Source organism: Onychomys torridus, chromosome 23 (assembly GCF_903995425.1).
Source record: "Onychomys torridus chromosome 23, mOncTor1.1, whole genome shotgun sequence".
Lineage (NCBI taxonomy): Eukaryota > Metazoa > Chordata > Mammalia > Rodentia > Cricetidae > Onychomys > Onychomys torridus.
Genome location: NC_050465.1, coordinates 7462498 through 8039213, shown reverse-complemented (window position 1 = coordinate 8039213; position 576716 = coordinate 7462498). Strand labels below are relative to the sequence as shown.

The window sequence follows — 576716 nt, the reverse complement described above, 5'->3', positions numbered from 1 at the left end:
CAAAAATGTACAGGCCTTCCTGGACCTCTTGCTATGAGAGGTATGTACAGTGTTATTAATGTGGGCATTAATGTGTACATGTACTCCTCACCTCTCTCTCTCTCTCTCTCTCTCTCTCTCTCTCTCTCTCACACACACACACACACACACACACACACACACACACACACACACACTGTGAGTGTGGTAGCATATTGAATGCGTGTGCAGCTCTGGATGTGCCTGTGCACATGGGCCAGGGAGCTGTGTTCACCTGAGTGTGCCACATTCTTATGTGAGTGCGGTTTAGGGTTGGAAGACAGAAGCATTGTCCCATCTTGTCTTCACCCACAGGCACTGAGGAAATCCCCTACGTTCATGGCCTAGCCTACCCCATCTGCCCTCCAGCGGGTACTGTGGGCAGGGTGTGCTAGGAAACGTCCAGCTCCCATTCCCCAGAGTGTGTCTTCCCTGAGTGGGTTGGCTGAAGAGTAATTTAAATTCAACACACACCTGAGTGCTGTCAAATGCCCAAGCATTTGAGGCCTCAAGCTCTCTGCTCACAGTGGCTCGGAGCCATAGAGGGAAGAGGCCATGCAGGGGAGCAGTCAAGGAATTGGCAGGCACATCCACCACATCAGGCCATCTACCACTGGTGCCCATGAGTTCTTCCCACTCACTGGGGACCTGCCACCCACAGAGATTCTCTGTGCTCATGACGGTGGGGAAGAAGAGAGAGAGAATGGCAAGATCATGGCTGACCCTCAGAGCTCTCCCACCTGCCGCTTTGGAAAGCCTTCCTCCACATCCTCCCAAGTGCACAAAAGACAAACGCTGGGCCCCAGGGAGCAGAGGAAGAAAGCCCCCATCTATAGAAGGGTCATCAGAGACCTTAGTACTGGGGAGAGGTGGGAGGAAAGTCCTTGGTTCTTAACAACCTGGGACTAATAAGTTTTGTTTATTTGTTTTTCTATAGAACAAAAAAACCTGGAGCATGCACCGAGGGCGCTGTCTTAGAAGTGCACAGCTATTTTGACCCAAAGGAAAGCAGAAATCCTCTCTTTGGAACAATTGGCATTGCTGTTTCCAGGGCCCTTTTGGCGATGTAGACTTGTCTTTGGAGGATGGATGGGAGGGACCTCCATGGTAGGGGATGTTGGGCTGTTAGGCTCACCATCAGAGGGTTAGGCTGGCCTGTCCTCTGCGCCCCACAGTGATTCAGTGGGGACATTGACAGGCACATGCTGAACTCAGAGAGTGGGTTTGAGATCCTGGGTGCCAAGGGCAGAGCAAGTGTCTGCTTGTCTGCAAAAGTTGAAGAGTGGATGGATACATTTCAGAAAGTTAGCAAATGAGATGCTCTCGACATCCAGGCTTCCTTCCACCCCCAGGTTTCCTTCAGATCTTTCCTTGGCTCCTGCTACAGCTCATCTGAGTGAAACGGTGAGAGCCAGCAGCCAGCCAGCGTGGGAACCAAAGATAGGCACCCTCCACGGCTTTCATGTTGGGGTCACGCACTGGAAAAACAATCTTTTCAGGAGGTGGAAGAGAAGTCGGCTAGCTCAAGGGCTGGAGCAAAGTAAGTCATTTAGACACACATTCCTCAGAGGGCTCCTGCCCCCCCCCCCCCGCCACCAGAATGCCTGCAGTAGGAACATGGCAGCAGTGGGTCAGCTCTTGGGGGGAAGCCCTGAGCCAGGCTCCACACTCTAACCTTTGGCCTCTCAGCAGAGAAGTATGCAGTGGAGTTACGGGGAGCGCCGCTTTTGGGGTGCAGACGAGAGAGGCTGAGTGTGTGGGGGCAGGAGAGGCTCACTCTGGGAAAGAAAAGATTGCTTCATTAGACACGTCTGAGCAGATGCTGCCGAGTGGCAGATGAAGCTGAGATATGGTTGTCGGCTGATGCGCTGCCAGGAATGGAGGCCAACCTGGAGCAGCATTCCCGACTGGGGGAAGCTTCCCTGGAGAGCAGCTCACTGGCCTCCCTTTAAGGAAAGACATTTTCTCCCCAAAGTGAGTCCAAGAAAAGAGGGGAAGAAGACGTCAGACGGTGGGAAATGACTGTTGGGGGAGAGATTTCTGGTAACTGTACTGAGTGGGAGTGGACCACAACGTGTGCTTCCTGAGTGGGGCCTTCTATGCAAGGGCAACCTGTCTGGTTCTCACTGGCAGACTGTCCTTGTACCTCGCCCAGAAATCCAAGACTAGTGAGCCAAACAGTCAGAGAGCTGGCAGCCCTTGCCATGGCCTATCACCAGCAGGTAAGATGTAGCTGTGATGGGGTGACAGAGACACCCCTGGGACTTGACAGGTACCTTAAGACATATGAACAACTCTTCCCATCCCCACATGTCTGGAGGTGAACACAGATAGGGTCATGGGAACATGGGGAGGAACCCACCATGAAAAGTGAGAAGCGGAACTCTGGGCCAGGGAGATGACAGAGCTGCTGACTACCCCCACCCCCCAAGAGCTAGACAATGGAGGGTGGGGATGGCTGAGTGTGCCCTTCCAAGGTGGGTACAGGTATCTAGGCTGGAGGAGTCACATGAACAAGGTGGATACCCTGCCATCCCTCCTTACAGAGCTCTGGATGAGTGACTGAGTCAGTAGGGAGTACAGATGGGACAGCAGATGGTCACCACAGCTAAGGACAAGTGCACGGGACACTCTACCTGGACTGCTCGCCAACCGTCTTGGAGCTCCTGGGCCTTGACTCACATTGAGGTCCCTGATCTGAGTGCTGTCGTTAGAAATGTCATGGATGGAAAGAGAGGCTCATTACTTCAGACCTATGTGCTAGAAACACCAAGGCCCTGAGAGCCCAGAGAGTCCTGAGTGCCTCCAGCAAGGTGAGGATGCCAGAAATCATGGGCAACTTCCAGCAGTTTCCAGGCTCTGGAGCCAAAGGCCTAGGATGAAGAAGCAGAGCCTAATTCCCAGTAAAGCCATCTCAGTGTGGCCTCTCCTCACGTTGCTGTTGCAGGGAACTCAGTGGCCTCAATCACTCCACACAATGCTGTGAGAGAATGAAGAGGAAGGGTGGATGAAACTTTCAGGCTCCACGTTCCAGAGATAATCTAGCACAACAGTGACTCTGTGGGACCAAGTCCTCAGTCTTTCCAGAGTCTGTCCAGAGCACTCACTGAACCTGAGCAGGTCACACTGAGCAGTTCAGTTACCTCCCATCGACCTGTATGCCCTGGGCAGTCCTGGCTGTAGTTCAGCTGCACTGGTGCCTCACCATGTCAATGCCCAGACAACATGCCCAGGCAGCTGCCAGACTCTGGTGAGCAGGCTGGGACTCTGTTCCATGGGCAGAGGACTCTTGTGACAAAAATATTTAGTTTAAGCATCTACCTTCCACCCTAACCAAACCCTCTTAGAACCATACTGCAGCCAAGGTCCCCCTAGGCTCTCTCCTCTCTCTCTCTCTCTTCTCTCTCTCTCTCTCTCTCTCTCTCTCTCTCTCTCTCTCTCTCTCACACACACACACACACACACACACACACACACACACACACAGAGAGAGAGAGAGAGAGAGAGAGAGAGAGAGAGAGAGAGAGATCACCTTAGACACACTTCTTGCACACTCCTATTCCACAGGAGCGGTGTCCGCCCCAGGACTCAGGTTAAATGCTATCATGACTTCCGTTATCTCAGAGGTCTTGAAGGTTCTGGGTTCCTGTTGAACTGGACTTTTGTTCACTGTGGGAGAAGATCTTAAGAAGCATGTGGTTCTTCCTCCCAGCACCCAAGCACAGACCCATGCGGGCGAAGCATTTCTGACACGGCAGATACGTCACTGACAGGAGTAGACCGGAAGCTCTGACTGGAGCACCACGAGGACCTGATTGTTTGTCATCCTCAAATCATCTTCAAGCAGTCGCTATCAGGAATCATGAAGAAGAACTAATGATTAGAAAGAGAAAGCGGGCAAGGAGGGATGGGCGGCTGAGGACTACCTTCAAGCGCTCTAGAACAGGCCAGCCTCTGTGACAGATGCCCCAGATGCTTCTCTGCTCCCACAGAAATCACAGCTAGTTAGCTGGGTGAGGTCTGTGGCTAGAGATCACAGGCAGTATCCCGTGGCATCCAGAGGAGGCGGCCACAGGGTAGGAATGGTTTGCTACAGAGAGCAGAGGCATGCATGTTCTTCAGAGGAGAGCAGAAGGCCATGGCAACATTCTTGATGAGGTGGACACCACAGAGAGACAGCTGAGGCTGTAAGGAATGATGAAATTTGATTTTTCTCTGAACTCTGCTGCCCAAGCCCCTGTGGTAACATAAATATTAGTAAATTACTATGCTTGACTGCACCCTGAATCCGATGCCATTTTAATGAAACACAGTGGTTACTCACCTCTCACCCTGACTGAAAATTGTATGTACCTGGCTGTATTGGGGATGATCCTGCCAGCTTGACTTGCAATCTTCTGTTCTACACTTGCTCTGGGGGAGAAGGAGGAAGAGCAGAGAGGAGAAAGGGGGAGGAAGAGGAGGATGGAGACAATAATGAGGAAGACCTCAGAGAGGTTGAGAAGCTGACAACAGGTGGCTGTGTCTACGACTGGGGCCAAGAGCTCAGTGGCCAGCACAAAGCTAGAGATAGCGATGGCGGAGCACAGACACATGCGGGCTGCTCGTGCCCAGGCTGGAGATGCTGCCAGAAGCCTGTCAGCTGTGTCCTGGCATCGCCCCAGCTCTTGTCTGATCTTCACCTACCTGCCTCCATCCCACATTGGATGCAGCTCCACAGGAAGAAGACGGGGAGTGGGGAACAACTTCTAAGTGAGATAGCCAAACGTTTCCTATTGGAATTCTTCCCCAACATCAGAGAGAATATCTCACGGTCTCTCAAAGGCAGACATCAAGAAGAGCTGCTGGGATGGTAGGCAATGAAAGACAGGAGCAAGCTCCCGACACTGACACAAGAATCAAAGAGAAAATCCTGAATATATAGAAATAAAGACTGCAATAGACTTTGCTGAGCGGCCCTGGAGAGATGACTCAGCTCTCTTGCATGAGCTGCTCTTGCAGAGGACCAGGGTTTGGTTCTGACCACCTATAACTGTGGCTCACAACCACCTGTAACTTCAGTTCTGGGAACTGCACGTGGTGCACAAGCATACCTCAGGCAAATACCACAAAACTGCAAGAGAAGTGGAAGGGAGAAGTGTAGATGGTGCTAAAAATCAAGAATAAGACAGAGCAAAATAGAAAAGACTATTTAAATGATTACAAAGAAAATAAAAGATCTGGAAAGAAAGAAAAAAAAAAAGACCTAACAATTCACATATAAAGCTCACAAAGGAGAGAACATAGCCATTAGAACCAGGAAACAAAGACCAGACAAAAACCTGAAAAGAAGACAGGACACACTTACTTAAAGGATATTACATCCCAGCCAGGCGGTGGTGGCACACGCCTGTAATCCCAGCACTCGGGAGGCAGAGGCAGGTGGATCTCTGTGAGTTCCAGGTCAGCCTGGTCTACAAAGCGAGTTCCAGTACAGCCTCCAAAGCTACAGAGAAACCCTGTCTCAAAAAACCAAAAAAAATAAAAATAAAAACCAAAAACAAACAAACAAAAAAAGATATTACATCCCAAGAGGCATCCCAAGACAAATATATTCCAGAAAAAAAAAAAAAAAAGATTTCTAAGACCACCCAGGAAGGAAATAAAAAGTAGCAGTTGAATGGCCCAGTTAGATGCTGTGTCTGCTGAGCATAGGGATGTTGTTGATGCATCGTAACAGAACAGACATTCCATTACTCAAGGGCTTGGAGAATGGCAGCCCTGAGTTCAAGCTGAGAGGCAACTTCAAAGAATCCAGCCAAATACAAAGAAAAACCCACAGCATTAAAAGACAGATGGAGCCGGCCTTTAATCCCAGCACTTGGGAAGCAGAGCCAGGCAGATCTCTGTGAGTTTGAGGCCAGTCTGGACTACAGAGTGAGTTCTAGGAAAGTTGCAAAGCTACACAGAGAAACCCTGTCTTGAAAAACAAAAACAAAACAAAACAAACAAAGACAGATGGTAGGGGTTCTGGGGTGTTTTTCATATACAGAGCCTTCTTCACACCTGGGTTCAGTCCTTAGTACCACAAAAACATATAATTAAATAAATAATAAATAGATTTAATATATAGACTAAACCCAATTTAAATGCCAAACTATAACCAAACTTCCTGTGAACTTTATGTAGAGGGTAGAATTAATTTTATTCATTTTTCAGGGAAGAAATTGTATAACAGAAACTGGAGAAGAAGGAAACCTACTTAAACTTTTTTCATGGATCTGACAGCCAATATCGCTAGCACTAGAAACTTGAGTGATCTGTGTGACTGAAATAATCAAAGGAAATTCAAAGTATGGTGTGACCGACTGGGAAGTTAAAAAGAAAGGTGAGTTGGAACAAAAAATGACTGACGCTGTCCGTTCTTTGGGGCAGAGAGAGATCAGGAGTGAGCTACATTTTTATGAGGATGCAGAAGTGTTGCTGAGGACAAGGAGGTTTTTACTAATCCATAGAGACAAATCAGAGAGCTTATACAGAATGTGGCTAAAAAAGCAAGATAAGATGACAGAACCTGAAGCCGTATGTGGGGCTGAGTTTGGATTTCTCTGAGACAAATGCCCAAGAATGCAAGAGTGCCGGTTTTATGGTTGTGTTTGGTGTGATAAGAAAATGCTGAAGTGTTTTCCCGGGTTCCTGTGCCATTTTGCACTCCCACCAGCAGTGTGTGAGCTAGTCCCCCACATCCGTGCCTGCATTTGGTTTGTTGTGCTTTTTACTCTTGATTCTCTGTGCCTTTCACAACAACCAGTGGCATGCACAACAACCAGTGGCATGCACAACAACCAGAGCTCATTCGTGCGTTTGGTGTGATTTCTTGGCCTAGCTGTGAAGTGGATTTTAAAATGACTGTTGTGCTTCACAGGCTCTTTAGCTAGCCTGGACTGTGGTCTCCCAACAAGTGTGGTTAGAATGTACTTCCTCCCACTCAGACGCACTGCCTAGTCTTTGCAGACCAGAAGTTTGTAAGCTTGATATGTCCCAACCTGTCAGTTTCCCCCCTTGTTTTTGGTGCCAAGTCTGAGAATTTTTTTTTTTTTTTACTGCCAACAGTCCTGAAGATTTTTTTCTATTATCCCACTAAAAGCTCTGTAGTTCCCACCTCATAGTTTAACCACCATCCAGTGTGGACTAGATCTGTGTCAGGTTTGGGCTGAGGTCTGTTTTTTGCTCGCCCAACACTGTAGATAAACATCAGTGGGATTTTTTTTTATTATTATTAAAAACTCAACTTCTTAAATGGTTTTCAGAGAAATTCAGTTTTTATTCCATCTTAATTGAGTTTTTGGAAGTTTATGGGATTGGTCAAAAAATTGCTCCATTTCTTCTACACTGTCACGTTTCTGTCTGTAGGGTTTGTGATGGTGCCTCATTCCCTGCCTATGTGGTAGTCAATATTGATTCCCAGCCTGACAGAATCTAGAGTCACCAAGGAGATAAAGCCCTTGAGTACCCTTGTGAGGGATTGTCTAGATTAGGATTATCAAGGTGGGAGGAGCCACCCTAGAAGAGTGTGATATGATTTACTGGACTGAATAAAAAGGCAAAAGCAAGCTGGGTGCTCACATTCATTGATCTCTGCTTCCTGAAGCATTGTGACCTGCTGCCTCAAGCTCTGTCTCTGTGCTTTCCCTGACATGATGGACCATATCATCAGACTGTGAGCCTCAGACTTCCTTCATCTGCTTTTGTCAGGGAATTTTGCCTGTCGGCAACAGGAAAAGCAACGAAGGTGCCTGTGATGGCCTATGTGTGCCTTCCCTCTTTATTTGAATTAGTTTTGCTGGGAGTTTATCATTTGTTTAAAATTTTCAGAGAATCAGTTGTTAATTTTCTCAATATCTTCCTTCTACAACTTCATTGATTTATACTCTTTATGTGTGCACATGTGCATGTATCTAAGCCAGAGGAGGCTGGCAAGAGCCCTGCTCTGTCACTCACCATCTTATTCCCTTGAGACTGGGTCTCACACAGAACCTGGAGCTATGCTGGTGGCCAGCAAGCTCCAGCAATGCCCCTGTTTCCAGCCTCCCCCGAGCTGAAGTTACAGGTACCTGCAACCATTCCCAGTGTTTTACACTGCAGACTGTGTGGACACCACTGCCAACGGTGCTGCAGGCTGTGTGGACACCACTGCCAACGGTGCTGCAGGCTGTGTGGACTCTGGTTGACTACATTCACTGCAGGCTTTTCCATACCCTCTGGCTAATGCTGACAGTGGCACTTTGGTGGTTCCAACCACAATTGTGGACTTTCACCTTTTCCATTGTGTCTAGCAGTTTTTCCTTGTGTTCTTCAAGCACACGATGGATGGGGTTTTATGCCTTCACGGTGGAGCAGTCCTTCCATCCTTGAATCTAGTCTTCATTGATGTGAAATCTGTTACTTTGCTCGATATTCACAGACTGCCTCCTGCTTCCCCTAAACCATTACTGACCAGGGTTCACCCTGGCCAAGGGCTGCTTGGCTCTTTGGATCTGTTTCTCACCAAACGTGGGCCTTCTCCAGTCACTGTGTTTGGGGTATTTCTTCAGGTCTTCTGGCACCCATGTGAGGCAAACACCACTGTTACAGGCACACAAGTGTCTTGAGGCCATTCTGTTTCTCTCTGTGGTTCAGCTAGGTTGTTGCTGACCTGCTCTGAGCTCCCTTACTCTGGTACTGCCCTCAGCCCTGCCCTCAGCTCGTGCAGAGACGGTTTTCCTGCTCTGTGTCTTCTCATCCTGCAATTCCTGTGGCTATTTGTTTATAATTTACATTGCTTTGATGAGCTTCGGCAAGTATGTTTGCTAAAGCATTTCTCAGACGCCTGTCTTCAAATCTCCCTGGAATAACCCCAATGTCAGAGTCATGTTGATGTCTGCTGACTGTATTCTACATTGAAGTGGTGACTGCCCTGGTTGTTGATTGACAACAGGTTTCCCTCTGTCAATCTGTGTCTGAATATCTGATCACAGGACTCAGATGCTTGCTAACCTTCGGAAGCAGGCAGTGTCCCCTCTGGATTGTGTGAGGGCAGAAGTGACTGGCTTTTTTTCTTTCACTGGAGACCTGGTAGAAGGGACAGACCTCAGCGTACTCCCATACAGGGCCACTGGGAGGCAAATCTCCCTGGCTTGTTCCCCTCCCCGCCCAGACTCCTGGGAGCCTGTGTGAAGAGCCGGCATTCACTGTAGTCACTTTAATGGCCCGAGCAATATGGAAGTGTGATTTCTCCCTGGGTCTTCTGGGGGCTTCCTTAGCCCATGACATCTATGTTAGCTCTCTTCTTAGCGCTATGGCCAAACACCTGACAAGAAGCACCTTCAGGACGGACAGGTTTATTTGGCTCAAGGTTTGAGTCCATTGTGGTGGGGAAGGTGTGATAGGCCAGAGGTTCTGTTGCAGCAGCAAACAGGTGAGGCTGCTCACTCACGTTGCCCCTGGCCAGGAAGCACAGAAAGACAGGAAACTGGCCCAGGCTATAAACTCAAGGCCCATGCCTTCTCCAGAGACATACTTCCTCCTCCTCCGAGGCCCCAGTCCCCTGTCCTCAGGGCAGGGCTCAGGCCCTGGGTTCTCTCGGAGGTTCCCAGCCATCACGTTATAGTCCACACACTGATCTCCAGCCCACCCTGTGTGAACCATGAAGTTCAGGTGTCACTTCCTGCAGGAAGTCTGCCAGTACTCCCAGACTGTGGCTCACTCAGACGAGGAGCATGGCTGGCTGGGGGCCCCAGAGAACTTGGGGGAGAGGGTATTGCAGGGCGAGCTCAGTGTAAAAAGCAAGCTCTGCAGGTCTTGAACATGTTTCCCCGCAGTGTCTCCTTCTTGCTTCCGGCATGTGCCTGGTCACAGAAGAAGTGAATAGGCGTGGCATCTGCGGACAGGACTGGGCCAGAGCTGGGCATCAGCGCTCAGTTCCTCCCACTTGCCATTGTCACCCTCTGGAACACTCCATCCTGACAAGTGAGTTCTTCTGCAGCCTTCAGCCGGTCCCCACGAGCGAAAGAAAAGCAGGTACTTTTCACTGCACTCGGGGTCTTCGGAAGGGTTGACTTCGTGATGTTGGCACAATGAATGAGGAGATTAGAGAAGGCGTGAAGCAGAGCCAGGGCACACGGCATTGCCGGCAGCTGAGGGCAGGTTCCAGGCCAGCTGAAGCTGTGGCCCATTACCTGAGCCCTGTGCACAGCGCCCATAAGAGGGGGCAGGCTTCCCTGTAGGCTTGCCTTCTGGAAGCTTCTAACCATGAACTTCTCCAGAAGCTGGACTGGGCATGGCAAGTGCTTTCTAGGATCTCCCCCTCACAGTTGTGGCCATTGGTGACCGACCATGCAGGGATGTGGAGGCCTCATCCACAACTCAAAACCCCGGATGAGCACCATCTACACCTGAGGCTCCCATACAACAAGGTGATGTAGAAATTGGCCTCTGGATTAGGAGACCCCTTTCCCTGCCAGCTCCTCACCTGCTTCTCAGTAAGCCCCCTATAAGGTGACCTGCCTCAGGCTGCACCTATATAATGCAACCTTGGATTCTGAACCCAGGGTCAGAGGGAGCTGAAAGTGACCTTTGGGGACAGTCCTAATCCTAGGCATGAGCCCAGAGTGCAGGTGCAAGGGTAGGGGCTGGCCCTGCTTATCAGATCATGCTGTACCTGAAAGTGAAGAACCGGCGGACCCTCAGCTCCCCAGAGTGGCCCAGGCCCCATGGGTATGATGCAGTGAGTGTACTCAGGTGGAATCCTAGGGCTGTGTCCCCAGCTCTCAGCAGGCCCCTCACACTGCTGGACCCTCCCCCTGCAGCCCGCTCCTCGCCTGTGCTTCTCTTCCCTAACCCACAAGGGTGCATGCAGGTGGCAAGAAGAGACTAAGGAAAGTTGAAATGGACCTCGTGTCAAAACAGCAAATTAAAAACCTTCAGGTGGCCCAGGAGCCGAGACTCAGGGAGTGTGACGATGTGGAATTGGAAAGAAGGGGGAAATGAGCTCGCGCTGGAGCACACCCAGCTGAGGTCCCTGTTGTGCTATAGAGAAAGAAATTGCATAGGCCACAGGACACACAGATCCCAGGCTCTGTGTGAAGTAACAACAAAACATTCGTGTCCTCACAAGAAGGAAGCTGAGTTTCCACATGAGTGCAGCAGCAGGGGCAGGATCCCACGACACAGTGGTTAGACACACAGCTGAACTCTGGGGCTCCTCTGTGTGCAAATCCCGGTGTGGTACTCGGTAGAAGGCCTTTCCCTCAGTTGCTTGGTGGGGGACCTGAAGACTGCTGAGGATCCCTACTATGTTGACTAGGACACCAAGGAGGGCCTCAGATGCTTTCTTTACTTCCCTTGTGCCCAATGCGGCATGTCCCCATGCTCACATGTCACGGACAGCCCATGTGAGCCACCAAAATTCCTACTTTTAGTTTAGGTCCGGTTGAGTGGCTTGGCAAACCTCCAGGCAGATCAACAACTCCTGGGTGTACTACCCTAGCCTCACCCAGCCTGGGAACCATTCTGGGTTTCTCAGGGCAGAGCACACTCTAGCAACAAGCCTCTCCCTGCCAGCCACCAGCAATTTATTCCTGAGGCTCAACACTGTTTAGACAGCGGCTCTGAACCACGACATTTGCAGGCAAATGCTTAGCTGTGTGTTTCTTTGTTTAATCTTCTTTGCTTCTGACTCGGCCGCTTTTGTCTTCTTGTACCTTGTAATCATTTTGATTACAGCTCTGCACGAACTTTCCATGTGAGCTCGCCTCCGACATTTTACAGGCAAAAAAAAAAAAAAAAAAATGCAATCGCCTCATCTGGTTGCCAGGGGTCCAGTGAGTTTTCTGGGCATTTGCTATTCGGGGCTATATACTTGGGGACCCCTTGGGACCCCAGAGTCAATGACTTGCCCACTCCAGCTGGGTGGTACCCAGCTGCACAGGAAGAGGGCTCCGTGGAAGCAGAGGACCAAAAGAAGCATTCTCATCCCAGATCACAAATTCTGGCCTCAAGCCTGTGCCTCTAAATGTTTGATCACCCAAGGAAACTGTTGGTTTTGTCCCCAACATTGTAGAGTGGCAATTTGTCAGGGGCTTGATGTCCCTCCAGATGCAGCAAGAAAACAAAAAGCCATTGCAACAAAACCATAGGCAGGTGTTCAGCAGACACTGGACAGGATGGGAGTTGTTGTTCCCCACAAGGAGCTCAAAGCACTCTTGCAATACCCCGCAAAGGGTGTGTGTGTGTGTGTGTGTGTGTGTGTGTGTGTGTGTGTGTGTGTTTCTAGACACCAAGGCAGGAGGGATGAAGTAGATAGCCTGAGCAAGGTCAGCTGCAGGAAGAGTTGGGGCTGCAGGGCCTGGGCCCCAACTCCCAGTGATTCTGGCCACCTCAGAAGCTGCAGGCCTCCCCTGGCCCCGAGGGTGTGTGCTTGCTGTGGTTTCTTGACTAGCTTTGCTGTTGCATTTGACTGTCTTTACTGCTCGTGGGAAGGCACAGTGCCAGGAAGGCACAAGGTCAGTGCCACCTAATCTCTTGCAGGGTGACATATTGATGCAAGCCTATTAACTTGAAACAGCACATGTGTTATCTCGGTTACTGTGGGTCAGAGGTCACAGCTCTGCTTTAGGCAGCAATCAAGAGCTGTTGTCTCATGACTGGGGAAGGACCTGCTTCCCTATAGGACAAGCAGACAGGCATGTCAGTCAGCATGCAGGGGTGCCGTGGAACATACCGACTACACACCTCACCAGAAGACAAGGGCCATCAAGGCCACACAATAGTGTGCCACACATCCCATAGACCACTGCTATGACTCAGCCTGGGGCCTACAGATGATGCCATGGAAGAGTGGACTCAGAACAGGCATGAGTGATATTCAGACCCACATAAGGTCTCAGGGACAAGAGGATGTAGTGAACATGCTAGGGATGGCAGACTGTCTGTAAAGCTCCCACTCTGGGAGAAAAATGGAGTGGAAGAGCCTGAGACTGGGTAGTAGGGGCTGGGGGAAGGGCCCAGGTCCTCTGCAGCTGTGGGAGGGAAGAGCCTATGAATTAAGTCTAGAACACATCATTGCAGAAACCATGCCTCAGTTTCCCATTGTTGCAGAACACAGTTTCCTAGCAGCATAAAATAGCAGTTTCATGGTCAGGACTGACTAATCTGGTTTGAGGTCCCTTATGACTCCACCAAGCTATAGCTTGGGGCTGTCAATGTACAAAGACTGGAGTGGATGGGAGAAGGTCACATCATGGCCTCAGTCCCCTAAGGGCAGGTGGACTCCTCAGGAGCCCAGGTAGGTAGGAGGGTACCTGAAATGGAAATCACAGGTCTCCTAATGACAGAATGGCAGCAGGGTCACCAGCCCAACCTTCTGTGAGATGGGATTCCATGGGCTGCGGCTACCCAGGGCTGGGACCTCAGGAACCACACTGAAGGCTGACAGTCGCAGGCCACCACCTGTCAAATCCGTGAGGGGAAAGCAGAGCGGTGTTCACAAATAGCAACAACTACCTTGGTATCCTTTACTCACGGCTCAGGTGTCACACACATAACCCTCCCAGGAACCAAGGATGTAGGCCATAATAAACTCCTCATCCCCCATAGCAAGGAGACATCCAGGAGGATCTGGGAGTTGATCCAGAAGAGAACTAACCAGTATCCTTGATGGTAAGGGTGGAAGCCATGGAGGGCCACACTGCCTTTTTCCTCAGCTCCAGGCTGCAGACAAAAAGGCAGCCAGGACTCCTCACAGCACCAGAGTATCAGTTTGGGAGGGAGCTGAGAAGCAGGTCCTGAACTCCAACCTTTCCACTCGACTGGCTCTGGAGGTGAGCTGGGGACACCTGTCTGCCTGTGGCCAGGCCCGGCTGCATTTGTCTATTAAAGGGTCTAGAAAGGGGAAGGAGCACATGGTACCATGTCTTCATGGGAGGCTCATCTGGGTGGAGGAAGGTGGTCATTGGATTCTCTCCAATGCACTGGCAGGAAGGCTCTGGTCTGAGGCAGAGAGGGCAGTCTGTGGTAAAGTTATAGTGGTCAGAGGTAGGAACCCAGCCCTCCTTCCTGACAAGCCCAGGATGCAGGGCCCTATGGGTGGGAGCATCAATCCAGAAAAGTCAAAACCACTTTGAAATTGGCTTTAGTCCCTACAGAGCTGTCTCAGAAGTGACCAGCTTCTGCCAGAGAACATGTCTGAGGGCAGGAAAGATGTCACCAGATAGACCAAAGATGTGACTTTCAGTTGGGAACCTCTCCCCTGACCCCAGGGCTGATGGCTGTGGCCAAAGCCATCAGTTCGGTTTGCAAAGTGAACCATTCTACCCCTCAATGAAGAGCACTAGGGAAGGGGAGGGGCAGGCGGGTTGAGCCGGAAGTCTAGATAACACCGCATGGAGACAAACAGAAAGGAGCGGCTCCCCATGGTGTCGAGAGCATCTTTTATAATGTGATATATGCCAAACTTCGCAATATGTATCACTGTTATGGTAATGGGACAATTACAATTCTCTTGCTCTCCATAACAGGTCTCATTAAACCTAAGCAAACATTTGGTACTTAGGGGCTCTGCATTACAAATCTAATTAAGACTCCATAAAATAAAATAATTCAAGTTTGCAGTCAGCCGTCCCATTATCTCGCACATATATGATTGCTGCGTTATTAAACAACAACAAAGACAGACAAGCTCCAAATGGATCCATCCATTTGTTTAGGAGTTGGCAAAACAATGCAAGACTCAATCACTCCCAACAAAGGCTCATGTCCTCACAAGATTGTCAGCTGTGCTTTGCATGCACTGGGCCAACAGCTCCCATACGCACCAGGGAGGAGCCTCAGAAGCAGACAGCAGATAAGTCTTTGCTGGGGATGGCCCCTCACTCCCTGCTCTGGTTTCTGGAGACCAGAGAGAGTGGAGTGAAGGGAGGCTCTTGAGTGGGATCACTCTAGGACTTGAGAACTCCACAGGTAGCTGAACCCCTTCACACAGCAGATGTCAGCTTGAGACGAAAACCTGAGGCATGAGAAGTGAGTGGCTACCCAATTCATCTCAGTCCAAAAGCTGAGTTTTGCAGAAGGAACGCATCAAGGCTGGCCCCTTTGGAAAAGGGAGGCTTCATGTCTCTCATAGGCCAGGCACAACGGCTCACTGGCTATATCTTGCCACTTCAGCACCAGGCACCTGCTGTGAATTTGATGACACTCACTACGTTTATAAAAGAAAGTATTTGAAACCTGAAGTCAGCTCTAAGTTGGATCAGATTGGCCCCTAGTTCCCTCCAAAATTTAGGCAGATTATCTTCCCATCATCTTTTGATCACAGCGCTGCCGAGCTGTGTCTTTCTTCCTGCGCCTGAACCCACACCACCACACTCCTTCCATGCACCTGCTCATTCTGGATTCAAGCGAGCAGCCCTCTCCTTGGTGAGTCCTATTGATGAGGCTTGCTGCCTAAGTGTGGGGTTGTTGGGCAGTCCTCTTCAGGGAGGAAAGGGTGGATTTCTTCTGCAATAAACAGGCAAGGCCAGAAATGTCCGTTCCTCTTCTTTGTGTGGTAGCTACAGTGCCGCCATCCCTCAGTCCTCACAAACCCTGCTCCTCCAGCCCCAGTGATGGGCTGACCTCACACTGGCTCTTCCCAATGAGATCTTGGGACACAAGAACTAGAGCTGAGGCAAACCCTGGACAGGCCCCTGCCCTGCTGTGTAGGCCCATAGAGGTTTACATTCAGTGCTCACATTCATGCGTAAGTCAGATCCAGGCCCAGCAAGGGTTCCTGGCATAGCTAAGCACTGGGGCTCTTTATGAAGCTGGTCTCTGCACCTGACTCGCTGACTCTGAAAACCTGAAGACAGGCTACTATGTAGGAGTCACAACCTCAGCCTTTCAACACATTTCAAAACATATAAACCAATCAGAGTACCGACACTTTGAATAGCAAGAGTGAGTGTCATCAGTGTCCTGATTCCTCCCAAAAGACCCTCCCGAGTCTGGTGGAAACAGGGCACATTCCAAGTCGAAGGTAATTGTGGAGATGTGTAATGGACCAAGTTAGCCATTATCCTTCACATAGCTTTCAGTATCCACTGTGGCTGATGTAAGAAACAGTGAAAACATGTTTGGCAGTTTACAGAATTCCCAAGGGAAACTAAGAATGGGTGAGGGTCTAAACGCCCCAAGTAGGGACCATAAAGATGAGGACAGCTGGTGGAGACGCCCACTTCACAACATCCTGGGAGCATACTGTGGGTACCTGGACACAGGACCTCAGCCATGGAAGAAACTGGAGGCTCCATCAGGGCTGCCTGGTAGAACAGTTCCACTCCAGATCTTCTGAGAACCAATCTGGAGGGAGTCAGGTCACACTGCAAGTCCTCTGGGAGGTGTGGTCTTAGGATATGCAGGTGCACTAGTTTGATAAAGCCACCCAGAAGGGACGAGGAGGTAACGAGCATGTCTGTGACACCCTCCCAGTTTATGAATGATGAGGGAAAAGGGGAGATCAGGCTGCAGACCAGGATGAACTATCTACCTGCTGCGGTCAGGTGGACTTTTCATCACCATGACAAACAGATGGAGGGAGGGAAGAAGAGAGGGAGGAGAGGGGGGAGAGAGAAGGGGAAGGGGAGAGGGGACAAAGGGGGGGAGGAGGGAAAGAAAGAGAAGAGGAGAGGGGAGGGGAGGAGGGGAGGGGAGGAGGGGAGGGGAGGGAAGGAGGGGAGGGGAGGAGGGGAGGGGAGGGGAGGGGAGGGGAGGGGAGGGGAGGAGGGGAGGGGAGGGGAGGAGGGGAGGGGAGGGGAGGGGAGGGGGAGGGGAGGGGAGGGGAGGAGGAGGGGGAGGAGGGGAGGGGAGGGGAGGGGGAGGGGAGGAGGAGGGGAGGGGAGGAGGGGAGGGAGGGGAGGGGAGGGAGGGAGGGGAGAGGAGGGGAGGGGGGGAGGGGAGGAGGGAGGAGGGGAGGGGAGGAGGGGGAGGGGAGGGGAGGGGAGGGGAGGAGGGGAGAAACAGAGGGGATGAGGGAGGTGATTGCTTATTTTGTTCATAGTCTCCGAGGCTGTGGTCCACCATGGTGAGGAGGGTGTGTGGTGGAGCAGAGCAGCTCACAGCACAGCAGCCAGGAAGGAGAGGGATGGAGAGAGGGAGGGGGAGAGAGGGAGGGAGAGAGGGGGGGAGAAGGAGAAGGAGAGAGAGCTGTTTCTGGCTTCTTTCATCTGCCCCTTATTCCATCCAGGTCCCTGCCTTTGGGGTGGTGCTGCCCACATCCAGGGAAAGCTTTCCACTTCATGGATCTCCTCTGAAAACATTTCAGACACACCCAGGGGTGCCCTCTACTAATCTCCTAGACAGTGCTCAGTCCAACCACCTTGACACCCCAAATTAACCATCAGACACAGCGTGTCACACTAAATAAGAAGCCACACAAGGGAAACCGCCCTTTTTCACATTTTTAAGTAAAATGTATGTTATATATATTTTTAAAATATCATGTCTACTCAGTATAACTGTCAGAACTCTAATTTGACTATGAATAACTTTCCCTCAGCAAGGTTTTAAGTGCCAGCCTTGCTTGGTGCCAGCTTCCTAGACACACGGAGCATCTTGGAATGACAGGGCTCAGCTCACTTTGGTTCTCGCTGACAAGGCTCTGCTTGGATTCACAAGAACATACTGTCTCTTTTGGCCTTCCTGGATGCCTCCTTTCTGCGTGGCCTGAGGCAAGCCCTTCCCTTTTCTCCTTTGTTTGATGGTGGCAGCATATGACATGACGTCACTCTCTCAGCTGTCTTAAATTAATCCCCCCTCTGCTGCACCAAAGGAAAAGATGAAGCGTGACTCAATGAGAAGGAACCCTGTGTGAAGCTCGAGTTTTAAAAACACTGTTCTGTTATTTTTGAAATGTGTTAAAACGCTCATGAGAGAGAAAGGGCAAAGCCCTTTTCAGAAGCCAATCTTCAGAGGATAGCAAGAGAAATGGTGCAGCATGCTGGCAAGGACAAGCATGGCCCATGAAGAGCACAGGAGAAGGCCACTGTCAATGGAGCAGAATGTGGTCACCCATGGAACGGCTCTGCTGGGGGTTGCTGGGAACTTCATAGACAGGGGAAGAGAAACACAGGAGTAGTTTTTTCCTATATCCCTGTTCTGACCCAAGAACAGAAATAGCTTGCTGAAAAGAAGTGCTCTGGGAAGAAGAACGTGAACCTCTGAGCCACAGTGAATGCCTGTTGTGCCAACTTGCAGGGACTGTGGCACCATGCTGGTGTCTCCTGGCAGCTTGCATGCTCTTCAGGGTTTCTGATGTTTTCAGATGAGATTGTGGGCACTGAAATCATCTTTTCTTACAACCAGGGAGGTAAATTTAGGAACCAAATAAAGGAATACGTCAATTATTTTTAAATCCACTTTCTGAGGAAATTTTTTGAGTTTTTATACTCAAGAACATTTAACTTTAACATAACTCTGTGACTAGAAAAATGTGACACCCTTTTGGAGGCTGGTGAAATGCCTCAGTAGGTAAACAACAACAACAACAACAACAACAACAACAAATCTTACCACAAAAGTCTGGCAATCTGAATTCAATCCCTGGAGTCTACATTGTAGAAGGAGAGAACCCAAAATTTGTCCTCTGACATCCACACATGCACATGTATGTGTGTGTGTGAGCACAAACACACAATAAACAAACAAACAAATAATAAAGAAAAAAAAACTTTCATAAAGGAAAGAAAGAAAATAGAACTGTGCTGTGGGATGTTCTGTACGCTGTGGATGTGTTGCTCTGATTGGTTGATAAATAAAATGCTCATTGGCCAGTAGCCAGGCAGGAAGTGTAGGCGATATAAGCAGACAAGGAGAATTATGGGAAGGAAAAACAGAACTGAGGAGGAGACTCCAGTCCACCATCCAGGGAGCAGCATGTAATGGCACACAGGTAAAGCCAAGGAACACATGGCAACATATAGATTAACAGAAATAGGCTGAATTTAAATGTAAGAGTAAAAGTCAGTAGTTAGCCTGAGCTGATGGCTAAGCAGTTTTAATTAATATTAAGCCTCTGTGTGTTCATTTGAGTCTGAGTGGCTGGGGGACTGTGGAACTTTGGGAGCCAGGTGGGACCAGGAAAACTTCAGCTACAGAACTAGGTCAATTAATGGGCTATTTCCCTGGATGCATGTTGGGGCAGGACATAGAGCCATGCTACATCTGATGGCAAGAATCATGATGTGCACAGCAAGAGAGAAAAACTGGATCACATCATGGTGTCATTTCCTTTAAATTTTGCCTCAATTTCTCTTCCTCAAATTGCTGTGCAAATGGGCTACTTTTGCTGTTGTTGTTTCAATAAAATGCATGGTTTAAATCTGAAATGCCCCCCCATCACAGGTTTTGAATGCTTCCTGCCAGCTGGTGGTGTTTCCTAGTGAGGCTGTGGAAGCTTTAGGAGGTGAGGTCTAGCTGGTGGAAGCAGGTGCTTCGGGGTGGGCCTTTGATGGATTAGAGCCCCTGATTCCTGATTCACTTTCTGCTTTCTGATATGCCAACATGTGAACAGACACAGCCATATGCTCCTGCTGCCATTGACTAAGATTTCTACCAAGCATTCCTCACTACAGTGGACTGAAATACCCTCCAATCCTGAGCCAAAGTAAGCCTTTGCTCTCAGTAGCTGCTTCTGTCAGATACTTTATCATAGTGATGCAAAAATAACTAATATAGAAATTGGTACCAGGAGTGGGGTTAATGCTGTTACTGTTAACTAAATCTGATTGTGTTGTTCTCTATCCTTTAGAACTTATTTGCTGGAAGAACTTGGAACAGTCTGAAGAATGTGAGCTAGAGAAGTCCTACAATGCTATACACTCAGTTTAATGAGCATTCAGAAGACCAGAATCCTGATAGGAATACAGAAAGCGATGTTTCAGACAGGGATATGGATAGGAATACAGAAAGCGATGTTTCAGACAGGGATATGGACCCTATTAAGAACTGGACAAGAGGCCATTTGAGTTACATTCTGGCAAAGAATTTACTCATAACTTATTTTCTTGTATTCTGAAAATCCAAAGAAGGCTGAATTTGAAATAATGGAATAATTAATTGAGTAGAATTTAAATTAAAATTTCAGAACAGCCTAATATCAGGCTGTATCATGATTATTGATGTTTGCTTTTAGCCAAATTTATAGTGAGAATTGGGAATAAAAAGTAAAGCAGAAAGATGTGAAAATCTATGCAGTTTGGCCAAGAAAGGGGTGTGTTAAAGTTGCAGATAAAATGGTTGTGGGTTGTGGGTAAAATGGTTGGGATTGTTAAAAGGATTAAAATGGTTTTTAAAGAAGTCATACACTTCACGGTGTAGCAATAGGAAAGGAGCTTGAGAGTAAGACCTCACCCATCAAAGGCTCTAGGGTATAAAATCAGATGCCAACTCCACCGCCTCACCAGAGGCAGGTGGCCCCAGTGACCCTGAAGGACCAGCTCAGCTACCACCCAGGCCCACAGCCTGGGCCTTGGGTTGGTCTACCCTAACGTCTACCCCTTCTAGGACCTGCTGGAGCTCATGAAGGGATGGGTCCTGTGGAAGAACCAGCAGGATCTCCATGACTTGGGGTGGCTGTGGGGTATCCCAGAGGAGTTCCAGTGAGGATCCAGCGATGATGGTGTACCAGGAACCAGAGGTCTTGAATCAGACCAGTGACGCATTGCAATGAACATTTGCCAGTAAAGCTGATTGGAGAAGAGGTAGACTATGTGCCACACCACTCCCAATGCCACCAGGATGAATGACGAGATGTTGGAGAGGCGGGAAAGGAGAAATGAAGAGGTGTTTGTTTGTTTGTTTGTTTGTTTGTTTCGCTCTTGCTTTTGTTTGCTTGCTTTGTTTAGGTTTGGTTTGATTTTTTAATTTTTCTTTTGGGGGCTGCTGCAGGGGTGATAGGCGTATATGGAGGGGGGCCAGGAGGTCAGTGGAATTAGGGTGCATGGCATGAAATTCCCAAAGAATTCCCAATAAGGAAATTGGTTGCTTGTTGTTGTTGTTGTTGTTGTTGTTGTTTTTAGTGGGAGCCAATTTGAAGTCCATTCCTTTAAAAAATAAAGAGCTACAGACTGCTTTCACAGTTCAGCCATACAGGGGCTCAGAGGCCATTGTAACCAGGGCCAAAGGGCCTTGGCTCCCTCCCAAGCCGGCAGGACCTGAGGTTGTCCACGTGGTGTTCATTTGAATGGAATACAGAGTGTAAGAGTTATGAGCTCATGGAGGCTTGAGCCAAGATTTTAGGAGAAAGCCCAGCAGGCCAGACGGCGAGTAATCCAGTCAGATTCCCTTTAGAAGGCCTTTGATGGTATGAGAAACTGTGAGGATTAATCCTGAGCTGCAAAGGAGAACCCAGAGTGTTGGGGAGACCAGGAATGCCTCAACCAAAGAAAGCTGTAGGCACCAAACAGAGCCAGCCCAAGAGAGAGGCCATATCTACTTCAGGTGGCAGTACCATAAGCATGAGGGTACCCAAACCACCTAGAATTCTGGTGAGGCCACCATGTGCTCCTCATCCTGGACATGGAGCTATAGGATTTAATGGTTGTGCAACTAGGTTTTGGTTTTGCTTTGGTCCAATCTTTCTTTTTACCATCCTAATGCAAAGCATTTTGCACTATGAGACGGTAGTAAGTTCTTAGGGGCCAGGAGAAGAATGCTATGGTTTGACTCTGAAACATGCCCCATAGACTCATACTTGGAATGCTTGTTCCCTAGCTGGTGGTGATGTTTCAGGCTGTGGAGTCTTTAGGAGGTGCTTCCTTGCTGGTGGAAGCTGATCACGAGGGGCAGGCCTTGGAAGGTTCCAGTCTGGCCCTGCCTTTCTCTCTGATTCCTGGCCTGCTGCTCCACAGGCATTGTGTACTGAGATGCTCTGGTGTGCCTTGACCATGATGAGCTAAGGTCTCCGACACCATGAGTCCAAACAAGTCTTTCCTCAGGGAAGTTGTGTCTGTCGGTATTTTGACACAGAAATGGAGAGTCATATAGAAAATAACCTAGCTGGGTGTGGTGGCACACACCTTTAATCCCAACACTCAGGAGACAGAGGCAGGTAGATCTCTGTGGGTTTGAGGTCAGCCTACATAATGAATTCCAGGACAGCCAGAGATACAGAAAAAGGAGAGAGAAAGAAAGAAAGAAAGAAAGAAAGAAAGAAAGAAAGAAAGAAAGGAAGGAAGGAAGGAAGGAAGGAAGGAAGGAAGGAAGGAAAAAATATATATGGAGAGAGAGAGAAAGGGGAAGGGAGGAAGGGAGGGAGGGAGGAATGGAAGGAAGATGGGAAGGATGGAGGAAAGGAGGGAGGAAGGGAAGGAGGGATGGATGGATGGAGGGAGGGAAGGAAGGAGGGAGGGAGGGAGGAAGGAAAAAGGAAAGAGTCCGCTGTTAAACTTCAAAGGAAATCCCATCTAGAAAGCTGTCGTCCAAGGGACCTCTTGCCCTACTTCACTCATCGCTGGGGGCAAGTATGCCAGTGAGCATTACAACGGGCAGCAGGATATCTCCAAGGCTTTGCCAATGTAGCAATGTGGGTTCTGAGCCACCTCTATGGGAAGCCCTCAGGGGAGAGTTCAATTGTTCCTGCTTCTCCTGGCCCCTCCACCCAAGGCCCAGACCTCCCCTTACTTCTAAGAGGCTGGCTTCAATCTGTGCCTCTTAGCAATCCTCAAAGCTAGCCGCACCCCCCTCTTCCTCCCTCTGTCCCTCCCTCCCTCTGACCCTGCCTCTATTATGAGAAAACTTGTGCTAACCTTGGGCCACTGGTAGAATCTGGAATCATCTTCCATGTCAAGATCCCCAGGTTCACGCCATCTGTAAAACCCTTTCTCTATGTGAGGAGGTGCTCTGCAGTGCCCAGATCTAGGTCACAGACATCTTTGGGACCTTATTCAACATCCTCCATTATTGAGCTCCTCATTCGAGTAAGACCCCTGAGAACTAGGCTCATGTGCTTATCGTCTCTGAACCCCAGGATTGGAGAAACCCCATAACCAGAATCTTATTGTCACTCAGATGCAGCTGGATCCATCCCTTCAACTCGCATTAACCACAAAGCAGGTGTTATCCCAAGGATGCTGTCCTGGACAAGGCTGAGTCTACCAGGGACACTTGGCACAGTGAGTTTAAAAAAAAAAAAACACAGAAGAAGTCCAGACAAGTATTCACTAATGCTACACACTGTCTTTCCAACTTAGAGCCCTGCTCCAAGTGTCCCTGTGTCTACCCTAAACTGGCACGTGGACTCTGCCTCTGCTTGGATTGATGACTTCTTTCATCCAAGATCGAGACACCAGTTGTGACAGTTTTTTATCAACGTGGTACAAGCCATCTTTGTAGAGGGAACTTCAGCTGAAAAGCTACCTTCATCAGATCAGCTTTGCAGGCAAGTCTGTGGAGGCATTTTCTTGATTAATAGTTGATGTGGGATAGCCAAACCCATGGTAGGCAGTGCCACCTCTGGGAAGGTGGTCCTGGATGGTATACGATAAGTAACTGAGCAAGCCAGTCAGCAGCACTCCTCCATGGCCTCTGCTTCAGTTCCTGCCTCCAGGTTCCTGCCTTGAGTTCCTGCCCTGACTTCCCTTCATGATGGACTATGATTAGGACATGTAAGCCAAATAAACTTTTTCCTCCCTGAATTACTTTTGGTCATGATGTTTTGTTACAGCAATAGAAAGCCAATTAATGCACTAGAGAAGGTCAGCATGGGCTTATTGTCAATGCATGAGCAGAGTGGAGATGGTGTAAGACCAAGATGTCAAGTGCCGATTCCCAGCCATCTTTAAGGTTCTGGTGCATGAAGACAGCCATGCACAGTCACTATCCATAGGAAGGACTGCAATCATCTCACCTCACCTCTCTGCACCTGCTGCTCACAGGGAGTACAGAGCCAGGGCAGAAGGGTGTGGCAACCCTGGCTTCCACACAGCACTCTGCAGACAAGCCTGCTAGACATGTGAATGGGTGGCTCCTGGCATCTGGAGCATGTGATCAGACCTGGCATTAACTGTCATCACTTCTGACATAGCCTCAGATCTATCCACTGCTACTACCTGGGCCCAAGCCAGCCTGCCATTTTGAGAGGCTCCTGCAACAATCTGCAAATGGACTTTGTGGCTCCATCTCACCTTTCTGTTATGCCACCGAAAAGACTCTCCAAGAGGTGCCTGAGATGGAACTACCTGCCTGTGCCACTCCACAAAACCAACAGCCTCCCCACCCCCTATCCATAGACCCTCAAGCACACTTTAGCCTAGATTCCGATAGGACCCTTTGGGTTTGAGCACTGATCTTGGCAGATGTCCCAAGCCTCCTTTACCCTCTATGGCTGAGCCTCCTTGAGCATCTCACTCCCATCATGTCATCAAGTCCCCACAACAATGCTGTAACGTCTGTCTCACACCACCCTTTCAGAGCCCTGAGCACCTGTCTGGATGTGGGCCTGGCACTGTCTTCTGGACACTCCTTAGAACTCTCCCTCACCTGCAGCCAGGTCTGCACTGTACAGAAATGCACCTTCCCCTCCTCCTGTGCACTGTCCACTGAGCATACTACCCATGCATTGGATGCAGAAAAACTCCCTTCCCCGGCCTGCTCCTCCAAGCTATAAGATACACCTGAATGCCCACAGGCCAGAGGGAATGGCACAATGTCCTGGGTCCCCAAGCCTTGCCTGTTCCTAACTAGATACCCTGGCCAATCACTACAGCGAGTTCCATTCCTATAGGAAGCTGCCAGATGGTTGTGCTTGTTTGTTTATTTGAGCTGATGGCCCTGGAGCTTATTACAAGCCAAGCGGCCCTGATCTGCCTGTGTCTCACGTTAATCTTGGGACAGGGTGCTATTATCCCCGGGCAACCCCATCATCGCCGTGACATTAAACACTAGCTGCATGCAGAACCCCTGTCCCTCTCCCCCAGACTCACCCTTCCAGATTTATAGCCGATTTCTATGCAGCCTTTTCTCTCATGACTGCCTGCTCCATCTCCAGCTCTGCTCACCGGGCAGTGCCATGTTCCTCAGGTCTGAACCTGGATTATCTCCAGTCCAGCTCTGCTCACCGGGCAGTGCTATGTTCCTCAGGCCTGAACCTGGATTATCTCCAGTCCAGCTCTGCTCACCTGGCAGTGCCATGTTCCTCAGGTCTGAACCTGGATTATCTCCAGTCCAGCTCTGCTCACCGGGCAGTGCCATGTTCCTCAGGTCTGAACCTGGATTAGCTCCACTCCAGCTCTGCTCACATGTCTAGCTAGCCAGTCTCTTGGTCACAGCACCCTTACCAGTCTGTCTCATCTCTACCTGTGTGTCCATCCTCCATGCAGCTACACTGACCCTGGTTCAAATCCATCACCCCCTCCACTGAGAGTCTCCCTGGTTGCACTCAAAAGATTAGATCCCAAATCCTCACCACGGTCCACAGAAACCAATATGACCAACATGACCAGGGGCACACATGTCTTCACAAGTGTCCTTCCTCTGGATGGACACTTCACAGAGCATCCACATGGTTGGAGCCCCTCCCTCATCTAGGCTTAGAGAAGGCGTCATCTATAGAGATGCAGGGTACCTTCCCCATCGTGCACCTTCTTAGCCCGACAGAGTGTTCCTCTAGGGAGTAGGCACCACTGGGAGTTTGTCTCCCACAACAAGTTAAAAGACCCCTGGAAGTCTGGATTCATGGAGCTCACTGCAGTGGCTAGTACCCCATAGGCACTTCATGGAGTTGAATGAAAAACATGAATCAGTTTCTGTTTATCAGGTGGAGGGAAGTGCATAAACAGACCGTTATTTAAAGTCATACAGCAGGTGAGTGGTTGACTCAAGCCCAGCCTGAAGCATGGCTACCTGCTGTGACTTGCCCATTAGAGACCACATGGTGTGACCCTCCCCTCTCTCTGGTCCTTCGAAACCTTTGTCCTTTGGTAGCACATGATGGATTCAGAAGCCAAGATGTTACTGTGGCTCTGATGTGGACAAAGGAAGAAGGAAAGCTGTGACAGAAAGGCCTACTACCCGTCAGGCATGCACGCGGAGGGGTTCAGCAGGAACACAGGGGCAGGCAGCCTATGCAAAGGCGTAGGCAGGAGGACCATAGCTCAGGGGTTTATTCATGAGTATGTGCAGATTGCCTGTATTGCATGTGTGTGTGTGCATGTGTGTTCTTATGTATGTATTGTATATTTCTGTATACTTATCTACATTTGTGTATGTTTCTATATGTTTGTGTATATGTGTATGTATATATGTACACATATTGCTATTGTGTGTGGGAAGTACTTGTGTATGGTACATATATATGTGTATCTATGTGTGTATGCATATATGAGTATATGGCAGTATATATAAAATTGCATATATATACATATACACACAAACAAAAGCATTGATATATGCAGGAGTATATGTGAGTGTGTGTGTGTCTATGTATTGTGTTACATGTACATGAGTTGTGTAAAGTATGTATGTGTTCTCACGTATGTGTCTGTCTGTGTTCATATGCAGGACATACATGTGTGTGTTCCTGAATCCTGTGGAGAACAAGTGTGAAGTACAGTATTTTCAGCCTGCAGAAGCTTGTACTTTTACGTGGCCTACATGGCCCTGTGGAGACAGGCTCCCTCAGACTCTGAGATCCTCCACAGTCTTGTGTGGATGATCCTGATGGAGTCTCAGGGGATCTGAAAGTGAGAAAGCTTTCAGAGGCCACAGAACGGTCACAGATGGTGGCAGAAGACAGATCCCACAGACCCACAGATGGGTTCCCTCCCCTCCACCTCACAGGCCAGTCCTGTTAGGTCTGAGGTGAAAATGACAGTGGCCTGTGAAGACCACATCTGGGCCACAGAGGCCCAGCCACGGCCTCATCTTACTTCTCAAGTTCCTGAGATACTGAAGCCTTCAGGGGCAGGAGGCAGTTGGCTTCTTTGACAGGACTGATCCACAGAGTCCACCGGGATCAGTTCATACAGAAGGAGCACCAAAGACCTCCTCACAATCAGGGGCCAGAGGGCAGAGGAGGGAATACCTCAGGGAAGAGGGGGCACCCCAGCTGACATCGAGGTCTGAAAGGCATTTCAATTGGCATGTACTCTCCCGGGATTCAGGTGCTCACTGGACACAGACATGCAGCAATGCTTATACACACATGGGTGTGCATGCACATGTACACATACACACACACATGTGCACCCAAAGATTGGAACACACATGCATATATGCCAGCATGCTTTGTCACACTTGTGTCCACACATACTTATGTGCTCACACTATCACTCTTGTGCACATGTATACATGCACACACCCTATCACATACTCACCTTTGCATATACACCTGAAGTCCCAGCCTCTCGCTTCTGAGTGATCTGAGTTCCAGTGAGGATGGAGTCTCCCTACCCACTGTGTAGAGTCAAGTCAGAACCCAGGTACATTATTGACGCCAATCTCCTCCCTTTACCTCAGAGGAGAAAAGAAGTAAGAAGGTGTCCTTCTGATGTGCCCCGAGGCTGGGCACTCTATTCCTCACACTGGGGGTTAGTGGAGGTGGGGTGATCAGAATTTCTGCAGGTCTACCTCTGACTGGCCTTGCCCAGTAAAACCCAGGAACTGGCCTTGACTATGTACTTGCCAAGCCTTGACGGGTGCTAAGAATCCAGTTCTCGAGCTCTGGACAGCCTTGCAGGTGCTCACAGCAGACTCGGTAAACCCGGAAGTCCTTGGTTCCACTGAAGCAGACAGTAGGGGGACATGCCAAGGCCCCAGTGAGGCCCAGACATCAGTGGTCCACATAGGCCTTGTTGGAGAATTCAAATTCAGGGTGTTGCCAGCCAAGCAGAGACCCAAGAGTTCCTGAGAAGAGACTCAGGCCCAAACCAAGAGACAAACTTCAGGCACATCCCAAGGAAGAGACGGTAAGGGGCCAGTTGCAAGGTTCTCACAGACTTCATCTGTGAAGAGGCAAGAGGCAGGTCCAGGTCTGTGAGCAATATAGCCCAAGACAGGGGCGGGGATGTGTACCATGCCACATAGTCACCACAGTGAGAGGTGCCCAAAGTGGGACAGGTACTTCCACAGAGGCAAACACCCAGGCTGTATGGCTGCTTGAGCCTGAGAGCTGTGAGGTATGTCCCCCCCAGCGCCAGCTTGAAGGTTTGCTTAGCACAGCTCTGAGAGGGTCAGGCTCCTCGCGGGTGGCTTGCAGGCTGGCTGCACCCAATGGGACTGCAAAGTGGATTGATGCTACAGACTTGCCAGAGACCACCAGGGTGTAGGTCTTAGTTCTGTGGCCTGATAAGCTACATTTCAGAGAGCTTCTGGGGTAGGGTCACCCAGCCCAAAGAAAAAAACCAAATGCGATTCCTGGTGTTCCCAACCCCTCGCGACTGACACTCAGCCAGTCCGCAACGCTGACAGGGTCTGTCCCAGTCTGGAGGCTGGATGTTCTGGTTATACCACAGATCATACAGCAATGGCACCAAGGCCCCCAAACAAGGCCTGCACGGGGCAGGGAAGGAGGCTGCTCAGCCTTCCAAACAGCACGGTCACATTTTCCCAGGAACTTTTTATAAAGAGTTTGGGAAGACGCGGTTATTTCTTCCTAAAATTGCCCAGAGTCCTAATTATAAGACACAGAGTTCGTCTCAGTTCCCTGAAACATTATGAAAGAGCTAAATGAATGTCAGGCTTCCTTTTATAAAAAGAAACGAGAAGAGTGTACACAGATTAAAAAGAAAAAACCTAAGCAGAGGAAATGAGCTAAAGACTAAAGAGGATGCTGGCAGGCGCTGGGGGTGCAGACACACCAGGGTGCGCAGCTGGAGGAGCAGAGGAGGCGAGAAAGTGCCGGCCCCGGATAGAGGGCCCTTCCATGGTGCAGCTTTTCTTGTAACAAAATTCCCGACAAAAGCAACTTTGGGAAGACATGGTTTGCTTTGGCTTGCAATGTGAAGGGATACAGTCCAGCCACGGATGGAAGGACAACCGGTCACATTGCAACCAGTCAGGAAGCCAAGAGCAAGGTGCTGGCCCTGGCTTTCTCTGTTTGGTTCAGTGCAGGACTCCAGTCCGTGGATGGTGCCTCCCACGCTTGTGTTAGATGATCTCCCACCTTAATTAATCCACTCTAGAAAGTCTCTTGTAGACATCCCCACAGGCTTGTCTCTATATAATTCCGGATCCTTCAAGTTGACAGTCATCATTGGCCATCATAGCTCCAGTGGTCTGTGGCTGGCTAGGAGGTCAGTTGATGGGAACACACATGTGCCCAGCCTCACTCTGCCTGAGACATCCTTTGGTTGAACCTGTGGTAGACACGTTCCCTGTCCCTCCCTCCCTCATACCCCCCTAAATTGACCCTGCTCGGCCTTTCTGTACAAATTCCTCCCTTAGTTGGCCCTGACTTTTACTTCCCACTCCACTCTGCTTTGGGCTAAGGCATCCCCTCTTGGAGTTCAAACAACACAAATGTGCACCAATGTCAGACACATCTCCCAAGAGCATAGGTGACCTCCCATACCTAGTCCACAGCTACCCAAGGATACTCTGCTGCATACTCTCCTCCAGACACCCCTCACGCCTGCCATATTGCTTGGGCACTGCCACACCCATCTGTAGCCCAACCTCTGACAGACTCTGTCCTACCAGGAACATCAAGATCAGAGGGGCTTATCCTCATCACTGGACAAATACTGATAGTCATGTTGGCGAGCAGCAGCCAATAAAATGAACCGAAGTCCTTCAGGGGACTCTTTTTCCCATGGGTCCCCTCTCAAAGATACCTGCCTATTTTCCCCCCTTTCCACATCCATGGTGGTTATTCCCTGTTATCTCCCACTGGGTTGAGACAGAAACTAAGAAATTTCTGAAGTTCATGGACAGTGTTATTTCTCAAGTATGTTTGATGCCTGCATAAAGGTAGACAGGGGCCCTGAGATACACTCCTTTGTTGACAGGATTGGGGCTGGGTGGGTGAAGGCAGCTGGAGCTTTCAGAGAGCTGGGGATTCTTATATTCCACCAAAACATGTGGCAGAACAGAGGTCCAGTCCGGCCATACTGGCACCAAGATGTTGTAGAAGGACATTAGCTGCCCCTTTGGCAGGTCCATACTGCCATGGACTCAAGACACCTAGAAGGACTAGACAGACACAAAACAAGATCCAGCCCTTTCTTCCATGGGAGAAGGGAGCTCTAGTTGCTGGGACAATGCTGAAAACAACTCCAAATGTTGTTCTGAGTGCCACCATTGACACCACGGGCCACTAAGAGAACAAAACTACTTCCAAGGAGCAGATCCATCATCCAGGTGTGGGGGAGACCACCTACTGGACACATCTGTCCCAAGAGGAGTGGACGGTTGTTGGTTGTTTTTGCTCTTTCGGGGGGCCCACCACCCATCTCCCAAATAAATACACAGAGGCTTTTTCTTACTTATGAATGCTTGCCTTAGCTTGGCTTGTTTCTTGCCAGTTTTTCTTAACTTTAAATTATCCCATCTACCTTGGGGCTTTTTTCTTTTCTTGCTTCTGTATATCTTACTTTCCCTCTTACTCTGTGGCTGTCTGTGTGTCTGTGTGTCTATGTGGCTGTTCCCTGCTGTCCTCCTCCTTGATCCCTCTTGCTCTTCTCCTTCTTTTCCTCCCAGATCTCTCCTTCTATTTATTCTCTCTGCCTGCCAGCCCCACCTATCATTTCTCCTGCCTCACTATTGGCCATTTAGCTCTTTATGAGACCAATCAGGTGTTTTAGACAGGCAAAGTAGCATAGCTTCATAGAGTTAAACAAATGCAACATGAAAGAATGCAACACATCTTTGCATCACTAAACAAATGTAACACATCTGAAAATAATCTACAACAGTGGGCCACTGCCTCAGCACAGTAAGCTCATTTCAAGGAAGCCACACTCAGAGTTTGAGAGGTCCTGAGGCCATTACTTCATGCCTTTTGTTGAAGGAATTTTGATGGTCTTGAGGTTTTGATTTGTTCTACTGACATGTGAACCCCTAAAAAAGAAAACAAAGTGTATTTACTTTATAAGTGCAAGCTTACCTGTGTGAGGGTATCTAATTAACTGGTTGATAAAATTAATAGTTTGATTTCTTCAGTTCAAATTAATACAGCAATAGATGACTTCTCTAGCAGGCTTGTGTTTTATGTTACATTTGTCTACAAGGTGATTTGGGGAAGACAGAGTCCTGGCTGAGTAACTTCATTTTCCAAGTCATCTTCTTCCTGGGCCTGGGTGTTGCAGATTCTCCCCTCTTTCTATAGCCTGGATTTGGGGTTCTCATCTCCTTCCACTGTGAGTTCTGAGGAGCCCATATAAGTGGTGGCACAAAGCAAGAGGACCTGGATTCGGGGCGGGAGGTAATATAACTGGAGTAATGTGGCCTCGGCTCAGCCTATCCTTCACTTCCACAGCAAGGCTGCATCTGAACCAAACATGCCTCCAGCCCCTCACACACCCCTCCAAGGTCCTCACACTCATAGCTCCCCATCTCACACACTCTCACACTAACAGTGCCTCATACACCAACCCTCAAACACATACACTCACACACATGCCTCAGATATCCTCACATTCAGTCACACACACCCTCCTCAGACAAGCTCTCTCACACACAGGCGCATGACAGTCATGGTCTGCATGAGCAGTATGCCCAGTGCTGTACTGGGGATCTGCTTTGCTGCCACGTTCGTGTGGTTTCATTGAAGACTTTAGCAGCCTTACCGCACTCAAATGTCTGGGTCTTGCCCTCCTGTGTTTCCTCAGTACTGGTGTCTAGACACTCGGCTGTTGCATGTGGGGTTTGTTACTCTCTGCCTGTGCTTCTCCCTGCTGCCCAGGAGTCTCCATCCTCTCTGCTCTGAGCTACTCAGAGAGATTCCAAAAGGCTCAGTCCAATTCTGCCACTGACAGATATCCACCGTCCTCACACACTCTCTGCATATCACATTCCCCTTGTACAGCTCTCCGTTCCCCTGGTCTTACTATCACTTCCCAATGGACCCTTTGCAAAACTCCCAGGGAACAAGCAATGGCTGAAACATGAGGCATGTTGTCTCATGAGTCTAGAAAAGCTCACTCTGTTCTAGGAAGGGACGTAGACTGCCAAGGTAAAGGCACCTGTGGCTGATATGTTGGGATGGGTCTACAGGGGTGTCCTAGGGCACTGCCATAGTTGGGCTGATTCACTTGGAAAGATCCAGAGCAGCAAAAACCCAACTGTGAAGTCACTAACCAAAATTGCTACTAAAAATGCTAAACGCTCAGTGTCCAAGAGGTTGGAAGGGGCCCTGTGGAATAGAGTTAGAGTCTCAGATTCTCATTCTAGGAGACAACCCAGCAGTAAGGGTTCTCATCCTGGAGTGTGACTGTGTTGACCAACCTCAGAAAGGAAGCCACCATGCAAACCAAACCACACTCCTAGAGATGTGCACAGCAGGAATCGTAGCAGACGAGAGCCGAAAATGCTGTGGCAATCCCTTCATGTGGAGGCACGTTAAATCAGTGAAGCAGCCGGAGCAGAAACTCAAGTATCCGTCTTAAGGAATGTTAAAAAGGAAAGTTTGGCAGTATGCAGGGGAAGCTGTTGCACCTGAACTGTCATGGCCAGTTTGCACCATGCTGGGGATGGAACCTGGGGCTTCGCATAAGCTAAGCAAGCACTATGTCAGCTGAGCCATCCCCCAGCCCCAGCACAGACTTCTTGAGGATCCAGGGCATGAGGAAGCATCTGGGGGCAGGACACACAGAACAGATAGCTGGCTGCAGCTATGGCAAGGGTGTAGGGCAAGGGCAAAATCTCAGACACAGAGGCTTGGGACTGGGCCTAGCAGGGCTGCACCTACAGAAGGCACCAGGGACAGAGAGTCTGCAGTTCTACGCTGAGTCCCTAAGGCTAGCCCAGATCAACCAGACCATGGCCTTGGCATCTGGATCCCACAGGGATTGCTCAAGGGGTGCTGCGTCAGAACCAGGCTGATGTGCAGTGCGGTTTTATTAATGCCTCGGGAGATGTTCCCCAGGAGCCTGGCATCTTACCTCAACTCAGCCATCCTGACTGCTGCCCTTGTCACAGTGCATACTTAAGGACATGGAGACCAGGCGGCAGTTAAGGGTGCTGGAATCAACAGATAGCAATTTCTGCCCTTAGCCACAATCCAGCCCTGGCCCTGGAGATCTAGAGCAGTACCCCTCAAGAGAGAAACCCCAGACTTGATCAACATGCATTCCCAATGCCGAGGGAACAACATAAATCCAGCTGTGGTTGAAGCTTCAATTCTCAGACCCCCGCACGAGCTCAGAGCCCTCAGCCAATCACATTTCCCTCTTACCAGATAGTTCCTCTTCTGGGCGTGCTCAGTCTACAAAAGTCCAACCAACCGCACACTTCAGATGCATGCACTTTGTTCTGCATTAAACTACTTCAGTAAAAAGTTTTCCGAACGCTACATTTCAAGACAATTTTCTCAAGAAAGGCCTTTTAAGCAGCTGCTTTGAGCATTAGGCATTGAGGCCTTGGTCCTCATTAAAATCAGCAACACATATAAAGAATAATGATCCTTTATGGCAATTTATTGAGCAGTATTAAAGCGCCCATGGTGGCTCTCTTGAATAGATGTAAATAAGCTTTCAAGACAGTCTGGGAAGATGCAGCATTGTGTTGTCCAGGAAAAGATGCACAGGCAGGAAGCTGTTACAACCTGCTTTCTGGTGCTGTGACTAAACATCACGATCAAAACCAACTTGGGAAAAAGGGGTTTATTTATAGTTCAGAGTTTATAATTCATTATGAAGGCAAGTCAGGAACCTGGAGGCAGGAACTGAAGCAGAGACCACAGAGGAACAGTACTCACCAGCTTGTTCCCTGATTTGTTTATCCTGCTGTATAGAACCCAGGGCCACCTGTCCATGGGTGGCACTGCTCACAGTGGGCTGGACCCTCCTACATCAATCATTAATTAAGAAAATGTCCCCACCAGACTGGCCCAGTCTGGTGGATATATCTTCTCAATTAAGGTTCCTTCTTTGTAAATGACTGGTTTGCTTTAAGTTGATAAAAGCCAACCAGCACACCATCAGATGAGTTTCAGTGAAGCAGGAAAAGCCAATAGACTGGTGTTGGCTGTGTGCCCGGTGGCAAGCCAGGGTCTAGCCTGTGCCATTTCTTCCTGCCTTGCTATAGTCTCCTGCTAGCTGCAGGAAGAATCCTAGACCATGAATGTTAAAGATCCTCAGATGTGAAGCCTTTTCTTTAGACAGACCTGAGTTCCAGGGGTGGAGGTGGCCAGTGGCCTCTACTAGACTCAACACCCACCTGAGTGGAAAGGGCAAAGCTGGCGGCAGGCACTTCCACAATGCTCTTTCATCCAAAGGTGTTCTCGGGCCTTGTTATTTTAGGCATTTGAAACAAGTTACAGCAACTACAAAGCAAGTGGAGAGAGTGTCACACACTGGATTCCCAGCCTTGACACCCTCACACCCAACACCATGGGGCTTGAACTTGAAATTTTTAAAAGCAAAGGAAATTGAAATGAAGGAAAATTTCAGCTTGAACTTTTTCTAATAAAATGCTCACAGCTTGAAACACAGCCGCTGTTAACTTTGGCGGAGGTCCCTGCCAACCCTTCCCAGGCCATCAGTGCATAAACACAACGGAATATAGTGATTCAATTTTCTAAAGAATTGGTTAGCAATTAAACAGGATAGTTGAGAACAGATATTAAATTCCAGAGAGAATTGCCATTTAAACCTTAACTTTTCTGAGTAACAAAGGGGGAATAAGGGAACAGCAAGAAAGTTTCTCCTGCATTTCAGTGAGAAAATTATAAAAATTGAGGTCAAGTGCCCTTTGGGATTCTTTAAATGAATCCGTGACCTTGATATGGTGCTAGACAGCATCAAGGGCAAGAGGGCTGTCTGGCAGGGAGTTCAGCTTTTTGTGTTTGCCTTTATCCCGATTAGCAGTTCTGGGATAGCCAAGGAATTCTTGGTCCATTGGCTACGGGTTGTTGGAAGGACCAATTGTTCCAAATAGACAGCTCTAGAAATTTGGTGCATCTGCTGCGGGGCAAATACGCTCACAAGAATCGTCACAGTCCAGCTCTAGTCCAAGCTTCACCTAGGGTCAGTGGGTGCCTCTGCTTAAAATGGCCACATGCAGAGCAGACACTAGATGACACTGAGGATAGAGGGGACCATGAAAGGGCTCTGCCTTCCTGCAACCCACCTTCTAAGCCAGAGAACTTCAGGGGAGCTCTAGGGAGTGACAGGTGCAGCCTCAGGGAACTGTAGAATGGGGCTCTGGATCCAAAGTGGAATCCCTGGAATGAACCGTAGATAAGACCCCAGGAATGGCGGAACCCCAGGGACCACAGGTGGGATCTCAGAGATCACAGGTGTGAGTCCTAAGAACCCCAGGTGGGATCTTCACAATAGCTGAGACCTCGGGGAACCCCTTGGGAACTCAGGAACCATGCATGGGACAGACTTCAGGGAACATCTGAGAGGTGCCACACAGAGTAAGTTAGCCCCTGGTTGTGCCTGCAGAGGGGGGGGGGCTATTTATTAATGGGCTCAGTTCTTTGACATGACAAGACCTACCTTAACTACAGGCAGCAGCATCCCGTGTGCTGGGGTTCTGAACTGAGTGACAGGGAGAGCGGAAGCTGAATGCAAGCTTGCGTCGTTCTTTGCCTCCCCACTGCTTGTGCAATGCACAGGTGTCCCAAACTCCCACCACCATGACTTCCCTGCCACTGTAGACCAAACCTTCAACCTGTGAGCCAAACCAACCTCTGAAGTTGCTTTTTATTTCCTTATTTATTTATTTTTGTTTTTTGATTGTTTGTGACCGGGATCTCCTCCATTATGTAGCCTTGGACGGCCTGGAATTTGCTATGTAGACCAGGCTGGCCTCCACCTGCCTCGGCTTCCTGAAGTGCTGGGATTAATTTGCCACTAAATTTGGATTTAAGGTACTATAAAATATTTATTTTTATTTATTTAATTGTGTGTGCATGAGTGTGTGTGTGTGTGTGTGTGTGTGTGTGTCTTTGCCTGCAAAGCCCAGAAGACAGCATCAGATGTCCTAGAGCTAGAGTTATAGGTGGTTGTGAGCTTCCTAATGTGAGCACTGGGAATTGAACTTGAGTCCTCTAGAAGAGCATCAAGCACTCTTTAACCACTGAGCCATCTCCCCAGCCCCCTACAATTCTTTTGTCTGGCTATTTTAATCACTGAGACAGGAAACGTAGTTCCCGAGAGACTCAGTAAGTGTCCCAGGGAAGCCCATCTTTTGGGCTGCAAGCAGGCCAGGCTTGGCTTTTTCTACTGATGAGGCCAGAGGAGCAAAGTGAGCAGGGGTGCTGTCATCCAAACCCTCTTAGGCTGGCCAGTTCCTGTACTCTAAATGCAAAAGTACCACACACGGAGACAGGGATCATAGGTGCCTTTGCCTGCACTGCTACCCACACCTGTCTTTACATCACCACCAATCCAGGAAGATAGAGAGCAACAGGCCTCACTGGGACCAGGAAGGACAGGAAGGCTGTGTTACAGGACACAGGCTCTTAAAGAGCCGGTCCCCAGGATCTTCACAGCCCATTGGTCCCTTGTGCCTGGAGCAGTTCTGCCTTCATCAACCTGAGGTCCTGCCTGGAGATGGAAGGTGTGGGGAGGATGGTAGCTTGCTCCTGCTGCTAACACCTCACCTGCTCCTCCTACGCTCTTCCCCACCTTTCTCTCTGTTGGATGCTCACTGTCCTCCGGATCATTGCTCCTTTCCCCTTATTGGCTCTAACACCAGCGCTTGCACATCTTTCACTCACAGGCACAGGTCAAAGAGCATTTGCTGAAATCAAAATAATTAAGAAAGAGAACACATGGCGTTGGAAGCAGCTTGGTGAACTCCACCATGCTGGCTGTAGAGCCTGCACAGCTCAGCTCACCTGGAGTCACTGATGCTGTATATGAGCAAAGACATACTCACTTGCCAGGGCACTCCAGCTCTTACCAGCCCATGGTACCCGGAATGTAGAGGATGCAGGGATCATCGTGCCTTCATGGATGGATATGATGCTTAAAGAAAGTTGTTTTAGAGGCAGATGGATCAGTAACTTCAAAGGTGAATCAGTGCACTACAGGTCAGCCTTAAACACAGTGTGCACACAGAATCTGTCAGGAGCTGACTTAAGGAAAGGTCCTCCCACCAACCAACATGGGCACGTGCTGAAGAGGCATTCATGTCATCACCGCAAAAACCAACAGACAGCGATGCTGGTGTGAAGCGCCTTTAAGAGCTGGCGTCTATAACCAATGGGAAGAGAATGCAGAGCTGAGACTGTTGGGCAGGATGTGGCACTGCTGATGATGTCCCAGGGTGTGGATCCTCTCTCTGCTAGGCACCATTTGAACCACTAGTCAGTTCATGTGCCGTTCAGTGATACCGTGATGGCTCAGAAGTGCCAGCTATTTCATGGGAGCCTATCCCATCATGCTCTGCTGTAACCACTCTTCGGCCTCATTTATAACATTTTTTCAAAATATGTTTTCTTAGCAGATGTGTTGGTCAGTTTTCTGCCACTAGGACAAAACACCAGAGAAAATCCACTTAAAAGGAATAAATGCTTTCACTGACTGACCCATGATTTCAGAAGTCTCAGCTCATGACCACCTGGCCTCATTTCATTTGGACCTGGGGTAGGCAGCATATTAAACAGCGGTCACACATTGTTAGTGCAGAGTCACTGAGAGCACTGAAGTCTGTCATAGGCTGAGCTGTGCCCACTAAACTTCCTGTGTTGAAGCTCCAAGTGTCAGGGCCTCAGAATGTGTCTGTATTTGTAGACAGGGCTTTTGGAGAAGTGGAGAACATTACATAAGGTCATTTTTGGGGGGGCTTTAACCCACACAACTAGTGGCTTTTTACAAAGAAGACTACAGCACTCCTGTTCAAACCCAAGGCACAGTGCAGGCCAGGGTCCCCTGACCCAGGTATCCAGCATGGACACAGGAGATGCTCTCCACGGACAGTGCAGTGCATGATGTTACAAAGAAAGGCTGGGCTTATCCTCGGGGGAAAAAAATTCAGGAACTCTCTGGAAGCACATGTAATCAGAGGCGGCAGTCATCTCAACATAGAAAATCATAAGAATCTCCCAGGGGATACATGGGAGGGTCGGTTTAAACAAAGACATATCTTGTTTCTGGGTGTGAGGGCCCGATAGGGAAAGACACGGAATCCCTCCCAAACTGTACCCTAAATGCAGCCCAGATCAAAGAGTACAAGGAGGTTCCACTGGGAAAGCTGATTCCAACACTGGCAGAATCATAAATATAGTGAAGTTGCCAAGAAAATGGAGGAGATAATGGAGACCCTCTACTGTGCCATATCAAACTGTACAGTGGTATTAATAAAAACAATTAGACACTGGCTGAGAACACACAGTTGATCCTGTGCAACAGAAAACATCTAGTTACAAGTGGGGCCTTCAAGCCGGTGTGGAGGGCACTCGAGAACCTGTCAGAAAACTTGAAAAGCTTAGATTTGCATCTGCAGCAAACTCTAAAACAAATCACCCATAAATAAAATATCCAACTTGTAAATGATAAGAACAACGGAAGAAAACATTATTAAAAAAGTCAGTTTTTATGCTACTAGAGTAGGAAAAGTCTCCTAATCAGCAGGCAAAATTCAAAACTCATAAAAGAGAATATTGGCTGACTTGACCCAAGAACCTTCTAAACTTCAAAAGAATTGATACAATTAAGAGATGAAGACAGATTAAGAAAAGCATGTGTCCTAATTACAGCAGAGCACCACTGACATTCGGTTGGTGTCCAAAGAGGGTTTCTAACTCACGAACTTGATTTCAAATTTCTACTGCAAGCATAAATACAAAAAAGTCATAAAAGTATTATACATCAATTTTTATTAGACTCTTTTAAGTGCAGCAAGAGATAACCATATTAGACCCTACAATTGTCTGACTCCAGCCGACGCTTGTCCTGGTGTAGAAGTCTAAAAGTAAAGCTGCCTTCCAATTATGAGACAGACATCCCCAGATCCAAAGAAAGGGTCTCCAGTCAACACATCCTCCTGCTCCTGTGTTCCACAAAACTCTAAAATGGTGGATCTCATTCCCAATGCTGTATGATTCCTCTGTATGACCTCTCTCTCCCCACTAGTTCCCCTGGATTCTCCAAAATGTTACCAAAATAAGAAGCTTCACATCTGTCCTGTGTTTCTTCCTGGACTCAGGGATGGCTCCAGCCAGCACACCTGGCAGCCACACTCAGCCTGGGTGTTAGACAGCCTGCTTCCCCTTGGTTGAACCAGAGGCAGGGCCCCACCCTCTTCAGCCTCCTGCTTTATGCCTTCTCCACACCAACCATCTGGAGGGGCACTTAGGGTGGCATAGCCTGGACTCAGAGGACTTGGTGCTCCCGTATGAAGTGGCCTTTGTATTGTGGTGACATTTTGGAGAAACCAGGGAAACAAAGAAAACAGAGAGAGGCCACACAGAGAAGTCATACAGCCCTGGGAGTGAGGGCCACCATTGTAGATGATTTGGAACACAGGAGCAGTAGGTGGTCAAAAGATGTGTTTACCAAAAAGCCTTCTTTGGGTCTGGGGATGTTTGTCTCATATTTTGAAACCTTACAGCTGCAGACCACCTGTCTGACCTCAGTACCTTTCCCTTGACAGTCATGGGACAAATAATGCCTCCCCAGTGATAAGCCACAGCACAAAAGCAAACTTCCATAGTGTACACACATACACACACTGCTCACAGTGCACACACACACACGCACACAATTCCCACAGCGCACACATACAGTTGCACAGTGTGTACACATACAATCCCCACAGCACACATACACAGTCTGCTGGCAGTGTACACATAATACTCCCCACAGTGCACATACACACACTGTCCACAGTTCACACACACACAAAATTCCCACAGTACTCTCTCTCTCTCTCTCTTTCTCCACAGTGCACACACACTACCCCCAGTGCAACACAGTGCACACACACTCCCATAGTATGCACACACACACAATCCCACAGTGCATTCACATACACTCCACCACCCCACACACAATCCTCACAGTGCACATATATACACTGCCCACAGTGCACACAAACATGAGTGAACCCTCCACAGTACAACAATGTACACTCAGTCCTCACGTGCACACACATACACCACACACACACACACACACACACACACACACACACACACAATTCCACAAAAGTCTTTTTATGCTATCTCACGGATGTTCTGTGAGGAGGAGATTTACTACCGAAATCCTCAATATAGCAAAACTATGGGCCTGAAATTTTAAATCTCTCACCTAAGACCACATAGCAGCTGAATGACTTGAAAAGACTTCACAGGGCACCCAGGACTCTCCTCTAAGGATGCCATCAAGGGATCTGGCCTTAGAGACATATGGGGAAAATAAAACATTGTTTAAAGGCATTCAGAGGCAGCACAGACCCTGCTGACACCCCCAGGATCAGGACATCACTGGCGTGTCCTTGGCCTCCCTGAGTCCAGTGTAGGGGCTCTGGAAAAGCACACTCCCAGGGTCTAAATGAGGGTCTCTGTGTGGCTCAAGACAATTCTTTTTCATCCCAAGGAGACACAGTGCTGCCCCTTGTCATGAGGCAGACTAGGAGGCTGTCTGTGTAACAGGAGAGTGTTCATGTCTCTGCTCCATGCCCAAGGATGGCAGAGCTGCTCCTCGGAGTCCCCAGGGATGTCACTCCCCACAGTGCAGCGTTTCTTGGAGATGCTCTGGAGTGGATTTCCATGTTTATAAAGGCATGAATTATTGAAGAGCACTCAGGAATTCTTGTGTTCCATTTACACAAATCAATGAGCAGAGGCCTACAGTCAACCTTCGATGCTTTATGGCTCATAAAGACAGGGCAACCATATCAAGTAAACGTTGAGGACAGTCCTCCTCACGGTGGCAGAGAGCAGAGACAGGCCTTTGGCGGCGACTTAGAGTCCAGGGAGAAAGACAGGGCAGCTGTAGACCAAGACTTTTAAGTTTCACAGGGGAGATTTTCAAAGGCAGATCCGGGTGAGAAGACAGAATGATGGGTCCCAGGAGCCCTTCGCCAGAGTCGATACGGACCGGCATTCTGTTCTTGCTCCATCTAACGGCTCCTCCTCTCTTAAAACCACATGTTAAGATAAATGAACTGAAGACCTCAGTCAAGGCAAACACGCACAAATGGTAAATGTGAACAGTATAAAACCGACAGTGACGCTTAAATAAAATTTACTGCAGTGCTAATAAAGATTCCAGGAGGATATTTTTACACTGTCAAAATAAGTCATTTATTTAGGCAGAAAAGTGAACACATTAAAATGGCAAGAAACCATTTGAGAAAGAGGGCAGGTTTTATGAACTACATATTACATTATAAAGCCATAAAAGGCTCCATTAGAAAAAGAGAGACTTCTTTTTAAATAATCGTGGTGTAAGAAAGGGCTTTTTATGCCCATTACAAAAGCCAGAAACCATTAAGAAAAATATGAACCCATGTGGTCTCTGGAAAATTAAAAACTTACACACTAATAAACCTAAAATAATTTCAAAATAGCTATTATAACAGGTGAGATTGGTAAACTTACTGAGATAAAGTCGATATGCAGAGAAAAATCAACTGTGTGTCTGCTGAGTTCCTGGCCATCTCCCGTCTCCGGGCCTTGTTGGAGAGGAGACTTGCTAAATCGCCAAATGACGATTTCCTGGCTGGGGAGGTCAGATACTGTTTCCATCTTTGCTACATTCCACCCTGCTTCTCCTTCCATCACAGCCTGCTCACACCTGTTGCTCGTATTTTCTAGAATGGATGTTCCCTTTCTCACAGGATTCGTTATATGTGTTTTTAATAACGCCATGGATCAAAGGTTCACTTCTTTACCTGGTGCATCTTAGGAAAGTCACCCCATCCTTTCTCCGGTCTGCTCACGCTGATTGCACTGTTGGTGGCGGGTGCTCCCAGGAAGCCCATCTGAGCTGAAGGACCCTGGCAGGAAGCCACTTGCCTTCAGCTCTTGGCAAGAACCACTAATAACTCCGGCGAGGTCCTGAATGCTTCCTAGTTCATCTCATGGCCAGTATGGTGGAGGGATTTGAAACCTGGACCCTGCTGGAATCTAGGGGCACCTCTGAGGGGCTTTGTTGAGTTCCCAGGCCTGCTCCCTTCCCTCCGGCTGGACCCCAGCTGCTTTCCACCCATGCTGCCTAGCCCATCACCCTGCCAGAGACTACTTCTCCAGAGCCCTCCCTGCTCTGGGGTATGCTGTCTGTAAATAAAGACCTTTATGTCGTCAACTCTACAGACCTTGCTTTTCAAGGTTGCCATATCTGTTAAATTCTCACAAATTTCTCTGTGTTCTCATGATTATGTGAATATTAAATATTTATAGCTGGAGCATTAACCCATCAGGTGTGAGATGTAAACCACGACTCTAACTTCATTTTTCTCCCCAAAGCCTGAGGTAGACGTCACAGAGACGCTTATTGAATAATCCATCCTTGGACTGCTGATTTGAAATATCACCTTAATAACGGACTGAATTATTAAGGGTGGTGGATTACTTCTGGGCAACGCTATCTATTTATTTCCCCGTCAATCTGGTGCTGAGCTTGGTCCACAGTATTTTAATTCTGAAGTTTGCAGCCCCGCTCTCTGACAGGGTAGGTCCCCCATACTGCTTAACCTTGTAATAAGAGTGTTCACTGTGTGGTGTGCAGCCGCCCGAAGGGCATCCACCCCTGCCATTTTAACTTTGATATTTGTGAAGTCCTTACTGAGTCGGAGCAAACAGGAGCATCTTGGACAGCTGCTCTGAGGAGTGGGTTTGCGTGTCTGGGGACTCTAGCCCCGCACCAGCAGGGGGCTGCTCACACCTGCTTCCTAAGCAGGCGGTGCCCACTGCTGACTTCCTCCAAGTCTATCTACTGCACTGGCTGCCAAGATGATGCTTTCTCGCTCTCTCCTCCTCTCTCTCCTCTTCCCTCTCCCAAGTCATCCAGAATCCATGCAGCATGCAGCGTCAGGGGACGGTGCATGTTCCCAAGCCACTGCAGCCCCTGCCATGCTGTGACCTCTCTCACGGACTCAAGCGTGACTCCTGGAAGGTTCCTAAAGTGTGGGCTCTCTGCAAAGTGTCCTGCAGTAGTTCTTCTCCTGCCTGCCTGCTCCCCATGCCTTCTCTGGTCATTAGCTTCTAGAGAAGGAAGACAGAGACGGGTCCAGGAGGAGGGGACTGAGGATGCCTGTGCAATCACAGATGAATGCCCCCCCTTTCCCATTGAGCTCCCCAGCCTGGTCATCCATCTTGGGTGTTATGCAAGCCGCTGCCCACCCGACACTAGGCTGTTCCCACATTGCTCTCACCTGTCTCTGCTGAGCATCCATACCGAATGGAATGGGGGAGCAGCAAAAGATGGAAAACATACTGCACCTCATAATCCAGCAGGACTGGACTCCCTGTAACACACCTGGGAAGCAACTGTAGGAAGCCCCTGGGGGAACTAGTCGCCTCCAGGGCAGACAGCTCCAGGCTTGCTGCCGTGTCAGGGCCGATGACTGTGTTACGTCTCCCCTCTGTTTCCCCAAGTTAGAATGTCAGTGTCACACATCTTTATTCCTTGTCCTTGTCACAAGAGGGAGGAAGACAGATGGTGTCTGTCTTCTTTTAGTGTGTACCTGGAACCTACCAGATTCAGCTAAGGGCATGGAGACAGCCCATAACTGTAAGCCAGAGCTTAGAGTCTCTGTGGTCTGTTCTGGGACAGCTATCACCAAAGTCAGGAAGGGATGGAGACCTGTCCATGGGGAGGCAGGAAAGCCAAAGAGCATCAGGAGCTCCAGTCTTGCAGTGGGAGCAGGGCTCAGGAGCGGAGAGAGGACCCAGCGTCTCTGGGCCTGGGGATTTACAGGATCTGGAGCAAGGTTCTCAACTTTCCTAATACTGTGACCCTTTCACACAGTTCCTCGTGCTGTGGTGACCCCCAACCATAAAGTTCTTTTCATTGCTACTTCATAACTATAATTTTGCTGCTGTTCTGAATCACACTGTAAATATCTAATATGCGGATAATCTTAGGTGACCCCCATGAAAGGGTTGTTCAACCCCCAAAGGGTTGTGAACCCACAGCTTGAGAACCACTGATCTAGATGAAGCTCCAGTCCAAATCCCTTCCAAATCTTGTCTGTGTGGTCAGGAGATGCCACGCACACTCAGTAAGTCCCCTGGCATGTCACAGCCTGCTTCCTGAGGGCACTCAGTCACACTCGTGACTTGGTTGTGTACTATGAAAGACTGACCTCACAATCTGTAGGAGCACATTGGTAAAATCAGGCAGGAAGCTTATCTCAAGCAGTTCATGACACCAGGTCCCTGTTACCCACCTGTCTGGCCCTCAGCCACCTCTGTCCTGTCCTGCACCAGTTCTCAGATGGTGAGTGGCATGATTACAACTGGACAGTGGCCGGTCACTTCCATGCCACCTGCCTTCTGCACTGGCTGTGGAACCTGGACATGCAGAGGATGCTCCTGGGGGTGGACCCTGGGCCCGTGCAAGGACAGCCATGGGGAAGTTTGCCTGCCGCCACCGGGTGAGAATAGCCTAAGATAGCCTCATGGAAGCCACTGCAGGACAGGATGGTGCTCCGAACTCACGGAAAGGGCAATGTTGATGCTAATTAATCACCAACTGAACATCCTGGAGGCCACCCCCGAAGCTCTGCCTCTCCAGTTGGTCTCCATGGCAGGAATGTTCTTACCTTTCCCTCTGCCATCACAGACCTGCAGACCTTAGTGGTCTCAGGTGTTTACTGCTCACAGTTTAGAGGCTAGAAGCCCAGGACTAAGTGGCTGGAAGATTTCATGTAACTTCCTGGTGAATAGGTGGCATCGTGGTAGAAGGGGTGGGAGGGAGTAGGAGGATGCAGGGGGGGGGGGGGGGGGGGGGGTGGTGGCAGGAAGGGCACTTGGCTCTCCTTTGTAAGGACTAAATCCACATAATCGCTTCCTGAGGGCCCACTTCCTGATCTCTTCATGTAGGGGGCAGGAAAGAGGGTTGGGTTACATTTCAACCTACACATTCTGAGGAAATCCAAACACTGAGTCCATAGCAACAGGAATAAGACATAGGAAAAACTCCTAGTATGAGGGAGCCACACACTCAGCCTGATGCCCTTCCTTGGGATGTGGTCTGAGGCCTGCGTGTTTCTCCTTATTCTGTGTGCATGACTTTCCATTCCTAGTCATGGCCTCTGCCTCCTTCACTGGCAGTGTGCGGGGGCCCAGATTAACTGAGGAAGATTGTATGAACTTTGCCAGCCTGAGAGACAGGCACACGGGAGCCTCTGCCGGTCCCGGAGGTTGGTGGCTTTCCCTGGAGGTGACTCTCCATCTTCCTCTTCTGGCAATGGATGAGGTCATCTGGAGGAGGCAGAGCATGCCCACCCCTTCCCTGGGCCCTTGGAGATGAGGCAGAAGACTCCGAGAAGCCCAGACAAGGCCACTGAGACAGCAGGGGGGAAAACGGGCCAAGTCTGACACCAGTACCCACTCCACAGGGACTCAGCATTTGGCATGGTGGGGCCATGACTATGCAGGGTCTTCTTCCTTGGGGTTTTCCTCTGGGCCATAGCTTGTTTCTGGGAAAGTTTGCTAAGCCCTGTGTTTTTGGAGTCCCAGGCCAGGCAGGAATGTCCCAACACTACAGAGTAAGAAGGGAGGAGGCAAGGAGGAGCCCACCAGCAGACAATCGCAAGTGCTGGAAGATACCCACAGCCCATTAAGCAGCACTGTCCTGGGCCCCAGGACACGGGGCACCAGCACAAGGGCAAGCATTTGACTCACTGCTATGGGTTGGATTTGAAGTGTCTCCCCAAATGGCTGAGGATGGAAGGTTTGATCCCCAGCTGGTGGTACAATCGAGAGGTGACTGGATCATGAGGACTCTAGTCTGATCAATGGTTTAGCCTGTTGGTGAGGTCACAGTTGAGTGGTCTATCAGGATGGAGGAAGTAGAAATCACCAGAAAGACACCTTTGATGAGTGCATCATGCCCCAGGCACCTCCTCTCTGCTTCCCGGCTACCATGGTGTGTGAGTGCCTTTCCTGCACTGTCCCTGGCCACCTTGATGACTCTGGAGCTGGCTGATTAACAACTGAAAACTCTGAGACAATGATCCAGGATCAGTCTGTTTTCCTGATGAGTGTGGGTTGAGAACTGAAATTCTGAAGGAGCAGAGGCCTGTGCTAATCTCACAGCCTTCATCCTAGAGGAGGGGCAGAAACAGTTAGTGACCTGGAAGCCGTGTATTCAAGCTACCTGAGACTGAGCCAAGGACTTGGGAACCCGAGGCACAACACAGAAGGAAATGAAGAAACAGAAGAATGGTCCAGTGCTTTCTCCTGCTGGGCTGAGGTAGAGATACCAGTCACCACAGATTAATTCTGCAGTCTTCTCCTCCTTGTCCTTTTAGTTCATCCTGTCTCTAGCCCCGTGGACTTCCTTCAGACCTCTCCCTGCATGAAGCATGTGGTCTGAATGTTGTACCCCATAAGCTCCTCACATCTTTGAATGTTTGTGACGGCACTGTTCTGGAAGTTTGAAGAACATTTAGGAGGTGGAGCCTTGCTGGAGGAAGTTGGTCACTAGGAGTTGGCGTCTAGGTTTTATAGACTGACCCCACTTCTCTCTGCTTCTTGACTGCAGATACAATGGGACCAACCACCTCCTGCTGCCACGACTTTCCTGTTATGATGTACTGCACCTCAGGACTGAGTCAAATTAAATCCCTTCTTCCCTCCTTAGGTTGTTTTCATCACATGCACGAGAAAACTAATACAAAAGCCGAGCCCTTGATACCACCCTGCGTCTCCAGGAACACTCTCCTGGCAGCCACCAATGTGTGGAGGTTTTGTTGTCTCCCTATCCAGACGTTCTTGCAGACCAGGTCTTCTGGCACTCCTGTGTGCCTTCCAAGCCCCAGCACAAAGGCTGGGGTCCAGAGGGTGACTCAAGGGGGGCCACTGGGAAAGCGGAAAAGGGGATGGCAGGGAAGGGAGTGGGGGGGGGGAGACAGTGACAAAATGGCTTGCTACAACAATGTCTGACGAGCTTGGACTGAAGGCCTCCATCAAGCCTGGCCTTAGAAACCTGGGTTGAAGAAACAGCAAGACTTCGACATGCAAAGTCCACAAATAACGGGTGCCGGTGAAACCAGACAGTCTCTCAGAGGTATTTTAGTAAATAGTCAATGTTCCTAACCCTTTTCAAGACTTCAGCATTGTGGGGGGAATTTTCATTCCACTCACAGCAGATATTTATTGGGAGTCTGTTACAGCTCCGGCACTATTTGGATGCTTCAGTCTTTAGATGAACCAAGTAGACCATGATGTCACACCAAGCTCTCTGAATAACTCAGGCTACTACACCGTACCTGTGATTCAAAAGGATGCCATGAGCTATGACAGCCCAGGGTGCGATGCCATGGGATGCGGTGTCATGGACCATCCATGCCACAGAGATGGGCAGGGGTTTAGCTCTCTGCAGCCCCACCCTTCTCCAACATGTTTCCTCTTTCTTCAGATTCACTAGGATTTTTGCAGTGTCTGCATGGAAGACCTTTTGTTATAGATGGGAACAGAGATGGTTTGGGAATTGCTCCTCATAGAATGAGATGGAAAACTTGACATTTCATTTTGAATTCAGCCTCTTAAAATGCGAATGATGCCAAGGTGAGCCCTGCTTCAAAGCTTGCACGCTCACTCTATAACACAGTCCCTAAAGTTTATCTTGTGTAAGGGTGTAAGGTGTTACCCCTCTGCCTACCTCCTAAACTACAGGGACTAGAATTGGAGTAATGCCAGGGTCCATCACACTGCCTTGGTTCTTATCCCTAAAGGGCCATTTGCAAGCCCATGATGCTACTACCTCCAACACACTTCGAGAAGCCAATCTTTAAATGTGTGCTCAGTTTTCTGTTTAACCATTTTAAAGTTCTCAGTACGTGTTCCCAATAACAGCTTCCCTAAACATGTTAATTCCTGATATATTTTATTCTTACTATAACTATATGTCTGTAATTCAACAGAAAAAAATAACCTATAAAATACAGGAACTATTCTCTCTAAATGAATACTACCAAGACAATGGATGGGCACACTCCTGGTCACTGGGATCAGGGGACCACAGAACAACATTCAGGTATGCCAGATTGGGCTTCACTGACAACTCACTGACTGATTATCTGTGATCAGGTGGCCTGTTTTTTTTTTTTTAATAAAGTTTTATTGGCACATAGGTATGCCCATCCTTGTATTGATCACCAACTCTACCACTCAGTGCTATAGCAGCAAACCTCTGCCAGATACCATTGACTACCATGTGGATGCAACTTTCCACATGAAAATGCGTAGTCCTTGTGGGACAGCTTCTGTCCAGGCACAAGGGTCACCTCATTTGCCAGTCTTCACTGCTCTTCATCTCAGATGGGGGTCCCTAGCATCAAAACCTGAGATGAGGTCCCTATGTGACAGACCACAAAGAGAAAACTTCCCAAGAGTCCAGAAGGACATGGGTGGGAAGGAGTCAAGAGGGTATATTCGGACACAGCCCCCCTGAACCTTCCCGGAGAGCTCCCTTCCAGGAGAGCTCCAAGGTGTGTCCAGCCCAGGGACAGGGAAAGTCGGCTGTAAAATACAGCAATGCTCAACAGTAGGCATCAGCATGCCTGGAGAGGGAAGTGGGAGGTATGGAGGCCAGCATCCAACATGGCCCTCATGTAGACCTACGAGCCATCTCAGATATGTTGCAGCAGCAGCATGGCAGTGAATAGGCAAACTGCTGACACACGATCCAGATAACCTGGCTGCCAGTCAACAAGTGTCTCAGCATCAGGAAGCCACAAACTAGTTGTTCACAGAGGCAGTATCTTTCATTGCTTTTTATCAAAATCTCAACTAGTTCAGGAAACAAAGCCTGTCTTCAAGCTCCTAACCTGGAGTAGGATGGACAGGTTCACACATCCTTCCCTACCTTATTCCCACTCTCCCACTCAACAACCCCACTCAGAGCCAAATGTTGACAAGGAGGAGTTTGAGTGTGTCCTTCTCATGAAGGCAAGAGACTCTCCTTCCCAGAGTAGGGAGGACAGCTTCCAGACATGGCAGGTGCTGGGAGACTCTGTCTGAGCCCCTGTATACCCTCCAGTAGAAGTGTCATAGTCAGTATTCCATTGATGTGAAGAGATACCTGTTATAGAATATTATTTTAAGATGTATTATATTTGTTTATGCTGTGGAATATTTGTTTGATGATGCAAAGATGTGTTGCATTTGTTTAACTCTGTGAAACTGTGTAACTTTGCCTGTCTAAAACATCTAATGGTCTAATAAAGGGTTGAATGGCCAATAGTGAGGCAGGAGAAAGGACAGGCAGAGCTGGTGAGCAGAGAGAATAAATAGAAGGAGAAATCTGGGAGGGAAAGAAGGAAGAACAAGAAAAGGAGGAGAAGAGGATGCTAGGGGCCAGCCACCCAGCCACCCAGCCAGCCACGGAGTAAGAGTGAAAGTAAGATATACAGAAGTAAGAAAAAGAAAAATTCCAGAGGCAAAAGATAAACAGGAATAATTTAAAGTTAAGAAAAGCTGGCTAGAAACAAGACAAGCTAAGGCCAGACATTTATAATTAAGAATTAGCCTCCATGTGTGATTTATTTGAGAGTTGGGTGTTGGGCCCCCCAAAAGAACAAAAACAACCAACAACAGAGACCATGACCATGGCAATTCTTACAAAGGAAAGCATTTAATTGGGGCTGGCTTATAGATTCAGAGGTTTAGTCCATTGTCATCATGGCAAGGAGCATGGTGGCATGCAGGTAGACATGGTGCTGAAGAAATATCTGAGAGTTCTACATCTGGATCCACAGGCAGCAGGAAGAGAGAGACACTGAGTCTGACTTGGGCTTCTGAAATCACAAAGCCCACCTCCAATCATACACTTCCTCCAACAAGGCCACGCCTCCTAATCCTTCTAAGTAGTGCCACTTTCTTATAATTAAGTCATCAAATATATGGGCTTATGGGAACCATTCTTATTCAAGTCACCACAAGGAGACACCATTGTTGGTCAGGGAGCAAGATACTAAGCACATGAGATGTCACCAAAGGCAAGAGGAGGCTTCTTCCAAGGCCTTGTCCAAGCAGATCCATTTCCATGGAAGTTTAGAACAGAAACCATATTGAGAAAGAGCTAGGCTATCTTTCCATGTGGTGAGAGGAAAGAAGAGAAGTCAAGGCTGCTGGGTCCCCAAGAAAGTGAAAGCTTCTACCAAGAGGAAATTAACACGTCAGAAACCAGGAACATGTGATGGGGACACCTAGGCCTCTATGAGGTCTGAAAGAAGATTGGTTTCTCTAGGGTGGGAAGGTTCCCTCAAGAAGTAGAGGCAGAGGGGTTATGCCCTGCAAGGAAATGACTATTTACAAGACACCCAGTACAGAGAGAGAAAGATGGTGGTCAAGATAGAAGAAGACAGAATGGTATGAGAACCTTCAGGGGACTAAAGGGGATAGCTGGACTACTCAAAGTCAGGACAAGAAGCAGCTATGCCTGCACCACAAGATTCCAGGCTCCAAGAACTCTTGTCCATCAAAATTGATATCAGTGTCAACAGGTGTCTTTGGAAGAGAGAAAGTTGAAAAGTCACCAAGAGAAACTGAGTCCTGCAGAAGGTATCAAAGAGACCCTCCACTGCTGGGTATGGGTTTTTCCACCTTCCATCACCAGGTACCATGTTACTACAGTGTGGACCATCCTCTGGCCACTCTTACCACCTATGGCCAGTCCACCTGGAGCCCAGTAAAGGAGAAGTGGAAAGGTGAAGGGACTCTCTGAGACACCAGGAACCACAATCCCACCAGAACATTCCAGCAGGCCATGACTGACTTTCCCAGGGAAGGATGCTGTGTGGAGGCCCTCCTTAACTCTCTTGTCCCAGGACAGGGTGATGCTAGGCCAGAGCAAATGAATCAGTGCAGCCACACAAAACACCAGCACACTGCAAGAAGCCACCAACAACCAGCTCTGCACTGATTGGTAATGGTGTGTTTAATTGAAATTTCAAGGTTCATTACGGGATGTGGATTAATTAAATTGAGAGGGGAGATAATGAAAAATATTCCCGCTGGATACATAAAGAGCAGACCTGCTGTGGCAGGAGGAGGGGGAAATCAAAACATATGGACCGGCCTGGACTCCCCATTCTTGTCCCCTGGAAAGGAGTTGAGGCCGCTACTGTACCCTACAGAACAAAGATGTGCCACAGCCTCCACAAAGTCTCCATGTAGGCTCCAAATAGGCCCCACACAGGTTCATAGTCTTCACACAGGCTCCACACACACATCCATAGGCTCCACACAGGCTCCACATATGCATCCATAGGCTCCACACAGGCTACACAAAGACATCCATGGAGACATCTACAGGCTCCACACAGATATCAACACAGTCTTCACACACACAAGGGATCCACAGAGGCTACACATAAGCATCTGCATGCTCTCTGCAAGCTTTAGACAGGCTCCATGTGGTCTCTTTTCAGTGAGTACCAGCTCCACACAGGCTCCACACAAACATCCACAGGCTCCACAGGCTCCACACAGTCTCCACACAGGCATCCACAGGTTCCACAGTGTCCCCACACAGGCATCCACAGGCTCCACAGTGTCTCCCACAATCATCCACAGGCATCCACACAGTCTTCAAACATGCACCACACAGGCTCCACCCAAAATCCCCAGAGGTTCCACACAGGATTCCATAGACTCCACACAGGCAGCACCCAGGACTTCCCAGCTCCTACACAGTGTCTACATTGCCTTCACAGTGTCCATGGGTTCTACACAAGCATCCTCAGACTCCACACTGGCACCACACAGGTCTCCACACTGGCTCCACACAAACACCCACTGGCATTCACAGGCTCCATGAACTCTTGAGTAAGAGGGACAACCTCAGAACCTTCCAGAGCCTTCCTCTTGACAGTCTTCAGGACACCTTTGTTCAGCACAACATTAAAGGACCTACCTGAGGCCCCTGGACTTGTCACATGTGAAACACCAAAACTTATCTGGCAGAATCTGGGGTGTCTGAACCCAAGGACCAGGTTGAACCCTGAAGGATGCAGAGAGAGCTTGCTAAGGAGAAATATATCCAGCCAGGCACCAGGGCAGTGACATGGCGACCCCACGGTGCAGACAAGCCAAGTCCAAGTCTGCACCTCCCTGACAGGGTGGCAGCTGCTCCCAATGGTCTCTGTGCTCTCCTCTGGTGCACAATGAGGACATCAGAGAGGGGGGATTCTGTCCCTCTTCAAAGCTTCCATGGTAATTTGATAGCGTGGTGTCCCCACAGTGATGGCTTTTCAGAGTGCCATCCCCTAGCCTCCTCCATTTGTCCAGGGCTCATTAAGCCAACCACAGGCTCTAAGCTCAAGAGTCTTTGTGCAAACCATGAGAACTTCCACTAAAGACCCACTGTAAGGACTCATGAAAGAAGCCATTCCTTTCAAATGGAAGACAACTCCATACTAGAGAGATGACTCGGTCAGTGGTGCTTGACTTGTAAGTATTGGACCCTGAGTCTAGACCCTCAGGACTCACATTTTAAAAAGCTGGGTGCAGTGTAATGAGTTCATGACAAGGATGTCATGCTGAGAACACCATACCATCAAATACACCATGGAAGCTTTGAATTCATCCTCTCTGATGTCCTCATTATATAATGAGTGTGTGCTTGTAATCCCAACACTGGGGAAGTAGAGCTAAAATCCCTAGACCCACTGGACATGCAGCTGGGCCTCATGGATGAGTTCTGGTCAAAAGGAGACTTGGTCTCAAAACCATGGTGGGCAGTACCCAAAAAACAACACCCAGGCTGTGCATGTGTAGCTACACATATATGACCCATGAAGAGGCCAAACTTAATTAATTAATGCAGCCATGACAGGCTGCAAACTAATAATTCTAGAGCTAGGCCTTACCCTTACAATAACCAGGAAAATCCATAAACTGTACCCTGTGGGAGACCAATCATAGTTGAGACAAACAAGTACTAGAAGTTCCAGAACATTAAGAGTAGCTTACATCATTTGTATATAATTTGCTGATTTCCTTGCAGCAATGGCAGTACCTACCCCTGTTTGACAAGACTTCTGTGCCCCACTCCTGCCCAGTCAGGAGTTTAACCCCCACCTGAATCCGAACCCCCCTACTTCCCCCATCCTTTACTCCTTAAAACTCTGCCATAACTGAGCTCAGAGCTCTCCCTGATCCAACCACTGTGCCAGAATGGACCGAGAGTCCAAGCTTGAGCCTGCAATAAAGGCTCTTTCCTTTTACATATGAACTTGGACTCCTGGTGGTCTCGGGGGGGGGGGGGGTTCATGATGCAGGCATAGCGACTCACACACAAACAAATCTGAACACATACACAGACAGACAGGCAGACAATCACAAAGAAAGGTTCTGAGTAGCCAGAAAACAGAGACGAAAGAATGAAGATACCCATGAATCTAGATAGCAACTTAGAAAACATCCTACTAAATCCCAGCAGAGCGAAATGGCGTGGTACCTGTGGGGACCATTGCTGCTTGACAAAGTTCCAGCATTTCAACATTGCAGACCTCACTTCTCCCACACCTTTTTACTGTCATTTTTAATGATTCTCAGTATTAATGCCTTTCCCTTTGGGAAATTTTGTGTGAATTTTGTTAAAGGATTAAAAATGTGTACAATGGGAGCCTCTCTAAACAAAACAATTCTTTGGAAAAGCCCCCCCCCCCCCCCCACTAATCCCCCCCCACTTCCCTGCCTGGCCCCTGAACCAGGAATTCCGTTGTGCCCTCTTAATTACACCAAGAACAGGAAAGTTAGAGATTTACTAGACACATCTGACCCCAAGGATGAAATGCCTACAATACAGATCCAGAGCCTGAGGCCATTAGAGGCAAGAATTCAGTTAATAAATACAGAGAAATAAAAATGGTACAGTATAATGGGAAAAGAATAAGACATCAGGACCTTCCCCTTTAGGAGCATTATGAGGGGAACAGGCCCATATAGTAAGACTAAGAAACTGTAGTATAGTGTCTCTACCCAGAAGTCCTTTTCCCAAGGTCAGGCATTTGGATAGGAGTCTCCATTCCCTTGGGAGCTTGAGGAAAGTTCCTGCTTGATAAAGCAGCCATTCCTCCAACCCTAGCAAAGGGACTTGTGGCCCTTCATTAACATGACTGTCAAGGTCAAGGCTAGATTCCTCATCCTCTGATCTCAAACCACACCCAGCTCACATGCCCCCTGTCTCCAGTTTAATCCTATGTGCAACTATACAGTGTAAAAGGTGTAATCTCACTGGGTGGCGGTGGCGCACGCCTTTAATCCCAGCACTCAGGAGGCAGAGCCAGGCAGATCTCTGTGAGTTTGAGGCCAGCCTGGGCTACAGAATGAGCTCCAGGAAAAGGCGCAAAGCTACACAGAGAAACCCTGTCTCGAAAGCCAAAAAAAAAAAAAAAAAGGTTGTAATCTCTTCTTAGTTAAAGGTTTTGGCAGCCAACTTGATTCATCCTCAGACTCCGCCTGGCTCTTCCCTCCTCCCACCCCCACTCATGAAAGGAATCCTTTCAGAGTTATAAAATGGATCATGGATTTGTATAACTCAAAATGTAGAGAAGGAAACACCTGTGTTAAGTATACAATTGATTCAAAATGGGGCACAAAAAGAAATGGAAATTTCAGAACAAAAATAAATCACAAAAACAAACTGGTTTTAAAAAAGTTAAAATTATCAGCAATCACAAAAAAACATAAACAAATAAGATTTAATAATTTAAAACTTCCAAAATGCTATATGCTGTTTTAAAATGTTGAAAATTTATATAAACAAAACAGTATAAAAGCTGTGGCACAAATATCATACATGCATGTTTATACTCATTAGTATTTAGTTCTCAAGGTTTATTTTTTCATATCTTTGAGGGATAAGATATTATGAGAAATAAAATACATCAGTGGTAAAATTTGAATTCCCAACTGAACAGGTCCTCATCACCTGACATAGCATCCACCCTGGCCAATGAAATGGGGACATGCATTCAAACTGGACAGGCACACTGATGTGCATATCCTAAATGTCCTTCTTCGGGTGATGGGTTAAAATTTGATCCATTCACTGTGTTAATTGCTCACAACAAAATCAACTATTGGGAAGCACAGTGAATGAGAATGACCCCCATGGACTCCTATTATTTGAAGGTTTGGTCCCTAGTTGGTGAACTTTTTAGGAAGAACTAGGAGGTGTGGCCTTGTTGGAGGAAGTGTGTCACTGGGAGATGGTGTCTTTGAGGTTTCAAAGGCCCATGCCAGACCCAGTCTCTCTCTCTCTCTCTCTCTCTCTCTCTCTCTCTCTCTCTCTCTCTCTCTCTCTCTCTTCCCCTCCCTCCCTCCTCCTCCTCCTCCTCCTCCCCCCCAGTGCCATGCCTGCCCACCACCATCCTCCTCATCATGATGGTCACTGTGTCCCTTCACAACAATAGAAAAGGTATCAAAGACAGGAGGAAAACTTGGCTGGTATGGGGAGGGAAGGGTGAGCTGGGAGGTTACACAGTGTACACCATCCTTGAAACAGCAGTGATGGGCATGCAAGGGAATAATGTTATCCAGGAGTTTGGGAGAGAGTGGGCGGGGCTGTGTCCTGAAGAATGTGACAGGAGACCTATGGATGAGCTGCTCCTTGTCCCTGGAGAAGACCCAAATAGGAGCTAGCAGTAAGAATGCAGATGGGAGATGGCAGGCACACATCAAGTTGTGATATTGTTTTATGGCTACAAGCATGCCTTGGGGGCATCTGAGTGAGGTGGGATGAGATCTCACATCACTTTTGAGGCTTCGTGGAAATCTATAATTCTCATAAAACATGTGCTTCATGTGAAGGAAATGATGTACAGCAGCTTCCAGGGAAGGGCATGTCCCAGTCAGTCTGCACTCATAAAGCAGCATTTTCCAGGAGTCCAGTTCTCTGCCTGGTGCTCTTGCCTCCTGGAGCTGCTTGGTAGCTTCAAGCAAAGGAAGCTGGGCTGGTGAGATGGCTCGGTGAGTAAGCGTGCTTGCCTCCAAAGCTGAGGACCGAATACCCCAGATTTCACACGACGGAAAGAAAGAACAGACTCCCATAAGTTGTCCTCTGACCTCCACATGTGTGCCATGGTATGTGCCCCACCCACTAAATAAATAGTGCCTTAACAACAACTAGGAGGTTATCATCTCTCCATTCCAGAGGCCAAAGCTAATGAAGCGGGAAAGAATCATACACATCACGGTGGTTCACCTCTCCCCTCCCCTCTTCCTCCCTCCTCTCTCCTCACCCTCCTTACCCTCATCTCCCTCCTTCTTCCCCTCTCTCCTCCTTTTTCTCTTCCTAGTGCCATTTCTGATGCTATGATACAATACCCCCTAAAAAAGCTGCTTAGGGAAGAAGGGGCTTACTTGACTTACAGTTCCAGGATACAGTGATCACCGGGGGAAGTCAAGGCAGGAATTTAACATCTTAGTCACATCACATCCACAGTCAGAGCAGAGAGAAATGAGCACACACGTGCTCACTTGCTTGCTTGTGCTCAGCCCAGGATCTCCTGCCTAGGGAATGACGCCACCCATACATGGGCTGGATCTTCCCACACCAACTAACAACCAGACACATCTTGGCCTCAGCTAAGACTGTCCCTAGGTTGTGTCAAGTTGACAGCTAAGGCTGACCAGCACACCTTCCTTCCTCATCCCTCCTACTCTTCCTCCCCCTCTTCCCCTTAGTCTTCTTCTTTTACCCTCCTTTCTCTCCGACCTCCTCTCCCTCCCCACGTTCCTTCTCCTCTTACTTCTCTGTTCCCCCTCTGCCCTTCTCTGGTAAGGACACTTACTGTGAGTTTAGGGCTCACCTAGACATTTCAGGTTACTTTCACCCCAAGACCCTCAACTGCACAGCTATGAAGACCCTTTCTCTCAGTGAGATGAAAGCCACTGGTCCCTGGATTAGGATACCAAGAGATCGTGGGGTGAGGCACCATCAACCAGCTGTAGGGATGGGGCTGCCTTTATAGCCTTCCTCGCAAGCTCCAGGCAGAAAGGTGCACATGCTACTCATGTCTTTGTCTAGTATACCAAGGAACCTCTGTGGTCGTAGGAGAGTCCCAGCCCCCTGGCTCACATGGATGCTCAGTCAGTTGTTGGGAGGCTGAGAAGGCAGTGGGCAGGGGCCAGGCTTGCCTCTGTTAGAGGGAGCCTGCCTTCTTTACAGGCCCTCCTGATAGACTTTGGGGTCTCGCTGTCAAATTCACGGGAGCAGACAGTGAAAGTCACCCTGAAATGCTAAGAGGTAAAGATCGGCAGATCCCCAGCCATCACAGCATCCCCCAGTTCTGGGGTCCCAAGACTTGATGAATCTGTGGAGTGGCTACTCAACAAGAAAGCAAACCCCATGGAGGAAATGTTGACCGTTCAGGAAAGTTGGCAGCTTTAATTATTGTGAGAAGATCGTTACCATCGGTGGCTGCCAACACTGCCGTTTTCCACCAGCAAACATGACACTGAGCACTGGGGGACAGATGGGGACCTAAGGTTTTCCTGTGTCAGTGATCACATGGAACACAGGACACCCCTGTGCCAGCCAGACATAACCACACTGCTTGGATGATGGGAGGCATGATGAAGATGCTCAGCAAGATTGTCTTGTTTTGTGGTCTTTACGCTGTCTCTTCACAGGCTCACCAAACCCATTGTTCCCTGGAAAGCAACAACAAACATCACTCTGCCAACCTTTCAAGTCTAACGCACCCTAGCAGATCTGCGCACTCCTGGACAAGTCACCCTGCCTGTCTTAATCAGTCTCCACAAATGTCCTGTGGAGATACAGCAAGCCCTCCTTTTAGACTACTTGAGAGAAAGTAGACCCCACAAGAAATCAGAAGAATGCATGGTGCCCACTGAAGTGGGATGGGGTGGCGATAATGACATCATTGCTGGAGCCTTGAACAGAACATGCTTATGGGGGTCGTCCCAATTTCCAACCTTTGCTTGTCTCTTACCCTGTCTGAATTCTTAACGGCAGAATATGCAGCTAGGGTATTTGAACCCAAACAGGGGCTAAAAAGCAGGTGACTGTATTTGGTTTGCTGTTATGGTCTCTGCAGGACTCAGAATAAAAAGCTCTGTCCCAGCCAGGCCTGCAGGGTACCATAATCCATGCCCAGAAGCAAGGCTCCAGAGGAAATGTCCACAATGTGGGTCCCATCTCACCTTGTGCAGCAACGGGCTGGCCCTCAGGAGAACCCGCAGCGAAGGTCTCCTAAGATGCACCCATAGGTCAGGATAGCCTCTGGAGGCTCTTCTCTCAGGGACTTCCGCTGCCACAGGCAGCATGTCATAGGGGCATCCAGACTTCAGGATCCCCCCAGAGCCAGGCTCCTGCCCTCCCATCAACCCTGAGGAAAAAGAACGGGAAGAGCTTTTCCCTGAGTGCCCTCGGCCTGAGGGAAAGAACCTGGCAAAAGAAAAGGGCTAAGCTCTAGACCAGTGGTTCTCAACCTGTGGGCCATGACCCCTTTGGGGGGGTGTCACATATCAGGTAGCCTACATATCAGATATGATTCATAACAGCAGCAAAATTAGAGTTATGCAGCAGCAACAATAATGTTGTGGTTTGGGGTCACCACAACATGAGGAACTGTATTAAAGGGTCGCAGCAAAGACTAAAGAGAGGCTTGGAGTGTGGAACTCATGGCTGACCCGAAACCAAGCTCTCTGGCCAAGCACTTGATCCACCATGGGCACAGTGCTCAAGAGGAGCTGCCTGGATGACGGGCATAGCCCGGGGCAAATGAGTGGCTGAGGATGAAGGGCCCAGAGTCACAGCTGACCCAAAGGGAGTGCCTTCCCCAGCCTCACACGCAGAGCTAATACAGATGCACACCCAAGGTGCACAGGATGGTGGGACCGGCCCAGTGTGTGGGTCCCAGAAACAGGGCCACCTTCATGAAGAAGAGCTACAACTCAGTGGGAGCCAAAAGGTTAGGGGATTCAGATGATCATGGTGGAGGGAGAGGAAGTGCCCTGCATGGAAAGAGAGAAAAGAAATAGCAGGCTGGCACAGAAAGGTCACAGCAGGACCTCAGAGAGAGACTGAGGATGTTGTAGGCATGAGGACAATTAGGCACACCTGGACACGTGTGCATGCTGCATACACATCACATACATCTACATGAAAGTACATGTCCACATCCATGGGCACATACACATGGATATATGCTAATATGGGTGTGAGTGCATTGTATACACACACACACACACACACACAGAGAGAGAGAGAGAGAGAGAGAGAGAGAGAGAGAGAGAGAGAGAGAGAGAGAAAGAGAGAGAGAGAGAGAGGGTCTAGCGCTAAGTCAGAAGGCATTGTTGATACTCCCTGTATCCCATTGTCCAAGTGTCTCCTCTCTGGTCCTCTAAGGCCATCTTCCAGTCAGCAGGCCCCAGCACTCCATGTGATGAAGGAAAGGCCAAAGAGGTTGAGCAAGGTCAATAGAAATGCATAATTCAGGGAACCAGCCTGCCCCAGGGACCTCTGATGGAGGCTTGGATGCCAACAGCGAGGCAGGAGTTCATGATGCGGGAAGAGGCATTAACCCAGCCTGCAGCTTCTCACACTTGGCTCTGGGCCAGGGACATGGCACACTCAGTCACACCAGTCAGTGACTGTGAAGTGGGGGGGGGGGGATGAGCAAGGACACATCAGCAATGAGCCCACCACAGCCTCCTGCCTGGGGGTGGGGGGGTGATTGCACCCAGCTGTTGCCTGGCAACAGCAATGCTTTCTGCCAATGATGCAAGAAACAGAATAAGGTGGACGTTTGCTTTTTCCGGGTAATCAAACCAGCTTAAAAGTTATCAGTGTTGCCTGGTTACGAGGACAGCTCTGGGCCCTGGGCACCCTGAAGCTGCACCCCAGAGAGTACTGATCCTTGAGTTGGAGGAGAATTAGGTATGAGGCAGGTGTAGTGAACAGAAACAGAGACGGGCCGGGATGCCTACCCTCGCTTCCAGCCTATGTGGAGCCTGGGGAGCTAGACATTCCGCCTTCCCTGCAAATACACAGAGCTTTAGCATCCATTTCTCCCCACTTGCCAGACAGCTGTTGAATATCAAATGAGACAACACTGAGCCACAGAGAGCTGTAGGACAAGGGGAGTTGCTCACAGGTCTACTTCTCTGACCAGGGGCCACCTCGAGGAAGCCACCCAAGCCCTGTCCAGCAGGAGACACCAGAACCAAGGCTTTTATAAATAGGGTCACCCTCTGCATCTTGTCCTCAACCAGCTCTGTTCCATTAACAGGACAGGATGAGGTCACCCCAAACCAGCACATGTATGCTTTTATTTTCAATACTTATGTGGTGTTTTGTAGTACAGACATATCTAAATTCATTTCTATTCTTTGCGATTCAACCCACAATGGATGTTGTTATTTTACACTGGTGATTGCTTATCAAATCTGTATGCCAGGCTTTCAGCAGCCTGAAATTTTTCTTCTATTATATCTTTGGCCTTTGTTTCTGTTCTCTCCATGTTAACATTTGGCATGCATTGCTGTTTCCTACCTGCTGGGGATTGCTCTTAGCCCCTTACTGCTGTGGTTTTATTTACTCCTAACAACAACAACAACAAAATCATTATACCTTCTGCAGAGGGTATAGGTGAGGTCCAGAGGTGCTAAGTAACTTGTTTATGGTCACCCAGTGTTGAGGATAGAACTTAGAAGTCCATGAAATGGTCTCACATTCACTCTCTGCATCCATAGCTTGTGCTTTCTTTTCCTGTTTTAATACTGATTCCTTCCTGGAGTGTGTCTCATTGGTGGGTTCTCCACACTCCATTCTCTGCTCTAGTACCTGTGAGTTCATCTCCAGTTTCAACATCTGCCCCCATCGGGCTCTACCTATGAGCTTTTCAGCCCTGTGCAGCAGCCTCTCTGCCTGGCATTAGTGATCTGCTGGATAGAGCCACACTCCAAGGCACAGTACCTCTCTGACCCACCCCAGGTTCCTCGCTGCCCACCCCTTGACCCCCAGCAGGACCCTAGCTGCGTTCCTGACCTGAGGCTTCTGGGTAACAATTTACCATGAACTAAACAGCAGATTTTGTCTTTTCTGGTTCTGGAAAAAAGTCACGGAAAATCAATGCTCCACCGTAAGGCTGCAGGGCGAGTCTTTTCTCCACTTCCCAGGTCCTGGTAGCTGCAAGCACTTAACAGCCCATGGCTGCTTGGCTCCATCTCTACCTCCACCTTGTCTCCACCGCGTTGTCCCTGTGTCAATGTCCCCTGCTCTTCCTATAAGGATTGAGACACTGGGGACCCAGAGGCCAAGAGCACTCAGTGTCCTCTTCCTGTCCTTAGAGGGCAGAGGCGTGGCTGGGAGGTCAGCAGACACCTCCATCCTCAGACACAGGACGTCCTCAGTAGGTAGACAGGACCACTCCCTGTGCTAACCCGGTCCCTCACCTACCTGACTGCCTTCCCTGGACACCAGCCCCGAGCTAGGAGTGAAGAGAAAGAAGATTTGAAAGGATCCCACCAGGGAACTCCCACCCCAGGACCTCCCACCCCAGTACCTCCCACCCTAGTACCTCCTACCCCAGCACCTCCCACCTCAGTACCTCCCACCCCAGCACCTCCCACCCCAGGACCTCCCACCCCTGTACCTCCCACCCCTGGACCTCCCACCCCGGTACCTCCCACCCCGGTACCTCCCATCCCAGTACCTCCCACCTCAGGACCTCCCACCCCAGTACCTCCCACCTCAAGACCTCCCACCCCAGGACCTCCCACCCCAGTACCTCCCACCCCAGGACCTCCCACCTCAGGACCTCCCACCTCGGTACCTCCCACCCCAGTACCTCCCATCCCGGTACCTCCCACCCCGGTACCTCCCACCCCGGTACCTCCCACCCCGATACCTCCCACCCCGGTACCTCCCACCTCAGGACCTCCCATCCCAGTACCTCCCACCCCAGTACCTCCCACCTCAGTACCTCCCACCCCAGTACCTCCCACCCCTGTACCTCCCACCTCAGTACCTCCCATCCCAGTACCTCCCACCTCAGTACCTCCCACCTCAGTACCTCCCACACCAGTACCTCCCACACCAGTACCTCCCATCCCAGTACCTCCCACACCAGTACCTCCCACACCAGTACCTCCCACACCAATACCTCCCACCCCAGTACCTCCCACCCCAGTACCTCCCACCCCAGTACCTCCCACCTCAGTACCTCCCACCCCAGTACCTCCCATCCCAGTACCTCCCACCTCAGTACCTCCCACCTCAGTACCTCCCACACCAGTACCTCCCACCCCAGTACCTCCCACCCCAGTACCTCCCATCCCAGTACCTCCCACCTCAGTACCTCCCACCCCAGTACCTCCCAAGGCCCAGGGCTATGGAGTGCCACTCCCCTGGGAGCCATGCTGGTTCCCAGCCAGGGCAACTGCTCTTCCCTACTGTCTTGCACTTCTAGAACTTGTAGAGGCCCTGGGCTGCTTGCACCCTAACTTCCCCTGTTCATTGTGGATTTGGAGGTGCAGTGTAAACCTCCCAAAATTCCCCAGCTGGCTCCTGTATCTCCACTCTGCTGGCCCTTGCTTCTCTCTCATCTACTATGCAGCTTTTAAAACGTCTCCCCCAGACTCCACTCACTTGTGTTAATGCCTTCTTTTTAATGCACCACTATTCAATGCACCAAGTCCCTATTTCAACCCAGAATTCTTTATAGCAACTTAAATGTCAAGAGATGCATAAAGAAAACTGGTCTGATTCATCCCTCTTCTTCCCTGCCTGCTAATAATGTCTACTGCCCACTGTGTGCCACCTATGGCCACCGCAAAAGGCGCTTTGTGCGTGGGTCGCCACTTTTCAGCATTGGCCTTGGTGCCAAGAGGTGGTTAAACGCTGCACTCCACTTCCTAGATGATGAGGCTGAAGATCAGAATGGTGAGAAATTTTCCCAGGATGTGGCAGCTAGTCAACATCTGAGCTGGCGGCCAGCCTTGAAATGCTGCTTTCTTTCACACAGTGGTGAATGTGCCACTGTGGAGACCATTCTAAACACCGCAGTCTGCAAAGGAAGGCTGAGTGGGTGAGCTCTACATCGGATGCCGAGGCCCTGCTGTCCTGGCATCGAGACAAAGCCACAGATTTCTTTATGGTTATTGTAAGTGGCCCTGTAAGGAGCTGCCCACCCTCTGTGCTCAGAGCTGTCCATTGTGAAGAGGAAAGCTAATGAGGATTCACAGAGCCTTTGTGCATTGAGGGCACTCATACCTCACCCTCTCATCCAAAGTGTATCAACTAGTTACTCTTCAACATGCTGCAAAACAAAATGCCCCATCCCTCAGTTGCTTTAAACCAAAAGTCGTGTATGCAGGCTTTCCAGTCTGCAGGCTCTGGGCATATCTCTGTCCATTGTGACCAATTTGCTGGACCTGGATCAAGTCTGGGTTGCCCCCCCCCCCGCCGCCGCCGCCACTGCCACCATGTCTATTCCATATATACCTGTGGATCTAGGATGAGGTAACTGCTAGGAATGTTCTCCCTTTGGTGCAGATGGACAGAAAGGTGGCTTCTTAAGCATCTATTGCAATAAAATACCTGTGAGCAGGTAGTGTCTGAAGAACAGAAGTTTATTTGGCTCACTGTTCTGGAGGCTGGGGAGCCCAAGGATGTAATGATGGCATGAACATGCTTTCTGGAGAAGCTTGTACACCAATCATATAGAACGGAGTCACCACAGGAAGAGCCCATAGGTCTCTTCTCAAAAGGCCACATGGCATCATGGGACTCCACTCTCATGACCTCAGTTAACTGCACCTAATCCCCAAAGCTCCACCTCCAATACAAATCTGAGGACTATGTTCCTAACCCTGAAAATTGGTTAGAACACATTCAAACTCTAGAATTCCAAGGCTTAAGTATGGAACTGGTGCCATGACAGACGTTGGGTCTCCAGGATGCACCACAGCTGAGCATGTCTGTGTTGAGCCCACACACCCCTAGGTATCCCAGCCAGTTATGGGCATGCTGGGGACAGAGCCCAGGCACACCCATCCAAAGCGGGACTCTCCTAACAGTGCTCTGGCTTCTGAGTACATCTCTTGCCTATCCAGACTTTCTCCTTGCTTGGGCATGGGTCGGGGATTCGTGCCCCTCTGCCTTCCCTCTCCCTGAGCTGGTGACTCACCACACTGCTGTCCACAGTCCCTGCAGTTCCTGCTTATCTTTAGTCTTCTGTAAGAAGCTGTCACTGTGTCCTGCTATAACAAAATGCCTAACATAAACAATTTAAAGGGGGAAAGTTGGTTTGGGTGGTTCTAATCCATGGTCAGCTGGTGCCATTGCTTGGAGCCTTCAGATCATCATGGCAGAAGGATGTGTCCTGAAAGGCACACACCCTCCCCACAATTTCTCCCACTGGACTCTCATGAGAGCCCATTCAGTCATGAATTTGTCAAGAGATTAACACATTGGTGAAGTCAGCCCTGTGCCACTAGGTGAGGACTAAGCCTTCAACACGAAAACTACTTTGAGGGGCTCTCCTTATCTAAGCCACAACACCTCCTAGGCTCCAAAGAGCCATGTCCACTTCACAAAGTGAACTGCATTTAAACCACCCAAGTCCCAGAAGTCTCATGAGTTACAGCATTTCTCCAAAGTCCAAGTTCAATGTCTTCCTTGAGACTCAAGATAAGTCTTAACCATCAAGTCTCTGAATGCCTGGGTTGCTGAGCATGAAGAAGTGAATCCTGGGAAAAAACTTCCTACGTGACCCTGGACAAAGTGCCATGGCTTGCTTCTCAAAGCAAGGACGACTTCTGAAGGAGCTCACACATTTATGCTCTGGATACATGGTGATGCTGTCTGGCCAACCTTCAAGGCAGCTTTTGGGCCAAACTGCACATTTTTCAGATCTTTCCGATCTGCTTTTGATTCCCTATTTTTCTCAGCAGCTGTGACTAAAAGCACCCAGCAAAAGCCATGCCACTATCCTAACGCTGAGCTACCTTGAAGTTTTCTCCTTAGATTCATTAGTCCATCATCTTGACACTCAGCTTCCCACAGAGTCTTAACACATGGGCAAAATGCAGGCAACTTCTTTGCCAGAATGTTCCACCAGTGGCCTCAACTCAGATTCCTGTCAGAGTCTTTGTTCCCACCTGAAACGTCTTGAACATCCTTCCCTGCCCACACTCTGGGCTTCTGGGCTTCTGACGGCATCACCCATGAAGCTTTGCCTACAGCACTCTATCCCACATGTGCTGATAAGTGTTGATCGTCAGCCCAACACAGCCTAGAATCAGCCAGGAAGAGCATCTCAATGAGGGGCTGTTTAGATCGGGTTGCCTGAGGGGTTGTTTTGATTTTGTTCATTGAGGTGGGGAAAACTGTTCACTCTGGGTGGCACCATTACCTAAGCAGGGGCTCCTGGAATGGAGAAAGTGAGCTGAGACTAGCACGCATGCATTAGGTTATTGTTCTCTGCTCCTGACTATGGATGTGATGGGACCAGTTACTTCAAGTGCTTGCGGAGGTACTTCCCCACAGTGATGGACTGTAGCCTGGAAGTGGAACCTAATAAACATTTTCTGGGTTAAGTTGCTTTCGTCAGGGTTTTATCACAGCAATGGGAAACGAAACTATGACACCACACCTCCAAACTCCTCTCATCTCCAAAGGGTCTCTGTGACACATTGTCAGGAATGGTCACAGCTGTGACCTACGACCCCACTTCTCTGTACCAATGTTTAGTTACTTGTTTTGTGTTTCTGTTCAAAATGACATAAAGAGCTCGAAGGAGGAGAGGTTCCTTTGGGTTTCGTTCCAGAAGTTCCTAGCCACAGTCAGATAGAGCCACTCTTTTTTAGATGTGTGGTAAAATAAAATATCTTGGAAGAGGAGAGACAGAGACAGAGTTGGGGACAAGATCTAATTTCCAAAGTCATGGCCTCAGGACCCATTTCCTCTTCGTAGCCAGCCAATAACAGAAGGTGAAGACTGGCCCCCAAAATGCATCCATAGTAAATCACAAGACCAGCTAATGCCAACTTATCTGGGAAGAAACCCTTGAAGGTATGAATAAGCGAGGCTCTTGACTTTGTCCCCATGTCACCCCATGCACCTTCCTGTCACTATCTACTTCCTGGCTGCACGCTGTGTGTGAGCAGCTCTGCTCCACACCTCAGGCCCGAAGCAATAGAGCCAGACAAGGGCTGAGCCCTCTGAAATCCTGAGCAAAATAAACTCCCTCTTCTAAGCTGTTTCCCTCGGGGATTTGTCACGGAGATGAAAAACTAAGACACGAAGAAGTTGCTGACAGAGAAGTGGGCTTGTGACCATGGCCACCTGACTGTGTGCTTCAGAAATTGTGGGAGCTTGGCTGAAGGAAGAATGAGTTCAGAGTTTAGAGGGACAGGCTATGAGCCCTGGGGTTCACATGCAGAGCTTGGGGGATGACTGTCAGAAGAACAGAACACCAACAAACCAGGAAGTCTCCCCCTCTGTGTTGCATCAACATAGCCAGGGTTATGGTCAGCTGTGCCAGCCTTTAGCCTGTGTCTAATCCTGTGTTGTCTATATTCGGGGATTATGCCACCCTCTACTCAGGGCTCTCCCAGAGCTGAGGTATCACAGGACACCTAGAAGGAAGAACATTAGAAGTCCCAGCAGGGAAGTTTCCTGAAGCACCCAAGTCTCAGACCCATGGTACCCTGAAGCATTGAGAGGGTGCTGGACAGCATCTTTAAAAGCTGCCATTCCTACAGAACACTAGACTTGACCCGAAAGAACCTGTGGCACGCATCAGGTACTGGCTATCTGACATTAAGTAGCCAGCATCTGCAGATGGACAGAATGGTGGGTGAGGCCCACTTCTTCCTCATCAACCCTGAAGCAAGAAAGTGCCTTTTCTTGTTTATAAGGGCAGCCTGTGGTGTGAGGCTGAGGGTTCTGGCCAGCATCCCACATGGACACCTGCTGGAAATGCTGAGCCTGCCTCTGTATACAGATGGAAACTGAGTAGACATCTGGTCACTGTCCTCACACATTCTCATCCACAATGGTGACCCCTGCAGCAGAGGCAGGAGGTGGCCTGGGCCCTGTGTCTTGCTTCAGAGATACGGGCAAAGTGGCAGACAGCATGTGGGGCAGGATTAAGATAAAGCTGAGTGTGGACCAGCCAGAGTGCTCTGAGAAACAAATACTTCATGCTCCCCAAATACCTCTTGTGACCACCTTGATGATTGTGGAGGCCCCACTCTGCCATGCTGTATACCCAAAAACTCAGCTACCCCCTGGCCATTGTTGTCAAGCCACAGGTTCCTTTTAGCTGCCCACCATCCCTATATTTCCAACAATCCACATCATGACAAAATTAGTCATGGCCTGGGTGGTGCCATAAAAGACATCTGGGAGTGACCACCTTAGCAAGCACCCCAGTGCTAGCATGACCTCCCTTATGGGCAGCATCATAGGAGTGGCCAGGTTGAGCCTCTGTCCTGACACGGGTAATCTGGACACATCTCTGCAGCTTCCTATGAGGCTCCCCATGGCCTGGTGGGCCAACTATGGCTCAGCATCACTGTGGGTCTGTGAGACACACTTCCCTTTGGGTCACCATGCCCGGCCTCAGCTGAGGGAGTGCATTTGTCCAAAACAATGGAGCATTCACTGTGTGTTGCCCACAAGGACTTGTGGGATGTCTCCCATGTTCCAGGCAGCGAGCCAGTACAGGGACACAGCATGAGTAGCAGGGACATGGCTGCAGCCCTCACGGAGCCAACAGACTGATGGGGTGAACAGATTCAGTGACAGGTTACAAGACACCAGACACCGTGAGGACTACATCCATCAGAAGCAGCCTTGGGTGTTTATTAGCAACAGAGCCTGAAGCAATGACTTTAGGTGACAGAGCCAAGGTCTCTCTCTCTCTCTCTCTCTCTCTCTCTCTCTCTCTCTCTCTCACACACACACACACACATACACACACACACACACACATGCTCATAGCTGGGAAAGCTGCTGTACTAAATAAGATGCAGACTGCACAAGAGAAGCTAGACACTTTCACTGTGCAGCCAGGTGAGGATGGAGGTCCCACCAGAGAACTGTGTCCCCAATAACCTTTACTGGCTAAAGTCTGAACTCTGCAGCTGCTGTTTGTCACCATGTCTGTCCCAGCCTGGAATTCTTGGAGTCCAAGGTACCAGACAGTTTCTTGACAAACATTTCCATGGCAAAGTAGCTTCATGAGAACTGCAAACCCCACTCTCTTCTGGAAGAGTCTTCTGTGCACATTCCCCTCTCAAAGGCACTGATATGTCCTGCAGTAAAGGATTTGCATACTCTCTCCGATGCACTGCTCTGTCCAGTGCCTGTGGGCTCTTCTGAACGTTTGTGTTCCATGGTGGGTGGGGACATGGGTACTTCACACATCAGAGGCATGGTGAGGAGTCCATCACTGGCAGGATGCGTCCTGGCTAGCGGTAATCCAGTAGCCATGTTTATACACAGCCAGCTCCTGTGCATTTGGGGTGGTCACGATGGTTATTAGCACCTGAGACAGATGAAGGTGGAGTACAAAGAAGGAGCAGGAGTCCAGGCGGTGGTGGCGCACGCCTTTAATCCCAGCATTCGGGAGGCAGAGACGGGTGGACCTCTGTGAGTTCAAGGCCAGCCTGGTCTACAGAGTGAGTTCCAGGACAGGAACCAAAAGTACATGGATAAATCCTGTCTCGTAAAAGAAGAAGAAGGAGAAGGAGCCAGTGGGCAGACTAGCCCTACAAAGGAGTCCATGATAGTGTCCACCTCAGGGAACGTTACGGGTATAAACTGAAGATCCCAGAAAAGGGCCACACAATTGTGACTGACTGACTAAAATGTCAATGACTGGGGAGAGTTGGAGTGTTGCAGGTCGGTAGCCTCATCACCTTGAGTTATCTTTAGTCCCCTTAATAGCCTCTCATTGGCCACCTCTGTGACTATTGGGTAAGTCCTTTGTGCCTAGTTTATCCAAACCCAAAGCTAAGAATGTCATCAAAGAGTATCTGACACTATGGCAGGGATTTGCTGCCTTTGCTATGATGGTTCTAGCAACGAATTTAAAAAGTACCAACACTGGATCACACTGCTACCACACTGGAACAACCCTAACCCTGCTCCCTGGGCACAGTCACTCAGCTTTGGCTCTAGAATAAACTATCACTCACCCTTTGCGGTAAGAGCTGTGTTGGTATCCACAGGCATTCTGGTGTCCACAGCCTCTAAGATCCTGGATCACTAGTGACTAAGGACAGTGGGGACCACTGTCCATTGCTAATCTCCCAGGCAAGCAGACAACCCTGCATCTGGTGAGGCCCTGAGGTCCCATACCTACTTAGACCCAAGCAGCCACCTTCATGGTGGATCTAGTGGGCCCTAGGGGGTGCGACATGTGACTTAGGAAGCCTGTGACATTAACCCTGCCCTCAGGAATGTGTCAAGGGGCAACTCCACAACACTGGTCAGTGGAGCAAAGGGACAAAGGAAGGGAGGGGAAGGCTGTGTGGAGGATGGCACTCACCCTGGGCAGGGATCCCAGTGCCTTTGATAAAGGCACATAGGTTCCAAGAGTCAGAGGCAGACATCTAGGTAAGTCAGCCTGACACAGAAGGCAAGAGGCCATGTCGATGAGCCCTGCACTCTGGACACATCCTGCCAACCCTGCCCCAGGACAGGAACCACAAGACAGTTTTGATTGTGGCTGTATATCTAGCCTGTGGCTGCCCACAGGACACCAAGCCATATCCCTAAGGTGAGGTGAGTTGAGGAGAAACAACTCAGAGCTGAACGTCCAGGGCCAGAGAAGAGGGTTACTATAATGAAATGCCCTGATGAAAGCAGTTTACAGCAGGAAGGATTTGTTCTGACTCACAGTTTGAGGGTACAGTCAATCGCGATGGGGAAAGTCACAACAGAAAAGTCAGGCCGGAGGTCACACTGCATCCACAGTCAAGAGGCAGAGATTGATGAATGCTTGGGCTCAACTCACTTTCTCCCTTTATTCATTCAGTTCAGGAACACAGCCTAGGGAATGATGCCACCCACAGTGGGCAGATCTTCCCACCTGTTAACCTAATCAAGACAAGGAGAGAAGAATGGTTAGGACAGCAGGCCTGGGCATCTCAGAAATACCTACCCTGGGGAGGATGCTCACCCATCATCTCTTCAACCCGTGTCCTGGCATGTGAGGTCTCCTGAGATGGCCCTTCTGAGGCAGGAGAGTCTTTAGCTATCACCTCCCCTCACAGTCTGTGGCTCCCAGGAAACTGTTTCTTCTCTTCAGAGGTGGCGTTATACCATGTGCCCTGAGCAGAGGGGAACATCAGCAACACCACTTCTTGGAGGCTGCAACAGAGCAGTAAGCAGATCTGTGATCTCTGAGTTGCTGGGGTGTCCTTGTTTGTTTTTGTTCTTTTGGGGGGCCCCTGCCACAAAGCTTCCAAGTAAATCACACATGGAGGCTTATTCTTAATTATGAATGCCAGGCCTTAGCTTGGCTTGTTTCTTTCCAGCTTTTCTTACATTTAAATTAATCCGTCTCTCTTTTGCTTCTGGGTTTTTAACCTTTCTGTATCCCTATTTATCTTTCTTTCTTACTCCATTGCTGACTGTGTAGCTGAGTGGCTGGCCCATGATGTCCTCCTTCTATCGCTACTAGATCTGTCCTCTCCCAGATTTCTCCTTCTATATTCTCTCCACCTGCCAGCCCTGCCTATCCTTTCTTCTGCCTTGCTATTAGCTATTCAGTTCTTTATTAGACCATCAGGTGTTTTAGATAGGCACAGTAACAGCTTCACAGAGTTAAATAAATGTAACAGAAAGAAAAGTAACACATCTTAAAATAATATTCCCCAACACTGGGGGATTGTACATGAGGGGGGACTCGAATTGAACATGTCCCCAAGAAGGAAAAGTAGAAGCATAATCCCCAGTGTAGTAGTGTGAAGAGGTGGCACTTATGTCTCTGCAGAGACTAGCTCTGTTACAGTCTGCCTTCCACACTGGGGGGCAGACAATGGGAGAGGTGCAGAAGGAAAGCCATTTCCAAGGCACCTGACCTGAACCGTGAATTCCTGGCATCTTGAACTGTGAGAACAGCCCTTCCATTCTTTCTCAGTCACCCAGTCTGTGGTGTTCTGTAAGAGCTGCAGAAACAGGATGGAGAGAGAGTATCTTAGTTGTTTTTTTATTGCTGTGGCGAGACACCGTGGCCAAGGCATGCATTTCTTATCAAAGAGAGCATTTAATCCGGGTCTCACAGTTCCAGAGTCTGTTGACCATCATGGCAGTGAGCAGGGCAGCAGGCAGGCATAGCCCTGAAGCAGTAGCTGAGAGCTTACATCCTGGTCTACAGAGAGAACTAACTTGGAACCTCAAAGCCCACCCCCAGTTGACACACCTCCTCCAATAAGGCCACACCTCCTAATCCTTCTTAAACAGTTCCACTCACTGGGGAATAGGTATTCAAACATTTAAACCAATGGGGGCCGTTCTCATCTAACCCACCCCAGAGAGCTCACACCCATTACCACATAGGTCCAGGACGGATGTATCCATGGCTTTCACAGCAACAGTCATAAGGATTTTCTTATAAAATAAGTCAGATTTGCATGAATTGGAATAGCGCAGTTTGAGGAACCCTTGTGTGAGGAGATAGTGACAAGGAGTAGTGGTACTTGTGTCCCTGGGTGTCTGATTCTGTTCCTCATGGCTGCCAAAGCAAACCAGACACGAATCTGGGAAGCAGGAAATAGGAAGGACTACCAGGAAGCTGGAGGAAATGTGGTGGGTGTGTCTTCAGTGTTTCACGTGATGGTTTTACCGAACGCACATGGCAAAGCTTCTCAAACTGCATTGTAACTAAGCCACTTGGAAAGATGAGACGGGAGGTGACGGTCCCCATCAACTCTCGAAGACAGTGTGGAGCTGTGGCTGGAAGGTGGCAGGGCTGACCTTGATGAGATCGTACTGAAAGGAATGCAAGCCTGTGCCAAGGGAGTAAGGCTGAGGTGGGAAAGGACAACAGGAAGTTGCCAGGGGGGCGACGGTCAGAGGGTGTCAGTCACCCCGATGTGTCAACTTTCATGACTCCCTCCCGGAGTAGAACTGACTCCTTCAGCCATGACCAGTGGGCAAACAAAGCAACTCTGTGTGGTTTGGGGGGGGGTACCTTGAGGTTCTCCCCACCACCACTTCTGGGCAGCATCCCTTTGTCCTTCTCAACCACTCAGAGAGAAGGCAGGAAGTTAGAGACGGCTGTCCTGGTCAGGCTACTTCCATAGTCTCCCACATAAGTAAAATCCCTGCAGATCCAAGCTCTCAGCTTACAGCTCCATTCTGCTCACATCCTGAGTCCTGAGCGCTCACTGAGCCTGGCTCTTGACCTCAGAGAGCACCGAGGTGCTAAGGGAGGGCTGGCACCGTGTGGACCACGGTAGCTGAGTGAGAATACTGATGAAGAGCAGAGAGACCCAGGTGGAACCTGCTGAGCAAGGACCTGGAAGACAGAACTGGCCTCGAAGCTCTCACAAGACATCATGTGAGTCTCATCCACAGCTGGCAATTCCCAGCATGGCGGGATGGGGCCCCAGGAAAAGTGCTCCCTCTAACAGCCAAGATGGCTACTGGCCTCGGTTCCCTCCTTGGAAGTCATGGATAGAAGACTAGATGACCCAAAATTCCTCTGTCTCATGACAACGATGACCTCACTGCCTGAGCTCTGAGTGTCCACTGAGCCAAGTTCCAGAGCTGGCCCTCCTAATCAGGAATGGACGTTGCCAGAAAGCATTGAGTCAAGGTTCACGATTGCGTTGACAAGACAGGGCATTGGATGTTCCATCAACCCAAGTCCACCAGGTTCTTTTCTCACTTCAGACGGTCACAGAGCCCTTTTCATGTGGCTGGCCCAACTCACTGAGAACAGAGACCTTGCTTCATGTCCAGAATCTCAAGGCTGTGTGCCCTGGGAGGTTTGAGAGTCAGTGTTCAGAGACTGTATCCCGTCTGAGCTGTCTCCACTGTTCCCGATCCCGTCTCCCACGCTGCAAGGCCAGCATTGCAGACACCAGCAAAGCTGCCTGTCTCAACACTCACCTTCCCCGAGAACAGCCGGAGTACCTGCCACGCTGCCGGATGGCTCTGCCGGGTGTGCTTCCTCGCGGCATATATTACAGTCAAAAGCTATTAAAGATTTAGCATAACCCAGATGAGATGTGCTTCTCCAGGGGCCAGCTCGGAAGCAGCATCTTAAATAAAACCATCGTATATCTCTCGTCCTGACAACAAGACAGGTGGTGCGGGCTGAGATCGATCCCTCCACCTGCCTAGATGGATTGTTTTTTCCCTCTCTCACAAGATGTCAGCTGCTGAGCAGCATCACACAGGCTCCTGACATTGTTTCGAAAGGATCCCTCATGACTACTGCAAATAGGAAGCAGAAAAAAAAACAAAAACAAAAACAGCCAGTGTTAGCAATCACCACATGGAGTGAGGTCCTGGGCTGGCCCTGGCATCTGCTTGGCCATACCTTCTGTGGTAGGACTCCTGGTAACTGTGTGATACAGGAAAAGCAGGCTGTCTAGCCATGTATGACCCATGCTGACATGCTGAGTCTGGACACTTCTCAGAACCTGCCTATCCTTTCCCCGTGTGGTGAAGTACAGGGTGTGGCTAAAAGTCTTTGCAAAGTAGAATTCAGAGTGAAATGCCACCACATCAGCCAGCTGTTCACCAGGTCCACTGAGCACCAATGCACACACACAAGCCGCGGGTCAATGTGATGGATCCTGGAGCACACATCAACCCCATAGATACATATGTGGCCTGCTGTCTCGGAGACAGCATTCTGGGGGCTCCTTCGACTTAAGGAGCCGTCTCAGCTCGTCACACCAGCCCTTAGGCTCTCCCAGTGGTCACCAGAGAAGAGTCACCAGGAAAGGCCAGATTCCTTGCCTGGAGGAGGATCAACCTCCAGATGCATTCTTGGCAGACTCTGGCCCCGGCATCCAGTGGACATTCCCTTGCTTCTGCTTCTCTTGCTGGGAAGAAAAGCTGTTCTCTGGCTAGTCAGCCTGCAGGTGATTCCCCCTCCATGCTGGAGGTTCTTTTATGCTCTGTGGGAATTAATAGAAGCCAAGTGTCCCTTTCCTATACATGACACCAACCTGCGTAGTCAAGCAGGAATAAATAGTGATGGCTCACACGGGCAGCCCAGGAAAGTGAAAGGCAGTGCAGACACTGGGCACAGTTACAGGGCTCCTGTGTCAAGCACACTGTCAGCTTTCAAAGTTTGTCCTGAGTTTCACTCAGCATCCTCGCTGTACATTGCTAGCATCCTTAGAGTCCCAAGTGTTTGAGAAGCAGGCCAGTCATATGGTTCAGAAGCTGGAGTAGTGGCTTCCTCTGGGCTGAAGCTATGGCTCTGACACATGTGATATGGGCTTAGTCGCTTCCCAGGCTGGTCAAAACATGGCAGATAGGCTTCAAGACTAAGGTTGCCAGCCCAGCCTGGGCATTTACACCCAAAGTAAGGTGGGGTGATCTGTCCGTGGATTCACAGCTTCACACAGGGAAGGGTGTGAACTCGTGGCTTCAGAAACTGAGGTAGCCATGCTGAGGTTCAAAGCACTGCCACTGCCCAATGTGAACAGCAGTTTGTACTAGTCCTGGAGGGTTTGATTGGGGTGCTAGTCCTGCTTCCCCTCTCTGCGCCCTCAGCACCCATCAGGAAGATCAGATTGTACTGTGGCTGTCATGGCTCCAGGTCACACAGAGGGTCAGGGGTTTGCTTCCAGTACAGAGACGCACCATGCCACAGTGTCCTGGCACAGTCATAGCTGCTACAGCTTCACTTCCTACCAGAGCTCACATTGCCATGAGAGGTCAAATGGCATCACCAAGAACATGCAAATTGGTCAATCAGACAGAACCATGCTAAAGAAAGCAAGAGGAGCCAGGAGAGGAGACAGCAAGAGCACAGGCTTTTGAAGAGTCGGGGGGCACTTGGGACATCAGAATGACAGGCAGATGGGAAGAGCTGGGCTCCTCAGCCCCAGAAAGCTCCATCTGCTCCTGATTAGGAGAACCAGGCCAGCTTACCAGCCTATAAAAGGTACCCAGTACCCACATGTCCACTCTTCACCCAGCACTCAGAGGTCTGAAGTCAGAGTACACAAATGTAGTGTAGAGCCGTGATCCCCTCTCAGACATGAGTCTCAGCATGTGGCTGCCTGTGTGGGCTTCTGCAGACAGAGGCCCCGGTTCAAGGCCAGTGTTCTCCAGCAGACTGGAAGTAGGGCTGACTTGGCCTAGTGTCCATGCTCTTGGGTGGATCCCTGCTGCAAAGTTGTTTCCTCCCAGACTAAAACCTTCCCTCTTGCAGTGAAATTTTTTAAGACAGGATATGCTCAGGGAGGTGAAACAATTAGGATGTTCTAAGAAGAGGTTAAGGGGTTTAGGAATTAAGATGGAAAGCAAACAACTCATAGTAACTTCAGGAAGTTCCTGAAAATGACCAGATTCGCTAGATCCCTCCTTCCCCAAGAGCATATAAATAGTAAAGATTGCTGAGGGTCACTATGGGATAAGCCGAACAACCTGGAAGAAGCAGAGAGCACACGAACTGCCTAAAAGAGACAAAGACCACTGAGCTGCCTGGAAAGGACTCTCCAAGCTGTTGAGCTGACTGCAGGCTGTGCAGTGCGTTCCAGTTTCCAGCATTTCTCAGCTGTCACCTGTGCTGGTTTGTGCCTTGGCGATGCAGCCAAGACAGCTTTGAGTCATTTCTGCTCCTATAAGTAAGTAACTCCAATAAAACGCATGGTTCACCAGCTTGGACTTTGGTGCTGTTGGTACTTGGGTCTGTCATTGGTTCCTTACCTGGGGTGAGTAAGACACCTGTTCACAGCTCCCCAGGAATAGTGTCATGCCCCCGCCCCCAGCCCAAGAACTGTTCAGTAGAATCAGGTTCTGCTTTCTGAGTTCTCTCTTCATGACCCACCCCCTTCCAATGCCAGATTAGCATAATGGCTAGTCTGAAATAGGAGGCCAAGGCCTAGGTGTCTCAGCTGGCTGCCCTGCAGCCAGGCTGGGCAGAAGGCCTGCCTCTCACCAGCTGTTCTCAGAACAGAGGGGTCCTTCTACACACTTTCCTGCATGTGTACATGCACACTCCCATGTGCACCCACAATTTTACACACTCACTCACAATGAGCTCATCTATGCAGGGAGCACAGATGTCTCTGGTCAGGACAGAGCCCTGCTCCTGCATGATGCTTCCAGAGATTTCTCTGTGCATTCAGCACCGACCACACTGGCTCCTGGGAAGAAGCTCTCCTGGTGAGACACGCAACCTGCAGCTTAGGAACTCACATGATCCAAGAAGAAGAAGGACCAAAGAGTGGTGTTTGTTGCCCCAGGAAACAAATCCATGTAAGCTTGGACACCTGCCGTGGTACGGCCTCTGAGGTCTGAAGCCAGGGGCCCTGCCCAATACATGAGCAGGAAGGTACAGATGCTGCAAAGCCAGCCAGATGGCAAGCCTCTTGTGGGGGGTCAGGACTTGCCATTGAGCAAGCCGAGGAAAAAGGAGCCAAGTATGTGGGCAAAAATCCATGGCCATCCCTGAGGTTCTGAGAGGTAGATAGGGTAGACGGGGCCCTGTCATTTCATGTAAATCAGGCACAGTTTCATAGATATGTGTGTCCAAATGAAGGGAGAAGTGCCATACAGTATCCTAGGACAGACAAAATAAATCATTTCAGACCACATTTCAAGAGAAACTCCCAAATTAGAACGAGTAATAAATTGCTAATTAAATCCTGCTTGGATGTAGCAAGATAAACAGCTCATTGAAACCTGCACGTCAACAGATGATGAAGTCCATGAAAATCTGCTAGAGATGGCATGGAGGTGTTGGGCCCTTCCACTGACAGTTTGCCTGTACCGCTGCTCTGAACAGAGCACACCCTCCAGAGATCCTGACTGACAAAGCCCAAAGCATGAGTTTTATTCCTGAAAGATGATTGCTAGGCCCAGAATGAAGTCAACACACGTGACAGCAGGTCCTTCACACCAAGTCCAGACACCAGAAGTGAATCCAGAGAAATAAACCTGGAGGCAGACAGGCAAGAAGCAGGGGGCAGCAACCACAGTAACAGAGGGAGGTGAGGGGCCAGAGTCTCCACCTCCGGGTCCTGCTGCAGGTGCAGGAAGAGTGAAAGGAACAGACAGCCAGCAAACAGGAAACAGGAGGGTGAGGCCCGCACCTCTCCTCCTTGGAAGGGATTTTAGCAGGAGGGTGGAGCACTTCCTGCACCCAACCACCCTGCACCCTAATACCGCTGACGCTGTTCTCCATGGAGTCGTGTGTCTTCAGCTCCGCTCCCAGCTCTGGGAGGCTCAGTCCTGGTCTCTGCCTTTCAAGGCCTAGCCCTGCCAAAGCTCATGCCTCTGTAAATGCTGCCTGCAATTCTCCAGCTCAGGAGCAACTAGGATGCTGAGCTCCTGCAGCTGGTGTGAGTTAGTGGATGCAGACCTGTGCAGGTGTGAGCTGGTGGGTGCACACGGGTACAGATATGATCTGGTGAGTGCACATGGGTACAAATGTGAGCTGGTGGGTACAGACTGGTACAGATGGGTGCAGATGTCAGTAGGTACACATATGCACAGATAGGAGCTGATAGGCACAAGATACAGATGTGTGAGTCAATGGGTACTTATATGAATACGTGAGTGCCTGTGTGTCTGTACACATTGGAGTGAGCAGGTGCATGTGTCCATGTTTGAGTCACTAGATACATATGTGTACACATGTGAGTCTATGAGCATATTCATGTGCACATGTAAGCTGGGGAAAGCACAGTACACAGATATGAGTTGATGGGTACACATTTGTGCACATGTAAGCCATTGGTTCTCATATATCCACATGTGAGTTGATGCGTACTTGTGTGGGTTTGTGGGTACACATGTGTGCAAATTTGAGTTGGCATGTGTTAAGTGTATGCACCATGTCTCTGAGCATATATACATAGATTCACAGTAATGTGCAAGTATTGTATGTTTATGTGGCGCATACACAAGTGTGTGGGTGTGAATATGAGTGTGCATGCATGCAGAGGTCAGGCAGGGCTTCATGTGTCTTCCTCTACCACTCTAGCCTTGTTGCCTTGAGACAGGGTCTCTCACTGATCTGGAAGCTGACTGTTTTAGGAAGGCTGCCCAGCCAGCAATCTCTTGGGAAATCATCCTGTTTCTGTCTACTAAAGCTGGGGTTATATGCACATACAGCCACACCCAACTTCTCATGTAGGTGCTGAGGATTTGAACTCAAGTCCTTGTGCTGGCAAACCAAAGGTTCTCACCCATTAATCCATCTCCTTAGTCCCCACACAATGGTTTAATCAAATGTTTTTCTTATATACACAACGTAGAGGTAAACCCCAACCCATGCATCCTTTTCCAATGTGTAGTTCATATAAAACAAAATATTTATTAACATTAGCAGCTGACTTAATTAGGGTTATTATTGCTGTGGTAAAACACCATGATCAAAGCAAGTTAGGGAGAAGAGATTTATTTGGCTTCCACTTCCACATCGCAGTCCATCTCTAAAGGAAGTCAGGGCAGGACCTCAAGCAGAGCAGGAACCTAGAGGCAGAAGCTGATGCAGAGGCCATGGAGGCAAGCTTACTGGCTTGCTCCCCATGGCTTACTCGCTTGCTTTCTTATAGAACCCAGGACCACAAGCCCAGGGATGGCACCACCCATAATTTGCTAGGTCCTTCCCCATCAGTAACTAATTAAGAAAATGCCCTATAGACTAGTCTACAACCTGATCTCCTAGAGGCATTTTCTCAATTGAGGTTTCTTCCTCTCAAGTTGACATATGGACAAAGTAAAACCCACAATAAATACTAAACTTTTGAAGAAAAGTCACTTCAATTTGCCTTTTCATTTAAAGTTTCTGAAAATTAAATCACTACTGTAAATGATACTGTGGTTTTCGTTTTTTGGTTTTTTTGTTTTGTTTTGTTTTGTTTTGTTTTCAGAATCGCTTCAGCACCAGATGGCTGGTCATCTTATCTTTTAATCGAAGCATTTTGGGCCACCGTATCCTAGATCCCAAAGTATATCTCCATGTTTTGTATGTGGGTGGGGGGTAGGGAGTGGAGAGTGGCACACGGTGGCCTGGAAACAGTGCCAGGCCCAGGGCAGATGCCTGAGTGCAAGGTCTGATGGTTTGTGATACATGCATGCACACATGACAAGGTATTCATGTGAGTACACATGTGCTACGTGAGTGTGACTGGATACACTGTGGGCTGTGCATGTGTGTAGATGTACCTGGTGTAAATACAAAGTGCAAGTGAAATATGAATGTGCCTGAGCGGCATGAGAGGCTGTGTACATGCACAGTGTGTGGACCTAGTGTACATACATAGTGAGGGTGACATGTGAGTCTGCCTGGGTGCGTGTACAGGGTATGTACATGCAAAAGTGATTTTGCGCATGATATCATATGTATGTGGAGATGCTGTGGTATGCACATGTGTGCTTGGGGGAATGCAAGTGCAGACTAAAAAAGGTGGTGAACTATCTTGACACAGTCGCTTGCCCTTAGCCCAAGCTTGTCCCCCCGCATGTCAAGTCAATTTCTATGTGTATATTATTCTATTGGGCCCCACCACTGAGCACATCTACCTGACTGAGCCCTCAGTGGGACACTGAGCCCTGAAGACCCTTAACCTTTTCCTCAGGAAAGCCCAGTTTCAGGGTGAGTGAGGTTCCTCCCTCCCCTCCAGGGGCAGCAGCCCAGTGGGGCCGATTTCACCTCTGGGGGCTGGTATGTTTTGTGTTCGCCTTGGTTTTCAGCTTGTGGTAGTAGTTATTAATGTTTTTCATTTCCTCAAAAATTACAGCTGTGGTGACGTTAATGGAGCTAATTGTTAGTGTACCGCAGCTGGAGCGTCAATTTAGCACCTGCTAAGAAAGACACAGAGGCTGAGGTTCAGGGAGAATGACCCGATTACCAGTGTTATCATGTCATTCTGTGGCAAGGGGGAATTACCCAGGCGGAGCAGGGGGTAGTATCTGAGAGTCACACAGTGGGGCTCTCACGATGCCAATGCAAGGCTGTCTGCGGTGTGTGCAGGATGGCTCTGTCCACGCGGCATTTTCTTTAAACTCTCTGATCAGACACAGGCTGAAGACAGAAAACTAGTCAGGTCCTAGAGAACTAAATGTGGCCTGCCTGGCTATGCCTGGCCCAAGGCTGGGGGAAGGAAGTGGGGGACACGCAGGGCAAGGCTGGGGTGATGTAGAGACCCCTGTCGTCACAGCAGGAGTGTCCAGATTGTGGGAATCACCTCACAGCATGGGACAGTCGTGGGTTGAGGGACTCCCCTCTCGTATGCCAGCTGGATCCTATGGAATGTAGAAAGCTGAGGGAGAAGCCGGTACTAAGGAACAAGAGGTCCTCTCTGGTCCTCAGTGTTCTTGTCTGTAAAATGGAAACAAAATCTCTATTTGGCAGGTTGTCAGTGAGAATTGTTCTTGTTGGTACAGTCTTTACATCAGACCACAACGTGATTGACTTGCATACCTTAACTATTTAATGAGGTAGTGTTTTTCTAAGCTTGGTAGATTTGAAATTGTATTAACAATTAATACTATTAACAATTCTCAGAGGCCTGATAGAGTGAGTACAAGGAATCATATTACATTCTTCAGCGTGGGTGCATGCTGCAGTGTGGGTGCGTTCTCCTGACTGCCCTCTGCAGTGTGGGTGCGTTCTCCTGACTGCCCTCTGCAATGTGGGTGCATTCTCCTGATTGCCCTCTGCAGTGTGGGTGTGTTCTCATAGGTGCACTCTGCAGTGTGGTGCACTCTGTAGTATTGGTGTGTTCTCATGGGTGTACTCTGTAGAATGGGTGCATTCCGCAGTACGAGTGCTCATGTCTGGCACAGGAATGTCTCTGACCATGCCCTGGTACTCACATCTCAGGATCTGAGAGTCCCTCCAGCCTCTAATTGCTCCTTTACAGCCCCCTGCAGTCACAGAAGCCCCCTCTGACCCACAGTCCCCCATTGTCTCCTGCTCTTCTCCTTGGAGACTTAGGAGCTCAACTGGGGACCAGGAAGGAAGCCCAGTCCCATGGATGACATGTACATGTCAGGTCATCCCTTGCACAGGAAATCAATGATAGGGAATGTGCTGCAGTGTGTACAGAGTCAGCCTCCAAGAGTCAGCCAAGCTCATCATCCTCCATCCCTCCCCTCCCTCTAATTCTTGACTCTAGGAACAAACTCAGCACCCTGCACACTCAGGGAGACAGCCATGTGCACCCTGATCCCCTCCCTCTCCTAGCCAGACAGCACCACCCCTTTGTGACAGCCCTCTACTACTGGACAAGGTGAAGCGTGTTCATCACACTAATCACGGAGCAGAAATACCTGGGGAAAGGAGAGGGAACAGCTCCAGACACAGCCAACCTCTCAAATGAAAACATGGAGCACATAGGCCAACAACCTGCCAGCCCTGAGGGAGGCCAGCTCCTGCTTCAGGTCCCTGGAGGGATGCTGTGAGTTGGTCCTCCAGGGCTCACCAAGGCCAGGAGATCCTAATGGTGGTTGTGGCCATTCACCCTCCCATGATGGGATGTGCATCACACTGGACCAGAGTGGTTTCCCAGAGTTGGACAGGGCCTGGAAGAAGGGTCAGTCTGTCTGGGCTGGGCGTGGGGGACATAGGGAGTCAGATCATAGGGAGGGTTCGGGAATCTCCTCAGGACCAACTAACAGAGCTTAGGTGTCACTTACCACTTCCTGCTGAGGGGTCTGATGGGAATTCTCAGGTACTCTCCTTGTGGGGAAATGACAGGACAGTGTGACACCAAAGTCCTGCCCACACTGGCCCACGCAGAGGATGGAGGGCATTCAGGGAAACGGGGGTCCTCAACTTCCAGGACTCACTAGACTGTGAGACAGACTCACACACCTTTGGACACACTCACATCCCTCCCATAGCTTGGAAACACAGCCAGGGACTCTGGGGGAGGAGCAAGGGCTGTGTGGCTGGGTGTGGGGTGCCTCGGTGGCTGAGGAGGCAGTGTTTCTGAGCATGCGTGTCTGGGGTGGGTGTTGGAGGAGACAGATAAGCAAGTCGTCTGAGTGGGGAAGACCTGGTCTGTGGTAACACCTTCTTGGCTGCACAGGAGAAAAATGTGGAATTCTTTCTCCCTCTTCCCTCCCTCTCCCCTTCCTCTCTCCCTCCCTCCCTCTCCCTCCCTCCCTCTCCCCTCCCTCTCCCCTCCCTCTCTCCCTCTCTCCCTCCCTCTCCCCTCCCTCTCCCCCTCCCTCTCCCCTCCCTCTCCCCCTCCCTCTCCCCTCCCTCCCTCCCTCCCTCTCCCCTCCCTCTCTCCCTCCCTCTCCCCCTCCCTCTCTCCCTCCCTCTCCCCTCCCTCTCCCCCTCCCTCTCCCCTCCCTCTCTCCCTCCCTCTCCCCTCCCTCTCCCCCTTCCTCTCCCCTCCCTCTCCCCTCCCTCTCCCCCTCCCTCTCCCCTCCCTCTCCCCCTCCCTCTCCCCTCCCTCTCCCCTCCCTCTCTCCCTCCCTCTCCCCTCCCTCTCCCCCTCCCTCTCCCCTCCCTCTCCCCTCCCTCTCCCCCTCCCTCTCTCCTCCCTCTCCCCTCTCTCTCTCCCTCCCTCTCTCCCTCCCTCCCTCTCTCCCTCCCTCTCCCCTCCCTCTCCCCCTCCCTCTCCCCTTCCTCTCTCCTCCCTCTCCCCTCCCTCTCCCCCTCCCTCTCCCCTCCCTCTCTCCCTCCCTCTCCCTCCCTCTCCCCTCCCTCTCCCCTCCTTCTCCCCTCCCTCTCCCCTCCCTCTCCCCCTCCCTCTCCCCTCCCTCTCCCCTCCCTCTCCCCTCCCTCCCTCCCTCCTCTCCCCTCCCTCTCCTCTCCCTCTCTCCCTCCCTCTCCCCTCCCTCTCCCCTCCCTCTCCCCTCCCTCTCCCCTCCCTCTCCCCCTCCCTCTCCCCTCCCTCTCCCCCTCCCTCTCCCCTCCCTCCCTCCCTCCCTCTCCCCTCCCTCCCTCCCTCCCTCTCCCCTCCCTCCCTCCCTCCCTCTCCCCTCCCTCTCCCCTCCCTCTCTCCCTCCCTCCCTCTCCCCTCTCTCCCTCCCTCCCTCTCCCCTCTCTCCCTCCCTCCCTCTCCCCTCTCTCCCTCCCTCTCCCTCTCCCCTCTCTCCCTCCCTCTTCCCTCCCTCTCTCCCTCCCTCTCTCCCTCCCTCTCCCCTCTCTCTCCTCCTCTATCTCTCTTCTCTCCCCTTCTACCTCTTCTCCCTCACTCCTCTCTCCCTCCCCCACTTCCTCCCTGCCCCTCTCCTTAGAAACCAGAACTATGGCTACTTGGTTTTCAGACTCCAGGACATGCAGCAGCGGCCTCCCAAGGCTCTTGGCCCTTCAGCCTTAGTCTATGTGTGACACCATTAGATTTCTGTCCTTGGGTCTGATGTGGCTCGCCTGTGCCCCCTCTTCTCATGGTCTCCAGCTCCAGGCCACTGCTGTGGGGCTGCTTAGCATCCTAACGGTGCAAGTCACTTCCCAAATGGATTCCCTCCTACAAACGGAAGGAAGTGGGGAGAGCGAAGAGACACTGACATAGAGGTGGGCACTGAAATTTACAGACATGGATGAGCATGGATGTAGATGATACGAAAATGGAGACGGAGTATTCTCCTGGTCTGAGTCTCTGGAGAACCTAACACAGACAGCTTGATGCCAGACATTGCCAGAAAGCACCATAAGGTAAAAGTCAAGGCTCTTTCTGGTTGTTAGTCTCTCATACACACTGGCCTGGACCTCCCCAAGTCCACCATGCCCCTTCAGGTCTTACATGTAGGCATCATCAACATACACAGAGACCACACCTTCCTGCTGGTCCCACTATTCCGTGTCAAAGGCAAGAAGAACTGGAAGGGTGTTGGTGAAGAAGAAAAAACAAAACAAGGAAAGGAAACCAAACCTAATTTATGCTAGAAAACTTAAATGTTCCTGAGAGTTGGGGAATCTCACTTAAGGGCGATGGTTTTTCTGACACAAGGTGTCAAAGGCTTGAGTTTTGTGGCCTCTTTGAAGACCCTGGTGGCTTCCTTTGTGGCTCTGTCCGCACTGCATCCCTCCAGCAAACATTGCTGTGGTCTTCATCCAGGATATGGGCTTTTCACACACGGCAGCTTTTAAAAGGTGCTTTAGACCGTTAATGATAAAAGGCATGCCAACTGTCAACTCATTCTCCTGTCACCTGCACACTTAGGAAGGGTGAGGCACAGTGGAGACAGTGCCTCTGCCAGAGCAGCTGCATCTGTGACAGGTACCCATGGCCTGTGGGAAAGCACCTAAGTCATATCCCCGCCAGACTGTCTGCACGAGAGCGCAAAGGTACTGGCTTTGGGATGAAGTTTGGGACAGTAGCCCTCAGAAGGCTCCTTGCAAAGCTACTAGGAAACTCCCCATTGGCATTTCCTGAGGAAGAGAGAGGGTGAAATACTGGGATATGCCTCCGGCTGACACCTGGCTATATCTTGGTTCTGGAGTGAGACCAGATTCAATTGGTTTTCTAAGGGTGTGAGAGCCTAGCCCAACTTGTACACTTTCAAGATGCCGAACACCTCAACTTTGGAGGGTCTTACTCTTATATCTCACAGATTTTTTGAGGTTCTAGAGATGGAACCTAGAACAGGTACTCTGATGCTGAGCTACATCCTAAGAAATCCATGATACAGGACCATGTGGGCAGTGGGTATAGACACTTCCTGCAAGACCAGAGTCTACAACTGCCTGTGTGGTCTTGAGTAGCCACTGGTTCTCCGCAGTGTGGACTGCAGGTGCTTGGAAACTGCCCTAGCAGGAGAATGATGGATCTGTCATTTCTACCTTCCTGGCTAAGACAGATACAACCAGGGAGGGACCTGCATTAGGGGTCCCAGTGCTCCACAGCCATAGCCTGCCAACCACCTGCCTCCAGTCTACACCCAGCTCCAGGACCAGATCATCCTACCTAGGCAACTCAGCTCTGAGGCTGGGATCCAGCATGGGACTGTATTGTTGCTAGGCTTCCTGCCCTCCTCCTGCCATCCTGGTAGACACCTGACCCTTCCCTTCTGATGCTTTCTACTGATGTAGCAGTCAACTGCATGAATGCCGAGGCTGGCCACTCCATGCTCTCTACACCACCAACCATCTGCAAATAGGCCTGGGCACCCTTTCCTCAAGGCTAACCTCTGGTGATTCATCAGCCCATGCCCCTGTTCTAGCATTGAGGGGATGGCTGTGAGCCAAGCAATCTCTTCCTTCAAGAGCTAGAGTTTGGGGAGGGTGATAGAGTCCTTCTCATATGGGAAAAGGGCCATCACAGTGGCAGCTTACCCTGCTCTTTGTAATGTTGTTCTTGTCCCCTCGCCCACCCCAAGTCTAAATCAACCCATCTCAGTGCATGCCTTTGGGTTGACCTTAATGGGGGTCAGAGGCTGGAGGAAGTGGCCAGTACACCAAGTCTAGGTGTCTTCTGGCAAAGAATGGTCTCCCCAAGTGTCTCTCTGGGTAGCATGAATACAGTAATGAAAGCCTGTCTTGGCCTTTGCAAAGGGGCAAATAATGGCTACATCCTCAACAGGGAAAGGCAAGATGGAGGCTCTACTGCCTCTCGAAGACTCTTCTGGCAGCCAGATATATCGGCGTCTCAGCCAGTGAATAAGGATTTCTTGGGATCACTGTGGGCTGAGCACATTGTCAGGGAAGTGCCAGAAAGAATGAAGAAGAACCAGCTGCTAGCTTCAAGGGTCCCAGGTGACGAGGAGCCACTCCCAAGTGCATGAGGACAAGGAGAGGTGTGCACCAGGAGAGTTCTCTAGGCTTGCAGACTGGGAAGGACACCCTAAAAGTATGGATAAGTCTATTTCATGAAGCACACAGCAGGAACCAGCTGAGGACATCCGCTATGCTCCTGTCCCACAGGCTCCGAGGTGTGGGAGTCCATCCCACCCCATGCCTGCATCAAGCCACTTGGACAATTCAGGTCAGCCCCTCATCAAACTTATGTTTATCTTCTGGGTCATCCCCTCCTTATGCTACCTGAGTTCACGTTAACAAGCAGTTGCGAGACTGCATGCAGAGGCTCATTCACTCGCTCGCTCCAAGGAGGGTGGTAACTGAAGCTGAGTGAATCAAATGACCTTCCTAAAAGGTTGGAGTGTCCAAAGAGCAGCAGGCATCAAGAGCTAAGCTGAGGCGGTTCTTCAGCTCAGGCGCAGTAGCCTCAAAGGCTTCTCCAGATGGGAGATGCACTCAGCCAACCCTGCATGATGTAAGTGAGCCAAGCCAGTCCCCAGTGTACAGAAGGCTGGTATGGCTGCTCAGGGTCAGCCCTTAGAGGAGAAAGAGAGCCTTCTCTGTTAAACTCAGCACCCCTCACCTCCCAGTCAAGATGAACAGTCTAGAAGCAATAGTGCTGTGTCCAGGAGAGCGTGTCCGGCTAAGCTCCTCAGCTCACGGGAGGAGCTGCGGACAGACAAGGAGTCTAATGTAGAATGTCATTATGCTGCAGAAAGCCAGTCAGAGCGACTGAAGGGAGGGGACCTGCAACATCTAAAGAGCTGCCCCCGTCTGCCTCAACAGCACCTGTGTCGTCTCTGCCTAGGCTTGCAAGTTAGTGGAAGCTACTGCCAGAAGCAGTTGAATGCCTTGTCCAGAGTCACACGCCCATCAATACAACAGAGGAAGAAGCAGCCCTTGGTTACTCAGTGACACCGGAAGCACTGTCATGTACCTCTCTAGTGGAAGGTGGTGGCTGGCCACAAGTGTGGTCAGGCATTTCAAGCAGCCACCCTGGGTTCCTCTTTGAGTTGGAACAAAGTTGGGATCAGGAGCCTCTGTGGGGAGCCTGTGTTTGCTCCCTGCCCACCTTCAGGGATCCTTCTTCATTCTGTGGCTCTGAAGGGTGGAGAGGAAGTTAAATGTGGCTTCCTGTTAAATGGTTGTGGATTCTTGGTGGAGCTGATGAAACCTTTTTGAGCGAGCCAGAGGTGGCGGTTTGCACACAGATGTTACTGCTGCTCTTGAAACTATGTGAGATAGTTGGTTTTTACCTTGGTGCATCTCATTTTAATTACTAAGGCATTAGAAGTGATTTCATGGAAATCATCATGGGTCTCAGACTGTTCAGCAGCAGCAGCAGCAGCAGCAGCAGCAAACATCTGAACCTCCTCTGCCATGCACATGGGCCAAGTGACTCCCAAGCTATCTTGGGCGTGGGAGACTGAAGTTATTCACTATCACAGGGCAGACAGTGGGCTCCAGCTTCCTCAAGGGAGGAACCTCATGCCTACCACTGTCTGGCAAGTCTCTGAGCACAGGATTCAGCCCAGGACACCCCAGAAACAGAGGGAGGAATACATCAGAGACCTCACAGAGTTGTCCTCTGGGGTCAACATCTATCACTGCAGACAGTTCCTAAAACATAGGCCCTTGGGTATCACTAGAAGCTACCTTGCAACAGGATGTAGAGACAGCAGAGACATCCATGGGTATCCCCAGTGATTGCCTTAAACTCAGGCAGATCTCTTTCTGCTTAACACCCAGCTGCCTTACCACATGGCACCCCTACCCTTCAGCATCAAGGTTACCCACAGGCCCAAGGAGACTTTCTCCAACAGAGTTCCTAAAGGCATGACATTCCCTACAACATCTTTTACAGAACCTTGCATCTTGGACACACTGGTTCCAGCCAGCCAGAGCCTGCTGTCCACATTTCCCAGACCAACCCAGACGGAAAAAAAAGGGCATCATTCATCTAGATATTGGGCAGGTGAAGAGTAGGTATTCAATTCCCTTCGATTCAGGTTTTGTCTGTCAATGTGATTCATCACTGCAAGTAGAACCTCAGAATCAGACTGGGAAGCCACACTCTGCCAGGGGCTTCTGCCTAAGTCACAGTGGCTGCAATATACATAGGGTGTCTAGTGAAACACTTGAAGTGTGAAGGAGAGCTCTCTGGCAGATGCAGATAAAGCTGAGAAGGGCATTTACTGGCTCCTGTTCAGCCTATGTCATCCTCCCTTTCTCCACCAGGCTGTATCCAGTAGCTCGCTGTATCCGGCAGCTCGCTGTATCCGGCAGCTCGCTGTATCCGGCAGCTCGCTGTATCCAGCAGCTCGCTGTATCCAGCAGCTCACCATGCTGATGAAAAGGCCAAAACTCACAAAGTCAGGCTGAAAGCCAGAAGGAGGAGCAGGACAGTCCTGGCCACAGGACCGCTGTCAGTGGGAGTGAACCAGCACAGGACCTGCCCTGCTACTACCCTGCTCACTGTCACCCACACCCAAATGCTCCCCAGGAATCCTGGCCTCCCCTGACTTAACACAGAGCATGTTGAGGCTGCTCCAGTATCTCCTTCATCGGAATTCTGGCTCCAAACCAGCAATGCAGTTGATCAAAAATAAAAGGTTTCTGAACACGGGGGCAGAACTTGTGTGGCCCTACCCCAAAGGACTCATGTCAAAAACAGAGAACTGAGAGCAGGGAACTCCATCAGAAGCACAGAACTGCACACCACAGGCTTCCTCCCTGACCCTCTGATTTTGAACCAGTTCCATCAGCTGCCAGGGCAAAGCAAAACAGCTCTGCTTCAAACCATAGCTCCTCCTTCTCACTGGAGCCCCCCTGATTTTCATCAACTTCTAAAAAACGCAATCACAAGTCAGCAAAAGGTCTCAGCCAGTTAAGGGGCTTGCAGCCAAGCCTGATAACCTGAGTTTGCTTCCCAGGGCCCCACATGGTAGAAAGAGGGATCTGACTCTACTGATCTCCATGTATGCGCCATAGCACATGAGTATCCACACATCCACGCCCACACAAAGTAAGCTAGATAAATGTCACTAGAGAACTCAATTGGCTGCAGGAGTGAGATTGGGGAACCAGGACAGGCCTCATTCTCCTAAAGCTCAAAGTCCCCTGAACAGCCCAAGATTCAAGACCCTTCCACTGGAATCCAGAAACAGAGTGGTCAGTCTTTAGGCATGGCCAATGTGGAGGCAGGAAAGTGTGTCCAAGGTTTGGAGACACTGGTTGCCAACATCAACAGCTCAGCCACGGCTTGGGGCAAGAAAAGACAAGAGATGCCCACTGGTGGACTTCTTGGCTATACCCTATCTTCCTTCACATGTCTCCTATACTCCCAGACAAGCAGCCACAGCAGGGAGGGGAAGGAGTGACTCCCTCCCTGATGCCAGGGGCCCAGCAGAACATCCCTCTTCAGCTACCACTGTGTCCCTCACCAGAGCCCCCTGTGGCACAGCTGCCAGACTCTTAGAAATTCTTCCACACTGTCTGAGTGGTCCTTCTCAAACAGAAGCGTGAGTATGAAGAAGGCTCCGTTTCTCCCAGACTTCCTCGCCCACTTTTGAAATCCTGCTAAATTGTCCTCACAAACCAGTGTGGGACCTCATGTGTCATGTGTTCTACAAATGTATATACATCTTGATGCATTTATAACCGTTTACATTTAAGCTGCCCCTGTAATTCTCATCTAACTTTATGTATCAACCATCAGTAGCGAGTGACCCACCAGCCACCCTACAGTGGACCAGTGCTGAGCCAGACAGGCCACCTCCACTTACCTCCTGGATGCCCTATCCCAGTTTGCATGGCATGGGAATCAACTACCTAAGAAAGAGGTGCAGCCAATTAGGAAACTCAGGGTCCGTCTGGGTTCCAGCAGCAGAGCTTTGACCGTGCCTTCTTCCTCTGTCACACAGAACACAAGCAAGAGCTACACCACCCTCAAAAGACAACACAACCACAATACCAGACGCTCGCGTGCCCAACTGTCACCACTTGATTAGACTCTCACACGGATTTGGGATGCAGGGAACCGTGCTCTCCTCGTGGAATGATGTTGCTGTGATGAGTTAGGTAGAGAACGAGGGGCGGGGCCCGGGCCAGGATACAGGATGCTAGAAATGGGGCCTGCAGATTTTGTTTTTCTTTTTTTTGTTGTTGTTGTTGTGGAGACCCATCCAAGGCCTCGAGGGCGCTTGGAGGGTAACATCTGCAGAAACTTCAGGCAAGCTAGAGGCGATTCCCAGGTTTCTGGACCTTACTCCTCTCAATGGTTGACTTCCAGGGCTGCATGGCCCTGACAGGGCTAAGACCTCCTCTTGCCTAAGCTTTCCATGGGGCTGTCAGCCTGCTGCACTCTCAGGAGCCGCTGGCTCACTTCCAGCTTTTGGAGACGAGTCAAAATGAGGGTAAGAAGACAGGGCAGTGCCTGTGTGTGATAAGGACAGGGCTTGAGTTTGCACAGGCTGTGAGGGAAGATTTGTGCCATCTCTGACGCTCGTCCACACTTGATAAAATAAAGTGACCTGCTTAAGCATCTCTAGAAATTGATGTTCAAACACATCCCCCTCCCCCTCCCACTCACTCTCTGGGATTCTGTCCCTGCTGCCCTGGAGCCACCATCTGCTAATGGCACAGAACCTGCCTCTGCCAATACTAGAACCAGTCAGGATCAGGCAGCACCAGGCTCAGCCCATGTCCAGGCAAGGGCACCAAGAGGTTAGGAGTCAGGCTCTACCTTCTACTCCCTGGCCAAGAACACCCCCAGGAACCACCCTCATTATAGCACTGACCACCTGCACCAGGGAGTCCCCCCTTGCTTCTTGTCACAAGTCAGAGTTGTGGGAAGAGTCCTCAGCACGGGGCAGAGCTGCCTGGGGAAAGGTCATACTCTGTCAGAAGCAAGCTCCTGAATGGTCTGTAAAGGCTAAGGAAAGCTGGAGCTTTTAACCCAGAAAAGAACTGGTCTATCACAACTGACCGGGTTCCAGAGGGTGGGCTGGCACAGACTCAGTGGCATTTATACTGGTAGATGTCTACCTTCACTTGGGCTGGGGCCTGGTAGTTCATTTTCAGTATAGTCAATTAGTTATCAGTATTTTCCCAGAAAGATGGAGACCTGTTCTCACCCAAGTTTCCAACAAGAAGCTCGTCAACTGGTTATATAGCACCTAGAACCCACAATCCTCCTCCCTTCAGGTACAGCCCATGATGAAGGAGCATTGTCCCAGCATGGCTCAGACATGGAAGAGAGGAGAATTGGGGTCAGGTCTGGCTCCTACACTTGACCTCCAGGAACTCTGCTGCTCACTCAGAGCCATTGGACAATACTAATTCTCTCTCTGGAACTGTCACAAAGATCACGTAAGATCCAGAGGACTTAGTCCAGGAAGCCCTCAAGCTGGTGTGGTCCTAGCACACACATGCAGTTACGCACAGAGGGAGCAGAAGCCTCACCTGCTGGCCTGCCCCAGGCACCGATGAGTCATGTTTGTGTTGGAGAAAAATTAAGGCTGATCACGTCTTGTGCCTAACGTGGAGCGACATCTTCTGAGTCTCCACATATTGCTGTTTTCACTGAGCCACATGTAACACTTCAGAGTGCCAAATGCTTTTTAAAAAATAGACCTGGCTCTGAATGGGTGCTATATAACATGGGCGGAATATGGCTTTTATGAAAACACAAAATGCTAGCCACTCCCCACCCCAGCCCCACCAAAAAAAAAAAAAAAAAAAAAAAAGAGAGAGAATTACAGGAACTCTGCAGAAAGATACTTTCAAAGACAGGCTTATTCTGAACAAGAGTCCTGGGTGGAGAGTAATATATGGGTTCTGCTTCTTTATGCCCTGGGTTCAGCTCCAAGTGGAGAAAAAGTCAGGCCACACATTTTTTTCTGCAAAGTGGCAGTGCCACCTGGCTGTATATGTTGCTGAGGTGTGGTCAGGATTGGCAATGTGACCGTGGCATCAGGGATTCCAGTAGAAGCTACTTTGGTAGCTCTGCACAAAACTCACCTCCCACCCATCATCTCTACCTCCTGGTCACCTGTCACCGCCCTGGTGTGCAGCAGGTCCAGTCCCTTGCAAATTGTGGCCTCCAGCCTCAGAAGGTTGCCACACCGGGGGCTATAGGGTCACCATCCATCTCCTTGCTTTCTCCTCTTCTTCAGAGACAATTTCCCTTCCCTGTGCCTGTCTGAGCCATCCGGAAAGCCTCACTAAATCATCAAAGTGCTGGTCAAGAAATCCTCCAGATCCTACTTGACATGCTTCCATCAGCCCTGTGCAGCTTGTGCTGAGCCTGGCATCTCTAGGACAAGGCCACCCTTTCTCTGGAATATGGCCACCTCTGCTGACTTCCAAGGACACCTGCTCCATCCATACCTCCTTTCTCTTCTTGCCTCCACAGTCTCCTCTCTGTTGATCCCTATTGTGTGCTTACATTCCATTTTCTTTCATCTTGGAAAATCAAACAAAATACAGAGTGTGAAAAAATGAGAGGTTTCCAGGGGCTTGCAGAAGGGGAGCGAGGGCAGGAGATTGTGAGAGGAGAGATGCTCATCGGCACCTGCATATGACACTGCATGTGTCAAACGTCGGGATGCAAGGGGCTGGGGACATAGCTTGCTCAGTAAAGTGCTTGTTACACAAACGTGATGACCTGAATTCCATCTCCAGCACCCAAATAGGAAAGCTAAGAGTTGAATCAGGCAGTGGTGATGAATACCTTTAGTCCCAGCACTTGGGAGACAGAGGCAGGTGGCTCCGTATGAGTTCGAGGTAGCCTGGTCTACAGGGCAAATTCCAGGACAGTTGGGGCTATACAGAGAAACCCTGTCTTGAAAAGCAAACAAAAAGCAACAACAAAAACAAACAAACAAAAGAAATAAAGGCAAGAGCAGTGGCGTATATTTGTATCCATCATTGGAGGGATGGCAATTGGCGGATCACTCAGTTCACCAGCAGGTGGGCCTCGCCGAATCAGTAAACACCAGGTCCTAGAGAGACCCTGTCTAAAAAATCTGAGTGGATAATGACTGAGGAATGACACCCAAGATTGATCTCTGGCACCCACACTCACATATACACATGTAAGCACTGCACACTTGTAAATATGTACGCACACAAAGCCATAGCAAACACATGAAGAAATGTCAGGCTTCAGTCAAGGATAACACAAGATGTTTTATCAATTTTAAGATATGCTCCACACTCATGTGTGACCACAAACAGTGGAATTAGGGAAGGAAGACAGGAATTCAGGACTTTCTACCTAACTTTTTTATAAATCTAAAAATATTCTAAAATGTTTGACAGGTAGTCACTAACACCAAGGGAAGTCTCAGAGATAAAGGCAAACAATGCCTTTCACACTGGCTGACATTGCTCACTTGCACTTCCAGAGAGCAAGAAAACAGAGAAGAATGTTGACCCATGTTGATGCTGTGTACAAATGCACCCATACAAACACACACACACACACACACACACACACACACACACACACACCATGTAACACATATCACATATACACAAACCACACATGCATCATATCCACATATCCAACACTTCTCATACATATATATGTACATTTATATATTTATGTATATATCACATACACACATTTCACACCTATACATACTTCACACACACACACATATATATACCATACACACACACACACACACACACATATATATATATATATATATATATCATACACATATCACACACACCAGAGATAGAGAGTGCTAATATTTCACATGATTGACTTTGATCTTTAAAAATTCCTGTGAGCCATGTTTTTAAAAGTAAACAGATTTTATGGTAGACTGTCTCAATGATATCTTGAGGGAATAAGTGCAGTGTTTGTTGAAATATGGGCAGATAAATGAATAAATGGGTGGGCAAGTGATTCAATGGATAAATGGGTGGGTGGGTGGGTGAGTGGGTGGGTGGATGGATGGATGGATGAGTAACTGTGCGTAGAAGGATGCATGAGTGGGTGGGGTTTGGTAGATGAATAATTGAAAGGGTGTGTGATGGATGTGAGGTGGGTGAATGGATAGATGGATGGATGAGGGATTGAATAAATAGATAATGGATAGGTAGGTGGAGGGTGGATGAGTGGGTGAATGGCTGCATGACAGATGGATGGATGGATGAATGGATGGATGGATGGATGGATGGATGGATGGATGGATGGATGGACTGGAAGAAAATTCAATTCATTTTTCCCAGTGCTGAGGGCTGAACCTGGTCCACACTCTTCATTCTAAGAAAGCACTCTGCCACTTAGTTGTACCCCAGCCCATTCATTTATTTTTATTTTAAGGCAGTATCTCTAAGTTTCTCAGGATAGCCCTTAACTCACTCTATTGACTATACAAGCATTGAATTTACAATCCTCCTGCCTCAGCTTGCATAGTAACTAGAATTATAGGCTTGCAGCATCAAGCCAGGCTACAATGAGCCTTTTGGCAAGTTTTGTTCAGGTTCCCCTCAAGACTTTCTGAAAACAAACAGACCAATGGGATTGTAGTGCCAGCCTGCTAGCGTCAGCCTACTGGAGTGGCAGAGGTGCTTAGGAAAAGGCAGGTTTATGGCATGGAGTTTTGTCTAAAGAGAAAGACAAGAACAGAGAGAAAGGAATGGATCTTTGGAAATCTGGTTCCAACATATATGCTCTGACATATGAGAGACACCGTGACAGGAACTGCAAATGAAAGGGCAACTTCTTACCACCCCCAGGAATCTGGGATAGCAACCCCACACCAAGCCCTGCAGCACAGGGCCCCTGACCCCTCTACCCAACCCCCAAGAAACATAGAAATGTGCCCAAAGCCAGAGACCCACAGAATTCTGAAATTCAGCCCTTAGGTAGCCCCCTCCAAGAAAAGAGCATTTCCTGGCCATAGATAATGGCAGCTCACAGAAGTGAAGACAGAGAACGTCATCCTGGCCCATTCAGGAGGAACTCAGTCCTAATGTATGGGGACAGATCTGAGGCCACCTAGGAGCCACAGGAAAACAATCTCAGTTGGCCATGGCCCAGGGTGACGCTGAATAATGCTCATCTCTCCAACCTCCTCTCCCTTCAGTCCCCTGCCTTCATATTTGCTGCCTTCCTGAGACTCACAGATAAAGAGTGGCGGCTGGGTCAATCTCCCCAGGCTGTGAGTGGGGCGTGGTGAAGCCAGACCACCCATTCCAGGGTAGGTGATGCCCCTCTGCTCAAAACAGATTGTGTTCAGGTCTGTGCTCGTGGGGATGGTGGGGGTGGCAGGCACGTGAGACTTGAGCTCATCTTTGTAAGATCTCGGGGTGGAAACACATAATCTTTTAATTAAAATTTTACTGAATTTTAACTCGAATTTCCCATCTGCTACCCTAATTATGCCTAACCCTAAACCTAACTTGGAGCCATCTGTGTTCTTATCTCATTATACTGGGGTTATTTGTGTGCTTGTCCAATTCCTTCAGGAAACAGTGAGTCCCTCACCAAATGCGGACATCTTAGATCTTCAGAACCAAACAGATGTCACACATGATGGGTCTCAGAAAGGGTTCAATGGGCAACTGCTTGGTCCATGGGGGTTCGGTCAGGTGACAAATGAATGTGAGGACATACACGTAGCTAGATAAGGGCATGAACCCTCCAGCCATTGGTCAAGCTGTGCTTGATGTCATGATTATTGTGCCGTGACAGCATGCTGCCTGCAAGACCTCCTCCTATATGTTGTGGATTTTATGCAAATTTGTCTAAAAGGCATGGACCATTTTATTTTGGTGGTAGTGGTGGTGGTGGTGGTGGTGGTGGTGGTGGTGTGTGTGTGTTTCAGCTTGCTGGTCTTGAGTAGAAACCAGCCTCCCAGAACCTCATTCTGTGGGTTGGAGCCAAGCCTTTGAAGTCTTTGGGGACAGAGCAGGGACACGGGCTTTGCTGTAACTGCTGGAGTGAGAAGTGCTGTGTCCTTATGAATCTCCCCAACACTTGCTGACCAGCCAGAGCCACGCTCATCTACAGTGAAATGAACCACTCATCTCTAGTTGGCCATATACTGGCCTCCTTCTCTGAGACAGGGTTAAAAGCCTCCCTGCCTCTCAGAGGCATTTAAAGGACCCCTGGGTGCAAAAGGCCCAACTTTCTCCACTGAGCACTTCATGCTACACATGGCAAAAGTGCAGCACTTCATGTCCTCAGCAACTCAGCTCCTTAGACTACGTGTTGTACTGTCGTTTGTGCAGTGGTACTGTGCTGCTGGCTAGGATTGCATTCGTGGAAGATGCTAATCCCACCAGTTAGAGAGGCTGACCCATCCGAGAAGCCAGGTCGTGCTTCCATGGAAACCTCACAAGAGCAGAGAAAGTCGTTTCTGTGTGTAACTGCACAACACTGGGCACCACAGCCAAAGGACAGCCTGAGGAATGTCGCACCAGTTGTGCCCAGCACAGGTTACATGCAGCTGCTCTCGGCAAACACTGCCAACTAAGAACAAGATGTTGATGCTCCTGTGGGTGTACACATATACACACAGTTGTGCCATGGTACACATCCTTTCCGTGCGATCGTGTGTGTATGCTTTGGGCTCCTCTGCTGGCCATGGCCTTGTGCACCTTAGAGTCTACCTTTTAGGCAGAGCATTCAGCCCCCCTCAAAGCCAAACCATCATGGATCGACTCAGAATCCACCCCACTCCCCATCATCCACATCCATGAGTGTGTCTCCCGAGTGCCCGAGAGCCCCCAAGTACACACTCTGCTCATCTGAGAATACAGCCACCAGGCTTTAGGGCGAGAAAAGACCTTTTGAGAACTCTAATTCATAGAGAACATTCTGATTGGAAGAGGGAAGCAAAGCCTCATCCCTGAGCGAAGGACCAAGGATTAGTGTCAACTAACTGTTCCAAGTTGTATCATTCCAACATTCTGGTGCTGCTGGCTTTGGGGATGCTCTATTACAAGTGGCTGAGGAACAAGAGCTGAAAGTGCTCCTTCAGGTGACCATGAATGAGTTCACCCAAGACACAGGAGCACAATCTTTGTTAGGTGGGGACAAGCAAGGTTTAAGCACAGTGACTTCTCCAGCCCATGTTGCTGTGAGAAGCCAAAAAGGATTCCAGGCACTGGAGGGGAAAAAAAAAAAAAAAAAAGAACTTGTTTATTAGTAGAGAGGAAGGACTGCTGCTATTCTCAGTGGGAGGCATATTTATTTCTTTGCATGAAGGTATTTCTAAACACAGGTAATTATAAGAATCATTACCCCGTGAACCAGCATGGGAAAGCATATGGTAGCTGATGTTTCATAAATAACCCCTTCGTGCAAGCTCCTGAAATAACGTTTTCCTTGTCTGCCACACCTTGCTGCAGACACCAGAGACATCCTTTCATTTGGGAATGCTGGCAGCAAGCCCTCTTCTTCAGGAAAGAAAGGGAGCAAAGAGAAAGGCCCTGGCCTCACCATCTCAAGAGATGTGCTGTGGCCACATAGCCTTCTGTGAGCCACAGGCACAATCCATCCACAGCCCCTCACCCCAAAGGAACAGGTCCTGCCTCGGTCCCAGACCCAGTGGCAGGGTGTTGTCCCGGGCTGCAGTTGGGATAGCTTGTGCCTATCTCTAGGCTTTTCTCATGATAGGTGACAGGGACTCTCCAGAGACCCCCTCTGTGGCCAGTGAATGATACACACACATGTATGCCTATATGTATATACATGTTATTGTTGCAGTACTGGGTGTTGACCGAAAAGCTTCTCGCAAGCTAGGCAGATTCTCTGCCACTGAGCTGTACTCCTTTACTTCATCATTTTGTCACGGGGCCTCACTGAATTAACCAGGCTGACTGTGAACTCCTTCTGCAGCCTAGGCGGGGCTTGAGCCTGTGAGCCTCCAACCTCAACCTTCAAGCCACTGGGGTGACAAGCCTTGGGGCACCAGGCCCACCTTGTTTTATACTGTGGACAGTCTAAGCATACGCAATGGAACAGCAGGCATAACACATGTGCCAGACTGATTCTAGCTCCGGCAACAATGACCCAACCCCTTGTAGTCACGATAGGGACCTTCCCAGGCCAGGAGTGGGTAAGAACTGCCATTGCTCACAAACGTGAGCAAAAGGAGACTTCTACACTTCCCTGTCATCTACTCCCCTCCCTGTCTCCCTTCCTTCCCTCCTTGCCTCCTCCTCCTCTCCCCTCCTCCACTGGCATTCAGGCCCTCCCCATCTGCCAGGCCTGGTCCTGTTTATGCCTTTTACTTAGTGTTCCAAGGCCTTAAATTCTTAGTGTTTGTGGTTTGTTTTGGTTTTGCATGCGTTTTGAAAAGAAACGCTATTTGTAACTGGGGACCACCAAGACATCCAGCAAACTTCTTCCTTTTCTTTCCTTAGGTGTCTCTTTCTCGTTGGAAAATCCTTGACCTGCTTTGTGCATAAAGCAAGTCCAGCTAGCAGGGGTTTCTCTCTCCTGCTCCCTGACATACTAATGAGCTGACTCCTCAGAGCACTTCTGAAGTGGGGGGCTGGGGGGTGGGGGTGCTTTCCATCTGCCAATGTCTCCATCTCTGCCATCTATTCATTCAAGGATGGGTGTGGTGTGCTTCAAGGCAGGAGCATGAGACATGCTGCCTATGGCCTATGCACCTTTTGCATCGGGTGACATTCTCAGGTCACAGACATTGTCCTCCTGGACACCATCTACCAGCTCTGCTCCTGATGGACCAGATCCCTCCAAGCGTTTCTACACGCTTAACCTCTCGTTCCAAGGACTGTGTGGAAGAGCTGAGGAGACACTGAGACTCGTGCACTATACCCACTCATGCAGATCTTTGGGGCCAAACATTTCTTAGGGACAAATCTTGTCATATGAGACACTGCTATGTCAGACTCACCTCTCTCTCCCAACTGCGGTGACCCTCCCTTCCAGTTCCCGAGTAGTCTGTGTGGAAGGCCCAGCAGTTTCTGCACAGCCTGCCTGGCATCCTGGCAGGCTGCTCTCTTCGGCTTTACTCAGGACTCTCAGGTGTCCCCTCCACCATTGCTGCACTGCATTCTTTTTGTTTGTTTGTTTGTCTTTGGTTTTGTTTTGTTTTGTTTTGTTTTGAGCCGAAGACCGAACCCAGGGCCTTGTGCTTGCTAGGCAAGCGCTCTACCGCTGAGCTAAAATCCCCAACCCCGTTGCCCTGCATTCTTGCCTGTCACATCCTTTGCTTGCTCCTAGAGAGGTGGCCTTGGGCCATTTCTGGGGCTAGTGCTTTCTGGTGTTTGTGGTGAGGGAGCAAGTGTGAGGCCCCTCTGGTGTGGGCCCTCTGCTGGGAAACACTTCAAGACACATACAGGAATCTCTGACCATACAGTACAGTTTGCCCTTTTTTTTATTACTTACTTTACATATCAACCACAGTTTCCCCTCCCTCCTCTTCATCTTGTTCCCTCCCCCACCTCCTTTCTATCCCCCCCACCCCATCCACTCCTCAGAAAGGGTAAGACCTCCCATAGGAGCCAACAAAGCATGGCATACTTTGAGACAGGACCAAGTTCCTTCCCCCTGCATCTGAGAGAGGCATAGGGAACAGGTTCCAAAAAGCCAGCTCATGTGCCAGGGACAGATCTTGGTCCCACTGCTAGGGGCCCCACAAACAGACCAAACTACACAATTGTCACCCACATGCAGAGGGTCTAGGTCAGTCCCATGCAGGCTCCCTAGCTTTCGGTCTGGAGTCTATGAGCTCGGGTCAGCTGTCTCTGTGGGTTTCCCCGTCATGATCTTGACCCCCGCCTTGCTCATGTAATCAATCCCTCCTCCCTGTCTTGAACTTAACTCCCAGAGTTCCATTTAGCACTTTCTTGAAAGCTACCTTGTTGAGAAACATTTGGATTGTAGTTGCAAGTTCCCATTTTCTACTGTTTTCTTATAGTTTATGAAAACTCTTTTCTTTCCCAACAGTCTGCCCCATTACTTCTTTGGGGCTTCTTGTTCACTCTTCTCGTAATTCCATTTGTATTTATAAGCAAGCATTCAGCCCGTGTTGAATCCCATAAAGCTGAGGTAGCTGTAGAAGTTGTCATATATCTGCCCTAGAATCCAGCATGATTAGAGATTGAATTCTTAGCCCTGGTATTCATTTTACCACCCATGAGGTTACAGGAAAGCAGCTACGAGGCTCCTGGGCAAAAGAGCTCCACCATGAGAAAGGACCATGGCTGGAAGAAGCCAGCTGAGGCTGGCTTTGCTCTTCAGACACCTCTCTATCCCTAATGTCCCAATGGCAGATCTTATCAAGAGTGACTCTGATCAGAGCTCTGGTAGCTCAGCTAGAGCAGAGGAATGTCACCTACTGCAGGGAAGAAGGCTTATACACCTTAGGCAGCAGGCGTTCACGTGTCTGAGGGACACACAGGAGGCATGTTTTAAGCCTTAGATTTCTCATGAAGGGTGTCTGCCCGTGGACAGGTGATGGGGCTGAGGGCTTGTTGGGGAGGAAAGGGCTTTGATGCCTATATGCCTCATTCCAGACTGATTCTTGTGCTGGTTGTTGTCTTGAAGGTCCCATCAGTGTTGAAGATAACAGGTGGTGATCTGACGTGAATACCTGGGACACTGTGGCTGATGTGGCATCAAACTGCTACCCCAGTACCGGCAGCTGATCACATGGTGTCTTGGTGGTTGCTAAGAAATGACTCATGCCTGGGGAGGAGAGTCTACACAGCACCCCTAAGATATTTTTTAACAAGGTGTGAACAATAGGTCTACTGACATGGAGACTGTCAGGGAAACAAATTTCTTTCAAGTGTTAGTTACATTTGCTCACCATGGTTACAACTTGGCAAAAAATACCATTTTGTATCAACAGGATAAAGTTTTCTTTAAAAATTACTCTGAGTTTGCCTTTTACTCTGACAGATTCATTAACAATGCATGATTGGTAAGACCAGTGAGAAAAGTCATTCTCCCAGAGTCCAGGGTCTAGTGGATCCAAAGCTTGTTGATACTTTTTGACCAAAGGATCTTATCATCACAGAGCCTGCTCTGTGCTCAGAATCAGCAGAGACCACAGAATCCATGTGCTACCACAGGCCCAGTTCATGCTCATAGGCAGAAGGTACCCAGACCCCACCTGCCTCTGTAGGCCTTGGCTCCATGTTCAGAAGCAGGTGCCATAGAACTGAGATGTCAAAGGACCAAGTCCCCGGGGAAGATGGGCACGCTGCAGAGCTGCTAACCGTGCTGAAGCATACATGCCACAGGAAGTCCCACCCTGGCACAGGTTCCATCCAAGAGCCTGCATTTTGGGTAAAAGTCCTTTGAAGAAAACCCCAATCATCTAATGCAGACTTCAGGAGGGCCCTGAGAAGCCCTAAGCCAATGCTCCAGTTGCAGAAGCTGCTTAAAGAAGTAACTTTTAACTTTTTAGGGTGTAACCATGAACCATAATCTCACTCCCAGCCCCCAGAAAGAGGAATGTGGACTGGATCAATGTTGTTCAGACGATCAAAGCCACTGTGAGTTCATGAGTTCTAACAGCCACGTCAACACAACACACCTGCTAGGCAAGATGTACCCAGTATAACAATGGCATGATTGTTATGAGGTAACCAACCACTTTCTAATTGGATTCCAGGCCTACTGTAAGGGAGGGAACTCATATCTGGTACTGTAAACTTAGTCAAGGCTATGCTGGGGAGGTCATAGGCCATACAGGAAAGGGGACATAACTACCGTTGTTTTGATAAATGGGCATGCCGTGTCCACCAAACTGCTTTCCAAGTGTTTATGCCTGTAGATTAGTGTTGCTCTCAGGCTTAGTCACAAAAGCGTCTATTTATAGTAGGAAGATCATGTCAAAGGACACAATCCACCTACAGTGGTGTCAAGCTCAGATCACAAAAGGTACAGATGTAAGGGGAATTTGAACACCACTTTGCATGTTTGCTTTGAGTCACCCAGCAGCAGTGAAGGATGATGGACAAGCCTGATAGTATCCCCAGCATGTGGGAGGGTAGGATGGGGACTGAGATGATCAAGTAATAACAGAAGAGGAGTAAGGCAAAGGTGACAGAGGTTCTTCCTGTGCAGGGCGGTGGGGACCTAGGGTATGAAGAGAGAGAGAGGAGCCTTGAGCCCAGGCCCTGGGGGTCCTTGAGAAGGACAGGAGCTGGGAGAGAACCCCAGCCAATTCTTGGAACTGAAGAACAATGCCTCACACAAGACATTGTATCTACCTTTAAAGGCAAAGGCATCATGGAGCTGTCACTTTGAAAGGGTGACAGTGAGAGTGTGGTCAGTCTTCTTGGCCAGACCTTCTCACTCAGAGCTGAGATCTAGGACCTTCAGAGGTGTTCCAAACGATGGTGGAGTAGACAGGGAGGTGAGGAGAGGCAGTAATCCAGTGGCCAGGCTCATCTCTTCTGCATACACGTTTGTTTACACGAATCCCATAATAAGTTTCTGAAAAGTCCGTAGTGGGTGTTTGCTTTTGTTCTGAAAGAAAATTGGAGTGAATGGGCCCCATTGGCCTGCGTCCATGGCAGTCACTCTGGCTCTGGCCTGACAGCTATTTCCATGGGACATTTGTGCTTTCCGGCTTTTACGCAATCATCAAAGCCCGCTTCAACACAGACTGTGCCTGCCTGCTTCCTCCTCGGCACAGCGCAAGCGTGACAAGACCCAGGCACACACAGAGCGCAGACAAAACAAGAGCAGGCATGCACAGTGGGCAGATGGAGCTCAACACAGAGGTGGCAGGGTCAGGGAGAGCCCCGCCGCTAGGCTAAGGCCTACTGAGGAGAGAGCAGAGAGAGGAGAGGGCACAGGCCTGGGCAAGAAAGGATACGAGAGGAAAGGAATGAGAGAGCTGGGTGCTGAGCAAAAGGAAACCCCGGGCGCGATCATGAACAGTTTTCGCTTTAACATCCAGCTGACATATCCAAAGAAAACAACCAAACATGAAGACACATGAGGCACCCAAGGGCCCCAAAGGTGCAGATGATGTGCACCCTTATCCTAAAACTCCCTTAACTACTACTGTTGTTCCTCCACAGAGAGACTCTGGACCACCACGGAGGAATCTGTCTTCACATAAGGGAGTTGGATCCACATAGTCCCCAGGGATGTGGACTTCCAGGTACTCATCCCCAGCTTTGCTCTGGCCCCTCAATCCCTGTCCTGGACGTGGAGACCATGCAACTGGTTCCCAGAGTGACCCCCTCAGGAGACAGAGGGAAGGCTTATCAAGAGACTGGAGAGAAGACCCATTATACCCTCATGGCCTGTGGATGAATGAGACCTAGACACCATCTTTTACCCCCACACACATCCTCTCAGTGTGACCCTTATGCAGTACCCACCTAGCCTGGAGACCCTACTCTTCACCATCAGCTCCCAGGTAGATGTTTCCTGAGTGTGGCCCTGCTGATGCCCAGCCTCCAAACATAAGCCAGAGCCATGTAGAAGCCTTTGATTTTAAGTAAAATCCATGCAACATGAAAAGGTGTACAATTTAGTGGCATTTGGTAGACACAGCATTCTAAAACAGAGGAAGCCCTACACATGGCCTGCACCCCCTATCCAGTCTAAGCAGCCTGTCTTGGCTTCTCACACAAATGCATGGCCTTAGAGACTAGCTTCCCTCACTCATCAGTGGCTGAGGTTCCCTCATAGATGGTAAGTATTGGTGCTTTATTCCCTTTATGGCGCGCGCGCGCGCGCGCGCGCACACACACACACACACACACACACACACACACACACACACATTCCGTCTTGTGCATGAACAGCAATGTGTTTGCTCATGTACCTGCGGCTGGTAGACATTCATGAGCAAGAGTCTGAATTCTGGGCTGGACAGATGGCTTAGTGGTTATGAGCACTGACTGCTCCTCCAGAGGACCTGGGTTCAATTCCCCGCACCCACATGGCAGCTCACAATTGTCTATAACTCCCTTTCCAGGGGACCCAAAACCCATGACGAAAACACTAGTGCACACAAAATTAAATAAATAAATTTAATAAAAAAGAGTCTGAGTTCTGTTGCTCTGTGTAGTGATGGGCATCAGCTACATGGCACAGCACACAGTCACCCCTTTGGACCACTGCCCACCTCTAGCCTGACGCTAGTATTGGAGGAAGGCTCAGGAAACATCACTACGGCATGATAGATGGCAGAGCTGGAGGTTGGAGCAGCTGATAAGGCGGAGTGCATAGTCACAAGACCCCCCAATCCAACCCAACCACTCTTGTAGCTCTTAGGCAAAAGATACTCTCATTACCTTTCTATTTACAAACACGGGGAACACTAACACATGGTTTATTATTCTCCAGAGAGCCACTCCATGTTTACCTTGTGGCACTTTGGGCTGGCTGTCTAGTGACCTAGTTCAATAGACCTCTTTAAACTGGATGATCAATGACCCTGTGAAACAGGCTTCTGCACACATGGGACCAAGAGCAGACCTGGTGGCATGCAGACCTGGTGCAGGCACGCCACTGCCCTGATCTAAAACCTTCACTGGGTCCCCGTTGTCTTCCAAACAAAAGCCTTTCCAAACGTGAAATTTCCATGTCCCAACTCTCCTTGCAGCCTTTCAGCCAGATCACCTCCGCCTCAGGAATGCCCGGCACTCATGGTTCCCTCCACAGCCACCAGGGATCTACTTGGTCAGCTGCCCTAGCTCATTTCAGTCCCTCCACAGCACAACCTGCAGATGCTGACGTCAGTGGCACCTAATGGAGGGGTCACTCTACAACAAGAAGGCACTTCCCTCCTTGCTGACTATGCACTGGTAGCTCACTGTCTGTCTAGTCTTGTTCCACATCATTGATCTCACTTGGGCAGATCCCCATTGACCTTGAGTAGGCAGGCAGGCTGCTGCTGTCAGCTGGGACCTCAGTTTGCCCTGGGAAGGATGAAGCCCTGCAGGGTGCTGTCACAGTTTCATATACACAGAGCACAAACGAGGTCCCAACATCCTCAGCCTTTCCCTGTCACCTGGCTTCCTGGAACCATGCTCATGTTAAAAGCCGGAGCTGTAGTATTCTTCCTGTGGTCACAAGCCCCTCTCCCTGGAATGTTTCATTCTTTAATTTCTTCTCTTTAACTTTGCTTTCTTTTTCACATTTCATTGTAGGCATAAAAGTGTAGACAGAGAAGGTTGGATCCTACCCCTCAGCTTGGCAGGAAGTACAACAGGAAGCTCCAGGTGCACACTTCGAAGACACAAATGGACACGTTGTCCCAGGTACATAGTAGATGTGCAGGCTCAGACACATAAGCAGACACACGGTACAGGTAGCTTTGAACACAAAAAAAGGACGCACAGCCCTGGATGTATAGAGGGAAATGCAGCCCTGGACACATGAGCAGACACATGGCCTCAGGTGCATGGAGGAACATGCAGCCTTGATCTGTGAGCAGACACATAGCTGCAGGCATGAGGGACATGTGGTCACAGGTACATAAGAAGACATCTGGTCCCAGATGCATGAAGGGGCATGAGGTCATGGGCATGCTGATGGACACATGGTCTCAGGCATGCATACTCTGCCCTTGATTCTTGTCACAGAGATTAGTCAAAGACATGATACCTAAGAGAACAGATAAAAACATGAATCTGGAGATCATAGGGATGAAACCACATGTCACCTGGTCCCATGGGCCCCCTCATCAAGAGAAATAGCAGGTGGCAGAATCATGGCAGGCCCTGCCTATGCCCACAGAGGACCACCAATGAACATACATCACAAGCACCCTGAGGGCCAAAAGTGCCATCAGGTGGTCCAGGGACATCAGGTCACATACAGAAGCCAGGAAGGAAGAATAAAGGGGCAGGAGAGCTTCCTGGAAACAGAGCAGGCACCAGTAGCTGCTGATGAATGATGGACAGAAGACAAGCACCCCTGTTCTCCCTACCCCCAACCTATCAACCCCTCACAAGCCCTGTCAACTCATTCACACAGCTGATAAATATTTTTGAGTGCCTACTATGTGCCAGCTGCCAGAAGCTATGGATCCTGTGATTCGTGAAACAGTATGACTTCAGGAGTTTATGGCCCAGAGCATGCAGCAATCAGTGACCAAATGATTCAACTTGTGCATGAGCACCATCAGAAAGAAGAGCTGCTATAAGAGGAATCCAACCTGGACCAGGGATCTGGATCAGGAACCCCCAAGAAATATGCCTATGCTGGAATGTAAAAAAGAAAGCAAAGTTAGAGAGAAGAAATTAAAAAATGGAGCATTCCAGTGAGGGGGGCTTGTGACCACAGGAAGAATGGTGTGTTCTGTGGAATGAGAGGCAGTCAGAGTGGCCAGTGTGTCTAGGAGAGGGGGCTGTGGTGGAGACTGGGTTGGAATTTGGAAAGGATATTGTCTGGTCAGGTTGTAGATGTGGTGGTATTGTGTTCCCCAAAATATTGTGTGTTCCCTGAAATAAACATATCTGGGGTCAGAGAACAGACAGCCACTAGAACAAAGCCAAAAATGGTGGCTTAAAAATGGGAAGAGTAAGCTATAGCAGAAGTTGGGCGGTGGTGGTACACTCCTTTAATCCCAGCACTTGGGAGATAGAGCTAGCTGGATCTCTGAGTTCAAGGCCACTTTAGAAACAGCTAAGCATGGTGACCCACGCCTTTAATCCTAGGGAGTAGGGGCAGAAAAAGAAAAGTATATAAGGCATGAGGACCAGGAACTAAAAAAAAAAAAAAAAAAAAAAGCATGTAGTTAAGCATAACTGGAGAAGTATTCAGGCTTTGGAGCAGCACAGTTCAGCTGAGAGCCATTGGTATGAGGACTCAGAAGCTTCCAGCCTGAGAAAAAAGGATCACCTGAGGAACTAGTAAGGTGAGATAGCCATGGCTTGTTCTGCTTCTCTGATCTTCCAGCAATCACCCCAATAACTGGCCTCGGGTTGAGTTTTATTAATAAGACTCTTTAAGATTCATACTACACATAGAGGCTTGGGAGCCCTTGGAACATGTCATGTGACAAGAAGGAAGAGGGCTGAAGCCCAGAAAAAAGATCTGGGTGAAAAGGAAGACAGAGCCACAGCAGCATACAGATGGCCCATGGTGTAGAAGCTTCCCATCATGGAGAGAGACTCGGACTGTGCCTGACTAGACCCCAGTGTCTCTAGTAGAACCAAACACAAGTGCGCGCAGACAGAAGGAACAGACTCAGGGCAGAAAAGAGGGACCTGCCCCCTGGCTCTGCCAACCTCTGCCATGCTGCAGGGATGCTGACTGGTCCTTTATGCAATGTTGTCTTCCTGCACCCAAAATAATGCCCCTGCCCACCTCCAAATTGTTTCCTATGCCCTCATTATAGGCAGGATCAGTTTCTGTTGCTTTCCTGGCCAGTTTTCATAGCATGGAGGAGGCTTCTCCACCCTCAGTTCATGCAATGCCTAGTGTGCCCAGGGTGGGGCTTGGTGCCCGTCAGGTAGCTCCTAGTCTCAATGGGCAGCCTAGGGTCTACAGAGTGGTGGGAAGAGGAGTCAGGAATGTGGCATGGGGACCAGAGGCTGGCCTAGGTGCTTCTAAATACCCCCAACGATTGGATCATGTTGTCACTGGACCGGCTCTGCCTGGTACCATCTATACCCTTCACCCACTCTCATTTCTCATCCTGACCTGAACGCTCTGAGGCCTGGCTCCCTCTTCTGTCCCCTGAACTCTATGTTTTCTCAAGGACAATTTTAGATGCATGGAACAGGATCCCTGCTCAAAGCAGCTTCCCCCAGACAAAGAATTCTACCCCTCCCTGGTTAAGAGAGTTCCCGGGACTTCATGGATCTGGAAACAGACCTCCAGGCCCAGGGTTACCAGGACACCATGTGGCATGTCCTCCCTCCCTCCCTTCCTTCCTTTTCATCCGTGGAGACTCTAATACCTGTCCACACCCCAGAAGCTTCAGTGAGCCCCCAGTGTTCTTTGCCCAGTTTTGGAATTTCAGTGTTTATGACTGGTTTGCGGTACCTACCACATTGTTTTTCACCTCTAATTCCTTTCCACTTCTTTCAGCACAGAGCCCTTCCTCAAGACAGGCTGTCTTCTCCTAAGCTAGAAGCATCCCATCCTGGAGCACAGAACACATCAAACCGTGTATCATCAGACTCGAGCTTTGAACTTTGGATCTTTAAGTCTCCCCTGAACCTAAAGATGTTGTGGAACCTTGTGGCTTTGGAGCTAAGGAGTTGGCTGTCCTCCAGAAGGCAAGTGAATAAATACCCCATAACAACTTCCTACAAGCTCTAATACGACTCACCCTGTGCTAGATCTCACATACATACACACACACTCCTCACATCCTCACATACAGGTGACACACACACACACACACACACACACACACACACACACACACGTATACACAAACCTACCCAAAAACACACATCAGACACACCACACATAGCACACACACACACATATACATACATACATACACACACACACACACACACATATATACATACATACACACACACACACACACACACACACACACACACACACACCAGACACATGCCCCCCCCAACACACACACACCTGAATGCTGTCTGTCCTTACAACTCACATATGCTCTGGATAATCACAGGCTATACTGTGGGTGTCTGGGTGCCTTTGGAAGGGCCAACAGCGGCTGCCGTACAGGCTCCATGAGACTGGGCCATGGCATAATCAGGACTAATGACACAGCACTTACTGCATGATCGCCTTGCTGCTACGCTGTCATCAGCATGTAATTAAATGGTCACCAGTCACCACGTAAACATGGCTTACACTAGATGCATCTGTAGCTTAAACAGCCCCACAAAGTCACTTTAATTTCAGTGTTGAATGGAAAACAGTCAATTGGCATGTGCAGAGAACACGAGGTTGGAAATGTGGGGCCCCTCAGGAAGGAGGAAGGCACCATCTCCAGTCTCAACGTCAGAGATGGAGCAGGAATGTAGCAGGAATGGACTGGGGTCTCCCCACAAGGAGAGGTGGGCACCACACACAGAAGAACTTTACAGATCTTTGAACAGCTGCCAAGTACTTGGGGACTTTACTGTGATAATCTGGTGGTCCCACTCAATAAGGACCACAGGAAGCTTTGTCTTTCCCGGAGTGAAGATGGTTTATTACTCAGAATTTCTAGTCCATTCTGAGGAGTCCTGCTCTTCAGAATGGCCAGGGAACATTTTTTTCTTGTGACCCCAAATCCTGCTAGGAAGGTGGCTAATAATGTGACCTCTGACTAGGAGACCTGCAGCAGCCTGCTGAGCCCAACTCTTAACACCCAAGCATCACATACATACATGCACATGTTTGCACACCATATGCAACACACATCACACATACTGCACATGTACATGCTACATGCACACAAATGTATATATACCATATACCATACCACACACATATCACGTGCACAAGCACAAGCATCTAAACACACAGGCGCACACATTCTATATACATATTGACACCACATGTACTGCAGATGCCACACACTCCCTTTACAGACATATGTGCACACTATACAAAACACACACACACTAGTTTTCCCATGGCAATCTGAGGGGACATCTCAGCACATAAATCAGGTCATGCCCCACCCCCACGATCCCTATCACATCTAGAGGAAACTTCCTAGTTCTCACAGTTCTCCTCATCTCTCAGAAATTCCACATCCCATGTTCTGGCTCCCCTTCTCAACTGGTGTTCCCACAAATGCAGCCAGTTCCTTCCCCATCACACAAGTCTTTGGAGACGTGTCCTGCTGCCCCAGATACTAGCACCAAGTTCAAGTTATACTGTACCTGGGATGGCCTAGGCTAAGCAGTCACTTATCTGTGAAACACTGAGAAAGATCAGGGCTGCAGCCTAGGGAGGGGGGACCTGCTTGGGGAGGGGGCATGTCTGGGGTTGGGTACTGGTGAAATTATTAAGGCCACTCCATGTAGTTAAAAGGGAGGTTTATTTTGTGGGGTAACTTACAAATGAAGGGATAGGTTGTAGGGTCTGGGAAATGTATGGCACAGTCCGGCGGTGTTCTCTGGAGAACTCTGCTCAGTCTACCTCCAGCGTCCAGGGTCCTAGAACCAAGAGAAGCCTCTCCTCTTGATCCCGGGTCTTCAGCTTCCTCCCTCAGCCCTGCCTTGTGGGCATGACCATTACCGAAGCCTCAGTGGGGGTTGGAACTTCCAGGCCAAGGCTGGGATGGCTACCCACTACAGTTGGGGGCATGCCTGGGGAAGGGGCTTACCTGGAATGAGTGTGTGTCTGAGGAGGAGGCCTGCCTAGGTAAGGGCCTATCTGAGGAGAGGGACTTCCTGGGGAAGAAATACACCCACCTGAGCGAAGTCCTGTGATTCCTGCTCCTACCCACCAGCACTTGGATGCAAACTGAGAGGGTAGCATTGTGAATGCAATGCTGAGAGGTCTCTAGAACCAGAGGAGCAGTGAGTGGTAGAGGGATGATAGAGTCAGGAAGTGCATGAACCACACTCACCAGCCAGTGTGAAGGAATGAAAGCCAGGCCCTGCTGTACACTTCCCACCATTTGCCTAGCACCAATTTCCACCTTAATTAGTTCTTGCTCCTAGATTAGGTAGGCTGGGACTGCATGAGGCCAATGAGCCACCAGGTGGGCAGAAAGGACTTCAGCATAATGAAACGAAATGGAAATTGGCCATATCAATTAATTACCAGGGCGCAGGGCCCTCCAACTTGTCACCCTGCGTGGGTTTTACCGAAGTTTGCAGACAGGCACAAGAAATTAGAGCCGTGCTCCTAATTAGCGAGGAGAACCAGAAGTTGCTGCCTCCCTGCTCCGTGTTCAGGAGCCCCAAGGCCTCACAAAATCCCTGGCTGGACTGGAATGGCAGTGAGTAGCCCCAGGGTCTACAGATGGGCCAACCATGAGCCTTGGACACGCTCTGCCTGTGTCCTGCTGGGATAGCTGTGCCCCTCCATCACCCCAGGTCCTGGGAGTCTGTATGATATCACAGGGAGGACCAAGGATAGGAACTGAGGACTTAGGTTACCTCATAGGCCACTGTTCACACTGGTTAAGGAAAACCTGGTTTGCCCTCAGTCCTGCTGTATACAGACTGTATAGAGTGGGTGACTGGCTTCCTTGAAAAAGACACTGATGGTCTGGAGGCGGAAGATGACCCTTTGTAGGGCAGAGAAGAGATACCAGCAACTCATCACCCATGCCATCCCGCCAAGCACCCACTACCTCCCACCTGCTCCTGACCCTGATGGTGAGGACACCAAGCTCTATGGTAAACAAATGATCTAGTGTCCCAAGAGAGGCCAGAGGGGCCCAAGGTACACCTCAGGACTGGAGTGAAATGTGTGTGGGAGATGGTGGAACCCTGCACTGTTGGGGGCACCAGCTCTGCCCCATCTCCATGCCTGAATGCCCTACCCAGCCACCTCCCAAAACAACCTCCCTCTCATCTCCCCCTTCCCCACAGGTAGTGCCAACCACAGGTCTCTCCTGTCAATAGGAGGTGGCACTCTACTGACCAACTGCCCTCAAACCTGAGCTAGGACCCCGGAGCAAATCCACCCCACCTCCATCTGTCCTCTGAGGTCACCAGACAGCCGAGTTGAAGTTTCCTGTCCCACAAACATGTTTCTTCTCTGGCTTCCTTCATAACAAGTAATGTCCCCTGTGTGTCCCCCTCCTGGGCTCCAGGTCAGGGTGGCTCCTTTATGATCCCTTCTCTACTCTCAGCTCCCCAGCTGCAAGGCCAGCTCTCGTCCTGCCTACCCAGGATGTGGGCCCAGCCCAAACATGCCTATTGCTCCTCCTGGCCACCCTCCTGGCTCTTGCTCACCCTCCACACGCCACAGACAGGACTGCAGTGTGTGTGGCTCCGACGGCCCCTATGAGGGATGGAAGTGATTCTTGGAGGTAGACGGCTTTGTCACCAAGGCCTGAGTTGAACTTGCCTCTGCCACTCTCATCTAGGAGCCTGCCGCAAGGTCATCATCGGGTTGGGGTTTGAACCCTCATCATGAGATATGAAGGAATCCTCCACTACACCTTTCCTCAAATGTGGTCCTTTCTGCCTCTCCTGGGGGACACAAGAAACAGGGATCCTGAAGACAAGCCATTGCATGTCCCACTCAGACAGTGCATGATCCTCAACTCACACGTGGCTCTGACTGTTCAGACTGACCAAGGGAGCCCCTGCCAAGCAGGATCCTGGGGGTCCGCAGGTCACAGCTGCTTGGACAAGAAACAGGTTCTGCTGGAGCCCTGTCCCCAAGGCTGCTGGCCCTGGGAGTGTAAGTCCCTCCTGGCAGTCTCATCCGTCACAAGTGGCAGGCACTGCCCATCTCGAAACACACGTCTAGGCTTACAAAGGGACCACTCTCAGTACCTTTCACAGTCTGGACCACAGTCCACCACTCCAGATGCAGATCCCTGGAGGCTGGGCTCTCTTCTAGGCCAAACAGTTGGTCAGGTGTGCACCCACACAGAAGGCTTGTACTTTTGCTATCTGTCCCTTGGACCTCCCATCCCCACTGATGTGGCCTCATGCTGCAAATGGCTACCCCAAGCCCCATGGCAGCAGCCATGAGCAGCAGCCATGAGCACCAGCCCGACGCTAAAGAGCCCTTTAGAAAGATGACCTATTTTTAGTCAAATCTTCTGCCAGTTGCTAAATATCTGTTTAAATACATGAATTAACACATCTGTCAACAGTACTTAGAGTAGGGATAAAACACACCCTCACGGCGGAAGGTAATTTAAAACAAAACACGCAGCATAATGAGCAGCTTGGAGCCTGAGGCCCGGGAGCAGCTCTCCATGCTGCGCTCTTGTTCTCTGCGCCTGGGGGGCCGTGCCCATGGCAACCTGGCACAGTTGTTCAAGGGGCACTGTAGGCAGCAGTTGGTGGGATGCATGGACCCCCACAACCACCCCCTAGACAGGACAAAGGGAGTCTGAGAAAGAACAGAGAAAGGGGCTGCAGGGGACAAGCCCCTGGAGTGACTGAATGGGGAGCATCAAGAACCGCAACCCCCACAGTGGCAGCATCTCTGTGTCACCAAGCCCCGTGGGTTGTAGCTGAATGAAGACAGCTCATGTGTTAAGTTGGCTGTCAGGAGTGTTAATTACACCCCACAGCGAGCCTCCGACTCAGACAAGGAAGGAACACTGGGGACGTTCTCAAGACTGCTTCTCTGAGGATCCGGCGAAAGCCTGCAGAGGCACACACACACACACACACACACACACACACACACACACACACACACACACACAGCTTTGGCTGTCCTCCCTGCCTGTGACTGCCCAGTGTCCGGAGCTGCCAGCAATTGTGACTTGACCAGTCATGGCCACGACAGTCCACAGTCAGAGCAGCTTGTATTCCAGCGGATGGTAGTCTGGACCTTTCCAGCACATTCCATCCTGCTCCCTGTGTGAGTGCCACTGAGCATAGACACAGTGCTTCAGGGCATCAGATGACCAGGACACTTGGTCTTTGCTGCATGACATAGAAGAAAGGCATTCCACCTCACCATGCCTCAGTTTCTTCTCAGATCCAGGGAGTGTGGTAAAGTGGCCTCACTCACTGTGTGTAGACCAAAGGCACATGGAAGAAAGCAAAGACTAGCACTGGCCAGGCTTGCACTGTGATCTTCCATGGGAAGGGTATGAGGATACCCAACTAGCCCACCACTCTTGGGCATCAGTTTCCCCAGTGGACTACGTGGCTAGGAGGTAGAACAGGAAGAGGCAGAGAAGATGGTGTCCTTGAAAGATGGGGAGATATGAGAAAAACATAGGGACCCTGGTGAGAAAAAGAAAGCCCACGCGCTGAGATGAAGGTTCCCTTACTGTATACACTGGACATGGAGATGGGTTCTGGAGTTAGGCTGAAACCAGACAGATGGGTCTGCTGAGTGACCTGGACACATCTAAATGCTCCTGTGAGCTGGGTCTATCTCCAGGCCCCTGGAGGCAAGGCATTTTCCCCCAAAGCCCTTCCCAGGCCTTGGAAGCCAGGATGGCTTCCATCCTTCTTGGGGACTTTCCAAGTTGTGCCCCCAGAACTCCTAAGCCTCCTCTAGGAAAAGACAATGGACACAGGCTATCGCTCCCCTTGCTGATGAATTTTCCTTCCTTTCCTCCGGTCCTACCCAGAGGGGATTACAAGCCAGTGGGAAGGCCTTGCTGTAGTAGACCATTCCAGAAGGCAGGGGTTGGTGCTGGAACACAACCTTAAGACCCACTGAAGACTCTGGGCAGGAAGGATAACATCAGCTGGTACCTCTGCATCTGGTCCTTTATCCCAATCAGAACATTGAGGAAGCTTCTCAAATCTCCTGTGAATGACAGCAGGTGAGCATGTATAGACAGCTACAAAAACAAGGGGTAGGAGGCAGTTTTCTTGAGACACTCCAGATCGTAGGTGTCAATCTGCCTTCAAGGAGCTGCTGACTGATGAGCCCCACCAAACTGGCCTCTTCTAAGAAACCTCAATATGGGCCATTGGAGAAATTCCTCTCAGGGGAAGCAGGCAGCATCTATGAGCTGTGAGAAGTTCAAAGTGGAATTTTGGCCATCCTTCTGCAGTAAGCCTGACTGTCAGGAAGCAGTCTTGAGGAGGGTAACCAGAGGTAGCTATTGTTTGGGGCCACTTCCTGAGGTGGGAGATGGACCTGCTGTGAATACTCATACCCCTTGATATAAGTAACTGAACCATGACATGTATGCAGTGATGGGCAGCCCTGAGAGGAAATGCTCACTGTGAGCTGTGCCACCCTTGGGCTGGTAGTCATGGGTGCTATAAGATATCAGACTGACGCTGGGTGGTGGTGGCACATGCCTTTAATCCCAGCACTCAAGAGGCAGAGCCAGGCAGAACTCTGTGAGTTCAAGGCCAGCCTGGTCTACAGAGTGAGAGCCAGGACAGGCACCAAAACTCTAAAACTACACAGAGAGACTGTGTGTTGAAAAACCAGAAAGAAGGAAGGAAAGAAAGAAAGAAAGAAAGAGAGAGAGAGAGAGAGAGAGAGAGAGAGAGAGGGAGGGAGGGAGGAAGGAAGGAAGGAAGGAAGGAAGGAAGGAAGGAAGGAAGAAAGAGAGAAAGAAAGAGAGGAAGAAAGAGACTGAGGAAGCCATGAAGAGCAAGCCAGAAAGCAGCCCTCCTCCATGGCCTCTGCTTTCATTATTGCCTCCAGGTTCCTGCCTGGCTTCCCTGGATAATGGGCTATGAAATGAGCCCTTTCCTCCAGAAGTTGCTTTTGGTCATCATGTTCTATCACAGCAGTAAAAACTCTAACTAAGAGAGAATTTGGTACCAGGAGTGGGGGATTTCTGTGGCAGACCTGACCATGTGTAGAAGGACTTTGGAAATCTGGTCTAGAAAAGCCATCAAGTGCTCAGAGCTTAATGAATTGTGGGAGCTTAGAAGATAATGTTCTTGAGAGCAGCGCAAATTATGGAAGCCAAGAAAGTTCCTGGAGAACTGGTTCCCAGACCATAATGAAAGCTTGGAAATATTGATTCTGCTATCTGCAAAAGAATCAGCAATAATGGAATAAATAAACTCTGTGGCAAGAGGGACAGCCAAGCACACACAAGGTGAGATGATCTTCCTTCTGAAAACCCCTTTTTAAATCTGGGCTGCTACTTAAAGGTGCCACCTACAATCAGGTTGGGCCTTCCCACACCAATCAACACAGTCAGGACAATTCCTAGGTGGGGCTCCCTACTCAAGTGATTCTAATTGGTGGCAAGTTGACATTAAAAACCAACCATAGTATATGGGCTTCCTATTAACCTGGATGCGTGGATGCCCCACTTTGTTACTGGCCCCCTTTGTGGAAGGCAAAAACAGTGAATTCTGATGGTATAATCCATTCAGTGCCCCAGCACCTTCCTAAGCTTTAAGGGTGATAATCCTTTGGTTATTATCTGCAGCTACTGGAATGGAATGATACACAAGGCCACCAAGGATAGTAGCAAGACATAGCCTTTTTAAAATGGCCTAGTGTTAAGTCTGAAGATGAGGCATAATTTCTCAAATTATAAAGATATCTAATCATCATGTTGATATTGATGGCGTTTGATCAGAATAACCTTGACTGTAGTAGATCTCTTTGAGAAGCCAAAGATAATAAAATTCCCAGAGAAGACCACATGTAAACTTGTCATATGAAATATATGACATAATAGGACTGTTTTTTTAAGCAACAACCTTATGACCCTGTGTGGCAACAGGACTGAAAAGTCCCATCACTGACACAGTGAGTCACAGGACAGCACTAGACAGGTGACACGGTTGTGACACCCAGTACAAACACACATTCACTGCCTTCAGGCCATGAGCTGGGTAAGGAGAACGGCTGTCTGAGTGATGTGGTCCCTTCTGAAAGCACCACGGGGCCTATTCTATTGCTCTTTCATCCTTCATACCTTCTGCTAAATATCTTTACCAGGAGAACACTCTGATCCTCTGGTGGTGGCACCAACTTTGTGGGAGCCACTGTGCTCAGTTGCTGAGGCCGTTACAGAAAAAAGAAAAAAAAAAGTCACACATTTCAGTCTGAAATACAGGACTTTAGTTCCTCAGAGTCTGTGAGCTGGAAGTCTGAGAGAAGAGTATGAGCAGAAGGATTCCTCCAAAAACTTGCAGCTTGGCTTAGAGGCAGCTACGTTCTCATGGTCTTCCCTCTGCACATGTCTGAGCAATGTGCCTCGTTTCCCTTTTGTGTTGGTGTGGGCTTGGCTTAGTGAGCTCAGTTCAACTCAGTTACTTCTTTAAAGGCCCCATCTCCAAACACAGTAACCCTCTGAAGTACTGGGGTTGGAATTTCAATATTCAATTTTGGAGGCGACACAGTTAAGCCAATATGATTTGTCAAAGAGGATGGTATTCAAGACCAGTGTACATGGAGGTGACTAACATGCCACATTTTCTCATTCCAGATGGTTCTCTGTTGTCATGGTGACTGAGCACTCACTGGCCAGCTTCTTCCAGTGACCGATGGATGAGATGCCTCAGCAGCTCTTCTTCCTCTGCTTCCAATGATGTCGCTGCTATTGCTGGCTTCTGAGTGGCTAAACACAAGTGGGATTGGTTGAACCAACCCAGTGAAACCCATTCTTTTCCTATATCTATGCCTATTTTTGATACTTTGGAGGTGCGCCCAAAAAAACGTAGTCAAGTGCATAACAATACAACTTGTCGTGACTGAAGTAGGTATAAACAAAAAATAACAAATGGACTCTTGAGCCTCCAACTGTCATTTCAGTTACAGATTTAAAAACAATCCCATGTACTGTGTTTAGAAAAATAATACAAAGCTTCAAAATATTTGTAGTGCACACTAAGCTGTAACTTATAGTTTAGCAAGTTTTAGAGATGCAGACTGAGCTTATGGATTTAAAAATATAATAATCAGAACAGTAAAACTTCCATATATATAATTATTGTGTGTCAATAGAAGTTAAAACACAGATGTTTAAAACTTATAAAATCCTAATTAATAAAGAAGTGATTGGGCTGGAGAAGTGACTCAGCAGTAAAGAGTATACATATTGCTCTTCCAGGGGATCCAGGTTCAGTTCTCAGCACCCACACTGTGTGGCTGACAACCTCTAATAGTTCCAGCTCCAGTGGACCCAACACCTTCTTATAGACTCTTCAGGCACCCACACACATGGCAAAAGCACACATACACACACACTAGGAAGATACATACATACATACATACATACATACATACATACACAGATAGATAGATGTTCCCCTTTACCTTTCTCAGAAAACAAAAAAAATTAAACTACAGGGAGTTTATTAGATACAGTTGAGGAAAGAATTAGTGAATTGGAAGAAGACTTGAAAGAAAGCATACAGACTGTACCTAGGAAAATAGAAAAATAAAAATATTATGAAGGGGCTGGTGTATGAACAATGGAGAAGAAAGTCCTGCCTATTTATTGGTAAAACAATGACATAGTTGTATTTCAGGTCAACATCGAGACAAGGATCACGTCACACATTTGATTTAGATTGGAAGTTCTCACCAGCACAGTGAGGCCAGAGAAGGGAACAAATGGTGCAAGAGTTAGAATGCATAGAACAAATGTATCAATATCACAGTGATAGTTAATGAATTTAGTGCAGAAGTCAATTATGCATATATGCATATGTGCAACACACCAATATTTAAAAAGTAATATGCTTAAAATATGATTTGCAAAAGCATCCCAAAAATAAATCTACAAAAGGTACATTCTCTTTGTGGAAAAAAATTAACAAAATATATGAAGGAATCCCAGATCAGTAAGGTGGTACCATGTTCATGGATTAGAAGGGTCAATATTGTGCATATATCAATTCTTCCTAAAATATTTACAGATTCAAATGCAATACCAATCAAAATTGCAAGATCTCTTCTGCAAATTGGCAGTCTGGTTTGTGTGTGTGTGTGTGGGGGGGGGTTGTTTGTTTGTTTGTTTGGTTTTTGTTTTTTTGTTTTTTACTTTCCTTAAAAATCTTAAAGGTCCAGGGCCAGGCATGGTAGCATATGCCTTTAATCTGAGCACTTGGGAGGCAGAGCCAGGTGTATTTCTGTGAGTTCAAGGCCAGCATGATGTATATAGTGAATTCCAGGACAGCCAGAACTACATAACAGAGAGACCCTATCTCAAAAACAAAATAAAATAAAAATAATAAGATTCCAGGAAGAATCAAGACAATCTTAAGGAAAAACAAGGGCAAGTCCGGCCTCCCTACCTGTCAACATCACTGCTAGAGAAATGGGTAAACAAAAAAATGCATAAGGCCAAACAGAGCCCTGCGCAAGACAGCTGAGTCATGTGGTAACTAAAGAACAGTAAACAGTGCTGTGGTTATGTGCTACCCATTCAAGAAAATGTGAAACTATGCCCCTCCAAAAGAAAATCCATTGCAGTTCAACAATAGGTAAGTCTGCCTAGCTTGCTAAGGACTGAAGGGGGTCTGAGCCTTTACAGTTTTTTAATTTACATGTATGTATTTAGTGTGTGTGTGTGTGTGTGTGTGTGTGTGTGTGTGTGTGTGTGTGCCCCCACCCCTAAACAGATCTCCTGGGAAAGGCAAGTCTACAGAGGGTTTAGGTATAAAATGCAACTCTGTTCTGCCAAGCACTGAACAAGAAAAACAAAAACAAAACTTAAACCTGAGGCAAAGAACAGTCTCCATAAAGGGAAATACTGGCATTTACAAACGTGTGTGAAATCAATCAAAATTAGTGATCCTTAGTCACTGCGTATTTGTCAGTGGGAGCCACATCCTGGAGGGTCTATACAGCATGTGCTTCAGATTGTGGAAAGGATCACTACAGACCTGGATGTGAGACAGCCACCAAATGGGAAGATATGGGCAGAAGATTGTAATAAGCACTTCATTGAAAAGACGCGAAAATCTAACAAAAATGAAGAAAATCAAGAACCCTCGCCCCATTGGAAACAGAAATGAAGGTAAGTGGCAGTGGGGAGCATATGCCTGTAACTCAGCACTGAGGAAGCTGAGGCAGGAGGATTGCTACAAGTTCAAAGCTAAGCTGGCTTACATGGTGAGTTCCAGACCATTCTGGGTACACAGTGAGATCTTGTCTCAATAAGAAAAGAGGAGCAGGGTGCAGAGGTGACTCAGAGCTAAGAGTGCTTCCTGGGTTATTAGAGGACCTAGATTTGGGAACCTAGCACCCATGTCAGGCAGCTCAGATGCCTGAGATCCAGTGATCCTCTGGTTTCTGAGGGCACCGTACAAATGCATGCACACATACTGCAAACAAAATAAGATAAATCTAAAAAGAAGAGGGGAAGGGGGGAAGGGGGAGGGACAACAGGTAAATTGCAATGGATTGTATATATTCCAGCCACTACGCAGCAACAGAAAACAGCAGACGAGACAGACTCAGGAACATAGTTTTGGACAAAAGCAACTGAGTACAAAAAGACATCTGCTATAAAATGTCCCTGAGCTGACATTCAGGTCACTCACCTGCCACACTGAAACGTGGGCCTCTGCAAGGCTGGGGACCATCTCCCACAGGTGGAACCAAAAGATTGTAGCACCTGCAAAGCTAACATCTGAATCCAGTTCTGGGGCCTAAAACAGCCGTGACCCTGAACTGCTTCCTACTATGATGTGTGCATCGTCTTCTCTCAGTTCTCCTTCTGGGCCCTCAGTCCTGGCCTGTCACAATCCTGGGAAACTCCAGGCATTGGGTAATGATTACATGTGCAGGGAAAGCCCTTGAGGCCTCCTGCTACTTCCCAGCGTTGCTCCAGGCACCACTCTGCCCAAAAAGCTAAAGCCTCAGCAGTTGGGAATCAAACGAGGATGAAGGAAGTCTGTCTTGCTAGCGTTTGTGAAGAAAGACTTGGGCTGGGACTTTACAGCACACCTGTGCAAACCCCTCCCATTTGGAACACTGCTTGCCCAGCATACATGAGGCCCTGCCTTTGATCCTAAGCACCCACAAACTGCGTGTGGTGATGCAGGCCTGTGATTCCAGCACTCGGGGGTAGGTGCGGGTGTAGACAGGAAGATCAGAAGTTTGAGGTCAGCCCCGGCTATGTAATGAGTTTGAGGCTAGCCTGGGCTGCATGAGACTATGCCTCAAAACAAAAACAAAACTTCCCAGTGAACATCCCTGACAGAAACCATCCCCTTTTAAAACTTTTCAAAGAGAGCGAAACAATCCAGACAATTGGGGCAGCCATGTCACCAACACTGCCATCATCTCCCACTGTCCCATGACTCTCATCAGTCTGTACTACAAACACATCCTTGTAGCTCTTGGGAGCAGATCTTTCAGACTGAAACCATGCTTTCCTCTATTTAGTTCTAATAGGGAAGTCCCACAATCTTTGCACATTCTTCAAAAAATGAAAAAAAAAAAAAAAAAAGGACTTCTGTTGCCAAGAAGTTTTCTTTCGAAAGTTACTATTTTTGTAGGACCTATTAAAATGCAGCACGCCCGTTCCCGCGCTGACTCGGCGGGAGTCAGGCTCACAGGCCCTATTTCCAGAGCCCCGTTGCCATCTGGGCCATGCGCAGATGTTCTGGTAGGACAAGACCCCTCCGATACCAGCTTTTGTTCCTTGTATTAAACAAAAGCGGCCCTGTTAATTTCAGCTTCATTCAGCACCAAGTTTGAAGGGGGAAGGGGGAGAGAATCAATATTTGCTAAGAGGAAAAGAACAAAATCAGTCGGGGGGGAAAACAATTATTTGCTGGCTTTTCATAGAATGTTACAAATAATGATGGCTCAGACCCAAGAAAATAGTTCAAAGAATTGCCCAACACCAGCCCTTTAATCTGTGGTTCAGTTTACCCTCTGGTTCACTCTCTCTGTGAAGAACTTGAATCGGTGAAAATGTTTGTGGGAATACAAACTAATTGCTATGCCAGCGCCAGGCTCCTCCGTGCCGAGTGCTCTCAGCTGGGTGGGATCCCACAGCAGCCCAGCTCACAAGGGCCCAAGATGTTTGCCACACACAGCAGTGTAGGTACTTCTCTGGGAAGCGAGTGCATTCCACAGCCCACAAGGCACCCTGGAAATGTACGGAGCCCAAGCAGGCACCTTCAAGGTCGGTCCGCAGTGGCCCTGGACTTTCCCCGCTCAGAGGGCTAGGAAAGTGTGAGCAGGCATGGAACATAAAGTAATGGCTAATCAGAAGTGACCCTTTATGCACCAAAGGCCACTCGGCACAAGTTATTATCTCCTGGAACAAAGAGCTGGCAAGCCCAGACATGAGTCACTTTATTAACCAAGGGATTAGGACTGAATTTCACAAGGCCAGAAGCCTGCCTGTCAGGAAACACAAGTATCCTTCCAGGAAACAAGGAGTCACTGGAGAGGAAAACAGGAGGCTCCTGGTCCAGTAAATGGGATCCAGCAGAAAGGAGCCCCTGTAGAGGGACCCGGGCTTCTTACATGGACATCATGGATTTCTCTGGCTTTTAGGGATTTACTCTGTGTTCATTCTAGAATGAAGCAGGAAGCTGTCCGTTTGGACTCCTGCTGGTAGTCCAGAAAGCCCTCTGACCCAGCCTGAGCAGAATTGGGCTGTTTCTGGCCTGCCAGGAGGCCTTGCCTTTCTCCTCATCCCTTGCATTCTGTCTACCTAGGTCACCACCTGGGGCTTGGCGGTACTCCCTTCCTGACCAGGTGGTCCTTCCAGGTAACTTGAGATGGACCATTGCTCTCCATGTGCTACTTCCACAGTCTGCAAAATCTGAAGAGAAAGCTCAGAGATGGAGTAGCCAGAAGGGGACCAGGCCTTACAGCTCCGAAGTTTAAGGCCTTGGTCTTCCTGAGTAGAAGTCCACCCAAGGGTAAGTGGTGTGGGCAGGACACTGGCCGCTCTTTCTGCCCCTGAGAGACAGGGGTGAGTGACCTAGCAGGAGTCAAGAGGAAGCAAGCAGGGTGAGAACAGTGTGGAGTCGATTCAGCTCAGAGAGCTCCCAGGCAGAGCCTGGGGCAGAAGAAATCTGACCAGCTATGCATCAGCCCCCAAGGCTAGAGTGCAGATATCAGGGCCTTGTCCTACACAAGACATGGAGGAGAGTTGCGGACCCACACGCCAGTGGCAAGAGTGAAACGGACAACAGGGAGATGCCAATGTCAGCTCAGGGCAGAACCAGGACCAACCTAGGTTGGGACAGAGGCGTCTCCTGAAAGTGCGTCTTTGGAAAGAAGTGCCTGCTTTGGCTACAAGTTAGGCAAGAGGGACTCTACATCCTTCTGTGCTAAGACCCTGGAGCTCTGCCTGCTGTACCAGGCACTAGAAAAGGTCTGCTTCCTTCTATTCCCATCCAGCATCCGAACCAAGGTCCGCGGGCAACAGACATGAAGTAGCAGACATGAGGACTCAGTGGACTTGACCCCAGAGCCTTGTCCTTGGGGTCAGTTGCTTCTCCAGTGGTGTCCCAGTGTCAGCCCGGGCTCCCCAAAGCTGACACCATCTTCCCACTTCTTCCAAGCAGCAGCCTCAGTGCAAGTGTTTACAGCAGAGAAGGGGCAGGTGCAACAGTCCAGCTAGTTGCTAAACATTTACCAACACCTTATATGATCCAGGTCATAATGCCCAGATCCCTGGAGCTTTAGAGCCCCCCTCTCTCTCTCTCTCTCTCTCTCTCTCTCTCTCTCTCTCTCTCTCTCTCTCTCTCTCTGACACACTCACTTCCTGGTGCCTTTTCCAGGACCACATTAATCCTAAAGCCCCGTTAGACCTCAGGCAGGCAGTTGGGCCTGCCTCAGATTAACCACAGCCACCAGCCACCACTGGAGTCTTAGGCAGTCCCACTGCTGGATAACCTTACTCACAGAAGGGAAGGGACATTCTTAGGTAGCCACTGTGTGCCAGGAACCGAGGCAGGCCCTGCAGGCACACTGGCTGTTGTGGTTTAAATGAGAATGGCCCCCATAGGCTCATAGCTTTGAACGTCTGCTCACTAGGGAGTGGCACTATTTGAAAGGATTAGGAGGTGTGGCCTTGTTGGAGGAAGTGCGTCACTAGTGGGTGGGCTTTGAGGTTTCAAAAAGCCCACTGCAAGCCCAGACTCTCTCTTCTTGCTGCCTGAGAATCCAGATACAGAACTCCCAGCTACTTCTCCAGCACCATGTCTGCCTGCATACCGTCATGTTCCCCGCCATGATGACAATGGACTAAATAAACCTCTGAACCTGTAAGCCAGCCCCAATTGATGCTTTCCTTTATAGGAGTTGCCATGGTTGTGGTGTCTCTTCACAGCAAGAGAACACTGACTAAGATACGGACCTAGCACAGGCCACAGAGGGGACTCTGTGCCCTAGGGACAGATGCTCAATCACTAACCACAAAAGAGAAAGGCTCAAGAATCCAAAGCAGTGGTCAGGGAGCAGCTGACTTGTGGGAGGCTTGGAGGACACATGGACTAATTTTCACTCTGTCAGCTTATCCGGCCATTACAAAGGGTTATACTCCCTCTGTACTCCTCCCTCTGGGCAAGAGGGAGGGGGTGGGTCTACCTGGGGAGGATGCTTGCCTAAGGAGGAGCATGTCTGAGTTGGGAAGCCTGCCTGGGGAAGGAGCCATGCCTGAGTAGGGGAGCCTGAATGGGACGGGGCATACCTGAGCTGAACTGGGAGCCTGCCTGGGGAATGGCATCCCTGAGAAGAGTTGGGATGGCTGAGCTGGAGTCTCCAGGGCCTAATCCCTGCCTGAGCTGACTCCTTTGGTGCCAGGTGATTTCTGCTCCCATCCATAAGCACCTGCATGCAAACAGAGAGAGGCATCATGAATTTGAAGAAAGCCAGTATATATATATAATATATATATATTAAAGGGTAATTCTCATGTGGCTCATGCCATTAAAATAACCACAGGCACAACAAGGTTGCAGAGCCCCATTTGAACCTGATGCATGGGACCAAGTGGAGCTCCTTCTGAATGCCTTCTGAGCCCAAGATACGTATGTCTCTTGAGATCTCAATTGGACATAGAGGATACATGGTCTCTGGGTCTTCATAAGCACAGTGCACTGATTCTGGCCTCTGGTCCCAGCATCTCAGAGAGAGTGTAGAAGAAACACAAGTGTGAAGTGGCTGCCAGTTCCATCCCCAGAAACGTTGTGTTTCCCCTGTCCCCCTCCCCCACCACACACCCACCCCGGAAGTTATTCAAAGGAATTAACTAAAACTGTGGAAAGGCACCTTGCGGTGAGTTTTTACTTTAGGCCATTTAGGCTCTACAGACAGACCCTTCCAGATGTTGCCAACCAAGGCACGGTGATTGGCATGTTCCTCTGGAGCCTCGGATTGTGGCCGACATCGTGCAAAGGCCTGGATGACAGTTGTCCAGCTCTCTGACAGAAACCTTGCTCTTCCCAGGGTCAACAGATGAACTGTCTGAGAAGGGTTACACCCTTCTCCAGGGGTGAGGGTAGGGGGTGCCCTTTTCAGGGGAGGCAGATCCTAGGTCCTCAGCTGCTCACCAGGGGTACCATTGCTCCATGTTCAGAAATCCGTGTAGGGAAGTGCTGCATGGTGAGGCCTGGAGTCCTGTGATCCATGAGAAGAAAACCTCCCCAGTGGCAGGGCTTCTCCACTGTGCTTCCACCCCAGTGTCCCTCAAGGAAGAGGTGCAAGCATTGACCTCCCACCCCAGCTCTGAGGCCAGCAACAGCACATCCATCTTTGCTGTCAGCGGGAACAGCATGCGAGGATGGGAAGGCTGACCCCTGAAAGTATTTTCACAGCTGCAAGAAGCCTTTTCCACTTGAGCCTTTAAAAATAGGTTGTCATCCCCCCCTGGGAGAAGTAATCTAAGCAAAACCCATTTCTGGGTCCAACTGCAGAAGTTTATAGACATCTTCCATTTGTTTGTGCCAACCACACAGAGCCTAAGTCACTGCCTGGGCCTCCAGGGTCTGACTTGGGACCTGTATTATGCTGTCTGTTGGGGGCGGCTCAGCTCAGTCTGGCAAGTCGCCAGCAGCCCATGCCAGGGGGTGGATAAGGCCCCCTGCCTGTGTGGCATTCACAGGCTCAGCCCCAGGGGGCCTTGCCATCCTCATTTCACCAGCAGAAGCCTCAGCATTGCCAAGCCAGAGCTTTGCAGTGAGCACAACTGGGCAGAGCTGACAGGAGCTTTGCTTTGTTTTCTGGGACAGCCTTTATCACGATCAGGTACCTCCAACGCACACACGCACACAGGAAGCACAGGAAACCTGTGTGCCCCAGGCCAAAGCCAAGGCCCTCCTGTGATCTCCACGGTCCTCATGCTCCACCCTGAACAGCACTAACTGCCCAGACGATGCTGTGGGAGAGGGTCCTGCTGCTGTGTGTTGGGAGAGAGACAGCTGTGTGGCTCACTTGAGGTTGGCTCATCTCTGGAGTCAGGATGCTGCCAAAGTAGAGGGAGCAAGGCAGCATTGATCCTGTGAAATGACCTTCTCTTGACCTTCTCCTCTTAGCCCCTTTGTGAAAGATGATACACTGGGGAGGAAGGGGAGGCTCCAGATGCTTTTTTTAAAGCAATGTGTGATTTTTCAGAACAGCTGTACCAGGATTTGGGTGACATCTCAGAAAAGATGTCCTCCCAATCTCTGCAGCCTGGTAGCTCCTGCAGAGGGGCCTGGATGGCATGGAAAGAAATCAAGGTGGGGGAAGAGAGAAGCAGCACTGTGCACATAAGGCCCCACCCTCCATCATCACTGGAGGTTGGGAGCCAAAGGACAAGCACCTGCAGAGAGTAGAAGGCTTTGGGGACCATCCCTAAGAGGCAGACAGGCCCAGATGGGCCACACACACCAGGCAGTCCCCTGGGGTGGTTAGAGATGAGATAACGTAGTTTTATGGATAAGAGCTCTCCATACCATAGTGCCCCACCCTTATACTGTGAAACAGTGGCACACAGGCACAAAGGGGACAGAGCCAAGATCTGTGACCTGGGCATCCACCCATCCCCTTGACTGAATGAGAGATGAGGGTTCCACCTGAGTGAGGCCCACCCCTGAGGTCAATGAGGAGTTCTTGGGGCATGCAGGGGCTCCTGCCCACCACCTGCCCCACCCATCTCCTACACAGAGGCCAGCCTTGTCCTGGAAGGCCTTCCATTGGCATTCATGTCACCCTGCCTCTTGTCCATCATCCTGGCATGTTCTATCTCCCTCTAGAGGTTTCCTACTGAGTACAGAGTAAGATGGTGCCCTACCCTATCTGTTCTGGTGAGCCTCTGCAGGAGTGTGGCCCAGCCCTCAAGCCTGAGGGCACATGACCCAGTCCACACCACATCCTACAGCAGGAGGCCGACTCCCACGCTGACCCTGGACATATCCAGCCAGCCAGCCTCCTAACAAGGGATGCCGTGGAAGCAGTTTTGCACACGTGCAGCGTCCCATCTTCCAAAGGCTTTGGATTGCTGGGGCTCAGCAGTCCGCTTCTCACAGCTGCAAATTAAAAGCTTCAGAACTGTGTGTCGACTGAAATGTCTCCGAGACTGCTGTGATTTCCGAGAGAGGGTTGTTGCTTTCTTTCCTGTTCTCCGTCACTCAGCTTTTTTTCACTTTTTAAAAACACAGTCATTGAAGACGATCCCTAAGGAGATGAAGCAGAGAACTTAGTGTTGAGATATCAGAGCTGTCCTGACTGTCAATCCCCAGTTCCCCAGAAAATTCTGAATTAAGCCTTTAGTTCTACATTTACAGAAACACTAGAGGTTATCTGGGGGAAGTATTCAGAATGAAATTTGTGGCTGATATGGTCTCCCTGCTCTCAATCCACCCGAAGCTGTTGTCACGTAGGAAACATTTATGAATGAAAAACAGAGACTACCAGCACCTTCAGCATCGACAGCAAATGCTAAGCTCAGGAGGTGAAGGTCACACCCTCTGTGAGTCTGTTGTAGGACATACTTGAACTCTGACATACAGGTCCCTGTAGTGTAACAAATGATTGTCAGTCACCTTCCCAACACTGTGACCAAGGCAGTCAGTTTAGAAAGGAGAAAGGTAGCTGGGTGTGGTAGCACACACCTTTAACACAGCACCCGGGAGGCAGAGACAGGTGGGTATCTGAGTTCAAAGCCAGCAAGGTCTACAATAGTTACAGGACAGTCAGAGCTATACCGTGAGAATCTATCTCAAAAATCAAAACAAGACAAAGCAAAATAATGAAAAGTTTATTGTGAGTCATAGTTTTAAAGTTTCAGTCCATGCCAGTTGGCTTTTTGGCATGTGCCAAGAACATCATGGAAAGCTGCTCACCTCATGATGGCTAGGAAAAGAAGGAAAGAGACAGCAATGGGGGAGGGGTAGCCCTTACAATATGGTAAGAGATATCTTGACCATGTCCTAAGGAGAGTCCAGCAAACAAACACAGAAAAGCTGAAGTCATTCGGTTTCATATTTGATTGCACATCTTTGAAAACCAACATGGGGCTGGAGAGATGGTTCAATGGTTAAGATCACATACTGCTCTTTCAGAGAACCCAGATTCCGTTCCCAGTGCTCATACTGGATGGCTCACACTTGTAACTCCAGCTCCAGAGAGCTCTGACACCTCTGGTTTCTGTGGACATCTTCACACAGAGGCACACATAATTAAAATAAGATAAATCCTTCTGAAAATAAAAACAGGGCTGGAGAGATGGCTCCATGGTTAAGAACACTTGTTTTTGCAGAGGGCCTGGGTTTGATTCACGGCACATGATGGCACACAACCATCTGGAACTCCAGTTCCAGGCCATCTGATGCTCTCTTCTGACCCCCATGGACACCAGGGATGCACTTGGTGCAAATACATATATGCAGATGTAGCGCTAACACACGTAAAATGAAGTTAAAAATGTTAAAATACATAAATAATGAAAATGAATAAAGACAAGGGGAGGAAAAAAAGGACAGACTCAAGACAACAACTCCTTTGTGCATCATGATGCCTGACTGCCAAAGCCCCTGCATGGGCTTTGTGTTCACAGGTATCACAGTCCATCTGATAGGTAGCTTTCTCGGTTAGGCGTGTGCCATTGAAATCAGGCAGAGTGAGAAGGAGAAATGGCAGTCCTAACCAAACTCTGCCAAGTCAGGGTGGGCGATCCACTGTATCAGCATGCATACCAGGCCTCACTGCCTGCAGAGGAAGGCACTGGCTGCAAGACCAAACAGGTCAAAGGGCACCCCCTGAAAAACGTGACCTGGGAGATGGGGAGATGTCTCAGTGGGCAGGAGTGCTTGCTGTGCAGGCAGGAGGACCCGAGTTCAAATCCCTAGCACCTGTGTAGAAGGCTGGCCGTGGGGGTTGGAGAGAGCAGGATCTCTGGGGCTTGTGAGCCACCAGCCTAGCTCCAAGTTGAGTGAAAGACCGTGTCTCAAGGGTGTATAGGTGGAGAGTGACAGATTAGGACATCCAACACCCTCCTCTAGCCTCTGCGTGCATATAGGTGTACACACACCCATACACATATGTGTACAACACCAAACACATAACTCTAACACCAACATATGTAATAAAAATAATAAGTGATAAAATAAATGAAAATAAGGATGTGCCTGCTTCTAGAGTAAGGGGGCTGATTTTGTCTGCTTCCTCAAAGTCACTTCCAGGGGAGATGGGGTGGGTGTAGTGTGTGGAATGAGGTACATTTTCACCACAACTGGAGTCTGAGCTGGTTTGGCGCAGTGTCTGCCCCACGGACAGGGCTGCTGGGAACTCATAGCCTCCTTGGAGGGTGGAGAGACAGCAGATCTGACAAGAGGAAGCCAGAGCAGCCTTCCTCTAGAGTGGAGGGTCACCCTCAGCTCCAATCAAGGTGAGGGGACTTCCAATTCTCCATCTTTTCCCAAGAGAATCCAGGCATCTAAGTGTTAGCATAAAATATCTTGCTTTTAAAAATTTGTTTTAACTTTTTTTTTTTTGGAGGGGGGATGGAATTTTGTTTGTTTGTTTGTTTGTTTGTTTGTTTGTTTTTCCGAGACAGGGTTTCTCTGTGTAGTTTTGGTGCCTGTCCTGGATCTCACTCTTTAGACCAGGCTGGCCTTGAACTCAGAAATCTGCCTGGCTTTGTCTCCTGAGTGCTGGGATTAAAGGCATGTGCCACCACCACCCGGAGGCAGCGGGGGATGGACACTTTTTTAAAAATAGTTTTTTAAGTTCTCTATTATAGAAGCCAGTTTTCAAGGGAGGTGCTAATTGGTTTGGTTGATTTTGTTTTGTTTTAAAGGCAGGGTCACTCCGTGATTCAGCCTGGGATAGTATCATGTAGACCAGGCTTCCCGCCTTGAACCCACAGCAATCCTCCCGCCCTAGCCTCCCAAAGTGCTGGGTTGGTAGGTGTGCGCAATCGCATCTGGCTCAATTTGCAGTTTTGAAGGAAGATAGAAAATTTATTCTGTGTGAGACAAAAAAGAGGAAACTGCTTGCTCCCAGGTAGAGAGCAAGACAGGAGAGCAGAATCCATGAAAAGAGCATCTGGGCCAGGACCCCTCCCTCACACCTCCAGGCCACACCCAGCACAAACCCCTCCAGGAGTCTTGTATTTCGGACTTTCCCTTGAGAGAGGAGATAGACAGATTCCCTGACTGGCAGACAGATAGAGAGAGGGTCCATGGCTAGGTAATAAAGGTGGCGAATCTCCAAGATGACCAGCTTCTTCCTCAACCTCCTGATTTGAGAGAAAAGCCTGGCAGCTTTTGTCTCCCACCAGCAGGCCCCCTGCTGATGGACTGGCTCAGTCAGTTCAAAGCCTGCTCAGACACAACAGTTGCAGACCTATCAACTGTCTTCAAGCTAGCTAACCCTGACAGAGGGGAAGAGGCCTTAAGACCCCCAGGTCTCCAAGAGAGACTGGCTTTTCAGCTTCCTCTCTTCCTTGTGCTTTGCGGGGAGGGGGTTGGGGGTGAGGGGGCTTCACGTGTGCCTGCCGTGTGCTTGACCCCTCACCCCCATAAATGCCTCCCCTCATCCACTGACTCCAGCTGTGGTGCTTGGGGTCTGTCTGCTGCTATCTGTTAGGCTTCCCATTTTTACTACCTTTTTGTTCTTTAACTGACATAGAAAAGGAACCCAATCAAGCCCCCCAGACTGTATTATTTCTGGACTGTGTCACCCTGAAAAAGTATCTGTGACATCTTGCTGTCCCGAATAGAGAGATACAGCTTGTCAGAAGGCAGTCCCGATCGCCCTTCTTCCTCCCTGCCATGCTGACGAAAAGCCTGCAGGCCAGCAGCTCCGCTGTAACTGTGAGGACAAAGGGCTTGTGTGAGAATGGTGGGCCTGGAGCTGAGGGGGGGTCTCTAAGGACACATGCGGGGAGCTTCTCTGTCTCTGTCAGTTTTCCTCCAGACTTAAGTAAGAAAACAGTAATGCTTTGCCTTCCCCGGGCTTCTTCAGAAAACCGAGTCCAAGGCAAGGATGAAACGTTGGCTCTTAGTTTGCTCCATAAGGAAAACGGGCAATGGGCCCAGAATGATGAAACACAAGCAGGGCCCTCCTGGGCCCCACTGCCCCCTGCTTCACAAACACTGAGCTCAGCTGAACCACACATTCCGCTGGACATACCGGCTATCCTCGGCCAGGCTTGAGGATAAACACCTTGGCATCCCTCAAAAGGCGGCTCTTCTCTCTAGACCACGTTGCTGTTGCACAGGGTGACAGATGATGTCCCCATGTGTGGTGTTAAAGCTAAGGAAAGTCAGGAACTCCCAGGGTGCAGCTATACTGACCCGACAGCAGACCCCAGAGGGCACGCCTGACTCTCCCCAGGGCCATGCCACTAAAGGGACCTACAGAGGCATGTGATGGATGCTGAAAGACAGATGCTGGTCTGTGTTCTCCTACAGCTGTCATTTGTCTCTGAACTGTGTGTACTGATGTGCTTGTGTACATACGTGTGTGTGCACGTGCGTGCACATGCATGTGAAGGACTACTCACAAATGTGAATATGTTTTCATTTTTAAAGGGCTTTCAACTATAGTGTCTGTTAGGTCTCAGGATGTCCAAATACCCAGAAATGGCCTCAACCTAGACTACAGGAGGATATTTGGTGGTTAGATAAAGCCAGCCTTCGGCAGGAGCTTGGGAAATTGGTTTCCATCAGCACACTGGACAGGGCCAGGGCTAGGTAAACTGGGGAGCAGGAGAGAACAGTGGAGATCTGGAGATAGCAAGTGATAGAGAACAACAGAGCATAGGAAAGAGAGAAGATAGCAAGAGATAGAGTAAGAAAATAAGAGAGGATACGTGGAGTAAGAGACAGATGATAGGTGATAGATGATAGATAGATAGATAGATAGATAGATAGATAGATAGATGATAGATAGATGATAGATAGATAGATAGATAGATGATAGACAGACAGACAGACAGAGAGATAGTGAGAGTAGGAGGAGCAGAGGGAAATACCTTGTAGTCAGCTTCTGCCCAAATGAGCTTTGCTGATGTGGGAGATTCATGAGGCCCATTTCATTTGATAGCTGGTCCAGCCTAGGAGACAGAAACTGGAGTTTGGGCCTAGTCCAAAGCAGGGAGCCTAATCAAAAACAAAAAGGATCAACTGTGAAGACTTGAACCTTAGGAGTAGCCACGTCCTGCTACATCCTGAACAACTGGCTTTCTGAGGTGCAAAGCTCTTGTTTGTGGTGTTTGCTAATTTGCATGGGGTCAGTCTCCTACTGAGGCCAATTTCTGTGAACAGAGTCAGGAAGAGATGTGCTCTGCTGACTCTCAGGTCTCCAGCAACATGTTTCCTAGGTGTTAGGGTGAACATATAGCTCAGCTCTGAATCATCAAGGTATGTAGGAATCCCACACAGGGGAATAACGTGATCCTAGACTGTCAGGTAGCTTGGCAGTCTCTGAGGGACCTCACAGACCTCCTCCAGAACAGCATATCACACTGCTCACATCCCCCCTCCAAAAAATAAAAATGTGTGTTTTTTCATTCTGCAAATAAAGATAATCAAGCAAATGAGCGGACAAAACCACGTGAGTGAGAACCAGAAGAAGCAACAGACAAAAGAACCCAGGACAGAAGGACAAGGGAAGAAACTGATGCCATCTATCTAAAGGTCAAGGTGAAGGAAAACTGTGAGGTTGGGGACTCCGTAGTTGGGTAGCATGACTGCAGCAAGGGCTGGGCTGTGACAGACTGGAGGGGGTGTGGGGGGAGGACTGGGAAGGTGTGTGGGAGGGTTGCTTTCTTGTCCAGCACTCAGTGCGTGCTAACTGATTAAGCCACACCCCCAAGTTTTATACATTTTCCTTTTGAAATCAATTTCCATAGGAAAAAAATTTAAATAGTCCTTCACGCCTAACTACTCTTCATCCAAATTATGCAGAGGTGACTCAACAGTTGAAAATTAAATCAGTGTCATTCTGTCCAATGGAGGAAAAAAAAAAAAAACCTCAACACTTGTCAAATTTAAAAAAAAAAAAAAAAAAGGTTTTTGATGAATTCAAAACATACAATTAAAAAACAAAAGTCTTGGAAACTAAACAATAAAATACTATTTACTTGATTAAGAGCATTTAGTTGACAGGAAGAAATCTATAGTGAGGGCTGGAGACACAGGTCAGTTAAGAGTGCTTCTGGGTCTGAGTTTGGTCCTCAGCACCGACGTCAGGTGGACTGTAACCATCTATAAATCGGGGGGCTCTGATGTTCTCTTCTGGGCAATCACACACACACACACACACACACGAATAAAAAATAAAGAAATGTATAGTGTCTAGACTCAGTAATAAAACAGCAAAACTATTTTCATTAAAGCCAGATGAAAGCCAGGTATTATGTTCATTGTGTGTGTATGTACATGTCGATGTTGGGTGTCTTCCTCAGCTGTTCCCTGCCTCATTTCTTTCTCACTGAACCTGGACTTCTTCCACTGGGCTGACCAACAATCCCCAGAGACACTCCTGTCTACACATCTCCAACACTGGGGTTACATGAGGGTGCCTCCTTGCCCAGATCTCCATGTGAGTGTCAGGGGTCAGAATAGCAAACACTTGACTGACAAAACCATTTCCCCAACCTCCCCTGAGTCAAGTGTCTGTACTCTCTTCACAGTCATGCATGATTCTGTTGGAAGTTTGCACTACTGTAATTTTGAGAGAAAGGAATACAAAGGAATACAAAGGAAGGTCATTTTTCATAGATGCACAAGGAACTACACACACAAAAAAAAAACTGAATTAGACAATTCTGCCCACTCACCACCAGGCTTCCATGTGCAGGGAAGGCCTATGTGTGATTGCTACATCGTGGTACCTCCAGAAGCCTGGTGGCTCAGCTCTCAATGTGGCACTGTTGGGATGGGGAGCATACAGAGGAGGACCATGGTAAAAGGAAGGGCCTCGGGCCACTGGGGCGCTTTCCAACTTCTTCCTCTGTTCTTGACCTCCATGCATCCCACCACGACTTACCTATGGGTCTCGAACTGACTTCTCCAGAACTGTGAACTAAGTGTAAGCTGGTTGTCTCTGGTAGTTTCTTCTAACTGTGGAGACTGGTACTGCGGGCTCCCTGAGGACAGAAGCGGGGTTCTTGGGTCCCTTGTGACACCGGGGAATGTGGACTTGGAGGTGCTAGAAGGACCGACTGGGCTTTTAAAAGCATGGTCATTGCACCACCGTGTGTCAGCGCCATCCACGGGGCTCAGGCTCTGTGGCTTGAAGGCTTGGGTTTTAAGGAGGACCCCAGAGCCCAGAAACCATTGTGAATGGTTTGAAACATTGTTGGGGTTTTCAGATAGAAGTAAACCCAATACAGTGTTTGCCCGGCTTCTCGCCTTGTGCACTTCACGGAGCCAGGGTACTTATGGAACAAACTGACAGGCAGGGGGGGCACACTCCCCAAGTCTACAGGATTCTCTATGCAGTTGTGAACTCTAGGCAGTCTCTAGGCTTCACCCAGTCAATACCTAATATTCCTCTCTGTCTGGCTTCAGAGTTGTTCTAGGCATGGGGTGCGATGGGTGATATCATGAAGGGCCGAGGCCAGCCACAGGCCTAAACCTTTAGTCATTCATTCCTGCCCGTCTCACCAGGGCTTGCTACCTGTGGACTCCAGTAGCCCATCCACATGTCAGTTAGCCAGCACCCTATTGAGGAGGAGGGGCCACCCTGGGTCAGCCATCTTGGCTGCTGGGGAGGCAGGAAGAGGCTCTGTTATTCTCTGTTTGTGCCTGTTCCGGGAAGAGAGCAGCTTTGCTTCATTTTCCACAGAACCCACTATATCAATTGCGAATCAAGAGTTAAGCGAAATTTTAAAATTAAATCTGAAACCACAGGATATGTACAAGAGGGTGAGGATTATGCTGGAGTTTTTATCAGCCGCAGCTGCTCCATTATGTCTGTTTAGGGTAGAAATGGGCCTTTGAAATGCACGACCAAAATAAACACACAGGCAGCTGTAGCTGGTGTGGGTAAGTGAGCTAGCGAATGGATCCAGCCAGGGAGGCCACAGGTCACAGTCGCCTTCGTCAAAGGCAAAGTAAATAATCCATGCATTCATCTGACAGTGTTGCCTAAAGAAGTAGGCATCTTCCCAGAGGAAACCCTATCAGCACCTTGGAATTAGAAATTTTGTGGACTGGTGCAATTCATGCAAAAGCCATAACTTTTAAAAATACCAAATATGGAATCAGAAGTGGCATTGCAGAGAAGCCCTGCAGAAAGCATTGTGCCTCTAAGGCAGTAGTCTTCATCTTCGGCAGAAACCATTTGCACAGGCTAGTATTTACAGAGAGCGTGCTGTCTGTCCTTTGTTTGACTCAGTGATAAGCATACAAAACTGAAAATGGCATTCACATCCCTCTCGGTGCTGATTAGTGCTGTCAACTTGAAAGGATCTAGAATCACCAGAGCTTCTGAGCATGCTTGCAGGGGGTCATTGTGATTATATAAATAGAGATGGGAAGACTTGCCCACTGTGGGCGGCGCCATTCCCTTGGCTGGGATCCTGGACTGTGCAAGTAGAGAAAGGAGGCTGAGCAGCAGCACACGGTCATTGCTCTCTGCTTCCTGACTGTGGGCAGGATGGAGCCAGTGCTGTACTTGTGGAATGAACTGATAGGCAGGACTACACTATTCCAAGTCCATAGAACTGGCTGTGCAGTTCTGAACTGATGGGCAGGGATGTCCCACCTTAAGTCTCCAGCACCTTCTGAGCAGTTGCATCAAGGACTGGTCACTTTGACTTATTCACCACAATATACCCTAGAAGCATGAGTCAGAAAAAAACCCTTTCTTCCTTACGTTGCTTTGTCAGGGTATTTTATAAATAACTAATATAATTTCCCATAGGAGAACCACCATTGGCAAGAAAATAAATAACTTATGTATTCTCGTGTAATGGTTAATGCATTTCAACAATTAATTTATTACAATCATTAAAACTTACTGATGCCACATGTATAAATAAATTTTACTTGACTTATGGTCAATAAGGCTTGTATATTTTTTATTTTAATTTTATTATTTTAATTATTTGGGGGGTGGGATATATACATGAGTACAGGTATCCGTGGAGGCCAGAAGACAGCATAGACTCATGGAGCTGGCCTTTCAGGCGATTGTGAGCCTCCTGACATGGGTGCTGGGAACTGACCCTGGGTCCTCTGGAAGAGCATCAAGTGCTCTTAAGTGCTGAACTCTCTCTCCAGCACAAACCTTACATTTCTTATTTTTTATAAATCCACAGTCATTTCTGAAAAACAAAACAACAAAACAAAAATTTCCATAGAGGGAACTAAAAGCACAAGAAGCCCTAAGAGGCTTTGATTTTCCCCACCGGTGTGTGTGTCAGCATGCACAAATACATGTGTGCCTCGGGCATGAATGTGCAGAGGCTCACTTCCTGGGTGGAAACAGCTTTAGAAATTAAAGGCGAGGTTATCAGGCCAAACTCTTATTTCAAGGGAAAACGTTGAAAACGGCTCACGCAGAGGGCTGGCATTTGTGGCGCAGTCTGAGATAATGGAATTACAATTTTGAATAGTGCTGTCCTTTTGGATGTAGTTGAAGGCACTCTGGGAAGGGTAACTGTTTTCAAAGGCACACTGCATTAAAATTGGTTCGGATGGTCTCGGAGAGCTCAGCCAGCATGGATGTGCTTGGAGGTAATGACCCAGAGAAGAAGTGATTTGTGCTCACTTATAGTTTCCCCCAGCAGGAAGCACAGGAAGAGAGAAACAAACCCTAAGGGCCAGATCCACACAGAAAGACTGCGGAGGGACTTCCCACAAACATTTGCTCCCAGAACTGCTCAGGTTCGCCCGGAAGAGGGCGGATCTGACAGGGTCCGACAATTAGACTGCATCCAGGGGCAGCCTGGGGTCCCGCTGCCACACTGGTTGCTCAACACCTCTGTCTTCTAGCAACATCGGTGGTGTGTGGGGTCCGTGTGGGACAATTTACACCTTGTGCTAACATCACTGTCTCTAGAAGCCTGTTCTGCAGGTCATAAAGCGTCCTTTCTAGGGAGCACCTGTTGCTGGTCCTCAGGTTTGGAACTGTATTGGTTTCCTTTTGAGACACAAACTTTCTGTGAACTAATATTTACGCTAATTGTTTCTTATACCAGGAAGGGTGACCAAACTCAGCAGAACTCACCCAGGTTTGTAGACAGTAAACAATGTCTGCTAAGGTCCTGCTTCTGCTGAGTTCATTGTAATTTTTTTTCAAAATCAACCTTATCAATGAGGAATGCTTAAGCTGCGAGTCATATATGACTGAACCCTAGCAATTTAAGTGTATTAAGGTTTATTTTTCTCTCTCACACACACAAATGAGGAAAGTGCAGCCGCAGGTGCCATGGCTCCTTGTTGGTGACATCCACGAGCTGAAGTACCTCCTGATTTTCTGTTCCAGTGTCTGTAGTAACTTCCTGGCTCTCTTCATGCTTGTTACCTCCTGGTCACAGCAGACACCTGTACCTCCAGCATCACATCTATGCTCCAGGGTTCTAAAAACCAAAGACATGAGCAAAGAGCTTGAGAAACATGGCGTACTTCCCATGGCCCGTTCTTGTTATGTAAAAAATAAAATGATCTCTGGAGACCCACCTAGCTGCCATTTACATTTTAAGTTGGCATCGGGAATCCCGCTGCTAACACACCAGTTGCTGGTCAGGAGAGACAAGATTCCCAGTGACAGGCTAGAACAGAGGTTCTCAACCTGCAGGTCACAAACGCTTTTCCCAGGGGTCACTAAGACCATCTGCATATCGGGTATTAACATTACAATTCCTAACAGCAAATTTACAGTTATGAAGTAGCAACAAAAATAATATTATGGTTGGGGGTCTCCACAACATTAAGAACAATATTAAATGGTCGCACCGTTAGGAAGGTTAAGAACAGCTGGGTTAGAAGAATCGCAACATAAACATCTGACTGAGGTGAGAGCCCACAGCTCCCAGATCTAGAGACTAGCAGATCTGGGCAAGACAGTGTTTTGTTGTACAGGCTGGGGACACAATCTTTGCCTTCCTTTTCTGTCAGTACAGGAAGTGCTACCATCCTCTGCTCAGAGGGTCCTGTCTCTCACACAACAGTTGTGAATGGTTTGGAGTCATGAACCTCGTGGAGAGGGCGTCCACACCACTAAGCAGAGCTCTGAGCTGAGACCGGTCATTTTGAGGAGAGAGAGCTTGAGGCAGCAAAGGAGGTCATGTTGGAGAATGGTGAGGTGACCCTGTCCCCAGGGGTTGGGGGGGGGGGGGGAAGGAGGGCAGCCTTAACTTCTCAGCTGATCCTGCAGCTCATCCGGCCTTCCAGGAAGCATGAAGTTTGCCTGGGTGCTCATGAAGAAGCTGACCCAGGGTCAGAACCTCTCCAAAGGTGGACTGATCCTGAGCTGCTCTCAAAAGCAGAGACAGGAAACCAAATTGAACCAGTTCCAGGAAGGACAGGGGCCTGAGCTTCCACGTCCCCCTCTGCCTTTCTCCCTGTGTGTCTCTGTGTCTGTCTCTACTTAGTATTTATCCCCTCTGTGCCTCTCTGTGTGTCTCCCTGTTTCTGTCACTCAACCCCATTTAAACAGCTATCCCAAGCAAGCCTGCAGCCCACTTACTGTCCAGCTGTCTTCCTCGGTCTTGCTGCCTCTCCTAAGCCCTGTGTTAATCAACAGCCTAGTGTTTTCAAAGATTTCTGTTTCTGTTGTTTTTCACATGATCTCTTCCCTTTTCCAAAGGTCCCATCTCCAACAGGGGGGAACAATTTCAACATGCACTTGGAGAACACGAAGACCCCAGGTATGTTTGTTCGTGCACATGTACATCCACATGTGAGATGCATCCCCACATGTTTGCACTGACCTTTTAAAAGTCATAGCTTTTGGGGCTGGAGAGATGGCTCAGAGGTTAAGAGCACCGACTGCTCTTCCAGAAGGTCCTGAGTTCAATTCCCAGCAACCACATGGTGGCTCACAACCATCTGTAATGAGGTCTGGTGCCCTCTTTTGTATGCATAATAAATAAATCTTTTTTTAAAAAGCCACATCTATCTATCTATCTATCTATCTATCTATCTATCTATCTATCTATCTATCTATCTGTGTATGTGTGCGTTTTGTGTGTGAACACTCTGTGTGCACACATGTTGAGGTCAGAGGACAACTTGCAGGAGTCAGTTCTTTTCTTACCATGTGGATCCTGGGGACCAAACTTAGATCCCCAGGCTTGGTAGCAAGCCCCTCTACCCACTGAACCATTTCACCAGCCCTGCACTGGCTTGGGGGGGGGGGGCCTTGATGAGTCTCTCTCCACTTCTTTGATTTATAGTCTGTTTCTGCCGGTCTCAAAAGAGACATTCTTCTCAAAGTATTGGGAAAGTTTTTGATGAATTACTATAGTGGTTTCTGTTCTTGCTGTCAGAATCTTCAGGTGTAACACCCAGGGCTGTTGTTTCATGTGCTGCCCAGTAACACAAGCCCCAAACTAAAATCCTTTTGGAGATAGTTGGGCAAATCCCATTTCTACAGCTCCGTTTCTATTCTGAATTAGTCAGGAAACCTCTACAGAAGAAGAAAAACCTGTCAATGCAGGGAGGAACCTCTATGAGCTGGAAAGGCTCTCATCATGAACATAGAAAAATCGAGCTTTGATGGTAGGAGGCACATGCCATTGCTCCTTGGGCCAGGATACCTTCTACCTGGTTAGATCTGGCTTCACAGTCCAACGGCCACATCTTCCATCTGTGGGTAAACCAGAAGAGAGCATGGCTTGTGAAAAGCCCAAGAGAGTTAGCAGGTAGATATCTGCCCTGTCCCCAAGACTTCCTTATTAGCTATGTGAATTAGGAAGCCACTTGGAGTCTCTGTGTGTTCATCTTTCTTCTTGGGAAACAAGAATAATAATGGGGGATATTATTTAAGACTGTAGCAAAGAGTCATGATGATCCATATATAAAATGTCATATGCAAGCCTGGCATGCTCATGGGACTCAAATTCATGTGACTCTTCCTAAAACCACTCAGAGCGGAGGAAAAGGAGACTCCATGGGCACAAATGGATTATCCAGGAGAGAGGATTCCTGAACTCCCAGCCTCAGCACGACCCCCTCCCCTTCTCAGAAGTCACCAGGGTTGCTCTGCTGTCCCTCTAGCAGATGGGACTGCATCAGTTCAGCTTGACACTCCAGTAAGGCACTGGGAGACTTGGGAAGAGGTTGCACCCCGTAACTGAATCTCCTGAGGTATGCTACACAGTGCAGGATCTTGGCTGTGAAGCTGGAAAGTGGGTTCTGTCTGAGCAGGACACACGACTCAGCTTGTGACCTTCGAACCCATCTTACACCTTACACCCTTGCACAAGCCCAGAATGGACCATTGGTCACTGTTCCTGCCACACTTAGCCACCAAAGCCAGATCCTCTTCTAATTCTCCTGTGAGTCTTGCTTGGCACTTCACCAGAACCCCAAGAGATTTCCTAACTTGTTGGGCCCCCTGCACCTGTCTGCAATCTAAGGACCAATTAGTCAGCCTGTTTGGCTTTCGAACCTATTTATTTCTGCCCTATGCCTCTGTGTAGAGGGGACAGGGACCACATCTGTGGCAGGGATTGTGGCTAGAATGAGGAGGCTGTCACTCAGCTCAAAGTCAATGATGTGTGATTTAAAGAATCCTTATGCGATACAGGAGATGTCAAGTGTCTAGGAAAGCAAGCCTTCACCCTACAGAAGCTCAGGGAAAAACGTTGGTTGGTAAACGGGACAGGCTTCATAGTGGGCAGGGCAGGTTTCCTGAGGACAGAGCAGGCTCCATGGTCCACAGGACAGGATAGGTGGTGGATAGGAAAGACTCCATGGTAGGCGGGGCAGGCTCTATGATTGGCAGGGCAGGTGCAGTGGTGGGCATTGTAGGCTTCATGGTAGACAGGGCAGGCTCAGTGGTTTTAAGGCAGATGCAGTGGTCGATAGGAAAGACTCCACTCCATGGTGGGCGGGCAGGTTTCATGGAAGAGAGAACATCAACTTGCCTTCATGCATGAGCAGGAGGAGGAACATATCTTTATAAATCACATCTCTTGAACTGGAAGTGACATAGTACATGCCTAACTAACACTCAGGAGGCAGTGACAGGAATATGCCTCGAAGTTTGAAGCCAGCCAGGTATCGTGGTGAGTTTCCAGTAAGCCAGGGCCACATAGGGAGATCTTGTCTCAAAAACAAACAAATGAACAAGCAATCAAAAATACCAAATGCACAAATTTGGTTTTTAAGTCTTGTAAACTTCTTGGCACAGGAACAGAAAATCTATGTTTTACAATATCTCAAGTGTTCTGAGTCACTATTGAAATAGTTCCTACTGATTGAAGGGCAACCATGAGATCTCAGTCCACAGAACACCAGCAAAGCCCACCATCATTATGAGTGCCTTCCAATGGCTAAAGCATAAAGGGGCCAATTTCATGATAACAGATGCTCCCCAGCCCCTGCCAGAATAGTCCTGGATTCGGGGGCAGGGATGGCTTATGTCAGTCTTGGGTCACATCTCCACCAGGCTGCCAGTTGACCTCTAACCCATGGGCTCTCCTTCCTGTGGGGTGGATGGAAGAGCTGACCCAGCACCTGGTGTGCTGGCACTGAGTGCCAGCCATTCAGTGTTCCAGATGCCCTGTCACAGTGAGGATGCTTACAGTCTCCTCATCTTCATCCCTAGACTATAGAAGTATCCCCTGGAATGTGCCCTGAGAGTTAGCCTGCAATTATAAGCAGTAATTGGCCATCCAGTCCCTTGCAAACTTTTTTTTTTTTTTAAGAATAAGAGAATTGGAAAGATAACCGTTTGTTCTGGAAGCTGGGGATCTTTGACTTCCATTTGTCCCCACATCTTGGAGTGTGCCCAGCTCAAGTGTGTTCCCTGGATGTGAATTGTCCTCAAGAGGACACATTGAAAGTGGCCTCAAGGGCAGCAGACAAGAACACACAGTCTTTCAGGGAAGAGCAAGGATTTATAGGCAAACACAGCTATTCGCAGACTCTTCAATAAAGACATACAACCTGAACAAAAGGTAAGTATTTCACTCAGTCTATGAAAGCCCGTGAAATTTATTTTTTGCAAGCTTTTACAGTCCATGGCCTTCCCTTTCAATCTTGAATAATAGCACTGAATTGAGCTGTAAAAGCTTCCGAAGTTTGAAGCCTTTTGACAAGTTAATTTAGCAGTATGGTAAAAAGTTTTTCCCCAAGACAGAATAAAGCCATCATATCATGAATGTAGCAGTCATCCTGAGGAGAGAAAAGACCATTAGGATTACAGATGATGGGCTTTGCGGAGATAGTTTGTGGTTTCATGTAATCTACCATCAATATTTCAGGAGAAAGATGCTCCACTCATCAGTCAGATGGAAGTCAATATCTCCAGTTAAAAACAACACCAGGCCAGATCACATGTATCTTTTATTGGAAAAATAATATTGTTGGTGCAGTTCCTTCTAGAGTTCTTTAGATTCTAACTGTGATGTTTGTGCGCGCACACGCATGTGACAAAGAAGTCTTCCTTTTTATCCAGCAAAGAAACAAGAGAAAAGAAGCAGCAATATTGCTTCTCCAGATACACAGGAATCTCCCTCCCATACCTTCCATAGCTCCTGGGTGCTGTGACTTCTCGGCACACTTTACTGGCAGTGAAGCCAAGTGAGCTGGCTTCCTGCTTTAGACAAACTCAAAGTCAGTAAAAGCTTGTCTCTCATTTGCTGCTTATTTGTTTGTTTGTTTGTCTTTAATTAAAAGTTGGTACCTCAAAATACCTGGCTCCTGTTTTCTGATAACAAAACAAGAAAGGAAATAGAACCACTGTCACCCTCCAGCATCTCAGTGGGCGTCACTGACTCTGGGAGAGGGGTCCACCTATAAATAGGATGAATGGGAATGATCCAGCCTTGTCATGATGGAGGAAAAAAGCCAAGAAAATTAATTATATTTAACAAAGAAATGCTTCGGATACCATTTGGTCCTGTGCCCTGAATATAAATCTCCAAATGTTTCTCACTTGAACGTTTAGTGGGGAAAATAAAATAAAATTAACAAACAGATGCCCCATTGTGTGCACAGTGAAGTCCTCCTGGGGAGCCAGTGGATTCCACAAGATGGCTTAGGGAGGTGACCCCTAAGTTTTAAGATAAAAGATGTTTTTGTCTAAGAAGAGGAACAGGTTTTTGTTGTTGTTTGTTTAATTGTTGGCTTTTATCTACTGGGTTTTGTTATTGACTTTGCTTTTGAGACAGGTTCTTGTGTTCCAGGCCTGGCACTAAACTCACCATGTAACCAACGATGGTCTCAAACTTGTGATCCTCCTGCCTCCACCAGCAGAGTGCTTCAATTAAACACATGGGCAACTGTGCCTGGTTTTATGCAGTGTTGGGGATCCAACCCAGAGCTTCCTGCTTGCCAGGAAAAGGTCCAGCTAATAGTTTTTAAGTGACTCCTACTTTGGTGTTGTGGGGCACACAGTGGTTTTCATTTTAACAGAGGAGATATATTAATCGTGCTACTAAACTGGGTTAGGAGGAAAATGCCTAGTGAGCTGGGACTGAAGAAAGAATTAACACAATTATAGAACAGATTTAAGACACACCCTTTCAGCTCAGCTAGCCTGGGTCAGCTTGAGCTCCACCCTCTGTTCCCTGAGGGACTTGCCAAGCAGATCCACTCCAAGACCTGACCTGTAACAGACACCATGTTCCCTGCAACAGCCTAGGTGGGGAGAGGTCTAGGACACCTCTGCACTCGCTCAGGTGGATTCCTTCTCATGGCTCCGAGCTTCCTTGCTCTCATTCCTGAAAGGCACGAGACTCGGGTGCATCCCTGTGTGCTGGGTGGCTGTTGAGGATGAAATGAGGGAAGGTCCAGCCTGGGCTTGCCTTGGTGCTCCTGCACACGGTAACTGCTGAGAGGTTTATATTATGAGAAAGGCTCACAAATGTTGATCACGGAACCATAGCCGTGCATCCTTTTCCTGGTTGCGTAATAGTCCACTGTTAGAGGTATCACTCAATTCATTCACTCAGCCACGGACTAGGAACAAATCCTTTCCACAGCTGCTGTGACTAGAGGTCTGAGCAACATTGCATCCAGTTGTCATGTGAGCAAGAGTTGGCATTCACCAAGGGAGAATGCCAAGCAGCTGGATCACCAGGTTCTATGTTAGGTGTGTTTACATCGGAAGAAGCCTGTGATAAACAAAAACTAAGCTCTGTTTTTCAGAGCAGTGTGCACACATGCCCAAGAAAGGTAGCATTCTGCCACAGCAGCACAGCGCATCCTCACTGGTTTTTATTTTCTCTTTCCCTGCAGTTTTGTAGCAACCGACTATGGCTTTAGTTTGCCTTTCCCTAGTGGGTAATGGAGTTGAACAATGATACTTTTCTTTACGGTTTCTGGGTTGTTTTTTTTTTTTTTTCCCACTCTGTATTTAAAAAATCTACCCACAGATCATAACCTACTCCTCTCACACTGCCTTCTAAAACTCTAAAGTTTTACTTTTCTCATACAGGTTATTTTTCTGCCAAGTTTGCCTATTCGGTGTGAAATGGTGCTTTTCCTCATCCTTTCGGTAGGGATGGCCATTTGCACAACAAGCCCAGTGATTTAGTGGTCTGCCTCCATTGCTCACAAACGTGCTCACAAACGTGATCACGAATTCCTAGCCTTGTGTAATGCTTCACTTTTTAGAAGTATCACTCAATTTACTTAGCCAAGGACTAGGAATATTTACATGCTCCCGGATACAATCTCTGTCACAGGTCACTGTCTTAGTTAAGGTTTCGATTGCTGTCAAGAGACACCACGACCGTGGCAATTCTTATAAAGGAGAACATTTAACTGGGGCTAGCTTACAGTTCACAGATTTAGTCCATTCAATGGTGGGAAGCATGGTGGCATGCAAGCAGACACGATTCTGGAGAGGTAGCTGAGAATTCTACATCTGGATAGGCAGGCAGCAGGAAGAGAGAGAGTGACACTGGGCTTGGCTTGAGCATCTGAAACCTCAAAGCCCACCCCCTAGTGACACACTTCCTCCAACAAGGCCACACCTCCTAACAGTGCCACTCCCTATGGGCCTATGGGGGATTTTCATTCAGACCACCACAGTCACATTTCTGCATGTACATGTGCAGTTGTTTGGACTACTCTGTCCTATACTTCTCCATCTGTCCATCTCAGGGCAACCCTTTCTAGCCACATCCCTAAAGCTTAGGATGGATGGTGACATCTGATCAAGATACATTTCCTTGGTTATTTACCAAAATTGCCTATCCTACTTCCAGAATCAGCTAACCAACAATAATATGGCTTCATGATGCGGCAAAGAGAAGGCTGCTGGCAGTCTCTAGGCTTTTCATCTATGGACATGGTATTTCTTTAACGGCATCCAAGATGCTGCCAATTAAAAGATATACCATTATGGACTCTGTTTTGAGGAGAGGAGCAAGGACTGCCAGCTAATTTATGACAAGAAGCTAAGGCAGGGTCAATTTGAAGTTCTCTCTGATTTCTGAGATGTTAAAAATATTTTTTTAAAACATGTTTTAGAGTTGATGAAATTTAGTAACTGTCTCCAGTTATTTCAATGGTTTCATAACTCTCCATCTGCACACAACTTCTGTTATATCTAGCTAGGTACTATAAGGCTCTTGCATTGTAAATGGTGTCTTTACTTATTATTAACTTAATAATAATTAACTAATTAATTAATTGGTTAGGTTTTCTTTTTCGACAAGTTTATATTGAATATTGCTAGCTAGCCTGAAATTTGTTATGTAGTCCTGGATGACCTTGAACTTGCAGAGATTCTCCTGCTACTGCTGCGTACGCTGGGCTCACAGATGTGCATCACCAAACTCAGTTTTTATCTTTCTTGAAATTCTGGACATTCCTAACGGGTACTTAGGAACACAGTCATTCCAACCTTTCCTCAGCTGTGGCGTTTGCCCACAGAGGCAGAGCAGCTGATCTCTCAGCTTAGCATATGTGGCGGGCTGCAAGATGCCAACTCTCCCAGCATGCTAAGACCTGCTGTGGCCTTGGGTGCCTGCAAGGCCAGCACTTGCACATGGCTACATCTCTGTGGAGAGCACATGCTTTCTCACAAGGGTTCCAGGAGTGTAGGACACTTCTGATCTTTGGACATTGATATAAGTATGCTGCTTTATTACTCACATTGTGTGTTATCAGCTATAAAGAGACTAATACTCACCATGCTATGGGCTTACATGTTTCTCCTTAGAACCATGAAGCTTTGATTTACGTCATTATGAGATCGAATGCCTAGCGGAAAGATGTAGCCGCAGTGTCTTCCTAGCCTATCTTCTAGTAACAGAAATGCTTTAAAAAGTTTTGGCTTAAACATTCTGTTTTGTTCCTCAGACCACTGGTGTTTATGAATTATGCTGTTTGGATATCACTTATAAGCAGTAGTTGGCTTTGATTTTTAAATCCAACTTGATAAGCTGTCTTTACCTGCAAATTTAGTTAACGGGGTTTCATTGTGATTTATTGTTATTGTGGTGGTATATGGGAGATTAAATAAATCCAAGGAACTCTTGGAAACAAAGTACTTTTTAATGTACCTTCTACAGAGAGGGTCTAAGCATAGAGCAAAGAGGTATGTGGAGAGACGGCTCAGCAGTTCAAAGAACTTGCTGCTCTTACGGAGGAGCCTGGTTCATTCTTGTCCTCACATGGTGACTGACAACCATTCTCTAGTTCCAGGGGATCCCATGTGCTCTTCAGATCCTTCAGGCCCTAGGCATACATGATAGACGTAGGCAAAAACACTCATACATATAAAATAATAATAAATAAATCTTTTAAAATGTCCCAGTCATAAGCAATTGCTGTCCTCTTCTCCCAGAGGCTGAGAACCACCCCTTTCGTTAATCTCCCATCTCATGAGTTTAGAACACATTGTATCTAAAGAACAATTTGGGGCTTGAAACTGCCCCCTTTCCTGATTGTGGGCTCAGTCACATGGCAAACGCCTGTAACTTTTCAACTTTCAGGGTTCTGAGACAAGCTGGCACTGGCTGCCAGCTAGGGGAGAGAGGGGCATAGAGCCTCCTGCTACCGGTAACTGACCAACTTGAAGTGCACCTCATATTGAAAATGAACTATAATAATGTAGTCTTACTCGTTTGATGTGAAGTGTCCCACATAGGCTCACATATCTGGATACTTGGTTCCTGGTTGATGCTACTGTTTTAGGGAGAGTATAGAAGTTTTAGGAGGTGTGGCCTTGCTAAGAAAGAAAATCCCTAGGGTTGGGTGTTGAGGGCTCCCAGTCTCATCTTACTTCCTGTTTCCTCTCTGCTTTTCTGTGTGAATGAGAATGTAAACCGTCAGCTTCCTGCTATACCTGCCCTGCCCGGAGGGACTGTAGCCCTCTGGAACTGTCAGTCAAAATAAACCCTAAGCTACTTTTGGTCATGGCATTTGGTCAAAGCAATGGGAGGGAAAGTAAATCAGAGATGAATGTGGGCATACTCTGGATGCCCAGGTGATGGGCATGTTGAAAATGCACAGGATCCCCTGGAACTAGAGAATGGTTGTCAGTCACCACGTGGGGACTAAGAATGAACCAGGCTCCTCCATAAGAGCAGCAAGTTCTTTGAACTGCTGAACCATCTCTCCACATACCCCTTTGCTCTAGCCTTCAACCCTTTCTGGAGAATGCATTTGGGGCATTCTCCTAACTTTCTCTCTCCTTGGCTGCTGACCGGCCTTCCTCTGCCGTTTCTTCCTAGCCAGAGTCTCCTGGATTGAAGAACTTTCTCTCCCTTCTTTTCCTGGCCTCGTTGAGGTTTTGGAACTTGTTTATTCTATCTCAAGGGTAGTGTTTTCTTGGAAAACGTTAACAAAATACAAAGCCAAAGCTCCCAGCAACACTAGCAAGGCACAGTGCTTATGTTCTCACGGTGCCTCACACCTTCTCAGACCCCCTTTGTTTTTACACCAGAAATTTTCAATGCTCATGTCACTGTGCCTGTTCAGAGTCTTCTTGGCTTTGCATTGCTTTGCAGCAGATTCCTGTCCTTGGCCAAAGGAAGGAGTAGGAGGGAGGGGACTGGGGAGCAGGGAGGTCACTTCAGGGGCATGCCCTCGGCTTTTCTTCCCAGGATAACTGTTCTCCATCTCCCAGAATTCTGCCGTCTGATAGATAAGTACCTGCATCTCAAGCCAAACAGATGCCCATGGATCAAGAGAACTCTACACTCTGAGATTAGGGGCTCATTCATTTCAGAAGCATATGGGCCACTTGTAAACACTGGCCATAGTCATATAATACTGTTCGAATATGGTTTACATCCACCAGTTCTTGTGTTGGAGACCTGGTCCCCAGTGCACTGTGCTGAGAGGTGGCAGTGGCACTTTTAAAAAGTCACTAAGTCATGGGTACTCCACTCTTAAAAAGTGAACACTCATGAGATTGGGTGAGTTATCACCTTCCCTTACTTCACTTTGCACATAGATAGGTTCACTTTGCACGCCACCTTGCCCCCACTCGTTCTTTGAACACATTCCGGCCCTCACTGTTTTTTTGTTTGTTTGTTTGTTTGTTTGTTTGTTTGTTTGTTTTTTCCTGCCCTGCATGGAGCAGCTGAGGACCTCATCAGAAGCCAAGCAGATGAGGCTAATAGATCTTGGATTTTTTAGCCTCTGTAAGCTTAATAACTGTCTCCTCTAAATGAATCTCCAGTCTCAGGTGTTCTGTGGCAGAGGAGAACAGATGGAGAGAATGTATGAGGCCAGAAGACAGATGTGAACACGTACAGCTGGCTTAGCAGCAGACATGCACGGGGCTGTAGAAGGAGGGAAGGTAGGCTGCAAAGGCCTGAGTCCGGCTGAGCCTTGGACCAGTATGCAGGGAAGCATAAGGTGCTCCCAGAGCCTCACAGGGTGCTCCCAGAAACCACAGTGTGCTCCCGGAGCCCCACTGGCAAGTATGGGCAAGACTTGTGCACAGGAGGGCTTGGAGACAAAGTCTTGCCTCCCCTCCCCCAGTTCCATCGAGCTTAAGACAGATGAACAAGTGGAAGGCACAGGTTTACTTATTTAGGATTTACGTGACTCATAGAAAAGGAAGACCCCCAACTAGCAAAACCTAAGTGGTTTCGTACTGGCCTAGACAGACAGAAGCAGTTATAGAAAGTAACTAAGTTATGTTGGGAGGCTAAAGGAAATGGGGATTATTTTAATAGGTCCTATTGTTTAATAGGACTGTGACTTCCCACTAAAGAATCTTCCTCCCTCCCCTCTTTCCTCCTTCCTTCCCTCCTCCCTCCCTCCCTCCCTCCCTTCCTCTCTCCCTCCCTCCCTTCCTTCTTCCCTTCCTTCCTCCTTTCCTCCCTCCCTTCCTTCCTGCCCAGAGAGGGTACTACTCACCTGGGAGATGGCATATCCTGCTTCCAGGAAGAAAAACAGAGATCAGAAGGCCTGTCCAGCAAAGTGGCATGCTCTAGGGAGACCCAGCCTGTGGCTTTTCACTCCTTTGCATGGCAGGGATTTTGCAAATGTCTTACATGCTCTGTTTGAATCAGTGGACTTTGAGTTGATCTAAGAGGAGATGTTGATGGGCCTGATCTAATCAGGGACACTTTTAGAAGTCAAGAGAGGACAAGTTGGAGAGATTCTCCTGCTGGCTTCTGAGGCACAGGCTGCTCTTTAGAGAGACAAGAAACAGAACATGGAGAGTGGCCTCAAAGAGTTCAGAAAAGTCTCAGCTGATGGCTTCTGGAGAGCAGGGACTCCAGGACCACCACTACAAAGAACTGAGCTCTGCCATCAGCCAGGGCACTTGGAAGAGGACCCTCAGCTTCAGATGAGTGCGTAGTCTTGGCTGACATCAGGATGGCAGCCTGAGGAGACTCCTGACCCACAGAAGTTGACAGCTTAGAAATATTCAGTGCTCGGCTGCAGTTTAAGGAAATTGTGTAACGTAGCCACTGTAGCAAAGACACTAAGGAGGCAGAGGCAGGATCCCATCTATCTTTGTCCTGTGCACCCTTATCTACACTGGCTGTGAGGAGGGTCCCCGTGTCTGTGCCAACCCAGTCCTATGGACAGCAGTCCCCCAGGTCTTGGTGCTCCCTGACAGGGCACAGCTGCTCTCTGAGCAGCTGGAGGGACACTGGTAAAGGATGGAAGCTACTTAGTGAGCATCCTGTGTCCTGGAGCCAGTACCATTGACTTGAGTTGAGGACTACCCTTTCTCAGTTGTTTTCACAGGAGGCTTTGGTAGTAAAGTTCTCTCAGCATTAGCCTGAACGTGTCTCTAGTCTTCCTGGTTACTGAGTGGATTCAGCTGGTCCAGCCTGCAGGGTGACCAGACTCTTTGCTCAGCATCAAAATCTGTGACTCCGGGATTCTGCAGTTCCCGTGATGAGTCCTATCGTGCCTTGAAAGGCAAGTGGTCACTTCTCCCTGGTGACTCTTATGAGGCTTCTGCCTCATTGGCGTGGTGCAGCGTCACACCTGTGTTGTCTGCTGGGTGCTATCTTCAGAACTCATAGAGATTCCTGGATCTGAGGAGCTCTGGCCTCTGGATCTGTGGGTCATGACCCCCTTAGGGGCCATATATCAGATATCCTGCTTATCGTATATTTGCATTACAATCCATAACAGTAGCAAGATTACAGTTATGAAGTAGCAATGGAATAATTCTATGGTTGGGGGTCACCACAACACGAGGAACTGTATTAAAGGTTCACAGCGTTAGGGAGGTTGAGAACCACTGCTCCAGGCACTTTAAGATATCCACACACCACTGTTTCCCCTCTCTTCCTCCTTTGCTGCCTTGTCTGAGATCAGACCCTAGAGCTTGAGCTATAAGATCTTGTACCAGGAGTTATACGTGAGAGACGCTTTTCCAAAGGCAGGGCGGGGAAGGTGCTGAGCAAGGCTGAGAGACAGACACATCCTGATTTGCTTCCTGGATCCCATGCAAAGCTCAGGCATTGTGGAGGGGTGGCCTTTCTGATGGCCATCAAGCAGGCACCAGCTTCGGGAGGAAAGAGCACTGCCAGGTGAGGTGACTCCCTTTGACAGTTCCCCAGAGGACACAGCCCTAAGTAGTTGATACTTCCAGGTGGGGGTAGGGTGCAGCAGTGATGTATCCATGCAGCTCCTGCTCTGAGTGAAGACCACAGCCCTCTCTTAGGTTCTCCGGTTTGCACGTGCATGATTTGTTCAGATCCATTAACAAGTCACCAATAACATCATTATTATTTTTCTCTTCCCTTTTGGATTTCTAATTTTAATGACTATATTCCTCATGTCTAGAAATGCCATTGGTTAAGGAAGTCGGCTCTTCGTTTTCTTAGCGCCTTACCATTTGGTTACATATCTAGTGTGGGTTTCCTTAACTCCCTCAGTCCTTTCTAGTACACTTGTTTTTACACTTACAGTACCCCCACGTCATGACAGGGGCAAGCCCTGTTTTTGACTCCTCTGCCGGTGCTTGCTCACAGTGAATCACTTCCTATGGGTCGTATGACTTTATGTGAAATTTCACCTTCTCTATAAGACGTTTAGGTTGGATTTTTGGTCATGAGCTCCCCGTGAGTGAGAAACTATTGCTAGGTGTCCTTGAGAAGCTGGGTTAGGACTTGAGCTACTATCAGAAGCCCCAAGACTCTTGCACGGGGGACTCACTTCTGTGTCGGTGCCTGGCTGGCCTGGACCAGAGTTCCCCGTGCTGTCCGTGGTGTAGACCAGACCAGAGTGAGAGCAGCCTGCTGCACTGCTCAGGGGTAGTTTAGCTTGCCTTCCTGTACAGAGGTCACGCTTTCCCTCCTCTGTGCTCTCTTTGAAGACGTCGACTCCATCTCTTCCCTTGTGCACTCGGCCCCCAGCGCCTGGTTTAGAAAGACCAGGACCCTTGTTTGCCTGATGAACACATCTGTGTACGTTTCTTCTTCCTCTTCCTTCCCCACTGCTGCGAACCAAAACCCGGGGTCTCATGTATGTTAGATTTCTGGTCTTTAGTTTTTTATTTTTATTGATTGATTGATTGCTATTTTGCTTTTTCTGGGGGTCCTCTTGGTTTCTTGTTCACCTAGCTATGTCTGTTCTCAAGGGCTGTCTCTCAGGCCACATTCTTAGATCTTTCGAAAGCTGGTCTGCTCCTGTGTAGAACCCTGACCTTTGCCCTCTCCCCATGTTGAAACTGAAAATGACAACATCCTTCGACTCCTATGTCTTCATGTCACAGTCCAGCCGAGAGAGTTGTCTGCTGCCCATCTCCTGGACACCTCTAGGTCTCCGATTCTTACCTTTTCCCATCTACCATCCCTTCCCACATGAAACATGGATCCCCATGTGAACCATGACCTCTGCCCTTTACCCATAGCACCATTAGGATACTCAGTGTTTGCTCTCTCTCTCTCTCTCTTTCTTTTTTAAACTTCCTTTTTGTTTATTCTGTCTTTCATGTCATCTACCTTGATCCTATTCATTTCCTTGTCCCTTCATATCTACCCTCTGCCCTTGCAAACCCCCCCCCCAATAAATTAAATTCAAGAGAAAAAAAGAAAAGGGAAAAGAAAAGGAAAAGTCTCATCATAGAAGCTAGAGCGTGACACAGTGAGTTACGCAGTAAATGCTTTTGTTCGTATATCTTTACTTGTAAGTGTTCGTCGCAAAAAGTCATTGGTCTGATTCAAGGCCTCTGGTGTCTGCTACCGTCTCACTGCTGGTCCCTCTCTGGGTCTTCTCTTGGATATCCTGTTGTTGCCTTGTGTGGTTTGGGGTCTGCAGGACCCGCCCTTTCGCATGCTCCTGTAGATCATGAATGGGGTGGATGTTGGGGTGAGCCAACTCATAACCCTGGTTCTGGGCCTGGGCAGCTGCAGGGTTGATCAGCCTGCCAGCTCTCCCCTGTCCTCACCACCAGGGTGAGCTCCCCGGCATCACCCTGGCTAATTTGACCTTTGAAGCAAAGGCCAAGGGACAGGGCCACTTCTCCTGCTTTCCTGCCTTCAGGGTCGTCTCTCCCACACCTACACCATCAGGGCCAGCTCTACTGTGTTGTCCAGGTGAGGTGCAGGAGCCACTCTCCTGAGTGCTGCAGCTGGTGAGGGGCAGGGCCAGCTCTCTCACCCACCAAAGGTGGTGGTGGGGGGTGGTGGCAGGAGAAGGCACCAACCATCTCTCCCCTGCCCACACCACCATATTGCTCTCTGTTTCTATTCCAATTGTCCACTCACCCAACAAACAAATTCTCTACAACAGAGTTTTGAATGCTACAAGCAACGGTGAGCCTGGGCTTTGGTCTGGCTGGCTGGTCTTGGTCCCACACCCATCCTTTGCTTGTCCCTGTCCTGTTTTGGTGCCTTACCCACTTGTCTGGCTGCATTACTCTTGTCACCTTTACCTCCTTAGCCTTCTCTAGGCTGGGCTGACAAGCATATCTACTATAAAACAAGGTTGTGGTCCCCAGTCTCCTACCCTGCAGTTCTTCCAGCGTTTACCTGACTGTATTTCTGTTCTTCCTGCTTCACTGAGTGGAGACTTAGCTGGCCCAGGGGCCTGGCCAAGCCAGCCTGCTTCTTCCTTCTGGCAGAGGCCTGTCCCTGCTTCAGAATGGTTCTGTTGGGCCTTTTCAGAACCCCAGACCTGCCTCTCATGCTCCCACAGTGAGTGCTGGCATAAGACGTGGTGTACCTCTAGGGCTGCAGCTCCCCTTCAGAATATGCTCCTCATCCTGGGTCCCAAGATTCCACCTCTAGGTGGTCTGGTGCTATTTTGAGGACAACTCCTCAGGGATGACCATTGCTCCAAGATGCCTATCATCAGGCTTGAAGGCAAGCCATGAGGTCGTGAGCAGTGTCTGGGTTAGTGGACCGGATATGAAAGTCCTTGATGTGAGAAGTGGGGCCAATGACGAGAAGAAGGGGTGAGACAGAGGCTGGAGGCCCCACTCTGGAGTGATTCTCAAGTAGACTGAAAATTGGGGATTCCACAGATGCAGGGGCAGAGTACACAGAAGAGGGGCATCTTTATTCCACTGAACTGCTTTCTGGGCCACTTGGCCGTCAGGGACTCAGAAGATAATGTGGAAGAATTGCCAGGCTCTTCCTGGCTCCAGGTATTTCTCTTTCTCCACACACTCCTCTGGGCCACAGAAACACTAGTCTTCACCAGGATCTTCCCAGGTCCTCCCCTCCTTCCATTTCAGTTAGTGGTCTGCGACCCTCTAAGTTCTTCAAGATGAGCATTTCCCACTGAAAGGGGTCACTTTCATAGATTCCCTGATGCATGCACATCTGGTCCTCTGGTCCTCTTCTCTTCTGTGCTTGTCTGCTCAGAGGCTTAAGGTGGGGTTTGGGGACACAGGGACTACTGGGAACTTATAATTATGCCACCTGGAAGGGCAAGGCATAGCCCTGGTGGGCTTAATTTTATCACTGGACTATGAGTTGGTAGATGCTCACTCATTCCAAATTGAAAGTGTAACTATTACAGACCATCTTCTTTCCCAAGCACACACACAGGCTAGCTGACTATAACACAAAGAACTGGCTTGCCTGCCTTCATTTCTTCCTTGTTCCCCATCTCTATCCCTAACCTGTCATTCATACCTCGTACAACATTTGTGTCTGCTTTGGGGGGGCTAGGTTCAAGACATTTTGTTTTGAGTTCTTCAAACAGCAATGTCTTAAAATTTTCTTCTCCTCTCCTAAGTGGCTGAGGACTCTCTAGCTTGCCCCTGCCTCTCCTTGTCCTGGGCTCCCTCCCTACTGTTGCTTTCCATCTCCTGTGGGCCTGGCTTCATTATCCTCCCCCACTCCCTATGCTTGGGACACCACATGCACTCTCAAAACAGACAGACAGACAGAAGTTAGGTTTACAGAATCAGTAGTCCATTGCTGAAACTTGTATGACCTGAGCCAGGAAAGGGCCTCAGATGGTTCAACTGGTTTGTGGGGCTACGGCTGTTTGTATCAATAGCGTGGTTGAACCATTCTTGTTTGGAGTAGGTTTGGGGAGGGGCCTTGGTGGGCAAAGGGCAGTGAGACAAAGACCAGGGCTGGAGGGTTGGGGTGGCATGAACTTTGGTGACTCTCATGCCTGCTTGGCACCTCTTCTCACTTGTCAGCATCCCTGTAATTCAGGAGCCAACTTGACTGAGTCTCTGGCTGCTTAACCAGCATTTTCCTTAGCAAAGAGAAGAGTGTGTCTTCTCTTCTTCCAATGGTTGGAAGATAGCTCAGGGAACACCTAGATCACCCTGGTGTATGTTTTCTCATATACTGGGATCTGCAAATGTTTGCATTTGTAAAAATTATACAATATTGTAACAATGTTTTGTAATTTTTTTCTCTTAAAACTTGGAATTTATTTCCATCTGTATTATGTGCAGTCAGGAGACGGTCTGTAATAGCTATGCTTTCAGTTTGGAATGAGTGAGCAGACAGATGTTTAAAACAAACAGACAGACAAACAGTGAGTAGCAGACAAAGAGAAGCAGCAGATAGCAAAGCATCATCACATCCAGTGCTGGTGCTCACATCTAGTGATGTGGTGTTCACATCCCAGGCTGACAAGGTCCAGTAGAAAACAATGATGGAAGTTAAGGAAGCCAACTGGAGTCCCCAAGTGAGAGTCCTGGACAGAGTACAGTGTCCCCATGCATAAGGCTTCCAAGTAAAAGGGCAATTAGCAGCAGACAGATAACATTATCAGACTGAGCACTCAAAATTATCCAGCAGAAACTGTGTAAGTTGAGGCAGTGAAGCAGGAATCTGGGTAAGGGTCCTCTGCAGGAGGAGTTTCTGCTTTCTCATTCATGCAGGCTTTTCCTGCTATGGGATGAACGCTAAATCTTTGTTGTACCAGCCTACCTTCTAGTGCGCTCAAGGACACGGTGTCTTCAAGCCCCTTAGTTCCTTGCTGTTTTCCCTCTCTCTGTTCCAGAGCCACAGACCAGTTTGACCCAGGATGGGAGTGTTAGAGGACACTCAACATAAACATGCTTAGGTCTGGAGGGGAGGGCAACCCTGTTTTCCAAGCCAGCTTTTCAGTGAAGCTCAAACAACACATCATAACTCACCAATATAAACCACAATAAAAACCCCACTATTATATAAACCATTTAATTTTTATTACATTTATCGTAAATATGCACTTGTACATGCCATGGCACATGTGTGGCGGTCAGTGGAAAATTTGCCAGAGTGGGGTCTCTTCTTCACCCTGTGGCCTCCGGGATTGAACTCAGGTCCCAGGCTCGATGGCATTCATCTTTACTAGTGAGCTATCTGTGGAACAAACACAACCATTCATTTTTTTCTTCCTTCTGGGAATCTTTAGCTGAATATTGACTGACAGCCACACTGACTAGAACAGAGTTCCAGACCTGAAATCACTTGGAAAAAAAAATACAAAATGTAAGGTTTCATCTGTGCCTGTAGTTGAGAAATTGTCTAAAAGTTTCCATCAGGTGATGCTCAGTGACGGTGTAATGGTGTTGATTTCTTCGTGTTTGCTTTTATCAACAGATACAGTGTTGCCTTTCTCCTGTTATTAAGGAATAGAACATTCTGTCATGTTCATTGGGCGTTCCTTCTTTTGTTTTCTTGTCTTTGCCTCTGCTTGTTTGCCTTGGAATCCTGTCCTTGTCTCAGCTTTGAAAGCCTCCTTCCTGTGAAGACCAGCCTCTACCAAGATGATGCAAGCCTTTCCCTGTTTTAAACGTCCTTTGTGTCCAGATGCTTCAAAAGTAAGGCAGCTACTTCCTGCAATACTGTTTTCAGGTAAAGCCTGTCTGAGAAAGGCGTACCTCTTAAATCCAGTGAGTTTTGAACGGGGACTGCCCTCATGCGAGCTGGGCCCCACATTCCATGCGTATGGAAAGATCCACCTCGCTCTTCCCACGCCATCTTTTGCCACTGTCCAGCAGCAGCAGAAGTACTCACCTAGTTTCTGGTCCCACGGTGGTGGGCTGGCTCCTGGGTGTTCTGTTGCTGTCTGGTTTCATCACCAAGCTACTCACATTCATTGGCCTGCGGTTGACTTTCATACTGCTGAGTAATAATCTTGGGTATTTCACAACCGGGGTTTGTCCGTTCCTCTACTTATTATGTTACAGTTTTAATTAAGTTGGTGATCAGTACGTTCTTTCATGATTGTTGGTCTGTCTGACAGATATGCCCACTAACAGGTTCTTTTTAAAGTACTTTTTTAAATGCTTAGGTCCTCCTCTTCTTGCTGTAGTAGAAACCCATTACTTTCTTCAAATTATTAGCAGTTTGCATCCCATTCTCTTTTCTCATTGATTTGAAAAGCCGCCTTCATTACTTCCCACAGGAGTAATATTACACATAACTAACAATTGGCCAGCCATAGGCCTTGGCTTAGAAAGCTGCTCATTAGTGACAGCTTAGACAGACAGGCCCTATCAATTTCCACCCTGAAGCCGGTTAATCAGCTGGGGGTAATTTTACCTTCATTCTTCTTCTTGACTGTTCAGTGTCCCGAGTGTTCATCTTTCTGCTCATGCCGATTCTCAGTGGCTTTGGAAGTTACACCTAGCTATTTACTGGGTTCTCTGGTTGGTATGACTGGGAATTTTCTGCCATGTGTTCTAAAGTATCTGATGTGCTTGGCTCAATGACTACACAGAGTACATTCATTACTGCAGTTAGTATGTCTAAAAGTTTTTTCCTACCTTAGTGCTGGTGATCAAACCCAGGGTCTTAAGCATGTCTCTTGCCACGCAGCTGAGGCTGGCTTTACTTCTGAACTCTGAGATGCTGGGATTTTGGTATGACCAATTAATTACAGATTATCTGGCCCACCCTGCACTCCCGAACTGGGGAGGAAACCCAGAGCCTTGTTTGTGCCAGTCAGGTGTGCTCTATCTCCAGTCTGAACACATACATACATACATATATATATATATATATATATATATATATATATATATAAATTTAACTTTTAATTGCTGGGCTTCTACTAATTCTTGGGTGTTTTCATATTAGGGGTCTGTCTTTATTTTGATCATGGACAGGTTTCTAACACTTGGCCTCAGTCTGAGACCAAGACTCTGTAAAGTCCTATAGAACCCTGGCTTGTGCTGGTATAGCCCCCTCCCCTACGCTCAGTTTGCTGCTACAGCCCTTCGGTATACGGAGCACAACTTTTTTTTTTTTTTTTTTTTTTTTCTTTTTTTGATTTTTTGAGACAGGGTTTCTCTGTGTAACAGTCCCGGCTGTTCTGCAACTCAGTCTGTAGACCATGCTGGCCTTGAACCCACTGAGATCCACCTGCCCCTGCCTGCCCAGTGCTGGGATCAAAGGCCGTATGCCAACAACGCTAATCAGTACACAGCAATACTCCCCACCGCCCACCGAACTCTACCTTTTGAAAGCAATTGCATCTAAGATTATACTCCAAAACTTCCTCATGTAACTTTGGTTCAGGTTTGTCTTCCATTCAGTACTCGTAAAATGTCTGATTACTCACTCTACATCCTAATCCTTTCAAGTACTTCTGAACTTCACGCTTCATCTAAACGTTAGCTGGCACGGATCATGCATTATTTTGTACGTAAATCTGGTAGTGTACTTTTCTATAGGCGGCTGCGCTAGCACTTCCAAGTGCGGTCATTTTCTTCTGCTCTTTCACATTCCACAATTCATCCCTCGGCTGCACAGCTGAGCTAGCCTAGCGTTCGAAGCTATCTAATGACTATTACCCTGAGATAATGAAAAGAATTTGAGAATTGCTTTAATCCACATACCTAACGCTTTCTTCAAGTCATGGACCAAGAATGCTATTAATCTCTGCTCAATCCTACATGGCAAGGCCTAGTAAACAGGCCAGCATCCTAGGTCACTAGTCAGATGCCATGCAGGGTGGACAAGGTGCTCTCTCCTTCATGCTGGGCATGGGACTCGGAAATAACCATGCACACAGGATGAGAAGGTATATTCCTCTCCTGATGAAAGGAACCGGACCCAGGGGCGCCAGAAACGTGACCTTTCATGCCTCTCACACCCGAGAACGCCAATCACAGGCGCTTGGCCCAGGCCTACGAGACGCCCAGCGAAGTCCCGGCCACAGCCTTGCGGCTGTGAACCGCATCTTAGCAAACCGGGGCGCGGTGGCAGCCACCCAGGACGTACACCTCCGCAACGGCAGCGGACACTACGTCCCGAGTTCCCACGGCCGCGCTCCAGGCCCTATTAACTGGAGCCGCACCCCCAAACGGCGCGCCCGCCGCGGGGCAGGGCGGGGCCCGCTGCGCCTGCGCACTCCCTCTGGGTTCGGCGTCCCGGCACGCAGCCCACGTGACCTGTGCCTTGCCCAAGATGGAGGTAGCAACCAGGCCTGGCCGGGCCCCTCTTCAATCCGCGCCCCTCTGCGACCCCTCTGACCATGAGACAGGAGCTCATGCACACCATATTGACCCAGGCAGCACCACGGGCTGCCGAGCAGGTCTGCCCAAAGCTTCCCGTCAGTGCCCGCCCCAGCTCCCTGCTCCTTCTCCACAGCAAAGCTCCCATCGCTGGCACTTGGAGACTCCTCTGTACGCCCCGCTCACCGGGATTGACAATCTCGGGAGCCAATGGGGTTTGGAACTTTTGCAAGTGGGCGGGCAGAGGCGGAGCCTCTTTGTCGTGCCTGCGGAGTGGGGCCGGCTGTTGGGCTACTGTGGGGCGGGCTTAGGACCTACGGACCAATGGAAGGGCAGCTGAGCTCTTGGAGGCGGGGTCGAGCCGTAATTGACGCTTTCTTCATTAGAAACCAGGCAGGGGGGCGGGGCCCCCAGGGGGGAGGTGACGCAAGGCCGTTGAAGCCAATGGTTGACGGGCCGCCGGCGGGAGGGGCGGGGCCGGGGCGCCTGACGGGCGTAGGGCGCGGCCTATCCCCGCGCGGCTCTGCGCTCGAGGGGGAGCAGCATCATGGTTCAACGTGGGTCAATTTTTTGTGAATGAGGAGGGGAGGTTGTGGGGCCGCCGCCGCGGAGCACCATCCCCGCCGCCGCCGCCGCCCGAGCCCGAGCCCGCGCGCCTGCTCGCGCCGCCGCCGTCGCCGCGCCGCCTCACGCCCGGCCCCCTCAACGCGGCTGCTGTCGCCGTCGCCGCCCGAGCCCGCCCGCCCGCCCGCCGGCGGCGGCGCAGGCTGAGGAGATGCGGCTCGGAGCGCCCGAGCAGGGCTAGACGCGGCCCGCCGCCGCCGCGGTAAGCCACCGGCCGTCATTGTCCGCGCCGCCCGGTCGCTGGCGGCAGGTGGACGCTCGGCCCCGCCGAGGCCTCGGGGCCCTGCGCCGCGGGCTGGCGGGCGGGAGAGCGGCCTGCGCCGGCGGGCGGGCAGGTGGGCGCGCGGGGGCGGGGGCCGGGGCGTTTATGTAACTTTGTCAGCCTGTGAGTTTGCAGAAAACGCCCCTCGGCGGCGGCAGTCGGCGGGGCGGGGGCCGCGGCTGGGCCCCGACCGCCGCTGGGCTGGCGAGGAGCTGCGCGAGCCCGGGAGGCGACCCGGTGTCCACCCTGAGCGAGGGTTCCGAAGGCACGGCTGTAGCCCACACCGCGGGAGTCGGTCGGAAAGGCCGGGTGTGGAACCCGTGTTCTCCTTTAATGCACACCGAAAATTGTTAATAACTTGCAGCCGCTGATAGCAGTGTTTTGGTTATTGCATGCTGTAAATTGACCTGCTGTGACACGATTTTCAAATAAAGCGTCGCAGAAATTAAACTTAAGTTATTTTAGAACTAATGACTTTCTTAACTAAATCCTAATTGCATTACTGTAGAGACCTACCCTAATTGCTTTCTGAGAGCCGCTCTGCCTGCTCGGGGAGGGAGGAAAGGCCTGTGTAGTCACTTTGCCTCCCTGCTTTTCTCTGCTCAGGCTTTTCTGCCTGTTCCCACAAACCACCTAAGCATTTAAGGCCTGGGAGTATTAACGTGTAAACAGCTCTGGCTCTGCCTCACTTTGGGGATAGGGGGATGCTGGCGGCTTGCACCTTGACCTGGTTTCGCTTTTTCCTCGGTGATATGATCGTGGTTGCTGTGAGTTTTAATTGCTTCTGATAATTCCGTGCATTATTTCAGGACCGGCCTGATGAAAGCTAGTGTGGTGGTTTCAGAATCCAGCCAGAAAGGTGGTGGGGGTGGTGGTGGGAGGGGGAAGTGCTTGGGAAGAGGCAAGGAGGTTGAATTAAGAAAACTCAGCTGCTTGTACACAAATATACACTATAGCAGTTACAAGGCAGCAAAAGTTATTGCAGAATTTTGCAGTCTCTATGGCAACACAATTACTCCATTATAATTGGAAATGCAAAATGCCACCCAGTTAGAAGTTTCATCAGAATGGAGTTTTGAATATCAAAAATATGTGAGATTTAGTTAAAAATTCTTTTTTTCCCCCAGGTAGCTTCTGCAGCTCTCGTCTAGGTTCAGTTGTCTATTTTTAAGACCCATCCGCTTTTCCCAGATCTGCCACTCCTTGGGATCTGTGGCATCTTTCCCCAGAAGAACTCCCCGTTTGTGTAGGAGGGAAGTATTTTCATGCCTTTAAAAAACACACACCCGACACACTGTAAGACTTCTATGGTTTTCTGTGTTCTGGCTTTTCTTTTAAAGATCAAATGCCTTCCTAAAGAGCAGTCATCACCCAGAAGAGGCTGGGTTTCTAGAAGGCAGAGGTAACACTGCCCCCTTTAGGGGTCTGCTGCCTGCTTATAGGGGAGATGGAAGCCCTGCGGGGGAGGAAGATGACTGTGGACTGTAAAACAAGCCTGGAAGGCCTAGGGACCAAGCACAGATGAGACCAAAGCAGCCCTCGCCAGAGTGTTCTGTGGTTAGCAACATCAGAGAGCTGTGCAACACAAAACGCCCCCAAATGGCATCTTCTCAGAAGCCTAGGGGCTGCTGCTGCGTGAAGTGGGCAAGACAGCATGGCCCTCTGTCTTCGTGGGGCTCCTGGCACTCTCTTGACTTGGGTTTCAAACCTGTGTTAGGAGGATGCCCCTCTTGATGTTTACCAGAAGAGCTGTAGTACTGGAAGTTTCCATCCGTCGTGGGGCTGCTGCAGCTTAATTTCGTTAGAAGTCTTTCCTTTTAACTACTGCATATTTTTGCCCAGTAATCGACTTCCATTTTCCAGCCTCATTGTGAGGTTTCAATGCAGCATGAATGGCTTTGAATTCCAATCCTTTGATGTTGGGGGTGGCACCAAAGGAAAGGCGACTTTGTGCCGTCCTAATTGCCAGAGCAGAGAAAAATTTTCATCACTCCTGTCGAGCTCGTCCATGCCATTTTCTATTGAAAACGGCTGGTTTTTCAGAACTCCGAAGCTGCCATAAGTAATACATTAATACCTGATGTAGGGAGCCAGGGAAATGCAGAAATGAGAGACACCTGCTACTGTTGGGAGGTTGGGGTGGAATCGGGGCTCAGTCACACGACCAGAGTTTTGGATGGCTCTGAGGCTCTGGGGTGTCTGTGCAGACTTCAGAGGGTGAAGCCAGAGTTGAGCCCATGTCCCATTGGTTGTAACCCATTCTACTCTGGGGTAGGGGCCCCAAAGAGATTTTTGGAGTGACTTTGTTCTGGTCTCCAGTAACCAGCATGTGTCCTGCTATTCAGCCAACTCTGGGCATTAAGTGTGACCCTGACCTTTGAGGTTCAAGGCAGATGACCGAGGGGCAGAGTCAGAAGTGCTGCTGTTGTATTTAAACAGACCCTAGTCCATTCCTACAGAACTCACTGAGCTAAGATGGCCTGTGTTCCTGTCAGGAGATCAGTTGTTTGCTCTTAGGTTCATGGAGTGAGCAGGATGGGCTTTGTTTAGGGTGGAATGTGGGCTGGCATCTGCAGCTGCTCTTGGCTTTGCTGCTGCCCTTGCCTCCCTGACATGTCTCCTTACTTCCTGGAAGGCCAGACCGGGCTCCATACAGATGGCCTCCACTGGGACCCTCCATGTAACTCGGCTATATTAGAATCCTGTAAGCTCCTGAGCGGATCAGACTGTTCTCTCTGGATCAGGGAGATCACACAAATCAGTAGCTAGTGTTCAGTGAGCACCCAGTCAGGACCATGGATCATTCTGTGAGCACTTCCAATCTAGGTTTCCTTTATTGCTCCCGTAGCCATAGGAGATGGGTGATGCTGCACACCCTTTGATGAAGGGATGTGTGAGAGGGATGGCAGCCTTGAGCCCCAGAGGCTGAGTTCCTCTTTGCCTCTGCTTCTGGGCCAGAGTGAGCCTGGTGTGGAAGGTCAGTGCTGTTGTTTGGACAACAAGCACAGCTATCTTGAGAAGATAATTTGGAATACCTTTCCAGTGTAGTGTTGGGCTGTCTGTCCTTGGAGTTGTCACGGCTCTCTGGGTTTCATCTGGGTCAGGGAAGTAACTGTGATGCCCTTATGCTGTCTTTCTTTGTGTCTTCCATGTATGGTTTGGGGCCATTGAAAGGCTCTGGGTTCCATCCATAGCATCACAGAAACTGAGAACAGAACAGTCCAATCAGGTTAGCCAATGGTTGCTACATCCTGTTCTTTGCTTTGGGTCTCTTGAGAAGATCCAAGGCTGTCTGGGAGCAGGTGGTGGCAGCGTCAGAAAATGGCCTGTGCTCTGTGTCCATTTTTAACCAGAGCTGCTTAGTGTTCACTGGTAGTCTGTCAGTTACATGGGAAATTTTTATTGGAAGCATGTATTTGAGGACCACAAACTGAAAAGCTACTGCATCTAAATGTTCTTATCCTAAAAACAGAGCCTTAAGAAAAATTATTGGCAGATGTAACAGTAAGAAAAAAGTCTCTGGAGAAAGATGCCATAACTAAGATTCAGAGGCAAGAGAAAGAATGTGCAACCTATTTGGCCTTTATGAGATTAATGGTCAGTATATAAAGAGCTTTTGCAAACTAACAATAAAAGGATGAGGTTCCCTGTTACAAGATTAGGAAGGAATGCAATAGGCAGATCATAGCTAAGAAGAAAAGACAGCCTAGCTAATAACCCAGTGTACCGGAGATTCCATCTGTGCCCTTTGTATTAGTTTGATAACAGCACCCCGGGCTGTGATAAGAATTCCTGTCCTGTATGGCTTCCTAGAGTGTAACATGTTCTGTGTAACTATTGCTTAGACTGGGGCCTAGGCCCATCAGGTATTACACATGTTTGTTCTGTAAAGAGAACAATATATACTCCATGCAAAATATTTAATTGTTCTCCAGGAAAGTATCAGAATGGCCATTCATTCAAGTGGCAGTTCTGTATCTTAGAATTTATTCTAATGAAAGACTGTAATACGCACATTGACACCCAGGTACATGCAGGGCACGGGACTCTGCCATTTACAGAAGTGCAGCTCCGTGAGTACCCTTGTTGCTGGGGGTGGGGGAGTGTGAGGGTGTGGGGGTGTGAGGGTGTGGGGGTGGGGCCCTCCCTGTGCATGGCAGGCAGGCAGGCAGGCAGGCAGACATTTGACTCTGAGCAGTCTATAGACTGGCCTTCTGGTTTTAAAGGAGTCTCCAAGGTAATACTGATGACCATTGGGATATCAGGAAAATGGAACTTAAGAGACTTTCATTGTTTATATGTGTTGGTGTTGGTTATACATTTTTGCAGCATAAAAAAATTAAAATGATACTATAGTTGTATTAAAACAATTGGTACTGCTCAGTTTTTTTAAAGGAGAATAACCAGGTCCTTGGGAAGCTGATAGATACACTTAATATTAGAAGAATCTGAGATTGTTGCTCTGAATCACTCCTAAGCTCTCCAAGGTGGGGCTGGCCTCCTGGGTCTGCTCTGCTCCGGTGCAGTCCATGTTGCAGGCTGTTTCTAATGGACCTCTGGAAAGCAGACCTCTGCCCAGCTCTCCGTGCAGGAAATCCTGTCAAGGCTTCTCTGAAGACCCTGAAAGCCTGTGGGTCCTAGCCTCTGGCTTCCCGGCCTTCACTCATGGTGTTCGCCTCATTGCCAGCTTTCTCTACCTGCCTTGCTTCCTCTCTTCTCGGGCCTCTTCGGTTGGGGCCTTTGCACATACACTCCTGTTGACTCCGTCTTCCCCAGTCCTTTGCTTCAGTCTTCCATTCAACTTCGTTTAGAGGCCTTCTTCCTCCTTCCTCACATCCTCCCCTTGTGCTGAAAAATTTCAATAGTTTATTGTGACATGAGTTGTTTAATGTTATCTCTTGCTGGCCGAAGACTTCAAGGAGTCAAAAGGCCAAGAATGCCTCATGTCTGCTTTGTGTCTGGTACACGGCAGCTCAGGTACCTGATGAATGGGTGGGCAATGCAGTGCAGGCCTTGGAGGCAGAGCTGGGTGAGGACGTAACACCCAGTCCATTGCTCCTGTGCTGTCTGCCTGTGTTCTGGAATTGCCTGTTCCCTAGCCGCCACGGCGCCCCCCCCATCTGGGAACTTCTTGCTCCTGATTTTGGAGATTACACACTGTTAAGTAGATCCATAAATACAAGTGAAGTGGGTTCTGTGATGTAGCAAGGAGTGAGAGGCAGAAAGGACTTTTAAACACAGCTGCCAGAGTAGCAAATGGGCCATTGTGCCTAGCCAGGGCCAATGCGCCCAGCTTGTCCTCCAGGTGGGTGGAAGAGGCTGGCTGTGGTGGTATTCAAGGTGACAAGCTGCTGCTCCTGTTAAAGGCATTTTCCCTGTTTGTTTTAATTTGGAATTAATAACATTACTTAGTCATTTCTTATTTAACTTCATAATTTTAACATGATCCCTTAATATGGTTGCGTACATAAACATTTTAGAGTCTGCTCTGTTTAAAGCTGCATGTTGAGCTTTGTTAGTTTACTGTTGTCTATGAAGTATTCCGTCTGTGTGAGTCAAGAGCTTTTGTTGGATTGATGTTTAAACTTGAGACAATAAATCATCTATGGCTTGAAAGCCTGAAGCAGTATTCCAGTGGGAGTGCTGTCCCAATGGTGAGGAGTGGTGACTCCCTCATTGGTTTTATGGTTTGCTTTTTGCTAGAGTAGTTCTTTTTGAAGCAGAAGTTTTTATGCTTCTCTTACCCCTGGTCTCTGGTGCTGAAGAAGAAAGTCCTGAATATTTTCTAATGGATCTTTTTTTTTTTTTTTTGGTTTTTCGAGACAGGGTTTCTCTGTGTAGCTTTGTGCCTTTCCTGGATCTTGCTCTGTAGACCAGGCTGGCCTCGAACTCACAGAGATCCACCTGGCTCTGCCTCCCAAGTGCTGGGATTAAAGGCGTGCGCCGCCACTGCCTGGCTCTAATGGATCTTTTATTTGTTTTCTAAGTATTCATCCTGCTCACAATTGTGCCCAGGTTATAGTTTCAGATGAGGCTTGGGAGATGGGACTCCACTGAACACCTGCTTTATGGCTGGCACAGAGGTCTGAAGGATCCCAAACCTCCTTCCTACCACTGGCCACCAGAAAGAAACACAGATGCAGATAGGGATCCAGGAAGAGCAACAGCCATACAGCAGGTGCTTAAGGTTAGCATCCCAAGAACCAGGGTTGTGTGAAGCCTGAAGAGAGGTGGCTGAGAGGGCCCCTTGTGGCTGGGGTGCTAAGAGGCTGAGCAAGTTGGGGGAGGGGTGTTGGTCTGAGAGTAAGCAGGTGTGGTCTTTTTGAGTCAGAGCCTGAGTGGTGGGACTGAATCAGGGTAGGATGGCCCAGCTCCAAGGACTGCATATCTGGAGTATGTGAGCAGAGAAAACCTGGGTGTTCTTGTGCTGGCTGCAAGGGGCTGTCCTTGTGAAGGGCTGCTGTGTCTTGCCATGCTGTCGTGGGCTCTGGTCTGAGCACCATCATGAAGGGCCCTTATTTGGGTCACTCTACTCTGAGGCTGGAGCTGCAGGCTGAGGGGATGGGGTTCAGTCTCTCTTTCAAATGCTGCTGCTGAGAGCTTCCTCTGTGGCCCACCCAGGACCTCTTAGAGAAGAAGCTTGTTCAGATGTTTACTGGGAACCAGTGGAGGAAAAGCTCTCACCTTGACATCAGTGTCTTCAGCAAAGCCCAGTAGTACCACAAGCCGTTGCATGTTGGCTCATGTCATTGCAGCAGTGTGGCAGGACCCACAGCTCCTGCTCTTCTGTGCCCTTTACAGCTTGCATACCTCTGAACTCATGCTAGAGCCCTGCCATCCAGGAGTTGAGGTTTGTGCTGTAGCCTCCCAGGTAGCGGGTACAGGTTGGTCTGTTAGGTCTAAGGTGCCCTTGGACTTTAAGGAGCTTAGGGAGTAGTTGGTAAATGCCACAGTGGGCAAGGCCCCTTTTGTTATGGTATTTCTGTGAAGTCTGTACTAGGTAGAACTGGCATTGGTGATCTCTCCCCTTTCTGTGGGACACTTCTGTGCATCTCCTGTGTTTTTCTTCCCCTGACTCTCTGAGCTGGAGGGACACATCCAGGACTGTGGAGTGAGTTCTCAACTTTTCTGGTAAGTTCCTTTTCCATAACAGGTTGTTGCCTTTCATCTTTACTGCCCTGTACATTCTGCAGCAACCCCAGGGTCTCCTGAACTTGTCAGCTGAAACGGCAGCTGACCTGAAAGATCTCTGCTTTGGTACCCAGTGAAGTCCCCAGGCAGCAGGCTGGCTCTTCTCTCCGGCAGCTGGCATGGAGCAAGCCACAGCTCTGGGCCTTTGGAAGAGCGTGTTGGGATTTAGAGTCAGTCAGTCGTCCTTCCTAAAGAGGAACATTTCCTCCATTAGGTTAGATTGTGATCATCATTTGGGTGTGCTTTGGTGACAGATTTTCAGAATCTAAGTGGGAATATTGCTAGAAGAGCAAAGAGGCCAACAATGGGGCTTTACTTGTCTGGGGTGCCTTGTCTTCCGGCTCCCGAGGCGGGCTGATTGTAGGTGTGGGGATGTATGCGTGGCTCTGCTCATCTTGGTGCTGTTGGCCTCTGGTATAGGATACCGGTTCTGAAGCTGACGTCCCACGGCTGGGGTGTTGGAGACAGAGCGTGAGTGTTGAGTGAAACCTGAGTTGAACCCCACAGCTTGACCTTTTTGACTTTCTTGTCTGGCTGGCATTGCATCTCTTACCATCTGTAGGATGGAGGGAGAGGAGACCCACTGGAGGTTCTAGACAAGTGGACTCCAAGGCCTGGCCCTCATCTCCCTGTCAGCTTCCTCTTCCCCACCTTATGCTGCTCACTGTTTGCTTTGCTTGCAGGCCTCTGGTAGGAATAGTGGCAAGGGCAGAATATGTCATCTGCAGGGCTGTTGTTGGTGACCAGGCCTTTGATGCAACTGCAGGACTTTCTGAGGCCTGCCCCAGCTTAGAGTATTTCTGCATCTGTCAGAATTGTGGTTGGAAGGCTTCCCTGAGGGGACCTTAGTATCATTTGGGAGCAAGAATTTATCTGTCCTTTGTTTTTGCAGAGGCTGTTATGTGGCTTGTGGATACCAAGGACTTGAGGGCTCTAGATAATTGCTTTTGGAATGCTATGAGCCCTCAGGGCACTGTGTATGTTACGGTCCCTTCCTGCAGACAGAGCCTGGCCTATGATTGCAGCTGCCTCGTCAGTGAGTCTGCACAGCTCTTTGATGTGATGTGTACCTGGGCTACTGGTGCTGCCCTGTTTCCCAGAGGGGCTGTGACTTGATGACCTTTTTGTGATAGGTCTCTCTTGTCAGGACACTACCAGGTGTTGTGGAAAAGAGCTGTTTTGTGGCTCTGGGCCACAAATGCAGTTGCTAAGGGTTTCCCTGTTCCCTGCATCTGGGTGGTTTCCATCCTCCTCTTCACTGTTGTTCCCCTTTGATATGAGCAGGAATCACTGCCATCCTAGGCAAGCTAATAGTGACTGGAGGGACGATTCATGCATGACAGGATGCTCAGGATATGTGTGTGGTGGCACGGCGAGGGGCAGAGACCCTGTGGAGGGCAAGAAGGACTGAGGGAAAAGTGCAGGCCATGTGCACTCTCCATGGGATTGCTGTGGGCACCAGCATACACTCTGGAAGGAGGCCCTGAGGAAAGGAGGCACATAGAGTAGGGGACATAGAGTCAGGTTATGTCCTTCTGGGATGACTAAAAAGGAGGCATATGGTGGTTCTGAGTGTCAAGCAGATCGTTCTGGTGTTAGCTTTATCAGGTAGGGTCTCTTACTCTGGGAAATTGATTGGCCCACTTTCCAAAGTACAGATGGAGGAAGTGTTCCAGCAGGGTGGGAGCTGGCTCCTTTACAATGTATTAAGGATTCTCCCCCCACCCCCATCCCCTTTGCACCTGGTCTTAGAAGAGTCAGCTTCATGGGTGACTGGGCCCTGCTAAGTGTCCCAGAACTCCTTTACTGCATGCCCTCAAGGAAGGACCATCTTTGCCACTGCAGAGTCTTAAGTTCGTGCTGCTTGCTCTGGCTTTGGTCTTACATCTCTGAGTCAGGCACTGCCATGAGAAGCACAGCCTGCACAGCGTGGCTCAGCCTACATGCTGGTGCTGGGCTTGCCTCGCCTCTTCCGGAAACTGGCTAGGACATCAGCCTCCTCCTATGGAAATGGCTGCTGTCTAGAGGGAGGGAAAGGGAAGGAGGGATGCTGAGGAGGGTGGCAGTTGCTGGGTTGCTGCCATCATTATGAAGCACCTGGATCTTCCTTGGGCTCTGCAGCAGTTCTGGAGCAGTCCTTGAGTGAGCTCAGGCTTAGAGCTTACAGCCATGCTGAACACTTTGCAGACCTGAATCCCATGCGATCCTCTTTAAGGGAAGAATGATTTGCTTAGGAGGTGGAGTGTGCTCGGCAAGGTCAGCTGGAGGGCCTGGGTGGGTTCTCTAGTGGTGTGTGCACATGACTGTCATAGTGTCTTGCAGAGACAGGGTCCTGCTTTATTCTATCTCCACTGGCTAACTGGAGAATACAGATGACCTCAGAGAGGGACTCAGCACTGACAATGGGTGGTGCCACTGGGTGGAAAGAGATTATGTTGTAGAGTGTGGTTGTAGTCCAGTGAGGTAGATGTTCATAGCTGGGGTCCTAAGTAAACAGAAGTGTGGAGGGCAGACCAGGGCCCCAGTGACTGGGCTGCACAGAAGCCCAGAGGGTAGGGCTTCCAGACCCACTAGCCGGCTTCCCTGTGTGGCTGGCCTTGCTCCTTATGGCTGTTAGTTGCCTGATGATGCTTCTGCCATAGGTAGAAGTGAGCAGACACCAAGTGTCTCCTGAGAAGACGTAATACAAATATAGCTCAGGCCCAGTCAGTGATCCATACCATACCTCTTCCTGTGTGCCAGTGAGTTTTTGGAAGGAATATACTTTGGAATCTGACCGAGGGGCTTCAGAGCCTGGGCTTTGTAGTCCTCCGGCCTGTGGCAGGCCACAGAGCCAACTGTTCAGCCTCCTGGCCTCAGTATGTTCATTTACAGCTTGGATAAGAGAATTTCTGTCTCTGAAAATTTCTGTTCTCAGGCAGAATGCAGAGGTTGGCAGCCACCCCCAACCTTGCCCCAGCGTGAGAGGAGTTAGTCTCACTACCTTCTGAGGCCCACATGTGTGGGTCAGCTGTGTCTTGCTATGCTTCTTTAGTGTCTAGCATGGACCAGGCCCAGTGCTATCATATATGGGCCCTTCTGCTCCATAGCTTGGATGCTCTTGCTTCTAGCCTATCTCTGAAGAAGCTGATGTTCCTAGCGTGGCAAGTTCCATGGTGAGGGCCATGGGTTCAAGTTAGCAGCTGCTCTAAGCCTGTGCCTTTTTTGCCTTCATATTAATTGGGTGCACAGTGGAGTAGTGCCTCAATTGGAAGGGCAGAGCTCACTCGGAGTCTAACTTTGGGTGGTTAAAGTGTGTGATGAGGGACTTAGACTTTGACAAACAGGACAGGTGTGCATCTGGTGTGGTTGTGTATGAGCTACTCTCTTGGCATTTGCCTGGCCTTTCCTGTTTTCTCATCTGCACAACCAGAGTGGTGGGACCTTGCCATGGCTGAGTTGTGTGAGGATCAAGTATTACATCCCTGGCAGCAGGCACAGGCTAGCCACAGGTACTTGTGTGGAGGGAGGCAGCAGCTGTTTTAGCCTTGCTGTGCTATGCCTAGTGCAGAGAGTATTCTGACCAGAGAGGAGCCTGCAAGGTAGAAGATTCTCACAGTGGTCGTGTTGGTGGCTTTTGTTCCTGGGCAAAGCACACTGAGGACCTGTACCATGGGTGGCAAGACTCAGGCAGGAAGTGGCCTCGTGGAACAGGCTGGGGAATGTTTTGGGCTTGGCAATTGCTTTGGCAGGTGACCGTGTTTATGCCGTTTGTTAGCCACCCTTCTCCTTCCCTTTCTTCAACCCTACTTCAGCTCTGGGAATGCAACCCTTGCCCCTGTGCATGTACATAGATATGCACACACAGCTCTCGTGTGTGTGCATGCGTGCAAACACATGCACGCATGCACGCACACACATGTGCGTGTGTGCACTCATAGACATACATGCCTGCACACTGGAGCCCACATCCAGCATGAATTTAAATTTCTCTCATAGATTCCTGGTGGGAAGAGGGTCAGCCGGTGCTCATTCTCTTCACTATCACTTACTGAGGAACTGTGGAGATTTGGGGCTCTGTGCTTGTGATGGTGGTTAGGGTTAGGTTAATGAGATCCTTGCTTAGGGAGTATGGTCCTTCACCAGTTCTTCCTCTGCATGGAGATGCTGGGCCTTAATCTTTAAAGTCAAGAATATGAGTAGTCCTCTCCAGGGCAGAAGTCCTAAGTGTCATCTCATCAGATGGCCTTGAGTGGGCCAGGCATTGGGAGGGTAAGGCCTTCCGAGGGTTCTGGGTCTAGGTTTTTAGACTTCAGAAATTGGCAAGGAGTTACACTTAAATTTAGTGCTGACCTCCTTTCCTTAGGGCGTTGTCTTAGTTTTTCAGGTATAACTGTGGTCTCAGTCTTTGCCAGGCTAACCCTGGAGGTTGGAGAATATCTCTGCCTGGAGGACTCCACCTCTATCTTTTTGTGGCTCCGTATTGTCTATTTTGTTCTTGGAATCATCCAGGGCCCCAGGCTTTGTCCGTTCTTGGCTTGCAGTTCTGGTGTCCATGGAGATTTGCCTTAACTAAGTTAGCCTCAAAGCTGTGTTACATGGGTCATCCTGTGGCCAGGACCGTTGTGACCCAGCCCTGGTGGTCTTGGTGTTACTTCTGCCTTTGGTGCCATGTCAGTACTGATGCTCCCTCTTAAGTTCCTGTTTCTGTTGATGCTCTCCTGGTGTGACATGAACTTGTTCTGTGGCTGCTCCAGGGATGCCTTCCCAGCTTGGACCGAAACCTCCCTCGGACCCCAGCCTCCAGTTTTTCCCCTCGTCGCCCTGTACTGTCGTCTTTCCCCCTCACCCCGCCATACCATTCTCCCTCTCATTTCTGCCCCATCCTCGGGGGTTCTTCTGCTTCATGTAGGTTCCTTCCTGCATCCTCAGTGGACACATTGCTTGGGACATTCCTGGGCTTTTTTTCTTCAGGCCTTTATGAATTCTTGCCTTGGGCTGATTTGAGGTTGTTAGGACAGAGCTGCAGGTGATTAAGGTGATTGCCTATGGCCAGACAACCCACTCTTGACTCCATCGACAGTATCACAGCCTTCTGGCTTTTTTGGTACTGACCATTGTCCTTCCCTGCCTCCTGTCCTCTTGGTGAGTTATGAGGAGTAGTGGATAAGGCCACCATTAAGGACTCCAAGGCCTGCCCTGTTACCTCTTCCTCTCCTGGAAACTAAGTAGGTGTGTGCTGCTCGTATATAGAGAAGCCTCGTGCTCGGACCTGCAGCTGTTCACAGGCTTGAGGCTAGGAATAGGTTGCTTCTGGGCACTTTTTTCCCCCTCTTCTTTTTTTCCGAGACAGGGTTTCTCTGTGTAGTTTTGGTGCCTGTCCTGGATCTCGCGCTGTAGACCAGGCTGGCCTCAAACTCACAGAGATCCTCCTGCCTCTGCCTCCCGAGTGTTGGTGTGCGCCACCACTGCCTAGCTTGTTTTGTTTTTTTCAAGACAGGGTTTCTCTGTGTAGTCCTGGCTGTTCTGGAACTTGCTCTGTACCCCAGGCTGGCCTTGAACTCAGAGATTCACTTGTCTCTGTCTCCCAAGTGCTGGGATTAAAGGTGTACTCCACTACACCATTGCCTTGTTTACCTTCTCCATATTGAGCTGTGTAGCATGAATCTTAAAGGTACTTATTAATAAAAACTAAACCTGAAACCAGGTATTGGAGTGAATGCTGGAAGATCAGAGAAGTAGAACAAGCCACAGCCACCTCACCTCACCAGTTCCTCACCTGATCCTGTTTTCTCAGACTAGAAGCTTCTCAGTCCTCATCCAGAACTCAGAATTTCAGCTGAACTGTTGCTCAAAAGCCTAAAAGCTTAACCAGCTCTAGTTCCTTGTTTTTCACGCCTTATATACCTTTCTGCCATCAGTTCCTAGGATTAAAGGCGTGAGTCATCATGCATGTCTGTTTCCAGTGTGGCCTTGAACTCAGAGATCCAGGCGGATCTCTGCCTCTGGAATGCTAGGATTAAAGGCCACTATTTTCTGGCCTCTATATCTAGTGGCTGTTCTGTTCTCTGACCCCAGATAAGTTTATTAGGGTGCACAATATTTTGAGGAACACAATACCACTACAGAGCTGAACTAGGGTAGAGCTTTCCTGCCATTAAGCTGGCAGAGGGTAGCCAGAATCTTCCTTTCCTTTGTACCTTGAAGGGCTCCAGGACAGGGTGCTTCCTCCTTTTGAGAGTAGCTATCCTGCATGTGTCAGTGTACAGAGAATGAGAATGTGTTCTTTGCCTCCTGGTATGAGGGAGGCTAGGAGTCAGCAAAGTTCAACTGAGAGGCAGTGTTAGTTAGTGCTGGAGAGAGGGCTTTCTCTCACTGTGGGGTGGGGGTATTTGAGCCCTAGTTATTAGTCCTGACTCCTGAGAGACTCATGAGAACAGTGCATACCCCATGGAAGTCAGAATCCTGGCTCCGTGTGTGTGTGTGTGTGTGTGTGTGTGTGTGTGCGCGCGCGCGCGCGCGCACACCATGTACTATTTGTTTTCTTCCACATCTGGGCTTACTAGTGCCCCTGCACTGGCTCCTTCCCACAGCAGTGTGGGAACCTGGGGGACATAAAGGAGACACTTCTCCCTAAAGCCTATCAGTGTGTCCTTGGCCTGTGGATTCATGAATATGGAAGTTTATCTGAAACTGTTAAAACATCACCCTTGGACAGGCGTCATGGCGCACACCTTTAATCTCAGCATTCTGGAGGCAGAGGCAGGCAGATCTCTGTGAGTTTTGAGGCCAGCCTCGTCTACAAAGTGAGCTCCAGGACAAAGAAACCCTATCTTGAAAAACCAAAAGGAAAAAAACAAACAAACAAACAAACAAACAAACAAACCACAAGAATCCAACAACAACCAAAAAGCATTACCCTTGTCCATATGTGATACAGTGAATATTTTAGGGCTAAAAGCAGAGGGGCCCTGGGAGTGTGCCTAGCCACAGCCAATATGTGGTGAAGCAGCCAAACCCATCTTTGCAGTCAGCACTTGCTCCTTTGGAGGAAGGGCAGTTCTTTTTTATTGACAGTTTACCCACAGAGGGGGGCATATAAACCTTGCAAATGCCATTTTGCTTATGGCTGAAGGGGTTGTGGATATTTGGAGCCCACCAGGTATCCTAGGCATCTCAGATTAAGAACACCTGATCTATCAAGCAATCGGTACTTAGAACTTGCGTGTCTTAGTGCTGGCTTGGCATGCAACCAGCTCTTAGCTGTGGTCAGAGATGTCCTGGGGTCATTTCTGTCTCCCTGTCCAGAGTGTTGTTGGAGGAGATAGTACACTGTTCCCTGTTCCTCAGTTTCTGCAGAGGTGAGCTGACTAGCTCAGATGCCAGTGTCTGTTGGCTCCCTGAGCATTGCTCAGACTCTTGTGTCTCTCAGTTTCTCTTCCTTGGTTCCTGTTCCTGTCCTTGTTGGCCACTGTTGGTGCTGCTTACTCAGGGATTACGCTTTTCTGCACACCCTACAGAATTGTGTGGGTTTACCAGCATCCTCTTTGCTTTCTTATTCCCATTCCGTATCTGTTTCTTTTCCTCTCTCAGTGTACGGGTCAGCCTCTTAGTCTAGCCATCTGAGAGGAGTGCTGTGAGTTGGTTGGACTGGGGCTGTCTTTCATACAGAACAGTTTGACTGCCCAGTCCCGCAGTGTATGGGGTTTGGAGATGAACTTGTGTTGGTGTTGCTCTACCTTTGGACCTTGCCCTTGCTGTGGATTTCTCTGAGATTCTTGGAGTGTTCAGGTATAAGGTACCTATTCTTCCCAGATGGTTCCACTTGATTAAGAGAGGACTTCACATTCCTGAGCACTGTCAGATCTGTTTTCTAGGTCTGACTCAATCTCTGCACAAATTACAGACTCACAGTTTGTTGACAACTCATTCATACTCTAGATTGAAGTTTGTGACTGACAAAGGTGTAGCTGGAGACCTTCTCTCTAGCCCCCGCCAAGCCCCGTTAGTCCAACAACCCACTTATAAAATAAACACACAGACATTTATATTATTTAAACTGTTTGGCCATTAGCTCAGGCCTACCATTGTCTAGCTCTTACTCTTGTATTTAGCCCATTTTTATTAATCTATACTTTGCCACGTGGCTCATGGCTTACCAGTACCTTACATCTTTCTTGTCATGGTGGCGGCTGGCAGTGTCTCTCCCCCAGCCTTTACTTCCTAGAATTCTCCTCCTCCTTGTCCCGCCTACCCTATCCTTCCTGCCTGGTTACTGGCCAATCAGCACTTTATTTATTTTAACCTATCAGAGCAACACATTTGACATACAGAACATCCCATAGCACAAAGGTCTATTCAAGACTGCACCCATTATGGGAAGAGCAGGGCCAGGTCCCATTGGTGAAGGGCAGTGCTGAACCTACAGTGATGTGGAGATTCCCCTGGGATTGGGTGGCACAGGAACCAGGAGTCTTCTGGGTACTGGAGAGACCAGAGCAAGATGAGTGTGCTGTTAGATAGGTGCTTAGTATGGCTATGTTAACCTCAGAGGTACCTCTCATCGGGCCTTACGATAAAGTAGAAGCTGTTACTTGGGTTGGGTTGTGTCCTGGGAAGCTCTGGCCCACCTGTCCCTGTTGTGGGGGCTTCTGGAGGAGTGGGCAGACCTATATAAGGGGAGGACCCTACAACTCTTGGGGTTTACCCTCAGTTTGTGTGAGGTGGCCCATCCAGGTTACTATTGGCTAGTCCTTGTTTACATGATCAGAAAGGTATATAATGAGAATTTTGTTTCTTGATTGCCTGAGTATTTTTATTAAAGCATTTCTAATATCATTAATATTAAGGGAACTAAATTGAAAGAATAGATCAGCAATACAAATAAGCAGTTACTGTAATTGGGAAAATACTAATGATTTAATTTGCATATGTGGCAGAAGCATTTTTTTATGACTGCCTTGATAATAAAAGACAGGCTGAGTAGCACAAATGCAAGCAAATGAAGAAATCCATTAATTTTCCTATTCATTTAAAAAATTGTATTCCCGGCTTTTACAGTGACAGTTTAATAATTAGGGTGCCTAATTTTAATCTGTTCCGTGGGTGCACACCCTGCCTAGCTTGGGCAGCCAGCTGCCAGTGGTGGGATTCTGTGCTCAGCTGAAAGAGCGCGGGAAGCTGGGGCCTTGGTATTGAAGCCACAGTGATCCCCTTGGCTGTGTGATTTCCATTGCTATGGAGCATGTAAGCCAGTCTTGTTGAGACCCTGTGGTGACTTGAAGCACTCTGTTGGAGGGTTCTCATCCCTAGGCGTTTCTGACCCATTCTTCCCCAGGAGCCATTTAACAGCGAAGGAGATGGTCTGGGTTGTCATAACAAGTTGTGTTTGTGGTACTAGGTTGAGGCCAGGCTCCTGAGCATCTTGCAGTACCTACAGGATATCATGCTCCCCCCCCTCCCCCCCCCCCCCCCACTATCCACAAGTGCTGCCAGTTCTGGCCTAGAATCCCTGACATGAACGCTTCTGGAACATGAGAAGCAAAGGACACTGCAGTAGAGGGGGGTGGATCTGCTGCACAGTCAGAGAGACTAAACCACTCGGGGGCAAGTTACACACATCATTTCTAGTTTGGGGGCGAGGAAATGAAGTCAGCTCTCATTTACATATTTTGCATTTGAATGAAGTGTACCTTTATCCTTTCCTTTTCTGATCTTTTCATTTCTGTCTCTAAGCTTTGGAAGATGGGTCTAGATTCCCCAGAACTTTAGTTTCTTAGCAGAGCAGTCAGGTACAGTTAAAGAGGCGTATTTGTGTGGTAGTAACTATACAGAATGAAAGGAGACTGCTCAACTGTAGTACATTTTTAGAATATGCAAACAATGCACTGAGTGAGAGTCCTTGGTCTTGCCCTGCAGCTCCCTGGCTGCAGTTCCCATTGCAGTGGGGAAGAGAGACAGTCAGTAGGTGGCATGTCACACTGGGTCCAAGATTGTTTCCTTCACTGTGACATGATATGCTTCTCCCATGTCTGGGTGACAGTGGAGTTTCTGTAAATACATGTATGTGTTCTGATGTTGTGTTTACTACCGGTTGTCCCCAGTTGTCTTACCAGCAGCTGGGATGTGAACATGGCTGTTGTTCTCGGCAGCCTGCAGGTTCTAAGGAAGGTGCTGGTCACTGCACTGGAGGTTTGCATGAGTGCCTTTCCTTGTTCTCCGAAGTGGGCTAGAAAGGCTAAGTAGAAGAGGACAGGCAACATGGCTCTGAAGGGAGGGGACGTAGAGGGAAGGAACCATATACCCACGCCACTTGACAATCTGTTGTATTTGTGTGGAGCCTTTTAGATTAAAAAGTGTGAAACTTGGCTCTAACCGTCTGAAGGTGTACTGTTCAGTAGCATCAATTCAGTCACAACCAACTGTAGAATAAATATTCTCAGAGCTCAAACTGTGCATGCTGTAGTAGTGTGGAAAGGTGGGTGGCTTTTGTAAAATGCAGGCTCTTGTTGGTTCCATGGTAAGCACAAACACTTGTTCTCTCCAACACACACACACACACACACACACACACACACACACACACAAGATGGGATGAGACCAATGTTTGTAAGTGGTGTGTGTGTTATACAAGCGTTATGGCATATATTCTGAGAGGTACTCCTGCAGCAGGAATATGTGCTATGTAGCAGTAGTTTATATTTAGTGGCTAATAATGCATAACATACTGTATAATTTCAAAGTACATTCGTTGTGGACATGTGTGTGTGCATGAGTCTGTACATGGGTAATTGACTAGAGGCTTTGGGGAACAAGACCCATGAGTCAGTGCAGGACTTGTAGCTCTTCTCTGTTTCTCTCCTTGCTGACAAGGTCCAAACTCCAAACCTGATCAGGCTGTGTGCCTTCATTCTCTACAGGAATCAAACTTAGCTCTAGGCCATGCTTCTCAAGGATCAGGATTTGAGACTTTGCATTGTCTCGGTCCTGGGTCATGTCCTCCTTTTTCATGCCTAGCCTTGGACCAGTGGGAATTGGTACTGCTAGTATGGATAGGCCAGTGATTCCTCACCATACTCCTGCCTGAAGGCCATGGCGGTCTACATTGTTTTCTCACTGCAGTTACCATGTGGCTTAGACCTGGGGAAATTGCCTGTAGTTGTCCAGCATCCTCAGTGCCTCTGAGAGGGCCAGGCCTCATTCATAGACTTACTGTTCTTTCTCAATGATCTGTGATGAGGCAGGTACAATTAGCTCCTAGGGTTCTTTGAGTTTCCAGTGCAGAGAACCATCACATAGTTCTGGAGATGCAGAGCCTGCGTCAGGGCCCAGCCCAGTCAAGCTCAGCTTAGACTGGTGCTATGTGGGGCTTTTTGGGGATGGAACACCCCAGTGGTGTGAAGACAGGATGAGGGTGACCAGTCCATGAGCTGGGAGGGCAGCTAACCCAAGAAGATCATTGACCCACACTGTCCTGGAGCAGGTGGTTTGAAGGCTGGGGCACTAGCACCCCCACCAGGGATTCAGCTTTCTTGGACAGCAGGAATCACATCTGGAGGACTACACTAGGACTTTGCAGAGAAGCCTGGAAGACATGGCAGCTGGTAGCCCTGGGGGCAGGTGGGAGCTGATTGGGCATTGTCTGCTCAGGTGTTTGAGCAGGTGAGGACTCTGTTATTTTCAGCAGGCGGCCTGCTCATGACCGGAGCTCACATGCCTTACCTGTAGTGGGACCCCACTATTGAGTTCCACTTTTTCCAGACTTGCCCTAAACTTTTCTCATGTACTCTTGTGCCCTTTGGGTGGTACGTCTCAGTTTTCCTCTCTTCATCCCTCAAGTTCCCTGCCTCCCAGCTTTAGCACCTCTGCTTTGTCTGTGGGAAGGACAGGTCTCCAAGACTGCCTCCTTTCTATCCTTGCCTGCTTCTGCCCTGGAGTTCATTGCTTTTGGCACTTCACATCTCCATGACTTGCCCTATGGATGCATGTTGTTCCAAAGACCCCTCATGTGAACAGTGGGTTGGTGCAGGTCATTTTTCTGTGGAAATGGAGAGTTGGGAGTTGGGTGGGCTGGAGGTCTGCAAACTCCGTTTCTGAAAGGCCATTTTATCAGAGACAGAATCTTTTCAAGAGGAGAGTAAGACACACATCCTCCCTCATTGGAATGAAAGAGAACTCAAGGACAAAGTATGATGGGTCCCTAGGGCAGCCTCAGCATAGCTGCTGAGAGCAGGCAGCTCAAGGGCCTGCAGATGACATTGGGAAGTCCTTGTGCAGGGAGGTAAGGCCATGGGCCTGTAGCTGTGCCTCTCAGTGTAGTAGTCTTGACACTCTCTAGGTGTGTGTGTATAGTGTGGAGGCTGCAGCTGTGTACACACCAGTCTTTGACTGGTTCTTAGCTTCTTTGCCTCCCAGGCCCCAGGGCACCCCCATTCCATCTTCCCTTTGTTAGAGGTCATTTCTTCATCCCATCCCTATAGCCTTGCCTTCTCTTGATGCTCCTTTGGTGTTCTTTACTGTCCCTGGCTGTGGAATCTGCTGGGTGTTGTCTTCCAGCGGCACAGGTCCTGGAGCCGTCTGTCACACACAGCAGTGGCAGTGCTTTTCTGTGGCCAGCTCAGGAAAAGGTACAACCACAGAGGCCTAGCCTGGTCCAGGTCTGTTTCTTAGCTGCATGCAGGTCATGAGGGCACTGGCCACCTATGTAGGGTGAGGGAAGAGACAGAGGGACAGTTCTGCTCTACTTGCCCCAGACTGACTCCTGCCACCTGATACTGTGCCTTATCTTCATTCATGGGAGATAAGGCATTTTGCTTTTCATAGAATGTTCGTTTAAAATGAAAGGTCTTGTGATGACCAAGCCGGTGAGGTGGCCTTCATATGGTGTTTGGAATCATCATCTTTGCTATAGCTTCAGCACAAGAGGGAGTCAGGGAGTAATCATGCCGGTGGTCTATTGGGTGGGCCTCTGTTCTTGCCCATGCTTCTGGGCCAGTCTGTGATGCTCCTGATGAATCAGACCTTTCCTTTGTCCTAGCAGGACCCACTGCCAGTTCTGCCCCTTATCAGGTGGCAATGACAGAATGAAGAACATTGGGCTGTTTAAGATGTGGCCCTGTGCGGTTTGTGGGGTCTTCAGTTGGAGACAGAAGGAGCTAAGTTGCTCTTCCTTACTCAGGGAGGAGGATGCACTGAGGAGGTATGCAGCTTTTGGCAGAAGATGGCCTCCCACCACAAACCTCATGAGAATTCCAGTAGGCACTAGGAGAATGTTGGGCCTTGTTTAGGCTGCAGACATAGGGTTTTGTGAGCAGATGTTGGTTGACTTGGGGGCATCACTCTACATGATGTGGTGAAATGCCATTTTAGTTAGCAGGTGACATTGGGACCATGGTGGCCATGCTGTCATTGTTGTCCAACCAGATTATTCTCCTTTAGCTCCTAGAAGCTTCAGCTCATACAGCAAGCACACTCGCCATTAGTCACCGATGAGAAACCAATGGCACACTTGGTGTGCTTGTTTTTTGCTATCTTGTTTGAATTTTCCCTGAACTTGAAGGGTGCATTTTCTACTCCTATTAATGTTGTCATGGCTGTCATCAAAATGGGCACCCCTTTAACAGCTGTCTCCCTTGCTCTTCTCCGTTGGGAGTTCGGTTGATTCCTTGTGGCTGAAGGTTTTGACACTTACCAGCTTAGTTCTGGATTTCTCTGTGAGATTTGCTTGTGGTCTTCATGTAGTGTAGGAGCTTGTCAATCATTGTCTTCAGCATCCTGCTTCTCTGGCATGCTCCTCCAAGTGCTGTTACCTCAGTGGCATTTAGTCTCAGTGTTTCTATTTTTGCTTGGTCATTTTCCTGGTGAATTGTCTGTTCATATATATCTAAGATGGATTCAGGTTCACACTTAGGTGGTAGTGGTCTTCAGAGACATTTGGGCTTTGTCCTCATCCATTCAGGTCCTGTAAGCTGCCCCAAACACCTCTGTTGGTATAGTAAGAATTTCACTGAGAGCAGGCAAAACTATCCTCAACCTACTCAGTGAGTAGATGCAAGTTTTAGAAAATGTTTGGCAAATAGGAGTCATAAACATATCTCACAAACGAGAGAGGTCGATTCCAGAGTGAGTGAATTTCAAGGGCAGTTCAGGAAGGAGCAGGCTACCAGCATGCAGAACACTCCAGTATCTTGTGCTCAGGAGTCATCCAGGCAGTTAGAGAGGATGCTTCATGCACAGGTTGGTAGAAGAGAGAGAACCAGTGTCTATTTCAGGAGGGGCTGTGGCTGCCCCTTTTGGGTGTGACTCACTCAACCCCATGCCCCACTCTACCTCATCGGTGCAGAACCAAGGTGTGAGCTTCTTCACTCTCCCAGTGTCCAGACGCTGCTAAGATGGTAAGACATTTGGAGGGCAGTCTGTCTGTCAACTGGTCAGTGGTGATAGAATGAATGCACCTGTGATGGTGTGTTCTGCAGGTGTAGCTGAATGAATGGGCTATAGATAAGTCTGTGACAAGCCCATGTTTTAAGGCACAGTAGCTACCTGGTATGGGCATGTGCATCTCAAAGTAGAGGGGCACACTACTGGTATTCACAGGATAAAGGCTATCTGTTGAGCTGTGGTGAAAAAAGAGAGAACCCGATTCTCTCATATTTGTGTGCCTGACTGTCCTCACAGAGCAGCTAGAAAGTGCCACAGTACTCTGGAGAGAGCAAAGCACAGAAGCACTAAGAAAAAGAATTGATTTCCCACCTTCTGAAAAGACTTTGGGGTCCTCTGAGGCACCAGAACTGCTACTCAAGTGGTGTCTGTGTGGTTGGAGATGGGAACTCATTGTCACTGTTTTCCATCTGTGACACTAAGTGAGGCTTCTGTGCAGGTGGCTGGTACTGCCCTAAGTTAGTGGTTCTGAGTACCTGCTTCAGGATGGCACTGTGTTCACTAGTTCATTTAAGTGAGCTTATTAGTTAGTTTTCTGTTGCTGCACTTAAACACATGGCCAAGGTATCTTATGGAAGAAAGAATTTATTTTGGCTTAAGGGTTCCAGAGGGCTAAGCGTCATCATGTTGGGGAGGCATATTAACAGGCTGCAGGCATGGCAGCAGGAGCAGGAAGTAACACCCAACAAAGGCTGCTCCAAGTGACATACTTCTCCATCAAGGTTGTATCACACAAACCTCCACAAACCTCCCCAAACAATGCTACCAGCAACTGGAGACCAAGTGTTCAGATGCCCGAGACTATGGGGGATGATTCTCATTTGAATCCAAAGTGAGGCTTTGAAGCCATTTGCCTCCTGCTCTGGGATCCTGTGTGGGTCATTGATAAGTCTTGGGTTTTTCTTGGGCGTTACAGTCATCTGCCAGGGACATCCTGGCCTTTTGTTGCAGTTTGGTATTGAATAATCCATAGGACCCCTGTGCTAACCGGACCTCCTCTAAAATCTTTCTCCAAAATCATTTCATTTTGCAGGTGAAGGAAACAAATATCATTTTATCTGAATTTTGAACCAGTTGGGCCTTTAAAGAGTTTATTTTCCCAAGAAGTTTGTACATGTTCCAAATCATGGCCAGAATGTGGGTGTTCGTCATTTGTAACCTCAGTATAGAGTAGCAGTAACTAGACATGGCCATCAGCAGAAGGATCCGTGAGGCTTTTGTGAAGAAAGTATGTCGGGCCCCAAGGATGCTGGCAGGGTACTGCCCCTGTTCCTGTCATCATAACTTCAGGCATCTGATCTCCCATGCATTGGAAAGAACCATGGCCCCTGTACAGCACCCCCTTCTCTCTCCTTTCTCTGTCTCTTTGCCTCCCCTCCCCTCACTTTCCCTTCCCTTCTCTCCCCTCCCCTCCCCTCCCTTTCTCTTCCCTTCTCTTCCCCTCCCCTCCCTCCCTCTCTCCCTCCCTCCCTTTCTTTCTCTCTCTATCCCTTTCTCTCTTTCAAGACAAGGTTTCTTTGTGTTGCTCTGGCTGTCCTGGAACTTGCTCTGTAGACCAGGCTGACTTTGAACTCACAGAGATCCCCCTGGCTCTGCCTCCAAGTGCTGGGATTAAAATCATGCGCCACCACTGCCTGGCTGTGTATCCTCTCTCAGCTTGTTCAGACTCAGCTTGTGGATTTGTGAAGTACTTCATATTTTATTTCTGTCAGAACACAGTGAAATGGGATTTTATTACTTTCAAGTATTACTGAAAGTAAATATCAATGTGTCCCAACAAATTATGGGGAAAAATCTGTAGTCTTTCACTATGTAAGCCGTCTATCATAAAATGGCCCACTTATAAAACATAATCACCAAGCCTCATAGCCCATATTTCATTTGCTGAGGACAAGAGGGCTTACTAAAATGCTTACTGTATAAGTAAGAGGAATCATCCAGTCAGCATTTCATTTTTGCTTAAAATTTATTTAAATTTTAATTAATAAAATTCAGATTAAAGTAAACATTTAATCAAAACATTTAAACTAACTATTTTGTATGTGTTTATTCTTTTTGATCATCCCGACTCAGGCCTTCCCTTGCTGTCTGTGTGTAATGTGCACCCTGACCTCCTTCCTGTAAGGTGTGTTTCACGGAGGAGGAATGACCGACTTCTTGTGCACATGGATTGTAGGAAGGTAGTGGCAAGAACTGCTGTCAGCTGTTATTTGCTGCTAGAGAGCCAGGTAAAGAGATGCACACTGATAGGCACATGGGTATTGTTTTGGACTTCTGTGACAAAAGATGGTCTTTGAGGAAGTGAGTCCCATCTCCCAACCTTTCGTGGGGTTCAACCTATGTGAGAATGTTACAGCAGCCAGAAAGTATTTGGGTTGAACATTCCAGTCATTGCCCTTGCCAGCCTTCTCATAGATGAGGACAGTTAGCAGCTCTTCACTCACTCCCTTGTTGTAGTCCCACACTGCTCTCCAGGATGTCCTAGGACTTTAGAACAGCACTCTCCATTCACACATTTTATATTCATGACATTATCCAGTGCAAACCATGTATGTCTGCCTGCTTCTGCTTGGCATTGTAAAGTGTGATCTGTCTGTGACTGTGTGAAGATAGTTTTATTCTTGCTGTAGAGTATTCTATAATATGATCAACGTCTGGAAGGTTTCTAGTTTTGGACTATCACGGATAATGCTGGTATGTCCTTGTTTTTTTATTTTTAACTTTTTAGCCAGTCTCATGTAGCCTTAGTCACTATGTAGCTGAGGGATGACTTAGAACTTCTGATCTTCTTGCTTCTGCCTCCCCAGTGCTGGGATTACAGGTGTGCATCACCACACTGGGTTTATATATTGTTGGAGATCAAGTCTGTGGCTTTGTTCCTGCTAGGATAGCAGTCTGTCAACAGAGCCACATCCCCATTTCACTTCTCTGCCTTCATGGGCAGGACTGGAGAACAGGTTGTCTGGAGTGGCTTTAGTGGGGCATAGGATTTGTGCATATTGTGCTATTTCCTGTCACCCAGGGATTTGTTTCCTGGGTGCTTGGACCCTTCATGCTCTCAGGGTTGAGTGTGAGAGCTCTGGTTTTTACCATGTCCTCACTAGTACTTGGTGCTTCTTTGCTTAGGAAATGTAGACATTTTGATGAGTTAGTCCTGTCCTGCTGTAGCTCTAGTTTTTGTTTCCCTGTTGGCACAGGTGCAGACACTGTATGTGTTGATTGTCTGCTTACAGACCTTGGTGAGGCACTTGTTCTTACCGCTTGCTCATTCTTCCCCCGCCCCCTCACCCTTAAACTGGGGGTTGTCAGCTCTTCAAATTTATGGGGATCACTTGTAAGTTTTGGGTGTCAGTCTCTTGTTGAATGTTCTGTGGTAGGCTGCTTCTCCTGCTGTGTGGCTGTCTTTTCTTTCTTCTGCTGAGTCTGGATAAATTGAAAACTTACTCTTTATGGTCTGAGGAGATTTCTCTAACTATATGAAAATACTGTTTTTTGTGGTCTTTTGGACTAGGTCTGTAACCATGTGGGTCATGACCCAAGCATTATATTTCAAAAAGAGTAAATGAAACCTTGGGATTCAGGGTGAGCTCTTGTCTATTATCAGATGACCTTGCTTATATTGGGTTCATTCTAGAATAGTATGTTCCTTGGCTTGTCTATAATAAATCAATATAATATAATTGAGAGTGTAAGTCTTCCAGGTCCTTTGTGTTTCTTTGTAAAGTTTAATATTAACTTGTCAGTTTACAAAAAAAAAATCTAATTTAAATTTTTTTTTAAATTTTTTTTTTTTTTTTTTTAAGATAAGGTTTCTTTGTGTAACAGCCCTGGCTGTCCTGGAACTTGCATTGTAGACCAGGTTGGCCTCGAACTCACAGAGATCTGCCTGTCTCTGCCTCCCAAGTACTGGGATTAAAGGCATGTACTATCACTGCCTGGCTTAATTTTTATTATGATTGCATAGACTACCAGTTAATTGGGGAATGTCAATGTCTGAACCATTGTTAGGTCGTTAAATCTATATACAAAGAACAATGTTTTATTTATTTTAATCTTTTAATTTTGCTTATATGTATATTTATACTTTCCAATAAAGCTTGTAAGCTTTACATCTTTTGATAAAATTAGCTCTTGATATTTGCTGATAATCTGATGGTATCATAAATGTCAGAGTTACTTTCTTTTTGTCCCTCGTGTGTAGAAACACTTAGGTATATTGACCATCTTACTTTGCAATCTTAAGTTAATGTAGACATTTTAATAGTTCTTGATTGATTGACTGAACTGGGTTTTCTGTGGGTCAGATGTACTGTGTGTGGATGGCGACATCACCTTCCAGTTCTTTTTCATGGCTTATTGTTCTTGGGAGGGTCTCAGGATGGCATTATTTGGCAGCGGAGAGCGTGGCTCCTGCTTTTACTCCTTCCTGTGTTCTGTAATCATCTGCATTTGTGACTCCCTACTCTTGTCACTTCTTGCTCAATGGTGTCATTAACTAGCTGCTGCTACTGCACCAGCCAGCCACTGGGTGTGGTAAGGGTCAGGACATGCCCTCTTTGCTCACACCTCTTTTTGGTAGCTTCATAAAGAATTTTAAAAGAAATCCTCTTAAAGATTTATAGCTTCTAAGACTTTTGCTCATTGGAAGGTTTTTTGTTTCATGTGAAGTCAAGCCAACTAGAATTTCAGAATTTCCAAGTTGCAGAAGGGAGGAACTCAGGTAACTTAGCACATAAAGCCGCAGTGCTACTTTTTCTGTATGTAGCCTGAGTGGAAATACAGAAAGAGATGGCTTTGTAAAAGTTTGTGCCCAGACTGCAGTTAGTGGGATGGCTACGCCTGTCACTGTTGTCCTGAAGGCACTTGTAAATCAGAATTACTCACCTTTTCTTTGGCTCTTACAGACATGGTCTTTTCATCTGTTTGGTGCCTGGAGTACCCTGGGCCAGCGGGCCTACACACTGTCTTCTGACCTACCTTGGTCTGGTTCCCCTTATCTGTGTCAAATGGCTTGCACATTGTTTCTGGACCTGGCTCATCAGTCTCCTCATTTCTAGTCGTCCTTAGTCCTCTGCCTCTGCATCCAGATTTTTTGTCTTTCTCTTAGGCTCATGGGTCCAGGCCCAGCCTGGCTCTGAAACAGTCTGTAGTGGCTCTGGGGAGTGACTGTCTTTTGGCCAAGAAGGAACTCCAGAGGTTGACGTGTGACTTAATGCGAGGCAGAGTTTCCAGCTATAGAGACCATCTTCAGCCATCTTGTAATAGCAGCCTGTCATAGCAGCCTGTTCCAGCCCCCACCAGATTTTGACCTGATCAAGACTCCGTAGGCTCTGCCTCTCTCCCATGGAAGGTGAAATCTTCTGAAAACCTTCTTGCTGATAACAGCTCTGAGAGGATGGCACTGAAGCTAGTTTCCATCATGCCTTTGGCAGTGCATTAACAAACATCATCAACAAAACCCACACCAGCAAACCCATAGTAGGTGATAGATGAACCCACTTGCAGCTATTTACAGTTGATTTTGGGCATCTCAGTGTATGGAAAAGGAGATGTGGATGAAGCAAGAATGGCAGAGTGCTCATGATTGTTGAAGTTGGTGCCTTGGGTTCATTGTACTATTTGCTTTGCTTTGTGTTTGCATCAGATTCCACAATATAAAAACTTGCCTTCAGCAAGAGAAACCTATGTGGAAACTTCAAGAATCTTCAATTTAAAATTACATTTGTAGATACTTTTCTACTGAATTTGTATTTTATTTTTATTTACTTTTTGAGACAGGGTCTCACTATGTAGCTCAGGCTGACCTGGAACTGGCCATGCAGACTAGACTGGCTTTGAATTCACAGAGATCTGTCTCTGCCTCCTAAGTGCTGAGATTAAAGGTGAGCACCACTAGTATCAGCCATATGTTTTTATTTCTTACTCTTAGACCTGCCAGAATGGAAAACCCCAAATGGAACATAACACCCTGGCATTAGAGCTTGCTCTCCTGCAGAGGCACAGCCTTCTGTCCTGAAGTGATGAATGGACAGCTCTGGAAGAGGGGCTGGGTGGACACCAGAAGGCTGAGGACAGAAGCACAGTGTTGAGTACATGGTACTGTCTCCTCATGAGCTTGTTCATTGTGTGGAGGGCTTTTGAAACTCCTTATGAGTATAGGAGAACATAACCAAGAAATTGTATACTATAGGAGCCAGGGTTCTCACTGTTGGAGAAAGGCGTTAAAAAAGAGGAAAGGGCAACTTCAGAAACCTTGCAGTGGTTAGCTTGGGACCTCAGGGTCAGTACTAACTTGATGTAAACACATGTTTGACAAAAAAGATGGGAAACAAGTCAGGGAAACATGAGCAGCTGACTTAATGGAGCTCCAGTGGACAGAGCCGAGGAAGTTGGTTACACTGGATTGTTAGCATATTGCAAGGAAGAAAGAGATATTTACCTGTCTCCATTAATGCTAGTGACCAAAAGCAAAGATAAGGGCTCCTCTGCACTGAATGTGAGCTAACATGGAGAAGAGGAGGGAGCCAAGTGCCACCAGCAGGCAGACCCCCACAATGGCAACAGTTGCAGATGGGCCCCTTGATGGATCTGGGACCCAGAAGCTGTGCCGTGCTATGTGTCTGTCCTCTCGAATAACTGATATTTAGGTCTTTCAAGGCTCCTGTTAATTTTATGTAAGTCCTTGCCATAAAGTTGTCAATGATGCTATCTCATTTTTTTTGTTTTTGTTTTTTAACTGTTTGTATGGTCTGTGTTCATCCCCTCTTCTTGGTAGTGCGAATTTTCAGTTTTCATCGTTAGTCTGGCTAAAGCTTTGCCAGTCACGTTCATTTTCCCCTGTCTTCCCTTCTGTGTTCTTGATGGGGCTCACTGTAGTACAGACTTGAGTTTGCTGGCTTCCTTCCTCAGTCCCCCAATGTCTGAGTCACAGGTGTACCCCACTGTGCTTGGCCTTATTCTTCCTTTTTTTCATTGAATTGATTTCTATTCTTTGCTCTTGTCTTATTGTTTATTTGGAGTTTTGTTTTGTTCTTGTCTAATTTCTAAGTGAAGTCTACCATCACTGACTCAAGACTCTTTTCTAACACAGGGATTCAGTGTGGAGAATTTCCCCTTTGGCATTTCATATTTTGATGTTTTATGTTTCCATTTTCATTCATTGCAAAGTGCCTTCCAGATTCTTCATTCATGAAATGTTTTATTTTATACTTTGAGACAGAGTTTCATGTAGCCCAGCCTGCTCCCTGACTCTATGTAGTTGAGGATGACCTTGAACTGCCGAATCTCCTGCCTCCACTTTCCAAATGCTGCTATCACAGGTGTGTGGGGAACTGAAATGCATCATGTTGTGTGCAAACGTTTTGGGATTTTAAGATATCTTTCTGTTTTTACTGATTTTTAAATTAATTCCATTAGTAAAATAAGTTTATTTATGTGACTTGAGTCCTTTTAAACCTAATGGTACTTGTTTTATGGGCCTAAAGGTGTTCTGCTTCTGTTCCTGTTCTGTATGTTAAAGGCCAGTGAACAAAGTGTGGTATTGTGTTCCCCAAAATATTGTGCACCCTAATAAACTTATCTGGGGTCAGAGACAGAATAGCTACAATATTAAACATAGAGGATAGGCAGTGGTAGCACACGCCTTTAATCCTAGCATTCCAGAGGCAGAAATCCATTTGTTCAAGGATATAGCCAAGCAGGGTGACTCATGCCTTTAATCCCAGAAAGCAAGCCTTTAATCCCAGGGAGTGATGGTAGAAAGCAGAAAGGTATATAAGGCGTGAGGATCAGAAACTAGAAGCATTTGGTTGGGGAAGCTTTTAGGCTTTGGGGCAGCAATTCAGATGAGATTCATTCCGGATGAGGACACAGAGGTTTCTAGTCTGAGGAAACAGGATCAGCTGAGGAACTGGCAAGGTGAGGTGGCTGTGGCTTGTTCTGCTTCTCTGATCTTTCCGCGTTCACCCCAATAACTGGCCTCAGGTTTGATTTTATTAACAAGACTCTTTAAGATTCCTACTACAAGAAAGTACACCCCACTGCTTTTGTGTAGTAATGTGTAAATGTCACTGAGTTACCTTAAGGTGTGTGTATTCTAGCATCCTGCTAGTTTTCTATCTGCTGTTGTAACAGTCCCGAGAACAAGCATTGAGATCCTCATCTGTAATGGTAGACGGGCCAATTTCCTTCATGCTTTTCTTAGTTTTGCTTCTAGTGTAAAGTGTGTTTTTCATTTACTGTTCAACTTACTGGTCCTTCTGCCATTAGGAACTGGGCCTCTGCATCCTGTTGATAACTTGACCTAATGTTTGTTTTGTCTGATGCTGATGTCTCCTTGCCAGCTTGCTCTTGGTTAGTGTTTGGGTAGTAGTTACTTTTGTCATTGTTGTGACCAGATGTTTTTGAGAGATCCAAGGGAAAGGAGATAGACATTGGCTTGTGATTTCAGAGGATTCAGTTGATCAGTGGGGAGGGCGTGGTAGAGCACAGCAGGTCAGGTCATGTGGGCTAGGAAGCAGAGGAAGGTCTGCTGGTGTTGGGCAGGCTTTTCCAGTTTCCTCTGTCATTCTCTGGATCTCTCAATGTATGGGATGGTGCTTCCTTTACTCAAGATGGCACTTCGTGCTCAGTTCCTCCTTCTAGAAGGGCCCTCACAGACACAGAGGGGTTCCTCATCATCTCTTGGGGGATTCTAAGTGGAGTCAGGGACAGTGGTGCTTAAGCAGCATGGTTGTGTGGTAGCACTTTTCCCCATCTTGTGACGTCATAGTCAAGTTCAGCTCGATGAAGGAACTTACACAGTAAGTAGTAGTGTTGTCATCATTGCCGTTGTGTGACTATTGCACAGGCTAAGATGACAACAGTGTCACATGGTGATCCTTTTTAATGTGACCACCGCTGTGTTTGCTGTGTGTAGTCTATTACTGACTTGAATATCATTATGTACCTATGCTGAAAATGTGTTCTTATAGGCAGCAATTGCTGAGCCTCTGATGCTTGGGGAACACTGATGTTACAAAAATTGAATGACCTGTCTCTAGACCATTCCCAGTCCTACCTCATGGTGGTTCTTTCTATCTGGTACAAAAAATTACTCTTTTTAAATTTGACAAGCTCTACCCCTTAGTGGGGTGTCTGGACAGTTTGACAAGGTTGCAGATACAGGTGAGAGTGGGCTTAGTTGTCCTTGATTCTCAAACTCAGAAACATTTTCTCTTTATCCTTCTCTTTAAATTGTTGTCACTGTTTTTAAATCTTAAAATTCTTCATTTATTATACTTTTTGTTAGGACTATTTAAGTGTCTTTTAAAACTGTGATAATGTTTTCATTATATATTTTTGTAGTGTATTGGTTATGAACCTCATTCTTCTTCTAAGCCCTGGTTTCTAGTGTTTAGTTTTGCCAAGTATGAGTCCTCCCAGAACATATGTATTGTGTCTCAACAGAAACTCTTGGGTTTTGTTAGAAGGGGCTCCTCCCCATCAGTGGTGCTTAGAGAGCTTGCTGGAAGCCTTGGGTGGGAGCTATGATCCTGGGAAGCTGACCTGTCCTGTAGGAAGGGCAAGGTGGGCTTGGATAGCGCTCTGGAGGGGCTGTTCTTTGAGGAGAAACCACAGTCTTCATGTGGAGTCCAGCAACAAGGTGTTCCAGATTACCAAAGAACACAGCTTAGAACATGATTCCTGTCGTTAGTTAGAAGAAAGCTTTTTTGAAGTTTGGTTAGATATGGCTCAAGAAATGAGGGTGTGTGGGGTAGGGGTGGGGTGACTAGGAAGAGGATCAGGCCAAATGAAAGTACTCAAGGGAAGTAGTGGAGAACAATGTTTAAAGCTTACTTAAATGGCATCATGACCACAGTGAAGAAAGCTGATACTGTGGAAGATCTCAGCAGTCATGTGCAGAATGTACCAGAGAGGCCGCCTGGGAATGCAGAATAAACAACAGATGTGTCTGAGGCAAGAGGGGTGGGATCTGTGGAGAGAGTCCAGCAGCAGTATAGAATCTCTCAAGAAGCCAGAATGAGTTGAATAAAAATAATCAAGGGTGACTGAGCATTTTCCAGAGCAAGAAGATGGAAATGTATTCAAAGGGTCTTGCTGTGAGCAAAACGAATCAAGAGACACTTAGCGGCACACGTCTGACAATATTTTTAAATTTCCAGACTAAAGAGAAGACATGATAGCATGTAGGCAGAAGAAAATGACATCAGCAATACCCAGGCCTAAAAGTTATATAGATAGGAACTCTAGGGTAGCTGGGCTTAGGACATTCCATGATGCCAAGGGACACAACAGTGTTACTGGATGGATGGTTGTGACTTGAGACTTTTATACCCTAGTCAAGACATGTCTTTGCGCAGGATAGTTGCAAAATTGCCCAGAGTCACAGGGTTTGCAGAATTGTAATGCCGGCTTCCCTTTAAAGAAGTGCTATCCTGACTGAGAGGAGTAAAGTTCTAAACCCGTGGATAAAAGTCATGGTGCTCTTGGGTATAGGTCACGTGTCGTAAAGATAAGGGACACATAGTTGTAGACAATAGTGTAAAGCTGGAAACCACCTTGAATAGCCTGCATTTAGAGACAGTCCTTGACATGATGAGCTGATTAGCTACAAGCAGCTGGGGAAAATACTTGACTTGCTTAATAAAAGGATTCATAAGCCAGGCATGGTATTGAATGCTTTTAATTCTAGCACTTGAGAGGCAGAGGAAAGCCAATCTCTTTGAGTTCAGGGGCCAGCCTGGTCTATATAGTGAGACACTCTCAAAAAAAAAGAAAAAAAGATTTATCACATTCTCTTTTTTTTTTTTTTTTGTGGAGCTGAGGATCGAACCCAGGGTCTTGTGCTTGCTAGGCAAGTGCTGTACCACTGAGCTAAATCCCCAACCCGTGATTCATCACATTCTTAAAGAAAGAAATAGATATAGACAGATGGCTCAGTAGGTACTGGAGCCAGCATCAGTCAGGTAGTATTGGGTTGACATTCATTGGCTTGTCTCTGAAGTGTGACTGGGTTGTAGAAGAGTCTGTGTAGTGGGTAGAATCAGGGGGAGAATCTACTAAATCCAGGGCTTTCGACAGTGCCCTAAAACCTGCATTCTTTTCAAACCCTTCCAAGCATTTACCAAGTGGTGTAGAGTGACCTGAGAAAGTGGCTAGAATGGCGGGACTAGGATGCCATCTGGGCAGTGGTTCCTGTGGGCAAAAGGCTGAGAACGGTAAGTCCAGCAGGAAGGGTCTGAGTGTGGATGTTACCTAGCACCTGCCTCTTGGGAGAGGCTACCCAGGTACCCGGCAGATGCTCTTCTGCCTGGCCATGCATTCCTTATAAACCTGGGAAATGTAGTTATAAAGACGAGCACAGGGAGATAACTGGAGTTATTTGAACTAAATTTTATGGTAGCAGCTGTGTGCAGAGAAGTCTGGATGGGCGCTTGTCAATGGAAAGGCAAGGTGGGACAGTGGCGTTTCCCTGTGGAGCTTGAAATATATCTGTATCAGTGTAAGGTTCTGTACTACTTCCTCAATAACCTGATGGCGGGGAAGTTTCTGGAATGGTGGTTGATATCTCTAGATAAGACTTTCAGCTGAGGTTGATTTTGCCCTCCCTGAGACATTTTTGGTTGTCATAATTGGCTGATGCTACTGGCATCTGGTGGGCGGAGGTCAGGAGTACTGCTGGGTGTCTGTCATGAGTGTAACAGTTCCACAGCCCAGCCAACTGCGTAGCTATTCTGTGATGTCATCGGTGATGAGGAACATTGCTCACCAGTGTGTTTTGCTCACATGTGATTTTTGACAAACCTCAGTTCATGCTGATAGAAATTGTTTACTGTGAATTGCTTTTTCCAATTCCTGGGTTTATAAACAAAGAAGAGAGTGCAAACCTATTTCCTTAGTTAGGTGGTGGTGTCCAGATTCAGTGTTCCCATCCCAACTGAGGGCTCCTTTCTCTTCTCTGACCATGCAGGTTCATCTCTGCAAGGCCAGGTGACAACTTCTGCTCTTCTTGTGGATTACTTGGTTTACAAGACCCCGCCAGTGAGACTTCGAGTTCACGCAGCTGGGACCCGAGCCGCCTCAGTTTTTTACTTGCATGTGCTGGTGGAAGTTTGCAGCTGGTTGGAGCTACTGTTTACGTGGACGTTTTGAGCCGTTTTGAACTTCAGGCGCCGACACTGCTAGCAATGAGCTCCCAAAGCCATCCAGGTAAGGCCTGCATCTTTGGTTCCCAGTGCTCCTCTTTACAGATGTGTTGCTGCTGCCGCTGCAGCCTGCTTGTTCCGTTTCAGAGTTTGCTCTCCTGGGGCAGTGTTGTTGGTTTGCAGCATCATCAAGGCTCAGCAGCTGGGGGTTCTTGTCTTTGGGCTCAAGGGGCTGGTGTAGACCTACTGGAGAGTCAGAGGATGCCCCTGGCTTTACTTGCCTACTATAATGGAAGACAGTGTCCTTGATGCCAGGAAAAAGAATTATGTTTGTGTAGGTGATAGATAAATACCAGCAGGTAACTTGCAGAGTGAGATTCTTGTCAGGGCAAGTGAGGGGCAGTGCTGCTGTGATGACCCTAGGGGGGGTGAAGCCTTGGTTCCACACAGCCAATCCAGTGTCTTAGTTTGCTTTCTTTGGTGCCATATTAAACACTTCAGGAGCCTTTCTGATTCTCACTAGTCCTAGATGCATTTGGGAATGCTGGGACAAAGGACTAGTCTAAGATCAAAGAGCTGTAAGGTCAGAACAGGATTAGAAACTGCGTGCTTGGGTCTTAACAAATACATATGGGATGTGGACTTAGAAAGTAGCAACGTATGAACCATGATAAATGTGAGAGCCCTGCCTGACCTCCTGCGGAACTTTGAGCTGCGCTTGGCTACTTCCAGTGCACCATGTAGTCTCTAGAGCTCTAGGTGTCAGTATCTGTCTTGGGCACACACAGGAGGCTGCTTGAGGCTCTGTCAGCCTGCCTCTGAGCCTGCTCCATTGGGTAGAGGCAGAGGCTTAGGGTCTAGACCCTTTCCTCCAGGACTGCTGAGAGCAGAATGGTTACACATACTTCTCTGGGGCATCATCACTTTGTCTGAGAACTTCAGAGGGCAGGGTTCCAGGCTTTATTTAGGTAGGAGGGTTTTATTGATTCAGTTGTTCATGTATTGATTGTTCTAAAGAAATGGTTTATGGTGATTGTAGGAAAAAGTTTAGCTGTGTATACTGAAATGTGTACAGCAGATATTGGTATTTAGGTATGTCTCCTACTCTGCAGTGAGATGGAGGTGTATATCTTCTGTGTGTGAGCATGTAGTGAAATGTGTCCACAGTTGTATGCAAGGTAGTATGTTAGATGTTTTTACATGTTAGTGTATTGTGAAATCTTGATGTCAGTGTGCACGTAAACCTAACATTCCTCTGACAGTTTGTGATGGGTCTTTATGTGGTTATGGCAGTGTTCATGGTAACCCCAAGTTGACATCACACAATTACTAGGAATATATTATGTACAATATCTTATCATAAGTATCTCCACTGGATAACGTCTGAAAAGCTGGAGCTGGGTCGGCAGACACACAGATTGGAAATGTCCTAAGGATGACTGAAATTGCTCTGGAATGTTGTCTAACTGAACTTCCTAACCGAGGTGTGTAAGGAGGCGTAGTTCCTACCATCACCACTCTGGCACTGGGCAGATTCTGTTTGATTTCTGCTAGCATGCTGAAGAAAATAACTGCGTTGTCTTTGCTGTTTAAATGGGGTACATACTGTGTGACCTGATACAGATACAATCAGATCTTGGACACTACCCAGGCATTTGAGGAAAAGTGTGCTCTTGTTACTATGTTGTTGATCTAAAGAAGTTTGCAAGTATATCGTAGTACTGTGTTTAAAATTTTCTCATACATATGCATGACCTAGTTATGTACAAGAATATTTGTACATTCTCCCTAAATGTTACCTATATCAATGAACTCAATTGAGTTTTTATGTCAGGATCGACTCTACTCTTGGCATCTTGATTTCTAAGAAAAGCAAAATGTTCTATTGTAGTTATATTTTTGGTATAGTCTTTTAACATTATTAATCACTTTTTCTATATATTTCAGTGTTTTTCCCCCAGCGCTTAATTAAAAATTAATGACTATTCTTGTGATTAATGAGCTCCCTTACTAGAGTACAGTGTTTATTTTGTTCTGTAAAATACTCGCCTATTTTTGGCTAATGGCTCTTGCCCCATCTACTTACCTCCGACTTTTCCCAGCCACCTTCTTCAAGCCTTAGCCTCATAAACAGGGTCAGCTGCATTCTAGCTTTCTCCCTCAGACAGTCTTTGCCCTTTGTGTGGTGAATTTTACCCATCAATGCTCATTCCTCCCTCCCTCCCTCCTTCCCTCCCTCCCTTTGTTGAGGATCAAATTTGGGACCTCTTGCACATCAGGCAAGTGCTCAATCTGCTTGTTTATCTATCCTTGGGTTTCTAGGTGGCTCTTCCCCTTGTGTCAAGTTGTGTGTGCCTCTCTGTCTTGCAGTGGGTCAGATAGAGCTGCCTGGTGAGACCATTCTTTTCCTCAGAATGCTTGCATGTCTGTGGCTGGGCTGTTTGTTCAGGGCTTGGAGCTTGCTGAGACTCCCGCCTCTCTAGCCCTCTGGTCTTCTGCAGATTATTTTCTGCAGCCATATAACAAGTGCCCTCCACATGGCACACTACAGCCCTGAATGGCCAAGAAGGGAGCTGGCTCTGTGCCTAGGCCAGAGGTGATACATACTTGCCTCTTGGCCCTGCAGTTTCAGGTGTGTTAAGTCTTCTGGGCTTTTCTCATTGTGAGGCATTGCCTTTGAATCCTTCCACAGTTTATTTGTATTTTGAATTTAGTGGATGTCGGGAAGAAAGAGAATGAATAGTTATCTAATTCATTGATTTTTAATACTGGGGAGTTTTAATATTGGGGATTGAGTTTGAAGACTTACACAGGTTCATTACAGCCTCTTACACAGAGCTCCCCAACCCTTAGTTTGCTGTCTGGAACAGGAAACTCCTGACTGTGCTGGGACAAAGCTAGGGAACCAGGATAGTCCTGCTGGGCCTTGTCACTGTCTCATAGTTGTCTGTCTTCCTTTTTCTGTGACCCCAGTGTCTTCTCTCTGGTCCCATGCCCTGGACTGCCTGGCTCACTCCTGGCTGCTCCTGTGTGGCCTGGCGCAGTACTGGTTGCACATTAGGCCCTGGAGGAGTCCTGTGGCCTTTGGGTCCTCTCTCACATTGGCAGGGCAGCTTGGCTTTGGCCTGGTGATGAAGTGGCCTTTTTATTTGCTGTGTATAACTCCTCTCTCCTGTTTTCCTTTAAACTCCCTGTGGTGCTGGGTGAGGCCTGCGTTATGATTTTATTGCTGTTCTTTCTGGACTTTGCTAGAGCCAGGCCCTGGCTCTCTGACGTAAAAGCCGCCTAGCTGTTGGGATTTATTGCTCTAAATAACTGTTTCCAGTGCTGTGAGCAGCCTGAGGAAAGGGCTTGGGTTGGTTCAGTCTGTGAAGACGTCGTGGAAGGAGGTTCTGAATGGTGTTGCTGGTCTCCTCCTGCACTGAAGCCCTCACTGTTGGGATATGCCTAGGCAGGCTGTGGTGAACTCAGCTCTTAGACCTCTGACTGTGAGGCAGGTCCCCTGTAAATAGCGGTGTGAGGACTGATGTGCCTGAGGTCCACTGGAAGAACAAGCAGCCATTCTATTTCCTGTCCATTTCCCTTCCATAACTGCTCGTCTCTTTCTGGATGTTAAACTACACCTAGATATTGGTAGCTGGCTGGTTACCAGGAAACCCAGGCATTGTCACCCGATCATCCACTCATTCAGTTTTGATACTACCCTGTGTCTATAGTGTATTTGAACTTCCTTGTTTGAAGGTCTCTGCTTAGAGAAAGTAGGTATCTGCTAGGAGCCATCCATGGTGACCTAGCTGATGGCCTCAGATAGGAAGTCAGTCAGGCAGAGCCTGGATCCTTCTTTCTGTTTTCCTATCTCTCCCTAGGTCTTAGTGAAAGGCCTGGCCAGTGTCGGGTTACAGATAAAGTTAAACCGCTTTGAGGGAAGCATGTGTAATCCAAGATCAGTGGTCCATTTTGTAGTTTAATAAAATCTGTTGGTCTGAAAGAATACATGGGAGGAGCTGAAGACTGTGTCAACACAACATAATGACAGTCTCCAAAAAGAGGCTCTCTGCCCTTGGCCTGGACTGAGGTTCCTTCCATCCCTGTGCTCTAGTCTTCACCTTGTTGTTGTTTTTTGTTTGTTTGTTGATGTTCTGAAGACAGGTCTTACTGTACAGCCCTGGTTGGCCTGGAACTCACTCTGTAGACCAGGCTGCCCTTGAACTCATAGGGATTCTCTTGTTCATTGCCTCTGAGTGCTGGGATTAAAGATGCATACTTGGTATGATCTTGAGTCTTATTTATTTCAACCAGTTTGGCTGCCAAGGTTATTATATAGTAATTAAGAAATTAAATGGTAATGTGCTTATATCATAAAGGAACTTTTTTTTTGTAGCTTTTACACGGTGCTCGGCAATGTGTATGTTTCAGGAATACTGCACAGTAGGGTAGAGAATGAATTTTGTGGACTGTGGTACATACAGATGTGAGTTCTGGGTTGCTGGTAGCAGGTAAGTTGCAGACTCTTGAGTGAGGCCTGGTGTAAGAGACCAGCATATGTAGTTGAAATTTTCCTGTGTTCACCCGGCTCCTGTATCTTTGTGTTTTTACAGCCGCTCAGACCCAAATAAACACATATAGGCTAATATTTAAAACTGCTTGGCCATTAGCTCAGGCCTACCACTAACTAGCTTTTAACTTAAACTCAGCCCATTTCTGTTAATCTAGATGTTGCCATATATTCCGTGGCTTTACCTGTGTGCCTGTTACATGCTGCTCCCTGGACGGTGGGCTGGCGTCTCCTCACTCAGCCTTCTTCTTCCCACAACCGTAGACCATGGCTGATGTCAATAGGTCTGCAGGACAGGTGTACAGGCAGTTAGGGGAGCCACAGGAGGTCTAGGGGTGTAAGCAAGGAGATAGCCTCATGTAGCATAGTCAGCCAGAGAGGAACAGCTTCATTCCTGGACAGGCACCAGGAGGTAGCCACTCTGAGGCTTTGGACAGTGGGGAACAGGACTGAGCTGGCTAGGGTCATGGAAAAGTGACTATTTCTTCTGTGCGTGCGTGCGTGCGTGCGTGCGTGCGTGCATCCCGGGCTCTGGAGAAGGATGTGAGATGCCTCAGGCAGTGGACCAGAGTTGGGTGGGAGTGTGTTAATCCCGAGAGTGCTTCAGCCTGCTTTCTGAAGGAAAGGCTTCCAGAATGCTCTGTGTACATCTTGCTGCCTCCTGCCCAGCTCCTAGCACATGCATCTTGCTGGCATCTTCCCAGCCGCCTCCCCAGCAGTGTGTGCAGCTCTTAAGTTGTCGCCACCCTGGCTTCTCCATGCTGTGATTATCTGGGATCTTAATCAGTCAAGATTTGTTCTGGAAATCATGGAGACATAAGGACTTATTTTTCAACCTATTTTTTTTTCAACATTTTTTCAACTCAAATTGTGTTTTGTCTTTTAAAAATCACGAATACTCTGTCACTAGGAAGAGCTCAGAATATTCGCTGTCAATGGTGTGCTGATGGTTTGTTTTGGCAATTTTCTGAAAATTCTTACACAGTTTGGGGAGCATTTGCATTTGTGTCCTTCTTTCAAAGCCCCCATTGTAGAAATGCAAATTTCTGAGTTCTGAGATGCTGAATGTTAGATGATTAATGATATTGAAATTTAAGAATGAACTCCTGGTATGTATTTGACACAGAAAACTCAATACTCGAATCATTAGGAACCATTGAGCACAGCTTGGTGCTGGAACAGAAAGGCCATAATTGCAGCGCCCGGCAGTGGGGGCAGGTCGTATGTGGACAGGTGTGCAGATGCATGCCGCCTCCAGAGCTGGTCTATGCAAGACCGAGAGCTGCTCCAACTGAAGAACTGGCTCTGTTTAACCGTAGGTGTTTAAAACTTATAGTGATCATAAATCAGCATTGATTACTTGCTTACTCTAAGTCAAACACCGCTGTGCTTTTAAAGGACTAGAATGAATAGCAAGTTCGTTCTGAATTGTGCTTTCCAGTTATTACATTTATGTGGCGTGATAACCTTGTGAAGTGAGCTGGAACGCCATCATTCCATTGTGTGGGTGAGGAAACCAGTATTGCCTGCCATCAAATAACTGCCTAGGTTGAGGTTGGACAGTGCTTCGGAGGCAAGCTAGGAACTGGAATCTGTGACCCGCACATGCTTCTCAGTGGGCAGCCTAATTCTGGGTGCTTGGGGCCCAGATAAGTCTAGTCATCATCTCTACATGTGTGGGACTTCCAGGCCAGGCAGGAGGGGTGGCAGGTACTTCCGGGATGGAGTGATTTTTGCCATGAGAGGGGATGGGCAGATCATAGATGTTCCCAGAAGTGCTGTATACATTTGAAGATGTTTCCCCAGAAGAGCTGCACTGGCTGAGTCTGAAGAGCAGGGCATGATGCTTGCTGCCTAAGGTACCTGACCTGTAGAGACAAGGCCCAGAATGGAGGGAGAGAGTTGGCCTTGCTGTTGCAGTCTTTGTGGCTATGATCTCGTCATGTCTAGCTGCAGAGGCTCCGACCCTGCCCTTTGTTGCCCTCTCCTGCTACACACAGTGTTACCATGGGTCTTGGCTATCCTAGTTTAGCCTTCCTGGGACCTCTGGTTTTTGCACTGTGTGCATTGCATAGTAGGTATGTTTAAAACCTTCTCTGAACTCCCTTTGCTGGTTGTGGAACGCTGAGTTGAAAGAACCGAGTGAGTGCCTGCTGAACCATGTTAATTTGGAAATTTGGGTGAAACTTAGTGCTTCTCCTCAGCACCTCTCTACTTACTTCCTGAGAACATAAAAATGGACACCTGAGGGACACTGGAATGATGAAAACAAATGAAGCGAGATGGCAGGCCCACACTTTTCTGTCGTCCAGTGCTCTGAGCAGCTCAGGATCTCCCACAAAGCACTGCTCAGCATTTCATCCATTCCCAACTCTTGCTGATACTGTGTACTTAGAAAAGAAGTCACGAAGCTTACCTGTAGGTAACATTCGTGTGTGTTAAAAATAAGATCTATGACTAGTTGTATCTTTTTTACAAATCACATCAGGGATAGTATTTGTGAAGAACTAAGAAGCTGGTTAAAGTATCTTGGTGGTCTTATTTAGTGGTCATTACAGGATGAATTGGTTTTCTGCATTCAATGACATTCTCATAAGACCTGAAACAGCTTTCGACTCTGTATTCCCTTTAGATAGTGGGGTTGGTTGTTGTCCCTTGATGACTGAGATTGGGATGGACAGGTATGGTTCATGTATGTATGGGTGTGTGTGTGTGTGTGTGTGTGTGTGTGTGCGCGCGCGCGCGTGCGCGTGCACGTGCATATAGAGGCCAGAGGTCAACCTCAGGTGTCATTCTCAGGAGCTGCTCACCTTGTCTTTTGAGACAGTCTCTTACTGAGGCCTGGGGTTTGCTGGTAAAGGGTAAGCTGGCTGGCCAGGGAGCCCCAGGGATCCTCCTGTCTCCACTTCCCCAGCACCAGGATTACAGATACATGCCACTGTGCCCAGCTTTTTACATGGGTATTGAGATTGTTGTGCAGCAAGGACTTGACTGAGCTCTTCTCCATCCCACCCCACCCCAAGCCTCACCCCTGCCTCTAAATTCCAGACTCGCAGAACAGTTTTTAGAAGACTGCTTCTTGTATTCTGGTTGTTTCGTTTCTGTGTCTCTGTTCCTTTCTGCTGCTGTTATAAAACCCCTTTGATGATACGACTTAAAGTCTACAGAAATTTATGGTGTGTTTCTGGAGGCTGAAAGGCTACGATCAGGATGCCAGTGACTCTGTCTGGTGAGGGCTTCCCTGGCCTCTGCATGGTCCCACCCTACTGCATTCTTTTGTGATGGCGCCAGGAGCCCCTCCCTATTGAAAGGCCCTCAGTACACTCTGGGTGTTGTCCTCACACTTCATCTCCTCCCTGTGGCCTCACTTCTTAATGCTGCTATACTGGGTGGGGAGCACCCACATTTAGGCCTTTGCAGAAGGTGTTAAAGCTGCTACTGGAAGAGCTGCAGGCTCCACTTTGATTAGTTTGCACTCACAGCTGGTATGCTCTTCTTGCGTTCTCCTAGGAGATCTCTGGGAGAAAGTGGACTTTAATTAGAGCTCTGGTTCTCAGTGGCTTGTTGACTCAAAAGACCTCACTATCGGCTGTATTGGTGTTCCGAGAAAACTGAGGTTACAGATTCTAATGCATGCAGTTTTAAGAGCAGGCTAGGCGGCTTTTAGTGGAAGCCCCTCCCTCCCATAACTAGCTGGCAGCATGATGCAGAATTTTTGATGCTCCTTATTTTTGTCTTCACATGGAGCCAGTCCATAATAAGGACTGACTGATTCTTCAGGCCTATGCCTTTCTCCAAGACAGGTGCAGTGTGCAGACCTGTCCGTATACCGTGCCTTACTGCAGCTGCAGGGGCTCCTTATAACTGGGCAAGTGAAGTGGCCACCTTATCCTGTATTCCTCTTTCTGGTCTGGTCAGTGGCAGTGTTTTTTTTTTTTTTTTTTTTTTAATTAAAATAAAAATAGATTTATTGATCATTTCATATGTATGGATGTTTTGTCTATGTGCATGTCTGTGTATCATGTTCATGCAGTGCCCACAGAGGCCAGAAGAGGGTGTTGGATTCCCTGGAACTGGAGTTACACAGCCAGCATATGGGTACTAGGATTGGAACTCAGAACCTCTGAAAGAATAGCAAGTACTCTTAACCACTGAGTCATCTATCCAGGCCCAGTGCTTTGCTCCGGTTCTATTGAAAGGGCTAGGGAGACATAATTTGTCTTTCTTATAAACTAGGGATTGAGAGTGTTTAGAAAGTGTGAGGTAGTGCCTGGGGAAACTGGATGCAGGAAATGCCAGCATTTTCCTCGGGCAGCTTCTGTGTAACCTGGAGCCATGATGCAGAGTTCTCTTCATACTGTATCTGGTGCTGTGTGTGAGGATACTTGAGCCCCAGGTGGTCACCTTAGTAGTGTGATGATAGAAAGTTGGAGACTAAGGTCCCCTGGAAAGCCTACATGGGCATCGACAGTAAGCCAGGGCCTAAATATGGTAGCTGAGAAGGGAACCAGATCTTCAGTGACTTTTGTCTCACTCTTGCAGCATAAGGGCAGGTAGCAGGGGGCCTGCCCCAGAGCGGAGGCACTCAGCCAAGGATCATGGACCACAAGGCACAGATGTCCTCATCTGTGGGCCTTCCTCTGGGAATCCTGTGTCTGCAAAAGACGTTCTCATCTTGGAATGTGGTTCTGTTCTAAGTGAGTGTAGGTGACACTGTCCTCTGTAGACGGTTGAGGGAATGTATTTGTGTCCCCTTCAGGCAGTTACCACAGTCTGTATGGCAGCCGTGCATCCCCCAGCACCATTGCTGGGGCTGGAGCTGGGTACCCACCATGGCTTCAATGCCCCATGATGCTACATGAAATGTAGCCTACGGGAAATGTACCTGCTGGGCTTTAGGTGGCAGGCTGGGCTTTCTTTTGCAGTGTCCCCCTTGGGGCTCCTTTCTAGCCTCTGGAAGTAGTCCAGTTTTTCATCCACCTTCCTGTCTTCCTGTGAATTGGCTCTCTTCGGTCTTCTCAGTCACATGTGGCATCTTGTAAATATCTCATGGTGGAAGGGAAGGTCAGGTAGGGTCATGTCCAATTGCAGGCAGCAGCTGACTCAGTTCAACTGAGGTTCATGGACTGGTTATCATCTATCGGCATGAGAATGCAGCCAGTGACTGCCTTGAGCTGGGGACCACAGGCCTTGAACCTGGTGGTCTGAGGGCTTGCTGGGGCCGTCCTGTGGAGAGGGAACAGATTGATTTTCCTTCAAGCTTGTATAATTGATAGAAGCTGGGAGCCTGGAAGGTGGATGTTCTGTGCTGTCTCCCTGCAGCAAGGAGTTGGGTAGTTAACACCCAGACACCCTTACAGTAGGAGGGTTTTGCTTGGGTAGGCGTGGATAGGCAGTTTGAAGTATTTGAGTTAGCATATTCATTTTGGTTTATTTTTGTTAATGTTGTTGTTTGTTTGTTATAGGCTGGCCTGAAACTCACCGTATAGCCCAGGGTAGTCTTGGATTCAAGATCCTCTTGCCTCAGTCACTTGAGTGCTGCTCATTCACAGAGTGCTGGGGTTACAGGCATGCACTGGGAAGTCTGTTCAGCTTGAGACACTACTTAAAATTGTTTATGATGATAATATCTTCACCATTGCTTTCTGTACAACCAAGCTCTACATTTTCTAGTTTTAGACCTTTTATAATTTTCACCAGTCACTGTTAAATTTCAGGTACCTTCTCATAGCTTGTCTGAATACCTTCAGAATGAGTTTTGTACATGTCTGGCTGGAAATAAAATTCTGCCACTAGGAAACTAACCTGAGCTCCTGATAGATCTCAGCATTGGGCAGGAGCTTCAGACCCATGTTAGGTCCCTGTTGATGGTGCTGCGAAGTCTCCTGCCTGAGTGAGTGCTTTGAAATGTTGGTGTTGGCTGCATTTGAAATGATGGGTGCTCATAGAGACTTGGTGATCGACAGAGGTCAGAGCATATTGAATACTATGGCCTCTGTTGGTTCTAAACTGTGTCTCGGTCCCCAGGAGTCCCAAGGTCACTGCAGTAGACTTAGGGATGCACCTTAGAAAAATATCAGAACTTAAATTTGTCCTGTTTTATGTAGTGAATGTAGAACATTTGTCAACATACAACTTTTAGACTTAAAATAGCTACTGTGAATAAATGTGAATTTAGTGTGTTGGTTTATATCAGTGAGACCTGGGCAGCGGGCAGTCTGAACCATAGGGGTTACTGCACTGTTGTTGAGGTGAATAAAGGGCTGCTACCAGGCTGTGTAGAGTAAGCCATGGAAGCCATGAAGAGAAAGTTCATTGGCCTATGGGAGTGTGGCATATTTGAGCTGCCTGAGAGGTGCACTGGGAGGCGTCCAAAGCAATGTGTTTCTAAGCCTGAGATAAGGCATGGCTCATGCTGGCCCAAAGCGGTTTTCACCATGCCCTTCTCAGACCCTTGTCTCTTCTTTTGTGAGCAGTCTCAGTGCCAGGCCAGGAGGTGGCCTGCACTGTACCATTGCCAGACAGGGTCTCCTGGCTGTGTATGTGGCCTGGCCTTCCTTGGGAGTCTCTCCCCTGTTCTTCTTTGTCCCTGCTGAAGGTGTGCAATGTGCAGAAACAGGCTAGTGCTGCTCGCCTCCTTTGTAGCTTGTCCCCTGTCTGGCCTGGGTCCAGTCAGCACTGCATGTATTCCACAGGGGCCTGACCTGCAGACCTCAGCGGAAGCCAGTTGTCTTGTCTGCTCCTCTGTTCCTGGAAAGCCTTGCCACACACAGCCAGGGCCACTCTGGGTGCATCCGGCCTCCGCTGTTGTCGTTTGTTTGGGAGGAGCTATTGGCTCTGGTCAGATATGTGGATGTGCTGTTAATTTGTCCTCAGTTTTGGAAGGAAGTTGGTGGCTCAGAGGAAAGGAAGAGCCACAAAATGTCAAACCCAGCAGCGGCCGTCTGACGTGGCTGCTAATCACCACAATATGGGATGAAGAGGAAACATTTGATTTCCTTGCTTGCCAGGTTTGGACCATATTTTATTGACTCTCTGGAGTCCTGATCCCTTCCTGTTAGTATTGCTAAAAATTGTCTTTTCTGTGATTGGAGCTTCCCTGGGTGAGCCAGTGGCATAGGAATCCCTGTGTCTGTGAGGGCTTAGTGCTGGTGTGAGCTTCCCGTGTAGCCTTCCCAGACTGAAGGGAAAACGGCAGAATCTCAGGTGTAGCCTGATGGTGAGAGACACATCTCCAGAGATTGCTGTTCCTGCCACACTCCCTGGCTGCTGCTGTCCTGACAACCAGCTGTTCTGTAAAGCCAGTGTAGACCAGAGAGCACAAGCCTGTTCAGGGCCTGACTTGTTTGTGTGATGAGATAGCCCTTCAAGTCATGATCTTCCCAGCAGCCCTAACCAGTGGAACCTCGCGAAAGTATCAGATCCTGGAAGAGGTGTATCCAGACATACCTGCCAGCCCCTCCCATCTGCTGAGGGGATTAAAAAACCAAGAGGTATCTAGGGAAAGGTGGGAGTCCCAAGGTCACTGCAGTAGACTTAGGGACACACCTTAGAAAAAGATCAGAACTTAAATTTGTCCTGTTTTATATAGTGAACGTAGAACATTTGGTCAAGTGCCACTTTTAGACTTAAAGTAGCTACTGTGGGTAAATGTGAATCTAGTGTATTGGTTTATATCAGTGAGTCCTGGGTGGGGATCAGTCTGAACCACACTGGTCTACTAAGAATCTGAGCTTCAGAGATGAAGTGCATCAGCAGGTGTTCTTCCACGAGTGCTTGTTCACCCACCGCAGGCATCTCAGCGTTTAGTGCTTGCTTTGTTCCTTTATGCTTGCATGTCGGTGTCCGTCGCCTGTCTAACAGGTCTTCCTTCGCAGGAGTAGAGTTGTTGGTAAACACGAGACCTAAGTGTTCCCATGTGGGAGCTTTCTCTTGATGGATGCCAGCCTCTAGACAGGTGTGAGGCTTCAGTGGGAGCTCAGGAAAGGCGAGCACCTGGATTTGCTCTGCAGACAGAGAAGTGACCACAGTGTCCCTGCTCCATTGCGCCCACCTCCCTGCTTGGGCACCACCCTTTACTTTTTCTATCTTAGATGAGTTTTTTGAGTTTATTAAAATGGAGTCATAAGACATTTGCTCTTTTCTGTCTGGGTCCTTTCAGTAGTGTGTTTGCAAGGTAGATATGGCAGCTGGTCCATTTACATGGGTGTATAATGTTTCATTGGATAGACTAATCCAAGGTGCTCTTTCATTTGGTGCTGATGTTTGCATTGTTTTCACTTGGAGTTCTTCTGTTTGATGCCACCATAGCTTGTGTGTAGCAGATGATCTGTGTAAGATTGCCTGTGACAGTGTGCTCCAACCTGTGCTGCATGAGCATATTGTCTGTCTCACATGCAATCTTCAGTATTCTGTACAGTCTTCTCATCTTTACTGCTATGGCTGAATTAACTAAAGATTGCTGATCACTTTCATACGGCTTGGATAACCAGCCATATGTGGGTGGTGGGAAGTTGCCTCTTCAGTTCCTGGATGGAGATTCAGGAAACCAATTTGTCTTTGTTTTTCTTACTGATTTGTAGCAGCTTTTTTGTTTAGATTGGGTGGATATGTGTCTTTTTGTTGGTTATTCCTACTGCTGTTTTCTGTCAATCCTATGGGTTGCCTTTTTCTCTTAGTGTTTTTATTTAACAGATGCTTTTAATTTTAATATAACACGCTATTTCACTTGATTTACTTGTGCCTGTCTAAAGGACCTGAAGACACTGTTTAATTTTTAGTGGAAATCTCACCACTTTACCAGTCGTAGTTTGGTTTGGATGTTTTAAGTATGGCATGAAGTGGGGATTAGCCACTTTTAATTTTAGTATTGGGTTAATTCAGTGGCTTACTGAAGGGTTAATGCTTTCTCCTTCACTGTATGATGCCAGTCAAGTCTACGTGAGTGGGTTTGGTTCTAGACTATTCTAACACATTGCTCTATTCACTTGTGCAACAGAACCATCTTAGTCAATTATGGCTTTTTAACTAGTCATGCTAGGTTGTAAATTTTCTTTAGTTGTAAATTTTCAGTTACCTACTGCAGTCTCTGTATTAGAATTTTGTTGATTTGTATATCGAATATCTTTTATTGCCAATTTTCCAATCTATGGGTGTGGTATATGCTTCTGTTTATTTAGGTCTTTAATACCCATTTTGTAATCTCACAGTTGAGGTTTTATTTCTTTTTGTTAGATTTCTCTATGTTTTTTGCTGTTTTGTTTCCTAGTTCACCGTTTTTTTGCTTATGACGTTTAGAAATACAGTTTGTGTTTGTATAGTTACCTTGTCACCTGGCACATCACATAACTTGCTTTTTACACTCGTTTATCTATAGATTATTTCAGCAAAGTACACACTATCTGAATGATGACTGTTCTGTGTGCTGAGTCTTGGACTGACTTCTAGTCAGTTGCTGAGCAGCACTGTGTTGTGGGCATCAGTGTCTTGCTGCAGTGAGAAGGAAAACCCCCAGAATGTCATCACCAGGGTGGCACTTGCTGCAGCTTTTGTGTAAGTGGTCTGCCAGGATAAGGGTGTTTTCACCTGAGAATGTTCTCATTAGAGTGTGTTAAGACCTTGGCTGCGAACTACATGAACCACAGATACTCACTTTTTCAGTCTGTAAAGTTAAAACTTTCATTTGGTTTGGCTCAATATATTAGACTTTTATGCATCAATTAATAATAGATTTCTTTCCTTTTATTTGACTAATATGACAAACTTTCTCAATTGACTTTTCTTCCTTTTTTTGTTTTTTGTTTTTGAGACAGAGTTTCTCTCTAACCCTGGTTGTCCCGGAACTAGCTTTGTAGACCAGGCTGGTCTCAAACTCACAGAGACCCACCTGCCTCTGCCCTCCTGCTGGGGTTAAAGGTGTTTGCTTTTTAAAAGTGTTAATCTAGTCTTGCAGTTCTATAACTATGGTTATAATATACACATAGTCCCCCAATTTCTTTTCTTTTCTCTCATCCTCTTCTTCTCTTCCTCTCTGTCTCTGTCTCTCTCTGTCTCTCTGTCTCTACACACACACACACACACACACACACACACACACACACACTCATTCTTTTATTTTTGACGGGGTCTCACTATGTAGCCCTGGCTGTCCTAGAACTCATTCTGTAGACCAGGCTGGCCTTGACTCAGAGATCCACCAGCCTTTGCCTCCCAAGTGCTAGGACTAAAGGTATGTGTCACCACAAACACCCAACTTTATTTCTTCTCTTAAATTTTGGTATTAAGCTAATGCTGGCCCCTTAGAGTAAGATGGAGTTGTGCTCTTTCGTATTTCTATATTGGCAGAGATTTTTGGTAGAGTCAGACAGCTCTGTTGTGATTGTAGAGGGAGGCAATCTCCTTTAGTCCTGTCAGGTTTTGTTCTTGTTTGGGTTGAGGCTGTTTTAAGCCCATGTAAACTGGTATTAGAATAACCATCTTTCCCTTACTATGGGATGCCTCTTTTTCTCCTGAGTTGCTTTCTAGGGTGTAAAGTCCTGGTTCTGGGAGATCCAGGCCATGGTTGGCTCCTCATCCTTTGTGTGTGGTTTGGAGCTAGCAGCTGCCCGAGGGGCTGATGTTCGAAGTGCTCTTCCTCTCTCCTGCTCGTCTCTCTACCCGCTCACATTGGCACCCTGCCACAGCTCTTGTCAGTCCTTCTGTTGTCAAGCCTGCAGACATGTCTGTAACAGTTCACATTTTATCCTTACCATCCTTGTCCTTGACTAGAGGACAGCAGGGTATAACTCAGTTCTGTAAGTCCATAGTGGAAGTCAGGTCTTACCTGCCAGGGTCAGTTATCCTGTTGTCTGTCTAATGACAGAGGTGTGTTTGTTGGCCACTCTGCAGGGGCCGCTGTCCTGCACTGTCCAGACAACTCTGTTCTCTCTGTTCCATTGTGTTTACAGGTTAGCTGATTTTTATGTTTCAGTGAAATGAAGTGAGCTGAATTCTATCTGTAGCCTTGAGCCACGCCAGTGGCTCTTTTATTCATATCCTTTATGGGGTGATTTGGGTTGCATCTTGTAAGTTGTGTGAAGCCTCCCTGCCTGCTTGCCTTCCTTCCCATCTGTGCACCCAACTCCTTAGCATGAGTGAAGAGTCCATTCAGGAGTTAGCATTAGCTTGAGAAATCGTTTGGGAAAGAGGAGATATGGTGGGCATCAGAGAGTGTGGAGGGCCAAGGACAGAGTAGTTGCTGGACAGTGGGAGTGGGACTCAGGTCCTTTGTCCTCTGTGGAACCATGGGCTGTGTGTTAAAGACCTTAGTTCTTGATCCTAGGACTTCCCTATTCTCATATACTGATTGGCTGGCAGATGGATGGTTTGGGGGCTACCACACTTGGGATAGGGTACAGCATGGCTTCTCTAGTGTTTTTTGTTTTGTTTGAGATACAGGAATGGTAGATGTAGTTAGTCATGCATTTGGTGTAACATATTGTGTGTCATTAACCATGCATTTGAGGTGATTTGATGGTACATAGTCAGCCATGCATTTGGTGTAATGTGCTGTCATTAACCATGCAGTTGATGTGACATGTTATACATAGTTAGCCATGTATTTGATGTAACATGCTGTGTGTCATTAACCATGCAGTTGATGTGACATGGTTGTACATAGTTAGCCACGTGTTTGATGTGATATGGCTGTGTGTAGTGAACTGTGCCTTTGATATGACATAGCTGTGCATAGTTAGCCATGCATTTGATGTGATGTGGCTGTATGTAGTTAAGCATACATTTGATGTGACATGGCTGTGCATGGTTAGCCATGTGTTTAACGTGACATGGTTGTGTGTAGTTGACCATGCATTCGATGACACAAAGCATCTGGGTGTGTGCAAAGAGGGTTGCAGGATGAGCTTGGCTTGCCCATACATACATTGTAGGATCCTCCTCCATGGGAGGAGGCTGCTACTCCTGCAGAGACTACATCTCTCACATTCCAACTTTTTCCTTTTAAGGTTGTCTCCTGTTTTGTAATCTTTAAAGCCCAGTTCTTGAGAAAGGGATGATAGCAATAGATTACAAGATCAGAGGCTTCCAGTCATTTCCATAGACGCCCCCAACCATGGAGTGTGCACACTGGTGGGGCTCTGCAGACGCCATCTCAAGGGTGCCCTTGGGAGAAGATTGGCCCTGAGGCAGGCCACTGGATACTGTGGCCACACACAGCAGGGCCAGGCATTGTGGCAGGACCTCCCCAGCCTGTGCCTGTGCCTGATTTACCAGCCTGGAGCTGCTTGGAAGCCTTGGGTGTGCTGCTCCCAGAGGAGGGGTGGCTCCGCTTACACTTTCAGCCTCAGGCCGGGCAGTCCTGGCCAAGTGGTTTCTTAAAAAGAATTCTTCCTCCCCTGATTAATTTCTGGCATGCAGTGCTTGGGAGCTCTTGCGTCAGTAAATCGTCATGAGCCCTCGGTCGTCTGGATCAGACATAAACACTAGGCCCAGCTCCACCACTGCTGACACCCTGCCAGGCCTGCCTGCCCTCAAAGCCTCAGGATGGGCAGCTACAGAGACAGCAGGGACTGTTGCTGCTCAGAGTCCAATTCAGAGGCTGCCTAGCTCAGCACCACATGTTGTGCTCGTGGGTAAGGCTACTGCACTCAGTTGTAGCTTATTTATGGAACCGTGTGCTGTCTCTCCCCTGACATCTCAGGCACATCCATTGGGTGTTTACTCTTTGGGAACAGTTACTGCCTTCCATTGGCATTCTGTTTGGGTTTGGAAAGGTCCCTGTGTGAGATTCACTCAGTGGTTTTAGCATCAAGGGAGCCTAGAGAGTAACTATGTTCCCTGCTGTGTGGACAGAACTTGCTGCTGAAGAATTCAGTGAACTCATTGTAGGGCTTTCTCACCAGTAGGTGAGACCCTCTCTCAACTTGTCTCATTTCTCCCCTCTGTCTAAGACACTTTTTGTAAACATTTCTCTTTCATCTTTGAGTGCACACTTGGTCAAAGCATGATCAAATGTCCTGCCACAGCTCCTTCTGATTCCTGGAAAACGACTTGTAACCAATGGCCTGCTGTGTGAGACTCAGACATTAGGGCTTCTAGGTATCTTTAGAGAACATGTGTGGCTCTAGCCTCTGTATTCCAGGTGCTCCAGATGCTAAGGAGCATACTCTGGACATACTCTATGGCTGGGTCAGGCCATCCTGAGTTTGAGGCAGATTTGCTCAGAAGCCACAGAGGCATGGTTACAGTTCAGTGCTGAGGCCTTGATGCCCAGGTCCCCTGGACAGAGCATATTTCAGGGTCTTTGTTTTCTACTCACTGTCTTCTATCTCCACTTCCCTGCCACAATTTAAGGAAGATTTATAAATGAAATCTAGGGTATCTGTAGTACTAACAAACACGATACCAGAAGAACAAAGTGCCCCTCTGTAGACTCCAGGGCTCTGCCACAGTGGAGCTAGAACTCAGTGTTTCCCATACCAACTAAGCTGTATGTGGGTGGGCATGACCACTTCTTCCCCCTAGTCCCTGGGTAAGGGAGGATGCTTACAAGGCTCAACTCAATTGTTAATGTCACTTGTTCCCTAAGCCTTATGCCTCTCTGTGGGAAGATACTGCTTCTGCTGCAGGCTGTGTTGAGACTTCATGGCTAGGCCAAGTTAGCAGATGCAGTTGAGAGGACAGAGCCAAGCCCTGGGTCCCTGTGGCTTCCGGGGCTGGGGGGTGGGGTGGGGTTCTGCAGTCTCTGGTTTTGAAACACATGTTCAGTAAAGGCAGTTAACCTCAGTCATCATAGGCTAAGCTTTTCCTGGAAATATGTATGTGGGTACCATTGCAGGTGATGTGGTTTCACTGATTCCCTTTCTCTCCTCTATCTTACAGGGCCTGGGAAAGTCTTGGGTCTGTGTGCTTCTGTTAGGAATGAGAGCAGAATGCCCTCTGTGGACAGAGTATTCATGGGAACTGCTCCACTGCCTCTGTTTGCTGTCTAGGGTCTTAAGATGGCATGGGAGTGGACCTCTTGAGCCACAGAAGCAAGCTATTTGCTTGTTGGGATGCCTTCAGTAAAGGCCCTGAACTCCTCCCCGCTTGGCTTTACTGTTCTTAACAACACAAGGCACCTATCTATGGTGGGTTTCCCATTGCCTGGGGTCTTGTATTTAGTGTTTCTTGAAAAATTATATCTCAGCTACAACCTTTGCCTGGGTGTGGCGGCACATGCCTGTAATCTCTGCGTTCAGAGGCAAAGGCAGGAGTTCGGGCCTGGGCTGGGCTATGTAGTGAAGCACTTTACACTAGGTGTTAATTCTGATCTTTTCCAGCTTGTATGTGGGTTCTTGGCTCATTGTGTGTCTGTTATTTATTGTCTCAATAGAGGCAGCATCAACACCCCCTGACCACCTTTAAGTGTATTTCAGTGATGACATAAGTACTTGTGCATGGCTGGTCATGCACCAGTTTTCAGACACTGACCTTTCCAAGTAGAAACTGTTCCTTTCAGTACCAGTTGTGCATTCCCTTCTCAGTGGCCACCATGCTACTTTCTGTTGGATTCAACTCCTAGGTACCTCAGGTAAGTGGGATTATGTAGTGTCTGTTCTCTGCCAGGCTTATGTTGTGTAGCACGGTGTTTCAGGAACCATCTGTACAACACCTGACAGAATCTCATTCCTTTCCCAAGCTGAATAATGTTTCCTTCTGTATGATTCACACCTTGTTTATCCATTCTGCTGATGTAACTTGATTGGCTTCCAGGTTTTGGCTGCTGTGAACATTGGTGGACTTGTTTACGTCCCCTTTGGGGCAGACCTGGAAGATCATGATCATGCCATGTGTAATTGTTGATAAACCAGAATTTTCACAGTGCTGTATGGTATATACATATACATATATACACATACATATACATATAATATACATATACATACATAGATATATGAAATCAGCAATGCCCGGTGGGTCTACTTTTTTGGACATCCCCTAACTTTTGTTATCTTGCCATTGTTAAAGTTGGCATTTCACTGTGGTTTTCATTTGCATTTGCTAATAAGCAGGACTACTGAGCACCTCCCCATATGCTTGCTGGCTGTTCATGTGTCTTTTCTGGGTAGATGTCTGTCTAGGTTTGGCTGTTAGCTGACTGTGGAATTGCAGAAGTCTTTGGTGTATTTGGCCTATGGCTTGCCTGTGCTCCTCCCACTCAGTGCTGTCTTTCTGTTCTCCAGTGTCTGCTTTTGAGGCGGTTCAGTTTTTGTTTCCTTTTGTTGATTGACTTTGGGGTCATGTCTGAGAAGTTGCTGCCAGGTCCAGGGTACGAAGATCTCCTGTTTTCACTGAAGAGTTTTATGGTTTTAATTTCTGTGTTTAGACCTTTAAATTTAGGTTAATTTTTGGCTACTGTGTGAGGTGGGGATCTGCCTTCACTGCTCTGTTTGGGGTGATGTTGCTTGCTTCTAAGTGGGTTATGTGATTGGGAAGTGCCTGGTCTTAGAGAAAGTTTCTTTGGAAGCAGTACCTGTTACAGTACAGTTCCCTTTCCAGATCTGCAGCATAGCTGTTACTCTCTCTAGGCCAGGGCGTTTGCGGCCACACATACAACTTTTCCTTTCCTGACCCCATCCTGGCGCCCAGGTCCTTCCTTTATCAGTGTGTTGTTGTCCATATCTTCCTGTGTTGTGTCTCCGGCTCTGAAGAATGGAGTGTTTGGGAGGGGCTGTGAGGCAGCTGTAGGAGGCAGGGCTGGTGTTACACAGTGTGCAGACTGTGAGTTGGTGAACCCCCTAAGTGGTGCTTCCAAGCTGCTCTCTCAGCTTGCTGCAGAGGCCCCACTGGGATCTGCCCTTGGACCCTGAGTGCACTGCTGTAGCAGGTGGGCTGCTGGTGGGGAGGAAGCAGTGCCTTGGCCTTGCTACGCTCCTGCTGAGCTACTAGTGGTAGCAAGCATAGTCTCTGCAGGGAGCAGGCTTACTTGTTTTATCTAAATGAGCTTAAATAGTGCTGTTCTTATCTTCAACCAAAAATGTTTGAAGAACCAGACTGCCACTTTTCTCTTGTGTTTAGAATAATATACCTTGTGAACGTGTTTTTCTACTTGAACTTTATGGCTCTGTTCATTTGGACAGAGCGAGCGTTCTCACCTGATGCCCCAAGCTTTCGTGTTTTCTTCACCTAACTGTGCTTAGACTTGGCCTCTGCATACCCAGTTTGAGTTTCAAGTTCAAGATTATTTGAGCATTTTCTTTGAAAAACTTCTCAAATGCTCAAAATTTACATTCCTGGGCAACCTATTTTTCAGTTGTGAGCCAGTGCTGTTCACTGTTATGTCCTTCTTAAGTTTTCAGAGTCCTGTCAGCCACATCCATGCTTCCTGAGTGTCTCAGTGTTCCATGCAGGGGTACTTTTTGTGGTCTGGATTTCAAGTGAAGCTATAAAGAATATGTTTTGTCTTGAATTTTCACAGTTCACTTAAAATTACAGGTTTTTAAGAGTGTATATGTTCTTGTCTTTGAATTTTGTGACACCTCTTTATGCTCAAATAGTATGTATGACCCTGGCTTTGTGTGACTACCATCCTGTTCTTCCTCCCATGGCACTTGCTGGGTGGATCCAGAGGGTACTGCTTTTAGGTAGTTTCTGATTCTGGCTGGACCTTCTTTTCCTTGAAATCTGGGGTAAGGGTGGGGTGACCTGGAATCTGCTATCATCTCCCATGGTTCCCCTGTGGAAGGGGCTGGCTTCTCAGGCACAGTGTTTGTGCTGTTGGCCGGGGCAACATGCTTGGGTGGTGCTTTACACAGAACTACTCTCAGGAGCTGCCAGCATCACCTTTTGATTTTGCATGAAAGTTTTTTTGTTTGTTTGTTTGTTTGTTTTGTTTTTTAAACAAAAAGGAAAATGGTTCTCTCCCCAATATTATAAGTTTCTGTGTAGTATCAACTTAGAATCTGACAATGCTTAAAGGTATGCAATGGAAAGAAACTGCTTCTGCTCACTTGGCCCCACTGACTGTGATCCAGTTCTGAGAAAATGGCAGATTACACTTGGTGTGGGCCCCTGGCCTCCTGCCCTCATCCCCACCTGTCCCTGTCTCTGTGCCTCTCTTCATGTTTGCATCTGTAACAGACATGACGGAACAGTGGTCTTTTTGTAGCTGTTGATACTTCAGTGCTTACAAATCCCCTCTAAATGGGAGTTTAACTTTTCTATAGCATACAGCACCTCAGCGAACGTTCTTAGACACATAGCTTTTTGCTTGTGGCTAATTGTTCTTATTAGTGTTTTTGGATACAAGTTCAGAAAAATAGGATCGCTGAGACAGGGGATGGGCATTTTAATAATATTGCTCCCTAAGATGTCTGTGGCATGTGTTCCCTCTGGCTGTGTGCAATGTCTTCATTTGTTCCTTGCTCCTTTATTGAATCACACAGCGGGCAGGCTTACAAGAATGCCCAGCTGATCCAGCCAGATGTGGGGAGCTCATCAGTCTACTGCAGTGTGAGTCTCAAGGTGCTGGTGTTTAGAGTCTAGGGGTATCAGTATCTGGTCTGGTTCCCACTCCATACTTCCACCTTTCCTAACATAAATCCTTCACTGAGTTTTTCTCACACATCAGGGTACCCCAAGAACTTGGGGCAGTGATTAGTCTGACTTCACTTATGTGCTAAGAGGAGGTCAGAGATCAGAAGGAGGAATAATGGTAATGTGGCTGGCATGCCTGACATGCTGGGTGCCCTCCTACAGGTGGACAGATTGGACTTCTGTGACAGTTCAGGGGCAAGCACTGTGGACCCTGGGTTTGCCCATTTTGTAGATGATAAAGCTGAGGTATCAAGAAAGGGATGTGAGCAGTTTGAGGCAGTTAGGTACCAGGCTGCAGGCTTCCATCTGAAGGTTCATGGATGAGAAGGGCAGGAACTGTGATACTCTCTTCTGCTGGGAAGCCTCAAGAGCTTTGGCCAAGGACCTTCTGATTTTAAGTTTTCAGATCTCTAGGTAACTGTGTGCAAGCTGACTCTGTGGAACACAGTGGAGCTGCAGGCAGTACAGTTGCTGGTCAGTGAAGTCCAAGCAAGGCGTGGACTATGTGGAGCTGACTGAGGGAGAGATTGGGATGATAATGGGACCCAGTAGACCTCAGGTCCGGTAGCAGGAAGGAAGGGAAGAGAAACTTGGCATAGACAGCATGTGGCTGATGTGTTCGTGTGTCCATTGGGTGGGTTGAACCACCAGACCTTGAGGGGTAGGCTTCCATCTCCAGAAGCAAGACAGGGCTGTGTAGATTGTCCTTTCCTGGGGTGATGAGTAGCAGGTGCTTAGGGATGGAACCTCAGCAGGGTGGCCCTAACACCCAGCCTAAGGGCTCTGTCAGACATGAGCTGCAGTTACTAGAAATGACTGATCGTTTTATATATGCAGTGTCCTGAGTTTGATCCATTGATTTTTGAGACAGGGATCTGGCTGTGCAGCTCATACTGATATTGAACTTGAGGTCTGCCTGCCTCACTCAGCCTTTGAGTACTGGGATTGCAGGTATGTGCCACCACTGTGCCAGGGCTTATGTTATTTATTATAAATTCTTATGGCTTATGTAGATGAATTCTAATTGCTAAAGAATGAATTTGCTAGGCTTTTGTTTTCATGTAATATTTTTGTCAAACTGCCAAAGGTCAACTTCCAGGATGACAGTGGACTAGCACGAATGTACAGACTGCTGCTTCCCACCCCAAGCAGTCAGAGTAAGTGCTCACAGAGGATAAACAGCAGTGCTGTGTAGAGTGCTCAACAGCAGAGCAGACGAGAAGGCTGGGAGCACTGTGTCAAGAGCACTGCGGAGTGGCTTTTAATAGAGAGAGATCACCATGAGTGCCCGCAGAACATTGCACTCTTCCTAGAGAAGGAGCCCAGGCTTCCTGCAGGGGGGCCTGGAGGAAGAGCAGTTGTAGGCCACTGATGGGCCTGTGGGCCAGGGTGGGGATCTTGGGTCAGAGGGATGTGGCACCAGGCTCAGCCTGCTGATCTGTGTCGGTGTACAACAGCTGATTTCTGGAGGAGAGAAAGAAAGGCCCTGAGAAAAGATGCCGAGGGGATGGCTAGTGAAGCATTTCCTATTTGAAAGTTGGAAACTAACTACCTGAGCCAGAGGTCTGCAGAATCGTACGTCCATCCAGAGCCTGTAAGTCAAAACCAAAAGTGGGACTTCTCTCCCAACACAGCTGAGGAACCGTGCTGGTCACTGTCAGGATGCCTGTCTTTGGGTTTACAGCGCTGGGAAGGATGCAGCCATGGACTTTTCTAAAAGAGTTCCTTGCTACCTGTGCATGGTCAGTGTTCTTCCACATTGTCTGTTTGGACCTTATTTAACATCACCTCTTAGCAGGCACAAGTGTCGTCTAGCTTGATGAGGCTCAAATACCTCGATTTTAGAACCCACTCAGGAGAACAATAAAACAAAGATGATAAACATGTTTAACTTGTAAACACAATTTTAAAACCCTGAGTGTGAGGGTATGTAGGAGAGTTTTATCACAGGAATATTCCACAAGGAATGCTGTGTAGTCCACTTAAAAACAGGGAAATATTTTAGAGAAGTAAAAAGGTCAGAGAAGTTAGTACTCTAACTTTCACAGACTTAGAATCTTCAAATTGGGGGACTTGGAGTTCTTATGAGTGATAGGCTTGGGCCTGCAGGCAGGGGTGAACCTTTTCCATGGCTGGGAGCCTGGGAGGCCTTGTGTCCACATGGCACATCCTGAGGCCGTGTGGACACAGTGCTGGGGATCTGAACTCAGGTCCTTGTGTTTTTGATGCAAGCACTTTACTGACTAGGCTGTCTACCCAGTCTGTAATGGAATTTTCTTAGCTCCTTTAATGAAGCATATATATATTTGCCCCTCACATTACTATTTTGCATTTTAATTACAGAATACTGTTAAAAATGCACAGCCCTATTTGCTCCATGTAAAGAAGCAACACACCAGCAGCACCTGTTCTCCATAGGACCCTAACCCTCTGCTTCTTTCCCCATGTATGTACATGCCCCTAAACAATATTGTTTTAGTTACACATTTCTAAACTTGATGTAGGTGGAATTATAGTGTAAGCTTTGTAGCTTGCGGGACTTTTGGATGAAACTTGATGAGGCTCAGTCTTTTTTTTTTTTTTTTTTTAAGATTTACTTATTTATTTCTTATGCTTCTGCCTGCATGTATGCCTGCATTAGGAGACATTCCCAGATCTTATTAAAGATGGTTGTGAGGCACCATGTGGTTGCTGGGAATTGAACTCAGGACCTGTGGGAGAGCAGCCAGTGCTCTTAACCTCTGAGCCATCTCTCTAGCTCCGAGGCTTAGTCTTATATGCAGGGATCTGTAGTCAGTGTCCCTTGTCATTTGGTGACTGTCTAGGTATCCCAACACAATCCTTATTCTCTAATGGTGTGCTGCTTATTTGCAGACCTGTCTGCCAGCATGTGTGCTGTTGTGAGCCTTCTCTGTGTTTCCTGGTACAGGTGTGGGTGGCGTATGGTGGAAAGTAGGCATTGCTGGACCCTAATGTGCTCTGGCTGCTCCAAGCAGCTCTACTTCTACCTGCCAACCCTCTACCCCTGACATGCCGTGTTGGACTGGCCCTGCCAACTGTAGCCATCAGGCTGATGAAAGTGTGCTCTCTGGGAATGTGCTGAACTACAGCCAGGCATCAGCCTCCTCTATAGGTGGCTTGTATCCTCTTGTCTGAAGGACCCATGTTTTCATTGATATTTGGCTGCAGGTCTGTAGAATGGATGGCCTATGTGTGTCTTTCCCTTCAGTGCTGAGCTAATCCACTGGCTGCTTTCTTCAGGAGTATCTCCTGCTCTTTCCATGATCTCTCAGGGAGTATTCTTGTTTTAATGTTTCTATGTTTATTAATGTTATTGATAACTCTTTCTGCATTCTGGAGTCTTCTACTTCTTATATGTTTATTTTGTCCATATTCCATTCTCATATTTTCTTCAGTCTTATTTTCTTTTCAGGAGTGTGTCCCTGTCTGCTGTGTGTGTGAGAATGGTGTCTTTGACCTTCTATATTGAGTGAAGTTCCTCCCTGTGTGGTGTCGCTGCTTGATGATAGGACGGATGTCCCTTTGGGGCATGTGTGGATCCAGTGCTCTCTGATCTTGATAGGACGGATGTCCCTTTGGGGCATGTGTGGATCCAGTGCTCCCTGACCTCTTAGTCTTGTGTATCATCACTCAGCATTTTATTTAGTTCTTAAACTCGATCTGAAGAGTAATGCATTTTAGGAATTGGGAGAACATTTTAGCACTCTTTTTCTATCATGTATGTACTATCTAAAACAAGAACGGTCTCCCATTACCCCACATCATGAATAAAGTAGAAAGTTTACTGTGATCCAGTACTGTCTTCTGTCGTGCACGTGTGTCCACATTTTGTGATTGTCCGGTAAGAATGGCTTTTATGTCAGAAGAAAACCCTCAGGTCCTGCCTAACATTTATGACTTACGTCTCACAGTCTTTTCTGAGCTGGAATAGTCTTAGTCCTCTTTTCTGATGCTTTGTGACAATAGCAGTATGGAAACAGACAGGGTTGCCATTTTAGGAAAGTCCCTGCACTTGACTTTGTTCAGTTCCTCGTGTGCCTGTTGGGCTAGTAGACTGCAGAGGTGTGTCCTAGTGCCCCAAGTTCCCTGGCTTCAACCTGGACATGAGACAGAGGTGGTGGTGCCAGTTGCCTACACTGAGAAGCTGCTGTTTCCCATGCTGTTGTTAGTACACACCTGGAGATACTAGGGGACTGCAGGCACCCTGACACCCCCTAGCCTCTGATCTGAGGCTTCTGAATTCTCCCAAGACTCCTCTCTGACCCTGCTGTTATTATAAAGACATCTCCTATGGTCATGAGGACTCTCATCACTGACATTTGTTTAAGATGACTTTTCACAATGAGGAAGAGTTTCCTTTCTTTTTATGTTCATCAGAACTCCTGGATTCTTGCAGGTTACCTGGGTTATACTCCTTCATTGTTGTGATCATTCTGGTGCTCAGGCTGCCCCAGATATGACTCATCGGAACTTGTTGTAGTTCCACTGGTGGGGCCTCGGAACTTAAGGCCCCTCCTCATGCTGACTCAGTAGTGTTCCATCCTTGGGGTTGCCGTATCTTTCACCAGGCCTCAAAGTGTGTTTGTTTTTGTTTTTGGTGTGTGTGTGTGTGTGCGCGCGCACGCGTGTGTATGGGTGAATGTGGGTGCACTCCATGCGTGTGTGTGTGTGTGTGTGTGTGTGTGTGTGTGTGTGTGTGTGTACACACCAGAGGTTGGCATCTGGTGTCTTCTATTGCTCTCCATTTTATTCTTTTGAAGCAAGGTCTCTCACTTAACCCAGCGCTCTCACTTTAGTTCATACTGGCTGACAGTGGAGCCCTCAGGGATCCTCTTCTGCCTTTCTGGTGCGAGGATCATGGTTGCTCACCACCATGCCCAGCTTTTACGTGGGCACTAGATCCCTGAACTCAGATCATCACACTTACATGATGAGCGCTGTGCCCACTGAGCCATCTCCCCAGCCCCTTGGAGAGGATGGCTTTTAGAAGCATGCACCATGTGCTTGTATCGGGCTTCTGGTCTCAGCACAGAGCTGGGAAGTAGTTGAATGCAGCTCCTCTCTGTGCTCCCGCAGGTAAACCTCTTGTACTTAAACTCATACCTTCAGTTCCACTTGTCTTAGCTGCCCGTCTCATCATATTTGATATTTCCTTGGACAACAAAGTGCTTAGCAACCAAAATTCACGATGTATTGATTCATTTATTCAACTTAGAATACTAAACAACAACAACAAAAAAATACCTGTGTCTCTGTTAAAAAAACAACAAAACAAAACAAAACAAAACAAAACCCAGTGACCAGAACTGGGCATGCATGGAAAGCAAAGAACCAAACCCTGTGTCTGAGGTGCTTCCGAGAGTTCCATCTTCTGTGAGAAACATGGTGTGGTCCACTTGGGTATATTTCATTTCAGCTTTTTCCGTCTTAGCTGTTCTGATCATCCTTTGTGAGTATGGAGGTGAATATGTTCTGTGTGTTCTGGCTTGCTCACCCTTACCTTGCTGTTGCTTGTGGGACAAGGCAGGAGTACACACTGTCCCTCACCCCTACATTGTGCAGGGTGTCCTTAGGCATCTTTACTAACTCCTGACTTCTGCTGGGACCTGGATGCCTCCTTGTTTGAAGCTCTTAGCAGTTGAATCTATGACCAGGCACCCCTATGAATGGGATGTGGCGATGTGCCCCATTGGAACTTTACTCAGGGAGCAGCCGTCCATGTGACGTTATAAGGGCTGTGCTTTCTGAGTTACTGGAAGGAAGTGATTTCTGTAGGAAGATTAATAGATACATAATTTTGATATAATTTCCTGCCTAGAGGGGACTGTTTTATAGTCTCCCTAACTTGGTCTGGTGTGGGAGGCGGTTCTACACGCTGTACCAGCAGTCTGTCTTCTCACTTGCCATCTGGATAGATCAAGAATGTCTTTTCCTTCCCAAAGGCTGTTTTTCTGTTTGGATGTTGGACTCAGTTCTCACACTTTGCCAGAGTTCTTCATATGAGGGACTGTGACTGCTAGCTACATATTTACCCCATGTGATCACTCTTTACTGCTGCTTTTGACACTTTATTATGTTCCTTTGCCACGTAAGCCTCCCCCAGAGCCACACTCCCTGTGCCTTTCTTGCACCTGTACTGGGATCTCCAGTGGGAAGCCAACCTCTGCAAAGCCAGCAGGGACTCGTTCTTGTCCCTTCTGCTGTGGGGTTTGTGTGTGCGTCATACCCTGGCTGTTCAAAGGTTACCCTTGGGTGTGGTGGTGTTTGGGTCTAATTTTATCTTCACCCAGATCATCCTTCAGTTGTCCCAGTGGTATTTATTTAGAAGTCCCTGTTTGTACCAATGACTGCAATGCCACCTTTACCCTGTACTGGATTCTGTGTCCTTTCACCTGGCTTTATCTGGTCATTGTGCCAGCACCATGCTGCCTTGGGCGTAGTTCTCGTCTCTGTGCTTCTCGGCTCTCTCAGCACTCAGATACCTTCCTGTCCTGAATCATTCTGCTTTCTAGAACACTAGTGATGGTGTGGATCTTTCCCTGGCCTCTCCCCTACCCCCAACTCCTGCCATACCTGTTGGAAGATTTGTTTTTAATTAGGTTCATGTGTTTCTGTGTGTGAATCTGTGCATAGCAGAGTGCAGGAGACCTTGGAATTCAGAAGAGGCATTGGATCCCCTGAAACTGGAGTAATGGGTAGTTGTGAGCCACCTGAAATGGGTGCTGGGGACCAAGTTCCAGTTTTCTGCGTTATCTTTCAAGCCTTTCCCCCATCCTTCAAATCCTGTGCCCTCGAGTCTTTCTGTAGTGTATTCTGAATTACTTCTGTAGGGCTTTTCAGTATTCAACAATTCTCTTTAGCTCTATCTACTTTATTATATAACTCATTCATTTAGTTTAAAGTTTCAAGGATTATAATTTATTTCTGTTTTACATGGCTCAATTTTTACTCTCCCTAACAAATACTGATATTAGTAATGGTTATATGTTAGTCATGATTAGTACACATAATCTCATTTACTTCTTAATGTCCCTCCAGGAAAGATAGGCTGTCATATCCCCATTTGGCAGATGGGAAACTGAGGCATAGGGTGTTTAAGAGTTCTCCAGAGGCTGTACAGCTGTTAAGTAACAGGACTGTCTAGTGACCCTGCTTCTACTTTCCTGGCCCAGTGTCTCCCCATGACTTGTGTCCTTATAACTTTCTGTGGACAGTGTGTGTGTTGATGACACATTCCTCCAGACAGATTCTGGCATGTCTCTCTCTACTCAGTGGCTGAGGCCCTGCTTAGCACACACCTCAGGGTGCCTGAGCCAGGGGTGTCTGTCAGCCCTGACCAGCTGTTGAGACTCTTCCTCAAGCACAGCAGGTGACCTGTGGCCCTCATTCTTCAGGGCACCTTCTTTCTGGATCTGCTCCCTTCTAGCCAGTGTGGGCCCATGCTCTGGCTTGTCCCCAGATTTGCCTTGCTTTGAACTCTTCTGAGTCATTCTTTGCTGGTTGAATTACTTTGCATGTAACATGGTCAGAAGTGGCCCTTGCCATGCTGCCAGGAACAGGGTTCCCTTTCAGGCTTTGCTTTGGCCATTGTCCTCTGTTGACTAACTTGTGGAGCACTAGCTTTTGTTAGAAAGCTATAGATGTGACTGAGCTGAGAGCTAGACTCATTTGGGGGGTTCAGAGGGGCTAAGGCCATGCTTGCTAATGGTGTGGAAAACTAAGTGATTCCCAGATGTTATTGTCCCGTTGGAAGTGTCCCATTGAAGGTCTGTAGGGACAATCCCTACAACTTGGAGCATTAAATCTGGGTTTGGTTTTCCTCCAAGTCTTTGCTCCTTGGAGAAGAGCTGTTCTTTGGTTATAAGCCCTTCTAGGGTCCTTACCCCAGCCTCTCAGTTCTGAGACAGTAAGATCAGTTCCTGGTTACCTCAGGGACATCCCATGTAGTTCTTTTGTCAAGAACTTTTGTTATTTTCCATGTAGAGCACAGTTAAACTATGGAATGAATCCACGTAGAAGCTAGCTTGGTATAGAGACAAGGGCAGAGGAGAGCTTCTTTATCTGGCCATCACTCCTCTCCAGGTTGCTGGAAGGCACTTAGGCAGAGATCAGAAGATAGTCTTGTATACAAGCTGCACCAGGTCACTGCCTCCAGCTGCTGCTGCTGCTGCTGCTGCTGCTGCTGCTGCTGCTGCTGCTGCTTCTTCTTCTTCTTCTTCTTCTTCTTCTTCTTCTTCTTCTTCTTCTTCTTCTTCTTCTTCTTCTTCTTCTTCTTCTTCTCCTCCTCCTCCTCCTCCTCCTCCTCCTCCTCCTCCTCCTCCTCCTCTCTTCTTCTTCTTCTTCTTCTTCTCCTCCTCCTCCTCCTCCTCCTCCTCCTCCTCCTCCTCCTCCTCCTCCTCCTTTTTTTTTTTGCCAGAGCTGAGGACCAAACCCAGGGCCTTGCATTTGCTAGGCAAGAGCTCTACCACTGAGCTAAATCCCCAACCCCGCAGCCTCTTTTTCCCATGCATTTCCTTACCCCCAGCAAGCATAATGGTGGCCTGCATATAGGCTAAAAGTGGGATTTGCAAGTGGATCTGGAGCTTGTGAATATGCCAGCTTCTCTAGTTGAAGAAGCCAAGAAGAAAGGGGATGTGCCTGGGTCACCAGGCTTCTGCTGGTCCTGAGCCTAGGACCACTGTCCTGGACTCCGTAGAAGTATCTGGTTTGCAGATTGTGTTCATCTGTGAGTGCTGGCCATCATCCTTTTTCTCTTCCTGCTGTGGTGAGTGCTGTACAGTTTGGGCACAACACATACCAACTTCCTCCTTGGGGCACAGCCCCTATTTCTAATTCAGTGTCCATTTTCATAAAGGCTGGTATGGAAGTTTTCATTAGTTGGACATACAAAGAAGAGTGGTTTGTCTCCTGCATCCTAGAACAGATGACAAACATAAGCAGAGACCAATAGCATGTGTAGGAAAGTGCCAGAGTGGAACCCTTACCCTTCACTACACACCCCATGAACAGCAAGCAAGCCTTGTGTTCGGGTGGAGGGAGGAAAGAACACATGTGAAGGTGTGTGTGAGCAGACCTCCTGGATACCATGGTGGGGACTCACAGTAGTACACCTCACCCTGGTAAGCCTGCTAGGGAGTGTGGGTTGCACTGTCACCTCATGGTTGTATGTGGGGACATAGTGTTTCTTGCTGTGGAGGTGGCTTCCTTCTTGCTGGCCCTCATGAGCTAGAGTCCTGGCATTGAAACCCTGGCAATGTCGCCGAGGGCCCCTCTAAGAAGAGTACTGTCTTTGCTCTGTTGTGCTACTGGCCCTGGGATCCAGTACTTACTCAGGTGGTGCTGTTGTTCTGCCCCTTTAGGTGGGCATGGGCTACGTGGCCAGTTTCAATGGTGGTGCTGTCATATGACACTGAGGCTCATTGGCTGCTGACTCGGGTTAAGAACTGTGATTTTCTTCTGTTTCTTTAGCTTCCCCCAGGAGTCTAATGCCTGAGCTGACCCAAGAACTCCAGCTCTGGAAACAGCCCCCTATTCTTTGGGGGCTATACTAGGGGTCTGGGAGTCTAATTTGGGATGCAAGGAAGAAGAAATGAGAGGCAAGAGACACACAGGCTGCTCTCTGTCACTTGTGGGATTGACCTTTCCACTCCATTGTTGAGGCATTCTCTTGAGGCTGATTGTAATGTTCAGGCAGGTTCCTGGGGGCAGGGTATGGTAGACCTTCCCCAGCTAACCTGCCTTCAGTGGACAGTAGACCTTCCCCAGCTGACCTGCCTTCAGTGGACAGTAGACCTTTACCTTCAGTGGGCAGTAGACCTTCCCCAGCTGACCCGCCTTCAGTGGGCAGTAGACCTTCCCCAGCTGACCTGCCTTCAGTGGTCAGTAGACCTTCCCCAGCTGACCTGCCTTCAGTGGACAGTAGACCTTTACCTTCAGTGGGCAGTAGACCTTCCCCAGCTGACCTGCCTTCAGTAGGCAGTAGACCTTCCCCAGCTGACCTGCCTTCAGTGGACAGTAGACCTTTACCTTCAGTGGGCAGTAGACCTTCCCCAGCTGACCTGCCTTCAGTAGGCAGTAGACCTTCCCCAGCTGACCTACCTTCAGTAGGCAGACCTTCCCCAGCTGACCTGCCTTCAGTAGGCAGTAGACCTTCCCCAGCTGACCTGCCTTCAGTGGACAGTAGACCTTCCCAGCTGACCTAACTTCAGTAGGCAGTAGACCTTCCCAGCTGACCTGCCTTCAGTAGGCAGTAGACCTTCCCAGCTGACCTGCCTTCAGTAGGCAGTAGACCTTCCCAGCTGACCTGCCTTCAGTAGGCAGTAGACCTTCCCCAGCTGACCTGCCTTCAGTAGGCAGTAGACCTTCCCAGCTGACCTGCCTTCAGTAGGCAGTAGACCTTCCCCAGCTGACCTGCCTTCAGTAGGCAGGATTCACTTCTTGTCTTTGAGGGCTTTCCCCTCCTGAGCTGCCTCTAGGCTGACGACTACATGGGAGCAAGGCCAGCACTAGTCGGCCCCGTGGAGGTAAAGTTGGGGTGAAGTGCAGATGGTTGAAAGACCTGCTGCCTGCATTAGACTCTGGATGGCTCAGGTGTCAGCTCAACACATAGAAGGAGTTTCTGAGTTTATGTTTGTTGGAAGGAAACTACTGCCTTGATTAATGGTGTAGCCTGTTTAAGTTAACTCATGGTTTGTTGTCTGAATGTCTCCTGGCAATGGTATGGGGTGTGGCTAGTTTGAAATGCAGACAGTAGTCATTCAGGGATCATGGGCTGGGCATAGTCTGCCATGTGTTCTAGAAGTTAAGTTAGGCTCTTTTCTGCCTTGCCTACTCACTAATAGTTCCCTGTTCTGAACTGTAAGGAACTCGGCATATGATGAGAGCATAGCTGTCCACAAGAACCCCAGTTGGGAAGCAAGAATGTAACCAAAATCCTCCTGAGCCTGCCTGCCTGCCCTCCGAATGCTCGTCATGTGCATGTGTGCATGTGTATATGTGTTTCAGGCCTGCTTGGCTGACCCAGGGGCTCACTAACCAGCCAGACTAGCTGAATTGGTGAGCCTGAGGCCAGCAGGAGACCCTATTCAAATAAGCAAGGAGAATGGCTCTTGAGGAATGACACCCGAAGAAGACTGTTGGCCTTGGCCTTGACACAGGCATGTGTGAGCACGCACACCCACCACATTTTTCTTCTGTCCCCTCCTCTGGCCAAAGCTGTTCACCTTGAGTTAGTACAGTGGCTCTTGGGAACTCACCTGCTCTGAATGGCTGTGGAAAAACTTGTGATCTCATGCTTGTGGCTGGGCCTTAAAACCTTCTTCAGGTACCTTCCCTCTCTGCTCCATGAGAGATTAGAGAGAGCAGCTCTGAGTGGCTCTTGCCTGCTATGGTGGCCTGAGAGCGTCCGTCCTTGTTTCAAATGTGCACTTGGGATGTTCCATCAGGATCTCCAAAGCCCCTGCAGATCAGCTGAGGAGGCCTGGGACCGTTGGTACAGGGCAGACAAGGTGTGAAGAACCCCGGGTGCTTGCTAGCAGGACTGTGCCCTCCGGTGGAGACTCACTTTGTAAAATCTTTTCTTGAGTCCCACACAGGTGGAACAGGCAGCTGTTTCAGGAATTTTCTGTCTGATTCTACTGTGACCCTGTGTCACTGCTAACACCTTCCTGTACGCCTTAGAGGCAGAAGTCATTTTCCAGGTGCAGAAAAACTAAATGTAGGCCAGAGGTCATTCCACGTGAAGGGGAGGGGAGAGAAAGGAAGGGCATTGGTTCATTTAAGGGCTCTCTTGAGGAGGCTTGCTTTGCTTGCCCTGGAGACGGGGTGCTTCCCTGGGCTTTGAGCAGCCCAGGGTCCAGTTTGGTTGAGAATGCTTGTGGCCTGAGGTAAACAATGTCTGGGGCATTCTCTGTGAGTCTTGAGCTGAAACTTTTGTGGCACTCCTCATGTCATCTGCTTGTTATGTAATGTGACAACATGGCTATGAAATAGAAGCCAGATGTCAGGGCTGAGCAGTGGCATTCTAACCGGTGAGCCCGGGGGAGCAGTACTGGAGTTTTCTCCTTCCGGTCTTAACTGCCTTTGAACAAACAGCTTTGGAGGGGCTTCTGGGATTGAACAGGAGCCTTAACTGCCGGTAAAGTATCTTTGAACTGCTAAGAAACTTGTAAGGGATTTTCTGAGTTTTGTTATATAATTGTTCAGTGGTGTCCCCAGTGACCAGTGCCTTGGAATCAACTTGGAGCATTTAAACTCTTTCTGGGGACCACTGTGCGTGGTGCTGCCTCTAACCAGCCCATAGCATAATTCTGAAGGAGTTGGGTTTAGGAAGGAAGTGGGCATGGCGTTTGTTGGTGGACTTGGTTATGTGTCAGGGATTGGAGAACATTTGTGCTGTATGTGCACATCCAGCCCTGGGGAGGGTAAGAGAGCTTTCAGGCCGCTCTGCGTGCTGTGGGGGTCTTGTCTGCTGGCCAGGCCCTGTACTGAGTGGGAAGATGGACTGTCTAGGTTCCACTGACCTTGCTCTGCTGGAACTGGACTTTGAGTCCATGTCTTCACCCTTTTGAAATATCAAGTGCTCACTTACCTGGGCCAGAAGAGTAGCTCTTCTCTTGCCATGAGGATGACTGGCACTGGACAAGGCTGTATTTTTACGGACTAAACACCCATTGTTTCCTGAGGCCATGCTGAATTCCTGTTAGGAAAGTCTGTCACCAAAGGCTGAACTAGTCAGGCTGGTGTACTGCTCAGGGAGGTAGGTGGAAAGGGACCCTGGCTCTGCTGGCTCTGAAGGTTGCAGCCGTCTTCTGAGGGACGCCAGGCCTTGCAATATGTGCTAATGCAATTTCCTCTGTGATCCTCAGACACACCTATCAGATGGTCCCTTTATGAACCCTGCCTCACAGATGAGGAAAGTGAGGCTCAGACAGAAATGGCTTGCTCATTCAGGGTAGATGAGGATAGGTCATGGGTTGTTGGCTGCTGGGTGTTGTGTTCAGTTTGCTGGTGAGCCTCAGAAGAGAAGAGACAGAACAGACCTCTGACACTGGCAATGTGTTCAGTTTGCTGGTGAGCCTCAGAAGAGAAGAGACAGAACAGACCTCTGACACTGGCAAGGTGTGATGCTTCTCTGGGTGTGCTGTAGAGTCAGTGCTCCTGTTCTTAAATCCACGCTGCCTGCTTCTAGCCAGTACCACTTACGGAAAGAAGATGCAAACCCTTGGATATTCTTGTCCCTTTTGCTCATATGAGCCTGGACAAAGTATGTCCCAACATTGCTGACTGAGTGTGGGGTAGTGTCCAAAGGGTTCTAGTAGGTCCCAGGGCAAGCATGGCAAACATAGGCTGGAGCGTGACAAGCATGGCTCTGGCAGGCCTTTACTCTTTTCCTCCATTTCCCCTGCTTTGTTAAAAACCATTAGATTATGTTCCTAAAGCTAGCCACCAAGGTCCACTCCCTTATTTGGCCACTTCCCCCTCCTGAGGCTGACTACCAAGGTCCAGCTATCAAAGTATTGAAGTCCAGCCATCAGAAGCTCCCTTTGGCTGCCCTAATTAACATTCCCGATTAAAATGAACCAACTTATCCTACTGTGGGGTTCCCCCTTTCCCTTTATAAACTGCATTTGCCTCTGGGCCACATCTGTCTCCTCTCTGTCCAGGCAAATATCCCTCCCCTTCTCCTTTGTACCTTCCCCTTCTCCCTCACCGTCTGTCTCCTGTCTTTGTCTCTTGTTCCCTGCCCTTTATCCCTCTGGGGCAAATAAATCTCCTTTGTGCTGAGAACTTGGTCTTGGGGTGTCTTTCAGTGGCTTGGGCAGAGAGTCATCTGAACAAGTAGGGCTTCTTCCAGAATCCTCTTCCTGGTTGTGTCAGCTGCCCTCTGACTCTCAGAAAGTCAGTTACGATGATGTGAGTTGTTAGAGGTCTGGGCAGGTAAACATGGGAGGCTGCCGTCCTGCAGTATTTGGTCTCCCTCTGCTCTCTTCTTGATTCTAAAGTAGCCTATGGCTCCAGGGGCAGCCACCCAGTTCTCATTTGTTAGAGGATGTCCACTATGTGGGCTCAAGGAGTCTATATTGGCTGGGCCTCTGTGCTGCTTAAGGGCATTGAGCCACCTCTATGACAGGGTTTCTGGATCCTTCCTCAGCCCACAAAATAGAACATGTAGAGTCAGTGGGTAGGAGGGACTTGAGAAGACCATCTTGGCTGCTATGGCTTCTCCTGGATTCCCTGAATACTTAAGATTGGAGTATGAAAGGGTTAAAGAGGACAGAGCTGTTTACCCTGGCCAGCAGCCTGCACCTCCTCCTTCCCTTGCTGCCATAGGCTCAATGGAAACATGTCCCCTTTGTAGCTCTTCAGTCCCTGCTAGAAAGTTTTTTTGGTGAAGTAACGTGCCTTGGTGCAGGGTGGGAAATGAGACGGAAGTAAGATGGGATAGCAAGAGTGAGCTTTGTCATAACTCTTGCACTCTTTGTCCCTCTATCACCAGTATGCTCAGTGGACTTGAAGCCAGGCCCCCCTATACCAGAGGGCTTGTCAGGACCTGTTGGCCACATGGGGGCCTGACGTGGAACAGATGTCCCACGGCCTGGTGACACAGCATCTTTTCCAGTTTTTGGTTTATGTCACAGTAGTTGGTTGGTCTGAGTTCGGGAATTGGTTGACTTGGCTTGGGACGAAGTATCTGTCATATGTGTCTGTCATCTGGCACCAGATGATGACATCTCAGCAAGTGAGGCCTGGCCACATGTCTTGAGGACTTTATGTCCCATCAGGAAGGTTGTGTCCCCAGTGTGGTCCCTGACCTGCTGGGCCTGACTTAGCTTCATGTGCCACCTCCTGGGCTGTTGAAGCTCAAGGATCACCGAAAAATTGAACTTCTTTATCTTCCTAAGTTAACAAAGCTTGGGAAGTAATAGGGATCACATCTGTTAAGGAAAGTGATTCCCCAGGGAAGAGCTGCCCCTCCTTTCTCCCCTTCCCCTAACACAGACCTGTCACCAGTCTGCCTGTGGAACTAGCTAGTCATCAAATGCTAGCTTACAAAAACACTTCTCATGTGCTAAGCTGAGCTATATAGGACACTGTGATGATTTCTACTGTGAGGCATCAGTGTGACATTCAATCATTTGCAGGAAAGGCTGTTTCCCTGTTTACATTTATGACCAGCGAGGGCGAGGGAAGCCTTGTTCCCACTTATGTTAGGATGGGAATAGGGAAGAGTATTTGGTGCAGGTGTAGGTGTGTGTGTGTGTGTGTGTGTGTGTGTGTGTGTGTGTGTGTGTGTGTGTGTGTGTGTAGTGTAGTATAGTGTAGTGTAGTGTAATGTTTGTAGTGTACTATTTAAAGTACAAAATTCATTGCCTGCTGCTCACAGCTGGCTAGAAGTAAGTTCTTGTTTGAATTGAAACTAAGCTGTACATCCATAATTTAAATATGATGAAAACCCAAACTCAGCTCTTAGTCTTTCCCTAAATCTAGAAACTTCTAGCACTTGTTCTAACATTCTTTTGATGATAGTTCAGAATATTTTATTTTTAAGAAAAGGTTTCTCTGTGTAGCCTTGGCTGTCCTGGAACTTGCTCTGTAGATCAGGCTGGCCTCAAACTCATAGAGATCTGCAGCCTCTGCTTCCCAAGTGCTGGGATTAAAGACATGCGCCACCACCACCTTGCCTCAGAATATTTTATAATGTACAAAAATTTAGGAAAATTGGAGAATCCTTTTCTGTGTGTAGCAAGGTGGCATTCATAAATAAAGGGGCAAAAGTAGGAACCCAGAGGATACAGATTCTCTAGTAAAGGAGGTCCCAGGTCACATAGTGCCACACCTGACCTAGTAAAGCTGTCAGGGCCAAAGGGGTAAGGAGAGCTCTATTCTCTTGTCCTGAATGAGAAGAAATGAGGTCTGCCAAGCAAGCATCTAAGTTGCTGCTGATATCTGCCACCCCAGCTCACAAGATCTGCAGACTGCCAACAGGAGTAAGAACTGCTGAGATGGTGCTGGCAGTCTATAGGAAAGTACTCAGCCCACCTGCTTGCCCTGGGTATAGCAAGGCCTTTCTGTTCCACCAGCCGGCTCCCAATTCACAACATGGACACTTACTATCACGGATGAAAGCTTGGCCAATAGTTTAGGCTTGTTTCTAACTAGCTCTTATAACTTAAATTAACCCATTTTTGACTTGTTACCTCATCTTCTATGTGTTATGCTTCCTCCGTGTCTCCTCGTTACTCCACCCTTCTTCCCAGCATCCTCTGTGCTTGGAAATCCTGCCTAGCTATTGGCTGTTCAGCTTTTTTTTTTTTTTTTTTTTTTTTGGTTTTTCGAGACAGGGTTTCTCTGTAGCTTTGGAGCCTGTCCTGGACTAGCTTTGTAGACCAGGCCGGCTACTCACAGAGATCCGTCTGCCTCTGCCTCCCGAGTGCTGGGATTACAGGCGTGCGCCACCACCGCCCGGCAGCTGTTCAGTTTTTTATTAAACCAATTAGAGTACATCTTCATAGTGTACAAAGAGATTATTCCACAACATTTCTCCCTTTTTGTCAAAAAAAGGGAAAGATTTTTAACTTTAATACAGTAAAACTATACACAATAAGAACAATTATCAGGTGAGAATTACATTCACAATGTCTAGTCCATTTGTATTTGGCAAATTTAGAGAAAGTATTGTATATCTATCCTATCTTAGTCCAAAGTTTTGTACCTAATTTATCTTCTATCACAACTAAGGAAAACTATAATTATAACTATCTAGTCTTCAATTCTGTCAAATATTCTAGAAGGATATAATATTACCTGAGTAAACAGGAAATGCAGAGCAAGCAACTTTCAAAACTATGAAATGACAGAGGTATATGGCTATCTGGACAGTTACCCCAAGGTTACTCTGCAATGTTGGAGCATCCATCTTTGACCTATGGGCCTAAAATATATGACAGACTTTTCTGTGAAGCAAGAATTTTGAAGGACTGTCCTGACTTGTTTTGGCAAGGTTCAGCGGTCACCTTCCTGTGTGTCCTGTGGAATGTCTGGCAGACTTTTTTTGAAGCAGGAATTTTGAAGGACTGCCCTGCCTTATCTTGGCAAATTTCAACAGTCTTTTTTCCTTTGTGTCCTGCTGGTCCAGTTTGTATAGCATACTGTCAGCAGTCAAGACAAGAGTAGTTTCTTTTCCAAATGGCTAGTTTTGCCACATTGAAAGCAAACTCTGTATGGAGTTTCTTTGATGCCTATCATCTTCTCTGAAGTAAATTGATGCTGCCAGGAGCAAACATGTCTTATTGTCATGAAAAACCCTATGTTAACAAGTTTTTTAAATGTCATTCTGTAGGTCTTTGAAGTGTTTGAAGACCATCTATCCATCTAAAATATAACTCTGTTTGACCCTGAAAACATACCTAACATGACTAAGTTTGTTATAGGTGACTACTATTTCTTTATTATTCTAAATAGATTTTAATATTAACTTTCAAGATTTAGAAATTTACATTACATTGTTAAATGAGCTGCACAGGTATAGTACCTTAAGAGTAAAAAGGTATGTACAGTATGTTCTAACAGTAAAAAGGTATGTACAGTATGTTGCTGTGGGATGTTCTATATGTTAAATATATTGCTCTGCTTGGTTAATAAATAAGACACTGATTGGCCAATAGCCAGGCAGAAAGTATAGGGGGGACAAGCAGATAGGAGAAGTCAGGGAGTGAAAGGCTGAGTCAGGGAGACGCTACCAGCTGCCGCCATGACAAGTGAGATGTAAAGTACCAGTAAGCTACGAGCCATGTGGCAACTTATAGATATGGGTTAATTTAAGATATAAGAACTAGATAACAAGAAGCCTGCCATGGCCATACAGTTTGTAAGCAATATAAGTCTCTCACTCGGTTGGGTCTGAGTAGCTGTGGGACTGGCAGGTGAGAGAGATTTGTCCTGACTGTGGACCAGGCAAAAAAACTCTAGCTACAGTATGTTCTAACAAAAACAACCTTAAATTTTTGTAACAGTATACAAAAATCCATACCAGTGTAATGTATTTGAGACTAGTAGTTGTTCAGAAATAGACTCAACAATCCAGTCTTTCATCTCACTATTTTTATACTATATTCCCTCCTTTTCTTTTCAGAAAAAGATCCCTGAATCTAATCTCCTTTGTTCAATTTTTTTCTGTCCATGACCAATAACAATTTGTAATCAACCCCCCTAAATATTGACAAACATCCATAGCACACTGAATGACCAAAAACCATCCAACACACCTCTTGGGAATGTGGGTGTTGTGTTCTCTAGACTGCTTCCTAATGTCAGGGCGCTGGAATCTTTTGGGGGACTCTGAGAAAATTAGGATAATTAGGTCAAGTCCTGGCTAGAGTAGTCTGTGAGGTTGGAGCATCTCAGCCAGCAGCCTTGAAGCTGTTCTGCATCTAGAACTCTGAGGGAACTGTAACAGAGGCACTCTGAGAGGCTGGATCATCTGTGCCACCCATTTGCATTGGTGTCTAGTCACCTTGCTCTGAAAACACACCAACTTTTAAAGGTAACATACATATCTGCATTAACACAGGTATGGATTGTGCGTTGTACATACGCCAGCCAATATGATTTTTTGTTTTATGTTTGAGCAGGTAAAATATACATCACCTGTCTTGTAGTATTTCTCTGTTTATTTCTTTATGTCTGTAGCCAGGATTTTTAGGTCTCCCCCAGTCAAATTTGATCTCTATTAACCTGGAAGGAATCCACAGCCTTTGTTTCCTGTGGAAACAAAAGCATAACCTCTTCCCCAATATAACATATTTTTTGATTTCTGTATCGAAGTTAAGACATTTTTAAAATATACAGGCTGATTTAATTTAGTAGCTTTTATAGTCTAATGTCTCTCAGTAGCTATTGTTTGCTCATCAGCCATCAAAAGATTTAAAGTCAATATAACACCAAACAAGAGCCAGACTCCCTATGTATTTCCCATCTCTATGTGGTTTATTCTTTTTTTTTTTTTAATTACTTCTCTCTTTAAAAACTATTATTTTTAAACTATTGGTTTTTTTGTTGTTTTGTTTTTTTGAGACAGGGTTTCTCTGTGTAGCTTTGCACCTTCCTTAGAACTCACTCTGTAGCCCAGGCTGGCCTCGAACTCACAGAGGTCTGCCTGGCTCTGCCTCCCAAGTGCTGGGATTAAAGGCGTGCATCACTGCCACCTGGCTATTTGTTGTTTTTTTTTTTTTTTTTTTTTTTTTTTTAATGACTGTCTATATTATTTTTCTTTTCTTTTTCCTTAAGCCTGTGCACACTGTTAAACACATTGTAACCTGTTTAGAGGTTTGTTTTTTCCATCTGAACCTGCTTTACTGTGTATCTGTAACCTTTCTGCCTACATGAGCAAAACCTTTAACCACTGCTCAGCTTAGCTCATGGGATGCTGACGGCTCAAGCCCACAGGCAGTGGCCAGGAAATGCATCTCTGTACTGTGGCCCACTATGATAGGCTACAGGACTAGAAAGCTATATTTGGTTCCATTTTTCTGTGTTTGGAACCTTTTTTTTTTTTTTTTTTAAAGCTTTCCCAGGTATTATGTGGAAATACAATCCCCCCACCCCACCCCCACGTTGGACACCATTTGTAGCAAGTCTTTGTCCACCAGCCAGAGAATCACAGCACAGAGACTTATTATAAATTATGAAAGCTTGGCTGGTATCTTAGGCTTGTTTCTACTAGCTCTTATAGCTTAAATTGATTCATTTCTATTAATTTATGTGCTCCCACGTCACTTATGGCTAGTTACCTCATCTCCTACATGCCATGCTTCCTTTGTGTCTCTTCAGAACTCTGTCTTTCTTCTTTCTTGCATCCTCTATGCCTTGAAATCCAGCCTAGCTATTGGCTGTTCAGCTTTTTTCAAATCACGCAGAGTGACACATCTTCACAGTGTATAGAAAGATTATTTCACAACACTGAGGCTTGTAGTTGGACTATGGGGGCCTCAGCGTGTGCTTTTGACTGAGCTGCATGTGTCACCAAGGAGGCATTGGGCTCCAAAGCATTTTACATGTTCATATGTATATGATTTTGATAACATTAGAATATCACCATATACAGTCCTATTTCTCTTGAACAGCAAGCGGTTGCTAATCTCTGTCACATAAACCATTTTCCCCCAGCATCTCCTTTAATGACACCGGGTGACAGCTTGATTGAAGGTTTTTAACCCCAGGACTCTGGCAAAGTGGCCGTGCCATCTGTGTAGTTTGCTGTTTAGGCTCAGGTCCCTAGAAAACAGCATGTCTTTTGAAGAATAACAATGCCTAAACAGTGTGTTTTGCCTGCTGAGTTTTCAGGATGGTCTTGGGTATGCTGAATTCTACCTGCCGTCCTCATGGGTGCTCAGGGTTAAGCAGGGCCCACACTGTTTGTCTGTTGCTTCAGATTAATAATGCAAGTGTCACTGTGCCGCCACCTGCTCTCATTTCATACTTGTGACGTGCTCTGTGTAGTCAGGACTTATCTAATGTAATCCTTGAAGCAGGAAATGAAAGTATCAGCAACAGGTCCTGTTTCTGACACACACACACACACACACACACACACACACACACACACACACACGCGCGCGCGCAACAATGTCCTAGCTGAAGGCTTGTCTTGTGCGAGTTTTTCCATCCTTGTTTTATACACAAAGCTAAACAACTAGTTGGGAGTCCACTGCTATAGGTGGGAAGCTGGAAATGCAGCCATTGTGCAATTTTAGAGCACCCACTAGCCTCTCGAGTGTGGCTTTAGAGGCAGAGGCTCAAATGGAGTTGATGTGGGGACTGGAGGCTAGTCTTGGCAGGATTGGGGAGAGATAAGTGGACAAGGATGGCTTGACTGCCAGTTTTCCCAAGGGACACTCTAACTGTGCCCACATAAAACAGGCTGAGGCTGAGGGAAGGCAGAGAACAGTGCTGTGCTCTTGACCAGGGTGCTTGCAGCAAGGTTTAGGACTGGGCAATCTCAGCACAATGTTACCAAGTTACTTGATTCCTTCTACTTTGTAACTGGAAAGAGGGAGAGGGCTGCTGAGAAGTTTGGAGTACTGGGAACACTACCTTATGGATTCTCCTCCTTTGTCGGGAAGCTGCTCCTAACCATATAAGCTTCTACCTAAGCCATAGTGGCTAAGGAAGGCTAGCATTTGCAATCCTCCCTGCTGCTCTTGTCTAGGAAGATTATAGCCACTTGGATTTGAGAAGCCCAGATGAGGTTGCTGCTAATTTTGCTTTGCCCTTGATTCTGAAGTGAACTTGTTTAAACATCTCTGGAAACCTTTGCTGCTTCTTCCGACTGACATTGGTCTAGGTTTTGACCACTGATGTCTATTGCACACTGTTTTTGGGCAAACTGTTGTCCAGCCAGAATGGAGTTCTTGATTCTAGCCTTAGCTTGTAAGAGGTATGAAGGGAGGCTGGAGTTGGGAGTCTGGCTGATTTGGCATTAGTGGTGGTTATTATTGGCTAGGGCATCATCACTCTTGACTCCTCAGTGAAAGACTTGGAGGCCTCGGGAAAGTTGGTGGCCTCAGGCTTAGACATGCCTTCCTTGATGTCAGTAGTCTTGTAGGGAGGGCTTCTGAGGGATGTCCGGTAACCACACCCAGGAGCATGGCAGCAGTTGAAGATACTGTCTTGTTTTGCTTCACGAAGAAACAAGGCAGCACTTGGGAGGTTGAAGCAGGAGGATCACCATGAGTTCAAGGCCAGCTTAGATAACAAATAAAGTAGCATCAGGAATAGGGCAGCTTTGTGAAAGCCTGGCATAACTTGGCCTATGTTCTTGTCTCAGGCTTACAGCTCCCTGTGCAGGTAGACGATGGTTTGGTTGAGTTGTCTTACCCCAACTCCAGCCCCCACTTGAAGGAGGAACAGTCCCTGTGGTAAGAATATTGTCATCCTTGGACGGTGGTGGCTGTTGTGTGAAACAGTTGACATAGCAGGTGCATGGAACAGGGAGGATGGTCTCCATGGAGTGACTGCTGCCTGTCTCACAAGGCACTATAGAAAGCCCTTAGTTCATGTCAACAAACCTAGAAGACAGGCCTTAAGGACTGTGTAGATGGGTGTATCTTTTGATATGGTGTGTCAGAGAGGACATTGAGCTCTCCTTCCCAAGGAGGGGTATGTGGATCCCTTGTAGGGCTCCTTCTTGGAGCAGCATGGGTACAAGTGGACCTGGTGAGAAAATGTACTTCTAGGCTAGTGAGGTGGCTCTCAGGAGTAAAGGTACCTGGCAGCAAGCCTCACATTTTGAGTTTAGTCTGTTGAGCTCACATTGTGGAAGGAGAGAACCAACTCCAGAAAGTTGTCCTCTATTTTCTACATGTGTGCTGTGGCACATAGTTATACACCTATGTGTGTGCGCGCGCTCATGCATGCACATGTACACAATTTTAAAAAAGTGCAGTTGGGTGCTTCCTATAGGTTTGCAATAGGTCTTATAGAGAGAAGGGAAAGGAAGACAAGAGCTAGCTGAAGAATGTGTGAAGGGCTGCTGGGGAAATTGGGTCTCTTGTTCTTGTCCTCTCGAGGAAATGGGAGATGAAGGTACACTGTTTCTGTGGTGGCTATTTCCCCTCCTATTTCATGGCCCACAGGAGGATGCCACCCAGCCTCACCCTGTTTGGGTAACAGAGTCAAGGACAGTTGGGAATACTTTTTCTGCTTAGTTGAAGGAAGAACAAGCTCTGGGATACAAAGATAACTTTATAAAAGCAGAGGCCTGTTGGTCTTCCAGTCTGGGGCTTTCTGGAATATGAATGTGATTGTAGCTGTACTATTCATTAGGAAGCCTCTAGACAGGGGGCTGCTGAGCTTTTCAAGGAAGGCTAAAGGGACTGTAGAACTGAGTTCAGTTCATTTAGCCATCTGTGGCTAGTGGCTGCCCACAGAGCTGCTGTGGGTCAGCCAGGGCTAGAGTTGGCAGGCTCTTCATGTACTTGAGTGTAAGGGCCTTCATCCTTTTGAAATTCCCAGATGGGGTGAGAACAGTGACGCTGCATCAGCTGGGGTCATCACTGATTTTCCGTACAGAGACCCTTCTTTGGGCTCTGTGAGTGACAACAGCAAGTGCCCCTGTTCTGAAAGACCATTTGGACACAGAAGAGCAGATAGGATGGGCCTAAGGAGAGGCTGTGCGATGGACACCTCTCACTCGTCTCCTGCTTCACACTCTGCCCCAGCCTCTGCTCCCTCCTCCTCTGCTGGATCCCCAGATGGGTCTCTTTAGGCTGTCACCCTGTGGCTCATTGCTGCTGCTTGGACTAGTCGGGTGCATCCTCTTATTTCTCATGGCAGACCAGGGCAGGAAGCTGGCCCTGAAGGTGAGTAGCTTGACCAGGCTTGGTGTGGTGTCTGGAAGTCAACAGGGTTGGCACAAGATGGAACCCATCCAAGTGTCACCCTGGCCTTTTCTGTCAAGTCATGCTCCTTTGTGTAGACACTATTGAGACTTGGCTTGGCCCTAAGTAGATGTTGGTCAGTTACATATTAAACATTAATCTAAACTACTATGTGTCCCCTGTGCACCAGCAGTACTTGTTTCCTCCTTGTGACATTTCATGTTACCATGTTGAGTTTGTGGTCATGAGAGGTGTTGGACCATTGGAGTATTCTGTTGAGTGTGAGGAGAAGGTGACTGACTGTTCGTAAGCACCCCAGAGTGTCTCTGTATGGAAGTGCCTTTGCCTGGCACTTGTCTTTCCGCTGCTTTTTACAAGGAAAAGCCTAATAAACAGATGTCCTGTGGTATAAGGCAGCTCTTCACTGAAGTGTTAACAGTCTGTGTTAACCTAGAAGAAACCTCGTGGCTGTTGTCATCCCATTCCATGGTCTGAATATCTGAAATGAGGCATGGTAGAAGGAAGGGGCTGCTTCTGGGTGTTCATCTTAAAGGAAAAAGTTGCACATTATAAAGCTCAGCCGAGTCTGAGTGATATCTGTAGTAAAACATTTTATCAATGTCACTACCATCCTAGCCTAGCCCACAGGGGATGTGTATGAGCTTCACACTGTGGGTCCCAGATGCATGAGCTTTTACCTGTGGCTAATGGCTGGCTGGAGCCTGAAATGAGGTTGCTGAGATAATGAATGGCCTTTGAGGAGTTGCAGGACTTCATAAGGAATCTCCTATAGTACACCTAGCTTTTGTGAAGTGATAGTGGTACTTATGACAGCTAGGGTCACAGGATAGGTGCAGCTTGTTCTCAGGCCTTCCCGATGCTGCAGGGGCTCCAGTATGTAGCTAGCTTGGCCTCTGCAGGTGTTTTAGTCTGTGATGCTCAGGGATTGGAGAGCCTCTGATAAGCTACAGCTTGTCCAGGGGTCTGGCCCAGCCGGATGTGAAGCCTAGATTCAGTCTAGGTCTGTTGGCTCTGGGAACACTCAGATGCTCCTGTCTTGTTCCTGAATCTTTCATAAATAGACTTGCTTGGAGGGGGTGGAGTATTTCTATCTCGGTCCTTGCATATCTGTTGTGTGAAATGCATTTTCCCATTGTGATAGCAACAAGCAAAAGTCCACACTGGTGACTGATTGCAGGTCGAGCGCTGCCTTGAAGTTAGTGTCCATCTCCCACAACATGGCCTTGCATGCCTGAGATAGTTTTGGAGTGTGGCCCCAGCAGCAGTGTAATATGATAGAACTGTGAGGATTTATAGCATGGACTGGCTTTGATCAATTTGAGGAACACCACTTACCTTTGTATCTAGAAGCTTTGCTTTTACTTTCTGGGTCCCTGTTTTCTACAAGTTTTTCTAAGATTTTCTTTTTGTGCTTGTGATCCTTTATGCATCTCCACCCTGTGCCTGGTATGCCTGTGCAGGGGTGATTGATGGTGTGGGTTCCTGGAGGCTCTTGGGATCCTTCTTAAGCTAGGACAGTAACTAGTGACAGGTGACTCCTGGGTGCTACTAGTGTGATTGGCACTCAACACTACTTGGTTAGCAGTGAGCAGAACTAAGGAGACCCACCTGTCATATGGTGGAGCAATCTCCTGTGTTTGCCCAACAAGGCCAGTCTTCCTGCTTAAAGACATCTCAGCCCAGCAAGGTTTTGGGGCTGAGGACTTGTGGTAGTGAACTAGAGTTCAGACTTGAACTCTCCCTCCTGTCTCAGTGACCTTGGGGTCTGGACACAGTGACGATACGAAGATCTAGGTTATGTTCTCAGGTGGGCTCCTTTCAAAGTAAAATCTACTTTGGGGGCTCCTCTTCCACATAACACCTGAGTTATTGTCTAAGCAGGCTGCAGACGTGCCGAGTTCTGTGCCTGGTGCTGATGGGAGATGTTGAGGCTTGAGTGCCTCCTCCCATCATTGTCTTTTGGTTTCTGATTCCATCAGCTTCATAGATCAGCCCAGTGGGGCCAGAGGGTGATTATTGCACTTGTCTGGTTCTAGGATTTGTGTGCCTCCGACAGGCCTGGTGAATAAGTGTGATCGCTAACCCAGTGCTGCCCAAACTAACCTGCTACCCAGGTTTCCTGGGCTGAGGCTAAAGCCATGTCTTAGGCCCCCATCAGCTACCCAGACACTCAGCCCCAGACCTAGGATGGAGTCCAACCAGCACCTTGTCCATCCCTAACTTTGGGCCTCAGATCATTACTTCATGACTTATCTTCAAGGAAAAAGAGCAGAAATGATAAGATGAATGTGTAGTCCTTAAAAAAGAGAAAAACAAAAAACAAAACAGTGCAGATTCTTTTAAATGCCAGCCAGCATTGTGACCCTGATCTAAGGTGGCCCTGAAACAGGAAATGTTAAGGGGTGACCTTTAAAATCAAGCATTGGCATGAAGCTAGCTGTCTGTATTTAAGAAAAGTGAGATTGAAACTCATGAAGATAGGCAAAGCAGAGAAGCAGTGGCTGAGGGCACCGCACTCCAGGGCTGTTACCAGCACACACTGGCTTGATATTAAAGTGCATGTGTTGTGTACGTGTCCATGCTTGCACATGTTTTGGCATTTGGGGAAAGGTCTCTTTTTGATAGTATAGGCCCTGCTGCTGGTTTCTATTTACATTGTCTTTGTTTGAGATTCAGCCTGTCTCTTGATAGGAGACCTTGGATCTTTGAGGCTCAGTATTTCTCATCTATAAAATGGGATGATGCAATTCTCCTGTCTCTCATGCTTTTCTGGTACTTACTGGTCCACCATAGCTTTCCTGCTTGCTTGTTACAGCTTTCAGCTCCTACCTTGGGGGGTGAGAGCCACAGTAGCTTGCCAGAAGCTCCTGCAGGTAGAATGCTGGTGGGTGGGACCAGGAAGTCTTGAGAGTTTCAAGGGTTCTAGGGACACGGACAGTTTGACTAAATGGTGGCCTGGAGGACTTCCCTGGTCTGTTAGTACAGTGAATCTTGCAGTGATTCTGTGGTTATTGGTCTTTGTGGGGACATTTTATTTCAGAAGGAAAGTGAAGTGCAGACTCTATGTAAACAGGATGGAAACCTTTGGAGAGGTAGGAGCATAGGTAATAATGAAGTGACGGTAAGCCCCTTCAGAGCCATGGAGATGGGGGGAGAAATACCTCTGCTCCCTTCACTAAGGCCCTGGCTTAGCTTTCTCTGTAGCTTGGGTGTGGCCAGCCTTGTTGGACTGACTGATTGTCTTCTTATTCGTACCACTAGCTGTGATCACTAGTCCATATTCCATCCATTTTGGATGTCCTTCAGCATTGACTGGGTTAGACCTGTAGGTTTTATCTGACCTCTGACAGATTCTCTGGAGTGATAACTGGCCGAACCCATGGTGTTCTGGCCTATTCAGCAGCTCCCCAGCATTAACTAACATGGCTTCTTATGATCCCAGGGGAGGGCAGCATGGATGTTTCACAGGTTAGGTGAAGCTGTGTGCTTCAGAGCTGTGGGGGTAAGACTGTCTCCCCTGCCAGCAGCTCCCTGCTGCCTCCAGCTCTCTTCTCTCCTGGCCTACCTAGGTGGACTCTGGAGTTCCTCCTGTTCCACACTACATTCTCCTCTTCTAGGAATGGACAACCCAAGAAACATGCTTATCACAGACTGGCTTGCTTTTCTTTACCCTCACAATTCATTCATGTCGTCTTTTTTCCCCTTTCTTCCCCTTCCTCCCCCTCCTCCCCCTCCTCCCCCTCCTCCCCCTCCTCCTCCCCCTCCTCCCCCTCCTCCTCCCCCTCCTCCTCCCCACCCTCCTCCTTCTCCTCCTCTTCTTCTTCTTTTTCTTCTTCTTCTTCTCTCCCTATGGCTACTGCCTCTCTGCCCTGGCAGCTGAGTAGTTTCCCGATCGCTGTCATCCTGTCCCGTTTCCAGACAACTCTGGCCACAAGGTAGATAGGATTGCTTATGCCATCCACTAGAGTTCTCCCAAGAGCTGGCACCATTTGTCCTCCTGTGATGTTGAGATGAGCCTCATGTCGCCCCTCCCTCCAGGTCCTCTGCCTGAGGTGACACTCTCTCCCGAAGGGAGAGGTCCCTGTGGTGAAGGTGAAGTGAACTTCTATTTGAACTTGGTGTGACCTGACTCAATCTGTGCTTTGTGTGCATGCCAAAGTGTGGTGTTTTATTTGAGAATTGGCAACTACTGCCAGGTGATTAGGGGACAGGTTGATGACGAGGGTGGCCTGGCTCCCTCTGTAGACATTTCTGTGATTGATTTGCTATATTTTTTTTCCCTCAGTGCCCTCCTTTAGCCAGGATCTGGCCTTAATGAGTATCTGGAGTCCTGAGTTGTGTCTTTACTCCTTGGGCCCCACCCTGCCCTTGTAGGCTTGTCTACCTACCGACTAGATACTTCATTTCTGAAAGGTTTGCTGTTGTTGCTGTTGTTTTTGCAAGATGCTTAAAATTCTTCACTAGCATTGGGAAAGGATCAGGTCTTAGCCACACTTTGGGAAGGACATCTCTCCAGCATTCTAAAGAAAGCTACCCTAATCAATGTTCTGGGAGCCCCAAAGTCCAGAAGACAGCTGGCTTCTGTTATTTCAACAAGTCCAAATCCCACAGACCTCAGTTGGAGATGGAATAGAAGGCTCAGGCTAGTGGCCATTCCCAGTATATTTCTATACGGATGTTTGGTTGCGTGTTCTTAAAAGTGAAACTGCATTAATAGGGTTACTGTTTATTGTCTATAATTTAAAGTTACAGGCCTCCTTATTACTGCCGAAGAGCTGGAATGGGACTTGTCTGTAGGTGTTACTGGGTACCTTTTCCCACATGGCTTTTGGTCCCTTGTAGTCCCCTCTCCCAAACAGAGACAGTTAAATGTCTTTGAAAGATGGCCTTGTTGGTTCTCTTTCATTCTACCCCCCTCCTCTGAAAGGAAAAAAGAGAAATAAATTTTTCTCTCTTTCTGGTCCACTGGCCTTTGGGGTACCTCTGAATCACACCTACTACCTGACCTCACCCATTACTTTTGCTTGAATCCCCAGATAGGCTTTGCTTTGCTTTTCTGGAATAAAGATAGGTGTTTGAAATAAATGTTTTGGTAGGTCTCTGTTTCCAGGCTCTGTGCTTGCCCGCCCTGAAGCAAGGCTCTTTGAGTGCAGCTGGGTCACCACCCCTGCCCATCGGATTCTCTGGGCTCCTGCCTCAGGGACGGCTGTGTTTATGGGATTGCTATTCTCTCTCAGAAGCTCTCAGAAGCCTTTGCGTCACACATCCAGCAAACAACAAATGCTGGCCAGGGGTTTGTGTTCTCACCCCAGAACACTGAGCCAGAGAACTGTTTCCTTTGGGGCCAGAACTGGGTGAAGCTGGCCCTCGCTGTGTGTGGAGCAGGGCAAAGGAGCAGCACTTGGTACTACTCAAGAGGCAGTGTGCAGTGTCTGTGCCCTGCACTGCTGGAAGAGTTCTTTCTTAGACTGCACCCAGGCCTCGTCCACCTCTGGGCCAGGCCTGGCTCTGTTCTGTGCTCCCCCTCCTTCAGAGAGCATGCAGTACCAGTCCTTCCCACCCCAGGCAGGCTTTTGCCCCAACAGTAGTGTGCTACCCAGCTCTGCTGCCAGGCTGCAGACAAAGGGCTTTTCAGAACAGACTCACTCTCCTGGGAGGGCAGGACCTGTGAGCTCTTTTGAGTCTTCACCCTTTCTCTAGAAGGTGCTACTGGACATTTAAGATCTTCTTTGGTATCTTCAAACTGTGGAGACGTAGAATAACCAGATGAAAAGCACCCACACAGATAGCTTTAGTACTCCCACTGCCAACAAGGCCTACGAAGTGAGATTAACTAAATTAGGAGGATGATTGTTCCTGTGTTAATTGTATGCTGTCTTCTAAAGATGTTTTTTTACTCTAAGCCCCAGCAGAAGGCTGGCTGTGGGCTTTCCCATGGGGTACTGCACACTGGCACCCTCACAGTCAAAGTTCCGGGTGGGAAGTATGTGCCTGTTTCTAGAGCCACCCAGCTCCATGGTCTCTCTCTAGGTGACCATCTTCCTTTTTAAAGACAGATTGCATGCTGGCCTTGAACTTTGAACCCTTCATCCAGTAGCTGTGATTATCTGCATACTCTACTGCATAATGCTTTATTTAACCTTCTCAAAATCTCACTCCTGACTGCTCTTGTCTTCTCAGAGTTCCACCCCACCCAGGCTCTTTTCACAGGCGATGCAAACAAATACCCTTCTATTTTCAGTATGCCGTTGCTGTCACAGCTGTTGTGGCTTGTCTTGTTGGCCAGTAAGGTAATCCTTGGTCTTGCAGCTGGCCCTGGAACCTTACACTTGGTCTGGCCAGCCTGGGCCAGCCATGGCAGGCCAAGATGACTTGCAAGTCTGTTCCTTGCCTTGATTCTTGGCTTTCTCACAAAACTCCGAGGCCCTTGTGATGACAGTCCTTGTACTTCATTGAACAAGACCCAGAGAAGCTTGTGTTGAGGAGTGTAGGTTTCTGTTTGAGTTACATCGACTCAGACAGTTACCCAGGGACATGTGGTCATCCTGTGGAGCACACGCAGTGAGGTAGAGGTGGATACCCACATCAGAGCAGCCCTTTCCTTTCGGTTTCTTGCTGTCTGGATTATTTACTTCTGTCAATCACGATTGTATAAAGCTTTTCAAATGAAAATCTCAATTCTGGACATGCCTGTGCAGCACAGGAAGAAAGCACACCCCTCCTTGTAATGTGCCATCCAGGTACACTGTGTGATACCCAGTGCATCACTGGTCTAGGCCTGCCCCTGCCCCTCAGCTTGCTCTGCTCTGTCTACTTGCTTCTTGTTCTTGTTCTTGTTGTTTTTTAAATTGCTTGTCTTTCTAAAACTCAGTTGATGACAATGATGGGTCTTGGAGCTTTTCCCCTCCTCTTGGTACACACAGAAAGGAATGTCCTTCAGCAATGAAAGTGGATTTGCTTTGGTATATGAGGTCCCTGTGTCATTGGTACTAGCTATCTCCATGGTCAGCTTTTTGGGAAGGCTTCATTTCTCAAGGCAAGAGTTTAAATGAGCAGGAACCATGTAACAGGAAATGATAGCTCATATCTGGAAAAGAAATAACAAATTTAGTAAAAAGAACTTGTACATTTTTAGATTTTAATTAAAAGACCTGAGTGGATTTTTCCTGGTTAATGTCAAGCACCTTTTTAAAGATGTTGTTGAATACAAAAGAGATTATACGCAAAAATATTTCTTAAATTGCACCTTGGCTGAGCCAAAACCAACATTTTTCCTTTGGTGGTTTACCTTTTGTATCTTATTAAGAAACAAAACAGCAGTGAAGCCTCTGTCTAGGCCATAGAGATTGCCAGCCCCACCTTGTCCAGCAGTGTCGGAAGTTCTGTCTTCATTGCAGTAGGGATTGGCTCCACCTCCCTTCCCTTGCAGCCTTGATGTAGAGCTTTGCCCTTCCTTGTGGTGGCCGCACTGTCAGCATGTCCTTTGTCAGGGTCACGCTGTCTGTGCCAGCTTTGGGTGTACACAGTGTGCAGGAACCTATCTTGGTCCCAGGTGTCACTGTCTGGTTCACAGACCCTTTGGCATGAGCGGCCCTCTGCTGTCACCTCCCTCTCAGGGTTCCTAGTTCCTCCTTGGTGGTGTCATCTCTGAGGGCAAGTTCCTTTCAAAGTCTGAATGACAGCTGTTGGAATCACATTGAGTATATGAACACATTTGGTGGAGAACCGACATTTTTACGTCTATTCACTTGTGTAGTTTGTTGATAGGTCTCTTCTGTCTTTTTTATTGATGAGTTTGTTTGCTTGAGTGTGTGTGTGTGTGTGTGTGTGTGTGTGTGTGTGTGTGTGTGTGTGTGTATTTATGTGTATGTGTATGTGTGTGCCACAGGGTACATGTGTCCATAAGAGGAAACGCTTCTTTCATGTCACCGTATGGATTTGGGGAAATCAACTCAGGTTGGCAGGTCTGGAGGCAAATCTCTTTACCTCCTGAGCTGTCTCACTGGCCTGTGGTCAGGTCCTCTGTATTTATCACTCTTCTTCTGGTGCTGCTGGTTGGATCCAGGACCTTGTTCTTCTGTAATGTTTTTCAGTTGATTTTTATAATTTTTTCTATAAAGATCTTATAGTGGATTTATTCTTTTTTACATTGTAGCTTACTTTTCATTAAAGATTATATTTTTTTAAAAATTAATTATTTTAGTGCATGGATGTGGCATGTGTTCTTGTGGATGTGTGCACATGTGTGTGCAGGTATGCTCGAATGACTTTGGAGGTCAAAGGTTGATGTTTAGTGTCTTCTTCAATTCCTTTCTGATGGTTTTTTGAGGCAAAGCCTCTCACTGAACCTGGAGCTCACCAATTGGCTGGGCTGACTGGCCTCTGAGCTCCACAGAGCCTGCTGTTCTCCTTTCACACTTTGCCAATGCTGGATTACAGACGTGCACCACTGGTTTGGAGGGTCTGAACTCAGGTCCTCATGCCTGCACAACGGGCTCTTTACTAACCAAGCCATTTCCCAGCCTGTGTATTTTTCTTTTAAATTAAGCCTTTTAAGATTAGTAATTGTAAAGCCAGGTGGTGGTGGTGCACACCTTTAATCTCAGCACTTGGGAGGCAGAGGCAGGTGGATCTCTTGTGAGTTCAAAGCTAACCTAGTCTACAGAGAAATTTCCAGGACAGGCTCCTAAGCTACAGAGAAACCCTGTCTCAGAAAACAAACAAACAAAAAATAAAACAACAACAAAAAGATAAAAAGATTAGTAATTGTAATCACTATAAAATGGGTATATATGTATGTCTATAATATTGTATATAATCACTCACTATTCTAAACTCTTAACAGTTTGTTAGTGGCTTTCTATGGCTTCTTCATTGTTTCTTAGACAAAGGTCATTAGTTGTAGAGGGGCAGTTTTTCTTCTCCCTCTCTAGTTTAGATGAATTTCTCAGTCTTGTGGAGGGACTAGGAGTTCTAGTGAGTTCTGCAGAGGTAGATGCTAGATTTCCTCTGGACTCCTGGCTGTATGAGAGAAGGTCTATTTTTCTAGCTCGGGGACGGTGGAACTCACCTATACCCAGCACACCAGAGGTGGAGGCAGTAGAATCAAGAGTTCAAGGCCAACATCAGCTACATAGCACATTTGAGGCCTTCCTGGCTACATGAAACCCTGTCTGAAAAACACAAGAATGTGGCATGCTCCATATAGGGTAAGTTCATGGTGATCTTATTTCATTTGGTCAATATCTTTTTGCATCTGTTGCTGTGGTGACTCGCAGATGACTTTGTGCTACAGACTAATCAGTTTATGACGACCCAAAGTCTCTGCTGGGCTTCTTGGGGAATCTTCATTCTGTTGCTGAATTGTAGTGGCTTCTGATCTCTGTTTTGGATTTCAGCTTTTAAAATACATTCCAAAAGAGTTTAATATTAGGATTATTTATCAAATGTTTTGAGAATCTATACCTTTTGTGGTCCTGTGTTGTCGAGTGGTTGCTTTTAGTCTCTCAGCATCTTTAATGGTTACCAGTAGTCTGACTCTATGATATTCTCATTCTCTCTCTCTCTCTCTCTCTCTCTCTCTCTCTCTCTCTCTCTCTTTCTTTCTCTCTAGGGGGCGTGGCCTTAAATGTGCCTTACCTCCCCTGTGTTGGGTAATAGGAATATGTAACCATGCCCAATTGACTTTGATTCTTAGAGGGTCATTTTTTAAAAAGTGTTTTCCCACTTTATTTAATTGTTATTAATTGTGCATGTTATATCCATATATTAAAAAAATCTCTGCATCTATAGTTATGTACTGTTTTATTTTTAATATCACTTATTTCTCCTTTAGAAGCAGTCTTTTTTATATGGAAGTTTTTAAAAACATAACCTGAGATACTATTTCTTTTTGTGGGACAGAGGTTCTCTGTGTAGCCCTGGTTGTCCTAGAACTCATCTGTAGACCAGGCTGGCCTCAAACTCAGAAATCTACCTACCTGCCTCTGTGTGCTGGGAATAAATGTGCCACCACTGTTCTGCCTAGTGGGTTCTCTTAGCCAGCTGCTCTCCATCCCCTTTTGGCTGTCTGCCTGTGATCCTTTTATGACTCTTTGGCCTTGCTTCTTTTGTAAGCTGTCCTTGCCCCTGGGGTGCTGTGTGAAGTGTTACACGTGACATTTCATTTTGAGCAGTGTGTTGATGGTAAGCAACCTTTGTTGTGATAGAAGGATTGAACACTCCCTCTTTGGGTTTACTTTTAAGTGTACACTCCTGTGCTCATCATGGGACATCAGACAAATCGTACATCTAGTACATTCTACACTATACCCATGGGAGACCTCAAAATTATCAAGGTCATCAGAAACTAGGAGCCTGCTGATCAAACTGTTTCACCTAGAGGAGTTGTGGTGGTCAAATGAGTTGTATGGGGTCCTGGATTGGGTGCTAGCCCTGGAAAAGATAGCAGGGAAGCCTCAGGGAGCTTCTAGGCAAGGATGGCTCCAACTGAAGCTGATGCATCTCCATTAGTTTGCTGCCTGTGACAGGTAAGCGTTCTACCTGTGTTCATCAAAGTGAAACTCCTATGCTTTGTGCCCTGAGGGGTCCCTAGGTTTTAGGCTCTGGACAGTGCTTGGTCACCTGTTTCCCAGCTTAGTTACTGTCGCCTGCTGTGTCTTAAACTCCTCTCTTGAATACCTTCCTTCTTTTTGGGGCAAGAGCCTGTAGGAGCTTTAGGAGATGATAGCTGCACAGTTGGTGGGTCTTGTTTTTATTTCTTACACATGTAATGCTTGCCTTCCCTCTTGAACAGTTGCATTACAAAGATTTAAGATGGTTCTCCTCCTCTCCTCTCATACTCAGATTCATCCTTTTCTTTGGGCTTCCAAGCTCCTTGCACTTGAGTGGCCTCAAGTTAACACAGAGTCCCTCCTTCCCTAGGCAACCTTTTCTTTTCTTTTCTTTTCTTTTCTTTTCTTTTCTCTCTCTTCCTTTCTTTTTAATTTATTTCATGTGTCTTTAACATCATGTATTTTGATTCCATTCATTTCCTCATCTCTTTGCATCTGCCCTCTGCCCCTGTACATCCCCCAAATTAAAAAAAAATAAAAAATAAATTCTAAGAGAAAAAAGGAAAAAAGAAAAGAAAAAAAGGGAAGAACTTAAAAATCTCATCATGGAAGCTGCAGTGTGACACAGTGAGTCATTCCGTGAACCCCTCTGTCCATTTGTCTTTACTTGGAAGTGTTCATTGCAAAGAGTCATTGGTCTGATTTGAGCTCTCTGGTTTCTACTGCACTATTGATGCTGGGCCCTCACTAGGGTTCCTTCCACATATCCTGTTGTTGCCGTTTTGTGGAGATCCTGCAGCTTTGGGCCTGCAGGTCAGGTCCCTTGATGTGCTCCAGCATATCATGAATGGGGTAGATGGTGGGGTGGGCCAAGTCATATCCATGGGTCTGGGCCTGGGAAGCTGCAGGGTTGGTCTACCAGATGGGAAATGGGGACAACTTTCCCATGCTTACAACTTCAGGACTGGCTCACCCACACCTGCACTAACAGAGTTGGCTCTATTGTACTGCCCCTGGTGAGGTGCAGGGCCTGTTCTCCCAAGTGTTACAGCTGGTGGGGTTCAGAGAGATCTCTCCTACTCTTAGGACCACAGAGCAAGGAGGAGGCAGAGGGCAGCTCTCCCCTGCCCATGCTGCCACCAGACAGATGGGTAATGGGGACAACTCTCCCCTGCTCACCCACACCTGTGCTCACAGGGTTGGCTTTATTGTACAGCTCTCCTGAGTGTTGCAGCTGGTGGGGTTTAACAATGTGTCTCCCACATTCCCAGCTCTCCCACCTGCCCCAGGCATTGGTGGGGGCGGCGGGGAGGAAGTAGGCAACCTTTTCTAACTGGGTATGAGAGACTCTTTTGCTCCTTGGAGTTCAGTTGGTTGGTTGTTTAGGTGTGGGTTTCTCTTTGTTCTTCTAGCACATCTTTTCCTACTTGTTCTTTCTCTGTGAGTTTGTCCTTTTGTCAGTTTTGAGCACACCCAGCCCATGATTCTTCAAATGTAATAGGGCTCCATTGCCTTCATTCTTCCTTCTCCTCCTCCTCCTCTTCCTCCTTCCTCCTTCTCCTCCTCTTCCTCCTTTTTTTTTTTTTTTTTTTTTGTCAGAGCTGAGTACCGAACCCAGGGCCTTGTGCTTGCTAGGCAAGTGCTCTACCACTGAGCTAAGTCCCCAACCCCCTTGCCTTCATGCTTTACATCAGTTTGCTTTTTGAGAGTTTTCATTTCTCATCAACTCTCCCTTGTTTTTTTGCCTTTTCTTGGTTTATCAGTTTTGTTTTGTTTTTTAATCAGTTTGGTTTTTTTTCCCAGTTCACTTAATTTTCTTGTTGGTAGTATGGTATCTGTGGCTTAAAACATCTGATTTTTTTTTTTTTTTTCAATTCATCAGTTGTAGTTTTTAGTTGTAGTTTTTTGAAAGCTTATTTGGTTCTTGCAGTGATTAGTGTGGACAGTCTGGCATCTCTTTTAATTGCTTAAACTTTTTAAGTATTTTAGTGAACTTTTTACTTAATCAAAACATACATGCAGAAGATTGTCTGTGAAATATTAATGAAGTTGTTTCTTCAAGGTCCTAGTAATATCCATCTGCTTCTAATGCTCTGAGCATCAGCAGTTAGCATGACTTCATTCCTTCAACCTTTGCAAGCTCCTTTGTAAGTGGGCTCTTGGTTGTACTATGTAGCTAGAGTGTGGCTTTTTGTCAAGGGTGCTTCTTGAGATGGAATTCCACGTGCTGCTCCTGTGAACCTGTTGTCAGTACCCTGCCGAGAATGCAGAGCTCATTGAGGCTGTGGCTGGATGCCTGCCTGAGTCCTGAGCCCCAGGACTCTCTGTCTGGAAGAGGATATTAGTGGGGCTCCTTGCTTTCAGCTGTGCTGCCAGCTCAACTTAAGTTCTTTTTCTTTTTTCCCTTATTTGCTTTTGGCTCATGGAGGATTTCTTCATGCTGGTAAGCTGAGCAATGTGACAGAAACCGTATTTAATGCAGAGTCTCAGTTTCCACTGGGTAAGTGCCTGTGAGACAGATTTACCTCCACAGTCCCTGGGGAGGGAGTTCCCAGCATTGCAGTAGCTGACTTTTCGAGACTTGTGGCAGAAACCTCTGTGCCTCTACTTCTACCTCTGCCTCTGCATACAGTCATGCTCCAGCCCTGGTTAGACCCACTGCCAATGGCACCTTCCTTCTCATGGCTCGATCCTTGGGTTCATTGTGGCCATGTTCTCTCCAGTTATTCTGAATGGGTTCTGCTCATCATGACCTTGCTGTAAGCAGTGTGGCCATGCCATCCTCTAGCTATTAGGACCAGGAGAGGTTCTGATGCACTGGGAAGGTGCTTGTTCAGTGTTGACTCTTGACAGCTCCCACCAAGGTTGCTCCTGCTGTGATTCTCTGTGACTGGTGGCAGCTGCATGCAGATACAAGCTTGGTCTCTCTTATGGGATGTACAGGGGTATCCACTTGGTCAGCTTTCATGCATGTCACCTGACGCAATGGCAACTGCCCCTGGGGTTCTCCTGACTACTGCAGGATGGGAGTCAGCAAAGGAAGGCAGAAGTGAGATATTCGTCTGAGGCTTCTCAGTGGAGCAGCCAGTAGTCAGTACTGATCCTGATGGCAGCACCTGGCTTCTGCCACTGTTCCCTGGTTCTCCACCCCTGTCTCATCATACCAGCTATTCTGGTCATACTGCTCCCTGGATCTCATAGAGCCATAGTCTTGAATATCTAGTGCATCCTAGTTTCTTGTTAGACATCAGCCTTACAAGGTCCATTCCAGGTTCCCTCCTGATCCATTAGCCATGTAGGTAATGATAGAGTTTTCAGAAGGAAGCCACTGGCACCAAGGTTCTGCTTCATATGACCTAAGTACTCTCATTTGCAGCAGATAGCATGGTCATTGGTAGAGAACCTCAGCTCTGGACACTCAGTCTCTCTTGTGACCTAAAGTGGTCCTTCTATAGCAAGAGTGGGCAGAAGGCAGTGTCCCACTTCTTTACTCTCAAAGACCCCCCCCCCCCCCCCCCGCCATGTTACTTCATGGTGTCTCTGCCCAGTCAGGGTCAAATTGAAAGGCAGGGAACTATGTTTTCTAGTTCTTGACATCTGATCCCCATTTGCTGATCTGTTTTGGGCAAGTCTTTACTCCAAATTCTGCTGGAGCTACCTTTGTCTGTCCTAGTCCACTGTGCTCCTTGATGGTCGCCAGTCACAGACACCATAGTCTGAAATTATGTGAATTACATCTGCTTAGTTTCCTCCATGAGAAGCAAAGGAGACCAGTACCCATAGCTTTCATTGCTAGGTTATTTACTCAGGCCTCTTGACTGTGCCCAGGGCTGGGTTCTTGTGCTGCAGACACTTCAGGGTGGTCAGGTCCCTTGGGAGATCACCCTAGTGGTATCCCAGGCTCTGGCCAGTAGCTGATCTGACTTGCCCTAGTCTTACCTTGCTTCTCTAATTGGGGTCACCAGCTACATTTGGTGTCCATATTGGAAGCCATGGGTCTTTGGCCCTTCCTCAGCTTCCAACCTGAAATCTCCTTCATTCTACTTCAAAAGTTCCAGCACATCAGTTTAACCAGAAGTAGTCAGCCAGCCTCTGCTTGCTAAAAGTTTGCATCTCTCCCATTGCCTTCCTTCTGGAGACAACTCTTTAGTTCAGTCATACCTTGTAGGAGCAGGGCTTTGTCTGGTCCTCCAGCAACTAGTATAGAGCCTGCCATGTATGAGTTCAGCTGTGGGTGAGCAGATCTAGAGATGGCTTGTTTGGTTTAAAATTGGTCTGCATGCTTATGCATGGGCAGATGATGGCCAAGTGAGATATTGGCATTCTGTGTAACATTCTGATCACATCTGATGTTTTCCTCATGTAGTGTAGAATTGATCACTATGGCAGGAATGTCCAGTGTCCTTCTCATGAGGCTTCAATGTTTGGGCCCAGTAGAGGGTGAACAGCTGCCCAGTTTCCCTGTGGAGACTCTGCCCTCCTTTGCCTGTTGGAGGGGGCAGTGGGCATGGATTAGTCATTTTACCAAGAACACTGGATGCAGCATGAGTTGACTTCCCAGAAACAGCTTGTATTCATCTGCTTCTGTGTGGAGTTCCACATGAAGGAGGTTTGGGACAGAAAGTGCTTTAAGGAACATTCCTTGCTGCCTTTACTGTCTGGCCTTGCAGTAGTGTTCATAAGCTTCATTGTTGCTCTCCAGATGGCCATTTTTCTTGGTTATTGCCTTCCAGGGTTGACAAAGAACCACCATGTGTCTTTGGTGAGCATGGCCCAGGTCCTTTGCTGACCCACCTGGAACAGTGTTTCTAGAACTGTAAGGGGCCAGGAATCCTCCATCACATCAGCTGAAGGACTGGAACTGGGGGTGTACATCATCCATGGACCATGGGTACCACTTCAGATTGGGGAGATTGCTTCAGAGTGCTACATACAGTATAGGGCCTCATTTGGTATGTCTGTGGAGGGCCTCCAGAACTCATGGATACCAAGGAAGAGAGTGTGGCCTATACCCTTTGCATAGGTCACAACATACTCTGTTTCTACCCAGGATATTGGTAGTTAGGCATAGAATCATGCTGTATTCGCTAACCTCCTCAGACATCCTCTGCATCAGCAGTAAGGGATGATCAAGAGTCCCTGGGCCTCTGCCTGGGCCTCTGCTTGCGTTAGTCACAGTGGACAGCCTGGGTGTTCTGGCTTCCTTTTCAATCACATCTTCTCTGGCTACTGGTTCAATCACATCTTGCCCCTTTGCTTGACTGTCTTGCTCCTAGTTCATTTCAGGAGAGAGGACTCTGGTATGAAGACAGATGTTGAATCTGAGTGACCTGTTGACATCTCGGCCTTTTTGCTGAGCAAGGAGCAAGACTTACTCTTCTTACTCTAAAGTGTATTGGAGGTGGGTTTGCAGCATGATGACAGAAAAAGGGTGTTCCCTGGTTTTAACACACACATCCACTGAGGGTCTCCTGGTCAGGCATTGGCCTCAGGAGCTCAGAATTTTTTTGGGGAAAGAGTAAACGCTGGCTTTGTTTTTGCAAGTATAGAGTGGTTGTTAAGCTTAAACTTGAATGTTCTGGGACCTGAAGGGGCCTTTAGCCCACTACAGCTCCGGGTCACCCAAACTCTTTTACTGGTTGGTAGGCCAGTGCCCTCTCTGCTTCTCTCCTGGTGTCCAGCTGTGTGCTGTCACCCAAATGCACAACATTGTATATGTAGGACAGCTATGAGTATTGGTCATTAAACAAGCCAAACTTCTGGGCTTGATAGAAGGGCCTTTGGGCCTCATCTAGCATCGTCAGCTGTCTGCGAGCTCCTGGAAGCAGGATCTTCTTTCTTTTTTTTTTTTCCTTTTGTCAGTTTTTCGAGACAGGGTCTCTCTGTGTAGCTTTGCGCCTTTCCTGGAACTCTGTAGACCAGGCTGGCCTTGAACTCACAGAGATCCACCTGGCTCTGCCTCCCACCACCGCCCGGCCAGGATCTCCTTTCTCTCTTTACCAGTTAGATGTGTCTGGTACCTTAAAGGTGGATGGGTTTATGCATGGGACTAAAATTGAAGCTGGAGCAAAAGAGCATCGGCATCATAACCATGCATATCTATCATTACACACAGATGTTCTCTCTCTCTCTCTCTCTCTCTCTCTCTCTCTCTCACACACACACACACACACACACACACACAGAGTTCACCCTCCCCCCATGCTTGGGGTGTGCTTGGCTGGAGGTTGCTGCCTCTTCCACATGATTCCCCCACCTCTCTTTCTGAACCTGCACCATGCTTGTGCAGTGTAAGATGGGTGGATGTTCTTGAAGTCCCAGGTATCTGCTGCCATGGGATCATGTACCTACATGTGTGTGAAAGTTTGGCCAACAGTGTTCTCTGGGACATCGTAGCTTCTTGGTGAGTCAGCAGGTTTGAGCTGGTGTCATTTCTGTGTGAGCCTTCAGCTTGGACAATTATGAATCATTTGCTTGCCTCCTGATTTGCGTCAATCAAACCACATGTGAAGAAAGCAGCCGTGAGCAAGGCTCTGCTGGCAGCTTGGCATCCAGCAGGGGACATTCGCCAGGCATAGCCTCAGAAGGCTGGTCTCTGTGTTTGTCCTGGTGGTCTGGGCGGTGGGCCTAAGTGGCTTATGGCTTGGACCCCAGAGGCTTTCTGGCCCTGCCTCTTGCCCCTGTCTTCCCTTGGGAAGCACCATGAGTTGTAGGAGATGGTGCGGTGGTGCAGTGCCTTTGCTGGTGATGAGTACCCTGTGTGTAACCCTTTGGCAGTAGCTGCATTGGCACCTACAGCAATGTCTACAGCCTGAAGCAGAGCCACTGGTCCTTCCTTCCTTGTTGCATAAAATAAATTGAGGAAGAATTACTTTTCAGAAAGACTTAACTACACAGAAATATTACCCCCTGTCTGAGAAATGGGAAGGGGTTGGAATCTAGTTAAGGCTGGCCGGCCTGATGTTTGCTTCTAGGCAAGCTAAGAAAGAGCCTCTTCCTTTTGGATCAGCTTTTGGGCAGGTGTGGGCTTCAGTCAAGTCACAGTGACAGCTCTGATCTATGTCTGGTTGAGGAAGCCTCTCTGTGAAGCACAGATCAGGAGCTGGCTCCCAGGGGACCCTGGTTCAGGAGTTGGCTTATTTTGTTTTGTTTCAAGCAGGCCAGTGGTGTTGTTGTTTTTACTGTTGAGGTTACTCTCACTGCTGTTGAATCAGCTGTTAAAGGGTAGCTGGTGTCCTGATCTCCTGGTTAGTCACAGCCATGGCTAGACTCAGACCATCAGTGCCAAGCCCCAGCCTCCCGGCATGTCTCTCAGTGAGCCAGGAAGTCAGGTCACAGTGGGGCGATCCCACTTTCTGTCCTCTGTTGGTAATAACTAGAAAGACTTTCATGTGGCAGCCTAGGAGATTCTGGGTGTTCTTCTTCTACAGAGCCTGGGAGTGTGCCTCTCTATGGTTGCAGACCACTTGGGGCACCCAGCTTCAGTGGGGCGCAGAAAAGTGCAGAGCAATACCCAAGTCCAGAACAGTGCCTTCAGTAGCTGTCCTGTCTCACATTTCTGAAAGAAGTGAGACAGAAGAACAAGGAATGGCCAGTTGCACCTCTCCCTCTCAGCCCTGACTGTTCTGTCCCCCTCATTGCACTTTCTCATAAGATACCACCACAACACCATTGCCACACTTTAGTTTTTAAATACTACCAGAAGGCATTGCTTAAAATGGATTAGCTAGTGTGGTTTAGGGAGGTTTGGTGTGGTATGAGTCTGGTCTATTAGCTGTGATGGACAGCTGCTGCCCTCTGCTTGCACCTTTGCTTCCTTCTTTGGTCCATGGGTGTGCACTACAGTTGCAGAGTAGAGCTGGTCGTTCTATCCAGTGTCCACTGTCTCTTCCCCAAGGTGCTCCCCCTCATATGTGATGACTTGTCCATGCTAGAAGCTGCACCAGTGGTCCTGAGTGGTCAGCCTTGTCTGGCTTGCCTTTGCTGAGTTGCAACCCCTTCTTTTCCCATGTGTTGGGTAGAAGCCTTCTGCTGAGACAGTCTCCTCACCACCATGATAGTTCAGGCAGAAAACTTTCTTCATTTACCAGTTTTTGACATGAGTTAGTTGCTTTGTATCTTCCAAAGCTAGTGTTTTATCACTTTTTTGTGGGTAACTGTGGACATGTGTTTCAGTGCACTAATAGTCTCTTGTTGTATAGGGCCCCATCTCTGGTCTGTAGGGGCCCTTAAGTCCCTTGGATGTGACTTTGTAGTCTGTGATGGCTTCCTTGCTTTGTTAGGACAAGACATCTTGTTATGCTGCATAGTTCCTGTTCCCACACTGGAATTAACCCTTTACCTGGTTCTCAGCTCAGGATCCCTGATCACATCATCAGAGTCATTTCTGACATGGAAATAGACATATTCATATTTACAGGTTGTAGGAATGAGGGTAGGGACACCACATCTGGGGGTCATGTTGAGCCTGACTTGAGAATTTATATGGAGGCCTTGAAGGTGGCTTTCTTGTCAGCCACCTTCCTTTCCTGAGGAAGGAAGAAGCCCTTTGAGAAGAAGCCCTGCAGCTCAGGGCAAGGGTGCAAAAGAACAAGAGCCAGTGTTAGGCTTGTCTCAGAATTGAAGGGCTAGAGTTGAGCCTCAGTTTCTCATCCTACAGTTACTACACTGCTCCACCAAGGTCAGGTAGCACTAGGCTGTGGTTCCTGCAGAGCTGGACAGGCACACCCATAGGTGGCTGGGAGACACTGTGACACTGATGGTGGTCTTGTCCTGATTCTCATGAGTGGGTGTGAAGTGATGCCTCACCTGGCTGCCATGTACATTCACTGAAGCCTGCTCTTGAACATCTTTCCATGTGCTCTTTGGCCGTGTGCTCTCCTGTGTGCAGAGATGTCTGTTACGTCTCCTGCCTCTTCTTACTTGGCTTATTTGCCTCTTTATGCTTGAATTTTAGCTGCTGGCTGTGTTTTTGGAATACAGCTCCTTTATATGAAAGCCCCTTTTATTAATTGGAGTTTTTCTGTGGCCTGGCCTGGCCCACAGTCAGGACAAATCTCTCTCACCTGCCAGTCCTGCAGCCGCTTGGACCCAAGTAAACACACAGAGGCTTATATTAATTAAGACTGCTCAGCCATTAGCTCAGGCTTACAACTGACTAGCTGTTACACTTAAATTTGTCCCATTTCTGTTAATCTATATGTTGCCACGTGTTCCATGGCTTTACCTGTGTGCCATTACATGCTGCTCCCTGGATGGTGGGCTGGCATTTCCTGACTCTGCTCTTCCTCTTCCCAGAATTCTCTTTGTCTGCTTATCCCACCTAAATTTCCTGCCTTGCTGCTGGCCAATCAGCGTTTTATTAAACCAGTGTATAAAAGCATTATTCCACAGCACCCTTTCCTTTGTGGATGATATCCTTTGAAACAGATTTATTAGTTACTATGTACGTGAGTGTGAATGAGTACATATGTATGTTTGGGTGTGCATGCTTGTGGAGGCTGGAGGACAACTCCTGAGATGTCATCCTATTTTGGGGTAAGGCCTCTCATTGGCCTGCAGCTACCCAGTTAAGCCAGGCTGGCTGGCCAGTGGGGTCCAGGGATCTTCTGCTCTCAACCTCTCCAGTGCTGGGATCACAACTGTGCCTCACCACAGCCAGCATTTTCATGTGGGTTCTGGCTCACAAGGCAGCAGTGTACTTAGTAGGCTATCTCCAGTCCACAAAGGCAGAAGCTTGAAATTTTGATAACATCTTTTTTCTTCTTCTGTTGTGTGTACTTTGCTGTCATATCAGATATTTATTGAACTCACTTTGGATGGGGTGAAGTGTGGCCCTCTTCATGGGGCCTAGGCTTCTGGCTTGTGTCAAATGTCAATGCTGAAAAGCTTGTAGGGCTTCTTGGAGAATGCCTGTTCTATGGCCTACTGGCTTCTGCTGTTTCCACCGGCTGGATTTGTTTTCCCACAGTTGTTTTGAATTGAATGTCCATGAGAAAGTGGCCAAGTAAATTGAAGGTTTCTCAGAGAGAGCTGAGTTTCTTTGTTGGTTTTTGAAGCTGTACTTTTTCATCGTTATTGTGCAGTTTGTTGGAATCTGCGTCATGTAGTGACTGTTCACTGGGGCTGGGATTGCTGGTCTTGTTGAGCATTACAGCATTAACGAGTCTTTTCCTGCTCTGAACAAAAGTTCCCAAACCATTCTCAATGCTCTGTAATTCTCCGATGGCTGTTTCCCCTATTGATAGGTTAATTATGGGGCACAGAGCCATCAGGAACTCAAAAAGTAGACGTGCAGCAGGGTCACAGCAGGCTTAAGGGCAGGGCTCTGGCACCTGTGATAGGGGCCCCCACACCCTCATTCCCTGCTTGCCAGCACCACTTCCCACAATTCATGTCTGTTCCCCTGAGAATCCAGAGAATGCCCGACAGCAGATGAGAAGCCCTGAGGAAGCCATGTGCAGTGGTGGCAGATGCGTCATTGTAGTCAATCCCTGAGGATGCAGAGGTGTTCTCAGAACCCTGGTGATTCCACATGGGAGGACTTTTGAGATTAGCACAAACCCCACGAAGATCAGTCCATTCATTCAGATTTCGAGCACTGTGCCTGACTCTGAGCTCTGCATCCTGCATCGCTTTTAGTTCCAGATTGATGAGACAAAACAGGAGGGGTTGTGTGTTCATCACATACATCAGGTGTTTGAGCTGCAGGTGTGTTAGGGAGTGACTAATCGGGCTGTGGTTAACCTTGAACAAGACATTTACCATCTTTCTGACTGAAAATGGGTCACTGTATTCTTAGACTGGGGGCATAGCATTTACTGGGTTTGGTTTCTTAAGGCCTTGTATATGCAATGATCAGAACTGGAAGCCACTTCCACCTGCCTGTGCCGCTCCTGGGTGATGCTGCATCTCATTTGGTATCTGAAGATTCAGCCACTTCCCTGTTTGTAAACTTAGTAACTTATAATAAAAACACTGAACAGAAGCTTGGGACAGGGAAGTGTTCAGTTCACAGGGAGTCTTAGAAGCAATATATATTTATATGGCTATTTTAGCCTCTGTGCTGTTTAAAGCACACTCTGAGCTCTCATTCCCTAGGCATCCTTTTCTTATTTTATGTCACCATGGTGCTTCTTGATTCTCTCTGCTCTTTGTTAGCTTGCATTTCTCCTTCCAGTTGAGCACATGATTGTCCTGTGGAAATGACAGATTTGTCCCCTCAGCTTGCTGGAGATTATACCACCCAGTGTTGAAAGGCCTTTTCTGCTTTTGATTTCTGTTAGTTGACATGCATCCTGGGGAGGGACAGGCTTCAGAGAGCTGGCTCAGTTGCTTGGGGCAGCCCCACCACAGTGTTGATGGCAATAGCCACCGGACTACAGTCTCTTTCACTAACCTAGGAAGTCCAAGCTCTGTAAACTTGGCTAGTGGGTATGTTCATTGACCTCAAGAATGTTTATTCATGGCACTTGGAGAGGTAGCTTAGTGATTAAGAACACTGGAGTCTCTAACAGAGGACTTGGGTTCCAGTCCTAGCACCTACATGACAGCTCACAGCTGTCTATAATTCCAGTTCCAGGGGATCCAGTGCCCTCTTCTGGCCTCTGAGGGCACTATAGGTATGTGGTGCACAGATACCTAAGCAGGCAAAACACCTACACACATTAAATAAAGTAAGATTTAAAACAAACAAAAGGGGAGAGAGAACATCTATACAGAACCAGGTCCTTTCCCCAGAGTTGCCCAGCTGTATTTTATGTCTAGACATCACTGAGAGTGAGGCTTGGGTTTGGCAGGTACAGCCACCACAGCTATTGGAGGAGACAGTGCCTGGTGTCTATGAGGCTTTGGTATATGACTATGAATGATTAATTAATGAAGCCCCAAACTAAGAACCTGAACTGGACCTGACTACCATCCTCGCTGGGCTAGTCATCACATTTCACATGTGGACAGCTTATACTTCCATTATTGACTGGCTTAGGAGAGGTGGTGTGTGAGTTAGAATAGCTGGTGTCATCTTGCGTGTGAGACCCCCCCTAGAGACCTGTGGTAGAAGCCTGCTCCCATGAGGACAGCACCTCTAAGACTGAAGGCTATCTTCCTCTCATTCATTTGGGGGAAACTGAGACACCGGGGGTCAGAGTTTACAGAATATTCCCATGAACTGGCGTGGAAATTGGTGTTGAGCTGGAAGGCGTCAAAATGGGACCTTGTGAGTGTCAGGAAGTGGAACCTGGCCCTTCCTGTGTCTGCAGAACACAGAACTTTTGTTCAGAACCCCTGAATACCCTGCACACAGATAGACGCTGCAAGCAGACAGACGCTGCACGCAGGCAGATGCTGCATGCAGGCAGATGCTGCATGCAGATAGACGCTGCACGCAGATAGACGCTGCATGCAGGCAGATGCTGCATGCAGATAGACGCTGCACGCAGATAGACGCTGCACGCAGGCAGATGCTGCATGCAGATAGACGCTGCACGCAGATAGACGCTGCATGCAGGTCTGTGAGACTTACTTTCAGTGCTGTGATGGTCCATGCAGAGGATTTTCTAGTGGTGCATTCCCACAAGTGTTCACGAGGAATAAGCACGTTTTAAGCTCAGTTGTGAAAATAATTGGCCCTGTATTTATTTCTGTTATGAGCTGACTTAGTTGGTAGGAGATATTGCCAGCAAGCCCAGTGACCTGAGTTTGATTCCAGAACTCATGTGGTGGAAATGGAAAACCTGTTCCCACAAATTGTTTTCTGACTTTCACATATATGCCGTGGCTTAAGTGCATGTGCATGCATGCGCGCACACACACACACACACACACACACACACACACACACACACACACGCTAAATAAATAGGAATGAAAAGAAAAGTCTGACACAATTCTTTTCTGCCTAGCCATTCCCAGAGATCTTTAGGTCTCTGAGGCAGGAGCTTACTGGGGCTCTCTTATGCTTTTTTTCCTACCCTGCCAGTCCCAAGAGCCCTGGAGCAGCCTGTACAAAGGCCCCTTCTTTCTTCCTGGAGTCTCCCCCTTGTCTTACTTGCTCTCGGTTAAGCATGGATGAAAAGGCTGAAAAAGTTCATCCTCACACCTGAGGAGTCTTGTTCCCTCTCCTGACAGAGGAAAGATAAGCTGGTTCCTTGCTCACTCTCATCACCCTCCTCTGCCCACCTCCTGGTCCCTCCGGGGCCATGGGCTTGTAGACACAAAGCTGGGGGAGGTTGTGGGATGGCTGGTGACAGTGACCATAAAGGGAGTTCTGATCTCCTCATGTGACAGCTCAGATCTGGAGGGATAGAGGGCTGTTTACTTTTTTGATGACTATCCTTACCCTTGACATTCAGCGGTTTACTCATTACCCTTTTAAGTCTCACGTTACCCTGAGAAATTCTGTCCTTCCCAGTCACCCCGACCCTTGGTTGGCTGGCTCCATTGGAAGCACAGTGTGGACACTGCTTTATCCATGATGGCGTTTGTCCACTCCTACCACCTCAGGCGTTACCTGTCTTTGCATCCATCCACTTTGTCAGCAGGAACACTGAATACAGAATTCAAGGAAGAGTTAATAAAACATCACAATTGAACATAAATCCCCTTCACAATTGTTCCTGACTCTTTTAGTAAGCTTACATCAACTGAATTTAGATCAGAGTTAAAGAAAGTTGATTTATGCGTGGAATTCAACTGTAGCTTGCAGTTTGGTGTAAAGTGTTTTTTAAAAAATGCTTGATGACATTTGTCTTTTCAGGAAAGTGCTTCCATTCTTAGCTATGACATTTGAAGGCCACGTGTCAGGAATATGACGAATGACTGTATGAAAATCCGGAGGTGGGCACAGTGGTCACAGTAGATCCTGCTTAGCCTGGCTGGTGGCCATAGACAGCTCTGCTCCTTGGCCTGGCAGTGGAGCACTTCCCTGGGCCCTTCCCTGTTTATTCACCACCGTTGCAGAGAAACCATTGTAAAAGGCAGGATACTGGTCCATAGGCTCTTCCAGAGGAGTCGGGGCCTGACATGGCTTCCGGAGCCCTCACTTCATACCCTGCCAGCATTTCCACAAGCTGTGGTTTGGCGTTTCCGGTCTGTGGCTAGTTTCTTGTGTGTTCAACTCTGTAGCTGTGCAGGGCTCTTCTGGGAACAGTTACAGGTTTGTTTTCATTGTAAACTGTAGTGTTCTAGAGGTCTTCATTGGATGGGTTTATGCCTTGGTCGGGGCTCTTCTTTTCAGACTTACTTGTGGGCCTGTATAGGATGTGATGTGCAGTTCAGGTGAGGTTTTCATGGTCACGGATTGGTGTTTATGGAACATGATTCTAGGCACATGGATGGGGTAGATAGGAGCAGTGAGCCACTGTCTTTCCCAGGTTGTAGAGATGAATCCCCAAAGGTGAAACAAAATACCCAAGGTCATAGGGATGACAGGTGTCCCTAGAAGTTGCCCCAGGCCACCTGCTTCTGCTGCTTCTCCTGTTTGTGAACACTACTGTGTACCTGCTATGCTCAGAAGCTTAGGACAGTGTCCTGTGCCCTGCCTGTGACTGCTGTGATAGGTGGAGTTGGTGATCAGCTGGGCACAACTTGGAAACAGGAACAGAAATGTCAGGTGGGATGGCTGTGCTCTTGCTGTGGGGACATTGTTTTAGGGGATGGTAGATAGTGTTTTTCTGGTCTCACTGTGGCAGCCTGCCTGGCCCAGGTGTTAGCCCATCCATAACATGCCTCATTCACTTTCATTTACCCTCCATGCAATAGTAGAATGATGTGGGCCCTCATGTCACTCCAGTGGTCCCAGAACCTCCTTAGAGCAGCTTAGTGTACTGAGTGCACAGGTGTTCATGGTCATATGAACATGTATCCCAGAGCCTGGGCTATTCCTCTCTTGTTCCTGCTGTCTCTTGTGTGTTTCAAGCTCTGGCTGAGCAGGCAAGCATGGGTAGGACATCTCCCTGGAATCTAGAGATGAAGTGCATCGGAGCCCAACAAAGGAGGGTCCTTTGAGAGCATATATGGGGGCTGAGGCCTTACTGGAGGAGCCAAAAGAGCCCTTGTATTTTTTTTTACCTCTGCAGCTTGGCCAGCTTGAGCCCAGGGCTTCTCTTGGTGCTAGGACAAGACTGTGGAGCTCATGATAGGTAGGGGCTTCTCAGCCCTATTACTTGAGCTTTCTCTGTCCCTGGGTCCTGGGAATTTCAGACTGGTTCTTTGGTGCTCCTCAGATGTGTGTAGATTCCAGGGACTTGGATCCTTTTCTGCAGGGTCATATCAGGACCGTGGATTCTCCCTCCAGGACTCACCATCCTGTGAAATGGTCTCTCTCTCATCAAGGAACCCCTTTGCCTTCTGGAACAAGAAGGCGGTGGCTTGTGTCCTGAGTGCCACCGTATACCTCATACCAGCACAGGAGAGTATACAGGTCAGAGGACTGATACCCTATCCAGGCTAACCTGCTAGCTCCCAGGCTGCTTCCTTTACTACTTAGGACCCCAGAGTGCCGCATGGGTGTTACTTCTACAGCTGCTGTCCACGTACTCTGTGTTAGATGGTAGGGACTCTGTGGTCTTAGGGTCACTGTCCTTAGGTGTACACCCTCACAGTGGCTCTTCTGGAAGTTGCTCATGGGCCCTTGTCTGGGAATATTTTCCTGACCTGTTAGCTTTGTAGGCCTTTGGGAATGACAACCTATATCGGATACCTCTCCCCTCCCTCCACAACTGGACAGGGCCTTAATGGGATCCAAAATGCTCCCCATCCAGGTGGATTTCCAGTGAGCTTTTCTGAAGTGCACTCCCCATTCCACACCACCACCACCACCCCACCTGCCCTGGGGCTGGATGCAGCAGACAGTGGGCTTGTCTTCCACAAGCATGCTTCCTAGAGTGACCCTTGGTGTCTCCAGACTGATTTCCTACAGTATAGTCTATCGCTCTGTCTGCTAGAAGTCACAAGTTTTGGAAGGAAGAGTTGACATGCAGTTTCTAAAAGTTGTTCGAAACAGTGATTTTTTTTCAGTGTTTGTCATAGGGCTAGCACATCCCTGTGGGGAACCTCACTTGTCAGCTAGAGGTCAGGGTGACCTGGGGTAGCACGATTTTCTTTGGCTGATAAATGGCAGGTGTTTCAGCAGCCTTGACCCCTGCCTGTCCCTTTGGCTAACTGTGGGTAAGGAGAGGAGAGACATCTGAAAGCTTCTCAAATCTTCAAAGTCTAAGATCTAACTTCTGGCTTGTAGGAAAAGATAGGCAATGCCGTGTTGTAGACAGTGTCGGGTGGCTGGAATAGTAATGGCTTGGGGAGGAAACAGTGGCTCTGACCCACATCCTTCATGCCATGCCTAGGTACCTGCCACAGGGCAGGCCCACCACAAGGAAAAATCCCTCATGCAAATGTGGGTCGTGTGATTGACCCACTGGGCTGTGAGTCCCAACTGGAGAAGCAGTGTACTCAGCATCTGCCACAGTGCCCTTGTTCCTCCTCTGGTGTGTTTGGACTCCCTAACCACAGAACTCTTTGACCTGTGGAAGCTGGTGGCTTCATCCCCTCAGAGTCTCAGACAGCCACATTTTCTTTTCCAAGATAAATTGTCACATCTGCCCAGTGACCTTCATGAGACAGCCTACATTAGGACAGACATTTAAAAACCAACCACACAAAAGCCATTTCCCCACCTCACATCCACCACATTTATGAGTGTGTGTGTGTGTGTGTGTGTGTGTGTGTGTGTGTGTGTGTGTGTAAATACCTGTGTTTAACTCTGCAAACCGAAACAGAATTCAACCTTCAGCGGATACATCTGTGAGTTGGACTGAAGTGAGATTAATTGATTCATACTAGGGTCAATCCACCCAGCAGGTGGGGATCCCCAGTGTTTGAGGAGGCTTTTGTGAGCCATCTCCTGAGTAGCTAAGTAGCCTCCCTATTTGAGTGGGACTGTGAGCATCTCTGCTTTTTTAGGGCAATGTCCTGCCCTGTTTTGTCTTTCTGTCATTGAGTCTCTCCTTGGGCAAGCTTCTGCTGTTTAAAGTCCTAACTGACTGTGAATTGTAGTGTGCTCCCCACCCCCACACTTCTCAGAACCTGGGCAGTGGTGGACACAGGAGTCTGTCCTCACCAAGTTCTCACTCTTCACAGCCTGGGCAGCATATTGGATGATCTAGGTTAGCCAGGCAGCTTCCTTTCTCTTCCAGGGAGTGTCAGGACTGCCATCACTCTTAATGGTGTCTTGTCTCCTGGAGTTCCTTCAGATGTTGTTAGCACCCCCAACTTCAAGGCCTTCCCTGACCATCTGTCTTTCTAGAACACGTTTTTACAAGGTTAGTTCTAGGCCTGTCTGCCTCCAACTGCAGCCATTTGTTAGCCTAGCTATAGGCCTGGAGGGATGCAGAGGTGGTTAAGTACTGTGCTTAGTATAAGAGTACCAGTCACTCTGTAGACTTGGAGGCATTACATGCTGGAGAGTTGAGTCAAAAGGGAAAAGGGAGACTGCCACATAGTGGGTAAGGCACTCTCTGGGGTGGCCACTGGGGCAGCTGTGCCCTTGGGTGCTGTGTCATGTATCATCAGATAGTAAAGATGTGCAGTGTTTGTCAGATAGAATGATGGGGAAGCTGCCATCACTTTGCCTGGCTGGTAAATGTGTCATGAGCTCAGCCAGGCATCTGAGGACTTAGATAAAATGTGTGTCTAGAGGGGCTTCTGATCATCTTACCACACAAGTGCTGTGGGTAGAATCCCCTCTCCACAGGCCACACTGCAGTAAATGCAGGGTCTCTGCAAGTGTTATCCCTGGACTAGGGTAGTATGAGGGCTCTTTCTCATTGTTTTGAGGTTTAATCATCTCCCTCTTGCAGGAAGAACCTCACCTATGTCTTAGCTTCTGTTGGGCTCCATGTGGGGGTTTCTCCCAGAGCACAGGGCTACCAGGTGAACTCATAGGTGCTGGGACCTAGATTCCTAGAGGAGACCACCTACTAGGAATCTCAGCTCTCATTTGAGTGCTTTATGACCTCTGCAGCCCCCAGAACACATCTGAACTCTCGGGCTGAGGGTCAGCCACCGACCTGATTATAGCCCTCTCCCTGCTCTTGCGGGGTACACACAGGTGTCCTACTCTGCCCTACCTAGGCTTAGGCACAGGGTGAGGTTGAGGTGGTAGCTGACTGTTGGCTGAGAGTGCGGGGTGCGCTCCATCCTGTAGTTCTTGGGGCTACATGGTGGAGATTAGTCCTGCCAGATAATGTCGTCACTTCATCCCTGACTTGGTCAAGCAAAGAAAAGGGTGATTCCAGAAAACTCAAATTCATTTCTAATTAGGTTTTCACTTGTGCCCACACAGAAGCTTCTTTCTCCTGGTCCTCCCTAATTAATTTTAAAGTCATAGGGAAAACCTCTTTCTCCATTTATAACTCCACAGAGAGTAAGCTATCCTCTTTCTTTTATCTGGGGGTGGATGGGTGGGGGAATCTAAGCTCCCATTTCTAAAGTGACTTATTGTGGCCTCTGACATTGAGTCAAACTTGTTGTCATCTGTTAAAACCCATTTCATCTGGAAATAATGCTGCTTTGAATAGCCACAGGGAGCTATGCACATGTGTGGAGTGGATAGCCATTTTTTCATGAGTTCTGAGGTCAGGGGATTTCAGTGGGATATCCTCCACACTCCAAGTTTATGAACATGTACCAGCGGTCCCTGTGCCCAAGGCTTTTAGGCGAAGCTGCATCCCCTGGAGTGGGATTCCTCCTGGGGCACTATCATTGTGTTCAGTTGACCCCAAACCCCTTTGGATGCGTACTTTGTAAGAATCCTTGGTAGCCCTGGCTTAGACTCCTGGCACTTACCAGATAACACAAGGTGATGGTAGCTGCTCTGTCCTGTTGGGGTAATGGAGAGATAGTCTGTTGGATATTTAGCCTTCTGTGGGCGTTCAGCTGCTTCTCACCTCAGGCTCTCTCCTCTGTCTTGCTATCCCTTTTTCAGGATGCCACCTTTTCTTCAGGAAGGAGATAATTTCAAGCTTCCTTTTCCTTCCTGGGTTGTTGGGGGAACAGAAGATTCCCTTTGTGAGCCTGTGGCATCCTAGGTGCCTCATTGGACGTCTAGTGTCATTCAGTACGCTAGCTGGTGTCTGTTTGGGGTAATAGTTGGACAGTATTTCATCATGTCCTCTCAGGATGTTGCACATAGCATAAACAGCAGCCTCCTGAGGCACTGGACCCCAGGTGGGTACAGAGGTGTGGGCTGGCTCCACTTACAGTGATTTTGGGCTGGCACCCTTCCTTCTTCCTCTCATCTGCTGGAGCTCCAAGGGCTCCCGTGTAGAGTTAATCTCTGCAGAGACCTGGGAGCCGGTCTGAAGCTCAGCTCAGCCGTTGCCTACTTGTTTATCTTTGCAGGATCTGATAAGTGCTATTCATCTTATCCCTTCCTTACCATGCTCAGTCCTCAACTGTAGCACGAATCTTAAAAGGTCTTATTAATAAAAAACAAACCCTGCTGGGCGGTAGTGGTTCACACCTTTAATCCCAGCACTTGGGAGGCAGAGCCAGGCAGATCTCTGTGAGTTCGAGGCCAGCCTGGGCTACCAAGTGAGTTCCAGGAAAGGCGCAAAGCTACACAGAGAAACCCTGTCTTGGAAAAACAAAAAACAAAACAAAACAAAAAACCCCCGAGCCAGATATTGGGGTGAATGCTGAAAGATCAGAGAAACAGAACAAGCCACATCCAACCTCACCTTGCCAACCTCTCAGCTGATCTTGTTTCCTCAGACTGGAAGCCTCTGAATGGATCTCACCTGAACTGCTGCTAAAAGCCTGAAAGCTTAAAAAGCCTCTAGTTCCTGGTTCTCATGCCTTATATACCTTTCTGCTTCCTGCCATCACTTCCTGGGATTAAAGGTGTGAGTCAACTTCCTGGGATTAAAGGTGTGAGTCACTATGCCTGGCTGTTTCCAGCGTGTCCTTGAATTTACAGAGATCCATTCCGACTCTTTATGCCTCATTCCAGAATGCTAGGATTAAAGGTGTGTGCTACCATTGCCTAACCTTTCTGTTTAATATAGTGGCTGTTCTGTTCTGTGACCTCCAGGTAAGTTTATTGGGTTGCACAATATATCAACCACACTACACACTACACTACACACACACACACACAGCCTTAGTGCTGATCTAAAACTGTCTGCTTCTATGAGATGGAGACTGTGGGTTCAGTGTTCCCTGGGTGGTGCTTCTCTTCTCTGCCTGGGTCACAGCTCACAGAATGGCTGCTGACAGGATAGGGCTTCTCTGCATGTTTCTTGGGTTCAGGTGAGAATCTCCATCCAAGAAAGGACCAAGCCACTCTCTCAGTGCAGTGGACATGGCCTCTGCCCTCCCTGGGAAAAGGGAGACAGGGCTCATACCCTAGGTGGAAACCACTGTGGACATGAGACCAGGCACTTACGCAGTTTCCCAGAGTGACCTGCTGTGAGAGAAGCCCATCCTGGAGGCAGTTCTGGCACGGTGTGGGCTGCTGGAAAGAAGCGAATGAGGCATCCAGGCCAGAGGGGATTCTGAAGCTGTGGTGGAGGAGGAGACACTGAGACCTTTACTGGACACATGGCAAACCCTAGTCCTTAAGTAGCTTGTGTTCTGACATCTTTGCTTCTCCTAAGATGACTTGGTCCAAAGGGTTGGTCTCCTAGTTTGTGAAGAGGACTCAGGACACCTGATGCCTGTTTCAGGTCTCAGTGTCATTCTCCTCATTCTGATGATGATTTGGGACACATTCACCTGCCCCAGCTCTCACAGTCCACACTGCTGCTCCTCACTGAATACCACTATGTATATGTGGGTGGGGATAGCGTGCCAAGGGAGCATATACTTCCATGGGCTTCCACTTCTATCTCATTGGCTCCTGGCTTCCTCATAGAAAGGCTCTGTGTCTTTTGTTAGATCTTGCAGGTTTTGAAGATGAATGCTGTTATATTTGAAGTTTTTAAAAAGATCTACTTTTATTTTGTGTGTGGTATGCATGCGCAGATATCCCCTGAAGCTAGATTTACATGAGATTGTGGGTTCTTTGGAAGAAAGGTGTGTACTCTTAACTGCTGAGCCATCTCTCCAGACCCATCTTTGGTATCTTACAATTCTTTTATTGTTTGTTGCTATATGTAGGAACATAGTAGATTTTTGTATATTGTTGGCCTTCTATATTTACTAGTTAATTCTGGCCCTGATGATTCTTCTTGATTCTCTACATGCCAAGTTAAGTGGTGATCATTTTGGTTTTCATTCTTTTCCTTGAGTTTAGCATTGGCTAGGTGTAGTCCCAAGAGTAGCCTAGGGCATTCTCATTTTGCTCTGATTGAGGTGGGATGAGGAGTGAGAGGCACTTCTTCCATTGTGTCCTTGCTGACTAAGATGCCTGCTACAGATCTTTGTTTACTCTGGGGTGTGGTGGGAGTGAGGGAGTCTCACTCCCTCACTCCCACCACACCCCAGAGTAAACAAGACTGAAAGAGACAGCCATGTGCACTGGAATGCCAGGGGAAGTTGGTAGGTGCCTTACATTACCACTCTCTGCTCTTTTTACCTTTTTTAAAAAATAATTTATTTTTATTTTATGTATATCAGTGTTTTGCCTGCAGGTATGTCTGTATGAGGGTGTCAGATTCCCCTGGAACAGGAGTTACACAGACAGCTGTGAGCTGCCATGTGGGTGCTGGGAATTGAACCCAGGTCCTCTGGAAGAGCAACTGGTGCTCTTAACCGCTGAGCCATCTCTCCAGCCCTCTTTTTACTTTAAGACGTGGTCTCTCATTAAAACTGAAGCTGGATTGGTAGCCAGTAAGCCCTAGAGCTCCTCCTGCCTCCACCCCCACAGCATTGGGTTTACAGGCACATACAGCCACATATGTTTGCCCCCCTCACCAAACCTTGGTAGTGGAAATTTGATCCCAGGTCCTTATGCTTGTACGGCAAGAACTCCTAACCCCTAAGCCACCTTCCCAGTCCCCTTTGTTTGATTTTGGGGAGTACCCTTATTAATCAAGGTTGTGGGGTTCTGTTCCAACATTTCTATGAGGCCTTTGCCTGTCCATGTTGAATCTTACCAATAAATGCTTTTTCTGGGTTTTTGCTGAGATGATGGAAAATTTCTTACTTGTTAATGTGGTAATTTATACTGATTGGTGGTTTTTATAGAAGTACACCAAACTATTATTTACTGACTTCCTTCAACTGGGGTTTCAGTCATTACAAATGGAGCTGCCTTGGCCTGGGGGTTGGGGGTAGAGGGATAGATGTCTAGGGGTTGTTTTCAGACTGAAAGAGTCCTGCCCCTTCCTCACTCATACTAACCCCTAGATTTCTACTCATGAACCATGTGTAAGAGAGGGTCGGAGTGCTGAAAGTTCTAGAGAGTTCTCTGGGAGCTCTGTGTGTGTGTGTGATCTCAGTGGAACTATGCCCCACATGCCAGGCTCACCCCAGGCCTCCATCTGCTGCTGTAATCCCTTCCTACTTGGCTAATTTACTAGTACCTTTACAGATAGGATTGTCTAGCTTCCAATTGTTCCCTGTGATAAGTCACCTTAACCCCATTCTTAAATTTTTAAGTTTATTCATCAAATTGTGGTATTTTTGTCAAGACCAGAAATTCCTTTGCATTTATTAGTGGCAACGGAGAATAGCGTGAGGTGTTCAGGAGTGCATAAGACAGTTACTGGGAACGTAAGTAAAGTTGAGCTAATTCTTGAGGTTATTAGAATGGTTGGTATGTTAGTCACATGAAAATTACTTGGGTGGATTTACTTGATTTGTGCTATGTCTGGGTATGTGCATGTGAATGCAGGTACCCATGGATACTAGAAGGAGTCATTGGATCCCCTGGAACTGCTACTGCAGGCAGTTGTGAACAGTCTGATGCATGCTGGGAACTGAACCCTGGTTCTGTGCAAGAGCATTACAGAGCTCTGAGCCATCTTTCCAGTCCTGTGAATGGGTGTTTTTGAGTTTTAGCAGCAAGTGTATGTGAGAGTACGTACTTCCTTTGAGGCCCATCAGACAGCACACAGGTAGTTCTCCTTGGCCTCATCTGTGGGGACACTTGGACTAGTGACTGTGACTGTGACTGTGCTTTTCTGTGCTCTTTAGGAGTGGAGTGTATATCATGTCTTCATGCTTTGAGGTCCAGCTGTTGCCAGGTGTTCTTGGTTGAGTAAAGACTTGGAATTTGAATGTATTTGAAGTCAGAAGAACCTTAGATGGTTTTCTTTTCCTATATAATTTGTTTCCCCACATATAATAGCCTGATTTGTCCACCTACCCACCTACTCACTTACCTGTCCACTCTGTGCTTCTGAAAGTCATTATCCCAGCATCATGGGTACAAAGGTCACCCACCCCCCCAACACACACACACAGAGCTCTCTCTCCATCTGTAGACAGAGGTAGAAAAGTACCAGTGGAGTAACTTTAGGTGGTTGGTGTTGACAGGGAACCTTCCAGATAGTCCCTCCTTGCCAGAGTTAGAGAATTTGGCTGGATAGCTGGGCTGATATTAGACAGCATGGTGCTGAGCTAGAGACCCACTGGTCACATTCAGCTTTCCCTTTTTAAAATGTGTTCTTCTGAATGGATTTTCCTACAAATTAATTTATGAAAAGTAATCTTAATATCCTCCCAAACTTTTAACAACCACCACCACCACCACCATCACACACATACACAACTAAACCTCCACAAAAGAGATTCTGGGATCTGTTCTTGGGTTTATTTCTTTTCCTTAGTAAGAGTGAAGCCATGGGATTCATTTGTTTTCTGCTCTTTTGAAGGGCTGCTTGGTGTGTTCAGCTCTCTGAAAATCTGCTCTCAACTCTTAACGAGCAGCTGGAACTCAGTTGAGTCTCAGCACAAACTACAAAGCAGTGGCAGTGGTAGTGCAAAACAGATGCTGTTTGCATTCAAATAAAAGACAAACATAATATTTGCATTAATACAAAATTATTTGCATAGAGTGGTTTATCCTTACCCCAGAGCTAGTTACTTTTAACTAGGCAATCTTTTGCTGATTATTTTTCATAAAGGGTTGCTTTTGCACAAGTGTGGCTGATTTCAAAGAAGGGTTCTCGGACATGCAAATGTGGTGTCAAGTGGCTTGTGTTGAGAAGAGCCCATGTGCATCAGTGATTGCTGTCGCTCAAGCCCTGGGTAGCTTCTGTTTCCAAGCAGGATTAATGAGTGTTGCCTTATTTAGAGTAGCATTAGACTGTCTCTGCCGAGTTTTGCAGTCACTTGCCTACTCTTCATCGAAAGCAGCAGCCACAGTGGGCAGTCGGTGTCTCTGCCCTCTGTTTTCAGGGACAGCTGCACTTTGTGTGATTCATTCAAGAATAAAAACACCAGCTCTGAGGAAGAATGATGGGTTCTTAGAAGTGAAGCACAGCCAGCTTCAGCCTTCAGAAATGCACTGATTTGGGTTTTCTAGTGTCAAAATCAAGAGAGAAATTTTGTATTGGGGGATTTGTATTTATATAAGAAGCTAGCAAGGTGTTTCAAACAATGATTTTAGCGCACACGCACACACACACACACACACACACACACACACTCACACTATACTGGGAAACAGGTCTGAGGAAACAGTTACTTGTGGTAAAAGTGGTCTTGGTGATTATGTGAACTGTGTGTTATTTAGTACACAGCTGTGTATACTTACTAATATTTTATCTTAGCATTGCATTGATCATCTCGCTCCACCATGGATATGACTTTTCTTCATTGTGAAATAATCCTCTAGTTGTTATTTTGACACATGATTTCTGAATGGTAAACAAATATTTTTAGTTTCATTTATGTTGCCCCTAGCAAACAATTTTTGTTTGTCTGAAAGTGTCTTTCCCCCACTCCCTGGATTTTGCATGGAAGTTTAGCTGGGTACAGAAATGTAGTTAGCTGCCTTTTGGCAATTTGAGGGTGATTCTCTTTTATTCCTTTTCCCTTCTTCTACTGCTATTAGAAAGTAGTCTTCAGTCCAGTTATCCCTTTTGTCTCCTACCTCCAAACATTTCAAATTATTAGATATTATCACTTGATCTTAACCATACTACCCCAGTGCCATGTTGATATTTAGTTATTTTGCTGCAAAACTTCTAGATGCTGGTTTGTACTTGTTGATACTACTTACAAATCTAAAGTTTCTGAATTCTAGATTTTAAATAATTGAATATTATGTATGTGTTTTTACTTCAGTAATTCACACTAGTTCTGTATTGACTGTCTCACTCTTTTATTCATTACTCATTCATTCCTTTTCCTTGTTTATTCCAGTTGTCTAGGTCTATAATCTTGTCCTGTATTTTTCTCTCTAACTATATCTAATCTATCAGTTCTAGAAAATTACTTCCATTCTTATTCTGTTAAAAATTTGCATTAGCCGAGCGGTAGTGGCACATGCCTTTAACCCCAGCACTTGGGAGGCAGAGAGCCAGGTGGATCTCTGAGTTCAAGGCCAGCCTGGGCTACCAAGTGAGTTCAAGGAAAGGCACAAAGCTACATTGAGAAACCCTGTCTCGAAAAGCAATAAATAAATAAAATAAACAAACAAAAGTTTGCATTAAAAGCTCCTTTAAAAAAAAAAAAAAACCTAGCTGGGCAGTGGGCAGTGGTGGCATAAGCCTTTAATCCCAGCACTAGGGAGACAGGTAGATCTCTGTGAACTGGAGGCCAGCCTGGTCTACAGAGTGAGTTCCAGCACGGCCAGGGCAGTTAAACAGAGAAACCCTGCCTCCAAAACCAAACCAAACATAATTTCTCTTTTTTTTCTAGGTTTCCTTTTTTTCATTATAGCTATTCTTTTTAAAAATCATCTATCTATCTATCTATCTATCTATCTATCTACCTACCTACCTACCTACCTACCTATCGTGCATTGGTGTTTTGCCTGCATGTATGTCTGTGTGAGGTTGCCATATCCTCTGGGACTGGAGTTACAGACAGTTGTGAGCTGCCATGTGGGTGCTGGGAATTGAGCCTGATTCCTCTCGAAGATCAGCCAGTGCTCTTAACTGCTGAGTCATTCCTCTAACCCTCTATAATTATTATTCTTTAACTCTTATTATTTAAAATTATTATTAGATTTACATACTTTATTTTATATGTTTTGCCTTCATGTATGTGTGTACACCAACTGTGTGCTTGGTACCCATGAGATTAGAAAAAGGAGTTAAAGATGGTTGTGAAACAACATGTGGGTACTGAAAAACCAAACCTGGGTCCTCTGTAAGAGCAAAAAGTGCACTTAATTGCTGAGCCATCTCTCCAGCCCCTTTAACTTTTATTATTAAGATATGAATATACATTTATTGAAAATAGATTCTTTTCTCACATAATATATCCTGATTATGATTTTTCCCTCCCTATACTCCTCCCAGTTCCTCCCCACCTCCCTCCTGTTTGGATCCTATTTGGATCCACTCCCTTTCTGTATCTCATTAGAAAAGAACAGGCTTCTAAGGGATAATAATAAAAGATAACAAAATAAAATATAATAAGATAAAACAAAAACTGTCACATTGAAATTTGTTAAGGCAAACAGAAGGAAAAGAGCCGTAGAGAAGGCACAAGAATCAGAGACCCACTTGTGTGCATACTCAGGAATTTCATAAAAACCATAAACTGGAAGTCATAGTATTTATACAGAGGACCTGATGCATGCTGCTCCAGTCTCTGAGTTCATGTGAGCTTTGAACATATTAATTTAGAGCAATATTTCTCAACCTGTGGGTCATGACCCCTTTGGGGTCCAATGATCTTTTCACAGGGGTTGCATATCAGATATATTGTATATTAGATCTTTACATTATGATCTATAACAGTAGAAAATTTATAGTTATGAAGTAGCAACAGAAATAATTCTATGGTTGGGGGTCATCACAATAAGAGAACTGTATTAAAGGGTTGCAGCATTAGGAAGGTTGAAAACCACTTGTTTTTTTGTTGTTCTCCATCACCTCTGGCTCTTGGATTTTTTTCTACTTCCTCTTCAGTGGGGTTCCCTGAGCCCTTAGAGGAGGGGTGTGATGGAGACTTCCTTTTAGTGCTGAGTGTTCCAAGTTGTCTCTCTGTCTTTATCTCTCTGTGTCTCTGTCTTTCTCTGTGTCTGGGTCTCTGCCTGCCTGCCTGCCTGTCTGTTTCTTTCTCTCCCTCTCTTTCCTCTCTGTCAATTTCTCTCTGTGTCTCTGTCTTTCTGAGTATGTCTGGCTATTGGATCTCTATATTTGTTCCCATCTTCTGTAGGAGGAAGCTTCTCTCACAATGGCTGAGCAAGGCACTGATCTATGACTATAGTAGAATATCATTAGAATTCATTTTATTACTACGTTTTTGTTTTTTTTGTTTTTGTTTTTGTTTTGGTTTTTTTTTTTTAAAGGCTGGTAGTATTTAGTTTTATCCATGGTCCCTGGGTTATCCATTCTCTGGTTCTTGGTCACTCCAAGTAGTGTTGGGTTCCATCTCATGGAGTGGCCTTAAGTCAGATCATTCATTGGGTGTTACTCCCATAAGGCCTATGCCACCATTGCCCTAGCATATCTTGCAGGTAGATAAATACAATTTATAAAGAAGTGTAAATACTATTTTATTTAGTAAAGAATTAAAATTCATGTTTTGTAGTCTCTTCTGTTTCCTTACAGTATTTATAGCTATATTACAGTTTATTTTCTGTTTTGTTGCCTTCATTAATGTTTAGGTTGTGGACTGTTCTCACCATCATTTATAATTTTAAATTTTCATTGGAAGAACTCATCTATAGTAGGACATTGCTCTCTGATGAGCTGTTGTTCTCTGTTTTCATGGGACTCTTAGGTTTCTCAGGTTCTGGACAAATTTTACTTTAACTCCTGTACCTGGGGTTCTAGAACTACACAAATAACAATATAGGAGGCCACCCCCAACGTGAACACTGGCTTGGGGGTCCCAACCTTCTGCAGAGATTTTTTTTTTTTCCTCTCTCAGTATCCCCTTCTGTTTCCCTGGCCTGGTTGAGAGAGTTCTTTAGGGCAGCCCATGAGAGTTCTGTCCTTGCTTGGAACCTCTTTTCCAGCTTTCCAGAGTCACTTGCATAGTCCACTAGGTGGAACATATAATCTACTAGGTAAGCATTTTTATCCTTGAACTACACTGTAGCCATTGAGTCATGGTTTGGAAACCAGTGGCCAGGGTCATACTGCACTGCCAAAACCTTGATGCCACCCTCTGCAGTTGTCATGTGGAACCTGCAGGCGAAATCACAGCCTGTCTGTGACATTCATGTAGTTCATAGCCAGCAGCAAATTCCTTCTCCTGGTGCTAGCTCTATCTTTAGAAGATTAAAATAGAGCATAATATAATGAAATCACTGTGCTTTTAGAAGCTGAATTTTGGTTGTCTAAAAAGGAATAATGTTATACCTTAGTTAGGCCCAGTGTGCAGAAGTTACGAGAGTCCATCAATACTGTGCATGGTGGAAATGTGGTATCAGTTGCTACAGCTTGCAGACTTGGGCAGACTGCCTTTGTTGGGGTGAGTCATGTGCTATGGGATTCTTGATTTAAACAGCCAGGATGTAATTATCTTGACTGCACACAGTACAGTGGGAGAGCATTGGTTTAAGAGTCCAGAAAACAAATAGAAGTGTATGGAGATGGAGGCAAGACTGAAGTCACTGTGTGGTCATGGCCTTAAGCAATGTCTGGTAGGATGGAAACTATACACACTTTGCCTAACATGTTGGTAATCATGGTGACATTTGCATGCTGTGATGTGTCCTTCCTTTTAAATATAATTACGTTTTGAAAAATTTTAAAAGATAGAATTAAATCAATGTGCTCTGCACTGTTAGCACAAAAATTAATGAAAGTTCTGTGACATTTTAAAAGTTGACTATGTATTACAACCTCCTCTTTCCACTCTGTATTACTCCCCCTCCCCCTCAGGAAGACTCTTCAGATATAGGAGATCTAGAGGGGCTGGCAGTGCTGAGGGCCAGGTGCTTGCCCTGGAGTCTATCCAGTCCTGTCGGCTACCCAAGTCGATAAAGTCCAGATGAACCCCGAGCTTCACAGCAGGGTCCAAACAGACCTAGGGCAAGAGTTGTGTTTCCAGGGCCTCCATTTGATTTGAAACATCTCTCCTAGAATAATTTACTAGATTGGGTTTCCAGTTCCTACTCTGGGTCTTCATCTCAGGGTCTGCCATAGTGTAAAGCCAGTCTTGGCTTACTAGAAATCATCTTTCCGGTCAGAGCAGAGAAATCGGGCAGACCCTGCTGGCTTCCAGGAAGAAAGCTCTTTTCTAGTTGCTTTCCCATGGGAGGAGCATCAAGTGTCAGCAGCACTGTTGATAGCACACATAGAGTTTATAAGATACTCTTAGATGGATGGCCTGTAATGGAAACAGTAGTATGGGTCAGCACACCCTATTTCTGTACCACAGTGAGCTGGTGGAGGCTCAGCCAGTGATGGCCTGCAGGCAGCAGAGCAGTAATGAGAACTGCAGCCACCTGAGCCAGCAGGGGAAGGCAATAAGTATCCTCAGACTCTCTGGAGTCTCCAGTCTGCCATTCATTGTTGCCCCCTGATGTTGTCAGCATGGTGGCCTGAGGTCTTGGGTAGTAGCATCCTCTCCTGGAGACCTGAGTGCTGGGGACAGAATGATGGAATGGCTTGGATGGTTTCTATGAGGCTCCAGTCCTGGAGGGCAGGCTCTACCTTGGTCTGCTCCTGATAGTGATGGTCAGAGCTGTGGAATTAAAACAGGCATTTCATTTAGTCTAAGGATGCCTCTGAACTTTCATGGGAACAACGAACAGCTATTTCTTCTATTACACAGCCTGACTTGGTGCCATAGCCATTATGGAGACACTGGTCCTAGAGGTAGTGCAGGCCAAGGTCTCACCTTCCAGACAAGAGCAACACACCACGACAGTGGCCCTGTACTTAATTAAGTCCTGTCTCAGTCAGCACAAGCCACAGTGAGGCAGATAAGAAAACTAAAATAAAGCAACCAGCTCCATTGTGGATTTCACTGCACATTCATTCTTGCACAGGCCTGGATGGGATGTGTAGATTGTAGATTTTAGTATGCCATTGCCTCTTCCTTTTGCAACTCGGATGCACTATTTCAGAAGGCCAGAGCTTAGCCCAGGATGGGGAGGTGCTTGCATTTGTTTAGGGCAGCTGTGTGCTGTTGCAGCACGCAGGCCAGTGGACCTAGAACTGACACATGCTCAGCAGAGCGAGGAAAACCAAAACCCACCATGGGGTTTTAGGGATTGTGAGACTGGAATCCTTGAACAAATCCTAAACGTTGTGGTTTTGTTTTTCTGAGAAAATCTAATGACCCAAACAGATTAGAGGTATTGGTTCTTCAAAGCGCTGGACAGGTCTCCAAGGGTCAGCAGACGCTGCCATTCATGTTCTTTTCCCTGCAGGCTTGATGCCCTTGCCAGGCCTCTGCCTCCTGCACCTCTAAAAGTGGCATGACCTGACCAAGCTGCATGAAGGCTACCAGATAGTCCTAGGGTTTGCCTTTCAAAGTAGGTCCCCAGAGAGTGCCCCTCCAGCTCCTTGGGGACTCCGCTGCCCCCAGCCCTGGGCTCTGGAAGAGCTCTCACACCCTCTTTCCCATGTGCACTTTACTCTTCAGGCCTGGAGCTCGAGTTTGTTTCCTTCACGGCATCTGAAGTGAGCCCCGTGATCCTCCTCGTGGCTCTTGCCCCACTGTGCTCTCCCACACAGACAGCATCGTGTTCCTCTCCTGGCTGTGGCTTCCTCCTCCTGTAGGGCCCTTTCTGGTGCCCTTTACACGACTCTTTCTTGCATGTCCTTCAGATACCTGCTTAGAGGCCACAAGCTCCTGTGAGTCCCTCACATGCTTTTGTCTAAAGTGCTAATGGCTCAGTCTCCAGCACTGATACCACACTGTCTGTTTACTAGACCTTTTGGGTGTTGGGAGTTTGGGGAGCCAGGACTTGGTATTCCCCAAAGTGTATTCTTCAAATCCTGCCAGCTGCTCAGCAGCCAGCCAGGGAAACGTACTGTGTGAGTGCATTCATGGACAAGTGATGCCATGTCCCCTGCGCTTAGTGTCCAACTGTGTGCAGACCAGTGGCTGAAGGCTGCATGGGAAGCTGGTCTGCAGCCTGCTCAGTGCAGGCTTTTTCTTCTCAGTTAATTTGGGACAAGGCAGTAACTGTCCTTTTCCCTGGTGGAGGACTAAGCTCAGGTGCAGGAAGCACTTAGACAGTGCCTGACCAGTGAAAGCATGAGCCTCTGTCAGGCTCCCAATTCAGGATGTAGGCTCAGTACTGGGAAGATTCTGTAAGACCAGTCTAGAATAAGAAAATGTAGTTTTAGTGAATTGAAACAAATACTATTTCACAGAATTCCAGGGGAGGAAGTCTTTGAACCGAGTTGCCTTATAGTAGAGGGGAAAGTGCTCCTGGAGTCCACATTGACCCATTGAGACCCCTGTGGTAAGCCCACCACTCGGGCACTTGCTGCCACTCCCTCTGTGCTAGTCCCCCTCTCTTTCCTTCTGGCATCCAGGGCAGACCAGTCTTTCTGAAAGGCATGATCAGTAAGAAGCCAAGAACACTACAGGGCAGGCACAATGCAGGGAGGGTGGATAAAGTGCTCTGCACTGTCTGGCCACAGCCTGAGCTGCCTCTGACTTCCTCTAATGGCTGGTTAGAGTGTATTGTTGTGGATTAGTGACTCATCCCTCTGGGCTGCTTGTTAACATCTACCTGTTTTCTAGCTTCCTGCCACTTGACCACAGACACCTTTAGCTAATTTGTGATGTTCAGCGATGTAGAAAGTGTTTTGGAGGTAGGTTTCCCCTGTAAAGGAGTTTTGGTTGCTGACTCATACTTTGCAGGGAGTCTTGCACTCCCATCAGATGCTTTGTCATTCATAGGGTGGAGCACCTTAGGGAGGAGCTAGCCTAGACTCTGGCTGAACTCAGATCATGGGCCTCCCTCTTTGTAAATCAACTTAACTCCTCATATCAGCCGATCTTGGTCAGCTCAACAGACAAGGAAGTCCAGCTGGAGGCTGGTTCTGCAAGACTGACTTAGCTGGGCATGTCTGACCCCAAGCCCCACAGGCCACAAGGCCCCAGGTCACGGCCTTCTTCCTCTCTCCCCAAGCTCTCTTTAAAGGTGCTATTTCAGAAAACAGGAGTTGGCAGGAAAAGAGAGGCTGCAGCTACCGCAGCTTCTGGTCCTACAGATGGATAGCTGATACCTGCAGGATTTAAGTTCTTCACCAGTGGCATCAGTGCTAGGGCTGCATCTTTGCTTGAGACAGCGGTGTCCCTGTCCCTTGTCCCTGTCTAAATGAAAGTACCTATATTGAGAGCTGTCTGTGGGTGCTGCTGTGCTATCCTTTGTAGTTGTTACCCATCACTTGTCATGCAGGTTCTGGGAAATATGCACATCTCCTCTCCTCTACTGTCTGAAACAGTACACCCAGTTGGTCCCCCATACAGGGTAGATGGGCATGTTCTTGAGCATGGAGATGAGTGCTGTTTTCAGAGCTGGCCAAGACATTGTCTCCTGATTTCTGAGCTCATTTATAAATGTCTGATGGACCATTCTGTTCTCTGGGGAAGACCTGTGCCTGGAAAGAAGCCAGAGAGAGCCACTGTGTAGCTCTTTCCACAAGACATCTATCTGCCCCTGGCCAGGAGAGGATAGGCCCAGTCTGTGGTGGCCATCTGGACAAATCTGTTTCTTTTGCATATGCCTTTGTATCCTTGTTGTTCCTCGGCTGCTGGTTCAATCAGTGCTTGTTGAGCCTCTGACACACCTGGCTGTGTGCTCTGTGCCGGGACCCCTCCCTCCTCTCCTCGGGGTCAGGCCTGTTCTCTCCCTGGGCAGTGTCTACCTGTGGATGTGCTATATGCTACATGTATTTGTCTTTGGGAATGCTGTGTGTCCCTTGTTTCTAGAGCTTCTTGACTCTGTGGAGACTGTCATTTTTCTACATTTATATCTTCCTAGAAAAGGTTTCCTGAGTGGTAGCGGGCTTTGCGTCTCAGGCCTGACCATGCTCCCTTTGCATGCAGGTTTAGACTTCTGCGTGGTATCTGAATGTCTGGGCAGAGGCTTTGTTTTTGTGTTTTGTCCTAGTTGATTGACTGAGCATGCTCTAGAGAGCGCGTGGTCCTAGACAGTGAGCCTTCCTGGTGATTTGACACAGCCAAGTGTGCTACCTGTGCTAAGATAGAGCTTTGGAGAGCCATGAGTAGCCAGCCAGTCTAAGGACCAGTGTTTCTGCTACCACTGCATATAAGCCAGTCTGTGCTCAACAGAGGAGCAAGTCCAGCTGAGGGGTAGTTCTGCAGGATTGATGTAGCTGGGCACGATTCTGACTTGTGTTCTTTGCACACCCTAGAAGTTCAGCACCTGCTTGACCAGGAGCCAGAAGTGTGAATTCACTGGCCAGCATGGGACTGGCGACACACCAAAGAACATGGAAACATTAGTGAGAAGACAAGCTAGACAGATTTCAATGGTTTGAAGAAGGGAAGGCCTATCTTTATTCTTGGCTGCTCAAGAAAAATTTCAAACGGAAGTAAATGAAAGGGGTATGATCCCTGCTTCCCTCTATTTAAGGCCCCGGGATTCTCTGCCATGCCCACTTCATACACCCTGCCTTACTTATGTCCCAGGCATTTCAGGCAAATCCCAGATGCTATCACACTCCCATGTGCACTTAACAGTTTTCGAACCTTTAGTATGAAAGCAGTTCAAACTCATAGACACTACACTTCAGATACTGAGGGCCAGTGTTCCACTGTGGACGTGCAGTCTGGTTCTCTCTCAGTATGGGGCCGTGGCAGTGAGCTAGCTCCCACTCAGCTCCAAGATCACAGTGGGCAGCTGTCTCTGTAGTGCACTGAGGTTAAGGTGTTCCATAGGTGAGAGCTGCCCATAAACCAGGGGTGTCCGTCATCGGGCAACGTTTCCAACGGACAAATCCACTGTCACTGGTGTTCCATTTTAGTAGCCATTCCTTCCCCCACTTCTTTGGTTACTTGTTCAAAACAAGATGAAAAAAAAAAATCATCCCTGACTGGTCGTCCCGTCCCCCACCAACACACACACACACAGACACACTTCCCACTGTGGCTGGAGCTAGTTGTGATTCTTAGGGGGAAAACAGCAAGAATACCTCATAGGTTATCCTTGACATTTTAAATGTCTGCCTGATTACCCCAAAGGAAAAATAGTGCTTAGAGAAAGAGATTCTCTCTTCCATTTTCATTTTCTCTAATAAATACACATAAACTATGTTGGGCATGCCTGAGGAATTCACGACACTTACTCATTAAAGTTTAATTCCTATTAATGGGCAGATGCGAGCTTTATTATAGAACTTTGGTATTTCTCAATAACCTGTGTGGCAAGAAAAAGCAGAACTTAATGGATTGGGGCACTCAAGGCTATTAGTGAAATTCACACAGGGAGGAGCCGGGTTTATTGAAAGCTGAGCCTGGTGTAAGCTGGGTGTGCAATACTCCCTTGCCTGGAAGGGGTTGTGGAATAAAGGGACATGGGGGCTGGGAGTGCTCAGCTGAGGACAGTAGTGGGGTATAGGACTGCTGCGGTAATCTGGTAGCTGACCATTTCTGTCTCTGAGCCATTCATGGCAGCCTTGGGAGCCCACCAGTGGTCACACGGTTCAGGGCCAGGGGACAGTGGCCTTACCATGAACCAAGGGCATGGTGATGGTGCGGTGGCCACTGAATCCAAACAAATCCAGTAAAGCCACGCTGAATACACACAGGGAGTAGAGTGGTCTGTGACTGCATACTGAGCTAGCTGCTGGGTGAGGAAGCAGTGAGCAGTGCCCGTACTGCAGAGGCCACAGGCTGATGTTCTGAGGGCCAGGACTCCTAGGAGAAGGGGGTGGGGAGTTCTTGCACTTCTACTCAAACAGTAAGCCATTTATATTCATTCTCTGTTCAATAAGTCATTTTTCATGATTGTTATGTATTTTTTTGTCCTAGGCTGTAAGAGCTAAACTTTTTTTTCAAATTTAATTTAATTTTATTGCATTTTTTATATATTTACTTTGACTACGCATGCATTTGTGTGTGTTTTGTGTTTGTGTGTGCCACAACACATGTATGTAGATGAGAGGACAGTTTTTGGGAATCAGTTCTTCTCCCTCTGTCTGGGTTCCTGAGATGGAGCTTAGATTGTCAGGCTTAGTTAGGGTCAGGTCCTTTTGCCCACTAAACCATCATGCTGTCCCTGACCTATTTTAAAATATGTTTCCCCCTGTTACCTAGTTTAATAAGACACACACATACACAAATATCCTTGATTCAGGAATTCCTCCCTTTCTCATTAAGTCAGATTTTAGTTCAGCATCAGCATTTCTGTATCCTGCAACCTCACGTCCCAGAGTATGTCGCAGTTTCTCTCAGAGCCACCTGGTTCGATGGTAAAGTAACGTTGGCTGCTCCCTTCTGTCCCTTGTGCAGTGCCCTCTCACCTTTCGCCAAGAACTCGGCGGCTGGAATAGATGATAGAAGTGGGCCTCAGAGGAGTGGGATCATCTACTCGAAGAGTATGGCAAGAGCTGAGCTCTCTAGGGGTTGGGCTAGGGCGACAAGGAAGACAGAGGAAATATCTTTACCCAGATCTCTGAGACAGATCTGTCGGTATCCTGCTTTGGAGCTGAATAGGAGTGTGGAATGTAGCCTCTGGAGCTCAAGATTGTGTGTACATGGCAGAGCCAGGCCTGGAACTGTCCAAGCCATGAAGGCAACATCCAGCCTGGCCCCACACTAGTACCTGTGTGCCTAACTTCTTAGTGCCTAACGTGCAGTCTGTGCTCCCTCTCTGTCATCTCACATCATTTGAGATGCAGGCAGGGAAGAAAGTTCATGGAACTTTGCATGTATGACCTGGACTTAGTGACATTTCCTAGACGACAGAATGGATAGGGAATCAAAGCTGTATCTTAACAGTGGGGAAACGTGCCTCAGTCATGTGGGTGGTCAGCACTCATGCCGGCAGTTGGTGCTGTATGTCTATTAACCTGATTTTCTGTTGCTGTAACAGAATACTCCAGACTTGGGTAATTTATATAAAATGCTGTGGTAAAGCCCAGAAGCATGTTGCTGGCATCTGGCCATTCTCTGGTAAAGGTATGGTGCTCCAAATAACATGGTGGAAGTTAGATGTGTAAGCATGACAGGCAAGCCAGGCTGTCTTTATAGTAATCGTGTGCACTGATTAATCTGGCTAGTAAGAAAGAAGCCGTTCCTCCAGAGTAGCACTAATCCTTCCCATTGAGCCAGTCACCTCTTCATTGCCTTCTACCACACAGCACTGCTACCTTGGAAATGAGGTTTGTGTAAGTGCCCTTGATGTGATGTGACAGGAATAGCCAGTCATTCATTGTCTTCCTCTCAGGTGTGCTCATGAGGATGGGGGAGGGCCATGACCTGACCAGTCCTGCTCACACTGCCATAGGTATCAGAACTAAGGAGCCTGAGGAGATATAACCTGTGTTTTATGAGCAACTGTTGGCATAACCCATCTTAAAGTAGGTGCTAACAAGGAGAGGCGGGGAGCAGAATACATAGAGAATCTGGCTCCCTCTAACTTCTTGGAACCCACAACTGTCGTAAAGATTGTTTTTAAAAAGGTCAGTGGACTGGAAGACTGGTTACCGTGCAGATTTGAATTATCATTTTTGCCACTTATCCATAGGTTCCCTATTAACCGTATGTCTGAAAACATCTTCAGTAGAAAGGGAACGTACCATTCATCATTATAAACGCCTCAGCTTTTCCTGTATCCAACAGTCTCCTCCCAGGTAGCTTTAATACACTGATTTGGTCTTCTGATTGTGACAGTGGGTTGAAGTGTGACACTAAGCCTGGGAAGAATTGGGAGACTTGACTCCAGAGTGGATTTCAGACCCCACTCTAACTTCTTACTGTCTCTGACCTCGACCAACTTGACCACGTCTTTTCCCCAAGGGAAACAATGTGGGTGGCATTTGAGAAAAAGAAGATCACCATATTTCCAGATGGAAGGAGGAGTTGTTCAGTGGTCTGGATTGATGCAGAAAAGTTAAATGCATTAAGCAAACATTCTTGATTAAAGATCTGTCTTGGCAAACCAGAAATGCCAGGCAGCTTCCTCAGCATGGTAAAAATTACCAGTTAGAAACCTACAACAGGTGCCATGCTTCTTGCCAAAACAACATTGCCAGGAAGACTAGACAGGGCAGGAGCCCTTGGCCACTGTCCTTGTGCTCTTAGCCCCAGCCCAGTGCTGTAAGAAAAAACAGCACGTGGTTTGGGAAGGGAGCAGGACTCTCACTTTCAATGTGGAGAGCTTGAGAGAAGCTGTGGACAGATGAGCGCAAGGGTCAGAGTTTAACAAGATCCAAGGATGCCCATTGCCTGTATGCATCAGCAAACTAAAATAGAAACTTTAAATGCTTAAACAATTTTAAAACATTTATGTTTTAGTAATGTTTTTAATATTGTAATGAAAATATCAGAAGTCCAAGTGGTTCGAGAGTTTGACACTGAATACTTGAAAGCAGTGCTGAGAGACTTAATATAGGGTCACAGGCACAGCCAGGCTGTGGCTCTCCTCCGTGTGTGGGAGGGGTGGGGGGTTATTCAGAAACAGATTCCTGTGAGTGTGATGGTGCAGGGGCCACCGTTACTCAGGCTGCTTCTAGAGAAGAATGTTGGGCCCTGCTTTGCTGAGTGTGAAGAACTGTACAGAACTACTGTGGGCAGAAAGGTGTGATACTGGGCACAGGACCAGCAAGCTGGCTGAGCATTAAGATGTCAGCTGTAACACAGCAGTCTACTGACTGATGGTAAAAGATCAGACCTCTTGGCTGTTCTCATGAGAAAACCAACCAACCAACCAGCCAACCAACCAACCAACCAACCAGAAGCAAAGTGTTGTACTTCGTCGTGCCATGTGTAGCACACCCTGCACAGGACGCAGTATGGCATACTGTGAACAGCTGAATGAACATTCATGAAGGAACCCAAAGGAGGAGAGCCTGTACCACCCTTGAGCTGAGTTCTGCAAGTGGCTCTGGGAGGCTCAGCGCCCTAGAGTTGATGTGTGTTTGCAGATGACCCTCTTTCCAGAGTCGCTCCTTACCTTGGAGGCCAACATGTCACATCACAGTAGTGCTGAGTATCTGTCCATGATTGGTTTTCAGCTGTCTGAGACTGGCCCTCAAAGATGTGAAGATGCACGGATAGGGATCTGGATACCGTTTTTTAGAGTCAGCAGTCTCCCCAGTAAATAAAAGAACAGGATATGACTTTGGGGCCAGATCCTGGCACTGGACCCTTGAAGTCCTTGGGATTTCCTGAGCAACAGAATGTCTTTGGGTCTTTATTCATATCAGTTTAGGCTAATGAGATGGCTTGGAGTCTAGTCGCTAAAAAGAAAAAGATTCTAGGGTGGGAGCTGCCAGCTCTGCCCACTGACTGATTTATAAAGACGGAGGCAGGAGGACTAGAGACCGGCTCATAGAAATTCTTGAGTGGTGAAGTTGAGCTTGTTGCCAGGTCAGTGAGCCAGGAAGAGGACGAGTGCTCACTCTTCTAATGTCACTTGTGTTACTGTGGTAGACAAGCTGACTGAAAGCAGCTTGGGAGGATTTATTTGGCTTACACTTGCATCAGTGAGGGGAAGTCAAGGCAGGAATTTAAACATCTAATCAAAGCGCAACCACAGTCCAGAGCAGAGAGGAATAAAGGCATCTTGGTGGCTTTCTTCACTCCTGCACAGTTCAAGGCCCAGCCGTGAAATGGTGCTGCCTACCTGCATTCAGGGTGGGTCTTCCTACATCAGTTAACAATCAAAACAATCCCTGATGGACATCCCCACAGGCCCACCTATCTAGATAATTCTTCATAAAGACCTTCTATCTATGTGACTGTAGATCAACTGACAGTTAAAACTAATCTCACAACCACCCCAACTCTAAGGGGATAGGACCTGGGGACTTTGGGGATCATGTGCATTTTCATTGGGCGTTCATTTTATCGTTAGTAGTAAACCTGGAGTGCAAAGACAGTTGTCCCTTATTCATGAGGTTGTGTTTCAAGATGCTCAGTGAATGCCAGAACCACAGAGGGTACTGACTCCTGCAAGTGCTGTTTCTTCTTTGCATGTATACCAAGTAATAAGGTTGAATTCATAAATCGGGCACATCAAGAGGGTAATAGCCACTCAGGAGGCAGAGCCAGGCTGATCTCTGTAAGTTCAAGGCCAGCCTGGTCTACAGAAGGAGATCCAGGACAGGTATCAAAACTACACAGAGAAACCCTGTCTCGAAAAGCCAGAGAGGGAGAGGGAGAGAGAGAAACAGCTAATAATATATACAGTAGAACAAGCATAGCAGAGTGTTCATATAAGTTCTCTGTGTGTGATTTCTTTTAAAACACTGTCCTGTATACTGCTTGGCTTCTTATGATAATGGTGAGATGGACTGAGTGGCCTTTGCATCTTCTCCTTGGTGTACCTGAATCGCTCACATGACTGCTCTTGTGTTTTGTGGGTGCTGCTAAGTAAAACAAGAGCTGCTGAGTAGCTGGGTAAAAGGTAGGTGGCACATCCCCAGTGTGGATATGCTTGGGCAAAGTTCGGCTCACATCTTGGGCAAGATGGGTCCAAAGAACTCAAGTTTTCATCTGGTATTCAGAATGACATGTAATTTAAGAGATAAGTTTTTTGTTTGTTTTTAGAACAAGCTATTGTTATTATTATTATTATTATTATTATTATTATTATTATTATTATTAATTATATTTTACACCTGAAGTTGCCTCACTCTCTGTAGTAGGATCAATGTGAACAATAGGTAGTGTCAGAATTGAATCAGAAAGTGTCACTCAAGGGTGGCAGAATCAGTGGGTGTCAGGGTACAACATATGCTGTTCTAGGAAAGGCTGGAACATGTCAAGCTTAAGGTCTGACTTATATGTAGAATCCGTGTTAGCTCATCATTGTATTGTTGCCTGAGGTGAGACAGGTAATGTATATACACAGTAAACATTATTCTGAAGGCTAAGAGACAGATACCAGTAAAAAGCCGAGAGATCCTGTATATTGGCCAAGACTCAGTCACACTACACATTGATGAAAATACATAGGCACACAGAGAGACTTTGTGTAACTTACACTGTGCACCAGCCACTTCAAAATGTAAAGTTTCTTGTGGGAGTGTAGTAGGTACTATTGTATGTCTTCCAGAGTCATTGGGCCTTCAGAGCCCAGGGCAGGCACCATCTCAAGCCCACGCTCCAGAAACGGTCTCCACACCTGCCGGCATACTGTGCCAGGGTTGGAGTACTCTGAACTAGCTAACTACTAAACCTGGCATTTTCCCAGGTGGATGTTGTGGAATATTATTTTAAGGTATTACTTTTGTTTATTTTGCATCTGTTTAACTCTGTGAAGCAATGTTACTGTGCCTATGTAAAACACCTGATGGTTTAATAAAGAACTGGCCAATAGCAAGGCAGGAGAAAGGATAGGCAAGCTGGTAGCCAGAGAGAATATATAGAAGAAATCTGGGAGGAGAAAAGGAAGAAGTAGCCAGAGAAGGAGGAGGACTCAAGGGGCCAGCCACCCAGTTACATAGTGAGCCATGGAGCAAGAGTAAGATTTACAGAAGTAAGAGAACAGGAAAAGCCCAGAGGTGAAAGGTAGATGGGATATGTTAAGGAAAACTGGCAAGAAACAAGCCAAGCCAAGGCCAGACATTCATAAGTAAGAATAAGCCTCTGTGTATTTGGGAGCTGGGTGGTGGCCCCCCAAAAGAGAAAAAAAAAACCCAACCAACAACAGGTAGAAATGATGGAGGAGACTGGTGGAGGCCTTCTGTTGTTGCACTGGCAGCAGGGACAGAAAGAATGCTGAGGGATCCTCAGAACAAGGCAGGCTGTAGGTTCCCCTGCTCTTGCTCCTGACTTAGTGTTGGAAGCCTGCAGCCAGCCTAGGTGCCTTTTGGATTTCTGAAAGTATTTGTGGTGAGTTTAAAATGTTTAAGTACATACATACATACATACATACATACATACATACATACATACATACATACATATGATGCCTTTTGGATTTCTGGGAAGTATTCATGGTGAGTTTAAAATGTTTAAACACACACACACACACACACACACACACACACACACACACACACACACACCCCTACCTATCCCTTTTGAAGCATTTTACTGCTTTCTACAATGAACTCTTATTTCTTTTCAGGAAAGAAAGGCGTAGGAAGTATTTTCTGCCCCTTGAGGTTTCTTTTTGAGTAGTCATTAAGGTTTGAGAAGACCGTTGTTGGCTTTACAATCCTGTGGTCAGGGCGTCTCAAATGGCCATGCTCTTGAGAAAGCATTCAATCTATAAGTGGCAGGGTGATTGTTTGGGACTAGTGGTTGGTTGCCTATAAGGTGTGACAGTGACTTCTCAGTCTTCCTTCTCATCCTGGGAGCATGAACTACAGTATTCCAGATAGGCTTAGTGTGCTTCTTCTATTATGAAATGCTAAAGTTGCTGGACCTCCATTCTGAGCGATGCTAAGGAGCAGTCCCACTCTGTCTCTTGTGTGATTTGGATGACTTCCTGCATGTGGCCGTCTCTTCTGTGGAAGGGCATGCTTTGGATCTCCCGGGACAAGCTTCTTTCTATCTTCAGAGTTGGGATTCCTTTGAGGATACACAGATTGGCTCCTCTGCTCAGCCTAATCTGTTATCTGTTTGTATTCTGCTTTGAAACCCTGTCTGTGGGAGCCGCATGACTGCCCCGTCATGGGTGACTGCTGATGCAGGTCTACAATGGTATGCATGTCACTGCCGAACATCTAATAACACTTGTCACAAGCTGATTTTAAAGGTAAAGTCTGGTTCTGTGAGGTTTTGTGGGTCTTCTTTCCTTCATGTTTGGGGACCACAGAGGTACCAGGAGGTCTACATCCATTCTGTGCCAGGCTTTGATGGTGGGTGGGTTCCAGTCTGACTTGAGTAGCCAGATTGGTTCCTGAATGTGATCTAAAAATGGATTTCAAAGAAATGATTGTGTAATCTCTGTGAGGCCACTGGTGCTGGCAAGGCATTCATTCTCCAGAGCTGCTTGGAGTACCCCAGCACCCTGCTTTCCTTCTGTCTGCCACACGTGCCCCAGCTGCTTTGTTTGTGTCCAAGTCCAGACCTATTCTTGTTATCTTGGAAGAGGGGGAGCTCTTTATCTTAATGCTTAAGGTCTCTGCAGAAAAGCCCACTTCTGATAAGCCTAGTCTGGGCTAAATATAAGTGAGCCATGCTAGCTCAACCAGATGCCCTCAGGCAGGAATCCCAGTTCACCATATCTCAACTGGGGGCTGTTTTGATTATTCTACAAAGAGTCTTTCATTTTCTCTGGCAAGTAAAAATAATCAGTGATAGAATTGAAGCTGTCCTCTAAAAGAAGGTGGGTGGGGCTGGTGGGGGCGGAGGGTGGGGGCGCACATGCTTTCCAGTACCATTCGTTGCCAAAAACTTTCTGCTCGACTCACCGTTTCTCAAGCCAGTGTCTCCTCTCCTCAGATGGACTTTCTGGCCGAGACCAGCCGGTGGAGCTGCTGAATCCTGCCCGTGTGAACCACATGTCCAGTACGGGTAAGTCAACACACTTGCCTGGGCTTTGAAGGAGGGAATATGATGAGAGACGCAGGTCACTTTAGAAGTGGAAGGAAGTGTGATAGGAGCCAGTGCGCTGGGCTTGGTGCCTTGCTCAGATGACATTTCAGCTGGTTTGGGTGCCTGTGAGGCTCTGTCTTTTCCTTTTCCCAGCTACCACACCGTTGACTTCACCCTAGAACCTAGTTCATGGAAATGGCCAGCTTTTAAAGTCGAACTTTTGGAGAAGTTTTGACTTTCACTTTCTCTCAAGTTCAGTTTGCTCAGGTCATTTTGTCTAACACGGCCATAGTTTGGCTTTTTGAGATAGTTTCCTAGTGCTTGCCCAGTGTGGAGTGAGATAAGAGTGTCTCATGTGCCATGATGGGCATGAAAAAAAAAGTGAATAAACATAGTTTCTGAGAAAACCAGAAAGCGTTGTGTTAGCGTTTCTGCCATGCTCTTAGAGAGCCTGTTGCTCGGTGTGGGGCAGGCTGGGGCTCACGGTGTTGCCTTGTGACCTGCCTTCAGTCTGCTGCTGTGGCTGTGAGTCCCATTGCTGAGTACCTGGGTTTTGTTTCTCATTCCTCAGACATGAATGATAGTGCTTCCCTATGGAGTTCTCACTAAGCTCAAATATCTGTTAGCTTTTTAGAAGTTCTTCAATAAATGTCGTCTCCTAATGTCACACTGACTGGTACTGAAGATGGCGTGGGATGTAGCTCTGATGTGCCAGCTCAAGAGCCAAGTGTTTCCTGTGCCCGTTATCCTCGTTTTCTTTCTGGCTCCGGGAATGGTGTATCAGCAAGGATTACCCACATGACATTCGCTTTCCTCTTACCTCTGTAGCCAAGCTCTTTTGTTTCCTAGCATGTGTGGCACATTTTTGCAGTACTGAAGGTCAGATTGTTTGCAGCATGAGTTTAAGCCTGTATAGAAGAAGCGCTGTGAGTAGGCAGAGAAAGGCATGTATCCATAGGGTGTGTGGAACATCTCATAGAGCCTACATGTAGCATAGAGGACATGCTTTCAACTCCATTTTGGTCACTTCAACCAAGTATCAGATGCCACACAGAAATAATAAGCTTGGGCTACAAAGGACTTTGAAAATTGGTATGAAGTATCTTTCATGTTGCATTTTTATAATATGGAACAGAAACATGTGTGTTTTGTGTCATCATCTTATGCTGTATTCCTGACAGTTGAGTTAACCTTACCTATTTTCTGACATGCTGTGAGAGTGTGTCCCATGTAAGCGAACTGCCTTTCACTGGAGTTGGAAGAGTGCCCAGGCAATCCTTCTCATTGCCGATCACATCTCACTTCTGGACCATTCCTTGTCCTGCTTTCGTGAGCATTAGACAATTCTGGTGATGACAAACAAGCCTTGCTACTTTGTAGCAAGAATTATTAGGACTAGAAGCTGTCCTAACATTTTCTTTGGCTCTCCCTTTTCCCTTGGTGCAGTGCTGAGGAGTGTGCAAATTGGAGTTTTTCTTGGGACTTTAAGACTCTCAAAGAACTCCCAAAGAGACAGCCCACCCAGGCCTCCCTGTACTCCCAGCTCAAATAGTCCTGCTCTGCTCTTTGCTTTTGCTTTCCACTACTGGGGCAGTCTCTCAGGGCTCTGTGTATTCAAACCATTTCTTTCCCTCGTTCACCCTGCTTTGGGCTCAGTATTGAAAGAAGCAGAAAAAGACCAGTCCTGAGCCCACCCAAGACACCATTTTGTGGCCCTGTTGCATTCTGGCTTCTTTGTTTGGCTGGCGGGCCTGCCTCTCATCTCTGGGTTTTACTACCTTCTATCCCATCCAGAGGCTTTGTGAAGGCACACTAGCTGGATGTGTTGTAAATGAAGCAAGCAGCCAACCCAGGGAAGTCCAGTGGAAAGGCCTGGATGGAAAATCTTGAGGGTTCTTGGTACATGAAATCAACAAGAAGAAGGGTAAAGGGGAGGAGCCCAGCAGAGGGATCTAGGGTGGTGGGTTACCTAGTATGGAGTGGGGTGCTTGGCAGTATCTCTTCTGTCTGCCAACCCTTCCCAACAACCCAGTGCTCACCCAGTGCGGGAAGTGACTGGTTGAGATGTGAGGTAGAGCTACTTTTCCAGTATTGACCTCTTAGTCCACTCTGATGTGTTATTGCTGATGGGACTGGGTGAAGAGTTATGCTTGGGGTCCTTCTCTGACTATGTGGCTGCCTGCTTTCCCGTTTTCTATCTTTTCCTATTCTCTCTGGGGGCATGGTACTGTGGTTTTCTTCCCAAATGTCTTGTGTCTGTTGGGGCCCTGCCTTCAGTCTTTTTTTTTTTTTTGTAACCTGTGAGCACGTTAGCTGGCAATACCCTGGCCAGTTCTCACAGCTTACACTCCAGTCTTGTTGAACCCCTGTAACCTCATTCTGAGATGGGTGCGAGCTACTGGCATCCTGGAACAAGAGACCAAGCAGGCATCTCAACAGGTAGCCTGCAGCCTCCACCCTGCCCTGCTTCTGCTCGGTGCAGCTTCCTCTGCAGAGAGGGATCTCTGGCTTTGCCAGTGGCGTGAGTTTCGGGGAGCCAGGTGGCCTGGACTTCCTGAGCAGACGACTATTCCTACTTCTGCCTTGCCCCAGGTCCTCATGCTGCCATCACTGTGCCATCAAGCCCGTCTGTGTCTGAAGAGACACTGCTCCAGGACCTGTCCATGTTCTATCCCTTCTCGTACACGATGTGCTTGCCGCTGTGTTATCTTCCACTTACGTTTGCTTATGCAGGGATCGTACCTCTTTAAACAACCTGCTTTCCACTCTGATTGTGTTCACTGCCATCATTTATGAGAAGTGCTGCTGGTTTTGAATGTACCCTCTTGACTGGCTGGCTTCCCTCTTCCACCCCCAGCCTAGACCCTGCCCTTCTCTGCTCTGCCAGCCTGTTTCCCAGCTGGGTTCTTCACCCCCCCCCCCCCCCCCCCCCCCCCCCCACCCCGGTACCCAGTTCCCTTTTGGGTGGATATGGGGTTGTTTACACGTCTCCCAGTGGTCCATCCCTTCAGTTCTCTGCTGCTGCTGCAGCTCCAGACCAGAAAAGCTCCTTGTCTACCACAGGATGTTCTGTGAGGTGGGAATTTTGAACACTCAGGATGCCTGTCCAAACCAAACAGTTCTCATTGTGTGTGGTGTGCTCCCAAAGGGTCTCAGTTCCATGAGTTCCCAGGTCGTGAGGCTAGTAGCTGGCTGGTGTGTGTGTGTGTGTGTGTGTGTGTGTGTGTGTGTGTGTGTGTGTGTGTACTTGTATCTGTGGATGCACATGTGTGTGCCAGGTGCATGTGTGAGGTCAGAGGTCAACTTTTTGTGTTCTTTTGCACTCATCCAACTTTCCTGATATGGAACCTAGAGGTCTGGGATTAGACTAGGCTTTCTTAGCTTTAGAATCACATGTACTTACCACCTTGCCCAGGCCCAGTTGTTTTTTTTTTTTTTTTTAGTTTTTGAGACAGGGTTTCCCTGTGTAGCTTTATGCCTTTCCCAGAACTCACTCTGTAGCCCAGGCTGGCCTCGAACTCACAGAGATCCGCCTGCCTCTGCCTCCAGAGTGCTGGGATTAAAGGTGTGCACCACCACCACCCAGCTTTTTGAAACAAAGTTTTGTTTTGTTTTTTGTTGTTGGGTTTTTTTGTTTTTGTTTGTTTGTTTGTTTGTTTGTTTTTTTTGAGCTGAGGATCAAACCCAGAGCCTTGTGCTTGCTAGGCAAGCGCTCTACCAATGAGATAAATCCCCAACCCCCAGCTTTTTACATATTTTCTAGAGATTGCTCTCTGGTCCTCAGGCCTGCACAGTAAGCATTTTACCTGCTAAGCTGTCTCTCCATAACTCTCCTCCTCCATTTCTTAATTTTAAAAGGAAAATGTGTAGTGTCCTTGATTAACCTCCAGGTCTTTGACTATACAAAGGATGGAAAACTAGCTGCATTTTCCATGGGTATTTGAGACTTCCGGGCAGTTAGGGCAGGAAGGAAGATTTTGCTTTTAAGTGTTGGGGTCAGAAGTGTCATTTAGACAGGACTAGTGTACAGTGTGTTTTGAATCTGTGTTTATCATCAATTTTTATTATAAGTTTTAAGACTTTGGTATCTTAGGTAAATCAACCAGGACATGCAAGAGGATTTTGTCGGCCCTTGTCTACTTTAGGTAGCTGGGGTGTGGCATCAGTTTTCAGTAGCTACATGTTAGCCTTGCATAATATTTCCTACTCCCAACAATTGGTGACCTTTAGGGAGAATCCCTTTGGGGCCATACCCTGTACACTTGGTTGAACCCTCAGATATCTGTGTTCCCAAGTGGCTCGCATGCTGCCATGTGGAACCAGAACCCCAGTGCCTTAGATCAAGGGGCCTCTTGACTAATGGACTGTTTGGCTGGAGCAGAGGGCAGAAGCAGGTGGCCCTGTCAGGCTGGTAAAGAGCTTGAAGTAGGGGTGCCATCTCCTTCTCATTAAGGCCTCCTGAGCATTGTGAGCAGCGTGGGCTGTGTCTTACTCCCTTTCTCCAGCATCCCTGGCCACGCCCCTTCCTTTATGTTTCCAGCTGGATTGTGTCTGTTGACTGAGAGGAGAGCTAATGGGGACTGTGGGTCATCGTGTCCCTTCCGAGAACCCATTCCCTTCCTGTAGATTCCCTGTTCTGTGCCTGTGTGCACTCTCTCCTCCCCACGCTACCTTCCTTGTGTTGGTTTGGATGTCCTTGTTCTTCTTGGATTAAGCATTCAGCTCATTTATTTTGGTTTTTCCTTTTTGATAAAAGAGTTTAGGTCATACCCTTCTCTCTGAGTAGGAATGACATGGCTTTTAATAAGTTCTAATTTGTGATGTTTAATTTGTAAAATGTGTTACATCAATACTCTGTAAAACATGTTTCTTAAGAGAGTTATTTTCAAATTTCTTCTATGGCTCTTTGGAAAAAGAATGGTACTTAGGAATTTTTAAAATCTGAAAGTAGGAGTTTTCCAGTAGACCTTTGCTGGGATACTAGCTTGCTGTTGCATGTTAGAAGTTATTGACCCTTTGGATTTGGGGAGACTCCAGTGTGTCACTTGTGTAGAATTAAAGCAGAGGTCAGAGGTACTGAGTGCCACGGCAAGTAACACGACAGCGAGGAAGAAAGACTCTTGGAGGGCTGTCCAGGAAGCTGTGGACTAGCTCACCCTTCACTTACTCCTGCCAGGCTGTCCTAGCTTTTGGGGTATGTGCATGGGCGACTCAAACAGAGATCCCTGTTTCTGTGGCACTGGGCTGTGCCTAGAGGAAGGGACAGTCAAGTTAGAGAGTGATCATGGGGCAGGAGAAGGGGACAGGATCTTACTGGGGGCGGGGTGGAGTTTTCTTGAGAAGCTGATGTGATTTCAGCAACACTGGATGATGAAACTGGTCAGGCATCGAGGGGTGCACCTGAGGGATATTGGTGGCCGGGAGGTGCCAGGCTTTGGCAGATACCCTAGTTATAGCTAGCAGGCAGAGGGCAGAGAAGTGCTGGCCATGTTATGGCACCATTACTAGTCACTTGCCAATATCCTGGGCAGTTAGCTCTTAGGTAGAGGAGAGAGACTCCTGCAAGTTCTGGGCAGTACTATAACCTGGCTGGTGCTGTGGAGGGTGATGGGAAGTAGCCACCTGGGACAGGGGCACTGGGGAGGAAGACCCAGCAGAGAAAAACTAGATGGCATTGTGCAAATCTGCCAGGTATAGTGGGAAGAGAGACGTTGTCGGGGCTAGAAATACCTGGCAGTCAATGGGATTCTCAGGTGATGCCTCCATTTGGGATGTGAGGGAGACAGCAGAGTTGAAGGGAGGCTGGGATTGGTCTGAAGCACTTGGATGGTGGGGTCATGTTAATTGACTATAGTGGGTAATTAGATGGAGAAGCACAGTGAATCTGAGTGCAAGCTTGAGAGGTTTCCTGGACAGGTAGTGAATGGGAGAGCATTCAGACAGCACAGAAGTGAACCTTGAAAGCAAATAGGGTTTCACTCAAGGCTACCAAAGAGCCTCTGTCCCCAGTGTAGTCTGCAGAAGCTGTCTGTAAGAGGTAGCAGAACATCGTGTGCTGATTTGCCAGAGACTGTGCCACAGGCCTGCGCTGATCCCAGAGAGTGAGTGTGCACGTGTGAGGCACCAGGTGCCATAGCTTTCAGGAGGACTTGTTCAGGGCCCTGCTCTGGTAGCTCAGTATAAGTGACAACACCGATGACAGCTGTTCGCTTGTCACAGCTTGTCCTTCGCCTAAATGCCATGTGCTCTCTGCAGTATCAGTCTTGCAGGAAGTACCTCAGTAGGCACAGGTTAGGAAATAGACTGGCACGCCAAGTCACTTCCCCAAGGTTACTCATTTATCTGGTGGCTGACTCACAACTAGTTCCCATGAGATTCTGCTAGATGCCAACATCTGAACCACCAACACACACCAGATTTCCAGCTGCTTTTTGGACTGTTTCTATCCCTAGAAACCTAGGAAGCCCTTGAAGAATGCTGCATTCCTCTTTGGCCATCTGAAGTCAGGTGAGGTCAGATTGATTTCAGAAAGCTCAGCTTGAATGCCCTTGCTATCTTGAAGGGAGGGAGCTGGAGGAGGCCCACTACCCCAGCAGTGTAGCTTCCTGTTCGCCCTGTTCCCGCCTTCCACCAAGTTCAAGAAACATCTATTTTTACATATTTCTGCTGTTTGTGTTGGGTAAGAGTGGTTCCTACTGTGGCCCAGCTGTTAGATGAAATATATAACCAAGTGTTTGGAGGTTGCTAAGAAGGAAATTCTGAAATTCTGTGTTCTTATGTAATAGTGACCTTATGTAACTAGAATAGCAAAGACAATGCAGATTTGGTACCCTTCCCAGACCACTAGGACTATTTTTAATTTTCCAGTAATACACTTTCACCCATTGAGTCTAGGGTAATGGGATTGCTTTCAAAGGTAACTTGAGATGTATGCTTCTACGCGCAGGTCTAGCACTGTTTTGGGGAGGAACTTTTCACAGGGCCCTGGCTAGACCAACTTTAACACTTATAGGCGAGGACTAAGTTGGCTGCTGATTTTCCACCATGGCTCTGGCCATGGATGTGCCAGTATTCAATAAGAAGATGCTAGTTTGGATGTTTCTGTGTAATTGTGCAGTCTTAGAATTCCTTCCTGATAACACTTGGTTTATAACATCATTACAGCGAAGTCTCCAGTGTATGGTTCTGCCCGTTTGTTATTTCTGGAGATTCTTCTTGTCTTTGGTAGCAGGACTCACACATGAAGTGTGAGGCACGTTCACTGTTTGGGTGGGTAAGGCCTGGCTGTACAGTTTTCAGGAAGTACATGCCTTTGAGTGCTTCTCCAGGCCCCTCACCCACTGCACCAGGCTTTAGCTCTAGTTCTTGCTGTATGTGCTTGCAAGTCTTCTGCCTGTGTAAGGTAGGGTTTTCTTCTTGGTGGGTAGAGAAGAGTTTGGAATATTAAAAGGATTTTTCTAGAGAACTGTGAGGGTAGTTCTGAAGTAAGCAGCAGGAGAATCTAATCCTGACTTCACTGATTAGTAGAGCAGCCATCTTCAGGTGGACCTTTGCTCTTACAGCCAGTGTAGAGGACTTTATGCCTAGGCTGTGGAAGGCTCTAGGCTCCAGGCCCACTAGTCGCTCCTCTCCAAATAAACTCAGTGTCAGGAAAGCAGGAGAGGTGAGATGAGCAGATGTGCCGTCTGTGTAGCAGCGTGCTGCCCTCACACCCGAGGCAGCTGTGGCACTAGGAGCTCCTCAGACAGCTGCCTCTCCTTTCCTGGGAGAGGAGAACGGTGGTCTGTCCCAGGCAAATTTGGAACACTCTTGTGAGTAAAGCCTTCTATGTTGTTGACAAAGATCCTTGAAAGTGATTTGTAAAGACAGTTTGTTCCTTAGATGTCTTCAACATCATCAGGACTAAATTTATGCTTGTTTGGTAAGAGTCTTGAAAAACAATGCACCACACTAGGTGTCCCTATCAAAATGACACTGGCTGGCAGGAGGGGACTTAAGAAGACTGGCAGATATGGATATGACTGCTCTTCTGCGTGAAGGGCTTCCATGTCCTGTTGTCAACATGCAGGGAGATGTAGTTGGAGGTGGAAGAGGGTATACAGAATGACAGGAACAACCTTTCCCCAGCAGCCTCTGGTCAGCCAAAGGAAGCCCACAGTCCCTCCCACGTGCTTGCCTTTTGCTGTTGTTACTGTTGAGCGCTTTCTTGGAACAAGCAGATAGATCCCTGTAGTTTGGTTGGTGGGAGCTGTCACAGTTCCTAGGGCTTTCCTGTGAACTCTTTTCCTGGTACCTGGGACCCTTCTGCTCAGTTCCTTTCCTCCCTAATTGCGTGGAAGAACTTAGTGGTGTCTTTGTGACTTCCCTTTTATTCTTACCACTTTGTGCCCTTGAGTTCTGTTCTTGTTTAGATAATTGTGGTTGTTGTTATTACTACTGTTGCTACCATTATTCAAGTGTATAAGACTGGGAATTGTTTTCTGTGCTCAACTTCAGACAATTTCTAAGATGATGATTATTGTTTCTTACTTACTTTTGGTTTTCAAGACAGGACTTCTCTGTGTATCAGCTGTGGCTGTCCTGGAACTCAGACTATCAGAATATAACTGTTACAAGAGGATTCCTGTTGCTATAGTTAAGATTTTTGCTTCTGCTTGTCTATTACTTTTGGTTCTTCTGCAGCATGTTTTGGCCTGTGGGCTGCACTCTGTAATGGCCTGTGTTTGTATGAGAAGTTTGTTGTGGTGGTGACAAAGTAGCTAAGGCTGGGTACTTTACAAGGAGAGAACTTTGCTTTAGCTTATAGATCTCAAAGCTGGGAAGTTCAAGAGCATGGTGCCAGCCTCTGGCCAGGGCTTCTCCCGTTTCATCCAGAGGAATGTAGAAGGATGGAAGCAATATGGGGAGGTGCAGCACCTTCTTCCCAGTCTCAGGAGAGTAGCTCTGAGCCCACTAGGAGGGCTTTGATCTCCAGTAAAGTGTACCACACACCCCTGCCCCTCTTGCTCACACCGGGAGAGGACAAACCAATCTGTGTATGTTTGGAAGTTGGCTGGTTTTTTGTTTTTGTTTTTGTTTTTCCCTGAAGTTCATTTTTGTCAGTGTATCATGGAGGATTGGGAAGGCCAAAATAAACTGACATAGAACTGGAAGCATGGGTATGACCACAGTATTTGCTCTGCTGTTGAATTCATGGCACCAATCCTTTGTGAACCTGCTTATCCCAAGTCAAGGGCAAGTTCTCATCTGCTGATGCTATTTCTGGCCGTCCTTTCTGCATTCTGTGTCCTCTGATATCTCCTCTAAGCTGTGTGCATGTGCACCAGTTACAACTTCTTTGCAAAGTGTGCACGTCACACACATGGACAGGCCTGAGGCTTGTTGGTTTTCACCTGGCTCCAGCCATGAAAATCACTGTTCTGGACTTAGTTGGGGGGACACCAGTCTTCTATCCCTTTCTTCTTGTTCTCTCTGGCAGCCTCATATGTCTGGCTTCTGAGGGTCCACAGAGAGTGACATGGACATTTCAGTCACATCCTCAGCCCGTAAGCCTTGTCACTTGCCACTACTTCTCTCGGTTCAGACCCAGTCCAAAGCTCTGGCTCCTGTTGTGACAGGCTTCAGTGCCCTGTTTCAGGTCAGCACCCTTCAGCACCAAGTCTGGAAGCTCTCAGGAAGGAAAACTACTTCCCATTAGAGGGGAACAGGAGGAGGGAGGGCAGAGCGGATGGTGGCTAGCTAGCACCCTTGCAGCCAGCCCTCCAGCTGGCCAGCTGCTTATTACCTTCAGCATCCTGTGGTTGTGTCTCCTCACATGATATCTTGTCCTCCTGTCCTCAGAGCGCCATTGAGGGACAGGTGGGGTCAGTGCCACCGGCCAGTCCTTTACTCACAGCAGTTCCTTATGTGTGGTGAGCTAAGGCCCTCTGCTGTCCAGCAGGCTCAGAGGCCAAGACCCTTTGACCTTGTCACCCCAGTTTAAGTTATAGGTTACTAGAACTCCTGGTGTCTCATAACTTCAAAAGATGCCTGTTCGCAATCAGCTCTGGCCATTCCTTTATGAAGACATAGAGGGAGCTGCAGAAGCCTGTGTGGATCAGGTAGCCAGACTGCTTCTGTACATGCCCTCACTGGCTCTTAGAGCTTGCTTGAGTACCCCAGGAAGCCAAAAGAAGGTGTGGGATCCCCCAGAACTGGAGCTACAAACAGTTGTTAACTATCATGTAGGTGCTGAGAATCAAACCCAGTGTCCCTGAGCAGTTTGCACACCCAAGGGTCGCTCTGAGTGCCCGGCGCCAGGCTGGGGAGGGCTGGCAACTCCAGACAGCAGCCCCACCCCAGTGCCTCTGTTTGTCTTGGCTTTATTGCCCCCTTTGTTTGTTTGTTTGTTTTCAAGATACTCTGTAGACCAGGCTGGCCTCAGTCTCACAGAGATCTGCCAGCCTCCGCCTCCCGGGTCCTGGGATTAAATAAAAGTGTGCTCCACTACCACTTAGCGCCCTTCAATTTTTATAGAAAGTCCCTGAAGAAATCTGAAGCTGTGGAGTCTGGGGACTGCATCCCAGGGCTTGACTACACCTGCCTGACATGTCTGTGTAAGCAGAGGGAGAGAGTGAATCCCTGCCTGGGATGTTTTGTTTTATTTTTAAAATTTAATGCGGATGATTTAAAATTCTTTGTAATGCTGGGGAACCTCAGGCCTCACGGATGGTGGGGAACCTGTAGCACTAAACTGCACTGCGGCCCTGCTGGGAGTTTAATCCCCTCTCTCCCGCATTAGCTGCGGAGTAACTGCAGTCTTGCTTCAGAGAACTCCTCAGCCAATGGGGGACTCCAGCTGGCAGTCAGTTCAGCACAGTGAGAGGGGTCATAGGGACAGAAAGGCATGGCGGGGTCCAGTGCAGATTTGTTGGCTTTTCTCTCACTTCAGGATGCAGTCGGCACTGTGTACTTACTCCGTTCCTGTACCTTTGCTTACTAAGCCTGGCAAGGAGACCTAGCGGGTTGGGCCATTTTCCTAGGGTTACTATTGCTATGTTGAACTACTATGACCAAAAGCAAGCTGGGGGGAGGGTTTATTTCACTCACATAAAAAAGTTCATCATCAAAAGCAGTGAGGATAAGAACTCAAGCAGTGCCAGAACCTGGAGACAGGAGCTGGTGCAGAGGCTATGAGGGGGTGCTGCTTACTGCCTCCCTGCCCCCCCCCCCCAGCTTGCTCAGCCTGCCTTCTTATGGAATCCAGGACCACAGCCACAGATGGTAACAGCCACAATTGGATGGGCCTTTTTCTATCAAACACTAATTAAGAAAATGCTCTACAGCAGTGGTTCTCCACCTCCCTAATGCTGTGCCCCTTTAATACAGCTCCTCATGTTGTGGTGACCCCTGCCATAAAATTATTTTCATTGCTACTTCATAACTGTAATTTTGCTACTGTTAGGAATCATAATGTAAATATCTGTTTTCTGATGATCTTAGGTGATCCCTTCTGTCCCCCAGGATAAGAATTCTTGCTTTACAGGCTTGCCTACATCGCAGTGTTTTGGAGGCATTCTCTCATTTGGGTCCCCTCCCTACCCCCAGGTGATGCAAGCCCATGTCACGTGACATAAAATTAGCCAGTACAGCCATCTTGGACCACACTGTGTAGTAGGGCCTTCCTCTAAGAAGCATGGTTAAGGGCCCTCCTAAAGATACAGAGGACTATCACCAGTATTCTGAGCTGAGTTGTATTGTTTGGTGGTTTTTGGCTATGAGAGCCAGAGTTCTGTATTTATACCACATAGGATAAAATAAGTTCATTTATAGCTTTCGGAAGTTTTTACTCAAGTTAATTTCTAACAGGTTGGTTTTAAAATGAAATGTATATACACATGCCAAAACTCAGTAAACTGCACATCTAACATAGGTGGATTTGTTTTAAGCAGGTTTTATATATATACACACACACACACACACACTGTAAAAGAATCGATTGGTGTAATCCACCTGATATATAGAGTATAGAGAAAAAACCAAATGTAAATGTATTTTCTGTGAGGAAGTGTTTTTAAATAAAGCTGGGAGATTGCCTGTGATAATGCTAGATGATGTTAACTTGCAAGACTGATCCCACTGTCCCTACCTCTTAAAGCCGTCCCCTACTCCATGGACACTCTGGGGCCCACGCTTCTGCAAAAACCCTTGAGGCCACTTCTCAACTACAGCATTGGGTCCTAGAAACAAAACTAGGTTCTCTAAGAAAGAACAACTGCTTTGCGGAAGCCCCTCCATCTCATGATAGCAGCTCAGTGCTTCTGCAGCACTTGGTGTGGTCAGAAGGTGTAGCTGTGAAACCAACCGGATGGGCATGGACTGATGCCCAAATCCGGAATCACCAAACTACCGATGGTGGTTAGGCCTGTGGGTCCTCCTTTCATCTTTGAGGGCCTTCTGCCTTACACAATTTGCTTTTACGCTGAGGGTAGGCCTTTGTTAGGGCTGGTGTCCTGGCTAGTTCCTTGTCAACTTGACACAAGCTAGAGTCCTTTGGAAAGAGGGGCTCTTGCTTGAGAAAACGCCTCCATACGATTGGCCTGTAAGTACATCAATAATGTGTTTTCTTAATTAGTGATTGATGTGGGAGGCCCAGTTCACTGTGAGTGGTGCTACCCCTGAGCAGGAGGTGGTCCTGGGTTGTATAAGAAAGCAGACTGAGCCAGCCAGAGGGCACAAGCCAGGAAGCAGCACATCTCCATGGCCTCTACATCAGTTCCTGCCGTGACTTCTGGGTGATGGACTATAAGCTGTATGATGAAGAAATGCGTTGCTTTTGGTCATGGTGTTTTATCACAGCATTAGAAACCCTGACTTAAGACAGCTGGCTTGGCATGTGTCAGGAGTCTTCTGAGGCTGGCCTGCTCATCAGATCTACTGTACTGGTTTAATTTTTCATGGTAAGAAGCTCCTTCTACATCTTGAGTCCATTCCAGAAATATGAGGATGTTTTCAATAACATTGTCTGAAAGTCATCAGTTTTTCCTTCCCTTTGAGTCTTGGTACATGTAGGATTCGTTGTGATCTAAAGCTTGAGTCGAGACAGCTGTGCTCCTCCTATCCGCAGAAATAGCCCTCTGTGACAGCAGGCTGAGTAAGCTTCGTCTTTTGCAGTCATCTCCAGAGGTTCCTGGCTGTCCCCGGGAGTGTGTCTCCTGCTTTCCTCAAACCAAAAGCCGTGTTTGCTGAGACTTTGTGGGCGAAGCTCTTCCTAGCCCTGTCCATGTAGGCAGTTCCAGTGCGGCGACTTCACTTCTGCCTGTCCTCAGTGTGCACTGCTGCTTGTTTTAGCCCTCTCGTGGAGTCCAGTACGCTGTATAGACTAGAGGGGCAAATTGGCTGATGTCATTGGAGAATCTCGTGGCCCATCCCACAACCTTTCTGTCTTTCTCACAGTGTCTTCATATGGTTCTGTAATGAGGTTTTCCACTCTCTGGTATGGTGCACCAGGGCGCCTCACACTGTGTGTTTCTTTGAAGAGTATTATTGAAAATGAATGATCACTTGGTTGGAACTTTTCCGGGAATGCCATGGGAATGATTTTTATGGCAAGATTTTGAAATACTGTCTCAGATTATGGAGAGTGTATAGAATTATTTTGCTCCCCACCTTTTTCTTCTTGTCTGTCAACCTTGGAATGTTATGTTTTCTAGAAATGTGCCTATTTTACACTGGCTCTAAAATGAATTGGTTTAAATTTCTGCCATATCTGAGTAACTGGTCTTTTTTTTAAGCTTCTAATATTTCTATGTATGTATGTATGTAACTAAAAATGTTTGTGCAGTGTCTGAGATGGAACCTGAGACCCAGCGTGTGGCATATGCTCACCCACTGCCACATGCCCTGGCTTGTCTCTTAGTTTTTAATTTGTGACTTTTCTTTATTTTTCAAATCCCTGTTATAGAAGTTTGTCATCTTCTTAGTCATTTCAAAGAATCTATTGTTCTTTGTTTTTTAACTTGGTGTGTGAGCATGCAGTGAATGCTTCTCTCTTCATTCATATATTTATCTTATTTGTTTTTGCATTTGTTCTGATACTGTTTAATTTCTTTTCTTTCTTATTTTGGTTTTTGAGACAGGGTTTGTCTGTGTAGCTTTGTGCCTTTCTTGGATCTCACTCTGTAGACTAGGCTGGCCTCGAACTCAGAGATCCACCTGCCTCTGCCTCCTGAGTGCTGGGATTAAAGGCGTGTGCCACCACTGCCTGGCCTTGTTTAATTTCTTAATGATAGGTCTAACTTATAAATCTGTATTCTTATTGTCAGAGATGATGTTCCTGCTTTGCTCATTATCCCCCAAGAAAATACCGTCTTTTTGTTTTTTTGTTTTTTTTTTTTGTGTGTGTGTGTGTGTGTGTGTGTGTGTGTGTGTGTGTGCGCGTGCATGCACATGACATACTTGTGGAAGTCAGAAAACATCATGTGGAGTTCATTCTTTTCCTCCACTGTATGGTTCCAGGAATCAAACTCAGGTCACTGGGCTGTAAGTAATTGCCTTTCGACACTGAGCTCTGCCTTTTTCTCACATGCACACCTGCTTGCTTATTTGTTTGTTAGCAAAATCTTGTGATATAGCCCTGGCTGGCCTGAAACTTGATATATAGACAAGGCTAGCCTTGGACTCAGTCATTCTCCTACTCCTGCCCACACAGTGCTAGCTGTGCCACCATGGCCACCAGCACAGGGTCTTCTGTTTCTAATGCAAGTATGATACCATTGCACCATTTTTTTTAAATGTCCCTTTACTGTGGTATCTGTAATAGTTTGAGTTTGCTGTTTGCCTCAGGGTCCAGGTAGATGGCTGGTACATACCACAGATTCTGGTCAGTCCATAGGCTTTTCCTCCCTACCTCATTGTATTCTGTGTTCTTGAGATTTATCTGCAGGAAGTGGTTGATCTTGTAGTGGAATTTTGTGTTCCAGACTTTGCTTGTGTTCAGCCTTGTCTGTCATTTGAAAGGTCTTTGTTTCCTGTTGCCTGTCTTTGGAAGTTGCATCTAGAGACTTGATAGGATGGAGACTGTCTGTGGTAAACTTACTAGATTGAACTGTGCTTCTGCCCGGAAGTGGCCAGGTGTGCCTTTCTGAAGTCGGGAGCAGAAGGCCATCTTTCCACTTAGAATCTCCCCTGGTGGCTCTCATCCTGCCCCACTCACGCCCTGTCTCCTTGCTTTCTAGCAGCCACTTGTGCAGCAGTAGTCGTCCCATGGGACCCCAGCTGTCCTGGTGCTTCAGGATTTTCCTACCTCACCTCTGCCTGCCTCACCCTTTCCATATACCTCCTGCTGCTGCCAGGTGTAGCGCCTCTAGAGCCACCTGTACGCTGCTTGTTCACACTTGAGTGCCCATAGCTCCTTCGTTGGGGCTTCCTGGCTTCCAGCTTCCTGCTTCAGGCTCCCATGTCAGCGCTGCTCCCGTGCTAGTCTCCACTGTGCCTCTATTGTAGCAGCTGGTCTCCTTGGTCCCCAGAGGTGAGCTGTGTTCTGGCTCCTGTTTCCATGACTCCTCTGTAAGGAGAGCCCACTTAACAACACACGGGCGGGGTGGGTCTCTGGCCTTGGTTTGGGGGGCTCTGTGATTTCTTTGTGACACTGTCTTAATGTGACACAATTTTTCCACTTGGTTGTGTTTTCTCTGTCTGTAGGTGTGTATCTTCCACTTTGGAAATTTTTAGCTGTTGATTTTTTTTGAAATCTTGCTTCTCAATAGTTCTGGCAGATCCAGGCTCTGACTCTGGAACCTGAATCTCAGGACTGAGACATATGTTGGCATGCCTCTTCCTGCCATGTGGGATGGCCAGGCAGGGAGACTGAGTGTACAGGGAAGTGAGTGGGTGGATGAGAAAGGAGAGCCGCTCCATGTACCCAGGCTGTGGCGTCTTGGGTGTGCTGTGGGACACTGGAACTCCCAAGAAGCTTTGGGCTTCTGAGATTAGAGGACGGCTTGCCAAGACTTCCCCAGAGCACTTAGGGCCTTCCTTGGGGGCTGCAGAGGAGACTTGGCTGAATCTATCCCAGAAAGCAAGGGCTGATGATACTCAGCATGTCACAGTTCCTAGCTGTTGAAAGAAAAGCCAGCTCCCTCATGGTGGGCCTGGGCCTAGGTAGTCCTCAGCCCCTTTGTGAGCATGCATCCAGCATCACAGTGTTGTTATGCCCCAGACAGGAGTTCTAAGGGCAGCAGTGTTGGCTGATTTCTTTGGTCACTGTCTTATTCCAGCTATCTGTCTAGAGCCTTTCACAGCCTGGCACCTTTCCAGTAGAACTGGATGCATTCAGTTTCCTGTTTTCTCGAGTTTCAGGCTGAGTTCCCACTGGGCTGTGTTTGAGGTGTAGGACCCTCTGCTTGAACTCAATGAGTACACAACATATTGGCTGGAGGCTGTGGATTGTTTCACAGAGCTGGTTTTGTTTGTGTGGCCTCAGCAAGTGCCAGCGTCACAGAAGCTGCTTTCCTGTGTGCTTCTAGACCATGGCTTCTGACTCAGCCAGGAATGGGAAGGTAGCCTTGATTCTGCTTCTTTCCCCTCATTCTCCTACACTACAGAGAGCATTTCATTTCCCAGCGGGGGCGGGGGGTGTTGGACTATATCAGTCTCTCTGACCTCAGACACCTAACCAGGGATTGTAGAGTTAGGGCAAGGAAGCCCTTCTTCACTTTTCTAATGTCTCTGATGCCTGATGAAACTGGGGGGCCCAAGTTCTGCTTACATGAGGTAGGCTGATGAAAAAATTTGCTTCTATGTCCCCTGGCTCTTGGCCAACCCTCACCTATGTGCTCAGCATATATCATATGCAGGCAGAGGAACCTGGCTTAAGGCCAGCTATCTGAGGTGGTCTAGGTAAGGATAAGGTTGTTCCATCCAGGGGTGTGGGGTATGGTCCTGAGATACAGAGGTGACATGACATGAATTTAGGTCCCCATCTTGAAGGACTCATCATTCTGCAGCTGTCTGGGGTCTCTTGAGATTGGACTGTCTCTGGGAGTCCAGAACATCTCTGCCATCTTTTCTTTTCCTTCCCCTATTTACACCTGGGATTCGGGCAGCCACCACCATACCTATTAAAGAAAGCAGTCCTTGGATATTCAGCCCCTTGTGTTGTCAAACCTCAGGCTGTTCAAGTTAAAAGCAGCATTAAGGCCAAAGGGCACATACTGTTGGCAACTAGAATATAGAACAGACACCCAAAGCATGGACGCTCATTGTGTGTACCAATCAGACTGACTGGCTTCTGGATAGTATGCGAATGGAAGGTTCCAGTGTGCCTTTGCCTGCTAATTCCTGACCCTGTGTCAGCCTAAGATGGGTTATTAAAAATGAGGTGGGGAATTCTTTCCAGATCTATCTGTTTCTGTGTTCTCTGTTTCAGGAGGGCTGCCTACGGGGCATGCTTTCTGGGCCCTGGATGTTGTCTTGGGCCTTCTCTCAGACAGCTCACTGTGCTGCCTGGAGAGCTGGCTGCCCCAGCCGGGCACTTCCTATGTGTGAGCTGAACAGTTCCAGCCCTCTTACCCGCATGAGGACCGCTAGACCTAGCTGGATGGCAGCTGCTGTCCTGCAGGCTGTGTGGGCTTGCCCTGCCCCAGTTCTTGTCAGAATGCTTCCTTTCACGAATTGATCCAACCAGAAACAGTTCAGAATTGCCCTCTGCCCTTCCCAGACTCTCCCAGATATCCCAGCTGCCAGGCTCTCTCTTGTCCTCTTGTTCACCTCTGTGTGGAGAAATGTTTTCTTGACCCACTTTCTAGCTAACAAGTAGCAAGAGGACCCAGGCCTAGCATGTACTGTTTCACCAAGAGGCCCTGTGCTGCCTCTCCTGGTTGCTCCAGAATGGATGGTGCCTACCCCAGAGTGTGTCCTGGTGCAGGGGTGGAGCCAGACCTCACACCAGTGCCAGCTCCATGCTCAGCACTTGTCACAGAAGATCAGTGTTCCTGTGGCTGAGGAGATGTCCATTATTGCTCTGATTGACACAGAACAGAGTGTAGTCCTCAGAATCTTGAGCCTAGATTTGAACTCAGACCTGGCTCAGGGCTCATGACCTGTCACTGCCTTGCCATCTCTGTGCCAGCTTGTCTTCTTGTATCTTAGTTTCATACTGGAAATCTTGCAGAGCAGGTCCCCTGCCTCTAGGCTCTGTGAGTAGTCAGAAGGAGCCAGTGCCCAGATGTAGCCACTCTCTGGCCTTGTGTTACATGGTTGTCTGCAGGAGGCAGGAGGCCATGGAGGATCACCCTACTGAGTACCGAAGGCACAAACCACGGAGGATCACCTTGTTTGGCAATAGCTGTTTTGGCTCAGTGTGATGGAACTGCCCCTTGTCTGTGGTTTACTTGGGCCTTTCTGCCTGGAAGAACGCGTTCTTTAGGAAAATGGTGCAAGTGTGTGAGGTGAGCACTGGCTTTGGGGAGAATAAGACAGCAGAGGGAGACACACCTGGTGCTAATTGTAGCCTTGTAGCTTTTTGTTTTGGTAGCGAAAATAACATTTCAAGGATTCTCTTTTCCACCTCCAGGCTGCAGTAGGGTTGGGCAGGGTTTTCCTGCTGTTCCTGTTCTTCCTAGGGTTGGGTAAGTAGGTGGCTGTTCCTGGGCACAGGAGCTGTTGAGGAAAGAGAATGCACCTTGTGGTCCTCAGGCTTCAGGCTCTCTAGCCCAGCAGTAGTTGAGGATCAGCCTTTGCATAAGAACAGAACCCAAGTCTCAGCTAAAAGGAGGAGCCAGTGGTTAGGCAAACCCTCCTGCAGGCCCTTTAGTGAGGGACTCATCCTTGGTGTTCTTATATACATCTCTGAGCATTTCTGCTTAAAGGGAGCTGTGTAATGGTGGACTGTCAGTTCCAGAACACAGACTCTCAAGCTCTAGGGTACCCAGATTGTGTCAGTGCAGTAGGGGCTCCTTGAGGCTAGTTGGTAGCTGTGGGATGGGGCCTGGGCCTGGGCTTGGTTCCTGACCCTGCCCACCCTGAGAACTGCTGCTCTGACTGGTCTATGAGTCCTAGCTATCCCTGAGCTGTGTACATCTTCCTCAGGATTCCTGATGCCAGTTGTGCATTCTGGGGCCTTTTCTGGGCTTGGTGCTGACTAGCTGTGGGCCAATGAGCAACTTACCTCAGCAATGTGTGTTACATTTCCCTGATAGGACACAGTTGCGTGGAATCCTTATGCACATGAAAGAAGTCAGTATATACATACATATGGCTTCCAGCAGGCCAGCCTACAAGCAGGGCATGGTATGGACCAAGATACCAGGAAGAAAAGGGGGCTGCCTGTACAGCCTTCCTGTTTCTAGCATGGAGCAGTGTTTCTCGTAGGATTGGAGACAATAGTTTATGTTTCATTACAGAAGACAAAAATGTGGGGTGAATCAGTGCCTAGAAAAGTATGCCACCTCTTAGTGACTTCCAGAACTGTTCATGGAAGACTCAGCTTAGAGATTACATTTAGCATACGCTGTATATGGTTTGTGTCTCTCCTGCCCACTGCCAAACGGAAAACCTTTCCATATACACACCCACAAATACCTTTCTTTACATTTTGGTTTCAGCTGAAAAGAAAGCAATACAAAGCATCCTCTGTTTGTATCCTCATTTTCTTTTTCAAGCATGTTTTCTATCCTAGTGAATTGTTAACAAGATTTCTTAGCATTGCATACAAGCATTGAAGTGAGGCAAAGAAAGATGGTACAGAAGACCTCCCTGCTTGTGAGGCTCAGGCAGTGTCACTGTGTTGTTGCTGCTCCCTACAAACCATTCTTGGATGTTTGTCTTGGAAAGTGCTTTTGACATTTCCACAATACCTCCTTCATATATTTGCACCTGCGTGCTCATATGCACATTAAATAGTTGTAATTCCATTTCAGACATCTTTGGGAGAGAAGTTATTGCAGATAAATCAGAATTTCAAGTGGAGTCTAGATAGAGCTTTTCAGTCCTTGTGAGTGATAGTTTTAATAAGTTTTGTGCTCTGAAGTTCCAAGGCAAGATAGAGATTGAAACACACGTATAATTTCAAGAATGTCAGTAAGAACATAACATGTCCTAAGTCCCCTCATAATAGCACTCACCCTAATATCCAGAGTCTAGTTGCTAAACATGTGACCCATGTCAAGGCCAAGACAGTTGTAAGAAGAACCAGAACAGGCCATCATGTCCCATCAGAACAGAGCTATTCTGAAACCTTTGTGTTTCAGAACTTGGACCAGCCCCAAGATTCCCTGTGGCTGAGGACAGTACTGTTTGAGTATCTTTGAGATCTGCAGCTAAGAGAGACCCAGGTCATTAGGACATAAGACATTGAAAAACATACTACCCATACTCCGAGACCACTCATCATTTTTAAAACTTGGCCAAAAAAGCGGGGGAGGGGAGCTAAGCACTTGTCCTGCCTTTTTTATAGTGAAGAACCCATCGAGCACATGAAGAAGCAGCTGTAGAACCAGCAGAGTGCTATTGGCAGCAAGCATGGTTAGTGCTAACACCCACCTGGGCTGTCCCCGTCGCCTGTCACCAGGCTCTCCAGCTCTTGCTAGAAAATCACAGCCAAATCTGCCCAGCCCTAAGAACATACAGTTGACAGAAAGCCAGGGCCGGGAGTTCATTGATCAGGCAGCTATAGGGCAGGTAGCCAGTGTTTCTAGCTGGTGTGTGTGGGTGTGCATGCATGTATATCACAATGGCTTTGGGAGATACAGTTCTCTGGTAGTGCTTGACCTTACTGGGTCCTGATTGAAACAGAACATAAAGCCATTTTTGAGACTGAAGAGTGGGCTGACTTTCTGGTCACCTGATAACAATGGAATTCTTACTATTTTATTTGGATATGCTGACAGTATCTAACTGTTTTGTGAGAATCTTCCAGAGACATTTGTTGGGTGTGTATGGTTAAAATGGTGTGAAGGAAGAGTTGTAGATAGATGTGGAGAAGGTATGAGAAGGACCCGGGTGAGGGGTCATTGCACAGTTCTCTCTGCTTTATGTACTTTGAAAAACCAGGTAGTGAGTTTGTGTATACATGTGTGTGTGCTGTACATGTACATGTCTGTTCTCTCCTTCCACCATGTGGGTTCTGGTGCTGGAACTCAGCTCTTCATGTCCACCCACTAAGCCATTCCACTGGCCTTGCTTTGTGTGCTTTTGAAATTGCCCCTAGACACTTAAAGATGAGCATTCCGGGGAGGATCATAAGCCAGCAAGGATGAGAGGGGCACAAGGGACACATCCAGAAATGTGGAAGGCAGGTTTGGGAAACCTCGGCATACCTGGCAGACCCAAAGCCAGATCCCTCTCCAGAGCACAGAGTGATAGTGCTACAAAGTGCCTTTCCCCAAGGAAAGGGATGAAGGAGCCTGGTGGTGTGGAGGCAGAACCCCGCCCTTTGCTGTGCTGGATGGCACTGCCTCCCTTCTGAGGTGTCCATTGAAGGTTTGTTGGCTACAGACTATGACCAGAGGTCCTCTGCCTAGGGACACAGTTAAGTTGAGGACTTGGATGTATAACTAGAACAGGGACCCAGGTCACTGTGTTTATGATAATTGTCAGAGGCTTCCAAGGCTCCGCCTTTGTTCTCCAGGGCTGAAATAGGAACAGTTCTCTCTAGCCTTGGAGTAGAGGACATGGCACCAAGATTGGGCTCTCTAGCTGATGCCCTCTGAGAAGCTCAGTGTGAGACTCCACTCAGTTCTCTCCCGCCTGAGACAGGTGGCCCAGGCCAGACTGGGAAGCAGGGGACTGCTGAGAAAAGGACACTCCCATGATTTACCTGAGCTGTTCCATGCCCCCAAACGCTGTGGGACTGGACAGCGTAAATACCCGGGAGCTATTGTTCTTTAAATGTGGCTATGTGGTTTATCAGGTGAAATAGTGGAAATAATGAAAACCTTCAAAAGGTGGGGATATACATTTAAAGACATCCCATTGGGTATAAGGAAAAAAGAGGAAGCCAAGAGTAAATGGAAAAGAAAGATAGGGGTTTCAGGAGACTCATTATGCATGTGACGATCCAGAAAATAGATGGTTTTGAATGAATTGACCCAGAATGACCCTGAAATGCCCATGGGAAATGTCCCTCAGCTGGAGAGAGAGCAGCACTGAGCACTGAAGGACCAGGGAGGTCTCTGCACAGGATACAGAGCTTGAGAACAGGGAGCCCAAGTAGGTGGTCTCAGTACATCAGGAGGAAAAAGTCACAATTCAGGGTCTAGATAAGATGCTTTCCTGTTCTCAGTGGCAGATTCAACAGTAAGAAGACCTGGCTCATCATTGTCTTCACATTTCTGAAGGGATGGTTTTCAGTCTGGGGTGCTGTCTATAGCAAAGGAAGAGACCTCAGCACATTGTCACACATGTGGGAGTACCTCTTGAACCTCCTCTTCAAAGTCAGGTTGGGTCTGAGTTCCTGCAGAATGAGAAGAAACCAAGAGCAAGAAGTGTAACAGAAGTGATGGGAGAATACCGCAGGACTTGGGCCAGGAGATGATGGGGAAGGCAAATCTTGGTAGGAAGCTGTGCAGGAGCCTGGGATGCCTGGCCACATGGGAGCAAGTGGACCTTTAACGACAGGCATTTCTGTGGCTGGCCTGCTGCTTCTGCTCTCTTGAGGACTGGGTACCCAGCTGAGTCTGTGTAGACCTATTTTGAACCACATCATTCCACCTACTCTTTGCCCTGCCACCTCAGTTGCCGGAGGACACTGCTTCCTCTGAGGGCCTTCCTCAGAGGCTGCTCAGCTGCACCTGAGTCCTAGAGTGGCCGTGGTACAGGGAGAAGAGCAATGCTGTGCAGCTTGCTTCCTGGATCTTGGGAAGTCCTCCTGAGTCCCCACCAGACACAGTGCTGGGCAGTCCTTGCTTCTTGGCAACACTCATATACTTGCCCCAGATAGGCTCTGGTCATTTGTCCTAGATGTTTGGGCTCCAAAGAACTCTTCAACCTTAGCCTGTCATGTGTCATTGTATCTCAATCAGGCCCATTGCCTTTATTCTGACCAGAGAGGGACTACACTTTCAGGATTGCCTGTGCCACAGAGAAGCAAGAGGGTAGGTTCATGGGGTACCCAGGTACTCAGTGAGAGAGCCTCTGAGCTGAGGTGGCACATTACCTGTGTTCCTTTTTGTCTTTTACTTAATGACTGTGTCCTTGGATGTGGATGACACGCCAGTGTCCTCACCCTCCCTTCTCCCACCCTAACTCTCCCTCCACCCCCATACAGGCAAATGTCAGCGAGAGGAAGTCATGGTTACATAGTTGAAATATCTATTATTTTTCCCTGGAGCTGAATGAGTTATTCTTTACTGAGGCGACCCTCGACTCTGGTGTATTTCCTGAACAGTGCTGCTTTCATCCCGTGTCTGTGTGATGGTGTGAAATGGTGTCAGGGAAGGAGGAGTGACCCACGTAATGGAAAGCAGGGTCTGGGAGGGAGAGCTGGAGGCTTTTCCTGTAGGAGGGCTTGCTCCCAGCAGACCTGCCTTTCTCCTTGGAGCACTGAATGTGGTCTTTGTGTCCTCACTGACGTCATAGGTCCAATTGTATTGATAAGCTTTTCAAAGCACAGCCTATGGAGGGGTTTTCAGCCTCCATAGAATATTCCTGAGAATACAGGCCGTTTTGTTTTGATACTGTGTTCTTTAAGAAGAGAGGATTTCGTTTTCTTCTCCTGGAGCCCTGGGTCAGAAGCACCAGCAGCCTCTGTTAGGAACTTGTGGCATTTCCAGTGGTTTTGATACAGAAATAGCACAAGTCATTCTTGACGCAACTGCCAGTGCCATGCTCTCATGAGTGAATGGGGACCATGGCCTCAATCTCTGCAGCTGGCACTTGAACAGGGCTACAACCACGCCTCTTGGCCTCCTGATGATGGCTGTGGGGATGGGCAGGCCATGTTCTCAGGAGCCCTTGGCCAAGTCTCCTTGCCTGTGTGGGTTCCAGGCCTCATTTTGTATCTGCCAAGGTGGCCTTACTTGAGAGGAAACAACAACAGTAGTTAAGTTATGGGATGTGAGTCGCAGGTAACAAGGGGCCTTTGATCTACTTCCTTTCAGCTTCTGTAGCCAAGAATGGAGTTCTGATTGGCACTTCACGATGCAGGTCAAGGCAGTCTTTCGGTCCCTTCCCAGCACTTGGTGTAACAAGGAAGTGCTTTTTGGAGCTCACTGGCAGACTTCACTGGAGACAGTGCTGGCTCCCAGCACCACCCTCTCTGCTCTTCATGTCCAACAGTTGAGACCAGGCCCACTGTGGATTTGAGGAGGGGTCTCAGTGGACTCTTATATGGGTCTTGCTGGCTTCATGGTGCTTGGACTGTGGGAGAGATCTCCCTTTCTCTTCAACCCTCCAGTGTAGGTACCCCCCAGAGACCTGTAGTCCACACAGAGCCCAGAACAGGAGAGCTTGGAACTAGCTCTGCCCTTGGCATCTTCCTCTTTAGCTGTTGGGCTTCTGGAAGTTAGGGAATGGGGGCTGGCCATGAATAAGGGATTGGAAGAGAAGATCTGGGCAAAAACTGACCTTTGGGGTAGATGATACTTGTACAGAAAGTTCAGATACCTGTGGGGCAGTAAACACGGATGACGCCTGAGTGAAGAGGAGGTCCAGCAGTCTTCGCTCGTTCATCCTGTGTGGTGGGCATGGTACTATTCCACTCACCTTTCAGTCTGGCTTACAGATTAGAGCACCTTAAATACTCAGCTTACACTTCAATTACAGCTTGAAAAATAGTGCCCGAGGAACTAAAACAGCAGTAAATTGAGCATATTGAGTAAAGAAGCAACAAAATTCAAAACAAACAATACGATCCATCCTACCCTGTCCTCAGCTTTAGTTTATCATGATAAAGCTATATTCAGAGCATGGTAAGCACCTTCAGAGTCCCCTCTCCCCCACTCTTCTTCAAAGAGTATGCCCCGCCCACATTCAGAGAACCCCATGACCCTTTTACATTCCCTGTGGGGTGCTGGCCAGCTTTGACCCTCAGGTCAGGTGCTATACTACCTGTGTTGGAATGGGAGGAATATCAGTGCTGTATAGTTGGCCTCTGATTGAAGAAAGAGGTCCAGTTGTTACCACACTCACATTAGTCCCCTTTGGACCAAGTGTGAATGTGCTTTTCTTGTGACAGGCGCTAAGGGCTGAAGAACTACTGTGGAAATTGTCCCGGCCGGCTGTCATTCTGCCCTATGACTGAGATGGAGCTGCTGAGCAGCTCAGTCTTGCCACTGCCTGGAGCTACACATCCCATCCCCAGCTGCCCTCTGCACACTCTGCCCTGCCAGTCCCTAAACATTCAGTTTTGTACCAACTGTGCTCCACAGAGGCCAGAGGAAGGGATTAGATCCCTTGGAGCTGGTTCTAGGCAGCTGTGAGCCACTTAGCATGGGTGTTGGAAACTGAACTCTGGTCCTTTAGAAGAGCAGCAAGTGTGGTTAACCTCTGAGTCATCTCTCCAGCACCACCATCCTTGTTACCAGTGTATGGATACATTAATAGAAATGATAGGCCTATCATGTTCCTTTTTTTTTTTTTTTCTTTTTGGTTTTTCGAGACAAGGTTTCTCTGTAGCTTTGGAGGCTGTCTTGGAACTCGCTTTGTAGACCAGGCTGGCCTCGAACACAGAGATCCTCCTGCCTCTGCCTCCCGAGTGCTGGGATTACAGGCATGCACCACCACTGCCCGGCTCTATCATGTTCTTGAAGCTAACCAAAGCAATCCTTTTAAAGGTTGTGTATTTGGTTTTTTTAAAGAGACGTGAGGCATGCCTAATAGTACCCCTCTGTGAAAATTAGAAATGGGCAGATAGCATGCTCTTGTGTCCAGCATCTTTGATACAGCCTTGTTAACATCTAAGGTCATAGGTCATATCAGCAAAATTATAGCAGGTATCATACCTGCCCTCTCCCCTAGAGCCAAGTGAAGTAATACAGGAAAAGATAGTTTACAAGCTGTGAGACAGTGTCATGGTTTCATTAATTTTTCATGTGTTTTTATTTAAACTATCCTGTTTAACGAGACATTAAGAATATATAATTGATTAATTATAGGCTAGTTTTCACCCCTCGTCAACTCATATTCTAAAATCAAGTGGCCACCGACTAAGCCATCAGGGACCATATGTGTATGTAACTAGGAAAGATGATGTGACTTACCCTAGGCAGGCAGAGGCAGACTAACCAGCTTGCAGCAATCTCATTTAACCAAGAGATTGACAGGGTAGAGGGCCATGTCTGTGGGTTCAAACTGGGGGACAGTAAAACCCCAGCAAGAAGCACCTGCAGTCACCTACTATTGAGTCAGACAGCACAGCCGGCCCCTGAGAACAGAGCTCGCCTGAGGCTCCTTCAGGAAGTGGTTCCCTTTAATTCCTTATCCTCTACAGTGTCTTATCCTTAAAAGAGAAACTGAGTAAACATGGAAATAATGCTGTTCTGTAAAACCTGCACTATTTGTATTTTTCCATCTTGTTTCATTTTATAATAAACGAGATCAAAAAGGACAAAAAGGAAAGGTAAGTAATCCAGTCTTTGTTCCTGTGTGTGAGAGAGAACCCCCACCCATGGTGCAAGCATATAGCAAATAAAAAGCTTAGAGTGTACCTAGCTTGAGCCAAGGTACAGAAAGCAAACATGTCTGTAAGTAGCCAAAGCTCTGCCTCCCTGATGAGGAGGAGCAGAAGTCTTGGCTAAGCTTCACTGAACTTGGTAGGAGCAGGTAGCTCATGGGCCTCTGCGGGGGTTTTGTTGGACATGAAGATCTCCAGTTGCCTTACGCTTGCTTGGTCTTCTTGTGGCTAGGCAGGCTGCTGTCTCAAGGCCCGGATATTTCTTAGGTTCTCTCTGCTCCTACCCTTCTGTCAGTCTAGCCTTGGAGGATTTAGTGGTGACCACTGGGCCAGATCAAAAGCCAGGGTGGTGCAGGGACATGGGATGAGAAAATAGTGATTTTCATCAGGGAACCCAAGAGGGTCTACAATATGGCTATACCCTTCCTCCTTGGTCCTATCCTGTACTCTCTCCAGGGCAGCTGTATCTTGAGGCAGAAAACCAGGGTTCTGGTGACTGTTAGATCTCTTCCCAGCCTTACCCTAGAAGGACAAGGAAGAGTCCTGGGACCAGGGATCCAGTCATTTGGCCACTAAGGCCAGCTTTGGAAGTTGCTGTGTGGGAGTGGCTACAGGGGACCAATAGAAACAAGCACCTTTCTCACTCAAGTCTGTGGGCTCAAGGTTGTCAAATACGGTTTATAAACCTAGGAAGAGGGCTTCAGGCAGGTCTTGGTCCAAGACCATCCTGCATCTGTGAGTAGACAGCCCTAGGAATTTAGCAAGAAGCAAGAGTACAGGATAGCCACTGTTAGAGGACTCTAGTCAAGGCCAAGTCCATAAGGGCCAGGAGCTGATGTCGGGCACCTGCCACCAGTGTTGCACTTGAACTTCCCTCTAAACTTGAGTCCCTTCCAGGGGGCAGTGTTCTTGCCTCCTTCCCTTGGACTCAGTGCTTGTGTGTGGCCAGATGAAGCCCTGCATCCAGGGCAGTGGTGGGGAGGCTCTTTCTGGAAATAGGGTCCACAGAGCCTTTGTCCTAACCCAGTGACTGTCTGCTGTATGGAAGCACTACACAGTGCTGGGAACTTTGTAGCTCCATAGGAGCCCATGCATGACACACTGCTCATACATAGTTATGTGACAGGAGAGGGGCTGCCTCATCAAGTTGAGCACTTATTCTTTTATCATTAATTATGGTTTAAAAATTTTGTGTACCTCCACATGTGCATTTAGGGGTGGGTGGGTAGGTCATGCATGCTGTGGCACACTTGTAAAAGTTAGAGGATAGCGTTCAAGAGTTGGTTCTGCACTTCCATTGTGTGTGTGCTGGGGACTGAACTCAGGTTGTCAGGCATGGTAGCAGGTTCCTTTGCTCATACACTTTTTCATCTCCCTGACCCTGTGTTGATAATTGAAAACTTACCTTTCCTCCACATTGTTTCCCTTGCTTTAATTTGCAATTAATTTTGTAAGCACTGAAACTGACAGTAAAGCAGCTTCTACTTTAAATCAGATTCGTGGTGGCCTCTCCTTGGCAGAACATGGGCACAGTGTGAGTGCAGAAGCCACACTGATGAACGTTCGTGCTGCCCACCAGGAGCACACTTTATTGGCTGCAGTCGGTTGGGTAAACATGTTTTTCAAGAGGGTGCTTATTTTACCATGGCAACAGGCTCTCCGCTTGAGTGTCTATCTGGACCACTTCTATGGCACACACTGTTCTTGAGGCTCATACATAGCTCTGCAGTGGCTTCATTAGGAGAAGGGGCAGAAACAAAGTACAGGCGGTTTGCCCATCCAAGTACTGGCACTTGGCTCCTTGCATGGTTAAGTGGAGCCTTTTGCTGTAGTTACCCTTTATTGACTTTTCAATATGACGTCAGATGGGCCATTGGGTCTGCAGCAGGGTCCCTTGAGAATGGGGCCCCCCACTTTGGCAAAGGGTAGGGAGTAAGAAATCCATGCAAGTGTTTTCCCTGGCCAGATCTGCCACTGCCCTGAGATCTTTGTGCTTGAGAACAGAGCCCCAGGGTTTCCTGAGCTTTGTGCTTTGAGCCTGTCAGGCCATTAGCCAAAGGACACCAGATGCCCTTTGTGCCGCCAACATCCCATGATAGTTGTCATCTAGGCTTTACAGAGAAGAAGGACCCAGACCCCAAGGCAAGCCTTGCTGCCTCAGTGACCCATTTTCCCATGTTGTGCTCTCTCCACAGTGGATGTGGCTACGGCGCTGCCTCTGCAAGTGGCCCCTGCAGCAGTACCCATGGACCTACGCCTAGACCACCAGTTTTCGCTGCCCTTAGAACCCGCCCTGCGGGAGCAGCAGCTGCAGCAGGAGCTGCTAGCCCTGAAGCAGAAGCAGCAGATCCAGCGGCAGATCCTCATTGCCGAGTTCCAGCGTCAGCACGAGCAGCTGTCCCGGCAGCATGAGGCCCAGCTGCATGAACATATCAAGGTGAGCAGCAGCCTTGGGCTCTGTGTCATACCTGTCCTTCTGTCCAGGGTCTGTTTACCTGTGGAGTGCTAGACATGTGGACCAGGTACCCCGGGGTGACCCCTGCTTCTTCCCCATGGTTGATGTGATTTCATCTAGTGCTGAGGTGTGGACAGATGACAGGTGCTCTTTCTGTGCCCAGCATGGGCAGCACCTATCTGGTGCTTAGACCCAGGGACCGGGTACTTTCTGGGTGACAGATACCTGCTCCTTCTGTCCCCAGGATTGGGATCACCCATGGAATGCTAAGACCTGAGAACCAGATACCCTCTAGGTGGTACGTGATTCCTTCTGTCCCCAAGAAGGACCCAGAGTGTCAAGACCCAGGAACCAGGTGACCCTCACCATAAGATTATTGTAAATGTGCTAGGTCTTATGGCTTCTGCAGAAGACACAGGAACTCATGGTGTAGAAGTTTTTTCTCTAAAAGTGCATACCCATGTAAGAAAATGGCCAGTGGGAAAACAGGCCAAAAATGGCAGACACGTCAGATAACTCAGGGTTCATTGTGGTTTTCGTCAGATTTCCCCATTGACTTTTCATAATTGAATGCCCCTACCCCCAAAAAGAAAAAGAACAAGGAAAAAAAACTGTTAACAAAGACCTTTTTAATGCTTACGCTCCTTTTTTTTTTTTTGTTTTTTTGTTTTGTTTTGTTTTTTTGAGACAGGGTTTCTCTGTGTAGCTTTGTGCCTAATGCTTACTCTCTATAGTTGCTCAATCTGATCCCAGAATTTAAATTAAATAAGTGGCTGGTATATGGTGAGGCTGTAAGGCCAGGAATGTCTCTACTAAGAACTGTGTTGAGCCACACTATCCAGTGGAAACAATATTTGCAGTAGCCACATTAAAGCAAAAAGCCTCCCATACCAGTTGTACAAGTTGCCCACAGCTATGTAACAGAATCACCCAACACATCACGGTTTCAGCAACAGTGTTTTCTGCAGGTCAGGGATTCAGAACAGCCACTGGGTCCTGCTCTGAGTCTCATGTGATTACACTGTGTTGGTCAGGGAAGTCTCATCTGAAGCCTAGCTGGGCTTGGAATGGAGGATGTATGGTGGCTACTCACTTCCCAGCAGTGCTTTCCCAGAACCACCTTGCCCACCCAGTAGGACCAAGGTGGCACCCCAGCATCTAAGACCCCTGAGCCTAGATTGGCACTAACTACCTCTGCAGTGCTACCATCAGCAGAGCAGTCTCATATACCACAGAGGGTTCTGGGCAATGACTTCTGTCTGTAGCTCATGATGTGGCTTGCTGAGAAGGCTGCACAAGGCTGTTCCTGGTTTAGAGAACACATTACGGAGCCCTGCCTGCCCTGGTGAGCAGGCCCAGCAGCAGCCCTGGGTCCCCTTTCAGGAATGTGTGTGCTGAGAACATTGTCCTGCTTGGGCCTTATGAGAGAAGAGGATATAGGAAACCTCATTCAAGGCTCTGAGAGCTGTCTACAAGGAGGCCAGGGTCTTTGGTATTTTGATGTTTGCTCTGTTATTTGTCCTGGGATGTAGGGCTGTTGCTGCTGTTCTACTGTTGCTCCGTTCTCTTGGGTTGGGGGCAGCTAGTTAAGGACTCCATCAGCACTAGGCTCTTCACACTCCCAATCCTTTCCTGCCTGGTAGGAGAGGCCAACATCAGGCCAAGGGAAGAAAACCCTTGCTGACAGTTGCCCAGTGCTCTGCTCTGGACGGCCAGGCCCACTTCCCATGGGGCTGTGTTTTCCAGGACCAGGAGCTGGGTGTTTGAGACTAGCCTCAGGCAGGGGCCATATGCCAGCTGGAAAACAGTAGAAGTCATTCCAGGTAATGGCACCCAGTGACCCTGATGTGCCAGCTGACAGAATGCCACCTCACCAGGCTGCTTGTTTTCTGCATGAGCTGTAGCCTTACATGTCTCTTAAAGACAATTTAAAACCGAAGTCTTAGCTTTTCATGTCCTGTGTGGCCAGCCCTCAGGGCTCCTGGCTGCAGCCTCCTGACCCAGTGTCATTATGAACCCTTCTCACCATTTGTTTTTACAAGTTCACAGTCTTTTCCCTCCCTGTGCTTCCAGGTCTTGCTGCTGCACTGCACCTCTGGACAGGCCTGTAGGATGTCTGTCCTGTAACCGTGAGCTTTTGCTGTGCTTTGGAGATCCTATCCCAGAGGCTGGTACTATAGTCAGGTTTCTGGGCCTAAGTCCCTCTCTGAAGGATGGCCCTGAACACAGAGGCACTCTGCCAGGGATATACCTAGTCTAATTCCAGGCATTTGGGTGAAGAGAATGAGGTCAGGCCAAAAGTCCTCTCTGTCCTCAGAGTAAGCAATGGAGTGAGCCCTGTGGCATGAGACACAGGTTCAGGGGTGTAGACCTCAGCTGGACACAGCCTGACTGTCCTGGCCACCTCAGAACCAGCCACACCTGTGCACTCACTGGCTTTCCTTTAGATTCAGTGTGGCCCCTGGCCAAAGACAGACTCAAGAGCTCGCTGAGTTTTAGTTTACCTGTGGTGTCCTTGCCATTGAGCATTCCTCCCCACAACTGTTTATACACAGGAGCCTTGTCAGCAGCATGCAGCATGGCAGGAAGACAGGGCTGGGTGTGCAGTGGGAGGCTCTGTTGGGTGTGGTGAAGAGTAGTTTTGTGTTCCCCTCCTGTCAGTGGATTAGTTCTTCCCATGGCTCAAACAGTACGAGTCTCAGGAGTAAATCTCCCCGCCTATGTGTGCTTTTAAGGAAGTAGCAAGAAGCATACAGAACATAAAGAACCTTGAGTTAGAGTGCCGTCAGCCAGGATGACCTGGTGTCAGCTCAGCGAGTCCCTAGGAGCATGCCTTTCTACCCTACAGTTCTAGACCCTAGGAGAGATGCTGGAGGCTTAGAACCTGGCTGTAGAGAATCACAGGAATTGAAGGTTACATTTTTTATGTGTTTTAATTTTTCATTAAAACTGAGATCATAAAAGCCTTTGGACTATTAATTGTGTCGCTGCATTAGCAATCCTTTGTTTTGATGGTTAAACTCTCTTCATGCCGTCGTATTGTTAACAACACTTGGCAGTGGTGTTCGTCAGACAGATTTCTTGAACACACAATCTAATTAGTGTCATTACATCGTCAGTGAATTTGAATAGAATTTATAATTGGAACAGGAGTAGTTTTTAAAGTAGAACTTTGGTTGTTAATTTTGGGGTAAACAAGGTCTTTCCAGGGGTTGTAATTCTCAGAATTACCCTATCCTTACTGTAAGCCCTGCTCTTCTGCTCTTTTCCCTTAGCATTAATATCTGGAATTGCCCCCTGTAAAGGTGGTAGCTGTTTCAGACCCAGGTGGCCTGGAAGATCAAGACAGTGGCTTAGAACAGCCACCTTGTGGGTTTGCAGTACTGTTTTTAGTATTTGGAAGTATTCTCTACCAAAGAAATGCATGTTCCTAGTGTTTCTACTTGAAAAGTAGTGTGGGGTTAGCAGGTAGCAGGGGACCCTGCCCTTCTGCTACTCCAGAGACACATGGCCAGCCTTGTTCTCCATCACGACTTGGTACAGAAGTTCTGTCCTCTGGGGAAGATTGCTCACACACTCACTACATCCTGAATGCACATGTATGAACTGCTCCTTCTGAGCCTGGTGTGCCTTACCTGTCCTTCTGGTTAAAGAATTAAATGTTTAATTACTGTGTCATGCACTGTTCAGCTAAATTCCCTAGGACAGGCATTAGATGACCTTTCTTGTATAGCTGTTGGTTTTTCTGACATTCATAGTATCTCCCTTTCTGATTATTGAGTTTCCTATGTAAATCCAGTACCCCAACCAGAGGGGCTGATGGCCAGTCTAAAATGAGTGGCACAGAAACTGGCTTTCTAAGACAAAGAACTTCCTCAGAAATTGCCAGAGCATTCTGCCTAGGATAGACACAGATGCACCCTGAGAGGCTGGGTGGGAGGCAGCTGAAGGATTAAGAGAGCATGCATGTTGCTGTGGAGCAGAAAAGAGCATCCACAATGCCATGATACAAGACCCTTGGGCACAGGGGCTTGCTGTGGGTTGGTACTACAACATGTGAGCCACAGCAAGAGGCAGTGATCACTCCTCTTAGAGCCTGAGGGGCAGGACCGGGGACACTCCTAGACCACCTGTCCTTACTTCACTGGCCTCTCTATCCTCTCTCACATTTCCTGCATGTCTTAGTTTGTGTTACTATTGCCGTGATGAAACGCTATGAACAAACACAAGTTGGGGAGGAAAAGGTTTATTTTATTTATATTGGCTTACATACTTCCACATCTATAGTCTATTAGGACAGGAATGTAGACAGGACGGGAACCTGGAGGCAGGAGCTGATGCAGAGTTCATAGAGGGGAGCTGCTTACTGGCTTGCTCAGCCTGCTTTATTATAGAACCCAGGACCACCAGCCCAGGGATGGCACCACCCACATCAGTCACTCATTAAGAAAATAGACTGCTGGATTGTCCCAAGCCCAGTCTTATGGAGGCATTTTTCAAGTGAGGTTCCCTCCTCTTAGGAGACTCTGACCTGTGTAAAGTCAGTAGAAAATTAGCCAGCACAGTGCACATCTGTGGCCGCCAGTGTAGTCAACCATCTCTGTTTGCCTCGCGGCTGTCTGTTTCTTCTAACTATCATTTTCTCTGCTGTTTTCAGTTGCATTGCTGGTCTTTTAACTGTAGGTGTAGGAGTGCTCTTTATGAATAAGGGACATTATTCCAACCTCCACTGTTCATTCTCACTTGATACAGAGTAGTTAGTTACCCACTTGTCGTATCATGAATCAGATGTTCTTTCTGAAGGGATTTAAAATGCCACCTCTGTTCCCTCTCGTGTATATTTATATGTCTGTCCTATATCTAGCTTGCTACATCCTTGTGCTGGCACCATGAGGCTCCAGTGATACCCACGTAGACGTTAGACTGACTTCCCGCCTCCCCACACCTTGTCCCTCTTGTCTGGCCTATTTCTTTCCCAGATGAACTTCACAACCATTCTCATGAAGTCTTCACAGTTATACTGGGAATTATTTGAGATTGTTAGGTAATAGCTTCCTAGGATTGAATTTGTACTCAAAAAACAAGTTATTTGACTCAAATTTCTACCCGAGTAAATTGTTGTTTTTATTTTTCATGTAATGCATATAAATGTTTAATCTGGGATAGTTTGTATTTTTGTTTTTATTGCAAATAAATCTGTTTCTGCATTTTTATTTTTCCTGCTCTCTTACTGCCAGTGTATAGATGAGCTCTGCATTTCACTCTTATGTGTTATCTAAAGTAACTGGATAGAATTTTCTGGGATTGATTTTTTTTTCAATAGCTTCTGGGTTACTGATGTTACCTGCAAACAAAAATTGTTTCCTTTTATTATTCTCCTGAATTAACTGAAATTTCCATAACTCTGTGAAGATCAATGATACTCTGCCTGGCACTGTGGGACAGTCCCTGCTTTGAGGTGTGGGCAGCTGCCTGTTCAGGATGCTGACTTAGATCCTACCACTGTCTTCTTGTTGGCCAAGACTACTGCCTCTGATGGCCCAGCAGCACCAAAGTGCTCCTTCCCATTCCCCAGTCTCCGAGATCTCTATAGTCCAACAGGTAGAATCTACAACTCAGACTCAGGCAGTCGACACCAGAGGAAAGGGAATCTGGCTCTGTGGCCCTAGAGACCAAGGTACTGTTTGTTCTGCTTTATACCTGTGTGGCCACGCTCCTTGTGGCTGTGACCAGATGCCTGACAGACAGCAGCTTGACTCAGTCTGTGGTCAGTGAGGCGTGGTGGCGGAAGTACAAGGTGGCTTGTCATTCTGGGTCTGCCAGGACCAGAGACAAATACTGATGCCTACCACCTTTTTTCCTTTTCTAATCTGGGCTCCAGCCCGGGAAATGAAGCTGTCACATTCAAGGAAGACATTTCATCTGTTAAATCTTTCTGGGGGTTGAGGATTTAGCTCAGTGGTAGAGCACTTGCCTAGCAAGCACAAGGCCCTGGGTTCGATCCTCAGCTTAAAAAAAAAAAAAAAAAAAACTTTCTGGAAACATCTCATAGATGCACCCAGGGTTGTTTTCTTGGTGTTTCTAAATCTCATCAAGTTGACAGTAAATATTAGTCTTCAAACTACCTGTTGTTCCAAATAGCCCATGATTGGAAAGGACCCTGTGCCCCTGCCTGGTACCCAGGAAGTCATGTCCCTGGTTACCTGGTCAGCCTTAAGGCCACAGGAGTGGGACAAATCAGCTCCTTGCATGGGGTTCTCTGTGACAGGCCCAACTTCAGCATCTGCCCAAGGGCACTGATGGCCACTCTGGTGCCATCCTGACTATGCCTCATTTGTGCCAGGAGCTCTTGGCTCCTGAGCATCAGGCTTCATGTTTCCCAAATGTTTTAACTCTGCTTTCTTCTTTGAGTTGTGGTGTCTGCAGACAAGAGTGAGATTCAGTGTATTTCCAGGTAAGGGTGGAAGTTGGTAATCTTCACAAAACCTTGGATATGGTACGACATAAGCAGTAACACTGGCCATTTTTTTTGCTGCCTCTGGCCATCAGTTGTGTGGCTATCCCAGGTTTTCTGATGCCTTCTGTGTGTTAGGATGATGAGGAGTAGGCTCTGCTGGCACCTGAAGGGTCAGATCTAAAGCTACCATGGGCAGGAGAGTACTGTGCTGAGCTAGGGCTTGAAGGAAAAGCTGGAGTTAAGCCGTTGATGAATGGGAAGAGGCTTGGAAGAGCCCTATACTCCAGGAGGTTCACACAGCCTCCCTGAGAGAAAACACACACACACACACACACACACACACACACACACACACACTCACTCACTATGCAGTCTGTTGTGCTGCTTTGGGTCTCTGTCCTTCTATCTTCTTATATACTGCTCCTGCCATATCTGTCCTCCTGACCACCTCCATTGTTCTTTACACCCATTCCCTAGTGATGCTGTAGCTCAGCCCCTGGGATAACCTCCTATTCCAACCCTGGCACGGGTCTCCACTTTCTTTCCTGGACCTTACTGCTGGATGGTGCACCTGCTTGTCCTTAACACTTGAGTGTCTGGGTTTGGGTGGGGAGGTGAATGACAGACCCACTGGGGGTGCTGCTCACTGCTGGGTGTGCCTGGAAGGATAGATTGTTTCCAGGGTGCTCTAATGAGGTTACCTTTGGATTTGAGCCAGTTGGTCCAGTGAGTGGAGATGGAAATGGTTTCTTATTGAGCGCCCTGGGACATTTTAGTCCCAAGTGCTCCATTACAAACCCTGGACAAACAATACACATCCTGCCAGTCAACAACTTCACACCCATGGATGACTTTATTTCTTTGGCTCTGTTAATATGTTTCAGCTAAAGAGAATAATGGTGTCTGCCCTGTGCTTATCTCAGGAAAGTACATGAGATCTGCCATGAAGGCTCTTTGAGCATCTTTGAGTTTAGTTGCAGAACAGCATATTGGGCCTTGGTGGCTTTAAGGAAACAAATGTCCAGGTCCGTCAAGACTGATGGGACTCAGCACAGCAGTCTGGTTGTCTTCTCTCTTTCCTTCCTCACACTCTGCCTCAGACTTGGATTTCATGCTTTCTTTCAGAGTGTGCTTGACTTATCCTAGTTTTATCTCCAATGTTATCATTTTTTTGTAACATGAGGGTAGATGGCAAGGGGGCTGTTAGTCTACATCTGGGTAGACTAATGGGTCTTTCACAGTGCAGACAGCTTGGGAACAGGCCAGCTGTGCTTCAGGACAAGCTGCTTTGGAAGCTGGTGTAGGCTGCACCATCACGACCACTCATGATCTTGAACAGAGTCCATCTGTAGCAAAAGTCTGTGTGCAGTAGTGAAAGGGAAGAAAGATTATGCATTTGCTTAGCTTGGCTTGAGTCTCACAATGATGTGGGGGCAGGGGGATGTGGACTTGTGCCTATAGGGGCTACACTGTAGTTAGAGTTTTCCTGCCTGGCCCAGTCAGGACAAATCTCTCTTACCCACCAGTCCCAAAGTCGCTCAGACCCAACCAAGAAAGCACACAAAAACTTATATTGCTTACAAACTGTGTGGCCGTGGCAGGCTGCTTGTTATCTACCTTTTCTATCTTAAATTAACCCATTTCTGTTAGTCTATACTTTGCCACATGGCTTGTGGCTTACCAGTGTCTTTACATGTTGCTTTTCATGGCAGCAGTAGGCGGTGTCTCCCTCCAACCTTCTACTTCCCAGAATTCTCTTCTCTCTTGTCCCGCCTATACTTCCTGCCTGGCCACTGGCCAATCAGAACTTTATTTACACAGAGCGATATCCACAGCACTACACTGCTATTGCCTTGCTGTCTGGTCTGTCCTTGGTGGCTCCCATCTACAGGGTGACAACTCTCATTCTCTTCTCAAGTCCTTGGTGTTAACATGTTAAATATGAAGTCTAGCCAAACTGAGTCTGTCTGGCCCACATCAGAGGTGATAGTAGCCCTTCTCTGGATACTCTTTGCTGACTCTGGCCATCAAATGTGTGACTATCCTGGGTTCACTGACAACCTTCTGGCCCTACTGGCATCCGTAGCCAGGAGGGTGTTATGGAGGCAAGATCAATGCATACTTTCACTCTGGGAAGCAGGCAGGCGGCTATACCCCCAACATGGGATGGGGTATGCAATGTCCATTTTACTGATAAATTGTCATGTATTGTTTGGACTCACTGAAAAGCTGGCCCTGGAAGTGGGGTTCCCTTTCCCATTTTAGACCCAAACATGTTAGTCTCAAAGGCCCCTGTCTTGGGATAGATTGACATCCCCGCTCCCCATTCTATGACTGAGAACATAAAATACTGTTTGAGAATACCTAGGAGGTAAACTTTTTGCAAAGGAGGCCACTGTTGTTTGTCTTGTAGTATACAAGCACCTGCAGTGGGAACAGAAAGCTGGAAGGTTAGCCATAGAGCTCAATCAGGAGCTCCAGCTGACTAGCTCAACCACCCCAGTTGGTTTCTGCTAGATGTGGTGAGCAGAACTGGATGATATCTATCTACCACTGCCTGTTCTTTTGTTGGAAGCCTCAACCGAAGGGAAGGGACACTTGGCTGCACCATAGACTTTTCTCTGTTGGCAACTCCAGCAGACTGTCTCAGTGGGGCTTTCCCAGTCATTTAAGCCTGATGTCTTCTCTGATGCTGTTTGTACATGCCCAGCTTGATGGTAGTTTACAGTTGTTTATCTTTGTTGTTTCTATCTATCTGCTACTTGCTGTTTATCCTGCTACTTTACTTGCTATATACTTAATAACTCACTCATTCCAAGCGATAAGCCTAGCAATTGTAGAACAGTCTCCAGTACATCAGGCCAGCTGTTGGGTGTAGGAGTCCATCCCTAAGTGTCAAAATGGGTCAGGGACCAGCTTTTATTGAAAATACTGGATATGCTTAAAGGGCTTTATAAATCCAACCATATAATATTTTTGTTGAGGCCCAGTAATGTGAGGAAGTTGGCTCAACGCCTATGGGTGGTTTTGAGTCTAGATTTACCATACTGCTGAGCTAGATGCCCCAGACTATAAGTGATCAATTATAGGTGATCTGCTTATGCTTAGTTTCATGTTTGGTATTAATATTATTATATTATTGTATATTATTGGTATGTATATATATATGTGTGTGTGTGTGTGTGTGTGTATATATATATATAATTTATTTTATTTTATGTTCATTGGTGTTTTGTCTGCATGTATGCCTGTGTGAGGGTGTCATAAGTCCTGGAACTAGAGTTATAGACAGTTGGGTGCCATGTAGGTGCTGCGAATTGAACCCATGTCCTCTGGAGGAGCAACCCATGCTCTTAGCTGCTGAGCATCTCTCCAGCTCCTTAGTGTTAGTTTTAATCAGAAAAACACCCTTACCTTTTTAAATATTGTCAACTTGACAGGACCTAGAATCAGCTAGGAGACAAACATCTAGGCGTGCCTGTGATGGCGTTCTAGATTGTATTAATTGAGAATTGGGAAGATACACTTTAAATATGGACAACACTGTTCCACAGGCTGGGGTCCTGGACTGAATAAAAAGGAGAAAGTAAACTGAGCACCAGCATTCATCTCTCTGCTTCCTGACTGGTCCCCACCATGATAGACTGTGTGTTCTCCAGCTGTCCTAACTGGGGTTACTATTGCTGTGGTGAAACACCATGACCAAAGCAACTTGGGGAGGAAAGGGTTTATTCAGCTTCTCCTTCCACATCACAGTTCATCATGAAGGAAGCCAGGGCAGGAACTCAAGTAGGACAGGAACCTGGAGGCAGGAGCTGATGCAGAGGCCGTGGAGAGGTGCTGCTTATTTACTTGCTCTTTATGGCTTGCTTAGCCTGATTTCTTCTTATAGACGACCAGCCTCTCAGGGATGGCACCACCCACAATGGGCTAGCCTTCCCCTATCAATCACTATGTAAGGAAAGGCCTTACAAGCTTGCTACAGCCAGATCTTGTAAAAGCATTTTCTTAATTGAGGTTCCCGCCTCTCAGATGACTTTAGCTTGTGTCAGGTTGACATAAAACTATCTAGCACATCAACTCTGAACCAAAATATACACTTCCTTAAGCTGCTTTCATCAGATGTTCTGTCACAACAATGACACCTTGGAGAAGAAACCTGCTGTTGAGCCTTCCACCATGTTAAAGTCATGTGCCTCCTAAATCAGCTGTGGTCATTAGGACACCCTGGGCACGTGTGGCTATAGGATACACAAATACAGGCTCACAAACAGGTACCTGACATGCCTGCCCTAGGGATATTAGGGCCATATAGTACTCCTGGGGTCCAGGAAACAGGTTCCTAAATGGCCATGGCCTCAGCTTCTGTTGAGGCTGGACCAGAGACATTGGTGTTTGAACAGTGTTGTGAACAGCATTATGATGCTAGTAGCATGTGCTATCAGATTGAGCTTGACTGTAACCTTCTCCTTGGCTGGTCAGTAATTACTAGGGATAATGGGAACTTCCTAGAGACCCAGAAGGTTCCCTGTCCTGCTGGAGGAGTGGATGAACACCTGATCTCAGCATCGGGCCTTTCAGCATAGAAAGCTCTTATTTTTTGTTTACTTTTGAAAAGTCTGATTGGGTTTACACTGAAAAGATGTCTATTAAATTGAGTGTCTAGTAAATTCAAAAGTTGGAGTCAAATAAGCCAAGTTTGGGATGAGTATGTGGTTCAAAACTGAGTATTGGCTTAAAGGTGAACCAGTTTAAGTTCTGATTAGAATAGTGGGGCTGCTGTTGCTGATTTTGTTAGAAAAATTAGGTCATGTGTCTTAGTTTTCTATCGCTGTGATAAGAAGAAAGAGTTCTATATTTCTTTCCTTCTAGAAAAGAATTTCCTATTCCCACTGCAGGCACTTGTATATGAGACAAACGACAATGGCCTCCTCTGCAAAACGTTCACCTCCTGGCTGTTTTGTGCTCTCTGTCACAACAGAATTGGGGGCTCGTGGTTTTAGAGGGTGAGCCCATTACCATCATGGCGGGGAGTATGGCAGCAGGCACAGCAAGGGAGCAATAGCCAAGAAGGCACATCTTGAGGTACAGTCACAAGGCAGGAAGAGCTAACTGAGAATGGTGTGGGTTTTTGAAACCTCCAAGCTTGCCCCTAGTGGCACACCTGCTAATCCTTCCCAAACAGTTCTACCAACTGGAGGGCACGTATTCAAACACATGAGCCTATGGCGCCATTCTCATTTACACCACCACATATAGTCATCTTATTTTAAACTATTTCATGTGGTGATAGTGTATGAATCTGCCCAAATCTCTTCCCAGCAGTTCTCCCCCTGCCATGGCATGGTAGTGAGTTACCAAGGGCGGACAGCTAGCTTTACTCACTGTAAAAACAACACTTCCAGAAGGCCTGCTGTTACAGCCTGAGTTTTGCACTCCAGTGGTGGGTATCTGCATGTGTGCCACCCTTCTTCCCGGACAGTGCAGGCCCTGCCCTTGGGGAGTCAAGGAGGAAGTTCCTTGTGACAGGTACTCTGTGTGCTCAGATAAAGGAGAGAATTAGGGTCCAGGGGCCTGAGATACCAAGGGTCACTGTTAGAGTGTCCCAACTGTGCTGGGCTGAGGAGCACAGATCTGGTTAGTCCTTTCTGCCCTGACTAAGTGATTGTAAAGTACAGAACATCACAATAGTGTGATGTGGTGACACTCACACAGGGCCAGCATTGTTGCTGTGGGGTGTCTTTGGGAATCTGATGGTTGTTTTTAATCTAAAATCTTGACTGTGGTACAATTTTCCTGGACTTCTGTGCCTCATGAATTTCAAGTTTGTGTGTCTTTGTGACTGTTAACAGGAAGCCCACTTCCCTTCTGAGTTCCAAGGGAGAGTACTGTGGGTCTGTTTAGCAGTGGCCCACTCCGTGCTCCTGATTTAGGTGACTCTCAACAGGGCTAGGTGCATGGGAATGCCTGTCCCCTCTCCAGTTAATCTACCCCCATACACCTGGCTAGAAATGACCACTGCTCCAGCATATTCTTAGTGAACATGTTTGTAGACAGAGCTGATTTTCTCAGGAGAGCCCTTGTAAATCCCCTCAGACAGGGAGTGTGGGGCCTCTGCAGTCTCCAGTGTCACCTGCTCAGTCTGCCAGTAAATCTTTGCTGCACATGACCACAGTTGTGACTGGGCCGCTTTAAGAAGTCCTGTGAGGCTCTGGCATCGGGCTGCTTCCTTAGCAATAAGAAAGCAAGGCCAAAGATGCCCACTCTGCAGTTTGTGGAGATAGCACTGGTGAGGACAGAGCTGTAGTCTCTGTCCTAAGGGCTAGGGCTAGCCTCAGCCCCAGAGTGTCTGTGGTAAGTGTGGCAGCCTGAGAATTTGCTTGGGTCTCCCAGGCTAGACCCACAGGGCAATGTCTAACACCCCCTGTGTTATGCATGTGGTGTGGCATGGTGGTCTTATTTGTTTTGCTCGTGAAGTTCTTAGGTTTCACTGAAAATCATCTCCATGGCTCCAATGCCTGTATCCCACGCCTGGGATGCACAGGCTTGATTGTTGGAGTGGATAAAGAATGTTCACCTTATAAAATTATACACTTGCTGTCACTTTCCCATCACATTCTTGATATGATGTGACTTGAATTTCATGTGCTGAGTAAGTATTAAGTATTACGATTCTGATCGGGACAAACTTAGAGTAGTTTACAGTCTCACTTCTTTAATCTACCCAGTGCAGTAGTTGACTGTGGAAGCTGGTGACAGACATTGTCTTGGGAAATCCAGCCAGCGAGCTTCAAGGCCTGTGGTTAGAGAAGGGTACAGGCCAAGCCTCTGTGCAACTTGGACACTTGTGGAAGCATGGACTTTGAGAGATGTGTGTCAGGGTTAACTGTGGCTGGGCTAACCTCCTGGCTTCCTCCTGGATTGGGGAGGATTGTCCAGGTGACCCCTTGGAGCTGGTGTGGTACATACAGCACTGTCTGCAGTGCCTGAAGGCTGGCCCAGGCTCCTCTTTTGAGTGATCACCCAGCACCATTTTGGATATGTTTCTGGTACATCCTGTCTGTCTTCCATAAAGCCTTGCTGGAGACCATGAGAGGCAACATCCAGGAAGGGCAGCCATCTTCACACTCATGTGCACATTCAGATGCACACAGGCTTAGACCTCATTTGTGTGCTAGTTCATATATTCATTCATAGGTTGAAGGGCTAACTGCTGGCCCATGTAGGCATCATCGAAACCCTCTGCTCAGGAGCCAGCCTACCTAAACCAAAACCTTCACCTCAGCGCCCTTCTTTGAGCTGCTCTTTCTTCATCAGGGACCTCTGAAGGAGTAGGCCTGATACACTGAGTGTATGTATATTAAAGCGGGGTTAGTAGACTGGCTTACATGCTGTGGTCTGGTAACCTCGTGACGAAAGGCCTAGAATGCAGCAGTTGTTGAGTCTGTGAGGCTGGATGTCTCAGCAAGCCCAGTCTGGCACCGACGTTCTGGAGGATTCCTTATTGGAATCCCAAAGAAGCAGGTCCTAATACTGCCAAAGAAATGAATGTCTCAGTAGCAGGGAAAGAGGGCAAAAGTGATGAACTTGTCTGTGAGAGTGAGGGTTAGAGGGCAAAAGTGAAGCTTCCTTCTTCCATTTCCTTTGTGTGGGCTGCCACCCTAAGGGTGGTTCTTTCTGTGTCAAATAATCTGATTAGGAAACCCCCGCACAAAACCAGGTTGTACTCTGGAGGCAAAGGTATCTCTGAGTTCTAGGCCAGTCTGGTCTACATTGTGAGTTCCTGGACTGCCAGGACTATGTACTTTGTCTCAAAAATAAAATAAAAAAAATAAAAATAAAGAAGAAAAGAAAATTCCTCACAGGAGGGCATAGCAGATTGGGGTTTCAATTGCCTTCCAGATGTAGTCAAATTGGCAAGCAAACTTAGCAAATTGGCACCACAGGCTCCTTCTAGGCTGTAAAGATTAAGGTCTAGGTGAAACGTACTGCAAAGGCCCCAACCACTGGTTGGTCTCCTGTCATGGCTGCACTCCGTGACCTGCACAGTCCTGAGTGGCTGGATGTCCTGTTCTAGTCTGTCTCCATACTTAATCACTGATCACTCACTCTGGTGAGGACACCCTGTGTCAGATGTTTTTCCACGGCCCACCTGGTTGCCAGTTCCTTGATTACCACTCCCTGCCACTCTTCCTTCCATGAGGGAGCAACACCCAAAAAGTGCCCACAGGGTAACCACCCACTAATGCAGTAAAGGCTGGAAATAGCTCTTAGGCCAAGCGAAGAGGAGCCAGTGGCCCTGCTGAAGTGCCCGAGAGGCTACATGCTCGGGCTGGAGGCAGAGTTGTTGTTTACCTCTGCAGTGCAATGACGGGTCTGATGAGTCGGGTAAGCGTTTTTCCCATTTGTTTTGGACCATGTCTAGAACCCTTACTCGTGGGCAGATTGTTACAGTCTCCTGCACTGATGACAGTGCTCACCTGTAGTTTCCCCGTGCATCATAAGTCCTGCAGTCTCTCTTCTGTCCCTCACCAGCGTTTCTCTCCATCATGTCCCAGTGATCTTTCCTGCTCTAGAACTTGACAGTGGTAGAACCTTACTGACTTCTTCATGTTCTTGTCTGTGCCACCTGCGCCCTGTTGATTGCTTGTTTCTGACTTAGCCTTGTGCTTCTTTCTGCCTGTTGGTGACTAATTCTGCTCTGAGCTGGTAGGCAGCACTGCCTCAGGTGAGTGCAGACCATTGTCTGGCTGCTCACCTTAAGGAGCTTGGGCTTGCCTCTGGGCCTGCCATGTGTGTTGCAAGCACACTTAATGTGGACTCTTGGTGGCTGAATCCCTATGGTGGAGTTTCAGAAGTCTTCTATGTCTAAGAAAAGCAGTTGTGCGAACTGGCCTCACTATTTCAGCTTTGTGAAGCATACTCAAAGAGCACTTACATCCTAAAAGGTCACCTGCTCCTCCTGAGTACTCTGCACAGATCCGAGGCTGTTCTGTGAATCTTGCCCTTAAAGGGGCAGAGGAATTTCAGGCCTTGGCAACCTGTCTCCTCTGTAGCCACCGTAGATGAGTGGGCAGGTGGCACCCCGGGACCCCGCGTCAGGGAGTGGTGGGCTGGTTCCTGGGTGTCCGTGGGTCTCGAGGGCTCTGACCTCTGTCCTCCTCTGCCTGCAGCAGCAGCAGGAGATGCTGGCCATGAAGCACCAGCAGGAGCTGCTGGAGCACCAGCGGAAACTGGAGCGGCACCGGCAGGAGCAAGAGCTGGAGAAGCAGCACCGGGAGCAGAAGCTGCAGCAGCTCAAGAACAAGGAGAAGGGCAAAGAGAGTGAGTGCTGGTGGGCACAGTGAGGGCTCAGGGCGGCCCCATCGGCCACTGCCTCTGCTGCTGCCTCTGTTGCTGTCCCAGGCAGCAGGTCTGGAGGGGCCTGTCACCCCACATCGGAGTCATCCGTGTTCAGGGTGATGATTTCAGGTCACTCTCTTGGGCGTAAAGACAAACCAGTGGCCCTGCTTTTGGCTTCATCCAGGTGTCAGGAAGGACTCAGTATCAGCCTCGGTGCAGGGGCATTCTGGGGCTTCCATGTTAACTCAGGCATCTTGAGACTACTTGTCAGAACTCTTGGCAGATGCACAGAATATTAAAGCTGTAAAGCACACTGCCTTCCAACTCTGAGGTCTTCCCTAAATTGTCTTTGGATATATCTTCTAAGTGCCCCCGAAGTAGGTGTCAGCCTATATATAGGTAGACATCAGCTGAGGATGCAGTTCTTGTGGGGCCAGGCCTCCTTTGAGGCCCACTCCTCCTGTAGTCTTGCTTGTTGGTACAGAGATGATGTGGTTGACCTCCCTAAGAAGAGCCCTCGTTGACAGTAGCCGAGAGGCCACAGGTAGCGCGTTACTGCTAAAGTCTACCGTGCAGACTGTAGTAGTTACTGTCCTGTTGCTAGGTTGGAAATAGTATGACCAAGAGCAACTCAAGGAACACTGAATTCATTCATTCATTCCAGAGGGTCTGAGTCTGTTACGGCAGAGAAGATAGGGGAGGACAGCCGAAGCAGGAGCAGGCTGGTCACATGGGAAAGAGGGAGAGGGAGAGCAGGAAGTGGGGGGAGGCTGTAAACCCTCCAAGCCCACCTCCCCAGTGACTCACTTCCCCTAGCAAGGCTACACCTCCTAAAGGTTCCATAAAGTCCATGTACATCACCACCAACTAGGACCACTTATTAAAATACACAAGCCTATGGGGGGACATTTCTCATTTAGACACCGTATGGACAGACCCCCCAAAATCCTTTATCTGCAAACACTGAAAATGGCTAGCTATCTTTACAGATCATTGTAACAAATTTCTGTATGAATTTTAATCTCCATCTGTACCACATAACAAGATGCATATGCTTAAAACATTCTTGTAAAGTCTGTTATTTGACGTTGTTTGAGAATCATTTTGGCATGTGATATACAAAGATGCAGACAGATATGTCTGTGACAACAAGGAATAACCTGAGAGCTGGGATACCAGCACCTAGGGACCATCCATCCGGCAAAGAACCAACTGGACTGCTGGGCCTCTGGCCCTTAGTGTCTTTGCCCTCCCCCACACCGCTGCTGTCTGTCATCTTAACCCAGCTCTGCAGGAGGCCCTCTGACATCTAGTGCTGCTTTCCTGAGGGGAGGAGGGAGTCTCTGCCTGGCCTGGCACAGTTCCCTTCCAGCTCCCTCTGCCTTGGTGGGGAGCTGCTCCCCGTGTGTTATGGAGCAGAGCTCATTGTGAGTTGTGTGCATTGTCAGCTCTTTCTCCCTTTGAGTGGTGACTTTTTGCTCGTAATGGTGTTTGTTAAGCACAGGATTCTCTGTTCTAGCTTAGTCCAGTCTCTCAGTTTTCTTTCTGTACTTTTGGGTTGAGTTGTAGAAACCACTCATTTCTCCCAAACCATTTGAATAGTTTCCCACTTGTGTGGACATCCATTCTGCTGGCACCAGTGTGTGTGTTGCATGGTTTGGGATGTGCATCTGCCCCTGTGGCATCTCGGAGAACTCCTGTCGGCACCCCTGTGTTCCCAGGCTTCCTGGTGACGTCGGCCCTTGCTGTCACTGCACCAGCACTTGTAGTTTCAGTTACCACAGCTTGGAAGTGAGCCTGGGCACAGCAATGCTAATCTTCCCACTTCATACCTCCCTACTCTTTCCTTATTTAATTAACACTTCTTTTATTTATTTTACATACCAACCACAGTTTCCCCTCCCTGACTCCCATCTACCCCCTTCACATCCACTCCTCCTCTGTCTCCACTCAGAAAGGGGCAGGCCTCCCATGGGCTTGAACAAATCATGGCACATCAAGTTGAGGTAGGACCTAGCTCTTCCCCCTGCATATAGGCTGGGCAAGACAATCCAGCATGTGGAACAACTTACCAAAAGGCAGCTAAGTACCAGGGGCAGGTCCTGATCTCACTGCTAGGAGCCTCACAAACAGACCAAGCTACACAACTGTTACACACAGAGGGCCTAGGTTGGTCCCATGCAGCTCCCTAACTCTTGGCTCAGAGTCCATGTGTCCCACGAGCTCAGGTCAGCTGTCTCTGGGTTCCCCCATCATGACCTTGACCTCTCTGGTTCCTACAATCCCTCTTCCCTTCAGGAGGACTCCCAGATCTTGCCCAGTGCTTAGCTGTGGATCTCTGCATCTGCTTTCACCAGTTACTGGATAAAGGCTCTCTGATGACAATTAAGGTAGTCACCATCTGATTTCAGTAGATGGCCAGTTCAGGCACCCTCTCCGCTATTGCTAGGAGTCTTAGCTGAGGTCATTCCCGGGAGTTTTGCACCAGGTTTCTCCCTAACCCTGAAATGGTGCCCCCATCAAGATGTCTCTTTCATTACTTTCCCTCTCTGTCCTGCCCCCAAGCCACCTCCTGTGCCCAGCCATCCCAGCCCACTCCTTCAAGTTCCCATCCACCCCCCTCTGCCCCCAGTTTACCCAGGAAATCTCTTCTATTTCCCCTTCCCAGAGAAATCTGTGCTTTCTTCTTTGGGCCCTCTTTGTTATGTAGTCTCTCTGAGGCTGTGGATTGTAGGTTGGTTATCCTGTACTTTACTCCAAATGTCCACTTAGGAGTATGTACATACTGTGTTTGTCTTTCTGGGTCTGAGTTACCTCACTCAGAATGATTTTTTCTAGTTCTATCCATTTGCCTGCAAATTTCATGGTGTCATTGTTTTTTACCACTGTGTATATGTACCACATTTTCCTTATCCATTCTTCTGTTGAGGGGCATCTAGGTTGTTTCTAGGTTCTGGCTATTACAAATAATGCTGCTATGAACATAGTTGAGCAAGTGTCCTTGTGATATGATTGAGCATCCTTGGGTATATGCCCTAGATTAGTATAGCTGGGTCTTGCAGTAGATTGATTGTCATTTTTCTGAGATACCACACCATATTGATTTCCAAAGTGGCTGTAAGTTTGCACTCTCACCAGCAGTGGAGTAGTGTTCCCCTTTCTCCTCTCCAACATAAGCTGTCATCAGTGTTTTTGATCTTAGCCATTCTGACAGGTGTAAGATGGTATCTCAGAGTCATTTTGATTTGCATTTCCCTGATGACTAAGGATGTTGAACAATTCTTTAAGTGTATCTCAGCCATTTGAGATTCGTTTGTTGAGAATTCTGTTTAGGTCTGAATCCCATTTTTAAAATTGTGTTGTTTGGTATTTTGATGTCTAGTTTCTTGGGTTCTTTATATATTCTGGAGATCAGCCCTCTGTCAGATGTGGGATTGGTGAAGATCTTTTCCCATTCTGTAGGCTGCTGTTTTTGTCTTATTGACAGTGTTCTTTGCCCTACAAAAGCTTCTCAGTTTCAGGAGGTCTCATTTAAAAATTGTCCATCTCAGTGTCTGTGCTACTGGTGTTATATTTAGGAAGTGATCTCCTGTGCCAGTACATTCAAGGCTACTTCCCACTTTCTCTTCTGTCAGGTTCAGTGTGGCTGGATTTATGTTGAGGTCTTTGATCCACTTGGACTTGAGTTTTGTACATGGTGACAGGTATGGATCTATTTGCAATCTTCTACATGCCGACATCCAGTTATACCAGCACCATTTGTTGAAGATGCATTCTTCTTTCCATTGTATAATTTTGGCTTCTTTGTCAAAAATCAGGTGTTATTACATGTGTGGATTTATGTCAAGGTCTTTGATTCGATTCCATTGATCCACACGTCTGTTTTTATGCCATTACCAAGCTGTTTTTATTACTATAGATCTATAGTAGAGCTTGAAGTAAGGGATGGTGATACCTCTAGAAGTTCCTTTATTGTGTAGGATTGTTTTAGCTATCCTGGGTTTTTGGTTTTTTGTTTTTCCATATGAAGTTGAGTATTGTTCTTTCCAAGTCTGTGAAGAATTGTGTTGGGATTTTGATGGGAGTTGCATTGAATCTGTAGATTGCTTTTTGTAAGATTGCCATTTTTACTATGTTGATCCTACCTATCCATGAACATGGGAGATCTTTCCATTTTTTTATATCTTTTTCATTTCTTTCTTCAAAGACTTAATGTTCTTGTCATATAGATCTTTCACTTGTTTGGTTAGAGTTACCCCAAGATATTTTATATTGTTTGTAGCTATTGAAAAGGGTGATGTTTCTCTGATTTCTTTCTCAGCTCATTTACCATTGGTATATAGAGGGCTACTGATTTTTTGAGTTTATCTTGTGTCTCGTCACATTATTGAAGTGTTTATCAGCTGTAGAAGTTCCCTGGTAGAATTTTGGGGTCATTTATGTGTACTATCATATCATCTGCAAATAGCGGAAGTTTGACTTCTTCCTTTCCAATTTGTATCCCCTTTGATCTCCTTTTGTCTTACTGATCTAGCTACAACTTTGAGTACTATATTGAATAGATATGGTTAGAGTGGACAGCCTTGTCTTGTTCCTGATTTTAATGGAATCACTTTGAGTTTTTCTCCATTTACTTCAATGTTGGCTATTGGCTTGCTGTATATTGCTTTTATTATGTTTAGGAATGTTCCTTATATCTCTGATCACTCCAAGACCTTTATCATAAAGGGGTGTTGGATTTTGTCAAAGGCTTTTTCAGCATCTAATGAGATGATCATGTAGTTTGTTTCTTTCAGTTTGTTTATATGTTGGATTACATTGACAGATTTTCATATGTTGAACCATCCCTGCATCTGGGATGATGCCTACTTGATCATGGTGGATAATGTTTTTTTAATGTGTTCTTGGATTCAGTTTGTCAGAATTTTATTGAGTATTTTTGTATCAGTATTTATGAGGGAGATTGGTCTATAATTCTGTTTCATCTATGTATGGTTTGGGTATGAGGGTAAAAAGAAGTTGTCAGTGTTCCTTCTGTTTATATTGTGTTACAATTTGAGGAGTATTGGTGTTAGCTCTTCTTTGAAATTCTGGTAGAATTCTTTCTGCACTGAAACTATCTGGCCCTGGGCTTTTTTTGGTTGGGAGACTTTTAATGACCGCTTCTATTTCCTTAGAGGTTATAGGTCTATTTAAATTGTTTATCTGGTCTTGATTTAATTTTGGTATGTGATACCTATCAAGAAGATTGTCCATTTCTTTTAGATTTTCCAATTTTTTGGAGTATCACCTTGGTTTAAGTTTTCCTTCTAGTACTTTCTGCAGGGCTGATGGATGGGTTTTGTTTAAATTTGGTTTTGTCATGGAATATCTTCTTTTCTCCATCTATGGTGATTGAAAGTTTTGCAGGATATAGTAGTCTGGGCTGGCATCCATGGTCTCTTAGCTGCAAAATGTCTGTCTAGGATTTTCTGGCTTTCAGAGTCTCCATCAAGAAGTCAGGTGATATTCTGATGGGTCTGCCTTTATATGTTACTCGGCCTTTTTCCTTTGCAGCTCTTAGTATTCTTTCTTTGTTTTGTATGTTTACTGTTTTGATTATTATATGGCGAGGGAGCTTTTTTTTTCAGCCAGTCTATTTGATGTTCTGTAAGCTTCTTGTATTTTCATAGGCATACCCTTCTTTAGGTTGGGAAAGTTTTCTTCTATTTTATTGAATATATTTTCTATGCCTTTCAGCTGGAATTCTTCTATCTTTACTTTCTTAGGTTTGGTCTTTTCATGGTGTCCCAGATTTCCTGGATGTTTTAAGAATTTTTTAATTTAACATTTTCTTTGACCGATGAATCTATTTTCTCTATCATATCTTTAATGCCTAAGATTCTCTCTTCTATCTCTTGTATTCTGCTGAAGATGCTTGCATCTGTAGTTCCTGTTTGCTTACCCAGAATTCCCTTGGTTTGAGTTTTCTTTATTGTCTCTATTTCAGTTTTCAAGTACTGAAACTGTTTCCTTCACCTGTTTGTTTTTTTCTTGGCTTTCTTTTTAAGGGATTTATTCATTTCTTCCAATTTTTTTTTTTTTGCTTGATTTCTTTAAAGGAATTTTTCATTTCATCTTTAAGGGCTTCTATCATCTTCAAAAAGTTATTTTTAAGTTGGTTTTCTTCTGCATCATCTGCATTAGAGTGTTCAGGTCTTGCTGTTGTAGGGTCACTGGGTTTATGTTGTTGGATGGATTCTTACACTGGTGTTTATCTACCTCTTCTTCCAACTGGGGTAGGTGGTGCATGTGCCTGTAGGGTCTGCTGGTGTTGCCGGAGACGGCTGTCCATGGGGAAGATGCTAGGGTAGGTGTGGTTGGGCGGCAGCGGTGGTGGTGCAGCCTGCTGGCCTGCTGCTGGTGTCTGCTCCAGAGCAGTGGAATTCCAGCAGAGTTCAGGGCAGGGCCCAGCTGCCTTGCCGGCACTGAGGGAAAGGGAGGGCATAAGATGTGCCCTGGGGTTTAGGGCCTAGAGATTGGGGCAGTTCAGCTGGTGTGGATGGCACCTATGCCTATAGTTGCTGCTGATGTTACCGAGGAGAGTTGGCCAAGGAGAGGATGATGGGTCTGTGGGTTTGGGCTGCAGGATGGGTCTTGTGGGAACAGAGTCCAGTTGGTGGTAGCAGTGGTGGTACGGCCTGTGCACTGGTCTCTCACCTGCTGTCTGGCAGCTGGAGTCTGCACCAGAGCAGTGGGGTTCCACCAACCATACTTTGCTACTCTTGGCACTTAGTGTCCTGGGTTTATCTGATACTTGGACTGACTCTGTATCCTGTTGGTAAGGTGTGATATTTTACAGCGTTGATTATTCCTAATCCCTCAGTATTCTTTGGACCTTTTAAATTTTTTTTAACAAAATTTCGAATTGTATGTGCAGGAGACTTACTTTAGCAGGCATATTTCAAGCCCCCTGATTGGCTTAACACTATTGTGCATAGCTTGGTTTTGCAATTTTGAAACGTAATCAGCAACCTGATTCTCTGCCCAGCAACCAAGCTGAACTCATGTTCTAATTATCAGCAGGGTGGTTCAGATTTTCAGCCTATAGAAGCACATCATCCATAAATACTGGCAGGTTTGTTTCTTCCCTCCCAGTCACAATGCCCTTAGGTCTTTTCCATTTTTATTTGACTGACCTAGCTAGGATTCCACTAGAACGATGGGTTAAAGATGGTGGTCTGGCTCCCTTTTGTTGGTGCAGGTCACATTTTCCAGAGGGACTATTCCTTGGCCTATTTGTTTTAACAAGTTAACTTCCTTTGCTAGTTCGTTAAAAGAGTTTGAATATGCATGGATACTGATTTTTATCAGATATTTCAGTACCTTTTGGAGATGATCACATGATTATTTTTTCTGACATATTTAGTTAATGTGGTAAATATACCTGTTTGGATAGAAATTCCACCTGACATATTTAGAATAAATAGCCTCACTCACCTTGATCATAAAGCATTATCCTTTTTTGTGTGTTGCATACTTGGTTGGCTCATATTTTGTACATCTGCAACTATATTTGTAAGAGATACTGACCAGCATTTCCCTTCTTGAAATGCCTTGCCAGGCTTGACATGATAGTGCTGCTCCCAGGCTAAGCTAAGCATCCTTTTTCGCTTTGGTATATATAAACTGTGGTGTTTTCCCGTTTTACAACCTTGGTATGGGATGTCTGCACCTTCTCTTACTGATGATTGTTTGGTTTCATTAATTTTTTTCTTTAGTCTCTCCAGAGGTTTTTTATCAGTCATGTTAGTCTATTTAAGAATCTAGCTTTTGGCTTTATGGAAACAGTCTGTTGAATGTATTTCTATTTCATTCATTTCTAGTAACCTTATTCTTTCTCTATCTTCTATTTTCTTTGGGTTTGTGACTTTTCCTGCTTTGTGAGTTACATATCTTAATGATTGATTCCAGCCTTCTCTTCTGAAATCTGAATGTAAAGCTCTAAATTTTCCTCTAAGAACAACAGTATCTGTATTCAGTAAGTTTTCACACATAGTCTAATATTGTCTTTAAGTGACTTTTTCCATTTATATTTAATAGAACTATGGATATGTTTGTATTTAAGTGTGTCGGTGTACTTTACAAACCTCTATTATCTACTTCTTGGCATTCTATTTTCTTGCTCTAGATTTGAATGATATAATTTTCCTTTTCTATTAACTTGGAAACTACTATTCTGCTATTCCTTTGTTGATCATATTTGTGGATACTACAGCCGACTTGACTCCATCAAGTCTAATCTCACTTAAATTCAAAAGTGTTGTTGATTCATTTAGGACTCACGCTCCTATTTACAAGGCGGACTCATCTCCACAGGTGAACTTTGACCTGTGATGATTTCCTGTCACATTTTCTTTACTGGAATCTAGTGGTGATGAATTTTTGTCTAAAATGTTATTTCCCTAGTCTTTGAAGGTTAATTTTGCTGAGTATAGATTTACTAGGTTTGTATTTATTCTCTCTTAGCACTCTTAAGATCTTATTCCCTTAAAAAATTGCTATAATTCATATTGTTCCTTCCTCAGAGATCATCTTTTTTAGCTGGCGACTCTTAAGAGTCTCTTCAGCCAGGTGGTGGCTTTAATCCCAGCACTGGGGAGGCAGAGGCAGGAGCAGGTGGATCTCTGAGTTCCAGGACAGCCAGGGCTGGTACACAGAGAAACCCTGTCTCTAAAACCAAAAAATAAAAGAGTCCCTCTCGTTTGAAGTATTTCTCAGATATACTTTTAACTGCTGTTTTCTTTGTTTTCCTTGGGATTCATAGTCTTATATTATGATTTAATATTTTTACGAAATCTTAGAACTAATTATTCTCACCTTTTGTCTCAGAAGAAATATTTCTTTTTCCCTCGTTCAGTGTACCTGAGACTTTTAGTTGCACATGTTAAGGCCATTTTCCTATGACTGCTGTTTCTTCACTTTGCTTCCTTTTAGTGATTTATTCTGTTCAGATGTCTAGTTGTACTCATTTGAAGTTTTCCAGTCAACAGTAAACTGCTGTTACACTCAACTGATGGGTTTTTCACTTGCTGGATAGCTAGTTTCACATTTTTATTCGGATATTTATAGTTTTCATGGGATTTCTGCCATTCATAGTCCATTACTTTAGTGTAGCCCCTCTGGCTGCCTCTCTCCTCCCTGTCGCTTGCCTGTCCCTTCCTTCTCTCACCCCCACCATTGTCAGAGTGTCTCAGCCTAGTGCTGGTCTGAATGCAAAGCTGAGATGGGGTTCAGGACTAGTGACACACTGACCTAGAAACTGGGTTTCCTCTTTGCTTTGCGAAGTTATCCAGATGCATTAAGACATTTCACAGGTGAGTGTCAGGCTACTTAAACACAGAAGGTGTACTCTCCAGGGCCTGCTTCAGCGTCTGTGGGGCTTCCTGTCCTTCCTTCTCATTGCAGGCTAGATTGTATTGCCTTGGCCCCCTGTGCCACCTGTTCTCTCATCTGCGGGCACCTACAGAGAAACCATTGGCCAAGGTGGTCCACCCTCTCTGTCCAGCCTAACTCTGTGTCCCAGGTCCCCAGTGTCCTGCGCTGCAGGCAGAGGCTGTAGAAGCCGGTAGGTCTCCTGAGCACTCCTAGCTAACCTGCTCTGATACCTGAAGGTCATCCTTGCAGTCAGTTGTCCTTTGCTCTCTAGACTCCCTCCCCTTTGCTCTGTCTTGTCTGGACTGAAAGAACAGATGGAGATTTGGAGGTTTGCCTTAGTGCAAGCTTTAGGTTACACAATTGACATCTTGCCTTTAATGACTCCTCATTAGATTAGAAGTATTTACAAATGGGACTTGCCTAAAACAAAGTCCCTATGTTTTCAAAGGAATTAAATGATGACTCTCAAGTAAATTTAATTCACTTGAATTCACTCTCAAGCTCATGTTTAGTGTAAAGATTGTTATTATGCCAAATTAATTCTAAATTTAAATTGAGAAGTAGTTTAATATGCCAGTGTAATTTTGTATATTTTTTAAATTAATGGTTTCAAAACATATATTTTAAGTTTATTACTAATTTACTCTCTTGTCAGTTCATTTCTCTAATTCATGATTTCTAAATTCTAAGAAATTGTTTCATGCACAAAATTAACACTTAGAATCATCAGTAATGTGATGTTCCACTCTTGAAATGTGAAAATATTTCATCTTTTTCACTTTACCTGATAGAATTTCAAGGTAGCTTCCTTGCCAGTCTTTGGAAGGAAATGTTAAGCTTGAATGATGTACCAGCCACTGTCACATCTCACTCAGTGGTGGCCTTAGGGAGCAAATTCCTTAAAGGCAACTGAAGGCCTTTCCACGGTGAAGTGCAGACCTGTGGGGTTTACATGTGGCATTTGTGCAGATGTGGTCTCTGTAATTGACTGTCCTGACACTTGTTCAGGTCAGCCACTCCAGTGAACTGACCTGCAGTGAACCTGAGGTCAGGAATCTCATTTTCAGACTCCTTAGCAGCTCTCAAGTACAGCCAGTGCTGAATGCTGAGGTCTAGACAAGCCTTACGGCTCCAAGTAAGGCAGCTCATGGCCTGCCTAGTGCTCTTCGTGAAGGGCTGCCTTCCACCAAGAAGCCGTCACCCTGTCCTCGTAGGAGTCTGTGAGGAACTTGACTGTGTACATGCAACATGGTACTGCGCGACAGAGTGCATGCACAGATCCCAATGCCACTGGCACAATGCCCAGGCTGGACTCATCCCAGCCCTGGGACTGGCCATTCCCTCCCTCATTTGTGGCGCATGTGTGCCTCAGTGTGTATCCTATTTACTGGGTTTGTTGTTGTTGTTGTTGTTGGAATAGGGGAAATAGTGGTTATTTATCAAAAGATTACAGTTCAAATTTTAAACATGTAGCACCACTCAATCTGTGCTACAACCAACCAACAAATAACAATTTTTCTAGTTGCTGAAAAGCATCTCAGTCTAAATTACTTTCTCAGAGTTTACAAAAATGTTCCAATAAAAATATTATCTCAAGGCTCACAGAATACTGCTTCAGAAAACATCTCAGGTCTGTTTATGAGTCAGAAATGATTTCTGTGCTGTGTGCTAAGCTCCGCCCTTTGTTGACCTGGTGTTGGAATGTTCTCAGCTGCGCTCCGATCCCATCACAGGCAGCAGTCATGGCTTTCACTTTGTGGATTTGGGTGGTCAGGTTTTATTATTAATAATAAACTGCACAGTTGAAACTTTGGCAAGCTTGCATGAAGCCCTAAGAATGTGGTCCAGTGGGGAGAAGGCAGCCAGCAGACCAGCACTGGGAGATGCTCTTATGTCGAGCCTAGCAGCTCAGCCATGAAGGGGATTCTTGTTTATGCCATCAGATGCAAATGACAAGAGGCATCTTCAGTTTCTAAACATTTGAAAAACCAGTGCAAAGTATTTGTTATATCCTTTCTTAAGGTTTTGTTTCACTTTTATCCAATATTTAATGAATTTTGTATATGTTTGTAAACATTTACATTGTTAAACATTTATTCTTAATCACGCTGCAGTTTACTTATTAGTAACAAATAATGAGCCTCGTTTGACCCACAGTGCGTTCATAAGAGTACATGGCACTTTCCCTCTCAAGTAACAGCAACATTACCTTTGCCAACCATGTTCTCCTTTTGGAGACATTTGGGAATCTAAGGTACCTGTTAGCCATTTAGTTCCAAGAGCAGGAAGTCTGTCCTCTGAGCAGAGTGCACATAGCATGGCGCCATCTTCACTTTGACCCAGTCGACATAATGCTGGGCTGGGTAGTACTCAGTGACAGAGCACTTGCCTGACATACACCAAGCCTTGCCTAGACTCTGTCTACAGCACTGCAGTAGAAAGACACAGATATGAAGGCTGGGGTCTGAGGTCAGTCACCCAATCCTGAGGGTGAGCCTTTGTTCTGTTTGAATCCATGCCTTCCCCACAGGCTCAGGGAAGATGGCGAAGAGTAAGTATCAGGCAGAAGCCAAGTTGTCATGTGGTCTCTGTAATTGACTGTCCTGACACTTGTTCAGGCCAGCCACTCCAGTGAACTGACCTGCAGTGAACTCCATGACAGACTGGTCAGCACTGTGCCCAGCCTACTGGGTCGCCAGCCCTGCTGTCCCATCAGCCTCCCCAAATATCCCATCGCCATCTAGGTCTGCTATTTCTTCTCTCTTTCTACATGGCTTGATTGCTTGCTCAGACCTCACCTTGGAGCCTGCTGGTGTGTGAGCAATGTTGTCACCACTGGCTGGGACAGCGCTGACGCCTCTCAAGAGCTCTGAAAATCTGTCCGGTGGATAAGTGATAATCAGTATGGATATGGTTAAAAGAAAAAGAAAACAATTTCATTGTCCATTCATTATGTTTTTGATTCTAGAATTTTTTCCTCTACTAGAGAAATATGTAGAAAGAGAGCCTGAGCCAGCAGTAGGGAAACAGTCAGTCATATAAAACTTTCCTTTTAAATTCGTCTTGTGGAACCCAAGAACCAAGATGATTCCCTCTGAACATCAGAAATTGTGACTCTGCGCTTGTTTTGATGGTGTCGTCTGTAGGCCAAGTCAGTGCTAAACCTCAAACCCTGAACTTTAGCCTCGCCATCTGGCTGCTGTCCCACATCACCATTCACCCAAGTGATGCTATGGAGTCAGGATAAAGGTGTAGCTTACAAGGACCCCAAGGCTCAGCCAGGGCCATCTCCGTGAGCACTCTTGGAATTGGTAACTTCCATAGGGTCTCTCATTTTCTGAGGAGGAGTGTTAGTGGGTGATGGTTTGTAGAAAATTACAAGCCTTCCTCATCATGCATGCCAAGAGCTCATTGGTTGCCTACATGACTTCCTGTCTCTCATCCTTCTGGGCACCAATTTGGAAAGACTTAGAGAGGTGGCCACTGTTGTCAAGCTCACCACTGATGTCATCACCATCATCTGGTCTGTCAGCAGCATCCTCCACAGCATTAAAAAAACTAATAGTCTCATCACTGTAATGGTGGAAATGCTAATTTCATTTTTCATATGTTTAGCAGTGATATTAAGTTTGCCTTATATCTGGGCTTGCATTCATTTCTCTTTTCAAGTATCTCTTCTGTGGACTTGCTGTCTGCCCCCAACACCACAGGGCATTTCCTTTATTGCTGGTTGTAAAGATACTTGATGTGTTTGCAAGCCTTATCCTTTTCTTGGTTTCTACTGCTTGTGTTTCTGTTCAGTGTTAACCTGTTTCTTCAGTAGTATCTAGGAGTGTCACATGTAGAACAAACATTTCCACAAACACAGGATCCTTCCAAGTCCATGCATTGACAGACAGTTGGACTAGGGTGCAGGTGACTAGAGTTGAAGTATGGTGGTTTCCTGTCATAGGGTCTGCAGGTCCTCTCACCCTCCGTGTCCGTAGAACAGTGCCTCAGCCTGGGCAGTTGGTCTACTGTGCAGGACCAGAGGACGTGTACCCAACAATAACTTTGCCTTGGGCGCGGGTTCAAGGTGAGAAGGAGACCCTCTTTCTCTGATGGTAGTCGCCACTTCCAGTCCATGTGCTGAAACTGCTCTAGAGCGTGCAGAGTGACAGGAAAATGATTCTAACAAACCCAGGGCCAGAACAAAAGGTTAGCTGAAAGGATTGTCTCTTTGGGTGGTGGCCTTGGGGACTGAACCCAGGAGTTTGCCAGTGCCAGTCAGGAGCCTCAGCACCCCCACCCGCAGTGAGTATCCAACTTTAGAAAGGAAAGTCAGTGGCAGAGCTTTAAAAACCATGGAGGGAGGGTGTGGTATTCAGTGACAATAGGAAACCCAGAATAGACTTTATAAAAAGTAGTGTGGGGGCATCAGACACTCTAGATTTTGACAGGAAATGAGACTAAGGCATATGTGTGTCCTTGACCTCTCCAGACCTTCACCTTACCTCTGGGCCTGAGAATACCTGCTTATAGTTTTCTTGTAAGTTTAAATATGTAGGCTCTTGATAAATTATAAATGCAGCCTAACAACTCAAGTCACTAGGACCTGTGCACAGACCCTCGAGCATAGCCACCCATCTCTCTCTCTCTCTCTCTCTCTCTCTCTCTCTCTCTCTCTCTCTCTCACACACACACACACACACACACACACACACACACACACACACACACACGCCGTGGCAATTCCTGGGAAGGACTAAGCCAGGAGATGAAGTAAAGCCAAAATAGTATAGTAAGTGTAGGTCCCACACCTGTCCAGAGCTCCTCAGGGTACCTGTGGAATGTCTGCATGCAAGGAGCTAACCCTGAGTTCTGGGCAGAGGGTGTATACCCATGATGCCTGATGGATGGGGCAGGGTGTCAATGTGTAGACATTTTTGAAAATGTGTTATAAAATATCTTGAGGCTGTTCTTGTGATGGGATCACTCTACTGGTCCTATGTGCTGCATGAAGTGTTGGGGACCACCCAAGATGGTGCCTGAATACTGTATGATAGTATTCAGAAGGATGGGTGGACACAGACTCTGCATGGCAAGTCTGGGTGTCCATGTGTAGTCCATCTCTAGGATCTTGCAGTTCTCCTCAACACAGCCTTCAGCAACAGTTACCATACCACAAGAAAGCCCTGGGATACACAACTTCCACCTGACGGAAATGACAGTATCTGCTTGCCAAAAGAGTGTGTGGCACCAGGCAGAGGGGGACAGAGGTATGCTCGATGCTAAGAAAGCCATACACTGTAGTGTGTGTAGGACACTGGCTACCAGCTTTCCAGTAGAACAGACCTTGTCCCTCTGGGCAGCTGTAGGAAATTCTGTTTGCGGGGAACTCTAAAATAGAGTTTGCAGTTTGCTGCTTGTTCGGTAGAAAGAGTAGCGCCACCATGCTTCCAGTACTTGGCTCTGAAATTCAATGCAAGGATATGAAAACTCCCTGCAGAAATAAGTTGTGTTAGCTAACAGAAGCCTTTTCCTTGCTGAATCTGTGTTTCAGTAGGGTGCAGTCATGCAGTGTTTGGATAGAAGACTTCCCCTTAAAGCTAGCTTCCTGGCCTTGGGAGAGCCGTGCAGAGGGAGACCCCTCCTCCTGCCTTGAACCTTGTACTCCCTGCTTCACACTTCTCCCTCCTCACTCTGACACTCCTCCCAGGTGCTGTGGCGAGCACCGAGGTGAAGATGAAGCTGCAGGAGTTTGTTCTCAACAAGAAGAAGGCGCTGGCCCACCGGAACCTGAACCACTGCATTTCCAGCGATCCCCGCTACTGGTACGGGTAAGTGACTTGGGCCTGCTCTTGGGGTGTATGGCATACTCAGCTCTGTGGACAGCTTTGAGTGGACCCAGTTTTTCAAAGACCTAATATAGGAGTGGTAGAGATGCTGAACCCCAAAGCTCTGTAACCAGATCTGAAGGGAGGAGGTCTGGGCATGGTGTCACTGTCAGCCAGATGAGGGTGGATATCTTCAGAGTAACAAGCCATATTCGTGGCAGTGATCAGTCACTATTCTTAAACACCACAGGAGCCACTTGCAGAGGACTTCTGTCCTGATTATCCACTGTTGCTTACTGAGTTCTAATCTGAGACTAACATCACAGTAAAGAAACCACTCTGATATGCGTGGAAATGGATGCTCCATGGTTAGGGGGATGGGTTTTAGTGTGTGCGGGTGGGGTGGGGGTCAGAGGCGTCCAGAGCAAAGAGAAAACGAAGCAGACTGGACATGGCTGTCTTCAAGAGAAGCAAGAGTGAAGAGGGTTGTATTGTATAGAGGAGGAGGAGGGGAAGGTGAGAAGGGCCTGGAGGCTGGTGTAGACTTTGAAATGCTAACAAATATGAATAGGACACAGGGAGCCTGGAGGCCAGCATGGGCTTTGATATGCAACAACAGGTGTAGTCACCGTACTGGACATGACTCCTTTGGTGGACAGAAACCTTTTCACAGGTTTTTAAGGCATGCCAACTGTAGGCTTTTAGTGGTCCTTTTACACCGTCCAGCTTGAGCTGAGCCTATACTGTCGTTTTTTAATATATACACCGCCTTTTGGGGAATTGGAGTTCCCTTTGGACCTGACAGCATCTTTATGATCTAGATTAGGACAGAATTGGGAAGAAATATCAGCCTGGGCCATAGCATGTATAGTGGGCAGACCAAAGCAAGACCTTGTCTCTGCTGAGAGATACAAGCAGCTAATTTGTCCAGGGTAAAAAAGGCTTGGGTGGAGGCCCTGCCAGCATGGGCCATTTGTGGGGTAGTATAGAGCCCACTGAGGAGACTTGGCCAGTTCTCACACGAAGCACATGGCTAATTTGAAATTATGTTATGTTGCTCTTAAGGGTCGTTTCATTGCTAGAAAGAAGCAATAGGGTAGTTTTCCTAAATCAAAATGTAGTCATTAATTTCATTCGAGGGAAAATAGCTTTTCTAGTTTCAAAATGGACAACTGTTTCTACTAAAACCCTCTGAGTCCACTAAAGTGGCACATTTATTTGTAGAGATGACCTCTGTTACCACACCACGACCTGAGGAGGAGCCTTTGTACAGTGAGGCTCTTCATGGTCCCTTACATGCTCTGTGGCTGCATACACTGCAGATCTGCTAAAACAGACTACTGGTCTTCATGTAGCTCAGGAGAGGTGAGGGAGTGGACCATGGGGAGTGGTGATGAGTGGCCATGAGCAGGAGGGCCCTTGAGAAAGGCAATGTGAGAAAGCCTTAGCCTGTGGTGTGGTCTGCAGCCTCTGCTGGAGAGGTCAGCCTGGCCTTCTGCCATGCAGAGGTTCCATTGTCCTACATTTACATGTAGATGTAAGGATGGTCAGGGAAATGCAGCCAAGGATAGCAGTTAGGGTGATGATTTGGGGGTGGACACAAGGGTGAAAGCAGGAAAGGGCAGGAGGGCCAGACAGGGTCTAGGAGAGACAGTAGGACCTGGGAAGGGAGAGCTGCCTAGAGCAGATTGGTACCAACTTGTTACAAGATTGTCCTCGCCCCAGGGAGCAGGGGGAACCCCTTTAGAGGAGAAGATGGAGCAATCCAACTTAGGGACTAGGGAGTTCAGTGGGGGTGCTGTTACAAGAAAATACAGGACTCGAAGAGGCACCTTTGCAGGAAGTGGGACTTGTGAGTTGAATTACAGCCCTAAGAGGGCAGTCACAATTTTATAGACAGATAGGACAGCTGAAGTAGAAAGGGCTGGGGGAAAAGCTTACAGGAACAGGGACTGTGGAGGTAGATGTGGCTGGGAGCAGAATTCAGCCAGCAGGTAGCCTGCTACATGTGAGCAGTTATGGAGAAGGGAATTGGGTACAAACTGAGAGATTGAAGGTAAAGTTCCTAGTGGGGAGGGGAGAGTGGGAGGCCTTTTCCTAGAACTTTGTCCTGAGCAGGATGCTCCAGGGAGGTCCTAACTTGCACAAGACCCTCTACCCTGAAGCAGTTTGGGAGCAAGCTGGCCAGAAAGGGCAGAACTTGGTATCAGACACACCATCCAGGAAACCAGCTTGTTTTTATTGAGTTTGATAAACATGTAAGGATCCTGACCAACCATCATGGAAGGACTACTCATGTGCAGTGGCTGATTCATTGTAAGACATGTTGGCAGAACACAGTCTTCAAGAGAAAGAGACAAACCGCTACCCAGCTTCACACATCACGTGGTGATTGCCAGTAGCAGTTGAAAGACAGTGAGGTCTTGAGCATGAGGGCTAAGCCGTCAAAACTTCTAGAAGGGATCGTGAGGGGAGGGAAGGGTTTCTTTCCAGCAGTGAAATCATCCTTAAGAGCTGAAGTGTAACAACTGGGAAGTCTCCTCATCAGTGTCATGAGCTGTGAGCCCATTACTAGCATCAACATGTAAAGCAGCTCTTTAAAAGGCACCTTTCGGGGAAAAAGAGGAGTGATAGATTAGAAGGAAATCCAGTGTGCAGCTATAAAGCGCTCGTGAAGCTGCTGCAACTGAACTTGCATGCGGCAAAGATGGGGACAGGTGTGCCACAAAATAAGCTGTGTGGGTTGCCGTCCCAGTGAGATGCCTCTTCTCACATACAGGGCTAGCTAAACTAACAGACCAGGGGTGGCAAGGTGGGGTGGCCATTCCTGCACAGATGGCGGAGGTTAAGTGGTACAGTCCCATTGGAAACGGTTTAGCGGGTCTTAGAATGATACCCAGCAGTGTATTTTCTAGTATTTGCCCAGGGATGTAAGTACACACCCAGGCTTAATCTCTGTGGTCCTAGCCACTGAAACAGAAATGACCAAGAAGCCCATAGCAGGTGAAGTGGCCTGATAGGTTGCATCACCATGCACTGCAATTGTGCAGCAGTGTGGAAACCTCACACAAAGTGTCCTTAGGCAGGGCAGACACATAGCCACTCCTTACCCCTCTAGTCATGTAGAACTGGACTCAGCAAAACAAAGCTGGAGAATCACCAGCAAAGGGACAGAGGGGACAGTCAGGAATTGGGACTGTTCAAAGCCTGATTGGTGGTGATAATCTACGCAGGGCGGAGAGTGTCCACAATTTGAGCCTTAAAACCTCTTCTGAGCCTGCACAGTGCAATGTGGTTGTCCATGCATTAGCTCCCGGGCCTGTGAAATTGAGGCTTGCAGAAAATCCAGACCACAGGATTTCCACGAATAAGCTTCATGTTAATTATATGTTGAAATAGTATTTTTATATCTCAGGTTGAGTAGAATGCTAAAGTTAATTTCACCCATTTTCCCCCATTTTTATGTAGGTACTAGAAAATGTAAATTACATGTGTAGCTCACACATTTCTGTTGGAGTAATCTTACACTTGATTAACGAGTTTTATTTATTTTAAATCACTGGTATAAATCTTGTGTAATAGGAAAGGCTAGTTGTTGATAAAATTTAAATGCTTGATTTTGTGTTGTTTTAGTCCACATTCAAGGTGGTATTTTGAAAGAAAACAACAGTATTTGTTTTTCTATCTGAAGTTATATGAGAACTGCCTTTATTTTTATTCTTTTATTTATTTATTGTTTCCATGGTGCTGGTGGTACTGCTGGGAATTGAACCCCAGCCCTCACACATGCTAGATAAGTACTTTTTCACTGAGATACATCCCCTACCTCCAAAGATTTCCTCTTTAAAAAGGCCTGGTCAGTGAACCTGCATCTTCATGCTGATTTTGTCTGCATCCTAGGCTAGAAATCAGGGAGAATTAGAAGCTGTTCTGTGGTCCTAACTTTTGGAATATGAGGGTATGTGAGTCTGTGTGTGTGTGTGTATGTGGGAGGGGTGAGTATGAAGTTATAAACTTGCACGGTGGGTATGTTAACAGGTGTCCATGATAGGGCATAAGGTGTAGGAGTTAGGGGGTGCAAACTTAGCCAGGGAGAGGATTTTGATCTTGGTCATACATCAGGATCCTTCCTCGGTGAGTTTATCCAGGGTGAGCTGAGTTGGCCTGGCATGCAGAGGGAGAAGTGCAAAGGACCATGGGTAAGGGGGCTGCTCCTTACAAGTGAGCTGGTAATGGAGACATGAAGGTCCCCTTATGTAGCATGAATCTTAAAATGTCTTATTTATAAAATCAAACCTGAGGCCAGGTATTAGGGTGAATGCTGGAAGATCAGAGACACAGAACAAGCCACAGCTACCTCACCTCGCCAGTTCCTCAGCTGATCCTGTTCCTCAGACTGGAAGCTTCTGTGTCCTCATCCCAGTGGCTCTCAGCTGAACTGTGCTGCTCCAAAGCCTAAAGGCTTAACCAGCCAAATGCTTAACTAACTCTGGTGCCTGTTTTTCACACCTTATATATCTTTCTGTTCTCTGCCATCACTCCCTGGGATTAAAAGGGTGGATTTCTGGGATTAAAGGCGTGTGTCACCATGCCTGGATGTTTCTAATGTGGCCTTGAACTCAGAGATCCCGAGATATTTCTGTCTCTGGAATGCTAGGATTAAAGGCGTGTGCTACCACTGCCTATCCTCACGTTTAATATTGTGGCCGTCCTGTTCTCTGACCCCCAGATAAGTTTATTTCGGGAACACACAATATTCCAGGGAACACCATACCACCACGCCCTTCTGTGATATGTAGACTCCCACAGAGGCCCCACTGGCTATCCAGTACAGCTGCCAGCTCCAGCTCTGAGAATTGTTTCGAGAGGACAAGGAGGTAGACAGTACTGAGAGCTGTGGGCCTGGCCTGAGTTAGGTCATCCATAGCAGCCTCTTATTTCAGCTCACTTCAAGCTGGGCAGAAACATGGGTTTAATATTGACAGCATCTCAAGGGATGAAATCAGTAAGAGGAGATCTACTGGATCTGGAGTGACCAGTTTCCAACTGTTCTTTAGTAGGATGAAACTGCTCTGTCATGAAACATAACAATGGTATTGTGTTTATTACATTTCTTTTAATTCTCATGTTTAAATTGTTTTCCTATAGTTTACTGTCTTTTTAACCCATACATATGAACACATACACACACACACCATCTGTTTGTAGGAAAGAGAAAAGGGGTGCCATTGTAACTTAGCATTGAAGTCTTGAGGGATGCCCTCTTAGATTTGTGTCTGAGATCCCTTCTTCCGTTCTTTACATGATATGCTTTCATATATCTAAATATACACTTGTGTATGTCTGAGAGCTCCCACTCTAGGTTCACATAACTCCAGATGTGTGGGTGCCGACCGAGTACTGTGTATTCACATAAGTCATTTGGCAAAGTCTGAACTAGAAAGTGGGCAAATGTGTTTGAGTCTTCAAGACTACAGAATGTTTCGTGTTCTCAGAGTTCAGAGGAAGGCTTGGCTAAAGGTCTCTAGGATGGCCTCAGTGCCCTAGACGTACCCTGCTGTCCAATTCCTGCCTCCTCCTCCTGCTCCTCCTCCTCGTGCTCCTCCTCCCCTCCTCCTCCTGCTCCTCCTCCTCCCCTCCTCCTCCTGCTCCTCCTCCCTGTTCTGAGCATCCATCCACTTGCAACCTTTCCCATCTGTCCGTTTTTAGGACTTTAAGTTGTGTGTAGCAATTAGAAGTTCACTTCCTGTAGTAACTCCCAGGGTAGATATTTGAGCCACTGCTGAACTATCCCGAAAAGGAGACAGCTGGGGGATTTGTTGTAGTGGGTGTGAGTGGTGGGCATATTCTGCACAAGGAAAATCCTCAAGGGGCTTGTACTTGAGGAGACAGACAGATGTGGGCATTACAGCACCTGCTAGTGTCTGTGCTGACCCCATCTCACTGTCTGCAGCCTTTCCTGGTATTTCTCATGCCTGGGCCCACTGATTGTCCACTGCTTACACCCTGAAGACAAACCATCTGAGGGCTTCGGAATTGCAGAGGGCAGGTCTGGGCAGAGAATGGGCCATAAGGCACACAGACAGGGCTGTGGGTACTGTTGCATGCTTTTTTGGTTTACTCTTCACCTCACTCCTGGAAAAGAGGGGCTAACCAAAGGTCATGTTTCAGAATTTGGTATCCCAAGGCTTGGGATGTCTGGGCATGCTGATATCTGTCTTTGCCTTTTTCCAGGAAGACACAGCACAGCTCTCTTGACCAGAGCTCTCCGCCCCAGAGTGGGGTGTCAGCCTCCTACAACCACCCAGTCTTGGGAATGTATGACGCCAAAGATGACTTCCCTCTTAGGAAAACAGGTCAGTGTGCAGTCTGCTGCCTGAGTACCTCCATCCTGACGGCAGTCCAAGGACCCCTGTTGAACCACAGGTAGTGCTTTGGCATCTTGTGCTAATTTAGGGTAGTGGCTTTTGCATGCAGACACTCTTTTTAAAATGACCCCAAGCTTCCCTATTTGATTGATCCCAAAAGCAATGAGTCCCATACATGTACTCCTCTAGTGTAGTACTTGGCCTCATCCCCAAAGCACCTTGAGTAATCCCCTCCTGGTAGTTTACTCTACAGTTCAGAATAGGGTAGTTCCAGGACTAAGACAGTTCCTGTGGATGTGCTGGCCAAGGTCAGTGAGTGTGTTACCCTCTATATAGCCTTTGAGTAGCACCCAGACAGGGATGATCAAGGTACCCAGAGTGAAAGCAAGTTCCCATGAGACAGGTGTGCTGGGTCCTGCAGGGAGACCTCTGCTGGCCCATAGCTTTGTACATCAGCTCTCTTATGGACAAAGGCTGTAAAGGGGAGTAGACTGTTGTCAAAACAAGAGGAATATGGTAAATCACAAGACAAGCCAGGACACTCCGTTTTCTTGGGTGATGGTTGTGGAGGACAGGGACTTTGAGAGAAGGGCCAAAGAGGCTGTGGTCAGTGCATTGGGGTGGCAAGAGAGAGGTGGGCTTTCTGGAGGTTGCTCCAGAGGGTGTGGAGCTACATTGTCTTGGCCTTTATGGAGGAGATGTAGCCTCAACCTGCAGTGCAGTGCAGGGCAGGTCCTTCTGGGCTTCCTCAGAAATGAGGTTTGAGGGGCACACCGCTTTTACTGAACAAGTCAGTGAAATCCCAAGTTTCTGTTAGCTCTAAGCAAGGCTGCACTAGTGCCATGTGCAGTGACTTCTTCACAGGCGTCACAGAGATGAACAGGCTCACCTATTACTCCTTCCTGAGCTAGGAAGTTTCAGAGGACACTGAACTGGCAGTGTGATTTGGCATGGCTTTGAGCAAACAGAAACCAGGGACTGGTCTTGGAATGGAGGGACATTTTAGCTCGGCCTAAACAGGACTTGACTGATACTTGAAGTGTGTGAAATAAAATGGCCATGTCAGGTTTGTTTCATTTCTGGTGGATAGGGTCTTGCTATAGAAGGATGAAGACACAGCTTAAATGCAGAGTAGTTGGCTCTCACCAAAGGATAGACCCTCCTGAAAACACCCGAAATCACTTCCTCCAGAGGTCAACAGGAAGAGACAGTGCATGCCTCTGTCCTGTCTGGCCCAGAGCACTAACACAGCAAGACTGCAAGCTCTTGCCCCTCTCCTACAGATGGTGTGGTAGTGCTCCTAGTCTCGAGAGCCTTCCAGTAACTGGTAGCATACTCCCTGAGAGATTGTCAGAACAGAAGACAGAACACTTACACCACTAGCTGCTGCTGCTCACCACAGCCATGTGGTGGCCCTCATTGGTTGTCCATGGGGCCCTAAGGCTTCTCCAGGGGTCTCAGTCTTCCCCCATGGGTCCTTGCGCTGGGCTGTATTTCTCTGGGGACTTTTGGAAGCCAAGCCGCTGCCCTGTTGACTTCTAGCCTTGTCATACAGCCCACCTACAGACCCCACACCCTGAGAATAGAGGAAAGAATGCTTTTCACATTCTGGAGAGGCTCCAGAAAACCTTAATTAAGGTTTGGTTACATTCCAAATTTTAAGAGGCACCACCAGCTCATGAATAATATTAATAATAAGGATTCCAGAGGAAGCATTTAATATCCTACATTATTCAGAGAAGTGGTCTGCAGAACACTGAACATGGCTTCTTCCAGCCCTTGATGTTGCCAATGCTGAGCACACCTCTGTGTGTTTCTGATGAAGTGGGGATACGAAAGACACAGTGAGTGGGGTTACCTGCATGAGGTACCATGATCAAGGTACAATGACAGTCTCAAATAACTCTGAATAGTTCCTGCCTCTGACTTGACACTAGTTTATGTTGACTTTGCATATAGTTTGCCCATCTCAGTCCTGGAAGGATTTTAATCTCTATACAAAGTGAAATAAGCTCTTAGCCGTTTTGTGCTGCTTTCTTCTGAACTCCGGGCTTATGTGCAAGGCCTTGCTGGGCTCCCTGGGATAGCCGCTCACACATATGCTGTGTCTGTCTTCCTTCTCTCGTGAAAAGAGCACGCAGCTTGCCTGAGCTTTCTCATGCTCAGAGCTTAACTGTCTGAGTCCATCCCCAGCTACTTCACACATTACTGGCTTAGGAGACCGTCTTGTCTCCTCATCCCCAAGCTGCTCTGAAAAGCAGTTGAGTGAGTCAAGGAAGACCCAGAGAAAGGCTTTGCTTCATATCCTCTAGCTGTTAGATGGTCTGGACCCCTTCCACCCCATGACTTGTCCTACCAAGCCTTCTCCTCAGCTCTACTTAGCAGAGGGCCACATGCAAATAACCCATCTCAGTAGCCCAGGCCTATGGCATCTGTGTGCACCTGATGATTGTCAAGGCCCTTGACACCCCAGGCTCTGCTGCCCTCACCTTTACCTGCTTCCAGGAGCTCGGAGCTAGATAGTTTTCCAAATACAGGTTCTATTGTCAGTTTTGTCGCATAGCCGAGCTCTAACTTCCTATCAGAGGCCTCATTCCTTTCTGTATTATTGACAACAGTGGTGTCTCTGCTGCAGGGTCCCTCTTCTATCAGAATTCTGCCTGTGGTCTCGGGTAGGGTGGAACCTGGTCCCTTCCCACTGCTTCTGGGCACCCTAAAGAATTACCTTCAAAGCTGGAAAGATAGCTAGGTGCTTAAGAGCACTGGCTGGTTTTCAGGTTCTATTTCCAGCACCCACATGTCAGCTCACAACTATTTGTAATTCCAGTCCCAGGGGAATCTGATGCCCTCTTCCGGCCTCAGAAGACAGTGATGCATGTTATTAAAGTATGAAGGAAAAATACCCATTCACATAAAAAATAAATTAAAATAGAAAAATATAATTAATTAAAATTTTAAGTTATCTTTACTGGATCTTTAAGGCCTTTTTAAAGACACTAACAGTGCTTTGCCACACACACACAAAAGCTAAGGTATAGTAAGGACTTAATTGGATCACTTATACATACCCTCATTGACAGGATCCTTCCTACAGTTAGTACTTGTTCTGGCCCATTTTCTGTTGCAATCACAAAATCTCCAAGACCAAAACAAACAAACAATGCATAGGGAATAAAGCGTTTACTTGACTCTTGGCTGTGGAAACCAGGAAATTTAAGAACACAGACCCAGTATTCATCCGACACTAGGCAGGGCTTCCTGCAGAGTGGGAACTGGCTGTGGTAAGGGTAAGCTTTTGTCAGTTTGAGTTTCTCATCTCTTCTCATGAACCCATCAGACCCAACCTGCCTTTACTTCTCTGTTTAGGAAACCCGTTTAGTCCCCTCTTTCCAAGAATCTTAAATCTGCGCTTTGCCTCAGCCTTTTTCCTGAAGAAGGTTCACTTGCTCACATGATTCAGGCCAGAGAACCTGAACCTGGTTTCCTCAGAACCTTGGCCTCTCTGAGTCCTGATTTTGTGTGTGTGTGTGTGTGTGTGTGTGTGTGTGTGTGTGTGTGTGTGTGTGTGTATTGCCACATGGAGGTAGGGAACTTCTCCCAGAATTCAGAGAGGTTAAGGCGACATCTCACAATTTCACATATCAACATGTGGCCCCAAGCTTGACAGGGTAGACACCAGGGGTTCTGGCAGGTTGTCTGGCTTGGCACTCCAGGCTGTACTTCTCTGGAAGTTGATGGTTGCAGAGTCCCATGCTCTTTTGAATCAGGGTTTCCCACCAGACTGCTGAAGCTTCTGCCTTTCCCACCCCAGGAGCAGGGAGGGTATGCACTTTCTTGCAGAGGATGGAGTTCCATCATGGCCTCACAGTTGCAGGTTCTTACATGACTCTGCACAGGAGAGCTGTTTACAAAAACCAAGCCAGATCCCAACCTCAGCTGTGCCTTTAGCCAGTGTCAGCAAAGAAAGTTGGGGTCCGAGCTGTACTTTAGTGAGGAGAAGCAGCCTAGCCAAACCTACACCTCATGCTTTGGAGCTTCAGTTGGCCTTCACAGAGGCTGCCAGAATCTGACTAGTGTTTGCTCTTGGACTGTGAGATGCAGGTGTCTTCAGGTGAACACCAAAGCCGGTGATTTGGAAGCTGTGGTGACGTCACAGTTGACAGCCTGAAAGGTGCCTTTGTCAGCTCTCCTTGGGTTTCAAAGCGGCCCCACTTTAAAGTTACAGTTGAATTGTTTAGGAGACCTTTATTTGAGAGACATCCTCATGGAGTGATTGTTACACTTCCATGGTTTTTTGCTGTGCCCCGTAAATCAGACAGTGACACTGTGGTGATGTCATCAGGGTGGGATGGAATCACACACACTCGGCCCTGACCCCCAGCCTACTGCACCCATGAATGGGGCTAACAGGAGTGAGCTAACTATCAGAAGAGCCCTGCTTCCATGTTCTACTTAAGTGGAAGTGGAAGTGCACATTTTAAACCGCCAGTGTGATGCCCTTGACCCCAGCTGTGTCTGCCTGGCTATAACGACATCTCCTTCCATACAGCTTCTGAACCCAACCTGAAATTACGGTCAAGGCTTAAGCAGAAAGTAGCTGAGAGGCGGAGCAGCCCTCTGTTGCGCAGGAAAGATGGCCCCGTGGCCACTGCTCTAAAAAAGCGACCCCTGGATGTCACAGGTATGTCAGGGAGCAGGTAAGCCCCCACACACCCCACCCCATCTTAGCACACACACACACTGCACTCTGACACCTCTAGCAAGTATGTCTCAGCCCAACACAATTCCCTTATGCATTCCTGTTCAGTAGCACTGTACATGCCGGCCCAGCCACCTAGAGGTAGGGGACTTGAATGGCGTGTCAGGTCCTGCTCCCTGGCTTGGTTCCCTGAGAGGGCTGCCATTGGGCCCAAATGAGAGAACTGTCCTGGCATTTCAGGGTTATACCCAGAGCTTCTCTGAAGGTGGGTTTAAAACTGCCCTGTTCTTCAGTGGTGATGGCATGTTTCTGCCTGCTTTCTACTGTCCACAGGCATCATGGGGCCTTGGAGCCTTCCAGATTGTTCCTCAGCAGTGTGTCCAGCTGAGCAGAGGAAGAGCAAGGAGCTCAGCTGGACACACTGGTGGGCAAGCCCAGGATACAGCCTCCCCACCCCAGGAAGTTCCTCCCAGCACATCCCTCTTAGGTTAAGGAGCTCACCCCATCACCTAAAATGCTAGCACCTAGGAAAAAGGAAGCTGTCAGAGTTGACCTGGAGGGTGTTCCCACCTTGAACATGCTGTTTGAAGGCCAGGGTTCCAGTTGTTGGTCTGTGAGTAGCAGCTGCCCAGTGGGTTCCAATGTGTTTTAGTGGACGTGCTGATATCCCAGGAAGAAACAAAGGCCTCCTGTGCTGCCTCCTTCAGAGCAAGTACCCAAGTCTCATGTGCTTGCCTCAGGACACAGGCCAGTGTGAGCCCTCACTCCAGGACTAGCTTGTAGATCTCAGGTCTGTGCAAAGACCGTGTCACCTGTGTAGCTGGGAACTTTGTCACAGGGTGTTTGTCATAGTCTTCCTTTCCATGCAGCTGTCTGTGCCTGCTTGTTCTCTTAGAAACACTTCATTTTTATCAAGCTCTTCACGCAGCTGTCTGTCCCCCGCTTATACTATTTGAAATGTCTTGTCTTGAGAGACCAGAGGCATTAGAACACACACTCACCTGTCCTTCACTGGGAAATTTAGTTGGGCGTTGTAGGGCATGTCAGTAGAAATTGTTCATACTGGTGTGCAGCCTTCCTGCCTGTAGCAACACCTGGTGTGAGCCAGTCCTTGATTGTGCCTAAGCTCTGTGCTTTGACTGACAAGATATTTGTGAGGCCGTTCTGAGCGCCACACACCTCAATGGCTGCTATGCTTACTGCCCATTGAGAGTCAGTTGAGACCAGGCTGGGCACAGACACAGGGAGTAGAGGTACTTGCTCTCTGGGATCTTGCTGTCTATGACCAGCCAAGGGAGATGGCCTGGAGGCCAGCATGACAGCACTGGTCATTGCTGAACTGGGTTAGATGGGAGTCTGCACTCAAGCCTAGGGCAAGATCAGTAGAAGCCATGCTGGCTATGTAAAGTTGTAGAGAGGAAGCCTGATGGATAAGTGAAATTGGGAAATAGGCTGTACTGCCCAGGTCACTATAGCCACCTGGGCAGCTGCAACAGGAAAGGTGCCCCAGTTTGGGCTGTTTTCAGGCAACAGACAGAAGGAGACTCTAGCTAGGGTTGTTCCAAGTAGAACAAGGGAGCAGCAAAGGTCCTTGGACAAGAGAGCCCTATACCCTGCGTGAAGGTCCATGAGATGGGCCAGGGGACCCAGCAGGTTTGCATGCCGCTCCTCCTCCTGGCTGGAATGAAGTCCATGCTGGTTGAACAACATGCAGAAGCTCTGGTACTGCCTGGATCAGGGTTCACACTGAACCCATTTCCTCCCATGCTCTTCAGTCCAACCATATCTCCTCCTCACTTAAAATCTGTTGCAGGGACTTTTTGACACCTTCACTTTGCTAATGTAAATAGCACAGAAAGCCATGCATTGTGTGCATTTCTGTAGACAGATTCCTAGAACCAGAATGAATAGAGCGCTAAAGCATCAGTTTGCTGAAAGTGAAAATCATGAAGCATACCCACACGTCATTGCCCTACAGTGCAGCATGTAGGTGAGAGTGTTTATCTGCATACCCCCAGGAGTGTGTGCCTAAGGATGACTTGCTGCAGCCAGAGACAGGCTGAAGCAGCAGGGAGCATAGTCCCAGGGTAGAGATCCAGAGCCGAGCAAAGCATGAGTACTGAGAAGTAAATTGAAAGCACCTCTGCAGTCCAGGCAGGCTCTGGAGCTCCCAGCTGGTACAGTTCAGGGAAGTACAAGCACACCAAGATGGACTAGTTGGCACTTGGAGAAGAGGGCCAGGGTACACTGAGTCCTGTGCTCACGGTCAGTGTCTGTGGCATGGTTCTTACCACGGTACTGGACACAGAGTTCTAGAGTGGAGGTAGGGTGTAGGCAGCTGTCAGTGGGTGAGAGGTGGCCTCAAGTTACTGGTGGATGACCCCCTCCAAGAGGACCACGCCTTCCCTGTCTACCAAGATGATGTGAGGATATCTTTGCCCTAGCATGCTTAAATCCAGGGCAAGTCACTATGGACAGCTTCCTCTTGTGAGTGGGGTGAAAGGGTACCCTCTTTAGAACTCAGTCTTCTAGAGCTAGCAGGAGCTTGGCCTATGACATGTTTGCTCCAGTCCTCCCCTCCCCTGTCTCACAGGTCTATACTTCTAAACAAATTTCAGAATCAGCTGCGCAGGAGCCCTGTTAGCTGGGTGGCTGAATGGCTGTGCTCTGTTAAGGAAGGGTGTCTCTGAACCCCTTCGGTGGCCCACTGTGTCCAAGTTTTGGACTAGACTCTGATCTCAGAGTGCTGTTGATGATGGACAGATACCTGGACTTTTCAGGAAAGCAGTTTGTGTCTTTGAGAAGTGTTAACCAGATGGTGCCCTTGTCAAAGCACCCCTGAGCCAGACATGCAAAGCTCAGTATCTGCCCCTGAGCATAGAGAGTAGCCACCCACTCTGTGTGATTGGAGATAGCAGCAGCTAGCCTATGGGTGTGAAGAGCATTGTGCCCGGCCCACTGATTAGAGTCAAGCCCATTAAGACTGCTGTGTGATTTCAAACAGCATTGGTGAGCTGCAGAAACCACTGCCTGTGTGTGTTGGCCCTAGGTGGTAAAGAAAGATCACATGTAAACTGAGCAGTCATAGTAGGTTGGTTTAGTTTGAAATTGTTATTATAGAGACAATGAATTTGACCTTTTGCTGTTATTTAAAAAAAAAAAAAAAGCACTGGCCCTTTGTGTTCACTGATCTTTTGTCTGAATACTAATAAGTGTTTAAGGGCTTACCTTTCTGATGTTTCCAACCATTTTGAAATTCAAAAGAGCTATGGAATGGGTAATGTGCACATTCTGAAGGGCTCAGCCATGCATCCACAGAGCTTCAGCTTTGAGAGGCTCATGGAAGGTCAGCAGTAAAGCCAAGACCAAGGGAATCGTGTTACCATCCCTGCTTTGAAATCCTGCCCTGTTCTGCGTGCCAGTAGGCTAGGAAGCAGAAACCCAGGGAAGCAGTAGGGCCCCCTGTGTCTATCCAGTGCCCAACCCTAACTGCTGTCTCTCATCTACAGACTCCGCATGCAGCAGCGCCCCTGGCTCCGGTCCCAGCTCTCCCAATAGCAGCTCTGGCAACGTCAGCACTGAAAATGGCATCGCACCTACCGTGCCCAGCGCTCCAGCTGAGGTGGGTCAGTCACAGACTTACATAGGTCAAGCATTCCCACCAGTACCTGCCTTGTGCCTGACTTACCAGTGAGGACCAAAGCGTGGAAGTACCCTGGGGAGGGCCTTTCAGGTGTTACTCTCCCATTCTCCTCATCATGGTCTTCCTGAACCGTGAGGACCTCGGTCCCACCATATTGAGAGCTTCCAACCTGCCCTTTCCTTGATCTTCCCCAGGTCTGTCACAGAAGCAGCTGTCATCACACACTCTGTGTGCTGAGGCACAGGGGCAGCAGCAGGCATATGAGGATGGTTGTGGAATGAAAAAGACATTGGAGAAGGACACAGACCACAGCAGCCAACCAAGCCACATGTTAGGGAAACAAACAGTACTGGTGGCCACTAATGTGGGAGAAAGGAAAGGATCCAAAACGAGAAGACAGGTCCTAGGTGCCTTTCTAGGTCCCCACACCTGCACTTAACTCCATACTTCCCATCACTCCACAGTCATCCGGACCCTCATGCCTGGCCCAGGATGCAGCAGCCGAGAGGGCTGCTCTCCGAGTTTCCCATAGGTGAGGAAGGCAGGCCCTGACCAGACTGTGGGGGAAACACAGGAGAGCTCAGACTGTCCCAGTGGTGCAGCTACAGGCCAGGGTGGAATAGAACGCCTGAAACAGCCTCTTGATTGAGCCAGAGCTGTTGTGTGCGTGTAGTGGCTGGGAAGTTTCTTAGGAGCGCCTAGCTTACAGGAGTCTGTCATTGGTGATGTGGTTACTGACTTCCCTCACCCTTTAGGAACACGTCTTGCCCTTCCAAAGAGCTTATAGCCTCACGGGAGATGCATAGGTGCAGCACTTGGCACTTTTTATTTCAGATGCAGTCTAGCTCCTTTATGGCTCCAGTTGGAAATAGTGAGGAGGGTCACTCGCTTGCACCTAGGTTTCTTTTACCTTACACTTCACTTTCTCTCATTGCTTGTATTCTTCAGTTCAGTACTTCTTAGGTTGTTAGGAGTCTCAACAGTCCTTCTGTAGGACTGAGGTCATGGCTGAGGCCTACCTGTATTAGCCTCAGAGCACAACCACAGAACTGCTTCCTGCCCTCGGATGTTAACTCTGCTTCCCTCTTGTTGGTCGTGGCCCCATACATATGTGCTGTGGGCAGTTAGATGCATCACAGTAGTGTAACAGCTCCTCATTTCGGTGGAGCACCACTGCTCTGGTTTAAGTTGTGTGTTAATCTTTATAAAGCCTAAATATGTAAACTGAGCCGCCACAAATCAGTAGAGCATATGGAGCATCCCCAAGAACAGTAAGGTTGCCACTGTTTCTCATCAGGCTCTCCTTGTCACAGGCAGAGCTGGCGTTTGAGTACTGGATCACATGTGAACATCCCTTTTGAATTTCAGATATTAGAACTGAATGAGCTGTGGCTAAGGGCTTCTCATGTATGAGCTGTGCATGGTGAGGTCCTTGGGGAACCTCAGCTGTGTTCCAAAGGCCTCTCTCTGCAGAGGTGCTGGTAGCTAGCACACCTCTCATTACAAACTGCATGTGCTCATACTCCTGCAAGGTTCACTAAGGAACCATAGAACTCCCAGGAAACTAACAAGCCCACCCTGTAGTGGACAGAGCTCTGAGGGGATCTTCCTACAAGCCCTCAGTGTGCTCCCCACACGAATACCCATGTTCTGTGTGAACAAGTAAACATAACCAAGCAAGTCGCTTTAGTTCCACAAGTAAATCAGCTAAGCAGCCACCTGAGTGCCAAAGAAATTGTGACTTTGTAAGCACTAGCTCTGCTCATCTGTTCTCAGCTTACATGACAGTGCAGCCCTACTCTCCATGACAGCTAAAACATCTTCCCTCACATGAGACCTAAAAGTACTTTTATTTGACACACGCACAGTGTGCATGTGCGTACGTACACACACACACACACACACACACACACACACACACACACACACACACAGCCCTTTGATGATTTCTTATGTTGTGTATGCATGAACTTTGTTAGCAAACCTCATGGTGGCTAGAGTCCTTGCTCTGGGCCAAGTGGCACATATCCTTCCTGCCTCCTGTCAATCACGGAAGTCAGGGTCTCTGACATGAACCCTAGGAAAGCGGCCACCTGTCCCTTTGCAGGAAGGAAGAAATTGTTGTCTGGCCAGGGATGCAGACAAGTGACCATTATTCATCAGTTAAATTTATGTACTTTTATTTATCCTGGGAATAAAGTTTTACTGCGCTAAGACTATTTCCCAGCCTTGATTATAGTACACTAAAAGAACTAAGAGATGATGAGATTGTTTATTCATGATAAACACCACATGATGTCTCCTTATACCTGTCTCAGGCCAGGAACCAGCATTCTGTAGTCTCATTTGTTGGCTCATTGGGTGTGCATTGAGGTGTCCAACGTGTAGGGATGGTGGAGATAAAACACAGTCCTTCTGAGCAGGGCCTATCCATGTACCTGCGAAGATTGATAGGGTGCATACTGGAGTACTCCAGACAGTGGGACCTGTCCCACCCCCACCTCAGGCAGAAATAGTGTAAAACTAACCTTGGCTGCAATCCTAGATGTAACACCCTGTGTTCACTCTAGCATTAACCATAAACCTAACCCTAGCACTAACCATAACCTAGCCCTAACTGTACCCAAAACCTTAACCCTATGCTAAACCTAAAACCTAAACCTGAACCCAACACTATGCTAAAGCTCTACACCTAACCCAAATACTGACTGACGCTAACCCTGGTCTTAACTCTAAACATAGCCCTAATTCAACTTTCGCACTAAACCTACCCCGAACCCTAACCCTAACACTGGCTATAACTGTAGACCTAACATGAACACTAACCCAAGCCCTAGCACTTACTCTAAACTTAATCCTAGCTCATACACTAGCCCTAAATGAAACTGTAGCCCTGCCTCCAGCCCATACTCTCCAACTAGGCCTAAAACTATCCTAAGCCCTAGTTCTAACACTAATTGTAGCTCCTGCACTAACTTTATGACAAGCTGTAACCTAACCCTATCCACAATCCTAACCCTAAACTTAGCTCTGTCCCTGAACCCAAGGCCAACATTAACTCTAACAATAAATCTAGCCCTAAGCTTCCCCCTACCTCTTAACACTAATAATAATGACAGTAATAATGACCAATAAACAGAAGGAACAGCCATCACAGTTATCAGGCCCATTCCTGACCTGTGTGCTGACATGCACAAGTCCCTGTGTCTTAACTGACTGCTGCCATCATGGGACTGCTTAAATGGCCCTGTGGCTGTCTTCCTGTGCTTGAGAGCCATTTCCTTAGGACTGTTTCTTAACCACTGCATCCTCAGAGTGGAGCCTCACAATCAAGAACAACTCACCTTTTAAGGCTTCCAAACGCAGATTGCCAAGTCAGTCAGTAAGTACAGCCGTTTATAATCCCGTGGCCATGTGTTTCAGCATTTCTGAGCTTTTAGGAAGTCTGCCAGTTAGATGACTTGGTAAATACGGTTTTTGGTTGCTGATAAAGTTGGGTTTTTTTTTTTTTCCACTTCCCTTAATATGGGTTCTTTTGTCATTGTCTTTATTGAGTTCTGCTCTCATGTTAATTGGTCTTTGATTGACAGGTTCTTTTTATTTTAGTCTTTTGCTTTTCCTGTAGATTGCAGATCCTGTTGTCAACATTATCTACCTTTATATAAGAAAATGGTTTTTCCTGTTCACTAATAACTTTTCTCCTTGGTTTCTGCTTTTGATGTCATTCTTAGAAAAATTATAACCACAAAAATATTTTTAAATGTATTGTCCTAGATCTCCTCCCCATAGTTTTGTGGTAAGTAGGCAAACTGAATAAAAACGAACAAGGTAGCAAGAGCTCATTTGGAGGGGGAATACTCAGGAATGGGAACACTGATTCTGTACTTGTGGCATGCTTACACTCACCGGGAGGCCACCATCTGTGCAGCCTGTTTTTGCACCAGGTTGCTGCAGGTTGGCACTTTATATTGTAATCCCCCACCCGCAGCAGTCCTGCATGCACTGCTTGTGTTGAAACATCTATGGTGAACTCTGACAGTCACGATGTCTTCTGCCTGCAGACGAGCTTGGCACATAGACTTGTGACTCGAGAAGGCTCCGTCGCCCCGCTCCCTCTGTACACATCGCCATCCTTACCCAACATCACCTTGGGGCTTCCTGCCACCGGCCCTGCCGCTGTAAGTGTACGTTGGCCTCCATGGGTTGGTATGGCATAGGGTGGTTGTCTGCATTCGTCCCCACAGCCTGAAAAATATCCCGGTTGTGCCTTTCAGGGTGCAGCAGGCCAGCAGGATGCTGAGAGACTTGCTCTCCCAGCCCTCCAGCAGCGGATCTCCCTCTTCCCTGGCACCCACCTCACCCCTTACCTGAGCACCTCACCCCTAGAGCGGGACGGTGGAGCAGCTCACAACCCCCTCCTACAGCATATGGTCCTGCTGGAGCAGGCACCCACCCAGACGCCCCTTGTCACAGGTAAGAACCACAGCCAGGTCTCTGGGCAGTTAGGTCTGCCTCCTTGGCCTCATCTAGCTTTTACAGAAGGCTAGAAAGAACGCCCGAGCCCATACAAGAGTAGTAACTCTGTGTCCCTGTTATGTGATAGCTGCCTCAGCTCCGGCAGGGAACTATGTCCTGCTTGGAAAGCTGACCAAGGAGGAGACGTACGTCAGTGCCAGTGCTCCTCAGTTTAGCCTCCTGCTCTTGTTCCAACAGGCTTCCCTGCAGCTCAAGGGAGCAAGTGCATGAAGTTTAGAATTGACCTGGGTAGACCCCTGATCCTGTTCTTGCTTGAGGATGATTACATTTAGAAAAATACAAGTTAGAGAACAATAGGAAACGTGTGCTGTTTACCTGGTGAATGTGCTATGAAGAGACTGTTTCAGAAATGACAAATGTGGAATGTCCCATGAGACACAGAACCCTACCTATTGGTGGCCTTGCCCAGCTCTATACCATCCTTAAGTCTGTGGGTGACTTCCTCACAGTTATTGCTTCACTTAGAATCACAGCCAGAGCAGCCCTAGGACGGCCTGTTGTGTCCCAGTGTTCCCCTGGGTCAGCCTCTGCCTGGTATTTTGGAATCTCCCCACTTGCTGGTATGAGTCAGTCTGTAGCACTTGGTATTATGTTCCTGCCTTGTGCTTTTTCATCTCCGTTGCGTACTCGGCTCTCGCAAGCCAGTGATCTGGACAGGAACAGCATTTCTGGCTGCTGGTATCCTCTGAGACAGAATGGACACCCTTGCCTCAACTCTGGAACCATAGGTGGCTCATTGTGCTCAGGCCCCTTCCTGTCTGTGTTCTGGGAAGCCGCTCACTATGGGCTTCATCTTCCTGTCTGAGTGATGCTAGCCCAGAGTGAAGAAGTGGGGAGGCTCAGTTCCCATAGGCAGCATCTGACACCCAGCAGCCTGGTCCGTGTTGGTCTCCTGGTTAAAGCTGTTCCTTTTGGGTTGGATTGGTGTTTTTGGTTTTGGTTGGTCTGTTTACTTACTTGGTCCTTTGATACTAAATCTTGCTTTGTTGCCCAGGCTAGCCTCAAGCCCAGATTTTCCTGCCTCGGTCTTCTAGGTGCTGGGATGTCAGGCCTGTGTTTGTGATTCACCTTCAGCCTCCACACTCTTCCCTCAGCTGTTACTCCCATCCTTCCTAGTGCCCCTTTCCTCTGTGTCATGTGGTCCTGATGCTGCGTCTCATCGGGTTTCTTCTGCCCCTAGAAGCAGTCTAGAGCAGTGATAAGTGACAGTGTGTGTAGTACCCAAACCTGTGAGTGTTCAAGCCCAAGTATTAGTACAGCATCCCAGTACTTATGTGGCATAGCTGCCCATCTCAGAGCACTGTCTAAGCACAATGCCCACTGCGAAGGTATCCGCCCTCAGCACAGGCTCCAGCCTTGCGCCAACGGTCCTCTTCCCGGGCACACTAACCAGAGGAAGTGTGTGGAAGCAAACATTCTTCTCTACGTCCTTCCTGCTGCTTTGACACGTCTGTCCCCTGTCCTTCAGCTGCTCTGCACCATCTGCATGCCGTGCTTGTCAATGCACTTCCTTGCCTGCTCTCTATTGCCATCCTGTTCTCACGGCCTTCCCCGTGCCACCCTCCCTTCCTCTCCCAGTACCTCTGCGTTTGATACAAAGTGAAGTCTCCTGTGATGGAATCCATTGAAGCTCAAGGTCTTGACAGTGCCTGGGTGTCTGATGGTGACAGGGTCTCGCTGTCAGTTTGTCTCTGAGTTTTGGCAGGTCAGCTGCAAACTGTTCTTCTCTCTGGTAACTGGGTACGTGGGGGAGCTAGAACAGCCATCCTCAGGAATACCTGTGAGAGGTGGCAGGCTGTTGTTCCTAGGCTTTGCCACACCTTCTGGAGTGCTCCTTAGGCAGAGATCCTGAAGACTGCATCAGTGGGATCTTCAGATGGCCTTGCTTTCTGCCCCTTGAAGCCCAGGCTTCCATCCTCTAGGCAGAGGCGGACCTGTTTGAGACAGTCATGTTTCGTAGAAGGCACCTGGGCTGGCAGGCGTGTCATTTTCTCCACTGGTTACTCAACAGCGTCTCTCCCTCTCTTCTTCCTCTTCCCCTCTGCTGTTTTTTTTCCTCCATATTATCTTCAGACTGGTATCTTTCAGGCCTGGGGGCGCTGCCCCTCCACACACAGTCCCTGGTTGGTGCGGACAGGGTGTCCCCATCCATTCACAAGCTGCGGCAGCACCGCCCCCTGGGGCGCACGCAGTCGGCGCCCCTGCCGCAGAACGCACAGGCCCTGCAGCACCTGGTGATCCAGCAGCAGCACCAGCAGTTCCTGGAGAAGCACAAGCAGCAGTTCCAGCAGCAGCTGCACCTCAGCAAGGTGGGTCTGCCCGGCTGCCTCGGCCCCCCGGCCCGTGCCCGACGCTGAGCAGCTGCCTTCCTCCACTCCTCTGCGGACCTCTGCGGCCGAAACAGGGAAGGGAGGACACAAAGGCCCTGCTGTGCGGTCCCGAGCCTGGGGGGTGCTGCTGTGTGGAGCTGCTGCGCAGAGGCCACAGCTTCCTCACGGCCCATCTGCACGTGTAGGCCACATCCTTGTAAGACGCCTCTACTGCATTGTGTGGGCAGTCCACATAGGCAGCTCTTTTTAGGGGTTTTCTGAAGTCATTTGCCAAGCAGATCTTTAAGCAAACCCTGACCCCAGGCCCACAACTTTACAGTGGTGTTGAGTCCCTGAAGCGTATTTTTCAAGTCACCTGGCACCTGCAGTCACTTAAGTGTGGGAGTTACACCATCAGAGGCAGCTTGGGAGCAGGCAGCCTGTAGAGGTCTGTGCTCTCACGGATTGTCCAGAGCCTCTCAGCTCCATCTACAGGCGGAAGCCATGGGGAAAGTTAGTGCTGTGGTGCTGGCCCGAAGAGAAGTGGAGGGGCTTAAGATGTTCCCCTCAATGTGTCAGTCAGGGAGCTTCTGTATCAACTCACATATGAGTGAATGCATTGCAAATAGCCCAGCAGCTGTCCTCCAAGAGAAAAAGAAATGTCTTGCAAACACCTCCCCACAAACCTCATCTGTACTGCTCATAGCAGCTAAATGGTGGCTGGAACATCCCCAGGGTTTATCCTGTGGTGACAGATGACAGAACATACCTCTCTTGTCATGGGGTCCTGCAGCATGTATAGACCCGAAAACATGGCAGTCAGGAAAGTAAACCAGTCACGGATGGACCCTGCTATGTGACCAGATAGGCCAAGCCTTAGACCAGCAGTTCTACCTTCCTAATGTTGTAACCCTTTAATACAGTTTCTCCTATTGTGGTGACCCCCCATACTATAAAATTATTTCATTGCTACTCCCTAACTGTAATTTTGCTACTGTTATGAATTGTAATGCAAATATCTGATATGCAACCCCTGTGAAAGGGTCACTCAACCCACAGAGGGGTCCTGGCCCACAGGATGAGAACTGCTGCCTTAGAGCCATGCATTAACTTAGTGGTTGTTAAGAGCTACAGCTTGTAGGGAACTAGGAACGACTGTCAGTGGGTATAGCACTTATGTATGTTTAGGGATAATGAAAATGTTCCCAAGTTAGGTTTTAGTGATGGTCTTAGAGGTCTGTAAACTACTGAGCTGTTCAGTTTAAAAGTGTGGATTTTAGGCTTATGAGTTAAACTTATTCTCGATGTCTGGGGTGGGATACATTGCTGAATACTAAGTAGGAGCCTGAAACTGGGCAGTACAGAGTCCTGTGAATAACAGCCAAACTGAGAATCCAGGTGGCTACTAACCAGCTGTGAGTGTGGTGCATACAGCACGTATGCACCGGGGCGGGGGCCCATCCTCGTGAGGTGGAATGGGTGCAAGAGTGCAAGGTTTCATGATATGAAACAGAAGGGTGTGCAGCTTGACACTTAGACACTGTTTCTAGAACCTTCTATTGAATATTTTTAGATGTTGATTGACCACAGGAAACAAAATGAGAAAGGACTGAGATGAAGGTACTCTATCACCTGTCCTCGAGTCCAAGCCTTCTGTGGAAGGTGAGAAAGGATCAGGGATGAGTGCCTGTGCAGAGGGATCTCCCATCTAAAGGGTCTAGAGAGCCCCACAGTGAATCAGGGGCCTGATTCCACATATTCCCAGGATAGAGGGATGGCTCCTGTCCACCCATCCCACCTTGATCTCTGCTGCAAGCTGAGAGGTCCAGGATTGAGCTGGTTTCCCAAAGAAGTTGCTGCAGATCACATGCCCAGCATAGGCTCAGCCAGGCTCCTCTTGCTTTTCAGGCACAATAATATCAGTTCCCCAGCCCCAAACCCCTTAGCCCACAGCCCTTATGCCCAGCACTCTGAGTATGTTGGAATTTGGGGATCCAGACATCCTGTCATTTACGCAGGAAGGCATTTGCTGGGGTGAGACAGGCTCCTGCCAAGTCTCTGTACTCCCAAGTGTCAAAAGCATTTTCATATCCTCCTCTCTAATGCCTGCCTAGGCTTATTAGCTTCATTATGTCACTACCTGAGTGGTGTGGTAGGAGGTTTGAAGACAGGAAACACCCATTCACGTGTGACATATATCTCACTGGGGTTTGTTACCTGATTGATTTGTGATAGCAAATGACAGTTGATTGAAATGTTTATACAATGTTTTCCTGGGACACCCAGGAAGACAGTGGTGTTCTCTGTACTATCTGGTACCAGCATTCCTGCCCTGCTCTGTGAGAAGCTTGCTCCCCGAGGGCCATCTACTCCCTTCTTGACACAGTGGAGGCCACATCTGGGCTCACTGCCCACTGTGCATCCAGCCACCATCATACAGTACCAATGCTCCAAAGATGTAACAGGAGCAGTTACTCGTTCTAGTATTTTGTTTTCAGCAGGCTTTTGTGCCCATTCCCATTTTCCAAGGGACAAAACAGAGCTGCTGAGCTAGCTTCCCTCTTGACTCCTTGGGATTGGAGTGGCAGCCAGTGTACCTGACGGTATCTGCTCCTGACATGAGTGCTGTGCCCACATTAATGTGCTTCATAAAGGCATGCTAAGGGGGAAAACCTTCCAGGGAAAGAAAGCAGTCTAAGGGATGAGTACAGTGCTCAGCCTGGCAGGGAAGCTGCTGCCTCCAGACCCACCTCACCACAGCCTTATTTCAAAGAGTAGGAAGTTGTGCTCATAAATGTGCCTTCCTCTTTCCATGGAAAAGAGTAATGAGGTGTCTCTTCCCCATTGTTGAAAGCAATTCTTGCAGCAGTGCTGGGTCTACAAGATCACTTGATCTTTGTGGAGGCAGAGTGTTGGCCTCACTGAGTCTTACTCTCTTTTTAATATGAGAACTTGACTCCTGTAGGTGGTCTATTTATGAGAGTGCCCAATGGCTTTTAAATGCCTTGTACTTTCCAGTGGGGATCTGACTCTGAACTCCAGTCTGCTGTTTCAATCCTGCTGTTCTGGATATGGTAGTTTGTGTGCTCTCATCCCTTGATAAAACGGCACTGATGTCCAAGAGGCCCCTGGACAACAGGAACTGGCAGGTTGGTGAGCTGCTGCTTGCCTCCCTGCTGGCTTCTCTTGTCATATTGCCCGAAGCCAGGTTTGCTTCCCAAAGCCAGCTCTGCATTAAGTTCCAGTCTCTGTGGCCACAAAGAGGCAGAGCTCAATTTCAAAGAGAGAGAGAGATTATCCCTGTTTGTGACTATGGCTCATGAAGACCAGTTGCACCAGCATCTGCGTCAGTGCTGAGTAGAGCGGCCCACCCACTGCAGGCCATGGGCCTGTTCTGCATCATTGACAGGGCTCCGAGTGGCCCCTGTTGCCGTGGCAACATCCCTCATAGGCACCCTCTGGAGGGAAGCCTAGCCAAGCTGTGGCCCCTTGAGAGCCTCCTTGCTCCCTGCTCTAGAGTTCCTGCCTGCCTGGCCCCTGCCAAGGTTGCAGATCTGCCTGTGTGACACCAGGGAACTCCCACATTGTCAGCATCCTGTCCCCAATGCGGAGAGGAAGCAGGGAAGCCTCTCCTGGCAGTGGGGCCATTTGACATGTGAGAGGACAAGAAACCAAAAGCAAGAAGCCCGAGACCCTCCCACATCAGAGCATGGAAGAAGCCCTCAAGCACGTACTGATGTGAACACTTAGCTACCTTTACTAGAGGCACACTGTCCTCAGCCACAGCTAGGGAGGTGAAAGCCAGCCAACAGGAGCCCCTGTCCGAGGTTCTGAAGGGACCTCCTTTACCTTATGTGTCACTTTGAGTGTTGCCTGGAGTAACTCAGCAGACTCCAGCCTCGAGGAAAGTTGGATGTTGTCCAGTGGAGCGCTGGAACTGGAACTCTGAGAAACCCTAGATGGTACAGGGACACTGAAGAGCTGTGACACCGAACAGAACACAGGACATGTTCAAGCCAGAAAGGGGCACAAAAGTTGTTAGGGGTCAGCTGTGGGGCCACAGGACAGAGACCCATTGTTTAGGGGTGAGGGGTGTCACTGGACTCAGACGTTCACATAAACATATTGGAGGAAAGGCTGTCTGTCTGTTTCCCCTTTTGCCGGGCCAAAGGGAAGTCCTTTGAGCCCTCTCCCCGTGGTCTGTCTCTGCATTCACAGCCCTGTTACTACCCTTTACACCTGTGTCATCCTGTGCAGTAGTAGCCTGTTCTAGAGGCCCTAGTTGTTCCCAGCCCCACCCACCCAGCTTCCCTGGTTCTTTCCTCTTGGGGCCTGCCTATCCGTCTGTCTGTTGTGACTCCCTAGCCGAAGCTACCTTCTCCAGGGACTTTCCTCTGTGTTATCTCAAGATACTCTGTCCCTTCCATCCTTGCCATAGCACTGACCCGAAGGGCGCAGTCTTCACAAACCTGACATCACACCCAGTTCACCTCACGTTCCCAGTTAGAATGCACTTGGTGCTGGGGAGAGCAGGGTGCAGGAAAGACATGCTGCTTGACAGAATGGTTTCACCTGTCCTCTCCCCCACCCAGTGCCAGAGGTAGGAGTTGAGGTACACAGGAGTACGGTGGCATCAGCACCTCCCAAACTGTGAAGCAGAACAAACACCTAACAATGTGCTTTTGTTGAAGTGTGCCTGCAAGTCTTTCCCGTCCCCTCACTAAGTTGACGTGGGCTTCACCTAGCCTTATTGAGGCCGTTCACAGTATGCTGATCTGCATGTATGCAATATGACATGATCTCAGTCGTGCTAGCTGACATGTCTAGATTTCACCCAGCCACCCCGCTGTATGCATATGCATACTCAGAATGCTCTGGGTACAAGGACAGGTGCCACTGTCACCATGTTATGTCCCAGAGTTCGTCCATCCTCTAAGGAGCAGTGCCCTGTGGCCAGTGTCTCTCTGTCTGTTCCTTCCACCTCTCTGCCTTTGTGCCTTGGGGTTTTAAGAAATAAGATCTCTAGCAGGCTAGGCTTTCAGAACGACATTGGAGAAATCTTGCTTCCATGGCCGTGGTACCTTTGTAAACGTTAGCTGGGGAACGTAGCATGTCTGTGACAGAGTACCACCAGCACTCTTCCCCACAGACTGATGGTACATCCTGCAGGTCCTTTCAGTGTAGGACTTCCCTAAGATTTCAGCAAGGCAGCTTCTGAGAACTGCCTGCTGGGCCCTCCCAGTCCTATACTAGCGTCTCAGTACAGGGAACTGGATATCTGCCTCTGTCGCCCTTCTCCTGCAGCCGTGGATATCCTGCTGGGCAGCTCTCAGCAGCTGTGGTTATGTGACTGGCACTGGCCTCTCTCCTGTTCACCTTTACTCTCCCCTGCACAGTGAGCTGCAGCCTGCAGCCTGACTCCCTGCACAGACACCAAACACCCTAGTACCTGTCTGCCTTAACCCCAAGCATCACTTCCCATGCATCTCAGATGATGCCAGGGTCCACGTTGTATGGGTAAATGGTACTTGCTGGCCCTGGGTCACACAAGTTCTTGGTAGAGCATTCCTGTCCTGTGGAGTGCGGAGGAGCCTCTTTAGTCCCGTGACTGTCCTCACTTCTTTTTGTCTTCTCTGCATAGCAGATGATTTCCAAACCCAACGAGCCACCCCGGCAGCCTGAGAGCCACCCTGAGGAGACAGAGGAAGAGCTCCGTGAACACCAGGCCTTGCTGGATGAGCCCTACCTAGACCGGCTCCCTGGGCAGAAGGAGCCCTCCCTAGCTGGTGTCCAGGTGAAGCAGGAGCCCATTGAGAGTGAGGAGGAAGAGGTGGAGCCCACTCGAGAGGCAGAACCCAGCCAGCGCCCAGCCACTGAGCAAGAGCTGCTCTTCAGACAGGTGTGGAATAAGGAGAGCAGGCAGCTGACTCAGCTTTTCCGTTTACCCTCTGAATCACAGACACTCACTGTTCTGGCCTTGGCCATCTTCCTGCCTTCACGGGCAGTGGGGTGTGTTTTGTGTTTGATGTACACTCTCATGTACATACAAGTTGGACACCCGCCCTCTATAGGTATTCATGTACCTTCTTGAGCACATGGGCCACAGAAAACTCAGGTGTGGGAGGCTGTAGATTGTAACAACAAAGAAAGCATTTGTGAAATTCAGCCTGACTATGAAAGCTGGAACAGGGGGGCTGGAAGTGTTCATCAAAAAGGAGCTGGGTGTGGTGGTATATACCTGTAATCCTAGGACTGGAGAGACAGTCAGAAACTCAGATCTCTGTGAGTTTAAGGCTAGCCTGGTCTACATAATGAGTTCCAGGCCAGCCAGGGGCTACATCATGAGACGATGTCTCAAAAACAAACAAAGAAAAGAGTCAGGGTCTGCTCATCCTGGAACTTCGGTACTGCTGTTTGGGTGATCATCCTTCAGATCCACAGAAGACAGTGAGGTCTGGGGTGCAGTACATAGTAGCAGACTGCCAGACAGGACGCTCAGTGAGTGGCTGTTGATTTGGAGTGAAAGGTAAATGGGCACTTGTCTAGAAAGACATTTGGACAAAGTATGGGAAGCCCTGGATTGGAAGCCAAAAACCCCAAGGAGGCTACTTTTGCCTCAGAAGTGACAGGTAAGCCAGGGGATCCAGAGTCAGGGCTCTAGTATTCCCAAGAAGCAGTACTTGATGCCTGGGTACTATAGGGCATACACCCCTGCTTGCTAGACTCCAGGATTCTCCAAGCCCTCATCAGTCCTGTCACACTCCAGATGTACTACTGCTGCTTCTCCATAACGTTTGGTATGCCAGAACAGCAAGGCTCCTCCAGCAGACACCTGCTGACTTCCTTTCCTAGAGACCCTGGAACAACTAGGCAGCAGCCTCAGCATGAGAGTGGCTTAGATTCTCCTGAGTATCTACACTGGGAATAGGTCCCGTAGTCTGTCCCCAGCACCTAGCTCTGTGAGGCTTTCCTCTGTCTTGGGCAAAGGTGGCCTATTTGATTCCGGGAATACTTAACTTCCATCACATACCACCACTCTTTAAAGTCCAGTAGAATTAAAAGAGTGATGAATGTCATGGGTCTTGTGATCCAGGCACTTGGGAAAATTAGGGGCCAGGACTGTCTATTGCCCCAGGCTAATGGACCCAAAGGGACATGGGATATGTTTGTCGTGTTTGGAGTAGACCCTCAAAGGAAGCCAATACCTGCTTGTCCTCATTGAAATACAGTGCTCTGTTACCACACAGATGTAAGTCAGAGTATTTCAGTAGCTGCTTTTGGGACTGGTGTCTTGTGGACACCAGATGATCCAAGCATGAGACAGTCCTTAGGAGTCCGTCCTTCCTGTGTTCTCTGGAGAACCAGTGAAGCTCCTTCATAGGGACCTTGGGCACAGAGGAATTTGTGGAAGTATACAGAGATGTCAACTCAGAAGAGTCAGCTGATTAATGGTCTGATGCAAGCTGGGAGGCTCTGGGCCTTGGGCTTCTATGTGGGTGTTTCTGACCCTCCTCCTCCTCCTGTTGCCCTCATGGCTGTAGCTCCCCTCCTGTCTGCTGAAGACTACTGCATCTAGGGAAAGTCCTCTCCTCTGCTCACAGCTCAGGGCTGGACCCTGCTTCCCAGGAGGGTGTATTCTCCAAGGCCATAAGATCTGTCCATCAAATAGGACTTGGGGCGAGGTTGGGGCGGGGCAGGGTGAGTTGGACTTCCTTTTTAACATGCATCAGTGACATGGGATGACATGGTTTCATCTATCTTGGGGCCCTAGGAGGTAGCTTCCTCTGTTCTCTACAGAAGGAGCAGCCTCTGGGTAGGTCAACCTTGGGAACCTCATCTTTGCCTCACTCCACCATTGAGGTCCACATCCCTCAGGGCAGCTAATCCCGAGTGGTGATCCATACTTCATAGATAGCCAGCCAGAGTCTTCCTCCCCCACAGTGTACCCTTGTCAACCCAGTCCTCTCCCCTGGGCACCTGAGCCCTTAGTAGCATGTCACTTTATGACCCACACAGGTCTGGCCTTCCTAACTTTAACTGCTAGAGTGGTTGGAGGCCAAGGCAGGACCACATTAGACGGTATCGAGCTGGCCCTTCAGTGTCTGCCTTCGCTCTCTTGCTGAGTTTGGCTCACGGATTAATCACTCTTTCACTACCAGAAGAACCTGTGGAGGGCTAGCAGTGTGTATTCACGGTCCCATTTTCACTATGGCCAGAGTGATTCTCTCAGCCAAAGATCTGACCTCTGTCCAATACCAGCCCCTCCACCACTGCTTACCATCTCTTTAGAGAATGCTTCCCAAGCCCCACCTGGACCACACCTCCCTGTAGACCTTTGAGATGGCAAGTCCCCTCATCCTTTTAAGCAGGGCCAGTGTGCCAAATGCCTTCTCCTCAGTGATCCCACTCAGATCATGGCCCACCTTTAGGAGGTATGCATCCATGGTTAGTTGTCCCACAGTGGGAAGGCCTGTCAGTGGCTAGGGGTGATTGTAATGAGTGTCACAGACTGGTGGGGAATGTTCTGCCACTAATGGCCCTCTCTCCTGCCCTGCAGCAAGCTCTCCTGCTGGAGCAGCAAAGGATCCACCAGCTAAGGAATTACCAGGCATCTATGGAGGCTGCTGGCATCCCTGTGTCATTTGGCAGCCACAGACCTCTGTCTCGGGCACAGTCCTCTCCAGCATCTGCCACTTTCCCCATGTCAGTCCAGGAGCCCCCCACCAAACCAAGGTTCACCACAGGTAACTCGTAGCCTCTTGCTGGGCAGGAGGACAGTGTGGGGCAGGAGGCAAGGGGCCAGGGGCAGTCTGTAGAGCAAGCCACTGATGAGAGCCTAGGGGAGCAGCCTACAGCTAAATCTGGGAAGAACTCAGGCCACACTGTCCAGAGACAAGCAGCCAGCACTATGTCAAACCTGAGACCCACACTCAGTCATGGGAGCACACCATGATGCTGTTATTCTTGGAGCTGGCCACAAGCTCAGAAAAGTGCCTTCTCTTTTTCCTGCAGAAAGCAGTCCCACCTGTGTGCCAGTATGGTGCATCCGAGCTTCCCATTCTTAGTTAGCAATAGCAACCTTGATCTTCTGCAAATGTTCCCCTAAACCAAGCCTAGGACAGCAGATTGCCATGAGGCTCCAGAACAGTACACTGTGCAGTGCCCTGTACAGTGGTTAGTGAAGAGCTCTGCTGGAGCAGAGCACAGCAGACCTGGAACGAACTCTGGACCTCTCTCTGGCATTGTACCTGCCCTGTGGACTGGAAATTGTGTCCCAGTGGCACCTTAGCTTGTGCCTAAAAGGTCCAGAGGTCTGGAGTGAGCTCAGCAGAAGTGTGGACCACAGCTGTATAGAGGCAGGGACAGAAAACTATCCCCACAAGATGATCACACCACCTCTCCTAATAGCTCCCTGTGGTGCAAGCAGGGAGACTAGGTTGGTTCTTCATAGTGTTTTGATTTAACATTTCTTCCTAATGAGGAAAAGCTATGTAAAAACAGAATGGCTTTATTCTTCACAGGTCTTATAAAATGTCTTGCAGACCACTGCAATACAGCCAAGTTTTTCTTAGAAGGAAACTTCCTGTTTAGGGAAAAGTTTCAGTAGTAATATCTAGAAATTAACATTTACTTCAAAAAAAATTAAAGCTGCACCTCATAAAACCTAGCAAGTGTTCTGTCCATGAGCACTTGACCATTGGCTGAAATGAGCGTGTCCTCAAAGGACTGCAGCTCAGATAGGGAAACTGTCCTGAAACCTTGGTGGCAGCTTGCGTGTAAGCAGTGCTCAGTGCCCTCTGTGGCTATTCAGAAGAGATCTTCCTGTCTGTGCCACTCTGTGAAGCCAGTCACAGCTGACACACTTCTGTCGTCAGCAGTTTCTAAGCTGTGTTCATGTACTTGCTCATTTCAGATAAGCGTGTTTGTGTATCTCACATATGAGGTCCAGCTCCCTCTGTAATCTTGTGTCCATCTTGAGTGAACCCATACATGCCACCACTTACCCTGTGTCCAGCTGCTGCTCCAGAAGTTACCTGTTGATAAGCCACAAAGCTCATGCTGGCCTGGACCATGTGGTAAGCTTGGACAGTGCCTAGCCAACAGACAGGCAGACAGGCCTCGGAGGGCCACACCTGTCATTCCTAGTATTCAGTGTAGCCCAGAGGCCACCCAGATCCCTTGTCCCCTTTTAATCCGTAACTTGGCCCTATGGTGCAGCCACGGTCTTTCTGAGCTGGAGTGTTGGCCAGTGCTGGGTCTCTCACTCTGCTTTCATCTAGATCCTCGAGTACCAGTTTGGAAAGGGGATAGGGTGGACTTGAACCAAGAACTAACTCTGCTTTGTTCCCTCCTGGGAATTCTGCTGTCCCAGCACCACCTTCTGGCATTGACTGGCTCAGCCCTGGGCACTGCTCTGACTTCAGCTCTGTTCCACTGCAGGCCTTGTATATGACACGTTGATGTTGAAGCATCAGTGTACCTGTGGGAACACCAACAGCCACCCGGAGCATGCTGGGAGGATCCAGAGCATCTGGTCCCGCCTGCAGGAGACTGGCCTCCGTGGCAAGTGTGAGGTATGGGACCTATCTCTGGTGATAGAGAGACACCTACTGCCTTGCTTGTTCCTGGACATGGCCTCCAGCCTGCTCTCTTCACAGTGTCTGCCAGTCTGTTTTCATGTTACAGTGATGGAGAGAATCCAGGAAACATGACCTATGTGTCCTCCTCCCCATCCATACTGTCTATTGGCTTCTGAGAAGCCCATCTTGGTACCTTTTCTGTTGTTGTGATAGAATACCTGAGGCTTGTACTTTAACAGAGCTAAGAGGTCTGTTTACCACCTCACAGTTCTGGTAGCTGGAGGGTCCAAACCAAGAAGTTATCAGCATCTGGTGAGACTCCCCTAACTAAGCCACAACTTGACATAGAAACAGAAGAGACTGCTATGTGGGCTGGCCTTTCTCTGTGACAGCCTGAACCATAACTCCCAAGAGTGAAGTGCCCGTTTCCCAGTCACCTTCTGCCAAACCTGCCTCTTACAGGACCCACAGTGCCAGCACTACCACATATGTAGCTTCCTTTCCACAAGCCTTTGGGTCTTCCATGGCAGAGTCCAAACTGCTTCCCTAAGATTCTGTTTCTTCTACAGAAGCTGTCATTACTGTGTTGGTTCCACAGTGCCAGGCTGCCTCCCCATGGCTGTCCCTGCCTTCTTCCTAGTTACTTCCCAGCATGCTCTGTGGCTGGCCACTGTGTGCATCCATACTTATGCAGTGAGGGAAGGATCCAAGACCCAGAGGGAAGATCAGTCTACATGTCCCATCAGTCCTGACAGCCTTAAGACTGTGTTCTTCTGATGTAACATCGGAAAGCTTCTCTGAGGATGTGTGGAGAGCTTTGGGCCTTTTCTTCCTCAGATGTTGGGTTCCATGAGGCAGTGGCCAGCATGGAAAGCACCTTCTCCCCGTCATCCCCCAAGTCTGGTTAGCTTTGCCTCTGGTTCCTTTGTGTGAGACCCTCTGCCCAGGGAGCTGTGTGGGAAGGCTCTAGTAGGTTGTCTCCAAGTACTGCTCCTCAGTTTGCTCACCTACCATGCTTGCTTTCAGGAGGTCTGGCCTACCTGCCAGTGGGGTCCAGGGTTCACCCCACATTTGGCCACAATAGAGCTGGTCACATAATAGGGCTCTGGTCAAGACCATGTTGAGCCTCTCCTGGTTCCCCACACATGACCCAGGCAGGTGTGCGGTCCCAGATCCTGTGCACTCAGGAGTCCTAATCTCTGAGGAGGAAGGATGGATTTGTTTAGGGCAGGCTGGTTCCTGGGGGCTGGTAGTCTCAGGTGAGTCCTCTTTCCCCATCTGCAGTAGGGCTGGGTCACCAGAGGATTACCTTCAGTACCTGCCAGGGGAGCCTGCTATGACCTCTTTCAACTAGAAAACCCCTCCGTGTCTTTCCCTCAAGTTATCCTGCACATCAACATAGGATAGGGCACAAGGAATGTCAAAGGCACTAGCAAGTGCCTCTCTGAGTTCACCTGCCCTCCCCTATGCACTGGAATATTCGGAATTTAGGTCATCCCAGGAATCACATGGCCCCAGTATCCCTTACCGTTCAAATTGTACCTCACTTATCAGGCCCACACCTGCTTCTGATGGCCTCTGGGTGGGAGGTGAACAGTGAGGGGTGAGGTGAGGCCACAGGCACCTGCTTTGGGAATCTATCCAGAATGCTAGGCCACTGGGGGGCAGCATTGGCCTGTGTACACAAGCCCTGAGAACAATCCTCTTTCCTCTCTTGTTCCAGCTGGCCTTGCATCCTGCCATCCTGCCATCCTGCCCATCCAGATGCTGCCCTGAGGCAGCCTTCAGCTGCCAGCGTTCACTAATGTCCTGTCCTTCCCAGGACAGTATATTCAGGCAGGGTGAGAGTCCAAACATCTGAGAAGTCAGGACAGCCACCCACCTCACCTTCTGTTGTGCTCTGTGGAAGTGTGAGAGACATTTGCCACTTCTGGGCCAGTGGCAGAGGGAGGTGAGGGCTGGCAGGGAGTTCTTAAATGTCAGGCTATGAGGTCAGAGCAGAGTTGGCAGGAGCCTCGAGAGGTAAGCAGAGACAAGATGGGGCTTAGAACCATTGACAACAGTAAAACACACTGACCAGCTCCCTGGATGTAAGTACCCTAATCCCAAGCATTGGAAGCTCATCATGGCAGCACCTTGTGGTGCAGAGGAGCTGTTCCTTAGTTCAGTCCAAGAGAGCAAGCCCACATCCACACCAGGTTCCTGTTGTCTGGCTTGTAGCCTGAGTCCTAGGCCCTTGTCATTAGAGTTGATGTCTAACACAGAAGTCAAGTACGTGATGCTCTGACGTCCCATAGGTTCTCAACCACTGACATTGAAACTGGAGCCTGGACTGTACCTCACTCTGGGTAGGCACATACTAGAGGGCTGGTAGGTGGACTCACCCCCTGAATGGTCTGAACTAGAAAGATCTTTCTTCTCTGTAGGCCCCAGACCCTCTGCCAGCCTGCAGAACCAGGGCCACACACCATGTTGGTTTAGCTTCTTTACCATGTAGGCCAGCACCTACTGGACCAGATAAATGGTCAGGAAGGGCAGATCAGATCCCTGTAAGCAGCTTCTTGAGTGATGAGGACTTTTCCTCACCTGACCCCCAAGGAGCCCTTTCCCTATAAAATATTTGTCTGTTTCATAACCCACTGGCCAGCTAGTTAAGTGGTTACCTCAGCTAAAGAGCAGGCACTCATTTGCTAGTTTCTAGAGATCTGGAAGTAGCTCCAGAGTTGATTTGATGAGCTTACCAACTGCAGAGGAGCACAGGACTCCTAGTCACCTCCCAGTGCAAGCACAGACTCCAGTGTGTCCGCCATACACAAGGGAGGGACCTGGAGAGCTGGTGTTGGAGATACTTGAGTCTCCTTGAAAATGAGCTCAGGCGGCTCGCCCTACCTCTAACACTTCCTGCTAAATGTTTTTCAAAGCTATGATTGAAATATAAGCCACCTAAAATATTGTGTTGTATCCTATACCCATCCTCATAATCAAACTGCATTCCTTCTGGGGCAGTGAGCTTGCTGAAGAAGAGATTGGGCTGACACACACATTCTTACCTTATGTCCCCATAGTGCATCCGCGGACGCAAGGCCACGTTGGAAGAACTGCAGACAGTGCACTCGGAAGCCCACACACTCCTCTATGGCACAAACCCTCTCAACAGACAGAAACTGGACAGTAAGAAACTTCTAGGTACTCGAGACCTTCCTTACATCCCTACCAGGTTTGATCTCCTGCAAGTGATGGTTCCACCCCTCTGCCCCTGCAGCTGGGGCCACTGTGTGGCTGGCCAAGACAGGAAGGTCGGCTCCTGATAAGACCCTGGGTACAGAGAAGCCTGGAGCTCCAGTCAGTTCTGGAAGCTGCTCAGGATTGTTTGAGACCAGGCGTGCCCAGTGCTTGCCCTGTTTGCAGTTTCTTTCTGAGATCTCTGGGAGGAAGGATGAGAGGAAGCCTGGAGAACCCCAGGCTTGGCCACACTGAAGTCATGGGTTGCAGACTAGGAAGCTGTATCTTGGCCCTGTCAGTCAAACCCCATGGCCATGTTCTGGCTTGCAGAGACCTATTCTGCCTTACCACTGGAGTCTTTATCCAGTAAAATTTGGATTGACAAACTGGGGGAGCCCTATGTATATCCTATATCGCCTACTTGGCTTACCCCAAAGAACCCAGCAGCTCAGAGGTAGTGACTTTTGTACTGATGCAGGACTACAGACAGTAGAGATAAGGACAGACCTAGGTTTATTGGTCTCTGCCTTGAAACTTTGACTTCAGGTCATGGTCCCACGATGGGGGTTCTTGATCTTCACCAAGTCTATCTCCCACCCCCACTCCCCTATTGGGCCCCTTGTGTGCTCACCTTCACCCTCAGTCAGAAGGCAGGGGACTCCCCTGCAGGACCTTGGCCAGTTCAGAGGACACTGACAGTGAGAGTTCACGGCAAATAGTGCCCCTAAAACTGTGATGCTAGTCTCACATTTACATTAGAAGCTTCCAGTGTGGACCCCACACTAGGTCAGGAGTAGACAGGACAGTGCGTGCCAGGCAGCTAGAGAGACTTTGAAGAGAGGAGATACTGTGAACAGAGGTAGTAGTGAAGGAGGGAGTGCAGGATGTTGGGAGAGTGACAATTCAAAGCATGATCACCAAAGGAGGAAGTTCCTGGGCTGGAAGACAAGCTGAGGCAGGCTTCCCAAAATGGGGCAAAAGGCCAGCTGCAAGGAGAGGACCAGGGTCTGTGTGGTGCCTGGTCCTAGCAGTGGTGCCAAGGAGGAGGGGAGGGGTGGGTTGTATGCTTAGAACTGCAGGGCACTTCTTGCCGGATTATAAAGATCCCAGGAGTAAGACCACAGCAGGCAGCATCTGAGACAAAAAGCAAGCAGTAGGACCAGGTGATACGCTGCAAGGTGATACTCCCAGAGAAAGCTGGGAGTGCACGGCTTCCTCCTGCCACTGTCACCCAGCCAGGCTGCCAGGCAAGCAGGAGGAACAGAAGCATTTGCAGCCTAGGAGTTTGATTCCTCGGCGTTATTTCTCAAGCCCTGGGGGACACTGCTGGCCTGGATGAGACTAAGCAGGATGCTGCCAGGCGGCCAAGGAGTCCATCCCAGAAGCAACACCCATAACATGGTCCAGAGGACAGCCCTGTGGCCCCATGTAGCAGCAGGCAGAGTAGACTGGGACCGTGTGGTTTGGATGCTGTGTGCTGCTGACCCAGGCTGGGTGCAGGACCATCTTGGTTCTTGTGGGTCTGTGACTTTTCAGACCGTGCCCTTTGTTTTTCGCTCTACAGCCCACTGTCCTCCACACTGGCCCTGTGGCTCTAGGGATGCTCTCCATCCAGGAGAGGCAGCATGTAGATCCCAGAATGAGGCAGGACCTGTGCCCAAGGTGGGTCAGCTAGACAAGAGCCCACCTAGGCACACTTCATCAGCCATCCCTTCTCAACCCACCAGAGTTACCAACAAGAGAATTTTCTGAGTTTTAAGCTAATTTCAAACCAGGTTCAAGACAGATTATCAAAGCCAGAAGCATCGTACTAGATGTGTGTCCTCTGGAACAGGAGAAGTGTCTGTGTGCAAGGCTTAGGATGCAGTCATTCACTGCCCACCAATCATTTGAACACTAGTCCCCAGCTATGGCCAGCACTACACTACTCCACTAAAGCCTATTGTGCATGGATTTCTTTCTTTGTTAGAACATTTTCCCCACACCCTGTCCCCATCCCTGTGCTCCAGCAGCCATGCCAGTGACTGACTGCTCTACCCCGTGTCGTTATGTATAAGTGGTGCCCATGTGAGTTGCTCACTTGGTATCCTTTTCCTCCCTGCTAAGCTCTTCAGCACTGTGGGAGGTACCTAGTCTATCACCACCTAAACCCCTCAAGACCCATGTTTTAAGTTTCTACAGTATCCTAACCACAGACCTTCACAAACATTCTTAGCCCAGGTATTTGATACATAATAATAGCAGTTATCCCAAGTTCTGTTAAAGTAGCCCTAGTTAGATTTGTAAATACTACTGTGATTTTCTTTTCTTTTTTAATCTGATCCACACATTTCTCTGCCATGTACAAAAGACCCTTTATAGTTCTTCACTGAAGTGGATGGCAGGTGTAGTGGGCCAGTCACCATCCCTAGAAGCAAGGAGGCCCCTAACAGCCCTGCTGAAGAAAATAGCCTGGCTTGGGTTAACTGGGAAGCTGGCAAGGCAGACCTCTAAACGCTGCCTCCCACAGGGTGTAAGCTGCAGAAGGCAAACTAATGTCTCTCCTGCCACATGAGCCAGCAGTCTGCTGTGAGTAGACCAGAGGACATAGTCCTTAAGTTTAGACTTCAGGAATGTTTTGTAGCCTGATTGAAATGGTCGTGATTTTAAACTACCAACAGCAAGGAACCCTTGGGTATAGCTAATGATAGATGCCAAACCTCTTGTCATGAACATCATGCCCTGCCTCCTACTCAGGTGTACTTTCTGTGCTTAATATATGATGAAGTTGCTTTTTCCTTTTATGTGGGCTGGATAATGAGCATGAAAATACTCCAGTGATTGACATCTGTAATGTACATGGTGCTGGCTATAATTGCAGAGGGAAATATACTTTCGTAGGCCTGGGTACCACGTAACCACTGGGAATTACTGGAGGAAGTCCCTGCTTCCTGACGCAGGAACTCTTCATGACGTAGCGCTGCTGTTCCTGTGTCGGAATGAGGAGTGACGGTAAAAGGTCTGTCCACCGTCACTCGTGCTTGACGGTTCCCGGCTCTAGCAGCGGGGTACCCTGGGCTACAGTTCACTCTGGATACAGACCCAGAAGGACTGCAGTTGGACAGTGTGCAGTGAGCAGGTGTGGTGTGGCTTATAATCCACACCCCTCCTTCCTAGCCTTTTTCCAAAGTCCCAGACTTTCCTTGCCTAGCCTATCTCCATTCCCTGTGTGTTCATCCTCTCTGGAAAGAATACTCACCATTTAGGGCACTGATTTGACACGGTACTTCCCTGTACAGCTCCACTACATGGCCAGCTCTTATTCCCCTGAAGATTCCCCTCTGCTGCAAGAACCAATGTATGCAAAGTTTAGAGCATTTTTACTTGCTACCCACCTGTCACTGAAGGAAAGATGCATTTAATAGCCCTGTTCTGCCTCCCATATTTGTATATGCAAATAAGGACCAAGCCTTGGACCTAGGCTGTGGGTGCTTAGCTCTTTGAGGCAGAAGGGCAGGAGTGGTAAGAAGCTGGTCCAGGTAGAATCCAGGAGTCATAGCCTTCAGGAAACAGCTGGAAGTGGAGACCACAACAGTGCTCTTTCCTCAGTATGAATTTGAGGACGGAGAGTGGCAAGGAATGTGCAGGTATGGCCTTGTTCCTGCGTTGCCCATCATGACACAGTGCCCCCTAGGTGCAGGCCAGGAATGGGCTAGTTTACTCAGCTCCACACTTGGAACTTCAGCCAGACATGCAGACACAGCGAACCTCCCCTAACTCCCAGATCTGCCAACACTTAATGGAAGAGGTTCTGTGTTTTAGTAGGAGCACTGTCAGGTATAAACAAGCTTCCTGGCCCACAGGATCTCTAGGCAGCATGATGTCTGGATTGTGCAGGGCTATGTCAACTCCTGGGGCCCACCCTACCTTCTGTGGCCATCTAGCCATGAAAGCCTGAGCCCTCTCAGGCTCACACAGAGCCGCTCTCCTTGTACTTGCTGCCTGGTGGTGGAGCCTTGCGGTGGAGCCAGTGGGACTCAGAGAACATCTTATCCAGTCCTGGGTCCACAGCGTGCTCTAAGGGCTGGACACTAACAGAGACAGTGCTACCCTGATCTTCTGACCCTCCTCTTCTCCCCCAGGTTCACTGACCTCCGTGTTTGTCAGGCTCCCTTGTGGTGGTGTTGGGGTAAGTATTTCTTTAATGTGTAAATAATGTCCTGTTTGTTCTCAGAGCCTCAGTGGTCACAGAAATCATTGCCTTGCTCTTTCGAGTGGGTAATGGCTGCCAGGTGTTTTCCATAAACAGTACTAGGGGGCAGGCGGGGCCATTTGGGGCTTCAAAGGAACTGAGAGCCGGGAGCATTTTTTTTTCACCGTCTCAGGCACCTTTTTGGGGGGAAGGTTGTCTGACACTGCATCTGGAGCCCTACTAGTCCACAGCTCTTGTGCACATTTATGTGTAGCCTGCCTCAGAGCCTGCATCCACAATAGCACTGTGCTCATGTCCGCACAGGCCACAGAGGCTCCTTTGGGCAGAGTGGGCTTGTTCTGTGCCACTTACTAGCTTGTACTCCAGACAGAGTTCTCTGAAGGACGCCCATGAGTCAGGTGACATTTGTAAGACATTCTCAGGTTTGTGGTGATATGGGTAACCAGTCACCCAGGAAACAGACGGAGACACACAAGTGGTAAAGGACTGGCCATCAAGGCATCTATTCTGTCTGCACAGACAGCCTTAGCTTCTGATGTCAAACCGGCCTCAGGAGGCAGAGGTCCTGCTGTGCTCCTGTACTCTGGGGTGGAAGAGCAGGACCAAGCCTCCTGTCTGGTCGTCTGACCCTTGGAGTCCCACTGCACCACTGTGTGTTGGGCTAGCACGTGGCCAGAGTTGTCCTGCCAAACCTGTACCTTGTTTGATCATAGATCCTGGGGTGAAGCTGAGGTCTGGATTCTGTTATGGAAATGAAACAAAATTGTTTTCTTCCTGAGTCTTTACAGAAATCGCTGCTTTGAAAATTGCCCCGTCAGAAAGAGAATCGATGGCATCTATTCATACCACCACCAAGCCCTCCTGGAGTTACTTTGTTTTGTCTTGTAAATAGGCTGCAATCTCTTAATTCAGGGCAAATTTTTGGCCCGACTTGAAAAGTTTTAGATTTGCACTGCCCTGCAGCCAGAGAGCCCTGTGCAAGGCAGCATTTATAATTTGCAAATGAAAATTAAATGCGAGCTTAGATCTGGGGGGGTCGAACCTGGGCAATCTCCTGCACCACTAACCCCAGATCTTAGGTGCAGCAAGCATGCTAGATGAGTGCAGACATACTGCACAGATGTGAGTGGCACCCATGGCTGAAGGGAGTTAGGATCTTCAGGTCTTCTTTCACATGGGATCTGAGGCTAGGCCTGAGTGGACTCAGTTTTCCTTCCGGGTATAACCCACCAGTGTGTCAGAAAGAGCAATGCAGATGCTGTGGGGGAACTGAGGCCTGTGTAGGATGAGAAGCAGGCACCCAAAGGGAGGCCCTCTGTCCCTGGAAGCAGCTTTCCATTACCATTTCCTTTATGTAATAGTTCTTTCAGAGTTTAAAACTCAGCCTGCCTTAGTTCTGTGAAGTAAAGGTGTGAAATAGTTTTAACCTTTTTTTTTTCAAACCAAATAAAAAGAAAACAGTGCTGTTTTGTTTACCTCATTATTGTGAATTTCAACCTAGAAAGGACCTGTGTTCTTAACTCCTGTTCCATCCCTGCCTGGGAGTGTCTTCTGCCTCCTGCCATCTGCAGCTCCAGCCTCCTGATTCCCAGAGCTAACCCAAATTTGCCACATGCTCCATTACCATTGTTCAGTTTTCCTTTCCCAGATGCTTCTGTGTTTCCCTTCCACCTATGTCTGTCCTTCCTGGGAAACATTTGTCTATAGCTCCCATTCCACAGTAGCATCAGCACCCTGACTGAAAAGGGCCACCTCCCTCAGTACCCCTTCAGGGGAAGCAGCTGGACAAAACAGCAGCAAAGTCTTGTCAGGTCTCTGCAGCCTGGGCTACTGCAGGGGGATGGATCAAGGGTTTACCCCTCCCTCTGTGCAGAAGGGGGCTTGGCCAGACTATAGACGCCTACCTCCTATGTCCAGAAGAGCACAGTCTACAGAAAGTCCTGGAAGAGCAGGCAGATGACATGCATAGTCCCTTTCCCCATGTCTTAGCCAGGCTCTAAAACCAGGCCCCCTCTTCACACTTGGGAAGGAAATGATCACTGAACTCATTCATAGCCCAGCCTGGCCCGGGCTGCCCAGAACACTGCTGCCCTTGGAGATCACAAGCTGGTGGAGTGTCTCCTGCACTGTCACTTTTGATATTATAATGAGCTGATAATAATGATTTGATTCTCCAGCCAAAGCTGATTTTCATAGGATCACAAGCCAGTGTCTCAGCTTTGAACAGTGATGCCTCCCAGCAGGCGTTCCTTTGGCATTTGGGAACTATTCAGAGGACATAGCCCATCTAAGTACACCTTTCAGCAAAGACTAAACCAATATAAAGGAATTTTAGATCATCTGTCTCTGAGAGTGAAGCTTGTGGAAAAGCTGGGAAGAGTTGCTCCTTGCACTGATGATCAGTGTCTGTCAGTTAGCAGGATGGCGTGGTAGGTCAAGGCTGGAGATGAAGAGAGGTGCTTGTGGGTCTGGATTCTCACCTTCTTCGAGTGCTCAGAAGTGGTGTATGTGAGGATCTGGCAAACCTCAGATTGAAGAAGTTAAACAGCTGTTAGCCAAGCAACTCCCACTCACTCCCGGGCCATAACTCCCTGGCAAGGGCCTAAATCTCAGTGTGTCTGGTCCAGACCCTGTGTAGCCTCCAGGACATACATACAGACAAGTTATTCCTGTGCCCTGACGTTGCAGCCCTTTGATCCTTGCCCAGGCTCCTGTCTTGGGTTCCCCTATAAACCTAATAGTGGGAGTGTCTTATCTTGTTCCCCACTAGCCAGACCTTAAAAATGCATTCTCCTGGGCCTGCAAGATGACTCTGCAGGTCAGGATACTTGCTGCCAAGCCTGACAACCCAAGCTCAGTCCCTGAGGTTCATGTAGGAAAAGGAGAGAATTGACTTCTACAAGTTGTCCTCCGACCTCCATAAGAATTCATTTTTGTGCGTACATATCCATGTGTGTACGTACACACACACACACACACACACAGTTTTTTAAAATTGCAATACATTCTCCTTTGCCCAAGCCAATGAACAACTGGTGGGCCCTGCTTGCTGTTTGAAGTGGAAGCTAACAAGCCACCTGGGACAGACCTGGTTGTTCTTGATTAGGCTTCATGCCCTGGTCCCATTCAGTTACCTGCAGCCCTTAGTGAGAGTGTGCACTTAAAGTCAACACGAAGAAGAGCCACGGATTGTAGTTTCTGTTCCATTTCCTTTTCTGCTTGTTAATACAACTCTTCGCTCCAGTCCCATTTAAAAAGCGAGGCGATCAGTCACCTAGGATCCTTACTGTCGGCTCCAGGTCCACTGGAACAAATGAAAGGAGAAGGGTACCCCCAGAGGGTTGGAACACAGTATTTCTGGTCACTGTGTTTATTATTTTGGCATATCTCAAAAGGAAATGTACCTGGTGTGGGTTGCTGTCTGCTCTGGCCAGTCTACAACACAGGGGCAGAGCTTTAGGGGACCCAGGCTACACAACCTGTGGGATGGTAGTGACAATGACCCAGGAGTTGGCTCACTGAAGAGTGTTGTTTTCACAGGTGGATAGTGACACCATATGGAATGAGGTACACTCATCAGGAGCAGCCCGCCTGGCTGTGGGCTGCGTGGTGGAGCTGGTCTTCAAGGTGGCCACAGGAGAGCTAAAGGTCAGTCAGCATGATAGATCTGGCTGGGACACAAGGACGCTCAGCCCTTTCCCTGTTGGCCAGGGACTGGAAAGCATTGTCCAGGATAATGTGGACATTGCATGCTGGTGAAAACGTACAGTTCACATTCTGAGATGGATCTGTGGAGACCTTTACCCCTTCCCAGTTGCTAAGGAGCCTAGAAAGCTTTTGTTCGTGTAGCCTACCTCTTCAGCATCAGCTATATTGAGATTAAAGCGAGACATTTTCAGAGTAGTCATTGTCAAATAACAACAGCATCTGGTATAGTTCATGGCAGCTGGATTCACACCTGTCTGCCTTATGGTGTGAGACCAGTAGAGAGACACTGACCTCGTGTGAGTGAGGGTTGAAAAGGGAGTGCTTTGTGGAAACTAACTTCTTTGACCTGGCCAGTGCTGGCAGGTGGCAGACCTTGAAGACCCGTCAGTGTGGACCCTGCAGCCTCCTGTTCACTGTAGCTGTCTTACCCACAGGGTGGTTCTGAACCACATAGCAGTTGGGAAGTTAAGGCCCCAGGTCTCAGCATACCTAACCCTAGCAGAAACCATGCTTCGTTTTGTTTTGGTTTCAAGATTCATTATCTATTATGTACACAGTATTCTGCCTCCATGGATGCCTGCGGGTTGTAAGAGGGTACTAGATCTCATTGTAGATGATTGTGAGCCACCATATGGTTGCTGGGAATTGAACTGAGGATCTCTAAAAGAACAGCCAGTGCTCTTAACCTCTGAGCCATCTCTCTAGCTCCTTGTTTCGTTTTTCAAACCCTTAATGCTACCACTCATCTCCCAAGAAAGGCCTTCCATGCCAGGGCGCCTGTCACATGCGTAGGGACAGGCACCTGTGAAGTCCAAACCCCATCACTGGCAGCTCCTGCCTGTCTTATTCCCAGAAGTGAAAAGCCTTGCTCTACTTGAAAAGTGTCCTAGATCTCCCGAAATTAGAAGGCCCATAATTTCTCCCATCATTACGAGGAAAATGGCTATCTCTGAGAAAAGAGGGTCTGGCTCAGCTCACAGTGATAGATAGGTACAGACAGAGAGGCTTCCTGGAGCTAGCCCACACATGGCCTCCCTCAGAACCACCACACTGTCTTCCTTGCTCAGCATGGTATGCTAAAAGATGGGGCCTGGAGGTAGAAGACTACACTTGGTGGAAGCTTATCATGGGGATGTTCATGGGGAAGCGTCCCCTTGGGAGTTTGTGTGTGCCCATTGTGGGGCTGGTGAGTCTTCATGCCATGCTCACCTGCTGCTCAGCACCATCCATACTGTTGTCTGCAAGAGGCAGGTGGAATCTGAGGCTTGTCAGGCTCCCGAAGCCAGTGCCCAGGACTCGGCACTGAGTGTTGGCACAAGATTGAGGAAGGAAGTCTGCAGCACTGAGTGTCATGGCATCTGTCTTGTGGATCCACCTCTCAGCCTTACCACTGCCCTGGTCCTGTCAACCCAGAACTCTTGGCTGGTCTTTGTGCTCAGTTAAAGCTTGACCATGCCTCTTCCTGGTACTGAAGAGAGTCAGACTTGGTTGAATGTGCTTACAGCAGCAGCTCCAGTGGTGTGCAGGTGGTTCTGTAAAGAACGAGTGATGGGGTATAGGCTCTGCAGCGATGCCATCCAGTACCAGCTCTGTCGTGATTAGTTTCTGGGTGGGAGGAGAATTGGGTAATACATGTGCTGTCCATGCCCCTAATAGCTAAGATATGGTCAGGATAGAGGTGGGCACAAGACCTACTTGAGGTCCTACATGAACCCAGCAGCAACCTATATGAGTACTTTTGTTTTTGTTTTTAAATGGGAGAATGAGAAAACAAGTTCTCATTTAGCCAAGCTAGCCTCCAGCTCACAGTGTAGCCGAGACTGTCCCCAAGCTCCTGATCTTCCTGCTGGGATTATATCATGCCCAGCTTCTTTTTGTCTGTATCTACGCCTGCCATAAGGCTGCTGGTGAGCAACAGGCAACAAGACCATCCAGGACCAAGCCCACACCCCCCAGTGACTGCAGCCCTAACCCTTGACACTTGCAAACAGAGTCAGTTGGTCTACTGTCTGTCAGTAGGTCAGGTCAGGCTCTCTGACCTTCCTCCAAGGCTCAGCTAATCCCATTTCCAATCCATGTCATGGGACCAGTAGTAATGGAAACCACATCCTCCTGTGGATTCTGAATCTGGTGTTTGTAGTGACTTTGGGGGAATAATAAATGTCTTTCCTCACTATTTCCCACTGTCTGCTATCCTTTGCAGAATGGCTTTGCTGTGGTTCGTCCCCCAGGACACCATGCCGAGGAGAGTACACCCATGTAAGTGGACACACCAGGCTTATAAAAATCATGGGTGATGGGGCTGGGTGAGCATCTAAGTGGCCTTGTGCACCTCACCCAGGGCGTGTTACTTTGTCTCCCTTGCCCACAACCAAGGTGGACATGTGATTTGAGAGTAGTGCAATTGGATGAGGAGTATGGGCATGAAGGCTTCCCTGTTGGGTTTAACCAAGAGATGGTTCAACTGATGGAAATGATGGCATCAGGGAGGCTGTGCCAGATATGTGTGTGATGATACTGTAGGTTCCTAGTCCATGGGAACAGTACCGTTCACATTATTGATGGGGCTTATCACCCTTTTTAACCTTAAAAAGGTAAGCTGTTACTCACTTTTCTTTACATTTGTACTGCTCAAAAATAGTACACAAACAAGTACAAAAATCATCGAGAGGGACATGGTGGCCGACACTGGTAATACCAGAACTCAGAGGGGAAGGCAGGAGGATGGTGGTAAGCCTTGGCTACATGGTGTAGAAAATAAAACAGAAAACAAAGACTGAACTCTAACTCAGTGAATTCCTCAGAGCCTTGCCCAGAGACTGAACCAATTAGATAATTCCAAATAGGTGTCTCCAAATGATTCTAGATCCTGTGAAGTTGACAGCTGTTATTAACCATTAACAGTGTATGTGTGCATGTGTGTATCTATCTGATACATGTGTGTCTGTGTATATTGGTGGTGTGTGCATGTGTGTTTGGGTATAACTGTAAGTTATGTGTTTCTATAGATCGGTATCTTACGGTATATACACTTGTGTGCCTGTGTGTATATCTGGCATGTGGGAAGATTGTCTATGGTGGGAAGATGTCTTCTATAGTGTGTGTGCTCATACTTCAGTATGTATTTGTGGAGGATGATACGTGTGTCTGATGGATGAGTCTTATGTGGCACATATGCTTGTGTGCCTGTGGATCTATGGTATATGTATATTAACATAGCTTGTATGTCTCTATGTCTGTCTTCATGGCTGTTGGTTAATCAGCAGCATCCGTTAAGGTCCCCAGTTAGGAACCAGCTGTCCTTCACCTGAGCCCTCCATAGGACTCTAGATGTTCTGCTAAGAGTTGTAAAACCGGTAACCAGACGTCTCCTCTGCAGGGGGTTCTGTTACTTCAATTCCGTGGCAGTCGCAGCCAAACTTCTCCAGCAGAGGCTGAATGTGAGCAAGATCCTCATTGTGGACTGGGTGAGTGGCTGCCTGCCCAGCAGGCCTGACTGAGCATGGGCCTTCACCTCTACTGAAACTAGAATCCAGGAACTGAACTTTCTGGAAACAGTCCTAGAGATCAGAGAAGTTGGCTTCAAGACTGATCCTGCCAGTCAGGGGCCCAACCTGCCAGACTAGTACACACATTTGAGGGAGGCCATCATCACTGGTCCTCAGAACTATCTCTCAAGAGGCTAGAGTTTCAAAGGTTGTGTTTAGGTTTGACTGTATGCTCTGACTTGGGGACATGGACCTGGCTGCCCACCTTATGCCAGCTGAAACTCACTTCACACAGTGACTGAGCCTCCGTCTTCCTGAATGAGCGCAGCTTCTTGCAACCCCACTGTCTGGAATAATTGCTATTTCTCTGAGAACTAAGCCAAGTGTCAGAAGCAGCACACTGTCCCATGAGTAGACAGGAGTTGGGGTGTGCATGTCAACACCCCTTTTTAGTCATGGTGCCTGGGTGTCACAAGCTCTGAGCAGCAAAAAAAGAGGCAGCCTGGGCTTTGCCAGGCCTGTGATCACCCTGGTCCTGGCTGTGGGCTGTGGTCTCCAGGACAAGTGTGCTGGATGGCCCTGTTCTGCATATTGTGTGAAAAGCTCTAAGAAGCCAGTGGTTCTAAGACAGAAACGCTCTTTGATACTGACGTCTCATAACATACTTTACTAAGCCCACGTCAGGTGGGATATCATTTGGATTTCATGCCCTTCTCCGTTTCAGAAAGAAGCAACGAAACGTAACCCAGGAGACAAATCAACTCTCGGATCTAGAACAGGGCCTAAGCAAGGCAGGGAAAACAGGGCAGTTTTTCACACACAGTGAGCCTGTCCCCTCCTGCAACCTTGCCCTTCCTCGGGGAGCAAGCAGACTTGTGCAAAAAGACAGAAGTGCCTTGCAGTTGGAGGCAACATAGATATGACAGTTACATTCTGGGAACAACTGATTCAGCAGATGGCCCACATAGACACTGTCTTATCTCCCAGGGCCACACTTTGTGTTAAACTGCTTGATGGTGACACATAGACAGTCGTACGGCTTACTGCTGTACAGTGGTTATCCGTGGTCCCTCCTCTCGGCAGGGACCTGGTGAGTGAGATGGGGACACTTGTCTTCACTTGACATCCACATCCTACACTGAGCACAGGTGACCTTGTAGAGAGAAGTTTTCACACACATGGCTATGCAGCACAGGGCCAACCAGCCTGCCCGTCCTGGGAACCAATTCTCATGGCCCTCAGCAGTGTTCACAGGCCTGGCTGAAGCCAATACGGCCTCTTTTTTCTTGCCTTCTGCTCTCATGGTTACATGGGCATTGTGTCTTAAGGAAACAGCTGGTCGGGGTTAGAGAGATGGCTCAGTGGTTAAGAGCCCTGGCTGTTCTTCTAGAGGACCTGGGTTCAATTCCCAGCACCCAGACGGCAGCTCACAACTGTCAGTAACTCTTTTCTAGAGAATCCAACACCCTCACACAGACATACATGCAGGCAAAACACCAGTGTACATAAAATACAAATAAATAAATTATTTTTAAAAGAAGAAAACTGCTGGTCATTTCAGGGTGGGACCCTGGGCACCTGTCTGTCAACCAAGTTCACTTGCCATACCCCCTCTACGATGAGGAGCGCCTCACATGTGCCTCTAGATAGCCAACCCACCATCTGTGATTACCCTGATGGAAGTGAGGAAGTGGCTCTCCACAACTGAGGCAGGCACATAAGAGTAATCAGATGGATTTGTTTGAAATCACAGCCTCAGCTCAGCTAGAAGTTAGCCCCATCCTCTTCACTGAAGTCAGGAATGTGCTCTGGTGCTCATGGTGCACAGAGACACTGCCAGCTTGGACTCTAGCTTCAACATCTCTGTGATGCTGCTGGCACCCCTAGTACCTTACCATGAGGTGCAAGCTAGGCTGAAGGTTTTATGGTTTGCCAAGTAAGAGATGTTAGCCCAAGGTATGGGGGACAGCTCGATGGTAAGAGCTGTTCCTGAGGCCTGGTCCTCCGTGAGCCAGTTTTCTTGGTCTCGCAGGATGTGCACCATGGGAACGGGACCCAGCAGGCTTTCTACAATGACCCCAATGTTCTCTACATGTCCCTGCACCGCTATGACGATGGGAACTTCTTCCCGGGAAGTGGAGCCCCAGATGAGGTACGTGGAGTGTGGGAAACTTTGGGGATAACTGGGAGGACAAGCCAGCTTGGAGCCAGGTGTTGCAACTATCTGGAAAGCAGGGCAGATGCAGGCCACACCTGACTGCCACAGAAGCTGCACTTCACAACTCAGACTGCCCTTCCAGAAAATGCTAGCCTAGATTATGCTGTACATGACTTGGGCCAGAATTTTGTCTAATGTTCAGTGAGAATCTACACATCATTTCTGGTTCCATTCAGGGCAAGGAAACATATGCCCAAGGGAGGTGCTGTACTGCTCCTCCAGGATACCTGCTTTTCTCTACCTGTGCTGGCTCTCCCAGCCACTGTCTTTAGGGAGCATCTGCAGGCAGCACACCCATGTCCCTCTCTGTCCATTTGGCATCTGGTACTACGTGGTGGTCCCAGGAGCACAGAGCCTGCCTCCTGAAGACAGTCCCGCAGTCCAGAGCCACTTCTGTGCACACATAATGCACAGTCCTCAGGTGTCTCTCATTAGTTCCTCCTAGTTCGGGGCCTGTGAGCAGCTGCATCCATGTAAAATCTGCTCCACTGATAACAGTTCCTGGTACTGGAGTGGCTAGCTTCACTGGTGAGCACACTCACCATGAATATCCCTATGGGCCTGTCAGCCCACACACTAGTGCAAGTATCAGGTGTACTAGATATTCTTTTCAGAGTGTCGGTGACAGCAGTTTCTCCCCTTGTGGCCACAGGTGGGCACAGGGCCAGGCGTGGGTTTCAACGTCAACATGGCTTTCACGGGTGGCCTTGAACCCCCCATGGGAGATGCAGAGTACCTGGCGGCTTTCAGGTGAGTACTCATCTGTCCACCCACTGCCCAGTTAGTGGCCTTTATTTCTGACTGGATGCTGTTTGCAGGTCAGGGTCTGTGAAGGCTCCTGTTGACTCTGGTACTCTCTTGATGACAGTAACGGATGTCCTCCAGTCACAGCAGCCCCTGCAGCTGGTGACTGGGCCAGCCCTCGTCCCCCAGGCCTTGCTCTCTCCTCCTGAATTGTGCTCCCTGAGGGCATTTCTTGAGTATGCCTGCAGTTCTATGATCCTGGGGCCAAGTGTGACCCCTGCTGTCCCTGCCCAGGTGTCCACAGTGTCTGACCTGCCTGGCCAGCCTTTGAGGTGAGGCTGCCTTCCTTAGTCACCTGACATCTGTCCTAACGTTTGGCAAAGTGTATGAATGATAATCCTTTAGTGAGGGTGCCTTCTCATGCTTCAGTCGCTTCTTTGAAAAGAGAAATTGTTTCAGGTTGGTTTTCTTTATTTTAATGTAAAGTAGTACTTTGAAGTTCACAATTTATGGTTCCCTGGGCATCAGGTGGGGACAGAAGGGTCAGAGGCTCGTTCCCCTTTCTTCTTCAGTCTCCTCCTTCGGGGCCCCGTGGGAGAAGGCGTGCCTCAAAGGCAGCACCTTGTTCTTCAGAGCCCTCTTCTGCCAGGTCACATTTTCAGGGGATCAAGCCTCTGATGAAGAAAAGATAAGAAAATTGTCCCTGATGAGATCCAGAAGTGACCGGCACTTTCTCTTCAGGCTCAGAGCCTTGTAGGAGAAAAGGAACTGTAATTCAAACCAGGCCTCCTAGCCAGACACAGCTTTGAAGTTGGCGGAGCTTGGGCGGAACACCGTGGGCTGGGAAGCGGAGAGTGAGTGATACACTGTCCTTAGCCTCCTGGACCTGTCTTCAGTGCCTGGCCTCAGCAGTGAAACAGTCATGTGTGGCATCAGGAGGTGTGACAAAGGTGTCACTGGTGCTGGTGTTATGAGTGGCTTCTTTAATTCCTCACTGGCCTCAAACCACAAAGCTTGCTGCCTTTCCAAACAGATGTTTGGGGAGCGGGGTATGTGGGGGGGGGGGGTGTGTGAGACACACATGGTCCCTGTGAGTACACACTGTGGTGATACCACTGTAGTCACCACTCTGCCTTCTGAGGGTTCATGTCTGAGAGACAAGCACTCTGTAGAGATTTGGTTAAACTATCAGCTACCTTTTTTAAGGTTGTTGCAATTCATCATGGTATCCCACTGCTTCCTTAGATAGAATTTCAGCAAAGACAGTGGTCTTAGAAATCAAGAAACAGAAGCATAAAGCTCAGCATTGGAAGACCAGTGAGTCAGCAGCCTCTCTTAACCTGCTTGGCCCCCATAGAGGAACAGAGATTAATTGCTCCCAACCATCAGGGGGCCTCAGATGCCCCCAGAGGTGAGGCCCTGGCCAAGCCTTGTCCACCTCAATCCTGGGCCCAGGGCTGTTGAGAAAGTAATTCACCACGCCTGGTGAATAAGTAATATGTCCGCTGCATTCTGAGTAGAGGACCTGGTCCCAGGATGAAGCAGGCAGGGTGTTGAAGTGAACCGGTCCAGCAATTGGTGAAGAGGCCTGGGTTAGAACTACCTTGTTAAACAGTGAAAAGCCGTGGCATTGGGGGGAGCTGGGGCTAATATGAATGTGGGAAATATGATCTCCGGCACTTGCTTGTAGGGGTGTGAGCAGCACCAGGCCAAAGATTCAAAAGAGCAGGTTTGGGTGTGTAAGCAGAGAATGCTCTGGCAAGGGACATTGTGAAAAACTGTCTGGGGTGGCATTTAGTAATCCAGGAAACACAGGTGTGATGCATTAGGACAGAATGTTCTAGATGTGAAGAAGTGAGGACCCTACTCCTCTGGTCCTAAGAGATAGGAACTGGATCAGGGAGAAAGTCAAAACCACCCAGTTGAGGCCAAAAGAACCTCCCATCAGCCTAAGCCTTTGCCAACTTGAGGATGCCCTTTATACAAAGTCTGACATGTTGTTCCTACTGTAGATAAGTAGGGGGAAGTACTGAAAATCGGGGTCTGTAGAAAAAAAGGCAAGCTCTGGAATTAGAGGTTGTCAGCATGGGGGAATTGGGGATAGGGTTACCATGGTGAGCAAATGGAGATGACAGTGAAAGCAGAGTGTAAGATGGAGAATGGACCCTGGTAGCTTTGCTACAGAACACTGACCCCTGGATGAAGGGACACAGAGCTTAGTGCCCCCCCAGCCCTGACTGTGGCAGCCACCAGCCTGGACTGGGTTAGAGGTGGGTTCAGTGACTCTCCCAATGATGCTGTGAGGCTCTCACAGCACAGCAGCAGGAACACCTGCTCTCATCTGGGAACCTAAGTCTTGAGGCACTTACTGCAGTTAGTGTGTATTTCAGAGGTGCCCCGTGTGCATTCTGCCCTCTCAGGAGAGGGGTGCATGGCTATGGGCCTCTGGTACTGGCCTACCTTTCCATGCAGCTGGCAATGAACAGTTCCTCTGTGAGGTGCAGTGTGAGCCTACATCCCTGCCTGGTGCATTAGCCTCACGTTTCACCTAGCAAGCCACAGGCAGACGACAGATGCAGGCATGTGTCTAGGCCATGCATGTACGTGAGAGCCCGCGTGCCAGACTATGGGGTGGTTGATTCAAAAGCAGGATGACACTGGTAATGAAGGCTGCCTAAGCAACAGAAGAAACACTCATCATGCAACACATAACATGACACCGCATACATAGTCTACTACACCACGGTCACCCTCAGAAGCCTGCAGCCACTCAACCTAGCCACTATATTGTGCACCTGAGTACCTGTGGGGCTCCTCATTGCCTCCCTCCACTAAGGAGTGAGCTATGATCACATTTCCAGCCTTCTCAGAGGGCTGCCCATTTTGACTCATTTGTTCCTCCTCTGGGCAAATCTGTAAATTTATCTGTTTTGAGAAGCCTCACCTCCCTGCCCCCAATCTCTCACTCACAGACACCAATACACACATAAACAGAAAAGGCTTTTCTATTTCAGAAACTAAGCTGATGATTTAAAATTTATTTGGGGAGGTAAAATGTAAGCCCAGCCTCCCATTTTCTTTGAATGCCAGTTAAATAGGGACATTCTTTGAGGTTCTTTCCTGCAAGGTGGTGGGTAGGAGGCACATTCACAGTGCAGCAGGGAGTATCCAGCTGATGCATAAAGTAAAAAAGCCGTGTCCCAACAAGGAGCAAAGACATCCATGGTGTCACACATGGACGCTGGAGACACCCTCTAACACATACCTTACATTCAGGGCTATCACCAGTTGTCTTAGTTTCAGTGTATTTCCAGACTGAGATGAGAAGACACCAAGCCTGGGACATTCAAAGACTGTATCTTCTGATATCCATTCCTCCTGTGCACATGGGGCTACCTGGGAATGGGTTTGGTTTGGTTCTGGACCATAACACACAGAAAATGTAAGCATCAGTGCTCATGGTGTGAGCTCCATTTAATAATGGTTTTAGCAGAACTTTCTTTTGGGCAGGTATTGGATATTAAATAGCTCAGCTGTACTTCAAAGCCCACTAGATGCACTTGCTGCAGTGCTTAACAAATAGCATAGTTGGCACAAACCACTGTGATTTTACTTGAAAAAAAATGACTTGGCTTTAAAATCCCTATCAAAACCATGATAGGTTCTGCTTTCTGAAGACAAGGTTGTGTGACAGTATCTTCGTTGAGTCGTTAAGGTGCAGTCTCCTTGGTGTGATGTGGACAACCACTCTCGGTCCGGCCATCTTGTCAGTTCAGTGTCCCACGCTCCCACGACAAGCCCACTCCATGCAAGGATGCCAGAGGATCCAATGGCATTTTCTCTACCCTGTAACTGACCACTGTGGCAGGTTTCTAGACAAATGCCAGTGTGTTCACAGGGTAGATGCTCAGCTTAAATGCTTTGTACTAATGAAATGATAGTCTGGTGTGCCTTTGTTGCAGTGAGGCACCATGACAGCTGTGTAGTCTGAGCCTGAGGTTCTACCCTGAAGAGCAGGACATGAGCCATGCACATGAGTCCAGGGCAGAGATCCACAGCCATGGCTCCTAGGTGGAATCCACCAGTGTTTGTGTCTTTCCTCATCACCCATGACTGCTGCTTTGACATCATAAGGCATCTGTACCTGGTATTGCCTGGTGTGGCCCCAAGACTAAAAGACTTCCTGCCCAGACTTTTGTAGAAAGTGTTCTGGCCCTCATCTGTAGTTACCTGGTTGTGTCCTGCACTCTAGCAGTAGTCCACAGAGCCCCCAAGGTGCAGACTGGCCTTGGAAAGTCCCTTCATCCTGAGACAAACAATTCCAAGAGACACTAGATTCTGTTCACCCTCCAGAGCAGCAGAAGCCCAATCCCTCCACAACTGCCCAACTTTGGTTTGGAATACATGTCTGGGCTTCGGTTTCCTAAGGTGAACTTGGTATCTTTGTAATAGACTTCTCCATACTGGCCATGGCCAAGCCAACTGAAGTAGCATGTGAGGCCACACTACTCTACTGTACCTTTCTCTGTACTGTCTTTGGGAGCTCGGTTACAGATAGCATGTGTTCTGCCCCCTGAAGTCAGGAATTAGCAGCCAGGTTCCACCTATAATCATTCCTGAGTTGGCCCCATTGAATTCTGAGTGTCTTTTGGCCAGAGTTCACACTTCTGCTAACTTGGATAGGAGTTTCACTAGGTAAGAGAGGCTGGAGGAGAAAGTGGAGTTGTTGAGCCCTGTTTTAATTCCTGAGACAAGGTTTATAAAGGCCCACCACGTATGCTAGAACGGCTGTGAGACACAGTTGTCTTCTAGGTGGGACAGATTAGGTGGGGTGGCTTCACAAACAGGTAGCCCAGAAAGATGCAAAGGGCCCCAACAGGCTCACAGCCCTACCTGTGCAGTCACATAACCAGGTTCCACACCCACCTTCCTCATCTGCTCCATGAGCACAGAACACTCCAGCGCAAGGCTAGGAGAACACAAATATCTCTGTCTCAGGGTTGCTGCTGGCCTCCAGAGGGACACTGAAAGTTGATGTTAACCATTCTGATAAAGTAATCTCTGAGGATGCTTACAGCCTTCTAGCCTCCTGGGTCAGTTACAGGATTCTGTTCATGGCTGTCCACCATGGCTTGCCCGTGGCTCATGGGTTTTGTGTTGAGAGGTAGAGTGACTTAGCCATTGAACTACTCGGTGGTCATGTTTTACACAATTCTCTTAACTGCGATAGTAGTTTCCCCTTTTGCCATTCTAGGAGTCTTGTTTTCTCTTTAATTTACTCTCACACATGCACAGATGGCCATTGATTATGGGCACAGAGCACTATCAAGTGAATGGGAAGCCCTTGTGGACTGCACCCCAGCAGGACTGCAGAAAGTTAGCCAGGGCTTTGTCTTTTCAGCAGTGTGTAGTTCCCAGTGCCTCATGCGGGATGGTAACCATATGTCTTAGTTACTTTCCACATGGTTGTGACAGAAGCTGCTTAAGGAAAGAAGGGTTTATTTAGGCTCACAGTTCAAGGGTGTCATGGCTGGAGGTCAGAGCATCAGGAGCTTGAGGCAGGGGCTCGCATTGCATTTACAGTACAGGAAGCAGAGAAGGGGCTGTGCAGGTGTCAGTTTACTTGGCAGCTCATCTAGGATGTGTCGTCCTACCCTAGCCCCATGGCTAACTTAATCTAGACCGTCCCTCATGGGCATGCTCAGTGGATTGTCTCTGAGGCAATTCTGGATTTTGTCAGGTTCACATCAGTAGTGACTATCACAGAGTACCTTTCTTAGATTAGAGTCCTAAAGTGTGTTCTTGTTGTGGGGAAGGTAGCTGATCTGGGAGAGGCCATAAGGGGCATTTGCGTTGATTTCCCCCCAATTCTGCAGGTGCCACAGGCCTCAAAGAACTATGTATTTGACAGTTACAGTCTTCCATATGCCGTGTCCGTCCTTCACTGACTCAGTAATGCCTGCTCCTGTCCTTTGCAGAACGGTGGTCATGCCAATTGCAAATGAGTTTGCCCCAGATGTGGTACTGGTGTCATCAGGCTTCGATGCTGTGGAGGGCCACCCCACACCTCTTGGAGGGTACAATCTCTCTGCCAAATGTAAGTCACTAGAATTTACCTTCCCCGGTCTTATGTCTGCTCATCCCACAACTGGTTTGTGTTCTGTGTGAGGCAGTAGGTAGGCCATCACTTTATTTCTTACTCAGAATGACTCCATAGACTCCACCCTGGGGACAGAAACTCAAAGGGGCAAAGTTTACAAGAACATGCACTAGGTTCTGTTTGCTGGGCTGTGAACACTTGAGTGTAGCCCTTCTCCAGGTATGAGAGGGTGAGCCCCACTGCTACCTAGTCAACATGTGCTTGGTGCTGAGTCTGGTTCTCTGCTAGAGAAGCAGACCATCTAATCTTTGCATAGGCTGTGGAGCTGAAGGAGGAAGCAGTCAAGAGGACTTGTATCTTATAGTTGCTGTACTTCTACATGGAAGAACTTGCTGACACTATTGTGACCTCTGTCTGTTCTGCAGCACCTGGCAAAGATAGGAAAGAACTCTGGGTTGTAACATCTTGGGTCACACAGTAGCCTGGCAGTTTCTCACCCAGCTGTGATGCCCAGAGGCAACAAAGAGCCTAGGGTCCTAAAGCTTGGCCTTACATAGTCAAGGCCCTGGCATCCTGGATCTACTCTCTCCTCCCTGCCCATCAACCATCTAATCAAGGAGAATAGTCCATCTCTCACCTTCACCAGGGAGGGTGTGGACTCAGCAAGGGAGTAATGAGCTAGGAGGTGGCCTTTGAGGAAGCAGTGCTCTGTTGTGGGGTCCAGATGGGCAGAAAGCACCCACCATACCTTAGTCTCTGTTACCAGCTGTTTTTATATCCTCTAGTCCCAAAGCCAATGTAAATACTTCCATCAGACACACCTGTGTTTGCCATCAACTTCTGCCCACTGGCATTTCATAACTAGCATGGCATTTCACAACTAGCAGGGTGTATACCCTAGTATGGACCTATATCTGGTCTGGTGAGTAGGCTAGTCAAAGCCACTGGCTTACTGAGGTTTTTCCAATGCCTAGCCAACATCAGTCTACCTGGCTGTGTGTAGTAGTATCCCCATGCCTACCAAATGACATGCCAGGTCGGGGTTGTGAACAGAAAGAAGACTCTATGACCCTAGATGGAAGCAGATACCCAGACATGGATGTGGGAAAGCCCTGCCACCACACACAGCATTCACATGGGCGTGTTTCTTCCTACTTGTGTATGTTTGCTCAGAGCACATCAGATGCCCAGGAAGGCAGGTGGTACAAAGCCTTTGAATGGGGTTGGCTGCATTGTAAAGATCAGCACTGAAACCAAAATTCACACTCGGTTGGATGAAGGTGAAATCCAAAAGCCAAACTAATGGATGTGTTAATGTGGCCTCAGTTACTCGAGATGACACCTCAGCCCCTGGTATTTAGAGGAGGTGCTGTGTGGAGTTTCTGAAGATGTCCCTTTGCCCTTGCAGGTTTTGGGTACTTGACGAAGCAGCTGATGGGCTTAGCCGGTGGCCGGATCGTGCTGGCCCTTGAGGGAGGCCATGACCTGACGGCCATCTGTGATGCTTCCGAAGCATGTGTTTCTGCTCTGCTGGGAAATGAGGTACATACGGAGTTGGCAAAGCCCTGCGGAATGCACCGTAGGCAAAAGGCTGTTGCCACAAGCTCAGATGGCGGGAGGCTTCCACCTCTGGCCTGGGAGGGCAGTTCACCTGGCACTGGGCCGCAGCTTGCTCTCCCCTCTGTGTCAGTCACGCACATCTTGGATAATGTGATGGCCGGGATTCACCTCACTCGCTGGTCTCCACCCTGGATAAGGTTTCTCTGGCAGCTTGTCCACGGGCTTGGGTGGTGTCTATTGGCCTATTAGTCAGGGTTTCTATCGCTGCGACAAAACACCACAACCAAAGAGCAAGTTGGGGAGGAAAGGGTTTATTTGGCTTATATTTCCAGATCATAGTCCATCATTGGGGAAGTCAGGACAGGAACTCAAGCAGGCAGGAACTGGAGGCAGGAGCTGATGCAGAGGCCATGGAGGGGAGCTGCTTACTGGCTTCCTTCCCCTGGCTTGCTCAGCCTGCTTTCTTATGGAACCCAGGACCTCTAACCCAGGGGTGGCACCACCCACCGTGGTCACTAATTGAGAAAATGCCTTACAGTTGATCTCATGGAGGCTTTTCCTCAGCTGAGGCTCCTTCCTCTCTGACGACTCTAGCTTGTGTCAAGTTGACACACAAAACCAGCCAGTCCAGGCGGTATCAGCATGCTCAGTCTAAATTATTAGCTCAGGGCTGGGCAGGAGTGCTTTACTCAGCAACCATTTGCCTTCTCCATTCAGGAGTGATGCTTATGGTCAGGACTCTGCACAGCCCCACCGGTGCTACAAGACCAAGTCAGGCATATTGGCCTGCATAGCAGTCTTCAAGGGCCTGGTCACATAAAGCTTTTGAGGGCTACAGTAGAATGAACACTATGTGAATTCCCTTCCACGAGGCCTGAGGAGGGTCCCTTGTTGACATTCCTATCTCCTTGTATGTAGGCTACGACGAGGGTGAAATTTTTCCATAACCCTGGAAGCCCCCAATGCCTATAGTACAGTTGACACATATCTTCCAGAGGAATTCCCAAATCTTGTATCTGTCTAGGGCAGTGATTCTCAACCTTCTAATGCTGTGACCCTTTAATACAGTTTCTCATGTTGTGGTGACTCCCAACCACGAAATTCTTTTCATTGCTACTTCATAACTGTCGTGATGTAAATCTCTGTAACGTAAAAATGGAAACATCTGTGTTTTCCAGTGGGCTTAGGTGACCCTGTGACATGGTCATTCAACTTCCAGAGAGGTTGAGACCACTGTTCTCGGCCCTTCCGGTTGGGGTGTTTGTCTGTCTCCCCACTTGTGCAATTATTGCTTCCTAGAGCTTGCTCACATTGCTCCCCTGTGGGTGGTGTGCAGGTGCTAGGAAGGAGTCAGCCAGGAGTGGGGAGCTCAGTGCTGGGGCCTGCAGCCCATGGGCTGCTGGTCTGTACCCTCGGGCAGCTCAGACTAGCCTCAAGCGTCACATACAAGCACCTTGGCCCCTGGGGACAGTGGCAAGTGCGTCAGCAGCTCTGAGGCCTGTGGCTTCTGCTGCACCTGTTCCTCGTGGTTCTGAAAGCTGCTGCCCAGTGAACACATCAGTTCTCAGCCTATTCCTGCTCTGTAGTCCGGGGTCTAGGTGGCTCTTAACAAGACCCTCTCTGACCTGGTTTGCCAACACTGGCCAGCTCAGGGTGGGGTTGCTCAGGATTGCTCTTGAAGGCAGTTGAGGCTCTGAATGTGTGAGAAGTCCACAGAATACCACAGTCTCATAGTTAAGTACATTGTCTGTGATCTGCTCTGCATGTTTTCTTCTAGAAAGCACAGGATAGGAGGTGAGAGTAAAAACTGCTGTCCTCACTGTGTACAGCTTGTAAGCTGTGGAACCAAAATGCATGGAACCCCACTATAAGAGAACCCTCCTAGTCACACCTGGCTCCAACCTCTGCCCCCGTGCCACCAATGGTATTGCTTCATCTGCGGAAGTGGGTGCACACCTTAGCCAAGGCTTTCTATCAGGCCCAGTGTACACTGACCAAGCACTGAGCCCTCCCTGCTCTCCTGGCTGCCAAGCCTCCCTGCCCTCTATGCTGGCATGAGGGGAAAACATGTAAGCACAACAGACAGCAGGTACCTGAGGGGGCGAATCTGAGACTGCAGTCAGCCACAAGTGTCCACACAGCGTTGCTGGGGAGTGGAACAGCAGAGGCCTTGTTCTGTGTTCCCCAGCCCTGCCTACCCAGCAAATTTACTCCCACTGGCATCCCTATAATCCGAAATGTGAAAGGGCTGCCAGCCTTGTTTTCCAGGATGTGTTTCATATGTACACAGGTCCCTACAACATTTGCCTTTAGACATTATCCCTTATGGGAAAGACAAGAGATGGGGCACAGGGTCCTTTCCTACTGTGTGACCTCTAGTGTAAGGGTAGTGAGGAGCCAGGGCTTCATGGGGGAGCTCAGGGCACTGGCCAGTGTTGACAAACCAGATCAGATCAAAGAGGGACTTACTAGGAGCCATCTAGACCCCAGCCTACAGGGGAGGGGACGGACGGTGAGAACTCCTGATGTATTCATCAGGGCAACAGCTTTCAGAAGCCATGAAGAGCAGGTGCAGTAGGGACCACAGATCTCAGACAGAGCTGATGACCCACTTGCCACTATAACCCAACAACTGTGCTCAGTGCTACAGGAAACATAGGAATGGCAACCAAGCCTCAGTTCCCCACAGCCTAGTGCAGATCCTGACCCCAGTGTGAGATGCTGGGAACTAGAGGTCAGGGCCATAGGCACTGGTTAGGTGTCTGTAGCTCTTGTCATGGAATTACATGGATATCCCAGATAGTGTGAAGGGCAGAGCATGCCAAAGACAGGGGAACTAGGAGATAGCTGGGTGAACGGCATGGAGAGGCTGAGCTCAGAAAGGCAGCCTGGAGCAGAGAAGGAAACAGGAAGGAGGCACATGCACGAAGGATCTGTCTGAATCCCAGAGCTTCAGGGGTGGACTCGGCCTGCAGCTGATGGTTTCACACTGAAGAAGGCAGGAAGAGACAGCCAGAGCTGTGACCCCTGACCATATGTTGAAAGAAGCTTGATGTGATGATGCTACAGAGAGACCAGCTGGAAGTTCATTTCTGACCACATCGGGCAGGTACCAAGAGCTGGGGTACTTCAACCAGCAGGACAGTAGAGGAGCTCCTGAAGGAGTGGAACAGGATGCCAAGGTGGCTTAGAGGGTTGAGCACAGAGCCTCAGGCCAGGTTCAGAATCAGATGATAAGGAAGCTAGACACTACTGAACTAGCCATGTTTTGCTGATGGCCAGTAGAAAGTAAGGAAGCTGTCACTCAAAAGCTTCTTTTGAGGAAGCATTGAGAATAAGGCTCTAGGACACACACACCACACACACGTCTGCATGTCTTAGGGGAAGATGGTTATGACTCGAAGCAGCTACTTGCTGATCCTTACTAAATGTAATCATCCCCAGCCAAGCGCTACAGAACAGTGAATCATGCAAAAGTCTCCAATGCCAGGAAAAATAGCTCTGTTCTAGGGCCATCTCCACTTGGTACTGTCCATTGTAGTATACATGAGCCTCCCATGCAAGCATCACAGACCAGAGAATGAGACACGGGCCACAATATTGCAGGGTTGGCAGGCTGGTGTCTCTGGTCAAGAGTAGAATAACTGAGTTCTGTATGTCTACCATAGGAGGGACCTAGCAATGAGAGCTGGCCATCATGCCACCCCGTCAGGCTGCATGCCAGTGGCAGACCTAGGAGATTAGCTGGGGCTCGGGGTAAGACCCACAAGTGTATCACTGGGGCAGTCATGCAGATGACAGGCAAGCTACACTCAAAAGTAGAATCTAGATCCGCAGTACCAAGAGCAGGTCACCCAGTAGGCCTGGCTCTGCAGTGTCCCTGTGGAGGTGCACAGCAGCTAGTGAGGGCTCTGGGCAAGTGGGGTGGAGTACAGCTGATTCTCTCCCATCTTCATAATCATCCTTGTCACAGACAATTCTATCTGAATCTCAGACATCCTTCTCTCTGACATGTAGGCTCCCCTTGATGAAATCATGTGCCTTTGGAATGCCCAGACCATTTCTTGCCCTTTGTCATAGTTAAATGTGACACTGTGCGTGCGTGTGTGTGCAGTCCTTGCTGAAGTATTAACTCTCAGGGCTAGATACTTAAGTAACAATGGAGAACTTGGCTTTCACCCTAGGCCTGTTGTTCCTCATACATTTGCTCTTCTGACGCCCCCCCCCTTCCCAAAAAAGAGTCTTTGCTAAACCATCAGAAAATAGGAAGCACTAGTTTTATCAAGGGCTCTTTAAAAATCTCCCTGATAAACAAAAGTTGAACCAGAGCCCCACTCTGCCCTGCACCCTTTGATGAGGGTTGATATACACTGTTGGCCAATTTGGCAGGTATATACTGGGCAGCCAGCTGTGGATAATGGTGGTCTGCAGGGAGCTCCACTTCCAGAGGAGACATTGAATAGCCAAGTGTACAGATATCAAGGCATCTGCACTGTGGTTTGGGTGTCTCCAAGGATCAGCATGGCTGCTAGTAGCCAGTTCAGAGTAGTTCTGCTCACAGCCACATTGAAAGTCCTGACAGTATGTGCATGCTGCATATCAAACAGGCTGCATGGAGCCCTCTGAATTCCTGGCCATACTCAGGATGCAATCCACTGTGCACAGGTAGGCATGATGACTCCTAGGGCCTTCCACAGAGAGAGGGGTACGGATGGTGGCAAAGACAACCATTCCTGTGGGAAAATGTTCTGAAGACTAGCATGTGTTCATACATATCAGGGTTCATTGCCCCATATCATTTCCAGCCCTGGGCTAGAAGGTCTAGGAGGAGGACATAAAATGAGATGTTTAAAAGGCTGTTCGTGCATGAGTTTGGCCTCTTGTTGTGTTCAGATTCCTGTGCTGTAATATACAAATATGGAAAGGCTCGGCTCAAGTGGAGAGCAGCTGTGCATGCGTGTGGTGTATGTGGCAAACTAAGATGACTGCAGCTGAGGACCTACCACTTCCTGTCAAATGGTGCCACATTACACATAGGTACCATGTGAGCTTTCACACACTCGTGTGAACACTTCGCTTAAAAAATAGCTTCTACCCACACACAGCCATCTGTGACTTGTGTCTGGTTCCCTCCTTCCTCAGCCCAATTGCTGTCCCCACTGGCTAGTATGACAATCACCATGAAGGTACTGCACCTTCATAAGGGCTCCCCACTTGACTCTGACCAGTCTGTCTGGAATGCAGGACACTGGGGACATGCTTCTTGCTGGCTGGCTGCCTTCCAGCCTGGTTAGTATCCTGACCAGTCTAGCCCGAGAAAGTCCCACATCACCCCCCCAAAGACATGCCCGCAGAGAATAGCACATGTGGAGCTAACACTGGGCAGCAAGGTCCTGCCACCGTTTGTCCCATGAATGGTGACCATCAATCTCCTAGTTAGGCCAGTGCTGTCCCATAGAAGACAAAAGTGGTCTGAGTGACAGCTGGCCTCTGCATTCGGGTGAGTCACGTCCTTGGAAGAGAGAAGCAGGCTCCCTTCTCAGCACTTCTCCTGCACAGGCTTTGGTCACTGGCCCACTAAGACTCTTACCAATCTGTAGTGCAGATCTGCACTCAAACCCTTTTACCAAACAGGCTTGGGAGGTCCCTCTGAGCTGTGTAGGTGCCGTGGCTCACTTGGGAAGCTGAATTTGAGCTTGGTGTCGACACTACTGCACAGGGCCTGTGTTGTCCTCCATTATAGGCCAAGTTGTCCTTGAACCTTTTTGCAAAAGGAATCATAATTTTTAGTCCTGTTGTGACTTTTTTCCCCAAAACTCTCAAAACTTACCCATCCCATTCTGAAGGTTTTGCAGCTTCATGGGAAAGATCTGCAAACACAAGTGACCATTTGATTACAGATCCACACATTTGAGGGCCCTGCTTTATCACCCACAGTTCCTGACACTGAGCTAGAGATCTTTTTTGCCAGGCAGGTAGGGCCTGTGTTGCCACTGTCACATGGAGAAGATAGACCTCAGACCCTCAGAGAAGAGGGTGACAACTCACAGGAGCACGTCTGGGGAACAGCGTCTGCAGGCCCGGGGCTGAGTGCATGCCATGGCGTGTGAGTGCCCTTAGACCAATCTTCTGGGACTGGAAGAGGATCAGGCAGAGACCCAAGGAAGACATCCCCTGCCAGAGGAGGGAGCTGAAGCCACGTGCAAATGATTCCCTTGCTGTGGAAGATGAGACTGATGGCGGAGGAGTCAGTGGTGAGAGGGAGAGTCCTCAGGAGGCAGTTTGTGTTTCTGGGTATGGAGTCAGACACCGAGAGCTGAGGATCCCTGTCTTCCTTGGGAATAAGAGAAAAGCAGGGTCTGACTTGAAGCGGGCAGGCATATGAGGAAATTCTCAGGCCTAAACCAGCTAGTTCTCTGGCCATAGACTCATGAAGAGCCCATGGGCCTGGACATGTGCTGTTATAGGGATTGACAGCCTGGGGCCAACCTAGGTCTGATACCTCTAAATCAAGGAGGTGCAAGGAGAAAGGGCAGAAGAAAACCCCCAGCCCCTTTTGGACACAGTTGTAGCAGAGTTTCCTGATAAAACTCAACTGGAGACTCAAGTGTGCAGCTAAAGCCCAGAAGAGGAGCTTCTGCAAACTTGTTGCTAGTGTTTGGCAATGGGGTGTGACAGGGAGCCTGAGTCAGGATTCCTGGAAAGAATGGCTTTGCCTCCCCTCCTGAGAAGGAGCAATGCTTACAGTGGACGGCTGACCCAATGCACTGAGCATCAGGCTGAGGCATGACCTCACAGGAGAAATGTATGGATTCCCGGATCTGGAAGAGGGTGTAAATGGTTCTTCCGAGAAGCTTTGCTTTGATGGGAGAAAACAGAGGGTAGCATCTGCTTGATGGAGGACTTCAAAGATAAAAAGAAGACTCGTCTACTGCCAGCCCATGAGAAGCAGATGACATATGAGCTCCTCTGATTGGCCTTAAGTGCCCACAAGAATCTCTTTCTGAATCCCAGTTTAGAAAACAGCTGGCCAGGCCTTGCCTACACCATAAAAATGAGATGCCAGGTAGGCCCACTCTAGAAACAAGCATCATCAGGACTACTTGTTAGCCTCATTTCAAGTCAACCATTGGCAAGACTGTATTCTGCAGCGGATGGACAGAGAAGTGTGTAGTGGCTTTGCCAGTGAAGGGGTACCTTGCAGAACCAGCCCCATCTAGCTTTCATTGGGCCTTTGAAACCTCCTGGAAATATGTCATTCAGCCCACATGGTTGTCAGGGAGGCCTACCCTAAGTGTGTGTTAGAAACTGCAACACATCTGCATCCTCTACCCAGCTCTGCTTCTCATAGAGCTTTGTGCCTCCCCCGACGGTCTGTGCTGCACTGACTTTGTGATTTCCACATATTGTCTCTCTGCATTATATAATGTTGGGGGCGAGGCATTTTTCACTGATAGATTCCAGGTTTCCAGAACAGTAATTGGCACTTTCTAGATTGCTCAATAAATAGCTTTAAATACAAGAATAACCACACTGTTTTGCTCCTGTGGCTCTGGAGTAGTGTATGGGGGTGAGTACCATGGTATCTCCAGTATTGCTTCCTGTTCAGGGTTGTTTTGACTACTTGGTGCCTTTGTGCTTCCAGCTCAACTTCTGGATTGCATAAGGAATGTCATTGGAATTTAGATAGGGACTGAATTAAGTCTATAGATGGCTTTCAATAATACGGTCATTTTCACAGTACTGTTTCCCGTTCCATGAATGTAGGAGGTCCATCTTCTAGGGTTTGCTGTTGTTGTTGTTGTTGTTGTTTAATGTTGTATACTTTTCATTATAGAAGTATCTCACATCTTAAGTTTATTTCTATTTTTATTTTTGAACAGGCTTATGAGTACAATGTTTTTTCTCAACAAATTTGTTTATGTATATTTAAAAGTATTGTTTTTTGTGTTAATTTTTGTATCCTGTTTTGCTGATAATGTTTATCAGATCTAAGTTTTTTTTGGTAGAGTCTTTAGAATTTTTAAAGCATAGACTAGAATTGTAGGCATAGGGATAACTTGACTTATTCCATTGCTATTTGTATCTTCTCCATTTCTTTCTCTTATCTTGTTGCTCTGGCTAAGATTCTAAACACTGATCTGAATGAGTGGTGGTGCCCCCTGTGGGGCTGTGATGCATAGGCTTTACTGTGGTGACATTGTTACCCTACTGTTCCAGCTTTTTCTACACTTCTATTAGGATGTGATGTTGAATTTTGCCAAAGACTCTTTCTGCATCTATTGAAATGATTGTGTGATTTCTCTGCTATATTACACTTACCAGTTTGTCTACATTGAAACATCCTTGGTTGCCTGAAATGAATCTGACTTGGTTGTGATGTATGATCTTTTTAATGTGCTGTTGAACTAAGTTTATACTTTTTTCCCCAGTATTTTGCATTCATATTTGTTCATCAAGGAGATGTGCCTTACCCAGTTTTGGTGTGAGAATAGTATGGTACTGGCACAAACAGACATACACAACCATGGAGTGGGATGAACCGGCATTACACATTTTTGTACATGTGAAATTTGGAAACAATAAGAATGGGATAGGACAGGGAAATGGTTAGGGAAGAGGAAGGGGGCCACTGGTGGAGTGGAGGGGTGAGTGTGGATGACGGGTAGATGTGACTGTACCTTAAACCTTAGATGCCATATGAAACCCACAGTTGATAAGCACTTGTGGTAAACAAAGGAGTATCACCACTGCCAGGACAGGGTTGGCATCTTGAGATGTGTGGAACTACTCTCCCTGTGCCCAGAACAGAGCCGTCATTCATGAAGTGCTCTCTCTACCTGTAGCATTAGAAAAAATCCTTAAACACAGTTGTCTTCACAGATTGACCCCATGCCTGGAGTGCAGACTCATCATAAGATCCCAAGTGTCCAAATGCAATTTGATCCTTCCTCTCTTCTTAGGGGAACACATCGATGCTTCATCGCTGAGGATGAGCCCCCTCTGTTCTGTACCCTTTTTCCTGGGGACTGCTGAAAGACCACCATATTCATCGTTCCAGTTTTCATGTCAGCTTTCATGGGGAAATACTTTCCAGAAAAGGGAAAGAAAGTTGAGAAAGATTTCAGAGCAGCTGGCACAGGCAGAGAGCAGACATATGGCCAGCTCAGATGGCAGTTGGCCCCATGTCCATTCTTTATGGACTCCTGCTGGGAGGGAGCCCTGGAGTGCCAGGGTGGTCCGCTCAGCCCCTGCACTGAGCATTGCATGTGGGAGGCAAGTCCAAGACACTGGTGAAGAAGCAAGCTGGCACACTGACTGAAGATGGAGAGTTGTGGCTGGGGACTTTGGGGGTCACAGAGGCTGTTAGCGTGGTGAACGTGCTGCACACAACAGAGCATGTGGCCTAGGGTGCCCTGGATATACATACTGAACTTAATCTGGGGAGTCTAGTACAAGGGTGGCCTAAGAGAGCTGAGGAACCAAGGTTCTGGAAGAACCTCTACAGCCTTCTGGTGAACCTTGTGAACATGCTCCAATGTGATGAGAACTGTGTGTTTGGGATATTGTCTTAAGTGATGACACTAACACTGTGTCTGTACTGCAAGCATGGCCCCGTATCTGAGGGTCTCTGTTCTGTCCTTGCTTCCCATCCACAAAGGGCCCTTGGCACTGTCTTAGTTAGGGTTTCTGTTGCTGTGAAGAGACATCATAATCCCAGCAACTCTTATAAAGGAAAAACGTTTAATTGGGGTGGTTTACATTTCAGAGATTTAGTCCATTCTCATCATGGTGCAACATGGAGGCATGCAGGCAGACACGGTGCTGGAGAATGAGCCAATAGTCCTGCATCTTGAGTTGCAGGCAACAGGAAGTAGTCTGAGACACTGGGTATGGTTTGAGCATATGAGACCTCAAAGACCACCTCCACAGTAGCACACTTCCTCCAACAAGGCCAGCAAAGTCACACCTCCTAATTAAATAGTGCTACTCCCTTTGGGGGCCATTTTCTTTCAAACCACCACAGGCCCCATGCAACCAGACATTAGTCCCTGTTGGGAACATTGCCATCCCATCTGCTGGTGGGGGCATAAACTAAACTCAGGTCTTCATGCTTACACAACACACACTGCCCACTGAATCATCTCCGCAGTCTGTGTGTGTGTGTGTGTGTGTGTGTGTGTGTGTGTGTGTGTCTGTCTGTCTGTCTGTCTGCCTATCTGCCTATCCTATGGCACATGTGGAGGTCAGAGGACAGCTTCAAGAAATCAGTCCTCTTTCATCAAGGGGGCTCCAGGAATTGAACTCAGGTTGACTTCCAGCAACCCCCTTTACCCACTGAGGCATTTCACCAACCCCCAATTACTGGTTTCTGTGACTGAGTCTCTGTCCCACGAGTTCCAGGCATGAGAACATGAGCACTCACAGTCTCTGTTGCCAGTTCCTAACAGACTGTTGTCATACAGAAAGGAGGTATGTTTGGTGGGGGTGGCTGGATGGTGTTCTACTCTGGTCAGTCAGCACAGGCATTCCACATGTTTCTGGAATCACATGCGTCCACCAAACAAGCTTGCCAATCTCTTAGTCACCTCTGCTTCCTGGGCTATTTGTCTTCTGTGTCTCAGAAATGCCTGTTGCTATCTCCCACCATGGTGGACGTTTCTTTGTGTCTCTTCTCAGTACCTACCCATCTTGAGACTGTTTGATAAAAGGTAGAGAATCAAGCCATCCTGTTCTTTTGGGTGAACTGAAACTCTGCTGTTGTCATGCAGAGTTTGCACCCAGTCACAGTCAGCCCTCAGATCTCTGTGCTAAACGTTTAAGTTGCTACCCAGCCTTCCTTTGGTCAGCTGTGCCCAGCGACCTTTGTTTTTGTCACTGGCTTCCGGCCGTCCTCCTAGATTCCTTATGCATCTTTGCTAAACAGCCCAAAGCTGGGTTCTGTCTACACCAGCCATCTGCTGTAAGTGGGACCCGGGTCACTTCCAGCTCTTCCACTCCCTCTCCAGATTCACTCTATCTGGCTTGTCTTGGAGCTCCCAACTCCCCTTCCTTGCCATCTCTTCATGTGATCTGATCAAGGGGTCCCTAAACTCCCTGTGTTCCCAGTGCCCACTTGAAAGATGTGTAGCAGGCATCCTCACCATGGGCCAGCATCCTCAGCAGGGTCAGGAGGTGCCATTATTCCTGGTGAGCCGGGGCCTGGACCGCAGAGGCCTCACCGTGATCTCCAGGGTGAACATACAACCTCTGTATATTTAAGAAACTGTTGTTCGTTGGAAATTCTAATTTAACTAGCTCTTGCATGTTTTCCTGCCAAACTGGCAGCTAGTCCAGCCCCTCCCAGGCTGCATGCCTCCCTCTGACTTCTTTCATTTCACTGACTGGACATTGTTGTTGCTGTCATGTGTTACCCACATTGGGTCTGGGCCACACTGCACTCAGGCGATTTCTTCCCCCGTTACCCCTCATTTCCTGTCTTCCGGCAGGAAATTTTTACTGTGTCTCAGGAGTATCCTGTGGGTTTTCTCTAGGAAGAGAGCAGGCGTGGACAGCATGCCACTTTGTTTTGGGGGAGATACTTTTGTTCCACCCTGTTAATGACAGCTTCGCTGGGCATACGATTCAGGGTAGCCAATGTCTCCTCTTGGCACGTGGAGATCTCAGGCTGCTCCCTTGGCTTCCCTTGCTGTCAGAAAGCTGTGTGTACCCCGCTGCCCCGACTGTGGAGTGACCAGCTCTCCCTAGCTACTTTGACGATCCTGAGTCGGCCTTGGATGTTCTGAGGTTTGTTTCCAGCGTACCTTTAGAGTTCTGGTTCTGGCTGACCCTGCGGGGCTCTTCCCTGCCTAAGCCTGGGATTCCCCAGCTCTGGAGAGTCCATGGTCATTTGTTGTGGGATATTTGCTCACACTGCGACACTCTGAGACCGTTAATAAAGTTAACCGTGAATCAGGACGGAGACAGTGACTAGCTGACTGGAATTAGCCTAGAGAAGCCAGGAATTTGGATAGAGAAGATGAAAGGGAAGGAAAGGACCAGACTAGAGTTTGGTGCTTCTTTTGGGTTTGAGATGATGACGCATCTCCTGCTCCACCTCCAGCCAAAAAGCAAGGTCAGCTGGTTGCTTCTCTGATCTAGCAGGTTTTCACCCTCACATTTGACTTCTGAGTCTATTGGTCAATAGAGCGATAGAGTTAGTTTAAGCCTACATATCTCAGCTGCAGCAGAAGACATCAGTCATCTCTTCCTCCGATGCTCATTCCTAGGAGCTGGGGGACTTTGCTGGGGCCTCTCTCCCGAGCACTATCAGGCTTCTGCTCTGCCTCATCCCGTCAGCTATAGCATCAGCGTTTGGACTTCCCCAGTCTACCAGGTCAGGTTCAGTGACCTCTTTCCTTCGCCATTGAAAACACATCCAACAGCTATAACTGCAGTCTTGGATAATCCAAATGGACTTTTTATTTGGGGAGGGGGTGTCAGTGACAGTGCCTGAGTTCCCACACACCGATCAGTAACCTCCCCCACTGCATGAGACCTTGTCATAGCTTGGAAGCCAGCTCTCCTCTGGCTGTCCACAGAACTCCAGGTATGTCTGGATGTCACCAGTGCTACACAGGGGCCTTCCTCTGTCCCACCCAGGATCTAGTGTTGAGCTTGGTCCTTCTGCACCCCTCAGTCTCCTCTGCTTGTCCCACTTCCCATTGCTTTTCCTGGCTCTGATGACCTCAGGACGTTCTGGTCAAGATTTTTCTGGAATGTCTCCCAGTTTATGTTGGCCAGTGTGAGTGTGAAATGTCCCTTACAAACTTGTATGTTTGACACTGTTGGGAAAGCTGTGTGACCTGTTGGCTGTAGGTCCCTGGGACATGGCTTGAGGGTCACAGTTTGTTCTATGTTCACCTGTGCTTCTGCTTGACTGGCGAGTGAGGGCCGGTGGGGCTGTCCCTGCCATTGCACCTCCCACCAGGATTTACTGAGCCTCGGGCCCTGAGCCAAACAAACCCTCCCTCCTCTCACAGCAGTGCAAAAGTAAGTGAAGTTGTTCATGGTGATGGGCGTGGGAGGGAGTGTCGATGGCCTGGCCATTGTCAGTACTGCACCTGGGGGCTGCACAGTGGTGTGTTCACCTCGGCCACCAGCCTTCACTTGTAGTCACTTCTGTTCCCCTGTGGAAGATGGAGGTGGAGAAGCAGGAAGTTGACGTCCTGGGATCATTAGCAGTTCTATCGGGAATGTCTGTCTTTCCACACACACACTTCCTCCCTTCCTTCTGTGTTTACGCTCAGGTTATAGGTCGGGTACTGACTCCATGCTGTGTTACTCCAGTGCTCAGCCTGTCCCAGCTGTAGCTGTGGGGCACTGTTCCAGGTGGACCCTCTGTGTTCTCTGGTGTCCCCGGAGCCTCTCCAGTCTTCCCGCCCAGCCTGGCCTCAGCCATTGTTGCTTGTTGGTGAATAGCTTGAGGGTGCCATGTTTGCTCCACTCACCCCAGCTCCTGATGGCCATGTTGAATGATGTCTTCAGTTAGAAGGTCATGCTTCCTGGGATGTAATTGGCAGTGCTCACATGCAGCCAGGTTGGGGATGGATGTCTCACAGAGGGCTGCAGTGACTTTGGCCAGATGCCCTGGATTAGGAAGCCCAGAAACTATACATAGCAGCTCTCCAGTCAGGTTGAGGCCAGGGCAAATTCAGGGTGACTTTATTTTTTGGCGTCCACCCACAGCTGAGGTAAGATCGGCTTCCCCTTTGGGCCTGGCTCTCGCTCTCCCTTTTGTGTGTTCTCCCCGACCTGTAGGGAGAACAGACTTTCTCCATAGCTGTTGTTGCAGACGTGATTCTGTCCTGGGCCCTGCTACCTACTTACTATCCTGTTGTTAGATATTTCACCTGTGAGAGACCTGCTCACTTCCCTCCAAGCACTGCCGTCTTCCACGTGTGTGAGAAAGCAGGATTGAGATCTTGGGCACTACAAGGCCAGGTCATGGAAGTGTAGCTGCAGCAACTAACCATTCTTTCTCTGCTCTGAGTGGCACACAATGACACCAAGCCGACGTTCTCTGTGCAGCCTCCTCCTGGGTCTATCCTCCTGGGAAGCCATGAGTACAATCTGTTGAACCTAAGGAGGAAAAAAATATGGAGTCATGTTGGCTTTTTAGAGTTACTGTATCTTCTCTACAAATTACTATATCTTGGGGAGCTAAGTGCTGTCTCTGGACACCCATTAGCAAATACACAGATCATACATAGATGAACACATACACAGATCATATGCTGTCCATCACCATCATAATCTATCTGTGTCTCTCTTACAGCTTGAGCCTCTGCCAGAAAAGGTTCTGCAGCAGAGACCTAACGCCAATGCTGTCCACTCCATGGAGAAAGTGATGGACATCCACAGTAAGTGGCTGGCCGGGTGATCCTGGGGACCCAGGACTGGAACACAAGGCCTCTCTTTCCCTGGCATTTGATGAGCTAGTAGAGACTCCCAGAGCTAGTTCCTGCTGTACTGGGGTTCGAAAGAATCTGGACACCAGTGGTCTCAAGTTACTTAGTTCAGATGCCCAGAACCAGGGTGCCTTGGACTGTAAGTCTAGAGGTACCCCACATAGGGTAGAACCTATCTCCCATTCAAGCAGAAGTCCCAGGGCTAGGCAGCAGGCACACAGCTAGGCCCCCACGCAGCACCCTGCCCCAGGTACACCTGCCACTCCTTGCCTGGGCTCTGATATGCCCATCCTGGTACAAACGCTTACAAAGATGATGCACACCTAAAGGCTTCTACTAGGTCCGCATGGGGCCATTTAGTTCTGACCTCAAAGCTGTTTCTACTGATGCCTCTGACCCTAAAAAGCTGCTCGAGCAGGCCTCCCTGTGCTGGATCTGGGTGTGGTATGTCCCCAGCTTCTACAAGACTCCAGGGAGGAAACTCCTAGAGTCTGGGTGCTGTCAGGTCTGCATGAGCCTGCTCCCAGAATTTCTGGTTGCCCACAGCAAGGCAGAGTCCTGTGAATGTGGAGAGCCAGGCCCCACAACAGTCCCAACCCCATGTCCAGTGACCTGTGCTGCAGCTAAGTGTTTGAGAGTTCACCACCAGGCAGTGCTCTTCAGAGAGGCACTTTTCAGGCACAAGTGAAAGTCTTCCCTAGGGCCCCAGGGACCGGGAAGTCACTGAGTGTCCCCCCCCCTCCCCCAGGCAAGTACTGGCGCTGCCTGCAGCGCCTGGCCTCCACTGTGGGGCACTCTCTGATTGAGGCGCAGAAGTGTGAGAAGGAAGAGGCTGAGACCCTCACCGCCATGGCCTCACTGTCTGTAGGCGTAAAACCTGCTGAGAAGAGGTAAGCCCTGCCCATGTCCTCCCTAAGAAAGGCCTGCTGGGTACACCTGTGCCTGAGGACCTGGCAGAATCTTACTGTGTGCACCCAGCCTTGTGCCAGCCTAGCCCTTCGTGGACAGGACAGATGGTGGACATGCCCACTGACTCCACAAACTAAAACTGTCCACCAGGGAAGAGCTTGAGCCTTGGTGGGGCAGAGATCTCAATGACTCTGGGAAAGGAAGCCCGATTGCACAGCCCCACCCCCCCCCCCCCCCCCCACCGTGCACCCTGCCTGACCCTCTTCTCCCCTCCACAGGTCGGAGGAGGAGCCTATGGAGGAGGAGCCACCACTGTAGCCCACGCTGCTGTTCTCTCCTTTGTTTGTCTGTCTTGAAGCTCAGCCAAGAAACTTTCCCGTGTCACTCCTGCGTCCCGTCCCGCCTTGGTGCTCTCTCTGAGTGCAAGGGACACCAGGAGCAGCAGCCACGGGAGGTCTTTCCGCCGCCCTGGACCACAGGTCTGGAGACGCACATGAACACCAGGTGTGGCAAGTCACATGGAACACAGGACAGCGTGCAACACACAGGCACACAGACACGCGGAAAGCCAAGTACACGCTGGTGGGGTCCCCCAGGGAAGCCCACGAAGGAAGAAGCCTGTGGCAACTTAGGCAGAGTTGCTGAATCGAGTTGGCATGAGGAAAATGAAAATCAAAGATCTAATAATACAGAAAAAACTTGATTAAAACTGGTGCTTAACATTTGATTCTTACCCACAATCCCACATTCTCCGTGTAAACCACTCAGCTCATCTTGTAGCTTTTTTTTTTTAAACAGAGAGTTTTCTATGGCTCTGGCCTGCCTTGTGGACCTTAGTGGGGTGCTGTGGGGGTTCACAGCTTAGTGAGGGACAGAGTTGGAAGAGACTCTAAAGAAAAAAAGAAACTGGACAGAACAGAAATGGGAGCCTGGGAGTCAGCTGGAGCCTCTCGAAGCCATCGGAAGATGCGAGTTTGTGCCTTTTTTTATTGCTCTGATGGATTTTTTTGTGGCTGGGTTTTCTGAAGTCTGAGGAACAATGCCTTAAGAAAAAAAAAAAAAAAAAACACCAAGAATTGGTGTGGCAGTGTCCTGCGGCTGGCTGGGCTGTGGTGCTGGCCTGGCATCACAAGAGTAGGCGCCAGCCACTGTCCCCAGGGCCGCAGTACAGCCAGCCTTGCTTGGGTTGATCGCTGTTTAAGGAAGATGAGGTAGTTCCAAAAAGCAGCGAACTGCCGGCAGTTTTGAAGTCCAACATGTTTTCAACGGATCCAAAGTGTTCTTTTCTCATCCGTCACGTAGCAGTGGAGCATCTCCATTCGGTTGTGAAGCATGTCGTAGGCACACTGCAGTGTTACGATCGGAATGCTTTTCATTAAAAGCAGGTAGCATGAAGTATTGCTTAAATTTTAGGTATAAATAAATATATATATGTATAATATATATTCCACTGTATTCCAAGCTAAGAAACTTGATTCTTATGAGATCTTGATAAAATATTTATAATGCATTTATAGACAAAGTATATATAAATATATATAATAAATCCAGACCGCAGAGGTCCTGGCAGGTGAAAGACATGTGTGTTAGCTCTGAGGTGCTGAGGGCTGGGGTCTGGATTGAAGCCCAAGGAATTTTGAGCTCCAGATTGGCCAGCTTCCAGATCGCCAACATGTTCACCCCTGGGCAACTTCCCTACCAGTTTGTACTTTAATTTTAATTATTTTCTAACAAAGCCTCTGCCCTCTCCAAGCCTCCATGCACATATGTACCTGATGAGTTTTTATAGCAAAGGATATAAACTTGCTGTTGATTTTTGTATGAATTTTTTCACAAAAGATCCTAAAGAAAACATTGTTTTGTGGATTTTACCTTTTTTTCCCTCACCATTCAGCAGTTTTCTGAAGGTGGTAATGTCTAAAACTTTTTCTTTCTAAATTCTTACTTGTACATTTTTTTTTTATAGCTCTGAAGGTTGTTTTTATGGTTTGGTTCTGTTTCTTTTTGTACAGCAAGCAGAGCTCTGCTGTATGCAGGACCGCTGCTGTCATACTTGGTTTTCAGAGGAAGCCTCTGGGGAATGGCTAGCAGGTCTGCGAGGTACCCTTGCCTTGTCTTTTCAGGCTCCCCCCAGGAGCCGCACAGCCAGGGGCTTCTGTCTTGCAACACTAGTAGTATTACAAGGGTGGGCAGGCCTTGTGAGCCATGAGGGCGGTCGGCATTGATGAGTGTGGACGTGTAACCACTCCATCAGGACAGAACTCCAGCTCTGGTTTCCCAAAGACCTTTGAAGCATGTCCACAGTGCCTGGCTCAGAGCCCGGCCCTGCACCTGCTCAGGGGTTTCCACTGCAGCCTCATAGCCTAGACTCTGGCTGGAGCCACAGCCCTGGGTTTGGAGCCTGTGGCTGCTGACCCTTGTCACTTGAGCCTGTAGGAGCACAGGGTCCTGAGGGACAGTCAGTCTTTGTCTTTGCTCTTTTCTTTCTGTGACAGCTGACTCTTTTTTACTGCTGACTTCTTTTCTAGCACTTAAAGCCGCTGCCAATTTCATTCCAAAGTATGTGGAGTTCAGACTGCTAAGAGGAAGTTGAGGTACTCAGAAGGGACACCCAGCTAAGTTTCTGAGTTAGGTGGCATTTACAGGGTAATGGGAACTGGGTCAGGCTTTTGACAGACAGGCTGAGCACACATTCTTGGACTTTTGATGGCTGGGCTGCTGTGAGTCAATGCAAAGCTAAGATGGTGGGTAGAGCGCAGGGTGGAGAGGTCTTGGGACATGTCTGACTCCTTCCTCCCTGTGGCTCCTCTGGCCCTTGGCAGAAGGAGCCAACCTGAGGAAGCCCCTGCAGCCCCTCCCTGCTTGTGGCACTGCATGGTGGCAGAGGCCAGCTAGCTGCTCTTCTGGCCGCCTTGGCCCATTTTCTGCACACCCTGCCACCTGCCCTCTTGTGCCAGCCACGACTTGTGGAGGTGCACATCCATCTTCCTTCTTCAGGCAAGGGGTAACAAACAGGCTATTCGGTGGTCAGGGGACTGTGAGAGGGACTCACTTTGGTCCCATTAAGTCACCTTTGATTCAAGGGCCTGGCCAGGGAGCCAGCTCACTCCAGCTTCCCTGTGAGCTGAAAGCATTACCTACCATATAGCCTTTTCTTCCCTTTGAAGACACGTGGCCCTTCCCCACAATTATCATCCAGGACAGAGGGAGGGCAGAAGGTCAGCCTTGACCTCCAGGGCAGGACCACAGCACTCCCCTGCCTGGACCTTGAACCTTCTACCTTCTCCCTTCCTTTGCAAAGGCCTTGGTGGGTGCTGGCAAGGGGGCCGGGAGCAAGCACTTTACATCCCTTTAAGGGAAGCCCGAAGACACCATGTCCTCAGGATGCTGGTGTTCACTCACCCTTGGGTCTTCCAGCTGCACCCTGAGAGCGCATGCCCCACCAGCAGGTGGCTGTTCCCAAGGCCACACCCACAGGGACATCCCAGGGCTCTGGCTTCCGAGGGCCACTTTATCAGAGTGTTTCAGTTTTTCTTTACTTTCAAATCTGTCCCCAAGAGGAAGGACCATTTTGCAGTGGTCTCCGCAGCACTGGTGATGGACTTGGTTGTGTTTCTTTCTGTCAGAACATTCCTTCTTCACTGGTCACAGCCACGTGCTCATTCCATCCCTTCTTTTTGTAGACTTTGGGCCCATGTATTTTATGGGCATTGATACATATATAAATATATAGATATAAATATATAAATATATTTTTTTAAGTTTCCTACATCTGGAGGTTGCATGGACGTACGCTGGCATGTCTTTATATTGTATACAGATTTTGCACGCCAAACTCGGCAGCTCTGGGGAAGGAGAAACGATGCCTTTCTTTCCCCTCTCATGATGTTTGCAGATGCAGAAATTTTTTTCTGTAAAACAAAACAAAATCTTGAAGGAGAGGAGGGGGGAGTTTGAGTCTTATTGAACTTATTCTTAAGAAATTGTACTTTTTATTGTAAGAAAAATAAAAGGACTACTTACACATGTGTCATTAAGAAGAGTTTACCTAGCACCTTTGACAGAGAGTCGATTGTATCCATGTGCAAGCTCCACATTCAGACCCTACTGCCTGTCTCTCAAGCTGGTTGAGAGGATTTTGTTCTGTTCTGTTTGTCTCCTTTTCTCTCCCTGCACAGGGCCAGGCACACCCTGCCTGCTGTCACCGGCCTCTGGTGGAGAACCTGGGGTTCGGGTGAGTTCTCATCTCAGCACAGCTGTGTTGACGGGTTCATTCCTTCTGGAAGACACGGGGCTGGGGTTCCACACTGAGCAATCCAGGCCTTTGTGAGCCCTGGGTCTAAGCGATACTTAGCACTGGAGGAAAGCATTTCTCCCTCTCAAGGACCCGGGCATGCTCTGCACCCGGCCTTGCTGGCCTCTCCAGCCTCACATTGATCACAGTCTGCTTGTGGAAAGAACAGAATGCAGACGGGCCTTGTTCTGGGGGTGTGCGCTCCACTGAGGAGGCACCATTCTCCACTCTGTAAGAATGTTAAACATGCTGTTTCCATGTATGCACAGGAGGCTGACCTCCCTCAGCAAGAGCTCACTCCAGAAGTGTGGTCGAAGCCATTGAAGTGCTGTGACACGATGCTGGGTGGGCTCCGCAGCCATGCCACCTTCACTCTGTAACAGCCTGTTTTCTCTTTGGTTGTCTGGACCTCCACTCCGCGGCGCTTTCTCCTCTTGGTGGGGTTGGAGGTCATGTTTGGTTTTCTCATTCTTGTTTCATTTTGTGTGGTGGGTTTCACTGACCAGCGGTGTCCTCTGGCGGTCACCTCTTTCCACCTCCCGGGTCCAGTGTTTGTACCACATCACACACTTGTCACTCTTGTGGTGTAAATAAAGACTGCGTTAATTGCCCTCCCATCTCTGTGCTCTGCTTGTGGTCTCTCTCAGATGTGTGTGCCTGGAATTCCGGGGACTGACTTCTGTGCCCAGGGAATCATTGGGCCCCAACACTTCAACTTCAGTCTTAGCTAGTTTTTTTGTTTTTTTAATTGCTGTAAAGAGACACCGTAACCATGGCAACTCTTAAAAGAAAACATTTAATTGAGGTGGCGACTTACAGTTTCAGAGGTTCGGTCCATTGTCATCATGATGGGAAGCATGGCAGTGTGCAGGCAGACATGGTGCTGGCTACATCTTGACCAGAAGGCAGCAGGAAGTCGACTGACTGTCACACTGAAGAAAACTTGAGCAAAAGAAACCTCAAAATCTGCCCCTACAGTGACGCACACACTTCCTCTAGCAAGGCCACACCTCCTAATAGTGCCATTCCCTTAGGAGCTATTTTCTTTCACACCCCATTCTACTCCCTGGTCCCCAAAGGCTCATAGCCATATAATACCAAAAAAACAAAAACAAAATGCATTCAGTCCAACTTCAAAAGTCCCCATAGTCTATAGCAGTCTCAAAGTTGTTTTCAAAAGTCCAAAGTCTCTTCTGAGGTACATGACAATCTCTTAACTGTAATAACCTGTAAAAAAAATTAAAATCAAAAGCAGATCACATACTTCCAACATATAGTGTCACAGGATATACATCACAATTCCAAAATGCAAGGAAAGGAGTACAGCAAGGAAATACTGGACCAAAGCAAGACTGACAGCCTGCTGGGGAAACTCCAAACCTACATCTCCATATCTGATGTCAACATGTTCCTCAAATCTCCAACTCTTTTTCAGCTTTATTGACTATAATACACTTCTTTCTCTTGGGCTAGTTCCACTCCCTGTTAGCAGCTCTCCTAGGCAGATATCCTGTGACTCTGGCATCTCTAACGTCTTGGGTTCTCCAAAGCAATCTGGACTTCAACTTTACAGTTCCATGCAATGGCCTCTCTACTAGGCCTCCCTTCAGGGACAACCCTGACACATACCTGGCCATAGCAGCTTTATTCCATAACTCCTTTCTTTTAACCTTAACTTCTAACCTTAAGTTTTGCTGCTTGCTGGGGCTGGAACATGGTCCCCTTGTTTAATTACATCTTCAACAGCTTTCTATTTTACTTCACTGCCTAAGCTTGACTGTCCTTGAACTTGCTCTGTAGACCAAGGCTGACCTCAAACTCAGATCCACTAGCCTCTGCCTTCCCAGTGCTGGGATTAAAGGTGTCTCCCACCACACCTGGCTCCAAAGCTTTTCTTTCATTTCTTTCCACAAGTTAGAATTTTAACTGGGTAGGATCTTGCCCTGAGGTCACCACTCCCTTTATTCCATTTCTTAATCCATTTCTCTCCTTGAACATAGAATGTGGCTCTATTCCGCTTCCTGGTGCTCTTTTCTCCTCAAAATTTTCATTTTGTAACTTAACCTGCTCAGCTTATGCCTTTTCCTTATAAATGAATTAGAGTTACCACTAATATCCATATGACAGAGTCTATACTAGGCTGTTTTGAGATTTCTTCTGCCAACAGAATTAATCTAAAACTTCACTTTAGCCTCAGGCAGACTCTGGACATGAGCAAAAGGTAGCCATTTCCCTCACCAAAGTATCACCAGAACAATCTTGAGGCAACATACTAAACTCCTCTGAAACCTCGAGTGAGCCCCAACAGTTCAAATAACTCTCGGTGCCTCTGTCTTCCATGCTCCTACTAGTAAGACTCATTAAGCAGTGCTCAAAGCATTCCACTGCTTAACCCAAAGTTCAAGTCCCTCCAGACAAAAACATGTCAGGCCTTTCACAGCAATACCCCACTCCTGATACCAATTTCTTTCTTAGGGTTTTTATTACTGTAAAGAGACACCATGACCATGGCAACTCTTATAAATGAAAACATTTAATTGAGGTGGCTCGCTTACAGTTTCAGAGGTTCAGTCCATTATTATGGCAGGGAGCATGGTGGTATGCAGGTAGATGTGGTGCTGGAGCTGAGAGTCCTACATTTTGCAGGCCACAGATGGGATCCTCCCGTGCTGTGCCTACAAGTAGAATCCAATGTGGTCTCATTTTCAGTTCCCAGTCATTTAAAGCATTTTGCTGTTGTCTCCCCTGACATTGTTTGCAGTCAGTGATGAACTGGGTTAGAACCAACCTCAGCAGTGAATGAGGCCCAGGGATGGGGACCAGGGCTGCATTCCACTGCTTGCTTTGAGACTCAGAGCCAGTATGCAAACTGCCAGTTCCCACCACTAACATCATGGAGCCGAGTACCCCATCCCCCTCCTGGGACACACAAGGGGTCCCCCTGCATGGTGACTGAGCCATGCCCACTCTCACGTATGGAGTTTGGTTTCCAGAGAATTGTCTACTACCATGCTCACATCAGCCAGCCATCTAAAATGTATGTCTTTGCTGTAATTTCAGTTTACATGTCATAGTGTGTCCACTGTCCATGCTGGGAAACAAAACACAGGTAGGGTCCAGATGCCCCTGGCTCCAGGTCTCCTAAGACTGTGTGAAGCCTTCCCTGAAGCCTGGGAAGAGTTGTCCTACCATACACTCCTGGGGTTGGCAGACCTCCTTTCCTGACTCACAGCCTAGCATGGCCACCCACAGCAAGCAACCTGGGAGAGGGCATCCCCTGGGCAAAAGTTTGGGGGAGCAGTCCTTAGAGGTTTCAAATATCTCCTGGTCTTCAGTTTGTTTTGATTAAAAGTCAAATGTGTGCCAGCTAGCCGTTCTGAGAAGACTTGACCCCTGGATAAGGAGAAACGTGGAGAGTGTTCAGAACCATTCATGATAAAGTCATTATAAAGCCTCTGTCAGTCAGGCCCAAGCCACATCCAAGCCGTGCTGGGAAGCAGGGTGAAGTCACGAAACTGGAAGGTTTGCTTCCATAGTTTCAAAAACTGTTAGCCCCAGCCCTGCAGGAAGCAAAGCTTAGGCCTACTGAGAGCTCTTGCTAAACTGTCCACTTAGGAAAGTGCCGGCCTCCCAACGTGTGCTCTGCTGTTCTTACCTCCATTCACCCAGGACACTAGTCCAAACAGCTAAGGAGGATTAAAGGAAGGGTGTGCTTAGGGCGTATCCACGTTGTTCATGTGTAGACTGAACAAAAGAAACTCAAGGTTGGTGACCTGGGTGGGGGTGAGATGGGGGATGGAAGGAATTCCCTAGTATTAAGAAACATGTTCCCAGTCATGACCAGACAGTGGGTAGAGGCCTAGCCTGTCCTGCAGCATGAATGCGGGGTGGTCAGTAAAATTGTGAAATGGGCACCGTGAGTCGTCCTAGAGTTCTGGAGAACCCCTCTTCCCTGGAGCTCATGCCAACATCAGAGTGAGTGGCTGCCTGGGATCCAAGACAGCCACACCACACCCAGCTGGGGAAGCAGTTCCAGATAGGTGTGAATCTTCTCTCCATGACAGAAGGAGTCCGATGGTGTCTAATTGTGTGGGATTGGAAGGGGGACACTGGACAAAGTAAGGCAGAGACAAGATTGCTTAAAGTTGGATTCCCCCCGCAGATCAGGAAGCAGGTCAGACAGGGAATTCATGGTAAAGCCTTGATCCCATGGGTTTCCATCACAGCCACATCCCAGTGTGTGAGGGCCCTGAACCAGCAGGATAGGAGGGCTGCTGAGAAAGGCCTGAGTGCTGAAGTCAGGTCAAACTGAGGTCTGAGGACACTTGCTCTATTGAGTACCACAGTAGGAGCAGGGTGCAGTGTGTGTGTGTGTGTGTGTGTGTGTGTGTACACACGCCAGTGCTATTCCAGCACCACCTGGTGGTGGTCCCCAGAATCACATCCTTACCCAGTAGGCTACCCACCCCTGAGTCCCCAAGCCCTGACCCCAGGAAGAAGATAATTTGAGGTAGCACCACTTAAATGTCAGATTCTCAAGCCATTCCCCAGAATCCTGGGGAAGTGCAAACCTAGAAACTGAGACTCCTCTCTGGGGCCCCTTAGGTTAGTCTCTTCATCTGTCCCATAGGGCAGCTGTGGTCTTTCTGAGTACCCAGGACTGGCTCCCACATATATTCACCCTCTTCTCTCTTCTCGCTGGCTAGCTGTGGACTGTCAGGCCTGGTCCACAGACCTGCCTCCTGGGCCCATGGTCAAGGGAGCAGACTACAGACACATAACAGCCTGAGCCAGTAACTTCACCAGCATGCTGAGAGGGGAAATGGTAAGAGTTCACCGTGGAGACAGGTAGGGGCAGGTGGAGAGAGGGCGAGGAGCTTGGAATGGACAGCGAGAAGAGCCATCCAAGCAGTGGGCATGGTTGTGGGGACTGAGGAAGTGGGGTGGGGACCCTACAGATGAGTTGACTATGACTACAGCTCATCCTCTGAAGGGACCCAGCACCCACAGACCCTAGAGAGCTGCCTATGGACTTGGGGCCCTTCCATCTGGAAGTTGTAAAGCATCTAAGCACAGCTGCAGTTGCCCAGCAGGGTATAGCCTGCAGGAGACACCTGCCCAGACTCAGGATTGGCCTTCTGACAGACTGAGCAGTGAAGAGAAAGAGGTGGAATTCAGGGTGGTAGCCAGCTGCAGTATGAGAGAGGACTGGGTGGCTAAGGCTGACAGGGCTTCCTGGGGGCCAGTCTGGTGAGGCTGACAGTGCCGGCTTCGGAGCCTCTGAGTGGGCTGCAATGGCCACCGCCTCTCCAACTGGAGATGGTAGCAGATGCTTGGACACAGGAGTCTAGAGACAGAGGGTCAGAACTTGACTAGAAATGCACATCAGTGTCTCAGGCTAGGTGTCCATCTTGGCCACAAAACAGGGTGGGTGGCAGGGTGGAGCAGTGAGTGGCAAGTTGAGAGAAGACACTACATCCACAGGGGAGGCAGCTGAGGAGATGCAGGCGGGGCAGCCTGCCATGTAAGGAAAGCACGGCTTGTGGACTCTAGGGCAGCAGTCCCAGGAAGATAGTCCACGGCTAAAGCGCAGATTAGGAGGTCGGGAGCAGGGAAGTCTCTCTCCTATGGCCAGGAGAGTGAGCCTGCAGCGCATACCTGAACATACCCCTCCCCATCCATCCTAACACCTGGATGTAGACACCCTCCTAGGCACAGCACTGGGAACCACTCCCACCCCAGAACAAAGCAGGCCCTCGCTTGCCAGGAGTCCACAGCTCTGAAATTTCCAACTGATGATTGGATGCACAAAGCTCCAGCAATGTCACTGAACTGGCAGGGCCACCAGCAGAGGCAGACACCACTCTCTATACAGGAAGAGATGGATGTTCCCAGAAGCAAGGACACGCGCTGGAGGTAGTTCCAGATGACAGTACTGGCACTGTGCTGTTGGCAGGACCTGGCTGTGAACCGACTTCTGGTCCCACTCTAGTATTTCCCCAACCACAGCCACAGTGAGCCCTGCTGGGAGAGACGTGCCCTTGCCCAACTACTGCCCAATGATACATTGGCATTGTTTCACAGACCCCTCCACATGGCCTCCATGTGCCATTCTGCTCATGTTCTATTTTTATCTTTTTCTATTGAACATCATCTCCGTGTAACAAATAGCATTTCCTTTCCCACCTTTTTTACTCCCTAACAACATCATAGGGGTCTAGATAGAGGACTCTGTGGTTAAGAACACACACTGCTCTTGCAGAGGACCCAAGCCCAGTTCCTAGTATCCACACCAGTTGGCTGGAAACTACCTGGAACTCCAACTCTGTGAGATCCAACCCCTGACACCTTCTGCTGGCCTCAGGCACTGGATGTGCACATACCTTCACAGAGACACACATGAGTACACATTATTAAAAATAATTTTTAAAATGTTTTAGGATGTTAGAAACCAAACTGAGTATTGACAGTTTAAAACCCTCAGCTTTAGAAAGTAGCATTTTCTATTTATTTGCTTATGTGCTTAGAACCTATTTAAAAAAAAAAAAAACAAATACCACCAGTATCACTACATTAAAAGAAATTAACAGAGAAGAAGACTAAGATAGACTCACACAAAACAAATGACTAACAAGTACAGATGGTGGAATTGGAAATTATAGGTCTCCCCCCACCCCCACTCAAAAGCCCAGGCTCAGACACTTCAGGCAGACTTCTACCCTCACACTCAAGAGCAGAAAGCCAGCTGACACCATAGGCCATTGCCATGCATGCACTGTGCTGGGCACTTCCCTAGTCACCAAGAAGCTATGTAAGGGTAGCAGGACTTTTTCTAGCTCACTGTATGAGAAGGTGCAGTTCTCCATAGAAGGGAAGGCGTGGTGGCTGGAACGACTGGGTCTGTGGCAGCAGACAGGTAAGGCTGCTTGTTCACATCACAGTGGATGAGGGAACATATGTCTGGAATCAGGGCCAAAACTAACCCTCAAAGTCCACCTTTCCCCCAGTGACCTACTTTCTCCAGCAAAACCTCACCTCTTAAAGGCTCCACAACTTTCCAAAACAGCGCCACCTGCTGGGAAACAAGTGTTCAAACAGCTGTGGCAGGTATTTGACATTCAAACCACAACACACCATTAGACCTTGAACAAGATATTAGTGCATTGAATCCATCAAGATACAGATATATAGAACCATCCCATGGTGAGGTAGGCTTCATCCCAAGAATGCAAACTTAGTTTAACACTTGAATATTAATATCTAACAATATGTTATCTAACAGATGGTCTGAGCAAGGTTACAGGATATGAAATCAGAAAGTAAAATAGGCATAGGGCCACTTGGGTAATGACAATATGCACCCAGGAAGCCAAGGCAAGAAGATCCAAGTTCAAAGTGAGCTTGGACTACGTGGTGAGATTCTATCTCAAAAGAAAAAAAAAAATCAACATATAAAAATTAAATGTATTTCCATATACTATCAATTGATGATCCAAAATTAAGTAGCCAGATCCAAGCCAAGTGTGGAGGCATAATCCCAGGTCTCAACAGGCTACGGCAGGAGGATCATGAGGTAGGGGCCAGGCTGAATCACGTGAGACCTTGTCTCACAATACTGAACTGAATTGTAATGAAAGAAATCACAGGGCAAGGGTACGGGCACCATCGGTACCGCAACCATGCCAGCATGCCCTGTTGACAGTGTTTGATATTATAATGTTGCCCTGAGAGTGTGCTGGCAGAGTGTGGAAGCCAACAGTACTCTGGTAACAGGGTAAGGATGACATCAACCATGGGTTCATGCCACAGATGCTCTGATAGTGTGTGGGACACCACCAGTACTCTATTGACAGAATATGGACATGACCAATAGTGTGTTGATGGGACACAGATGTCATCAATACTACGTGGATAGAGTACAGATGGTATCGACAGATGCCATCGACATTGTTGATAGGCTGTGGGTGCTACTGTGCCACTGTTGACAGTGTGTTGACAATACAGGTAGTGTATTGACTGTAGAAATTCAATTGGCAGTATATTAAAATATAAACACTGTTGGAAGTGTACAACCTCATTGCCACTCTGATAAGACTGTGTTGACACCATTGCCCTGCTCCAAAAACGCTGAATTCACTTGTACATCTTTCCCAGTACCCACCTTTTCCAGCCCCATGTTCACAGATGTCTCCCTCGAACCTCAGAGAGACTCCACTGTCTCCTACTCAGTGAACTCTTCGGGTTTCCTGGGCCTGCTCCGTCCCAGACGGCCACTGCTGGCCCATGGGGCTATTCAGCCGAAATCCAAATGGGATGATGTGAAATGGAGTAAAGGTCTGAGCCTGTCCATCTGGGCACATCAAGGGCTCCATGGTCACACGTGGCTCTTCTCTGCCACAGCTGACATTTGCACCTCCAGAGGGTCCGTTGGGAGTGCCAGTGTCTGTGAACTTTACTCACAGGCTTAAAGTGGCAACTGCTAGTCTTTCTGCCTTTTGATGTGTGTGTGTGTGTGTGTGTGTGTGTGTGTGTGTGTGTGTGTGTGTGTGTTTCATTGAAAATTTTTTCCATTGAAAAGTGGCCTCCAAGGTCCACGTGTACGTGGGGAACATGCAGCTAGTTCTCCCCGTGCTACCTGAAGGCTGAGTGGGTGGGTAGGATAGGACACATGCAGCACTGGAAGCTGCTGTGTATCTAAGATGTGGTGTACCAAAGCCAGCAGAGGTGAACACAGGCTGCTGGAGAAGGCTGGGATGAGCACAGGGTGCAAGCCCAGACCAGGAGAGTTAACTTTCCCATGCCTACTGCCATCCCAGGGAAAGTAATTTATTTGTTCCCAAAACAGCCTTTGGATGAGCGAGCCGGCAGCAGTGTCTCCTGGCTCACAGCTTGGCTCTTGGAACAGGGCTGGCCTGGAAAGTAAGCCAACCCAATCCCTGGGAAAGCTAAGACTAGAGATGTAGAGGCCCACTTGGAGCAGGCAGCTCCCAGGGCATCTAGCAGAACGAGAGGACAGAGGAAGAGCCATCATGCCCAGGGGAGGCTAAGGGTGAGGCCAGCCTCAGGGTCCTCAGCTGGGTGGCGCTGTAGATAGGGCGGGCCTCAGGCTTCTGTGTGGGGGAAACATCTGGTTCTGATCCTTGTCATCCAGAGTGAGAAAGTATTCTGGGTGGTGAGAGGAAGGGCCCGGAGTTCTGGCATCCTCCACAGGCATACAGTGGGGTCCATGGGTCTGTCTGGCAGATTCTGTTTAGCCCAGGTCATCTGGTGCACTGGCCATTGTTGGAGGCCATGTGCCATCAGCCAAGAAGCAGAGGATGGACAGGCTGGCCATGGCTAGGGAGCAGTGCTGGTATGACCTCTGGTGGCCCAGGGCTGGGGACAGGTGTGAGCTCATCTTTGATACCTTTGGTTCCACTAGTCAGGGGGGGGGGGGGGGGGGGTGTTCTCTTCTCTTCAGAATTCCCAAGTATCACAGTTCCCATGTAAGTCCCTTAGTGTTCGCGTGGGAAGAGGGCCCAATCCTCCTACAGGGGCCTAAAGAACCTAGCATAGCTCCTTCCACGGAGCTGCCCTATATCTCTATTCTGAGGCGCTCAGAACATTCTCTCCTCTGGGTCTGTTTCCTGGTCTAAACTTTAGACTCTAAAGTCTACATACACCCTGCTGGCTCCACATCTATTAGAGTCTTCAATGATCTCACCCTTTGATGCACTGTGGCTGGAGGCCACAGTCAGGGAGACAGATGTGAGCAAGCAGTTGCAGGTGAGTGTGCTGGGCACTCTGCACCTAGCTCTCTTCCTTTGGTTCCTCCAGAATGGGGCTTCCTACCTCCAAGCCTGAGGCCCCTTTGGCTGGTGACCTGCAGGGACATACCCCCAGGGTAAGTGAAACATGCTGAGGGGACGTGAGCTTGGCTCAGCATGGATATTTTCCTCTTGTATCATAGTTGTAGCCCTGTGTTTTCTCTTACTACAACCAAGTCCAAACTAACATGTGCCTTAAGCCATTTGACTCTGCAAAGCTCCCTGAGGCCGGGCTGCTTGGAGGGCTGAGTGGGGTCTAGGAGCACTGATGCTGTTTGGCTACTGAGGCGATGAGAATGGCATTACCTGGGAGGAGCGTCTGTGTGGACAAAAGCAAGTGACCCTCTGGCCACATACGCCAAGGTCCTGTTCTACGACACCCAGTAAAGAAGGTTATATTGGTAAATTGTTATGTGAGCTTTGAGTTCCCTGAGATGCTAGGTTGGGCCCTTCCTACTTTAGACTGGAGCATGGTTGTGTCAAGTGTCCTCCAGCTCAACCTGAGACGGGAAACAGCCTAAAAATAGAAACACTGTGTTCTGGAGAATAACTAGAAGGAAAACCATTTCCAACAGAGGTTACTACTGTTTATCACGTGATATAAAAGTGTCTGGGGGTTGGGGATTTAGCTCAGTGGTAGAGCACTTGCCTAGCAAGTGCAAGGCCCTGGGTTCGATCTTCAGCTCTGAAAAAAAAAAAAAAAAGTGTCTGAAGTGCAAGCGGGAAGCCGCAAGTTCCACCGCTGTGGAGAAGAAGCTCAACCAGGAAGCCCTGCAGCAGGGCCTGGAGAGCCCACAGGGCCCCAGGGCTGGTGGATGATCAGGCAACTAAGACCTCTCTATCAGGCTGCAGAGCCCAGAGAGCCCACAGGGCCCCAGGGCTGGTGGATGACCAGGTGGGGGGACCCTGGGGTCTTAACAGGCCACCAACAGGACTCACAGCTTTTACACAGGAATTCCCTCAGGCCCCTGGAGCAGGAGTAGATCACAGGCCTGACCCCCTAGCCCAGCTCTGAGATGCTCCAGGGATGCGCTGCGCCACAGCTGCAGCCACCCACAGAGGAGGCTGCATCCCAGCGCTGGGGAGGCATGTGGCAAAGCAGAGCACATACTTCTGTCCGAAAATAGATTTTATCTGAAGAAGAAACAGATGGGGAGGGAGTCAGCTTCATCTTTAATGGAAAGCGCAGGAAGCAGGGGGGGAGCCTGCAGGGCCTAGCCCATTCCTCCAGTCTCTGAGGACAAGCTTGGAAACCCCCACAGGCCCTGGGGCATTGAAGCAGCTGGTAAGGCCTGAGCAGGCCAGGGGAGGTTGGGCAGGTGTCCTGAGGGAGCTGACTGCAGAATCTGATGTCCTTTCCTCCCTCAGCAAAGCCAGAGGGTCAGGAAAGGCCTCAGCCCCTGCTTCCACCCACCAGGCATGGTGTAATCAAGGCCACAGACATTAGCAGGTGAGGGCCTTCGCCTGGACACCCTGCCCGGGTGGGTGAACAAGGGACTCCTGGGCAGCCCCCTCCAAGCAAGGTCTAGGTCCTCAGCTCTGCTGCCAGGGTTGTTAAACTGCAAGATTGGCAAGGTAGACCAGCGAAGCATCTAGAATGTAGCTGCCAGGGATTCTGGACGCTGCAGTTCACTCCCACTGTCTCCACAGCTGACTCTAAGTCTTTTCTGGTCAGTGTCTTCAGAGTGTCTTCCCTTATGACATCATTGCTCCTAACCTCACTGTCTAGCACCCAAAGAGTCAGTTTCCATGTTTCTCATGGAAACAGTCTGTTCACCTAACCAAACCTACTCTCTTTATCCGAGATAATTATTCTCGCAAGACCAGGTTAAATGGAGTCTTTGGGACAGAAGTGCCTTAGAAAGGGTCTAGGTCCACACCCTAGCTGAGGGCACATTTAATCCCCTCCTGGGCAGTGGGCCATTGAAGCCTGGTGTGGACCACAGTAATGTGTGTTTGTAGCAACAGAGACTCCAGACACACACACACACACACACACACACACACACACACACACACACACACACACACACACACACTTGGATGGGAGGTGGCCCAAAATACTCCGGCATTTACACAGCCTTGGTTTGTAGCTAGAGGACACCCATTTCCAAATAGCGCAGTAAGAATGATGTCCATGCTCAGAAGCCATGAGCACCCGAGCCTCAATGCAGCACACGGACAACATGCTGACCTGTGCCTCAGTGCCACAGAACTGGATGTTCTCAGATCATGTCACATACAAAACCCAGGTCCACCAAACTGATCTGGAACTCTGTGCTCTGGCTGGGAGATGCAGGATCTATAGTTGGGAAGGCCTGAGTCATGGGCTGGCGACGCACATCCTTTCTTGCCCAGGTGTCTTGTGGACAGTCAGAGCCTGGAGACTAAAGGTCCTGAAGCCTCAGGAAGCATGGCAATCATGGGGCTCTGCTGGAGTTTGGAGCTGATGGGTGAATTCATAGCCATGTCGAGGGCTATATCTCTAGCTATCCTCCTGGGGACTCCAGTCACGTCCATGAGGCCTAATCCTACCCAATGAAAGCAGATGAGGAAGTGCTCTGGGGAGGCAGGGCCACATCACCGAGAATATGGAACCTGCCACATTACCCCGCTCCTCCCAGTTGGGAGTGGGAGCTGATGGCCCTCAGAGAGGCCCAGCTTCAGCTTCAGACCCCACTGTCAGAGAACCAGCACCACAGAGCCTGAACCCTCCAACAGTTCCAGGAGCAGGGCTGCTTGGGGGGGGGGGGGAGCACTACTGCCCCAGGGCTGCTGAAGTTGAGGAAAGGATGGATTTCCTGCTTTACCTGCCTTTTATCAGCGACCACATGGCCATCTTGGACACTGAGGACCTGGCCCCTAGTGTGAAGCTTGCCAAGAGGGAAGCTACTTCCTTGGAGGAGAGACCTAGGACAGCCTACAGGGCAGCCCATAGGATGGGCACTGCATTGACGCTGTGGTAAAGCCAAGACTCACAGGAGTCACACAGCCACGTGGTTCTGTACAGCTGCTCGGAGTGGGTTAGAAATCAAGCTGTGAACTTCCTGGCAGTCAGTGCAAAGAGAGAAAGCAACATGACCTTAAGATGACAATAAATGCTTTTGCCCTGCTTCCCAGAAGCACCCAGGGCAAACCTGGAGGCCACAGGATCTTGGCTTAGTGCTTTTTGGTTAAGAGTTTGAAATGAACAGGGAAGAGAAAGACCCCCCTCCCCCCTTTACCTTAGAAACAAGATAGACATCTAAGCACAGGGCAGCCCTTGGAGATTATTTTGTTCCTAGGGACCATAACACAGCTGGGGTGGGGTGGGGGGCACAGGGAGTGATTCACAGATGTTTCTGGAAGTGTTTCTCCCTGCTTCCTTCAGGCCCTCACCAGGGCAGTCCTGCCTGTCAGCTGTGGTGCAAGACTCCCAGCCTGTCCCGCCTCTACTCTGCCCCCAATCCTCCACCAAATAGTGCCTGGGGCCCTTTGTCCCCCTTCTGTGCCCCCTCTAAATATAAAGAGGAGCCCCACCTGGTGGTCAAGGGCTGCCTGGCCACCCTGCTAGATCCAGGCTCCTGTTAGCTCTGCACAAGGTCTGGGTCACTTTGCCATGAAGTTCACTCATCCAGTCCATGGATGGATTAACTGTCCAACGACCAATTAACCGTAAACTCAAGTGCTCCATGGTCACTGACAGACTGCCACAGCCACCTCACCATGAAAGCAGGGGCTGGCTCACCTCCCAGGGCTCGGGGGAGAGCTGGCAGAGGCCTACAGAAGCCCGAGTGGGAGAGTGCAGAGCTCTCTCTGGAGTGTTATAAATACCAAACAAACAACGAAAATGGAGTGTTTAATTTGTCTGATGGCAAAAACTAAGATTGAAGGGCCAGCCAATCTCCCTGAGGTTTCTGCAATGTAGCCTGGAACCCACTGAGCCCATCAGAGGGGTGAGGGGACACAATGGCCATGGAGTATGACCTTGATCATGCCTGCAGTTGACCTTAGTCTTCTGTATTGCTTCTCAGGCTTAGTAATTAAGCGCAGGTACCACTGTTTATGATGAAGGAAGGACCAGCTGTCGGGAATGTTCAGTCTACATGAACAGACGCCTGCGTAAAAATATAACCAACAAAGCCCCACTATGGGACAGGACCATTATTCATAGGCCTGTCACCTTCCATCAGGACCCCAGGGGTGTGGAACTTCTTACAGTGATATCTTGGATAGACAGGGTAGTTCCCATACCCTACCTATGCCAGAGTCTGTGATGAGGCCACTGAAATAGTAGCCATGCTCTCCTCTCAAGGCTGACACCTGTCAAAATCTATGACATACACACATGTAGAACACTTGCCTTTCAAGGGCATGTGAGGGACAATGGTAGCAAAGTACACCCCAGAACTCAGGGCAGCACTGACATGAATGCCCAGCCTCCCTGAATTCTACCTTCAAAATTGGGCCCCTCCTGAACCATCCCAGAGGCCCATGACAAGCAGGAACAGTCCCTTGGAGACAGAGACCTGGCTTCTGGGTGGTCGGACGCTGGCCTGCGTGAGTCACTTGGCCGGTGAGGGAGCCATGCTGGCTCCCCACGCCCACATGTCACAGTCCCAGCCCAAGTGTTTTCCACACTCCTTTGTTTTCCCAACAATTCTAGGAAACTTTTATAACCTTGTAAAAGACGGAGAAGGAAGGGTTGGAAGAGAAGCCTAGCTGACTAGCTGGGAGAGGGTGGGAAAGACAAGCAGCTTAAGACAGAACCATGGAAGGCGAGCAGCCAGCTCAGGGTGGGCCTGGCTCCTTCTTTTGCTCTGAGCCTTGGGTCCCTTGGGCTTGGCTCCCCTCCCTTCCAGATCTAGACTCTTCCTAAGAGGGAAACACTGACTCCATCAACAGTTCCCACTCAAGGACACATTCTGACCTGTAGGAAGGTGTCCTTGTGTTCACCAGAGTCCTGTTGCCACCATCTCCCAGCATAGCCTCCTGGACACATTCTGACTGGTAGGAAGATGTCCTTGTGTTCACCAGAGTCCTGCTGCCACCGTCTCCCAGCATAGCCTCCTGGAGACTGTTGGGCTCACATGCACCTGTGTACTGCAGCTGTCAACCTTCATTGATTCTCTCTCTCATGGTCCTGTCTGTGTTCCTTCATTACTAAGCCTGAGAAGCAATACAGAAGACTAAGGTCAACTGCAGGCAACTCATGCCCCTTGGGTAACAAAGCACCTGTTTCTGGTGCAGTCACAGGCTGGTTCTTTTCAGCATTTCCCTATGGTTCAGTAGGTTTTGGGAGAAGGGAGATTGCAGCTCGTGGACCCAGCCTCCATATTGAAGGAATGCTCTTCTCTTTCCCCTTGGAGACACAGTTCTCTCATCCTGAATATAGGCTCTTCAGGGCCTTGAAATGCTGCACCTCAGTGCTTTGAGAAAGAAGGAATTCAGGAAGGCCAGCTGTGGTGCCATGCACCTCTAATCCCAGCATTCTAGAGGCAGACAGAGGTAGGTGGAGCTCTGTATGTTCGAAACCAATTTGCTCTACACAGCAAGCTCTGTGCCACTCAGGGCTACATGCACTGCTTCTGGGGGAGATCTGAATTTGCATGAGAGGGGGAGGTAGTGGTCTCAGTAGCTCCTGCACCCCAAAAACTATTCAAGGAGGTAAAGACAGCTCAACACTTTCAGGATGCTTACTAACCCTTGCTTCTGACAAGAAAGCATGAAGGAAGGCTGAGAGTCCAGTGTCACAGCAAGGACATTGTGGTTTGGGAGACTAAAGAGCAGGGAGCGGAGGTCTGAGGGTTGAAAATGTCATCAAGGCTCTCACTTAGCTCTGTGGTGAGGCTGTGTGCTAAAGTTGTCATTTTGCTTATTTAAGAGTGTGTCTCCTCTCCAGGACCCAGAGGCTGGATGGCCCAGAGACATAGGATAGAACCAAATATGACTAGAGGGAAAAAATGTCAATGTAATGATGCCCAAAGAGATACTGCTCTACTCATAGATTGGTGCCTAGCCCAATAGTCATCAGGGAGGTTTCATCCAGCGGCTGATGGAAACAGATGCAGAGACGCACAGCTGAGCTCAGGGAATCCTGCTGAAGACGGGGAGGAAGGATTGTAGGAGCCAGAGGGGTCAAGGACATCACAGGAGAGCCCACAGAATCAACTAAGCTGGGCTCACAGGAGCTCACTAAGACTGAATTGGCAACCAGGAAGCCTGCGTGGGGCTGACCTAGGCCCTCTGCATATATGTGACATGGTGTAGCTTGGTCTTCTTGTGGGACTCCTAACAGTGGGAACAGGGGCTGCCTCTGACTCTTTTGCTGGCTTTTGGGACCCGATTCCTCATACTGGATTGCTTTGCCCAGCCTGATACAGGGAGAGGTGCTTAGTCTTAATACGCCAGGTTTTGTTGATATCCATGGGAGGCCTGCCCTTTTGTGAATAGAAATGGAGGAGAGCATGGGGGGGCCTGAGGGGAGGTTGGGATGGGAAGGACTGGGAAGAGAGGAGGAAAAGAGGGAGGGGTAACTGTAAAAAATAAAAAAATGTGCCTCCTAAATTTTCAATAAGAAAAGACACACTGTGTTGTAACAGGGAAAAACCAAGTTGGTTCATTAAAACAGGAGCATGTGTAAAGGAAAGGTACTGGCTGGCTTGGACCAGTCCAACATCCCCTGCAATGATATTTGTGCCGATGATAGCTCTCAGAGTTCCAGTCCTCTGGAATGTTCCTTGAAAAGTTTCTCAGTGATTCTGAGAGCCCAGGCATCCACAACATCTAGGCAGAGGTGATGTGGTCCCTACCCAAGGAGATGCAACCAAGTGCAGACAGGGATCTGCAACCCAAATTTCAGCCAGGCTGGCCTAGCTAGCACATTGCTGTCTGCAGGGCCCAAAGCCCTCCAGGCCATGAATAGCATCCATCTTGGCAAAGAAGGAATGGAGGGGCATAGAAATACCCCTCTGACCAAGCCCTACCCTCCCTCCCCACAGACACGCTATGAGAGAGGCTGGATCTAGGAGGGTGCTCACAATGCAGGGGGACAGCACCCCTGGGCTCTCTGCACCCCCGTTTGAGTCTCCATGCTCCTCATGTCTCCTCAGTTCTCTGGACTCTCTGCTTGGGAGGTCTCCTTCCCCCAAAAGGGACATTGTGGCCCAGCTTGGCAGGGAGCTGGGAAGCCAATGCTGAAGAGAACTGACCCCACCTTGAACTCTGCTGGCAAGGAAGTGCGGTCCATAAGGAGAACGGGAGTCTGGGCTTCTTCACTCTCTGGGGCGGTAAATCAACCTGGGAGCAGGCAGCAAGGTGGGGGACAGGGTGGGAGGACAGGGTGGGCCAGCCAGGGCTCTGGCAGAGGAGGTCTGCTTAAGGGAGTGGGAGGGATGTGAACAGAATGTGTGTGTGTGTGTGTGTGTCCCCACAGGCATACAGGTGTGTATGGACATCAGTGGGTGAGGTATCCTGTGTTCTCCTGCAGAAACTGATTCTTTTGTCTGCTTTAAAGTTCTTGCAACTTGGGATAAGATTTTCCCATATCCTCAGAGAGCGGCTCACCAAGGCATCCACCCACACCAAAGGGCTGTGGCCTTTTGGCTCTATGACTTTATGGCTCTCTTCCTCCCTAACATGTCCTCTCTCCTGGAGAGGTCAGTCCCCTATGGTTAACCCTCTGAATGCAAATTGACCCATCTCTGGGGTCAGCACCATTGCCCTCTCCAGGAGACTTTGCCAAGGGACTGGAAAGACTGCTAGGAAAATTAACCCTGAGGTGTGGTGTGGCACCCCCTGGAGATCCCCACCATCCATCCCACAGCAGAGTGAAAGCTGAGGACAAGTCCCCCACTGCCTGGTCAAGAGTTGGATCAGTGTAAGTGTGATAAGCAATGAGCTCTGGACTATGCAAGAAGTCCTGAGTCAAATAAGCCAGCAGCATGGCTAGTGTGGCTGGGAACCAGCCAGGAAAGGTGCTAACGGGAGACAAGAAAGCCCTGGGACACCTGAGCTCTGAGGACCTCTATGACTTCAGTATTCCAAGAGCTTGCTAGGAGGGGACAAGTGACCCCAGGCTCCGTCCTATCAGAATGCTACCCCACCACTGCCCCTGTTCTTCAGAGGGTTGCTTTATAACTGCTTTCCCTCTCATTCTCCTCTCCCATTTCACCTGCATGTGTCCACTTGTGTATGTGCGTGTGGAGGTCAGAGGTCACCCTTGGGTGTCATTCTGGTGGCTCATGGGTCTGGACCTCTCCTATTAGGCTAGGCTGGCCAGCAAGCACCAGGGATCTGCTTTGCTCAGCCTCCCAGCTCTGGGGGTTACAAGTGCCGTTACGTGACTGTCAGGATGGAACTCAGGTCTTCATGTGTGTGAGGCAAGCGCTTTACAAACTGAGCCGTCTACAGAGCCCTTTACACATTTTTAAAGCCCTTCCCCAGGTACCTGTGTTGCCCTGAAGAGTCAATAGGGCCAAGCCTTGGATCAGAGGTGGAGGAAGAGGCCTCCAAGTGGTGACCTGGCAGGGCTGGCGGGTTCCAGGGCCCCTTCCATTGCTCTGGAGGTTCACTCTGATTGAGCAGGAATCTCGTGAGACTGTGGACAGAGGAGTTTGTGGGACAACGATGCCTTCCAACCTCTGATCTGAGCCACAAGCCAGTGGCCAGAGCCTCCCTCTGTCTGAGCATTAGGACCGAAGGTCCCCGTGCCCACATGCAACGTGAGCTGCCGCAAGTCGCTCAGCCCTGCAGATGCAGCCAGATGTTTGGGATGCAATGGAATGCTAGTGTAGGCAGGGGCGGGGCGGCGGGGGAGGCTTCTGGGACCTCCAGCCAGATTTCTGACATCCTTGTGAAAAGCAACTATGGAGATGTAGGCCAAATTTCCTCCTCGGAGACCGGGGGATGGGGGATATGCGAGGGAGGGCACCAGAGACCAGATGTGGTGGAGCAAATGCAGCGTGTGTGCGCTGGGCTCTTGGTGGAGAAGGCTGAGGGGTGTCAGCCTGCTGGCCTAGGATACTCACTGTGCAGGGAAGAAGGGATGGCCGGGGCGGGGGTGGGGGTGGGAAGGGGAGGAAGTGGCTGTAAAGAAATTTAACATGACTTTTAAAAAAAATCTGTGTCAACTTGAGAGCGTGCAGCAACTGCGTGCCAAGGATGGAGGACAAGCAGGGCCTCTGGGGGGCCAGTGGAGGAGGAGGAGGAGGAGGAGGAGGAGGAGGAGGAGGAGGAGGAGGAGGAGGAGGAGGAGGAGGAGGAGGAAGGAGGGCTGCACTCTGGCCTCTGGCAGCTGTGCTCTTGCCCCTGCCCTTCTTTCCCGGCTGGGTTTGTTTCTCTTTAAAGAAAAGAAGATTTCTCACTGATGGCACCCAACAATGGCACACACCCTACTCAGCCCTGAGTCCTGGGTGGTCACTTCCTCAAACACTTGTTTCCCTGGTTGTCATGGTAACACAGGCCCGGGGCCAAGGGGCAGAGCTGGAGGCCTGGAGGAAGGAACCTCTTCTTCCTTACCCTCTGCTGTCTCCAGCTCTGTCCAGCATCCACCCTCCCCTCAGGTGTATGCAGGTGCTCGCTGTCGACGAAGCTGTAATGGTTACCTTCCCGTCCGCTCGTCTAGTGTTGCCCTCGATACCACCCACAGAACTGGCATCCTTGCATTTTGCTGTTCCCGTCCGAAACACCGCCCCTGAACAATTTCTCCACGCCACTCCAGCCCAAATTCCACAGCGCTCTGCCCTCAAGCCTTTGAAGGCAGTACCCACCTCCCTTCTCTGCCTCGAGAAGACACACAGTGGCAAGCCACAGTGTCCCAGCCGAAGTCACTGTTCCAGGTGATCCAGCAGGGGTGGGACTCCAGTTGGTTCTACACCCATCCATCAGGTCTCAAAAATCACTCTCCCCAGTGGTGGAAATAGTTCTTTAAAAGGAGCCTTGACCAAAAGTGCAATGGCCAGGGACTAGCCACCAGGCTGCATGTCATCCCTTTCCCACAGGGCTGTCAGTCCTGAGGCAGACCTTGAACCTCTTGGGCTCAAAGAACGTGAAGACCCCAGGCTATGGATCAGGCAGCCACTTCTCAGCTGGAATGGGAAGTAAGTCATTCTGCTGCCTCCCCACCCCCCAGGGCACCACAGCTGGGCTGACTCAGGCAACACAGCACCTTGTAATGCAGGAACTCACCTGCACCCTTACATCCAGTGGAGGATGCTGAGGGAAACAGCCTGGGGGAAAAACCAACAAGACCATTGTTGTGAACTCAGAAGCAATAGAGATTTGGCAACAGTTATCTACCTACCCGATACTTTTGTTTTGTTTTGTTTTTTTGTTTTTGTTTTTGAGACAGGGTTTCTCTGTGTGGCTTTGCATGCACCTTTCTTGGAACTCACTTTGGAGACCAGGCTGGCCTGGTTGGGATTACAGGCATGTGCCACCACTGCCCAGCCTTACCCAATACTTTTAAAAGACCCCCATCTGTTCATTTGGTACTGAATCAATTTTGTTTTGTTTTGTTTTGTTTTGTTTTTCAAGACAGGGTTTCTCTGTGTAGCTTTGTGCCTTTCCTGGAACTCACTTGGTAGCCCAGGCTGGCCTCAAACTCACAGAGATCTGCCTGGCTCTGCCTCCCGAGTGCTGGGATTAAAGGCATGTGCCACCACCACCCGGTGGTACTGAATCAATTTTAAGGCATTTAAAAATAAATTTTATTTAGAACCTCACCATCTAAACCAAGCAACCTGTGGTTGGCAGCTGGAAGTGGATAAGCAGGACCCATGCCAGCGTGCCCAGAACATAAAAGTTGTGTGTTCCTGGCACAGATCACGTGCTGGTATGACTGACTACACATCATGCTGCCTGTGTCTGGCTTATGTAGATGTGCTTACCATTTTTCACAGCTGCATAATATTTGTTTGTATAGATATACCATAGTTGGACGACATTCCTTGAACGTGGACAGCTCAACTTGTTCTTCTCTCCTCCTTTTCACTGAAACTGTATGGACATACATGCAAGTTTGCAATTTTCTAAGAGGGACTTTAAAATCAGCCATATAAATGTCTGTTTTTGAGAAGGAAAATGAAGCAGACCCGAGGTCACGTGTAATCCTCCCTCATCCCCAATTTTAGCAGAAAAATTATGCATGTTTGGGTTTGCCTCCATAAGTCAAATTCCTAATGCATAGCTCTCCTTCATGCAGCCGAGAGTTCTGTCTCGTTTATGAATCATCCAAATCCCACAGGTGGAAATACTCCACTGAGCAGATTAAAATGATTCAAGATAACTGATGTGCATTGGCCGGGATGAGCACTCCCACAAGGAAGTGGGAATAAGGGTCATTTCTGAACCCAGAGGCAGCTGAGCCTCCCACCACCAGAGCAGGCAGGGAGGCCTGGTGGGGGCTACACGCTGTGTCTGCTTGAAGTTCCTCATAGGAGGATAAGAGAGAAGCCTTCTGCAGGAAGGAGAATTCTCCAAAGGAGTGCTTTGATTAGCCACTGTCAGCTTCAAAGTCTGTCCCTAGGCAAGCAGTGCCTCTGAGGTAAAGCCCTGGCTTGCAGCAAGGCAGCCACAGGCTTCTTCCACAGAGGAACATGGCCCAGCCCCACCTTTGTGAGAACCCAAGCCCCAAGCTGGCTCAGCCTCACACATCACACCTGTGGTTCCTGGTCTGTGTCACTGAGGAAACTGTGCATCAGGATGGAGGAGGGACCTGACTTCTGGTCACTCAGGAGTCAGCACAGGAGCCACGGAGAAGCTAGAGCAGGTGGTCCCTCTCCCAGCTCCAACAGACACCCCATCCAAAAGCCATCCTGACTGGGCCCTGGCTTCCAACAATACCTGTCATCTCCCCTCAGGCATAGCCTACCTCCCTGCGAAACATTTCCAGCTCACACCCCGTACCTCATCAGCAAGACATCCCTGCAGGATGGTCAGCTGAAGGGTAGGCTTGGCTGAGGGAGGCCACAGAGCCATGGATATACATCCAGGGAGCAGAGCTATTTGATCATCGCTGTGTCCTACTAGATTCTTAATCCACGGAGGAGGAGGAGATGATGGGATGTTTAAAATGTTGTGAAGACCCTGCCTGGGCAGTGAGGTCTCTGTCTAGACAGGTGTCAAGTCCCCACCATTAGCCTGCCCATTGCCCTGCTCACGGCTCTCCTGTATCAGTGAAATCGTCCTTAGAGGATGTGGTGGTCTGAAAGGAAATAGTCCCCCAAAGGGAGAGGCATTATTAGGAGATGTGGCCTTGTTGGAGGAGGTGTGTCACTGTGGGGGCAGGTTTTGAGGTCTCTTTTCTCAAGCTTCCCTCAGTGTGACAGTCAGTCAACTTCCTGCTGCCTTCTGGTTAAGATGTAGGACTCTCAGCTCCAACACCAAGTCTGCCTGCATGCCACCATGCTCCCTGCCTGTCATAATGATAATGGACTGAACCTCTGAAACTATAAGGGAACCCCCTCAACTAGATGTTTTCGTTGTAAGAGTCGCCGTGGTCATGGTGTCTCTTCATAGCAATAGAACCCAAACTAAGACAGAGGGTCTGTGTTACAGCAATACAGCACATACAACTGTGGGATGAGGTACTGCCAGCAAGCCTGTTCCAGAGAGTGGATTCAGTCATCACTACAGCTGTCCAGGCTTCTGAACTGCACTGGAAAACCTACATCTCTCCACAAGTAGGTGCTTGGGTTTCTCAAACTTGGGTTCCATGGAACACCAGTCTGTAGGGTTGTTCGTTAGTTTTTCAAAGACAAAACAAAACACAGGAGAGTTCTGTGTTCACCTAGAGAACAGAGATCTAGGTTTACTGCTCAGATGCATCAATTTGCATCAATTTGGGGAGTCGTGGCATCTAGATATTGTCCTAGACAGAGTAGATGGGCCCTATTTGCTGGGATTCAGCTTTGCATCCATAGGGTGGGGCCTATGAAATCACTTCGCACTTTTTAAAAAAATGACTACTGGAAATATGTTTATACCCACAATACCCAGCTAAGCAAGCCACACATTGATGCAAGAGAAACTCATATGAAACAGCCCACCAGCACCAAGCCAACCCTCATCCCTGCAAAGCCACTGGGTATTATAGCCACATGCTCAATCCAGGATCCCTGCTGCAGTATGACAAAAGGACATTCACCGGGTGACAGAGGGCTCCCCGAGCACAGTATTCACAGGTTGGGCAGCCACCAGTGCCCTGCCGTGCTACTGGTTACATGACTTCTTGCATATCCTCCAAATCCCCGGGAGGACACACTAGGAGGTTACCCACCGGTAAACTCAGGAGAGAGCACACAACTGTTCTCAGCCTGCTACCTGTGTCCAGGAAAGACACTGAGGCCCAAGCAATCCCTTTTTTTTTTATTGGCCTGAGCCACCCTGGCACCTTCTCCTGGCAGTGCCCCTGATTATGCCAGCAGCAGAGGACCCTGAGGTGGGACTCTGGGAGTGGGGAGGGCAGCCTAGGGTGAAGGTCAGAACTCTATGACAAGACATGTGCTTGTGTTTTCTGTGGCCTCTAAGACACTGTGCCGTCACACTAAGCACCCAGGAATCAAGCAACATTTGTTCTTGTGTGAGTCCAGCCCCAGCTGCCTGGCTTGATGGCTTCTAACACAGTGACCCCAACACCTATGTCTAAAGAAGTACTCTGTATTTTCTAACTTGATCTTAGTGGCTGTGATTGGCGGAAGAGAAGATTCCTTCCAGAGTCATAGACATCTAAATACAGGGTAGGGTGCTGTAATTATGCATTAATCTTTAAACATCACTCGCTGGCTTTGTGAGTTTGTTTTTTCCCCCAGCATTTTGTCTGCATTCATTCCCCCTGATAATTGGGATTTGTTGTTGCAAATTAATTGAGGGGAGATGCGATAGTTTGTAATTCTTTAACACTTGGGTTGATCTCTCACGGGATCTCTTCATCTGGGAGACTTTCAATGAAGTCAGAGAAAACTCTGTCCTTAAGTTAGAAACAGAAATCTTAGAAGTTTGGAGATGAAAAAAAAAATAAATATATATATATATATATATATATATATATATATATATATATATATATATATATACTTAAAGCCACAAAATTACTTGACAGTAGAGTTTTCCCACAAACATCAGTTTTCAAAGCACAGTTTCCACAGATTCATTTTCTTATACCCTGCCTCCTCCAAAAGAGGGAAAAGAAAACCAAAAAAAAAACAAACCAAAACAAAACAAAACCCAAAAGAACTATTCTTCCTTTCTGTTCTACTAAAATTTTGGGCTTTGCCTCCATGTCCAGACTTCTCAAATCCCTGTGAAGAGCTGTCAATGGCCGGCTGGAGGGCCAGGGGTGGCAAACGCTTGTCTCAAAGCATAAAAGCAAAGCCAGGTACCCATCCTTGAAGAGGAGGCCAGGCTAGCATACTTGGAGCATTGAGGACTTCTCCCCACATTCCTGCTTTACGCTTGTGACAGCTGTGGCTGGATGCCAGGCACAGAGCAACCTGGGGTCACACGGGATTCACCCACCCAAAGGGGAAAGTGATTGCCACACAGAGGCAAGGGCCCAGGGCAGAGCCCAAGGCTGGTCCGGGAAGAGAGAGGCAGAGCCTAGTGCTGTCCAGGGAGTGTTGGTGGGCAGGCAGCATTTTCTCTGTCTGAGAAGCAGGAGAGGGCAGAGCTCCCCAGGCCCTTGGGCTGGGACATGACTTTGTTTTTTCTGCCCACTTGGACTTTAAGGATAATCTAACAAGAGGCCTGAGCTGCTATCAGTCAAGGAGCCAGAGGTGGTCATGTGGTGGGGAGGGGGAGGGGTGAAGTGGGAGGGACATGGGAGTAAGGGTGTCATAGTGGCCTTCCATGGAGCCAGGGGAGCAGGGCTACAGTAGGGTTTAGGGTGCCTTGACTACTGACTTATGTGCTAAGGCATGAAAGCAGACCCACGTCCTAGCAAGAGAGAATTCCAGAAGCCTGGGAACTCAATGGCACATTTAAAGCATCTTCAATCACAGAGTCCAGGCTGGTAGTGTCCCTGAAGCCAGAAATCAGTGTGACAGAGAGACAGACACAGCACAAGAGACATGAGGCTTGAGACAGACCCAAGGGCTCTAACCCAAGGTATAGGCTCTCCAAATCCGGGAAGACAGCAGGGTGAACACTCCCAAGAGAGGAGTCTGCAGAGGAAGCACAGGGGGCTAGCAGAATTCCAGTTTCAACCACGAGACACGGATCTCGACATGACGCACCAGGCTGTGTGTGCACACTGCTGCTGCCCTGACAGGCCGTTCTGGAAACAACAAACCCGATCTATGGTGTGAGAAAGGATGGCTGGGTCAGAACTCACTGGTGCTGGCTGTCAGGACAGTTCATTCTGTTACATCCCAACATCATCAAACAAAGGTGAACGGAAAAGGACAGTTTCTCTGTGAGAAACAAACAAACAAACAAACAAACAAACAAAAACCCACCCAGTTGTTTTCCAATCATAAAGAACACTAAGGTACCTGCCAAAGCAAAACAACTGGAGAGCTCAAGTGTGTGAGGCCAGGCAGCAGGCTCTCACCTGCAGACACTGGCGATGTGACTACAGCCAAGAGGCCAGATCCAGCAGGGGTGCTAGCTAGCAGAGTGAAAGATGTCTTTTTTTTTTTTTTTTTTTTTTTTACAGTGCCTCTCTGTGTACTCTAAGCTGCTCCTCAGCCTCCCTGGTGCTGGGATTACAGGTGTGGACCACTAGGTCTGACAAAACACTATGGATACTTGGGAACTGGAAGATACCTCACACAATAAAGCAGACACCCAGAACCTATGTAAAAACAAGCTGGTGGAGAGTGGTTGCTTGCTTGCAATCTCAGCACCTGGAAAGCAGAGACAGGTGAATCCCTAGGACTCACTGGTAGTTAGCCTAGCACACTTGGGGACCCCTCAGCATGAGGAAGTCTCAGGATCTCCAGAGGAGTGTCACCTATCCATACTCCTGCCTTCCCCATTCAGACTGAACCCCAACTTTATCTATGTGTGACAATACTCTAAACAGTCCACTGTTGAGTGCCAGGTCAGTGAGAGATGCTGAGGTTGTCCCCTGGCCTCACACGCCCATGCTCACACATGTTCCGTGTGCATGCACATCCACATGTATGTACGTGTGTGTGTGTGCGCGCGCGCGCGCTAAACAGGAATGGATTGAGTTTTCTCTCTAAGTACGTAATCAAGGAAGATGCTGGAGACATGGCCTTAACAAAACAGCCTAGCAGAGCAGAGACGTGGAGCTGAGGGTGATGCAAAGGAGCAGAACCACCATGAGTAATGAGCCTTTGGGGGTTGGGAGCTGCAGTCCTGCGCCATGGGTCTCTTCCCAGGGCCTGAGCTGCAGGAGTCAGTGGGAAGAAAGGGGTCACCGAGTGTGCGCTTGGTGACTCTAATGGCTTGTTTTTATCTTCTTCACTAGCCCCTGAGCTCTACAAGCTTTGATTTGTCAGAAGTGAAACCTCCAAAAATAAGTAAATAAGTAAAGCCAGCAGGTTCTGCAGAGCCCACTGGGCCTTCTCCCCAACCTAAGGAAACTGCACTGTGCCACGCAACTGTCCAGGCGGGTCACGGGTCACACTTCTGCTCTCCTCGGACACTCTGCTCATTGCTGCCAAGCACTGACCACAGCTGGGGCTAGGGGAGTACTGCCCAAGCCCCATGGTCTGAGGAATCAAGTGTGGCGGGATGTGTCTGCAATCCCAGCATTCAGGACATTAACAGGGAGGATTATAGATTCAAGGTCAGTTTGAACTACAGAGCTTGACTCAAAAGAAAAGAAAACAGGGAGGGAATGGAGAAGGAAGGTAAAACAAAGTTCAAGACATCATCAAACACTGCCCCAAACTCACTCATTGACGTTCTTAGTCCAACACCCTTAGGTCTTACATTCAATGTCCTGGCTTCAGGGGTCCTTCCTCACCCCACCCCAGTCTAAATCAACACGTCCTCTGTCCTCTCTTTCTCACTCAGAGAGTTCACCTCATTGGTCAGAGACACTAGACATGACACATGTCTGCATATTTCTTTGTGGAGAATCTGCCCCATGCCCACCAGAAGTACAGAACGGGGTGGGGGGCGGGGGAGGAGCTGCAGAAGTATCCACATCTGTGACCCCAATTCACAGCTGATGCAGAACCACAGGATGCGTTCACTAAATAAACCAGGAATTCCTGGGGGAGTGTCAAAGTGGGTCAGGGAACCCTAGGTTGGTCTGGAGGGAGGCCAAAGCTGGGCACAGGTCAAGGTCCTGGTGGGCAGGGTGGATTGGCCATGGAGGGTCAGAGAAAGCCCTGGGATCCATGGGCCAAAGACACAAAGCAGGGTGCAGGGCAAGATCCCAGTTTTCAGGAGCCAAGGGATGTCAGCACTTGGCACAGGGTGAGGACTTAGCCAGGGCTCCTGCAGTCCACCCCAACCCTTGAGCTCAAAGTGCCTGATCTCAAAGACTGAAAAAACACATACTTGCCTGGCTGTGGCAGCACACGCCTTTAATCCCAGCACTCGGGAGGCAGAACCAGGTGGATCTCCGTGAGTTCGAGGCCAGCCTGGTCTACAGAGCGAGATCCAGGACAGGCATCAAAACTACACAGAGAAACCCTGTCTAAAAAAAAAAAAAAAAAAAAAAAAAAGCACATATATATGTATTTGCACATGTACACACAGTAAAATTTAATGCACTCCCAGCCAACCTTTATGTGATGAGCTGGAATCTCCTCTCAGGGGAAGATGGATAAGGCTCATGGGAAAAAATAGATGTAATTGATCAAAAGTGGAGAAGAATTCCTGGGATGAAGATATAATCATCAGTCTGGGCAATGAAAGCTCCATCAGCCTGCAGTGGCAGAGAGCCTCGGAGCCCATGAGGATGGGTCTTCGTGTCCGACTGGTCCCTGAGTTGGATCTTGGATTAGTAGGTATTAGTCTGGACATGTCCTGCCCAGGAACCACCTGGTTTTGTTCCTGTGCCCCCATCCCCAGGTGACACAATGGCTCTGTAGAAGTATAGACTCCTGTTTACAGAACTCCACTTTCTGAGGATGGAGGCGTATATTAGTAAGGTTAGCTAGCCAGGAGGTGGGGGGTAATGTGCTTCAGGCCCTCAGAGGAGCTTCCAAGTTTTCAGAGAGAGGGGCCTGAGCTCACCCTGCTCATAAAGCAACAGCCTTTCCAGCAGGGGAACTGAATCCCAGCAGGAAGACCCTGCGGGCTTCACCTGAACCTATAAAACATTAACGCATCCCAAACGGGGACAATTTCACCAGTGTGGCGCTGCCTCTCTGGCCTCATGAGTGACTTGCCTCTTTGCTTGGACTATACCCTCACATCCCAAAGCCATCCTTCTTACTGGGAAGAGGGTATGGCAGTTGAGGAACTGCTTTCTTCAGATTGGACTGTAGACGAGTCTGTGGAGCATTTTCTCAACACATGATTGATGCGGGAGGGCCCAGCCCTCTGTGGGCAATGCAACCCTGGGCACATGGTCTTGGATGGTATAAGAGAGCAGGCTGAGCAAGACAGTAAACAACACCCCTCTGCGGCCTCTGCTTCCGTTTCTGCCTGCAGGTTCCAGCCTTGAGTTCCTGCTCAAACCTCCCTTCTGTAAACTGTAAGGTAAAATAGACCCTTTCCTCCCCAAGTTGCTTTGGTAACTATGTTTTATCATGCCTCTGTTTCAGCTCCCACCTGAGGCTGCCGTAAAAAGCAAAGAGCTTGGTGGCTTAGTAGCAGTAACTATTCTTCCAGGTGCAGAGGCAAAAATGTCCCAAATCAAGCTGGCTGGGTTGGTTCTTTCTGAAGTTGAAAGAGGGTCCGTGCCAGGCCTCGGTTCATTCTTGGGTAGCTGCTGTCCCCAGCATGGCGTGGTTTGTAGAGAAGATACTCCAGTGCTTGCCTTCAACCTCAGGTGGCCTTTCTCTGTCTCATAAGGACAATGTCAAGGGATTCAGAAACTCACAATACCCTAAGCCAGAATGTCTTAACTTAATGTTGGGTATGCTAAGGCCCCTTCAACTATTAGGCTCGCACACAGATTTTAGAGATAACACTATCAAACCCACGATTCTGTTTATATCACTGTCCCAGGCAGACCCAGCCAGCAATAAAACTAGAGGCCCCTGTGTAGGAGGGCTGGTGAGCTAGTGAGGACCATGTATGAGAAGGACCCAGTCACTTCTCGAATCCTCTCACAGGGACAGAGGGCAGCATTCTGCTGAGCCAAGACCACTGTAGCCCATGGTGTTCCTGAGAGGTTCAGTAATTAAAGCTTGTCCCTTTTGAGAGACAGTCACGGGAACCACGCCTAAGTTACAAGTTGTCGACATAGAAACATAACCTTCTCCAGCCCACGCTAAACACAGTTAAGCATCAGAATAACAAAGAGTGGCCATGTTCCACACAGGGCTGTGGCCCAGCCCTCAGGATGGACCTGAGCATACTGTGGCCTGCACTGAATGTCCCCATCTTCCTGGACTCTGGGCCTAGAGTCATTGTTCTCTGAGAGTGGCTCACGGACTCCTGCCCCTCTGCTGGATGTCATGTGGGACATTCTGGAAGTCAAGCATTTGTTTTTCTGTGCTTTTCTCGCTGGTCCACCTTCAAGCAGATCACCAGGCTCTTTGTGATGTTTTGGCCTTGGGAGTTTGCTTGCTTGTTTGTTTGTTTGCTTGTTTGTTTGTTTCCAGGCACAAAGCCAGAGCAACTGGAAGCCAAAGGCCCTTTCTGTCTTTTGTGAAAACTCTAACCCTGTTTTATAAACAGAAAAGCCTGGGTGAGTGAGGGGAAGGGTCCTGCCCACCTGAGGCCTGGCACACTGTACCCAGGTTCTCACCTCTGGCAAGGGTTTTTAGCATCAGGCACAGCACGTGGGTGGCTGCCAATGGGGCACTACAGGAGAATGCCAGTGAGCAGGGCCCTCTAAGACAGTCCCGGGTCTTTGCCGCAGTGTGGGGTGTTTTTGCTGTCGGCTGTACAGGCAGGACTCAATGTTGGGTCTCAGGTGGTTTAAGAAAACAACGGAGGCCTCTGGCTTGAAAGTGTACACTATGAGACCCCATCTCTACTGAAATGTACAGCAGGGAAAGACCCACATAGTTTGGAGTCTGAGCCGCACCCCCCAAACAAGGCAAGGACCTTAGAAGAAGATGAAGAGGACTAAGCGGAGAAATTCCCAAGGTCGGGTGCAGACCCAAGTTGCCCAACATGGGGAGTGGAATGGAAGTCCAGGTAAGTGCTCCCTGCAGCTCAACCTCACCTCTGTGACGCAGGCCCACGTGACGGGAGCACCACTGTAGCTGGAGACCCTCGGGGGCTGGAGAGAAGGTCTCCAGCTACACACCACCATCTCAGGGATGACTCGGAGCCACTCCACACTCTGAGGGACACAGCCCTGTGCAGAGAGGAGTCCCAGCAAGCTGGATGGGAACCTGTGTGTGTGTGGCGGGGCCTCTGGAGGGGAAGAAAGGAGGATGGGTAAAGACGAAGAAGGCAGAAGAAGAATCATCTATGAGTAGCCTAAAGTGAGGCTTTCAGCATTTGGAAGAGAAAAGCAAGAAACAGCCTAATGAGAGCAGCGGGTGAGTGGAAGTGACAGAAACGCCAAGTTCGGGAGTGACTGACACAGCATACAGCCAATCAGAAACCCTGGACATAAAATATACACTCACAGGAAAAGAAAAACCAGTGATGTTATACCACTAGACCAGTGGTCCTCAACCTGTGAGTGACCCTTTGGGGGTTTGAAAGATCCTTTCACGGGGTCACCTGAGACCATTGGAAAACACAGATATTTACATTATGATTCATGATTCATAACAGTAGCAAAATTACAGTTATGAATAGCAAGAAAATAGTTTTATGGTTGGAGGTTACCACAACAGGAGGAACTGTATTAAAGGGTCGCGGTATTAGGAAGGTTGAGAACCACTGTTTTAGACCACACATGGGGAGGTACTGGGGAAGGTGGGCACCAGGCATTCCCAAGATCCAGTGTGAGCCAACATGGAAGCCGCCAAAGCATGACAGAGATCTCTGGGTGGACTGACTACTCACACCCCCTCCAGGGCTCCAGTAGAGAATGGGAGGAAAATGGGGCTCCAGTGTCCCCAAACTGGAGTAACGTGGGTTGCAGACAGAGCCTACGCCTCACTGAATAAGCAAGGCAACTTCAGTTCCGCACAGAGCATGTGGAGCATCTCCCTGAAATCGGCACTTGAAACGCGAGGTAAGCTACACAGAATGCCTTTCCTGATTTGGGATGGGGGTACAGGTGTTTTGGAGCTGTGTTTTAGGGAAAGAGCAACCAAATAACAGCAACATGTCTAGAAAAGTCACAAAGATACAAAGCAAGGAAAGGAAAGACGCGCTGGATGAAAGATCACATAAGGGAAGGAGATTATTTCCATTAATTTAGTACTCACCATCACTGTAAATGGATTTTAGATTTCTGTACAAAAGTTGACATCATAGGACTCACCACTCTCTCCTAAGTACAAGGACACAGAACAAATGACCAAGACAAGGGGTTTGCTTTATTTATTTACACAGGAACAAAAGGAGGTTGTGTATCAGGACAAGCAAGACAGATTTAAGGCAGCTGTGCTCAGAGGCTCCCTGGACAGTGATGTTGGGGTGACAAGCCTGCTCCAGCTCTCAGGGTTTATAACTACACTCACCCTACATACCACAGCCACATGTCATGATCACTGGAATCAGGGACAAGCTGAAGGAGCAGCCTAGATCTGAGATCCTGGTGGTCAGGCCACCTGATACCTCCCGCTCCTCGGAGGAAGATGCCTCACACCACTGCCCAGGGTCTCTTGTGTTTGTCAAGGGGTGACCCTCTTCCCACAGTGTGACACTGGAGGGAAAGCCATAAGCTACTGTGCAGACACACATAGGCCAGCAGGAAGGCCATGCTGAGACCCAGCAGGTGGAAGGAGGTCTGGTGGTCCTGGGTTCTAGAAGAAAGCAGGCTGAACAAGCCATGGGGAGCAAGTCAGTAAGCAGCACCCCTTCACAGCCTCTGTGTCAGCTCCTGCCTCCAGATTTCTATCCTGTTTGGGTTTCTGTCCTGACTTCCTTCCATGATGAACAGTATGGATTGTGTTCAGTATGAACAATATACAATATGAAAGCATAAGCAAAATAAACCCATTCCTCTCCAATTTGCTTTTTTGATCATGGTGCTTCGTCACAGCAATAGGAATCCTACCTAAGACAATCCTTGAGCCATCTTATATGTTGAAACACCCATGTAACTATTCGAATCCTGTGTGTGATGGGTCTGGAAGGGATTTTAAGTGGGGTCATGCCTCTCTTGGCTGGGGACATGTGGGACAGGGGCCAGTCCTTCTTTTGGGGCACATTGCCAGGGTGGCTGGAGTGTGAGGTCCCCTGCAATGGCTGAGCCATTTCCTGTGAATGGTTCTGTGAAATCAGAACACAGGCAAACCAGGCACCCAGCTGTATCTCCTGGGTGCAGACCCCTAGCTCCTTTGTCTTAAACTCAGGCTTACTGACCCACCTTCTCTCCTGGGGTCCTGCCTCCACACATTGTACAGTCTGACGATTCTGGCTTAGGGAAGGCTGCTTGCTCGCTGTTGGCTACAGAGCCATTGCAGACATCTCAGGAGGTGTGGTCGTGCACACAGCTTTCTGCCAGAGCCTGCGGGTGGGTGCCTGGGGTTCATGTGAAGGGTCCTCTTAGCCTTGCCAATTGGCAGCCATTTTCCTGAGTCTCTGGCTTGTATTAATTGCTCTTATTGGAGCCAAGAGCAGAAGTTTGGGACCAGGCTAGGATGAGCAGTTTGCATCTCTCCACCATTCTTGGGAATGTTAAGAGTGTGCATGTTGCTGACTGGAGTACCACCATTCAGTGCTGACCTACAGAGACCCCTCCCAGAATGCTGGCCCTGGCATGCTTAGGTGTTATCCATCCTTGGTAGAGAGACCTGCAAACATTTCCAGAACTGAGGAGAAAAGTAGCATTCTAAGGAGCTTTGAGCATTCTGAGGTGATAGAAAGGTCAGTGCAGCTCTTTCCAGAACCATAAAGAGACTTGCTTAGAGCCAACCATAAAGATGAGATTTGAGGACCAAGCCTCCATGATCTCCATGACTTTAGGCTCTTTTGGCCAGCTTTCCTCAGACCCTGTGAACTTGGCCAGAGCTGAGGGCAGCACCCCATCAGGTTGTGTTATACCACCCTGAACCCCTTTTCACCCTCTGAGGAACACAGATCTGGCTCCAGAAACTAGCCTTTCTGGTGAGGTGTATGAAATCACTGCCAGCTCAGGGTGAGGGAGGGACCTGCCTGTCACCCTCACATAGCGCTGCTTCACCACAGCCGAGCTGTCCCCAAGAGGCCAAAGAGGTACAAGCAGTCCCAGAGTAATCGAAGACTCCTGATGTGCGGCAGTTTCAGAGACAGGATCTACTGGCTGCCAGCTATTGGGTCAGCACAGGATCATGGGAGCCAGCCTCTCTTTGCCAAAGAGTCTGGGTCTCTGCATGAATGCTACCTCCTTCCCTTGGCAGTATGTTGGAGGTTGGTCTCAGGCACGGGCTCATGAACAGCTCTATCACCAGCTGTTTCAGGATCCCACTGGGGATCCACGCTCCTCTGAATGGCTGCTCAGTGGTCACACTCCTACCTGGACTGGAAGGCTCTTCGGCCATGCAGGCAATGATGCTCTAGACTGAGTCTAGAGTCTAGACAGATACACCAGGCCCTCAGCGGCCACTAAGACACTGACATTTGCAGCATCTCAACAAACTTACCCGAAGCTTGAGCACACCCCACAGCTCAGCTGGCAGCCTCTGTGTGGCAGCGCAGAACTGCCAAGACTAAGCCACAGTTCAGGTGACAGGGCACTGCAGAGGCTGGGACACTGGGAGCTCTTAGCGGGTACCCGCCCCCCTTATCCCTCTCCTTCCTGCTTCAATTTGTTCTTCCTTTCAATAAGTTTGTTCATTTAGCATGTGAGAAACAGACATCCCACTTCAGAAGAACACTAGAGACTCGGGGTAGTGAAAAGAGAAGCAGTTTTATTTTATTTTATTTTATTTTATTTTTTTAGATCCTGCAAGGTCAGAGCAGGTTATGAAGCCTAACCCAGGGCCCATCCCCCATCGTTTACATAACACATAATCAGGAAGGTCTGCTCTCACCTGTTACCTGGGTCTTCCCTCTGTGGCTGTGTCTCTCTTTTTCTCAACAAAAATAGTGTGTGGTTGCATCTCCATGTTTTACAACCCATTTTTATTTTAAAGCCTCTTAGGCATGTGACTTTGCAGGCAAGCTTGGCTGCGAATAATTTTTCACTCCAAACTTCTAGTTTGGGTAGGTAGAACAGCTAGGCTGGGAGGCATTAGCAGGATCTAGTGGGCTGAGGGATGTCTTTCTGTTTGCTGTGACTATGTGCTGCTCCCATTGGTTAATAAATAAATAAAGCTGCTTTGGCCTATGGCAAGGCAGGATGAGAGCCAGGTGGGAAATCCAAGCAGAGATACAAGGAGAAGAAGGGCAGAGTCAGGGTCAGGGCAGACAACATCCGGCCACCATGGAACAAGATACCAGCAGACCGGTAACATCACGGACACTTGGCAAAATATAGATTAATAGAAATGGGTTTATTTAAGATGTAAGAGCTAGCTAGCAAGAAGCTTGAGCCAAAGACCAAAGAGTTTGTAATGAATATTAAGCCTCTGAGTGATTATTTTAAAAGCGGCTATGGGACCACAGGACGGGGGTGGGACAGAGAAAGTGTCCGGCTACACTAGTGTTTTCTGTTTGTCCCTAGACTAAGATGGCTCAAGGCCACTTTGAAAATGAACCATCAGATTTTATTTCTGGTATCTTCTTCCAGTATAGGATCTTGGGGAGGCCCTCAGGTTCTCAGGCTAACCAGCAGGCACCTTTACCCACCAAACCACACTGGCTCCTGGGAATGCTTCCACTCCATGACATAACAAGAGATTCTGGGTTTTAGACAGCGTGAGCCCCGCCCCAGCCCTTGGTGCTTCAGCCGTGTCCAGACCCTTCCTCTGAACTCTTGATCCTTCCAGTGGAAAAGGTGATTCAGGGGCCATGTCTAGTTATCAGGACCTGATGCTGATGAGTCAGGCTGCCTCAGTCTTTCTGGTGGACCAAGCCTCAGCATCTACCAGCACCGGCGTGCTCACACACTGGTGTTCCATCTTGACCCTTCTTATGTCAGTCTGGCATGTGAAAGCACAGAGGAATAGGGAAAGCAATCTGAAGTTCCCTCTGTGGAAGTTCTCTTCACCGTCTGTGGTATACACAGAACATACACAAAATAACTCCAAACATATGAAGGGGGTCAAGGTTGTCAATGGGGACACTGTCTCGGTAGACTGGGGTTTTCTTAAACAAACAAACAACAAAGCCCCTGAAATCAATGTCAGTTTGTTTCTGTGGTGTTATCTGTTACTGTGTGACGGATCACCACAAATCGAGAGAGGTAGGAACATGTTAGCCCCTAAATGCTGAGGGTGGACTGTGCTTCAGCCGCTCCTGTGGATCACAGTGAGCCATGACACCTCAGCCCACTGTCCAAGATGGCACCTTTGCTCCCATGCATCCCCTGCTGGTTTCTCTCCGGCAGGGCAGTGAGCATACTTAGGCTGGACTCTCTGAGGAAGAACACAGGTACCCATCAAGTTTTGCCTGAGGCTAAGTCACACTGGCTGGATGACCAGGGGGCCAATCTCCTGTCTCCTGTCTCATACCCAGTGCCCCTTGCTTTGGCCTATCCCTAGCAGAAGAATTTGGACTTCTTATATGGAGTTCTGGTTACAAGAGGGGAGTGGCGCCTGCTGGGCCAATGAGGAGGAGTGTTATCCTGGCCCAGCATCACCTCTGACATGTCCTATTTCCCTAAGCAGCCACAGGGACTTCCACCCTGGAGGGAGGGGGAAACAGACCGTGTGGGTGGAGCCAGGGTAAAGTCTTTATGCATTTGCCAAGTCCAGCCTGCTACAATCGCACGCCCACCCTGGATACAAGGCTGGTGGGTTTAGTCTAGCTGCATATAGTTTCCAGGGCTTTCCTTTCCTTTTGGTTCATTCACATTTTTGAACATATAAAATTTGAACGAGGGTCCAAACATGAAAATCTACGAAACAGGGATGTGGCTTGTCCTTCCTCACAACACCCTCCATGTTCCTGCCCTGTGAGCAAATCCACCTCATTAGTTTCTGGTTTGTCTTGGACTCCCTTTGAAGAAAGATATCCTGTGCTTCTTCTTTCTCTGTTACATGCTATTTCATGTACTTTATATGCCTCCTTTCACTTGCAAGCTGCTCTTATTCATTTTGAAATAGCACAATTCTCCATATTCATTACCAGTTCAACACACACCATACAGTGGGGGCTATTCAGGTTATTTTCAATATTTTGTAAATGTAACAGGGCACCAGATCTCAGTAGGTCCCCAGACCTTAGCACAACTGACTCCATGGTGGATGTACTATTCAGGCTGTAAAACTCCACACGTAGACAGCGCCACTTGCCAAAACTAAAACAAAGACATAATCCATCAAAGTCCACATAGTTCTGGGAAAGTCTCTAAATGTACTAACCTTGCTTCTTGGCTTCTGTAGTTCTGTTTCTGGCTAACTGTTCTTGTTAGCTGAAGTATGTCAACCCAGGGCATGGTATTTGTGTTTAAAAGCTCAACCTGAGAAAGGCTTGGGGCTATTCTGGGATCTCAAACACCCAGTGTAGTCACCAGCTGACTAATAAAAACTTTCAATTGGCTTAAACCCATGTCCCAGCAGTCACCTGTGAATCCCCACAACCATAAAAAAAAAAAAACCCAAAAAACCAAAAAACAAAAACTTTATGTTGGAATACGTAAGTTTATTTTTGTGCAGGGGGATGGCTGGGGAGACAAGGTGTAATGGGTTGTATGGCTCTTCCATGCAGGGATGGGTCACCGTGTCCCACCAACAGCCTCCCAGGCATGTGCCTCATCAGGCTGGTCACTTCTGCTCTTTTGCTCATGCAATGGGTGACGGTTCTCCATGAGTGAAGATGGACTTCATTTCATGTGGTTCAGGGATGATTGTCTCACTTTGTATGGTCTGCATCTCTTCACTTCCCTCACCCATTTGTGGAAGCTCTCCCTTGGAGCAGCAGGAATGCTTTACACCCCCAAAATCAGTACCTTGTCCATGCTGGGTGCCGCGAACATTTCCTGCAGTTTGCCATTGGTCTTCCGGACTTTTCATTCTGTTCAGTGACTGGCTTTTCAGTCACATCCAGCTGGCCTTTCCCTGCTCACCGTCAGAAAAGAGACCACCTCTGTTCCTTCTAATTTCATTATTTAGAATGAATGATTTTGTTTTCATCCCACACTGATTTCATTCCCCCTTTCCTATCTCTCTCCTGGGGTAGAATGCTTAGGGACCCCTATCCCACCCTGGAATACCCAGGGACCAGGACAAGCCTGTTCTCACTGCAGGGAAGCAACAAAGTTCAATTTCAGTTGTGAATTCAAAAGGGTTAAGATGCCTAAGGCACTGCTGAGGCACACTTTTGTGTGTATTGGCGAGACTGTTTTCAGGGAGGTTGAACGGAGAGAAAAGGAGAAGGCTCCCCTGAGCGTGGCAGCACCCTTCCGTGGAGCTGAGATCCTAAAAGGGGACTAAAAAAAAGAGCTGAGCACCTAAAGTCCCTCTGTCTCCTGGTTCACCAAGGTGTGAGCAAGCTGCGGCCCCTGACAGACAGGATCCAGCCCTCCCACCATGCCATCCCATCCCGATGAACTGTATCCCCTGAACATCTACTGCGGCTCACAGTTTGAGGGTGTAGGCCGTCGTGGTGGTGAACTCGTGAGGGTGAGTGAGCTGTGGCAGCCGGTGTGAGGCACGCTCACATGGGTCCACAGCAGGAAGCAGAGGCAATGTGGGTGCTTACCCGGCCCTCTCCAGTTCCCTCCTTTCTTTACTTTGGACCACAGCCCCAAGAACAGTGCTGCCCACGTTCGGGGTGGGTTTCCCTCCTTGGTTAAACTTCTCTAGAAATGCACCCGCAGACACACCCATGGATGTGTCTCCCCATGACTCCAGATCCAGCCATAATGAAGACCGACCAGAACCGTTAGAACGCTTCCAAGATGCCTCACAGGCATGTGCTCCAAAGTAGTGTGACCCCTCCTTAGAACACAACTCCCCTGCAAAAGGTTCTGGAACCTCGCCATCCTCAAACTTAGTGTCACTCCCCTCTTCCTCCTTTTCCTCTCTTCTTCCCTCCTCCCCTCTTCTTCTTCCTCTTGTTAGTCTACTTCCCCCTCCTCTTCCCCTTTTTCTGCCTCTTCCTCCTCCTCCCTTTCTTTGTCTGAAGCAGGACTCAACAGGGGGCCTGGACCAGCAGATGTATGTCTCCATTGCCGTGCTCCGATGCTTGCTTCTTGATCACACCAACACCATTTCCCTCAGTTTCAGTCTACTGTCTGGACAAGGCGACAGTTGTTAGCCACTGTCAGGACATGCCCACAGTCAGGACATGCCCACAGTCAGGACATGCCCACAGTCAGGACATGCCCACAGTCAGGACATGCCCACAGTCAGGACATGGCCACAGACATTACCCACTGTCTGGACATGGCCACAGTCAGGACATGGCCACAGACATTACCCACTGTCTGGACAAGGCTACAGTTGTTAGCCACTGTCTGGACATGCCCACAGACAGGACATGGCCACAGACATTACCCACTGTCTGGACATGGCCACAGTCAGGACATGGCCACAGACATTACCCACTGTCTGGACATGGCCACAGACAGGACATGGCCACAGACATTACCCACTGTCTGGACATGCCCACTGTCTGGACATGCCCACAGACATTACTGAGGCTATTGTTTTCTCTCCAGGTCCCACCAAGCCCACTTATAAAATAATCACTCAGACACTTATATTGCTCACAAACTGTATGGCCGTGGCAGGCTTCTTGTTATGTAGTTCTTATATCTTAAATTAACCCATTTCTATTCATCTATACTTTGCCACATGGCTCATGGCTTACCAGTACCTTATATCTTCCTTGTCATGGCAGCGGCTGGCAGTGTCTCTCTGCCTCAGCCTTCCACTTCCCGGAATTCTCTTTTCTGCTTATCCCACCTATACTTCCTGCCTGGCTACTGGCCAATCAGTGTTTTATTTGCTAACCAATCAGAGCAACACATTTGACATTCAAAACATCCCACAGCACATTACCCACTGTCTGGACATGCCCACAGCACATTACCCACTGTCTGGACATGGCCACAGACATTACCCATTGTCTGGACATGCCCACAGACATTACCCACTGTCTGGACATGCCCACAGACATTACCCACTGTCTGGACATGGCACAGACGTTACCCACTGCTTGTACATGGCCACAGTCTTTGCTCTGTCTGCATGTGCTTATACTCTTACCCAACTTGCTTCCCATTCTTTACAGTAACAAACTCTCAGTCATCTGAGAACTAGGCATGGAGCCCCAGGGTCTTCTGACACAGTCACAAAGCAGCTGTCCCAAAGAGACATCACACCAAAGAGAAAAGGTGAAAACAGGTTAGGTCTAGGAAGAACAGCTCAGAGGTGGAGGGAGGGTGAGGAGGGATATGTGTCCTCCCTCTTAGATGCTAGGGCAACCTAGGGAGACATGGAATAGTGGAGAATGATGGGAGACAGAGAAATATAAATTCCCGATAGGATTTGAATGTGAAAAACTTCCCATAAGCTGGCGTGTTAAAGCATAGTTCCACAGCTGGTGGCACTCATTTGGGAAGTTCTGGAAATGCTAGAAGGTGGAGCCTCGTTGGAAGAAATATAGGGGTCCACCCCCCATAACCCATTGCTTCCTGTCCAGTGCGATGTGATGACCTCTTCCCAGCCACACTCCACTGCTGGTGCCTTGGCTTTCTGCCTCCCCAGGACCTAGCATGAGGCAGCCCAGGACGGTGGCCCTAAACCTGGCAAGCCCAAAGAAACCTTTCTTCTAAAGCCTTTTTGTCAGATGTTTGGTCACAGTAGCAATGGAAGTAACTGATCCAGCCCCAAAGTCCTAGAACATTCGCCGCCGAGGAAGATTGCAAGCAGAGTGGGCACGAGAGAGAAATGGTTAAATCCAACCCGAGGAAGCCTGACCGAGGCCAGCTGGGGGAGAATGGAATTCAGATGGTAAGGGGGAGGCTGTGGTGGCCACTCTGAAGGGAAATGGAGAAAAGACACTCGAGTGTAGGGCCATGGATGTGGGCCTGACCCCAAGGAGAGCATACTCAGGGAGCAGCTGACCAGAGGGTTCCTGAGATGGTGTCTTTGTTTCTCTCTTACCATCTGGCACCATGAGCTCAGTACGCAATGATCATCAACACTGCCTCATCCAATTGCCTCAGGAGGGGATGTAGGCCGCCTCCTCAAAGCAGGGTCCTCACAGCGCTTCAGTGTTGGCTGGTGCTCCCTGCCCTTTGTGGCTTCTGAGTCTGTAAATGCTGCCTGAAGCTGGTAGAGAGTGGGAAGTGCCCCTTGCTTTCAGCCACTGTGACTCTACTTTGTAGGTGGTGCAGGACAGGGCGTGGCCATCCATTGCCATCGTCAGAGGCAGGACAGGAGAAGAGCAGAGACCAGGACCTGGGGGCTGTTTAGCTCTGGAGTCCAAGATGACACGGGACATAGGAGCACTCCCTGCAGAGCCTCAGGTGACTCCTCCCTTCCTCTTCTGGTTTGATGGGGCTCCAAGCAACCTTGGACCTATAGCTCTCATCTGGAGCATCATCTAGAGATCCTTGGTCATGTCTGCAAAGGTCGCACGGACAAGGCCTGGAAGATGTTGACTTATCTTCTAGGAAGCTATCAGTAAGCTCCTGCAGGTGGATGTGGAGTTGGTATGCACACTTGAGTATGAGGACTAGCCTTGGTCACCAAGGTTCCAGATGACTTGCAAAGAGCCCACCTCCTTTCTCTGTGCTGTACTTGAGGTAGCTGAAGTCAGGGTACCTCACTTTGGTACCCATGTCAGGGAAGGGTACCAAAATGCAAGGACAGTCTTATAGAACCAAGAGAGCCCGAGGAGGCTCCTTCAGCTACAGGAGCATAGGGGGCCCTTTTGGGGAGACACCTACCACATCCCCACAGCTAATCTGTGGGATCCAGTACCTGCAGTCTGTGGGCAAAAAATATGGCATCTATAATTCAGGGTGAGCAGACAGCAGAACCCCTCTATGTTTGGCATCCTTTTCTGGCAGCTGCTGCCCTCACCTCATTGTGGCTTTGTCTTAGGCAGCATGGCTTCGTCAGCAGGGTTAGAGTCCTGTACCTTGCCTAGTTCTGATTTAGACAGCAGGTTACCTTAGGCCGTCAGAGAGAAAGGAAGTGTCTTGGCTCTTTACAGGGACCACACTGTTGGCCACACAGCCTGCTGTCTGTCTGTCCAGGCTGACCTCAAGAGCTCTGAGAAGAGTGAGGGCCACAGGCCACCCCATGGGGGCTGCCCACAGGCGGAAGGCCCGCTCACCTCTTCTTGCCTCTTGCTGATGACAGGCCTCAGAGGATTCCTGGAGCAGAGGAAAAGATCGTAATAAGCTTAATTAGGGCACTGTAACCTTATTATTATAATCATCCCCCTCTGAAGAACTGTAAATAATTCCTCCTCAGGGCTCCAGAGAGGTCTCTAATTAGTCCTTCGTTAGGCACTGTGAAGCCACTTCCTCCGTAGTTTGTTTCTATCCACTCACCACGTCGAGAACTCAGCCTCACGTGGCTTTTCTATGTGTTCAAATCGTGTTTTAACAGTGTGCTCGGCCATACCCTTACCCACAGACACTCTGGCTGGGGCCGGCACTGGGGTGACAGAGACCTTCCTGTCCCTCTACTTGGTCGGGATCTTGAGGCACCTCAGAGGCTTGCTGTGTGGCCAGGCTATGCTCCAACCTCCTCCTCCAAACAGGTGAGGGCTGGCAGGGGCAGGAGTTGGGCAAGCCTTTCTGCTTCTCCAGTTCCATCAGAGACCTTCACCTGCAGCTTTGAGCCCTAAGGCATCACAAGGTGGCCTTGCCCCCATGCTCCCTTCAGTAGCCCTCCTGGGGTGTGGTGCAGTGGGTAGCCTTTTCCTTCTCCTACAGCTAAAATTCTTGAGGGGTCTAAAGCAAACACTCACTCCAGCCACCATCATACCAGGCTGGAGGCTCACCAGTGGTGGGGCTCACCGTGGAGAGGGTGAGTTCCTTCTCGCGGTTGGCTATGTTTTAGCAAGCTTTCCTGGGAGGGAGAGGCTAGCAGCCAGGAGTGTGGCACAAGACTGCCCTGTGGGGTCTGCACTCAGCTAGACAGAGGTAAAGGAGCTGGCTGTAGTGCAGTAGGAACCCGTTCTGACCCAGAAGTGGCAGAGGAGAGGACTGAATTAGAACATTCATGGTTGAACTGGAGAGACGGGGTGGCACATACTTCTAACTCCAGTTCTTAGGAGGCAGAGGCAGGTGGATTTCTGAGTTTGAGGCTAGTCAGCTCTACATAGTGAGTTCCAAAACAACCCAGGCTACACAGTGAGACCCTCTCTAAAATATGAAACTACAACAACACCTCCCCCCCACACACACACATAGTTGACAGAGTAGCAAGGTCTTTGTGAGGTGCTCAGTGCAGGTGGCTTACATTGGAGCCTATAGCTTATTGGGCTTTTCTGCCTCTCCCCAAGGCACCCTTGGGACAGGTGCACCCCTGACTGGGGCACCCTAACTCAGGCCACAGGGGTTGAGGGGCTTCGTCTTCCACAGAAGATCCCTGTTCTTCACGTGCCATGCTGTGAGCTACACCGGTCTTTCCTGGTTACCTCAGCCAAGTCCACAAACTCATGTTCCTGCCCACAACAGGGTCTCAGATCATGGAGAGCAGTCTTGTCCCCAGTCCTGTGAGGTGTCTGGACTCAGAGATTCAGTTCTTTGAGGTCTCCTGAATCCACTGGCCTCTACGGCTCCCGAGAAGGGCACTGAGCCAGGAGAGATGATGTGAGAACATCTTTGCTTCCTTCTGGTGTGAAAGGACAGAGTTGGATCCTGAGGTAGTAAATGCATAAGCTCAGCCTTAGAAACTCAAGACCCCAAATGTGATGCCATCTTTACATGCAAACATTTTCCTGACTTGTCACAGGGATTTAGAGAAAGGGCAAGTCCCCTTTGGAATGGATTTATCTTGCCATGGGAAGGGCTGACAGTGCACTTCTAGGTATTTCTGAGCATCCTGCTCTCTCATTATCCCCTCCCAGATTGTAGCCCAGAGGTGGGAAGTGATCTTTCACATTGTGCTTTTCTCAAGACAACAGTTGGTTTAATATAAATATTAATTATCACATTACAATATAAATATTAATTATCACACATTATCACAGTGTGACGGGACTCTAAACTAATAGACAGATATGACCACTCTTAACTAGGATCAGAAGGGAATATGATTTAACAGGGCAACATGTTTAGTGGTGAGAAAGGGAAGTTTATTCTTTATCTTAGTTAAGGTTTCTATTGCTGTGATGAAACACCATGACCAAAAGGCAAGTCAGGGATCAAAGGGTTTATTTGGCTTACACTTCAGCATTGCTGTTCATTACTGATGGAAGTCAGGACAGGAACTCACACAGGGCAGGATCCCAGAGGCAGGAGCTGATGCAGAGATCATGGAGGGGAGCTGCTTGCTAGCTAGCTCTCCAGTGCTTGCTCAGCTTGCTTTCTCATAGAATTCAGGACCCCCCAGCCCAGGGATGGCCCCACCTACTATAGGCTGGGCCCTCCCCCACTGATCACTAATTAAGAAAATGTCTTAGAGCTGGATCTTTTGGAGGCATTTTCTCAACTGAGGTCCCTCCTTTCAGCTAACTCTGGCTTGTGTGTGTCAAGCTGAGAAAAGACTAGCCAGCACAACTGATGGTACAATCCTATGTAGGCTCACATATTTGAATGACTGGTCATTAGGGAGTGATAGGGATTCGGGGGTGTGGCTTTGCTGAGGTAGGTGTGGCCTTGTTGGAAGAAGTGTGTCTCTGGTGGGAGGTTTGGGGGTTTCAAATGCTCAATCCAGGCCCAGTATCTCTCTCTTCCTGCTGCCATGGATCCTTGTATAGAACTCTCAGCTACTTCTCCAGCACCACATTTGCCTGCACGCTGCCATGCTTTCTGCATGATGATAATGGACTAAACCTCTGAAACTGTAAGCTAGGCCCAATTAAATGCTTTCCTTTACAAGAGTCGCCATGGTGATGATGTTTCTTCGCAGCAATAGAACACTGACTTTGACACTCCTTAAAGGCAGGGAGGCAAAGACACCTGGGGGGGGGGGGGGGTGGTGGTGGTGGTGGTGGTGGTGGTGGTGGTGGTGTCATCACCAGTGCAGTCAAGCAAGGAGTGAAAAAGTAAGTGACAATCAGGGAGAGGAGACAAAATGGTCCCCTGCGTTCTGACTGTGTGCTTAAAAGCACCAAGAGAAGCCAAGAAGAAGTGATTAGATTTAATAATAATTTAACAAACTTAGTTCTCACAAAAGGTGTGTATAAAGACCAATTGCATGTCTACATCCCAGGAACAAACACTGAAAACAATCACAAAGTGGGCACTTGATGTGTGAGCCAACTGTACAGGTTTACTTTCTGTAACACTTAAAACAATGTGACCTACTCCTGTTAGAGTAATAGGACAGTGGGACAGAGCACCATGTCTCAAAATGGTGTACAAAGTAGCTAGCATAGGGGAAAGCACAGGCCAAGAGTGTTGGATGCCCACATGAAAAGTGGATGCCAGGACAGTTGACATTTCCCAGCACGGCTGCACTGGACATCTCTACGTTCAATGTGGACACAACACGCTCTTAAAGCAAGAGCCCAGAGAGAACTTTACTAACACTCTGTCCTATCTGGTCGGCACAGTGACGCAGCCTTACCCGGCTTGTCCTCCTCTCTCTTCCTTACTCCCTCTCTGGGTGCTTGCATGAAATCCTGATGCCAGTGTCATGAAGCAGGACCCATCCCCCAGGATGAAACCAGCTGTGTATGAAAGCCACAGGAGATGCCTGCTCCAGCTGTCTGACTACAGCTGGTGATGTGAGAGGGGGCCCGCTACAGCTGAGCTGGTAAAGGTGCTCTCCACAGATGCCTGCAGGGGTGCAGGAGTTGGTGCGTTTCCTCTGCCAATAAGGAATTCAAAGGCAAGAAAGAAGTTGTCTTAGTTAAGGTTTCTGTTGCTCTGAAGGGACACCATGACCACGGCAACTTTTATAGAGGACAACATTTAACTGGGGCTGGCTTACAGTTCAGAGGTTTAGTTCATTATCATCATGGTGGGATATGGCGGCTGTGAGGGCAATATTGTAGAAGGCAATACATCTTAGGGTAGAGCCACCATCACAGACCACCTGCTGTACTCAGTTCCAGGAAGGACCTCAGGAATGTGCATTGACAACTAGAACAGACACAGGGCAGTATGCTCCTGCAGACATCCTGTCTGCGGTTTATGGCCCTTGAAGATATCTAGATAATCCTGTTGAGCAGTTGAGATAATCTTGTTTAGCATGTTGTGATTCCCTGCCAAAAGTCTAACCCAATGGTTTCAAATGTGGTTTTGCACCCAAAGTCTAGACCAATAGTTTCAAAAAAATCACCTTGCCCCATATCCCTTCTACCCAATTCCAAGCATGTAATTCCCAGCTTGTGTTTTTTCCCTATAAAAACTCTCTACACCTGGGCTTGCAGCCACTGCCACATTTCCTTCCATCTGCCGTGTGGTGGCCCAGGTTGAACCTGAATAAAAGGACCCTTATGTGCTTGCATTAGAAAGCGGCTCCTTGGTAGTCTCTGGGGGTTTCACAAAATGGGTACAACAGCAGTGTGCAGGCAGACATGGTGATGGAGAAGGAGCTGAGAGTTCTACATCTTTTTTTCCTGTTTGTTTATTTGTTTATGGAGTCAGGATTTCTTCTGTGTAGCCCTGGCTGTCCTGGAACTCACTCTATAGACCATGCTGACCTTGAACTCAGAGATCCATCTGCCTCGGCCCCCTGAGTGCTGGGTTCTACATCTTGACCCTCAGAGAGCAGAGGGAGTTTGTATAAGCTGAGCATAGCTTGAGCATAGGAGACCTTAAAGCCCACCTCCACAGTGGCACACTTCCTCCAACAAGGCCACACCTGCTAATTGTGACACTCCCTATGACCAAGCATTCAAACACATGAATCTGTGTGTGTGTGGCACATACCTATTCAAACCACTGCAGAGTGTTAGCAGAAATCTTGGGGAGTCCCTCTTTAGGGTTCTTAGTCTTATTGATGACAGAATTTAAGGATTGTCACAAACAGAAGCTCAAAGAGGACAAAGAACTGGCTCCACCAGAATTCCTCACCATGCAATTCCTGCTTTGTTTGCATCACAACGTGGGCCACTTTTCTCATGACCCTGTGGCTTTGGAGATCCCTACCTGACACCACACACACATCTAAACTCGAACCACACACCACACACACACACATTGTTGTGGAACATTAACTAGGCAAAGATGTGTTACATTTGTTTACGTTGCATCTGTTTAATTATGTAAAGATGTGTTGTATCTGTTGCACCTTGCCTGCTTAAGGCACCTGATTGGTCTAACAAAAAGCTGAATGGCCAATAGTTAGGCAGGAGGGGGATAGGCGGGGCTGGAGGGCAGAGAGAATAAGTAGGAGGAGAAATCTAGGGGAGAGGATGAATGAAGAGAGAGTGAAGGAGAAAGGGGGGAGATGCCAGGCAGCCAGCCAGCACAGAGCAGGACAAACAGAAGGAAAGAAAGACAAAAAGCCCTGAGGTAAAACATAGATGAAGAGAAATAGATTATGGTTATAAAAGCTAGTGGAACAAGCATAAAATAAGTCCAATAATTCATAATTAATAATAAGTCTCTGTGTCATGATTTAGAAGCTGGTTGATGGCCCAAAAGAAAGCCTGCTACAACACATACATATACACATATCACTCACACATACACATGCACCACACACATACACACACATGCCACACATACATGCAAATGCACACACACACACACACACATCACTCACACACACACCACACACACACAGCTCTTACGTGGCATTTCTCACGGGTTGTCAGAGGAAAGGAAAATCAGCTAGTGTGAGACACCATCATACACCCCCCAGACTGGCAGAAAAGCTTGACCCTGCACTATGTTGACGAAGGCATGGCCTAGGGAGAACTCACATCGTGGGAGTCCTTAATTGTTTCAACCACTTGGGAAAAGTAGGACATTTCCTGTGATGTTGACGACGTGAGTCCCTGGGAATTACATGAGGATGTTCTAGAATCATCACAGCCGTGCTTCCCACATTCACCCTAGTGGACACATTGATGTCCATTTGTTCAATGTCACATGCAGCAACTTGGGGGCCTCCCAAGAGGCAGCTGAAAAAGAAAAAGAAGAATCCAAGAAACAACATAAATTCAGTCCCACAGGCATTCCGTTTCAAAGCAGGTGGGACTGCACGTTTGTGTAAACACAGGATGTATGTGACCTGGGAAGAGCAGGGGATCGTCAGAACAGATGCTGTGACGGTGGTGGCCACCCTTCGTGTTGGGGACAGGAGTAGGCTGTGGCCAGGGAAGACAATAAAGTTCTTCTCATCGGCTACATGGGAATCAACTTGCAATCTTTATATGGTTTCTTTTGTTTTAAATTAAAAACAATCTCAGATTTTCCAGAAGTTCTGTGTAATTTCGTTCTAGAACCATCTTTTCATCACCTAGGAATGATCACTGTCAATAGTTGATGTCTTTCTGGGTCTTTCCCTAAATATGGATAAAATGAAAATGTGTTTTCCATCAGAGTGCCACCACACTGCAGCTATAGTTACCCCCAAAGTCTGTGGATCTTAGTATACTCACAATATTTTGTAACCATCACTGTTATCTACTTCTAGGACATTCCATCATTCCAAAAAGACAACTTATTAGATCACTCTTACTCTCCCTGACGCAACCCCTGGATCCTGAAAAATCTAATTCCCACTTTTATATACTTTCTTTTCTTTTCTTTCTTTTTTAAAAATATTTTATGTGAATGAATCACATAACAGCTGAGCGCATTGTTAAGTTCCACATGTGTCAAAGAGGCCTGTGTTGGTTCACTCTATCACGGATCGATATTCCATGGGCCACGTGCACACATGTATATAACTATCTGCAGCTGGTGGGCAGGTGATGTCCTGGACATAAAATCCCAGGAGCAGTGTAGAGGGGTCCATTTCTCCACACCCTTTCTACCTCCAGAGGGCTTCACAGCAGATGTGGTACCCTGCTGTGATGGGCTGTGTTTTGCTAATGACTAGATGCAGCATCTTGTGGAGCATGGGTTACCATTTGGATGTTCCAGTGAGCACCCCTTTAAGATGCTCTCCCATTTTAAAACTGTCATTTCATTGTCAAGTTGTAAGAAATCTTACTCTGGGCACCGATCCTTTGCCAGATGTGTGGTTTTCCTAGTATTTCTACCATTCAGAGGGCTCCCTTTTTACTTTAAAAAACATGCTTTAAATAAAACAGGAATTTACATTTGATGAAATCTGATTTATCTACTGTTTTCTTTGGTTGCTTATATTTTTTAATGTCAAATCTAAGAGACAATTGCCTAATTCCAAATCATCTAAATATTTGGTTTTAGCTTAATCCCTTTTCACTCATTTTTGTACAAGGTATGAAGAGGGCACAGTGTCACTCTTCTGAATTCAGCTAGCCAACTGGCCCTGCACCGTTAGCTGAAGTACTATTTCCTCTCCCAGTGAATTGTTTTGACCCTTCTGTTTTGTTTTGTTGTTTTTGTTTGTTTCTTTGTTTTTTGAGACAGGGTTTCTCTGTGTAGTTTTGGTGCCTGTCCTGGATCTTGCTCTGTAGACAGGCTGGCCTTGAACTCACAGAGATCCAGCTGGCTCTGCCTCCCAAGTGTTGGGATTAAAGGTGTGCACCACCACTGCCCGGTGACCCTTTTTTTTAATTACAAATTTTTTTCATTCAGTATATTTTGATCATGTCTTTTCCCTCCACCAACTCTTCCCAGATCCTCTCTACTTCCCTACCCACCCAAGTTCATGTTCTTTATCTTTCTCAAGCCCCCTAACCACTCCCCCACCCCTACCCCCCCCACCCCCTGCCCCCCCCATCCCCCCAAAAAAAACCCTCAAAAAATCATGGAGCTTGCTTTGTGTTGGCCAACTACTCCTGGATCTGGGGCCTGCCCTGCAGTGACTCTACTGTGAAAAACAGATCTCTCCCAGAAGGCATCAATTGCAAAAACCATCTTGCTTAGGGGTGGGACTTTGTGTCCACTTCTCCCTCTGAGCTGGCTTTCATCTGGTTTGAACTTGTGCAGGTCTGTGCATGCTGCTGCTGTTGTCTCTGTGGTTCAGGTGTGTGCATCCCCACTTCCCATCTGTCTTATGTGCTTTTTGTTACTTCATTTCTGCCCCCTTTTATGTTAAAAAATGCCTTTTTGGTGCACTTGGGGTTTTTTTTTTGAGGGGGGTATAGTTTTTCATCCGTGGCCACCCTTTAGTTTTCAGGAGGACTCAAGCTACTGTGGGGTATGCTGTCTTTTCCACCTTCCTTAAGAGTCTACTTAGTCTTTACTGTGGAGGCAGGTTTGCTAATGACAAGTTCTTTCATTTTTTTTTTTTTTTTCTAAGAAGAAAGTCTTCCAGGCATGGTGGTGCACACCTTTAATCCCAGCACTGGGGAGGCAGAGGCAGGCCGATCTCTGTGATCTACAGAGTGAGTTCCAGGACAGCCAGGGCTACACAGAGAAACCCTGTTTTGAAAATCAGACAACAGGCAGCAATCAATGTCTTTCTTTTTCTTTCTTTGTGAAGAACAGCACCATTGACTCCCTTGGAGCAGTTTTAATCTTAGTTGTTGTATTTGCAACTCCAGAATCTCTACGAAGCTATTTAACAAAAGTAAGATCAAAATGAGTAAGACATCGGTCAGTGCTGGCGAGGACAGGGAGGGCAGAGAGCCCCTGCACATTGGTGCTGGGTGTAAACACTGCAGCCGCCATGAAAAATGGAACAGCGCTTCCTCAGGAAAATAAACGAGCGAGGCTATGATAGGATCAGCAGTTCTGCTCCTGGGCACGTAGCCAAAGAAAGCAAAACAAAATCAGATTGTCCCAGAGACGCGGGCACCCCAGCGTTCACCTGGACACAGCTCACAATGGTGTAGAAATGGAGCTGCCTGTGTCTACCAACTGACCACTGAATAAAGAAAAACGCGGAACTCATAGGCTGTGGCAAACCGCCCAGCTGTCAAAAGCAGGTGGAAGCTACAGTTTGCATCATGGTAGAAGGCAGGAGAGATCCTTGTGTCTAGAGAATTAATCCAGACACAAAAAGACCAACACTGCGTGCCCTTACCCGTGGGATCTAACTGGGTTGATCTTGTAAAAACTGGCTGGGGGGAACAGGAACAGGGTGGGAAAATGGTGGCCAGCAGAAAATCAAGGTACAGTTAGCCAAACGAGGAGTCTGGTAGATCCCCTATGTTGTCTCACATAGGGTGGCCATAGACATCAGCTGTGCGCCGTGACTTTCAAGAGCCTAGAAGGATCTCTGAAGGCTTCTGTCTCTCCTAATTGGCAGCTGGTACCCACTTCTCTCAGGACCCTGAGAACTGGAAAGTTGCAGGCAGTCTGCTACATGACTGAGCCTACAATAAAAATGTGTGTGTGTGTGTGTGTGTGTGTGTGTGTGTGTGTGTGTGTGCGCGTGTGCGTGTGCGTGTGCGTGCGCGTGCGCGTGCGTGTGTGTGTGTGTGTGTGTGTGTGTGTGTGTGTGTGTGTGTGTGTGTATGTGTGTGTGTTACCCATTTGATAAGGCCGTGTGTCCTAAAACAATGAAAAGGTGAATTTGGAAAGGGCAAGTCTTGGCCTATGGGAAGAGAAAACAGGAATTTCTTGTGGTTGGAGAACTTTAAAAAATCACTGTCATGCACCAAATCAGCACACTGGCCACTTGTATCTTTTCTGTGTCACTTTCTGTAGATGGTAGGTTAAAAAGTGCTTTATTTTCATGAGTTAACTACTTTCCTGCAGAAGTTTAACTTGATTTAAACATTGTACGCTGTGTACAAGTGCCATTTTTGGTAATGCAATCTTTGATTCTTACATGCCTCTTTAAAAATAAGTAGGGGAAAAATACAACAAACATAAATAAATATTAACTATTTTTATTGATCTTCTCTGTTTAGTGAGAATCAATTATTAATTTTCCTTCAGTTACTTTAGTTTCTTTTCATTCTGTAAATATATTTAAAGTAGTTGACTTAAATTTTTTATTAAGTCCAACACCCAGGCTTCCTCAGGACACTGGACAACACTGATGGCCACACTCAACTACAGCCTTACCTGCTTCATGGACATTTTGAGTAACACACAATAATATTATATGTAAGAGCGTAATGTAAGGATCTTGCTGCTGCACAGGCCATGCCCCCTTTCACAGATGCTGATGAACCCTCTACTGAGACACAGTTTGTGGGTCCCTAGCTAACAGGCTTCCAGGTGCCAGGATCTCAAACCTGGGAAGTTAGTTTCTATCAAAGGAGAGATTGGTAGACACACATCCTGTTCCCTACCCTTTTCCCAATATTAGACATAGGAACCAGCAAGCCTGTCTGCAGGCTCAGACTGTCAAACCCCCTCATTCTCAGAGAAGTGTAAGAAGATCCCCACTTCTGTCACATGAGCCCCTACTTCCTCTCTTTGGAGCACCCCTCCCCCCCATCCCATGGCTCCTCTGTCTCTGGTCTAGGGGCCTGAAATTTCCTCAGAGCTGCCACCAGGCTGTTATTTGTCACTGTGCCCTTGATATCGAAAAAAGTCTTGTGGCTTCAAGGAAAGTTGTCACCGTGTCCTCGATCACATCCAAGACTGTTCTACAATACGCCAGCTCTGAATACCTGAGCAGCAGAGTCTTCTGGTCCTGGGTTTGTTGGTATGATTTGCTTTCTTAGCAAGCATAGCCCCAGAGTCTGTGCCTAGCTCAGCAGGCTGATCAAGGTTGGATGGAAGTTTCCTCAGTCCTGGGCAGGCATTCTTGAAGTTGTTGCAAGGCTGTGCTGTCTGAATGCTAGGGTGATTCTTAACTCTCCAACAAGCAGGAGCCTGGGGTAACTCAGCCAGTTACCAAAGCCACCTGTCCTTTTCACACACCCAGAGCCTGGAACATGTGCTCAGCTCTAGGCATGCAAGCTGCCTTTGAGATTCCATGGATGTGGTAGAGTTTTTCTAAGCTCCGTTCCAGACATTTCTTTCCCCAGCTTTCTTTTTACACCTTCATCCACTTGGTGTTATCCCAAGCTACCACAGTGATAGCCATTATCATCCACAGCAGGTTGAGGAGGTTCTCCTAGAGTGGGCTCCCTACAGTGCTGCAGCCCTCTAGCTTCCATGAGCCTGAGGGACGCTGGACTGTCAGGTTGCTGCAGGGCTGGAGGAGCAGAGGGGTAGGTAGCTGGGAGAACACCGCATGTCTAACTGTTCGAGCTGAGAGGCAGTCTGTTTTCTTGAGTAAATGCTCTTGGGACTGGTTGCAAGTCTTCAGTGAATTTTAAGTTCTGCAAAGCTTACTTTGCACCCCCACATCAGTTTGCATGACCCATGAGTGGGTGTGGATGCTTTCCTCTGCCATTCCCACGGGGATTACTTGCAGCTATTATTAGCTTTGCATTGGTCCATGTAGTTACCTGTATTTACAGAAACCAAAAATAATAATAAAAAATAATGAGTCAGCCCGTGTCCTCTTTCCTCTGCTGGGTCTTAAAGTCTGTTTTCTGAGTGTCCCCTGACATTGTGGAGATGTTATCATGAGTCTGGAAGGCTATTAGGAAGGGATCCAAGTGTCACTTTTGGAGGCCGAGTCCATATTCTGATGGAGGAAAGATATGGGCATGGAGACACTCAACGCAACTGGGGTCACCAGGGGGAAATTCCTACATCCTCAAAGGAGGGATCGGGGGACAGAGGGAAAACCATGCTGTGTCTTCTCACTGTTGGCTGTGCCCGTTCCCTGGGTAACTGGCTAGACTAGCAACACAGACATGGTTCAGGATGTGTTGATTGGAAAAAGCAAAACACAAACTTCCGTTGGAGGCTGGTTATTCCCCTGCAGTAATTAAGCGGGGGCCATCACTGTAGCAGGGAGGGGACAGAAGACAGTTTGTTAGGGAGGAGAAAATTGTGGTATCTCAAATTAGATGTTTTTCCCCCTTCTTGTTGTGTGATGGGTGCCCTAAACTGAAAGCTTTTTTTTTTTTTTTAAATAGGTCAGCATGTCTAAAAGAAAAACATATTTCCCCATAGCCTTGTGAAGGACTTGGCAGAGGTCAGTGCACCTCCTGGCAGGGACTGCGAAAGCCCAGGGCCATTCCTCTGTGCTGTGACCTGGGGATGGAGCTGTCAGCCAGAAGGTAGGAGGTGGGCCCCAGGGACCAGGGTAGGAAGGGAATGCAGTCCCTGGCCAAGCTGACAAGAGACAGGAGGAGGAGAGAAGAGCGAGGAGGGAGAGGAGGCGGCGCTGTGGGAGGAGGCCCTTTGTCCCCCCCTCCCCCTAGAGAAGCTGTTTTCCCAATAAATAACTGGTGTGTCACATGAAATATAAGCCTCGTGAATTATTCTGCCCTTTTTGGGATCCAGGAATCTTTCACTGTCTGGACGGGTCATGAAGCCTCTGAGGGAAGCCACAGACCTCCCAGGGCACTCCCCTTCCCGAGGGCCCATCCCGCCCATGCTCTCTGCCCCCACAGCATGGAAGTCAAGTCCGGAGCTTTTGGCTTGACCTAATAACCCAGCATCTCTCCGCCTGATTTTACTTCCTGCTTCTTAACTGCTTTTTGCCAAAGCTCCAAGTGGGGTGTGCTTCGGAAGTAATTCATCAGAGCCCTTTTCCCAAAGCGAGCTTCATGGACAATGACACCTGTCCAGGTGTGCCTGGACTAAGGGTTTTTAGGGAGAGGGTCTTCCTTGGCTAAAACAAAGCACCATCCACAGTTCAGAAGGATCAAAACAGGAAGACAACAACTCTGTGGGCACATGGGGTAGGAAGTAATAGAGATGGGGTGCCAGAGCCTCTGTGAGTTTATCAGTGTACCCAGAAGAAGCTTCCAGAATGTCAGTGGGATATGCTGAAGGCAGCCGGACCAAGTCTCTGTATGCTCCTGTGTTGTATGCACATGCCAAACCAGGGTCTCTGTATGCTTCCTGGTGTATGCAGAGGGCTCCCAAAGAGTCTGTGTGTATCTGTGGAACACACACGGTGCCCTGCAGGAGTCTCGCTACATGCCCAGGGCACAGGCAGGAAGCACCCCAACTGACTTCAAGTTACACTACAAAGTCATAGCAAAAAAGACAGACTGATGAAGCAGAGTACAGGACCTGGACGTCAGCTCACAGCTGCAGCCACCTGACTTTTGACAAAGATGCCGAAGATATACATCGGAGAAAAGAAACCAACTTATTCAACAAATGCTTCTGGGGAAATAGCATGTCCGCGAGAAGAAGAACCTTGTACAAAACCAGTTTCAAAATGGGTCAAGCCCCTTAAGACCAGAAACTTTAAAAATCCCAGAAGAAAACACTTCAAATCATAGGCACAGGCAAGAACTTTTGGAAAAGGAGCCCAGTAGCTCAGGAAACAAGACCAGGGATTGATAAACGGAATTGCGTGAAATAAAAAAGCTAAAGACACAGTTATTGAGCCGAGACAACCAAAGAATGGGAGAGAGGTCTTGCTCAATATAGATCTGACAGGGGATCAATATCTAGATTATATAAATAACTTTTAAAAATCTAAATACCCCCAAACCAAATGAACCAACTAATTAAAGGAGACGATGAGGCAATGGACAGAGAGTTCTCAGAACGCAGAGCATAAATGGCCAGTAAGGGCTGAAAGAGTTCAGCTTTAACCACCGGGAAGTGCACATTCAAACTGCACTGAGGCTCTGTTTCCTAGTCAAAAGAGCAGTCATGAAGACATCAAACTACACATGCTGGTGAGGACAGCGGCATAAAGGACAGACACCCTTAGCCACCATGGTGGGGATGTAAGTGAACCCAGCCACTATGGAAATCAGTACGAAGACTCCTTAAAAGGAACTTCAAAAAAATAAATAAGTAAAAAACTACCTCCCGGTGTGGTATATCACAGAAACACCTCCAATGTGTGTTTTTCAGCTCTAGTCAGAATAGCTGAGTTAGGGACAATAGCTTGAGTCTCCGTCAGTAGATGGAGGATAAAGCGCATGTGGTCTGAGGAGCCTCCATGGGACTGGACTAGGCTCTCTGCATAGCGAGTCAGTTGTGTAGCTTGATCTGCTTAAGGGGTCCCCTGGCAGTAGGATCAGGATCCATCCCTGGTGCATGAGCGGGCTTTTTGGAGCCTTCTTCTATGATGGGACACCTTGCACGGCCTTGAGGCAGAGGGAGGAGCTTGGACCTGTCTCTACTAAATGTACCTCCCTTACCTTCTTGTAGGAGGGAATGAGGGGTGAGTTGGGAGGGGGGGGGGGGCGAGGGAAGAGGGGGATCTTTGATTGGTAGGTGAAATGAATAAAAAATTTGTCTTAATAAAAAAAGAAATGTTAACTAAGTTAACATGAATAGTCATCTTAAAAAAAAAAGAATATGTGGTCAAGGGCTGAAAAGATGGCTCTGAGGTTAAGAGCACCGACTGCTCTTCCAAAGGACCCAGGTTCAATTCCCAGCACCCACATGGTAGCTCACAACTGTCTGTAACTCCAGTTCCAGGGGACAGGACACCCTCACACAGACATACATGCAGGTAAGATACTAATGTTCATAAATAAAAATACAGAATATGTGGTCCATGCACACACAATGGAGTCATATTTAGCCATAAAGAACAAAATGACACTATTTATTAGAAAAACGGAATCAACTGGAGATCATATCAAGTAAACTAAGTCAGATGCAGAATGACGAAAAAATCATTTTTTTTTCTCATTTGTGGCTCTTGGAATTCTTGATGGACATATAAACCACATATATCGCGTATATGTATAGATACATAAAACCATGTATATGTAGTGACGTGAAGAGGAGGGAGTGTAGAGGAAGGGAGGAGACTGAGGAGGAGGGCGAGGAGGACTGAAAGGGAGTGGATAAGGACAAGGCACAATGATGCTTTTGGAAGAAAGTGTCCACACAAACCCACACTCTGCAACATAATGAAGGAATTCCTGAGCATGTGCCAGTGGTGCTTGTGGATTCCGGCCTGAGGCTCCTGTATTGTCCATGAAGGAAAGGGTCAAGTGCTTATGTCCTTGCCTCAGGAGTTGAAAGGGTGGGCCTGCTGCAGGGCTGGTACTCCTCTTAGGGCGCTTAAGTTCTGGGGTAACTGCATTTAGCTACACCTAAATGGGGTGGGTGGGGTTCCAGGCAATGAGCCCAGGGATGTGCCTTGGCCACTTCCTCAGCCCAGCCCTGAGATACAGGAAAGGGTGTGGTATGGGGTCTTGGTGAGGCCTCTTGTGTGTGTGTCTCCGTTCAGTTAGTCTCTGGATCATCACTATGGAGACAGTGTAGTGTGTGGCCACCTGGAACCTCTACTGTGAGGCTGGAGTCAAGGGCTGTGTGTGAGCTTGGACCTCAGTGTACTTCCACGGCTATGACTAGGCTGAGAGCCAGCAAGGGTCGAGGAAGCTGGCCTTGCTCTGCTCTGGCTCTTGAGTGTACCCCCAGGTACACAGCAGGAGGACTTCTTGGCAGGCAAAGTGGGCCTGTGGGTGAGACCTTCATCCTGAAAGGCTACAGCACCCATGGGGGCTTTGGGGGTAACTATGGCTAGGAATCTGGAGTGTTCTAGAAACCCTAGAGCCCATAGTGGATTCTATATCAATATTACCTTCTCATTGGTGGTGTTCACGAATCTTTTTGGGTAGGCCCTTATGCTTCCCTACTGGATTCATCCAGGGTCAGGGACACGGGGCCTCACAGCTAACAGCTTCCTTCACTATCCATGACTCAGAAAGGGAGCAGGTCCCTGAGCTGATCCCCCAGGGACCTGGGAGTTGCCCAAGTGGTTGGCTCTGGGGCAGTGGCAGAATAATGGCAGTTGCAAACTTCAGCCACCAGATGGCAGAGGAGAACTCAGTGTGGCTGAGATGGTAGGCGCTGTGTCCACAGAGCCCAAGGTCTCTGGCTTGCTGCAAAGCAGGTGAGACAGAAGGATGGAGAAGAAAAGATGGGCAGCAGATGGGGGTGGGCCAGTCTGGCTCATTGAAGGGCATTCACACAGCATTAAAGGATGGCTTAGAGCTGGCTAAGCAAAATGGGGCAAGGACTCCAGGCTGTGGCAGAGGGCTTGGGCCAAGCAGACAGATGTTCTCAGAGAAACAGTGCCCTGAAGCTGGGCCTGGAGGCCCTAGAGTTGTAAAGTGGGAGTACCCTACCTAGGTCCACAGCTGAGGTTTGAGACTTGCCCTTCCATCTCTTCTCTGCCTGGAGCACTCCAGACTACTGCACCCCTCATCCCTTCCTAGTACTCAGGGTGAGGGCAGCCATCTGCCTGGCGGGGGCGGGGGCGGGGGAGGCAGGACGGCAAGGACACTTCGACGCCTGAGGCTAGGAGTTCATAACTCTTGGTCCTGGCACCACTGGGCAGGGTGGGTCTTGGGCACATCAGCACAGGGTGGGGTGGGGTGGGGTACTGAAAGGAAGTATGAAATTCATGTGGCCAGACGTAGAGGTGTGGAACACAGCAGGAACTCGGAGATTAAGGAAAGGTGGGTAGGGAGTGATGGGGCCAACTTCTGGGGCACAAAGCACCCCCCCTGTGCTCTCCCTCTGGTACCCCACAGACTGTACTGATGCTTCTCATTCAGGAAGCCTGGCGTACACAGGTGCCAACCATCGCACCTGAGATCAGGGAGAGTGTGGGAGGCAGAGACGGGAGGACAGCTGGGGCAGGGCAGCAGGAATGCAGACAGAATGGAGAGCTGCCCCAGGGGACAACTGAGGAACCTGGGGTGTGGGGAGCTGTCACCTCAGAGCTCATCTCTTGGTGGCTACGGCTGGAGGGAACTGGAGCCTGACCTGGGAGCCTCTGCAGCGGCTTGTTGATGTAGCTGGGCGCTCTCCCCCTCGCCGGGGAGGGTCAGAGGAGATCATAGGTCAGACTCGGACTCAGCTTGGCTTGACGAATTTTCTTTTAAACAAACGCCTCTGGGCTTCTCCCCGGAGGCCTGTCACATAAATTTCTATTTAGTGCCACTGGGTTTCCAGCTAGGGGGCTGCCAGGGTGTTTTGAGAAGGAACTGGGAGGTCAAATGGTTTCGTCTTAGGGACTGTGTAGATGAGAGCTTGGAGTTGGGTGTCAGATGGGGGGTTGTGAAAGGATGGCCCAGAGTGGAGGCATTTCTCCATGACTCCTGGAAACCACCACCCTGGTCAGTGGACAGGCCCCAGGCGCCTGTGGTTCCCTAGTGTGTGCACACCTTGGGTGAGGGAGCTGAGGGCTATAGCCAACTCTCCCCGGTCTCTCTGTATCTGCAGAGAAAAATCTGGTACTACGGCATCTCAGATCGGTAGCAGCTTCCCCGTACTCTGGGTAGTCTCATAGCACCTTATCGAGGGGACAGAGCAGTGTGTGAAGTCCTGAGTGAATGTTGCTGACATGGGCAAAGCCATGTCAAGGACCCCTCATGCCTCAGCTCCATGGAGGTGGCAAAGCCTTCCCAAGATGAGGCTCAGATGAGTGGCAGAGCCTTCTTCAGGCCTGAGTGTAGATGATTGTGCATAAAATGTCTGCCACAGCTTTTTTGCCCGAGGATGCTTACAGCCTGAAGACTGCTCCCTTATAGACACTGCTCCTACCGAGATTAGCTAAATCTGCCTCCTTATTCAGATGTATATAATAACCCCGTGCCCTGTTTATCTGTATGTAATACATCCATGTCCGGCTGTATGTGATAACCCCGCCCCCTCTTCAATGCTATAGAATAAACACGGCAGCGTCCTGGGTATTACAGCGACTCCATCAGGGAGTCCAGTCCATCTGGGTCCAGATTGTCCATGTGTTCTTATATTTGCCTTTGCTTTATTTGCTCTGCTCCAGTCAGGTCTGACAGAACAGTGGTGAGTGACTCCTTTCCACAGTGGAACCTGAGACCTGCAGGCCCTGCGGCTCCTTGTTGGCCACGAGACCGAGGCCCAAAGCTTCTAGCTACCTCCTTGTGCCTATTTCATAAGAGTCTTTCTGGAATGTTCAGCTCTAAGCCATTGCTTTATGCATGTTATTAACCCTTGAACCTTGGCTTGTTGAGGTGTCAATGAGGTGGCCAAAGGTCAGAGGGACCAGGTCCTCCCCAGACCCTTTTGGAAGTCCCTCCACACTCTAACCAAGAACACACCCCTTGGTTATGGCTCCAGCTTGCATTGGAATGCAGGAGGAGAAATGTGAGGTTTCCACTCAGCCGTTACTTCCAAGGTATCCTGGGAGAGGTACATGCAAGTTTAGGGCAGAGCCAGGTCCTAGAGACCCCACTGCAGAGGAGCCTGCCTGACTGGCAGTCCTCAGGAGGGTGTCACAGTGGGGGTGCCCTCCTCCTGGTGGAATGGTGTGTGGGCCAGGCAGGCAGAGAGGGTGGGAGGAGCCCAGCCACCGACAGCCCAGCACAGCCTGTTTGTGTTGGCAATGCTGCTGCCCAGCCATTTCCAGGTTGGATGGCTTCGTGATGGAGAATGTAGGTCACGGGTTTAAGCAAACACCTCTGGACCTCACATCTATGTGAGTGTGAGGAAGGGCTCAGTGAGCTGCTGGAGAGCTGGTAAGTACAAAATTGTCTCTGGATTGAAATGACACGTCATCACTCGGCACTTACCTGGGGGGGGGGGGGGGGGGGGGGTGGGACATGGGCAAAGGATGCTAAGCTGGCTCTAGAGGGCTGAGGGCAGCCAACAGGGAGACAAGGCCTGGCATCAGGCAGGGCAGAAAAAACAGCAGTGAAGGGAACAGAGAGGGTGAGGGGATGCTGTGGGCATGTGACACTCAAGGCAAGCATGAGCAGGGGCCAGAGGCCACCAACAAACAGGACTGAAAGACCTGTCACAGAGAGGAAACAACCCACCCCTGTCTGGGACCATACATGCACACCTGCACAGGCTCTGTGGCAGGTCCCAAAGACTCATACCTGTGACCAACATGGGGTACTTACACCTGTGAACAACATGGAGCACTCACACCTGTGAACAACATGGAACACTCACACCTGTGACCAACATGGAGTGTTCACACCTGTAACCAACATGGAGCGCTCACACCTGTGAATAGCATGGGGTATTCACACCTGTGACCAACATGGAACACTCACACTTATGACCAACATGGAGCACTCACACCTGTGAGCAACATGGAGCACTCAACCTGTGACCAACATGAGGTGTTCACACCTGTGACCAACATGGGGGTGTTCACACCTGTGACCAACATGGGGGTGTTCACACCTGTGACCAACATGGGGGGTGTTCATACCTGCCTCTCACTGAGGGGAGCCCACATATGAAACCAAGATGTCGGAACCCCGGGACAACAGTCTTTACTGACTTGTCACCCTCTAATCTTGTCTCTGTTCCTTGAGTCTCTGGAAACAGTCACCAGCTGACAATGGGATGTGTCCCGGGTGGCCTCTGGAGCCTGGCCAGAGCTGCCATTGAACAGGGAGGGAGACCTCTAAACTGCCTGTCACCAGGGGCACCAGGGACAGTCCCTCCCTCCTGACCCAGGGTTCCACATTAGCTGATGCTGGGGAGTTTATGATCCCTGAAAAGATGGCTTTGCGGGTGGGAGCCCCAGAGGCCTTGGGGGACACAGTGCGGCCACAACCAGTGGGCCTGTGGCTGGCAGGAAGAAACCCTATGGGCTCCAGAGCCACCACCCAGCCGGCCACTCGCTAATATGTGTGTGGACGTGGCCTGCTCCCCAGGAGCCCCTGTCCCCTCATTTTACATTGAGGTCATCACACCACCTGACCCCGTCCCAGCAAACCTGCTCTTGGCCAGAACCCTGGTCTTGGAAGTCTGAGACATGGGCAGGTCCTGCTCCTGGGCATGGTGGCCCTTTGTCTGTGTGGGGACTCAAAGACACACCCCCAAATGGAATTCCTCTCTCTCTCTCTCCTTTGTCTTTACTTTAACAGGATTTATTGCCTTGAGATGGTGATGCTGTGTGGATAAGAAAAAACGCTTTCCTGAGGAACCGCAGAGTGGCCCTGTGAGCCCCATTGCCTTGGTGGGAGGCCTGACCTCACTTCCTCCACTGTGGTAATTAATGGGACAGAAGAACAGCCTCCGAAAGCCAGGTCCCCAACAGCAGCACACACTTAGAGTGCATTATTTCTGTGTGAAGAGCCCTCTGGGCCATCACACTTGCAGGTCAGCGGGCATAGAGGCCACTCTGGCTCACTCAGTATTTACTGAGAAAACATCACATGTCTTCTCATCTGTTCTTACACTTAATATTTGACATTAGTCCACACAAAAACCAAGTGGGTATTTTGAATGGGGGGTTTTCTTCTGAGTGCCAGGAGCCGTGGATCAGAGACTACCGTTACAGACTCCTCACAGGACTGCCTTCCTTTCCTTTGGGTGGGAGGCAGCTGGGAGAGGGGGACACTCAAGGCAAAGGTCAGAGGCCAGAGGTCTTCTCCCTCCCCACAGCACTGCATCTCCAGCCCTGACCACTGGGCTTCCCCGCTTCTTTCCCTTCCTTTGCACGCTCTCCCAACAGCTCTGCCTGTGACCTTCTCACCCTTCCGCTCACCGAATATTTACTGTGCACACACCATGAGCCAACTTCATTCCAGGCCCTTGGGACAATCCTTGACCGTGAAGCAGACCAGACCCCTGTCCTGAGGGAATTCATGTTCTGGGGACAAATGACAAGTATCAGCGAGCCCCAGGTGTGCGGCAAGGCGAGGGGGTGAGGCGCAGGAAGAGGACAGGTGCAGGGGCCGCTGTGGGCGGCATCGTGGAGAGGCAGGGGAGGTAGGTCACAGTGGGGGATGAGATTCGGACAGATAACCCGCAGGAGGGATCGAGGCTCGCACGTGGACATCCCGAGAGGAACATGCCTGAGATGGGGACACTGGAAGAAGGAGCAGCAGTGTGTGGCTGAGTTGGAGGTTAGGGGTATGACTGGGGTGGACCCCACAGTGTCCTGGGCCTGCTGAGGTGAAGGACCATACACTAGTTAAAACAAGCAGAGGTCTGAAGTCATTGCTGGTGCTAAGACAGCTGCAGCAGTTGTGGGAGGGGCTTGCTCACTGCCTTCCCGCTCCTGGAGCTGCTCAGTGTCTCCCTCCCCACCTCATCCTTGTTCTGGTCCTCTTTGTCCTCCTCCTTCTTTTCCTTCAAGCACTCTTAAGGATGAATAGGTTGGGTCCTTTCATTCCACAAGGGGAAAGACCCAGAACTGTCCGTCTCTCCCCAGCACTCCCGTGGAGCCTGCAAGCTCACCTCCTTCAAGGGATCCTCTCACTCCACACTTTCGTTTTGCTGAAAACAAAAATCCTAAGTGTGAAAAACAATAAAATGTTCGGGAGTTCCGGGGAGAAATACACATTGTGGGGTAGATTCAGAAGCTCCGTCTTCCAAGTGAGATCGGTTAAGCCAACGGAGAACTAGCTCTCCTCACTTCAGTTAATTTTGTGTGGCATGATACATGTATGTGCATGTGCACACACATGGAGGCCATAGGTCAGTCTCAGGTGTGGTTCCTCAGATGCCGAACACCTTGCTTTTTAATTCAGGGTCTCCCACTGGGGCTCACTGCATAGGATGGCTGGCTGCCTCCCCACCACTGTCCCCATTCTCCAGTCCTGGGTGACCAAGTGGGCATCTCCATGCCCGGGTATTTTATGTCAGTTCTTTGGGCTCAGATGGAGTCTTCATGCTTACATGGTAAGAATGTCACCAACAGAGCCATCTCCCCGACACCCTGGCCTGATTTTAGAAAAGAGAAACCCAGGCATGCAAAACGGAGAACAGAAGATAGAGCAAATCATACTAGCTGACAATTTTTAAATCTTAGTGGAAGGAGTGATAATTTACACACACACACACACACACACACACACACACACACACACACACACACTTCCAAACCAACTACCCAAGGGACGGTTTGGGCTAAATTATTTTATTGTAGGATGTAAATCCTAATGATCTAAAACACACAAAAAGGGAAGGACTGGGCTTCACAGCATTTTAAACCCGTAATCCTCAAAACTGACAAAAAAAAAAAAAAAAAAAAAAACCCACAGAAAACAAAATTGTAACACCACAGAGAAGTCTAGAACAAGGAACACAACACTTGTAAAACAGCCTGCCAGACTATGTGAACACCCAAGGCCTCCAGGAAGGATCAGCTTGCGGATATGCTAAAGGACTTCACAGTAGAAACACCTACTTCATGATATTGAATAAGAGGAAGAAGAAAGAGGAAGGAGTTAGGAAGAAGGAAGAGAAGAAGAGGAAAAGGAAGCAGCAGCTCTTATAACAGACAGAAGAGCCGCCAGGAGTGAGGACAATTCCCAAAGCATCATGAATAAGAATCTTGGTACAAACACGAGGCAGAGCTTGGGGAATCCTGCAGAAGAGGAGGAAGGATTGTGAGAGCCAGTGAAGTCAAGGACACCACATGAAAACCCACAGAGTCAACTAACATGGGCTCCCAGGGGTTCACAGAATCTGAACCGACAACCGGGAGCCTGCATGGGACTGACCTAGGCCCTCTGCATATATGTGACATGGTGTAGCTTGGTCTTCTTGTGGGACTCCTGCTTGTGAGACCCATCCCCCCTACTGGATTGTCCCATGCAGCCTTAGTAGAAGAGGAGGTGCCTAGTCTCACTGCAGCGTGATGTACTTTGGCTTGCTGATATCCATGGGAGGCCCACCTGTATCTGATGAGAAACAGAGGAGCAGTGGATGGAGTGGGTGGGGGGCGGGGACTGGGAAGAGAGGAAGTGGGGGAACCGTGGTTGGGATGTAAATACAAACAAATAACAAACAAAGAAATCTTGGTACTTCACTGTGGCATGAAAGAAGGTCGGGGGGGCTGGGACTGTGGAGAGGCTCACCCTGTGCTCCAACAGGAAATCCCAACTGAAATACAAATGGACCTAGTAAATCATCCCCTGCTTGAATTAGATCCCATGGCTTGAGGAGAAGGATGGTGGGTGATGATCACAGCTCCTTGGTTCAGTTGCTTTGGTTGATAGGATGCTCTGTTTCACTGTGCAGCCAACACTTGGTTTAAGAAGAATGTGCAGGTCAAAATTCATCTACAGGACTCGGGATGCCCACAGTCAGCAGATGAGAGCTGGAGAGCGGAGGCTCCAGAGCTCAGGAGAAGAGGTTCCCTTGTCTCTGCTCTGACCCCACAAGCTTTGCAGTCAGCCCTCCCTGCCAGCTGTCACCCCTCAGATGTCACCTTGCCTCATCATTTGTAGGCCCTGTTTCTCCTATCACTGTCTAGTCAAATGCTGGCCACGTGAGTGCGGAGGAGGAAGGCTGCAACTCAGTCCAGGCACAGGTGCACAGGCTCGCCATCCATGCCCTGGTACTATGAGGAGGGCCTGGGAAGCAAGGCAGGGCTACCGGGGAGCCTGATGCCATCCAGCTCCTATCTGTACACAGAGGAGCATGGTGAGACAGATGTGAGTAAAGGGGGTGACAGGGATGGCCTTGGAGATTCCCACAATTCCTCTGGACTCCATACTGCCCATAGCTCAGCACATCTATCCAGGGGTTCAAGGCTCAGAGCCAAAGACCAGGTCTAGGCTGGCCGCTGGTCTCTTACCAGCACTGATGGAGACATTTTGGATCTAGAGTTCTCCAATTTGGAATAGTTCTGCACTTCATACATTTTAATTTTTTATTTAAAAAATGCAATCATGTGTGAGAAAGTTACAAAGTCTGCAGTTTCTGGGATGTAACAACAACAACAACAACAACAACAAACCTTCAACTATGGCCTTACCCTAACCAGTTTCTTAAACTAGAGTCAGATACAGAATGTGGGGACCATGAAAAAATTGGCAACAATACATGATTTCTTCAACGCACAGTGACAAAAAAGTAATTCAAAGCTGAATGTGCATAATAAACACAGCGCCCACTCAGTGTCCTGCAGAACTCACTACTGCCTTGGTTCTGAACACAACATGCACACTTGGCACTGTGCTTGTCTCACACCAGTGAACGCCGCCTGAAAAGACTCAGCTCAGTAAGTTTTTATTATCCAAGCCAAGTTCCTGGCGTTATAGAAATGTAATGCTTTAATCACATGAATCAAAGACTTCTAATGCCTCCCCACCACCATCCCTCAGCAGGTAAGTCTCTACACAAGTGTTTGGGGGAAGAAGGCTGTGGTGGCCAGTGTTGTCACTCTGACACAACTTAGAACAACCCGGGAAGAGTCTCAGCGAGAAACCCTCTAGATCAAGTTGGCCCGTGGGCATGTCTGTGGGGGTCTGTCTTGGTACCTCTTGTTCATGTGGGAAGACGCAGCCTGAGCATGGGCAGCATTTTCAGGGACCACCCCAGATAAGAGGACGTGGAGGAGGAAGCTGTTTTGCATTTTTTCTTACTCAGCTTTCACTATTGCTGACGAGCTCATCTACGCTGCTGATTCCTTTGCTGACTGATACTGAGTCAACGTCTTCAGTCTTCAATGTGGACTGAACACCGCTGACTCTCCAGGAATCCTCCAGGCCATTGGACCCATATTGGAACTGCTGAGGTACCCAGCCTCATGTACCAAGGAACTACCAGATATTTGGCCTCTCTGGTGTTCCATTGCTGGACTTCTCTAACCATATTGTATAAGCCATTACCAAATCTCCCTTTAATATGCATTCATTCTGTTAATTCTGTTTGCCTGCAGTGCCCCAACCCAATTCAAGGGAATTCTCTTTCTGGGGATTACCTGAGGCTGAGTCAATGAGAATGTAGGGCAAGGGAAGCTTTTGTACAGAGGAAAACCAACAACTAGTATGTCCATGCCAAAATGGTGAGGTTGGGGGTGGTCAACACGCAGTCCTTTCTGGCTTTGCATTAAAGATTGAAAAGCTGGAAGGGCTTTGGTGGGAAAGTGTCCAGGTCCCGTGGCATTCACAGGCAAGATTCTGGTGGGCTTCTGGCTGGCAGCAGAGCCCACTCTAGTCAGATCAGCCCGTGTTCCTTCTGGAGAACCATCACGACACAGTAGCTCGGATGTGAGAATATGCTCCTCCCAACAGCCACATCTGAAAGGTCCAAGTGTTGTTACACCCCAAGACTGGGAATTGGTACCCTGTGGGACTACACAAGAGGATGATTGGACCACGGACCTGCATACCAGGTATTTGGAAGGGTCTACTCTAGCAAGGGGAGAACTTTTACCCCTCCCCTTAACATTGTTATAAAAAGCCCCTTTGAATAAAATCCTGGGCTGCTGGGTGTTGACCCAGGTCCTCCCAAAGCTATCCTGTGTTTCTGTCTTTCCTCTCATCTGCTAGGTCTCTCTTTCTACTTGATATTTCTTATCCCTCTCTCCTCAGGGGTTCCTATGAAAGGTAGGTTCCTGCCTCCCACAGTCCCCCAAATCCTCTGACAGAAAGCAGCCGAGCCAGGCCATAGGAACCCACTTCTCTCCTTTGCCTCAGTCTGAAGCTTTCTCTAGCAGAGCCATGTTCCTCCCCTGACTGCCCAGATCACGTAGGCCTGCCAAATCATAGCTTTCACAGCAAACCTTCTCTGGCATCCATCTATCTTGCCCAGTGGCCAAATGCCTGCATATATAGGTGACTCTGGCCCTCCGGCTATTCCTCAGACCCATATCTCAAGACCCCTTAGAGCACCTTTCTCTATGTGAAAAGTCATTGCACACTTTTCATATTTCAGATTCTGTGCCCCTCTGCTACTTGGGACCATGCTGTGTAGTGAAGGCTCTTTCTCCCCAAGACCTGCAGGGGATAACAATTCTGAGCTCCCAGAAACACTGGTGCCCCACCCTGGTGAATTCATGTGGTTGCAGTAGATGGCTGTGCTCTGGGAATGAGAAGCACACTCCTCCTCAGGTGGGACCTCCTTACTTAGTGCCTCCTTTCTGGTCTCTGTGTGACTGTCCCCTACAGTCAGCATTGGCCTGGGGAGCACCTGTGCTCACGTGGAGGAGCCGGTGATGTGTGTTGGTGGCATGGTGGTGAGCATAGCCGTTTCCAGAAGGAATAAGAGTGGAAGCCCAGGCAGGCTCAGTAGGAATCAACCACCCTCGGTGTGGTAGGGACCTCCAGTGGCTGGGGACCCAGAGAGAACTGATACACACAGTGGCTTGCCTCCTCCTAGAGCTGACAGAGCTGCTTGCTCTTTAGAAGTCCCAACTCCAGGCACTCAGCTCTGGGGTTCACACTGGCCAAGGGCCCTGTGATCTCCACCTCTGCCCTCTCTGGACCAAGAGTGGCACAGCCGGTTCTGGCGGTTCTGACACTTTTGTTCTTGGACCAAGCTAAGTCCCAAATCCCATGCACGGTTCAGGGCAGACTACTCCCTGGTTATCTTCATTTCCTATACCCCAACTCTGCATGCTGAGTCACAGATTCCCCTTCCCCTGTATCTTTAACGTGTCGTCTTCCTCCTCACTGACTGACTCTTCCGACAGCTTCCACGGTTTTGGAGCCCAGGAAGGCTCTAACGTAGATGTTCTTTCCTTTGCATCCGGTCAGGGCAGGAAATGGCATGACACTTCCTTCCCATCCTCCCATCTCATGCTTCTCTCTCCCCGACACTCTCCCTGTCAAGTCAGATGCTCACTGGAGGCTAGCAGTTAATATTGGTTTCCTATTGCCATACCTCACTTACAGTGGCCGAGTCTTTCTGGAAGGGAGGTTGAGCCTCAATTGTATGTCTTATCACCCACAAAAAAGGCCACATACCATAGACACCATGACCTAATTATGATCTAGTCCCGTAGGTACTACTTAAGGGCATTGATATGTTCTTTAATCTATCAGCAATTTGGGGGGGGGACCCCCCATTCATCTACACAGAAGGTAGCTACCTGAGGAGTGTCCCCTGATAGCTCAGTCTTGGTTTCATGCACCTTCATCTCAGGGAGCATGCAGTCATCACTGCGGCAAGGTGGCACACCATCCCAGGCCCTATGGGGCAAGGTAGCCACAGTGGGACTGTGAATACTCTACCCTTGCATGGATCAGCTTCAGTTGCAAGTATGATCACCCATTTCGGGGCCGGAGCTACCACTCCCCACCTCAAACCTGTCCTTGGCTTTATCTGTCCATGTTCAGGTACCAGTAATGTGTGAGCCATGGATGACTCAGAGGCAACTGCTACCACATTCTTCTCTGTTCCTCCCCAGGCCCTTAGCAGACAGCTTTGTGATTTAATGACTATTGCCTGGTGACCAGGACTGGTGAACTGGTCTGGGAGGGGTGCTGTCATGCAAGGCAAAGGCTACTGCAGACTCTTTAAATGATGGTGGGGGTCACCAGCATTTTGAGAAGGAGCGGTGGGCTCCTTCCCAGGACAAGTGATTAGAAGATCTCTCTCTCTCTCTCTCTCTCTCTCATCCTGGAATTCTGGTTTTTTCGGCCACACTGGCAGCCAGCAAGCCCCAGTGATCCTTTCGTCTCTACCACTGTGCCAGCAGCACAGTTATGGCACCCGGCCATGCTGTGCTTTTCAGGTGTGTGAGAGGATCTGAACTTGGGTCTTCATGCTTACTCAGCAAGAGCCCTTACCCATCGAGTCAACTCCCCAGCCCCCCCAAAGTCTTTTTCAAGCTCTCTGACTGCATGGTATATATCTCAAAGGATATTTAAACGTGAGCAGAATGTGGTGCATGCACCTATAAGCCCAACACTTACAAGATTGAGGCAGCAGGACTACATATTCCAGACCAGCCTGGATTATAAAAACCATGTCTCCAAAACAAACCAACGAACGAACAAAAACCATATACTTGTCAGGCCATTTCCTCGACAAGATCACATCACTCTGATTACCCACCACGTGGTATGGGTTCCCTCGTCTTTGCTCAAACCCTGAGCTTACTTACCTTCTGCAGAGAACACACTGCCTGCCCAGGGATGGGGGCAGCATCTGGATATAGCTTGGTTGTCTCCAGTGGGTGGAGCCAGAAGTGCTGCTGATTGGCCTGCGATGCAGGGAGCAAGTGACATTCACCCCAGATGTGAACGGATCCAAGTGTCAGTAGGGCTGCGGTTCAGCAACCCCATTCAAGATTAGTCCCAAATACCCTAATTTATTTTGTTTGGATGAGCTCTTGGCTGTAGTGGCTGGCTGAACTTTCTTCATGTTTAAAGGCACTTACCCTACGTCAGTTATGTTTTTCATCTGGTTCCTTAGACCTTCTTAAGGTCATAGATGGTAGACGTTGTTGGATCATTTTCTTTTTTTATTCTGTTTTGCTAACGAGGCATTTGAAACCCTGGAAATCCCTTTGCTCACGACTGTGACCAAAACTTCATCTTGGTGTGTAATTTTTAAATCCTCCAACCTAAAACATATTTTACCACAAGCTTCATCTGCTCCTTGATCTGTCTGTTACCCAGGAATGTGTCTTTAATGTGGAACGAAAGGGCATCTTGTCAATGTGTTCTTGACTGACGCATGTCCCCTGTACTGTGGTCAGAGTGGCTATGTGCAGCCTGGCCTTGGTTTTCCTTTTGTTGACATTTTGATGTGTGCTCATTTACTACCAATTTGAGAGCTGCTTTCTTCCTAGTTCAATTTCTCCAGACGTCTGCTGATTCTACTCCAACGATTGTTTTGACTTAGCCTTTATGAGATGTATGTGTGAGGCTTTGAACAAGAATGGCCCCCATAGGTCCATGTGTTTGCAAGCTTCATCCCCAGTTGGTGAAGTGTTTGAGAAGGACTAAAATGTGTGGCCATGTGGGAGGAGGTGTGGCCTTGTTGGAGAGAGTGTGTCACTGGGGGTGGGCTTTGAGGTTCCAAGTTAGCTAGCTCTCTCTGTCTTATTCTTGTAGATCAGGATGTAAACTCTCAGCTATTGAGACATCTCGATGCAATGTCTGCTACACGCTACCATGCTCCCCACTAGGATGATAATGAACTAACCCTTTGAAACTATAAGTGAGCCCCAATTAAACGCTTTCTATGAGTTGCCTTGGTCATGGTGTCTCTTCACAGCAATAGAAACTCTAAGAATGGAATGGGGCAGAGACAGGACATAGCTTCTCTGCTCCCTGCCCTTTGCACATCCATTTCCGCTCATCTCTCTCCAGCAAGGTCCTGTGATAGCTGGGCTTAGACCAAGAAGATCTCTCTATTCTCAGCTGAGGCCAGTGCTCTGGCTGGAGCAGAGGACTAGGGCCAAAGTAACAATTTAGGAAGCCAGATCGATGCACTTAAAGATGTGAGACATGCCCCTGAGCTTTGTAGGCAATCAGCAGCACCCCTGGTTCCACCCACTGGGGACAACCAAGCTATACCCAGGCACCACCCACATCCCTGGGTGGCAAATGTGTTCTCTGCAGAAGATAAGCTCAGGGTTTGAGCAAAGATGAGGGTAAACCATGAGTGGTAACCAGAGTGACCTGATCTTGTCAAGAAAAGGCCTTTACAAGTACACAGAAACTCAAGTGCTGGGATAGCCATAAGGAAAGGTGGATCATGGGCTTGCTGACTGCCAGCTTAGCTGAAAAGCCTGGAGCTCTGGGTTCAGTGAGAGATCCTATCCCAAGGGAATAAGGTAGAGAGTGATAAAGAGCGACATTTGACATCCTCTTCTGGCCTACATACACCTGTATCCCTCAACATGTATCCACATACATTCATGTACCAAGCACACATGTAATTTTAAAAAATCAGAGAAGGACTTCAGATACAAGCATTTCCATTGGAAGACAGCACAGTGTGAAGAAAGCAGGGCGGAAGGCAGAGTGAGTGTGGCTTTGAGGTCCACGCATCTACGTTTCCCACCTGTGGATGTCTGCAAAGCTAAGTTCAGGGCCTCAGCTGGGTGCATCCCCTTTCTGCCTCCTGCTCTGGAAACTCCACCTTGTGCCTGTCTCCAGAGCACGTCTAGGATATAAACACCTCCCTCATGATCACGTCTATGCCACCATTGACCCCAATGTTAGGAGCTGGTCCTCTTTCCCAAAACAGGATTTGCTTACTCTGCTGCAAAACCTCCTGTAGTAAACTTAGCACACCAGCAAGCAGCTCACCCGTTTGCCCATGTAGGTTGATGTTGGTCATTTTTCACCTAGGCTCCTTGTTCAATGCAGTCACTAACACCCTTCATTTCCCCAATGACCCAGCTTGGCAAGCCCTGAGGATGGTACAAGCACATGGGCAGTCCTGTAGTACAGAAAGCCTTTTTAAGACTTCTAGAAAGCTCAAAACTCTTAAGAGCCAAGTCATGAAGACAGTGTAGGCTCAAGAGGGATGCTAAGGCCACACGGACTTATCTTAAAGACCCTGTGTGTGGGCAGGCCCTTTTGGCTGGACTCTATATTCCTGGTCATCCTCTGTGACTCTGTGGGACCACCTTCCTTTCTTGTCAGTATTTCCCACTCCTCCCTTCTGCTCCACTGGAGTTTGCTCAGCAGAGAAACCAGACCACGGTTGTACCCAATGCTCCTGCAGGATGAGTCAGCCCGTGTGCCTCTTTGTTTTCTGATGCTCTTAGGTCTGTGGTCTGCCGGAGCTGAGGTGCCAGGGTGGGATGGCCTAGATTGGGAACGATGGGTGATCAGGCTAGTGCCTGAGCCGTGTGTGGCGAGAGGTCTTCTGAGCTAGGTACTAAGGGTGTGTTGTGGGTGGCCTGCCGGGCTGTGCACTTTAGATGAAGGGAGGCCTCCTGGGATGGTTGCTATAGGTGATGGGGCCGCTTCCTAGTCTGGGTGCCGCCATTGTGGGTCTGTTCTCTTGCATGTTCTGAATGAGGTCCTACCCCACACTCAGCCTCTTGGTATAATGGGGCTAACTGGGACCACATCTTGCTGGGCACCCCCAGCCCTTGGTTCTGGCACCTGTAAGGCTGGCTGATCCTCTGGAGGCTAGCAGGGGTGGGGGTTATCTGAGCGTGGCTAGCCCTCCCGTGCTTTGCATCCCAGAGTGTGCAGACACACAGGGACCACATCCAAGAAGCGGTACTTGGCCAAGCCCTTGGGACCAGGGTTCCATGAGAACCGTTTTTTATTGAGGATTGTGGTATGTAGTGGATTGAGAAACTGCCATAGTCGGACAAAACAAGTAGAAACCCTTCCAGAAAACAAACACTGAAGAAGGAAGTGCCAGAGCAGGGAGTGCTGAGCATGTGGGAGACGGAAAACACATTTCTAGAGGAAAGCTGGGCCATCCAGGTCCCAGTGCCTGCAGACTTGGCTGGGTGGCAGTTCTCATATATTTCAGGTCTAAGAGATTCTTTGATTAATTTCTGTGGACTTCACCAGAGTTACAGCAGCAACTCCCTGAGCACTAATTAAGGAAGAGAGGCGGACAGTGACTCATGCTGGAAAGAACCCTCCCAGCCCTAAGAAAGTATCTCAGGTCCTCACGCAGTGGGAATGGCCTCTGATCAAGGCAGCTCTGGTGTGAGGTCAGCAAGATAACGGTCAGAGCTCCTACCAGTCTCAGTCTCTCTCTCTCTCTCTCTCTCTCTCTCTCTCTCTCTCTCTCTCTCTCTCTCTTTGTGTGTGTGTGTGTGTGTGTGTGTGTGTGTGTGTGTGTGTGTGTGTGTGTGTTTGCCTGTGCACAGGCTCCAGGCTCCAAGTACGTGTGCCCCCTCAGAAGATCTGACAGGGATATCTGGGGCATGGCTTCTTGCAGACTCACCCTGCCAGAAGGCAACAGACCTTCCGGGGCTTGAACCCAGGGCCTCACATATGCAAGGCAAGTGGCTACCACTGAATTGTGCTCTAGCCCCAACCCTGCAGGGCCCTTCCGGCTGACCAAACATCTTCTTGAAAGCTTGGGTGGTATAGAAGGAGAGCAGAGGTCATTGCTTCAGTCACGTGCTGGGGAAGGTTGACAAGGCGCAAGCCATTCTTATCCAACACAGAAATAAACCGTGCCAAGAATGAGAGCAAGCTCAAATGTGTGTTTTCTCTCCAAGTGAGAAGTAGCTTGGAGGCCTTCCTACCATGTGACTACTCTGGCTATGGATCTGACCTCGGAGGCCACAAAGGACCCACAGCCTGGGACTCCTTTAGAAGCCAAGGACTGAGCAGCAAGTGTAGACATTATTCCCAGTAGAACTTGGTCCTGGGCAGACAGAGAGCTGAGTGCCACAGGTACCGTGTGTTTACTGTGTATCAGAACTACAGCCTCCTGTCTGGGTGATAGAGAACTGTGTTCTTACAGGGCTGTTTATCTTCAGCCTCCATTTCTGTGAATGTTTTGCATATAGATAAGAACCAGCTTGCTGTTCAGCCAAAGGGAATAAATCTTCTTTAGACCAGGAATGGGACCTAGTGGCTGAATCTTGACAGCTGGGCAAAGCACAAGTGTAGAGAACCTTGCTGTGAGCTGTCAAAGCTGTGTCTAGGCTGGACAATGTGGAGCACTGGGCCACACAGCTCAAGCAAGTCAGCCAATGACTGAGTTGGTCCTATCTGCTAAGTAGCATGCTGAAGACCAGAGACTCAGCAGGGAACACACACACAGTGGCCAGGCCCTCACAGGAGGGTAGCTGCCAGCAGAAAAGCAAGCTCAGACTATGTCCTCTTGTTCTCTTGGGTCTCACAAAGGGCGGTGATGGAGAAGCACAGGAACTGTGGGAGAAAGGGGGTTGGAAGATTTGAAACGCTGTTTAAATTGTGGGAGCTTTCATTGATCGCAAAGAGAGGAGTCATAAACCCAGGTCAGAGTCATAGTTCATCCTACACTGGAGCCACCTTTCAGTCCCACCTTCCCCATGACAGTTACTCTCCTTTATTTAGTTTTAGTTTATGTGTGTGGATGTTTGCCTGCATTTATGTATATGCACCACATGCATGCAGTACCCACAGAAGCCAGAAGAGGGCATCAGATCCCCCTGGAACTGGAGTTACACGGGCAGTTGTGAGCTACCATGTAGGTGCTGGGCACTGAACCCAGGTCTTCTGCAAGACCAGCCAGTGCTCTTAACCACTGAGCTCTCTCTCCAGCCCCTTCACTGAATTCATTTCTGTATCATGGCAATGCAGAGGCACTTTCTCACAGCTGAGAGCACTCCCTTCATGAATTGTATTTTCATGTAGCATTGCTTGTTTTAATGAAAACATTTAACCAAACAGTTGTAGATTCACAGGCAGGTGTTAGAAACAGTACTCAGAGGCCCCATGTGACTTCTACCCAGTGTCCAACAACGGCAACATCTTGTAATAAGGAAGGACAGAAAATGAGACCAGAAAACTGACCCCATGCAGGCATAGCCGAGCATTCAATCATCCCTCCTCGATGGCTCTGATTCCCGGGTCTCTCATCCCCAGATCTCCGACGGTACCCTGTAGTGACTTCCCTGACTCCTTCCCCATCCCTGCAATGACTACTCTGTTCCCCAGGTCTATATAGTTCATCAACTATAAAAGTAGACCTATGTAGATGCAATCATTTGGAATTCACCATTCCAAACATTGTCATTTTCTAGAGACTTATCCTAGCTGTGCTCTGTGGCATCTTTAGTGCACAGACACGTTTAGTGCTGTGAATGCAGCTCAGCTTGGGTCACAATTCGTCTTTAATGAAGACATCTGTGAACAGGCTTCTTCAGGATACAAGCCCAGGAACAAAGTTGCTGAACCATAGGGCAGTGAGGTATTTAGAATTTCCAAAACCTTCCAAACTGCTTTCAGGAGGCTGCATTGTTTTGTGTTCATACCGGTGATGTGTAAGTGACCTATATCCTGGGCATCCCCTTCAGAGATCGGGGTACCAATGTATGCAGCCATTTCGATGTGAGTCAAGAGTCACTACGTTTTTGTCTCCATGGTGGCTGATGACGCTTCGTTATCATAGAATCTCTCCTTGGAAGTGTCTGTCACAGCCTTTGTCCCTTTTCTGTTGAGTCTCAATAAAAATACAAAATAGTTTATTTCGGCTTACACTTCCACATCACAGTCCATCATCAAAAGAAGTCACCTAGAGGCAGGGACCAAACTCACCTGTAATTAGAGTGTTCATTTTCTTTAAAAAAGATGTTATTTTATGTTTGCTTTTAGGCATGTGTGCAGAGAGTTACAGGAGGTTGGGAGCCACCTAGCATGAGGACTAAAGAGCAAACCTGGGTCCCCTGGAAGAACAGCATGCAATCTTAACCACTGAGCCACCTCTCCAGCCCAGTTCTCCATTCTTAAGGGATTGCTTGCACAGCAAACACTTTGCAGTTTCCCTGATGTCCAGCTATCACGTTTTTCTTTGATAGACTGTGTGTTTTGTGTCGAATCTATGAACTCTTTGTCTGACTCTAGATCCCAGGATTCTCCCCCACTTAAAGTTTAACCTTCACATCTGTGGTCCATCCTGAGTGGATGTGCCACAGGGTGTGAGGTTTAGGCTGTGCAGTTGCCCCGTTATCACACACTCAGAGGCTGTTTTCATCCCTAAGATGATCCTACACCTCCATCGAACCAGCTGGGTGTATTTTACGTGGCTTCCTTGTGTGGTCACTCAGGTGGTGCCACAGTTTTAGGCTCTTTAGTTATACACTGAGTGAGTTTTGGAAAATCAGGAAGCCGACTTCTCTGACTTGTTCTCCTTTTGCAAACCGTCAGCCTTCATTGCCTTTCTGTATGAAATTTCTGGATATTCCTCCCTATTTCTATAGTGACTATTACTGGGGTTTAGCTTGGAATCTCATTAAATCTGCATACCCATGTGGGGGAAAATAGACATGTTTATTGTGCCAAGAATTTGCATCTATGAACATGGAAGGCCTCTCTCTTGGCCTCTGTGAACATGGTAGGCCTCTCTCTTGACCACTTTTATTTGTGTGTGCAGCTTTTGGTGGACAACTCCTTTGCAAGAGTGACATCAAGGAGCTTCAATTTTTTGAACAATTGCAAAAGCATTGACTTATTAAGCTCACTCTCTTATTTAGGGTGTCTATCACTTTGATAAACACCATAACCAAAAGCAATTTGGGGAGGAAAAGGTTTATTTCATCTTATAGTTCCACATCACAGTCCATCATGGAAGGAAGTCTGTAGTGGGTAGCTGTTCCAGCTTTGACCTTGAAACACCGCCCCAGTGAGGCAGCTGGTAACTGTCATGCCTACCTAGGACCTGCCCCAGAGGTGTGGCCAGGACAGGAGCCCTTAAGACCCAAGATATGGACGTGCTAGCCCTCTTGCTTCCTCGGGATCCTGGGTGCTGGATGGCAGACCAAGTCAGAGTTCTCCAGAGAACCCTGCTGGACTGCACCAGACCTCTCCCAGATCCTGCAACCAACCCCTCTACTGGCTGTAAATTACCCCCACAATAAGCCTCCTTTTAACTACATGGAGTTGCCTTGGTAAGTCCCTGCTTTATCTGGCACTCACATGGGGCAAGAACCTATGACCCTGAGATTAAGAGCCGATTGAGGGTTTGTATCCCTTCGTGGTTGCCACACGGGAGGCCTGGCTTCGTTTCCTGGCCAATGTACCATACAAACAGAGAACCGTATTTGTTGTAATGTACATATATTTCTACTCTTGCTTGAAATATCTGTATATTGATGCAAATGTGAAATTATATTTGTCATACTATATGTATGTTCTACCTCTGTTTAAGATATTTGGTATAATGATACACATTTAGGATTATTGTCATATTGCATATTGTACTATACATTCCTACCTCTGCTTTAGCTATTTTGTGTATTGCCACAATTTTGAGGTCATTGTCCTTTTACCGTACATTTGCTTACAGACTGTTTGCCCTGTTTATGTGAAGCCTCACCCTTAGGTTGTCTAGGTAGATAAGACTTATAGATTTATAACCACCCATGCCTGTCATCTCTATAGTTGTGTTAGTTAGGTTGTCCAGACTTACAGATACATATGTCAGATGGATAGGTAATCTTCATAGACCTAGAGAACATAGCATTTAAATGTTTCGATAACTTGGAGTTCTGTTGACGTGAGACACAATTGCTCCTGACAGCACCAATCTGATTCCGAGAGAATGTTGGGCTTCTGAGACATTTTCACTTGGAAGTTTATCTTCACCTTGGCACAAAATGGCCTGCTGGGCAAAGAACTGCCCTTGCCTTGGCTGCTGACAGTAAAATGGTCTGACAGATACTCTAGGCCTGTAGCCAATTTGAATGCACCAGTGATGCTGAGAAACTTTAGGTGACTATCCAGGCTGCTAGCTGTCTCTGTCTACTCCTGAAAGTCGCTTGCGTCCTTCTCCCATTTCTTAGGTATTATTATATTCCTTCTCAGGTCTTCGATGGGACTGAAGACGAACAGCTATAGTTACAATCTTCTTGTATCTTAGCTAGAACATATTAAGTATTAGATTTAGGTTCTTTAGGATAGGACACTTTCTGGAATGATCTCTGTAATGCAGCATTTACCTATGCTCCAGACTTCTCCAGATTTTAGGATTTTAGTATGTGTCTCTTGTTTGATGTTGTTCTTGTCATTTGTAGTTCCATCTTGTCTAGATCATTATCCCTTATTCCTCCTGGACAATATTTGATAATCATTTCTATTGCATATAGTTTTGTATTAGGTTAGAACTTTCTTATTTAGACAAATGGGGAAGATGTAGTGGATAGCTGTTCCAGCTTTGACCTTGAAGCACCACCCCAGTGAGGCAACTGGTAACTGTCAGGCCTTCCTAGAACCTGCCCCTGGGACATGGCCAGGACAGGAGCCCTTAAGACCTGAGATCTGGATATGCAAGCCCACTTGGTTCCTTGTGATCCTGGATGCTAGATGGCAGACCGAGTCAGGGTTCTCTAGAGAACTCCACTAGACTGCACCACACCTCTCCCAGATCTTGTAACCTCTTTACTGACTGTAAATTACCCCCAAATAAACCTCCTTTCAACTATGTGGAGTTGCCTTGTTAAATCTCCACACTAGACAGAGCAGGAACACAAGGCAGGAGCTGAAGCAGAAATCATGGGCGAACGCTGCTTACTGATTTGCTGCCCATGGCTTGCTCAGTTGGCGTTCATATTCAATTCAGGACCACCTGTCCAGGGGTAGTACTGCCCTCAATGGGCTGGGCCCTCCCATATCAATCATCAGTCAAGAAAATGCCTCATAGGCTTGCCCACAATACTTCCAATTTGATGGAAGTATTTACTCAATTGAGGTTCCAACTTCCCACAGGGCTCTCGATTATGCCAAGTTGACAAATCACTAATTAATCAGCATAGTGACTGATAGATAAACAGCACTGGTGGTGTCACTGGTCACGGGCAGAAAAGTCACAGGCCAAGGCCATGACTACCAGAGTTACAAAGAGCTTTATTAGAAGGAAGGAGGGGACAGGAGGGAGGAGAGCCAGGCCTGGAGAGAAAGAAAGATGGCGGGAGCAGAACAAAGAGGAGGGAGCAGAGAGAGAGGGTGGTAGTCCGCATCTGGCTTTTTAAGGTGCAGATTGTGTGACCACGTGGCAGGTACATAGTCGCCAGCGCCCTTGATAACGTAAGACGTAAGACTCCCAGCTGCACATGTGCTGGAGTGGGGGCAGAATCCTAACAGTAACCTTTGTTCATGGCTAATACATACAAATGCAATTAATTGTCTGTTAGTCATGTATCTGGAAACTTTCTGAACTCTATAAATGTCCTAGAATTTTAAAAAATAGACTCTGGGATTTGGGTGTAGAGGGACATGTCATCTGCAGGCGGGCAGTCTCCTCTCCAGTGTGTTTACATTTTATTCATTTTCTTTTCTTGACTGATTGCCATGGCTGAGCCTTCTACCAGCATATGAATTTGCAGCCAGCCTGACACTCTGTCTCTCTCTATCTCACATTCCATCTTTCATAGTAAATGTCATTCGGATATGGGGACTTGGTAGGTGTTTTTGCTTAATTAAGTCTCTTCTATAACCATGTGTCTGAGGATTTCACTTCTCAACATCAGCGGGTGCTGAATACTGTCAATGCTTTGCATGTCAGTTAATGGGCCACTTACCATTTCATTTTTATTCTTGCAACATTCATGCACGGTAGTGGTTACTTAAAATCTTTTCTTCTCATTTTTTTTTTATTATTTGAAAGTTTTATATATGTGTATAATGTGTTTTCATCAAATTCACTCCCCATTCCCTCTCTTCTAATTCCTTCATCTCCTCACTACTTTCCCCTCACAACTTCATAAGAAGTTTTAAAAAAACCACTGAATCCATTTAGTGCTAGAAGTATGTGCATGGATGTAAGAGCATCCCTAAAAACTGATTTTTTCCTTCCCTAATGGCCATCAGTCACCAGTAGCTCCTCATGGAAGGATAGAACTTCATGAGCCCTTGCTCACCCATGCTGGGATTTCAGCTGATTTGATCTTGCACAGGTCTTGTGCAAGCAATCACAGATGCTGTGGTTCATGTGGCCAATGGTCCTGTTGCATCCAGCAAATCATGTTTTACTGCAGATGTCCACTAGCTCAGGCTCTTACAATCTTTCTGTTCCCCCTTCCTTTATGATTTCTGAGTCTTGAGGGAATAGGCTGTTGCAGGCTACAAGAATACGAAATAGAGATTCAGCTGTATATGATAAAGCTATACCTAGAAGGATCAAGAATTCCTCTGGAGAAGTCAAATATCAAGGAATATTTGATGTTATTTGGCTTTCAATGTATCAGCTGTTTCCTGCTATCAATTTCTTGTGCTTTCATACTCTTAGGCCATAAAGGCAAACAGTATAAGCTTCTCAGACCTACTGCTGATCTGAACTAGGTAACAGTCCTACAGAGATAACATCCATCTCCTAGGCCTAGGAGACAGGTGGATGTGTAGATGCATAGTTTTGTTTCTTGTGTAAATAAAGCTCAGACCCTCCTTCCCCTCACAGGCCAAATGGCATTCCAGAGCAATTGACTCAGAACAAAAGGGTTTTTTGCATACCAGGTAAAGGAGGATTGAGGCAGGATTCCTAGCTCAGATCAGGGTCCTGTGGCCAGAGAAGAAAAAACAAGGCAGAGTTTTTGCAAATGGTAGGTGGATTGGTTTAGGTCAGGAGAACAGGAAAGGAAGGAACAAGCATGGATGGAGGAACTGAGGATGAAGATGAGATCTAGAGCAGAAGAGCTTAGTTAGGGCTGTCAGAGGACAGGAGGAGAAGGGACAGAGAGTAGATGAGCATGAGAGCAGATGGAAGCTGTGTAGAGAGAGAACAGACTCAGAAGAATAATGTGTATGGACTAAAGAGCTTTGTGCACATAGATTCATTTAATATCATCAAAGATTAGGTTATCAGGTGGTCGTAGATTCTTCCTGGACCCTGGGAGAGGACTATCGAGGGGCTGGACCCCTCATAGTCCGCTTTAATAGTAGTGTTATATAGCTGTCCCTTGTCCCCATAACTGGCACTTCATAGTCTCTTGATTAATTGTAGGTGTCTGTATTTTTTGCCATCTTCTGTAAAAAGGAGTTTCTCTGGTGAGGGAGGCACGCTGTCTGTGGGTATACATATAAGAACTTGAGGGCAGTTTAGCACTATGTCCATAGAGTATAATAATGGTGTTAGCTTCTACCCTACAACCTAGCAAGCCATGGATTTTAGTCCAGTTAAGGTAACAGACAAGGGTTCCATCTTATGGAAAGAGGGCTTTAAATCCAATAGGAAAATCTTGAACCAGCCTTGCACTCCTGCAATGTCTCTTACTTGATCCGTGTATCAATTGATACATATACATTATATGTATATGTACGTATATCCAGAAGAGGGTATTGAATCCCCTGGAGCTAGAATTACAGGCAGTTGTGAGTCACCCAGACATTGCCTGGAACCAAGCTCAGGTCCTCTGTACAGGCAGTATTTACTCTTGACCACTTTGACATCCCCCCCCCATTTTGATTTCCAACTGTGTGGGGTTTTGTTTTGTTTTTAGTATCAGGGTAAGTTAGCTTCATCAATTGAATTGTTCCTCCCATTTGTTTTCTGTTTGAGACTGCGTAGAATTGTTATGGATCCCTCGTTGAATTTTTTTTAGTAGAATTTTGAGTATTAAATTGTGAATTTAGCTTCCTTAATATTTATTGGCGGTTCAAACAACCTAGTTCATACTGGGTGAATAGTAGTAAGCTGCGGATTGTATTTTGTGTTCAGATGGTCTGTGACCATCTGAGCTGAGAGATTTATGTAGAGTTGTCCATGGTGTGCCTTTATTTTCCTTTTGTGGTCTTTGGGATTATAATAAATTCCCATTTCATGAATGGCATTGATATTTGCCTTTTCTTTTCCTCTGTGGATATTGCTAAACTTGACAATGTTATTGGTTTCATCCATTTGTGTCCCTGATTTTCTTTATTGTTTAGTATTTTCAACATCAAGAGCTTCTATTCTCATCTTTATTGCTTTTTCTTTTGGTTTAATTTCTCCTTTTTTAGGTTCTTTAGGCAGGAAATTAAATTTTTTATTTGAGAGATTTCAATGTATGCATTTATTGTTATCATTTTTCTTAGCACCACTTGTGTGCCTATTTCCTATCAATGTTTGTGTTGTAATTTTCTTTGATTCAATTAATTTTTAAATTTCCCTTAAGATTTCCTCTTTGACTTGTGTGTTTAAGTTTTGTAGATTTGTGTGTGTGTGTGTGTGTGTGTGTGTGTGTGTGTATGTGTGTGTGTGTGTACTTGTGATGTGTTACTAGTTTGTAGCTTGACTTTGCTATGGTTGGATAATACATTTTCTATGATTTTCCCTCTTTAGAATTTGTTGAATTTATTTTATGGCTGAAAATATAATCTATTTCAATATGTGTTTTATTAGTACTCTATACTGTACAGTCTGCTGACTGTGGGTGTCCTGCTTCCATGTATAACATTGGCCTCTATGTTCTTCGTGTTCTTTTGTTAGATTGTTCTATGAATTACTGGGAGAGGGACTAAAGTCTTCAACTGTAACTTCTTCTTTCTGCTCTATTGTTTTACTTTATTTACTTTTATTGTGTGTGTTTGTGATGTATGTGCAGGGGAGGGGATGCTCATGTCATAGCATAAGTATAGAAGCCAGAGGACTTTTTAGTTCTCTCTGTCATCATTATGTGGCTTCTGGGGATTGAACTCAGGCCATCAGGCTTGTGTAGCAAGTGCCTTTACCTAATGAGCTAGCTTGCCAGATCCATCAGCTCTATGTCACAGCTCTGTTGTGCAGTATGTGTACATTTAGGGTAGCTAAATGGTTAGATCCTGCTTTGTTTTCTGTTTTAAATCCAAACTGGAGATTCCTTTCTGTTAGTATCTTTAGACCATTTACATTTAGTGTAATTATTGCTGTGCTAGGATATGTGTGTGCTATTTCCCTTTCTGCATTGTTTGTTGCATTTTTATTTCCTTGTCTTCGCACAGTGTGCTCGAATATTCTTTATAATCCATTTTTGTTTAGTTTCAATCACAGAAGTAATGTAAATTTAGGGTAAAGATACGAATCACATTGTGAGTATTCACAGTTTCACACAGGTGAGTTTTCCTCTGTGGTCTGCTCAGCACCAAGACTGTTTTATTTAAAGTGCTCTGGGTGTAGAGCGTGGACTGTGGTGGCTCATTTGGGGACAGTAAGGTTTCAGAGAAGTGGAGAGAGTCTCTAAGTAGAGTCCCCCTCTTGGGAGGTCTCTGCTCCCTGTGGACTCTCAAATCTGCACGGTCTGCTGTCCTTGAGGCACTAATGGCTTGTGTACTTTGTTGTTGCTCTGGATCCACTTTCCTTTATATTTTAGGATTTAAATTTTCTTGCAGCTTGCTTTGAACAGGAGTTAGTTTTGATGGCTTTGTCCCCAAAGTTCCTAGAAGTAGGAGATTCGCCTCCTTTGCTTTGCTTTTCCCTTAGGATAGAGTTGAGAATTCTGTTCATTGTTGTTTATTTCATAAAATACTCAGGAAATATGAGATTAGAGTGGGGTTGGAAAAATAAAGAGAAGACAAAAGGCCTGGTCTGAGATACCCCACTGATCTAGTTGTCACTGTAGGCAGTGGGGACTTGGCTGTGCCAAGGACCCTCAGCAGCCATAGAGAAGGGCTCAGAGTTGTCCCACTCTGGGACCTGGAGGAGGAGGTTACCAGAATTGCCCAGGTGTGTGAAGCCCCTGCACTAGCACTCCTGGATGTGTCCAGAATGGGTGAGTGTGAAATGCTAGGAAGCCCTGGGTGGGGAATGAGTAAACCTGACTGTCAGGGACACACTTACACTCAGCTTCTTCCTTGGTAGCAACTGAAGCAAGAGGTGGCTCAAGGGGATGACAGAAGTGTGGCTTGAAGGTGTTCAAGAAAAGTTCCCCTGTTAAAAACTTAGTCCCCAAAGTCATACATTAATACTCTCTGGGGGTAATCGGGATTAGATGAGGGCAAGCCTCTGTGAAGGCATTACTGGCTTTCTGAACAAAGAAAGAGAGAGCTAGCATGTTTTCTGTCTCACCATGCACCACTTCTGCCTGCCCACCTCACCCCTGGCCACAGAAGCTGAGTAGACACCAGTGCCATGGACTTGGGCTTTCCAGCCTCCAGAACCATAAGCCAAATAAACTTTTCTTCTTTATAAATGACCCTGTTGCATGTATTTTGTTATAGCTACAGAACACGGACTAAGACCATCCCATGTACTGCAGAATGCTCTGTAAGGTAGAGGCCAGCAGGGGCCAGGGGACTCTCCTCCCCCCGCCCCCGGGCGATGAGCTCATCTCTGCTCCCTGCAATGTTCCTCTGCCAGCCTCCTTCCTCTGCTTCCTCGTGGATTTGGTTCGTTTGTCTCCCAGCTTGCTTAGGGATCACATGCCACTGCCTCCTCCACCCCTGCTGCTGACTTCAGAATCATATCCTTTTGGCTTCAGTTCTTGCAGCCAACAAGAGCAGCCTCTGTTTCCCAAACCCCTGGAGGACCCTGCTTGGCCCAGCTCATCCTTTTGATAGAGGCCACCCATGCCTGGGCTCTTGGCAACTAATGGTTGTCCAGAAGCCACCCCCTCCAATCAGCAGAGTGGGAGGGACAGAGATGACTGTGGGGAGGCTGTTCACATGAAGGAGGAAGACACAGGGACAGAGAGAGGTCTTCTAATCCCCCATCACCTTTAGGATTCCTCAAAATGGACAGTGGGAGGAACGGGGTCTGGAGGTCAGTGGGACCATCCAACTAATAGAAATTCGCAGTTCCTTCCAACTCCTTAGTCTTGTCTGCTTTTGTTTAATCTGTGAATTGCTGGGTCAGCTCCAATATGATAAAGAGTCACATTTGTTAATCTTGGCATCAAAACAACATTTCTAAAATCTGAACAAAACTAAAGGAGCCGTGCGTTTTAAAGATGTAAGGCCAAGAAGAGAAGGAGTATTTTTGTGGAAAGTCTATAGTGTGAAACACCGAGCAAAACCACTCTGGGCTGTGCAAATCTTTTATCCAAATACAGTGGGGATCTGGGGAGTGTCCATCCACCTGAACAAGGAAAAGATAAATGGCTTGTACCAACACCAGCAGCTCTTGTGGGCATGCCTGGTCTAGAGCACCCTGTACCACAGGCAGAGCACAGCACAGGTGTCCTTAGCCTTATTTCCACCATGTCAGCATGAAATGAGAGTCCTTCCCATCATCCATCTGGCGAGCTGGGTTGCATGGAGTCCATGGGGACCATGCAGCTCAGAGGTGGGTTCTGACCTTATCAGGATTTCTTCTCTCCTCTGGACAGCTGCGTAGTAGCCCCAAGTACTGGCAGCAAAGAGCCAGAGGTTCTTTTGAAACTCTGATCCTCCTTGTCTGTTCTCTTTTGAAACGGCCCCATGGGTTGGTTTTTGGTTTTCACAATCTTTTCTTCACAGCTATTGGTTGCTGTTTCCTTGTGCTGTGGGTCTTATCAAACCACAAAGCCATCTCTGCGCATTCTTTGCAGGGATGCATGGAGGCCTTCCCAGAGCCTGGAGAGTCTTCATGACCCCAGGGCCACAACCATCTGTGTTCTAAGAATATTACATCTGCTGCACTTTCAATCTCTTCCGTCATTGTCAAGATTCCCATTTGGCCATGGCCTCTCAAGATGTCAACGTGTCAAGAACGTTTTCTATGCTCTTCCTCGTGTCCTGTCAGTATGGCCCTTTTTAGCACTCTTCTGACTTCTCTTCTTGGTGGAAATGTCAAATATGCATTGGTTAAAATGTTCTGTGTTTTATATGGAAAAACAAAAAACCTAGGATAGCTAAAAAAAAATCCTGTATAATAAAGCAACCTCTGGAGGCATCATGATACCTGACCTCAAGCTCTACTATAGAGCTATAGTAATAAAAACAGGTTGGTACTGGCATAAAAACCAGAATGTGGACCAATGGAATCCGATTGAAGACCCTGACATTAATCCTCACACCTATGAACATATGATTTTTGACAAAGAAGCCAAAACTGTATCATGGAAAATCATCGTCAACAAATGGTGCTGGCATAACTGGATCTCAACATGCATAAGATTGCAAATAGATCCATATCTGTTGCCATGCACAAAACTCAAGTCCAAGTGGATCAAAGACCTCAACATAAATCCAGTTACACTGAACTTGATAGAAGAGAAAGCAGGAAGTAGTCTTGAATGCACTGGCACAGAAGACCACTTCCTAAATATAACACCAGTAGCACAGACACTGAGAGCGAAAATTAATAAGTAGGACCTCCTGAAACTGAGAAGCTTTTGTAGAGCAAAGGACACGGTCAATAAGACAAAGCGACAGCCTACAGAATGGGAAAGATCTTCACCAACCCCACATCTAACAGATGGCTGATCTCCAAAACATATAAAGAACTCAAAAAGCTACACTTTAAAATACTGAACAATCCAATTAAAAAATGGGCTACAGAGCTTAACAGAGAATTCTCAACAGAAGAATCTCAAATGGCTGAAAGGCATTTAAGGAATTGCTCAACATCCTTAGTCATCAGGGAAATGCAAATCAAAACAACCCTGAGATACCATCTTACACCTGTCAGAATGGCTAAAATCAAAAACACTGAAGACAGCTTATGCTGGAGAGGATGTGGAGCAAGGGGAACACTCCTCCACTGTTGGTGGGAATGCAAACTTGTACAGCCACTCTGGAAATCAGTATGGTGGTTGCTCAGAAAATTGGGACTACATCTTCCTCAAGACCCAGTTATTCCACTCTTGGGCATATACCCAAGGAATGCTCAATCTTACCACAAGGACACATGCACAACTATGTTCATATCAGCATTATTCATAATAACCAGAACCTGGAAACAACCTAGATGCCCCTCAACTGAATAATGGATACAGAAAATGTGGCACATATACACAATGGAGTACTACTCAGCAGTAAAAACCAATGATATCATGAGATTTTCAGGCAAATGGATGGAACTAGAAAATATCATCTTGAGTGAGGTAACCCAGACTCAGAAGGACAAACATAGTATGTACTCACTCATAAGTGGATACTAGATGTGAGGGAAGGGATGGCCAGACTGCAATCCACAGCTCCAGAGAGGCTAGCTAACAGGGAAAGACCCTAGGAGGGACACATGGATGACCCTGCAAAGGAGAAGTGGATGAGATCTACATGAGTGGACTGGGTTTGGGGTGGTGATGGAGGGTGCGAAGTGGGGGATGAGAACATAGGGAAATGGGAGGGTCAAGCTGGAACAGGTACAGAGTGGGAGGGCAGGGAGGAAGATACCATGATAGATGAGGACATCATGGGAATAGGAAGAGGTAGGTTGCTGGGGAGGCTCTCAGGAATCCACAAGGTTGACCCCACCTTGGTCTGCTGGAAGTTGTCCAGAGGTTGCCTCAACTGGTCTACTCTGGTGAATGGTTTAACAAATAACCTTGCTGTCATCATAGAGCCTTTGTCCAGTGACTGATGGAGGCAGATGCAGAGATCATGGCCACATGTTCAGTGTGCTGGGCTTGGTTGACTCCCCATGGGTGACCTCAATTTGGGGGGATGTGAGGATGTGGGGTGGCTTGGGAGAGAGAGCTGGGGAGTGGGAGGAGGGAGGGGGGATCTGTGGATGGTATGTGGAGTGAGTAGAAAATTTCTTAATAAATAAAAATGAAAAAAAATGTTCTGTGTTATAAGCAGAAATCCAGCTCAGAAGTGTATAGGACCCTAAATTTGTGAGAAATTTGCTCCAGCATCCATGTGGGGTGAGCACTGATGGCTTCTGGGTGTCACACTCCCCCTGTGTCACTGGTGGCCACATGTGCTGCTCCCAGAAGCTCTTCAGAAGAACCCCCTGATGCCAGCTCTGCCACCCCATGCCAAAGAAATGCAGCCATCCCCAGCAAGAGCCCCACGCTCACTACAGCTCCTTCTCATCCCTTCCACCAGAGCCGTGCTCCTCAAGAATCATGGCAACAGACTGCTCAGTCAGGAAAGAGATTAGCCGCACGAAGACCTGAGTTTGAATCCTTAGCACTTACATAAGAAATCCAGTTGTGGTGGCATGAGTCTAGTCCAACACTGGGGAGGCAGAGACGGGCAGGTCTTTGTAGCAAGCCAGCTTAGCTGACTTGATGACAGCCTCATAAAATAAGGCCATGATCAGTGAGATGGCTCAGTGGGAAAGACACTCATCTCCAAGCCTGATGACCTGAGTTTAATACCACTCAATGGAAGGAAAGAACCATCTCCTTCAGACCTCCATGTGTGTGCCATGGTGTACGAGATAAATAAATGTAATTAAAAATAAATAAGTAGATGAAATGCTAAACCTCTGGCTTCCACATGCTCGGACATACACACAGGCACACACAGACACTCATACATGTTGTACATACACATGTACACACACAAACATGTTTTCACATACATACACACATGTGCATCCACACACATGTACACACATACCTACCTATTTGCTGCAGGTGGTGGTGGGCCATGGGGGCTGATGTGGAAGTCTCTGTACTGATCTTGCTTCAAGAAACCTCAAGAACAGAGGCTGATCCCCATGAAGCTTCCTGTAAGACCCTCCTTCCATCCAGTCACCCAGCCTTTTGGAGATCCCATCTTGAGAAAGAAGCCTCCTGTCACGCCCCAGTCCCCCAGTCCCACCAACTGTCAGTCCCCTCAGGCATCCCATGCCTCTGGTGGGTTCCACACTGCTAGCCTGACCTTGTGGACCCTCTTTCCTGCTCCTTCCCCTAAGGATCTCTACCCTCTGCACCCTATATCTTATAGGTGGTGTCCACAAACCCAGGGATCATCCCACACATGGCATGTGAACTGCTTCTTGCCTTAGGCCTTTGCTGCCTTCTGGCCTCATCCTTCTGACCTCTGCTCTGTGTTGTCTGTCCTATGGTCACCAGCGACCTCTCAGGTCACTGCACCAGCCTCGCCTCTGTGTCTTGCTGCATGGGTGGTGGCATCCTTCTGTGTCTTTAGCTCTGTAGGCACCATCTGGAAACTTCACTGGACTTACGCTAGATGGTGTGAGGATTTGAAACCCCTGCTAACTGGATTCAACTCTTTCCTGTAGGACACTCGCCCCTCTGTGTGCAACCACCCCCAGAAGAACCTGAACATCAGACAGACGTCTCTGACTCCGCACACTACAGCCAGCCCCTGGGTCACCGCCAGCTTCTTCATCTTTACGGTCTTGTATGAAATGAAGGTGTGTATATATACACACCCACGTGTCGGCCACATCTCTAGCCGCCTCTGCTGACACAGAGTAGGTATGACAAGGCTCTGGGAACACAAAGGATGTGTATCCTGGCAGACTCCTGCTGTCCCAGGAAGGAGACTCTGTAAGCCACATGGAAAGGCAGTGTGGAGACTTTGCTGTTTCCTGGCTGTGAACTTGGCCAGGAAGGTGAGTTCCTGACCTTTCTCTCCCTCCCTCCCTCCCCTCCCCTCCTCCCACTCTGCTTCCCAACCACCAACCACTGTGAGATGGGCACTTTCCCACCACACACTTCCCACTGTAGTTCACAGCTCTGCCACAGACACAAAAGCCAATGGAGCCAGCGAGTCAGTCACAAGCTGAAACTTCTGAAACCGTAAACCAAAGCAGGTATTTTGTCTTTCAAGTTGTTTGCCGTTCTTGTTTTTGTTTGTTTGTTTGTTTGTTTGTTTGTTTGTCTGTCACAGTGACTGAAATCAACACACTTTGGTTCCTAGGCCCAGGTCTGCTGACATTGGCATTAACGAACATTAACCTTGCTGGCTTCTAGACATGTCTACAACTAGAAATGTGTGGAGAATCAGGTGTATGCCTCTCTCCCTTTCTTGTCCCCTTTAGAGCAACAAGATATTTCATTTCTGCAACTCACTCAGCTTTCAGGCATAGAGATGAGAACAGAGGGGCAGCAGAGGGCTGTGCGGGTCTCTTTATTGTTCCCGGGTGTGGAGCATTATACACAGCGCGTGGCAGTCACTTAGCTGGTAAAATATCTCAATAAATAAACAAATAAGCAACATATACACTGAACAGGGAATATAAAAAATGGCTCGCTGAGCAGGCCATGGAGAAATAAAGAGCAGGAGTGTGCGGGCAAGAATTCCAGGCTTCCTGGAAACAGTCACGGGAGGTCTGGGGTGGGAGGGGTCTTGGGTTCTTGTTCTGAGAGCCTTGGTCCAGTTTAAACAGGTTCTACAAGAATGCATTTCTGTTTTATTTAAAAATATACATTAAAAAAAGGCACTTAGAGGGAAATACAATCCAATATATCCTTACAGATGCACTTCTGAATCTAGAGCTTTCCAGAAAGATTCCCCCAAACCAAAACCCAGGAGAATGATCCTTGGTAAGGAGATGAGGCCACAAAAGTCACTGGCAGGATGGCTGGTGCCCATCCCATGGGGCATCTCTGAAAAGGATGTGAACCCGGGTCGGCTGTCCACTCTGAACTCTCAGCTGGGGTGCTGGGGGCATGCGGGGCCACGAGGTGGTCCAGGTGTCAAAAGTCAGAGCCGCAGACGCATCCAGTTCCACTTACGCTGAGGCTTGCAGGTGGGTCTGAAAGAGAAGGAGATGGGTGAGATGTGGCAGCAGCTGGCATTTGGGAAAATGTGACCTTTCTCCGGGGGATCCTGAGGCTGCGGGGACAGAGAGCTGGATCTGGCTCATTTGTACCAATTTCCGACTTCTCCCTCGCCCCAAAATCTGAGCAGGGTGCAGAGCCAGACCCAGAGTTCCCAGGCCCTAGGAAGACTGCTCTCTGCTGGCTGGGGTGTCAGTGGTGGTGACCAGAGCCATGGGGCGACAATGCAGGAAGAGAGCTGGGGGCAGCTGTCAAAGGCAGACAGTTCTCTTTGCAAATTCTTGGGAGCCCATATTTATGCTCGGAAATAAAGATAGGTTCCTAAGAAGTTGTGTTAATGTGTAGAAAAATAGTATCAGCATTTCAACTCTTTTCCCCTAAAGTATAAACAGACCCTTATAGCACCACAGCTTCAACATCTGCATAGGCCTGGAGCTCATTTACACACCTTTGTGCATGGTGTGGGACATATATGTGTGTACAGGATGTGTGGAGAAAATTGTGTGTGTGTGTGTGTGTGTGTGTGTGTGTGTACTGTATATGTGGTGTGTGTTATGTGTATAGTGCGTGTGATGTGTGTATAGTGTGTGTGTGGTGTGTGATATATGTGTATAATGTATGTGTTGTGTGTGGTATATGATATGTGTGTATGTGTGTGTGGTATGTGATATGTGTATATAGTGTATGTGTGATATGTGTATGGCATGTGATATGTGTGTATAGTGTATGTGTGGTGTGTGATATGTGTGTGTGTATTGTATGCATGGTGTGTGACATGTGTTTGGTGTGTGTGGTATGTGATGTGTGTGGATAGTGTATGTGTGGTGTGTATATAGTGCATGTGTTATGTGATGTGTGTGTATAATGTATGTATTGTGTGTGGTGTGTGTATATAGTGTGTGTGGTATGTGATGTGTATATATAGTGTATGTGTAGTATGTGATGTATGTATCTAGTGTGTGTGATATGTTATATGTGTGTATGGTGTGTGTGTGGCATGTGACATGTGTATATAGTGTATGTGTGGTGTGTGATATGTGTGTGTATAAGTACGTGTGATGTTGCTTAGTATGTGTAGAGTGGGTATGTGTGACATGTGTACAGTGAGGTGTGGAGTGTATATTGTGTTGGTTTCTCATTCCCTCAGCTGTCACTGAGATATACTTTTCCATGACTACAAGGTCATACAACTGAGTTTTAAGTCATGTGAGCCAGTGAAGATGGAGCCAATGAGACCCGACGCTAGTGCAGCTTATGAACTCAACTCTGGTGTGGGAGCCTCCTGGGTGTCATCAGCTCAGCCTCTACCGGTGCCACTCACTTCCTGTAGCATTCAGATATGGACAGCATGCCAAATGTCATGTTCATAGAGAGAGGCTGTATTCCCATGCCACACACCCATGACCTGTGAGGCAATACACTTACACATATATACATACATACACATATGGACATGCATGTGCACACATATGTGCACACACACACCTGAAATACACCGGGTGCTCTATGCAAAAACAGCCTATCCTCCCTTAGTGAAGGCTGACCTGGAACTGAACTTCCTGGAATGGAGAGAGAGTGGGCAGGTGACTGGACAGGGGAAGGGCACCTGTGCTGGAGGATGGAAAGTCCTTGAGGACTCTGGTGGTTTTGACAACAGGTCTCCACCACTCACGTGTGCCCACCTGGAGCTCACTGATGTGTGGGGAGACAGTTAGACGATGGTCAGAATGAGGGACGGCCATTTATCCAGGGCCGCATTGGTGCCATGTGGTCCACGGTGTGAGAAGGAAACACTAGTCCACACAGAAAGTATCATCCAGGTGGGTGATGAAGCCACTAAGGTGGGGATGGCCAGGTCTGAGCTGTACTCCAGAGCAGCATGCCTCACTGCCACACCTACTGGTGTGCAAGCGTCTCAGACATTCAGCCATACTCTGCCCAAGGCCTGAACTCTGTGAGGGGCTTTTCCAGGCTCCCGAATGCTTTCCCCTTCTGGAACCACAACAACAATCCAGAAAGTCTAAAATTTTCCCTAAAGTTAGGCACAGACTCACAGATACGCACAGCCATAGACACACACACACACACACACACACACGCACACACACACACACACACACACGTGTATGCTTGCTCTCTCTTCCTCCCTTCCACCTCCTTTTTTTTTTCAAGTTCAGAGTACTCCAAATATTTAAGCCTTTTTAAGTGGTCCCGGGCAGAGAGTCAAAGGCTGCTCTATTGGAGAATGTGGTTATAATTAGATAATTAATGGGGGGGGGGAAGCTAAATGGAAGCCTTCCTCAGTGGGAGGAAATAATTAAACAGCTTTTGATATCTGAGCCGAGCTGGCCCGCCAGGGGAAGCACAGGATAGTCCACAGAAAGCACAGAGTGGCAGGGGCTGTCCCAACAGGGCAGGTTTGGGGATTGGCTTCGTCTGCTGCAGGGGCCTGGGGCTCAGGCAGAGGCAAGCGGCAGGTTCATCAGTCTTTTTGACTGAGAGCCTCCCTGCCTAACCCCCTGATGTCACCTTGACCCCACACGTCTGTAGACACGGGCAAATGTAAAACATCTGGGCTCAAGATGGCCTGGCCACTGAAGGGCTACCCGGCCCCATGCATGGGCCTCCTGTGGCTCACTTTGGCTCTGCGTGGCCCGAGCCAGCTGCAGAGCTGCCACAGCTGAACTGAGAGCTCAGTGGTCCCCAAACCAGATCACCCAGTACCCAAGGAAGGCAGGCCGCACTATGGAGTGCCTGTCTACTCCATGTCTGCCCTTCCACGCGCATACCCACCCACCTCCCAGAATGTACTGGATGTCTGGCGTGTGCAAGGAATGGCTCTGGTCACTAAAAAGGCTGAGATGAACCAGAGAGTCTGACAGCGGAAGAAACAACGTCTCTAAACTAGACACTGAAAACTGTCTCAAGGAAAGTACAGGCCAGATGCTGCTGCAACGGAGACTTAGCTGGACTGTCAGAAAGAGCACACATGCATGCATACACATATGCACACACACATGCACACACATGTATACACACATGCATAAGCACACACACGCATGTGCATACACATATATACTCATATGCACACACATGCATATACACATATGCACACATACATATGTATATACACAGAAATAAACACACACATGCATGCATACACACACACATATGCACACAACACATCTGGGTTTCTCATGTGGTGCCCCAAGAGGTGGAAGAGGAAGTGACCACAACCATGGGTGTGGCCATCATCTACAGCACAAGGAAATCCAGGGTTAAGGTGTTAACTGACCACTTTGCCCCTAGAATGAGAACTTCTGGCTCCACTGGACCTTGAGGTCTTCCAGTTTGCTCAGATGGCTCAGGCCCTGCCAGTCTGCTCCTGTGGCCCTACTTCCATCTCCCACACAACACCCTCCTGTCCCTAAAGCTGTGACACTCTCAACTCCTGATTCCGGTTCCACAGAGGCTGGGAAAGTGGCCAGCTGGGTAGAAGCTGGGGTGCCATCAGCCCACACAGACCCATGGCTCATCCCACTTGGGGACCGTTTGGGTGTCTAGAGAGCCCTGTCTTCCAGCTGGGGCCCTTCCTATCCTGGATGCATCTGGACGCTACTTCCGAGTTGCCCACACCAACCACCAACGGGTGGCTGGAGAGAGGAAGCAAACAACATCATCAGTCTATGTAGTTAGAGTTTTCCTGCTTGGCCCAGTCAGGACAAATCTCTCTTACCCGCCAGTCCCACAGTTGCTCAGGCCCAACCAAGTAAACACACAGAGACTTATATTACTTATAAACTGTATGGCTGTGGTAGGCTTCTTGTTATCTACTTCTTTTATCTTAAATTAACCCATTTCTATTAGTCTATACTTTGCCACATGGCTCGTGGCTTACCAGTACCTTATCTCTTTCTTGTCATGGCAGTGGCTGGCAGCGTCTCTCTGCCCCTGCCTTCCACCTCCCAGAATTCTCTTCTCTCTTGTCCCACCTATACTTCCTGCCTGGCCACTGGCCAAACAGCATTTTATTTATACAGAGCAATATCCACAGCAAGTCTAAGCAAGAAACTACCAAAGAGGACACATCATGCGCATGGGTGCTTCCATGAGGAGCACCTGCTAAGTGGTCCCAGGGAGGGAGGTGGCCTGGTTTGAAAGAGAAAGAGCAGGTTGGAAACTATCAAAAAAGACTCTCGGAAGCCCCAGAAAGCTTAGGGGTAAAGTGGTTTTAATCAAGGAGGCAATGAATAGGAAAGTCTATGTTGAGGAGCAAGTCCTGAGGTCAGACACTGCTGGGGAGCCTCCCTGTCCCGGAGACAGGTGTCAGCCACCGAGGAGAGAGATCAGGAATATCCTCTCAACCAACAAATAGCAAAGCCTTCAGATTAAAGGGGGACTTGGGTCTGGAAGGAAAACTGAACCAGGCCCAGAGAAACTTGTGGATTCTGAGACTAAGAAGAAACCGATGGGAATTCAGACACAGAAAGGAAGCAGGCCAGTCAGACTTGCAGTGGTTTTCTGCCTGTGTCCTCTATCTGACAACGATTCTAGAAGTTCAGTCTGGAGGGGAAAAGGAAGGCGCCAGGGAGCCTGGAAGTCTCAGCTACGGGACCGCCGGGAACCCACTTGGGTGTCCAGCTTCTGCCACCACAAGTGTGACAAGAGTCAGTACGTGTACCCCCACTGCCAAATGGAGGATGGGAAAGGGGTGGGGGGATGCAGAGTCACTGTGGGCTGGGCTGGAGACTGACAGGCTCTGGAGCTGCCTCTTAGGTTGGGATACCTGTGGGTGCTGGCAACACTGATTGTGTCTTTGAGAGGTTGCAGCAGGAAATGCTGTGAGCTGGTGCCCCATCCCCACTATTGCCCTGCCCGGGCTGCCCTGAAATTTGCAAGCTTCCTGCATCCCAGGTTCTGGGATTACAAGTGTGAGCCACCACCCCCAGAAGGTCAGTCTCTTAATGGTGGCAATGCTGTATCTACCAAACCCAGTGAAGAGAACTCAGGAAACCAGAGTGGACCCATGACTAACTGCCAGCTGATGACCCACTTACCAACGGTCTATATGGACCTATGTGAACAGCTCAACCTGGTTCACAGTGGATTTAACAGATGCCAAAGGACAGTAGCTGCTACTTTTGTGACTTCAGCGACTTCAGAATGTAAGCAAGAGGGTACATTTCCTGTTTTGTTTTGTTTTTTGAATTCATGCCTGTTTATTTTAGAGCAGAAATTTTAGAGCCGTTTTTGGTTGACATCATGGAGATTTCCCATCTACACTCTGTATTCATTCAGTTACAGCCTCCCTGACACAAAACAGCAACAGAGCCAGACACCAGTGCAATGGTACAAGAACCAAAGGGTGAGACTCTCACCCGTGCATCTGAATGAAAAACCCCAAGACATCAGCAAACCAAGCTGGGCTTTTGTTGCTTTGATTAATGTTGGAGGTAGGGTCTCAGCACGTAGTCCCTCCTACCCCAGTCTTCCAAATACTGGGGTTATAAGTGTGGGCCTCAGTAGTGTTTTTAAGAGTCAATTCTAAATGATCAAAAATGTTAAATTCTGCAATCCAGAATGAATAGCAAGCCACGGGGAACCTGAGGAAGAGGGACAGCTTGGAAGTACCCACATCGAGGTAGGGGGTCAGCTATACAGCCAGACCCTGGGCTAAACCCCAGAATCTACCCAAGAGTGGAGAGGCCTTGGGGATGTGGTTCACCTTCTCTGGGCAAAGACACCAAGCAGGAGTAATGACTGGCTCTACTGTGTGGGAGCTCTGAGGGTCATAGGGACGTTTCCTGTCAGTTCTCAAGCTGGCTATGTTGCCATGACGGTGAAAGTCTGGAGGGGAGGAGGCTATCTCCTTCCCTAGCTGGGGCCCTACACCAGCTGTGGTAGTTTGAATGAGAATGGTTCCTATATTTGACCCTTAGTGTCCCCCCCCCCCCCCCCCGCAACTTGCCCTTGGTGGAACTATTTGGGAAGGATTAGGAGGTGTGGCCTTTTTTGGAGAAGGTGTGTCACTGGGGGTGGGCTTTGATGTTTCAAGAACCCGTGCCAGATCCAGTCTCCTGTCTCTGTCTCTGTCTCTTTCTCTCTCTCTCCTTTCTCTCCTTCTCCCTCTCCCTTTCTGCCTACTGCTTGTGGATCAGGATGTGAAGCTCTCAGCTACTGCTCCGATGCCATGCCAGTCTGCTTCCCACCACGATGACCATGGACTATGAAACTGTAAACGAGTCCCCAGTCAAATGCTTTCTTCTAAGACTTGTCTTGGCCGTGGTGTTTCACACAGCATTAGAACAGTAACCAAGATACCTGCCAACAGCACCAGGCTTGCACTTAGTGCGGTGGAGAGAGGGACACAGTGGAGAGACTAGAGAGGACTTAGCAGCTCCCAGAGCCTAGAACAGGGCCTCCCACCATGCCTGGTGAGCAGTGGCTTCCTGTCACAGGAGAACGGTAGGCCTGGACCAGGGTGGGCTGAGAATACCAGGGTAGAGGCATGTGTAACGGTGGAAAGACAAGCTTTACTATGCCAGTGGCAGCTTCGTGCTTGAGGCTGAGCAGTGGTCACAAATCTCGTCTTCTGGCCTCATACTCCATATTGTAGGGAGACCAAAGGAGCTGCAGAAAACTCACCTGTCACCTACTACACAAGGACAGTTGGTGAAGACCAGGCTGACGTTACTAGGCTGAGAGAAGACACTGCTGACTCTGCCCACGAGCTAGCCCTGTTCCCCACCACTGAGTGGGGCCTCCAGGGTCCCAAGACCAGGAGTCTGTGCTGGCACGTGTGCCTCTCAGAGCTGGGAGTCTGAGTGCCTTTCTCACCTTGACCGAGAAGGAGGAGTCCTGGGTGCAAGGCACCTGCCCACCCCACCAAGCAGCCGCAGGACCCAGGCTGGCACATTATACCCAGAGCGAGCTGCCTGAGTCTGGATTCTGCTACTCAGAGTGTGAGTGACCAGAAGCCTCTCAGCTGTCACTTGGGATCTCAGACCTGCAAAGATGGAAGTTCTCAGCTCTTCTAGGCTGCTTTTGAGCATGCGCAGTTCGGCTGTTCACATCCAGCAGCAACCCAGCCCTGTTCAGAAGGAAACTGAGACTGAGGTAGCCCGTGTCACACAGGTTAGACTGAGACAGCCCATATCACACAGAAGGCTAGAGTAGTTAGTGGCCAAAGCAAGAATGTGGGGATTTTGCTGTTCCTTTTCTGGGCCTGGCCCCACTGTGGCGCCCCGCCCCCATCCTGAGGCTGTGCCAGCCCCTCTCAAGGATCTTAGATGTACAGGTCATGGATTTCTCAGGACAGCCTCATGTGGACCGTGCAGTGGACACCTCTGGCCACCCTCAGTGGTCACCCATCTGAAAATGCATGCACCAAGGTGTTGGAGATAACACCGAGTCACCTCACTTAGCTGGAAGGCTTCATTTCCCACTGGTAAGAGCCTCAAGAAGAGTGCCGGGCCTCTGAGGGGGACCAGCTCTGGGCAGCCTCGGGCCTGCTGCCAGCCCGAGCTCCATACACACTCACCCCTGTCTCTACCTCCCCCAGAAAGCTGTCTTTTTGACAAACGCATGTGCACAGCCAGGGAGGAAGCAACATATTTTGCTTCTAAAGGCAGGATCTTCTTCCATTCCAGATCCTCGCAACCAGCTCAGCTCAGAGTAAGGCAGGTCAGGTCAGAGATAGTGTATAACCGTAGACAATGAGGCTGCCTCACAAGAGTCACAAGCCAGGTTAGCCTGGAGTCTCAGGGCTCTGACAGGTTAGGAGTAACGATCTAGCTCCCTTGCTGGGTGCTGGGTACTAGAAATTGGGTGTTAGGTTCTAGGTGCTGGGTGGGAGTGGCCAGTGGAGACCTACAGGATAAATGTTGGGTGTGTAACAGTTAGGCCTCTCCCTCCCAGACAATATGTCTGCACACACATATCTCTGAGCACCCTCTGGGTGACTTGGGTGGTGGCGAGGTCATACAGGCAAAGCACAGAGCCGTAAGACTGGCCTCAAAATCCTGGCCCACCAGCAGGCTGAATGAGCTTCTGGAATGGAACGGTGGCTGAACGAGACCTTCCTGAGGAGTTAGAAGATGGGGGTGGGGGGCACTTCTATGGGATGAAGGATGTCAGTGGGGCCGTGGAGGAAGGACAGAGACAGGCTGTTCTTTCTCTGAGGCAAATGAAAATTGCAAAGCAACGGGCCTTCTGGGATTCATTTGTTTTTATAGTTTCCTCTGGGTGGCTGTGCCCGGGCCCCTCACAGGAGGGTCCTACCCTTCAAAGGGCTATTGTAGCACTCGCCTACCTGAAGCAGTGGCTGTGTGGTCTCCTTTGTGGGCTTCTGGACCCTGTTTCTAGAGAGGAGAGCCAGAGCTCGGCTGTGTATCTCATCAGGTAATGAGAAGGCTGCGACACTAGCCACTGGGCTCTACAAAGGAAGCCAGCGCAGAGACGGGGAGCTGTTCTGGTAGCAGAAGGGGTCCTTTCACTCACTAGGACATCAGGTGTCTCTACCTCCCTGTAATGACCCATGGATGATACTCCATCTCCTCCTGCCTCTGTGGAATTCCCAGAGTCCCAGAGGGGGATGGTGTTCTCCACAACCCTCCCAGGTTCAGGGTGGGGCTCAGAACTGTATGTGCTGCTTTGGGAACTGCTGCTTGGATTCTGCTGCAGCTGGGGTGGCCTTGGGAAGGGCGACCCCAGTGCTCCCATGAGGGTGAAGCTTTTGTGTTCTCTGGCTATCTCTGGGTGACAATATTCTGGCACGTTTGAACCCACACAGGTGAGCCATTTGTGGAAAGGACTAGGGTGGAGGTGGGCAAAGATGGCTAGAGCGGTCTTCCTGCCTCTACCTCTCGCTAGCTAGCACCATGATCTACACATGCATACACCCTGGGCTTGCCATGTGTGACAAAGCCCACCCCCCCATTTCTCCTCCTCATTCCCATTTTTATTCCTGCTCACTTTCTCCTTGTCCCTCTCCTTCAGGGACTCTGGGCTGAGTTTTGGGAATGGTCCAAATGCATGGTCCAAAAACAACCAGGGAAGGGTGAGGCTTGCCTCTAAGCCAGAATCACTGCAGAATCGTTCTCTACCCTTCACCTACTGATGACCCCACATCCCAGGAACGAACCCTGTCCCTTTGTCCATCTGGTGGGAGCTGCCACACCCCCGTTTTACTGGCAGCACCCTGATCAGTGACACCTGACTTTTCTTCCTCATAGACCACTGAGAGGCTGCAAAGGACATTCCTCAGCCTCAGAGCCACAATGAGCCAGATCACCAGAGAGGAGCTGACCCCTTTCCAAGCCCCACGGCTTCCATATCCAGGACCAGTGACTTATGACTTCCTCAGATGTCACTGAATCAGCTCCCACAGAAAGCCCGTGGGAGAGAAAGGAGAATGAAAAACTGCCCCATCCCAGTCTGGTGATGACAGAGGCTCCTTCGGGGACCATCTAGTCAAACACTGTCGTCTCAGAGGCAGAGAGAACACAGGACACAGGTGGGCTAAGATGGGCAGCCAGAACTCAAGTCTTGGCTGGGAACAGTATTTCACATGCGAGGTGCCTGACATGGAAGCTCAAACGCTGGGGTGTTAACTTAGCAAATGCATTCAGATGGAGCCAAGGAACACCTGCTCACCCCTATAACAGCACCAGCTCAACGGGATCTGAAGGATGCCTGCATGCTTGCAGCATGCAGAGATGACCACAGCTGGGACTGCCCTGAACCAGCTCACTGCTCACTTTGGGGACAAACAGTATGACAAATCATGGCAGCAAACATGCCGTAAGTGTCCTAACAAAGTGGTCATGTAAGTCCACTCAGGACCGCAGCGCTGTGGTAGGAAGTGCAGTCAATATACACTCCAAACACAGTTCCAGCAAAGCAGCGCAAGTTCTTGAGAAACCTCAGCACTATCTGGGAAGAAGGGCCCTGAAGGAGAAATGAGATCCAGCCAAGCAGGTGAGGGGGCAGATCTGGGATGGGCCAGTGTCACTTTGGGGAGGAGCCAGAGACATGTGGGACCCTATATGACAACATGGAGATGGGGGCAGGGGTGAGTGTTGCAGACATATTGGATATTCATTGTGGAGCTAAGGCTGGTCAGAAGAGATGTACCCCAATGACGAGGGATCCCTCAACGGACCAGAAGATTGGAGACAGAGACTCAACAGGGCCATTGGGGGTAGTCACAGAGGCCACATTGATCACCTCACACAGACCCAGGAGTAGCTCAGCTTCCAAAGCAGGTCCTTAGAAGAGAGAGAAATAAGATCATCCATATGAAAGCTGGATAACTTACTGTGCTAGGATTCAAACCTGGACCTCTGGGGTCCAATTCTGCAGCTTATGCTTCCTGCCTAGAATAGAATTCACAGAGCAAGCTGAGAGAAGGGTCTAGTAATGAGCATCCTTGTAGGAGGTAAGGTGGGTAAGAGGACTGGGCCAGCAGAACAAGACAAAAGAGGACCAAAGGCTGGACTGTAAGAGGTGGAGGGGAGGAGCAGAGAGGGGGAGATGACTTAGGGATGGTCTCTATATGCAGGGAGCAAAGGAGAATGTATCCAGACCCCAGCAGTTGACACATTGGTCCTTTTGGTATGTCAGGCCCCGTACTTCATTTGGCTGAAGGCATGCAACACTCTCACCAAGCAGGTGTTAGGGGGTCCCCATTTTAACGTGAGGTCCTGCGGGTCAGTGCACAGCCCCGTTAACTGAGTGGAGGGGTAAAAAGCAGGGAAGTGGAAGCAGGTATCCAGCAATCCTCACACAGTGCTCAGAGACACTGAGTCAGGAGAACTGGGAAAGGAGTCTGCGATGATTTCCCTGGGCAGATGTCCTGTCACCTCAGACCACTCCTGTGAAGTAGAGAGGTCCAGAAATATGTTCATAATTGCTAAAATTTTAAATTAATATTCCTGAATTAAAAGCCCACATTCATAAGTGGTGTGCTGTTGAAGTAAGTTTCATGCATTTATTTTGCTTTCCAAATGTTTTTTCTATATTCTGTATGTTCTGTATTTTCCTATACAGTGATTTTTTCCTAAGTAGAAAGTGACATGATAGTACATATGTACTACATATATATATATATATATATATATGTATATATATATATATGTATATGTATATGTATATATATATATCTGGTACTATTTCTAGAGAAGAACACCTCTGTGGGAACCAATTATGGACTATGGGATGCAGAATGGCCCTAGTTTCTAGAACATATACTTGCTAACAGCAAGCAATACTCCCTATGTCCTTAGTGTCAGATCCTGGAGCACCTACCTCGTTCTGAGGGTATGACTTTTGGGGTGATCATTCCTCAAAAACTGCAGATATGGTCACAAGAGTGACAAGTAGCCTACTGACCCAGCAAATGACATCTTTGGTGGTCTGGCCTCCTGAATCCATGAGGAGACCACATGGACTTTTGCCCAAGATGTCCACCTGCAGTGAGGGTTGACTTCACCCCTACAGCATTTCCGTCAGTATTTCCTTCATGTACCTTACTTGATGGTATGCGCAGGGGTGGGCTCGCCCTCCTGGGGGCCTTTGTAGAGGCCCAGGCTGAGTTGGGGCCACTTCTATGAAGGCCTCTCTCTACTCCTACAGGCCAGGTACCTCAGGGACAGGCTGATGTGTCTCCCTGTGCGCTCCTAGCCTCATTTATAAAATGGGCAATGCAACACTCCAAGCAGACAAGGAGAAGACACCTGGCACATGGCTGGTGCCTCCCTGCAGGTTAAGAGTTATGTACCAGGGATGGAGAGATGGCTCAGTGGTTAAGAGCACCGACTGCTCTTCCAGAGGTCCTGAGTTCAATTCCCAGCAACCACATGGTGGCTCACAACCATCTGTAATGAGATCTGGTGCCATCTTCTTATCTGCAGGGATACATAATAAATAAATAAATTTAAAAAAATAAAAGACTTCTGTACCAGACACATGAGTTCCAGAGCAGTTATGAACAAATGAGGCCACCAGCCCATGGAGTGCTGCCCTAGGTCACATACTGGCTTCTCTGGAATTTTAGGTACCTATTCCTTCCAGATGATATATCAGACCACAGATGTCTGAGTGCAAGCAGAATTTTCTCTGAAAGCCATCACTCAGAAGCAAGCATTGGCCATACAAAAGAAGTGTAGCAGTCTGCTCTAGGCCCAGAAAGCAGGGACTGGGAGGGAGAGGTTGTCTGTGAAAGAACAAGCCGAAGGACTTTAATGCCTTGGTACCACACATGCTTGACACATAGAATCATCCCTAGGTATCCCAGGACCCCCAGAGAATACCAACCCTTGTGGGCACTTAAGTCCCTCACAAGAAATGGAACAGTGTTTTCAGAATACACACACATCCTCCTGTAGACTTGTAAAAAGAGGTTTCTATGCTTTGAAGAAAAAAAAAAAAAAAGAAACAGAGCATGCCATAGACTTTACATCATCTCTTGATGGCATAGAACCCCTACTATGATGTAAATGCTGTGTATGTGGCTGTTAATGCTGCATAGTATTGTGAAAGGTCTATACATGCTCAGGACAGACAAAATCACTTTCAAATGTTTCCAATCCTAGATGGCCAGAATTTGTTTATAGGCAACATGTAATACATATAGGTATGTATAAATATATATAAATGTGTGTTGTATGTTTGCACACATATATATGAAACACCATGTGTAAAGGCATGTGTATACACATGCATGAACACACATATGTGCACACACATGTAGACACACATTTACACACACACACACACACACACACACACACACACACACACACACTTCCTCTCTGAAAAGGGCAACTTGTACCTCAGGTTTACTCTAGTTGTTATTTACTGAATTCATGGGTTGGGGCAGGGATTTTAAACCCACATGGTCCTGACTAGTTCACCACCAGGACGTCAGTGTGAATACAGGGAACTGAGTCAGCCAGTCAGACCCAGTGTCCCTTCTTGGCTGTCTTCCACATCCCTCCCCTTTCTGCCCCTCTGGGACTCCGGGGACATCCACAGGTCTGCTGCTAGGAGAAGGATCCCCCAGCATGGAAGCCAGCTGCAGCTTGGACAGTGGGCTTGGCCTGGGAAGTCATTTATGGGACTCTCAGATCCACAAACATGTCCTTGCATTTTTTTTTCCTATCGAGACAGACAATACTCCTAAGTTTGGAAGCCTGAGATGACTTTTACCGGAATTCTAGCAAAGCTCAGGGCCTGAAATATCAAACAAGATCTTGGACCAAAAGAGCTGAGGCACTACCTGCAGAATCCACATGTTTGCTCCAAACTTTCTTACAAAACCAGGGCTGATGCTGTATGTCAGAGCCAACCCTGTCCTAACTGCCCATTAAAAGCTTTTAATTAAGAGCTAAACTCCATCTTAGCATCCCACAGCCAATTCTTTTGCCAAGACAGACCCCATGAATATGCAAAATGGTTTTAATGTCAATTTTACAAGCGAGTTCAGCCATCTACTTTAAGGCCTTCATCCAAAAATCCACCTTCCCTCCTAGGTTCTCTTTAATCAAGCTTGGTCAGTAAATAGACGTGATGCAGATGTCCTGTGCAGCTTTAAAGAATTCAGGTTGAATTCACTTTAAACAAAACACTGCCCTGCAATCAAATAAAAAGGATGAAAGTAAACCAAGAGGGGAAGAAAAATCAACAAAACCCTCACCCGAGGCAGGACTCTGAAAATAAGGTAATAAATCTGAACCACAGATAAAAACTTGAAATAATGCTTATGGAAAGTGCGAGACAACTGAAGCTTTTCAGCCTTCTAATCTGTGTGACTTTAAGGAAATCTGATCCCCGAGAGCCACGTCCAGCGCTCACATAAAGTCCTGGCCGAACCCTGGCAGAGTTTTATAATCTGTGAAAACTAAAGTAAGTTGTGCCTTCCACAGCTGAGCTCCTGGAGCGTGGGTCTTAAACAGCTCACTTTATCCTGCTCTCCTGGAGGACACGCATTTCACAAAGTGAGCTAACCAACAGAAGATTTTTTAGGAGGACGTGAAAGACAAGACATTCTGGGATTGCTTTTCCACTTGGCAATGCGATTCTGTCAGCATGCTTTAGGCCTCACTGCAACAACAACAAGACCCTGAATCTGGAGGCTTAGTGCCACATTCTTCCAATTCTGGCTTATTGGGCTTGGCATGGCTCTGCTCTATCTACACAGTCAGGGTGGGGCTCAGGGGGGACTCCAGCACCGTATGGTTTCACCATGAGTCATTTTCAGGAACTTAGGGTGGCAAGAGCCACCAGAGTGACACACTCCAGTTCTCCCCTGCTTCAGCCAGGAAATACTTGGTACCACTTCCTCCCAAGGCTCATTGGTTGGAACCAGTCACATGGCCCCACCCAACATCAGGGGGTCCAAGGAGTCGGAAGAAGGAATTTAATTTGTGGGTATTCCATGGAATTGACAAGTGCTAAGTTTTAAACACAGGTCTATATAAAACAGAAAAAGTAATTTGCAGACAGAATTTGAAGTACTGGCAAAATAACTTAAACGGTGGTTCTCAACCTGTGGGTCTTGACCTATTTGGGGTTGTGTAACATATACCTTGCATATCAGACATTTACATTATGAATCATAACAGTAGCAAAATTACACTTATGAAGTAGAAACGAAATAATTTTAGGGTTGGAGGTCACCACAGCCTGAGGAACTGTAGTAAAAGGGTCCCAGCATGAGGAAGGCTGAGAACCACAGACTTAGAGTAACCTCTGCCAAATGTCAGGGTTTTATTCCTGCAAACTCATATGGCTGAATCATGTCTGGGGGAGCCCCAGGTGTTAAAGGAAGTATGGCAGAAGGTCACTTAATGAGCACTGAAAAAACTCATAATTATTAAAACATTCATGAAAGTTATGTGATAATACAGACAAAAATCCCAGAAAGATGGTACAGTGACATTTATGATTTGTTAATCTTTTCTTTTTAATTTTTCTTCAGTTTTAAACCAGCTTTTTTTTTTTTTTTTTTTTTTTGCTAATTTTATATGTTGTGTTTTGGTCATATTCACACCTTCCCCAAGCTCCTCCCACAATGATCCACAAGCCTTGACACAGATGTCTCATTTAGGGCAGAGAACTCTATTGTCTCTTTTTCTCTGCACTTTGACCATTTGGGTCTCTGTTTTAATAACCATCTACAAATGCTGGGTGGTGGTGGCACACACCTTTAATCCCAGCACCCGGGAGGCAGAGGCAGGCGGATCTCTGTGAGTTTGAAGCCAGCCTGGGCTACAGAGTGAGTTCCAGGAAAGGCGCAAAGCTACACAGAGAAACCCTGTCTTGAAATAATAAATAAATAAATAAATAAATAAATAAATAAATAAATAACCATCTACTACAGTAAGAAGCTTCTCTGATGAGGGTTGAGGGATGCACTAATAAAGTGTAAAGTGATAAGTCATTAAAATTGGGTTTAATATGATGTTTATTTAGCAGAATAATGGTGGTAGGTTCTTCCCCAAGGGTCTATGACCTCTCTAGCCATTGGTTCTTGGCCTGCTAACAGTGCCGTGTATGTGTTGTGATGATGTGGGACTCTTCAGGCCTAACCCCTGCTTCATCAAGCTGCTAGGGAACAGTGGAAGGGCAGAAAGCAGTTACAGCTGGGCTGGGAGGTGCTCTGTGCTCTCTCCATCCTCATGGGACGGGTCACCTGTGCTCATCCAAAATGATGTTGGTGTTGCTTGTGTGACTTCAGGAGGCTTGTTCTGTTTGGAGAGCTACAGCCTTTGTTGACAGTCCCAGGGTTTGATGAACAGGCCTCCTTTGTCCATGCAAGAAAATTATAGGTAGCTTGAATGGATTGGCCTTGTGCTAAATTTCTCATGTTCCTGACACCCTCTCCTTACACTTGACAGCTATCTTCAAGCATATTCTGAGATCCCCTGGCATATTCACTCCATTCCAAGCCTTCCAGGGCAATAATAGCATATGCCAGCTTTCTCTCTGCCCTCCTTGGTCACTGCTGTGGTAGTGGGGTTTTGGTAGTTTGAATAGGTATGGCCCCCATAGACTCATGTGTTTGAATGCTGGGCCAATAGAAAGTGGCACTATTAGGAGGTGTGGGCTTGTTGGAGGAGGTGTGTTACTGTGGGGGGTGGACTTTGAGGTCTAATATGCTCAAGCTATGCCCAGTGTGGAATACAGTTCACTTCCTGCTATCTGCAGATCAAGATATAGAACTCTCTGTTACCTCTTCAGCACCATATCTGCCTGTACGCTGCCTTGCTTCCCAACATGATGATAATGGACTAAACCTCTGAAACTGTAAGGAAGCCCCAATTAAATATTTTCCTTTATAAAAGTTGCCAGTCACGATGTCTCTTCACAGTAATAGAAACCTGACTAAGACAGGGGTGAGGCTGTAGAAACAGCATTAAGGATTTCTGTGTGACTATTCTTACTGGCAGCAGAGCACAAACACTCACCTCTTCCCACCTCGCATCCCTACTCCCCCTTCCCTGCCAATCTCCCCATTCCCCATCTCATAGACACTGTCCCACTGGCCAAATGTTATCACATTAGCATAGAGTCTCCCAGACACCTCACACCCTGACAACCAGAAGACAGCCCAGAAGCATGCTTGGGGTGCAGGATAAGGTGAGCTCATGATGGGAAGAGAGAACAGCACAGCTGCAGGTCCTCATCACTTGTACTTCTACAGCTTCTGAGGATTAGAATTCTCCTGCAAGCCTTGTACTGTGAAGAGAGAACCATGGATGGCATTTTAACACATTTGAAGGTCTTGGAAAGAAAACACTTTCTCCTTAAATAGTCTACCTGGAGTTTAGGGTATTGTGTGGTTGAAGACACAGTCAGCCCTGGGAAGAGCTAAGCCACCATCTGCACAGGAATTAACATGTGGGGACCATTCTATCGGGTTAGGATGAAGCTCACTGAATGTTTGTCTTCACGGGGAAACCCCCAATGATGTGACCTCTAGGCTGAAACCCCAAGTGCAGTTTTAAGAGCCACAGATCAGCCCCCTCTACGACTCAATCCCAGAAAGCCCCCCTGGAGCACTCAGTGGGGTTCACAGTGTGGCTTGCTGGATTCCCAGGGACCCCAGCAGTGAGTCCATGGTACCATTCTCGATAACGCTGATGGACTCTCAACTGGTAATAAATCCTAAATATGGCGGGAGGCACAGACCTGGATGCCTACACACTGTGTGAGCAGGTGAAGCTCAAAGCACCTGGAGGTGAGGAGTGCCACAATCATGGGTACCAATCTCCACCCGAGACTGAGGTGTCTCTAAAGCTCCAGAGGCTACATCTTCCTTCTCCACCATTCACTGCAGGAAACAGGGCCAAGACAGCTAGCAATGGCCTGGAGGGGGGGGTGGGGCACCATGTAAACCCCTGGAAATGGCCACAGCCAGGGGAGCTGGGTTTCTGACTCTGTGGAGCCCTGCCATATCCCAGGACACAGAACCAGTGATATGAGGCAGGAAGGGGGGCACTGCTCTGAAGACCAGGCCATGGAGACCTGGAGAGAGAGGACACAGTCTGGTTCTAATGGCGTACCCTCTGCCCATCTGCATGATTTGGGCAGGATCTGCAGACTTCCAGGAGCAAAGAGTAAGGAAATGTGGCTTCCAGGGAAGATGTGCCTCCAAGCCCATCTACATTGAACATGGCCCCTACAGACAAGCTCCTAGTCTCTCTTTGGCTTCACCCCTGCTGTCCCAGGAAGCTAGATAGACTTGCTAAATGATGGGTGGGGAGGAAAATGTGCTGGTATGAACAGCTCAGACATGGGGCTCTTCCTCAGGGAGGACTGAGCTGTCTGCCGAGAGCCCACTTCTATTCACTTGGCTAGCACAAGGGGGAAGGGGCCCTTCTTATCAGAGGACATTTCTATTATCTTAACCTCAGCCGTATATCCCAGCACCCAGACAGACAGAAGGAACTGTCCACCCCCTGCCCCCAGTCCTAGGGCCTGAGCAATGGAACCACAACTGTTAAGTCTGCTCATTCCAGGCCTAGCACCTTGTTTTGAACTGAACCCTCAGCATCCTTAGCACGGCCAGGGGGTGCAGTTTTAGAAGCCAGCTTTGAAGGTCGGTATGGATACCAGGTAATGTGCAGGGGTGCCCCTGGGCTGTGTGGAAAGTCCCACCCTTCTGTTTGGGGGGGATGGGTGGGACACAGGATCTCACTTCAGCAGCAGGAAGCAAGGAGACCTGAAGCGGGCAGGCCCCCAGGGCAGTGGTGAGGATACATAGGTGACCGAGGAAGGCAAGGCCCCACATCTTTCCCCAAGCACTGTGAGTAGACTCAGTATCTTCCTTCTAGGGAGGAGCTAGGCTGCCCAGCTTCACCCTAACAGGGAGGGGGTCAGATAAGCAGGCTGGTAGAGGGAGGGGCTGAAGGCAGTTAATGCTGGGTGAGACAGACTGAAACCAGAGCTGCCGGCCTTATCAGCCGTCAATCACTGGAGTCCTGCAGATACAAAGGAGAGAACAGGCACAGTTATGTGCATCTCACAGCTGGGAAGGCAGAAACAAGCCCCTCCGCCTACTGTCTCGAAAAGCAAGGTGGAGCGTCCATGTCCTCCCCGACACCCAACCCCAGGCCCTCTCAAATGCCCATGGAGCCAGGAATACATCTTATCCAGCTCCCTCTGTGGGCTTAGGGCTCCTTCCCAGCCAGGCCTCTAGAAAATTCTTTGTCTCAAGTGCTAAATGTTTTCCCTGATATGTCTTTAAAATCCCACACCTTCTGGCTCTGCTGGAATTAGGAGCCGAGGGACGCTGAAAGCCTCTGGGCAGTCTCTGTCTCGAGGTGCATATAGCTCTGCGCCTTTCTCTTCCCTCCCTTCCCATTCTGTCTTTTCTCTCTTGATTTTTCCTGTTTAATGTCAAGTAAGCCAGCCTGGCTCCCCAGGGACCCACAGCTGCAGAAGCAAGCAGGAGTGGATTTTAAATCAGCAGAGAATTTTAGAAGTGAGGCAAATGGAAAAAAATAGAGCCAGTATGTGACCCTGGGGCTCTGCTGCTCCCACCGAGGGCAAAGCACCCACTCTGTGTGTGGATGCCCGGTGTGCACAACAGATCTTTGCATGCATAGAACTCTGTGTGTGCAGAATTCCCACTGTGAGCATGGAGTCCTATGTGTGTGCTCCCGCTGTGTGTATGGATCCTCACGTGTGCATGACTCTCACTGTGTGCATTGATTTCCATGTGTGCGTCAATCCCCATGTGCACAGATTCCTATGTGTGCACAGCTCCCGTTATGTACACAGATACTTGTCATTGTATAGCTCTTAGTGTATGAATGGATCCCCACTATACACAGCACTCATTGTGAACATGGATCTCCATTATGCACAGCTCCTACTGTGTGCACAGATCCCCACTCTATATGGATTCCCCTATATGTGCAGACCCTATGTGGATTCCCCTTTGTATGCAGACCTGTACTCCTAAAACACAGGAGTACATACTATTCACAGGAGGAAAAGGTCAGAGCTGCCACGCAGTCCAGACAATAAAGCAGGAGTCAGTGAACCCCAGATCTCTCCTAGGCACTTCCAACACTGCTCCAGTGAACACAGTTGATAGTGAAGGCTGAGGTACAGCTCAGCGGGGGGCACTTGCCTAGCACACCTAAGTCCCTGGTTTTCAAATTCAGCCCCACAAACCAGCTTAATAAGCAAAGAATTCCTACAGAGTGGAGACTCAGGAACTCCAAGCCCTTGCTTAAGTTTCTAGAATTAGCAGAGCAAAGGAGAAAGAACATGGAAGGAATGTCTATTCCCCTCTCATTCCTAGCTAGAAGGGCCAGTGTTGGAAGTTGCCTGCTTCCTGCGAAAGCCTGACATTCACTGGCTGGCTGGTGTCTTTGCCTGAGCAGCCCATCCTGGAGGGACACACCTGGCTTAGGAAATCCGATCCTGGGTGCCCCAGCTCTCTGGCAGAGCAACTCAGAAACCATGGTTATATTTTGTTTTTGAAAAACCTTTGTCCTTGGAGGACTGTCAAAATTGAGTTCTTACCTCCCAGTATTCCAAACAGACCCCCACAACGCCCTCATCACAAAGCAAAAAGCAAAAAAGCAGGCTGGAGGTTGTAGCACTCTCTGCTCCTGCAGGAGTGTAGCTCAGGGGTCTGAGTGTTTTTACAGGCCATTAGCTCCTAGCTGGGAGGCAGGGCCCAGAAAGTGGCGACACTCAGTCACAAGGCCAGTGGGAGCCATAGGGAGGCTGGGATGAGAGCAACAGGCCCCAGTCCTCCATGCTTCCCAAGGACTGTCTGTTCTGTAAGGCAGGGCATCCTGGCACAGCGAGGGACACCGGGGTTTTGTTTCTGTTGAGGCCACAGCATGAAAGTAGAAAACCATGATGATGCCTTTTCCAGCCTCCTTTCTGTTTGAGGGCCTCAGCGGTTTTGAGAAGGCCAGTGGGTGCAGGTGGGCCCCTGAGCTGCAAAGGGACTGGAACTCCGTGCCCTCAAGCCACACCACAGAGCTGAGTTCATCCAAGATAGTGACCTGGCCATGGAGTGGTCCCAGAGCCTGAAAAGTCCCTACATCCTGGCTTTCCGTATGACCCTTCAACAAGGGGTACAAGAGAAAGTGGGTGGGTAGAGAAGAGGGGGAGGTAAAGGCTGGCATGGCTGGGAAACCCAGGTCCCCAGGGGGAGAACTCTTCTCCTCCCTGAAGCTCATGGAACTTGCGCAGGTTGATGAATAGGGTGTGAAACAAAAAATGGTTCATTCCCCTCAGCAGGTCCTTCCACATCCCATCTACACCCAAGCAGCATCCTCCCTTCTGCATATTCAAGGGGCCTCCTGTGAGCATGGTCTGACAGACCAGCTCCCGAGGCTGTACACACACACAGAAGCACCTGCAAGCCTCCTGCACACCACTTGCTGGCCCCCTGGTCGTCACAGGTATGCTTTTCAGCAGGGCATATTGTCGTAGAGCAAGGGCCACAGGGCAGAGGGAGGCAGGGATGTCTGAGGCACTGGAGCAGTAGGTCTGCCTGAGAGGGCACGCATGGGTGAGGGGTTGCCATGTAGAGCAAGGGGACTCTGAGAGTCGAGGATACTCAGTTCTGAAGGAATGGGCTGAGATTGTTCCCTCATTCATGGGGAACCCATTTTCAAGTTCTCCAATCACCGATTTCACCAAGACAGGGCTAATTCCATACCCTTAAGAAGCTCAAGCCAGGTGAGGCAAGACCAGCCACCAGTGAGCTGAGGAAGCCAGGCTCAGGATGGGTCACACTCTGACCCTGGCCTTTCTGTGTCTGGGGAATCTTCCTTTGTGCAAAGCACGCAGGGCAGCTTGATTGTACAAGAGTCTCTGGTTGCATTATGACCTCACTTTTTATGAATTGGGTGTTTCAGCACCTAGAGTGAGGTCACAAGCTCCTGCATTCAACATACCCACCCTTACCACAGTCTGCGGCATTAACACTTGAACATTCAAAGGCAGTCAGCTCCAGAAGGAGGCCTGCAATAAAGAGAGGTGCACAGACTCCGGCTATGAAGCCAGCATCCTTCTGTCTCCACTAAATTTGTCCCAGTGGTCACAGGCAGCTACCGGAGACTGTTTGAGAGTTAACTCCACATAGTCGCTGTTGTTCTTGAAGGAGTCTCTCTTTCCTGAAGAAACAGACTCCAGAGCAGGGTGGTGAGTACCTGGGAAAAAGATTGGGCCCTTGCTCTGTCAGAGCCAAGGGCAGGAGTGGACCCAGATCCCTCCCAGCTGGGCTCTGACAATCACCAGAACTCTGCACACTGAGCAGGTCCGTAAATTCTCAGGGCCTTAATAAGCCCTGGGTCCTGATGGATCAGTGTGTGGGGGCTGCCTGCTTCTGCTTTTCAGGATGCTCTAAGGGTGTACTTGTTGGCTGCTGAAGAATGGGCACTGGAGGGTTGTAGGGAAGGTACAGCATGGGGCTAATTCTGCAAGGGGAGGCAAGCTCGGATAGAGCATACAGTGTCCACTCGTGAGGAAAAGCTGAGGTAAAGACTAGGAAATGTCTAGGGGAGGGACAACCAACACATAGGCTCTGGCTTTTTACCCTCCCCGGGCAGTCCCCATTCAGTCTGCTGAGCATGAGCTTGTGATACTGGGAATAATGCCGCCCTTTCTACCCAGGAAGTTGCATTGCCCCTTCACCTTATACATGCATGTGACAAGTATTAGCTTGCTCTTGAGGGCTCCATGGCTCACACCACCCATTGTCCACATGCTCCCCAATATGCACCCAGATTTTTTTGTTTGTTTGTTTGTTTGAGACAGGGTTTCTCTGTGTAGCGTTTCGCCTTTCCTAGAACTCAGTCTGTAGACCAGACTGGCCTCGAACTCACAGAGATCCGCCTGCCTCTGCCTCCCGAGAGCTGGGATTAAAGGCATGTACCACCACCGCCCTGCACACCCAGATGTTTTATACAGTGTTTCTGAAGTAGCTGAAGACCCCCTCCTTACTTCTCTGCATAAGTTTTGGTACTTGTGTTTCCCAACTGACACAGCTATCTGAGCAGAATCTCAACAGCTTTGAACTTGTCACACACATGATTGGGTAAAGAAATGACACACTCAGAGATGCCTTTCCACACATCCCCATTGTAAGCAGCACTGGCCATTCAAAGGCATGTTCCACTTTTTTTCTCCAGCTAAGACGTCTCCTCTGTATAGAAATCTGACACATTTCTCATTAGGCATGTATAAGATAGCTCTATTTTTTCTTTTGCGTTGTACTGTTTTGTGCACTTGTACATGTGTGTGTATGCATACGAGTCAGAGGAGAACCTCAGGAGTTTTTCCTCAGGCAACACTCACCTTTCTTTGGGGAGAGGGTCTCTTACTGGTCTTGGGTTCACCAAATAGAGATCTACATGCCCTGTCCCAAGCGCTAGGATAACAGGCACATACACACCACTGTGCTTGTTGAATGTGTGTGTGTGTGTGTGTGTGTGTGTGTGTGTGTGTGTGTGTTGCTTTTTTTTTTTTTTTTTTTAATATGAGTTCTGGGGATCTGAACTCAGGATTTCAAGCTAGCAAGGCAAGCATTTTACTGGCTGAGCCGTCCCTGGTCTTCGTTTTTTTGTGTCTGGCATCTTTTTGGCTCACAATAGGGAGCAGTTGGCTATTTCTTGTGTGTGTGAGAAAGTGTTGAACTCTGTCCTTGGGAAGAGCTGAGCCCCATCATAACTTGCTCATGAGCCTTCTGATTCTGAACAGCACTCATCTTGGTGACAGGGTGGGGAGCAGGGCTCCTGACAGACAATTGTATCATCTACAAATATTATTTATCTTGTACTCTTCAGCAGTCCTATCTGTTTTTTCGTTTCTGTGGAATTTCTTTATCTTATTTTTTTTTTCAAGCTAGCCTGCGAGGCCTTAGAAGCCATTGTGGCATTTTTGAACAAAGTGGTTGTACTCTGGTTCTCCCTTGCTCTTCCCTGTGGAGTTACTTTAAAAGTCAAAACAGTCTTACCAGACACCCCTGCTGACTCAACACAGAGCTGCTCACAGCTCTGAGACAGGAAGAGGCTCCCGTTAGAAGGGGCCGAGGTTTCAAGTAGCAGAGAGATTGTTCCAGGAGCAATGTTGCCACACGCAGCTTCAGGACCCACTGAATAACCGCAGCCTCACTCTTTTCTGACTACAGAAGTACCATGTAGTAGTTTGAATTTAATTGGCCCCCATAAGCTCATAGGGAATGGCACTATTAGGAGGTGTGGCTTTTGTTGGAGTAGATGTGGCCTTGTCGGAGGAAGTGCGTCACTGTGGGGACAGGCTTTGAGGTTTCCTATGCTCAGGATACCATCCAGTGTGTCAGTCAATTTCCTGTTGCCTGCAAGATGTAGGACTCTCAACTATTCTTCCAGCACCATGTCTGCCTGCATTCTGCCATGCTCCCTGCCATGATGATAATGGACTGAACCTCTGAAACTGTAAACGAGCTCCCTCAGTTGAATGTTTTACTTTATAAGAGTTACTGTGGTCAGGGTATCTTTTCATAGCAATAAAAACCTGACTAAGACATGCCGATTGCAGGGGCGGTGGTGGCACATGCCTTTAATCCCAGCACTCCAGAGGCAGAGGCAGGCGGATCTCTGAGTTCGAGGCCGGCCTGGTCTATGGAGTTCCAGGCCAGCCAGGGTTACACAGAGAAACCCTGTCTTGACCACACCAGCCCATCCCCCCAAAAGACCTGCCAATTGACATGAGTGATCAAAAGAATATAAATACACTGGATGCTACTTAGCACATTTTACCAAAGTATGTTATAAACTTTGCAAATACATTAATGTTAAGCTATCTTTACATCCCGTAAACAAACTCTCCTTTACTCTTTAGAAAGATTGACACATTCATTTTTCTTGCAAATGTCCTAGAATTTAAGCTTCTAGGGAAGTTGGTTTCTTCTGCTTCTGTTGGGTCCCTCAACGGCCTTGGGATGAGCTGTGGTGAGCTCTTGTGGGCTCACACACTTTTCTTTCTTCTGATCTGGTTTTTGTCCTGTTGACATTTCATAGATGAGGGCTTTGTCTCGCCACTGCTGCTGATACCCAATGCTACCTAATAATGGGATGATGGGGTGAAGTGAGCAGAGCTGGAAACAAGCTCATCCAGCTGAACATCTCCACCATCCATGGTACTCCTCTTCACCATGTGCTCAGGCTTTATGTATGTACATATGCATGTATGCATGTATGTAAAATATTTTATTTTTATGTATGTGTCTGCACATGTGTATGTGGGTGCAAGTACCTGTGGAGGCCAGAAGAGGGCATTGGATCCCTGGAGCTGGTGTTACAGGTGATTGTGAGCTGTCTGACCTGGGCGCTGGGAACAGAACCCCAATCCTCTGCAAGAGCAACAAGCACTCTTAACCGCTCTATTTACTGTTGAGGTAAGGTCTCACTGTGTTTCTGAGGCTGGCTCAGACCTTACTGTGTAGTTGAGGCTGGCCTTGAACTCTATTTATATATTTCTTGGGGGTGGTGTTTGTGTGTGCACATACAAGCATGCAGTTGTGTGTGCACATGTATGTGAATAGGGTGGGGCAGCGTTTCTTTCTTCAGTTGCTCTCGGCCTTATTTTTTGAGACAGGGTCCCTCACTGAATCTCTTGGTAAGGCTAGACTGGTTGACTCATCTCCAGCGATCCTCCTGCCTCTGCCTCTGCATGCTGGGAACGCAAGTGAACACCACCACCCCTGCTTGGGCCTCCTAATAGTGAGCTTCTTGGCAGTCAGGACCGTAGTCTCTAATGGGCACAGATTACCACTGTCTGGATTTCTCCCTTCACAGAATCACTGTCCCCACAGCCAGTTCTGGGGCTGGAGACTTGAACCCTGATCTGGGCCTGGCCCCTTCCTGTATCCACTTCCCTCCAGCCCCAACAATCCCTAAAGTCCATGACCAGCCACCTCTTTTGTCTTTTCTTCTTTTATTGCATCAGAATCTTCTAAAGTAAACTTTCACCCAGCCAGGGCTGTGCTAGGCCAGAGGGCTTTGCCAGGGATCTGTGAGGTAACTTTCCATCTGTTTGTTTATGCTTTGCTACTTGGGGACAGGGGAGAAAGGCACCGGGACCTAGGACTCCCAGAAGCTCAGCCAGTGGCTGACATCATGGGAATTTTGCATGGCCTGACTCACGATGTCCCTTGGTTGAGGGAGTAGGGCTCCTGTGTCACCAGGAATTTGCAGTCCTGAAGCCACTGGAGGCCCTTGAAGATGGTGTGAGATTCCATAGTTTCCAGCTACATGGAGCTCAAAGCCACCGGGACCCTCTATGGAAATGCTGGCCAGCATCATGGAGTATTCCAAATTTCCTCTTTCATCTCTTGGCTGAGTCCACCTCCATCCATTGAGGAAGCTGCCGGCATTGTCTGTCCCAACAGGCAGTGCAGTCAGAGGGGTTCTGAGGTGACCCTCTTTTCTGCTGTGTCCTGAAGGTGACACCCTCTTCTCCTGCCATTGGGGCTCCTAGAGGGCCTGGCTGCTGGCCACCGTGTCTCAACACAGAGAAGAAAAATAAAACTGAGGTTTCTGTGGCCCAGGACAATGTCAGACTCCAGATGTCCCGCCTCCCTCCCTGGCAGTCCCAATTTAAAGGAGTGGACTTCACAGCTTCTGCATTGTTTCTGGAGCCTTCTAGTGGCAAGAACACGGTGAATCCACTCAGGCTGTGATAGGCTGTGTTTTTCTGTCCTCCAGCCGGTGCCTTCCCTGGTGGAGTCCATTTACGCCTCTCTATAGTCATGGACAGAGCCTGTGTGAGAACAGCTGACCACAGGGGTGGGGGTTGGGGGGGGGGGTGGCCGGGACTGGTGTGGCAGAGGAAAGGAAAAACCCAGAGTGGAGCTGTGGGAGACCACTCAGGTCTGGAGAACAGTGCTATGGGGAATCTGGTGCTATGGGGTCCCAGCTACCTCACCTACCTGGATCACCATGTGATACAGCAAGCTTTGTGAGCAGCAGGAAGTATGATAGAAGGGTTTTGAAGAGGTATTTGCAAACCTTGCTTGTAGTCAATATTCACAAAAGTCAAAAGTGGGAAGCAGGCAAGTGTCCATTAACAGACCAGTGAATATACACGATGCTGTACAATGGATCATTTAGCCTTTAAAAATGGAAATCCTGGCATAGCTGTAACCTGGGTGGACAAATGATAAATACTGTAGGATTTCTGTCATATGAGGTCCCCAGAGGCAGAAAGTAGAATGGTTCCAAAAGCCAGAGCAGGAGATGGGGATTTGGTGTTTAATGGATACTAAGTGTCGACCCTAGGGATGAGGATGTGGAGATGGGTGGTACTGGTGGTTCTAAGAGTGTGACTGGAATCATTCACCTAGAAAAACAGTACAAGCATGGTTTGTGCTACAGAACCATGCACCTAACAAAACCCAGCACGAGTGTGGTGCGTGCCACAGAACCATACACCTAAACTACAGAGTGAGCATGGTTGGTGCCACAGAACCACACACCTAAACTACAGAGTGAACATGGTTGGTGCCACAGAACCACACACCTAAGATACAGAGTAAATGTGGTTGGTGCCACAGAACCACACACCTAAAATACAGAGTGAACATGGTTAGTGCCACAGAACCACACACCTAAACTACAGAGTGAACATGGTTGGTGCCACAGAACCACACACCTAAACTACAGAGTGAACATGGTTGGTGCCACAGAACCACACACCTAAGATACAGAGTGAACATGGTTGGTGCCACAGAACCACACACTTAAAATACAGAGTGAACATGGTTGGTGCCACAGAACCTTCCTGACACAGCCTTGAGCTCTAGGCCCTCTGTCTTCGGGAGATTTGTGAAGTGGACCTGTCAGGAATGCTCCTCCAACCTGGTTTCAGAGGAGGAGGACTGGAGAGATGGGGCTCTTTGCTTCCTCAAGGGAAGCTGGGGCCTAAGATCCTCATTTGATATTGCTGTCCCTACAGCCAGCCTGGAGACAGGTTCATTACCACACAGCAGTTCAGAACCGTGTTATCAGCACACGGTACACTCTACACTTACTGCACGCATCTTAATGTCACGAGCACCGTTCATCCTCACATCCCCATTGCTGGACATTGAAACAACCAACTTAATTACACCCTGTTGTTTTCCAACGGCAGAAAATGCTAAGTAAGGAAGTATAGGACGCGTTGCCTTATGCCTGGACATCTGTGACTGGATGCTTTGGAGTGACTCCTGAGTAGTTGGATGACTTTCCCTGCACGTGTCTGTCTGCAGTGGCTGCCATGGCAGGCTGCTCCTTCCCTGGGTACCTGAAGAGGCTCTTCCATGACCATCTCTCCAACACTTGCTATTGTTTCCTTTATTTGCCTTTGCTAGAAGCTTCCTCCTGGGGGAGAGGAGGACTTCCTCCTGGGGGAAATGCCTTTGCACTTCTCTGAAGGTCAGCCATGGTGTGGAACACGTCATAGGCTTGCTGGTTGTTTCTTTCTCTTTGGAGAAATGGCTGTCCAAACACTTTGGCTCATTTTTTTTTTTTTTTTATTCAGATTGTCTGATTTCATTGTTGAGTCTCTGGAATTCTTTATGTATTCTGGATATTAACTCATATGTGTATGTGTGTGTACATGTGTATATTTATGTGTATGTGTTTGTGTGTGTGTTGTGTGTACCTGTGTGCATATTTAAGTGTGTGTATGTGTGTACATGAGTACATGTATTATGTGCATGTATATGTATATCTCTGTGTGTATGTGTCTCTGTGTGTATCTCTGTGTGTATGTATCTATGTGTGTATATCTGTGTGTATCTGTGTGTATACTCACCCGTGTGGATGCAGACATTGATGCCAAGTGTTCTCTTCTATTGTTCTCCACCTTACTGTTTGAGACAGAATCTCCCACAGAATCTGAAATTCACTGTCTCAGCTATGAGACCTGTGTCTGCTCCATGGTGCCGAGGTTACAGACGTGTTTTCCCACATCCAGCTTTTTATGTGGGTGCTGGGGATTGCTGGGGATCTCCCCAGCCCCTTGGGTATTAACTCAATCAGATTCATGATTTGTGAGTGTTTCTTCCCGTTCCATGTGTGACGCTTTCACTGTTCTCAAATCTTTCTGTGCACAGAAGTTTTAAGGCTTCATGGCACCAGACTGTTTCTGTCTTTATTGCCTGCCCCCTGTCAGGCGACAGCAGCACCCTGGACCAGTCCCTTGTCCCCTGAAACTCCTTCCATAAACTGCTCCTCGCTGCACAGAGTTAACTCCCACCCCATGCAGATCTGCTCACTGCAAGTATGGCTTTGCTGGAGTTTCTCTCTGTCTAGTCCTCCCCAGACTCAGCATTTGCAAGGAAATACTTCAATCATTTGCCTTCCTGACAATCTCCATTTCACCCTTCCTTAAGTCCCCATAGCCGGCTCTCAGAGCCCCCAGCCCTAGCCAGGCTAAGCTATCCCACACATCCCCAAACACTAGGATGACACCAGTCATAACACCACCCTGTGGGATACAGAATGATTGATTTTCTCCTTGTTTGTAGCCTGGACGCCCGATGCCTACTGACCCCTTTGAGACCTACTTTCTCACTCTATCATAGACTATTCTAGGGCGTGATGTCAGCAAAGGCTACACTGAGATTGTGGCTTGTCACAGATGCGGTCACCTAGCATTGCCTACATGCCTACCCTTCTCCCTCAAACCCCAGGAAATGCTATCTGTGTCTCCAGGGAAATAGCTTGGAAGGTGGCTGGTGGCTAGTGTGGCTGTACCCCTAAGTGCAGTGGGTTGAACCCCCTGCTCTGCTGAGACTCCCTGCTCTGCTTCTGGACTTACTGAGCGGGCTTGAAGGCTTTGCTTTCCAAATCCTGCCTGACTGTGGAATTAGACGGAGCCCGGTGTGCCACTGTAGGGCAGCAGCTCACAGGAGAGCATTGGAAGCATGGGGCCTCCAAAGTCAGTTCCTCCCTGAGCTCTGTTTTAGACTTCTGTGCTTGATGAGATCCCGGGGCCTTTCCCTCAAGGGATCAGGAGCCAGGTGCAGGAAGCCACAGCTGGGCGGGTACACCCAGACTTCAGGGTCTGGTGTCTCAGCAGGGATGACTCTCCAGTTGTCACCACACAGACAGGAAGGTGACTGGGCAACGCCAGCTGTCTTCTCAGCCTGGGGGTTTCTTGGTAACTTTGGCTCTGTGGCATCCATCCTTTGTCTCTTGTTTGCCGAGTCTCCTCCAGACAGGGTCTCTGACACTGTCTGCTGCTGCTGCTGCTGAACTCAGCTTCGGCTCGTCTCCTGCAGACTTTCCTCACATCCTTCTGTTTGGTCCCAGGACCACAGCCAAAGCCACCCTTGGCTTTTTGTGGCCCATGTCCCTCCCACCCACCTCACACAGTCTCTGCTGACCCTGAGGACCCTGCCTCAACAGTTTCAGTTCTCAGTGGTGAAGTTTCACATGAGCACACACACATGTCCAGTCTGTGTGTGGGTCTCAGGCACCCCACTGTGCACCCACTGACTCCTCAGATGTTTTCCTGTCCATGTTTCACTTGGTGCTGTGCCCTCTGCCTAGGCCTGGGGAAGGCAGCCAGCCACGGACTCACAAATGACTCTGACAGAGGCACACCGAATGTCATGGCTAAGGACTATCACTAGAGGGCGTTCTGGGGCCAAGCAGCCTAGACAGTTACATTAAGTGCCAGGAGGGATGACTAGAGCTCCCCCATGGGTGGAGGCAGATGCTGGAGAGAACCAGAGGGGTGTTTTGGCTAAGCAACAGGAGAGACACAGACCACGGAAATGCTGTGTTTTAGGGACCAGCGTCTAGATCCCTGTCACTCTGTTCTCAGGAGTACTGGGCACCGAACAGAGAGGTCAGGCTCAATGCAAGACGGGGCAAGGCTTGTTTGGTTGGTTAAACTGCTGGGCAGTGGGGATTGAGGTAAAGAAACCAACAGTTGGCAGGTAATGCCAAACACCCTGCGGGACACATAGCTCCTGTTACCCCAGGAACATTGTGAGTCGGATCAGCTTGTGTACAGGCAGACAACATGAGGAACAGCCAGCAAGGGTCAGGAAGACCACCTGTCCCTGCTTGAACACCACAAGACAGGGAAATGGGAAACACTCCATAGCCGGGAGGAGCATTTTGGTCACATTTGGCATTTTCCTTGCCATTTTGACTGGATTTGGAATCACCTAGGAGACACACACCTCTTGGTTTGTGAGGACTTTACCATAAAGTTTTAACTGAGTGTTGAAGACATCTCCTAAGTGTGGGTGGCAGTCGTCTCCGGATGGTGGTGGTGGTGGTGGGAATGAATAAGAAGGAGAAAGGGAGCAGGGCACCAGCATTGTCTCTCTGCTTCCTGACTACGTGACCAGCCGCCTCCTGTCCTCACCGCCACACCTTCCCTTCCATGACGGGCTGCAGCCTTGGTGAGCCAAACTGAACCCCTCCTTCCTGAAGATGTGGTCCAGTTTCTGGGGCCCTCAGTTTCCCTGTCTGTGAAATGAGGACAGCACAGCATCTCGGGCCTTTTTGAACTTAGAAGCTACAGAACAGTGCAAACTATCTGTGCTGATGCACCTGCTTTGGCCCTCTGCCTCTGCAGAGCAAGATGTCTGTGTCCCCAGGAGCAATAGAAGAGAGGAGACTCTCAGCCACCTTGCAGCCAGGTCCTCCGAACCTTGCTTGCTTGGAGACTCCAGAGCCTCTGATCTCGCTTGACGGAAGGCCCAAGCCCATTCCACATCCCAGACTCTGGTACTTGGTGCTCAGGAAAGGGGATGGGCAGGCAATGCTTCCCAGGGTTGAGGTAGAGGACCTGGGAAGGCACAGGCAGAAGGGGTGGCTTATGTGTCTATGTGGTCCAGGCATCAATAACCCCAGAGCAGCAATCTATAGTAGTTTATCCTCAGAGTGCCTCACATACACAACATCTCTACCCACTGGGGCAGCAGGTCCCCAAGTACCCACTGGTGTGTTTCTACCCTGCTCAGCTTCTCTTCCGGAGAGGTCCAGCCTTCCACCCTGATCTCCCTTCCTCAGGGTGACCTGGCTTTTGGGCTGGGTGGAGCGTCCTTAGAGCTAGGAGCCACTTCCCACCCTGTACCCCAGGGATCAGTCAGACTTTCCTGCTTCGTTTATTCACACAGCCAGGAGACACAGCTCTGCTCTGAGTCACCCTGCTCCCAGGGCTCTGATTCATGGAGGAGGCCCCTGCAGGGGAATGACCCCAGCCATTAACTTCTGGCTTTCTTGAGGTCTCTACAAAAGGAATCCTCGGTTTGAATCAAGGACCAAGGTGCAGGCCTATGGGAGCTTGGCATATTTATGGTGGAGAGCACTGCAAAGAGGGTCTGAGCGTGGGAGAGCTTGCCCCTCACCTCTGGCCACTTCCCGCCTTGCTGATGGAAACTCACAAAAATGTCAGTCATTACTCTGAAAAAGATTTGGTCATCTGGCAAGTGTGGTCCTAGAATTTGCCAGAAGTATGCGTCAAATGTGTGAAAGAAAACAGGAATAACAAAAATCAGATTAAGACTAGGACTCCAAAAGGGGACCTAAGATTCAGCCCCCGAGGAAGGCTGAGCTGATGCTTCATTCTATGAAGGTGCTGCAGAGAACAGGCCCCAGGGAAAGGGGCATCCAGGGGGCCCCAAGTCAGAAGCTAAGTCCACATGGTGTTACCAGCTCTCCTAGGTCCTAAGCACGAGCCACCCAGAGCAGCAGGCTGGGACCTGGGTGCTGGGTGCCTAACTGTTTACCCCATGGAATGGCAATACCATCGCCTCCAGGTGAGTGACTTCCTTCCTGCTCCCAGGACTGAGCTGGCTTTAGAACATTCTTCTCAGCACGGCTCAGGGAAGTAGCCAGTGAGTTCACTTAGGTGTGTTTGTTTCTTTCTTGTTTTCTGCTAGCTTCCACAATCTGCCGTGATTAGTGTACCCTCCAATGCACACAGAACAATAGAGAATACAGAAAGGGACCAGAGTTCTGAGGTCAGTTTGCCAGCAGGGAGAGGAGCATTTAGGGATCATGGGATCTTTGTCCTACAGCTGAGGACCAGTCATGGACCTAGTGGCAGACAGCCCTGGCGGATGGAGTTCAAGGTGCAACCTCATAGTCAAAACTGCAGTCTCTATGGTCAAGGGGACTCTGTGTGCTATGCTGTTGACCTAAGGCAGCCTAGCTGATGCATTCCAGAGGAATGCACCAGATAAACCAAACAGTCATTGTATGAGAACACAGACGGGGTCGTCCATGGATTGAGGGAAACCTGACAGTATCCCTCAAAAGGCCATTTTCTGGGTTTTGGTGTAGTGCTAAGAATCAAATCCAAGGCCTGCAGCATGCTGGGCCAGTGCTCCATCACTGAGCCACCTTCCTGGACCACTTCAGTAGGATGCAGAGAGGATGCTGAGAGAAAGTTCTAGTGAGAACCCATCCCCTGAGGAGGGACCCTAAGACAGCATGGTGAAGGCACCGTTTCACAGAGGTGGGCGGAGAAGCATGGTTCTGTCGGAACAGGTGCTGGTGGGCATCCTCCGTCTTTAAGAATTGCTGGCCAACTCTGGGTCTGTGCTCGCAGACAGCAAAAGCCATACAAGGCATCAGCTGGCCATTTATAAAACATGGTTGTCCGCGTCTGCTATTTCAGTGAATTACAGCCCAAGGCTGTATAGTACAATGAAATGAAGATGGGAGGTGGTGCTTCACATGACTGCATTGTGTGGTTTTAAAAAGCTCTGTGTTTGTTATTGATTATTATTACGTTCCCACTGTGTCTAATTTATGAATTAAAAACTATGGTGCTGTGGGTAGGAGAAAGCAGTGGGCACACAGTCTCATATCATCTGCAGGTATCAGGGGCTTCAGCTGTGTCCTGGCAGACAGGGGAGTCAGCTGTGAGGAAAAGCAGTTAGGAGGAAGGGGAGATGTCCCCTCGGGTACCTGTCCAGTGACCCCCCACTCTGGCAGCTCTCCCTGGAGAACAGTTCTCTGACCTGGTCGTACTTAGAGTTTTCAGTCTGGGATTGCATGATCTCCATCCTGTGAACATCCCTTCATACTCTCTGGCATCCTCTTATAACACAAGTCTCTTGAGTGGGTGTGGAGAGTCCTGATGTGTAGCTGGACTATATTCAGGACAGCTCAAAACTTCTCACCAATGAGAGAAAATCTGTATGAACTTCTTTTGTTAGGCAAACACGCCATTATTCACTTGGAACAGTGGTTCTCAATCTTCCCAATGCTGTGACTCTTTAATACAGTTTCTCATGTTGTGGTGAGCCCTCAACCATACAATTATTTCATTGTTACTTCATAACTGTAATTTTGCTACTGTTACGAGTTGTAAATATCTGACATGCAGGATACCTGATATGCTACCCCCAAAGGGGTCAAGACCCACAGGTTGAGAAGCACAGACTTAGAAGCCTTCCTAGAAGCAGAATTGCTAGTTGGAAGGGTGTTCCAGCTTGAGTGTGGCCCAAGGGTGGAACACCTGCCTAGCACTCCAAGGCCCCGACTTCTACCCCCAGCACTGTTAAGGGGTGTGCAAAAGTGGTGGCGTGGGTAGCCCAGAAAGTGCTTTGAAAACAGATATTCCCAACTTAACAAACCTCACTCTTCTTAGGCAAAGTGCATGAGCTATTTCCCAGGGCAGGCATGGGGAACAAGGCCCACCCCCATTTTCCTCAATTCTGAGGATGATCATAATTTTTCATCCTAATGGACCATAACATCTGCCTATTTTATTTAGGATTTCTAGAATTATCATTGAAATTTCACTTTTCCTAGTTTTTTTTTTTAAACTATTGTGAATGCAAAATTTTGCTAATATTTTCTAAGTCACCATAGTGTGTTCAAAGTCTAGTAGGAATATGGACCAATTGTAAAGTAGGCCAGAGGGGATGTTGCTGAACAGGAATGCTGAGGAAACATCTTCTGTCTTCCTGGCAGCTTTTCCTCACAGCCATCTGAGGACCTCTGTGGATATGAAATGTCGGATAGAGCTTTCTTTCTGGTGTGTTTTAAATGTGATTGGCATAGTTTCCAGCCTATAGAAGGCTAAGGTTTGGTTAGGTGGAAGTCACTCTTTGGGACCTGTCCTTCTACACTTAGGATGGACAGCTAGAGGAAGTGGAAATCAGAGGGGCCCTGAATAGTCACTGTGGGGTCTTAGAGGACAGTGGCTTTAAAGTCCCAGCTGTCTCTGTCTATAATGTGGCAGGTAACTATCCCTATTGGATGCAGCCATAAGACAAAATCCATGTGCCCTGTGGGGACTCACCAGAAGTCTGGCTTTGTTATCATTTCTCAGGCACAGATGTGCTGAGGGAGAAGCTGACTGAGTGAGTGATTTCCCATCAGCCCTCAGCTTGGGGATAGTGAGGTCCTGGGACAAGGCAGAAGGAAGTATTATAAGTCCAGGCGTGCTGACCTGGCTCATGCCACCTGCAGGACATCTCTGAAATCCACAGGAGGCAAGCAATGTCACATAGACACATGTGCGTAGGGATGGGCATGGCAGTCTCTGCTGAGTGACTAAAAAGCTCAAGTGGGTAGAGAAATGGGCAGCGTCCCTAAGAAAACAAGTGTGCTGCCTGTGCAGGCAAGAGTATCCCCTGTAGTTCAGAGCCCCACAGATGCAGGGGAGCCCACTTGGGGCAGGAAGAGAGGGGCTACAGGACCATACAGTGTCCGTGTTATACAATGACTTGGTTCTCTCGTCAAGACGACATAATAACTTAACCAGGGTCTCAGACTGTTCCTTCTGTTTCCACCCACACTTTTGGAATCTCTCTCTCTCTCTCTCTCTCTCTCTCTCTCTCTCTCTCTCTCTCTCTCTCTCTCCTCTCTCTGGGTGGGGGGGAGCAGGGAGGAATGAAGAGCAGCATCACACTAAGTGGGTTTGTTTGTGTGTTGGCAGCTTTCTGGGGATGTGCAGAAAGTCTTTTTCCCCAGATTCTCAAAATCCAGACGACGCTAGGGCAGCATGTGTCTGGGTTTCTACCAACATCTCGGCACTAGAGCGCACGCTCCCACCAAGTGGGACCACCAAAGTGATGGCTTTCATAAAGAAACAGGGTGCAGACCCGTGAGGTGGCCCAGGGGTAAGGGTGCTGTCCATCATGACTGAGAACCTGGGTTCAGTCTCCAGAGCCCACATGATGAAAGAAGAGAGCCAACAGCCACAAGTTGTCCCTTGACCTCCACACATGCGCTGTGGCTCCCTCTCACAGTAGATGGGTAGATGATAGGTAGGTAGACAGACAGGCAGACAGACAGAAAGACAGATAGCTAGATGATAGGTAGCTAGATAAATAAATAAATGGTAAATATAATTTTTATTATAATAAAAGGAATAGGACTGGACCCTGCCTACAAAAATACAGAGCCCTCCTGCCTGTTCTTCTTGGCTGGCTGGCCGTGACAGTGTCTCGGGGACACATTTGGAACACAGCAGAGTTAACCCACCTGGGAGGAAAGAAATGGAAAGGTGAGAAAGAAGCAAAAACCTAATCTAATCACCTTGAGTGACATGACGCCACCTTCCTGGTCCCTCCTTTCTGGGGACAGCATCTACCCGGAAGGCAAGTAGGGAATCTCACATCCTTGCTGTTGGCACCAACGCCCGGAGGGTCTCTGGATCTCTACACCAGCCTGAAGTGGGATTCTCTGCAGGTGAACAGACTAGTCCAGGTGGGTCTGCCCCTGTCACCCCATTACCAACCCGCAAAATGTCCCCTGCCCTTGTCAAGTGGGTGGCCCACACATTTGCTCATCTCTACCCCATCCCTCAGAGTTCAAGAGGTCAGTCAGGCTTTGAGAGCTGTGAGAACTGAGAAGTCACCTTATTTCTGTCAGGAAAAACAAGAGCATGCTATCAGCATTTATGAAGTGGGAGTCGGGGCACAGCGAAATATGCAGAATATAAAATCTGTGATTTAAATATTCCACAACTGTAGTTAGAGTATTCCTGCCTGGCCCACAGTCAGGACAAATCTCTCTTACCCGCCAGTCCCACAGTCGCTCAGACCCAACCAAGTAAACACACAGAAACTTATATTGCTTATAAACTGTATGGCTGTGGCAGGCTGCTTGTTATCTACTTCTTTTATCTTTAATTAACCCATTTTTGTTAATCTATACTTTGCCACATGGCGTGTGGCTTACCAGTGTCTTTACATGTTGTTTCTCATGGCGGTGGCTGGCGGTGTCTCCCTCCAGCCTTTTACTTCCCAGAATTCTCTTCTCTCTTGTCCTGCCTATACTTCCTGCCTGGCCACTGGCCAATCAGAACTTTATTTACACAGAGCGATATCCACAGCACTCCCCCCCCCTTTTTTTATATATGCCCACAAGGCAGGGCAGAGGAGGAAACGAAAGACCAAGGATCGGGAAGGGGTCACGCTCTTGGTTCCCGGACTCTGGACGCTGGAGGTAGACCGAGCAGAGTTCTCCAGAGAACACGGCTGGACTGCACGATACCCTTGCCAGACCCTGTAACCTACCCCTTCATTTGTAAGTACCCCACAAAATAAACCTCCCTTTTAACTACGTGGAGTGGCCTTAATAATTTCACCAATACACAACTGTAGGATCAAATGCATTCCTGTTGCAGAAACACCATCACTAGAACATTCCAGAACATTTTCCTCACTAGGTGCAGAAATCCCACACCTGTTAGCAGCCATGCCACTTCAGCCCCACCAGGCTGTAGTCAGCTTCCTGCCTTTATATACATTTTATAGAAATGGAGTTGTACAGGTGTGGCCTTTTTCAATCCACTTGTCCAGCTTCATATGTTTTCAAGACCGACCCTAGCGGTCTGTGGGTCTGGCCTCTCTCTCTTCCTGTGTCTAGGTGGAATGCGTATTTCCATCCCTTCCTGAGCTGATAGACACATGTGCTGTTCCTGACTTCCAACTGTTGTGAACATCTCTACACATACACAGGTTTCCGTGGACACACCTGTTTTCAAGGCTCCAGGTTATGTATATGTGATGGAGCTGCTAGACCAGATTGGCAGTTTTTGGTAGTTGGAAGGCTATTAGAAATGCCCACCATTTTACAGATGGGGAAACTGAGGCCCAGAGAGTCACTCCTCCCACCACCACTACCACACACCACCTCAGAAAACTGCAGACCTGAGAGCAGGAAAGTGTCCCCCACTCTATGCCTGAGTTTGGGTGTCTCATTCTAGACCATCCGTCAGACACAAGGCAGTGGGTTTTGCCTAAGAAGGCTCCCAGGGAACCAGCTTGCTTCCTACATAAGGCAACGGGCTTTGGTTTCTGTCTAATTAAAAGTTCCCAAATTAGAAAAATACCACGTCAGAAGTTTCTGAAGGGAAAGAGTCACATGTGATTTATTCTGAAAACAATGACCTAAATTAATTGCAAAATCCATTGTGTGGAGCCACACCGCTCACACCCAGCCGCAAGCATTTAGCCATCCCCAGAAGCGATTCCCAGAAGCCATTCCGGAAGGCTGCACTCGGTGGCAAGCACCACACAGGCGGCACTCAGGGACAGACACACACCAAGTGCTTCTTTGTCTTCTGCTTGCCCTTTCCCTCTCTCTGGGCAGAAAAAGTGAAACTATGTAATTGACATGAAACAATACTCGCTGTAAACACAGGGAGCTAGCTGTACGGCATCCGAGACTCAGACTGTAGACCAGCCTGTCCTGGCACCTTCCGTCATCACCAGAGTCATGCTGCTCAGGAGGAGGCTTGCTCTCCTGGGTGGTCTGGTTCCGTTTTCTCTGAGCCTCGGTGGCACCTGGCAGGATCGCCTCTACAGGCTGCCCTCAAATGCACAGTGACTTTTGAAGCATCGCCGACCACGGAACTGTACCTACAGTCATTAAATCCGGGAAAGGACAGTCAACTGAATCACCGCTTCCCACTTCCGCTCATTAGCTCTGCAGAGGCTGTGGTGCTGGGCTCACACTGAGAGAGGGACACTGTCTCCCCAAGGCTTCGAAGCCCTCCAGATGCCGGGATAGTGGGACAGCTCTTTGCACACAGCCCTCAGGGGCCTTTCTCTCTCTGCCTCCCCTGTCTGGAAAGGGTCCTTTTGTGGCCTGGACACTCAAGCCTCCTTCCCAGGATCCTGACTCCTGACCTGAGGACTTCTGCTTTCCCCAGCATCTCAAGGCCTCTGGTCTTGGCAGGGGTCTCAAAAGCAGGACCACTACTGTAGTGTTTCTGATTCCCTTCACAGAGCGGTGCTGATGTCTGAGAACCAACAGAAGGCCAAGGCTCTGGGCCTTGTGGTGTGTTCTATCCTGGGCCAACCTGGGTCCATGGGACTGCTGAGGCATTGCAGTTCTATTGTTCTAGGAAGGCAGGTGGGGCACGGGCAAGCTGATTCTGATAGATCTCTGTCTCCTGAATCTCAGTGGTTCTCAACCTTCCTAATGCTTGCCTTTTTTTTGTTTTGTTTTTGTTTTTCGAGACAGGGTTTCTCTCTGTAGTTTTGGTGGATCTCGCTTTGTAGACCAGGTTGGCTTTGAACTCACAGAGATCCACTTGGCTCTGCCTCCAGAGTGCTGGGATTAAAGGCATTACCTCCCCGCCCCTAGCTGACCCTTTAATGCAGTTCCTCATGCTGTGGTGGCCCGCGACCATAAAATTATTTTCCTTGCTACATCACAACTTCACACAAAGTAATTTAGCTACTGTTATAAATCGTAATGTAAATATGTGATATGCAGGATACCTGATATTTGATACCCATGAAAGGGTCATTTGACACCTCCCCCAGGGGTCATGACCCACAGATTGAGAACTGCTGCTCTGAGGAATTCTGGGCTGAAAAGATGAGGCACTTGGGGAGCAGTGCAGGGGGAGCCCGCACTTCCAAGTCATCTGCTTCCTTACACCGCTCCCAACTGTGTCCATCTCACTAATCCTGAGCATTCTTCCTGTTTATATCTCAGTTTTCTTCACTACTTTGTCCTTCTTGGGTAAGAGGGCTTTGTCCTATTACCAATCATAGATGGCACACACAAATGTACACGAGGTTCTCTGGACACATGACCAAGTGAAATTGTTCCATGCTGAAATGACACAGAACTGCCCACTTTTAAAGTATAAAACACACAGAGATGCTGGGACGTAAGGCCAGTATCTGAGACGAGCAGAAGGATGAAGAGGATGACTCTGAATCCACGGGCTCTTTAGAGGACACTAAGGAGATGGTTCAAAGAGGAGCTCAGGAATCGGCAGTAATTTGTCATCTGGAGAAACACCCCCAAAGTCCACGCTGCCTTTACAGTCCCAGCTTGCTCACATGGCATGGGCGTGCCCTTGGATGCATAGTAGAGATCAACCCCATAACTCTCTCAGCTCTACTTGAGGGAGTTACCTGTTCTGCCACACCCTCAGGTAGGGACACATCTGGTCCCCTATGCAGTTTGGGGTTCGATAAGAGAAAAAGTTTGGAAGAGAAAAATCCACAAACTAGGACATTAACAGACTCTTGGACACAGATATAGATTTCTGATTGAGGGTATTTTTATTTTACTAGTTAGAAAAAGAATCTAGAAAACAAGAACAGCTATCAGCTAAGGAGAGGGGTCTCCAAACACACATGTGGGTCTGGGGATCTGGGCGACAGTTCACACTGCATGGAATTCCCAGGACTCTGGAATGACAGGATCCTTACAGAGGGTGTATTTGCCCCTCCAACATGACCTTGTCACTCTGGGAAACCTAAGGTCAGACTTTGTGATATTCCTCTATTGCCTTTAGGTGGGAAACCTCACTCCGACCTCAGGAAATCATTTTTTTTTTTCAAAGTCGACATCCTAACTAAAGAGTCAACCAGCGCACTGGGTCAGAGAAGGAAGGGCAGAATTTCCAGGGGAAGGACAGCTCACTAGGCAGAGAGACTCAGTAGCCAGATCCTTCACTAGAAGGTTCCTAGCTACATGTGCAGCAAAGGCAGATCCATTTGACGAGGAGAGCCCTTTTGTAATAGTTAAAAGTCAGTTTACATGCAGTCTGTGATTCAGAACTAATTGATTTCAGGAAAAGCAATCCCCAAATAAGATGCCATTCATATATTAACCCCAAGCATATCAATAGAGGCACGCTGATGCTCAATTTAAAAAAATGCCTTTCTCCGCTCCTTTCTCTCCCACTTTGCAGACATTTGTTTTTTTTTTTTTTTTTTGTTTTGTTTTTTACAGAAATAGTAACAGCGTTTTTTATTTATCAAGGCAAGCACTCTCTTTAAGAATAAGATTTAAAGTTTTAAAGTTTGCGAAAGTTGCTGGAAAGCACCCCAGTCCATGTAGAGTTTGCCAAGCCTGCCAGTGACCTGGCCTGATTCACTAGGGGCGCCCCTCTTAACCCCTGGGGTGAAGTCTGAGAAAGACCATGGACACTCTTATCTTGCAGGGGAGGCAACTGGCTATTGACTTCTGATCTCTTAGCACACCCAACGAAATCAGTCCACTCACAGACCTGAGAGGGATGACTGGAGTATTCGTCTCTAGATGTGATGGAAAGACAATGCTGGCTGCTGGTATTTCCGCTCAGGGAGTGTTAACTCTGAGTGGAGCACATGAAGGCGCCCTCCAGGCAGCAGAGCACCAGTTTATCAGATTCAGGCTACGCTTCTTCTCTGGAGTCTGTTGATTTTACAAGTCAGCCCCTTCCTGCTGTCCAAGCAAGCAAGACTCTCTGGGACCTTCTGAACAGGGGTCACAGAAAAGCTGGGTAGGGGGGTGCTGGAGAGATGCTCAGGAGTTAAGCGCACTGGCTGCTCTTCCAGAGGACCCAGGTTTGATTCCCAGCACTCATATGGTGGTTCACAACCATTTGTAACTCTTGCTCCAGGGGACCTAATGCCCTCTTTTGTCCTCCACAGGCACCAGGGCACACATGTGGTACACAGACATACATGTAAGTAAATCATCCACACACACAAAGTAAAAATAAAATTATATGAAAAGATACATAAAAGAAGGAAGTAGGGCTGGTTGGCATTTGTCTGTAGAACAAAGGGAAATGGTTCACAGGGAGAGTGTGGACCTTCCTTCTTTCTGAGCCTGGAAGAGAGTTACAGAAAGTCGAGGTTGCCTCCAAATCCACCCTCCCAGTTACAACCCAGATAAGCAGAAACACAGATGCCCCTTCCAGAACATCTTCCCCAAAATGTGCTGTTGACGGGCACGCTCTTTAGGTAGAACGTGAACTAGACTGGGGATTTTAGAATCACTGCCTGGTATCGAACTCAGAGTTCCACCCCATCCTTCATGGGAGTGGCAGAAAACGGAACCACAGAATTGGAGGGCTCAGCTAGGTCAAAGTTGCTTCTCCTGAGATCCCAGAAGTGAAGTCACAGTTCTGAAGAGGCAGTGGCTGGGTTGTCCCCATCTTCCCTTGGTCACATGATGAAGGGAAACACTGGAGGAGAGGAGGCTGAGCTCTGAGAGGCTCCGTAGACCCAATACCTGGGGTTCTCAGCCCTGTCCTCTCCTGCTCATAGTCACAGGACCTGACAAGATTCTGAGCAAGAGTTAGGGAGCAATAACAAAAACATTCCACGCTGCTCAAACACTCAGAATAACTGTTTTTAAGGAGCATTGAAGGTTTCCTTCATGTTGAAGTAAAGTCACATGGTAGCCTCTCCAGCTTCAGATCCAAAGTTCCCTTTGATGTGACAACCACTGGTAATCATGGGGGGGGGGGGCGGTGAGAGGGAATTCCACTGTGCCTCAGTTTACACCAGCATGAAAATTACAGCCTTAACATCACATTCTCATTCCAAATAAACACTCAATTAAGGCTGTTTAACACAGCTAAATCACATTGGAAGGCTTGCTGCAGAATGGATACGAAATGTATTTTCAAGACAAAGTTCATGATTTAAGAGCTCATTCCATGTCTCTGTCTCTGTCTGTCTGTCTGTATCTCTCTCTCTCTCTCTCTCTCTCTCACACACACACACACACACACACACACACACACACACACACACACAAACCTCTGAAACTTGAATCTTTACATTACTTGGTGAATCACTCTAAATCATTCTTTAGAATTTTATTTTGATGAATATAATGATGAGCCCATATAATCTTAGCATCCTCAGAAGTAGATACATGCCCCTTTCAGACAAAACTGTCCACAAATCTATTTGCAAAGTGCTTTCTCTACTAGTCTGGAAATCAACTCCTGTTGGAATTAATGTTTGCTTTTACATTTCTGGGACATCACTCTCTGCTTGGGATCTTCTAATTAGTTATATACTGAAACTGTATCAAGACCTCAAGTTCTATAGACATACAATAACACAAACAAGGAAAATGTAGATGTTTGTGTAGATTTTTAGTTTATTACTCAGAGATAAAACATAGTAATTCCTTATGAAACTGACCCATTTAAATGCAGAGATTATTTCTTATAGAATATGTTTAATTTTTTTTTTTTTTACTGGGAAGGAAAATTGGGAAAAGCGGGGCTACTGGTGATGAATATGATCAAAGATATGGTATGCTTGAAAGAACGTGTCTTCATGAAACCCATTGCTTGGAAAATGTTTATATACCAATAAATACTTTAAAATGTTTAACTTTTAGATAACTTTAATTTTTCAGAAGGTTCTGTGATCTTACTCATTTCTCCTGAGGATGGCACCTTCCCAAACTCAAAAACTTCATAGTCCCTAGACCTTCAGGCGTTATCATTTTATTCCTGCATGTGCATGTGGTGTGTGTGTGTTGTGTGTGTGTGTGTGTGTGTGTGTGTGTGTGTGTGTTCAGTGCCTTGTAGTTTTATCACATGTGTAGGCTCTGATGGCCATGCACAATGTCTTTGGAAGCAGTTTCTGACTTTTGAGTTTCTATCTTGGCTTTTGAAAACAGACGTGTGTGAGTTTCTTCCCTCCTCTCCCTTCCGTGATCATGGCCCCTTCTCTTGGCTACAGTAACTTATTGTCTCTTTGAATTTTACAGCCTCCTTTGTGAACTCAGAGCTTTGTGTTCACTTGCTTTCTGTAGCATGCTTCTGCTTTCCCAAGAAAAGAAACAAACATAAGACATTCCTACCCGACTCACAGGGTTCTTAAAGATACCAGGGAGAATAGATGGATGTAGATATTAAGCTGAAAACCTGCCACAAAAGTGCAGCCTTTAAACTTGGCTTCTTAAAATATCTGTTTTTGTTTTGTTTTAAGTCTGGATTTAAACTCCAGTTATGAGTTATCGTGCTCTGTGCACAAAGAGTGGACTTCATGATGTCTTTGCCAGGCAAAATTAGCCCCGCATCTGTGCCATCTATTCGGGACACAGGAGCGTGAAGCCAGTGCGAACAATGCTTCCAGGCTTACAACCTGTTGGAAAGAGGCATTTGCAGAAAACCTCCGTAAAGGACATTTCAAATGACCTCAAAACGCCATTCCAGCCTCTTCCAGCCCCCATGCCAGCCAGATGGGAGGCAGGAAAGTGCTGCTGCTCTTTAGAAGTCCCCCCCCCCCCCCCCCCGCCCCTACTGTAGGGAACTCTGTAAGACAACCTCACTTGCTCTTCAGGTAACTCAGCTGTTTGGTCCGGTGTACTCCACAAACAAAAGCTCCGCTGGGATTTTGCATTTCCGTTCCTCTCCAGGAAGAGTTTTCTTTGGAGACTAGCTAACTACCCGGATACAGCAAACACCTCCATGGAGCAAGCTTCCAGAGGAGAAGAGAAGCTGACATGGGCTGGAAGCCGAGGGGGGACATGCACTTTGTCCATGGAGCCAAAAGTGCTCAGAAAGGAAAGAAGGAAAGGAAGGTGCAGCGGTCTGAGATGAAAATCTGTTGGAAAACCGTGCAGAGTCAGCAGAATGGGAGACGATACCTCTTTCAGTCATGATGGAGACAGCAGAATAAATTGTGGATGAGAAATGGCTGCCTTTCCCTGTCCTGGGCCAGGTGACAGTGACCCTGCTCAGAGGCCTACAGCATCTCACAAACACTCAGGGCCTCTTCTGAGACTTCTTTCAGTTAGCTGAGTACCGCTGACTGGGAAGACTCCTGACACCTAGTCTAATTGAGTTTTTGAACACCCAGCCAAGGAAAGTCAGGATAAACTATAGTATAAGTTGGACTTTGTGGGCCGGGCTATGTTTCTCTCCACAGTCAAGAACAATTTAGGCTTTGTGTTGTTAGTAAAAATATGTCACAATAGACATTAAAATTATATACACTTCACTATTATATACACTCCACTGAAATGTCTAGGGGTTTTTCCCCTCCTGAGGCAGATAATTAATGTTTCTTGGAAATGTTACAAAGAAATAACCAATTACAATTAGCAACATTTCCAGGAGACTAAAGTAATTACAATTGTACATATGTTCCTTATGAGGAACGGGTTAAGAACAAGAACACAAAGGTATTCCTTAACAACTGGTAATACATTAGACCAAGGAAGGTCCAGCATCAGTGTATCAAACATGGGTGCATTTCCTTGGAAAGAGTGCTCTGTGTGTGCAGACACCAGCTTACCTGACTAGCTATTATATTTTATTATATGAAAGTAAACATGACTGTATCTTGCTTTCCAATTCAGAGTGTTATCTGATCGTTTCAGGCCTTTTTGTCCAAATAAGCTCTTCACATTTTTCATTTGTTTATTATAGATACTGCGTTTTGGATTTTAAAACATATTTGATTGCAATATGTGATTGAGTCAAAGTTTTTGAAGAGAGCAATTATCTTAAAATGAATTTTAAATGTCCCTACTAAATTCTTACATCAGGGTAATATCTCCTGGTGTTGGCTTTCAATAATTTTCTGCAGGGCTATCTTAACTATAATTTTGTTGACATTTTCCTTAAACAAATGCTATGTGTGTGTATAAGAAGATGGCGTATTTCATCTGCCTCTGCTTCCTCAGACACGCTGTAAACTGTGGTGGTATGAAGAGTGAGTGGAAGTTAACTAATGGATACTCATAATTTAGGCAGCAAAAACCAGAATTAATGTATTATCCCTCTGTAGCTTCGAGCACTTGGCCAACCCAAACTTTCTTTCTTAGAGAAATACGTGATAGAGACAATTCCCATCTGTTTTTGACAAACACAGGGGAAGATTCCCACAAGTGACTCTGTTAAAAGCTCTTCTTAACAACTATAAAATGGTCATTATTCTGGGGGTTTATTTCATCAAAACAATTTTCAGTGATAGGAAGAAAGAAAGAAAGAAAGAAAGAAAGAAAGAAAGAAAGAAAGGAAAAGAAAACCCATTGTATGAGACCAGTGTTTTGTAGTCAGAACAGAAACTTTCAAGATATTATAAAATGATAAAAATAGAAATAGATGTTTAGGACAATGGGTGGCCATGCTGATCTTGATTAATCTAAATTCCTTCTGTGTAAAGTGGAGACTTTCATTTAAAAGAAACTTCACAAGATGTGTGAAAAACTAAGGGAAATTAAATAGGAAGGATTTTCTACACCACTCTCCCTCAAAAGAACACAACAAGGCCTCCAAAGAGTGGAGCCCTCAATCTTGCCTAGAAGACATTGACTCTGGGTCTGCCTAAACAATCTGCAAAGCCGCGGATGCAGGACGTCCTAAATGCTCTTTTAGAGAGAAACACACCTTCCAGGGATCAACGGTGTCCAGGTGCCTTCTCCTCAGGCAGGGCCCAGCATACACTGCTTCTTCACTCCCAACCTATGCTCAGACCTGTTACCCCGACTGGATCTCTTGGGCGGTACCCCTCTGTGTCTTTCCAAGTTCAAGGCTGGTAAGCTAGGCACCCAACTCTAGATAAGATCCACCTGTCTGCCCTGCAGCCAGCAGCTACAAGCCCTGCATCCACCCTGGCCTGGGTGCCTGGGGTCTCCTGCGCTTCTGGCGCCCAGCGATCTGCTGCACAAGGCTGTGACCCTGAATCCCCAGCGCAGGACTGAAACCTCTCTGCCTTCCCAGGTAAACTCCCGCGGCGCCACCGGCCTGCATCACAGTACCTACTGAGCGGGCTAGAGCTCAAACGCTCTGGCATCCAAGGCGCGGACTGCAGTCAGAAAGAGCTGATTGTCTGCGCCACGCGTGGGCTCTGTGGCTCCGCAGAATGAGCGTGAACCCAGCGGGCATAGCATCTCCCAGCCTCTGATGGCCTAAAGAAGACGTTTTGACAGCCGCTCCCCACAGGGTCACCCACAGACACCCATCCACCAAGATGAAAAGTGTGACCATTTGTCCAAGAAGTGTATTCAGACCTTGCTTAGGAGCCACTGGACAGAGGGTTCCTAACTGATGCCCGTGGCAAAAGGCCTCGGGGGTGCCCCTGGGACAAGGGAGTTTTCCCATCTCCCGCCAATCCTTGCAGGGTGGAGAAACCCCATCCCAGTGCGGTGGCCTGAGGGATCTCGACGAGGAGGAGGGATGCTCTGGCCCGCCCGCCCTCCCACCCGTGCGTTGTGGGTGCCCGTCTCACGCAGCACCTACCCTGGCGTGCCGGTCCGGAGGTGGGTGGCGCGGCGCTAGTGGGAGGCGGACATGGACCACGCTCCCTCCATGCGCCAGACGGAGAAGGCGTAGCTGAGACGCTCGTGAGCCACGTAGCTGCAGCTGGTCATCTTATTGTCCATCTCGTCGCTCTGCAGGACCTGGTAGAGGAAGTCTATGTACCTGGCAGCCAGCTTGAGCGTCTGGATCTTGCTGAGCTTGTCAGAGGGGAGCGTGGGGATGATCTTGCGAAGCGCGGCGAAGGCCTCGTTGAGCGACTGGGTGCGCTGGCGCTCGCGCACGTTGGCCAGGATGCGCTGGCTCTGCAGCTCCTCGAAGGACTGAGCGCTCGGACTGCCTTTCTTGCCGCGCTTGCCCGGGGTCGGGCTGCCATCTTCACTCGACTTCTTGCTGTAGCGCCGCTTCCGGCCGAAGCGCTTGGGCTGCCGCTCCAGCTCTTCCTCGCTGGTGCCCAGACTGTCCACGGGGGACACCGGCGAGCTGGAGCCCTCCTCCATGGCGCCCGCCCGGCGCGCGTGGGGCTGGGGGGCGCCGAGCGCACGCCGCTGGCCAAGCCCGCGGCTGCGGAGCGCAGGCTCCTGGGTCGCTTGCAAAGTCTCTGATTTCGAGGCCGGCTTGTGCAAAACCGAGGTCTCCGGGAGAGGAAGTTATTCTAACTTTTTTGGAAACTCTATCCCGGCTGGGTTGCTAAATAGCTGTCATGAGCGAGGGCGGCGCGCTGATTGGCCACGGTGGCCAGGGGCAGGACAAGTTCTGGGGCCTTCGCCGGCCGCCCCCCCCCTCATCCCCGAGGGGGGGGGCGGCACTTTCAGTTTTGTCTTCTCTTTTTCGGCCCTAACTGTGGCCGGCATCTCGGAGGCCGGGTCCGCGCGTGCAGTCTGCGCTCCTACCTAAGGCGCGGGCCGCTAATCAACGACTCTAGGCTTAACCGGGCCTGGCTTTGTCTGAGCCTCGTGGAGCAGATTTGGCCCTGCCGGGGTTCAGGGATCTCCACGAGGGGTGCAGGAGGCGAGTCCAAGCCCAGATGTGCTCCATGGGCCAAGGACGCAGCTGGGAGCCTCTTGGGGCGCGCGGTGAGGTCTCACCGCCAGCAACGCGATCCTGCCCGCTGTGAGTGGAGCTATGCAGGCAGACAGCCACGACCCCTGGCAGGGCAGATACTCGCGTGCTGGCAGAGATGTCCATCCACTCCTACGATCTCATCTCTAGGATCCATAGAGACGCCGCCCCGCTCCAACCAGAATGCGAGTTGGGGACCCCTGTTTAATTTCGATTTTTTGGGGGAACTTCGGTGTGGACACCTTTTCAGAACCTTCCCCCTGAATGCTTTATACTTAGGTACCACAGCGAGCCTCTGCGGGAGCGCCGGGTGCCCGCCACGCCCGCCTGCCTGGCCCTGCCCTGAGTGCTGGGTCCCCGCTTGGAGCTCAGCCGCAGCCACTGCAGTTTACTTGGTTTGCAAGCAAGTGGTGGACCCAGAACACTGAGAACAGGGAGAGGCTGACGCTACCCGAAGTCCCCTGCCCTGGGCACACTGGTGGGTAGCTTCGGGAGGAGGGCTCAGAAACGCAGAATATTGGGTCAGGCCTTGGTGAACAGACACCGTGGACCCCGGCCCTTTGCCATCTGGACGCTGAGCACCAGCGCGTTTGAAGTGCTGGGGTCTCTTTGTTCGCCAGGCTGCTCTAGCTGGGGCCTGGAGGTGGTTTACAGCTTCCTTGCCTTTGAACCTATTCCCAGGTGACCCGGGCTCAACTAGGCCGGGCTTGAGTATGGCTGTCAGAGGAGTCCTGTGATCAAGGGCTGGCTAGGTCTTATTGAAGTTGAACCTGAGGCCAGAGACTCCTCAGCATCAGCAGCTCCTGGGGGCAGTCGGGTGGGCCACGAGGTGGGGCCCGCGGGCTGAGACCACTGTCCTAGGAAGCTGGAACGGCTACGTATGGTACTTCTTGCCCCCTCACCAAAGATCTGGGTTCTCTGCTCTGGGGGACATCCAACGCCCGCCACCACCGAGAGCAGGCCCACTTGCAGAGGACTGTCACAGTGCTCCACCTCGCTCCTCAAAAGCTCCCTGGCTCCAGGAAGCTAGTTAAAGTGACCAGCCTGACTCAGGCTGAGCGCCTTTCATCCTCCCTTCTGGGAAGACCACATTTTATCCAGTACCCCAAAGTAGCTTACTTTCTTTTTAAAATGCAAAACTAATTTAAGGAGCAAAAGAGAGTATCCAGAACTCAGGCTCCTGCCTGCCTGCCTGGGTGGCTTTTTATCCGGTACAGGCATGCGGGGTCAATTTTGTCACTCTGTATCACTAGGGTGAGGAGTCCCTCCCCCCCCCACCCCTCCCCCCCTCCCCGCCCCCTTCCCTGGGCCTGGATCCCCTTTAAAGTCCGGCTTAAATAAATCAGATGATATTGTCCTCTCTCTAAAACCAAAGGGTGTTTTTCCAACAGAAGCCTTCCAGTGTCCAGCCCAGCCCCCCCCCCCTTTTGTGTCTGTTTCTCTTTCTCACTCTGTCTTCTCCCCTCCTCCCTTCCTCCAGGAGGCAGAGGTCATAGTTGAAATGGAAAGGAAAACAGCCCAGCCAAGAAGCCTCCTAGGTCTCAAGCAGCCCAGGGCTCAGTTCAGCCTGGGGATGGGGGTGGGGACATTGCATGGAAGACGGAGCTGCCGCTCAAGATCGGGGTTCCCCCTTACCTAGGACAGCGGTTCTCAATCTTCCTAAGACTGCGACCCTTTAATATAGTCTCTCACATTGTGGTGACCCCTGCCCCACCATAAAGTTATTTTGTTGCAACTTCATAACTGTAATTTTGCGACTGTTATGAATTGTAATGTAAATATCTGATATGCGACCCCTAAAGGGGTCGAGACCCACAGGTTGAGAACTGCTGACCTAGGCGCTAAGCATTGATGATTTCACATGTGGCCACAGTGGTCGGCTTAATCCCCAGCCACCAGCTCACTTAGGTCTTTGCTCTTCTTCAGGGTGGGGCTTTTCTATCTTAAACACCTTTAACAAATCAAAACTGTGTGGAGTTGGGAAAACAAAAAACAAAAAACCTCGCTGGTGGAATTTGGAACACCTTTCTCTCTCAGGCATTGCCTCTGTTGAAACTTAAAAATAAAAAAAGTAAGGTATAGACAATGCCAGAGTCTCTCCAGTGTCTTGAACCAGACTGTGGGAAGGTAACACTCAGCCTTCCCTTTCTTTCGGGTTGGTTGAGATGCAACACCAATGAAAAAGGAATCAGTTTGGGAAATAATATTCTGGTTATTATTATCATCACCTGAATTTTTTGTCCTTTAAAAACCAAGTCCTTAATAAGGCTAGTAAAACCAACGTATTAATGACACAGGAACAAAATGTGTTTGTGTGTGGATATCCACCAGACCACCCAGATTCACTCCAACATGTGTGAAATATCACGCAATAAGGGTTCATGGGCACACATGCAGCTCTTGGTATATTTATTCATTATCGAATGTGGAAAATCATGTCAACGCTTCTTTTCGTGTGTGTAAAAACGTGTGCTTTGTTTCACGGGGCTTCGATTTCTGAAATAAAAATATGAGCTGACGTTCTGAAGGCGTCTGCTATTGCTTTCTCTGAACCAGCTACTCTGTTTTCACAGTGGACTTGGTGGCGGCTGGCTGGGTGTTGGTGACACAGCTGGTGCTATCACCTGGGGATGGTCTTCCATGCTAGGACACAGTCAGACAGCTCCTAAGCTTTATTAGGATAATCAACTGTGTGCTTGATACTCAGGAAACATTTGTTACAATCCCTCAGAAGCCATAGAGAGAGCAGTGAACATCCGTTCAAATGCCACGGCTGCTACCTTTTGTTGAATCGAAGGTACGTGAGCACCTGTGTACGAGCTCCTGAAGGCTCATTGTAGTGAAGCTGTGAGAGATGAGGTCGGACAGTCAGCAGGGCTCCTGTGTGTAGGTGCTGGTGAACTGTGGTTGTCACCTCCTCTTGAGGTGAGTGAGGCAAAGCTTAAGCAGATGACAGAAGCTGTTATTTGTATAACAGACCCTGTGACATTGATCAAGAGGTTGAAGACGTCTTCTTGGTCCTTTCGCTGTTTGGGGCAGCAGCTTACGAGAGAACTCAGGTGCCTTTCTTTTGAATCACTGCCTTAGACATGGGGGGCAATGAACATGACGCTCATTTACAGAAGCCTTTACTCCAGAGGTGGGCTTTTGAGAAGTATGTCAGGCTGGTGGCCAAACTCTACAAACTCTATAAACATCAGCATTGCTTTGCTGAATGTTAAAACTGGGGATCATATGCTGTTGGCTTCTTAACACTGCCCCATGTCACCGTTGGTGCCCTTCCTAGCTGGATTTAGGTCATTCAGAACACTCCCTGTGTGAGCCTCTGGCAGGCTGGGGAGCTGAAAAGACATCTACTTCTCATCCTACAATCCCAGGTTTAAGCAAGTCCCACAGTGAATTATTGACTCCTAGGGATGAGCCTGATGTCTTCTAGAAAGTAAGACTTAGAGCCAATCCCATCTCCATTATAGTGTTGCAGAGGATGAAGTCACACTTCAGAGGACTAGAACTCGCATCCAAGGTACACACTATAGGCAGGAAAGATTATTTTTAAAACCCCTACAGGTGGATGTGTGCTAAGACCTTAGGGTAGAGGCTCCATCACTGTGTTCGCAATGTTACCAGGGGTTTAGTCCAGTGCCAAGGCTAGAAGCATTCCCACCCTCCGTTCCATCAATCTCTCATTTCTTCTTGATTTGATGCTTATCTGGCTTGTGGAATTTAGGATCATCTAAAAGACTAGCCTCTGCAAAGGGCATTTCCAGAGAGGATGAACTGAGGAGAGGGACTACCTTGAATGTATGTGGTGCCTTTCCATGGGCCGGGTCTGAGACTTTTGAAAAGGAGAAAGTGAGCTGAGCACCAGTATTCATTTTTCTGTGCTTCCTGCCTGCAATTAGCAACCTCCCTCCCTCTCCAGCTGCCCTGCCGTCCTATGCCGTGAGCCAACATAGGCCCTTCTTCCCTTAAATAGATTTTTGCTAGGCATTCCATCATGGTGATGAGAAAGACAATTAAGATACTGTCGGTATTCGTGTTTCCAATGGTAGAATCACCACAGTTTCTCTGTCAGTCTTAACTGTAATCATTTCACATCTTTGGGAGTCAAGGCTTCCAGAGACAGAGGAAACAGACATGGGTATTTACAAGAGGAGAGAAATGATGGTGCTGAGTTCAGTGGAATTGGGGCTCATCCTGTATTTCTTAGCAATGGGCATCCTGGTCCTGACCCATGGGGATGACCTGAGATCACTGACCTTTCTGCTCTCTGCCAGAATCAACCATTCATGGGTCAAGGTCTGGGGCCAAACTCTGCCACATAACACGGAGCATCTTTTTGTAGGGGATGGTGAGGACAGGACTCTGTCCCAGACTGCTTGGTAATGTTAAAAGGAGAAGAGCCTAAACATGATTCCACAAGCCAGAGCAGGGCAGGATGAAAGGCCTTGGCACAGTGGCCATGGCTAGAAACCTATGAGATGCGATCAAACCCATGAATCACAGTGCCAGCCAGACACAAGTCCCAGTGGTCACCATTGGCAGCTGCTAAGAAGTTGCCTCACAGCTCCGGGAATGGTGAACAGAAGGGAAGGGGTAAGACTGTAGCTAGGTTTTCTCACCAACCAAGCGTGCTTCACAGCCATTGAGGGGTTGCTGGGAAAATGGCCCATTCTAAGGAGGCTCTTTAATGGGTGAGGATCCCAGCATGAGGATCACACTAGCATCATTCGGCAGAGCTCTAATGGGAGAATGGGTAAATACTGAAGGCCGAGAGAAGCAGCCCGCCCCTTTAAGATGAATAAACAGACCAGCTGTCCCAGCACTGCGTTCTGGGGGCCAGTAACAGGAAATCTGTGGTGAATATGGGTGGGTATAGTGGTGTCACATGATGCTTTTGGCTCTGCCCCCTCTGCTCAGCTTCTAAAGGGCTCCTTGCATTTTTTACCACAATGGGTAAGACTGGCCAGGTCTGGAGCCATGGCAGTGGCTAAGGGATACTTATACCCCTGCAATGGAGGGGAACCTGTGGCAGGAGCTAAGGCCCAGAATTCTTGGCTGCAAATACTCAAAGGGCAACCTGAATCTGCTGAGCAGAGAAAGAATGTATTAATTCATTTATGTGGGTATCTTGGCCTTGCTTAGGTTTGGCTAGATCCAGAAGACTCAGTGACTTTTCCTGTGGCTTCTCCTTCTCCACATCTCAACTCTGCTGCCCTCTGTGTGGAGATGTCAGATCTGACATGAGAGGCTTGAACCTCCAAGATGAGACCTGGCTGGCTTGACTTCAGGGTTCAGGGCTCTGATTGTTCCTGTAAAACATAGACAGGAGGTCTGGCTGGTGTCCTGAAGGTGCAGAGGTCCTAGGAAGAGACACTGGTGTAGCTGGAACTTTTCCTGTGTCTCACCTGGTGTTCAGGCACTCAGACCCAAGTAAACACACAGAGGCTATATTAATTGAAACTGCTCGGCCATTAGCTCAGGCTTACTACGGAATAGCTCATACACTTAAACTCAGCCCATTTCTGTTCATATATTTGTCACCACGTGTTCCATGACTTTACCTGTGTGCCATTACATGCTGCTCCCTGGATGGTGGGCTGGTGTCTCCTGAGTCAGTCTTCCTTTTCCCAGAATTCTCCTTCTCTGCTTATCCCGCCTATACTTCCTGCCTGACTACTTGGCCAATTAGCATTTTATTAAACCAGTGTATAAAAACATTATTCCACAGCATTTCCCCTTTTCTGTTTAACTTAAAAGGAAAGGTTTAACTTTAACATAGTAAAATTATATATAACAAAACAGAAATCAAGCAAAAATTACCGTTACAAGACACTGGGCTGATGAATAATATGTGTGGGTCTGGGAACCATAGAAAGAGGTGGACAAGGCTCCTGAGGGTCACATAGAACTAGATACTAAGTTTAGATTTCCTGCTGGTGGCAGTGGGATGCAAAGAAATGTTCCAAGGAAGCGATGGCCATAATTGATTTTGTTCTGAAGGCAGCTGCAGAAGACAGCCAAGGAATGGCTGCATGTGTGCACATTCATGTGTGGAAGGGGGAGAGAGGAGAGCTTGTACACACGTGTGCACGCCTGTGTATACATGTTGGGAAGAGGAATACAGTATATGTCCACATGTTTATGCATGTACATATGTGTGACCACACACATGTATGTTCGAGAGCAGTGTGTGTCTGCACGTATATGCTCATGTGTGTATTTGCATAGGGAGAGTGAGGTTTCAGAAAAGGAAGCGCAGGCATTGACTGCTCCTGGTGTGACAAGGATGCCCAAAGCTTGGTCTGGATTAGAGTGAGGTCACATTGATCCAGCACAGGACAGCCACAGTGTCTTTGTGGTTTTGTTTAAACTAGTTGGGACAGGGAAGCATACAGCTTACATGCTCTTTTACCATGTAAGAAAACAATTAATAAGAACCAGCTAGCACACTGGCTACATAGAAGGGCGGAAAAAGAACCAAGAGTGGGGTCGGGGTCGCAAGAGACTTGACCCCATTCCCATTGTTGCCTGGGATGACCTTGGATTAGTCCATTCAGAACCAGTAGACTCAGTCTCCCCTGGGAATCAACAGTCTAGTGTAGGTAGCCAGGTTCATTCAGCCTGAGTGAAGGCGTCTTCTTCTCTCAGAAATGGGAACCTGTGTTGGGGAGCCCAGAGGGCACTGGGGAAACAGTGTGATCCTCTCTACTCTGTCTGAATATGTGCAGGGGGCTTTGGTGGCCACACATGCCTGAACCTCATAAAGCCCTGCTCCAAGGTGGCCTGGCCATAAACGTTCCTGAAAAGGTCATTTGAATTTATCATCCCCTGTATTTTATAATTACAGATTATGGCCTCTCTTCCCCATGACAATTTTGAGCTTTAGCAGACCTTAAATTAAAACTTTATACATGTTTCAAAACAGTCTTCAGAAGACTTTAAATTCATGAGTTGAAAAATGTGACTTGAGCAGCCCTCAATATTTATCCGACATGTTTAAAGCCATGAACTTGGAATTAAATTCGTGTGTAAAACTCTGATTGCATCTCAAACATAAAAACACACCAAAGACATCTGTAGGGAACAGTTCTAGGCGTGTGGCAAATTCCCCTTTTATGGAGGTCACCAGAGTGGTGAAGCATGAGCACAGGCCTCTCCAGAATGATAGAGAAAGAGACACAACTGGATGTTGTGTGGTTATGTGCATATGTGTGTGTGTTTGCAGGCACGTGATTGTGTGTTTGTAGGGACATGTGCTTGCTTGTGTTGCATGTGTGCATGTGTGTTTACATATCTATGTTCACATGCATGTGCATTTTCTGCTTCTATGTATGGTGTTCATGTGTACTCATGTATGCACATGTTTATATGTGTGTGTTTGGAAAGAACCATGGGGACATTTAACTTCCTTAGATCGTACACATTGGATTTTTTTTATACTTTCATGCATTTATCATTTTGTGTGTGTGCGTGTATGCCACAGGCACATGTGGAAGTCAGTTCTTTCTTATTCCATGTGAGTCTGGGGAGCGAACTCAGGTCATCAGGCTTGGCAGTGATCCATCTCACCAGCATGAGTATTATTTTATTTATTTATTTCATTTCATTTTTTTAATGTTGGGGGTGGAATCACACTGTTGGCCCTCACCCCCTAGTCTTAGGGTACATTTTTTTCAAAAAGTTTTTAGGAATTCATTTGACTCGATTTGACTGACTTATTTTTTTGTCTCTCTCAGGGGAGAAGAATTAGTACCAGCCCATCGGTACCCCAGTTTCAGCCCCACAGCAACCTCCAGGCCATTGTGTTTCCTCACACTGGAAGCAGATCACTGGCTGACACCTGCCCGCCCCAGGCTTCCTTACAGCTTTCTATACCCTCCCACCCATGATTCCCCCTGCTCCTCTTCCAGAAACCACTCTCACCTAAACTCCAACACACACCTGACCTCTGGGGCACTCTGCAAATTCTGAGTCTAAAGTCAAACTGGGGCTGAGGAAACAGCTTAACAGGTGAAGCGCTGCTGTGAGTAAGGCCTAGAGTTTGGACCCCTTGCACCCAGGTAAAGGCCAGACATGGTAGGATGAATTTGCAGTTCCTAGACTCCTACAGCAAAACAGAAGCTCAGGGGCCAGCTAGCCAGCACACACAGAGCCAAGGAGACCCTTTCTCAAACAAGGGGAAACCAGATAACTGACTTCCAAGGTTGTCCTCTGACCAGTGTCATGACACGTACACCCACACTCACACATACAGACATGTGCATGCTCCCACATACTGCATGCCCCACACACCTAATAAGTCTTAACAATAAAACCAGAGTCAGATACTGAGGGTGAAAGCTGAAAGACTAGAGAAGCAGAGCAGCCAGCCACCAGGGACTTCTTACCGCTAAGAAATATCAGACCAAAATGGGTGATCCTGTCTCTATGAATCCTCAGACTGAGTGAGGGCTGAGATCCTGTCTCCATCTCCCTAGTGCTGGGATTAAAGACATGAGCCTCCCAAGTGCTGGGATTAAAGGTGTGTGCCACCACTGCCTGGCCTCTGTGGTTAACTAGTGGC

The 576716-nt window shown here is 48.3% G+C and overlaps 2 protein-coding genes across 12 annotated transcripts; one reads left to right on the top strand and one right to left on the bottom strand.

The window, feature by feature from the left end:
- Window positions 1–160020: 160020 nt before the first annotated feature.
- Window positions 160021–430718, top strand: Hdac4 (histone deacetylase 4). 11 transcript variants are annotated; one of them, XM_036172953.1, is made up of 27 exons: window positions 160021–160098; window positions 194008–194246; window positions 292912–292983; window positions 321790–322031; window positions 337680–337830; window positions 352964–353084; window positions 359316–359437; window positions 363999–364130; window positions 367658–367770; window positions 371853–371969; window positions 372066–372264; window positions 374416–374636; window positions 380281–380535; window positions 383194–383380; window positions 385077–385210; window positions 388282–388387; window positions 392560–392606; window positions 396171–396278; window positions 398542–398597; window positions 399718–399805; window positions 401859–401978; window positions 402697–402794; window positions 408767–408885; window positions 410297–410430; window positions 424766–424850; window positions 425647–425788; window positions 426086–430718. In XM_036172953.1, the coding sequence occupies exons 2-27, from the start codon at window positions 194225–194227 to the stop codon at window positions 426123–426125; spliced, it is 3231 nt and encodes a 1076-aa protein (XP_036028846.1). In that variant the 5' UTR covers window positions 160021–160098; window positions 194008–194224; the 3' UTR covers window positions 426126–430718. The 11 variants fall into 11 exon arrangements, with proteins under 11 accessions (XP_036028846.1, XP_036028836.1, XP_036028845.1 ...); XM_036172943.1 differs by having other exon boundaries at window positions 160080–160098; window positions 371853–371975; window positions 374401–374636; ... (1 more) ...; window positions 388282–388402; window positions 426086–427778; XM_036172952.1 differs by lacking the exon at window positions 160021–160098 and adding an exon at window positions 160184–160367 and having other exon boundaries at window positions 426086–427778.
- Window positions 430719–519450: 88732 nt separating this feature from the next.
- Twist2 (twist family bHLH transcription factor 2) lies at window positions 519451–567754 on the bottom strand. The gene is made up of 2 exons (XM_036173620.1): window positions 567071–567754; window positions 519451–520095 (listed from the first exon to the last, which is right to left on the bottom strand). The coding sequence occupies exon 1, from the start codon at window positions 567586–567588 to the stop codon at window positions 567106–567108; it is 483 nt and encodes a 160-aa protein (XP_036029513.1). The 5' UTR covers window positions 567589–567754; the 3' UTR covers window positions 519451–520095; window positions 567071–567105.
- Between the last annotated feature and the right edge of the window lie 8962 nt (window positions 567755–576716).

What these genes read in the sequence shown, in the direction of transcription:
- Hdac4 (XM_036172943.1), top strand. Translation starts at nt 194,225, where the DNA reads ATGAGCTCCCAAAGCCATCCAG. An exon ending in CCGGCCCTGCCGCTGTAAGT is followed by an intron (nt 371,976 to 372,065) that starts GTACGTTGGCCT and finishes TGTGCCTTTCAG; the next exon opens with GGTGCAGCAGGCCAGCAGGA. An exon ending in AGATCCTCATTGTGGACTGG is followed by an intron (nt 399,806 to 401,858) that starts GTGAGTGGCTGC and finishes TTGGTCTCGCAG; the next exon opens with GATGTGCACCATGGGAACGG.
- Twist2 (XM_036173620.1), bottom strand. Translation starts at nt 567,588, where the DNA reads ATGGAGGAGGGCTCCAGCTCGCCGGTGTCCCCCGTGGACAGTCTGGGC.